The 431,418-nt window shown below is 47.5% G+C and overlaps 11 protein-coding genes and 3 long non-coding RNA genes across 26 annotated transcripts; 5 read left to right on the top strand and 9 right to left on the bottom strand.

Annotated features, from left to right (window-relative positions):
• Positions 1-298: 298 nt before the first annotated feature.
• On the bottom strand, positions 299-12,510 carry DHX33 (DEAH-box helicase 33). 2 transcript variants are annotated; one of them, XM_080562888.1, is made up of 12 exons: positions 12,353-12,510; positions 11,536-11,696; positions 10,602-10,829; positions 9,750-9,920; positions 8,624-8,809; positions 7,858-7,969; positions 7,328-7,487; positions 6,475-6,563; positions 5,792-5,919; positions 5,012-5,215; positions 4,165-4,251; positions 299-2,849 (listed from the first exon to the last, which is right to left on the bottom strand). In XM_080562888.1, the coding sequence occupies exons 1-12, from the start codon at positions 12,501-12,503 to the stop codon at positions 2,541-2,543; spliced, it is 1,986 nt and encodes a 661-aa protein (XP_080419014.1). In that variant the 5' UTR covers positions 12,504-12,510; the 3' UTR covers positions 299-2,540. The 2 variants fall into 2 exon arrangements, with proteins under 2 accessions (XP_080419014.1, XP_080419015.1); XM_080562889.1 differs by lacking the exon at positions 12,353-12,510 and adding an exon at positions 11,919-12,059.
• Positions 12,011-13,714, top strand: LOC308180770. Its single transcript, XR_013941179.1, has 2 exons — positions 12,011-12,120; positions 13,134-13,714. It is a non-coding gene; the product is annotated as an uncharacterized lncRNA (long non-coding RNA).
• Positions 13,715-13,737: 23 nt separating this feature from the next.
• On the bottom strand, positions 13,738-19,269 carry DERL2 (derlin 2). Of its 2 annotated transcripts, none has more exons than XM_080562904.1 (7): positions 19,110-19,269; positions 18,844-18,909; positions 18,501-18,574; positions 17,961-18,054; positions 17,268-17,463; positions 16,571-16,661; positions 13,738-14,668 (listed from the first exon to the last, which is right to left on the bottom strand). In XM_080562904.1, the coding sequence occupies exons 1-7, from the start codon at positions 19,200-19,202 to the stop codon at positions 14,563-14,565; spliced, it is 720 nt and encodes a 239-aa protein (XP_080419030.1). In that variant the 5' UTR covers positions 19,203-19,269; the 3' UTR covers positions 13,738-14,562. The 2 variants fall into 2 exon arrangements, with proteins under 2 accessions (XP_080419030.1, XP_080419031.1); XM_080562905.1 differs by lacking the exon at positions 13,738-14,668 and adding an exon at positions 14,683-15,902.
• A 130-nt stretch (positions 19,270-19,399) lies between these two features.
• On the top strand, positions 19,400-20,585 carry MIS12 (MIS12 kinetochore complex component). Its single transcript, XM_080562916.1, has one exon. It carries the CDS (start codon positions 19,588-19,590, stop codon positions 20,212-20,214), a length of 627 nt encoding a protein of 208 aa, XP_080419042.1. The 5' UTR covers positions 19,400-19,587; the 3' UTR covers positions 20,215-20,585.
• An 8,261-nt stretch (positions 20,586-28,846) lies between these two features.
• CAMKK1 (calcium/calmodulin dependent protein kinase kinase 1) lies at positions 28,847-122,669 on the bottom strand. 6 transcript variants are annotated; one of them, XM_080562898.1, is made up of 18 exons: positions 122,325-122,567; positions 120,940-121,027; positions 99,359-99,422; positions 83,468-84,014; positions 74,289-74,336; positions 72,853-72,906; positions 65,794-65,845; positions 65,087-65,220; positions 64,465-64,501; positions 62,081-62,102; positions 60,193-60,281; positions 46,424-46,623; positions 45,668-45,721; positions 44,084-44,157; positions 40,262-40,349; positions 37,275-37,403; positions 36,126-36,229; positions 28,847-29,278 (listed from the first exon to the last, which is right to left on the bottom strand). In XM_080562898.1, the coding sequence occupies exons 4-18, from the start codon at positions 83,921-83,923 to the stop codon at positions 29,206-29,208; spliced, it is 1,614 nt and encodes a 537-aa protein (XP_080419024.1). In that variant the 5' UTR covers positions 83,924-84,014; positions 99,359-99,422; positions 120,940-121,027; positions 122,325-122,567; the 3' UTR covers positions 28,847-29,205. The 6 variants fall into 6 exon arrangements, with proteins under 6 accessions (XP_080419024.1, XP_080419023.1, XP_080419020.1 ...); XM_080562897.1 differs by lacking the exon at positions 99,359-99,422 and adding an exon at positions 113,885-114,176; XM_080562894.1 differs by lacking the exons at positions 99,359-99,422; positions 122,325-122,567 and adding an exon at positions 122,604-122,669.
• Positions 122,670-129,893: 7,224 nt separating this feature from the next.
• Positions 129,894-139,851, bottom strand: P2RX1 (purinergic receptor P2X 1). The gene is made up of 13 exons (XM_080563615.1): positions 139,531-139,851; positions 136,857-137,004; positions 136,318-136,389; positions 135,969-136,038; positions 135,482-135,578; positions 135,054-135,134; positions 133,404-133,545; positions 132,818-132,948; positions 132,413-132,503; positions 131,760-131,825; positions 131,116-131,208; positions 130,644-130,691; positions 129,894-130,403 (listed from the first exon to the last, which is right to left on the bottom strand). The coding sequence occupies exons 1-12, from the start codon at positions 139,665-139,667 to the stop codon at positions 130,647-130,649; spliced, it is 1,173 nt and encodes a 390-aa protein (XP_080419741.1). The 5' UTR covers positions 139,668-139,851; the 3' UTR covers positions 129,894-130,403; positions 130,644-130,646.
• Positions 139,852-142,730: 2,879 nt separating this feature from the next.
• Positions 142,731-147,534, top strand: LOC308180769. The gene is made up of 2 exons (XR_013941178.1): positions 142,731-145,003; positions 145,096-147,534. It is a non-coding gene; the product is annotated as an uncharacterized lncRNA (long non-coding RNA).
• Positions 146,920-191,422, bottom strand: ATP2A3 (ATPase sarcoplasmic/endoplasmic reticulum Ca2+ transporting 3). 2 transcript variants are annotated; one of them, XM_080562876.1, is made up of 22 exons: positions 191,123-191,422; positions 177,846-177,863; positions 177,268-177,350; positions 173,283-173,387; positions 172,771-172,909; positions 170,287-170,367; positions 169,586-169,671; positions 168,309-168,773; positions 163,017-163,105; positions 161,091-161,193; positions 160,629-160,760; positions 159,174-159,299; positions 157,785-158,003; positions 156,963-157,298; positions 156,672-156,892; positions 155,768-155,970; positions 155,597-155,682; positions 154,941-155,074; positions 154,595-154,712; positions 153,918-154,035; positions 151,955-152,027; positions 146,920-148,536 (listed from the first exon to the last, which is right to left on the bottom strand). In XM_080562876.1, the coding sequence occupies exons 1-22, from the start codon at positions 191,238-191,240 to the stop codon at positions 148,461-148,463; spliced, it is 3,129 nt and encodes a 1,042-aa protein (XP_080419002.1). In that variant the 5' UTR covers positions 191,241-191,422; the 3' UTR covers positions 146,920-148,460. The 2 variants fall into 2 exon arrangements, with proteins under 2 accessions (XP_080419002.1, XP_080419003.1); XM_080562877.1 differs by lacking the exon at positions 151,955-152,027 and having other exon boundaries at positions 191,123-191,421.
• Positions 191,423-193,199: 1,777 nt separating this feature from the next.
• Positions 193,200-208,775, bottom strand: LOC308180706. Its single transcript, XR_013941142.1, has 4 exons — positions 203,544-208,775; positions 196,690-196,757; positions 194,448-196,599; positions 193,200-193,334 (listed from the first exon to the last, which is right to left on the bottom strand). It is a non-coding gene; the product is annotated as an uncharacterized lncRNA (long non-coding RNA).
• A 3,915-nt stretch (positions 208,776-212,690) lies between these two features.
• On the bottom strand, positions 212,691-272,252 carry ZZEF1 (zinc finger ZZ-type and EF-hand domain containing 1). Of its 2 annotated transcripts, none has more exons than XM_080562871.1 (55): positions 271,724-272,252; positions 267,191-267,335; positions 265,875-266,069; positions 264,787-264,958; positions 263,930-264,129; positions 262,639-262,849; positions 261,104-261,220; positions 259,960-260,138; positions 258,824-258,922; positions 257,689-257,780; positions 256,512-256,660; positions 255,861-255,972; positions 254,387-254,602; positions 253,321-253,421; positions 252,812-252,981; positions 251,889-252,022; positions 251,531-251,601; positions 250,962-251,076; positions 250,135-250,294; positions 249,101-249,222; positions 248,904-249,014; positions 247,860-248,026; positions 247,100-247,181; positions 246,288-246,489; positions 245,086-245,234; positions 244,556-244,796; positions 242,904-242,983; positions 241,643-241,736; positions 240,567-241,077; positions 239,756-239,920; positions 239,051-239,170; positions 238,067-238,228; positions 237,279-237,408; positions 236,885-237,023; positions 236,513-236,678; positions 235,656-235,918; positions 234,480-234,652; positions 233,750-233,903; positions 233,022-233,158; positions 232,186-232,463; positions 230,938-231,112; positions 230,283-230,415; positions 228,382-228,578; positions 227,748-227,867; positions 226,727-226,915; positions 226,267-226,367; positions 225,590-225,725; positions 224,151-224,510; positions 222,160-222,303; positions 221,089-221,257; positions 219,086-219,184; positions 218,141-218,306; positions 216,662-216,812; positions 216,057-216,128; positions 212,691-215,537 (listed from the first exon to the last, which is right to left on the bottom strand). In XM_080562871.1, exons 1-55 carry the CDS (start codon positions 272,084-272,086, stop codon positions 215,463-215,465), a joined length of 8,934 nt encoding a protein of 2,977 aa, XP_080418997.1. In that variant the 5' UTR covers positions 272,087-272,252; the 3' UTR covers positions 212,691-215,462. The 2 variants fall into 2 exon arrangements, with proteins under 2 accessions (XP_080418997.1, XP_080418996.1); XM_080562870.1 differs by having other exon boundaries at positions 233,022-233,161.
• A 127-nt stretch (positions 272,253-272,379) lies between these two features.
• On the top strand, positions 272,380-276,637 carry CYB5D2 (cytochrome b5 domain containing 2). 2 transcript variants are annotated; one of them, XM_080562908.1, is made up of 4 exons: positions 272,380-272,659; positions 272,735-272,875; positions 273,255-273,441; positions 274,996-276,637. In XM_080562908.1, the coding sequence occupies exons 1-4, from the start codon at positions 272,434-272,436 to the stop codon at positions 275,207-275,209; spliced, it is 768 nt and encodes a 255-aa protein (XP_080419034.1). In that variant the 5' UTR covers positions 272,380-272,433; the 3' UTR covers positions 275,210-276,637. The 2 variants fall into 2 exon arrangements, with proteins under 2 accessions (XP_080419034.1, XP_080419035.1); XM_080562909.1 differs by lacking the exon at positions 272,735-272,875 and having other exon boundaries at positions 272,392-272,659.
• A 989-nt stretch (positions 276,638-277,626) lies between these two features.
• On the bottom strand, positions 277,627-311,644 carry ANKFY1 (ankyrin repeat and FYVE domain containing 1). 3 transcript variants are annotated; one of them, XM_080562875.1, is made up of 25 exons: positions 311,492-311,644; positions 306,205-306,397; positions 304,562-304,680; positions 302,006-302,141; positions 300,469-300,592; positions 298,970-299,119; positions 298,050-298,215; positions 296,117-296,321; positions 295,286-295,354; positions 294,373-294,572; positions 293,787-293,884; positions 293,180-293,402; positions 291,971-292,069; positions 290,574-290,727; positions 289,128-289,296; positions 288,462-288,580; positions 287,915-288,071; positions 286,479-286,679; positions 285,252-285,428; positions 284,733-284,880; positions 284,384-284,474; positions 283,388-283,512; positions 283,036-283,182; positions 282,468-282,558; positions 277,627-282,011 (listed from the first exon to the last, which is right to left on the bottom strand). In XM_080562875.1, the coding sequence occupies exons 1-25, from the start codon at positions 311,499-311,501 to the stop codon at positions 281,879-281,881; spliced, it is 3,504 nt and encodes a 1,167-aa protein (XP_080419001.1). In that variant the 5' UTR covers positions 311,502-311,644; the 3' UTR covers positions 277,627-281,878. The 3 variants fall into 3 exon arrangements, with proteins under 3 accessions (XP_080419001.1, XP_080418999.1, XP_080419000.1); XM_080562873.1 differs by lacking the exon at positions 311,492-311,644 and adding an exon at positions 310,991-311,015; XM_080562874.1 differs by lacking the exon at positions 311,492-311,644 and adding an exon at positions 306,870-310,939.
• Positions 311,645-312,699: 1,055 nt separating this feature from the next.
• UBE2G1 (ubiquitin conjugating enzyme E2 G1) lies at positions 312,700-340,139 on the bottom strand. Its single transcript, XM_080562902.1, is given in 9 exon segments — positions 312,700-315,998; positions 318,079-318,202; positions 321,892-322,070; positions 323,152-323,249; positions 326,082-326,184; positions 339,719-339,776; positions 339,779-339,850; positions 339,853-339,954; positions 339,957-340,139. Coding segments are annotated over 8 exon segments (867 nt in total). The 5' UTR covers positions 340,125-340,139; the 3' UTR covers positions 312,700-315,998; positions 318,079-318,115.
• Positions 340,140-340,223: 84 nt separating this feature from the next.
• LOC308180758 (protein spinster homolog 3-like) lies at positions 340,224-384,114 on the top strand. Its single transcript, XM_080562900.1, has 17 exons — positions 340,224-341,865; positions 342,430-343,833; positions 344,094-344,166; positions 349,362-349,501; positions 349,936-350,962; positions 352,134-352,188; positions 352,678-356,207; positions 359,799-359,864; positions 360,311-360,447; positions 360,959-361,110; positions 361,986-362,052; positions 363,347-363,537; positions 365,446-365,598; positions 370,206-370,395; positions 375,799-375,864; positions 381,902-382,000; positions 383,800-384,114. The coding sequence occupies exons 7-17, from the start codon at positions 356,000-356,002 to the stop codon at positions 383,965-383,967; spliced, it is 1,497 nt and encodes a 498-aa protein (XP_080419026.1). The 5' UTR covers positions 340,224-341,865; positions 342,430-343,833; positions 344,094-344,166; positions 349,362-349,501; positions 349,936-350,962; positions 352,134-352,188; positions 352,678-355,999; the 3' UTR covers positions 383,968-384,114.
• Positions 384,115-431,418: the final 47,304 nt, after the last annotated feature.

Here is a 431,418-nt window from a genome sequence, read left to right on the forward strand (position 1 = left end):
ACTCAGAACACCATCACTCTTTGCCTTAGGGAGGCTCGACCAAGGCCCTGCACCCCTTTGGCAGCTGGCCCACTTGCCCTCCGGTGAGGCACGGCACCAGCACAAGGCCGCAGGCGAGGCTCAGGCTCACGGCCCCGTGCTAACTTCGCACCTCTGGCTCCATGCTGATCATCATCGCCACCCCAGGCTGCTTAGAGCCAAGGCAAACCCACAGGAACAGGTATGGCAGCTGCCCATCCTGCCTTTTCTGGCCAAACACCTTCCCCCTGCCTCACAAAACACCCCCCCGGGACCTGGATTTTTGCCGTCACTCTTTATTATGGGAAAATATACAAATCAGTTACTTCTAAATCAACTCCCATGCCCTCCCTCAGACTGTTTAATTAAGACTGTCCAAACAAAATGTGCTTTTACTCCATTTTTCCGTACAGATGCAGAGCCTGGAAAACCAAGGAATAGATACATAGAGTGCTTTGATAATTCCCTGCAGTTTGTGTGAGTTACAACAACTGAAGTAACAGCTTACTCCTGAAATACCAACCCAAATTTGTCATGCATACAAAAGTGACAAGTGTTGTCTGTGTCACAGTCCTTTTTTTTTTTTTTCAATTACCAAAGAACAATACCGCAACAGCAGGATGTGGCCATTCCCACCGGACCCCTGCATACATTCAGTATCACCAGATCTCTCCAGGAGGAGGCTGAGCCAAGACACTCCAGGTACGCCGGGTACCTATTTCACTACTACTTTGGGAGACAGCAATTTGAAGATCAGCACAACTGAAATTCCAGTTTTAAAAAGAGGTATTTGTCCCGGTTTTTAAAGAGACAACCAAGGTAAGTCCATCTGGGAAACCAAAGAGAAGGCATATTACAAGGTACTGTGTGACCATGACGCACGTAACCAGAAGGACACACTGTGACATGCAAAATGTAGCTTGTCCCCACAGATCACAAGCAAAGCCAGCAGCTTTCCCCAGAAAAATAGTCAAGGGCTTGCCAATAGCCAATATGACTGCATCCCTGAGCAGCCTCATTAATATGTCATGAGCTTTGATATTTGAAGGATATAAGAACTAACCACCACTTTAGTCAGAAGAAAATCCTATCATAGCCTGCATGAACTAATCCCCCTATAGTACAAAATGACACTGCATGTACAGAACAGTTTCCTCCCCCATCCCTTCAGACACCTAATCTTCTTTAGTTCAACTCATCCCAAAATCTGTATAAATTAACAAGCTATATCAACAGACTCTGTTGAAACTGTAAGTTACCTCTCCCAGAGAGGTTATTCTACAAGGATATCTTTTAAAAACAACTTACTTTTTATCCCACAACAGCACACAGTGAGAATAGAACATAAACGCTTTCCTTCAGATTAAAGAACAAGTTTGCCCTTTGGAGCGGTTCTAGTTTCTTAATTCTAGGATTTAAGACCAAGTTTCATAGTGTCAGTTTTCTCCAACTGAAAAAAAAAGGTAGATGCCAAAAGGATATGGAAGAAAATACAAATAAGAAGTACTAATGGCAGATCTATGATTGTTGACAATGTCAAGCTCCAAACTTCTAATGGAGGTGGAGAAGGTGGAAGGGGGAAGAAGCACTGGAGCCTGAGCAGAAGACAGGAATGTTTGCTGAATCAAGGGCTTTTAATGAAGTCTAATCTCTAAACCACATTTTCATTCTTGTTTTGCTGAATTTGCCTCAAGTTGGCCTGATTAGCTACTGTGGATGGGGTGCCAACTCCAAAGCTAGAAGTGAATGGACAAGAGTGAGTCAAGACAGAAGCATTTGCTGAGGAATCACATGCCCCAACAGGAAAAAGGAGAACAAAGAGGACATCAAATGCACAGGTGGCTGGACAGCCCCTCCAAGAAAACACTGGCAGCCTCCAAGGCTTAGAAACAAACAGTGAAGACCTCTCTGGGGTCTATCCCCATTAGTGGCCTTCACACGATCCCAAATAGGTGGTGAACGTGACATGTGGACAGAAAGATATGTGATGAGGTAAGACAGTAGCACCTCCCTTCTAGAAATAGTAAAAGGAAAAAACATCATTTTTCCCCCTGTATGTAGGGATTTAAAAGTAGACATTTAAAATTTCTTTTTTTTTTGTCAATAAAACCTGCTAAAGATACAAGCACAATCATCAAAAAATACCCAGTCTGCTCAGAAGAGCTCTTAGGATTTCATTTCCTCTTATACAACCTGTTAAACTTCAGTAAGTGTTAAAAACAGGAGTCTGAAAACAGCTCCCCTTTCTGCCCCCCGCAGTAGGGATTTATCAAATGCATGTACACACACGCACAGAGTACACACTACATTCCCCTTTCACAGATTAACTGTTAAAAGGATGATTGTTCTAAACCATGGAAACTTGTGAGGTCTGGCTCTCACAGAGAAGCCATTTTCCTCTAAGGTTTTTACCTGATTGGCAAGGCAAAGCTCTACCGTTCCTGTACATTCGTTACAAAACAAGAAACAGTCTCATAGGGTGAGCCTAAAAACAGTGCACCTGGTGGTCCCAGACCCCCAGCTCAGTTCTTGGCCGTTCTCAGCCTCCTGCGGAAGTAGTCGGGCGCCGCATCGTACAGCCAGTCTGCGTCCACCACACACAGGTCCCGCATGTAGCACTTGTTGGTGTGAAGCAGCCCGTTGTACACCACGCAGGCTGGCTTGCAGTGGAAGAGCACAGAAGAGGGGTGGATGGCCACCAGCTGGTGAGAGTCCACGGTGCTGTACGTGCCATCCGGCTGCAGCTCGGCGGCATTCATGAAGAGGCTGTGAGCCAGGCAGCGGCGGATGTTTGCAGTGTCCCCGCGGGAGGACTCCATTGGGATCGAGAGCTGGTTAGCAGCGGGAGAGAGACAAGGTGGCTGGTAACACCTCACAGAGCAGCCCGCGCTCAGAGACCCCTAACATCACACCTAGCAGGGCCAGACAGCAAGCTGGGGCTCCAGCATCACTTTCTGATACTCCTTCCAATGGCTCCCCACAAAGAGGGGATCTAGATCCTACAGAGCTAGCTGAGGTGCTGCCCTAACTTCACCTCCAGGCTTTCAGAGAACCCTTTCTGCCCAGAAGCGCTGCGTGGAGAGGACAGACTGCGCCTGCTGCTCCATCTGGGCTGGCAGCCATGCTTTGCAGAGAAACAGCAGCCTCGGCGAGGTCTGAGTGCTCCTAATCCTCCAATGCTACTGGGCCCATCCAACCCGCCCCAGAAGTCCTCCCTCCCTCCTTGGCAGCTTGGAGGAGAGCTGGAGGCCATGGCATTGCATGCTGAAGGGACCTTTGCCATCTGCATATACTGTAGTGAAAGGAAATGCTTGCTGCCAAACGTCATTTGCTCTTGCTTCCCGTACAGATCTGCTTGTCCAGAAGGACTCCAGCTGGGAGCTACTCTCGCAGAGTGTGCTTGTGCTGAAGCGTAAGCAAGCGTGTATGGGCACCCTCGTGGGGAAACACAGCCCTGTTCTAATGGGCTCCTGAGATCAGGTGAGACTGTGTCATAAATCCAGCTGGGGTGTGAAATATAAGAGGCCCGCTGGGAATTCAGCCCAGGTAGATGTTAAGCTAATCCAGACTAATAGCAGAGAGATGAATCACAAAACAGATTGAGACTCTCCGCCTCTAGGAGCGAGTTTCAGGCCAACCAGCATCTGCAGCAGGACAGGGGAGCTGAATGGCAGCTCCCACACCACGCACAGACTGCGAGTACCTAGCGGCAGCTCCCACGCTGTGCCTTATGCTGTGTGGCTGGCAGGAACGGTGCTGATGTGCAAGCTGCTGCTACACCGACTGCCTGACTCCATGAAGAAGCCAGTCAGTGGGGGCTGCAGAGGCCGACGTCACTCAGTGGCACACACAGCACAGCCCAACCACATTAGAGCAGCAAAAGGCATGAGGAATAACCACCCTCTGAGAAGCCTTCCCAGAGCTCCGCTTCTCCCTTCACCTCTCCTCAGCGCTCTGAGCCCTGCGGCTCCAAGATTTTGGGACACAGCTGCACAGTCAGGACTTCTACGTAACTACTCATGAGAAACTGAAAACACAACCATGTTTTCTTGCTTCTAGGACTTGGTGCACAGAGAAATCAGTTTGGGGACAAAGAGAAAGATACAAACAGATGAAACAGACAAACACAGTATGGCAACAAGTTACCTTTACACAAATGTCCCTGAGCTGAGCTCTGACGTCTGACACAAGCAACATGTTCCTGCTGTTCACAAAGTTCTCTTTGCACCATTCCTGCAGCAGAAGCACAAGGAGTTAGAAGGAGCCACTTCTTCACCCAAGAAGCACAACAGTCTTTGGACACCAAGCAAGGCAGAATCCTCCAAACACAGAATCTGTCTCAGAGAAAAGTTGCTAACCCATTTCCTTGTCAGACTTCCAGCCCTGACTACCCTCCTTTGTCTGCATTCCTTCCCACAGCGCCGAGAGACTGACTGCTGTTCTCTTCCGACTGAGAGCTGCTCTGCAAGGCCACCATGTGCTGCAAACCAGCACTTGATATCCCACAGGCGGTGAAAACAAATTATCCAAGAGTAACAGATGTTGCACAGAATGGGGTGTGCTAGCCTACAGATCTACAAATCAAACTAAGAAGTTTATAGAGTAGCATAAATCAACATCTGTTTTTAAATATAGTCAGTGTTTTTGCAATGACTGGGGTATGTTCAGGTATTTATCAGTCACAACGCTCTCCCACTCCCTCCTGTTTCCAGCTGTAAGCAGGCAAGGAAGAAATCCAGCTCTGTGATTACAGAACTGGTCTCACAGAACTCTGATAACCAGATCTGCTGCAGCCTTCTGGGGAAAGAAGGTGCTCGAACAGCTTTCTCCCATCACCCAGCTGTAAAGTACGAGTGAGAACTCCCTTCTCGCAGGTGCGTTGGAAGGATGCGTATTGCATCAGCTCTGAAGGATGCAGGCGTCACTGCTGCATGCCAGAAGAACCCCTCACCGCCACAACCCCTGACAGCCCCGGATCCTCAGAGCACCCTACCTTGTTGCCACTGACGTTTCTGAAGGCCCTGTACACGTTGAGCAGGGTAAGATGATCGCCCTCACTGGAGATGAATTTCTTCCTGACAGACTGCACTTCTTCCCGCCGGGCTGGGGGGTTGTAAAGGACGCTGTCCACTGACAACAGCGATATGATGGTCAGAATCTCTTCTGTGCAGTGGAACTTCGGGGCCAGGAGGATGGTCTGCAAACCACGGAAGAAAACTGATTGACCAAATGCACCCCAGATGGGCAGACTTTTCTGCTCACTGACAGCCAAGGAACTTTACCAAGCACTGTTTAAGGAAATTTCATAAATTTCATAAACATTTGGACCTAGGAACAACTGTAAGTCCTCTTCGGGGCCTGCCAAGTACCTTGAACAGAAATTGTCATGCTCTTTTTTGAGAACAGACAGCTCAGATTCAGCACAAACATGGTGACTAAAACCCTCTACAGTATCAGACACTTCATGAAACTGTCAAACAGTGCTACCAGCAATCCCGGAAACTGCAAGAGGATTGACCTTGTTTCAGCTTCAGAGGTGCCAAAGGAAATAAAATAGCTTTTAAAAATCTCCTTTACGTAAGCAACAAATGACAGGCGAACCAGCACAGCTGCTGCAAAGAAAGCTGTGCTCATTAACGTACTGCAAATACAGCAGTACAGCTGCAGTCGCCCCAAATTCTAGACCTCATTTTAGGGGTTTGAAAGAGAAATGCTAATGGTACTGGGAAAAGTACATGAAATAAAAGCGAGCTAGTTCTTCTGCAGTCGTTACTTTTGAGAACTTTGGTTCCAGCGGGAAGGCAGCCATCTTCTTTCCCACGGGAGTTAGGACAAGCTGATCTTCCTTTCGCTCCACAGCCCCCAGCAGGTCCAGCTGCTCGATTGCTGCTTGAATAGCATCTGTCGGAACAAGAAGGTTCAGGCTGTGAGATCACATCCCTGCCAGTGCCAACGAGAGGGATCAGCAGCTACCATCACCACCCCTTTCCCCTGAGCAGAGGGACAAGCACTTTCAGTTTATCAATTCAGAGAAATGAACGCCCCAGTGATCCAGCAGAACAATCACCTCTCCCTATTTAAGCAGCAAGCACAGAGGCAGACCTAAAGCTGCCATCTGCAGCTTTGAGCAGAGGCCCTGTGAGATTCTCTGTGGCTTTCCCTGGCAGTCAAGGCCAAGTTCTTTATGATCCACAACTACCCCTTGCTCTGCTTGGAGGCTGGGCTCTCCAACTCTGCCGTAACCATGGCTGCTCTGATGAGGCTGAGCACAAGCAATGAATTAATGACTCGAGACTTTAGGACCACCAGGAGCAGATGCACAGAGACAGGTCCCCTTTCACAGCCCTGACCTTCCAAACTCCACCTTCTCAGGCTGGCATGAAGACATTATTTTTAATCAATTCCTTACTGACTCATTTTTCCATTTTTTCCAAACCCGCTTTTATAAGCACTTACCAGGAGACGGTTTGGACATAAAGTCAAAGGTGAGTACATTGGGAATTCTCAAAGCCAGGAGCTGAAGCATCACGCTGGCCAGGTTACACCTGCACGGGCAAAAAACAACTGAGATTATCTCAGTTTATAGGCAAATAACAGTGAAGGAAGCAAAAAATAAGAGAAAACAGAATCCTTAGATCTGTTCAGATCTGTGCTGCAACTTGACAGAGACCAGTCCAACTCTGGCTGCTGAAGCCTGACTTCCTGAACAGCCATACCCTAGGTCCAGTTTTGCTGTTGAGTTTTTACACAGCTCCATCTGTAGCAGTACAGAGAAGAGGTGTGGCAAGAAGTGTGACAGTATCAGGGTTCTGTTTGTCAGGGGACATCAGTACTCCAAGCACGTAATATCATGCAAGCACAATTTAGGACAGGTCAGACAGAAGGTTTATTAACTATGATCGTAGTGAGAGCCTGCTCAGGCAGCATCCCCCCCTCTGCCCCTGGGTTCTCTCATGATGACTACGAAGACCAGACTTACATACTGCTTCAAATGAAAGAAGCAAGGGAAATAATTCTAACGTTAACAAAGCCAGGTGCATTCCTTAGGCAGGGTGGACTCCAGATATTCATTTATACGTTAATAAGACCAAGTATCCGCCTGGAGATGGACTCAAGTAGCCTGTTAGGGGCCTGAAGTGCAGCATGGAGATGACTCCCGGTGGAGCCTGTAGGAGTGGCACACCCAGCATTATCTTCACGGGAAAGTAGGGGATGAATAATCAGACTGCCAGCTCTGGTTGAAATTAACAACTTCCTGGCCAGACCTCTCAAATCTTTGATATTAATAATTTTACCACCACGTTCTCACCTCTGTATCTCGGGTACTGTCATTTTGTCAAACTTCTCAAACTCGTCCTCTGTGTAGAGCCGGTAACAGATCCCGCTGTCCTCCCGCCCTGCTCTCCCTGTTCGCTGCCAGGCCTGGGCCTTTGACACCCGCTGGACTGCCAACACTTCCAGACCAATTTCTAAGAGTGGAAGAGCATCGTTTAGGTCAACATTTGCATAACACAGGGCTTTGAAAAAACACAACCCTGTGGAATTAACAACAAAACATCCCAGGAGTCTCCCATCCAACTGCTGCTCCACCTTTTCTTGATGTAGCACCCTGAAGCAAAGCTAATTATCATGCACTGTGTCTATGAAGAGACGATTCATTTTGGACAGGGTTTTACCCCCACATGGCTGGTACTCCAAAAAAAGATACATCTAAAACCTGGGAGGTTAATTTAGGCAGTGCAGAGGGTGTTTTAAACCAGCTGCCAGTGGGGCACGTTGCCTCAAATAACTTCTACAGAACTGCAAACAATCTCTCCATCGTTCCTAAAAGTTCCTCACCAGGGTTGTACTTCTTTGCTTTCACCATGCCTGTGTCCACAACATATTTTATTCCCGAAATGGTGATGGAGGTCTCTGCAATGTTGGTGGAGAGGATCACTTTGCGGCAGCCCTACGAGGAAGAACAAACTAAAGCCAGTCAAAAGCCATCTTTGGTTAACTGCCTTAGGAGATTCCACCACTTTCAGCCAGCGTGGGTCAAGCCTCCATATCATTATAGCACACTACAACCACACACCATGTCTGCTATGCCAGCTCTTGTAAATTAAGATAACCTCTAGTTCCTGATCAGTTTTTAAAACATGCACCTACAAGTCTTGCAACAAAGTACACCACCCAGGAGAACAGTTATCAAACACGTCTTTAAAACATTTTGGTTTCATTTCTTGCACAAGCACAAAATCTGAATTCCTGTTTATCTGCTAAGTAAGAGACAGAAGGGCCCAAGGCCACAGATTTCCTCTTCTTATGGCCCTGCCAAATAATGGCCAGGTGTTTAGCTTTCTTAGCATTTGGCTGGCCTATTAACTGCCACAGCTTTTTATTCGATATAGACATGAAGTCATATGAAAAGGGGCAAATTTCAATTCCTCTGCCCCTTTTTTCCTCTCCCTAATCACTCCCTCTTTTCACGATCTCAGACAACTTACTGTATGCCTCTGTTAACACCATCCCAGTTGCATTGTCTTATATCACACTGGAACCATTTGGCCTGAAGTAAACAACCATGCAAGTGAACAAACTCATCCTGTTTACATTGCCTCACCTTGGGGGCAGCCTGAAAGACTCGGAGTTGTTGAGAGTAAGGCAGAGAAGCATAAAGAGGCATCACCATCATCTGCGGGCAGCCATCAGGGAGGTGCTTGGAAATGTCTCGACAGGTTTTGGTCATCGCTTCAATCTCTTCCTGACCAGTCAGAAACACGAGGATGTCCTGAGAAGAGGGTGCTTCCTGGAGCCAGAGGAAAAAGCAAGTGAGAAGTTACAGCAGATTGGAGAGGGAGGGAGAACTGAGGATGTAACAGCAGCAAGTCTTCCAAGGTGTCCAGGGAGCAGGTCACTGAAGCATGTACAGAAGAAAGGAAAGACACACATTCCGTGTGAGCTGTGGATCAGCCTTAAGATTCCAGTGGATTCAGCAGAGGTGAAGGGTAACAGCATTTTGCAGGGTTCAGCCTTAACAGGATGGAGGAATCACTCGAATTCATGTATCGGTTTCATTAAGTAACTGTCCAGGACATGCAAGGGACAGGGCCAGCAGACACCCGGGTACAAGACAGAAAGCTCAGGCAAGAGGAACACGTAGGCATTAGGCAGGAATTAACGTCAGAGAGCTTTGCATAGCAGTCTGCTTTCAACTCCAGCCTTGATGTACAAGCCCCAGAATCCTACCAAGATCATCTTCAAAGCATTAGACGTAGGGTAATAAACACATTGATTAAATGATTTAACTACCTGGCAGTTTGGGGTTCAAACATCCAGTCACAAAACGCCTATGACCTGGCATTTTAATATATTCCTACTTGCTCTGTAGTTGCACTTTGCCAGTAAATTAGAATTGTCTTCCGTTAGTTCATGCCCGAATTTCCCTTCACAACTCAAGGCTCTTTATAATTGACACAAAGCCACGGGTTACATCTTTCTGTGCATTTACACACCCACTTGCCGTGTTTTCTCCTAATGCGAGTGCTTCTCTCCATCTCCCACATTTGCTCTCTGATCAGGGATGCTCTAGAAGATCCCCACCCACCTCAGGGACACCTCTGATTTAGCAGCAGCAAGCCCAAGCCATCTCAGGGACACCTCAGTGCCTCTGGCACAGCAACCTGCGAGCCCCCTCAGCCAGCAGCCCACGGCCCCAGGGAGGCACAAACTCGACGAGACCACCGTACCTGGTGGATCTGGAAGACTGACACCAGTGCTGCTTGGAGGTAATCGCTCTGAGGCTGTTTGGTGTAGAAGACCTGAATGGGATGTTGCCTGCCCTCTAAATAGAGAACGGGAGCTCCGTTGAAGTACTGGGAGAACTGGTCAACATCCATCGTAGCCGACATGACGACCACCTATAATATGAGCAAAAATGGGTTAGCACTGCAGCTCGGACCCAGCAGAACACTTACCAGTCGAGGACTAACCAAAAGCCAGCTTCCTGAGACTGTGATATAGGCTCAGAACAGCAAAAACACACAAGAGTTTGGGACAGAAGAGAGCGGTCTTTCCTTGTTAAAGCCATCAGCTTTGGTATGACACAAGGGTAACGTGTTGGTATGATAAAATGAGTGGAGACATGTTCAAATTCTCTTCTGACATTTAATAAACAGAGCTGAGCACCCACAAAGCTAGGCTGCACAAGAGTCCTTTGAAAGAAATTGTACTGGGACCCTACAAATTCCCTTATGTGCCTTCCACTCAGACGCTTTGTCATGTGCTTGCACCCACCTTCATTACATGAGCAACATCTGCTTGCTCCAAATCATGACCTGACACACATGTGCAACCTCTTTCCCCAGTATAAGCATGTCACAGAGCTGCGATAACAGACAAAAAGGTCCTGTATCCGGGGCACTCTCAGGAACACATCATAAGTTGGCCACTCTAAACTATTCGGATTTAAAGGAACATTTTAGGAAGAGGAAAATATTCAAGTCTGAAATTTCAAGCACAATGGAAAAGCCCAGGAGTTAGTCAGAGCGCAGAGGCCAAGCCCCATCCCTGCCTCTCGCTGCCATCCCAGCCAAACATACTTTTAGTGGCAGTTTGCCCAATTCCTTTCGTTTCTTTTGGGCGGCTTTCACCACTCCGAAGAGCACATCAGTATGGATCGTCCTCTCGTGGGCCTCGTCCAGGATGACGACGCTGTACTTGCGCAGCAGAGGATCCCCGATGGCTTCGCGCAGCAGCATCCCGTCCGTTAAGAACTTGATTCTCGTCTCATCAGACGTAAGGTCATCGAAGCGCACAGTGTAGCCCACCTAAGGAAGCAACCGTTATGAAAGCATAAACACAACGGGATTTACGTTTCTCACTGCTGTTGTACCTCACAGGAGGACCACAAAGCGTTCTGGTCAACACGTCAGCCAAGCCAGAACTGTGGGAGAATGCCAGAAAGCCTACAGTGCATCCGCAGACTGCGAGCAGTTTGTCTTACAAATCTAACACTCCAACCAAAGGAGGGGTCCCAACACCGCATTCCAATGAGCTTTTTCCCATCCATCATAAATGCTCCACGTTTTCTCTCTTTCCTCCCCCTGCTAGGAACTACTACATGCTCTCTGAATGCTTCTATTTAGGGAAAGTCCTCCTCCTCCTCTTCTCTCCCACAGACTCACAGATCTGCATGGATTCAGCACTCTGCTCTCCTCGACTTCTGGCACAGGGAGCAATGGGAGAGAAGGCCTAGGAGGGGAATGTAATTTTTTTATTTGTTTTATTCACTAACCAGATTTTTTTCAAATGGAGAAACACAGATAGTAACCAAGAAGTAAAATACTGAAATCAAATACAAGTTCCCTTGAGCAACAGAAGCAGGCAAAAAGCTATTTTTTTAATTCAAGCATATTATTAAACAAAGCCTACCTACCAGCCCCATGGTTCTAACATTTTTATCATACCCACGCCATTCATGACACAGCCCCGTCAGCACTTCAGGGCCAAAGCAGCCCCTGGGAAGGCACCCACCAGCTTCCCCAGCTCTGTCCTCTTCTCATCCGAGACTCGGGTGGCCAAGGAGATGGCTGCTACTCTGCGAGGCTGCGTCACTGCGATGACGCCTTGGCGGCCGATTCCTGCTTCGTAGAGGTACTGAGGGATCTGAGTGGTCTTCCCTGAGCCCGTTTCTCCTGAGGAACACCAAGCGAACAGAGTTTTTCCATCAAACAGAAGGCCCCAGTTCAACTTTTAGGTTAAGTTTTAGGTGTGTTTCAGCATGAGGAGGGAGAAGGCAAGAGGAGCCCACAGGCAGGCAGCAGCGGGGCACGGAAGGAATCCAACGCCTCGCCCCAGCCACTCGCCCCCTGCTCAGCAGAACTCCTCTACTTCACCCAGGCTCTCTCCAGCCACACCTGGGTTAACGAACACGTTGCTGTCTGCTGGGTGCTTGAAGTGTTCGTTGTGTGCACGGCCAACGCAGGAGGTAACCACGCTGAACAAGGGACAGACACCGCCTTGGGTCTGCTCGCACGTCCTCACTCCCCGCCAGCAAGTTCCAAAGCAAAGCTGCAAGCAACTCAAAGCCAAGCTTCTGTCACGGCAGCGGCGAGCGAGGTAAGGCTTGGGGCTCTCGGAGGAGCACCCGGGGCACCGCCAAGCCTTCCCCTGCCCCCCTGAGATCTGAGGCAGCCCCTCAGGATCAGCTCAGCGACCTCCCCGTGCGGACAGCAGCGGCACGCGGCAGAACCAGCCCCACGGGGGCGAGGAGGAGGAGGAGCCTGGGGCCGCCCCCCCGAAGCCCCCCGGTCCCTCCCTGACGCCCCCCCGGTGCCCCCCGGTTGCTCACCGATGAGCACGGCGCTGTCGAGGCCCCGCAGCTGGCCGAGCAGCGCGGCCCGGGCCCTGCAGATGGGCAGCGCGCGGCGGGGCGGCGGCGGGCGGCGGGCCGGGGGCAGGCCGGGCCCGGGCCCGGGGGGGGCGGGGGCGGCGGGCAGCATGGCGGGGCCGCCCCGGGACCGCCGCCTGCAGCCGCTCGGCACCGGGCACGCCGCTGCCGCCGCCGGGGGGGAGGGGGGAGGGTCACGTGGTTCGGCGCGGGGTGTTCTGGGAGCTGTAGTCCGCCGCACGCGGGGCTCCGTCGCGACAGCCGGCTGGTTGCTTTTCTGTCGCCGCACCGAAGCGGTGCTCAGCGGTGGGGGTTTAGGCACGCTTCCTCGCGGGACGGGCCGCCCGGGAAGGTTTAAAGGGCGATTAAAGGCAGGGCGGGCGGCAGCCGCCACGAGGAGCGGCGGTCTCCATTTTGTGCCGGGGCCCCACGCACCGCCAGGGGCCCGCGAGCACCCAAGGAGGGCGGCCCCAGGGCGGAGGGGGGGCCTCGTCCCGCACCCTGAGGCTCCGGGGGCCTTATCCCAGCCCCAGCCCTGCTCACGTCCCACCTGCGGACCACCACGGTTTGGGAACGCTCAGCTAAGTGAAAGGGCTTGATCAGTTCCCTGCCCCAAAAGCAGCCGGACACAACACTGCCTGAAGTGTTCTCAGTAATCCTGGGAAGTGAGATTTAAGGTCCGTTTTGGAGCAAACCAACCACAATGCCCCCTCTCCCTTTATGTATCCATAAACTTTAACAGAGGGAATCCAGGTACAAAAGCACTCACCAGTTTTGCGTGCCCGACTAACCACTTGGGGACAACGCATTACCTCACAAGGCCCCAACGCATCGCTCTCCCACACTACAAACACCTGTAACCTTGTTCTTAAGCGCAAGAACAGCAAAAATCTGCACCTAAACAAGATGATCATGTGTGTTAAGGGTGAGCCTTTCCTCCTAAATTTGGAAGCTGCAGATCAACGTCACGTTTTCATCTGTTACGATACAACCAGAGCTACTCAGCACAGCCAACTGAGTCAAGAGTCACTGAACCCAACGAGCTGAACTGTGCTCTGAATTCCTTGTGTGGCTCCTCATACAGGTATTTATAAATGAGCACAGCTTCAAGCTAAATCCCACTCAGTGTCACCGACTCATGCTGGACAGATGCTCCTACCACTCAGTGCTCCTGCAACAAGCTTCATACAGGGACTACAAGTTAAACATCCTGAACAATCCTTTGTCTTGGCCGTTCCGAGGCATTTCTGGGGAAAGCTTGCATTAATGTTCTCTCTTCAGGGGCCTGGTTTTCCACCAGCTGCCTCAAGATTACAGGATTATTATACAAGAGTAACAAAAAAGGATCCACAAGACATTTTATTCAACTCATCGTCTGAGATATTTGAGCAGTTCCAACTCCAGACAAGCTCTCTTCCCTAGTGTTCCAAGTAATAAAATGACTGCTAGAAGTGTGCATGTGTGAGGGAGGGCTGGATTTTGCAGAACTACCTATTTAGACAAACCAGTAAGACTCAGACCTGGTTATCAGAACACGCAATCTTTGGGGGAAAAACCATCAAAATGTAGTCTCAGTCTGCAAGTGTGTTCACACAGAGGCACGTTCCAGAAACAACTGGCAAAATAAAAAGCCTGTACGTATTATGCTGAATGCTGTATTTCTTACAAGTCAAACAAGACTGGAGACGTTAGCATCTCAGACTAAGAAACTTTTGCCATTGAAACAGGGACTTACACTTCCAACCATCTTGTAGCTGTTTTATCCAAGAATAAAAAAGAAGTTAAAAAATATGTTTTTTTTTTTGTCCCCTGCAAAGTTTCCCATATAGTTTCCTGTATCAAATAACTTGAAAAAATGCTTTAGAAATCACTTCAAACAAGTACTCATGGTCTTGTTAACTGAAGTTGACAGGAAATGGTTTCCAGTTTTAGTTTTTTTGGCTCCACTGGATTAATATTTGCGTTACCAGCACAATAAATTCCCCGACAAGGGAAGACACTGGTAGCCTGGAAGCGTCTTGGATTAGACTGCCCTTTCATAAAGTGCTTGTATTCAAAACCATAGAGCTGTTGAAAAGTGTTCTTTCCACGACGGGGAACGAGGGACTCCCCGGTACAGAACATCAGGTTAGTCTCTCCCAGTTGTCGCTGGGTTTTGGCACAGCCACCTGTTAGCCTCCAAGGCGTTGACCTTCTCCCCACGCAAATCCTCCTGGCCGTTCTTCTGGCAAGGGATTGTAATTAGGATCATCTTCTGGCGTATCAAATATTGCTTTCCTGGAAAATATATTTTCTTCTTTAGAATACAGGTTTCACAATAAAACCTAGACTGCTCAAATTCTACACGCGTACACTGCCCTCCCTCAGAAACAGCCTGCCAGAGCACCGCTGATTTATACCCAAGTCACACGTGCTCTCCAATTAGGAGCCATCTGGAAGGAGGTCTAGAATTATGTGGCTAAATCAACCGAGACTGATGAGATTTAACTGAAAGTTAAAACTTCCATCTCCAGTGTAAGGCAGAATTTCATACAGCTAGAATGTTTTCTCAAGACTGGGTAAGAGAGAAAAACATGAACAGAATACTGAAGTGCTCTTCGTGTCTTAAGAGGCAGACAAAGTAAGAGTCAAATACCGTCAGTATTATCTCAACTTCACAGACAAAATGCAGGCATTGACAGGCAGACTTGAAATCCACAGAATATTTTATGTTTGAGACAGCATTAGAGATCAGGAGTTTACAATTTACAAAAAAAAAACCTAATCATGCTTAATCTTGTAGGTTATTCAAACTCCAAAACTAGTTTCGTTTTTCCTCTCTTTAGTTTTTTTGTGTGTGTTTGTCCAGAAACAACAGTGTAGTAGATGCTTTGAAAAAAATCAGGAATAAAAAATCACAGGCTGCATAAGAACAACTATTATATCCAAGACATCTGAAAAGTAATGTGTTTAACAAGACAGTCCTTAGAGTAGCTGAGGGGATTATTTCTCTTCACAAGAGTGACAGGCCGTTTCAGAGGTATTTTCAGAGCGGGGAAAACGGAATATACCAAGAGTATTAGAGGATTACAGCTGACACATCAAAGAAAATTAATGAATCTGGGAAAAAAAATCCACAAATCTGGACCCAGATGAGTAATGAGCAGCCTTCTGAACACACACGTAAAGGGATTTAAATGGCAACCTGAGAACACGGTGGCACATTTTCCACGGAGGAAGAAAGCTACTGAGGCAGCATGCACTGCTCTGGCAGCTTTGCGATTCCCTCCTGCACACAGCTGGGTGCGAATATGGGAGAAGAGAAATCCTAAACACTCCCTCGTTACACATCTGTAATTGGGCTCCCCGTTTGTCTGAGGCTGCATTTACAGGCAGGCAGCCTGCACCGGGCACGGCCTTTGGCTGCTCAGGCCAGCCAAGAGGAGCGCAGAGCTACCGAAGCGACCAGCGCAGCTGCTCCAGGACAGCTATTGCCGCAGGATCACCCGAAACAGCTGCTGAAGGCAAAGCTCTGCCGAACAAAAAATTCGCACTGCAAGTGTACTCAACCAATCAGTTAAACGAGTCTGAATATGGCACTTTAATTACTGAGAAGAGAATCGGCTCAGCTCCAAGAGCCTCACAGACCCCACCTTCTGATGTCCCAGCTGCCCCGCTCCAGCCAGCTGCTCCCACCCACGCTGCCGTTCAGCTTACAGCAATCACGGCCCTTTGTGCAGGAGGCACCTGAGCAGCACCGCTCGGTGCTATAAACACTGACATCTTCTGCCAAAGTTGTGAAAGGAGGGCGATTTACAGACAGAAAACATTAGCTATACAGCATTTAACGATTGCTCTGCTCACACCTAACCGGACTTGTTCCTCACACCTCAGTAAGACACGCACCTTTGGTGCCACCAACAGGCAGAGCTCGGTTAGCAAAGCCTTCCAAGCATTACCAAAGACATCAAGGGTTACAGAAACCCTTCAGCCCTTCCCCTTGAGTTACCTGCCACCTACACATCTGTACGCCATCCCCTCCTCTGTTTGGCAACAGCAGTTAAATAAAACAGCGAGTGCATCATACTGCGGTTCTGTCTCAAGCTGCCTTGTTTACCAGGAGTCAGTTGGGCTGAATTACGAACAGCTTTCACACCAGCCCTGTTGTAAATCCATTCCAAATCAGAAACCAATACTTACAGGACAGATGGTGTTCTCAGAAGCCTTCCTCCACCAGGCTGATTGGGAAAGACATCCTCTAAGAAAAAATATATATGCCCAACTGCAATGCCTAATAAAGAGATATCAAACGGTTATTTCTCCAGTGCTTCTTTACAAGAGCTTCACAAGAGTCTTCAGGGGAAGAAAAAAGAAAAAAACCTGATTCCTTCACAGAAAATATTAAAATATAGAAATACAAAAAACAATGAAGCATGTTGACGTCAGGTGATAAGCTTAACTTACACTGCAAGACGTTAACACAAGGAAAACAGTCGTCACTGTAAAACATACTGACATTAAGGCTTTAATAGAGTTAATAAGACTAGTAATTGTAAGATGTTTTATACCAAAAGTCTCACATCAATAATTAGATTATGCATCTGTGCTGATGTTATCTGCGCTGACATTATTCCTTCAGCTTAAGGCTTCACTGATTCCTAGCATTAAGGAGCCAAAGCCTCAGAAGCTCTTTTAATCCTTATTGCAGTCAAAAAAAAAAAAAAGTGCTACAACAGTTAGAAATCAGAAAAGCCTGGTATAAATACACGATCATTATATCAGATAACTAACGGTAAGCCACAAGAAAGCATTTAGCCCCAGGTTTTTTCCCCCCACACTCCTTGTTTCATGTAAAACATCAGCAGGACCAGATCCTTGTGATTTAACAGTTCCTTACCCAGAAGATCCACGATGATGGAGTTCCCCAAAAGCAGTGAAAAGCCCATCAATACCCACGGTAGAAATGGGGCTTGAAAAATAAGAAGACCAAAGAAGTTCATGCGGACGTAGGGATTCCTCCGGCTCCACACATACACCAGCATTATCGTGAACGCCTGACCCAAGAAAACCAGGTTTACAAACAGGCCAAAAAGCTGCAAGGGGCGGTTAAAGGAAACAGTTCACCAAGTAATTGTTCTGAAGTCAAGCGGGGAAAGAATTTGTCAGCTTGACCTGTAATCCCACGTTTTCCATACAATTCTTCCTTCTACCTTCCCGCGTTCAAGTAAGTTGGATCTACAGTCAAATTCAACATTTAAATCAGGATTCAGAGTGCCCACAGCATGAATAATCTCTTTAAAATAGAATTTAGCGTGAAATCACTGAAGCAATAGCATTGCTCAGGTAACCCGGGCACGATTACGCACTTGAGCAGTGCCCTCACCCAAGGATATCATTTCTGTAATTCTGCTGAGCAGCAGAAGGTAAAAGACCTTAATAGCAATGACAGTCACGACGCATTAAAAAACACTTTAACAAGTACTTCTGTTCCGCAAGCTACAAGACAAACACGCTATCATCTGAGAATTAAGAGAAATTAACAGCGTGGTAGATTTCCTAAAGTAGCTTGGAATAAAACCAGAAAGGATACAGTCATTAAAAGTCCTCCAAAAAGGAACATAAATACAAAATCTGCCGTCCGACCTCGGAAAGAGCCTTCTTCAAGCATTCGGCAGTAACGGTATCTGAAGTCACAGGTCAGGAAAATTTGATAGCAAGTAAATTTGAAGAGAGAAGGTTTCAATTACACAAGATACGCACCTAAGCTCAGGTATCAACTTAGTCCGTTAATTGGCTCAGTCTGGGCGCCGCAGCAGAGGTCAGACCCAGGAGAAAAACATTACAGGGGAGAAAATTCCCAGTTTCAGAGCCAACCTGCTGGAAAATCCATGAAGGATCAGGCTTGTACAACAAAGGCTTAACGCCGCAGAAATAAATGGCGGGCCTCTTGGCAAGTTACGGAGATGCTGCTGATGTCTATGACACGGGTGAAATCAGTGCTGAGCTCCCGGGCATTTCACGGTGGAAGAGAACTGAACCTTTGACTATGGGCACACACAGTGACAGATGACAGACCTACACTCTGGAGCTGTGTTTTCTAAGGAGAGAACACAAACCCGATGAAGGATACAAAAAGATCATGTTAAATAAAAAATTAAAGCCAACTGGTCCAAAGAATAAGTAGTTTGTGATTAACCTCCATACCTGGAAACAAGACAGAAACAAGGCATTTAGACAAGACAGCTTATTTTTACCTCCTAAAAAGAAAGAAAAGTAACGGTGTAATTGAAATCTTCTTTATAGTGAATGAGTTTAAGGCTTGGGCTCCCACCCACCGATCCCTCTTTGGGTTTTTAAATGTACGCTTCTGACAGGAAAAGTCAGCGTGGTTCGAGGGGCTCCATCCCCAGCAGATGAGCCCTTGCACACCCAGCGGGCACCTTTAAACCCCCTGCCCCCCAGGGAACGCTCACCTGAAAGTGCTTAAATATGAGCTCGGGGTTGAAATACAGCTGGAAGGGCGTGATCAGCTCGAGCTGCTGCAAGGGAAAAGCAGAGAGCGGCGCAGTGAGCGCCCCAGGAAGCTGCCCGCGGCCTCCCACAGCCCTCAGAGCCCCCTCAGGGCCCCCCACAGCCCTCAGGGCCCCCCCCATATCCCCCCTCAGGGCCCTCCCAGCCCCCTCAGAGACCCCCCCGACCCCTCACAGCCCCCCCCTCCAGCCCCCCCGGCCCCACGCACCACGGCGGCGGTGGTGAGCACGCAGGCCGTGGTGTAGGCCCGCGTCACGGGCGGCACCTGCAGGTACTCCTGCCGGAACGTCTGGTACGCCATCTTGGCGCCCCCCGCCCCGCCGCCGCCGCTTCCGCTTCCGGCCCCGCCCCTCCCCGCTCCCCCAACCTCCTCGCGCCGCGCCCTCATTGGCCGAGCCCCGATAGCGGCCGCTCCCCCTCCCACCCCCTATCTTTTTTCCCGCCCAGGAGAGTCGGAACGGGCGGGGATTGGGCGGCGCGGCCAGGTGCTGATCGCTGATTGGCTAGGCCGCTGAGGCGGGAAGCGGCGGAGCCGCCTGAGGGAGCGGCGCCTGAGGGGGCCCTCAGAGCTCCTCAGAGCCCCCCCGCGCGGTCCCTCAGCGCCCCTCCGAGCCCCTCACGGCCCCCCAGGCTCCCCCCCGGCTCCCCCGTCGCAGCGAGGCTCGCTGCCCGCCCCCCCCGGCGCCATGTCGGTCAGCCCCATGGCCTACGAGACGCAGTTCTTCGGGTTCACGCCGCAGACGTGCATGCTGCGCATCTACCTGGCCTTCCAGGACTACCTGTTGGAGATGATGGCGGTGGTGGAGAGCGTCGTGCTGAAGAAGCTGGACGCCTCGCCGGGCGGCAGGGTGAGCCGCCTGGACGTCAGGAAGAGCACGGAGAAGTTCCTGCGCTTCATGAAGGATCACTTCGACCAGCTCTTCGGGAAGATGGAGGAAGTGCTGCTGCAGCTGGTGCTCAGCATCCCCCCGAACGTGCTGCTCCCCGAGGACAAGGTCCACCAGCAGTACCCCTACAGCGAGGAGCAGTTCCAGGCGCTCCAGGACGAGATATCTCGCCTGCGGGAGCAGTGCAGGGCCGAGGCGGCTGCCGGGCAGGCGCTGCGAGCCGAGCTGGAGGAGCAGAAGGCCGTCCAGGCCGAGCTGGAGAGGATCCTGCAGTGGTTCGACGGGCTGGAGAACACCTGCAGGGAGCACGGGACCAGCAACTTCAGGGAAAGCTTCGCGTTCTTGACGCAGAACTCGAAGAAATTGCAAGACGTGCTGAAAGACGTCAAAGAGAAAAGCAAAAAAATAAAGAGAGGAGATGAGTGACTGTGATAGGCATTCCGAAAAGGCGGCAAAAAGCATGTAGACAGCTCACCTAAAACGATAGTGGCTTAACTTCCTAAAAGCATTGTCCCGATGCCTTTACTCCTCTGATCCTGCCAGCATCTGGACTGAAAGCTGCTGTGCTTCTGCTGAACTCTGTCAGTTTGTGCCAGCTTAGCAAATTCGGGAGTAGGGAGCGGAACACAGCCTTGGTTTTCTGCCAGATGTAGCTCTGAACATAGTGACTGAAAATGAATTTTTGGTGGGATAACTTGACAGAGGGTATCTCTGTGGCCTTAATGTTAACTTTGAATACAACGTAGCATTTGTTTATTTTAATATTTACTGAAAATAAATAAATACAGCCATAAGAATGTCTAGGTGTGATTTGCAGGCTGATAGCCGTTCAGGTAAGGATCTGATGTAAAACGTGACGGGCACTGAGCTGGGACAGCCCAAGGACCTGCCCCGGGGCGCCTCAGGCTCTGGCAGCACCAACCCGCAGACGCCCTTCCCTTTCTGCTCCCTACAACAGCAACAGATTTTTTAAAATGTCCATATTTTAACAAAAGCTTTCTGTGTCCCAAACATGCCGGCTTACCTGCTGCCATCCCGAGGTAACTGGCTGGGCTCCTGCGCATGCTCACACACCAACCCTTCTTCCTGGTGTGTAATATTGGGGTGGAAACAGCAGCGAGGTCCCCGGGGGACTCACATGCGTGGGATGGGGAAATTCTTCACAGTGCAGAGCAAAGGGGGAAAAAAGGGGGGGAAAAAGATCCCTTCTTGTCCCCATCCCGCAGCAGGGCTGAAGGGACAAACGGGACAAGGAGGAGCTGCCTGCGGGATGCTCCCCCACGCCCTGCTGTACCGACGGCGAGCCCCCTGCTCTGCCAGATATTTTCCTGCACAGGTGTTTTGGCCGGCCCAGGACAAGCGAGGGCGGCCCTGCTCCGAGACAGCCCTGAGAAACTCCCGCTGCCGGAACAAAATCAAGACCCACAGCAAAGAGGCGCAGGGACGGATGGGGTGATGGGGGGGGGTCTCCCTCTTCGTGTGTCTGCACTGCTCACCCTCCCTGGCTTCCTCCTGAAGGCAGTGAAATAAATGGGGCACAGAAAACGCGCGTTCAGATCGCATTAGCGGCCAAACATCCGATTTGCTCGAGCGAAGAAACTCGGTCAGAGCTCGGTGCTGGCAGCTCCTGGCGTTCACTGCTGGGCTTCGGGACCTCCCTGGAAATTGCTTTAGAAAATAAAATGATAAGCAGCTTTCCCCTGCTCTGCTATACTCTAGGAGAAGAAAAATCCTTAAAATAGTTGGAAACAAAGGGAACACTTTCACATGTAAGCCCTTTTTTTTTCCGCCATCATTAAACAATAGGAAAGAGGAGCGGGATTAAGCAGCGTTTGCCAGAGGGAAGCCTTGGAGGCAGCTCGGTGGGTCGGGAGCAGCGCAAACAACAACAAAAGGGCTTTGACAAGCGGCTTTCTGCGGGCTGGAGCTGCTCGAGGTGTGCAGGTCCACGAAGGGGACCTGGCTGGGGGCAGCGGGCGCAGGCGCTGGAAGCCCTCTCCGCGGGCAGCCTGGGCTCCCCGTGCCTGCTGGTGGGGATTTTCTCGCCTCTCGTTTCCCTGCAGAAAGGAAATTCCCCCGCTGCCCTGCTCTGCGTCGCCCCAGCCTGTCATTCCTGCTTAAACTGTTTGGATTATTATTCCCTCGTGTCACCTTAATTTCTAATAATTAGTATTTGGTACAGTGCTGGAGGAGAAGTCAGTTCTTAATGAATACGATAATAGGCGTGAAATTATAATTTACCACTTGAAAAAGCCATTTGGAAACGCAGTCCGTTTGAGAAGCGGCTTTCAGGCCGTTACCATGCCCCAATTAAACCCCGACCAAGTCCTCAGCGAGAGCCTAAAATTAACAGAAGCGCAGCAAGGAGACGCTCCCGGCCTGGGAGAGGACGGAGAGCACGACCAGTGACCGGCACGGGGGTGCCGATGCAGCAGAGGGGACCGGGCAGTGCCGTTAGCGCAGCAGAAGTCCGTGTGCGTTAACGGGTTCTCGGTGTCGTTCCTTCACACCTCTGCAGTCCCCATCACGGGGCATTTCTGCTTCCCAAGGTGCATCCCCGATGATCCCACACGGCATCGCAGCGCGGCCCTTACCTGCTCCTGCTGGTCAGGATGGCTGCGGCCCCGCACAACCCTGCCCCAAGCTGGCTTCGGCTCTTCAGCTGCTCCCTCGGGCTTTGGTGTGCTGGAAACAAGCTAGAAAACCCAACCGGGGGAAAAAAGGGGGGGATAAAAGTTTAAAGGGGTGGTCTGTGGCTGCCTCGAACACAAAGGAGTGAAGAAGCACGTCCCCTGATTTGGGGAGAGCTGCAGCCATCCTTGCTGCCACCCCAGGGAGGGTCCAGCCTGTAACGAGAGCGCAGAGACTGGCTGTGTCTGAAAACGCATCCCTATGGGAGAAATGAGCCTTCGTGCCTTATAAAATCCAAGCAACCCCCTAGTTTATTTTTTTAAACAGGGCTGCATCTGGAAGGCGGTGATGGCTACACCCCTGGTTGCACGTAAGGTTTTTGCGAAGTGTTTCCAAAATAACTAGTGGGTTTTGCCGGCCAAGGAGCCAGAGCAGCGTGGGACCTGTCCTGGCTGGGAGGTTTTGGTCTCCCCACTCCTGTCGCCAGCCTTCGCTTGGCTCAAGGGGACAGGGAGCGGAGTCTGCTCCGTGCAACCCGAGCGAGGAGCCCCTTCAGGTGACGCACGACGCGCACTTTCTGTCAGGGTTCGTCCTGCGCAGCCTGCTGGGACACCCGGGACCTGGCTGCGAAGGCAGCAGGAAGGCAAACACAGCCCAGGACATCGCGGCACACGGACAAGACTTGATCAAGCCCGTGCAGGTCAGTTCACTACACCCGCCTTGTAACTCGCATCCTTTTAAATTCAGGCTCACGGGGTGCTACCAATTTATAGACCAATAAATTAACATGTTTAGAGTTAGCAGTTGTTGGGTCTATCCTGTGCCAGGTCAGGCAGAATAGTCAGGACAAATGATAAGAAAAAAAAAAGCAGGCATGTTTAGTTTTTGTTATTACAGCAGCCAGAGATCACCTGGGGGAAGGTCCGGGTGCCGCATGGCTCCGGTTGGTCCTGCCCAGCTCTGGCGGAGCCCCGCTCTCCTTCAAAGCAAATGGCAGGAGTCGCTGGAAGCAAACACCCGAGGCAAGACAACTCCATCCAGGGAAGGGACAAGGACAGACAGGAGCGGCGGGACCGCGGGGAGCAGCTCTGCGGTGCAGCTGCGGAGAGGCCTCCAACGGCAGAGAGCAGCAGCAGGCTGCACAGTGCCCCCTTAGGAACCACACGCAGACCAAGCGTCATTTCTACGGACTTTATTGTCAGTTTCTTTTTGGTTCTAGAGTACAAAAGCATGCAAAAAATAGCCTCTCTATTCATGGTACATATTTACAGTGTAATGGCCACGTGCCATCACGGTACTGAGTGCATATACCTCATGCTGGAATTAGAGCAGAGCACGGACAGAGCCAAATATTTAACACCGAGGAGAACGAGAGACTTAAATACCAACAGAACAGGTACACAGCATGAACCAGGTACACGGCAGCAAGGTTACGGCACAGAGGATCGGAATTACATACTGAAACGTCACGATTTCTCTTTTTGCTTGAATTTACAGAGTTTTTCGGAACACTTGGCGTGCTACCGATGTCTTGTGGCCACTGCCTGAGGGCCTGGGCATCTGCGGGCTTTGCTCAGCAAATGACACTGCACGCATGCCCTGGTAAGGGGGGGGAAGTTTGGTACCCAGAGTAGGTTAAATATACCCAGGAAATCATGTGTTACCAGTCTCCAGACCCCCTGCTAGATGCCTGCTGTGCTCCTAGCAGGGCTCCACACCACTGCCTGCAGCCCTCCTTCCTTTGCAGGCACCTTCCTGTTCACCCAGCTCCTGCCCTTCCTTTCTGCCAGCACCACCCGACACTGCTGAGATCACCTCTCCCGAAGCAGGACCCCCTTTTATTGCAGCAGAGCCACACTGAGCAGAATGACGGTGAAAACAGTGAAGATGGGGGCTCTGCTCCTGGAAATCACCAGTGGAGGTGCTTAGCACCATAAATAATCCATTTAACTCACACAGCCAGGCTGTCCAGACAGATTTCAGTGTTTGGGAGAGGCACAACTTTCGCTGCACTTGTTCTGAAGCTCCACATTAGCTGTACTAGCAAAGGACCATTTGCAACCACACGCCAGCTCCTCACGTACCTGGCTTTGCTGCTCGGTGGAGGAAAGCCCACAGAAAGCCCACCCGCCAGCCCTGGCCAAGGGGACAGGCACGTACAGGCAGGGGCACAGCAGCAGGGGGACCCCACGCTGACCAGGTGCCCCCCCAGCATGTACCACAGGGGACATGCACGGAGAAGATACACAAATCTGCCACGGTTTCCGTGGCCAAAAAAAACACCCCGACCTCTCTCTGCATCGAGGACAGTGCCGCAACCCCCGGTGATGCCCCATGGCAGGTCACATCCCCGGCTGGACCCGCAGCAGCACCCTGCACCACTTCCTCAGCACAAGCTTCCCAGTGAGCTTTCATCTTTCAAAGTCCAAGGCGTCTCTGATCTGCAACTTGCAAGATGCAAAGGGTGAGACACCGCCCGGACAGGAGATGCCGACCCCAGCTGCGACACGAACAGGACACACTGCTGATGCCACCAGCGTGTGACACACCTGGCCTTACCTGCCCTCCACGTTACAACCAAGGAACCACGGCAGAGACATTTGTGGCACCTGGTCGTTCAGAAAACCCAGCTGCTGTGCGGATTGCTGCTTGTATCTCAAGGCACTAGAAAAAAAAATAAAAAGACAGCACACGCTTGGTGCTGCGGGTGATTTCATTCCCCTTGTGCCCGGAGGTGGCCGCAGGACTCAGGCTGTGCCACAACCAGCACCTCTGAGCCCTGCCCGCAGCAGCACCGACACCTCCCAAAAAACCCACCCAGGGGCTAGCTACGAGCCCAGGCTGCTCTGCTCCCCGGCTCGAGCCACGCTCCCGCTGAAGGGCTGACTGTGTGCACGCACCACGGTTCCCCACGCTGCTTTCTTGGGGCTGTGTCACTGAAAATCGCTGTGCAGCCCCGGAGGCAGCACACACGTGCACGTCTGGCTGAGGCAGCTTCCTAAGTGCCGTGAATTGTTACCCATGCATCCGCTGTAGTGTATCATTAAATAGCTGAAAAGCTCATTTATTTGCAAATGTGGTATCGATACTGACGTGTTCTTGCCCAGAACGTTAGAGACACACTGCGGTATTCCTTCACACCAGACAGCAGATATTAAAACCGGATTTTTAAAGCAGAGATCAAACAGATGTGTATTTTCTCCAGAAGAGAAATCTCCCTCGCAGTCTCTCGATGCGGGCCCATCCCCAGGCCAGAAATGCTGACCGGGGCCGAGCGTGCCCTCAGGAGGAGGAGCCCTTTGCACAACCCAGCGAACGCTGCTCAGAGCGGTCAGGATCTGGCTCTCACGGGAACAGCACAAACATTGGATTTGGAGAGGACCAAAAGGATTGTTTACTTTTTTAAAGCATCAGCGAGTGCCTACGGCAGCTCCTCGCACTGCTCACAGGCGCCCTGCCACGCTGAATCCTATCCCTTGTTCAGAGAGAGAACCGAGACAAACATTCAGACACCCAGCAAATGGGAACAACTTTCTGGAATGAATAAACGGGCCGGCTTGCCAGAGATGTTAGCGTTAAATGAATTCTCTCTTTAGTCTCTTCCTCTCCTCGCAGTAGGAACAGCACTGCTCCTAGCCGCCCTACACGCATATAAATGAGCAAGAATTTAACTTCAGCTAAGAAAATATCTTTGCAGAAGTCAACCCAAGCCTTTGAATACAGCCGAGCGTTTCTCTTGCTGCTAGCGCTGCTCCTGCCTGTCTGATCTGTGCAGCTCTCAGGCTGCCGTCTGCAACACGCTTTCTGGAGGTATAAAGGGAAAACCAACACGGCTGGCAGATTTGCTGGAGAAACAAGGTCTGACAAAAGCTCAGCTGTTTAATTCATTTCGTTTCCTGTGGAAACACCTCCAAAAGGATTTCTTTCACCAAAAAGGGCAATAATAATCACAAAAAACCACACCCATTCTCCCCCATCACCCTCCAAAACTAAAGCAGTACTCTAGTTACTGCTAGAGCAGGACATAGCCAAACTGTGATTTATGACTTGTTTGGTCTCATTACCCGAGGCTGAGAACAGCCTCCTGCAGCCTCACCCCATCAACGCACCCCGTGGGCATTTTTAGAGTAACCCCAACAACCAGCCGGGTCAGCAAAGTTCTCCCCCTCCCCAAATTATTCTCACCGTCTGTTAAAAATACAATAAACAAAACCACATTTGCAGCCTTGGACCCCTTTGAGCAGCGCCGAAGTATTTCTTAAACCTCAGCAGACCCACACTGAGGAGATAACTCCCTTTTCTCCTGGGGCTGCGCTCCTGCCTCTGTGGCCAGTCCCCAGGGACCTGGTTAGAGATCCCATTTCTCTGCAGCCTGCAGAAACAAGCAGGGTGGTCCTGCCGTTTCCTGGGGCTGCTCAGCTTGGTCCCAGGTGCACAGCAGGACCTGCCGGCACCCTCATGATTTACCCCCAGTGAAGACCCCCTTGCCCCCAGGCTGGACCGGCCACGTGCACCCGCTCCACGCGCAGAGACCGTCCCCCCCACGAAGGCAGCGCAGGCCGTCCTGACTCGTCCCTCCTGTGTTTCGGAGCCCCAGGTGCCCTCTCAGACCTGCCGAGGCTCCATCTCAGTCTTCTCTCCCCTTCGCCGGGTGCTTACATCTTCATTACGAGCCAACGTGGTTCAAGCACATGCTCAAGCACTCCGACGTGCGGGGACGTAGCGCAGCGCTCAGTGGGAGCAGAGCCACAGCCCCCGGAGGATGCTGAGCGTAGGAGCATGCAGAGGTGCAAATCCAGGCTTAATTTAGTGCGTGGATGTGATGAATCCAGCCCCGGAGCAGCAACATCTACAGGATCTAATCCTGCTGCTTGATTTAAAAATTGAAGGTCTCCTTGATGAAATACCTTACCTACAATGCTACCTCCCAAACCACGGGGCTTGGCCGATATTTACAGGCAGGACGTGGGGCAGAGCCCAGGCTGGTGGCTGCTCCTGGGGTTCCCGCTGGCACTGCGGGGCTGATGGGGACGAGCCGAGGGTAGGATGGGGAGGTGGCAGGCTGGGGACAGCAAGCAGAAGGCACTGGGAGCAAAGCTCAGCTGCAACGTTGTTGGGAAACAGACTAAATTACAGTAAACAGAATGGGAAAACCGCTATACACTAATAATCCTTGTACACATATCCCCTTGCACAAAAAAAAATAGGGAACTAAAAGTCCCAAGCCCTCACAGTTAACCTAAAAAAAAGGTCTGTAAGATGATTATGCAGGAACCAAATTTAATTGTGTCCTTTAAGTACAATAAGAATTCAGTCCCATCGGCTTTCCGGGGCACGTTCAGACCCTCTAAATCTCCAGGAAAAATACTGACATGTCTTTTGATGGATGGATGTCACTGGCTTTTACTCTTGGAGTGCAAGAGTGCAATTCCTGATTATACACAGTCTGTATAGTCAGCAGCCACTGAAGTGACTGCATTTGCCCTTTGAGTGCAATCTCTCACCTGTTGTCAAAATGTGGAGATGAAGCTTCTAATCCCAAGGTTAGAAGCAAACTATGGATAAAACAGCAGCATCAGCACGTGCATAAGAATCAGTCTTGAAACAAAATTAAAAACTAAAGCCTTAAGAAACAGAAGATCAAGTTTTGATTTGATCTCACTTGTGTTCTGTATCTTTCCTTAGTCTAAAAATCCTCCACCAACGTTTTCCATCCTAGAGAGCTCTCCCAGTTTGGGCCATTTATCAGGAAATCAGTTTAAAAGCATCAGGTGTGCAATTTTAAAGGAGCTAAGAGATGAGTGAGAAAGGAATTCACCCTTAAATGACATGAACGCCAAACCTGCCACTTCTTTTCAGCATTCAGTACAACATGCATGTGCACAGGCCTGGGTGCAGCTGATGGAGTGAAATTGCGGCTCTTCGGGAAGAGCAATTTCATTAGCAGATGTCCCCAGTGCACGAAGCCTTTATGTGTAAAAGCACATCCCGATGGTCCAGATCTCTACAGCATCCAAAGGCTCCTTGCGGGTTCCAGGGAATATCACGTTAGTTCTTGTCCTTTACAATGCTGCCCTGAATGAAGCTATCGGTGTTGTCAGGATTTACAGTGTGCAAAAATTAAGGGATGAAAGGAGAAAAAAAAAGAGGATGAAAGGAAAAAAAAAAGGCAGAGAGATCGACAGTGCAGACTCCAAAAGGAAGATCTCATCTTCGTTCAACTGCTGTCAACAGATATTTTGCCACCAACTCCAACAGGAGCAGGACTGTTATACACAAGTGCTTTACCTGTGCATTGATTAAAACAGTCGCCCTCTGATATAAGACCTGACTTTGATGTAATTTTTTTTCCTGAACTTTGAAATAGAGAATGCAAAAAAGCAAGAAAGAGGTCTCCAGGGCGAACAACCCAAGAGACAACATTTGGTTTGTTGCGTTACAAATAAAACCACATTCATTCGTCAAGACACCCATCTACAAAGCTGACACGTGAAGCACAAGTGGAGAGCAAGGCACACGTGGAGGAGCGCACGGACACCTCGCGTGAGGAACGCAGCTGCCCATGAGGCCGAGCCAGCCCTCTGCCAGCTGAGCTACCCCAGGATCCACTCTTTTCTTTATTGCTGCTCTTTTCCTCCTGTTCAGTATGCTAGGTTGGTTGGTCAGTTTTGTTTTTTGCTTTGCAGGCCCCAGACTTGGTGATGAGGGCGGATGTGTGCTAGACAACACCGTGATGGGCACAACAGCAGCAGCACGGGAGTGAGCAGCCTGCGGCACCACATGGCTTCAGGACGTAGCTTCATCTTCACACACGTCAGGCAGCTCCGGGTCCCTGCCTCCTTCTCTGCTCCCTTGTTTTCTACACGAACAGCACAGAAACAGAGAGGTTAGAGGCATGCATCCATGCAAAAAATAAAAATAAAAATCAATCTGTGTTTTTTCCAACAGGCAACCCGTGTCAGCATTAATGCGAGGAGGAATAGCAACGAACCAGCCTGGTGTGCTGGTACTGTGTAACCAGCTCAGCAATACTCCAGCTTGATGCACTGCGGTGCTGTAATAGAGAATCACAGAATCACAGAATCGTCTAGGTTGGAAGAGACCTCCAAGATCATCTAGTCCAACCTCTGCCCTAACACTAACAAGTCCTCCACTAAACCATATCACTAAGGGCTACATCTAAACGTCTTTTAAAGACCTCCAGGGATGGTGACTCCACCACCTCCCTGGGCAGCCCATTCCAATGCCTAACAACCCTTTCAGTAAAGAAGTTCTTCCTAACATCCAACCTAAACCTCCCCTGGCGCAACTTTCGCCCATTCCCCCTCATCCTGTCACCAGGCACGTGGGAGAACAGACCAACCCCTACCTCTCTACAGCCTCCTTTAAGGTACCTATAGAGAGCGGTGAGGTCTCCCCTGAGCCTCCTCTTCTCCAGGCTAAACAAGCCCAGCTCCCTCAGCCGCTCCTCGTAAGACTTGTTCTCCAGACCCCTCACCAGCTTCGTTGCCCTTCTCTGGACTCTCTCGAGCACGTCCATGTCCTTCCTGTAGCGAGGGGCCCAAAACTGAACACAGTACTCAAGGTGCGGCCTCACCAGAGCCGAGTACAGGGGGACAATCACCTCCTTAGACCTGCTGGCCACACTGCTTCTTATGCAAGCCAGGATGCTGTTGGCCTTCTTGGCCACCTGGGCACACTGCTGGCTCATATTCAGCCGCCTATCAACCAGTACTCCCAGGTCCTTCTCCACCAGGCAGCTTTCCAACCACTCATCTCCCAGCCTGTAGTGCTGCTTGGGGTTGTTACGCCCCAGATGCAGGACCCGGCACTTGGCCTTGTTGAACTTCATGCAGTTCACCTCAAAGTTGCTGTGCGACTTTGCACTTCACTTGCTTGGTCTCCACGCCCTGAGGACAGAGCTTTACACTTCCCTGGACAGGACTGTGCCAGTTTTCAAAAAGAAAGAAACCAACAAAACCCTTCTGCCTCTGACAGCCCTGTGACAAAGCTGTCCTCGATCTCAGAGCACGGCGCATTTCCTTGCCAGGAGGCCAAGTAAAAGCCCTGTCTTCAGTGCCCGTCATCACCCTCTTCAAACAACACAGTGCCCTGGGCAGGAGCGGTCCCTTCCCGAGGCACAGCGCGGTGCTGCGCTTGCACCCAGGCTCTGCGAGCACCCTGTGCTGTCAGCGCTGACATGGGAGGGATGCGGCACAAAGCAAGCTGACACGATGTCCATGCAGCTGTGAACGTGGCAGCAAAGATCAAGGTGTTGACGCTCTGTATTCTGCACGGGAGCTGGGGCTCATGCTGTGAGGCTGAATGTGGCTGAGACTTTACACCGCGATGTTTTTAAATGGTTTGTTGTAGCTCACATTGAAGGTTACTTTGCTATTTAACAGTTAATTGGATGGACTGCTAGTAGAAGGGTCTATATAACTGGTCTGAAAAATGATCTTACAAGCAGCCCTGGCTGAGGCTGGGTGGCTGGTCACACAGAACGAGTGGTTTTGGTCAGCCCAGAGCTGTCACAGGGAGAAGCGCAGGGGAGCTGCAGGGCAGCTCCACTAAACCACTAGATATTCAGCCTGAGCCCAAACTCCAAGGTTCAGTCTCAGCCTTTCCCAAATCTTTCTGTTACAGCTCCTTGTACATGGGTCTGAGCAGTCCTGCTCAAACCCAACCGCTTCCTGCTTCTTTCACCCCTCCCTCCCAAAAGGAGGAGGAGACACCAAAGAACAACAAATAGCAATAATAAAAAAGTATACATAAGCATTAGTGTCACACACACACAGAGCTACGGCAGTAAAATTGCTCCTACAGGAAGGAAGGATGGAGCCAAACGCTCTCAGTACTGCACAAATCACACAGGCTGAGGGGAGGACACATATTTCTACAGCACCTAGGGGAAACACAAACACTGAATTACCTTAAAGATGGATGCAAATATATAGATGTGTTTAAGAGGAATCTGTCCCTGAGAGCAAAACAATGAGACAAAGGAAGAAAGTGATCATGAAGATGATGGCAGCAGGCAAGCGAGCTTGTATTTCTGCACCTAACGAGCCCAGGAAGCAGAGTGAAACAGAGGATGGAGCAGCAGTCAAGTTCACTTGCAGCCCAAAGGAGAGATGAGGATGGGCACTGGTAGCACTGGAACAAACCTGCTCCAGCTCCTACCACTGCTGAACGCTCCTGGCTGCTGCTAGCACTCTGCTGACAGCCATCAGCGCTTACCTGGGCCATGTCGTATGGCACTGCGTGTGTCTGGGGGCTGTGTGTTACCAACACGTACCGTGGGAGCGCAGTGGCTGAGAGCTCAGCGCAGGCAGAGCCACACAAGCACAGGGTCGGTCACTGGGTGGTCCTCCTGGCGGAGGGTCTTTGCCAGAGGAAAACCCTGTGCCTCAGTCCTCAGACTGCAAGAATACCTACCTGCACCGCGGGGCACAGCTCTTCCACAATGCACAGTTATCTCTTTAGAGCGACAACTGTTGTGGCTTTTGGTTGGGTTTGACTGTTCCGACAGAATCTATGCGTTACCTACCTGAAGTCTTCTGGGGACTAGAGAGCCTGACACAGCACCAGCTGCTGTCTTAAGTGGAGACGCCTGACAAATTTAAACACAGCCTGTGGCCATTTTCTTGTTAAAGATGATGCTGAAAACCTGGCTGGCCTAGTGGGATCTTCGCAGTGTATTTTTGACCTGACCTATGTCAGCAAGCCCCAGGACCTTCTCAGCACAAAGCCCCCAGGAGGCAGGTATCTCTGTGCTGCTTTGGGAGAAGCTACTCCTGGTCTGAGACCTGGACCAGCTGTCAGCCACATTTTAACCAATTTTCCCTCCTGTCTTGTTCCTACCCTACGTGGTCACGAAGGCCTTATAGGTAGTGACAACTCTCTCACTCTCTGGGGAAGCCTGGAAGCAGGATAGGCTTTTAAATAGAGCCTGATCACCCATGCAGCCACGCTTCATCAATAGCAGTAGCAGCTGTAACAGGAAAGTAAATTGGGTCTGTCAAAACACCGCGATTAATTTGATAGGTAGTAGTTGCAATAAATGAGCATAATAAAATGTAGCGAAGCCAGCGCTGACTCAATTAGGAGAAATCTGGAACAGGCAGAAGAAATATGGCAAACACTAACAGAAACCCAGAATCAGCTTTGGACACCAAACAGCTGGCTTAAAAAATACCTCCGTATTCTGCAACTGGAAAAATTAATAAATGATAGGTATCTTCCACAGATGCTGGGTGCAACCTGGCCCTGGTCTGCAGATCTGCGAGGCTCGATGAATCCCTGTGACTTTTGGGAGATGCTGCACGACAGGCAGAGCTGGGGGTGACTCTGCCCCATCCCGGTGCCGCCTGGACACCCAGCCCCAGCTACCCGTAAAGTGAGAGCTGGCAGCACTCACGCAGCCGGTAGGTGTGCAGGGGTGCTCCTGTGGGAGAGGCTGGTGTTGTAAAAGAAGAGTTGTTGAAAGGGGGCATCTTCGTTTTAGTTCCCTTCTGGCTATCTGGTCTATATACCTGCCATTCCAACAGGCGCCTTTTTAGCTTTTCAGTGCTATTAAACAAAGCTATGAACAACACCCAGCAGAGGACTGCGTTCTCCAGGTCTGAGAAGAGCTAAAAAAGCTTCCTCTCCTGACAGGAATAATTCAAAAACTATTTCAAATCACTGATGTCTTAATGGTGTCCTCTAAGGAAATGAAGGCTGTGACAAACATGGAAGACCTCCTTCATTGCCAGGACTTCTGCCCATGCAACTTCTGCAGGAAGCATTTCCAAGAACGGAGCCTGGCACGTGCTTCATGGGTAATGCAGAGATCAGGCAGAAACTAAGGAAAATTCAGCCAAGGGATCTACTGTTTGTTTCCTCCTCTCTGAATCCTGAAGAGTGAGGTGTTCAACTGGCTCCTTTTTCTTCCTATCTTCTTAAAAGTTAGATCCACTTTAAGGAACACACGCATTAGGCATCAAGCACCAAAAAGCAGATTCAGCTGTCAAAGTATTTCCTACAAAATACATTCTCAGTGTGGGCACAGATACAAGGCACTTGACGTGCCAGTGAGTGGGGCTCAGACAATTTCACATGCAGCCCAGTTAAATAAATTGAATGTGAAATTGGAGAGATTTTCTAACTACTTTTGATTTTTCTTACATAGAAATACAAAAAGTCATTTTCTACCTGTAACTGGAAGGAGATGCAATATTACAAGAGCTGATTTACCTCTCTAGAGACTGTCACTGGGGAGGAGAAGCTCTGCAGTGGAGGGAATTCAGAAACTAGCTGGTTCAAACTCCTTGTGGACAAGCAGCCAGCAGCATGCCCAGAGAGCAGCATGGCTGTGATGCTGCCATTCTGACAAGCCCCACTTCTTGGGGGGTGTTCAACAAAACTAGGATGCCAAATGCAGTGATATCGAAACAGCCAGGAGAATCTGCACCCTCTCCTTGGCCTTCCCTGCCTTCCTCACCAGTGACGGGTAGCAAAGACCAGGTAACAGCCAGCATGGCTTTGGCATGCTGCGGCCATCCAGCTGAGTGCAGTGCTTCTGCTAAACGTATGGGTCCCAGTCAGAAACAGCAGGGCCCCAGAGAGGGTTCAGAACCTGTCCTGCTATGTGTGTGGAAATGGTGCCTGACATGCACTAACCACAGATCCTATATGCTACAACAATATTATCTGTTCCTGCTAGGCCCTAGAAATGTACAGCCATCCAGGCTTAAAGTGCTGTGTTTGTTAAAATAAGTTATTTGTAACATTTGCACTGATATTAGATTTTATATGAATAGTAAGGGTGAATTAACTACAGAACAAGCCACTATGAATTAAGAACTTGATGGCATGGGGAACGACCTTAGCGTCTAGCTCGGTATGCCCCTGTGGAAGTGACACTAATCAAGAGAAATCACCGAACTATGAACATTCCCATTTAGACCCAATTCACTTTAAATCAATTTCACTAGATTCAACAAACCTATTTATATCTAATTCACCTTAATTAGATTGAACCAGTCTAGGATTTTTCAAGGTTTGAAATAATAATCCACATTCCTTGAAAAAACCATCCCTGCTGTAGCATTTAATAACCGACACTATTTGTTGAAGAGACCCAGCCAAGGCCTTTCTTTTAAACAGAAGGGTTTGGAGATGGGTTCTCAAAGCTCCAGTTGTGCGTGAATTAATTTAGGATAAAGTGAATTGTTACTGACAAAAACTGGCACTGATTGCATAAGACTGAGAAATTAAGTGCAGGGGTTAGCACAGCAGAGAACTGGAACATTCAGAGAACTGGAACATTCAGAGAACATTGTGTTTTTTTCAGAGCAGCTCTAAGCGCTTATCCTGCTGGGCAGAGGCCAGCCTGGCACGGCCGCAGACCAGTGCCTAACCTGACATGTTCTGGTAAACCAAGGGCACTTGACATAGCAGCACAACAGGGAAAATTAGATATGGTTTTCAAAAGCCTTTTGGAGAAGACTGAAACCAAACAATGAGTAGAGACAGGGAAAGACGCTGGTTTTGTATAAGCTGAAAGGAACTGAACTATTATCTTTAGAAAGGATACAAAAGACAAAATGGAAGCATACAGCTTGTCTTGAAGGTCAAAATATTTTAAAAAGTGATTAGACCTTGATAACGTGGCTAATCAAAATCTTCACAACTACATTTGATCAAATGAACTTTGCTTGTTCAGAGCAGACAGTGAAGTGCCCTTCTCTCTCCACACAGGAACCAGCCATAGCGTGGCGGGGTTAAGTTTTCCCAACAGCTTTCAAGCACCTCAAATGAAGATGGAAGGAAACAAGTCTCTTTTGGAAAGAGGCTCAAGTTTCTAGACCAGACAGCCTTGAAATATCAATTTAGGCATCAATTTGAAAAGAAGAAATCCTGCCTTGTTCTGAAGTAGCTGTCCTGGACAGTGGTAGGCATACGACATGTTTTTCTTCGAACTTAGTAAAAGTTTCTTCATCTCAGAGCAATGCAATGCACTGACCAGGGATGACAGTGAAGATATGGTCAGGGACTGGTGTCAAATTAGCGATAACTATTCTGGAAGGCAATGAGCCAAGGGAAACAAAGCGAGGACAAATCCCTTGTGCTGAGCTTGCAAAGGAGCTGTGAATGTGGTGCTTTTCATACATGCCCCATAGCGGCAGGCAAGGTATGGGGTGGTGTTTTAACTACTGAACTGGTGTTTGGTATTAACTGCTCCTGGAGACAAAGGGCAAAGCCTTTACTGGAGTCTTCAATACACAGCTGGGCCTTAAACCCTCACCTTGAACTGACCTGGGCCCTTAAATCCCTACACACCAGGGAGAGAGACTCAGATAGATCTGCATTGTCTAAGGTACAGTGTGGCACTTAATACCCTCACAGGAGCCTGCCGGGCATGGTGCTGGGATGATTTTGAGTGGAAAAGGACTGTTCTGGGACAACACAGCCTTGTTAACTGCAGCCTTACAGATTCTGCAGGGTGAGAACACAAAAATAATTGTCCCAGGTGAGGCTGACGGCCCAGCTGTCACTCATGGGACTGGTGGCCCAGAGTCCTAACTCTGAATATGATGGAGAAAGAGCAAGAATTGAGTAAAAGACAGCAAAACTCGAGTTGGTAAATGGCTTCCCTTACCCTCCCCATGCACCTTTAACCTGCATTTGTGGCAGAGCCAGGCAAGGCTTTATATACATACATTAGCAAGTTCCCTGGAGCAGACATGGACCTCTCCTCCCGTCTGGTCTGGACCTCGAATGGATTTCCAAAGGAGCGTTTTCTTAGCATGGCCTTCACTAGGATCTTTGAGGAAGAAGAAAAGACCAGTGAGAGCAGCAGGACTGACATATCATCCCCTTGAAGTTTGTTCAAAAGAGTCTAACAACAACTTCCTTAATAATTAAACAGACATCTGTCAGCATTACAGCTAGGGCATGAACCAGAGAAACCCACAGAACAGTTATTTCCAGGCAGTGTTGACATCATTCTCTTAAGCAGGGAGCTCAGACCCCTGGACACAAACCATTGCCTGCAAGAGTCAAAGCAGCTGCTGCCGCTGCCGCCTGACATTCCTGGTGGTCCAAGCCTGGAAGGAGGCAGCACCAGAGCTCTCCTGGGCTGCCCTCCCAGGGTGAGGGTGGGCAAGTACTGCCAGCTGCCACGTGTTCCAACACAAAGGGTCTGCTGTCAGGGAGAAAGGATGGTTTTCACTGCCCCAGACAGTTACCTTCATGCCACACCACCAGAGCTGTGAAAATGGGTGCTCATTGTGCTCAACACCTTTCTCCCTATCACAAGGAACTCCAGGTCTTCCCACAAAGGCACCTTAACCACAGGGAGCTCCCCTGACCAGACCCCCAGCTGGTCACACACAAACTGCCAGAAGAGCCTTAAGCACCCACCGATGGTGCCCAAGGCTGGCAGGTAAGTGCCAGCTCCATACTCTGTCGGTAGATGTCCTCTCCCTGCGTCTCTGGCCAGGTCACCTCCAGGTTTGGAGCCTGTATTTGGAGGCTCCAAAAGAGCTGTCTTGAATCCTCTAGATAATGAAACAAGCCACACCTGGGATGATTCTGGTGTTCTGGGATGTCTGATGCCAGACACGTTGGGTGTGTGACCCTACAGCTCTTATGAGAGCTCTTATGAGGCAGGTTGAAAGCAGGATTGCTCACATGGTCAGGCCCCTGCAATATTCAAAGACCCAGAAACTTCACAGGGAGTTGAAAGGCAAAGTTTCTCATGCCAGTAGCGCACATGTACCCTCCAAAATTCCTTCACCAACTGAGAGCGTCAGCAAGGCATCATACTCTAGACTTACGCAGAGGAAGCGGTTGTGGTTTATACATACCACAGCTGGCAAACTGGGGATTGTCTTCACTGAGTTTTTCACCTCCTCCTCCGTCACCTCCACCACGGTACAGTGCTCTTCTTCCAGCGGCAGGGGCTCCTCCCCACTCTTGGTTAGCCACGGATGCACCTAAGTGGGGGGAACACAGACAGTTCTAAGTCTTCCCTCTACAGCAGAGAGTGACGATGTCGGTAAGGAGAGGGTAATGGGCACAGCACTGCTTACAGGGGCAGCTGGCCTGCTGGTTGCGCTCCATTTTCCACTTACAGTGATGCATCTCAGCTCCCTTGGAAATTGCTGCAATGTGGTGCTGGCCAGACAGCACCCCCTAAAGCACAGCATTGTCACAACCAGTGCCACAGTGGCAGCGTCCTCTGAATCAAGTCTGAAATGCTTGGAAAATGGGAGCTATCCAGAACCTTTTCATCTTTCTCTCTCTCGTGTGCACACATTTCAACTAGGTCTGTGTGTGCTCGCTACCTGGGATAATCAGGACCATTTATGCATCCGCACGAAAGATTTAAGTGCCTAAAATGGAGCACTCAGATCTGGATGCTACTGCAGTGCTCTCCTGCCTACACGACTAGAAACGTGGCCACCTTGCCACCTGGATACCAGGTAAACCTCAACACACCCGCACAAAGGAGACAGAGAAGTTTCCCACCAGCTCTCCCCGTCCCCTCCGTGCTGTCGCCGAAGGGAGCTGATGGCAGGGCAGGGCCAGGCTCTCTCCTATGCAAATCCAAGGCCTGGCATTTTGCGTGTCAGGGAAAACATCCTGCGGTGTAGCTACTGGAAAGACCTGCTTCACCTCCAAGATAAGGACTTGAATTAGGACGAATTCTCACTGCCAAGTGCCATTCATGTGAGTTGGATGCAGGTGTCCAGTGCCTTCTCCAAGGGCTTAGCAATGAGCGTCTCTATGGTACTTAAATTGTGTTTTCCAAAGATCATTAATTGTGCTCATAACTACTCTCTTCAAAGGCAGAACATCACATTCAGCCTTAAGCAAAACCTATGCACTAAGCCCATATGCCCAGCCGTATGATCGATGTTCCTCATATGAACAATTTGCTTGATTTATTTTGATGTTGAACAGCAATTCCAAACACAGACGGTAGAGCAGTTAGGGTATTTGTCCCTGCCTAACTCCCTATAGAATCTTACCATCGCCTTCTGGCTTTTGCTGTGTTTATTTTCAATGTGGACATCAGAAATTTATCAACTATAAATGATTACATACGAGAAGCAACACGGAGCTAATGCCCAGCTACACAAAAATGTTTGCAGTCATGTTAGTATTTTATCTTACATGTAAACAAGGTGAAAGAGAAAGAGGACCAGAAGAGTGTGAAAACAGGGGAAAAGGAAAAGGGAAGAAACTTGGGGATGAGGAGGAAGATGAAGAGGAGGCTTGGAGCAGCTGCTTGAAAACATCTGATTGTTCATGGAGCCAAGATTGGAGCCCTGATGCCATGTGGCTTGGCTGTATGCTACTTCACAGCAAAGAAGCTCCTTGGGATTGGTCTGTGAATATGAAGGGAGTGTGTCATCTTGTCTGGGCTGCAGCAGCTGCACGCAGGCTCTCCTGTACTCTCTGGGTTGAACCCTACCAGCCAGGGCCTTCAGTGATGGTAGCAGTTTGGCAACTGTGCCGCTGAAGGTTGGTGGCCAGCTTGTGGCCAGATGGCACAGCTACGTCACCAGGCCTGAGCCACCAAGCTGCAGGAATAACCTCTCCCAGGGGGCCTGATATGTAAACAAGGAAGGAACCAGAAAATATTCCTCTATCAAAAAATTGACCAGGTATGCAAACTGTCTGATTTTTTTCTTTAGAAGTTCCTTCCCCAGTCATCACATGATTTTTTTTTCACCTGGACTCATGTAGCAGCTCCCCTCCACTTCAAAGCCTCCTCTGCCACAAAACTGCTTGGCCATCGTCCTACATTGGGGAACGGCACAGAAACGCTGCCCTCTTTCTACTGCCTCCCACAGGACGATTTCCGTGGTGGTGAACATGAGAAAAGCAGTGCTCGAGGCACTGAGCCCAGGGCCCAGCCTGGCACTACGGACACGTGCTCTTTCAGCATCAAACACAAGTCCTCAAGCACACTAAGCACCTTCCCTGCACAGCTGGGGATAAGATGCAGCACTCTGCTCCGTTCTCCTCCCCAGGGGTTCTTATGGGGCTCTGGTTTCCACATACAGTGCCTGCAAGGGCTGCCAAGTAAAATTATTTAATGCAGCTCCGAAGCACTTCCCATCGGCACTGGCTGTGGCCTCCCGGGCACGGAGAGAAGGGATGCCAGCTTTCTTCTCAAAGTTCAACCTTCCTACCATCATCTTTAGAGGCAAATGTGCTGGTGCTGGCCTGAGACAAAGCAGAACGGTTGTGTGCCCAGCAGGGGATGCTGAAGGGTTCCTGCGAAAATCTCACAGTGTCAAGCGGGTCCAAGGCCTCGGTGAGGGGTGACAGGAGGACAGAAAGCACGTGCAAAGGCAGAATGAACCGAACCCTGCAAAGCACTGTACTCTACCCAGGCCTATTCACCCTCTGTGCTAATAAGCTTCCTTCGAGTAATGCTGATGGAAAAAAAATGTGTGTGCCTTGAAGCTGCTGCCACGAGTAATAGTGAAGGAGGGCACTGCCAGCCCCTTAACACTGGTCTAACGCTCACAGCGAGGCCTCTGCCGCTCGCCGTTCCTATGACAATGCTAATCCTCCTGGGGATTTGCTGAAGATCATGCAGCTTTTGAGCAATTTTAATTTAAATAAGTAAACAAGAGAGCTTTTGTCAATATTCCCCAAGCAAGCAGCAGCGACAGAACAGTGACACGCTGCAAAACGAGCGCGCTCCCTTTCCAAGGCAGTTTGCCAGAAAGAGCTCCCAAAACAAACACCAGGAATGGCTCTGTCTCATTAGGAGGTACCAAAGGAACAAAAAATCAGCTGAAACAAAAGGCTATAATATCGATGTCCAATTTACCTTAATTTCAGGGACTGTTATCCTCGTTTCTGGATTTTTATCAAGCATACGTAGGATCAGATCCTTGAGCTCGTCACTTATCTGTGCTCTGAGAAAATAAAACAGCAATGTACAGTTAACAAGAGAAGTGAAAATGCTCAAGGTGTGCATAGCCCTTCCTGCGGTTACTTGTCAGACAATCTTCTCTGATCAGAAGGTATTTTCTCTGCAAACTGGCCCAAGAAAGGAAGGTCTAGGTGGCTTGGTGCCTTCTCAGGCATCATGGTCACTGCTAAGGGCTTCAGGTCTCCTGTTCTGCCTGCTAACATGGCTGCAGGCTCTCAAAAGGCAGGGCAAGGGATCAGGCAAATGGATTTAAGGACATTTTTAAAGACAGCACATTACTGGGGAATTTCAGAGGACAGATTCTGTGAAAACAAAGCGTTGTGGAAGGCAGAACTGGAGTTGGGTTCTGTGATACCAGGAAGGCACAACCTGATCTGCAGAACCTGCACCATGAGCTACTACGTGCTGGGACTGGAATGTCAAACGGGGACCTTTCTTCCCAGCTAAGCGTGCAGGTTGTTGGTTAACTTGCTTCCATGAACACTGACGGCAGCCAGTTTGGTAACTCAGTATTTCCTACCTTATAGCTCAGCCTTGGGATATCAAAATAGGGAATGAACAGATGTGACTAAGAGAGAGAAATGCGTCTGAGTTTTTAGGACCACTTCTAAGACTAAATGACAGACTGCCTGAACCCAGAAGCCGCCCCTATTCTCAAAAAGCCCTTGGTCCTACTGTCTCTCCTGCAGTCTTTCTTATCCAAAGACTTCGCTGACTTCTGTTGCTAGTGATGCAGGCGACGTCTTTAAACACACGCGGTCTGTATGATCAAAGTGCTACTGACATAAAATGCCAGCATGTGACAGAAGTGCATTAGGCTGTTGAAGGTCTGTATCACAAATGACTTGCAGGGAGAAGGGATCTGGCAGCACGAAATGCCATTCCCCAGCAGGGCTGGATTTCAGTGCTACCATCAGATTCAAAACACTGATGAGAACCAGGTGCTGTGCCCACCTCCTCCGTGCCTTCCTCAAGAAGAAGAAAGAATAAACTACCATAAACATAAATGAAGGCCAAATCACAGTAAGGGATATTTTAGTTTGATGGAAACAGAGCTGCTGTTCAATAATTTATGAATGCTTTATGTGCACTTGGGCTACGGCATCCTTAACAAACAACCCCAAGGGAACACTGCTCGTTCAGTGGGAAAGGGCAGAGGGTGGGTACAATATAGCCCAGACAAGGAGAACGGCAGGAGGAGTCCTGAGAGACTTCCCATGTCCTCGGCTGCACCTCAAGTGACAATTTAGGTGGGAATGGGAAAAGCTGTGCTGCTTGAGATGAGATCCAGGCACAGAGGAGCAGCCACGGAGGGCGGCAGTGCCTGTAGCAGGTCGGAATAAACAGGCTCCGCATGGAGACAGCAGCGCGACGGCGTTTGTTAAACACTTAACAGCAGACCTGTGCCGAAACAGGAACAGCTTAACAGCAACGTAAGGTTGTATTTTAAGATTATATAATCACCTAACGAGTTTGGTTACCAGACTGATTTCTACGCAGCAGGACTGATGCCACAAGGAAAAGCCCCGTGAACAAGATCACCGAGTCCCACGTGGGTTATAGGTAGGTAACGGGCTGCCTTACCCTGCTTCTGTTTTCCCTTCTCTCCGTTTTGCCAGGGTGCACGTTGTACCCAACAGAAGAGCCTGTGTTATCTGGAATTTGTCAGAATTTGTCCTGTAACAGCTCTCAGGAAGATGCCAGGCACCACAGAGCTCAGCACCTAGCTGGGAGGGCTGCCAACCCCATACATCATTTCGCAGGGTGCCCACAGGCACCAAGGGCAGAGAACATTGTCCTGAACTTCAGCACCTCACCAGCAGGAACGAGGCACAGCTTCTGGCTCTCTCAATACATGCCTGGACAGAAACTTCTCCAGCTTGCTTTTAGCGGTGCCAGGATCGTCAGGGTGTGAGCTGTAGCTAACCCCATTCACCCTGTGTCATGCCGAGGACTGACAGAAGTGAATGAGAACTCCGGAGCAATAAATATTTATCCCCGTGTCTCTAAGGGAAGGGAAGGGAAGGGACGACAACACGGGTACAGTCAGCTTCATCTCTGTCCTGTGGGTTGTCAGGAAACAGGCAATGAATTTCCACGGGCTGTCTGCACAAAGGAACGTGGCTTTTGTAGCCATGGTGAAATAAATCGCAACCAAAATATTCCTAACCGTAACGAGGTGCTAATTCCATGGGAGGTCAGGCTGGATTCAGTCCAGTGAATTCCAGCCCTACGCGCCTCCACGTTGTTGCCTTATCTAACAAATAGATGCGGCTCAGACAGGCGACAACACCCAGCAGCTCTGCTATCCAACAGCCTAATGGGGGTGGAGTTTGTTTTTAGATGGAGAGCAGGTCGCTGAGAAATCCAAATAAATCACACGGCCGAATTATCGCTGCAGAAAAAGTCTGAATGAAGAAAGCGTTCTTAGCACAACCTCGTTAGTCCATTAAATGTTAATAGCTTGCTGCACAGACAGACGGGCAGTCACTTGTAAGCTGGCTGCTAACCCGAACACACGACGGCTCAGAGAACGGGTACTCCGCCAGCACCCCAGCAAGCAGAGAGAGGGCTGCCAGAGAAACACACTTTTTTTTTTGTTGTTGCTAGTGTTGTTAAGACAAAGTGTAGCCCCGGCTGCAGACCAACGGGTGGGAACGCAGCGACGTGGCACGACTTGCCTTCGTGCTCTCGGTGCCTGAAGCCCGGTTTCCTGCAAAACCTCACCAACAGCACCGGGCTGCCAGAATTGCTCTGTACCAATGACTGGGGCTCGTGTTTGCCATCAGACAAGTGGCCAGGCTTTGAGGCCACGGGTTCTTAGGGGCAGAGGGGCACTGCCCAGTCTTCAGCTCCATCAGCCTGAGTGGAGACGGCTCCCCTGAGCTACCTGCAGTGCCTGTGCCTTAGTGCAGAAGTATTTAACACAGACCTGGGCTGTGAGTCATCCAGCCAGAGCAGACGTCTAAAATAGGACAGCCTACATGGCCATTTCCCTCTGCACACTCAGAAGGGAGCCTGGGATTGCTGAGGCAGGGGCCCAGCCCCTCACTGTAGGTGTCTAAAAATTCAGTATCTTGCAAATCATTCACGTAACTGCTAGTGGCTATTTGCACATTATCTGTGGCTGTCTGCAGACACCCCTCCCTCCCTCCCTAATACCAGATGTGCCTTTCGTTAGAGTTTTAATTCCTTCATGCTTGTTTTAAATTAAGTAATTTTATCTCCAATTTTTTATTAGAATGAACTCTTAGGTCAAGAAGGTCAAATGTTCTTTGCCTGACTGCTGTGCTGACTTGGGAAGGAATACAAGAAATCCAGCTTTGGCTACTTCATCTGATAGTGAACAGCAGAAGCAAATTAACCACCAACAGAGTGCCCAGTGATGGAGGAAATGCCAAGGAGTGGCCAATGCATTCAGAGGAAGGTGTGGTGTCTGAGCAGCATGGACTGAGCACACACCACGTGTAGTCACCTCCTGCTACGCTCATCTGACAAGACCCCAAACGCTCACCCCTTGCTGCCTCGGCGCCTGTAATGCTGTAAGGCTTTGACAGCAGTGGTGGCACAGAACTCATGTGAAGGACCCAGGAGAACACAAAGAACCTCACCTGCCTTCGTCCGCCCCTCTGTGGTGACCCACCGGTCACCCGCTTTTATGCTGCACAGCGAGAAGGCTGAAGTTTATTTTACAGCACCTGAGGAAAGTTTACTTACTCTTCTGGAAACTCCACAGGCTTGTTCTTGATCCTGTTATGAAGACCTAGAATATATTCATCTATAAAAGGGCACTGCAAAACAAACAAAAGATTTTCCTGTTGTCACAGATCTTGGCACCACATCGGTGTTTGTCGTTCATGCAGCAGAAGTGCACTCTCTGTGTGCGCTACGTGGACTTGACACAGAGATGGAAATAAGTAAAACCTCTCCTCGCACAAATCAATTTTTTCATTAAAAAAAAAAAGCAGAAGAACAGCAGAGGGACCTAACAGATCCAGAACCCAACTGTGACACTGACATTTTTTCTACCCATAAAATGGAAATACTGATACTGTGTGGCCTGCATGACAAACATCATTTGGAGCTAGGTATTATTATTAGAACAACCGTTTTCCATTGTAAATTCAGATATATGGGTTCAGAGCATAGGTCTCATCATCATGTTTTTGTTTGTGTCCAACGTTTTAAAAGGAAACAAACATCTAGAGCTACCTTCTGGCTCTTACTATCCGTCAAAGCAGGCAGTACTGATGGGCAGTTACCTGAATACTGTGGGGTCTGCAGGGACAGCATATTCACAGGCCCTATGAACATCTACATCAAAGTGAAGGAGAAAGAGCAGTATTTTTTTTAGGATGCTGACACACTTTCCCATCCTGCCTGGCCAGAGTAAATTATGAAATATAAAATAGGTATGAAATGTACAATATTTACTGGACAGGATCACGTGGAACAGAAATGGATCCTTGGGCTTGGTTTTACATTCCCTTTTTCCTTCCTCCAATGCTCTGCACATAGTTAAGTAATATAATTACAGATTATATCAGAATATAAAAACAACGTTAAGACACTTTCACCTCAGGATTTGGCCCAAATAAGACATTACAGACACAGCTTGGAGAACATTTTCCACCCTGGCTTAGTTCAGCAGTACCACACCAGCAATGGAGATAGTTCTGCCTCTGCTGCCTTCTCCAGGCACTTCTTACCCCTGAGCTGAATGCTTTCTGCCTGTGTGGTGTGATCTGCTGTGGTCCTTGCTTGGACAGGAGGTTCGGTAACCTACCTGCATATGGACACCACACACACCTGCCTTGCTGCTCGTCCTCGGAGCGAGCGGGTGGGATTGGGAGCTTCTGACCACTGGAGAGGGGAAGGCCATGACAACATGCAATTTGGCAAAGCCAAACCAGGCTCCATCTGGCCCAACACAGCTCTGGCAGACAAAGCTTCCTGTAATGTGGTTTGCTGAAGTGCTCCGCAGTGGCTTGGGATTAAATTTATGCCTCCCTCCATGCCTTATCTGGCTTCTTTCTGGACACAGGCAATGCAGACGGTCCTCCACAAACCACCGTTTGTGCTACCAGTGCTGCTCAGGGCTTGTAGCACTAACTACTGCTCTGAGCTAAGGGGGCAGCTCTAGAAGCCCTTTCTCACAGACAGTGTGATTTGGGAAAACTGGAGCTTGCAGAAAGTAGGGCTTTGCTTCTAATATTTGTCTTTATTTGGAAAGGAATGAGTCAGAAGACAGACGGGCAGGCACTGCCAGGCAGGGCCAGGAGCATCTGAAAGCCAGCTTACCTTCCCGTAAACAAAGCAGTACAGGGTAATCCCCATGGCCCATACATCAAGTGCCTGAAAGAGAGCAAGGGCAGGCAGTAAATTAGATGCAACCCAGAGATGATCTAAACGGGCTGGATTTTCCCACTGACTCACAGAAGATTATTTGTACGTGTTTAGCTTTTTCTATGTTTAATCTTATTGCACAGAGTCTCTCAGAAATTGGGGAGACTGGAAACAGGAGATATGACACTTCAAGGCTGAACCTCAATGAGGAGCTGAACATCAAGTCTTCCTCCAGGCAAAACAAAACAAACCAACAAACAAAAAAACCACACAAACAAAGCAAAAAGCCCAACATCAAACCACTGGCCCCTATTCCCACATCTGCATCACAGCATTCACCAGCGCTCCTCACTTTCAGGGTACCAAGACATGGTCTTGGTGCCCAGCAACCCCCTGTGAATCTTGACTGTTTTGGTAAGGAACGGGGAGTTTTGGCCTTTCCTCTTTGGGCAGGGAATGGGTCCTGCTGGACTCGAACCCGCCTCCTGTCTCGACAAGGGCCTGCAAAGTCCATCTACCTGCTGCACTGAACAACTGACTTGAGTTTTGCCTAAACTGAGCACAGAATTAGAGCTTTGATTAACTTAATAACAACCCCAATCTGCACCACAGTCCCTGGGTGGACAGTACACAAAGGGTGCAGGCGTGGTGCTGCCCTCTGTGCCATGGCTGAGGGGTCCCAAGAAGTGCTGGCTGCGAGCAGAGACCTACCTTTCCACTGAAACTTTTGCCAGTGTCTGAAATGGCCTCTGGTGCCATGAAGGCTGGTGTCCCTGCTGTGCTGGAGAGCTGGGCATCGTTCCCTTCAAACTGATTACTGACTCCAAAATCCGCGATTTTGACGTGCCCGTCGTCTCCTAAGAGCAAGTTGGAAGGCTTGATGTCCCGGTGAACGATCTTCTGGTAGTGCACTAAAAGAGACAGCAATATGGTCTGCAACAGCAGCCGACATACCCACAGGAAACCTTTCCAGGAGGGTGCAAATAGAAGTGCAGGCCCACACATCCCTGAAAGGTGCTGCTATGTAGGCATATATAACGTAGCACAAATGCCATTTCCTATAGCCATTCCTTTCTAGCACCTCGCTGGGATGTATACCAGAGCATGACGCTCAGAGAAATACATCTGTCACCAGCAATCGTACAAAAAAACCACACATGAGCCCAGAAACAAACCAAGCAGTGGCACAGAGCAGAGCAGTTAGAGAAGCAAATTGTTCAAACCTTGCAGATTTGTGTGGCTTCATTGGAGCAGATGATGGGCCAGGCAGCCTGCAGTATTAAAGACTGATGGGCTCCAGACAGAGAGGTTAATTTTCACTTCACTTAATTCAAAACTGCGGTGCCGTAAAGCTAAGCAAAAGGAGCAGAGCCACAGGCAGAATGAAACAGGCCCGGAGGAGATATTTAGGCAAAATATGACAACTGGCAGCCAAGCACCAAGGCTAGACAACTCAGAAATCAAGGGGTGCTTTCGGGTCGAAAGATACCTCTGAGCATAGAGCAATCCTCGTCTGCTTGGTGCCAGCACGCCAGAAATGGCAGGTTCTCTCTAGCCACGCTTTGTAGTGGGGCAAGGACATAAACTTCAATATTTTTTAAAATTTTTTTTTTGCATCATCCCAAATCTCCACTACTGCACTCTGGACACATTCACATCCAGACCCATGGCCATACCTCTACCACGGAGCCCTTCCTAAGCAAAGGCTGTTCCTATGTGTGCCTCTCGCTCTATAGGGCTGCCTAAAAGACTCCAGCTCTGTCCCAGCTCCAGGAGGTCAACTGTGTGCACCAGCGGAACTGCTTGTACCTCCAAAATGAAATAAACCCTTGCAAAGAGCTTGGAGGCCGAGACACACTGAAAAAGAAAAAAAAAAAATCTCTCTCATTACAAGCTATCTGGGAAGCAATACTGCAGCTGCAATAAAGCCACGTCTGGGCTGCCGGGGGAAGATGCAGCAGGGAGTTGTAGGGAAGTGGCTGACTTCTTACGAACATAGAGAGCAAATTTAAACCAAAAAATCTTACAGAACATGAAATGGCCCCAAAAGCCCTGTGCAGAAAACACAGGAGACTTTACAGAACAGGAAAAGAAATGCTCGAGTCTTTACCACCTTTCCCAGGAGAACAGGACCCTGCAGCCTCCCTTCTCCCCCAGCCTCAATTCCCATTTTCACGTTTCCTTTGTCAAATCCAGCAGGTTTGGTTTCACACCTCCCCATAAGCGTTTTTTGTATCTTGTAGGAACCATGCAATTGGTTGGGGGAAAACGCTGGCCTAACCCTTCTGTGGCTTACAAAGCTGGCCAGCACATTGCCACAAAGGCAGCCTGCCCTCCAGAGCACTCCAGCTTGTGTTTTAGGAGCGTGAATTGACTTCCCCTAACTGTTCTGCTCTTCCCAAGGCAGCTTCCAGCAGCCACGTCTGGGGAGGGGAAGGCACGCTTACAGACCTTCTGCAAGGACCTCTTCCGAGTTTGAAGCACTGCTGATAGGTCCCATCCCTGGCACACGACAGAGAGCCCCAAAGACATGCAGAGATCTGGGCTCACCTTCATATAACTCATCCGGGCAGCACGCCGAGGCTGGAAGGGCAAGATTTCAAACGTGCTACATTAAGCAGCGTGCCACGGCTGGAGGACTCGCCAGCAGCACACACACCCTCAGGTTCAGTGGGCTGCTCCATCCCCTAAGAGCTGATCTCGAGCCGCAGCAGAAAAAAGCTCGCTGGAGAGCCTCAGCTAACAGCATTGGTGGCTACAGCCTCTTCCAGATGTGCAGCCGCTATGTGTCTGTGCTGTGACGTGAGCCAGTTAGCGTTGTAACAGCCTGGCTAGACAGTCAGGATAAACACCGAACACCCTGTAACAGCAGCAATTACGAGGAGACATCTGCTGTGCAGCACGGCTGGTGGCAGGCTGACATTTCGTTATGGTAATAGAGGGAGAGCAAGAAAAAGAGAAAACGGAGAGGGGGGGAAGCGACGTTTCCCTTCAGGAAATGGTGAGCTGTCTTTCATGGAGGTGTCTGGGTGAAGGCTGCTAAGGGACATGCCTGGTACCACAGAGCTGAGCTTCCCAACACCTCTAAATGACCACAAAAACGTATGGACCATACAAGCTCATCCCTGGAGCTAAGTATGAAAACGGAAGGAGTTACACTAGGGAAGCAGGTACTCTGAAATTTTTATTATTTTCCTCCCCCCATACTATTTATCTCATAAAATGCATTCCCTGCCTTTGTGCAGCCCGATGAAAGCAGAAGGTGTGGGCTGTCTGCCAGGTGCTCTGTGCTTGTTCAGTGCCCACCTCGGTCTGGGCACTGCAGCAACACGGACGTTGAACGAAGAGCTAGGAAGCCCAACCTCTGCAACAACCAAAGCAGGCGAACACGAGGGGCAATGAACATTTGTGCCTTCCAGAGCAGAACCTCCACGTGCTTGTCGTGAGCTTTAGGGACAGGGACGGTCTGACCTGGACTGCTTAGAGGAGGAAAGCAGCGCAAGTGCCTCTAGCAGGGAAGCCCAGGCTGTGCTTACAGAAGTCAGCCTGACACGTCCCAGGGCTCTGCAATGCAGCGTCAGTAACCCCGGCACACGATTTAAAGAGCAGCAAACTGCGATGGGAAGGCCATGGGCGCAGAGGGGAAGTGGTGGCCGGGTTAGGAACGGCGATGCAGGGAGCAGGGCCCAACCCAACCCACAGCACACTGCTTCGCCGTGCAGTGTGAGTGACAGCAATGCAGGTCTCGTGCCAGCTGGCCTGAAAAACTTGAGCTACCCACACATCCTCTCTGCTGTCTGGCTGCCTTGTGCAGGGTAAGAGCCATGAAGAGAGAGGGACGGAAATTGTGCACCAAGAACAAGCTGCTGTAAATGAATGAGGCTCCATCACACCTACAAACATGAAGAGCATCAGCTCACATCTGCCAGGAAATAATCTGGTATGGAGCTGCTAACCTGATGAAGGCAACTTAAAATTCCTTTTCTGCTCTGAAGAAGCACAATTCTCGAAGTCCCCGGCAGTTTACAGCAGGGCTGGCTGAAGGCAGAGCAGCCACACCACGGGACGTCCCTGCGGGGACACAGGCACTGCTGCTCCACAACGTGAGAGGAGCCTGGGGTTGTCTGGCCAGAAAGGTCCTTATTAAACCGGTGCGATCCCTGTTTCCAGTACAGCATGCAGAGGAAACAGTGGCGTTATCCCTGCAGAACTGCAGAGGGAGAGCTACGCACCTCAGAAATAAAACCCAAGCGCTAACAGTGCCCTCCGGACTGCCAGTAACGGCACAGAAGGGACAACGCTGTGTGGAGCACACCGCTCGCTGAGCCACCTTCGGGCAGCTGAAAGCCACAGTCAGACAAAACAGAGTGAAAAGCAACCCCCAGCACAAGTAAACCCTCTCATTTCACCAGCCTGAGGTGTCTGGGAGCAACTTTCCCCCCTTGCAGACATAAGAGCAGCAGGGCTGAAAGGCAGCCTCACTAAAACTGCTGTTTAGTGTCACTGGAGCGCAGGACTGCAGACCCCAGGAGCACACCACTTGTCTCGGTCCTTGGCATCAAGGACATGTTTTGACATAGCCGCAAACAAGCAGAGGCTGGGCTGCATTGGGCACAGTGCGGAAGAAAAAGCAATTTCAACATCTAAATAAAACCCCCAAATGTGCTTTAAAGGAACATAGCTTTGATTATCAGCTTTGTTGATAACTGTACTGCTGCACCTACACTTGTTCCATGAGAGTTTGGGGATTTTTTTTTAAATTCATTTATTATTATTTTTTTAAATCAACCCAGGACCTCTCCTTGTTTCCTTCCTTGGGAACTGGGAATCCCTCAGCTGATCCTATTCCTCCAAGAGGGAACTGCCAGCTACTCTGTGTTCTGCCCCAAGACGCCTGCTCCAGCAGCGCACTGGTTTCTTTGCTTGCAGTGTTACAGGAACGGTCCCAAAGCAGGCGGAAGGCAGCTCTGGCGCGACTGCGCTCCGAGCCGTGGGTGCTGGCTGCATGTGGCCAGTGTAAGGACCATCCCGTTGCTGCTCCCCACCACACCACATACCATGCACAAGGGGGACACCAACAGCCAAAATACACCAGTTCCCACGTGCAGGTCCTCGTCTGCATCCTTCCCGAAGCTGAAATCGATGCAGAACTGGTGAAAGCAGAGAGCTTCACTGAAGTCACGTCGACAAACTGAAGAAACCGTCCCCGTCGTTGCTGTTGTCTGGATTTGATTTTGCTCTTAAAAGCAGATGTCAGCAGCTCGCTGTACCAACTTCCCCAAGCTCCAGGATGCCCTGCACTTGCTGTGCTGACAGACCCAATTCAAAAAATAAATCAATACCGCTTCCTAATGAAAATGAAACAATGTAAGATATTACAGAGCCCTCAGGCCAGAGGCTGATTCTGGAGCACTCTGTTAAATTTGGTTTCATTAGACCCATCCTTCACTTCCGTGGAAAGGTTAACAGTATTTCAGGCCTGTTTGCATCTGGATAGCAATCCCATGGGTTTGTAGAGCATCTCCTAGGCAAAGATCCCAAAGCGCATTAGAAATACCTGTCTGCTAAGCCCCACAGAGCAGGCACGACAGGGGAGGGCGCATGCACTGCACTTCCACCACAGCTTGTGTTAGCAAGCCTGGCCACACAAGCCTAAAGCTGGACTTGACCAAACCCTAGAGCCCCAGGGAGCTCAAAGGTAACAAAATCGCACCTATAAGTCTAACCTGGAAAGCAGAAGCACTAAAAAAGCAGCCAGGGCTTCCTGAAAAGGTGCCTGTGACCTGCGGTTGGTCCTTGCAGGAGACCTTGTCCCAGGATGGATTCTCTGCAAGCCTCCCCAGCTGCACCTGCATTACTCAAAGCCTTCCAACAGTTTCAGCCAGCCTGCACCCACTTCTCCCTAAATTTCATCAGCCCCACAAACACGGTATCTCACCTTGGTCCTATACCACAAGAAAAAATTCCTTCAAGAGGCTGCTGCAGCTGCCTGGTTGTACTCTGCCATCAGATGGCTCCAAGCCTGCAAGAGCTCTGGGCGCTGAACCTCCGGGGAGTGAATCTGTACTTCCAGGCTACAAAACGTGCCCTGTTAGGGCACGGTTTGGTACGTGCTGAGCATCACCTCCATGAAAAGCCAGCAGGTGATGTGGGAACGGTGTTAAAGGAAAGCAGAGGCTTATGTGTCTCTGAACTGGGTGAGCATCCCTGCAGAACTAAACCTGCACTCGTCAGGGCCGGTAACAACAAAACGAAAATCCCGCAGAAGCCCATCACTGCGAGTGCCATCACCGCTGTTAACAGGCACACTGCCCCCGGGAGGCTCCCACCACCCAGCTGCACCCCGGCCTCTCCAGAAGGCACTGGGCAGGGCCGAGGTCCTGCGGCCTCCCGGCCATAACCCACGGCGCGTGGGCCGGAGGTACTGCAGCACCTGGACCAAAAGGCAGCAGGAGGGCAAACCTTCGGCGGCTGTGGTACAGCAGGTGGGGCAGGGGAAGGGGGCGGATTTTGGAGAGGATTTCTGCTGCTGGGCCAGCTGGCTCCGATCTGCGTGCACAGCACGTGGCCCTGCCTGGGCTCTCTGCAGGCCTCCTGCCACTCTGCCACCCTGCTCCATCACCGCTCATTAGCGAACGAGCAAATCTTTCTGCTGAGCAAATCATCTCTTTCTGCTCACTCCCTTTGCTGCCTTTGGTGGGACAAGCCAGCTTTTTTTTTTTTTTTTTTGCAACACACACGAAATGCTCCTCGTTTCCAGATACCGCAGGCTATTCAGAGACTAAACAGGCTGTCCTTTTATTTCAGGAGCAAATACCTGGGCCCTGCCTGCCTATAAACAGCCAGGGAAGACCAGGAGGAAGCAGAGACAGCAGCTCTGTGAAAAGAGAAATAAGAGATTGTCCCCTGGCCCTTTTAAAAAAGGTGCCTTTCACTGCATTTCCTTCTGGAAACCTCAGGGCTCCAGCACATTCATACTCAGTTGCTAAAAGCCCATTTAAAAATTATATATATATAAAACTTTGCAATGCAGTGACACATCCTGCAATTTACTGAGGCTGATGCTGAATTATACTTGATTAAAAACAGAATCCCGTTCCCATCCAAGGGCAAAAGCAACCCATATGGTGCTACTGCAGAATCTGCTTAGTATTATGCTCACATCACTCCTGTAGCAAAGAAATGATTTAACACCCTCCCAAGGAAACTGCTGCACCACCATCCAGAGTCTAAACCAGAGGCTGCTCTTTGAGGCAAGCCTCTCTGCTTGTCTGCAGTGTTCCGCACTGAGCCAGGGGAACGGATGCAGTGGGCTGTTTCCTTCCCCCGCTCAGCTCATTTCAGGGGTCTTGTCCGGGGGCTAAGGTGAGGATCCTGGGTCTGATTTTCTCTATTCACCACTTTGCCACTGTCCTCTTGCTGCGTCCATCCATCCTCTGTCACTTGAATGTGTTGCTGGCCAAGGCCTTTCAGTAGAGCCCGCTGGAAGGATGAGTCCCACTGCCTTACTGGTTTGAGGGAGGGATGCCCAGCCTTCCCAGCTGGGACAGCGTGTTACGGAGTCACTTAGGCTGCCTTCTACACCTCTCCTCTAACCACATGAGCACGCCATGGTCACAGAGGACACACGCAGCTTCCTGCTGTGGCTACACATGTGCCAGTGTTCAAGGGACCCCTGGGAACGTCACAAGCAGGGTATGTGCAGTGAGTCACGCCAAAACACCCCGCAGAGCCTGTACCCTGGGCTGCTGCTAACCCCCAGCACAACTGTTTATGTAACTGCATCAAACAACAAATTGCCCAACCTTCACAAAAGGTTCTAGCACATCTCTGATCTTCTCCACCAGCTAATTACTCTTACACACAGTCCCCATCAAGCATGTATCAACACTTATATTAAAAGGTTGTTGTTTGTTTGTCCCCTGTCCATGACAAAACACAAACCAGTCCCCCTCCTGGTGGTGTCACTCACAACACCCAGCACCCTGCAGCCGGAGCTGCAGTCAGAAGCTCCCCCTCGACACGCTGCATACGAAGGGGGGACCAACCTGTGGAGGCACCATGCAGGAACGGGGAGGGAGAAGGTCCCCAGCTCACACACGGAAGGAGGCACAGCTGGGTTAAGCAGCTCGCTGGAAGTCACAGGAGAGCACAACATGTTGGAACCCACCTGAGCTCCATCACGGATTTGTGATGGAACAAATCTCTGCTGAGCCTTGCCAACACAAGGCCTGAGGAGCTCACCCCTGCCAAGAGCCAAACAGACCAAATCCACCTACACCACTGCTGCCTGATAGCCCCTACCTCTGGCTCATGTTGCAGTTGATATCCTTCACAAGAGACAAGCCTGTGCTGGCTTGGCTGTTGATTTATTTGCTTAACTTTCCTTTTAAGATAACGGAAATTATACTCACAGATTGATGACTGAGTAGATTAAAGTCTTATCTCAGGACAGGTGGCTTTGATCAGCGTGTCAGGCGTCTCGTTACTGCTCCAGGCCTAGCACACTGGGACTGGAGCTTCCCAGGCATTTGTATGGGTGTGCAGCAGAGAACTGATCCCGGAAAGGTAACTTCCCGATGCCTCTAGCTGTGCATGCAACCCTCCCTTGAACCCAGTAGCTCATACAGGTGAGACAAGCATTCCTCTGCACACAGGACCAGAACTGCTACCCTTAGCTTCCCCAGGCACAGTCGCAGTAGGGAAATTGTGCTTTTTCTACAGAACGTGGGAGAAAATATTTTTTTCTTCCCTTCAGCCACGCTGACAGCAATTGCTTCAGCTTCTCATGAGCCAGACAAAGTAATGAGCTTGCAGCTAAATAGCAGAAGGGATGGCCTCTGTACTTCATCTTGACTATGCGAGTCAGCAGGGTTTTCCCCTGGGTCAAGCTTGCGTGCTTGCTCTGTGCTAAGTGGCTGCTCCTGGCTATTGTCAGGGCTGGGCTCAGACAGACCTTTTGTTTGCTTATTCTTATGCCTTACTAAACAAAAGGCTCTTACTAAATAAAACTACTCCTGTCCCAGTCCTGAACCCAAACTGGTATACCCCTGGCATACCCCTCATCACTTCTCCTGGGAGAGGCTTCTCCCCCGTGCCTCTCCTGCAGCTCAGCGTCCATCTCCCACCGCTGGAGAAGAGTTTCGGGTGTCTGCTCCTCGTGTTGAACCAACTGTCTGCTCACAACAAGAAAAACACTTCTTGCCAACAGACAGCAGCCTAACAATGGCAGAAAACCCTCCCATTACATGCTTCACCTGGTACTGCCTTCCATTGGTCACCTGCCAGAGCACAGCGGCGTCACGCCAAACACGCCGGCACTTCAGCAAACGCATTTACCGTGCAGTTATTAAATACCAGTCACCCTGAGTTAGTCCAGAAGGAAACTTCACTGCCTTCAAGAAGTCCAACCTGTATTTGGATATCACCACCACCAAGATATCAGGAGCAAAAGAGTAAGCAGAGCACAGCAGAACACCTTTGTCCAGAAAACTGTAGGCTTTAATGGGGGGAGGGAGATATGAACTCCTACAGTTAGTATTTTAGCCACGTTTACTGTAGAAAACATCTCTGAAATACTGCAGTGCCGTCATTAATAAGGCCTGGGGGGCTCAGGATCGCTAGCTTTTCCTAATGGATGCTCAAGGGATGGAAGGTCACTTGGTTTTGCAACAATGGTACAGATAAAGACTCTGCAGCCCCAAAAAGACACCCCTGATGTAAGATGTGATGGAGGTCCATAAAACCGGGGGGGCATGGGCAGGGTGAGATTGTTTCTGTTCACTCCCGACATCAGCTGAAACCTGCAGGACCAGACTCAGACCCAGAAAGGGACTGCTTCCCACATGTAAACAGGTAGCAGATGCTGGAGATTTACACAAGCTTAAAAAGGGACTGAACTCATTAGTGGAAAAAAACATCAGAGGCTATTAGATAAAAAGACGATCTCTGGCCGAGGAAATGCCTGAGCCACGGGTGCCGAAGCCCAGCCGTACGCCTGCCTGGCTGAGCGCGGGTCTGGCTGCAAGGCACCTCGGCTGACCCTGTACAGCTGCCCGGCCCTGCAGAGAGCATCCCACTCACCGTCCAGCTTTTGGGATTGACTCCTGCCGTGGCTGCTGACTCCTCCAGTGACTCCTCACCTCCCAGCACATCCATTCCTGCTGAGTGTCATTGGGAAAGCGATATTTGCCTTTCCAGGAGGGAGACTGAAGCTTAAATAACCCCAGATAAGCATTACGAGAGGCATGTTACAAGAGGGAAGGGAGGTAACTGCACGTATCCACAATTCAGAGCCACTTAGGCACATGCTTTACTTAATGACACGGATAATCCAGCAAAACTTTTCTACCCAAAACACTTAAGTACGTTCTTAAATTACCACTCCAGAGGCACTTACAACACACTGCCTCCATACTTCGTGCGGATGCATTCAACACCATTGGTACTGGGAAAGTCTTGCAAGCAGGAGGAGAAGCACTTTCTTCTCTGGGCCCGTTTCACTAGGATGTGAATTAAGTGTGCATGTGCCTAAATGACTCCTGAAGCAGCCTGCACAGAGCACAGGTTTAAGACACACACACAAACACAACAGGTGAACTGGTAATGTTACCACACTTCAGCTTAAAAACTTTTCCCAGCAGTTTAGGGACCAGAGGAAGGGATACTCTGACGCGGGCACACCGTCCCTCCTCTCAGACCTTGTCTCTTGCCTCTCTTTCTTGATCATTCGATGAGGCTGAGACTGTGTTTATAACCAGAGTGCACTTCCTAGCATCAAACTTACTAAAAATAGAAACCCAGAGAAAAGCAGCTGATAAAGCAAGGTGGCACTGTGCCACCCAGGCTGAGGGGCTTTCCCAAGAAGCATGACGCTGCTCGGGGCATCCCTCCCTGCCTATTAGCCTACGGCAACCTTTCCACCTGCTCTCATCACGCTGACCAGTCTCCCTCCAAACGCTTCTCCCCAGGGCTGCTGAACGCACAGGCGAGCATCATGAGAAGCCCGCTCCCCGCAGACACGCGGTGACTGTGCGCCACCCCCTGTAGTTTTGAAGTCCAGCGCACACTTCCCACCTGCGTGGCCTCTGCAGCCACTTCCCTGCACCGCACACGGCCTGGATTAACGCAGGCTCCGACAGGAAGCCACTTTGCAGCTTCTAATTTAATAAAACCCAGCCAGCAAGGATGCGTTTGCTGCTGTGACGACCGCGAGCTTCTAGCAGCTGCATGGTTATCGACTCTCCCAAATTACCTAACAATTATGTATGCTTACATTAAAATTACCTTGCAATCTCTAGATTGCCTGGCAACACTTCTCCTTCAGCGTGCACAAACGGTGCACTTTTCCCCTGTAATTACATAATAATTGCCATGCATTTACCCAGCAGTTCTGACACAACACCATTTTTAACTTTCATTTGCTAATAAAATAAGTGCTTACTCAATAGCCCAAAATGAAGCATCCCATTGTTCCTGTTGCTGTGACTGCTTGGGCATCCTATAATTTATTGCCCAGATCCATCCTCTCTGCCGAAGGAAACACAAACTTTTTTTGGCTTGTCTTCTGAACTAAACTTTCTTCCGGTGCCTGCTGCAGGCACCAGCAGCATCCAGCACAGCAGAGCCTGGATCTCCCTGCTGAGGCGCACAGGTTCTGCTACAGTGTGAATACTGATGAGAATAAAAAAGCTGCAGTCTTTGCCCTTCAAACTCTACTGCAAAGCAGTCCTGAGCTTCCCATTCCCATTCACATATACATTTCCGCTGACTTCCTGGGGTGACCTGACTGCTTATGGCAGCTTTCAGCACATGGAAGCTTCTGGACAGTCACAGAAGAGCAGCGACTGCATTCCCACCCCCCGGCTGGTCCCCTCCCGGTGAGATCAGACAAACAAAACGAGGTGATGTTGCATCTCGGTGTGGGAATGGACCAGCGTACTGCAAACCACCCTCCTCTGCTTTGGCAAGGTCCATCATGCTCCTCTTGTTCTCTGCAGGCGTTTGAAACCTGCTGAACACTTTAATGAAAGCCTTGGGAAAGCGAGGGGCTCACTCCGACTCTGGGGAACTGCTGAGCTTGCAGGGGCCACCTGAGATCTGGCAGAACAAAGGCAGACATGGCCCAAGGCACTCCAGCAGCACAAACTGTTCCTTTTATGTTCGACGCAGCTGCATGCTGGCTCTTTGAAAGCACATTTGAAATAATTCCCTCTTATTTGTGAGAGAAACAAGTATTTACTGAGGTTGAGCCAGCTAAAAAACCTCTCGCCTTGAACCACACTGGGATGCAGCACAGCTCTCCGTCTCGCAAACGGCTGACCTTTCACGCTTCGCACGCTGCTCCTTGACTGGGGATGACAACTGCTTGATTAAATGGCCTTGTCCCTCCCTGCTAGCTGCCCTGACTTCAGATTTGCCTCCAAAATCACGCACCCGCACTGTTAAAGTAAGCCAGATTTTTCAGTCGCCATGTCTGAGAGATGCCAAGCTAACCTAGAGCAGCCTCAGGGAACTGGGCACAGCACAATTACCCCTGCTGTCAGGTCAGCGCAGCAATAACCCGTGCATGGTGTAGTAAAGCTGCTGGAGCAGAGCTGAGGATGCAGCCCCCTAAAGCAGGGGCCCACCCACCCCAACACCCTGTCTCCTGCCAGGGTCAGTAGCCGGGGGAAAAGCATTATGAAGACAGATGCAAAGCGTACGGTACCCGCGTTCCCAGTGGCAAACTGCCTGCATTCTCCTATATAACAGCCCTCGATTCTCCTTTCTTCTACGGAGTTGTCTCATCTTTTCTGAGCCCATTCCGTTCTGGCACTTGCCATCTCATCTAGCAATAAATGTCATGGTTTAATTACCCGCTGTATGAAGGAGTAATTCCTTCTGTTTTCAACTTCCTACCTAATTATTTTGTTTGCTACCCCTCGGTTCTTCCGTCAGAGAAGATTCATTCCGTGTTCACCTCTTCCCTGACACACAGGATTTTATATGCCTCTGCCGTACGTATCCTGTGATAATTATCAAAACTGAGGATCAAAATCTCACCCCTCTGTACGGGATCATCCCGATCACCCCTTCTGTGCTATTCTCAGCTCTAGAGAGCAGTTTGCGAGACAGGCTGAGCACAACTGTACACAGCATTCAAGATATTCCCTGCTCGTATCTAAGAGCTCTTACGATCCAAACAACTGCATAATGATATTTTCTGTTTTCTTCTTTATTTCATTCCCAATAATTCCGCAAACCCTGTAAGCTCTGTTGACTGTCACTAAGTAATGGGCTGACATTTTCAAGAGAACTCTCCAGAATGAAGACCGAGTGAGAACAGCTCATTTAGAGCCCGTCACGACGTACATATTTTTAGTGCTGTTTCTCTCCCTCATACATTACCCTGCATTCAGCAACATGGATTTTTATCTGCCATTTTACCATACCAGCACTCACTATCATGGCATCTTCCTGCCAGTTAGCTCTAATAATGACTATCCTTAACGATGAAGTATCGTCACCAGCCTCCCGTATTGCACTCCATCCTATTTCTGGTCATTAGGAACATATTGAACAACCCAGGCCACGTTACAGATTCAGGTTTAACTGCATTGGTGACCTTTCTCCGCTGTGCACCTACTTTCCTGATCGTCTGTCTAGTCATTAATCCATAAGAGGTCAGCCAGCCAAGAGAACTTAGTTTCTTCTGACCGGATCTGTTAACAGAAGCTCCTAAAGCTGCTTGGTAATTCAAGTGTATTGTAGTGACAGGATCACCTCATCTACATTTGTGCTGACTCCTCTGGGAAACTAACAGGTCTGAGAGGCAAGAATTCCCTCTGAAAAAGCTGTATTGGCTCTTCCTCCTCACATTCAGCCATCCAACCACAGCCAATTCTTTAGTCCACCGATGTTCAGAGAAACCAGTCAATGGTGAGATCACTGAACACTGTGGAAAGCCACCTACGCCCTGTGGCCCACAACCCCCTGGGTGGTACGGATGTGTCCTGCACCCATAACTGCCCAGCTCTGCTGCACGTGCTACTTGCAGAGGCCTATCTTATAGAAAAGAAAGCTCCCGGCAACTTAATGGGCATCCTCCCACTGCAGGCACAGGTCACAAGAGAAGCCCAGACACAAACCCCACAATTTATTGATTTGTTCCAGCTGAAGCTACTGACTCAGTCCAGGTCACTACAAATGCCTCTTTCCTAGCACTGCCATTGCTTTCAAAGACTCTCTCCAAGAAGAGATAAAAAGAGGAAAAAAGCAAGCCACTGTTTTCCTAATGTCCCTTCCAAGGAGTGCCTGCTCCCGGCATCAGCGATACAGCCTGATAAACCCGAGCTGAGCAGGGCCACCAGCTGTCACGTACAATTAGAGGGGACGTTGCTGGCTCGTTTGACAGCCCACTGGTGCTGAGAGGTTTCTCTCCAGGCAAGCAGGCTGACCCACACGCTCTGTGAAGCGCTGTCAGTGGTGGTGGTACTCACAGTACTCGATGCCCAGGACGATGTCTCGGAAGTAGAGCCGGGCCTGGTCCTCGCTGAACGGCTGCTCGCTTGGTACCTCCATGACAGGCCTGTTGGAAAGAGGGAGGGAACTCAGTGCTTTGTAAATGGCAATGGATACGGGTTCTCACGTCACTCTGCATCACTGCGGCCCCACCGCTGAGGGACGGGCTCCCAGCAGGTCCAGGATCAAGGTCCAGGAGAGGTGCCTCCACTTCAGGCCCTTAGGGAGCTCCGAGGGTTCCTGGGACTCGGAGGGGCCATTGGGATTTTCCCCCACACTGCGCTACCGAGGGGACCTGCTTCCACCAGCACTGAGTGCTTCGGCCTCCTTCTCTAGGGGCTGAGGTTCGTAGTGACCCCTAATCCCTCCCGACAGCACCAGGAGCTAGATGCACTGGGAATGTCACAGCTACAGCTCCTTTAGAGCAGTGCAGTGACCCAGAGCAGAGGTGTAGCCATCCGTTCTGGATGCTGTGACACACGGACTAGCGAGCTGGGCTAGGGGTGAGCGGTGGCTTTGCACAGCCCCGCATCAGCGTGAGCCACGAGGTCCTCACTACCACCAGGATTAACTGCTGGTTAACAGCTTCTCCCCTTCCCTTGGGGCGTGCCCACTGCTCAGAGGTGCACATCCTCTCCTCTAGAAGCCCCTCTTCTGCCTGACCCGCAGAAAGCTGAGGGCAAAGAGGCTGTACAAGCCGGTCAGCATCTTCTGCTCCCCAGCAGACGAACAGCAGGAGCTAAGGGCTTCACTGCACTGCGGGGTTAATTCTGCTCAGCAGCTTTACCCCGGACCTCGCATTTGGACACATGCCCGCTGAGCAGGCTAGATTTAAGCGAGCGCTCCTGAAACACCGCCCTTGCACGTCAAACCCTGGCCAAGAACAACCCATCACCAAACCAGGCTCCGGGGCTCTTCCCCTCGGCAAGCAGCAGAAAAACCTGCAGGCAGCATTCCTCTCTTCCCCCCTGCTGCCGTTTGGTAGAGGACCATCTCCAATTTGCAGTTCTCTAACCACTGCCTCCCCTCCCTCCTCATGCACATTTTTCTGCCGGTAATGTGAGCGGCAGGACTGGCAGAGCCGCTAATGGGGTCTAATTGCCTTCTGCTAGGGGTGGGCAGGCTGCGCTCGGCCAGGCAGCACCTTCCCTGGTCCCGGCCTCGGCTGATCACAGGAGGTTTTTTCTCCCCCTCTCCTCCAGGAGAGTCATCAGCCTGGTCACCAGGGAGACTGGGAGCCTCTCACCAGCAACCTGCCGGAGCTGGCAGCGTGCGGGAGCCTTGTTCACAGGGCTGGAGAGAGAAATAAGCCCTTGGGGAATCTTCCCCACCCTACGCTCAGCGATCCCAACCTTGCTGTGACTGTAGAGCTGCAGACCCAGCCCAGGTGCAGCAGAAAGCGGTGAGGAGACTCCCACTGCCGTGTCCCTGCTCCTGCTGTGGAAATGTGCTACCAAAATAGCCTCCCGTGACAGAGTCATGCTGGGGGCAAAGTAAGGCAGCAGGCGGCAAGTGAATGTTGTTGGAACTTCCTAGCCCTTCCTAGTCAGAGGAAGATGGGGCTGCTATCCCAGTACAGTATGCCATAAAAAAGCTTTTCTCCCAGGCATCTAATAGGGATGTGGCACCACGTTTATGTTCTGGAGCAAAGCCTGACACCAGGGCATTTCCTCCGAGCCCATTACAACCCGCCGCATCCCCCCAGGCTGGAATGGTGCGAAGGCAACTGCAGCTGGGTCGTCTCCTCTCACCTGCCTGCTGGCAGCGGTTTGCCCCACTGTGCAGATCGAAATCTCCATTTCACCCAGGAAGCTAACAGCGAACACCAAAAATTTCAACACAAGGGATCCCAGGAGGACTACTTACCCTTTCCTTAGGAGGTCAAACACTGCAAGGAAGGAAATCAAACCATGAATGAATCACAGAAGAGAGAACTAGGCTTATTCATTTTTTAGCACCTATAAAAACACATCCATTCCCAAACCTGCTAAATCAATTTATCTCCCGCACCTTTCTTTCTTCCCACATGACAAGGACACCAGGGGATGCAAAATGAAAATATTCATCTCTTCAAAGACAAATATCCCCACCTCCTGCCAGCTCCACGCAGGGAGACGGCGGGTGCTAATTTACCAACCACACTTCTGCTGTTCCCGGTGTCAGCCCTTGCTGGTTTGAGTCCTGCCTCGTTCAGTACCTCCGGGAAGGGTGTTTGGTGTGATATTTCTGCTAAATTGCTGATACCAAACGAGATGCTGTAAGAACACATTGCTCCATTTCAGCTGTGTCAATCAGCAGCACAGCTACACCGCTATCAGAGAGGTAAATGCTCCCTGGCAGGTACAATTGCAGAGGATTTATTGGCATGAGTTGAGGCTTGTAGGGCATGTGAGTTTGTGTGTCTGAGCAGGGGGGTTAAATGGGGACTTGCCCCAGCCCTGGGTGTTTTTCTGGTCCTTTGGCAGCAATTACTGGGGTTTTAGCAAGTACTGCTTGGTAGCAATGCTAGGATATGAAGCAACTTGCAGAAAAACAATGAAGATGTTTGAGGTCTCCTAGCCCCAGCCTGGGCCCCTTTGCTCCCTCGGAAGGGGAACGTTCCTCTGCAGCCCCTGACATCTCAGCCACCGAAAAGCTGGGGTACAAAACCACAGGGAGCATGACAGCAGCGGTGATGGGAACAACGCTTTGGGAGCCAGCTGGAGGCCGTCCTCTGCCCCCTTCTACAAACTAAAGCAGACAATATCACTCAGCTCCTGCCCTGCAAAAGCCAATAACACCCAGTACCACACTAGGGCTGCATCCATATCCGAAAAAGCACAGCCCGCTCCCACTAAAGGTCCTGGCGCCAGGCGTGTAGGGTGTACCCAGAAGTGGTGTCAGGAAAACTCTCTGCCATTACCTGCTGGGAGAGCTCTTTCCTCACAAATTACTAAGGGATTTGCTGCACCTCTGAAGAGCTCCTGGCAGAACGCCCTCCCCGAAGCACGCAGTGGCCCCGCTTATAGCCGTGGCGGTGGGCAGCAGCACCGCATTACTCAGCCATCTCGTATCAGCACAGGTTGCTCTGGTTTCTCTCAGCACCCTCCATCCCCTGCCTCTTCCCACTGAGCACGCAGCAGGAGAGTACTCGCAGCGCTTACGGCTAGCAGTAATTAGCAGTGAGCAAACCCCGCTTTCTCTGGTTGTTCTCTGGAATGCCAACGGGACCACGAGACTTCCCACTTGTCCTGCTGCTATTGCTGCCGTTTCTGGGACCGTTATCTTGCTCCACAGGGAGAGTTTTGGTTTTTTTTTTTTTCATTTGTTTTTTTAGCTTTTCTGCAGATTTTTGAACTGCCTCATGCATTTGTTTTCATTCAGTGGGGTCGCCCTCCTCACGACACACGTGCCTGCCTTGGCTGGCACCTTCGGGATGCTGCCGGAATGCCCACGGGGCTCCAGCAACAGGGAACACTGGCCTTTCAAAGGCAAACGGCTTCATTTGCCAGGCAGAGACGCCTTGCACAGGCGGCTTAAAAAGCATCCCATAATCATTTCATGAGAAGCAGCCTTTAAGCCTGCCATCAGGGAACGCTACTGGTGAGCAGAGATTTAACAGGGGCAGATGTCATCATCTCAGCAGCTTTGGCACCCTAGTCCCTCCCAGGCCTGTCCCTTGGGGTTTTGCCCAAATCGGGGCACCTCCAAGGTTTTAGGGAGAGGAAGACAAAATGGACGGCAGTTTCCCACCCTCGGCATAAATGCACAGTCAGCTGTGACCTTCCATCGGGACAGCCAAGGTAAGGATTAGGCTAAGAAGGTCTCAAGGCTCATCAGGGAGGTGAGCGTGTCTGCAGGGGTCACAGGGAACATCCTGAGACAGCTTGCTTGAGTCACTACCAATATCCGCAGTGTACAGAAGTTCAGAGAGAGGAACCCCAGACTGAGAGGACAAGAAGCCCTCCTGCACCTTTCCCTTCTCTCCTGGCTCTGGCATACACAGAGAGGAGGGCAGAGCCGCTGTCATAGCGTCATTATGTCAAGGGGATGCGTGCAGCTCTGCTCAGACACGAGGCTGCCTTACCCTCAATGCAAGGGGGCCTGCCAGTTCAGCTGCCTTTACTGATGTTTAACTTTTCAAAAGAAATAACTCTGCTCAAGTTGGTACAAGTTTCCTCCTGGTACTGACCCCGAGTCCCAGCACGAGTTACTTGCACCGCTAGGTCTAAAGCCCAGACAGTTCTGCTAACGCGTAACGACTCACGTACCCATGTACAAGTTGTCCTCTGCAGGATCATCAAGGACCTGCAATTGATAACAGAGAGATAAGGTGAGAGGGAGTAAAAAAAACAGCACGGAAGGAGTTGTTTTTAATCAAACAACATTTTACTGCTCCCTGTATACTGTGCTGAGCTGCAGAGCATGAAGAAAGACTTGTGCTGATATTTACAGATTCCTGGGAGGGGAGGAGGGTGTTGGAGGACACAGATTTACCTGTCACCAGAAAAAAAAAAAAAAAAGGGTTTCCACCTACATTTGTAGAAACTGCTTATCCTGGTCTGACTTCAGCCATTATCAAAAATGGCAACGAAGCCTGGCACGTGTGCACCTTCCCAGGCTTGTCTACGCCCCAGTTTACCGGTCAGAGCTTGCTGCTGTTCCTACCAGCGTACCCAGCTGCCTTCACTCAGCACAGCACCAAAGCCCAGGACAAGCGTTTTGGTTTGTCGTACACAACCTCTATGATCTTACTCAAAATCACCAACCTAACTATTGAACACCTGTTTTAAAACAATTCTGGCTGCAGTAGGAGCAGTTGAAGACATATCCTCTTGCCACAACACAAACCAGATCTGTTTCAGTGTGGCTTAGGCTGCAGAAGTAGCTCACCTCTATCAGCTTAACGATGTTGACGTGGTCCAGCTTCTTCAATATGGCTATTTCCTGATAGACTCTGTCCAGCGGTGCCATTGGCTTTGGCTGCTCTCCAGTGGATGCTTTAGACCCTCTAGGAGGAGGCCGACCTGCAGATGTGATAACACAGTGAGGGAGGACTCACTTTGAGGAAGAACTGCACTTGGCATGCAGGAGAGAGAAGCTGCTGGCCCCTCTGCAGGATACCCCCAGCTGCTCGGGGAGATCTCATCACCTTAATATCACCCCAAAGCATTACAGTCCCCACCCCGAACAGGGATGGCCAAGCCACATTTAGAGCAGCTCCTGCTGGTTGCCCAGCCTGGTCTGTCTGCCAGATCCCCTGGCCCAGCACTGGGGCCGGGTGCTAAGGGGGTAGAAGAGCCCCTGGGAAGTGGGGCTGCCCTGCCCAACTCCCAGCACTTCGTTAGGCTTCAGAGATGGCGAACGGGGAAGAGCCAGCACTTCAAAGACTCCGAAAATCAAAGCCAGGAACCTAATTACCGAGTGCTTTGAATTTATCCTTGTCTGGCCTTTCACTACCCCCTGTATTTAAGCAGCCCCCAGCTACTTGGGAAGCTTTCGGACGAGGCCAGGTCCCGCAGCCCCGGCAGGCAGCGCTTTAAGGCAGAGGTTTGCCTGGCTGAGGACAGCAGGCAGACCTCCAAGTGTGAGATACCCACGTGGAAATCCATACTGCTTCAGGAGCTTCTTTTTGGAGAGGACTTTCATAGCCTGAAGGAAGAGGAAAAAGCAGTGTTAAGACCACCCAAGAGCCCAAACGCTCGGTGCTGTGAGGCTGGGGCACGCTGGGCATCGGAGGCTGGCTCGGGTCTGCCCTCGGCATAGGGCAGAAGGCTCCTGGTTAGAGACGGCCACCACAGGCACACGCTGCCACAGGCCTTCCTAAAGGCACTGCTATTCGCTTCATTTATTTTTTTCCCGCGGAAAAAAAAATGGTTTTGATTTATTTTAAATTGGACATAGGAAAAGGAGTCCAATTTCTGCACGCAGGGCCACAGCGTAAGGGAAGAGCTGGGCTCCCTTAGCAGACCTTTAAATAACTTGCTTTTTGGATGACGCTATGGCCATGCTGCAGGTCAGAGCAGCTTCCAGGCTACTCCACCTGATGTTTTGCTTCGCCAGAAGGTCTATGAAGCAAAAGAGCTGGAGCATCACAGCCACACCACTAACATCCCTTCAGCCTACACCACACACCCGGGGTAGGTGAGGACACCGCCCTTTCCCCAGCTCTGCACTGCCTGGGGATGCCTCGTGCATGCTCACGGACATTTTTTTTGCCCCTCAAGGCGTTTCTCACACCCCCAGAGCAATGCACAGGACGGGCAGCGTGACCCACCGCCGTGCCCCAGGCCGTTAGCGAGACACCGCACGGGTCCCTGCAGCGTCAGTGTCGGTTTTTTCTGCCATCCACTTGGGATTAACAGCACGACAAAAGGCAGCCTGAGTTTAACGAACAGTCTCTGTGCCTCCACCTCTCTGTGCATTAACCACCTTTCTGAGGGCCGCTCCGACAGCCCCGCGGGGCCCAGGAGAGCAGTACGTCAGGAGAAACCAGCTCCTGCTGCGGCTTGCTTAGGAAAACAGGCTGCTGCCAGGGGCTGGGACGGCCGCTAGCTCCGTCCCCTAGGAGGGGTAGTTACTTTTGTTAATTAAGCATCCAAATCTGTCATTCCCAGCAGGATGAGCCCTGTGAGATACAATTAGCTAAGGACTCCCAGAGGACACAGTCAAATGCAAAGGAATTGTGCATGAATGCCACGGGGGCAGGCTCCGCACACTGCCTATGTTTAATGCACGCGCCAGGGGCAGCTCACCGAGCCGTTTTGGAGAGCTCCTTGGAGCTGCTCTTGCTGGCAGCAGCGCTGCCACGTGCCCCACGTCCCACGCTCCCACCCGTGCTCCCACGGTTCACAGCTCGTGATACTCAGTCGTTATTTTCGGCGCTGATCCAGCAAAACCCTCTGGGTTTGCACCCGTGTAACAGAAAGCGGCTCGGTGTGGTTCTCGGTCCTGTCTGACAGCTCCTGAGCCAGCTGCTGGGAACGATGGCGTCGAGAGACAGGCTCAGGAGGACTTAGCTCTCAGTTAGCATGAGGCTGTGTCCAACACAGGCAGCCAAGTGATTCAGTCTGCTGAAAGGGGATCCAGGATGCGCGCAACCTCCTCTGGGGACGGCCAGGCCCAGAGGACTTCCCACACTCCCTAACTTTCTCTCCCCACAAGGGAAGTCTGCAGGGTGCTGCACACCTTTTTCTCTCTCGGCCAGCTCCAGCCCAGGAGGAGAAGGCTCCCCTTGCCCACCTCAGTCTTCTCTGCCTTCTGGCAATGGACTTTAGAGAAGCAAGAAATAGAAGACGCAGTTTGCTGCAGGAAAGACCCAGCTGCACCATTGCGTGGGGAATCCAGCCCCAGGAGCTGAGCCAACACCCGGCTACGGATGCATCAGCCCAGCCCTGCCTAGGGCAGGCTCGGGGAAGGTCAGAAGGAAGCATAAGGGACAGAGGGGGCCACCAGTGACGACACAAATTGCTCTTGTGGACAGAAACGGAGGGCACAAGAGCTCCTGCTGCCAGCCGGGCTCCTTGCAGGATGCTACGAGGGGTGACGGGGAGACGAGTGGGGGTCACTGTGTTGTGGGCAAGCTGACTACAAGCCGCCTCCACGGCCAGGGAAGAGGCGCCAGGTACGTGCTCACACCACCTCCACAGCCTTGGTGTCTGCTGTCATGCAAGCAGGGCTGGATGAGAAGAGAGCACCTGACCCCCTGCACTTCCAAACAGAAACAGGGGATGGAGAACAAACTTCGCCGTGCAGCAGGCCAGAGGCACTGAACGGTCACCAGAGCAGAGACGAGCGCACACGGCAGAGAAGCTTCACTCTAATTACAGCAGGAGCTGGCAGGGCAAGGGCAAGGCTTCCCCACTAATTGTAGCTGCACGGAATGGGAACAGCACAGGGATGCTCGGCAAACCGCTCCTTCGGGCTCACAGGCCTCAAAGTGCCAGTGACATTTCCACTCGCAGGCAGAGCTAATTACTCAGCTAATGCCTTCCTGATAAAGAATCAGCTCAGAGCCAGGCCCAGGGATTTTCCCTTCGCACTGCTAAGCATTGCTTCGGCTTCCTCAGGAAGAGAGGGAGCCTCGGAGACTTCCCTACACGCGCCCTGTGCCCACGTTCCTTCCGAGTGACACGTGGGCACAGGCCGTGACATTGCCCTCCGAGAGGCAGCAGGAACCCCGTGCTCCCCTCTAATGTACCTTTATTATCTCAGTCTCCTGCTCTCCCTCCTAGCAACCCTGCAGCTTGAAGCCACAGCGAAGCAGTTTTGTGAGGACACCCAGGGGAAGGAGACCCCAGGATTACGTGAATAAACCCCAGGAGGGATGCCTGGGACACAGCTGCTGTCACAACAGTGAGGCCTCAAATCCAAAGCCCCCGTCTGGTAATGACGACACGAAAATGTCCCTCAGCTGGGGGAGGAGGGTGACAAACCAGTGAGCTCAGGGAACTTCCCACTCGTGCCTTGTGATGCTCTCGCAACACTCAGGATGGCATTTTATTTGCTAACTTGGATGTCATTTTAATTGGACTTGCGTTGCAAAGGACCCAGACCTGTGCAAGGGCAGAAAACCTATGCATGGTCCTTACCTGCCGCTCCCATGGGAGCGTGGGTAAAGAAAAGCTGCGTGGGTAAAGAAAAGCCTAAACCAGACAGGCTCGGCTGCCAGGCCCCCAAAATCTGGCTCGCCCTTTAACCCTGGGTGATCCAGCTCCTTGCTTCTGAACAGCACGGGCTGTGAGAGTAAGCCACAAATGATTTCCCTGGTCCCGAGTGCACTGCAGCAGAGCTGGCAGCAGCTCAACAGCAGGTACAAGAGAAGGTGAGGAACGCGGGAGCTGTGCCTTCCCGTCCACCGTCCTCCGTGTCCCAGCTCTCCAGGGGCTGGCAAGGTTCAAGGCTTGCTGTTGGCCACTCTTCCTCAGCAGCAGCACTTTATGCAGCTCTCTGGGTTCACCAGTTTGGGAGGAACTTCTCCCCACCACTGTGACTCGGTAGAAAAGAGCCTTCGATGCAAAGGTTTGGAGGTAGAGGCAGGCGGAGCGCACGAACACACAAATCTTGTTTCTTAGGAAACCGGATTAAAAAAGGAAAAAAATGGAAACTCCCTGACAACCTCCCATGCTATTGCTTTTGTCCAGAGCTAGCGTAACAAATGTCCATCATAACCACTTTTCTCTGAGAGCTGATTTAGAGATTGGAAATAGGAAGGAGACATGACCTGAGGCATGGCAGAATCAAATTCCATCAGCACAATGACTCCAAACTCCATCTCCGCCTGGACACATTTGCCTTCGCTTTTTATTTGCTGCTCTTTCGCAGAGCTTGGCTTTTTTTTTTTTGCCTTTTTTCCCCTACTCACTGTCAAAGCATCTCCTGCAAACTGTGACACCGAAACCTTTCCAGCTGTGACGAGCTCCTTGGCAGAGCCTTGCCGACGCTGCTGTAGCGGCTTCGCGCTCCCCAGCAGCCAGAATCCAGCGCCGTGGCGGGGTCTCTGCTCCGGGAGCCAGCTCTGCCGCCCTGGGGGTCTCCTCCTCGGAGGGGGCACCAGTCATGTACCTGGTGCTGGCTGCTCCATTTCCCCAGGCTGACGTGTTCCCTGCATCCGCTGGTGTAAATCAGCAGCTTCCCAGCGCTGCGGTTGTTCGCAGCAGCTCCTGGAAGCACTTTCTCATCATTAACAGAAGGTCGAACAGCCCACAAAATAAATACAGCCCATCTACGTTTTTCCCAGATGTGGCGATCAGAGTTTTTCCTAATTCTAGGCCAGACCCAAAACTCATTAAAGCAAGAGAAATCTTTCCACTCGCTTTGTCAGGAGCTACATTCAATTTGTGGTACCTCCAAATTCTGCATTTAAGCAAAGAACTAGCAAAGGGCCCTGTCCCTCAGCAAGAATCGGGGTGTCACGCTCTGAATTACACTCCAGAATCATTCCTTCCGCTTTAAAGTTTTGCTCCTTTTTATTGCAGCACGCTTGCTTAAAGAAAATAAAGCAGGCAGCAGCGTCCTGGCCTCATGCCACGTGAATCAACCAGTGGGGCTGCTCACTAAATGCCAACCGAGGACTGATTTCCTCCCGTTATCTGTTACTGCCTTACACCACTGGGACAAAACCAACCCTCCAGAGCCAGATCTGGGGGAAAACACCCTCCCCAGAACCAGAGTCGCTCCTAGCAGTGGCTGGTAGCACACGTTTGCATTCGATACCCGTAACGGTGGGTCAGGGTGTGCTGCAGCAGCCTCGGACAGGAGCGATGGGCAGAGCCCCGCGGAGGTTATCTCAGCGCTGGAAGCAGCACGTTGGTCAGACGCACCGGGAGGCGCAGGGAGCTAAGCAACCGTTAGCTAATTATGCAATTTGCTCCGGCTTCTCTGAAGCTTCAAAAAGCCTGCCAGCCCCTGGACCGCTTTCACGTCTTGGGAAAGTGGAGGTCTCTCTGGGAGAGGCTTCCCCTCTGGAAAACATTAGCACGAGCCCCTGGAAGGATGGGGGAAGGCAAAAAGTTCCTACTGCCCCAGCCGAAAGGTTGGAAAGCACACGAAATTCAGGCGTTAGCGTCGCAGCCTGTCCTCTGCAGGGCGGCAGGGCAGCCATCTGCCCTCTCCCCTCCCTTCTGCTTACGTGCACGGCAATGAAATGCAGGTGGCTGCAGGTCCCTGCTGCAGTCTGCCCCAGCCCCCGCCTCGACCCCACAACACGGGGAGGGAGGAGCAGGGCAGAGCACAGAGCACATCCCTGCGGCGCTGGGCTGGGCATCAAAGCGGGTGGCGAGGCTGACACAGAAGTGTCCCGACACGGGAGCCACTCCGGCTGCAGTAGCTTTAAAGCGTTTGTCTAGATTAGAAGAAGAAATGGAGATTAAGTGGGGATTAACTAACACGCGTCAGGCTAGGCGGGACACAGGCTTTCCCTTTTGGCTTTGACCAGCTAGATCTACATCCCGGGCGTTAACCTTCACCCAAAACACGGACAGAGGCAGCACGCGATGCTCCACACCCACCTCTCCCCTTCCGCAGTATGACGACTGCCCTGCCCCGCTGAGCAGCACTGCGACTCCCGCCACTGAAAGCCAGTGCCGAAACGTAAAGGTCACGATTTTCAAAGAAAAAATGTGATCACAGCAATAAAGGTGATGTGATGTGATGCGCTCCCCGCTCTGTGCTGCGGACCCTGGTCAGGCTGCGGGGACAGACAGATGCAGGGCAAAGCTGTGTCGCTCCAGGCACCAGAGGGAGCAGTGGGAGGGCAGCAGAGGAAGGGAGCTGGTGGAAATCTCAGTGCTCCAGGGCGCCGGGTGAGTCAGCCTGGAAGGCACAGGGGATGGAAAGAATCACAGAATCATAGAACTGCGGTTCCTTTGCTGGGCCAGCTCCAGGGCACCCCTTCCAGATTTTTGTCTCATCTCTTCCATCCTTCGGTTCACGGTATTCCTCCTGCAATGTCGTGCCTGATGCTAGCACAGAAGGGCTACAGACAGGCATGCAGCTCCCACCCAGGCCCTCCAGCCTGGCATGTCACCTGTAAATCCAAGCGCTGGGGGAAAAAAGCGGCTGGGGAACAGCAGGGCTGACTGCAGTCACTCCCAGCCCCACAGGAGCGAGGACGCTTTGCAGCCCCACGGCACATTGCTACTCCCCTCCCTGTCGGACCGGCGGCTGTGTGCTGGGGCAAGCAGCAGTGCACGAATCTGCCCAGGCACCCTGACAGGTCCCTTACCACCCCCGAGGCTGCTCCATCGCAGCAGGGAGAGCAGGACTGCCACGGGCTGGCCCCAGCACGCACACGTTGCTGAGCAGCTGGGTTTGGGTTGGCCGGCACCGCTCAGCAGACGCCCACCCAGCACAACCTGCTCAAAGCAAAGCCGCTTCCCCCAGCCCTCAGGCACCTCCACACGCAGCTTTCCTTTCGCCGGCTGCCCAGCTCCTGCTCTCAGCCCACACAAAATTAGCCACAGGGCAAGCCGAGGGACACGAACGTGTTTTCCACCAGCGGATTTTGCAGGAACCCCAGCTGGGACCTTTCGGATTTGCCTGCCTCTGAAATGGCAGTGACAGATGAGGAGCCTTCCGCATAAGCAGCCTTTTTGAAGCCCAAACCCTTCAACTCTGGCTTCAGCTCAGGAAAGCATTTAAGAGTGCTCTCTGCACTGCATCCGACACCTGCACCCCGTTCAGCGTGTGGGGAGGCATCCTGCAAGGGGGTAAGGTACCGCAGAGCCAGGCACTGCTCAGCATCTTTCTGCTAAACCCTCCTGTGTCCTCGGGAAACAGGCGCGCTCGTTGCAGGCTGAGCCTCCGACGCACAGCAGGTGCCGAGTACCAGAGCCCACACACGCCTCTGATTTCAGGTGACCTGCTTCATAGCCAGAAATGTCAAGCCAACTCAGCAGCACGCTTCTGCAGCCTGCCTCCGAGGTCCCCGTGTGTTGCATAACGCAGCCCACCCGGTTTCCCTCTCGCCGTGTACGTGTGCAAGCAGGTGCGCAGCCAGCAGCACATTGCCTAACGGGGAGGTTTGGTGCCTTGCGTGCTGCCCGGATCAGAAATGCATCTGCTAAAAGCAGCAAGGCAAGGGGGATGTGGCTCTCAGGGGTGCAGAAGGGAATGAGGAGCAGTGGCAGCAGCAGTGAGCAAAGCAGAGAGACACTTACATAATACTTGTCATCGTTCTCGTTGTAGGCCAGCTTTACAACGCCGTAGGAACCCTAAAAATAAAAACAAATTGCACCGTCAGCTCAGCACCTTGTCTCCTTGCTGCTCAAGGCTGGCAGAGCACCACCTTGCATGTTTCGGCAGCCCTGATGGCGCCACGGGCACTTGCTGAGGATTAATGCCTGGAGGAGGTGCGTGCTAGCTCATCGCCTCCTGCCCCGAGACAAAGGCGCTGCCTGTCTCAAGTCAAACATGGGGAGGGAGGAGATCGCATCATTTCAGCAGATGATTTCTGGTGCAAGTTTGGAAACTTTGCCTGGACACCTTTCCTGCTCAAGCCCATTTTCAGCAGGAGACTACTGCGAGGTATCACCCTGACATATGTCTGCTGAACAAACGAGTGGGATGAACACCACAGCCTTCAAAACACCTCTCTTGACTTCAAGGAGAGCTGGAATGAAGGTCCAGGTCCCACAGGAGACGGACAAGCCCCCCGGCTGACCCAGGACAGCAGGTCCAGCAGGCCCTCTGCTAACCTCGGGGTGCAGGGAAGGAGGCAGGAGCAAGCCTACTGCTGGGGGAAGGCCTCGCACTCTGCTTCAATCAGACTGAAGCCAACAACAAAAGCCGTCGGTCGCAGCCAGCCCTCAGCGGCCAGCACACCTCGTGGTGGTTCCCCCAGCAGGCAGCGTGGTGCCCCCAGCCTTATGCCCTGCTGGATCCCCCACGTGCCTCGGCAGGGCGCATCCCCTCCCAGCCTGGGGCCTCCTGCTTTGCAGAGGAGTCTGAACTAATAAAACCCGCGCTGAAAGTCTCTGCAGCACAGCGCGCAGTTGCTTTTGACTGCAACATGCTGACTGCAAAGCAGTAGGCAAAAGCTTCCAGAAAGCAGAGTTGCTGGAGGACCCATCTGCAGCGCTGGCAGGTGTCCAAGCACGCAGGTGTCTGAGCTGCTCACCAGCCTGGACCTCCAAATAACTTTGGAGGAATCTCTCCTGAACTGTTCTGCGTCTTTGAAGCAGGCACTACAACTAAACCAGCAGCTCGTTCACTGAAATTAAAACTTACACTAGTCCTGGCGGGGACCAAACACCTGCCCTGATTTTTTTTTTTCTCCTTGTTGGGCTGTATTTATGCATCACAAGCACTTAGTGTCACATTTGGCAAGCAAATCCCTTGGAAGAAAGCCAACCTAACCACCTCCAGAGGGAAGGGAAACAAATGCAGATGCCAGAGGAAGTCGTTCCACTTTGACCTTGAACAAAACTTGCTCAAACCAACAAGGCAAACAAACAAACATAAAAGCCCCAAAGAAAACAAACGCGGGTTTCAGGAAGGCCTGCCCAGTAAGACCCCTGGGGCTGGCACAGACTTTCCACCCGTACGTACGCGTGTGCATGCGGTCGCCTGCGACAAACAGGCTCCAGGAACGTACCTTGCCTATCTCACTCTGCAGCTTGTACTGGTTTAACTGCACGCAGTCCTGTGGATCAAAAGGAGAAGAAAATTAGGGTATTGGTAAAAGGAAATGCCCGAGTTTGATTCAGTACCGAGCAGAGGTGGCGTGCTGAACAACGAAAGGCTGAGCCTCACTTAAACCATTCCCCAGTAGGCTCCCAGCGCGGCACTTCTGGCAGCTGAGGACAGAGCTGCCACGGCCGAGTTCCAGCCCCAGCTGTGCTGCAGCACCTCCGGCAGCACCTCTGCCCCGAGGCACCAGCGCCGCGCCGGGCTCAGCCCAACCAACCCTGGCCCTTTACAGTCCCCGAGGGCATCCGACAGCAGCTTTCGTGCCACGGGGACAAGCACCTGGCACAGCCTGGCTGCACCCGTGGAGGCCCCAGGCGAATCGCGGGCTGCTCTTTGAGGAGAAAACGCAGTCACGCTCCTCTGCAACGCAACAAACAAGGGATTCCCCTCAGCTGACAGTAGTGAAATAAAACCACCCCGAAGCAGGCCTGGGCTTGGTTTATAAGCCACCGAGCTCCGCAGCTCCGGGGGGCTGACGGGTGGTGGATGCAGACAGATGGCCTTGGCAGGGTTGTAATTAATGCACTGCTAACATTTCACGCACATGCTAAATCCACGGCTCCCTTTAGCACTGCACTACCTAAAGGAAGATGGTTTTTTTTCCACCGAGGTAGCAAGAGCTCTGCAGCTTCGTTGCGCTTGGGGCTGGCCCCTCCGTCCTCATTAAGTACAAGAAAATCAGACTTTGTGCTGGTGCCGGGTGAACCCTTGCAGCTCTTGGCTGCACGATGCTGCGGCAGCTGAAAACATGAACGAGTTAAAAAGCAACAACGGCAGGGAGATTAGTCCTGGACGAGGAATCTGTACGCTGAGGACAAGGTGCCAACCAGCTCCTGGCACTGGAGGCCACAGAGCTCAGACCACCGGGTGCCAAGGAGTCAGCCCAGGCCAAGAGGTTGCTCTGGGTCTGCTCAGCTCCATCTATTTTCTTCAAGCATCTCCTCCTGCTATCTGCTTGTCGGCAGCTGGGTTGTGCCTTGGCACCATTTAGCTGAGCCCACGGGGCTATATTCTGTGAATAAAACCGAAGCCCTGACACACACGTTGGTAATAAAGGCTCAATTTCCCCTGCCTTCCCTGGGAACCGCTGGCTCTGAAGGTCAGGCTGCCCTTTCAGCAGCTCGTAGCAGAAGGAGCAGATGTTGAGGAACGGAATTATTTACAGCACCGCAACATTTCTGGGGGTTTGTCGGTCTCGCAGAAAAACAAGAAAAGAAACCCTGCAAAGCCCACCTTACCCTGGCAGTGCTCCTCCAGAAATTCAGGTGAGATCCCATTCTGCTGGAGCCCAAGCGCCTGCATTTCCACACACCTGCCCTGCACACCTCCCGTGCACCCCCAAAGGGCACGCAGCAGCACGGAGACCACAGCCCAGGGCACCGGGGTCTTACAGCACTGAGGAGCTGGACCCAGGGAGTGCAAAGGCATCGCCCCTTATCCCCCTGGAGCACCACCAAGCCCCCATCCCTCAGGAGAGGGGAAAACAGGTGCACCTGGCTCAGCATTTTGTAAACATTCAGTCGAGGAGAGATCTGGCGACGCTGCAGTGGTTTTAGCCTTGGTCCCAAGCGTTTCAGCGAGGGGACGGCCCTAAACGCCACAGAGGGAGGGAAGGGGAGAGTTTCCGAGTGGTGCACATGGTGTGTGCTGCTTTAGGCCACGCTGCCCCAGTGTTTTTAGAAACCATAGCTCTCCCTGGGGCTGCCAAGCATTAAACCAGGCTAGTAACTCCCTCCCAGCCTCCACGCCTGGCACTTTGTGCACGAGGCTGAGACAAAACACGCAGACAGGTTGGTCAGACCTCTCGTAAGCCTCCAAATAGCCCTGCAATGTACAGCAGCAGCACCGGGACAGCAGAAGGGCTGCCAGGCACCCCCAGTGCACGTCAGAACAGGCAGGTGTCACAGCCCCATCCTCTCCACTACAAACAACGCTGGTTGTGAACTGGTCTGTTCGAGGTGCATCAGGGCGCTGGTGCAGCGGGAGGTAATTGGGGCAATTCCCCCCCCACGAAGCAGAAAGTACTTCCAGCGCAAGCCATCGCCACAGTGAAGGAGCATGAAGAACCGGGGAAATGATGACTTTTAAGCTTGCAAGCAGTGCCTTGTCAGGACTACAAGGAATGATTTAAATCTTCATCTTGTTTCCAGCGAAGGAAGTTTTTTTCCACCACCCTGACAGGGAGAAAGAGCCAACAGTGAGTAATGGAGCCACAGCAGTGCATTAACTCCGCCGCTAGCAAAGCTTATAAAATCTTTCCAAAGGCAAAACCCAATCAATCAGAACTAGAAGCAGCAAGAGAGGAGACGAGTAAAAGACAAGATGCAAAGCACAAGGCCACTGAAACGTACGGAGAAGGAAAAGCCCATTGAATTTTAAAGGCCTGCCCTCCCCAGAGGGATGCAGGACCCCGGGTACAGACACAGAGAACAGCTGCCCTAAAGCCCCCAGTCAGCAGATTCACTTCCCAGCCTGGGGCTGTGCTTGGCGTTGGGGTGATTTTCACCCACTAAGCAGGAGCAGTTTCTGGTGATGGCTCCTGGCCTGGTTTCGCCGTGCTCGGCCTCGTGTTCCCCCGGCCTTGCCCCGCGCAGAACGGCGTCGCCGCAGAGATGGGGAAACTCTCACCGGGCTCACTCCCACCTCCAGGGCTCCTCCCTTGTGCCACGCGGGGCTCACAGGCGATGCCACGACACTGGGGGAACGCTTCTTGGAAGGAACTGCAGAAGTACTGCCGTGGGAACACCACGCGAGGGGCCAAGGGAAGGCTGACGCCATGGCACGGCTCTGCAGCATGGCCCCGGAGCTCTGCATCAGCCCCCAGCCGGACCCGCACCCGCTGCAAAGCAGCCTCCTGACTTCTGCCAGGCGCTGGGCACTTGGAGCTCAACTCAGCAAAACCCAAACCAGATTACAGGTGCTTTTTACCTTTTTTATTTCTTTTCCTTCTTGCAGAAAGACCACAGTTCACAGCTCTGGTGTCTCCCACCACGTGTCACTGCAGACTGGCAGCGTTGCTGTTGTGTTGGTGTTAGGGCTCCAGCCGGGAGCGGGACAGCCGTACCGTGTCCTTACCAGACACCAACTCCTACCTCTGGGCCAAGCGTTCTTAGAGATAACATTGTACGGCCCTGCTGACTGCATCACGTCCATGTAACTGCAACCGCTGATAAATACGATGTGAATGAGTGAAATGAAATGAAATTTGAATGAAAGCCGTGGGTAAATTAGTGTGCGGTGCCCACCTCAGTGTGCAGTAATCGTTCCACCTTAAAAACCAGGTGCCCCTTTCGTTAGCACGTCCAAGGTATTGCTCAAGAGAAGGAGGCGAGGTCAAAGCTACAGAGAACACAAAAATCAATCAAAAAGTCATAAAGCAAGGTAGAGGCCAGAGCGCGGGCCTAATCCATAAATCCACTGTTGCCAGTGCTGTGACAAAGCCCAAGAAACTGAGAACTGCGCCTTTGCTGCCCAAGGGGGACGATGGAGTGGAAAGGAAGAGCCAGGACTAACGTCCAAAGGAAGACGTCTTCAAAAATGGTTAGGCTGGCCGCACATACAGATACCGGGAAAAATTCTGTCCTTAAAAGAAGCCGAATTCAAACAGTTGATTTTCATCAAGATACATTTTAAAGAGAAGCATGGGAAGGAAAAGTGGGAACTACGAGTCAGTAATGATGACAACGCTGTTTTAAAATCATCCCAGCTGGAAGGGGAAGCGAAAGCAGTTCTAAAAACAGCCTAAGTGAAAATACAAGGCAGACAGGGGGCATCGGGGGCAGCAGTCAATACAAATCAGAAAGCTGTTAAGGGACAGAGCAGGACGCACAGGAGGCCCAGCGCTCATGGAGGTAGGAAAGCCAGGTTTGAAACATGACCCAAAAGAGGCGCAGGACTCGCGCCGGGACCTGCTGGGGCTGTGCAGGCAGCACAACGCCAAAGCTCAGCACCAGCCTGGGCTCACCCGCCCGGCCCTCCAAACCCAGGGGCAGCATCCCAGGCGCCCGCTGGGTGCCCGGAGTCTCACCTGGAGAGAGGCCACAAGAACAGAGACGTCTTCTTCCACACTTCAGCTCCAAACCTGCCGGCACAGTTCCGTGCTTTGTATTTTCTCAGCGTGCAGCGTGGCAGCTGAGCTTCCCCAGCCCCTCCGAGCCCCGAGGGAGGGTGCTGAGCCCAGCGGGACAGAGGCAGCCCCGCCGCAGCTCTGGCTTCGGGCTTTCTCCTCCTCTCCACCCTACACCCTTAAGACCGAGCTTTAGGTAAATCGGAAATGTAACTTTTAAATAAAGGTTAATTAGTCCTAGGAAAAGAAATTAGCAACGTCCGTGGGGGATTCTCCTTCGAAGGAACGTTTCCCACTTATCTTTGATCTTTTCAAGAGAACTGCAGCTTGAGCCCCACAGCAAGACCTCTACGAGAAACGAGTCCGGGGACTTGTGGGGCTGGATGGGGAGGCCAGCCGTGCCGAAACCCAGGCCCCACGGCTGCCCCAGCCCCTCGGGGGGTTATCTTGGTGCACAGCAAGGAAATCACAACCTTGGGGAGAAAATCTGGCTGCTCCAGGGACTTGAGGGAAGACCTGGGTGTAGCCCACCACCAGCACCGCCTCTCACAGCTCTCGACACCAGCTGCTTCCAAGCAGTTGGCCAAGCAGGCAGGAGGCCCACGATAAAGCCATGGAAAGGCAAGGGAAGGAAGGACGGAGCCGTGATTTATTTTCTGGGATGAGCTGCAGACTTGGAGTGTAGGAAAATTCCCTTTGTCAGCTCACCCTCCAGCCTTGGGCTCGGGTCAGCAGCAGCACCAAGCAGGGGAAGTTTCATCCTCTGCGCTCCTGCTCAAGCATGCAGGGCCACCCACAGAGTGGGGAGCCGCAGGACGAGGTGCTGAGCCCCGGCGGAGACACCACGCTGCTGCCAGGGCTGGGAGGACCATGCCGGGCTGCCAGGATGGATCCAGGGGGGAGAAAGGGAACGTGTGAAAGAGAACTCAGCAGAGACTGGAGGAGGATAAAGCAACTGACAGTGCGGGCAGGTCTGGGGAGAAAGTCTGAAAAAAGACATCTTCTAGCTCTGTCTAGCTGCTCACCAAATGGAATTTCTCTCGGCTACCTCAAAAGGTTGCCTTGGGATGGCCAAATAAAATAGCAGCAGTGCACCTTCCAGTGCAAGCTCCCAGCAGGTAGCACCCGCACCCACTCCAGGCAGGCCACGCTCTGTCAGACCCAGCGATGAGATCCTGTAGGGCTGTACCAACTTGTTCGCAGGCTCTCGCCCTTTTCCTGGTACACACCAGGGCCAGGCCCTCATGCGAGCAGTGAAGCTTAAGGTACATTTAGCAACCCCGTGGAAAGGCCTCTTCTCCACCACGCTGCCAGCACCGCGCCTCGGCAGAGGCAGTGCGGGCCGGCGCCCTAAATTCTGGGCCCTGTGCTAGAGCTCTGCAGAGCGATGCGCCTTTAATAGCTTCAGCCTAATAACTCTGTGCCGCAGCTAAAGGCAAAGCCGCTCCCTTGGTGGAGCGAAACTCTGATGAGAAAAGCAAGGAAAAATCCCGCCAGCCTCATGGGCACTCCCAGCAGGACCACAGGGCTGGAAGGACCTTCAGGGGACGGGCCACCGAGAGCCTAAGAGAGGGGGGAACCAAGCAGGGAACCTGCCTCACACCCTGTGCTTTGAAAATTGCGGATCCATTTTCACGGAGCTGTGGCAGATTGGGTTAATTAAGTGCACAGCACCACTGCCAGGAGAGCAGAACGAGTTACGTCCCTTGCCGAGTTAATATTGCAGCTCCAGGCTTGTCGGCAGCGGCTGCAAGAAACCAGCAGCTGCCAACACCTCATCCCAGGGCAATTAGCTAATTGGTGGCTCTGCTCGGTTGAGCATGAGCTGTCTGTACGAGACAACAAGCCCTGGCTCTGCTTCAAGCCCGCCAGCCCAGGAGCCCCGACACAAGCAGCCCCCCCTGAAGGCCGGGGCTGGCCACAGGGTGCGGGGACAGGGGCAGAGCCCACGGCTCGAGGCAGCTTCGGCTCTGGGGCCTCGGGTCCGTGAGCGTAAGTGCTCCTCCTGAACTGTGACCAAGTATTAAATCAGAGGTAAAAAGCTCAGCAGCACGGCTAAATGAACTCATGGGTCTGCTGTAACTCGGAGGAGAGCAGCAGCAAATTCACGTCTGTCACAGCCCGCGTCCCCAGAGCACGATCCCGCGTTACCTCTCCTGGCCAAAGGCAGAGGAACTGCCGGCAGCGAGGCTCCGCTCCCGGGGAGGGGAAGCAGATCCAGCCCTAGCTCAGCACCGGCACCACACAGGGAATTTGGATACGTGGCCATGCCATCCGCCTTGGCTCCTGATGGATGGTACCTGCACGCGTACCGCCGACAGACGCCTGAATGCTCACGAACCTCATCCTCGTTTCTGTGCAGGCTGAAACCTAACTGCAGCTGCCAGCCAGAGCGACGGTGTCCTGCCACCGGGAAGGCACTGCTCCCAGTGCAAGCACAAAGCAGCCACCCAAAGGGCCCTAAGCAGGCGAGAGACACACTGGGGTACTAACGTGGTGCTTGCCTCGATCCAGATGTGCAAAGGGGTCACTGGCAGGGAGGGCAGGGGCAACGCCGGGACCGGCGAGGTGTCAGCGACCTGCCAGCCTCCCCCCTCGCCGAGGGTCTGCACATCAAAACGATCAGGAGGAAGCACAGAATCCTGGTGTGCTTAGCAGCAGCTGCTGCTGTTTCTCACCGCAGGGTTATTTTATTCCCCATAGGACTGAAAGCCCCAACACTTTGTCCCCAGTAGCTCTTACAAGCTTTGCCCCATCTCCTGGCTCTGCTCGGTCCTCCCAGCTCCCGAGCAAGGCTCTGCTCACGGCTCACAACCAACGTACCGAACAAATGCACGGGGCAACCTAAGATCTGCTCCCCATTTCTCTTCCGAGTTCCCACTGCATGTTGGCCAGCCGTGCAGCTTGTGTTTGGACTGCCCGTGTCCCACACAGCTACAGAACGGGCGCCGTGCTGCAGGCTCTCGGCAGCACCTGGCGGGTGGCACACCGGCTGCCGGAGCCAGGCTGTGTGCTCCTCTTGCTGTCACAAATTTCATGCTTATTCTTCATTAGTGCGTGGTCAGCCTCAGACTTAATTCCTAAACAAGTGTGCGTCTTCCCAGTCCTTTTGTTGTTTCTTACAGGGTACAGACCCCGGCCCTACAAGCTACTCCCGAGGGCCCTGCTGGGGCAGCGAGTGCCACTGAGCACCTCGCACAGCTCTTGGCCAGCCTCCCCCCTGCCTGCTGCTGCAGCGCTCCCCATTAACGTGAGTGATGGCTTCTAATAAGCACAGCACTGCCGAGCATCTCCTCTGCACTGGAGCAAGGCTCGAAATAGTTCCAGCAAAGTGACCTTTAAAAACAGAGCTGCCTGACTGCTGCGGGAGCAGGGAACGGAGGGCTCCGCGCCTGCATTTCTAACCGAGCATCTCCCGTCCCAAGGCAGTAACGGTTGCTCCCTGAGATGCAAATACTGTGCAAGGAGGATTTTCTATTTCCTTTCAGCCTGGAGCGTGCTAGAATCGCACTCGACTGCAGATACTTGGAAGCAGATTTCGGACAAGCCCCGCTCCTGGCACAGCCAAGCACTGCAGGAGGGGAGCGCCGGCACACCGGTCACGTCCGTTCCCAGGAGCTGGCTCCTCGCCCTCCTGAAGCTTTTATTAAAGCACAGGGCTGTCGTCAGAGGAGCTGCAATCTCTGCAGCTCATCTTATGCAGATATCCACTTCCCAGCCGTCACCCACCTCACAGCTACCGTGACTTGCAAACGTTCCCAGTGGACAGTGGCTGATTTGCATGTGCACAGCACTGTCCTCTCAGACGTACGGGGGGAAAACACCCGCCTGCAGGAAGGAAGCACTAAGCCGCGTATGTTAGGCTTCAGGTCTCAATTCCGGTGATTTTGGCTGCTTAGGACACAGGGCAGGACCTGCAGTGGGATTTAGGCATCGCAGCAGGGTCATCACAGCACCCAAGAGCACCGCAGCGGTGTGGCAGCACCAGAGAACGACGCTGGGCACCAGGCTCCCCATTGGCAGCGAGGGGGAATTGGGGTCAGACGGGCACTGCTCCTGAGCCCGCCTGCTGCCTCCGTCCTGCTCAGCGCCCAGGGAAAGGGGCAGCCTTGGCTTGGAGGACAAAACATGCACGAGACTGTTTTTTCCCAAACCAGCTGCGAGCCCCACTAGGCAGACATTCCCTCTCTGGTACCCCAGTCAGCCCATTCCCTACTAAAAAAATCTTCCCAGCCAGTAGGACTTCAAAACATTTTTGCTTCAAGAAACATGCATTTATTCCAGTTCTATCATGCCTGACTTTCAAAGAAAGCCCTGCTGAAGTTTCAGTTCCATCTGCACCCACTCCCTCACCGGCCCTGCTGCACCGCCCGCGTGGGACAGCCCCGCAGGACAGGGGCAGGAGGGGCCGCAGGCAGCAGAGAAACCCCTCTGAAGGACGCGGTCACCGCCCTCAGCTACCTCTGCTGTTACAAAGCCACGCAAACGCTTCCGAGACAAGAGAAAATCCTTACAGGAGCAGGAAACACCAGTGCATTTAAGCTCTTTATAAAATTAAATCATGCATTCAATAATGGCAAAAACATAATAGGAGATACATAATCTCCAGAAGCTTAAATCCATAAAATACCAGCGGCAAAGCTGCCTCGACTGATAAACCCCCAAAGGGCGCGCGCTGCAGGGACACAAAGCAAATCCGTTTGGCCACAGCCCTTTCTCTGAACAGCCTCACAGGGCTCCTGCGTGCTACTGCTACACACCAGGGGTCCCGGCCCCTTCACACCCCAGGGTCCCAGCCCGGTGAGGGTTGAAGAAGCCACGTGTCAGGCTTGGGGATGGATATAAAGGTGTTCAGCCGTTTCAAGCGAGTATAATCCCTGGTTTCAGGGTTTTTTTCCCCTTAGAATAAACACTGCTTTCAGATTTACTGCTTCAAAAGACTACAGACTCCCGTGAGCAGTTCCAGCTTACCGTACGCCAGCAGCACAGTTAGGGGGGAGAACATGCAACATGCCTACCTCGGCATCCGAGATGGAGACCCGATTGGACTCGATCGTCGGCCTCCTCATTATCCGCAGTGACGGCCCCGTGGCATAAGCACCAAAACCTGGAGAGTTGCTCGAAGCCAAATAACCTCCCGATGATCTTTCCTGGAGAGACAACTTCCTGCTGGAGAGGACAGGCCTAGCGAGAGGTCTCTTGGAACCGTGCCTCCAGTGAGCATCATCTGGCTGTTGGGAGGGCAGGAACTCGTTCGCTCCCGCGTCACTGCTGACTCCGTTTCTCTGGATGTCTTTTATGTTTTCAGAAAAGACCATGTCGTTTTCTTCGGCGTTGTCTTCACCATTTTGGTCACTTCTGTCCGGGCTAACAGCCACGGCGATGGCTGCGACCCGCTCTGCCAGCTCCACCTGCGTGTCTTGGCAGCACGCGTCCGTGCCTCTGCCCACCGCGCTGGTCGGGGAGTCCCCCATCACTGGGGCCGGCTCAGGCAGCACTGCGGAGCGCGGCGACGCTAGCGCTCACCGGCAGCATGTGGCACGGAGGAGTGGCTCCACGAGACACCTGGAAGGAAACACAGAGAGGTGACAGCGGTAAGGGGCGCTCAGCACGGACACAGCCGATGCAGCCCCTGGCTCCTTCCCCAAGAGGGGCAGGCGAGGCGCGAGCAGCCTGCAAGCAAACGGCATCACCCAGAAGGAGAGGCAACGCCGAGCACTATGCTACTTGCAAAAACTTCCACAAGCGATAAGGATGAGATCTTATCTGAGTGCGACCAGACACGCAGACAAAGAGAACTTCTCCTGCAGCTCGAGCGGGTCAGCCCGCGTTTACAGCACGGGGAAGTGCGGCTTCTCCCCCAGCCAAGGGTAAAGGGTCAGCCTGATGGCCTCTTGAATTCTTACTTACAGGGAACAAGAGCTCCTGGTACGCATCCAAACCCAGCACGCCGCACACCAAGTCCACAACCATGTAGGGCTCCACAGCAGGCTCCGTTGCCCTGCTCGGCCCCGCGGTGTCACAGAGCAGCCTGGAAGCCAAGCCACGGCCACCGACTCGCTCCCCAGCAGTCCGTGCAGCTTCCTCACCAGCCGAGGCAGGATTTAAAAGCGGGTCTGGGGTCTGCCCTGGCCCCCATGGCTGCAGCCTACATGCAAACACGCATCAGCCTCACTGCCCACCGTGTGTAAAAGCTACACGGAGCTGCAACTCACCAAAGCTTTACGATCACCGGCATGTGGGCTCTGTCTTTTCCTTTGGAAAAGGCCTGCACAACACAAGACGTCACACAAAGCTGCCGAATAAAATCACCGCTTCCTGCACGCTAATTTCAGTCTCGATCTAAACCAGAGATTTCAGTCTTCCCGGCGGGGTCCAGAGCAGGAAACGATCCTCTGCAGCACCCAGCTGCCAGCCCTGAATGACCTGCTGCCGCACACGTCACCCGGTCGCTCTGCCCACCTCTGGGAGCAGCGGGGGGACCCCCGCGGCTTTACTCACCGCACCCCGGGCTGCATCCATGAACTGCGGGCTTACCACCGAGATACTGCAACCTCTGGTTCGCTACAGGCAAAGCAGGCGGTGCATAAATATCCACACAAGGCAGATAACACTCACATGGCCCTGTTTTCACGCCAGCTACGCTCAGTTTACACAGGGAAGGGGAGGCCGGGTGAGTTCAGGAAGCCGCGGGCAGCCACCAGCCTGGGAACGCCGGTGGGCTCCCCAGGCAGGAGCAGGGAGCAGAGGTCGAGCCTGGCCTGGAGCTGCCCAGCGATGCTCCGGTAAACACCTCCAGCTGAATGCTGCTGCAGAGAACGACCTCCGAGTGCCCTGCAGAAGCACAGCAGCCAAACTCGAGCAAATCTTCTATGTCGGTACAGAAACTGGAGGAAGACCTGGATGGCGGGCGTAGCCCTGGGTTGCATGTCAACCACGCCATGCACCGAGTGCCACGGGGAGGAAAAATCCACCCCCAACACGTTCTTCCCCACAGGCCCGCTCTTCACCTCCCTCCTCTCCGTCTCCATCCCAGAATAATCTTCCCCCCTTCTCCTGTCTTTTCTGTAGCATGTTTGAAACAAATTGACAGAAACGTCAGTCACTCAGAGCAGTAATGAAATGGTGAAATCAGCTTTAAAAGCTTCTATTAAAACTATATTTAAACCCTTCAATCCCCGAGCACAAATCCTTTCCAGAGCAGGAGGCAGGCAGCGGGGGGTGGCTCACAGCAGCAGCAGGGGAAGGGGCGCTGGGCTCCAGCACGCAGCCCCCAAACCCACAGAAAAACCAGTGTGCCACCCCCTTTGCGAGATCTCCCCTCTCCGCCTAGCCCCACACCACGTTCCCCTACAACTCCCGTTACCAGGCCCCAGCCTCCCTAGCTTGTCCTTATTACCAAGCTGCATGCTCCAGAGCCAGCCGCAGCCCCGAGCTGGCTCAGCACCGATCCTGTCCTTCAAAACACACCCGTGTGAAACCTGCCGAGCTTTGCCGCCTGCAGAACAGACAGCCGAGGGCTGCACTTGGAAAGTCTCTGGTCTGACGTAGGGCCAGCAGGTCAGGGTAAATGGCAAGCCTCCAGCTGCCCCACTGCCTCCCAAGCCACCTTCCCCGTGCTCCAGCACCTGCAGGGCTGGGCTGCGAGTCTCTCTCGTCCCTTTCGATCACTCCAGCTCCCGCTGCACTTTCTCTTCAGCCAGGTGAACTGTAACTGGGGACACAGCGAAGCACCAAGCGAAGGGGGCAGCACACAGCTCACCTGCCTGCCTCCTGAAGTGTAATGCTTCAACGCGAATCATCGGATAATTCACAACTTCACATCAACCCCGTAAACCAGTCCATCAGATCAAACCAAACAGGTCCATACAGCATCGCAACACAACGCAGTGCTGCTAGAAGTATTCTGCAAGAAATCCAGCAAGACTCAGAGAGAACAATTGTTCATCTGCACAATTGGGCTTGGTTTGGATTCTACTGGTTTGAAGGATTCCTTTTCACAGCTAAACCCTCCCGAAGTCTATCAGAAAAGAATGGTTTCTGAGCGAGCAGAGCAGTCGCACCCAGAGCAGCCTCGCTGTGCAGGACGCCCTGGACAAAAGGCAATCACTTCTTTCTGCAAGACCGAAGGGGAAGGAGCAGAGCTGGTCAGGCCGCCCCACGAGTGCACCTCGCTGCGATGGCAGCTCACCGTCGGACACCACGACTGCCCTCCAGGGGCTCCTGCTGCAGCACAGGGCCGGCGCTCCTCTCCCGGTCACCAGCCCGATCCCAAACAGTGAACTCCTGCTGCAGAGCAGGGCACTCTGCTCCAGACAGGAACTGAAGCTGCAAACAAGCTTATATGAGCAGAATTAATTCACTTACACATACCTTATTTACTGGTTCTCCCTCCAGCTATTCCTCTCCTGCAGGCAGACGGCCGCTTCGCCCGTGTTTTCCGCAGTGTATTTATCAAGCGGCTGCACGTTTCCCACATAGGCTCTGAGCAGAGCACGGCAGAAAACAAGCTTTTAGAGGGAATACGATTCTGGAGAAAATGTCTCTGTATTGCACGTGGGAGCAGGAGACGAGCAAATGTAATTAATTTTGCTGCTCCACAACGTATTTCAAAGCATTGTCTGAAAAATGAGAAATGGCAAAGCTGGTTTGCTGCTTGGTGTTTCCATTTGGCTAACGAGAAACGTTCTCGCAGGAGGGACGGGGAGGTTACAGGGCCCTGGGCTCGGCATCTCCAGCTTCATTTCCTGATTTTGCTTCAGGCTACCCAGAAAGACGACTTGACAGCTTCATGTGCCACAGATCCCAGGCTCAGAGGAACGATGCCGCGCTCAGCCTGCCCCGTCCCACTTCCCCTTTCTGTCCCTGAGCACACGCTTGCCCTGTGCTCAGGCACCGAGGGGCCTTGCAGTAGAAGAGAGCACCGGGAACCACACCTGCAGTTTGCACGGGAAGCACCCAGGCAGCAAACCTGCCCCTGCTCGGAGCCGGAGACTTCCTCAGGTGCCCGCAGTGTCCTCCACAACAGCGTGGGGACCGGAGGGACAGTGTGGGGCATGTCAGCATGTCGCACCACGGCGCTGCCTGAAGGCTGACCCCATTTGGTGCCTCTTGACCACAGGCAAAAGAGAGGTCCCAAAGACCACGGAAGGCTTTGTCTGCTCCTTTGATAGACAGTGGCAAGGTCAGGGATCAGGGCAAGTTTTCCATTCGGTACAGCCAGCCACGTACTGGGATGGATGACCCGCAGACGGGATGCCACCTCCATCACCAGCACCCTCCAGGTCAGTCCCCCAGCCCTTGGCATCCATCCCTGCCTTGGGCACACCCAGCCCTCCTCGCCCCGCCTGCTGCTTGTGTTAGGTTTCCTCCCGGTGTTCCCCCGCAGCAGCACAGCACGGATTAATTATCTGCTCTGTTGCTGTCAGCCAGCGCCAGAAACTCCCTTTAAGGAGAGAAGCGGCGAGTCCGAGGCTGGGCAGCCAAGCCCTGAAGTGCTCCTCAGATGACATTTTTGAAATATTAGGTCAGCAAGTCCCTTTCAGAGCCCGGGCTGTCTCTCCACACCAAACACCACAGCCTACGGCTATTTCCATCCCGGAGTGTCTCCTGAGCTCCCCTTTCTGCAGCTGGGTCTGCAGATCTTTGAGCACCAGCCCATGGCCCTGACACGAGGGAGACGCACATGCACCACCCTGATGCCAGCAACCTCGTACACACACCCAAATACCAACCAGCCTGCTCAGACACCTGCAGGATGGAGAAGCTGATGGGGGATTTGTCTCTCATGCACCAGAACAACAGCTGAGCTGCCACGAGCCCCACGTGAGACACCAAGAACCAAGGGGTTTGTTTCATGTACCTGCGAAGCCAACGACAGCAAGTCCCTGCAGCCCCTGCAGAGATAAGCAGGACAGCCGGACACCAGAGCAGCCCGCGTGCCTGGCAAAAGGGTGAACTGCTTCAGGTACAGACCCCTGACTGAAACCAGGAGAAATTCCCACAACCCAAACACTAAGTAGGGGCGCAGTGTTTGTGCTTTACACACACACCATACACGTGCTTTTCGAGGCCTTTGTTTCAGAGCACAGTCATGTCTTGCTGAGAAATCACCCGATCCTGCTCTGATAATTCAAGTCTTTTTTCCTCGCTTCTCCCCAGTCCTTGGCAGTGAGCCTGGCTGTTGTGCCACAGCTGAAAATTAGATCATAAAAGAGAGGCACTTTGATTACTTCTGTGAAGCTCCTAGCACAGCTTTAAAAGCAACCACTGAATGACAAGAAACAGTATTTCTGCGATTCTAGCTTGTGTGAGACACTTGAAAAGCAGCGTTCAGGCCCCTGCCCCTGCTAGATTTCCTGAATGACAACAAACATCTCCCGGCCACTTTTCTTCGCCTGGGAAACGCATCATTTCTGCCTCCTTTTTCTTAGTGTCTCCGTGCCTTAACAAGGCAGGGGGGTTCAAAAAGCATTTTAGGACTAGTCCAGTCCCCGAGCCACAAAGGACAAGCACCCCAAGGACACATTATTCCATCCTTGTGCTCCTCTTCCTCAGTCCCCCTCGGTGAAGAAGCCAGCTCTGCTGCTTTCATGTTCCCGGGGCAAGGCATGCATGCAGATGTGAGATGCTCGGGTTGAGCTCAACAGCAGGCTCCTGATATCATCATACAAAAAAAAAAAAAGCCTTTACTCCATGAAGGGTATTATTCCAATGCTGGGAGTAACTGCTAGCACATTTAGCTATGTTTTGGAACTAACTAGGATGCTGAACTAAAACCTCCAGTCTACCAGCCCACGGCAGGAGCGCTAACAACCACCCTGCGCACAGCGCGCTGAGCTCAGGGAGTTTTACAAAAGCTTTCCCAACTGCATTATATTTCCTCGCCCCACGTTCTAATTATATGATTAAATACATTTGCTTAATCAGATGCAATTATACTAATTGCATATGTAAGCAATAATCAACCAAAAATTACTCCGAAGAAAAAAGTTTCTACTTAAGGAAATTCCTGTGGCAAGAAAACACTGAGGACTGCCAAATCCATCTGACAGTGATATTAAGCATATTAATACATATTTTGAGCACCCCAGGTAATGCGGGTAAAGCAGGAGCCCTGCCAGGACCTTCATTCGACGGGGTGCGTTGGAGGTGTATTAGTTTGCAAGTCACAGCCGAAGAGGCACGGGGAACGGCCAGTGGGAGGCATTGAGCCCACACAGCACCACTGCGAGCAAAACGTGCGGAACAAACGCTTCCCCTCGCCGCCCCTATGATACCTGGGAGGCAGCACAGCCCCGGCACAGCCCAACAGCCAGGTCCGCACAGCCACAGCACCCCTGCCGCTGACCTCAGATTATAACAAATCCCGTTTGCCCTTGGGACAAGAGACAAAAGCCTTGCAGGGGAAGGAGCCCAGCCGCTGTACGGGCCTGACGTCAGCCCCACACACCGCAGCCAGGAAGGACGGGAGGAGGCTGGTGCGAGACGAGAGCACCGAGCCTGGTCGTGCTGGGTGACCACGCAGCAGCTGTCCCAGCCATATGGGATCATTTGCCCTACCTCCACAGGACCCTACAGACAGTAGTAAAGAGGAGTTGGGCTTGGTGATATGCGCACAGCTGAAGAATACGTAAATCACAGTTTGACATCGGAAGAGAGTAAGAATTCAGGAGGCCCTGGCTTCCAAAGCTGCTCGTTCTTGCTCCCGTCTGGCACTATCCCGACTGACCTGGACCTCAGAACCTGCACTCCCAAACCTCCTCTTCCAAAAGCCATCAGGAGTGCAGGAAATACCCCACACGCAACTTGTACCTTGCACAGGAAAAGCTGAACCCCATAACCCCTAGGAAAAAAGCCCTCTGGCCACCACCCACAAAAGCACACGCTGCTACAGCCCGAGGCTGCATGGGTGGGCACGAGCACCGCGTACTCACAGCACAGGGGCTACCTGCAGGGTCGGTGCAGAATTTGTGCAGCAAGGGAGAAGACTCAGAGCTGAAGCTGAGCAGGGAGGAGGCGAAGTGTCACGGTTACTGTCACTTGCTGAGCTGAGAGGCAGCGCGAGTGAGTCCCTGGAGAGGGGGCAGCAGAGGCGGGGAGCACAGCTTGCTGGAGGTGGCACTGAAACAGCCGGCGAGGGGGTGCTTCAAAAAATAACCGAGAATGTCAGATTACATGAAGTTTGAGAGGGCTAGATTATTTTACAAGTATTAACGAGCAGGGCAGCAGCCAGACCCGATCGATTCACGAGCAAAATAACCACCTCAGAGTCAGGGAGTCTTTAATATTCAGGGTCTTCATTGCAATAATGACTTTTCAAATGCCTGTGCCATGCGAAAGTAAATGGCAGTTAAAACAAAAAGCTGTTTGATGGGTAAGGGATTTGTCTCAGCTGAGCCATCTGCCGCTGCAGCCCGTAACGATACCTCGGAATTGCCACAGAGAAGATGCAGCGAGGAACAAACTGAAACGAAGAATTCAAGGGGAGCCGAATGGCACACCGGTCCTCGCCTCCACGGGCACGGTCTAACTCTATCACCTCCTGTAGCATGGAGAGAAAGGGAGGAGGAGAATAAGGGAGAAATAGAACCGAAGGCACAACGCACAGCACCGAGCGAGGCAGCACACCAACAGCTTTGCAGGGGCAGACAACACAGGGCATCTGCCCCCTGCTTTTAGCGTGAGGTCTGGTTTTCACTCCTGAGGAGCTTAGCCGCCAGGAAGGGATTCAGGAAAGCCGGGGAGCCTCCAGCCAGGCAACCAGCTCCCTCGCTCTAGGCTGGGATCCTGAAGAATGGAAAACCAGCGTAGGCAGAAGTCCGGGATTATTCCCTGCTGGGGCTGCGTGCTGGCCAGCACAACCAGGAGCCCGCGGCACTGCGCAGGAGGTGTTTGTTTGCACAAGTTCAACCACAGAGCAGCAGCCACAGGGACCACGCACCGCACCTGGCTGCGCCCACCTTCTGCTGACCGTGAGGAAAAGCCTTCCTGCTCCCTTTCCGAGGCAAATTTGTTCAAGGATTTTACTGTTGCACAGCAAAAAGCCCACAACATATATATTTTTTCTTTTTAAATGGAGTTTTCTGCATTGCAGCTTGTGCCCATTGCCTCCAGTCTATTCCTTGGGCACTGCAGAGGTGAATCCGGCTCTGGCTTCTTTCCTGTCTCCTCCCGCCAGGCATGTACACACATGGGGATCTCCTTGAGCCTTCTCTTCTCCAGGCTGGACAATCCCAGCTGTCACAGCTTCTCCATCCTTACGGTCCCTCGCTGGCCCTGCCCCAGCATGTCCGTGCAGTTCCCCTCTCTGCCCCTCCTGCTGGCTACAGGCAAGCAGCGTGCTCATCTCGTACCCCTGCAGGGCCCTGGCCTCCAGCAGCACAGGGCAAACCCAGCTTTCCGAGGCACACGGAGCTCCCACACTCCAGCCCCAAAGCAGAAGTGATCCCTGTCCCCTGGGCTGTGTGACAGGGCAGTAGGTTCCCCCAAAGCAAAGATTTCCCCTGCCAAGGGGAAAGGCACGGGTTGAACACAGCAGGGAAACCTTCCTCTTGCCAGGCCTGAGTTTGCTCTTCCCAGTGAGCTGTCAAGTTTGGCTACGTTTCTTTTTGGAGAAAGGATGTGTAAACAGGTTGTTGTGCAAGCAAAGTAACCAAGGTAGCTCGTTTGCCTCCGGGCTTTTCTCTCACCTCGATGGAGGCCAAGGGAGAGGAGCACACGTCCCCGAGAGTGCCGATGGGGCTGGGGCTTCTCCCAGCCCTCTCTCCTACCTGCTGGCAGCAGTCACCGCACCTGCTGGCAGCTCAGGTCTGAGGGTTCCTCCTCTGCCCAGCTGGACCGAAACGCTGCAGAGAGAAGCAGCAGGGAGGAAAACACGCCACCCTCCTCCTGCAGGTATGAGTTTACCGAAGTCTTGGTCAGCAAACAGGTTGCGTGGCATTGCTGTCAGCTCTCCGCATCACGCCTGCTCGGGTTACAGGCAAATGAGGGGTTCCCAACAACGACTGCTGCCAGCTCAACCGCAGCCGTGCTCCTGCCTGAGTGCCCACGCCTGGGGTATGTTCTGTAGCGAGGCCCCATGAGCCTGAGCAGCACCCTGAGCAGCTCAGCCTGCGGTGCGCACTGGTGAAGTAAAGAAACAGGGAGAAGGGAAACAGCAACCCAAAAGTGCACAGACAGGCTTCTCTCCCGACAGCGGCGTCTCGGCCCTGTGCTGCACGCTGGCACCCAGCAGGGACAGCCTGCACGCTTCCAGGCTGCTGCTTTCCTCCCCTCTCTGATTTATTTGCCTCACCAGCATTTTTTCCTCAGGCTCAGCTGAGGAAGCGGCTCCTGCTTGCCTCCTCCCCAGGAGCACCTTCCCGTTCCAACTGCTGGTTTCCTCTGCTCTCGAGGTGCTGGCAGAGCTCAGATCCCCCGGTGCCGCACAATATGGGAGGATTTAATGGTATAAAAGCAAATCACCGAAAAACAAGGCTGGGGTAGTTTAGGAGCAGCAAAGTGGGACTGGGGAAAATGTACATAAACACAGCTCAGCAGCGCAGTGAGGCAGCTCAGCATCACAAACCTTCGGCAGCCTCAGATCTCCCAGCACAGACAGCTGCTGAAGTCAGTGCTGTCTAAAAAGCATCCACACTAAACGGAACAAGCCGCCAGACAGAACAAGTTCACATTTATACATGTTGGGCTTAGAGGTTTATCTTCCTCCCAGATAAGGAAAAAGCTTTCAGCTGCCTGTGAGAGATGTGGAGGTATTCCAGGGGATGTATCTAAGTTGCTCAGTTCTGTGAAAGGCCGCAGTGAAAAGTCTTTCCAGCATTTTAAAAACATTAATTTCCAGCTGTTCTAGGATTGCCAATCTCCAATAAAAATGTACAGCACAGAACACAGCAGGCTTTCTTCTTCCCGGCGGTTCAAATATGAGTGCAGATTTCCATTCAAGGTGATCTCTGCAAAGAGTTTTAATCAGGGAAATAATCCCGGCACCCACCTCTGAGCACCCATGTGCTGAAGCTCTGCGGCATGCCCCGAGACAGGAGGTGAATCAAGGGAGAACTACACAGAGCAAGACAAGAGCAGCAGCAGCTGTAAGACAAATGGACTTCAAACCCAGAGCTCAAATTATTTGCAGTATTTCCACATGAGTAACTCCCATCTTTTGATAATCCTCACTTCTTCAGAAACCCCAGCCTGGCCCCAGTTAACCTGCACAAGACCACGGGCAGAAGCGGGGAGGCTCCCCGCGCAGGGCGAACAGGCTCCGGGGATGTGAGGCAGCGGAGAGCCACCGGAGTCCCAGCCAGGTGACCCCCGTCAGTTCCCCTGGTACGTGCACACAGAACCCCTGCTGCTTGGAGATCTGAAGGGTAGCAGCTTTCCCAATTCCTTTGAAGCCTTAAGCTTTAGCTCTCTAAGCCAAAATGCACTTTCAAAGCCCCAAGGTCAATGACTGGAGATTATCCAGCAAGGCGTTAGGCAAAAGCTGCGGCACAAAGCTGTTCTTTTGCGTCCCTGTAATGCTATTCCAGAAGTTGGGGCACTTGTCAGAGCACAAAAAGGCCTCGCAGCCTACCCAAGACATTTTCCAGGTGCAGCTTTACCTGGAAAAACGCACAAAAACGCCACCCTGGGGCTCCCGCTTTCCACTCTGGTTCTGCACAGCAAGCCCAAGACCAAGAGGCAGCCACAGCTGGGGTGCCGGCAGCCCTGGGACACCACGGCAGTGTCCCCATTTTCTGTGGCTCAGGAAAAGCACCACAAGGTGTAACCGACCTGCCAGACCCTGTCGGAGGCATCTGAAGAAGATGTGAGCCATCCCTCAGCTGTGTCGGCTCCACAGAGCTGCAACTGAGAAGAAAAAGAGGCACGCTGTGGGCCAGCAGGTGCCAGAGGAGGAAGAGGAGCAATCCTGCTGGTACGAAGACGTTCCTTTGCTGAGGGAGGTGTGCTTTGGATGGCAGCACAGGCTGCCAGCCTGCTTCGCCTGCTGGGCCGCCACAGCTGTGCCTTGTTCTCCCGAGAGCTCAGCAGCCTGAATGTCTGAGCTGATCCCGCCTGCAAATCACATCAAGCCTGCGGCTGGGTTCAGGGAAGCCTGAGGCACTCGGGGCTCTGATGAGCCTGCCCTGCAGACAGCCTGCCGCCCCTCTGCCTCCCGGGGGAAGGCTGCAGACAGCCAGCAGCCTGCAATCCTTCCCAGCCAGCACAGCCTGTCCTCGGGGAAAGAAGGTACGGAAGTCAGCCAGCACCCCCTGCTCCACCCCACCCCGAGCCAAGAGGTGGGGGAACCCTTTCACCCTCCTGCTGGCAGCTGGAGGAGAGCCCCGCTCCACAGCCCAAGCCCTGCTCCCGGCTCAGAGAAGCACACTGAGCTACCGAGGAGCTGCCACAGCTTAAAAAGCAGGGACAGAGCTAGCAGTGATGGCAGAACGCAGGGGGCTGCCTCTTTACAGAGTTAAAGCCTCCTTCCTGGTCTCCAGCTGGGGCCGTAACACCTCCTGTGCACACAGCAGGCAAAGCTAAAGAACACCACCCTAAAAACCTCACAAGCAAGCAGACCCCAGACCCCTTGTCCAGAGCACTGCAGGCAATGCCACTTTGAAACACGACCCGAATTTCCCAGTTTGCCTCCAAAAATTACCGAGGCAGGAGAACACAAATCCAGGTTAAGAGGGAGGGAGGGAGGGAGGGAGGGAGGGAGGGAGGGAAACAACCACAGTCTGTGCAGTTTCATAGCAAGCAGAGACGTGGAAACGTGGCATTGCAAACGTGGGTTGCAAACTCACTCTGACCGCTGCTCGTGCAGCGTGGCCTGCCCCATGCCCGGCAGGAGAGCACAGAAAAGAAAAAGAAAACCTAAAGCCAACGGACTCGGACACCGGCAACAATACCTGCTCCCGTCAGCCGTCCCAGGAGACATCCCCGCGGCGCAGGTCAGCGTGTCGCTGGGAGATGAGTTACACAGCTCTAGCTACTCAGATATCCTCCTGGTTGCCAGGGGGAGAGAAATCAAAGAACAAAACTGGTAACAACGCGGAGAAAAAGGAAAGCATGTGTTTAAAAGCCTCGCTGGCTCCTCGCCAGGGTGCTCAGCACCTTCCAGGACGCGTCTCGGAGCAATTAGTCTGGGTGCAGCCACCGAGTTTCACCGCACGCTGCTCGTCTCCGTGCTGCAGATGTCGGCTCCGCTCCAGCAAAACACTTAAGCACACACTTGAACTTTAACTACAGTCCCAGGACGTCAGGAGGGACAATGTTCCCGTGCTGAAGTGTGAACAGCACTGAAAAACGCAGCCTCAAAAATGAGGAACTAGATTCATGTGAGCAGCTGGGTGACCGTGTGTCACACGTGTGGAACAGGAGTGCTGCCCAGCCACGCAGCCGTCCCAGGGCTCCTGTCCCAGGAGGGGCGGAGGACAATTGTGCTGGCCTCCCCATTTGCACTTCCAGCTGTTCCTGAGGGCAAAGGAGCACTGGAAATAATTCTCAATACATCCATCCCCTAGGTGGGGCCCACCTCTGCCCAGCTTTCTTCCCTCCACCTGCACAAGCTGCTCAAGCAAGACGTGACCCCCGGCCGCAGCCACCGTGAGCCCTGCGTCCTGGAGATGCTGCAGATGCTCCGGCAGCACCTCGACGCAGCTCCTGCTCAGTTCCTCTCCCATCACCCCGCTCGTGCCCCAAACCACCGGGACTGGTTTGCTTTGCAACGCTCGAGCCCATGAGAGGTGCACGGGGGCGCAGGGAGCGCAGCACTCTCCCAGACGTCCCGATCGCTCGCTGATGGCTGGAGGCCGCGCGCCCGTTTGGAAAGGGATGCCAGGAACAGCCAACCTCAGCAACTGCTCAGCAGAAAGGAAAAATAAACCCACCCTTGGAGGCACCTGCATCTGGAGCTCTACCTGCGGTCCCTGCAAGCGAAGCAACCTCACCTGGAAGGTTTTCTGACCAGTAACACCACCAAATCACTAACATTTGCCTCTGTTATTATTATACTATCACATATATAATCGTCTATCGCCTTTGAGGTTTAGGAACAGTTTTGCAAATTAGGTAGGTTGTAAAACAGAACACAAAGATGCTTCTTTTGAAATTACTAAAAGCAAAACAAACTGGGAAGCTTATTGAGGAAGCAGTAACTCCCTCTGTACTTGAATTCTCCAAGCCGGACTGCTGGGCAAGTCAGCCACGCTTGTGGCCCAGGAGATCTAGCTTACAGCTACAGGGACCTTAAAGCCCACGAGCCTGTGAATTATTCTCTAGTACCTGCCACAGGACACTCACAATAAAACTATTTTTGGCTTTCCTTTCACCAGTTCTGTTTAACAATAAAACCCCATTCTTCTGCTTCCTGGTTTAGAAACCGTGGCCTAATGCATTTCCCTGGGAAATTCCCATTTACATGCTATCTGCCACCTGCCCTCACCTGCTGCATCCTCCAGACGCTGCCTATTCCCCTGGGGTGGGAGAACAGCGGGAGCACTCGGGGTGAAACGGTCTGGCTTAGACGGCTCTGCGAAGGTCGCTGAGAGAAGCCCAAATTCTCATTACTGACCTCTGGCTTCTTTATTTGCCTCTGTACTCTTCCTCTAACTGGGCACACCGCTGGAGGAGCAGATGTCAGCATCATTTTTTATACCCCCACATCATCATTCCTGATAGAAACCAGCCCATCAGCACCAGAGCTGTGATCAGCGACCTGGTTTCGATGGTCAGCGCATCCTTTTTGACACCTGCAGCACTGGTAAGAATTTTACCGCTCCCAGCTTGGCAAAGCCCACGCCTAACCCGTCAGCAGCGCCCCGTGCTGCTCTGCTCAGCTCTCCCACTTGTGCTGCCACCAGCTGCACGGGTCAGGCGAGGTGCAGAGACCATGCCGTGCCGCGCTGAGCTCAGCTGGCTGGAGGAGGAGTAGCCTGTGCTGTATTTGCTGCAGGGGGGCTGACATTAGAAAGAGAAGCTGGAAGATTAGAAGGAAAAAAGGGAAAACCTCAGTTTGCTTGCTGATGTATAACCCACTGCCAGGTTTATCTAGTCATTTTCCATCGTTCCACCAGGTTCTCAGATATCCTATTCACTTGCTCAAACACGTGCACGTTTCTGAAGAAGTGGGTTTCAAGTCAACCTCTTCAATGGTCTTGTAATGGAAAAAGGCAGTTACAAATACAAGTTGAGAACAGCGGAGTTTATTTGCACAGCAATCTTCAGAGTGGTTCAGGGGCCAGCTCCCATCTAAACAAGCTTTTATGCGCTGCTGGTGGCACGGGAGAATAGGCTCAGACTTGTACTTACAACGGGGACTCGCTCAAGTGCCCTGAGAACAAAGCCTGAGAAGTCTGACTGGAGGCACGAGCTCACTCTGCCTGGCCGGGAAGCCAAGACCCAAATTCAAGCACTGCTACAAAACTCGGGCTAAGTTCCTGGGATGCACCTTGCTTGGCAGAGAGAGCTGTTTCAGCTTCTGTCTCACAAACCACCCCATCACATTCTTTCCCATGGCCTTGATTTAATTGTATTATCTTCCCTCCCACAATCATTCTTTTTTTAGATACTTAAAAAAAAAATTGAAGGGAGGGGTGGAAATTTTAAGCTCATCTCTACCCCTGCCATTCTGGAAGCACCCAAAAGGAGAAGCACTTCATTCTCAAGTGACTAAGACGTGAGTCAGCTGATGAATAAGCACATCAGCTCTCGAAGTCTCACTCAATTCATGACCAAATACAAATCGTTTCATTACCTAAATCGCTTGCCCATTTCGTACGGTAATGCCGCAGCACTCTAAGGTCCTGCAGGGGCTCCCATTTCAGATGCCAGGTAATTGCTGCTGATCTCACGCCAAGGTAGGCAGCGCACTGCTAAGAAACCCTGCGCTGCAGAGTCAAGAAAAGCCAAGTCGTGAGCTTGCATTTAGAAGTGCTCTGAAAGTCCACTTCTGAGACGCCTCCAGCCTCAGCTAACGCCTGGGTTAAACATGTACAGGCTGCTGGCAGCAGCCTCACGTTCGGCTCAGCACCCTACAAACACAGCCCCAGCTCCCGGAGCCAGCGGGGCTCCATGCGGGCAGGTGCCAGGGCTGCAGCCAGACTTCTGACATCCTTCTGTTGTTCTTACACAGCTCTTATACAAAGCTGCAAAAGCATTGAGTTAAAATGGTACCTGAACATCCCGCTATTCCAGAGGAAACTCAGCACCTCCCAAAATTAACATGCACACATCCTCACCAACACCCTGTGGGATGCATCCACGGGCAGGGACACAGAGCACTGGGGCACAGGTGGAGATGTGAGCTTAAGATCAGAAGCGGGTCTAGCTCCCTCCCCAAAGGCCCTGGCGCAGCTGGGCCACCATCAGGGAGTAAGCAAAGTGTGCAAAACGTGCCCAAACAGCCCGGGCGACCCACGCTGGCAGAAACAACTGGTCTGTCCGACCCGTTTCACAGTCCAGCCTTTCTACGGGGCTGCTCATTGCTCCACGTTCAATTAGTGCAGCACATAAAAACCTCCAAAAAGTGGAATAACTTCACAGAAATAATTTGCTCCCTGTCAGGTCGGATCGGATGCATTAAGGAGAGGGGAGGGAAAACCGACAGCCTTCAAGGAGAGCGCACAGCAGCTCCCCTGCACTGCACTTCACTGCTGCAAACACGTCCCTTCTCCCCAGCTCAAGGCATCTTTCAAAATAAAGGGCAATTATCGCTCCTGGATGGTTAGGGCACCGTGAGATCTGCCTGCTCCCTGCTGGGATAACCACTCTGCCTGCCTGTCCCCCTCCAAGCCACTCTCCCGAGCACGGAGGAGGCAGCAAGACCTCCCCAGCAGCCTCAAGATCCCCCAGCCTCTGCCGCAGGCGCTCAGTGGCTGCCGGAGGGCTGCGGGCTGCCTCACCGCCACCGCGCTCCGAGCACCTACCTCTGGCTGTGGTGGCAAGCAGCCCAAAGGCAGACAGATCCGCTCAGCACGCCAACAGCCGCACCTGGGGAGAGGGAGGTAGGGAGAAAGGAGCTTACTTTTATCAGGGCACCTTAATCCCTTTCCCTGGGAGCGCGCTGTGGAGATACAAGGGCAGCCTCACCCTGCAATGCTCCCTCGGCTGTCTGCACCAGGCTGGTGGGCACGGCCGGGCCGCTGCCAGGGCCACCCTCACGCACAGCTGCAGCTCCTGACTGGTGCTGAACTCCGAGGGGCTGGGGAGAGGAAATAACCTGTAGGAAACCAGCCAGAACCAAGCGGTTCATGGAGACCCAGCCCTCCCAACTCCCTGGTTTCAGGCCGAGGGTTTCGCCCTGCTCCAACTGGAAATCAGCGGTGAGGTTTTGCTGATCTCTGCACTGCGGCAGCACAGGTCCCAGGGAGGCTGCCCACTTCACACGGGTTTCTCACCCCTGGAAGGCTCCCTCCCACGTGTTAGCAAAGACAAGATGACAAAAATCCCCAAGGATCGAGGTGGGAACAGCTGCCCCTGCCCTGGATCTGCTCCACGCAGTGCTGCCGGCTGCAGCCGAGGCAACTTCGTCGCCACTCCGTCTTTAAACAACCAGAGCTCTCCGAAGTCATTAACTCACGTAAACATTTCGGCTCTGTTGAGGGAGCTCCGTTTTTACAAGCACTCACATGAGAAGCAATCACCGCGTGCATTCAAGAAGAGGTGAATTGAAGAGAGGAAGGAGCCCGTGCTGTAAATATCATTTCTCCGAGTGCACGTTGGGCAGCCTGGTTCACCCAACCCTACGCCGCCCTGCACCTTGTGCCACGCCGCCTTTAGGTCCTGTTACTGCGAACGTCTGCATCTTCGCTTTCAGTGCCTTGCTTCCCTGTGCTGCTGCTGCATCTTTCAGAAAGTCAAAGCCAGGCAGAGCACTTGTGGCCACAAGGGACTGGTGAACCACTTGCACTCTTTCCCTGCTCCTCTTTCCTGCTTCCCCACCACAGGACTGCTGATTCCTGCCCTCCCCTGGCTATACCTTGACCTTTAGACGAGAAGGCTTCAAGTCAGGCTGTCACTGACTCTCTTGGTACAGCACCGGGGCAGTGGGACCTTGCCCTGCCAGCCCTGTGATAGGAACCACAAATGAAATGCAAAATCCTGCTCGCACAGGGTCTGGTTCAGAGCTCCGTGGAAAGCCGCCTCTCTTCAGCGGCATGCGGAGCAGAGCCATAACCAGCACGAGCAGAAGAGAGCTATTTGCACAGCTAACTATTTGGGGAATACAACCGTGCAAAAACACAATTTTCCAGCCGAATGTCTTCGCAGCTTCCACCAGACCAAAAAAAAGCACGCGCACACGTGTACGGATGCATTTATCGGGTGGCTCTGGCACAGGAAGCGCTCCGATGCCATGGTGACGGCTGCTCCTGCAAAGCCGTAACGTAACAGACACGGAGAGACCCGGAGCCAGTTAGGGCAACAGCAGTGCTTGTGCTTACATGCTCCACAGCTACTGTGAGAGGGACAAAATGTGACTCTTATGAAAAAGACCCAAACCAAAGCCTAGATCCATTGTTAAACTGATTAATCAGACTCCTGGAAGCTCCCCGGGGACTGCGCTCAATCTCTGCTGCCGTTATCAGCATAAGCCCTGCACGGCAGTAACAGGAGGCTCCCCGAAGTGCCCCGTGCTTCGCTCACTTTGCAACGAGGCTGCTCAGGTTCACAGCACTTGGCATGCTCCTAATTGAATGGACAGGGCCAAGAGGAATAATTTGGCTGAAAGTTACACAGCTGCCAAACAAAACTCCTACTGGCCCTTTTAATGACAAGAGAGCCAGCAGTCCCTCCTCTCCTGAGCGAGGCTGGGTGGCTCAGGTGTGCTCGGTAGGAGCGAGCCACCGGGTGACTTAAAGGCAGAAGGCTCCTGCCCACCCGCGCACAGAAGGACAACGAAGGAGAAAATCAAACCCAAGCGCAGCCACGGCAAACCAGCTGAAGAGAACCAAGCCGGAGGCACCCCAACGCAGCTCCCAGCAGCTGCGGGGGCTGATGGGGCCCCCCCAGTGCTGCTGGCTCTGGGAAGCTGCGAGAGGCTGCGGGGAAGTCTTGTGGCGAACGGGCAAACGGCACCCAGGGGGAGAGGGCTCCCCGGGAGCGCTGGCAGGTAAACGCGGTGTGGGAACAGCAACCTGATGAGAGACAGCATCCTGCTCTCCTCGCTGGGTGTCAATCACATGTTCCCCCAAATCCCCAAATTAGAATTAAATACAACACTGCCGCCTCTGCACCAAAAATTATTCAATCCATAAAAAGCATTTTCCTACATCTCTCTCTCTCATGACTCTCTGCAGGCCCCCTCATTCCTCTCCCCCCCAGAGGAGCAGTTTGGTTATGGAAATGTTCTGATGGCAGCAGTCTGCAAACTTTTTTTCAGGGTGATTTAATGCCCATCTTGCTGTGGGGCAGCTCAGACTCGGCTGGCTGATGCTGCAGGGAAGGGCCCACCTCAGGCTGCTATAGCAAAGCGAGGGGAAGGGGGCTCTTCCCATTGCCACCGAGCACAACATCATAAAACTGCATCGCGACCTGGCCGTCGTCGCATCGGCTCACTCGGGCCCTGAGACAGCAGCTTGCCGCTTGCCTCTGCAGAGGACAGAGTCCCACTTCCCCCTCCAGTTGGGTTTTATCCCATTATTCCTCCAGATGTGCAGCTTAGAACGAAATAACTACCTCAAAACTTGCCTCCTTTGCCAAGCTCTCGTTAGAGCTAAGCACAGGCTGAGGAGCACACGCTGCTTACGGAGGGCCTGCCGGACGGGAGCTGTGCTTCGCACACCCAGCGCTCCGGGGACTGCACAGGAGCTGACGAGGTTTCCCAGGCACATGCTGGGAACTGGGCAGGAGGGAGGTGGTGCTGCATCACCTCCTGCAATATCTAACGATGACTCCAGGAGGACGTGGAGCTGGCCGCGTAGCCCTGCGAGCCCATGGATTCAGAGCCACCTGCACGGCTGGGGCAGGTCGGAGTCACCTCCTTTTTTCAAGCAATCCCTCTGCACTTCTCCACTCCGCTCCCGAGGAGGAATCGGCGCTGGAGAGACAGGGAGCCGGAGTACTGCCAGCAGCTTGGGAGTCACGTTTTACTCCTGACTGGCACCACCTCACCACACAGACACGTTGACCTCTCCCCAGAGCGGGGCCAGCAGTCCCACGGCCAGGGCTCGGAGGGCTGAGCATCACCAGGTGTCTCGCTGGTCCTGCCCCCGTGCAGATCTCACTCACCTGCACCCGGTGCCGTGCTGTCACCTTCCACCTCTCAGAGCCCCAGATCCCAGATCTCAACGGCGGCACTTTCATCTCCGGCAAGGTTTAACCGAGACAAGTCCCAGCACATACGTTGCCAGAGCACTGCCTGGGGGAGCATGAGAGCTGTGACACCAACCAAAAGGTTTCAAGTGGTTCTTAATCAGCTACAATAATAAATAATACATAGACTTTCAAGTGTTTGCTCATTTCTGAATGTCTCCCATAAATACCTAGCCAGCAAAGCAGCCTTTGAACGGCGGCGCTGGTACCGTTTCCCTTCCGAGCTAACCCTGTGCTATTTACTTAAAATAGAAATTCAGGAGGAGAAACCTGGGTTGAAAGGCAACGGGATTTTTGAAGTGTTTTAAGTAGTCAGACCTGCTCTGAACAACAAATACTTAATACAAGTGTTTACTCTTTTCTCGATTTCTCATTATTTTAAAGAGAAATCTTTTATATACTGGTTTTAATCCCCTCAGCCAGCCGGGCTGCTGCTGAACAGCCTTCAGTATCAAACACAGCTCGCTGGGCAGGCTTCCCTCCTGCCAGGGCAGAGGCTCAGCGCTGGGGCACGCAGCCTCGTGGAAAGCAGCACCAAGATAAAAGCCCGGCCTCAAAACCCAGCCTGAAGTGGCCTTCACTAAAGTACAAGAGTTTTGTTTTCAATGTAGGTGGGATTTCTAGTACAGGGTTTTGAAAGCAAGAGTTGTATTAAAAAAATAAATAAAAAATTTCAGTGCAAATCTCACCCAAAAACCACAGCAGAGTTGCCAAGACCATCAGAACAGCACCACGCTCTCCAAGGCCTCCAGCACCTGCTGCAGAACAGGCTGGGGATGGTCAGTGCCGTTTGGCTCTTAGCGAGGATTAGAGGAGCTCCAGTCCTTCAGGTGGTGGCTGCGCAGGCTGACCGGGCTCGTTTACAGCACTGAGCTCTGTTCCCCAGCTGAACACCCCAGCGCAGGTGGCTGGTGCCAGAAGATGTGCCCTGGGGACGCGCAGCCCTCCTGGGGACGTGCAGCCCTCCTGGGGACACTCCTCGGTGCCCCCAGCCTCGTGCTGGCCTCTGCACCGCAGCGAGTGCCCTCTTCCAGGGCACGGGCACACACAGCAGCACCCACCCTTCCCATCAGGGCTGACCTGTCTTTTAAAGTGCCACATTTAGAAGGAAGGTGCAAAAACCTACCTTAATATTCCTGCTGGTACCTAATCCCTTCAGCGCTCCTGGAGAGGTGCTTTTCATTTCCAAGGAAAAGTGAGTTAATGTTCTTGCCAGCGCAGTTAATCAGAGCAGCAAAGCCTCTTTTCATCGCGCAGGGCCCAGGTGACTGTTTCCAAGGGATTAGCTGTTACCACATTTAGTTCAGTAAAGGGTTTATCTCCGCCACATTCACAGAGGCTGACTATGAAGACATTCGCCTGCCGAATTCCCACAGGCTGACACCTCTGAGCAGCCGTGGGGCGCAGAGCACAGCCGGGGAAGGCATGAAATAATTGCTAGGAGCAGGCAGTGCTGCCCCCAGGCTGGGGCACAAGAAGGCAGACAGCTCTCGTGGAGGGATCCAGCCTCCAGAAGAGATGAGGATGGGGAGATGGGGCAGGAGCGCGCAGATTTTCAGAGGCCCAGATCTGTCTGCTCATGGTTGCAGCAGCTGCTGGCGGGGATATCTGGTTGCCAAACCCCTGCAAAAACGTATTCCAGAGACCTCCTGAAAATTGGAGGGCTTGAAACCACTTTTTTGGACTTTTGCCACCAGCTTTAACCTAGAGCACAATAAGACTGCTAAACAGCGCGAGGCAGAGCAGTGCTAAAAGCAGCACTGCTATCTGCGGCCACCTTTCAGTGAAGACAACCAGTTAAACGTCCAGGCTCTTCTCAAGCCCCTGCGAGGTTCCAGCCAACAGAAAGCAATCACATTTGAAATCTGGATTTCTGTGCGCTATTGTTCCCTCTGGCATTGATCAAGCATTTCAGTTCCTAACTAAATTTCCCTCTCTGCCTGCTCCATCCTCTTGAGCAATGACTCAGGTTTTCATCAGTGCCAAGAAGAAATGCTGAAGCTTTGGGATCGCCACCTAAACTTTTCTGCAGACCGAAGGGAAATTCATATTTTCCTCTTGCTCATCAAGAAAGCAGGCTGGGGTGGGGCTGGAAGGGCTTGTAAAGCCCCGGACACGCAAGGATAAGAAATTCCACTCGGAAGCTGCCTCCCCTGCTGCCCCCAGACTTGCAGGAGGCTCCGCTGGCATCCTGCACCGGCTGCCCAAGGCTGCACGGAGTGCCTGCAGCCCCAAGAGAGCTTTTCGAACAGCAGTGTCAAGTGGCTGAGTGAAGAAGCATCAGAAAAGGGCTTGAAGGAGAATGCCCGAAGATCCCAGCGAGCAGGACATCCATCACCAGACATTTAGCAGAATGACAATGGCAGTTTTCACAAAGAGGGGGGGTGGAACAAAGGAGAAATGAGACCGGCGGGTGAAAACAATTTCCTAGTGTTTGGCATGCTCTAAAATTAGTGCTGTAATGGATCTCATCAGCCAGCATTTAGTTCCCATCCTAAAGACAAGAATTCAAATAGGCAAGCTGCAGGGAGAGGAGCGCTTGCCTGGCTGAACAGCCAGCCTCTAACGCAGGCGGCGATGCGGACGCTAATCCAGCAACCCCATTCCTGTAGCCCCTCACTGCGGGTTCCCCGAAAAGCCAGCTCCGTTTGCAGGCCTGGTTTGCTTGACCGCACTTTGCCCCCACCAGCCTCTGGAGCAGGGCGGGCCAGGCTGCCTGCAGCAGGGCTGCCCCAGAGGTTGGCTGCATTCACACGGCCGCACGGAGCAACCTGGGGAGCTGCAGAATTACTCTGCCTGGGCAGGACACCACGTGCTGTGCTGCAGGAACCCCCTGCTGTTACTCATCCCGACGGATCTCACTCCCACAGCCCCGAAGGAACAAGCCCAGCTCACCTGGCACCGACCACCCAACGTGGCTGGGGAGCGGCCAGGGCACCAGCACCGCCTGGGTAGCTTCAGGAGGGTCCTGAGCACAGCCAGGAGCGCTGGCGTGACGCACCCACTGACCTTTCCAAGTTTCAGAACAAATCCCCGATGGTGGAGGAGAGCTGGCAGCGTCGCTCGGCTGCAAGGCGTCAGAGATATTTCAGGCAGCCAGATATTCCCATGCAGAAACCTAGAAAAAGTCACCTCCTCGCTCCCCCAGCTGCCTCTCCTTGCATTATTACTGACATGGATGTGACTCACTGGAGTTGGGTTTATATTAAACTCCTGAAACAGATTGTTTGGCTGTTATGTAAATCCAGTAAATGTTAAAATACTAGAATAAATCAGTCAAGCAGCTACTGTAGCCAGCTCTCCAGAGACATCTGAGAGAAATTTTCTTTTTTTAAAAGAAGGGAGAGGTGGAAGAAGAAGATAAACAAATCACAGTAGCCTCTCAGGAGAGGGAGAGGCAAGCTGGTGGCTGCAGGACCCTCATTGGTGCTGCCACCAGTGCCCTGCCGAGGTTGGGGCTTCAGCCATAAGGAGCTCTAAAATCCAATAAACCCAAAACTGGGCACAAAGGTGCCACTTCTGACCCTGCTTCAGGAAGGGGGCTCTGCTTTAGGGCTGCCCCTGTGCTGCGGAGCTGAGGGCACCTGCCACAGGGGAGCAGCCCCCTGCTAGCGGTGACGTCTGCGCACAGGAACAGATTGTAAGATTTGCAAACACAAGTATTTCTACCAGAAACCTGACTCCGGGATTTCAAACAGTCTACAGGCCAAAGCATTAGTCACAACAGTTATCTGGCAAATAATCTGCGATGATAAGCAAAACCAGAGCCTATCACCATCTGCTCACAGAAATCTCCTGAGGCGGAAGTAAGGAACCTCCAAACTGAAGCCCCCCCTTTGCACCTAACTGCTGATAACCGAGCCATCATGCTCCAAACGCTCCCATACCTGCACTAGCCTCAAAAAAGAAACAGGTAGAACTTAAGATCCCAAATTTATTTGTAGCTAAAGGCACTTTAGTCGGGCTGCCACTTGAACAGGGCACACGGTTCAGCCCAGGTACCTGCTCGATTTCAGAGGCTGGCCCAAGGGCCGCATTCCCCACAGGTACCGGGAGCAGAGGGAACCCACGGGTCCCGCCGGGAGCGCCCGGTGTTAGCACATGGCCGGGCCCCTCTCTGGCCTGAGCACACGCAGAGCACGGGCAGAGCACACACTCCACTCCTGGCTGCTGCAGGGATGAGACCGCAGAGCGATACAGTCACAGCACTGAAATGAAGCGGAAGAGATCTCGGAGCTCTGTTTAATTAAATATAGTCTGGGAAAGTCTCTGCTTTTGTTAAACACTACCTCAAAAGCACAGAGCGCTGAGTAATCCGCTAATGGGGAAAACATACTCTAGCTACAAGGTGTTATTATTATAGGCTTAATATCAAAAGGGCTTGTTCGGCTCAGAACACGAGGCTGGAGGAAACGCTCGCAGGCTTGGCAAGACTCGGCGATATGACAGAGCTGCGTTACAGACCCACACGGGTGTGGAGGTTTGTGGGGAGAGGCAGGTCATTCATTTGCAACAAGCTCCTGTGGCACGAGGCAGCTCGTTGCAGACGGGCACTACGGCGTGCGCGAGCTGTGCGTGGCTGTACGCACGGGGACAGATCCTCTGCACAGCCCAGAGCACACTGAGGCTGTCCGTGGGACAGAGGTGGCAGGTGTGTCCTGTGTTGTCCTGGCACCCACAGGGACGGCCACCAGCACCGCAGGGAGGCCAGTGAGACCAGCAGCAGCAGGTGATGCCCTCAGCTGGGGCCAGAAGCGTTACAGACAGGTGGCCACACATCCTACAGGCACAGATGAAGCAAGCCCAGGCCGTCAGTGAAACGCTCCCCTGGTGCCCCAAATACTGAGGGCACCTTCACCAGCACCCCACATCCCACACCCAACTCACACCCTCGCTGCGTAGCCCCGGTTACTGCTTGCTCCCTTCCCCTTCTGCAGAGCAGAGGTGATGGCGTACGAACCCTTAGGTAAAAGGCTTTGGAGCTGCAGGCTGAGCAGTGTTACTGCTGAGCCTGCCCTCGGGGAACGCAGCCCACGGCAGCGCCCACAGCAGGCTCCGTGCCATCGTGGCATACCGGCACGGCACGGCTCCTACCGGCACAGCCAGCCACAGGCTGGCACCTGGCTCCCACCTCCAGCACCCAAACCACTCCAAATTCCACCAGCCTGGGACTGCTGGGAACCCACAGCACGGACGGCTGCTTTTGAGAGCACTCAGTGAAGAAGAATCTCTCACTTGAAGTTGAAAAACAAACCCTTTCCATCTTTTATTTGCTAATTAAACGCATTCATTGTATTTAGAACTCATTTTTTGTGCGTAATGTTTTGCCCATCTGTTTGATTAAAAAAAGAGCCCAGGCACCCAGCTTCATTAAGCTAATTAAATGCATTCAGCTATTGGTTAATATTCTGAAGCACTTCACAATTATTCTCCCCAGTTATTAAATCTCCTCCAAGGATTTTATTTCCCGTGCTACACTCTTTATTAGCCAGCACCCAAGTGGAAGTGCAGTCGCCCAGCTCACGAGCACATCCGAACATCCTGCTGGCTCCCTCAGGTCGCTCGGGACCCCAGGCAGGACGTCTGTGCCTGGACCTGACCCTGCTCCGCTCGTCCCGACCTCGACACCCAGCACCTTCCTCCCTCTGCGCAACAGGGGCTCAGCGCTGCTGGAGGACGATCAGGTGTTACAACGGGGCACTGCAAATCCTCTTTGCTGGAGAGCTGTGTCCAGCTGAAAACTAGCCGATTATTTATGTTTTAGGGATTTTTCTTTGCTATATTAACCCTCGGTATGAACTCTGACAGGGGAAAAATTGGTCTCAGGAGCAGCAGTTGGATCATCCAGAGGCTGCGTGTTAACCCCAGCTGAAGTGCTGCAGTGTCACACAGACCAGCCTTGCTGGCAGGAGACATCTTGAGCTAAGATTTCTGCACTAGGCGGGCAGGCTACCTGTGCCATGGCTCCCAGCCTGCTGCTCTTCCTGAGCTCTCTGCTCCGCTGCAGAGGACGTGCAGCGGCTCTGCAGGTGTCCCCGCAGCCCAGGCCTGAACCACAGGAGGGCTGCCCAGCCCCAGGGGGTCCCACCACGAGGAGCCTTCAGGGCCGAGCAGCACAGGCTGATGGAAATGAGGGCGCTGTGTGGGTGGCAGGCAAGAGACCGAAGACGACAGAAGCAGCACCACGTTCCCCTGTGCTGGGAAGCGCAGGACTAATTAACAGAGCCCCTCACCGTAACGTCCTCCCTGTCTGTGCAGCCAAGCGTTTCCCTGGCAGCTTGTGACACGTCTTTGAAGCCTTAACCAGCACCAGACACTCGAATTCAGGAGAACAAAGATCTGGAAGCTGCTGTGCGGCAGGGTGGGAGACAGGAACGACAGACACACGGCATACGCATGGCTCATCTTCCCCACAGGGTCTGGTTCCAGAAGGAAACTAGGTTAAAAACTGGAATATGCTTTCTTTTATAAAGCAAGTTCTGATTTACATGGCTCTAGTCCCACCTCACGGCCCCAGCTGATGCCAAGATCTCCCATCTCAGGAAGGAGCTGCAAGGGAGAACAACAAAACACACGCGTGTTATGGACTCAGGGCTGCTCTAGCTTCCTGAACAAGCACTGAGCTTGAGGTGCGGGTCATGAGCATCTAGAAGAGACGACAGATGATTTACAGGACAAGCCATACTGAGTCAGGGCACGTACCTACCTCCATTGGGGGCCAGTAGCAGATGCTGGAGGCAGGGTGGTGCAGACATTAACAGCTTAAAAATGAGCGAAGTGAGCTCTGCGGCGTGACACACGTCGCACAGAGAGCATTATGTGCTGTACGTGATGGCCACACACAAGTTCAGGCATCCTCCCCACCCTTCCTGCAGTGTTGGAGAGGATAAAACCCAACTGCCCCACGGCAGACCCCAGTGCAGAGCCCCCAGGAAGCCAACACAAGAGCTCTGCACAGTGCTACAGAGCAAGAAGGAGAGGCAAGGCGAGAAACTGTCCTCCTGGCTTCGGCAATCCCAGCCCCACCTCTCTTATTTGGAATTAGAGGAAACAGCCAGAATTCACTCCCCTGGTATAAAAGGTGGTTACACTTCCAAGAAAACACTTGGTGGTAATTTAAATTGAAGGAGGAAGAAATTAAGAGGTTGATACAGCTGTGATTTGACACAGGCTGACCCAGGGCCTGAAGAGAACCTTAATGACATTTCCTTTAGGCCGGTCTGCTCTCCTGGTTTCACACTATAATTAGTTTCCCCTTCCTGACATCCAGGCAGAGAGCCTAGACCGGCACTTGAAAATTTGGCCAGTGAGTACAACTTCTCAATAGCGTGGCAACAGCACCAATTAGTGCAGAGCTCGCTGCCCCACTGTGCTTAGAGCTGTAGGACACGCTGACAGGCACGCGCCAGCTCTACGAGCTTATCAGCAAGGCAGGCATTTCAAAGAAAGCTTAAGAAATTGTCCCTAAAAGGCCGGTTCTTTTAAGGGGGTGCTGAACTCCCTGAAAGTGAACCCCAGCTGGCACCTGCATAAACAAACCTACCAAGTCTGTGCTAGCTTTAAGGAGCAGCAGCACAGAAACCCCATGCAGTGACCCAGGACCACCATTTTTAAGGTGTGATTGTTCAGGAGAGTCAGACGATACGCAGCACCCATGACAAACAGACCACTCATAGGCGAATTATATTCCCAAATTCAAAAGAGTTTTGCTCCTTCCTTTGCACTTCCTTTCATTCGTATTCCAAGTTCAAGGTTTCAACCATTTCCGTGACCCCAAGGCATTCCTCCCATGCCATTTCTAAGTCACAAGGCGAGTGTCACCCAGTTACGGGTCTCCAGCAGGTCATCAAGGTCCCCAAATACCACGCACACCACAACTGACTCAGAAGGGCTCGAGGCACTGGCTGCACTCACAGCTCCTTACTCAGCTCCGTGCAGCTCCCCCAGGGAGCACGATACAGAAGCAGAGCTCTGAAAGGCTGCAGGCAAGGCGAGCAGCTCACCGCTTCCCTCCCGTGTGGGTGCACAGCTTTTGTGAAGTCTCATTCCAGCTAACCAAAGAGGCCAACAGCTCTCCAGCCCTCCGGAGGGAGGGAGGCAGGATCAGGCCTCGTTCCTGGCAAACTCTGTCTGAGTCAAACTGAAGAGCACTGCTGGCTTTCAGGTTACTCAGGTGTAAGGAAGCGCCTTACACCTTGGGCTCTGCCTGCTTTACATCCTGCTTTACCCAGGTGCCCAAGGGGACACTGATCTTGTCCCTCTGCTGGAAGTATCACAGGTCCCAGCAGGACAAAACCCATGGCTGCAGCTTTCCAAAGGGACAAGCGCCAAGCTTCACTTCCCCGAAATCCCTTTATCCAGGATAAATCAGGCTCCTGTCACCAACTCCAGTCACTGCCCCAACCCAACAGGGCACGGAAACTGGTCTGTGCCCACGGGGGTGGGAAGCAGCGTCCCACTCACCCATTCGGGACGAGAGCAGCAGCCTCCCAGGGAAAGCTGTCCCCTACCTCACGTAGGGCAACCAAGGCAGCCACTGCTCCCACCTTCCTACCACCAGGTGAACGGGATGACCCAGGCCGTGCTTTGTGCCACGGCTGACAGCAGCACCAGCAGCCTTACTGCGTTACGGGAACTAGGGATTTACAGCCTCCCAGGAAACCACCCCAAAACCAGAAATCCCTTCAGCAGTTTCTCGCCATCAGCCCGTGCAGCAGCCAGCACAGGATGAGAAGGACGCTGCTGCCTGGGAGAGACCTGCAGCAGCACACAGCTGCCCATCAGATGGGACACCAACCCTTCGCTTTGCTTCCCTCGCTCCCAGGATCCCTTTTTGCTTCCCTTAAGATGTCTGCAGCTAAATGAACCCATTACGGCACAAGTTTTGTTCTTAACTCACCCCCCGGGTGTTTTGCTGACCCTACTGAGAACTATATTTAAATGTGCAATTTCCTGGCTGGCTAGGCTCATTTGCAGTCCCTTCCCCCAGATGCCTGTGCAAGTCTGGCCCTGAATCCACTTAGCTTCCACCAGCCTCTACATCAAAGGAATTAAGAAAACCATATAATTAAAACCCTTCATTTTATTTTTCTTGTATCGTTATCGTATGCCTAAATACTGATAATTCTCATGCTCTCTCTAGTAGGTGAGCTTGAAAAAGGCTAGAAAAATGACAAGTTTCTAAGCAGACAAGAATGTAGCTAGAACAAACGGCTTGACAGGAGAGAGACTCTGAGCAGAGCACGTGATTTAATGTGCTGCAGAGCCGGATGCAGGCCCTGCCTGGCACCAAGGGCAGGAGCAGCTGCTGCTCCCCGGCATCTGCGGGAGGTGGTGCAGCCCAACAGCTGCCTGCTCTGTGTGGGAAGGAGCAGCTCCATCCATCTGCCTTTTATGTGAGGAAGGTCCTTCCGTCAGCACTGGGTGCTCCGTGTGCCCGGGAGGTGTTGGGGTTGCACTTTTCAGGGAGGTATAAAGACAAGAGGCCCAAGGAGCACAGACCCTTGGGGCAACCCCTCAGTCTCCTCAGATTCCCCCTGGGCAGCCTCCTCCACACCTCCACCTGCTCAGCAGCCTCGGGCAGCCCTTGGCTGCCTGCCTGCATGCAGGGGCTGCTCAGGAGTCCTCTGGCCCTGGTGAGCCTCCACAGGGCTGCCTAGCTGGACAGCAGGATTGGGAAGGGCAGGAAGAACCAGGCCCTGTGAGGTTAGAGGCCATCAAGAGAGTCCTTCGGCCTCAGCACTGACTGTAGGCACCTCCGCCTGGACACTGGAGTTCCCAGCTGCCAGCACAGCTCAGCCCAGCAGATACCAGGGCCGAGGAAGTGTTCAGAAGGCTCTGGAGAAGACAGATTGATGCTGTTCAACATCAGTAAGCAAGCTGTGGCTGGGATGACCTTGCTACAAGGTGCTACCTGCAGAGATACGAGCAGGCTGCTGGCGAGTGCTGACCCTGAGCAATGCAGGCCCGGTGCCTGCTCCTGCCGGCCGCGGGGGCTTCCCTCGGGCCCCCCGCAGCAAGGCCAAGCTGCCGGGGAGCGGAGCTGGAAGGGCGCAGCCAGGGTCCTGAGCTGCCTGCTGAGAGTGACGGACTGCCTGGGCACCGAGCGGCCCCCGGGTCCCCAGGGTGGGACAGACGCTGCGGTGAGGCTCTGAGCAGTGCCCTTGTCTGCTGAGACAGCTCCTCCGCAGGCAGACAGCACTGCCAAAATAAACGCATTAAAGCACAGTGATGCAATTCTCTTCAATGCCTCTTCCCCACACCCTTCCTTCAGAGGGGAGCAGCTACACATGGACACGGCTCTGTGCTGTCAGAGACTTGCAAAAAGCCATCGGCTAGGAAGAATGCAGACCCCAGGAGATGAACTGAGCCATCCTCTCCCCTTGCATGCAGCCGCACCGACAGCTTGCAAAGGAACTGCAGAGCTCCTCAATGGGCTAGAAACCAGTTTAATGGTGAAGTGTCAGCACATTTCTAGGTTAATAAAACCTGGGGCATGGGAAGAGAGGGAAGGAGACTCACTGTCTTAGAGACTGGAATGGATTTCACAGCAAGAGAACATTTCAAGGCAAGGAAGTACTTCTTCATAGCTAAAGAACTCCAAATATTAAGGATTCTGAGAGGTTTCCTTCCCTCCATTAGATCCTAATGGACTTGGCACTTTGCAGAAGCCACAACACACCTCAGTGAACCCAGGTATTACTATCCAGCTCACACCAGAAATGCAAAAACACCTTGGCACTGCAGCCACACCAATAATTTCTGCTTTTCCACTCTGACCCGCGTCAGCCTTGGGAGCTGCAAGGGCCAGGCCCCCTGCGGGTGCAGCAGGAAGGGGCTTCCCGGGGAGCTGGGCAGGCGCTGAGCCAAGCAGCCCAGCAACACGCTGCCCTGGGGGCAAACCGGACACATTACTGCTAACAAACAGCCCCGGGGCCTTGTGTTCTGAGTGCGTCTGTGGTTCATTAACTCGGATCTGGAGGCTGATTCCATTGCCAGAGTATTTCAAGCCCAGTTACCACCTCTGCCTCATGCTGTACTAAGACAACGCTGGTCCCCACAGGGCTCTTAGCACAAGAAACCACAAGGCAAGTAGACAGGTGTTTGAAGAGCATGGAGAAAGCAGCACTGGCTTTACTCACTCGTTCAGTGGCCAGGAGCATGTGCTACAGCAGAACCAGTTCCCCCAGGTGAGGTGTGATCACGTACTGCCCTTTCCCATCTGCGATTATCGTTCTGGATGGCCACTTCTCCGTTCCTTTGAAGCAGCAAAGCGAAGGCTCCGATCCTTACAAAAAAGGCCAGCTCCACTCTGCAGCCTGACTTCAATCAGTCCATCTGGCAGTAAGGAATGAACTCCTGCAATCGCTATGAATAAGTCATGCCTTTTCACTATCGCTTCAAGGCAAATTGCACGCACTGCTCCCATCAATACTGCATGAGAAAGGAAAAGGCAGAAGCCTGATTAGAGTATGGAAACATGCAGGCAGAGATGCCTGATCTCTCTAATGTGTAGTGCACAGTAGTGACGCGGCCTGATTTGCCAGCTGAAAGCACTGAGGTTCACGAGCAGTACCACAGAACAAAGGCAGGCAAAGCCCACACGGCACCTTTACATGGTCTGGGCTGAGCTGCACTTCCAGAGGGAAAGCTGCAGCCCTCCCACGTTTGCATAAAGCCTCCCCCTCTCCTCACATGCTCCCACTTCCCCAGCCTCTCCTCGGCCAGTGCTGCGCACACGAGACAAGCCGAGCCAGAGGACCTTGTTCTCACAGCTCCACCAAGTCTCACCCTACACGTGTAGTGACCCCATAACCCAGTCCTCAGGCAGAGGCACACGTTCCTGGTCCCTCTGCATTCAGCAAGGCCCTGCATGACAAGCTGCACTCAGACACCTCCCATTTCTCCAGCCCCACCTGCCAGCCTGGGGCTGAGGTGCTTACATTATAAGGCAAAAACCCTTCTCAGGTCCATTGCATGCTCTGCCTGGCAGAGCTGGGAGCCTCAGGTATTGTTAACCTTTGTCACCAAGCTACCTGACAGCTGTAGAAGGGGTCTTTCCTGACTGCAGCACCAGAGCATCTCATCAGCCACAGGAAAACAGCAAGAGCACAGTGGATGAGCCTTCTGTCTTCATCCTGCTGTAGGCACACAGCACAAGAGGACCCCCACCGTCACAGAACAGCACTGCCCCGGCAGCGGGACCAGAGCCAGGTGAGGGAGTGCAGCATGGAGCCCTGACTTGTCCAGCCACACACACCTGTCCGTAGGCATGGGAACTGTAAGCGTCTGTCTTTGGCCACAGGAACACTGCATCAAGGACCTGCTGCATTTTCAGCTCGCTTGATCTCTTTGGCACACGGCTATGCCTTCTGTATTACCACTACCCAAAGCCAGTTCTTACTCCTTTCCCCCCAGTTCTTCCACAGCAGTGTGCAGCCATTCATAGGAGACAGGGAGAGAAGCTCTGAAGCAGCAGAACACGCTTTTCCAGGGCAGTACGTGACACCCTGCAGGGGAAAATCCATTTGCTTTTGTGTTACATCCATCGCTTTTCACACCCTGTGACAAGGAAGCCTCCTTCCCTCATGGAGCCGTGATTCACCCGCAGACAACATCCATCCCAGGCTCCTAACAAGGAGGCAGCTCACACAACTTCCAGCTCCCTGCCCACAAAAAGACAAGGCCCTGTGTGCTACGGTGGTGCAAGGGGTAGGGAGGGCTTGGTGGCAGAAACCCAGCACGAAGCAGCAGCTATGGGTCCTCTTCTGGCAGGGGTCCCTTTGAGCACCCCGATTTCTGAGAGTGCCCATCAAAGCAGCAGGGCAGACTAAGACCACCAGCTGTAGCTAGCCCAGGAGGAGTTCCAGAGGCAGGAAGAGCTCTGGTGACGCCCGCGTGTTGCCACTGCTATGGTGAGGAAGCACAAAGGCAGGAGCTAGTTTGGAGCAGGTTAACAGAGCTGGACGCAGCAGCAGAACATCACGGGGCTGGTAATTAGAGCCAGCCTCAGGTGAGCATACATGCACACAGCGCTCTGCAAAAATATACATTTTTCCCTGCTGCTGCCCAATTCCTCTGCTTTATCTACTGCAGCTGTGACAACCTGCAACTGGGGGCTTCAGCAGGCTGTGCCCAAGCTACCTGCATAAAAGCAGGTGAAAAACCTGTCATCACCAGCTCTTTCGTGTTTTTCAGGCTTACTTCTGTTCTTCAGAACAGAAACTCAGCCACTACCTAGAGGTGGGAGAGGGAAGGGGACACCCATGGTAAAGTCTTTCCTTACCATGACTAGGAGGGCTCAGCCTGAGTTGGTAAATATGCCACGAAAAAGCAGGGCAAAACCAAGCCAAACTGCAGGGTTACTGATCCTTTTGCCGCACTCACAAGACTGCAAGGTAAAGTTGTGAGTGAGCTCTGCACCACAGGTATCACCACAAAACAGCAGCCGCCACCAGAAGAGCAGCAGCAGACTGCCGAGCACTGCCCCAACACAGCACCAAGCTGCAGGTACAGGGACTGAAGTCCAGGGCATGATCTGAAACTCCTTGGTGTGACTGACGGGCACCACAGCCACCAGCAGTTGTGAATCCAACACTAACACATCCTCAGAAGGTGTTATTTAGCCTGGGCTTCCACAGCATATATTTATTCCCCGCTCCCACCCCAGCTGAGCCCCTCATGCCCACTCCGTTTAACACCCTTGCTATGTACTCGGCGTTCGGGTCTCTCTCTGAGCTGGGGCTTCGTGTTACCAAGGAAATCTGCAGCAAAGAGAAACCGATTCAGTCTTCTGTGTTAATTTAATATCCTACAAACCAGACCAGCCCTCTCCAGTTCAGAGCTTTGTGGATCTGCAGGCCTTGTTTTTATTTAGCACACGTAGAGCTCAACAGCCGCAGCACAAATCAGCGTAAAGCAAGAGCACCAGAGGCAAGAATTTTTTCCCTCTGAAGTTGAAGAGAATGTTATCTGCACAGCTGTGCCGAGCCAGGAGTCTTGCCGCGTAAAGTTTAAGACCAAAGAGTTCTCCAAAACATGCCATTAGCACGTTGTCAAACAGTTATGGAGTCACTCCATAAAAACAGCCAGCCAACCCCAGAAACATGCACAGAACAGTGCATAGGAACCAGGGGGGTCAGGGAGGCGTCCTTGTCCTCCCACCTCGGCACACAGCTCTGTGCTTCCCACCGCTGGAAGACTTTTCTACCCCACCCCGCTCTGCAGCGAGGGCTCCTGCTGAGAACCCAGGCTCTGCTGCCAGCCAGCCGAAAAGGACGCGACGGGATCCTCCTGGCTTACAGCAGTGAGAGCAAGTGGAGGCTGCCAGGGAGAGGCGATTGCAGAAGGAGTGAGGCAGTGAGACTGGCACGCTGCTGCCCCTGAGCTCTAGGATCAGCAGAACAGAGGGCTAGGTTTCTGGGCGTCCCCGCTTGGAAGCTGCTCTGCTGAGAGCACAGCTTGGGAACAGGAAGGAGGGGAAGGATGCCTCCGTCTCCAAAATGCATCTATTCAAGCGCTGCTCCAGCAGAGCGGCACATCGCAGCCTCACTGTTTATACTCACACCAGAATAATTAGAGCCGTCACTGTTAACTAGCTAACAACTTCACCATAAACTCCAAACAATGCTGAATAATTAATCACAACACTTCAGAGCCTTCCCTGCACACAGCCACCAGCCTGCAGAAAACACTGAAACTACCCCAGAGACAAACAGGCTAAATTAATCCCACATGGCTTCTGGCAAAAAAAAAAAAAAGACACACAGCTCTCTCAGAGGTACTCGCCCTAAAATAATGCCTGCTCAGGGCAGCCACCCAACAGAAACAAGTCCTCAACCAACCACACCTTTATCACAAGGCATGACTCAGCTCATGAGCTGGCTTCCATCAAGAAATAAAACATAGGGATTTATTTTCAGCCAGGTCCACTCCCTGAACCAGCAGGTTTCTGGGATGCGAAGCTCCCAGCCGCCACGGGACAGCCCTCCCTCTCAGGCTGCGTCCTCAGAAGGTTGTGACCTTTCAGGAGAACTTCCCCATCCAGGGACACGAGCACATGGAAGCAACGAAATCATCCTCCAGTGTCGTGTACTTGACACTTATGACAAATATTTATACTTCTCCATCTGTTTCTGCCCATATCACTTATGCTAAAAATAAAACTGAAGACTGTAATGGAACAGAAGAATGTTTCTTGTCTTGACCCACTAAGAAATGCAACCACCAAGTCCAGCCTGCAAACCCCTAAGCAAGTTATGGATGCCAGTTATGAAGTGCTTGGTTGTACCCTGTCATTAACGGTAAACACTGGAAGATGACTGTATTTTCATAGGGTACAGGAAAAAAACAGACTGGAAAACACCACCTCAGTAGCTGAAAACTACGAAAATAGGAAAGTTTGTCAGATTTTCAGATGGATTTTTTGATAGCCTGAAGTTCAATTCTGGAAGAAAAGAAGTTACCCCTGTTAATTCATAGCAGCCCTGGAAGCAAGGCAGAAGCCTTCCCCTGCAGCCCGCGGGGTCCTCCTGCTTTCCCACATCTCTGGCTTCATCTCCTCCGCCCTCTGCCTGTCACCTGGTGACTTCTCCCCCAGCCCAACACCAGGGCCCCCATGTGCAGGAAGGGCAGCTCCAGGGATGAACCACACTGTGCTTGGTGGCACAGGGCAGCCACCACTGCCCAGATCCTGCACGGCTCCAGTTCTTGACCCTTCTGCAATGCTTCCAAAAGAACCTGCTCTGGTGCAAGCGTCCCTCACTGGACACATTTCTCTGTGACCAAAGACTCAACCCTTAAAGCCACCACCCGTGGCTAACGACACAAGTCTGGGAACGTCTGAGCTCCTGGGTGCGGGAACACACCCGCATGCCTACTAACACCGCACCAAGCACCACAAACCGCCCTCCCACGCAGCTCTGAAGTCACTGCAGTTTCTTTCCACTATTATCCTTCCGAAGGGTACCCTATCCCAATTTATCAGGATTTCCTTTTGAGCACTTCAGACAGTTTTCTCCAGACACGCTACGCTTAACCAGTCTTAATTAAAGCAGCACGCTTGACTACGTGACTATTTGGTACCGTTCATTTACCCACCGCAGCCAGTGCTTTGATGCTTTAGCTGCTGAGCATCGGTGCTAGGCTTCAGGTCTGCCACAAGGACTGAGTTACGTCAGCAACTGCTTCTGCATGCTCTTCTCATCCTCACCACGCTTACAGCCGGATACTCCACTTGTTTAACGGCAGTTTGCTGATGGTCACCTCCCTGCACGTTGGGCCAACTTGCTTTGAGAAGCAAGTGACATCCTGCACCAAAAAAGGGACTGGAAACCAGAGAAGAGGAATTTGAAGCCATGAAGAAAAACGGGTAAGCGGAAGGATTTGGGTGAGGGCTACTGTTACTTTTCCCAAGATACGTCTGCTTTCCTATCTGGTAAGGCACAAGCCAAGAACATTTTGCCTTATACTGGATTTATACTCCACTTTTACACTGCCAACCCAAGCCTTGCTTTTGGCCTGTGTCTGACTGGTTAAGCTGCCTCCTCACAGCCCCTCAGCAAAGGGTCGGACTCCGCGGCCAGATTTGGGCAGCACTGGTAGGGCTGGGTGGCAGCAGCCAGCACCTGCCAGAGGGCATGCCACAAGTCACACACCCCACAAGCTGAAGGGCACCAAAAACCACCCAGAAGCAGCATTTGCTCATCTTCCCTCACAGGCGTCAGGAAAGCTGCTACAACAGCCTGGTGCTGCCCAAAGCCGGCCTCTGCTGCTGGCCTCATGCAAACCCTCTGCCCTCCCGCCACTTGCCAGCTCACCCTGCTTGGCTCTGTCCGCATGCACAGCAGGGACGCGCCACCTCACACATCAGAGCCTGACCCCCGCATTCACTGGGGCTTCCAGCTGTTGAACAGACCCGTCCACACCACCCACCCAACAGCTACCTGCACTTCAGGGCAGGGGCTCTCTCCAGGCGCCTTCCCAGGGCAGACTAATTGCATGCATCCATTTCAGATGTTATCAAGCAAACTGCCTTGCGCACCTCCAGCACAGGCACTATCCTCACACCGAGCTCCCCGCCAACACGTGTCCCTTTCCTTCCACTAGCTCAGGATGCCCTGGTTTGCACCAGATTTATCCTCTCAGAGACACGCTCCGGAGACCCCGCGCACCCTGCTAATGGCCCCCAGGAGCCGTTCAGCTCCCCCAACCTTTGTGGCAGCTTTTCCTGAAGCCTCTTACAAAAGAAGTTCTTCCTTCCCCTGCTCCAGGTAGCGGTGAGTCTGCAAAGGCCCTCCTAAAGTCAGCACTGATACCCCACAGAAGATCTGGCTGTCAGACAGGAGCGTTCCTTCCACAGCTCGAGAGGCTGGCACACACACCTGGGTTAACACGACGTTCGGTAACCTCGGGACACACGCCCCGACAGGCAGCACTCCGGCAAGCAGACTCAGCTGAAGCACAGGGGCATGCTCAGCAGCACGGTGCCACCTCTTCAAACCCTGCCAGCCTCTAAACCACACAAGCTCTTGCGGTGCCTGCTGCTCCAACTTCTTCCTCCAGCAACCACCGCTGCCCTGCTGCCCTTTTCAGTACCTCCTCTGCTGCAGCAGGACCGGAGTTATGCTAGGGCTAGCAGCAGCTCTCCAGCTGCAAGGGAGACCACCACCCACACAGATGCTAGAGGAGAGAAAGGATCTCCATCAGCATCCGTCACAGGGCTGCGATGGTGCACTGTGAAGGGGAGACAAGCTGAAAACTCTTGATCTGATGCCCAGGCCAGCACCACAGTCAGACCTCCTCAGGGCTGCAGTACTAACCCACTGCTCCCTGCCCAGCTCCATCAGCTGATGCCACAGCAAAACAAACAAAAAACCTAAACAGACACAAGCTGCTCCCCACCCAGAGCCTCCCATCCCATTATGCAGAGAAGTTGAAGTGTGTCAGACCGTGCACAGACAGGCACTGCCTGCACTGCTGCTGCTGGCACGCTGAAAAGGACAAGAACTGTTTTTGCATCTGGTGTACAGTGCTTATTGATAAAGACACACGTCCCACAACTTTCTCAAGATAAATGAAACCTCTCGAGGACCCCCCACCCCCCAGCATATCACAGATGTTCTTCCTCTTAGAGGAAAGGGGGTGTTTGCTTGAGGTTTGTGTACACACAGGCAGAATTCAATATGCTTGCACTCACCGAGCTGGCAGCTGCTGCAGACCGTACTTGCTGCAGGGTGGCACGCAGCCTCGCAGGGACCCCTCCTCTGCCGTTCTCTCATCCAGACCTAAAGAAAAACAACCTGAGACTCATCCTTTGATCTCTGCAGAAGCATTTCATTCAGAGATACAGGAGCTTGATAATATTTTATTAGCTTAGAGGAATAAAATAAAAAGACAGCTTCTGTGGGAGGAGGAAGCCCCCAGCCAAGCCCTGCACTGCAGGCTGAGATTCCCACTGTAGCTCTCCCACAAGAGCCCCTGGGGAAGAGAAATCCCCTAAGCCCTTCCCAGCAAAGTAAAATTGGGCTTTGAAAAGCTGGTTAGCGCAAGAACATTGTGACAGGCCAAGACATTTAGGGCTTAATGAACACCTAAGTTAGGAAGGCACTGGCTCTGAAACCCACACCAGAAGTAAGGCACAAACAAGTTTTGTGAAGCAGTGGGAGCATCTCATCATCCTCTGGGGCAATGCTGGGACAGGCAGACACATCTGCCCTGACGTGTGTCCCAGAAGGGCTGGGCGAGCCTGGGGAACAGCTCTGCCCACCCTCTGCAGGGCCCGGAGGTGTCCTGCAAGATGTGCACGCGTACCTGTGCCCAGCACTAAGCACACCAGCTCGTCAGTGAGACACGTCCCGAAAGCAAGGAGAAGAAATAGCTGGAGACAGCTCCAGAACAGAAGCACTCCGAGACAGCGAACACGGCTTGTCTCAAAACTGATGACCACCGGGGCCCAGCAGCTCAGCACTAAGTGTGACCGAAAGCCCAGCCCGCACCGAGCGGCGCCATGCCCCAGCTCCTCACCGGGACGAGGAGAGGCCGGCGCTCAGGCTCCCGGTTGCCAAGACCTGGCCTTCTCCAGGCAGGAGCCAAGGAAGCACACGGGGAAACCAAACCCTCGCCACGCACGGGGGTTTGTCCTGCTCCTGCCGCCCAGCGAGCTGCTCCGTGCGCGGGGCCACGTCGGAGCACGGCCCCAGCTCCCTGCCTTGGGCTTTGCTCTTCAGGCAGAAGAGGTAACAGCAGACGAGGGCTCTGCGCTTGCCTTTGGCTGCTTCAACGTGCTCCCAAGCCACCCCCCGCCGAACGCCAGCACAAACCGGAGTTGCCGGGGCTGCCTCGCAGGGAAGCGGTTACCGAGCGCCTCAGGGGAAGCAGCGACGCGGGCTCAACTCGGAGCCACGGAGCCTGCTGCAAGCAGCGGGGCGAGCCCCCGCTCCCCCGGGCCTCTCCAGCCGCACCGCAGGGCGCTTCACGGAGCACCTCACCCAGGGGACACAGAGCCGGGGCCGGCTGCCCCCAGAGCCCGGCTCCGAGCCCCCCGGGGCCGGACTGAGGGCTGTCACCCCCCCCCCCCTTTACCTCAGGAGCCCCCCTCAGAGTCCCCCGCCGCCCTCCACAGCCGCCCGCTGAGGAGACCCGCGGCTCCCCTCTTGCCTCAGGCCTCTGGGGAGGGAAGAAAACCCCGAGGGGCTGCGGCTGGGGCCGAGGGGAAGCGGCCGGGGCAGCCCGAAGCGGCGGCGACGGCGGCCCCGTCCCCTCACGCGGGGCCCCTCAGCCCCGCCTGACAGGACCGGAGCGGCGCCGGGCGCGTGCCCGCCATTCCCGCCCTTCCCGCCCGCCTCACGCGCGCGCGCTCACCTGCCCGCCGCAGCTGCCGGGCGCAGCCCGCCGCAGCCCCCCGCCGCTACAGAGCCGCCCGCGCGCCCGCTCCCATTGGCTGGCGGCGGCCGCGCCTCCCGCCGGCCGCTGGCGGCGCCCTGAGGTGAGGCGAGGCGGGGCCGCAGCCCGCCCCTCGGCCCCCCGCGCGGCGGGGAGTTTTGAGGCAAAAACGCTCGTTTTTTGTCCCCCTCCACCTCTTTTTTTTTTTGGAAGTGTGGTGTAGGACCAGAAGCACACCTGGGTGTGGGTGGGGTGTGAGAACACCGCGGGGGGTTTGAACCAGGGGAAGCCTGACAGGGAGCGCAGGTTCCCCGTGATCTGGGGGTCTTCTTGCTCCGGGCTGAGGGACGGGCTGTGAGGGGGCAGAGCCGTGTAATTAAGGAGTTAATTAAAAGGTCTTCGTGTGGATTCTGACTCTGTGTGCTTATTGGCGGGGCGCACTGGGCGCAAATCTATGGACAACAGCGTGGGGACAGGCAGCAGGGTGGCTGCTCCCTGGGCTGGGTGTTCACAGGGGTGGTCTTGCACCCCAGGGTGCTGCTACAGGGATGCTGCTCCCCCTCCTGACCTTGTTCCCCAGGGTGCTGCCACAGGGACGCAGCTCCCCCTCATCCCGCAGTGTCCCTACGGCCAGACGTCCCCTCACCCAGGCTCCAGAGCACTAACAGCCAGCCCTGACCACGTATACATTTTCAGAAGTTTTATGGTGATGAAGGGAAACGCTGCACGTCAACAGATTCCACTCGAGGAGTCCCTGCAAGCAGATGCCCTCGGTTCTATGACTCACATTTTGGCTCTATTTCCATCCCCTTCCAGCTCTCTCTTACCTACTTGGCCCTGGGCGCCTGGGTGGAGGGGTTCCCACTGCAGCCCCGCAGCCAGCCACGAGGTGCGTTTCTCGCAGGACTGCTGAGGATGCCGATCTTGTGCCTGGTGACTCGTGCTGGGCTCTGCTGCGACCCCGCTCGCAGCCGGTGTCCCCACCAGGGGATCTTGGCTTCAGCCTGAGAGCAAGAGTTGGATTAAATCCTCACCCTGAGTCAACCTGCGGCACACTGCTGTTCCTTCCTGCTGTGACAAGCGGATGGAAAAGTCCTGCACTTACTTCCAGTGGGTTTCAAACAACCCTCTGCTTTGGACATGAATTAATTTATTAACACGTGTTTCATATTGCAAAATAACACAACTTGTTAATAATACAGCTTGTGGTTTACTATAAACTTTTTGTTTCCCATTCCAAAAAGACCTTGGTCAGGTTGTCTTCACAGTGTTTAGAGAAGTATCAACATGTAATTAAGGCACAAAATCACTAAAACATCAAAGTTCTCTGCAAGTTGTGCAAAGACCATGAACTTTTTCCCTTACTCATTCTGCGGATACATGTCTTTTAGTCAGACATACCCTATAGCAATTTACTGTATGCATCAAAGTCTTGCATTTTCTGTAGAAATGTGCTTTGTCACCCTGGTAGACCACATGCGGCTGAGCAGCACTCTACGGATGAATATGCTTATCTGGGGTTAATGCCCTTTCACAACTACCTAAAATATTTGTCAGATCTGCCAGTATGCAGTCAAAATATTTGGAACTGAAATGTTTTGATTTTCCCTTGAAACCTCTGAGAGCTTATTTGCCTACTATTAATCTTTAAATTGGCTTGTTGGCAATTTTAATGGATCCCATTATATGACCACAACTTTCTCTGCCCTCTTATTTGTTTTGAAAAAAACAATCAAACAAAACTAGGCTGTTTTCTCTTTAACCAGCAAGCTAGAAGTTGAGTGCATGCGTGGCTGTAAGCTTGATTATTAGAGAATTCTTACATTCAGCTAAATGATCCCCGTGTTAGAAACCTAGAAAGGATCATCAGGGAGAAAACCCAGTGGAGATGATCCCCCGTGAACCAGAAACAATGGGGCAGAGCAGGGCTTTGGGATCTGGTGAACAGCAGTGTGATGTGAACGAGAGGAAGGGTGGTAGGGCTGACATTTTAGAGTGACCAAAAACTACATTTTCCATTTTGCTAGTTTTTACTATTGGCAATTTGACAGTTAGTCCCTTTCAAGGTATTTTATTTATAGTTCTGCCGGTGTTTCTGTGGTTTCGTGTCTTTAAATATTATTGGGTGCAGTCTTGCACTTCAGGTGCACAATTCCTTCCTACAGCAAACACAACAGGGAAACAGAACCAAAAATATAAATGATGCAGAGAGGGCATGGTTTCTGAAGGAAAGCAGTTGGGACAGTTTCTCCATCCTCGGATAGATCACCAGCATCTGAAAATACATTTTCTTTTCCTTTTCCATGCAGAAGGCCCTTCTGACAGAAATAAGGAAGCAAGACAATTCTAGGACCTGCTTTCAACAGCAAAGCCTGGCACAAAAGGCTTCCAGCATTTTGCGCTGCCCTCCCAGGCCATGCTTGCTCTCTGCATGGGGCAGTGGAGCCTCATTTTGGGTAAAACCAGAGGCCCTGACTGCTTCTGTGATGGTCTTGAGCAGAAGGTGCTCAAGGTCATGTCCAACTGGAGCCGTGCAGGGCAGCACAGACCCGCTGTAAGGGGGTGCAGCAGCCTGCAGGGCCTTGCTGAGATGCCAGCTGGGTCCCAGGGTCAGGGTGGGAACGAAGGCATCCCTGTAGCAATTTGGGGTCCAGGTACGCGTTCGTGGTGCTGTGCCCTTTGAGGAAGGCAGCAGTTTCAGGATCACGCTGAAGAGCGTTATCATTCCCTCTGCGCCTCAGATCTGTCCTTGCACAAAGAGCAGAGGCAGGGCTCATGGGGCTGCCTGGGGACCAAGTCTCACCGGCTTCACATCCAAATCCTGGCACTTTCTTTGCTGTTCGCCATTAATTCTTGTTCCAAATCACCCAGAAGCACGAAAAAGGCCCATACAGCGATGACATCCACCTCTCGTAAGGCCTTGCAGGGTCCCGTGCATGCTCAGTCATGCAGCTGGGTTACATCCCTGGCATCCTGCTCTGATGGGACGAAGCTCCACGAGGCGCCTGGCCAGGGCCCTGTTGAGTCCTGGAGCCTGAAATCCCCACACAGTGCAGCCCCTGTGCCCCAGGCAAAGACTGATCTCTGCTTTTCTTGAGCAATGAAACTTTCAGCCTCCAGCTCTTCTTGTCATAAGCAGTGCCAAGAAATGTTTTAAGGGTTTCAGAGGTCATTTGGGCTGCTTCACTTCTGGCTTTGAGATGTCTGAATGATGATGTTTGGGAAGTGCTGAGGATTGTCCCTAAAGACCTGTCTCCTTTAACATCAGTCAGCTTAAATCACCAGGGATGTCTGAAACAGTTTTAGCACCAACAACACGGGTTGAAACTATTGCCTCTGACAAAGACTGCCAGCACTTGACCTAATGCAGTAACCTGGTTAACAAACCTCAGTCCCAAGCTGCTATTTCTCCCAGAAAACAAAACCCACGTGCCTCAGTTTCCCTTTTCCATAAGACACAAGTGATTGCACTGCAAAGCACCAATGACTAGTGCAAAATGAGTCCCGAATAATGCTTATCTGATGCTTAGGCCAGAATGGCTGTAACAATGTTAAAATAAGACTTTGGTATTTTTGTTCAATAGTGGCTGGGTGTGGATGGTTGGCATTTGGTATTTCCCCCGTGTTTTGTGGGTGCAGGGCCCGGAGGGGTGGTTAACCTGTCCTTGAGCTGCAGACACGAGAGGGAGACTTTACATTTCCCCAGACGTTTCACAGGTGTGCTTAGGTAGAAGAAAAAAAAAAAAGAGTTGCATTTCTTTTAAGAACAGCTTAGGCCAAATGTCTTTGCGGTGCCGCAGAAGTGAGCAGGATCCATGCTGGTGCCAGCAGCAGAGCTCTGTTAGCTGCAGCCATCCTGATTCACCGCTGCTAAAAAGAGCTGCTCGGTCGACTTCACGGTTGCTATATTCAGAATCCATTTGGCCACTTTTGACTTTTACGCTTCTAAAATAAGGCAATAAAGCAATTAGGAATAGATAACAGAAGGAGAGAGCACTTCACCAAAGAAAGCGAAAGAAAATAGCGTGGCATAATTAGTACAGCGGAGCTGGCAGCAGCGAAAATGAGCTGTAAGAACCGTACTGTGGCTGGCAGTACGGCTGCAGGCTGCCCTGCACGTGTCCAACGTGGTGGTGGCAGAGAGGGACATTTCCCCACACAGCACAGTCCGGCCTGAGAACGTGTGTCATTGGGACAAAGGGAAATAAAATCATCATTTAGTGCTGGGAGGACAGAAACGATCCTGTCGGTCCTGCGCTTGTGTCAGTCGGAGGATTTATCCAGCTGAAAACATTCTCCCAAATCAAGAGGGAATGGGAATTAGTGTAACCAGAAAGGCAGGTGCTTTTTTTAGGGAAAAATCCAGGAATGTCCTATCTGGAGGGCTGGGTTAAAAATAAACGGGAGCCTCCTCTGCCAGAGAAGGAATGAGAGGGCTTAGAGATAGGAGAGATTGTAGAGAAAGGGGCCGCCTCTTTCTTCAGTGTTAATCATTTTCAATTTGCATCGTTATGGTGTTTAGAAGCACCAGGTGGAAATCAGGGCCTCTTTGTGCTGGGAATTGTGCGCAAACATAATGATTAAATGTTGCCAGCTCTGCAGAGGTTGAAATACCGTCCCTCATCTCTGCAGAATCACTAACCAGCATAATTATTGCAGAATAAGTTTTTCTGCAATTTCCCTTCCAGAATAGCTGTGCCACTTGATTTATGTCAGAGTAACCAAGCCCAAGGGGAGGAAAAGATATATTTGTTGCAGGTCCAACCTGGTAACCTTCACCAGTAATAATAACTGCTCGGAGGCAGAAGCTGCCCACCACGTCTTTGTTCACATTCAGAAATTATTTGCTTGTGTCTCAGTTTCCCTTTATGTAACACGGGAGTAGTGGCACTGCACTCCTGGCTCAGGGGAGGCAGTGCTTAATTTGCTGAGGGTTACTTTTCTATTAGGACTTTTCTAATAGGTAAATGATGCTGTAAAAGCCCAAACTCAGTTAAATAGAGTTTTAAATCAAACAAACAAAAAAGCAACACACCTAATTGTCACAGCACAAGTAGGAAGCAACACAGCAAGCTGTCATTGAGGGGTCTTCGCACGATGACCAAGTCCCGTTGGGTTTCCGTCGTGCAGTGCTTGCTGCTCAGAGGTCAGAGAGCCACAGGAGGCACTGGGCATGTTTTTACAGCTTCAAATGACCACAATGGATGCCAAGCACGCGAACTTTTATAACAGCACAAGCAGGTCAGAACCGAGGGGCAAGGATGGTCCTGCCCTGCTGGGGTCTGTGCTGAAACGCCTCCATGCCCCGAGCTGCCAGCACGCCGCAGGGAGCTGCTTTCTCAGGACGACCTGAAACCTATCATCAGTTCCATTTTCCAGCACTTCACATCTGCAGACCTTTAACTGTTCCCTACAATCCTGCATTCAGCAATTTGCCATGGGTTTTACCAAACTGAAAGGCAACGGGAGAAGGGGCTGGGAGCTGCAGTGCTCAACAGGGCACCATGCCAGGGAGGGCTCCCAGCCTTTCCTCCACGCTCTCCCCCCTGAGCACCAGCTCCAGCCCCTCCTGCACAAAGCAGAGCCGTAGCAATTGCCGTGGGCTTCCCCGACCTTTTCACACTGCACAGGGGACTGGTTTCCATTCACAGCAGACATTTGCTGCATTCCCTCCAGACGCCGACTGCTCTGCATGGTCTCCACCTGAAGGCCGCAGGCTCTGGGGTCGCTGGCTTGGGAGAGGAACTTGTGTTGGTAAAAGAATTCAAATTACAGCCTCTCGTCCTGCTGGAGGTGGTTGGTGAGGGAAAGGCAAAGGCAAGGATCCCCAAAGCTCATGTATTGTAAAAAGCAAGCATGGAAAAGAAAATAAACCCTCCCGTGATTTTTAAAGCAATCTTGGGACTTTTAGGGATCCCAGCTCAGAGGTTTTGAATGGCAACTACAGGGAAACGTGTACAAGTACCATTTCTCCTAATTTCCTATTCTGCCTTTTAATACTTCTTTGGGAAAGAACGGAGGCTTTGCATTACAAGCAGCTAGAAAGATAAAGCAGCCAAAACCAATCCCCTGCTCCACCTGCAGCCCTGCCCTGGCTATTTTCAGTTTTGCCTGCAGACCGACCCCCTTTAAGCGGGTGTGAGAGGTGAACCTGAACGCTGTCGCTTCGCTGCCTCTGAGCCTCGGGAAGCGAGTTCTGCCAGGCGTGGATGTGAGAAGCGGTCTGCCAGTCCCCTCTGCTGGCTGAGGCTTAGCTGGAGAGATTGCTGCACCACCGCACCCGCTGCGTGGGGCTGCCACCACCCAGTTGGCTCCAAGGCCTCCGGGCTCCGGCCAGCTTTGCACCCAATGCTCTTCGCACCTCCAGTGCACGCACCTGGCATCGCTCTGACACGGCAGCAGCACGAGAAAGGGTGAAAAAACCAAAACAAAACACCCAACAATAAAAATAGTCTTAATAGATTTTTTTTTTTTGAAAGCTGAGGCATCCTTCTGAGAGCAAATCACCTCCCAGTGGGGGATGGACAGCTTGATGTTAACTCTGCTGCCCTCATGGCCAGATTGAAGCTTCTTGCAGCCCCTGTCCCATAGGAGCCCGAGCGCTGCGTGTACCCTGCGTGCTGCTGGTGCCCGCTCCCATCCTGCAACGGGTGCGGCATCCCCACGGCCCCTCTGCTGACTTCCCCAAGGCTGCTGCAATCCAGTTTTGAACTGACCGAGACAAAATGTCAGCTTTTTCAAAATTTCAGCTTTTCCGAAAAAGAGGTCAGACCCTCGAAGAGAGAGCGCAGCAAGTCTGAGCTGGTGCAACCCGAGAGCCCCGGCCAGAGCCGGCAGCGTGGGGCAGGGGCTGCTCGGGGCAGTTTTGAAGCTGGGGGCAAAGAGCCCAGAGGGACAGGGGTTCCTCGGGGTGCTTTTGTAGATGGGGGCAAGGAGCTGAGAGGGGCAGCGCTGCTCGCCCCGCTGGTGTGGGCAGCAGCAGGCAGAGCTGGCGCAGGGCAGCAGCTCCCCGTGGCTCCCCGCCAGCCAGCCTGTCTGAGACGGAAACCCAAGTGACAACGCTGATAACAAGCCGTGCTCGCGGCCGGAGGCCCAGGGCCCCTGCATGGGAGGGCAGAGCCTGGGGGAGCCTGTGCCAGCTCCGTCGCAGAGGCTCGGTGCTCCAGCCCGATTTGCAGGGCTCCTCTGCGTGCACAGACTCCCCAGTGCTGAAAACCACCACGTACCCCGCGTCCTGCCCAGGGCAAGCATGGGCTTTGCAAAAGGATGTAGTAGAAAAACTAAAGGTTTATTTTTCTAATAAAATACATTCTCACAAAATAACCCTTTCTTTCCCATGCTGGGGGACTACGCATGGTTTTTGCCAGCTCTCCTTCCACTCCCCTCTCCTCAATCTGGAGCCACTCAGGGGCACTGCTGGGGAAGGGAAGGCAGCGATGCTCTCTTGCAGGGCTCGGGGTGCAGGACACCCCAGCATGGCCCTGGCACCCCAGGCAGGGCTGGTGGAGGTCCTGTGGGTGCTGTAGCAAGTGCAGGGCCCCTGTGTCCCATGCAGGCGTCACCCACCCCAGCATCACAGCAAGCCCTGCCAGACGCAGGGCACTGGGCCGGCCAGATCCTGCCCTGGCTGCAGGGTGCTGCGTTCACGTGAGCTGGCGTTGGATGCTGCTCCTGCTGGCCTCGGGGCTGGGGCTGGGGATGACGACCGTGTTTTGGGAGAGGAAGAGGAGGAGGAGGAGGAGGAGGAAGAAGGTGCAGGTTTGTCGGTCAGCGTGGATGCTGGAGAGAGAGAGGCATGGTGGTTTCAGGTGTCTTGCCCCCAGCTCGCCTCCTGGAGAGATGCTGCTGTCCAAAACGCAGTGTCCATCCCACATCCCCACCCTGCCTGCCCCGGGAAGCATAGATGCCACATCAGCCATTACAGCCCACTGCTGTTTCCCACCCTGTGCCCTTCCCAGGGCCTTAGGAGCCCCCTGAGACCCATAACCATACACCAGCTAGGCTAGGAACCCCACTCACCTCTCACTGCGTGTTGTCCAGCTCCTTCCCTTTCTTATGCGACTTTGACTGGGGGTTAAAGAAGAGAAAACGATAATTCTTTTACAGACCTGTCCCCTGCTAACAGCAGGGGAACAAGCAGCTGGGAAGCACCAGCTCCTAACCCCCAGCATGCGAGCATATTCTCAGATGAATTTGGGGGGGACCTGTTTCCACCTCCTATGACAGGACGGGAAACATCCCGTGGTCATGAGGATGGTCTCGGAAAGTGAGCAGTGGGAGGAAACGGGGGGGTCATGCAGAAAGTAATTTTGGAGGGGAGACTCACGGCTCCCGGCCTCGGACAGCCCCAGGGGCTTGGGGCTCCCAGCAGCCTGGGAAGGTGCCTGGGCACTCCTCGACATGAACGTGGTCCCTGGCATGGCATCACCACGCACGCACCCACGCTCGCCCACCGAGAGCCTCTGGCAGGGAGGGATGTGCTGGTACTCACAGGCTCCTGTTCCGCGTACTTGAATTTCTTCTGCTTGTAGTAGTCCCGTCCTTGGAGGAAATGCAGCAGGAGCAGGTCGCAGAGCACAGAGGCCTTGAATCAGAGCACAGGCAGGGTTGGGGCTGCCCTCCCAGCTCGCCTGTGCCCTCTTGTGTTCCCAGTTTGTCCCAGTTTTTCCCACAAACGGGTCACTTCTGCTTCAGGCCACTGATGGCAGCTGCTGAAGAGCATGAATCCTCCAAAAGTCCATTTAGGGCAGAAAAGAAGCTTGCTGGGACTGACACCGGGCAATTTCAACAGAAATTAAATGCTTCCCCTTTGGGTACATGCAGCGCACGCACCCTTTGGGTCGTGCCAAAGTCTTTAATGATCATAACGAAACAGGATCTCGGGGCTGTGCATTGCATGAAATGCGGCTCACCACCTCCCAGACCCCTTAGCAATGGATCTGACATGCAGCTGTCGGGACGGCTGCCCAGCCCACCTTCCTCTCGCCCAGCAGGACGTTGGCTCCCTCCGGCCCATGGCCATGGGTCCCTGCTCCCCACGTTAACGGGGCGCTGGGGCAGCTCCTTCCCGCTCCTGCTCGTCACCAGGGCGCTAATCAGAGACACAAAGTAGGGGCTGGAGCCACACAAACTTACCACTCCAAAAATACCAATTCCAGAGCCGATCGTGGTCATGGTGGGGATGATGTCAAATTTGCCCGCCTGCATGAAGTCAGAGGGAAGCGGTGAGATGCTGCAACGAGCTCACAGCAGGAGAAGGCTGCAATAGCCATGGGTAGGGCTCAGCTGAGGAGCCTTGCAGCAGCTCCAGCCACGAAATTCCCCACAACCCAGAGAAACAGGAGCTGGTTAGGAGCTGATTTTAAGTTCATTTGTCAAACAGAAAAATACGGTTATTTCGGGTTTAGGCTGACACAAATTGAAATTATTTTGTTTCCCATATTTTTAACTAAAAAAAAGAATGCATACCCTTTAAATATTGCCAGTGGGAGTACCACAAGGAAAGCCTTCATTCCCAGTGGGAAGAAAGAGAGGGGAAAATAAAAAATAAATAAAAAAAAAAGATAAACACAAGTGTTCTGGAAATGTCAGTGAAAGGTTTCAGCTTTCCACGGTCCTCCCAAACCCCCAAAGTGGGTTTGTTCTGGGACAAAACCACAGGCTGAACTGCAGCTGATAGATGCAGCCCATACAACGGGTTCCCCTCCGTGTCCCCTGGGAATCACTGGCCCCATGGGACCTGACACTGCATTACTGTGGTGCGGACACCCGTGCACAGCCGCCCTTACCTTGCCGTTCACCAGGATGTCAAACCGGATCCCAAACACCTTGTACAGGGTCCTCTTGTCTGTCCCATCTTCTTTGTAGTATTTGGCATACCTGTCCCATGAGATAGGGGACATTAATGGCTTGTTAACGGGTGTCTGCCACCCCCCGCCACCCCACAGCACTGGGACCTTGGTGGGATGCGAAGGAGGATGGGGTCAGGGGATGCTCCTGACCCTCTCCTAACCCCCTGAGGGACTGGGTTATCTCTTCCTATCCCATTCCATCAAGCACTGCTGTCTGGCATTGCAAAGCCACCACCTATATTGGAGGGCAGTCCTGGATTTACTGCCACCCGCTGAGCGCTGTGGCATCCCCCAAACACCCACCTTCAGACCCTGCCTGGGGAGGCAGGGGGGTGCCCTCACCTGAAGTTGAAGCCCGGCGAGACGTTACTGTCGTCATTGTAGAGGCCGTGGAACTGGTAAATGGGCTTGCAGTGCCGGACGGGCCAGTCGAGGTCGCAATTCCAGTCGATGGTGATGCCCACCACTCCGCCCTGCAGCGGGGACAGCAGCACCGGGTGGCACAGAGACACCCCGTCCCTCCTCGTAGGTGGCCCCCCTGGGTGCTACCAGGTGCCCTGGCTCCCCATCAGGCTGCATGCCCTATGCTGAGATGTTCGCTTTCGTCCTAAATGCTGGATGTACGGCTAAGTTCATGCCCTCTTGTTCCTGGGCATCATGCTACGCCCAGGGCATGGTCCTGAGCAACAATGGTCTTTGTGGCCCTTCCTTGTCCGATTTTGCCCATGAGTTTTGCCTGCCCCATGGCCCAACCCTGACACATCAGTCACTAAACCAGAAAAGGCCACGTCCAAGGAGATTCATCATCTTTACGAGATTTAATTCTGCCGCTGCCGTGCAAGCCCCTGGGAAATCCCACCCCTCATTGCAGCAGTGGCAGCTCGGCCGGCCCCCCGTGTCCCAAGGCACGTCTCCAAACGTCCAGTACCTTAACGGCCAGGACGGTGAAATTCTGACCCGATTCCTTCACCACGTAGCCCAGGTCAAACACGGGGCACAGGGAGTCGGTGACTTTGTGGTACGTGCATTTCTTCAGGTACTGCTTGGTAACGCTCTCCACCAAGTTGCGCCTGCGAATGAAAGGAGAGCGAGAAAGACCCTGAAGAGCTGAAAAAATTGTGAGAAAGGAGCTCTGTGTGGCTCTGGTCCAAGGCCTTGCCCAAAGCCGGGCCACTTCAGAGCTGGGTCAGGCACTGGGCCTCGTCCTCCATCCCCACGCGGAGCGCAGACCCTCTCCTCCAGCCCCGCCTGGCCTCCCCCGCCCCACCAGGGGCCTGTTCCTCCTGAACCTCCCCACGTGGAGGACACTTCTCTGCTGTTTTCTCTCCCACGAGCGGTCTCTACATCAGCTTTGGCTTCGCTGCTTTGCGTGCAGCCCCAACCCATGTTTCAGCACACACCCACCACCCTCACTTCTTTTTGCAGCCCCCTCTTTCGTCCCCCAGGCCTGCCAGCCCTCCGGCGGCCTCCACCACCCCTCCCAGCTGCCTCGCCTCCCCTCGCCTCACCTCTCCTCATCCACAAGCAATGCTCTCAGCACAGTCAGTTTCCATCTGGGACAAATCACAGACAGCGCATCCCACGGCACCCACCCTCAGCCATTTTTTTGCCATCTTGCCCAGAAAGGGTGAAAAGGGAAGGATGACGTCCTGCCTGCCACCCGGGTCTGCCCTTTCTCCTAAAAATAGCCTTTCCCTGAAGCCTCCCTGCCCAGGATGGTTTTGCAAGCCCCGTGCCCTGGTCAGTCCCGTCCCACCCCTTCTGCTCGGCAGTTCATTAGCAGCAGCGATCAAAGGCAGGAAGTCCCCCCCTGACCCTGGCTGGCTCCGGCCACCCTCTCCTCCCAGGCCCTGCTGTCCCCTGCCATGTCCCCCCTGCAGCCCCTGCCACCACCTCACCCTGCTGCTGCTGAGGGTCCCACCACCCCTTGGGGGGCAGCCCCACACATGCCACGCTGCCGGGGCATTTAACCTCGGCTGCAGAGCGGGGATGCGGCTGGCTTAGCGAGGAATCCGCTATGCTCAGCACAAATAGCTGCTCCTAATTTGCTCCAAATCGGCTACGGGACCGGCGGTGCCATAAATCCTCTTAGATGCACGCCAGCATCCAGCACTGCCTGGAGGGGCTGGCCCCATGTCCTGCTGCAGGACCTAGCGGTAATGGTGAGGGTAGGGGGACTGCTGCTTGTTTTGGGGGGCAGCAGGCTCCTCCTGGCTGCTCACACCCCATGGTCATATTTAATTTTTTACTGCTTTTGTAGTGGGGGGGAAATAGGGAGAAGAAAAACAGGGGACCAGAGAAACTGCATTTTCATGCAGGTGGTTTGAAGATAACTCAAGGGACGTTCGTTCCAGCAGCCCCTTCCCTGCAGCTGCAGCCAGCAGCTGTGCTGGGATGGGTTTGGAGGGAGATGGCTCAGTTCCTACCAGCTCAGCTGGTGCTGGAGGGGGCAGCAGCTGGGCCAGTGCTGGGCTTGCTGGTGAGGAATGACACCCCCATGTCACGCACCCAGCTCTGCCCCTGATTTCCCCTCAGGGCCACGGCCAAGCAGAAGTCCTCCCCCCAGCCCTCCCCGTACCTGGACACCTTGAACCTGGGGAAGGTGATGCTGTTCTTGATGAACAAGGTGAACTTCTCCGCTTCTGACAGGAGGGCAGGGCTGAAAAACAAGCATTGGCACATGTCCATGGCAAGGAGGAAAGGACTTGGCGTATGCCAAGAGGTGCTTCACAGCGGTCCATGGAGGCTGGAGGTGGAGAACAGCTCATGGGCAGAGAATGACTTTGCTCTGAGGGCAGCTGGGCCACGCGTGGAGAACCCAGCACAGAAGGGGAGAGCCACCAGGAGAAAATCAGGCCAGGAGGGACACAACCCCCTGGGGACATCAGGCAGCATCTACCCGGGCTGTCCTGGCAGAAACCCACAGAGTCTGGGCTTGCTCTGCCCTACACCGAGTGCTTCTGGTCCCGGCTAGCTGCAAAATGGGGCAACAGCATCTCTGCTTACTTGGGAACGTGGTAGTCAACTTCGACAGGGCACCAGCCAAAGATCTCGCAGGTCTTCACCGAGCTGTTGAAATTCACACACCTGCCCGTCATGAGCCCTGCGGGGCAGAGAGAGCTGCTCGCGTCCCTGGGTACTGGGAAACCCCAGCTCAACACCGGGATCTGGGGGACCTGGGTGGGGTTCCAGCCCTGCCATGGCCATCCAAAAAACAAAACAGTGCCCCTTGATTAAAAGGGCAATTAGTTGTGGCCAATCGGCTGTTAGAAAGCTGTAAGTCGGGGGGAAACATTTAATTTCCTTGATTATCCTTTTGTCAGGAAGGTTTTTGCAGCTCAGACATCATTTGGAAGAGGCGAGCAGGGCCGGCCCAGGTGGGATGATCTTTGGGGATGCCAGAGGGCATCCCGGGGCAGGTCCCCACACAGCCCCCCCAGCTGCGTGGCCCCGCTGGGGCTCGCTGTGCTCACCAGGAGCGGCAGTGCCGTACCTTGTCCCTGGCGGCTGTACGTCCCCTTGCTGCAGTCGCTGTCCCTCGTGCAGAGCCCGGCATCCGGCAGCTGTTTGGGGAAAGCCGCTCAGCGCTGTGTCCCACCATCACCCCCCAGGGCATCCGCCCGTCCGTCCCCTCACGGGGCAACAGCCTCCTCCATCCACCGCTTCCCAGCCACAGGCATCCGAGTTAAGCAGGGAAAAGGGTGAGGGGTTTCTTTTTTAAGCTTTAAGGCTCACGCTTTTACTAAACTTCTCGCTTTCAGGAGAATTACTCCACTGGCGCCACCACCTCAGCCCCCCGAGTTACAGACACGGTGACCGCTGAAAGGAGCCAGGGCGTTTACCTCCGGGCAGGTTCCTTGTTTCTGTCCAGGGGTGATAATGAAGTTGGTCATCACCACGAACGAGTTGTCCCCCTGCGGAGACACAGCCAAGGAGCTGATGGACAGCACAGTGTTTTTGGGGAGCGGAGGAGCCCCTTCCACATGGGACACCGAAACCACCGGCGCATGGCCAGGCGGGCGGTTCCTTTCTCCCCCAAATTTGTTTCCTTGGGTCCCAACGTGGGAAGCTGGTGGTGGCCTTGGGCAGTTGTGGTGTCACCAGTCCCCCCTTGCTGCCCACACCTGGAGGCACCGAAGGAGCCTTCAGCCTTGTGGGGGCAGCATCAAACGTGCCCCATCAACCAGGAGGGGTCCCAAGCATCGGGCGCTCCCTGGGGACGACATGGGGAAAGGTTTGTGGCAGGAGCCACCTGCTCTCCAGCAGGGACAAGCTGTGCCATGGGTGGCCCCATGGAAAGCCAGCACCAAGGACCCCACCAGGACCTGCTCCATGGGGTTGGGGTGAGAGCAGCCCCCCCCAGCCCCTCCTGCCTCCTTACCTGCGGTGGAAAAACGTAATCCACCACGTCCCAGATGTGCGGGCCCAAGACGCTCTCGTTGGTCAGCGTCAGGCCTTTGAGCTTCACCGACACGGAGCTGACGATGCTGTCCTGTGACTGGTAGCCCTTCTCGTAGAGGAAAACCCACCTGGGGGAGGAAGGCGAGGGGTGGGTGCAGCAGGGACAGGAGGGGACAGGGCAGATGCAGCGAGTGTTTCCCTGTGCTCCAGGACATCTTCAATTACTTCCCAAATTTCCTCTTGCTAGAGGGCCCGGGGACGTGTTGCTGAGCTCTCCCACCTCATGCTCACGGCGTGTGGGAGCTGCAGGACCTGACTGACCGCAGGCTCGTTTATTTGGGGGTTTGGGATACGTTTTGTGGCTGAGGGCAGGCAAAGGCAGGAAGAGCCATGTCTGGAGGGCATTTAGGATTGAAGCCTTGCTGGACACAACAACCCACCTGGTCCATCCTGATCCACTGCACTAATATTCGCCACAAATTGCTGCCTCCAGTGCTGGGACACGGGTGAGCCCACGGCCCCTCCAGGGCCACCAGTTCCCCATCCAGCCGAGGGAGCCACAGTGCCAGGGGCTGTTGGCAGCATCCCTCGTGCCGCTGCCTCCTGATTGCCCACATAGCCCGGCTGTAGCCGGCTCATAGCCCGCATAGCTGGGGCCAGCTCCTGGCGCTTTTTAACCCAGGGCATAAACAAGCTGCCACTGGATGAAGTCCGACTCAGGGAGCCTATAAACACTGGCGAGCGACCATGTTGGGTAGCACTGCCGGCACTAAAAAAGGAGCGGTCTGGTTTTTGTCCCCGCCTGGAGCTCTGCCCTGCGGCTGCTGGACATTTTGGGGACGGTGCTTTGGGGTCTGCAACCCCATGGGTGTCCCAAGCCAAGGGAATAGCACCCTGGGCTGAGGGCAGAAACTGGGGCCCTGCTGAAGAACTCGCCTTTTTCACCTTAAACATGTACTGGGTTATACCGGGAGGGCAGGATGCGGCCCCGTCCCAGCCGCCGAGCCCTGGCAGCAGGGCAGCATCTCCCCGTGCTGCTGGCACCGCCTCAAGCCCTGCCTAGGGGACAGAAATCCCCCAGCGGTGTCACCCAGCCTCCTGCCCCATCCTGCCATCATCTAAGCCTCCTCGCACGCAAACATTTCAGGAAGCCAAAGCCACGAAGCGCTGCCCGCCCGGCTGGCAGCGATAGCGCCTTATCGCAGCGCTGTCTGCAGCGGGGGGCTGGTCCTTCCTCCGCGCTCATGTCCCCGCTGCCGCCACACTGTCACGCATCCTGTGCCTGCTGCCAGGGGCACGGAGCTGAGATAACTGCAAATAAATCAATATCTGCCTGCCGAGCTTGCTTTCGAAGAAGAGCTGATCTCAAACATTACGGCTTGGTGCAGGCACTGAGGGATGCCAGCAGCCGGGTGCCAGGATATCCCAACCCCACCAAGGCAGCAAAAACATCGGAATTACGGCAACACCTCCTCCTCTGCCCCTGCTCATCACCCCTCCAGGATTTTCTGCTGATCTCTCCTTGCTGCCCGGCCTGTTTTAGCTGGGTTACTTAAGCCATGGTTACTTCGGAAATCCTGCTGCAAGCAACCGTCCCTGCCTGTTCCCCCTTCACAGGAGCTGGCGGTTTGGGCTGAGAGCTCCCTGGTGAGCTGGGCAGGAGCAATGCAGGGCCCCACCGCCGCGGTGCAGCCCCTGGGATGCTTTTCCCCCCTTCTAGGGGAGCTGGAGTGAAGCTGGGATTGCCCCTACAGCTGCCAGGAGCTCGCTCTGAGCCCCAGGAGTGGCCACTTCTCTGCCGTACTGCGCCAGCCACACTGTGCTCCCCAAATACCCATTTTTTCCCCCAATTCTTGTGCTGCTCTACTTGCAGCAGCTGGGCACCCCTTCTCCATGTAAACCTCCTACCATGGGTCCTTCCTGGCGCCAGGTGCAGGTGCTGCTCTCCAGCCCGTCGGGGCACAGCGATGATTTCTGCATCATTCCCAGCCCCGTAACGCGGCACCCCATGCCCCACCACCTCTCACCACTGCAGCCCCAGTGCCTTCTCCCGCTGCGGGAAGGATCCCAAGGGTTGAAGCCAGCTCTGAGCAGCTCCGTGAGCCCTGGGGCACCCAAGGACACATGTCCTCGTGCAGCTCCAGCCCGCCTGCCCGGCTCGCTGCCCTTTTTTTGAGCTGCTCTCGGGGCTGCCTCGTACAAGCAAAGCAAAACAGGGCTTTGGAGTGCGGCCGCGTCCCTGCCCCACAGCAGCTGGGGAGGGGACGGGGAAATTTATGGTCCTGTCTGCAGCCGCCTGGGTCTCACAAATCACCGCGCTGGCCCCAGCTGCCTCTTATTTCATATAAAGAAAAATAAAAATAACAACAGATTCTCAGGCTGCTGGCCAGCAGCTGGAGCAGCAGCTGGAGGCGGCTCAGCGAGCGCTGGGGCTGGGCAGGGCTCGTGCCTCTGAGCAGCCGGGATGGGGAGGACGCGGGGCTCAGCCCCACGGCGGGACACAGCGTGGGTGCCAACGGGCAGGGGGATGCGATACCACCGGCAAAACCCCCTTGTGTTGAGATATAGGGGAGACAGGAGCCCCTCCCTCCCCGTTCCTTTCTAACGTGATGGCAAAGTGCTAATTTGGGAAAGCGTGCCCCGGCGAGCCTTACCCGATGATGTACGCCAGGACGATGAGCTGGATCAGCCGGAAGGTCAGTCCCACCTTCTTGTTCCTCACCAGCACCATCCGAGGGGTGTCGTACTCGAAGAGGAAGGAGGACACCTTCTCCATGCATTTCTGCCCCATGGCTGCACCGGGGCTGTGCCGCCGCCGGCCCCGCTGCTCGCCGCGGTGCGGGTTGGGCCGTGCCCGCCGTCGCTCCTCTGTTTGCAGAGAGATAAAATAAATAAATATAAATAATAATAAAAACGCTATCGGGGCTGCTCCGTGCTCGGCCGGGCTGTCGGGCTTCCTCCTCTGCGTGGGGACGGGGTTTCCTGTTCCTATAAGCGCTGGGCTGGGTGCAGCGGTGCCCTACATGGAGCGGGGGTGGGACGGGTGCGGGAGGGTGCAGGGGCCCTCCCTGGGGACAGGGAGGGAGCGGGGAGCAGAGGGGGTCTGGGCAGGGACAGGGGGATCCGGAGGAGGATTTTAGGCAGTGAGGTCAGGGCATCACCTTTCTGCTCCCTCAATGTTTGGGGTTGTGCATCTCCCGTGCTTGTCCCTAACCCATGTCCTGCTCCATCCCCCCAGAGGCCACCCCGGTCCCCCAGGTGGGGGCACTGAACCCCAGAACTGGGGACACAAGCCCGTGGGGCAGCCAGACCCCTGGCTTGGCCCCCTCCCACAATGAGGTCACCCTGCTGGGGCTTGGCTGCTTCCCAGCGCTTGCCCAGGGGCTGATCCGGGCACATTTCGAAGCATTTTCAGCATTTCCAGCATTTCCTGAAAGGCCCCTGGGAGCGGGGCTGGTGGGCACACCCCACAGCGAGCAACGGATGCTGCAGCACTGCGGTACGTGGCCAGCACAGAACGGGGCTGGAGCTGAACGTGCTGGGCTGAAATTCGGGGCCTGACATCGCCGCAGTGGGGTTTGGGCTCAGCACTGGGCAAAGCACAGAGCTTGTGGATATGGGACCCCTGGGAACGGGGCACTGGTGGGGGGGGTCCTTTGTTGGGGAGCACTGGGACCGGCTGGGGGGAATGGAGGATGCTCTCTCCAAAATCCCCAGCAGTGCCATTGCTCCCCGCCATGTCCCAGCCACGCGGGAGGCAGCGCCTGGACGGGGCTCGGGAGCCACGAGCACGGCTCCTCTCTGCCCCGTGCAGGGAAAACAGTTTGGGAAACGTGGGCAAGCTGAACCTGCCGGGAGGAATCCCCCCTTTCCAGGCCATGTCTATTGACATCACCTGTCACGGCCCATTGCCCTTGGCTCGGCATTGCGTTGCCCCGTCGGCGCAGCCCCGACAAGCGTGAAAGCAGCAGAACAAATCGCTTGCACTGCTGGGCGATGGGAAGCGTGGTGGGGAGGCAGGCGAGACGTTTATCTGCGGCCTCTGGGCACCCCAAGGAGCTCGGGACTCCAATTCCAACGCTTCCACGTTTCCAGTGGCACGGCCCCATCGCAGCTCCCCACCGTGGGGCTACGTGGAAAGCTGTCAGATGGGCGGCCAAAAGCAAACGCTGATGCTAATCGTGTCAGATTGAAGGCTGATCCTGCTATTGAGCTGAGCAGACAAACCTTATAAGCTTAGATATCTGTCAGGAGAGCAGCAAATAACTTACTGTATGAAACGAGGCCTTTTAGGGAAGGCTGCTCACCCTTGCCAAAGCCATGGGGATAATGAAAATAGGACAGCTAAATTTAACAGCAAAATGACTTGTAAAAGAGTCACTTCTAACCTTCCTCTGGTACTTGGAGTCAATAAAATGGTTAGAGCATGGATTTAGCTAAAATAGTTTCCATCAGGAGATAATGGGCATCACCCAGTTTAGTCCCTCCTGGAGCCGTGGCGCAGACCCCGTGGCCGTGGCAGTGCTGGCGTTGGGCACCACCTGCCCGCGGCACCCCAGCATTTGCAAACCAGCTCTGAAACCTCATCTCCTGCTGCGCCCTGCTCACGTCACCGCCGCTCACACCTCTCCCCTGGCTGCTCCCTCCCAGGGCTTAATGCTCACTAAATTGCTTTACAGCAGGGGTTTAATGGCCGGGGGCTGGCATTGCCAGGCTACCGGCCCCACAACAGCGCGACGTGGCACAGGCAGTGCCAGCTGGCCGGCGTGCCCGGGTGCCATCCCCCCCCCATTTGCAGTGACGTTTCCCCAGATGATAACGCTGTGATCTGTTAACAACGCCCTGTCTGCAAAGTGGTGACCGCAGGGAAGTGGTGTGCCCATGTCCATAAATTAAATGGTGATGGTGTGGGACCTACCTGCCCAGGGAAGGTGGATGCCCGCAGGAAGACGCTGAGCTCATGGGGCCGTGATGCTGTGCAGGTGCTGGGACGTCCCCACACCAGGGCTCGCTTTTGTCTGCAACAGTCTCCAGTGGCTAATACCTTGCTGCAAGGGCTAGCAAAAGATTCACAAGAATAAATCAGTGGAAATGGTGCTTTGCGGGTGCGGTGCAGCCCGGGGGTTGTGGTGACCTCGGGCGGCTCCGCAGCTCCTGCAGTGTCCGGCCACTTCCTCCACGCTCCTTCTGCACCGAGCTGGGCTTCGTGCTGGCAGCACCTAAAATTGGGACCAAGCAGGGCAGGAGGGGGACACTGTGGGGACAGAGGGCACAGCCAGGTATTGAGGAGGAGAGCGAGCTGCACTTCGGGAGGTGACGTGCACACAGCAAGAGCATGTGCAGCCTCAGTAACCCTGCACTCACGCCCAGGACCAGGCCTGAATGCTGCCCGTGGTTGGTGCTGTCCGGCCCCAGCACTGCGCTTGGCCGCATCCAGCGCCCCCGTCAGCTCCGCTGGGCCAGAGCCGGGGGCATCGAGGGCTGGAGACCGACCTGAGGGCATCCCTGGCCGTGCTGCTCCTCCTTCCCCATTCCTTAAACTCTACCTCTGCTTGGGGCTGCCTAGAGAAAAATACAAAATGAAATAATAATTTTTAAAAAAGAGTATTTTTATATTTTTAATGGAGACATTTGGAAACGCGAGAGCACCCTCACTTCAAGCTGGGACCCTGGCGCAGAGGATGGAGAGCCACTGGGGCATGAAGGGGGTGTCTGAAAGCCTCCGTGTGGGGCACGAGCCCACCCACACCCCGAAAAGCAAAGCCAGGGTCAGAGCTCCCAGGGCTTTCCAGGCTCTCAGACGCTGCTTTTTGAAAAAAAATTCTTGGGGGGGGTTGCAGTAGAGAGGGGGGAATAATAATAGATGAAGCTCATTACACAATCCAGACTCACGCTTGGCAGCTTCCAGCACGGAGCTCCGAATTTCAGCACAAAAAATGCGCAGCACGCTGCAAATCTGGGGGCCGGGGGGTGGGGGGGGAGAAACACGGTGGCAAGTAGATTTAAAATACGATGGTGGGTGCAAAGGGGACCTGCATTGGCCAGGTCACTGGGAAGAGCCGCCGTGACCTGGTGGCCGTTCCCAGTAATTTTGGCTGCCGCGGACCCCTTTGCCCCTGCCAGCTGGAGGAGATGCTCCCACCGCCCCGCCGTCGATGGGGAGGGCGGGGAAAGAAAAACCAAAAACTGGCAGATGTGAGCGAGCGAGGTCTACGAAACGGCATGTTCAGCTTTCTTTCCAATTTTAACTTGTCCTTGACCTCCCTTCGCTCCTTCCCAGCAGCGTTGGCTCCTCTCCGCGCCCGCCCCGTGACGCCCGGGTGCGGACGGATGTTTTCGGTGGTGCTCAGCCCGCGGCAGCAGCGTTTGCATCCCCGGTTGCCGTGACAACCCGCATCCCTGGCCGTGGGTTTGGCTGCTCCAAGGCAAACGGATGATGCTGGGATGCTGTGGGTACTGGCGGGTTTGGTGCCCCCCTTCCCATCCTAGCCATGGGCGCCCGCTCAGCCACATGGGGTACGGAGCGCCGTGGGGTTATTTTGGGGGTAGCACGTGTTTTGGGACCCATGCCTCCAGGGACACGTGCAACCTCAAGGGTAAAAGGTCCAGGGATGGGTTCAATGCAAAGAGGGGGATTTGGGGCATTTTGTGCTCACCGGTATGCGCTGAGGCGATGCCGCAGCCTCAGGAGCAGCCGGTGCGAGGGCCACATCCAGCACAGCGGTGGTGGTGCTGGTCTGTGCCGGGCTGGAGACTGCACGTTTGTGGGGATGATGCCAACCAACGTCCTCTTCCAAAACCTAGCCTTCACGGGTGCTCCACATCTTGGGATCCCATCACCACCACGACACCTTTCTCCTGCTTGTAACCTTCGGAAGGGGCACGTGGGGCCACAACCCCATAAAAACATACACGGACAGATGCCAGCATGAGCCCGGATTTGCTCCGAAGCACGACCCCGGCTGTGGCAGGAGTTTCCACTCAGAATACGACCATGGGGAGAGCCGTGGTTGATCTGGAGATGGAAACACATGGCCCCGAGTGCCCTGTTCCGCTCCCCAGAGGAGGCCAATTGCTTTAATTATCCTTTCTTTATTAATTATTTCTTTCGGAGATCATGGCAGGGCTTATTCAAACCTACTCAGCCGGGGGAGCTAAGGTGAGGACTATTCTGGATGCAGTCAAAATTAGCACTGTTATTTGTATTCTCGTGCCCCACGAACGAATTAGCTGGTACTTTAAACATTCCCAACAGTCGTATCATGCCACTCCTTCCATCTCGCCTTTGTCGTCCGATGCCAGAGACAAGCTCAGCTCCATTTCTAGTTTGGCTGCTCTGAAAACCCACAAGAAATCCCGATCTGGTGAGCACAGCTCCTTTTAGGGCTGAAGAATGCCCTCAGGCACCGCGCGCAGCTCCGCGGGCTCCCGGCCGCCCCCCAAATCTGCCACGAACGGGCAGGGGGGGGAAACAGCAGCAACACCAACCACCAACCAAACAGCAAACAACAACAGGAAATCCAGAGTTGTCTGGTAAAGTTGCTTTTATTTCTGTCATTTCCTAAGTATAAAACACAACAGTCCAATATTGTGTGGACAGAGGGGACGGCGTGCGTGCGGCGAGACTGACCGCAGCCTCCTGGCACACCTGGCTGGCCGCAGCTGGGCATGGGGCACGGCTTGGGAAGGGGAAATTTAGTGGAAAAATATCTCTTGTATAACAAAATAGGAAACCTCGTTTTTCTCAGTTCTATTCCCTCCTCCCCCCCACCCCAGATTGAATGATTTACCTTTTGCTACAAAGCACGAACTCATTTTTCTATATCAGGCTGTTCAGGCATCCCATAATGAACCCAGAAGCGCATTCCCAGCCCGAAGCCACCCAGCGAGGGCTTGCTGCTTGCCTCCCCTGGGTCCCACGTGCCTGCACGGACCCAGCAGCACCCACGGCTGGGACAGCAGCCCGCGGTACCTGAGCCCCCATCACTGCTGGTGCACGCAGATTTCGGCTTGTTTAACGCCCTGCTCCTACCAAAAGCTGAGTGGCACCGAGAAGGCAGGTCCAGGGAGCACAGCTGACCCCCTGCATCCCCTTCCTCACTGCAGCCAGTAACCCAAAAAGCCCCTGTGAGCTCTGCACGGGGTGAAGTCCTGCTCCATCATCCCACACACCCCTCCACAAAGTGCCACTGCACAGGGGCAAAGAAGAAAAAGCCCAGGTGGGACCGAGCAGGGACATCCAACCCTCGGGCACCTTGAGTAAAAGACAGTGGCCGGGCTAGGACCAAAAACCACAGTAAAGCCCAGGAGTTGGTGCTGGGAATGGCTGCGTTGGAGCACCAGGAGTGATGCGATGCTGAGGGGACTGAACTCAGCACCGCCTCCCACCAGTCGGGCCAGCGCCACCCGGCACTGGACTCGTGCACCCACCGGCCTTGGGGCACCAAGAATCTCTGAAATCACACGGGGTCAGTCTCCAGACCCTGAGCAGAGGACGCAAGGTGCTGAGTCTCTCGCTGATGCTTTTTCCCTTCCCACCGCACCCCCTGCCAGCACCACGAGCTCGTCCAGCCACACCGAGGACTCATCCCCTGCCTGCCCTCAGCCGCTCGCTGCACCTAGCAGGAGAAGGAAGCGCTGCAGGGGGTTATTCCTGCCCTCCGCCACCAAACACGCAGCAGTCCCCGAGGATTTGCCCTAGGCTGCCTCCTTGGGCAGGCTGCTGGGTGACACAGCCGCCCCGTGACAGGCGCCGTGCTGGGACCCCAGGGTTTGCACAAGCACCCAGCGGGTGGCACACGCACCACACACACCTGCTCTGCCGCTTGTCCTGCCCCTTCACCGAGCAGAAAGGAAATGTAAGCACGTCTGCGGCTATTTTATTAGCAGAGCTGAACTCCGAGCATCTGTCGCCATGGGGTGGAAGCTGACCCCGGGGGATGAGCAATTAAAGGGTGGGCGGGAAGAGAGAGATGTGAGAGATGTGGTTCAGCTGGTGGGAAGGGAAACGGGACACCTGCTCCGGCACGGGTTTCCTGCACCCACCACCTCATTTTTAGATGGATCTAGAGGTTTACAAGGAAAAGGCAAACGCAGTTTGCTGCTGCTGGGAGAACAAGCCTTGCCCGGGCCACAGCTCTGTTTTCTCACCCGCGATGTCGGGGGTTTGGTACCTCCTGGCACAGCCGTCGATGCTAAAATAACCCAAGCCTGGCTGCTCTGCTAACAGTAAAATAGCCTGAATGCGACCTCTCTTCCCATTGCCTTTCTGCTAGCGGGTTCAGGGGATGTCTGCTCCTATTACCCTCCTCTCTCTGGTGTCAGAGGAGACCACACAAAAACCACCAGCAGGAATTTAATAATGAATTAAAATTTCATGATTTATCTCTCTAAGCGTGTACCTGAACCCAACCTCCTGAGAGAGCCCGAGGCAGAGACACCCGCCCATCACTCAGTACCCCTTACTGGGATTTTTCCGCAAGAAACCCTTCCAAACACGTCCACATTTAGGTAGGATTAATAATCCCACATCCATGAGTGGTGTAAAGCAGGCGGTGCCATGCAGGACTGAGCAGGTCCCCGCAAGCACAATGGATGGATGGACAGATGGGTGGATGGATGGACAGACAGACAGAGGCAGACACATCTCAGAGAGGCCAGTGGGGCAGCTGAAAGCCCCACTGGGAGCAAAGGGACGGGGCTGGGGTGCTCTAAATTGGATCCACCCTCTCCCAGATCTATTTCCAGCCCCAGGGAAACATGGAAACAAACCTCCTCTGACGTCCCTGAGCTGGTACCGGTTGGGTCCTGGATGCAATTCCTGCTGGTTATTTCCCTGAACAGAGAGCTGGAGGTGATCTGTACCAAACCAAGGTGAAATCCACCCATTTGGAGAAGGGCAAATCCCACTTTTATTTTATTAGGCAGTACCTGGGGCATGCCCCGCTCCTCTGTGCTGGGCTGAGTCTCGTTCATGGGAAAATCGCCTTTAAAAAGAAATTGGTTGCCCCCATGGGATCACCAATGAACTCAATTAGACATAGTATGTTTGAAAAATAAAACTTCTTCAAGACAAAGTATAATAATATCTTTAAAAAATCAGCAACAACCTTCTTCTAACCACAGAGTAACTATAAAGACCTTTTTAAAGAGCTCCATATTAAAATTTCTTGAATACATTATATATTAAATACAGTAACAACATTTCATGCAAGGTTTTCTGTACAAGTAGATCAGCTCAGTAGTATAACAATTCTGTACATTCCCATTGGTCTGGGGGCTCTGCTCATCTTCTTCAATGCTGGTGATGGAGAAAAGAAAGGAAGGATGACTTTTGGCACGTACTGTCCAGAGAAAGATGCACTCTTGCCCACATGAAAGAGGAACAAGAAAAGCGCCGGAAGCTTTTAAGAGGCAAAAAAAGTAAAATAAAAACCCCAACGGCAAAGAGCAAAATGCTATCCCAAAACCTGGCCCTAGTGCTGCCGCTTCCTCCAAGCTGGGATTTAAGAGAAAGCAAAGGCAGAAGTCCGGCTAGCCCGACACCGTCAGGAGGGATCGCGGGGAAAAGCGAGGAAGGCAGGAGGGAGCCCTCGGGGGGCTGGAGAAGAAACCACCCCTGGCAGCTTCCCTGCTGGGTCCCCTCCTGGCCCCCAGCAGCAAAATCCCAGGAGGAAACACTCGAGCTGGTGCCCTACAAAAGGGAAGCCATGAAAACACCAGTCCCAGAGGAGGACTACGCTACGTCCGAGCATGCATTCACTGCCGCCTTGGGGGCAGCTCACCGGTGCCAAGGCTGTGCTGTCCCCTAAAGCAGAGAACATGAGCTCACGGCTCTCCCAAGATCTTAAGCTCTACACACTACTCCTGCCAGGGAAATAATTGAAAATCAACCGAGTGAAGGGAGCGTGGCCAGGAGCGAGCATCAGACATGAGGAAAGCCATTGGGCTCATCCCCGCGCTGTGCCTGGAGCGGGCGCCTCTGCGGGAGGCTGGCTTTGACTTAGCCACTGCAGGGGGGACCTCAGGGGGCATCGGGCGGAGGACGGGCAAGCCGCCACCTCGCTTTGGTGTGGGATGAACCTGAGAAGGAGCAGGGCTTTCCACGGCGCAGGGATCACGGACAGGGAGATCTCCAGCCTCCACCGAACACGCAGCTGTGAGAGCCTCAAGGCCACCGGCACCCGGCCTCACGACTACCTTCAGGCCATCACCGCATGCCCCCCTGCCCGTCCCTCCGGCTGGGCAGCGCACAGACCCCACAGCACCCCGGCGACCCCCCGTGAAGGATGCCTTGACTGAGCTCGCTCCGCCAGGGCGAAGATTTGAAAAAGGGGGGTCTCAAATTTTGCAGGAAGAAATCCCCAAGGAAGAGCGTTGCGATGACCCTGTGGCCCATGTATAGCTCCATCCCCAAACCCTACGCCAGATGTCCAGTAATTGCACTGTTATGTACAGGAAAAAGAAAGCTACGAAACAAAACAAAAATCGGTATTTTTCTTTTCGACGATTCACCCGCATTTGTCTGGTAGTCGGACACATGCATGTCCTGCTGGCTTCTAGCGATGGTCACGCATGCAAGACTTCAGTCCGAGTTACAAGTTAGGGGTCCTTTAGCTAAGAGCGCCTCCTTCGTGTCGTTCATTTCTTGTCCTCTTCTCCTAAAACGAAGAAAAATGAGAGAAAACAAAGTATTGGCAGGGGGTTGGAAGCACAGCAGCTCCCCACTTCTGGTATCAAGAGAGGTTCCTTCCTGCTTGGGCTGTGCGAGGAGGAGGAGGATGGGCCCTAGGGGAGGAAGGGCTCAGCCTAGGGAAGAGGGACGAGCCAGAGGCAGGCAGCTGGGGACAGGACGGGACGGCACGGCACGGGACAGGCAGGACCCCTCGGTCTCGCCCCTAGGGAAAGCAGAGCGGGAGGCTCTGCTCTGCCTCCCCCGCTGCGTCCCACCACCATCCTGGTGGATGGATGGACGCTGCTCAGCTCTACGCATTTACATCCACGTACACCTCCAGGACAACGAGCAAGGACCATGCTACCCATCGCACTTCTTGGCCCCGGGATTTTGCAGGCGCAGCTCTGTGATGCTAAATAAATCCATTTTCCTGCTCGGGAAACTGAGGCACAGCTAGCAGGCGAGACGGCTCCAGTCCATGGATGCTTAGCAGAAAGCACAGGAGCAAATCCAAAGCCTGGGACTGCCACAGCCCCAGGGCTGCCCTCCTCCTTCGGCCTGAGCTCATGGGAGCAGGCTGCAGACCTCAACTCACACCCACCTGATCCCCAATTTTCAAGCAGCCAAGAGCAGATGATGGAGGTGGGAGAAAACCAGCTGCAAAGTCTGTGCAGCAGAGCTACTTGCATTTATTTCCTTTTTCTTCTTTATTTCTTTAAAAAAATAAATAATGACAGCACTTCCTGAGAAGAATTATACAATCCCTGCTCATGAATCTTTGGGCTGTATCCCTGTATCTCTCACCCCTGCACGTATCACCGATCACATCTCTGGTGGGCTGCTGCCACTGTCCCCTTGCCAACATGGGTCCTGCCTCACCTTACAGCCAAGGAAATGAATAAATAACGGGAGAGAAAGAAGGAAAAAACAGAACAAAAGAAAAAAACAAAACAAAACAAGCTTCTCCTCAACTTCTGCCAGAATACCTTTCCAGCGCTGGCTGCAGGATGGGCCCTTTGCATCCCGAGAAGAAACGGATCCCATCGGCAGCGTCCCCTGGGTGGACCTGGCACCGTGCGGAGCAAGGCGGGGATGCTGCTGGAGCCCAGGGCTTGTGCTAAACCATTGCAAAACTCCCAACCCCGCTGCTCCGAGTTGCAGGGGCATTTCAGGCAGCTGGGTAGCAGGCGGTTACTTGCCAGCAACATCGCTTCCCCCAGCTGCTTTATTTCACAGCACGGGTGTGCAAAGAGGCAGGCGCAGGGCACGGATGGGGGCAGGAAGGGGACCCAGCTGCAGGGCCAACGGCAACTGTTTAACCACAGCCTCAGGCCCCTAAACCTCGGCTGATGCTCTTGGAAATGTTCCTGCAAGCGACACCCCCGGCACGCAGCGTTTCTGTAGGAACTGCAGCCAGAAACGGGTCTGGCACCTGCACAGGGCCGCTGGGACCCTGTCCCTTGCTGAGGGCTCTGCCCCGGGGACACGCTGTGGGGGCTCAGGACCGCTCACATGGGGTGCTCACAATGTGCTCACACCCACCTGGATCCTGCCTCTCACCCCCACGTCCTTAAACTCCTGCAAATCTGCATCCAGCCTCCGGCAGCTAGGCTCCTCTGCGATCTGCTCTGCGCCAGGCGAGGCTCTGGGGCTGTCCCCTCGCTTTTGGCTTTACTCAGTGTGCTCCCGAAAGGGGCGATGCAGGAGGGATGCAGCCCAGCACCGATCCCTCCCTCCACCCAGGGAACTGCTGCAGCTGCAGGGCTCTAAAAATCGCACAGACCCTGCCGCAGTGGGGGAACCCACAGCAGAGACCTCGGAAGAAAGGGAAACAGCCCCCATCCCTGCCAGCTCCCTTTTGCAATGCCGGGGCAGCGGCACCGCGCGCTTCCCTCCGCTCTTCTGTTTCTAAAGTGTGTGCACGCATGCCAAAAAAAAAAAAAAGAACCCAAAGCAAGGCAGCAGAGCCGTAAAACCCCATCCAGAGAGACTCACGCACTGAAAGGTGCAGCACTGACATCCCGTGCACACACACTACCCTACAAGGGCACGCCGGGATGCTCGGGGCGCTCGCTGCGCTCCCGCAGCAGGGACAACTCCAGGGAAAACGGGGGCTGCGGCAGCCCCTGGGCTCCCGAGGGAGTTTTAGGGACTGTAACTGTCCCCAGGGTGGGTACACGTGGGGTTTTGCTGTGGCTTTTTTGTGAGCAGACACGGAGATATCGGTCCCTGCAGCTTTTGGGCTGGCTGTGATTCAGGCTGGGATGCGGAGCACCGGTGGCAGGGACAGTGGCACGCTCACACGGCACGGCCTCCTCTCCCAAGCGCCCTCCTCTAGGGGGGACTCAGAGCACAAGGATGCCCCGGGCTTTGCAGATACGAGGGGCCCAAATCTCCCGTGGAGGTGGTGGGGACACACACAGGTGCAAGGAGCACGGTGTCACCGCCAGGGAGGGGACAGGCACCCACTGGGGACAGGGACCCGGTGGCACAGCCACCACCTTGCAGATCCTGTGAAATCAGCCAGGAGCAACACCAAAGAGCTGCGTAAGTGCCACAAAAAAAGCCAAGGTGCTCCTCGGGCAGGGGATCGCCTCGCTGCCTCGGTGGAACTGTCCCCAAAAGCGCTGCTGGGGTGCTGGGGTTTTCAGGAGCAGCACCGCTGCCATGGGCAGCTGCCGAGGGAAGCACCCGCTTCTCGACTGCCCCGGCTCTTCTTACGGCACAGATGAGCCCCTGCCACGGCTGTGCTTCCAGGCTTGGAGCCAGTGCCTGCAGTTTGTACCTCCTGAAACCCACTCGGACAAGAGACTTCTGCAAGATCCCAGCACACATGCCTGGAAACCTCCCTTTTGCACACCGCAGGGCTCACCGAGAGCAACACCCTTAAGCAGCAAATACCAAAAACATTGGGGCAAGAAGTCGTGCCATGTCTGGGTGCCAGGAGCAGAAACCTCCAAGGGCCAGAGGTGGATGCGGGCAGCGACCTGCACCCTGCCTGCGAGATGGAAGCGACCTGGGGCTGGGGAGAGGAACACAATACACAGAGACCACGATGAAAGCCGCAAACCTCAGCTTCAAGGACAAGGAAAACCCAGTGTAATGGAAACACTGCTTATCTCAGTCTGATCAGTGGAGAAACTTTTCCATGCAAAACCCGAATCAGCAGAACCCACAGCTAAATATTTGCACCCGCCAAATGACCGCCCTTGGCCACCCCTTGGGTTTTGGCCTCTCTGCTGGCAGCTGCAGGAGGTCCCAGGCTGGAGACCGTCCCCGAGCCCTGCCCTGCAGAGGGCTCAGACTGGCCCAAACTCCACGCCACCTTCACCCAGATGTGCTCTGGGTCCCCCCTCGACACGACCAAGGTTTGGCAGGGGGATCAGACCCCAGTGGACGCCCACCCTTGCTCTGGAGTCCTGCAGGTTTTCAACTGGTGCTCCCCGCTCCACGTGTTTCTTACTGTCCTGAGAATGCCTGGTAAAAAAACCACAACACCACATTTAAAAGTGGCTTTTTTTTTCTTTTTTTAAAAAACATATCTGCCCAGAGGAATTAGGATGATGCAGGATTTTCATGATTTCTTTCAAATGAGATGATTTAAGCATGATTTTGCCCCGTAGCCATGACTGAGTAGCTGCATCCAAACCCTTGTGGGATGAGACAGAGCGAGCCGCGAGCATGCGCACGCTGTGACCGAGGGGATGAGGGTGCTCAGAGGAGCCAGCACTGCAGGAGCAAGGCCCCGGGGGGTGGGCAGAAGCAGGGAATACTCCAGGCTGCTGTGACGGGCTTCAAAAGGATCGCACCTTCTCCAGAAACCGCCTCCAGACACCCCGCTACGCTCGGAGCTGTGCTGACGGAGCCGATGCAAAGCCCTTCCTCCAACAGCGCTGGGTTGTTATAAAGGAACACAAAGTGTGGGAGCAAGAAACACTCATCCCCGGCTCACAGATGGTGGAGCGAGGACCAGGGGCATGCATGGATGAGGCAGCCAAGAACTGAACCAGCTCTCCTACGTCCCAGCCCAGTGCCACGCCGTCATTGCTGCTACACGACAACACATGCCTGGCTGATGCAAAGCATCTAGCAGCCCATCAAGAGAAGCAACAATTGAATAAAAATAACCCAGAAACGCTTTCCATCTGGTCGGTAAAGGCAAGAGCACCTCCATCTCTTGGCAGAGCCTGGCAGGATGCTGCTGTGGGCACCCCCAGTGCACTGGGACCCGGCGAGGGGCAGTGCCACCAGTCTGCAGTGTTTTCCTGCCTGCAATCATTCCCCATCCATCCTCTAAAATGCCCCAGATCCCTCCTCAGCAGGGCTGACCGCACCTGCCTTTAGCCCCAAAATGCAAGAATGGCTTCAGACAGTTTGCTTGGGTTATTGGTAGAAGGCGAAGGCAAAAGGAGAGGAATTGCTAGGATAATGGCTGCTTAAGGGGGGGAAAAAAAGCCTTGGAGCAAGGCGATGTTGTGGAAGGACCTCCAGGCCCTGCTCAGGTTGCTCATCTCTCCCCTAGCTACTACACTCACCCTGCAGGCAAGGATGGGGTTTTCCTGCCTTTCTCCCCACTGCTATCCCCGTCAGGTAGCAAAAGGTGGGGGACAGTAAAAAAAACACCCTTAAAAATGAAAAAAAAAAGTCTGGTTTTGTAGCAAGGGGCCACCCTGTAGCAGGCACAGCGCTGCTCAGCATCCCCACGGCCCTGAAAGTTTAACTCAGCCCAGAAATCACCCACAGCAGCATTTTTTTGCAAGAAATTAAAGAAGAGGATGATATCATCCTCTCAGCAGGCTGTCTAAACACACGCTGTGATTTATGGTGCATGAGAACCACTGCCCCAGTGCAAACGGACTCCTATCGTGCGTGCCCTTTGCCAGACCCCAATGGCAGCCCCATTAAAACCAGTTTACACAGTGCCACAGCTCCCACTTGGTCTTAAAACAGACATGGCAACATGAGACAGGGACAGCCACAGAAGGGTGGAAAAACCAAGGGAAAAAAATGAAGAATTCCTGTTGGAAACCAGTATTGGACTCCTTTTGCTTTAAAGGAAGGGATCCAGTTCCCCGAGGTTCAAGAGGAGCTGGATAAACACGCATGGCAGATTTATCTGTTGTTCCAGCTCCCGGGGAGCATTTCCAGCAGACCTGAGCATCAACTGCTCTGCCTGGCGTGGCAGCTGGGGAGGAAGGGGGTTGGAGGAAAAGGCCCTTTTTGGCAGCTGGGCAAGCGGGGTGCAGGGACGTGCAGGCACAGACACCACATCAGCAGGGGGCACGGGTGAGGCGCCCACCAGGCCATCACCTGCCCAAGCAAAGCACCATGGAGCCAGCAGCCAAGCACCATGCAGACCCTGCTCACCGTCCAGGTGGTTGCGGGACAGGTACTTGAGTCCTTCGTCGAGCAGGATAACGGGCAGGGAGATTTTCAGCACCACCACCCACTGCGGCCAGCTCAGGGGGGTGACCTGGAAGATGAGCTGTGAGGCAGAAAAGGATTTGACGTGTTAATAGGGAAGGAGATGGGATTTCCTTTTGTTTAAAAGACTAGCTTCTGTTGCATGACACAGATTGAGAAAAAAATTGTCCCTGGCATAAGGAGGGATTTCTTCAAGAAATGATCCCAAGAAGGGTCAAAAATGATGCCCCTCACTTCTCCCTCCCATGGGAAAAGTGAAGCACAAGCTAGGACTGGGTGCACATGGTCATGCAGGTGCTCAGCAGCAGCACAAGGGAGAATGCCAGCTCCTGGGAGCAGTGACCCTCTCGATGTCACACACCCTTGGGAATTAATTGAGATTGGACTGCAAAGGGAGACGATGCCTCCAAAAGGGGCTGAGCCACCTCCTGGGGGTAGATACACAGCTTCGCCTTGACTGGAAGGAGAGCATCTGACTTGTTGGGGCTTGGTGACTTCCAGTCCCTGCGCTGGTTTGAGTCACAGGACCTGGCCCCGAGGGCACTCCAGACCCCAAGAAGACATCCTCGCCTGCAAGCAGAGCCCGCAGGCTGCATGCGGAGATGGCACAGGGTACTCACGGGCATGGGCTTGACGTAGAGGATGAAGAAGTGCAGAGCCATGGACATGACGATGGCCCCCAGCAGCCAGATGTTGAGCCACGGGGGCATCCGCAGCAGCGACTGGTTCTCAGAGACACTGCAAAAGCAAGGGGACAACGTTGGTGCAAAAAGCCTCCAGGTCCCCACACAGCCCAGCTCCTTGCTCTTCCAGGCTGTTCAGCTTCAGGCTTTGCCATCATTTGGATCCAGACACCCAACAGAATGGCTCTGCTGAGCCAGAACAAAGCCCTTGGCCACTGACAGATGCCTCAAGAGACCCTACAAGAAATGAGTTGTGTGCAGCACAATCCTGTGATCTCCCCACCTGTTCAGAGCGTTGCACATCTCGATCGTCACCAGCACGGACAGAGCCATTGTGGTCGGGTATCGGGACTCGAAGATTTCACAGTCAACTCCTTCGAAGATGGGGTTGTCCTCGGTGCACCTCATGAAGTTCCTCTGCCAGCACAGGAAACCGCTTGTAAGGAGCTGGTGGTAGGGGAAGGCAGGAAAGGGGAGGAAGGAGGCGACTGCTTGCGGGCAGCTGGGGAACTTTATCAGGGCCACCATTAGACATCCCACAGTTCGGAACAATTGACAAAACATCCTCAGCTTCTGTGTGTTGTGGCTGCATCGTGGCTTAGAGATTTTCATGGGTGGTTAATAGGGTGCTTGGGCACACACACGTCTCCAGCAAAAACCCTTTTCCACTGCACATCACATTGGGGTGAGTTGGCACACAGTTCCCCACTACCCCATTCAGAGATGGCAATGCAATAACTGACCCCGCTCAACGTGGGTTTGGGACCACTTTCAGCTTCTTGGGATCAATTTCCCCCCCCCCATGCTAGTTGCCAACAGAAGCGAGGCTGGAAACAAGGCCCCGAGGGGGTAAATTTCTTTCCTGAACAATTTTTCCATCAGGAAGGTGGGAACGTCACAACCACAGACAAATGGAGGCAGGGGAAGACCCCAACTCACCAGCTGATGAAAGGAGACCTGCGGCCCCTCGGCATCGTACAGGAACCACCAGGTAGCTGCGCCCACTGTGGCCAGTCCCACGTACACTGTGGCCAAGAGAGAGATCCCTCAGCTGGAGCCCCCACCACGGCCCCCCCGACCCAGCCTCATCCCCCGCCCGTCGGGGCTCACCTCCGATGGCCAGGTAGCGAAAAAAGAGCCAGCCGCTGATGAGGGGCTCCTTGGGGTTGCGGGGCAGCTTGTCCATGATGTCCAGGTCCGGGGGGTTGAAGCCCAGCGCGGTGGCCGGCAGCCCGTCCGTCACCAGGTTCACCCACAGCAGCTGCACGGGGATGAGGGCCTCGGGCAGGCCCAAGATGGCCGTCAGGAAGATGCTGCAGGGGGAAAGCACCAGAAGCTGAGTTAGACGAGCTCCGGGGACAGCCAGAGAAAGTGTGCGGTGTGAGGGGAGAGCAAGCAGGAACACCAAGTCCAAATGAACATTCATGCAAAGCTCTGAGGATGAATTTGTGACCCCCAAGTCAGCAGCCTGCAAGCCTGGGCTGAGTTTTGCAGCTATGATTATTTTTGCTGGTAAAATGTGCTTTGCAGCTGAAAGGAAACCATTGAGCTCCTCCCTGCAGCCACACGTTCCCGAACATCCCCAACACACACTCAGAGGGTGGGGAAGCCCTGGCACACGCTGCCCAGACAGCTTGGGGATGTCCCATCCCTGGATGTGTTCAAGGCCAGGCTGGATGAGGCCCTGAGCAACCTGGTCTGGTGGGTGGCTTCCCTGCCTATGGCAGGGGGTTGGAACTAGATGATTTTTGAGGTCCCTTCCAACCCAGGCCATTCTACGATTCTATGAAATGCAAGGGCAAAAGATGCTCGAGCTCTCCCTGCCCTCTGCAGGGCTGCACCCGCGCTGCAGGGGATGGCACGGAATGGCTGGCAGGGACAGGGACAGGGACAGGACCTGGTGAGGAGGGCATTGGTGCCATCTGGTGCCACCACCCTACACACGAACACCTGCACCCGCCTCAGGTATCCAAACCCATGTCCCCATCACTGCTCCCTGGCATGAGGTGCTCACCAAACGACCTCCCCGACGTTGGAGGAGATGAGATAGCGGATGAACTGCTTCATGTTGTTGTAGATGGCCCTGCCCTCCTCCACGGCCGACACAATGGTGGAGAAGTTGTCGTCCGACAGCACCATCTCAGCAGCCGACTTGGCGACGGCCGTGCCGGACCCCATGGCGATGCCGATCTCAGCTTTCTTCAGGGCTGGGGCATCGTTGACGCCATCACCCGTCTGCATGGAGCCGTAATTAAAGGGGTGCGAGGGAAGGGGCTGGGCAGGGAGGAGGAGGCCGGGGACTCACCATGGCGGTGATCTCGTGGAAGGACTGCAGGTACTCGACGATGCGGGACTTGTGCGCCGGCTCCACGCGGGCGAAGCAGCGGGCGTCACGGCACGCCTGACGCTGGGCCTCGGGGGACAGCTCGTCGAACTCCCGGCCTGTGTAGGCCTTGCCGGCCACATCCTCATTCTCCGAGAAGATGCCGATGCGGCGGCAGATGGCCACCGCCGTGCCCTTGTTGTCGCCGGTGATCATGATGACGCGGATGCCGGCCTTGCGGCACATCTCGATGGAAGAGGTGACCTCCTTGCGGGGGGGGTCCAGCATCCCCACGCAGCCTACGAAGGTCAGGTTGGTCTGGGGGAGGACAGCACAGACCACGTTAAACCCCAAGAGAATGCAGCCACATCCCTCTGCACCATGAAACAGTCCCAGGCATAGCGATCCCAGGGCACTTGGGGACTTCTCAGGGGAGGAAACCCTTGGGACATGTCCTGTCAATGGATGCACCCCATAATCCCAATGCAAGAGGATGCTCCCACCCCCTCCAGTGCTCCTCGCATGTTTCTACTCTGCTCCCATCCCTCCTGGAGGTCCCCAGACCCCTCTTGGCAACCACCCCCATAGGGATGAACACCTGATGGGACGGCGCCATTGGCTTTGGGATGAGCCTCACTGCATGCAGCTCTGCAACAGGGTTTGCAGAGAAAGAGCTGAGCTACCTCACCACCTGGCACCACTGGGGAAACCAAGGGAGAAAACACTGCTGGGGCAGCTGGAAGGGGGTGGGAGTACTTTGGGAATAAGGAGAAGAGCCCCTGGTGCCAGCCGGTCACTGCCTACCTCGTAGTGGATGAAGGCGGCGGAGTCGTGGAGCTGCATGGTCTCCCTGCGGACGGGCGAGTCATGGGTGGCCAGGGCCAGGCAGCGCAGCGTGTCGATGCCCATGCCCCAGTCCCGAATCCGGCTCAGGATCTTCTCCCGCACCGGGGTGGTCAGCGGGACCCGGGCCGTGCCCACGCGGACGTGGGTGCAGCGCTCAATCACGCTCTCCGGGGCGCCCTGGGGAGGAGTGAGGGGCTCAGGAGGTGCCTGCTGGGGGGTCACTGCTGGTCCCCCACTCTCATCACCCCAGCACAAAGAACCTTTGTGTACAGGGGATAAATCCTGCCACGGGCAGAGCAACACCCCCTGCGTGCGAGCCTGGGAGCAAAGTGTGAACAAGGGATGGACACTACGGGAATACGAGCCCAGAGATGGTGCATCTCCTGCCAGCACTGCGCCACGGTGCAGGGAGGCACAATGTTTGGGAAAAAGAAGGAAATCTCCCCAAATGTGAGCACGCATGCATCCTGGCAGCACGGCGCACTAGATGGCAGCCTTGACACGAGCACACAGCCGGGAAGGATGAAGCCATATCGGGTGGCTTGGGATCTGCATGGGATCTGCTCCGTGGGGATCAGCCTCGCTCCTGCCAGCCCCCCGGCTGCCCATGATGCTCCCACCCTGCTGTCGCCAAAGGGGTGAAGGCAGGAGGGCCCTGCCAAAAATACGTGCTCCCCGCAGGATGCTCAGCGGGTGCTTGCAATGCCTTTGTGATTTAGGAAAACAGAGCCTTTAGCACCACAGCATCTCACCCTGTCCCTTTTTGACCCTGGCAAAGGTTCCCCTTTCAGATGAAACTGGCAATCCTTCCATTACTCCCCTTAAAATAAGGGGACAGGATGGCAACTCCACTCAACCCCAAACCGACCCGGAGTACAGAGATCACCCCAAAGGTCTCCGGGTGGGAACACCAGGACACAAAGCTGCTCAGAGGCAGCGGAGTGTAATTCCTGCTGCACCTCCCCTGCTCCTTTCTCTTGGGAAGAAAATGCCCTTTAAGAACTATTTTATTTCTGGTTCCAGTGGAAAGCTGAACCCTTTGGGTATTGCTGGTGTCCGCAGGGTCCAGGCATAAAAACAAGAGCCTGACTTTTGGCCTGGGGCAGCTCCCCTGCCCCCTGGAACCAGGATGCTCAGAGGTTTTCCTCCCTCTAAACCCTTTTACTTAGTTCTTTTATTTTCCCCCCCCCCCCTTTGTTTCTGCAAAGACTCCCCCCTCCCTGGCCACACCACTTTACCCGCTGGTTAAACACATAGCAAGGCAGGAAACAAACCCCAGAAAGCACCAAAACCTGCTGGGGTGAGCACCGAAACCTGCTGGGGCAGGTATGGGGACCTCGTCCTTACCTTGACAAACATCTTGCTGCCGGCAGAGTTGTGGCCAGGGCTGGTGGGCGTGCAGTACACTGACATGGACTTGCGGTCGCGGGAAAACTCCAGGGTGCACTCCTTCTTCATCAGCTGCTTGATCACCTGCGGGGACAGCACGGGGCTGAGCCGGGACGGCTGGGGGGCTGCTGCAAAGCAGGGAGGTGGGGGCCTCTCCCCACCCGCCGGGTGGAATATCCCTCACCCGGGCGGTGCCTCGAGGTCTGCACAGTGAGGGCTGTGTCGGCAGGCAAGGCAGGGTGCACACACACACGGGCAGGGGCATGCCGACCGGCTCGTGCACCCTGACACCCCAAAAGCCAGGCTCTGCTATTGCCAACATTATTAGGTTTGGAAGTCAAACGCACAACGAGACAGCAGCCAGTCCTTGTCAGACCGATCCCCTTCATGCACCCACATCAGCATTGCGGCAGCTGAGCCAGCTCCTGGAAGGATGCTCCCAAAAAAGCCATTTAGAGAGCATTTGAGGCCAATTTGAATTATTTTCTGGCGAGGGGAGCAGGGATGTTGATGCCTACCTTGCTCGTTGGACTCTGCGTGGCTACACTGTTTGTGCAATTATTATTTTTTGTTGCTAGGAGGGTACGTATCATTTGCGACTGGACACAAACAGCTGTTTGCCCAGGACTTTTACAGCTACTTACATCTCAATAAGTCAGCAAAGGGGTCAGAAAAAAAGAGCTTCTTTTGTGGCAAAACCTTGCAAGTTCAGAGTTAAAAGGACACAGCCCTCCTTGCGACGCTGTGCGCAGGAGTGAGGTGGGCAGAGAGATGTGCAGGGAGATGTGCTGTGGTTAATCATGCAAGAAGGGGGATGCTGGCGCCTGCATTTGCTGTCTGTGGATACCACAGGCAGGCAGAGAGGCCAAAAACCAGCACAGGAGCAAACGGGGATGAACGCAGCGAGCACACAAGGCCGGGAGAGGCAGAGCGAAAGCGCCACGTAACGAAGCAGCTGCCGGATTGCCAACAGATGGGAAACTCCATTTTCCTCCTTAAAAAGCAGTCCAGGGATTTATGACAACCTGCTTGGACCTATCCATGGGACAAGCGGCACAACCGAGCGCCCTTCCTTTGAGCAAGCAAAGACATGAAGAGACCTAGCAGCATGACACCAAATCCAGCTGGGAAACCAAGTGCGTCTTCACCAGGAGGACAGAGAGACCCCAGTGAGCCGGAGCAGCCAGCACTGGAGGTTCACATGAAAACCAGAGGTGTTTCCCAGAGCAAGTCCCAGGGGTGGCAGTGGGGTTTGGGTCAAGACCTCAGGGTCAGTACAAACCGGGCACAAGAGGATTTACTGAGGCTTATCCCCCCATCAGCCCAGCAATGGCACCTTTGTGCCCAATCCGTCCCTTTTTCAACCCAAGTGGCCATGGCTCGTCCCCAAGCCCTCCCTCCCTCCCTGCTCACCGAATTGCATGCATTGGCTCGCTCCACCTTGGAGAGTTTGCTGGTGTCAGTGTCGAAGACGTTCATCTTTTCCACCAGGCACGTCAGGGCTGTTTCAGTGGCTTCCCCCACCTTCTCGTAGACTTTTTTTGACTGGAGAGCAGGGAAAAAAACAAGCAGAGCTCAAGCTTCGCAGCACGGCCCCATAACACATCTCCAACCCAGGATGTTGTCACTTGCCAGGTCATCCCGGAGCACAGTCCCCATGCAGGGAGGACAGGCTGAGGGTTAAACCCCAGGGATGGAGACCAGAAGGTGCCACGTCATGTTCACAGCATCCCTGCTAAGGATGGGCTGTGCTTGAGGGCGTGAAACCCTTGGGCATCCATTGCAAGAGGCAAATCTCCACTGATTTTACCCCAAAAAGGCACAAAGGGAAGGGAAAAGCAGGTCAGGAGCCCGTAGTGACCCAGCGCCACACACCTCGTTGTAGTCCAGCGAGGAGTCGTTGCAGAGCGCGCAGATGGTGGCCAGCTCCACCAGCCCGTCGTACTGCCCGCACCACACCGGCTGCTCGTCCTTCAGGCTGCGGGAGGAAAGCAACGGCTCAGAGCCTGACGCTTCGCCCGGCCACGCGACAAATACTGCTTAGCTTCTCCCCACATAGCCTGAGTAAAATATTCTGCAGAGAGGGGGAAAGAGCCTGCGTAAGGCTCAGGGCACGGCGATAAACGCTTGGGCTCTCGTTTTGTGCTTTAAGAAGTGGGGCAGGACTAGGTGCCGATAGACACACTGAGCAAATCAACTCCTGAAATGCCCCAGAATAAAAGGGGCTGCGGAGGAATGGTAAGGACTGACGGCGGCCTTTTACAGACCTCCTGCTCCCCCTGGGTCACTGACTGGCTGGCTGTGAAAGTGACGGACCAGCAAAGAGGCAAAAAACATCACAGGGTCTCCAAGTGCTCTGTGCCCGGAGGAGCTGCAGGACCTGCAGCGTGTCCCTTCTCCTCCCTGCTCCATGGAGGGCACCCGAGGGAGACAAATTTCACAACAGCACCGCTGGGGCCGTTTCTGAGCAGGCAACAAAATGTTGCCTCGGGTGAGGGCTTCAGAAGCAGCAGCCCTGTGCTATGTACAGGAGCACAAACGTGTCTGGAAGCAAGCAGCACTGAAGTTGGATGCTCCTCCTTGCCCGCCTGCTGCCCGATGGTGGAAACAGCCGCGGAGATTTTCAGGGGAAGCGAAAAATGATCCGGGCTCGAGGAGAGGTAACTGCAGGTTAGGGCTGTGCAAACCCAGCCGCTCGCCCGCTCGCTGGAAAAATAATTTGTCAGGCATTTATTAGGATCAGTTTATTCCACTGCTGGTTCCCAATGGAAAGAACATTTTGGAGCCCTTCTTACAGCTCGGGAGCGGAAAACAGGGAGCGGCCAAGAAAATCTGAAAAATCTGTTTGCACAGGGACGAAAGCACTTTGGGCTGCATTTTGGTGTTTGAGAAAGCAGAAACATTTGGGATGTTTTTTGCGGTGTGTGATGCCCTGGAGAGAGCTGGGAAGGGATTAGGGAACATGCCTGTCGCTGGCTGTCCTTGCCTGGAGCTGGGTTGGACCCACGCTGGGAAAGGCATTGGCCAAAGCGCTGCTGCCCCGGTGCCGTGAAAGAACCCGAAAAAAGGGTCACTGCAGCTGCAGAGGGGACCAGACCCCAGCACAGCTCCTCGGTCCTTATTTAAGTGAAATGCAATGATTAATACCAACTTATGACCTGGCTCACTTTTTAATGGAGATTCTTACTGAAGGATCAAATTGGCTTTATAAATATTCATGAAATTAAGTCTGAGGCTAGGATGAAGTGCAGCCGCTGCACAGCTCAGCCGAGGGGAGCACAGCAAGGATGCGTCAGGAGGCATCTCCCCACGCCGGGAGGCATCACCCCATGCCAGGGAGAAAACCTGGGGAGTTCAGAGAAGCTTTTTGCCTCCCCCAGATCCTCCCTGGATTCCCTGCACTGATTTCATCTTCTCCTGGGAAAAATAACCATGCTCCCTAAAACGCATGGTTCCTTCCCAGAGGGATGCAGCGGGGGCAGAAGGGTGCCCGGTTTGACCCACAGACAAGCTCAAAACAGGCTGGGGAAGCTCTGATGAGAGAGGCAACGGCTGAAAACGGCTTCTCTCAGCTGCCACCGAAAGTGAGGAGCATGAGGAGCAGCCACCCTCTGCTTGCAAGCCCAACATGGCTGAAAACCAGTGCCCAGCTGGGGTTTCCATGTGCAGTTCTCAGTGTGGCTGTGAAATGATAGCAAAAGCCCAGATTTCTCCCAGCCGCAAGGGGTGAGGCTGGGGTCCCCCCGGCGTGGCCACCAGCTCAGCCCTGCCCCATGTCCCCACGGCGCGGACCGTACTCACATCTGTCCCTCGGGGGCGTAGGTGGAGCCGGTGATGCTGAACTCGTGCAGGCTGCACTGGGTGCCCTCCACCTTCTCCATAATGAACATCTGCAAGGGGGACAGGCGGACACGCAGCGTTAGGTGGCGATTTTTGGGTGCCCACCGCTCCCCAAATCCTCCCAGCTTTCACGCCCGCCTCATCCAGCGATTCCTGCCTGTCGCAGAGGAGCGGGGCCAAGCCAGCTTCTTAGCAGCCACCTCTGCTTTTCTCGGAGCAGGGGTCACATCCCTCCTCCTGCCCCGGGAAGGGAAGGATCAGGCCAGCTGCAAGCTTCGGGACTGGGCTCCCCGCACCGCCCCCTCTCCAGCCAGCTCCCGGCCACCGGCTCACCCGGCGCGCTCCTGGGGTTACGGCCCGGTTAATAAAGCCCCGGGGAGTTGTAAAAGTCCCACACGCTCCAATTTTAGTGATTTTTGCCTTTCAAATGCCTTCCAGGCACTCCCTTGCCATTACAGTGAGAGCAATGAAACAAATAAGAAATGAAAATGTCATAAAAATCCGCCTCTCCCCAAACTCCCCTCGGCTCTGTCCCAGCACATCCCATGCTCTGGGGCAGCTCCCGGCACCAGCAGTGCCGTCGGCATCGCCTCCAGCACCAGCAGCACCCGACCCAGCCGGGGCAATGGCTCAGCAACGCTGCTGGCTGCCTAATCATTATTTATGTCCCACGCCGGAGCCAAAAACTAACATAATTAGCAAAGAGAATTGGTTTGATGAATGCATGTCCCCAGCCATGGGGGAGCAATGCCCTCCTCGATCTGCTTGGTGGCTTGTGAAAGTGGTGCAGGGACAATTGTCCTTCATCTCCAGATGATTCAGTTAAACCCTTCCCACGACCCATCATCAAGGCACAGCTGCATTTAGGACACCGCCTGCTGTGATGCTTGCCCTGTGGCTGAGCACCATCAGGCACCCATCTCCCCAGGAACAGCATCTCTGAATCATTTCATCCAAGACACTGAAAATCTCTCTCTTTTTGGCTTTTAATCCCTCAGGAGAAAATACCTCCCTGGAAAGCCACACTACCACGGTGCAGTCACACCTCATCAATTCAGCAAACTCAAAACATGGCATTTCATCAGAGATGCAGAGGTGGTGGGATGAGGAAACCTTGCACGTGGAAACCTTCGCAAGCTGCCACACGTCATACAGGGCAAATTAAATATTTTGGCTCCACTCTGATGCAGTAAGTGTGGGGCCAGGTGGGACTTCGTGCTGCCAGCACGATACTGCTAGGGGCACCCCGGGCACTGCTCACGTGTCCAAATTTAGGGTGCTCCCCATCTCAACGATTCTTCCCCGTTTATTTTCCTCTGCTCATCTGAGATGCTCACCAGCAGGAGGAAGCGCTGGGCGCTGGAGAAGGCAGCAGGCATCGCTCAGCACCAGCAATGCAGCAGCTCCACGTGCCGCCCACGCTCCCTCCAGCAACCAACAAAGGTTAATTCCTTATTATTATCAATTATTGTTGCTATGATTTTTAAGGCTCCATTTCTGAAACGGCATTTTAAATCAGCCAGGAGGAATTCACCTGGGCCTGACCTTCTCCCAGACTGAAAGCCAAGGTGTTTCCAGTTGAAAGCTGTGAACAACCAGCCGGTGGTTAATGGGGAGCTGGGCTGGGGTCTCAGCCCTCACATCTTGGTCACTGCATCCCTGCTCGACCCTGGGATGAAGGCAAACCCCCTGTGTCACAGAGGGGAGCTTCCTGTGCTGGGATGAGGCTGGTGCCCAGGCACACTCACATCCAAAATGAGCCACAGTCGGCACAGGGCACTCCGTGTTCAAAACGTGCATCCCATCTCCTAGGGGAATCCTTCCAAACCCAACCCAGCCTCCACAGCAGACTATCCTTTCCCTGAGCCTGTCCTCGAGGCCTCTCAGCATCCCTGAGGGGCTCTGAAGAAAATCACGAGGCAAAGGGTGGCAGAAGAGAGCTGGGGCTCCACGGGTCCTCTACCCAGGAGGCCAAGATGAGGAACATCAGAAACAGAGGCAAAGAGTGGCTGAAATTTCCCAAGTCGGAGGCTTTGGCAATGCAGAGCCTGCTCTGAGACAACACCAAAAGTGATTTTTGAAGGGGGAGCATCCTTTGTGCATTTTTGAGATGTCCAATGACATCAGCCTTCAGCTGAGCCAAAATCTCGTGGGCCCTTCAGAAAATAGATTCCCATGCTCAGAAACACAGACTGGACTCTCATTTATTAAAAAGACCTGAAAACATCCACCCCAGCCACTGGTGTTTTTGCCTGATATGAGCTCTTTTGTTTTCAAGCACAGCCACAAAACAATCAGCACTTCCACAATAGCAACTTTCTTAATAGAAAAGGGAAAAAAAAAATCATTCCATGCCCTTTATTTTTCCATGCCTATTTAAAAGAGGTGCCGTGAAACCCACGGCAACCAAAGGTTACATCAGATTTCCTGCCTGCTCCCAGCTTGTACAGCCGACAGAGTGGCAAGCTGGAGCTGAGGGGGAGGTGGGCATTTGCAGTTTTTGGGTAGGTTTTGTCAAATTTCCAGGTTAAAAAGAGGGTAGGGTATGAGTGATACATGCCTGCATTTACGTATTTTCTGTGGCATCTTTAAAAAAAGCACTCATCAAAAGGCAGACGAGGTAGGAGAGCTGTCTGGAATAGTGGAAGGTTGTAATCAGCATCATTCACCCATCTGCCAGCCCACGGAGCAGCGTCATTTTCCTCCCACGCTGGAGGTGGCCCCAGCTGACGGCGCCCACCCAACGCCAGCACGGCACAGCCGGTGACGCTGGGAAACCCCCAGGCACGACAGGCACCAAGTCATAACCACCTGGGGTTGTTCAGACAGACAAAGCTGCTGAATCAAGGCACAGCAGCACATCCGAACCTGTGCAGCATCTCCGCTTCGCTTCCTAACTTCCAAACACCATCCTTGTGCTCCTTGACAATTTAGTTGTGGTGCATGAGAGCGTATTGTAAGTTTTAGGTGAGTATGATGGAGAGTAGAGTAGAGTAGAGTAGAGTAGAGTAGAGTAGAGTAGAGTAGAGTAGAGTAGAGTAGAGTAGAGTAGAGTAGAGTAGAGTAGAGTAGAGTAGGAGTTTCAGTTGAAAGAGGCCCTACAAGGATCATGGAGTCTGACCGTCAGACATACCATACCCTCTTCTGGACATGCTTTTCTGGACGACCTCGTGGACCTTTTTATACCGGTGAGCCCAGAACCACACGTGATGCTCAAGGCAGCCCCCCAGCCCTCGCGCCCTGGCTGTGCCCATGTCCAGCCCTGCTCCGTCTCAGGGCAGCACCCGGCGTTCCCTGTGCTCAGCTTCATTCCCCTGCTCATCACCCGCTGCCCCAACCTGTCCAGATCCCCCTGCAAGGCTTCTCGTCTCTTGAGAGTGAACAGTGCCACCAGCAAACTTGCCAAGGATGTGTCCCAGCCCCGCACCCGGATCAATGACCATGACACTGAAAATATCCAACCCCAAAGCCAATCCCTGGGGAGCGCAGCCAGCCAGACATAGCCACCACAACCCTACCAGTCCGCCAGCTCTTCACCCAGCGTTGCATGAGCCCACTCATCTCACAGTTGGACATTTTGTCCAGAAGGGCACCGTGAGGGACGGCATCAAAAGCCTTGCTAAAATCCAGAAAAACGGCATCCCTTCATCCACAGAGCGGGCGCTCCGATCACAGAGGGCTATCAACTGCTTCAGACACCAGAGAGCCCGAGCCGACCGTAAGGTGAGTGATGCAAACCACAGCTTCCAGCTGACACGTTGTGTGGGTTTGTGGCTTGACTGCCTCACCGCAGCGCTGTCAGCTCCAGCAGGTTTGGGGCTGGTGTCTGGTGCACCAAGACCTGACCGCCCCATGCACGGAGCACGTACAAGCATGTGGGATTAACACCCTGCATCCTGCTGAGCTGCTCTGCTGGCACCTTGGCCACAAGCACCCGTCGGTTAAACACTGATGGATGCTTCTCGTGCGCTGAAGCCAGCCTGGCTGTCGGTATCGCGCCCTGAGACGCAGAATTCAGCCAAGCAAGTAGAACGGATATCAGAAACGTGGTAGGGAGCAGGATACTTTGAATTTTAAATTTAAGATTTTTTTTTTTTGCAAATGCACTCTTTTGGGCAAACTGTTATCAAGCTTGGGCTGAGCTCAACGACGACTGATGCTAAAACCACCTTGTCACCATCGCCCTGCTCTGCCTCCCCCTCCCAGGCATTGCCGCTGCGTCCGACTGTGCCTCCGCCCGAGCCCAAGGAGCAGTGTCCTGCAGCGGGAAGGTGCCGGGGGGCAGCACTGCCACATCCTACCTGCCTTGCTGCAGAGCCCCCAGATGCTGGGGGTGCCCATCATTATTTATTTGTATTTATTATTTTATTTGTTATTTGTTTAGAGCTGATGGGAACCTCCTCCTCCTGCATGGGCAGCCCCTCACTCCAACGGGATTTCCTTTTAAATCCTTTACAGGGCAGAAACATCAGACGTCTCCAGCCAGTTGGAGCTTGTGCTAAGCAAACCAAAGTTTGTGGTCGATTGCTGCTTCACTACCCAAAATTCAGAGAGCAGGGACGGTGGCCAGGGCCGTTTTTCCCTTGGCGACACATTTTCCAAGGTTCTCCTATAAAACTGACATGCCAAAACCATGAAAAAAGCTTTCCTGAGGAATAATGGGGAAACTGAGAAGCACTGGGATGGCCCAGTCTTTCCTAACAAACCACCACGGACAGCTGGACCCAGGCCTTGCACTGACCCTTCCATTTTGGCCTCACAGATCCAGACTTCCTAACTTTACACGGTCCAGAATTTCTCACTGGCTTGGTCGAAAACAGAGGGAAAATGGGCAAGAGAGCAGAAGCGGTGCAGAACACGTTGGCTTCTCCAGGAGCTCTGCCTTAATATCGAAACCCAGCCAGAAGAGATGCTCTGTGGAGTGGGAGCCCTGAAATAAATGAACAAAACTGCACTTCCATGCTGGTACTGATGAAAAAGTGAGTTTTATACTCAGAGCGCACCAAGGTACACCATAAACCTCACCCCCAGTTGGGTAGGAAGGAAGCTCGGGGCTCCCTCCACCATCCAACAAAACATCGTCCAAGTTCACCTTGAAATTCCTACTGAGCAAAACACAACGTTTGCACGGGGACAAAACAAGCCTGAGCTTTGCAACCGGCCGGTGGAGACATCAAGCCCCTTAATCCCAGGATAGGGATGGGGCCATGCTCCAGCACCCCCCTCACACCCCAAAACGCCGCTGGCACTCACCCGGCAGACAGACATCTGGTTGGTGGTGAGGGTGCCGGTCTTGTCGGAGCAGATGACCGAGGTGCAGCCCAGGGTCTCCACCGAGGGCAGGCTACGCACAATGGCGTTCTTCTTGGCCATGCGGCGCGTGCCCAGCGCCAGGCACGTGGTGATGACGGCCGGGAGGCCCTCGGGGATTGCGGCCACCGCCAGGGCCACCGAGGTCTTGAAATAGTAGATGGCGCCTCGAAACCAGGAGCCGCCATGGACGGGGTCGCTGAAGTGGCTGATGTTGATGACCCAGACAGCGATGCACACCAGGAAAATCACTTTGGAGAGCTGCTGGCTGAACTCATCCAGCTTCTGCTGCAAGGGGGTCTTCTCAGGCTCTGTCTCCACCATCTGGTTTCGGATCTTCCCGATCTCTGTGTACACCCCTGTTGCAATGACGACCCCCACGGCCTTCCCAGCGGCAATGTTGGTGCCCTGGAAGGGATGGAAGGGAACAGAGTAAATACATGGGCATGAAATCTCCCAGCCTGAGCAGGGAAGTGTGTGGCTTCTTGTGAAAGGAGAATATGAGATCTTAGGTGAGGAGAAAATGAGACATCAGGCCCCACAAGTTCTCCATCTGCTAAAACCTGGGACAAATCTTTGCCCATCCTAAACCCATGCATGGTCCCTGGCCATTACTCGGTTACAGAGGAGTGAACTTCGTCTCCTAATTTCTTTCAGCCATAATGAGCCTGAATGATTTATATCGAATGCCATGAGTCCCTCCAGCACGAAGCAAGGGGCACGCCAGCTGTTCAGGAACCCCAAAGCACCCAGGGCAACCTGCCCATTTCCCAATCCATGCTGGGAGGAGTTTCTGTCTCACGTGGTTCATGGCTGTTTGGGACTCTACAAAAAAACACCCTGAAGCAGCAGGTGACTCCTGAGAGCACTCTTGTCCCTCCCAGGCTTGACTTCTGTCCAAGGGGCATAAGCAAGGAGGAAACCCAAACCTGCAACAGCCCCAGGTTCAACCATAAACCTTCTCTCCTTCTACCCTATAATACACCCTACAAGATGAAAAAACAGCTGAGATTGCTCAAGGTGTTTCAGGGAAACACATGCCACAACCCAAACGAAGTCCTGTGGAAGCAAGTCCCCATTTTTATGGATTTGGGACCCTTTCTATGGATCTGGGTCTTGCACATGCAGCTTCTACTGTGCCCAGCCCAGAGACCTCCTGTGTCCATTGGGCTCTTTGCCCATCATCTCTTTGCAAAACCACGGGTGAGGCGGTGACTTACGGAGAACAGCATGTTCTTCTTGTCCTGGTTGACAGCGCGCAGGTCAGGGATGGGGTCTGCATGTTTGATCACTGACATGGACTCCCCTGCCGAGACAAGAGCGGGGAGATGAACTGCTCAATGCCTCCATCACAAACCCCACAGCAGCACTCGGCCACAAAATCATCAGAACATCCACCACGGGGATCGCAGAGCGCTCTGAAGAGGAGGGCTGCAGAACAACGACCTCTTTATCTCCAGGATAAGGAGCTAAGGACTGAGGGAGGAGCCTTTATAATGCCATGTTTGATAATTTTTGAAATATTACGGGTTATCAGCTTTAAGGGCTTTTCCATTGCTTATCACAAAGATAATATAATTAAAAGAAAGCCCCAGTGGTGTCACATCCCCCTAATGTCACGAGGCCTCGTGCACCAGCGGCTATCATGCGATGGCTGCACGGGGGGGCTGGGAACCTCTGGTTAAACAGCACATGGGAACACCCCTCGCTTTGCATTTAGCAGAGGGATGCACAAGCACCGCGCACAGCCCACCTGTGCCACAAGCTTTAGGTAAGGTGCTGAGTCCTCCCCAAGCCCCAAATCTTCTTCTTCCACTTGTTTCTCACCCCAGCAAACTGTTCAGCCCTGCATCAGCCCCCAAACCTTGCTCTTGGCAGAAGACAGGGGGGCAAAGTGCCTTCAGCACCCACCCCAACGCACCTGTGAGGATGGACTGGTCGACCCGCAACGTGGTGGAGCGGATTTCAATGATGCGGATGTCCGCCGGCACCTTGTCACCGACTGCAAGAAAAAGAGCAGGGCAGCTCAGTCAGATGCCAGGAAGGGGCACGGCAAGGCCTTGGAGGTGCTGCAGAAGCACCAATCCAGCCAGCAGCTCTCCAGGACCTTTCGAGGCCAAGACAAACAGCCGCCTGCGGGTTCCCCGGCGCGGCAGTCGCGGGTGAAAGCAGCCTGGCTGCCTGACAGCCATTGTTTGCTGCCCACCGAAGTGCATGTTAGCAAACAAAACAAAACCAAAAAAAAAAAAAAAAAGTGTTGAAAACTGCTTTTCCTGCTGGGTTTCCTCCTCCCGGCTTCTTGGCATGTCACGGCTCTTCCTCGTGCTCCCTTATCGCCTGAACGCAACTGCTTTTCGGAAACACTGAGGTCAGCAGAGCCCTCGCTTGCAAGGACTTACATCACACCGCACAGCGCCTGGCCGCGAGCGAACGTCTCCGGTCCCGGATTTCAAGGAGCGCTTCCTTGCGGGGCCCATAAACCCTGCCGAGCTCAGGGCCGGGCTGCCCTGGCGCCGCTCCACGGTGCAGCTGTTTATCCCAGCTGTGGCTCCCTGTGCTTTTGGATGCCAAACATGGGGACCCGCAGACTCCCCCAAACCCATCAGGCGCAGGCTTTGGAGATGCTCAAGGGAGCCTGAGCCCCTCGAAAGGGGCGAAGGGCTCGTCCTCCGCCATGGGAAGGGCAGAGAGGGTTTGCAAAACCTGAGCTGGACGTGCAGGCTAACAATCTGCTGACAGCATCTCAGGATACCGTGTCGAGCTATAGGGGTAGCACCCACTCCAGGGCAGGTAGCCTGATAACCTCGCACAGCAGGCCGGGCACCCCGTACCGACCCAGCAGCTGCTGTTCGGGGGATTATCAGAGACGTGCCGTGCTGAAAGCTAAGGGAAGGGGAAGAAAACAGAAGCAAACACTGTTTTCTTTAAATGCTGTTCAGCTGTGATGAGTTTAACCCATCTGCAGCTGCCTGCACAAGGACTCACTTCAATTGGCTTATTACAGGCAAAGTTGGCTTGTTTTAAATCAATTGCCAGTTTTTTAAACCAAGAAACCCCCCTTGCAACTGTCCAGCCCTGCTTGTCTTAGTTTCCAGCTTTGCCAGCTGTCTGCCCTCTGTAGCCAGGAAAGCGTCCCCTGCGTGCACACACACATACACACATGTATGTGTGTTTATGTACGGACAAATCACTGGCACAAATATATCTGGAACTCGTGGCTGTGATAAAATCAGAACATGCCACGTCCCAAGTAGGCAGGAATACCTACCCACCTCTCCCACCTGGCAGCCTCCTTGCCCCTTGCTCTAACCTGCTAAAACCACAATTTGCTATTTAATTTGTAAATGATCAGCTCCAGAGGCCAGCTCAGCTCTTTCCCTGCCAGCTGTGACACAGACAGAGCCATCAAAAAGTAATGTTCAGCAGCTGACGGGTAGGCAGCCAGCCCCTGATTTGGGGCGAGGTGGCAAGGCTGAATTAAGCTGTGCTATAGCGGGTGCAGGTCCCTGTGCCACTTCAGCACTGCCATGTATTTCTCCCTTAGGTTGGTGAACGGGGAGGAATTGGGCCTGGGAGAGCTTGTGAGAGACACTCAGAGCTAGTCCCCAAGTGCCACACTTCTGTCCCGTGTCCCTCAAAGCTTTTTCAGACCCTGGGGTCAGCAGCTGGAGCCCATGGCTGGAGGCGCTGCTCAGCTCCAGCCTCCGCACAGTTTTTATGTGCATCTTCCAGCCGAAGCACAACTGGAAGACATAAATAACAATGAGCTGGCTTGGGGCGGGAGGGATTGCAGCTTGTTTCCACTAGCAGGGCCATGAGGAGGAAAGGGGAGGATTAATACAGGGGCTCTGGGGGTTTACAGCATAGTTTAACGCACAGACAACACAGGATAACTGGAACGCATCGCTTCCTAACTGGTGTGGCAGGTAGGAGACGCTGAGGCACCCATAACCAAGGGCGAAGCCCAGACAGAAGAGCCAGAGGGGTCATGCCATGTCAAAATCCAGATGATAAGCTTGGTGGGCAACGCGGGGGAAAGTCTCTTTTTCCAGGAGTTCCCCTGAGACACAGCACCTGTGCCAGAAACCCACTTTTTGTTGCTGCTCTTTAATCAATACGCACCCTACAGACAGGGATGAAGCCCCCGCAGGTTGATAAGCCCCGATTTTGGCCCAAATGTGTAGCTGGATTTGAAAGCAGCAACTAAAACCTCAAGTGTGCAAAACCAAGGGGACTTGGCAGCTGGGCCACCCCATGTCACCCAAGGGCATGCAATCCGGTGCTTCTGCCCTCTCCCTACTGCAACAAGGAGCCACGGGGCGCAGGGTGCCTTCAGCCCCAGGCCAGCATCCCCATCCCACCCCCGGCTCCCTCCCCTCCGTGCCGCTGGGTGACGGTGCCCTACCTGCCACCTCCACGATGTCCCCGGGGACGATGTCCCGGGCGCGGATCCTCTGCACCCCGCTGCGGTCGGCACGGATCACCTTCCCCATCTCGGGCTCGTACTCCTTCAAGGCCTCGATGGCGCTCTCGGCATTCCTCTCCTGCAAGCAGTGGAGGAACAGAGCTGCAGTGGTGGGGCTGTCCAAGTGGGGAGGCTCCTTCGAGCTGCAGAAATGGATGCACCCAGACCCCAACCAGCATCCACTGGCACCATGGCTGGGGAACGTGCTGCGCCTTCCCCAGCTGCTTTCTCTGAAACGATCCCTGCTGGGTTAAATCACAACAGTTCCTGGACACCACCTGAATCTCTGGGTCTAGTTTTCTCGCTCTTGGTTTGAGAAGCAGCACTTCCCACCTGGATGTGTTTTTCACCAGCCAGCAACATACTTTACCGCCTCCAGGAGCCCCACTGCAGGTAAGGCATGGATAAATGACGCCCTACACAGAGCAGAGAGACACGGGGCTGTCCCTTACCTGCCACACACCCACCACGGCATTGGCGATCAGGATCATGATGATGACGATGGGCTCCACAAAGGCTGTCATGCTCTCCTCTCCTTCTTCAAACCAGGCCAGGATCTGGTAGCAGGAGGAGAGAAGGAACGCAGAGCAGTTGAAAGAACAAGCACCAACGTTTTAAGAGAGACTCAGAGGAGAAGGCAGCTAACACGTGGCACGGACTGACCCTGCAGCTTCTTACTGGTGAGATCATCCCACTAAGACCCAACGCCATAAGAGAAATGAAGTGTGTACAAATATTTTCACTCCATTTAACTGCTTGTCAGCCCCTGCTGTGTCAATACAACGCCACCGGGCTGCTCCGCTGCAGCGAGCACCGGCACAAAAACCTTTGTCATGGGGCTTTGCATGTGCTCTAGGAGCTGAGCCATGCCAGGAGACTCAACCACCAAGCAAATCACCAGCAAATATGTTGCCGTGTGCTATTTTGGGAATGTATTTTTATCTTGCAGGGGTCCAGCCTCCCTCCTTACCTCCCCACAAGTCTTACCCCTGCCGTTCACTTTTCCCATGGATGCCCCACCACTTGGGTGCCCTACCACCCAATGCTTTCAGACCAGTAGGACACATAATGCTGGTGCTAAAACCTTTATTCAAAACGTCGTGACTATGTGAGATGGGATCCCAAAATAAGTGTCGCATGACTTAGTTCAGCAGGAGACGGCTCGTGCTGCCAGCACCAGCGCTGCCCCCGCTCCGGGCTCAATCATAGCCCATGGGAGAACCACCAGTGGTGGTGACATCTGAAGGGCGCACTGCAATGTGTCAGTGCAGCGGTTAGCACAAACACATCTCTGCAAAACCTCGAGGGGATTTTGGAAACCTCCCCGTGTCCCTTGTGCCCCATTAGCCCCAGTGTTTCGCTGCCAGGGATTCACTGTTTAGGAACTGAAAAAGCATCTTCTCATATTCACCTAGAAAAATATTGGTTTTGTGCCTCTCCTCCATGCACATGCCAAGGAGAGGGTGAGCATTTCAGCTCTTCCTCCAGCAGAGACAGCAATGTGGTCTCTCTTTCCTGGGAAACTTTAAGGAATTGCCTATTTTTTAATTAAATATAAATAAATAAATTGAATTATTAAAATGAAATTGTTCAGCTGGTTGCTAAGTTAGCCAAAAGGAGGAGACACGAGACACATTTTGTCATCCTACTGCCTTCAGTGGCAGCACCCAAACCCACATATTCCTCCAGCAGCTTGGTGGGAAACATCTCCCCACTGAGCTGCTCCCAAGGTAAAATGTGGGCAAAACCGAGCTAAAGGCAACCCCTGGGGAGAGGTTTTCTCGCGCTGACTTCACAGCAAAGGAAACAGTGCAACCTCATCCAGCCACTGCCCCACCAGGAACCGCTCCCCAGTTCAGCTCATGGGGCGCAATGCTCAGGCACCACAAATAAGGACCAAAATCAGCAAAAAAATGATGCTCTGGGTGGAGGTGGCGAGGCTGGGAGCATCTCCCCCAGCAGAGGTGGGGGAAGAGCCCTGCAGAAGCCGTGCTGCTGGAGAAGGCAGCGTCTGGGGACAAGCAACAGCACCGTGTGCTGCTATGGGGGCTGGACGCTACCAGAAGCTGCTCCCGGTGACATTCCCAAAAGCAGAGGATTAAAGGAAAGCTGTACCCCATGCATGGTGTCTGGCCATACGCGAGAGCCCTGCCCTGCCCCGTGGATCTGCCCTGGGATGCCCAAACCTTCCCGGCCATGCCAGCAGGATGGGAAGGACGTGAGCAGCAGCAAGAGGCAGCTCCCACACGAGCAGCCGAAACGCTGCCAGGCCAGAGGAGGAATAAAAAAATAAAAATGAAACAACAGATTGGATTTTCATTTCGAATCCAGAATCCGAATGCCTCCACGCAGCAGCAGAAGGGCTTCAGGAGGGAGACGTTACTCCCAGGAGAGAAGCCACAGAGGGCTGGAAATGCTCCCAGACCCTCCTGGCCTCGGCACGTGCATCAGCCCGGTGCCCATCGCTGCTGGCAGCACCCGAACACGGCACGGGGAATTTCGGGGCTCACTTCACGTATCCGTGCTGCTGCCCTCACCACTTGCCCCCCACCCAACGCCTCCTCATGGCAAGACCAGGGGGTTACTTCACAGCCGAGCTTTGCCTCCCTCCCTCCTCTTCCTCCTCTCGTGCTCTCCCTGGGGGCCACCTGGAATTTGCTTGCCAGATAGGCACGGATATTCCCTGAGCACTTGCAATTGCCCCGTGGACGGACATCTCCGCAGACCCTTTGCCTTCTCTCCTGCCCTCAAAACCTGCACTCCATCCTGCATCACCATTTTTTGCTAGAGAAACGGCGCCGTTGTACCCGACCCCAGCAGCACAGCAACGGCTACCGAGTCATGGCCGGACTCCAAGGCAGGTGCTGCACACACACCTTTGGATGTTTCTGTGCTGCCAGTCCTTACTTTCCAAAGCTCCCAAAGAAAAGATGCAAAGGGAAGTAATTTTCCCTAACTATTTAACCTCCGTGCACACAGAGGCACAGCACACGTTGCACTGGATGAAAAGTAGTGTTGAAAAGAAATTGGGAAGAATTAGAAGCAGAGAAGGGACACCAAAAGAGGCTACTTGGGCCCAAATCAATGAAAACATTTAGCACAGTGCTAACAAAGTGGGGGGAAGAAGCCTGAAACCCTGGAAAACATCAGTGAATGCGTCACAGATTCACACGGGATGACAAATGGGAAAATCAAAATGCTTCCCTCAACCTAGGAAATAAAGGAAAAATGATGCATGTTCTGACCTGACAACGAGAACACATACAGCCCATACTGCTCATCAAATTAGGGTCAGACAATATTGACAGATCACACAAAAAAGCTTTGGGCACATCTCACCGTCCCCTGGCAGCCCCTTCCCAACCTGCTCCCGCTGGGGCTCTGTCCCCGAGCCCCAACCCTACAACCCCAGCACCACAGCTTTCTGGTAGCCCCAGGGGGGCACAACAACAGCCTCTGGAGGAGCACGGTCTGCTCTGCAGCTGGAAACACACAACGTGATCTCCTTGCCTAGGTCTGAGCCAGGAAATAGTGCCAGGGCTCAGCAGGCAGCGCAGCAGAGCCAGGTGTAATTACTGCCAGGGTAGCGAAGGGTTCGATCCACCTCTGTCAGGTCTCCACCATCGGAGATCCCCATCAGAAGTTTTGAAAGACACTCAGTGAGCAACAACACGAGTAGGTATGATGCTTCCCTTGGGCTAGAAGTCATCTCCAGATCTCCCCTGCCCATTTCCTCAGCATTATTTAGTTGGGCTCTAGGTTGTGGAAGTCCCAAGCTGAATGAACGGGTGGGGACAGAGCATCTTCCAAATGAGAGAAAAACCACCCAGCTGTGACTTCTTCAACAGCTTGACATGAATTTTTCAGCATGGATTACTTGAATGAAAGGAGTCAAGGCTGCCAAGATATCATTAAACTGCGGCAGAAGAATCTGGCAGTGGCAAAGCTTCAAGGCACGCAGATTACTCCAGGGCTTCTAATTTAATTCACGCTATTGGCATTAACTTTAAGCAGCAACGCTGGGATCAGCTGATGGAACCGTGCCCCTGGGCCCCTTTCTGCCTGTACGGTCTTAGGGAAATGTAAGGAAGGCTGGAGAGCTGCAGGATATCGCTTTTGGATGGATCAGCAGTGCTGAGAAGTCCTCCAGTCTCACCTAAGCACATACGGTGCCACCGCTACGATCGCTGTGCCCTGCACAACCACATCCCCTCTATCCAGCACGTGCATCCCTCCGGCCTCTTTACTCCCCCTAAAAATAAACAACTCTGTCCTATTTCACCAGTGCTGATGGAAACGCGATGCTCTGGTTAGACACAGCACCTTTCAAGCACGGGTGTGGGTCCGCAGCTCCCTCCTCACCCGAGCTCCCACCGCCACCCAGGGATGCCGCAGCCCGCCCGCGCTCGGTGCCCGTGCCCAGCCCACGGTACTCACGAAGGAGAGGAAAGCGGCCATCAGAAGGATGCGGACCAGGAGATCTTCAAACTGCTCCAGCACCAGTTCCCAGAGAGACTTTCCTGGGGGAAAAACACAAGCCCAAGCACCGTCAGTGCCCAAAACGCCCCAGAAGGCAGGGAATTTAGGACATGGAGACCACTAGGGCTCACAGAGCCTGTCCCTTGCTTGCAGCATCGCTGCTCCGGGCACTACAGGGGACACCCATTGTTGTGGGCAGTGTTGAATCAAATGAAAGTAATGTCCTGAATCTGCAGATCATCACCAGCTCCACCTGCAGCAGCGAGGGATTTTTCTCTCTAATATGAAATGCCTTCCTTTCTGGCATTGCCCTGTTTCTACTACGCTTGTTTGTAACTAAAGAAACCAAATCCCCTGTGTTCCTACTCCCACCTGGCAGCCTTTCCGTCAGAGGAAGGCTCTGCTCTCAGCCCAGCTGTCTCTGGGATTAAAATTGAGATTAGGAGAAATGACCCCGCACACTCACCTTCCTCCGGCAGCCTTGTCCCCAGCTTTCGCCCCTCCCCGTCCCACCCTGGGCACGTGCCCCCACTTACCTTCTTCTGCAGGGAGCTCTGGGGGTTTCCATCCATAGCCCAACGAGCAGGAAGGGAAAAAACGGGGAGAGAAAAAGAAATTATTAATTTGGGATTAAAGCAATCCCTTATACCCCAGCAGTTCACCAAGTACCCCAAACGCAGCTCGTGCTGCACATATTGCCACAAGAAGGCTGCCTGTGATCGGACTTCAAAGCCTGACATCAGGCAAGCAGCACCGGCTGCTCCCCGTGCCAGGGAAATGTCATTTCCCTGCTGCAGCCGGGGCGCGGCAGCATCCATCCCTGCACTCAGCCTGCCTAAAAAACGCATGCCTCCTAAGAGCCAGCACCCTTGGGAGCTGCCCTCTCTGGTCCCAGGGCAGAAAGCTCCGAGCGTCCCATAAAACACACTGCCAGGGACCAGTAGGGACCTGCTGGGGCCCATAAATTCCCCACCATGTTTCCTATTATCCCCTTGTATTTCACAGCCTGCAACACCCTGGGAAGGAAATCCAAAGCCAATGCTGTGCTGGTCCAAGCTGTCCTCCTGCCAGACTGCTCCCAGCCAAGCCGAGCCCAAAACGGCACCAAAAGACCCCGATAGCCCCACGCGCCCGTCATAGCCCACCCGCGCCCTTTCAGTAAGGGTTTACCCTATCCCATATCAGTAAGATTCCTGCAGCTGTCCAGCAAAAGAAGATGTTTCTCCAGCTCCTTGTGTTTTTAAGGGAATAGGGGGCCGAGGGCAGATGTGGGGTGAGACGCGGGGTGCCGCCGGCCGCCCCAAGCCCCCCACGCAGAGCCCTACGTGCGAGAGCAGGAAGCGAAACCAGCTCGGCTGTTTTCCACCCTCTATTTTCATTCAGAGAAACGAGAAAGGAAAAAAAAAAAAAAACAACACACAACAAAAAGCCCCAGCAACCTTCACTGAGCAAAACGGTGAAAACAAGCACCCTGCGTGTTTACCCCTCAACTGCTGGCAGAGGCACTCGCTGGGAGGTTTTTTAAGCCCGTGTCCCTCCTAAACTCCTAAATAACGATGCTCTGAAGCCCTGCCACCGTGAGGAGGGCACAGACCGCAACGTAACACCCGTAGTTATTCTCACAGCGAAAAAAAAATGAAATTCTTGGAGCGGCTTCACCATTTCGGCTTGTTCTACAGAGCACCAGAAGGAAAGCTGCTCTTCTCCCTTTTGCAAGCAGCTTCCTCCCCACCCGCAGCTTCCTCTCCCCAGCCCCAAAACGAAAGGCAGGGGGCACCCGGGGCCGTTTTCCCCATCCAGGCTGGGTTTTTAGGGGTGTGACCGTGCAAGGTGACAGACCGGGGGGGGAACCAGGGCTCAGCCAGGTCCCAGCTCCGCCGTGGCACCCCGTGGTGACGTTGCGCCCCGAGCAGCCGTGCGTAACGCCGCCAGCCCGTTGTGCCTCTGCCGGGCATCGTTTGCATGAGGAGTCGTGGTGAGGCTGTTTGCAGAGCGGGGACTTTGCATGAGCTCTGCGGACGGGGCAGGAAAATGGGTTACCGTGAACTCAGGAGGAAGCCAACACCCTGCCGGCAGCACGGGTCTCACCGCCACCAGGGTGACACCGTGCCACCGAACCCCAAACAGCAGCAGTGCTGCTGCGGCTACTTCCCCAAAAAAAGCCAATTTTGAGCACACTGGGAACTAGGCAAACCTCCTACGAGTGGCGCCCCTTCTACCTCCCTTCGCATGACAGCTCAGCACCCACTTTGCACCCTGCAAAAAAGGGCCAAAAGCCATAATGCACTGTCATTTTTGGGTCTGCATCCGCCTAAAACCACCTGAAAATGGGGAAGTTTGGGGTTGAAGCCCCCTTCTCTCACTTCCAGTGCCCCACCAGAAATAAGAGGATTCACCACTCTCCAAACCCCAGGTTTTATCAGGTCAGCCCCGTGGTACCAGGCAGCGCAGTGCAGCCGGTGCCACACCGTGGCCGCAGCGCTGCCGTGTCACAACAAAACCCAACGCGGAGCAGCAAAAGCCCAAAGCCACGAGTCCCGTGGGACAGCACAGCGAGCGCAGATGGGCTGCAACGGGAATTCCCGCTGCCGGGCTATATGGGTACGGGATGCTCCAAAGGCAGGCACGAGGCAGAGGTGGGGCGGGCACGGGGCCGGTATCGCCAGCTCCTGCCAACTCAAACAGCCCAGCAGGGCTGGCACCGGTGACGTGGAGGGCACGGCGAGCAGGTGACAGCGAGGCAAAGCAGCCCAGGTACCACCTGCTGGCAGCACGGTGCCCTTGGGGAGATCCGGCCCTGTTTTCCGGGTCAGAGCAAACAAATAAAACACGGCAGGGTGGCGCAGGGGGCGCTGGAAGGAAACGCTTGAGGTGCATGCACATACCCAGAGCGTGAGCCCCAACACCGAGCATCGTGACAGGTGAACACTGAAACACCCTTATCCCTACGTTTCTGGAGCTTCTCTAGGATAAAATCATATTTCCCTTATGGGAAACACACCTGCTGCTGAGTAAGGAGAGAAGGGTGATGTCCCGGAGCCCAGGCGAGGTGAGCACAGTGCAGGCAGTGCGGACCAGGCGGGACCTGGACCCGTCTCGCCCCGCACGAGGGAGCACAGCACCCAGCCTAGGGCTAAGGACCAGCATCACCCCCAGACTCCACTCCAAAACTTCCTTATTCCTTGCCATATTTCTACGCCGTAAACTCTTTTTTAATTTTTTTCCTCCCTTTAATTTATTTTTCCGTACGCAGGGAAGGGGAAATGGATGGGTAAAACAAACGATGCATCCGATTCCCAGACTTCACCAGCAGGCAGGAAAAAAGTGGTAAAAAGAGTAAGATAAGCCCCTAAAACATCCTCAGCTGGGACAGCAGCCTCCCCCAGTGACATAAAGCAGGAGCTGCTCTGGGATCCTTCACCCTGCAGAACAAATTTATATTTCCAGCCGCGCTGCGAGGCCCCGCTCCCTGCCCCGGTGGCAGCCGGCACCGTGCAGGGTTTGGCTGCCCCCAAAACCCTCTGCTGAGTTTCCCCATCCCCTGCTCTGTGGGAATGCCACCTGGGGACGGGTGCTCAGGCGCTTTTTCATCACGACTCTCGAGTTGCAAGTGCGGAAAGCAACATGTTTGAAGGCTGATCCGTTGTGTTTTAGCGTTATCGCGGATGACAAGCACTCGAGGACTGATGGTGCTAACGCTGCGCGGTGCTCGCGGGGGACAACGTGGAGTTATCCGAGAGCCTCGGCTGTGCAGCTGCCAAAAGAAGCCATTCAGCTTTCCTTTCACTTGCAGCTTCGTGCTGGAGCCTCCTGAGCACGTAACACCACCCAGCCTGCTCCCAGGTGCCACCCTCCCCACGGGGACAGCCCCAAAAGCTTTGCCACCCGTTTCCCCCCCCCCGTAAGCAAAGCCCTGGGTGCGCCGTGCTGGGGGGAGCCTGATTTGCCTACCGCTCTGCACCTGCCTCCTGCGCCCGTGGCACCCATCTGGTGGAGCAGCACCGAGATAAAAGGGACAAGGGATGAGCACCCCTCCCACGGCAAACACCCTGGGATCGCTGCTCCGGCAGCATCCCCGAGCCCTGCAGGAACCCAGCGTCCTGCCTGGTGGGGCAATGGCAGCCCCAAAATAAGGAAAAAATAAAAAAAAAATAAGGAAGTGTTCAAGGCAGGGTGATGGTTCAAGCAGCGAGGGTGGCCCCACAGTCCCAAGAGCTGAGCAGAAGGCATAAGGCATCAGGAGAAACCTGCCTGTCCCACCCCAAACTCTCCTTCCTTTGCTCCTGGGAATGGCTCAGCCCCAAAACACTGCGTGGCCTGAGCATCCTGCAAAGGGCAGCTCCCCTCCAACACCATGCACAGGGATCCTGCAATGGGGCTGCAAAGCCCCAAACATCCTCCTCCATGGAGGAGAGCAAATCATTTTGTATGGAAAACCACATGTCAAGTCCTTTCTCCTCCTTTTCTTAAGGCTAAGAGAGCAAGGGGAGAATATTTCACCCATTTCCCCTGAAAAATCAAGTCACCAGTCAGGCCAGCAGCCTTATTTGCAAAACTAAAGTCCCTTTAACAATGCCTGGGGAAATTTCGGGGAAAAACACGGGGAAATGGGACTCCCCAGCCCAGCGTGCGGTGGCCTCGTCCCCCCAGTGGTCCCCGCGGGTCCCCAGGGGACAGGAGGGCGCATGGCAGAAGGAATGTGCGGCCCCGGCCTCGGACGGGTGATGTGAGCGAGCTAAAGGCAGGTTTTGTTCCCTCCTGCACCAACGCAGCGGAAAGAATTTCCAGCTCCGGCTCCCGGGTGGAAAAGCTAAAAATCTGCATTTAAATAGTAACAGCTTCGGGGACATTTGAAGGAAAATAAATTAAAATAAAGACACGGGAACAAAATAAAGCTTAAGATGGGGCTTTTTTCACCCGATTGCACCCCAAACCTTGAGGGGGCAATCCCCACAGCCAGGCACAGCTTCCCCTGCCCAGCTCAGCCCCAGCACAGCCTCACCACAGCCTCGGTGAGGGAGCCCCGCTGCCTCCTGTGAGCCCAGAAGTGCCACGATCCCAGCCCAGGGGCACACTGCGATCCTCTTCTTGCAGGTTTCATTTTATTGCCCTACAACTATCTTTTTTTTTTTCCCAGAGAACTTCCCACTGATGCTCCAGTGCTTACTTTTAACTCAGTCAGTTCTGTTGGCACACAGATGGGTTTCCATCCCTGTGGGCTCTGCCCTTGGCCACCATCACCATCATCATGATACCCCGATGCCACCCCTGAGCCAAAATCTCCCCAAACCAGCAAATGTTCAGAAACCAAAGTCCCATCCAAGCCACGGCAAGCAAAACACCAACTTTGCAACACTTCTGGGACCGCCACACCGTGCTGCAAGCCAGCGAGTCAAACACCCAGCGGCATAAAATTTAATAACGTTTAGGATTAAATAATGCTAACATAACAGCTTAGCAAACCAAACACGCCGAGCTGCAGAGGCGGCAGTGCCCGAGCCCTCACGATGCTGGTTCAGCCCCTGCAAAGTCCCGTCAGGCTTTAAATATCCCCGGGGAGGGCATTTGGTGCTGGGAATTGCACTGCTGCCTTTCGGCTGAGTTCTGTGAGATCTGGGGAAGAGCCGGGTGGAAACGTGTTCATGGCTTTTTTCCTTAAAAAACAGAAGAAATGGCTTACCGGGCTGCAGAGGTAAGAAAAACAGGCAGGAAAATGAGAGCAGGGTGCGTCTCCAGAATGGGACGCACTTGCTCCTGGCGGAGCGATGTTGCTCAGCAGGCAGCGAGGGGCTGCTGCGGCATGGGGCAGGGGGACAGAGGCAGAACGAGACCAAGCTTCCTCCCTCCCCCCCCAGGAGGGGCTCTCTGCAGCACTCTCGCCCACCAAAACAAACAAAACCATTTGCTTTTCCACATTTTTTGCTTGACCTCTGGCACGCTGCAGGCTCGGGGCTGAATTGCAACCAGCACGGACCCAGCGCTACCAAACCAGGGGGAGACGTTTGCAAGGTGCAACCCCCCCAAAAGCAAAGCCAGCAACCTCAGTAAATACCTAAAGCCCTGAAATATATTGCTTTTCAACCCTAACACTGCTCGTTCCTTTCTTTGTCAAGACAAGAAAGCCCTGCCCGAAACTGCGGGCTGCCAGGGGTGACCCCATCCCAATACGCACAGGCTCGGACGGGGTAGGGTGTGGGTTTTGTTTTTGTTGTTCTCCATTTGTTTGTTTTCTGGAGGAAACGCCTCCCACTCCAGAAAGCGTTTGTGAAATCCGACAGCCGGAATATTCACATCTCGAGGCGACTCCCATCTGCTGGCAGAGCAAGGCTGGCTGGCAACACGTGGCCAGGCTAAGGCGGCGCGGCGCCCACCAGCCCTGCACCGCACGGCAGCTAATGAGATGCTTTTAAACTCAATTAACTTCAGCGGAGATTATTATTATGTTTTTTGGTTGGTTTCTTTTCGCAGAACTCCTTGCCCCAGCCAACCCCGCTCCCCAAACACATGCTGGCTTTTCCTGCTCCCCGCTCTCGGGGCTATTTTCAGCGGTCGCCTTGGATGGGTGTTTGTGGAAAACGAAGTATGTATGGTGCTGAGTTCAGATTATATCACAAGAAAAATATATATATATCCTGCAGAATAGAAAAAAAAAGTCTTTCTGGATGGGAAAAAGGGATGAGTTAGGTAATTAGTACTTTTCAGGGATGAACTCTCCGGGGATCACGCATCCCCGTGTAGTTGAGCCCATCCCCTTCCCATAAGGAGGCAGGTCGCTGGAAGAGTTGGTCCCATTTAATCTTATTTCTGTGACCTCCTTCCCACTGTGTATAGTGCGTGCATGTAAGGGATGGAATTTTATTTTTATAGATACACACATATGTATATGACATATACATATATGATATCTACAGACAGATACGGATGGGTATAGAATAGAATGGTTCACTTGGAATGGACCTACAAGGATACAGGTACCTACGCAGAGACCTATAAAGGTACCAATAAACAAGTTTAAGAAGACTTAGTGTCAAGAAGACAAGTGTCAAGAAGAGGTGAGAAAGGGAAAAACCACGCAAAAGTGCAGAAAAGCAGCAAAACCCAAACCACGCGGAGCCCTGGGGAACGCCGTCCTCCACGGAGCGAGCAGGAGGCTCGGGGCCGCCGCCGCCTCTCCCCTGCAGCTCTGTTTTCGTTTTTCCACTCGCTCACCACATTTTCCTTATTTTAGCGTGTTTTGTTGACTTGGAGGTTGCAAAATGGAAAAAAAAAAAAAAGAAGGGAGCACAGGCAGGTAACGGCGCCGGGCAGCATGAGGGGTGTCCCCACCTCGGATGCTGTCCCCATCAGTCCAGCTTGGCCAAGGGGAAGCGTGGGCAACCAAGCCAATGGTTTTGGGGCAAAACCCTGGGGATTTGGCTCCCCCAGGCAGGCAGAGGGGACCGAGTCACTGCTGCCCGAGTTCCTCCTCGCAGCTCTGTGCTTCGCTCCCCGCAGCGAAGGAAGAGAATCTCCCCCGCCCACGCACCCCTCCCGAAAAGGAACCAACCGATTTTTATCAGCCACAAGCACAAAAAAAAAGTTTCCAAAGCAGAAATAATAATAATTAAAAAATAAAAATTAAAGGCGGGCACGGCGTTGCACAGGCTGGGGCAAAGGGGGTGACGGCAGTGGGATGTGGGGGCACCTGGGGGCATTTTAGAAAGGAAAAACAGGATAAAAATATGGGGAGGGGGGACCACAACCAACCACCACCCAGCCTTAGCTCCTCATATTTGGCTCTACCGGGGGGCAGCCGTGCCATGCGGCCCCCGGTAACTCCTGTCCCTTCCCCGCCTCCCCTCCCCAGGGCTGGTTTAAAATACACCCGGTCGCTAAATAGCAGGAAACACCCCATGCCAAAACACCGCGGACAGGAACCCCGGGGCGCAGGGGAGGCGCAAGAAGCAAGGAGCGGATTTCCTCCCCAAAACGTTGCAGCGCCGCCGGTGCCCCCGGTGCGCAGGGCACGCGCCCTCCGAGCCCTCCAAGCCCCAGCTGGGCACGGGCACGGCAGCTCTGGCTAGGAAAGAGGTCTAGGTCTTCTTTTTATTGCCCCTGGGTTGTTTCCCCTCCGTTAGGGAATCTTTGAGCCAAAAGGCCACGGCGATTTGCAAACGCAGCCCAAGCGTGCAGGGGGGGATGAAATAATCAAATGGGGTGACCCACCTCAGCATATCCAGCTGCACAAGCAGCAGGTAGTTGAACATTTAAATTTTAGGAGGGTTGCTGCGAGCACAGCAGAGACACCTACGTTTGGGGGTGCAGGAGGTTCACATGCTCCCAGAGAAGCTGGCGTTTCACCCCAAAAAAGCACGGCGCTGGTGGCTGCACCCGAGCGCGCAGCCCACGGGGACGTGCTCCAGCCCAGGGGTGCTGCAAGTACCGGCGATAGTGGGGAAATAAATAAGCAATGAAACGAAATAAATAGAGAAAAAGGGCTTTTATAGGATGATAGTAGCCAGATCTCAATGCTGGGAGGTTCCCACAAACACCAGCTACAGGCACGAGGTGAATCGCCGGCGAGGATTCATTCAACACAAAAATCTTCGCAAAAGAGCAAAATTCGGGATGCGACCCCTCTCCCCCGTGGGCTGCACAAGGCAAGCAGCCTCCCCGCCCCCCAACCACGGCTTCAAGCCCCCGGAAAATATCCATGAGCGCTAATTGTGTTAATCCCAAGAGGAGCAGGGAGCCTCCCGCCCTGGCGTCGCCCATCGCAGCAGCCCTGCCTGCAGCCGGTTAACCCGCGGGGTTCGACGCCCACGGAGGCGGCGCGCTCACGTCATGGAAACACTCAAGTAACCACAATTTTCTCTATTGCTTTTTGGCTCCAGCCCCTCAGCACTTCCAGCCTTCTCCCGCTACCTGTTTTACAGCGCGATAATCGCTGCAGACGCTTCGCTGCAGTGCTTGGCAATTTTATTTTAGTTTTTTTTTTTTTTTTTCTTAATGTAGGTTACTGTTATAAGTTCTGCCTCCGATACTACAGCACTGAGATGTTGGGAAAAAAAAAAAAGATCGTGAGTCACGATACCAACAACATGTCACACGCACAATAATAGAAGTCGGTGGGGACGGGGTGCCCGGGGGGCTCAGCGTGCTGCCCCACGGACCCCCCGAGGGGTGCTCCCTGTCCAGCACCCAGCTGGGTGACAGGCATGGCGTGCCTGTGCTGAGCTTCAGGCTGATGGTTTGCAATGAATCATCCTTAAAATAAATAAATAAATAGATAAAAGACATTTTGGTGGGGCATCACCATCCCACCCAGGTCTGCAAACACTGCACGTGGGAGAAAAATCGAAGGTGGAGCCTGCAGAGGTTTGAGCATACAAAAAGCACCAAATACCCTCGTTTCTTTTAGGAGCAAGTGAATTAAGTGTTACGGGGCAGCGAACCAGCTGCACTGGGGGGTCACCCAACGTGCCACGTACACGTGGTCCCAGGGGACATGTGCGGATGAAGGGCTCTGCAAGCCTGGCGCTGGCGGCACGTAGCAGCGCTTGTGCAAGCGGTGATGCCGGCCACACACGTGTGCAGGGCAAGGATGTACCAGCACAGAGCGAGCTGCAGGACGGGAGCTCCACCGGCAGCACGGGGCCCTGCTCTCCCACCAGCAGGTCTGCAAGAGGAGAGAAAACGCAGAGCGAAAACGCAGCGATACGCACGCTCCTCCAGCAGAGAAAATCTCTCCGGTAGAAAGAAATCCAAAGCAACAAAATTGTTTTGTGTTCGAGGAAGGAGAAAAGAGAAAATATTTAAACTAACTTGCAACCTAAACATCAACAACATTTTTTAAGGCTTAGCCATGAGAGACAACCGTAGAAAAGCGACTCAGTAGCTCAGAACTGGATCTGGTGACTGCAAGAGGCTGAAACAGGCAGACAGACCGAGCTGCAAGGGGGGGAAGAGCAAACAGGCTTGGGGCTATATGGCAAAAACGGCACCCAATGGGCAAAACCACTCGGCTCTGTTAAAACAGGCACCTGAAATACAGGGACAAGAGGATCCATGTGCATGGGGTGCACTTTTGGGAAGCTGCACACCCTGAGCGGGCACCCGAGGACTCGCTGTGCACCCCATTTCCTACCTCAGTGCTCTGCAGCACAGCGGTGACCAGCTCAAAAAACAGTAGGAAAATACAAACATTAAAGAAATAACACTTGTGAATGAGGTCGGGGGGAAACCCCAAGGGTAAACCCCTGGGTAAAGGCCCGTGGGTGCACCTGCACAAAAATCCCTTCCACACCAGCGCAGCCACTGCCTCTGCTTACCCTGGATGTATTAAACTGCTGCAGGAGCCAGGCAGGACAGGATGGATGGGAGGTTTTCTGAACGTTGCTCTTCACTCATGTTTATTTTATTATTTATTTTTTTTTAATAAAAAGATAGGAATGGAATTGGGCAACCCCAGAGGAAGGTGTGGGGCTCAAAGCCCGAATTTCCTATCGTCCAATTAGGAAAATTACATGGTCTCTCCACAACCCTGAAGGCGCTCACACTGTTTGAGTGCATCAGCATTTCTCCTAAGGGAGAGGATTTGGAGGAGGAGAAGAAAAAAAAAAAAAAAGAAAGAAAAAAACACACAAAAAACCACGTAGTGTGTTTATGAATCAGACTGCTAAGCGTGTGTTTCGGGGGTGGAAAAGGTGGGCGATGCGCAGAGGAACAGAGAGCAGAGTGAGATGAGTCAGAAAATGCTGCTTTTCCCCTCCTTGCCGGCACCTCAAACGTTTCAGCACGAAACAGAAATTTCTCTCTTTCTTTTTTAAAACTGTCAGGAGCGAGCCGGAGCACTAACCCGGGCTGGGAGGCAGCCGGGGTGTTTCCCCGGTGCTGGAGCTGGCTCTTAATAATCATCCAATAACACTAATAACCCTTAGGACAGCCAGCAGGTAACGCCGTTACTGTTGCACCTCGCAATGGGGTGCACGAGGCTCTGGAGGCCACCAGGCAGGGTTTTGGGGTCACCCCAGGCACAGCTGGGGTCCCGGAGGGGATTGGTGAAAGGCCGAGCAGAAGGGCCTGATCCTGGCCGCTGCCATCGCCACTGCTGAAGGGTTTTTGCTTCGGTGCTGGAGGAGGTGGCGCGCAAAGAGATAAATGCCCCTATGCTGCAAACATCCCGGCGCTTGACTCCGCTGACATTCACAGTCCATTTAGGTTACTGATGAGGCAAATAAAATTATGCATATGCATTAAGGTTGGCAATACCGTGCCCGAAATGTGCGCTCATTTACACATGGAAATCCATTTAGAAGAGAAATCACGGCTATATTTAAATCAGAAAAATCACTCGGCTGGCCGCGGGGCAGCTCCTGCTTACATCTGTCACTCCTCGGCAGAGCTGGAATCATTTCAGAGGAAATTCAGCCTTTGTTTTTTAAGTTCAGAAATAAAAAAAAAACCACATTTGCACTCCCATACCCTCCAGCCCTGTCTATTATAAAATTAAAAAAAAATAAAAAAATAAAAGAAGGCAGAGCTCTTGTTTCAGGTGGCCTGAAAGCAGCTGCGACTCGGAGCTCGAAGGCTCGGGAGCCTTTTGCTGGTGGCCACGGCGAGACCTCAGTGCACCGCGGCTCCTCCAGCTCCCCTGGCAAACGAAATCGCCGCGCTGCCAGCGCCGATGACAGATTTGAAACTCAAACACGAGCTCTTCCGAACGGAGAAATATCTTCTCCGAGCCCAGTAATCTATAGCACGCTGCTCGGCTGCCAAGCCGCTAATTGGAGATATTAAATAATCAGCATTGCGCTCTGCTTCCTCCTACAAAGGGAGCTGCGAGCGCTGGAACTGAAAAGCGATTTTAGGCTCCTAAAGAATGTGCCCCCCCAAAAAATACATATACACACTTAAATAAATGTGGCCCCCCAAAATACCTACACACACTTAAATAAAGCATGCCAGCGGCCACTGCTTCTCGCTCAGTGGTGCAGCTCGCTGCAGCTCTTATTTCTGAAATGCATCAACCCAATCAGAAATAAAATTAAAATAAAATGAAGAAGGCAGCTCCCCAGCATATGTCAGGAGAAGTTTTTACGGAAGACGCTGTATTTCGGGCCGTGATTCACGCCGCCGCTGGCAGTTGGATTTCAGGTGTGGAAGGAAATGAATGAACGTGAGCCGGGAGGGTGCGAAAACGAAACCCGCCAGAGCCGCGGGGCTGCTCCGCGCTGCAAGCGACGCGAGATTTGAATTTTCTTCCCCCTTCTGAGCTCTGTGCGAGCTCAAGCGAGACGCCAAACTGCCCCGCACTTCCGCTGCCAAAATTTAATTTAAGCTTAAATTAAAACATGATTTAATGTGAGCCACCTTCGAGCCCACCGTGCTGTCCCACGCTGCTCCTGCAGCAGACCGGGCACCCAGGGCGCGCAGGTGCCGGCTCCTGTGGCCACGACACAGCCTGCAAGCCCTCATCGTGCTGGAAAAAAGGCCCTTTGCTTAAAAATGAGCTTTTAAAACAAAAAGAACAAGCCATACAGGATCCCATTCTTCACCATTTTAATACGAAAGTGGTCACACCTGAGCCACACACAAGAAAAACCCAAGATTTGCACAAGAGCGCAAAAAGCCATTATTTTTTGAAGCCTTCTGCCACATTTCCACCAATGCTGCTGCCCGCACGTTGCACTGGGCAGCAGGCACAGGGCTGTGCCGTGAAGGCGACAGCCACGGGACATCCCCAGGCGAGAAGCTCTCACGAATCACCACTTTGCAAGAAATTTGCGGTCTGGAGCAAAATTTGCTGCACCGCAGATGGAGGAGGCAAGCGCACGGCCACTGCTTGAGGGAGGTGGGGGGCGAAAAAGAAAAAAATTCACAGAAAAATGGATTGCCACCGCTAAGCCTTTGCTTGGCACCTACGCCACACGTTTGAGGCACCTCTCCGGAGGCAGAGAGCCTGGTGCCGCCGAGCAGCCTGACTCAGGGAGGATGATTCACTTGGGCAAACAGGAGCAGGCACCGCCAGCCCCGCAGCGGCCAGGCCTGCAGGTGACACTGCCCCGCGGCAGGGAGCACCCGGAGGCCCCCCTGGGACCGGGGGGAATTTGGGGAGCGATTGTAGTCGGGGTTGGAACCGGCACTTTTGGGGGATTCTGACCCCAAAGCAGACAGTGGGTGGGAGGCTCCGCTCCCTGCGGCTGGGGGGGCTCAGGGCAAGTGCTGCCGGGCAGAATGGGACCCCCCTGGGGCTGGGGCACTACCCAAGACCCTGTCCCCACTCGATGGGCTGGGGGAGCCCAGTGGGTCCCCAGGCTGTTGGTCGTGCTGAGAGCTTCCAGAGAGATGCTGCCCTTCGCTGCTCGCCCAGAAGGAGCCGCAGCAGCACCCAACGGCCACGCAGGGACCCAAGCCCTGCCGCCACCCCACACCCTGCTGCCACCCTGTGTCCCACCGCCACCCTACTGCCGCCCCACTGCCACTCTACGCCCTGCTGCTACCCCGCTGCCACGTTGCTGTCACCCCACACCCCACTGCCACCCTGCTGCCAGCCCGCATCCCGCTGCCACTCCGCTGTCACCCCATGTCCTGCCGCCACCCCGCATCAAGCCAGCAGCGGGCCCCCCCCCCCCCGGGCCAATTTTGGGGCACCCCCTGCACCCCGGCCGGGACAAAAACTTCCCCCGGAGCCCCCCCGCACCCACCCCAAACCTCCCCCCAGCCCTAGCGCAGCGCTCGGTGCCTCCGGACCCCCCCCCCCTCGCCCCCCACCGGGCGCCCCCCGGGGCCCCTCCGCGCAGCCCGGCGCCCCGTCCCGCCGCACCCCGCTCACCATTAGGGCCGTACTTCTCCCGGCTCCTCCGGACCTGCTCGGGGCTGAGCCCGCAGCTCTCGGCCACGCCGAAGCGGCGCAGCACGTCGAGCACGGGCAGGCTGTGCGCCGCCTCCATGCCCCAACAACGGCCCGGGGAGGGGGGGTCCGGGGATGGGGATGGGAGGGGGATGGGGGGGGGGGGGAGTGGGCGCAGGGACCGGGCACCGGGCTCCGGGGCCGCGCAGGGAGCGCACTCGGGGGCCGCCGCCGCCGCCGCTCACCCTCCGCCGGCACCTCGGGGAGCGGAGCCGCCGCCCGGCCCCTCCTCCCGGCCCTCCCCGCCCCTCCCCGCCCCCCCGGGCCCCCCCCGGACCGTGCCCGGGTCGGCCCGGGACAGCGCTGCCCGGCCCCGGGGCCGTGCCCGTGGTGCCTCCCCCCCCCCGGGGTTCCCCGGTCCCTGCTCCCGGGGGGCACCCGTCTGTGCCGGGGGGGCTGTGCTTGCTGTTAATGCTCTGCCGGAACGAGGGGTTCTTGCAGCCGGACGTCAGCTTCTGGTAGCCAAACGTCAGCTTCTAGTAGCCGGGCATCAGCTTCTAGTAGCCAACTATCAGTTTCTGGCAGCCAAACGTCAGCTTCCAGTAGCCAAAGGTCAGGTTCTAATAGCCAGACATCAGTTTCTAGCAGCCAAACGTCAGTTTCTAGTAGCCAGACATCAGCTTCTAGTAGCCAAATGTCAGTTTCTAGTAGCCAAATGTCAGTTTCTGGCAGCCAAACATCACTTTCTTGCACCCAAATGTCACTTTCTGGCACCCAAATGTCGCTTCCTGGCACCCGAAGTCACTTTCTGGCACCCAAACATCCCTTCAGCAGCCCTCCATGTGCACAGGACAAGTTTCCCCTCGCCTACAAACACGAGGCTGCCCCAACCCCCTGGGTACAACCAGCCGAGGACAGCGGCCAGCCCACGCCTGTGGTGGCCCAAACCCTGTGCTCCTGCGGTGTCCCCGTGCCCCGGCCAAGGTGGGCTTCCAGCAGCCTCCCCCGGCCTCCAGGTACGTCCAGACCTCACCCCACGGCCTCCACAGGCGGAGGCTGGTGGGAACAGGAGCCGGCGGGTGACAGAGCCGAGCCCCACACAACGCCAGCCCCACACAACCCCAGCCGGTGCTGGGCCCGCGGGCTGCGAGCAGGAGGAAGTGGCGGCGCGCAGCGCCGGGAGGAGCTCCGGTTTATTTATTTATCGGTGCGTTTATTTATGGAAAGCCTTTCGCCGATCCCACCGGCATGGAGGTCCTGGAGGAAGCGTGGCTTCGCGTTTCTCAGCCCGCTAAATTAAGTTTTCCGGCGGGGTGGGAGGTGCAGGGCTGCGAGCCGCGGCCGGGCCCCCCCCTGCGGCCCTGCTGCAGGAAACGCGGCTCCGAGCCCTGCGGCCTGGCCTGGCTTCAAGCGGTCGCCTGCCTCTCGTTTGGGGGAGAAAGTAGTGTTTGGGTGTTTTTTTTTCTCCGTGCTGCTTGCTGGGGCCTGCGGGCGATGCCCTGCCCTTGCCGTGCTCTCCCCTCCCCTGGGGGTGCCAATAAATAGAGCACGGCAAGGGGCTCCCCCCACCTCATCCCGCTGCTCCAGGGCACAGTTTTTGGGAAGGGGAGATCCCGATGTCCTCCTGGCCGCGATTCAGGGATGCCCCCACACCACGGCGTCAGGGACCAGCATCACCTTCCCTGCACCTGCCAAGGCCTGGCTTGGTGCTGGGGGCTCAGCAGGGGTGCGGAGAGGCAGAGCCCCCCGGGGCCGTGTGGGAGCAAACAGGAGTCCCCCGCTCCCTTCCCCAGCGTCCCCCGGCCCCAGCGCCTGCCCCGTGGGATTTACCAGCCAAGGCGTGGACACAAGCCCCGTGTTTTCCACTAGCACGTGCCCTTGGAGCTCCTTGCGCTTTCCATGCCTGCTGCATTTTGTTTGGTACCGCCAGAGGATCCCTCCAAAACCCTCATCTTGGCAGCCCCTGGGGCTGGAGAGCATCGCGGATCTGCTGGGCACAGCACCCAGACCGTGCTGGGGCTCCGGGCTCCTTCCAGTTTCACCAGCTGCTGCCAGTCCTGGTGCTGGAAGCCAGCAGGAAGGCGATGTCCGGGCCCCAAAGGTTAAAGTTTCACCAAGTTGCAAGCAAACAAAAATAGATTTACGCGGGGAACCAGCTGGCAGCCCTGGTGAACGGCAGCACCATTGACCCCACCTGTAATTAAGCAATTCGTGAGAATTATTAGCAGCTTGGAGCAGTAAATTAGTCCAATAATGAGCAATGAGGGAAACTGGTCTGGAGTGAAAACAGCCTCAAGGTGGCCAAGGAAGGGCTCAGGGGTGCTTGAGCAAGACCATGGAGTAGGGAGCCCACTGGTTCGGGATTCCTCCCTGCAGCACATCAGCCCCACGTCTCGCCACCTTCAAAACAAAAGGCAAACCTTATTTGTCCTGGCTTCCTCCCAGTAGTAAGTTTTGGAGTTAGAAAAGCTTAATGGGGTCATTAAAAAAAAACAAATGAACAGCATGATTTTAACACCCCCAATCTCCTGAAGCCCTTTCACAGCCCTGGCTGCGGCACCAGGGCACCGACGGTCACCGAGGGCCTGGAAACCTGCCCATGGTTTTGATTTTCCTCCTGGTTCTACAAAGGGAAACCAGGAGGAACTCTACCAAAACCCTGGGATTTGCAGTGCTGGAGCCGGCTCCCAATCCCATCGGATGCTGCGGGGATTTTTGCAATCTGTGGGAGAGTCCGCTTTTATCCCCGCTCTGCTCGCAAAAAGTGGGGGAAAAAACGAGGTTTTCTGGCAAGGCCGGTAGCAGCCGGTGCCAAGCTAAGGGCTTTGGAGGCAGGGGGCTGGCAGCGGGGCTGAAGGACAGGGATGGCATGGGCCATACTTCACCCGTGTCACTTCTGCAGCATCACACCCGAGGGGCCGCAGCCCCATCCCACCAAGTGCCATTATTTCATAACGGGAGGTGACGGGGCCACGTATCCCACCCCGCTCCCAGCCCGCCATGTCCCCTCTCCCCGTGCCACGAGCCCCTGTCCGCAGGGGAAGGCTAGGAATGGCTTTTTTTTTTTTTCCACAGCAACTTTGATATTTGCTTTTCCTATGGAGAAAAAAAAAATAAAAACCACCTTGAAATAACAGTTTGAGGCTCTTCTAAATGTTACACGCCGGCCGACCTTTCGGAGCCAGGCTTTGGGTGTTCTTTTTAATCCCCCAGCCAGGACTCCCAGCAGCTGCGGGCCGGGTTCTGCTCCCGGGGGATGGATCCCCAAAACCACTGAAATACACTCAAAAATGGCATCAGCCCTCACCTTGGCCATGCCCAGGGCTGCAGCTCAGGTATTTCCATCCTTGCTAGAGATGTATAACTGCATCCCGTGCTGCCGACACGTGCAATTCAAGGGGTCGTAGGAGCGTGGGTATCATTGGGATTTGGCTTCTTGGATAATAAATTGGATATAAATAAATATATGATATGATATAATAAATTATTATCTTGGATAATAAATTTGGCTTCTTGGATAATAAATTGGATGGGGCAGGGCAGGATTCTCCAGCTGTAAACCACGTGCTTTTTTCTGTAATTAAGCTGAAAGTGGGGTTTTCCTCCGCCCTGATCGGGGCGGATCTGGAGCACCCAGCCGAGCCTGGAGGCTGTTTCCCAGTGGGAAGCTCCCCAGGGCTGGCTTGGAGCGAGGATCCCGTGTCGTGACCGAATTTCCTGGCATTTGCTCTGAACCCAGCAGCAGCACTTCACTTAGGAGTGTCTGTTTATGACTCCTGACCTATATTGGGCAATAATTATTGTTTTTTTTCTACACCGTATTCCGATCTCTCTCAAAGGTAGGAAAACCCATTAATATCCATTGAGGGGGAGCACCGTGACACTCGTCCTGACGCTCTAATGCTTTTATTCTCTTCTGTAAAATACCTCCTGGAAAAAAAAAACAACAAACAAAAACCAAACCTGCCTTTCTGGCGTGCCATTCCCAGCGGTTTTGCTGGAGTTTAGGAAGCAGCAGAAGCAAACAACACAGAGGAGGCTCCAAGGTGGCGGCGAGCCCTGCGGGGCTGCTGCACGAGGAGGTTCCCGCACCCCCCTCGCTGTCCCACACTTTCCGTCCGCATCCCCCTCCAGGGAAAATTTCCCAGTTTTGGGTTGCGTGAGAAATTTGGGCTCTCCGTGGAGATGTGATGTGCGGAGGGTGGGTAAGGGCTGCCTCCTGCTTCCTGCTGCTCCTGCTGCCCTCTCTCCAAGCGAGTGGGACCAAAAACCACGCACCAAAAACCATCCGGGATCCCACGGATGGATGACGTGCCGTGCCCTCAGCAACTGGGGGATGAGCAGCCACCCAAGCGCAGAGTGACCCTTTTGGTGGCAGGACGGCCACCGTCGCCCACCGTGCTGCACCAGGCGGTTTGCTGGAGCTGCTTTGGCTTTGAGGGCTCGCAAGGAAAACAGGCACAGAGGGGAGATGCGATCTGCCAGGAGCCCGGCACCCTGTTTGCACCACGGGGCCGGGACAAGTGACCTTTCACGAGCACGGGAACCCCGGCCGAGCCCGCGCTGCTATTTTTAACCCCGCATCAGGCCAGGCGATGGCGGGTTTCCTTCCTCTTTCTCTTTCGTGCGCGCTGAACAAAGGGAAACCAGATAAACCTCCGTGCCGAGGCAGGGAAGCCCATGAGAAAAAAAATAAAAAAAGAAGAAAAAAAAAGGCGACTTGGGCAAAGCACGCTTCGGTGCAACTTCGGGGTGGAGGGGGCAGGCTGGGTGCTGACGGAGTGCACGAGTCAAGAGAGCACGGCCAGGGCTCTGCCGCTGCCTTCTGAGCAGAAAATGCACCCAGGGGTAAAAGGGTTTGGTTTGGTTTCGGGTGGGGCTGGTGGGAGCAGGCACTGCAGGTGGAAGTAAAAAAACAGCAGCAGATTTTTTTTCCCAGCAGTCCAAGGATCTTGTTCCAACCCTTCCTAAATGAATGAGTGGGAATTTTTCATAATCAAGGCACACAGATTAAGCTCTGTTTAGGAAGGGTAGGGATCCAACATAGTAAAAATTAAAAGTTGTGTTTGGTGTAGCTCCCTTTCCTGAAGTTTTTGCCTTATTTTTCATTCTGAGAGTAGGAGCCAAAGCGACCCCACGCCCCTCTGATACCTGCCCCCTTCTCCCAGCAAGTTTCTCTCCATGCTTTGTGCTTCCTAGAATTCCCCAAATACCTCCTGAAAAAATCCATCCCGCATTACCAGCATGCATCTACAACCCCAGGACCTTCCTCTTAGTGCAGCAATACCCCAAAATGCAGGGGTCACATCCCCTCCTGCCAGGTGGGACAGACAGGACCCATCGTTTTTCCCTGGAAAACACAAAGTTTTGTACCAAAAAGCTTTACAGAACTGCCTGTCAGTCAGCGGTATGATTCCTGCATTTACGGCTTGTGATAGTGTCTGTGTTTTGCAGGTAGTCTGCAAAAAAAAAAGTGGAAACATTACATGGAGGGAGATATATATGTATTTATCTATATATAGCTCACAGATACAGCCAGAGCTACCTACGCGCAACACAAAAGGAGCTGTTTGCCAAATACTTCACGGGCTGCTGTTGCTTTCCACAATCATTTTCCCTGGAAAAAAAGAAAAAAAAAAAAAGGAAAAAAAAAAACCCCACAACTTCTGTTGATCAGCAAGCAAATATATATCGTTAGCTGTATAGGGTTATAGGGACAGATCTGGGCTCCGCAGAGGCGGCACACGCGCGACTGCTCAGTTGGCGTCGCTTTGGATGCTGCCCCGCGCTGCCAGGGCTCCGCACATGGCAGGCTGCGGATGGGAAGCTTTTTTACACCATTTTTGGCCTCTCCGTTTCCAGCTGGAGGAAGCAGTGGTGTTTCCAGTCATCGCCCCAGCACCCCTCCAAGGCAGGGGCAGAGGGAGCTCTGGGTAAGTGGGTCCAGGCTGTGTCTGCGCTTCCCCCAGCAGCCAGGGGAGAAGGAGGTGGAAAATAAAGATGATGCCCCAAAAACCAACCCTGGGCAGCTCACGGCTTTGCACAGCTAGGCTTGGGGAACGTGTTCCCCAGATGACCAGGAAATCCTGAGAAATGGCACTGCTGTTGCCCAACGCCCGGAGCCTGGTCCCAGGGACTGCAGCAGAGCTCTGGGGCACCAGCCAGCTTTCTGTAACACAGACCTGATTTCTGCTGAACTTGTGCCGGTCCTGCCCATGGGACAGATCCCAAACCCAGGAGGAGTGCAGGTGTCCACTGGCAGCATCACAGCCTGGTGCTCACCATCCCTAGGGCAGGGCTCTGCACAGACCCAAACCTCTCGTGGAGCTGTTGGGGCCTTACTGAAAGGAACCTCCACATCCCATCCTAATAAAGCCATGGGGCCGATTTCAGTTCCTTTTAAGCATGACCGACTGTTTCATTCCCCCCTCATGGCTCCTTGTCCTCCTAAGCCAGGGTGACTTGGTCCTGGCACGGCCGCGGAGGCTTCTCATGGCTCCTGCCCTGGCTGTAAGGGCAGAAATGTGCCCTGTTGTACACACGGCAGTGAGAATCAGGCCCAGCACTCGTGGGCACTCAGCTTCTGCCAGTTAAAACAGGCTCCCAGGTGCCCACCACCAAGAAAGCGCTCTCCTGTGCCGGAGGGGCCTCTGCTTGTGTTGGACCCCAAAAATGAGAGGTCATCACGGTGCCCCAGGGGTGACGGGGAGGCTGGGGGTGCTGAGCTCAGCACGGGCATTTGGTGCCATTTGGTCCCAACCTGTCCTGGAAGCCTCCCTCCACACCCTTGGCTTTTGCACTCTTTTTACATCCCAAATTCCTGGCTGTAGCCATGCAGCAAATGTTCTCTAAATGCAAACCCCAGGATCCATACCTTCAGAATCCAGCACTGAAGGAAAAAATAGAATCCAGCTTTTAAGATTAAAAACCCCAAAACCTTAACTTCTGTAGGCCCAGACTCACATTCTGGGTGGCATGGACTGCCCCACCAGGAGCAGAGCTCCTGCACCTTGCTGGTGGGACGCAGCCCCGGGGCTCCCCCTCCTCGGCCTCCGCAAGAGAGGCCAGCTGGGCTCGGGAGGCATCGCCCCCTCGGGAGGCTGTTCCCCCAGGGTTGGGTATTCCAGGGGGGTGCTGAACACAGCAGGTGACATTGCTCAACCCCAAAACACAAAAGCAAAGCCCATAGTGGTTCCTGTCCACATTCCCAGCTGCAAAATGCCTCCTGCCTGTCGTCAAGCTTTCCTACTGACCTGCGAGGCCAGAAGCTCTCGCTGTCCTCTCAACCTGAATTTCACGACCACAAAAGTCCCTAAGAGCACTTAAAGTAAAATACAAAAGAGCCAAATTTACTTTTCAAATGCAGGCATCCAAAGATGCACAAACCCTAAGGGAGCTCCTGAGCTGCCCAGCTCTCATCCCCGAAGACCAAGAGGAGCTGAGCCCCTCTTCTCCACATCAGAAGCCCGCGATAAAGCCAGAAAAGGATGAAAAAAATAACATCAGAGGAACATTTACTGCTGGAAACTGCTAAGGGGAAGAGTGCGATGTCTGGGAGGCGTCTGAGCACACAGCGTGCCTCTGGGCGCTCGCCGAGGAAGGGACGAGACGCGATGGCAGAGAGCCCCGGGGGAATCTGGGGCTACCCCGGGGTCCCCACCCCGAGCCCCCTGCACCCCAATTCTCTGTGAGGCAACCTGCTTGGGGAATGTAATTTTAACGGGGTGAGTAGGAGGCTCTCTGCAGATGGCATCAATAGCAGACCCGCTGCCAGCTCGGCGGTGTGTCATCGCTGCCGCGCAGCCCTAAGGGATGCAAATATAGCAAACAATGTCATTGTTGCTAGGATTTTCGGGCTCTGGCTGCCTGGCCAGCCTGAGAGCGGGTGGTGATGCTCGGGGAAGGACGGCCACGAGGAATGATGTTGTTCCAGATGAAGAGGGAGATGAGTAACTTTTCTTATCCAGGGTGTGAATCCATTTTTAGGCAGCTGGGCTCTCAGGTGTTGGTAGCTCCTGCGCTGCAAAAAGCCTTGGATTCCCCCCATAATCCAAAAGCAGACAAAAGTAGCTGGCTGGAGCATTGCTTTTTAGTAGCTACGAGCAGTGGATTCCCCCCGACCCCACAAAGCACAGAGCTGGGTGCTGGCACCCACAGGACCGGAGTTTGGGGGTGTTTGGGTACCACGAGGCTCACCACGCTCCATGCTTTAAGTGCTCCAGCACCTAAAGCACCCATGCAGGCTCCCAGAGGGGGTTGGAGAGTTTTTGGAGACTCTTCCAAGCCCCCATGTGACAGGAGGGTTTGGGGGTAACACCATCACTTATTCAGAAGTGGGATTTGTTTTAAATTCAGCAGGAAAAGCAGCGCCCAGCGAGCACTGGCCCCAAAAGCACTTGGATGGGGCGCATCTCCTGGAGGCGATGCCCCCTCTTCTGCGCTCCCCACTGCAGGGCTGGGGCAGGTGTAAAACAATTAATTCCCACCTAATTAACAGCAGATCCCTTTACACAGCCGGGGAACAACAGCGAGAGGCCAGTTTGGGGACCGCTTCACTCCTGCCACAGGCAGCAGGACTGCACGGTGCCGGGCGGGGAGTGGCGGGGCCGGCCTCGTGCAGGGAAAGAGTCCAAATATCTGACATCCAGCCCCAGCCCCACCGGCTTTTTCTTCTCGAAAGTACACAATCCTGACCTATTTCCAGCACCGTTTAAACAAACCCCTGATAAATGAACACGAGAAACCATTTCCTCCCTATTTCCTTCCATTAGAAACGAAACACGGCCATTAATCACCAATAAAGAAATAAACCCCCTAAACGATCTGCGAGTGACTGCGTTAGCCTGATCCCTCTCCTCCCAGCACCGCAGCACCCGGCTGAGCCTGGGAGCAGCAGGGCCAGTGCTGGCCATGCTGAGCTGGCCCCTGGCTCTCTCCCGTTGTCCCTCCTCGGTAGGAATAAAGCGAGGATGCTCCGCTGCCGTGGTGCGGGGCTAGCTGGTGCTCAGCCCCCTGCACGCCCTGCTTTATTACTCCCATCAGCATTAGAATTATTTTCTTTCTGTGCGCCAGAGCCCTTTAGGAAAAGAAAATAATAAATAATAATAAGCAGGCTTTGCATCAATATCAGGGATGTTAATGAGAGCTGCTGTTCTGCAAGCTGTGCTGCAGCTGGAGGCACAGCCGGGCCGTAAGGACCGCTTGCTCCTCCAAAGCCTGTCCCCTGCCGGAGGTGGCCACGCCAGCAGGGAGCAATTCTTGTCCCCCAGATGTCACGGCAGTGACACGGGACACCACGTCCCAGCCAAGGGCTCTCTGCAGCAGCTTGCTGGTAGATGGAGCAGCTTTCTCCAGCCTGTAAGTCTCCCCCTCCCAAAACTGGCCATCGGTGGTGACGCTGAGCACACGGAGGTGTCCTTGCAGCCCATCCCTTCCCCCTGCCTCCTCCAGCACCCCCCCAGTCACGCCGTACCCACACGGCACACCAAGCCCTGGGGACGTCCCCACTGTCCCCACCCCACTGCGGAGGTCCCAGGGTGCTGCCTGGCCCCGCTGGGGAGCCGAGCAGGAGCTGCGCCACGCTCTGCACCACGCTCTGCACCAGCACAGCCCCAGCAGCTTCCTGCCCCGGGCTTATCTCCACGCCCAGGAGGCCCCGAGGAAGCCCAGCACCCTCGTGCCACTGCTCCGTGCACGCACGGACACCACAGGCTGGGGCTGGGTATTTTGGGCGTGATACCGGTCCCCAGCTGGGGCAGACGCTGGGTATTTCGGGGCAGCACTGCAGGGCAGCAGCGTGCCCCCGCCGTGCACAGCATGGGCGTCGTGATGCAGACCGAAGATAAATATTGTTGACTTTATCTCGCTGGTGTATCGTGTAAATCAGCGGGGACACGTCCTTGCTGCTCATCCGACGATGCCGAGTGCCCTGAGGCAGCCCCGAGAAAGGCAGAGGAGACGTCGGCCTCCTCCCAGGCTCCTGGGGCACTGCGGGTCCTGCAGAGGGACAGCACCACATATTTTGGGAGGGAATAGGATGTGTGTGCCCTGGCGTGGGTCCCTCCAGGGACCTCACGGCCACCCGGGACAGGGTGGTGGCAGTGTCTGCAAGCAGCCGTGAGCGAGAGAAGCGCACAAGCCGCTCAGCAAGCCTTGGCTGGCAGCTCACGGACAGAAATAGCACGGGATTTGCTAAATAAGTTGTGCAGGAGGCACTTATCTCTGCGGAAATACCCACACGCAGGGTGCACAGCCCTGTTTGGGGACAGCCCCGTGTTCCCAGGGATGCACCAAGGCCAACGCACACTCCATAGTCAGGGCTATAGAGTGGGTTTGCATTTTTCAGATGCTTTGCAAAGCAATGGAAATGATCCCTAAAACCCATGAGCAGCTGGGGGAGGATCAGGCAGGGCCTGCGGCAGCAGTTCACCACACGGCACAACCCTGTGCCTGCCGGCTCCGTCACTTCTTTGCCCTCTATCTGCCCTGCCAGCACTCAGCAGAAGCCAACAGATACAAAAAAAAAAAAAAAAAAAAGCTTTTGGAAAAACACCTGGAGCCTCTGCTGGCATCTTCCTCTCCAGATTAATGGGAGGAAAAAAAAAAAAAAAAACAAGAGGAAAAGCAACCCCCATCAAAGAGCACCACCAGCTCTGTAATTCTCAAATGAGTTTGGCATCCACTTCCAGGGCGGGGAAACCCTGACCCCGCGGGCTCTTTCCTCACAGCCCAGCGACGTGGGGTTACGCAGGCAGGTGCCGGGGATGCCACCCGTTGCCCTTGGGGACACAGCCTCGCTGCAGGCAGCTTGCGGTCCCAGCACTGGCTGCGGGCTGAGAGCGGCTTCGCTCTCCCCTTGCACAAGGGCAGCGGCACTTCGCGCCGCGCGCTTTGCGCCCTGCAACCGCCCCGGGGCACGAGGAGGTGCCAAGAGCATGCAGGGCCCCGATAAGGCCGGCGGGTAGGAAACGGGGCTGAAATCCTTGGGTTTCATAAGTCGTGTGACAATAGCGCGAGGCGCTGCCAACTTTCCTCTCGCGCACGGAGCGACAAGTGCTCGGAAACGGCAGGGCCCCGCGAGGAAAAGAGCAGAAAAAGCAAAGAAACCCCGCCAAAGGGGAGCGCCTGGGCACGGTGCCTTTTTCTGCCATTCAGGTCCCTCTCTTGCCCGAGCTGGGGCTGCCCCCACTCACGGGAAATAAACGCCACGAACCTCGGGCGCTGAGGGAAACACGAGCTGTCTGGACAACCCCCTAGGCCGTGCTCTGAGCGCCCTGCTGCAGTGCTCCGCACCCGGGCTGGGCACCTTTTGCATTTCAAAGTCGGGATTTTCAATGCAAATGCTGCTGAGCCCCAGCCCGCGTGAAGCTCAGGTGCCGGCACGGACTTGGCCCCGCTGGCTGCAAGCCACACGTTTCGCTGGAGGGTGGATTCTTGGACACCAAGGGGCAGGCTGGGGGCATGGCACGGTGCAAAACCCTCCCTGGGGTCTGCTCCGGCAGAGCCATTTCTTGGCCCTGGGGAGGGTCACGGAGGTTGTGCTGCAGGGGAAAGGCAGCTTCTGCCCCCAAAGCCTGCATCCAGCAGCAGAAACAGGCTAAAAAAAGCCTCCTTGGGAGTGGAGCTGTGCAGCAGGACTGCGCCCCAGGAGCGAGGTCAGCGCGCACAGGTCGCATCCTGCCCCTTCCCGGGGCAAACGGCATCCCCAGCGGCAGCAATCAAGATCCACACGGGGCTTGCAAAGTGCTTTGGCTTCGCATTTGCTTAAAATCAAGTGCTAGGGAAATGAAGGCACACCAGTCCCTCAGCACAGCCCCACAAGAGCTCTGCAGCAGCTGCAGGGACCGGGAGGAGCAGGGCTGCGACCTGCGGGGCGCTGGGGACAGCTCAGAGCTGGTCAGGCTTCATCCTCCCTGCTTCGGCACGGGATTTGTATATGGAAAAAAACCTGCCAGGAGAAGGACAGCAGCCCCGCTCCGTCTGGATAAATAGTTAACCGAGCAGTCAAAATAGCCGGTGCTACGAAACAGCTGCTGGGACAGGAGGCAGGCGCTGAGGGGAAGCATCGCCGTCGGAGCAGGACGGGAGGAAGGAAGAGCTCAGGAGCAGGGGTGGCAGAGGGGGCACAGCCCCCAGGTGGTCCCTCTGTCGGCCTTTTCCCCTGAGCATCCCAAAAGCAGGTGCTGGAGAGGGTGTCCTACCCAGGTGCTGGTCCCCAGCTCATGCTGCTAGTGCAGGATATGGGGGCGTCCCACAGTGCCCCCCCTGCCCAGGAGCTCAGCAGCGGGGGCTCACAGGGGGATCAGTGCTGAGTGCAGCTGCACCTTGACTCCAGGGCCCTTTTTAGGGCCCTCAGCATCCCCAAAACCTGCATAAGGACCGAGGGTGCAACATGGGAGCTCACCAGGGGACCTGGAAGCAGTGACACAAGGCAGCACTGGACCCATCACCATGCACCCTGGAGGCATCCAGACCCTGTGAGGGGCTTTTAAAGGCAGGAATCCCCCTTCTCCACCCCTGCTGAATGGGCAGGGCTTTGCCCTAATTCAGGCACCTGAGCCAGAGACCCACACCTGAAGGCTCTGAGCAGCTCTCCCCCACCCAGCACAAGGGCATATTTTACCCCCAAAGGCAGTTTTCCAGCAGAAAGCTTACCCCTACCTGTGCAGGATCCATCCCAACCCCAGTGTCTTGGGCCATGTGTGCATCGAAACATGCTTCAGTAACAGCTGGAGAGATCTTTGGGTGGGAGGAGGTTGGGTGTGCAGGAGCCTGAGGGAGCCTCTGCCTTGGGACGGATGAATTTGGGGCTGCAGAGCACTCACACCCTCCTTGCTGCATCCCGTGCCGGGGTCAGGATGGGGGAAGCCACCTCTCAGCCTAAGACCCCAGGCTGGGACTCAGACTTTGCCGAGACGAGATCACACCGGAGCCATTTCCTGTGTCACCATGGCATTCATATCTCTATTTCACCCAAATTATTAACTGTTCCGAGCCCCAACTGGGCTAATTACCCAAATCCCCAAATTGCTCCCATCCTCCCCCAGGCAAGGAAAATAATTGCTGCAACTCCCACACCTGGCGGGACGGCGCATCACCTGCGTGGGGGATGCACACGCGCTCCCAAAACCCGCTGCTTTCGGCACGGATTTGCCATCAGGAAAGATTTCCTATTTAAACAATGCCTGCGTGCTCTCCAGGTCCTACCTGCAGCGCTCCCTCCTTGATGGCTGGTGAGCTATTTTAATGAATTACCGAAATGCCACCCAGCCATGAGCAGCATATGCTCTGGGTGGGTTTGAGCACGCTGGGAGGAAGCGGTACAGATGGCTCCGGGCCGGAGAAACCGGCAGTGAAACTGCCTGACGGCCGCCGAGCATTGATTAAACTCTTTTGAAAGCCTTCATTAACCCCCCGAGAATTGCCATTATTCCTACAAGACACAGCCGGGCAAATGGGGGCTGGAGACTGCGCTGAGATTTCTGCTTTGGAAAAAGCCCCGAAATGTCAACTTTCCCAGGGAAAATTCACAGGGAAAAAAAAAAAAAAAGTCATTCTGCTTCGGCCAGAACATTGTATTTCTGCAAAATCACTTTGTTTTCCTTGTGGTTTTTTTAAAGTGTGGTAACGGAGTGCAAATAAAACAAACGTTTTCAAAACAAGGGTAACTTTACAACAAAAAATGTAAATATTTGTCCTGACAGAGTGACACGGGCTGCTCCGACATTGTCAAGACCTTTTCTCACCCCTGTTTTCCCCCCAAGTGTGTTTTGCTTTAGTTTTTATGAGAAATCAACAGTTTTAGAAAGCTTTTGGATTTTCCAGTGGAAAAGAGCTCGAGGGAAGCTTTTTCAACAAGTTCCGCCAATTAGCTCTTGGCTCCCGGGCCCCGAGGCTGCTGTGAATTTTCCATTACTGGAAATCTTAAATATCAAAACTGGATGTTTTTCTACAAGATAAATGGGGCTGCGGGGCAAGCCAGCAGCTGCGGCTGCACGGCGCGTCGGCCCGCTCGCTCACCGCGCTCCCTTCACCCTTCTCTGCTTACAGAAACATTAAAATGAGTGTGACCGATTTCTTGCAAAAAGCCTGGGTTTTGTTATTTTTTTCACCCGAGATGCTTGGGCTGATCGTGTGCAGGAGAGCTGGGGCAGTGCTGAAATCTCCCAGCTGTTCCCACCTCCCGCCTGGGTTGTGCACCCCAAACCTCTCCGTCCAGCCCGCGGCAGCTGCCCAGATGTGCAGCTGTGCTCCAGGTGTGCAGCGCCCCCGAGCACGTCCCCACGGGCAGCAGGTCCCAAGCAGCCAGAGTTTCAGGCCAGCTTGCTCAGAGGCTCAGGATGGATGCTGGGCGTGGGGCTGGACGAGGTGCAGGACCTCACCAGCGTGGTGAAGCCTGGGTTGTTTCATGAGGATCGTGGAAGGTTTTTATTTCTGCAAGTGGTTACGCACGCACCGTGCACATCGCACACCACGTTCATCAAAAAATACAATTTCAAGGGCATGAAATATTTAGAAGCAGCAAAGCAGCAGGACAATAAATAGCAGTAATATTCATGGGAAATAAGGAGGAGGTTTGGTTTAATTATTGCATTCCCAGCTCGCACCTTTTTGGCAAAAGTGCAGCCAAATCCTGGCATCCTGCACCGTGCCCGGCAGTGGGACCACAACACCTTAGGGCTGTGTGTCCCTCGGAAGCTTCTCCCCTCTCCTTTTTAGCATCCTTTTGGGTCTCGGCTAGAAGGACAGAGCCCGGGGGTGGATTTCTCTGCCGGCTCCGGAGGTTTCTGTGCGATCTCAGCGCTGGTGTGACTCAGCCTGACTCAGCCTCGCCGAGCTGTGGCGCGCGGAGCGAGGAAAGCAGAGGCTGGCGGCTCGTGGAAGTGCTTTCAAGGACCTTGCCTGAAGCTGCCGTGTATACGGACGATGGGTTTGGGGGGGGAATTTTTAATGTTCCGAAAGGGTGATGCCGAGCCCTGGGAAAGCTCATGGTGACGGGGCCAGCACGGGGCCAGCACAGGGCCAGGTGCCCAGTGGGAAAGGCGCACAGTGCCGCTGAAACCAGGAGCTGGGGCAGATCCTGGGCAACTTGGGGCTGACATCCCCAAAGCACCAGTTTTGGAGTCATGCAGGAGGAGAAAAAGCATTCTGTGAGAAAACCCCACAGTGCAGCTGCACAGTCCCTGCACCACTGTCCTCTGTCCTTTCTGAGGGGGACCTTGGACTGCCCAGGGACCTCGCTGCAACCACGACGTCCTCAGCCCCGCGCCACCACGAGCGCAGCACTTTTAAGGGCAAAAACCAGAAATAACGAGAGCTGTGCAGAGGGCAGCTCGCCGAGCAGGCTGTTTTGCCTGCACAAAACAAGTCCCAGGGGAGCTGGGAGTTTCCTTAGGCGGGAAGGGCCATGAGAGCCACCGCGCAGGGCCAGGGCAGGGCTTTTCTCATTATTTTTATTTAGGTGGCAGAGAAATCTGACGGCAATAGAAAGGAGCTGGAAAAACAAACAGGTGTGTCCGGCACCGGAGGGGCCGTAGCTATAGCAATGGGACAGCCCTGTTGACAAAAGGCTGCACAAAAGACCTTCTTTATGGATTAAAAGTGGCTCGCGAGCTGGCCACGCAGGGCTGGGGAGCCAAAAAAGCAGCACCGGGCGAGCGAGCGCTGGGTGCCAACCCGCTGCGCCCGGCATCCCCCTGTGGCATTTCTCTGTGGTCCGTGGAAATGGGGCATTTGTGCAGGGGGGGGCTCTCTCATCGCTGCAGTGGGGTCCCGGCTCTGCAGCAGGCAGGGAAGGGGTTATTTGGGGTCCCCCTGGGTGCTGCTCTTCCTCTTCCTCTTCCTCCACTTGTGGTTGTAACCTGGGGTGAGCGCTCGCCGGCTTTTTGAGGTCTCCGGAGCCTGGGTGCTGCTCGGTGCCTGAGCTGCGTGCCCCCCCCTCACCGCTCCAGCCACGGGCACCCCTAGCAGGAGAGGCAAAAGGCTCCCGAGGGGCCTTTGGGTGCTCTGACAGCCCCGGTGCAGCACCCAAAGCGAAGCTGTGACTGACACCGGGGCGAGGCGGTGCCCGGGGCCAGGGGACGGAGCCAGCCTCTGGGGCTGCAGCGTCCTCGGCACAAGAAGATTCGCATTCGGGGCGAGCTTTGCCACAGACGAGGGCTCGTGAATAATGAACCGAGCCGCTCGCAGGCTGGGGCTGAGCCGCAATTCTCCGTTTTGACTTATCTGAGCCTTACCCGAAGACGGGCTCGTAATTAAAGCCATAGATCAGCGCTGACATCTGCGTGACTCCGCATACAGGCTCTCGACGCCGCTTGAGCGGGGCTGAGAGGAGCCCAGCCCTCGCAATCCAGAAAATTTGGGGTGGTGGGGGGGGATATTTGAGAAAATGAGCAAGCAGCGGTGCTTCTCCCTTGGGCCCTGGCAGCCTGGAGGGCAGTGGCTCGTTGCTGGTAGGAAAGGCTGTGTAGGTGACCACAGAAAGGTGGCGGGAGCCAGTCCCCAAAGCGCAGGAGGAGCCCACCCACAGGAGGCTGCCTCCCCCAGCAGCCCCCACACGGCCTTGTGCAAAAGGGGAGGTGGAAATCAGGAGCTGGAAGTCACCTTACGCTGGTCCCCCTGGGGCCGTGCCAGCAACGCCGCGTGTCCCTCATCTCCTTCAGCTGCGCTGAAATGGTGCGAGGTGAGGGGAGAGTGGCAACCACCCGAAATCCTCACAGCAGGAAAGCGGCAAGAGCCGGGGGGTGGTTCTTGGGGCATTGAACCTCAGGCCCTGTGTGTCCCAGGAGCCACATCCCAAGGGGGGTGGACACAAACCTGGCCCAAGCCCAGCAACCACCAGCGCAGCTGGGGCAAGGCGAGGGGAATTTCCCCCATTTTCAGGGGGGAAATCAAGACTTTGCCCCACGACATTGCTCAGGAGCCAATAAATCAAACATGGATGGTGAAGCCATCCGAGCGGTGACACCGGGGGGGGATTACAGCACCGAAATGCCACAGATCCCGGGGATGCTCCTTGCTCCCGGCGCCGCCGGCAGCTGCTCCGGGGGCGTGCAGCCCCGTGGGGCCGTATGCTGCCGCTGTCGCCGCACCGGGAACAGGCGCTTCCCGGGCCCGCGGGGACAGGCTGTTCCCAGCCGGCGAGCCCCGGCGCTCGGCTGCCTGGCGGGAGCTCTGAGTGTTTGCAGGAACAAGCTGGGAAGAAAACACGTGATTTTTTTAAATTATTTTTTTTTTTGCAGAAGAAACCCTCTGACAGCAGCAGCCGGCGGTAGCACCGGCAGCTCCTGCACCCCGTGCAAGCTCTGCCCCAAGGGCACAAAGGAGCGCTGAGCACCACATAGAAAGTGGGTGAGAACCCAGAAGCAACAGAAGGGACCTTTCTTGTGTGCTTCTGGCACCAGTTCTTGCTGCACGGAGCAGAGCAGTGTCTCTACCTCCTGCCACCATGCGCCGGGGCCAGGCTGGGCAGTTGGTGGCGGTGCCACCATGCGGAGACCTCCTGGACACCAACCCCTCACCCATGGGCAGCCCCTCTGGGCGCTGTGCAAATCTAATTAAAGCAAAGCTATAGCCCATCTGCAGTCTTAAGCATCATCAGATCAAAATTCATGCGGGATTTGCTTTGCCCAGTGAGGTTATGGTAAAGAAGCAGCTATTTTAGGGTCCCCGGGTCCTGCCCCTGCGGGAGGTTGGCTTCCCCCGGTGGGATGGAAATGCAGGAACCTCAGGGCGAGCAAGGAGCACGGCCTCGGAAAGTGTTGAGGATGCTGAGTCCCCTTCTAGCAAGAGAGGTGCCAAAGCTCAAACTCATCGTGATGTACTTTGGGCCCAGCAAACAAGTGGAGGAAAATGCCATTTTTCAAAGCAAGGCGAGAAGGGTGGTTACTGGAGGCAAAGCCATGTTTAAAACCCAGCAGCGTATCCTGAATTGACCAACAGGGTACGAAACACTCTCTTCTCTTTAAATATTAACTCTCACAGTAAGAAGGAACAAAAACATTTAAGAAAGAAAAATTACAATTGTTAGGAAGAAAAAAAAAAGCCCAGTCTGCCACTCACAGGGATGTAAAACCCAGGGTCTGAGTGGGAAGACGGCTGTGAAACCATTGACATTTTTGATTAATGAGCTTTCTGTGGGTGGTTTATGTAAAGGAGAAGGGTAAGAAACGCAGACACGACTTGTCTGAAGCAAGCCGATGAGACTAGCGGTCTCCTGGCTCGAGAACTCATCCCTTTTTTTCCTGCCTTTGCGGCCCCGGCTGGATGCAAGAGCAGGTCCTACAGCCTGTGAACTTCCTATCAACTGCTCTGCTCAGGTTTCAGGGCAACAGAAGCAATTTAAAGTCTACCTTTGATCGCTTAACTAGGTGTGCTTAAGATTACACCTTGATTCCTTGCTTAATTCAGTGTAAAATAAGTGTTACGAGGGATTGAAGCCCTTCTAAATGCCCACCTTTACACACACGGTGAAGTCCCCTCGTGCACCCATCGCAGGGCTGAGACTTCTGCTTGGAGAGAGTAAAACCTCTGTGGGGTGCTTGAATGGATTAGAAAGCATAAGGTCAGAAGGGGAAGCATTTCCTGCGGTTCCTCGGGCACCGACGTGGGATCTTTCACCCAGAAACCCCAACAGAACCTCAGCAGCCCGGGGCCAGGAACGGCACAGCAAGCCACCGCCGCTAAACCCACTGGCAGAGGAAGTTTTACCGGGTCTGGCTGAAAACACAGGGGGAACACATTTAACCAAAATAATTCCCAGCATGGCACGAAGCCCAGCACACCACCTTGTCTCTCACTTCTGCATCCGTTTCGATTTGCCCACACACGTGGTGCCAGCACCAGAGGAGCAGAGCAGCAGCAGAGCAGCAGCTCCTTTGGGTGCAGAGGGGCCTCCTGCTGCTTCCCCCAGCTGCTCCATGGCCAAGTGGCCAAAACCTGTGAGTGCCACAGCCCCGAGAAGGCAGCGAGGTGAAATTTGTGCTCCCAGCACCTCCACAACAGCTCCTTAATGGTGATGACTCATTGCAAAGAGCTAGAAGCCCTTTGCAGGGCAGATATTCGGGACAGCACAGCAAGAAGGCATGCTGTGCAGCACCAAGTTAGCTCCTGGAGGAGAACAACCAGCACCCGAGAGCAGCACGGGGCTGCTTCCAGAAACCAGGGGAAAGCTTCGGTGCAGCCCCCACCCTGCGGCAGTGCCGCCTGGCTGAGCCCCCGGAGCTGCTCCGAAGCCCGGCACGGCTCCGCCACCTAAACCTCGGGCCCTGGGAAGTGCCAAAGCCCTGGAAAAAAGCCTGCAGGAGCAGGTATATTTGCAGACACTTTAATTTCATATTTCTTTAGTTCTAAAACTGACTTTGTCTGTGCAATGCAAGCTCACATATTGCATAGCTGCAGTATTTATAGGGAATGAAGCAAGAAACCAATTGCAAAAACTCATGCGAATTGCCAGCAAAACACCAAGAGGAGAAGCTCCCCAGCAAACTGCCCAGCTCAGAGGTGGAGAGACCCGGTCTGTGACAGTCCTGGAGGCAGAAGAGGAGAGCTGTTGCATGCAAGGTGCTGCTGAGGGCAGGGGCAGAGCGGTTCTGGGTTCTGGTGCCCTGGCCGTGCCCTGGGGGTCTGGTGGGCCGTGAGCCCTGCACCTTTGGTGTGCCCCGCAACACCACCCAGGGAACCCAGTGGGCCGCTGAGCAATGCAGCAAGGTCTAATTTCAATTTGAATTTTGAATTTCAATCCTTTTTCCACTTCTTTTCATGCGCATCCTAAATCTAAATGTGCTTCTCAGCCCATGAACCCAAAGGGAACATAGCTCTAAATGCACAGGGCTGCTACAAAGCCCTGCAAGATTTCCATCTCTTTGTCAGGAATGCTTATTGATGTTTCTGGGTAGAGGAAAGGCGATTTTTTTGGTTTTTAAATGTATATTCTTCTTTGGATTGCATACTCGCTTATGAGTCCCAGCACAACACTGCAGCCTGGGTTTGAGCTGGGTGGCAGCTTTTCATTATTTGTGCTTTCTTCGGTAGAAGGACCTAAATAAATCAGACCCAACCATCATGGAAAGAATGAGCTTTAATCTGATTTCCTTCACCTCTTGTTTAACTCCTTTCCTATTCACAGCAGATCTCCCTTATTCACACGGATGGGAAATGCCTTCTTGGCTCTAACCCCGGGGTGGGTCACGCTCCTTTCCCCCAGAGCCCCACGGCTCCTGCTGGATGCGGCCCCACGCACCCCTGGGGCCAGCTGGTGCCCCCGGGGTGGCTGCAGGAGGGTGCCAAGCGCCCTATTTATGGCCTTACACTGCTTTACCCTATTAGCCTATTTACCTAAGGGCCAGTGGCTGCCTCAGCAGAGACCCGGCATCGCTCGCTCCTGTGTAAGCACAGCGTGGCCGGCTCCTGAAGGCAGGTTAACAAATCTCCCCCTGTAAACTGGCTTACAGCCCGAGGTTGAGCTTTTGGGAGAAAAATGGTTTTGATTCAGGGCATCTGAGCAACAGCTCCCAGCTCTTTTGGTTGTGAGCTTTGTTACGTTCCAGGGGCTGGGACCCCGCTGATTTTAGCAGCAGAGGGAGCTGAATCTGTTCCACTCGTAACCTTGCTTACAGCACCTGAAACCTCAGACCTGGCTCTCAGCAAAGTCCCCACTCTTCCACAACCCGTTATTTATTTGTATTTAGTGAAATCACCCATCGAGACCGTTCTCAGAGCATGTGGAAGCAGTGGAAACAACTCGGGGCATTGGGTAAATACAAGAATGGTGTCGGCTTCCTCGCTTACCCTTCCCTGACCAACCTCCCTCGAGCTAAAACTAAGGCACTGGTGCTGTGAAGCTAAGCCCAGGGGACAAGGTGGGCACCAGCCCTTGATAAATACTGCTTATTAGAACAGAGGTCCTGGAGACAAATCTCAGCTTAGCACGAGGCAACACCTGGGGCCCCAGATTTGCATTTCAGGCCTGAAGGCAAACAACCACCGGCTCTGAACCCCAGGGGTATCCATGGCAAAACTTTGTTTTTAGGATAAGGCCACTGGAATGTAAACAGCAGGGCTGGAATTTAAAAGAAGACTCCAGTTGTACGTGTCCTGCATAGTTTGATGCAATGGCAGATGTATTCCCACTGGGTGAGGATAAGCAGGTCTACTTATAGGCACCAAAAATGAAGATTCCTAAGAAAAACCTTGGATCTCACTGCAAATTCAAACATTTAACACTCAGTGAGGAGAGCAGAGCAGGAAAGCAAACAAAAAACAGACACTGTGTTGTTACTTTTTTGTTTTTATATAATTTTTACAATATATTTCTCTTCATTTGCATATTTTACCCACATCTGTAGCTTTCTTTTTACATGTTGAACTGAACTGGAATAAATCTAAAGGTTTGATATATTTTAACAACTGATAAAAATTGCAAAGTAGTAAACCCGTAATAAAAGAAATTATAAAACTTTTTAAAGTGTTTAATGAAAGCAAGTCAAAGGTATCATTACGAACAATGTGGTTTGTCTTAAACACATCATAGGTGATTCAGGCAGGACAACTATTTTATTCTATTTTATTTTTAATATTAGGCACATTTTTTTTTTCAGCATACCTGTTTTCCAGCCAGTTTTATACTATTCAATAGCATCATCACCTGCATCCAACTTGGAAGTGCTGGGGGATTTTCAAGATGTGATTGATCATGAATATTCATTATTGGTATTCTCTTCCTCTTTAAAACTATCAGGAAAAAAAAAGAAAAGTGTTTCTTGTCTCTTAAAAATCCGTAATGAATGATTGAGTTGTAAGGCAGCAACAGATTCAGTGTCAACTCAGGTCACAGTCCTTCAGTTCCATCTAGTGGGTAGAAATAATATTTAGTGGACAACGTTTCTAGACAGTCCCTTCAGGGCAAGATGACTGACTCAAGGCCAGTTACTGCTGGTAGAGTAAGTAGGTGGTGCGCCTAGTAAGGAACACTGGCCACTCCTGTGTCATCCTTGCAGCCTCGTGTGTCTTCGTACAGAAAGCAAAAAGACAGTCCAACTGAAAATTGTGAGTATGGTAGAGCCGTCACAGGTTCTATGAATGGTTTATTTACAGTCTTCATCCCTGATGTGAAAACAAGAAAAAAGCCTTCTTTTGACTAAAACATAGGAAGATCTCAGCAGCATGCTACATGCCCTAGCAAATCAGCCCGTCGCACATCCTTGACTGCTTAGTCCTGGATTCCCACTGAGGCAGTGAATAGGAAGTCCTACTGCTCAAGAAGAGCAATTTCAAAAGCTCACCTGTCCCATTGATGCGACTCCCTAAAGCAGGCTTAATAATAACATCTCATTTTGGTGTAGCAACTCAGAATCTGTTCACGCTCTCAGGAAGTGTGAACTAGTTGGTTTCTCACGGATGGGTCTCTCAGACACCCTTGCAGTGAGACTGCAAACTCCAATACATTACTCAGATGTGGGAACAAAATGATCCATGCGTTCAACATACGCCACAACTCTGATAACTCCCTTCCCATCACGAGCTCCTTCTGGAAGGAAGAAGGGCTTCGACTTTCAGTTGCAGTATACTCAGAGAGGCACTTCAGAGCAGTATCTCTGCATCCTTTCAGTCATTGATAAATGGTATGTTTTTCCTGAATTCTGGCATTCTCACTTGCTAAGAGGGCCACTCCATTCCTGAAGGTAACGGCTTCAGCACAGCTTGGTCTTCAGTTTTAAGTCTTTCAGGCAGAATAATGACATTCTGATTGAACCTCATCCCCTGAAGCAGCACTCACTTTACACTCCCCTGGCTGAACAGAAAGAAGTCAAGACATCTTTAACTACAGCCCTAGAGGTCATCCAAGAAATGGGGATGCATACTGCACAATTCCCTCTCAGAGGGAGACTGGACCGCCCTTAAAGTAAGTCCAGACCCAGCTGCTAAGACCATCAATTCAGAGGTCATCTACAGAAGCGGTGCTGCTGTGCTCATGGCCCAGCGCTATTTAGGCACCACTTACCTTTTCACCAAGCAAGGTCAAGAAGCATATTCCCTTCTCACAGAGCCGCTGCCTTTACCCAACTTAAATCAGTCACCTAGACTCCACTACTGAAGTTTTTGGTTGCCTTTTTTTGCATTTTATTGTTGAAGTGGGGAAGGGAAGAAGAAAATAATTCTCACTGGAAGTTCTCTGAATTGACGGTTGACAAGACCAGCTATAGGTACTGCATAACAGTATACAAAATTTATCCCTAAATCCTTCTATGTTCTTTATAACTCTTTGGAAAGGGAATAACCAGTGTAGTTGAGAAGGAAGAAAGCCAATTTATTTCAACATAGAAGGTCTGCAATTCATTCCACGTTCATTAAGAGAAATGCAGTTATTGCTGTGTAAGATAAGACCGGATTGATCATTAACCCCCGCCCTGAGTGCTGGGAGTCCAGGTTCCCACCATTGCTGAGAAGGACCTCCTTAAGCCACTAGTACCCAAATAATTACAAGAAAAAAACCCTCATGAATAATTTCTTCTATGATCTTTGAGAAACATGCAAGTTCCTCAGTTCTTCATATCATCACTGCTTAGTGAATGGAGGCCTGCCTTTGCTCTCTGCCCTAGAATAATGTACTATTTAGAATAATACCATCAGAGATAAATTAAGGTAAGAACAGATGATCCAGCTGATTGAATCAAAGAACAGGAGAAACATTAACCTCTTGCACATGGATGCTCTGAAGCTGGAATTCTTTAACTGCTATGTGATCACCTGGAATTTGTTCTACAACCTGTAGTTTACCAGTAATTAAAGTTCTTCTCCCTGGGTAGTAGCCTTCAAGGCAAAAGTAAACACGACAGGATTCAAGCGTGGACCATTTCCGCATCAGCCCACCAGATTCTGGTTTGCCTGTTTCACTCCAATGATAGGTGCTGCTGACTGCATCGTTCTAAGTTCAGTAATCTTTACAAAGCTTTCAGGTTTCAGTCGTTTCCTTGGGAGCAGATGATACCAATGGGGGGCCTTCCATTCTCATACTTCAGCTACCTTCTTTCATTTACTTTCTTTGAATTTAAAAAAAAAAAAAAAGAATTGTTCTGTTTACTCTAACATGCTACAATATGTGCATACATAACTGTAGGCGACGCGTGAGTTACTTCAAGATGTGCTTTTTCATTGAAGTGCGCTTTTACTTTTACAAATTCTACATCAAGGTGGAAGGAAGGAAGGCTGCAGAGTGCTCATACACTGAAGCTGAAGGAACTTTTCCTGAACGGAGTTAAGATGTTTGTTCCAAGGTTCCTATGGACAAACTACTCTATCCCATGCACTCCGGCCTGAGCCAGTATTAAACATTCCAGAAACTTGTTGATTTGTTTGGATAGTTAATGGCAAGGCTGATAGCAGCAATGTTTTTCAGGGCCTAGAAGAGAGAAGAAAAAAAGCTAATCATGTGACATATTCTCCCATTTCAAAACTGTGAAGAAATTCTTGTATGAATTTAAAAGAAATAATTAAATAACCATCCTGTCTCTACCTGGTTACCTCCTGGTACTCCATTAGTTGTCACACATCCACGCAGTTTCAGCAAGGCAACTGCATTTTCAGTGGCTGAAAGACCACCCCTACCCTACCTCCCTTTCCATGTTTTGGCAGTTGAGAGGTCAAAACAATTAAATTAGATAAACCCAATTAAACTACTTGTATTAGAATGAGTTAGTGTTGTTTCCTAACAGTCAGTTTGTGCCACATCATCTGACTATTAAAGGAGAAAAGCATTTGTGTGCAGTTCATCACAGACAAATTTCAGAGGCCTGTCACGGTATAATAAAGCCCATATTTTATAAAATGCTATGGGCAATCAGAAATGGTTCATTATTTCCATCTGCCAGAAAAATATTACAAAAAACACATCTCTGGGGTTGTGCAATCTTGTAATTACCTGTGCTGTGCAGCGATGAAGATGATCTTCAGTATTTAAGGCAAGCAAATACTCCTGTAGAGATCCAAGCTCCTGCAGCCACAAAGCATTCAATGATCACTAACACTTCTACCAAAAATATCATCCTACTAACAAACATTAAAATACTGATCACTAGCAGTCCCTAAGAACCAAATGCATCTGAACTACACACAAGACTCCTGGACTAGAACAGAGTTTGTGATTATAGAAATCAGTTAATTACAGACTGTTCATATGTAATGTCCAAAATCAACCCAAAGGGAACTGCATTCAAAAGCCTTTAAATTATTTATTTATTCTGAGAGGAATGCTGATTTAAGAGTGGCTTTATGGCCTACGCCTTAATTGCACAAGGAAGAGTCATGACTATTACTTACAGACCATGACGGATAAGGCAACTACATTCCCCTTAATTAGAATTTGCTACCAGACTCCACAAGAGAAAGCTGCTCATATTTCTAAAGCATACAAAAGCTCTGATGAACTTTGCCAAGATAAAGGAAAAATGCATTTAGCTTGACACTGAACTACATAACATTCCCAGCACTGGGGAGAGGAGAGATGTAAATAAAGGAACTGCTTACAGTAACTCTGTTTTCTGTAACAAAAAAGAGTTCTGCAAGTGCACGATGAAGAGGAAGGAGAATACCAGGCTTGGTCACATCATGACACAAGTTGTTTTCCATATGGGTGAAAAGCTGCCAGAGTGGCTTCAACAAGGTGAGGTCACAGTCCCTGAAAAGAGGTCATTTAAATGAAATAGTGAGTAACCATGATCTTAAGCCTACTCGTAGGAGAAAACAAAACAACCCCCCCCAGTTTAAGGGAACAAAAACATACATTTCTGACAGTTAGATGTATAAAGCAAGGGAGAAGCACAAGAACGATTTTAAATCCAAATTCAGTCAGGTGTTTCAGCACAATGAATTTCATTCTGAATCAGTGAAGTGAAGAAAACCTTATATTCATGGACACATCTAAATGACTCTTCTAAAATCGAGCAGCCTCCTGAAATGAGGACTTCAAAATAACTACATGTATCATTTTGCTTAATGCTCTAGCTCAGCTGCTTGAAATTGTACAATATCAACCTGCAACACCGGGCAGCTGACATCCTGGTTTAGGGCAGACATACAATTCTTTACAAACAGTTCCAGCCCTGCCTCCTTCCTACTCCCGAGTTAAAGCAAGCCAATTCAAACGGCACTAATTATACAGACAGGATGATAAATACAGTTACGTAGAGGGGAAAGAATCTATCAGAATCTGTCATCAGATTAATACAAGGAAAGTATAAAATATAAGCACAATGGAGACTTGATCTTTTACCAATTAAATTTTTTGTCCACAGGACAAATCAGACATTTTCTAATTAAAAAAAAAAAAAAAAAGCTAAAGAAACTTGAAAATATCATAGATTTGTAATGACAAATAAAAGCAAAATCAGTTTTTCAGACTTTGATGCAGATTGGAGTACACAAAGAGGTAAGCAATGGTTCTATGTAATTGTCCATTTTTATTACTGTACGCAAATACACTTTCTGACTTCTTTTTATCAAAGTAAACTATTAGGATGCTGTCATTTTATTGGTTTTGTTTGCTCTAAACCAAAAGGGCATAACTGAGGTAAGTGTCAGCTGTGATGTGCTAATGAGTTAATGCAACTGCACATTTTTTCGAGACTATAAAAACTCAGTATCTTTTACAACATCTATTTTCAGAAATACCCAGGCCATGCATACTTGATGCATTAGCACACCTATCCTTTCTGAAACTCAATTACAGGCTTTGCAATGGTACAACTATAATAATCATTAAAAAGTTATTTACTTGATTAGCGAATCAGATCATCATTTTCACCAGTTTATGATTCCATCCTCACCTTAATTCTGAAGGACGTCTAATAGAAAGATAATCAATTTCTAGAAAATCAAGTGGAAACTATTTTTTTTCCTGTTTTGGTTTATTAAAAAAAATAAATTAAAAACTGACAAAAACCACCACCAACAAAAAACAGCATACAACCCTGCCTTCCAGTATACAACGTAGAACAGGGCACTTACCTCTGGGCGCTGCATTGCACGATCTTCAAGAGCAAGTGGATAGCCTTCAAACGCTGGTGACCGGTCTGGCGGCACGCTACCCCAACCTGCCATTCCCAGATTTTGGCCAGTGGGAGGTGAGGAACTACCCTCTCCTCAGACAGCATCTGCTTTAGAATTTCAAACCCTGGTAAAAAAGAAAAAAAAAAAAATCAAACAGCTATTACTTTGTAGGGACCCATTTTGCTCATACACCCATGGTTTTCTCCATATATTAAGCATTGCTCTGGCAAGCAAGAATAAAAACAAAGAACAAAAATCTGAGATAACTCCAGACTACAGTCTGATATCGCCAGTCTTTTCTGGGACTAAAATTAAATAAAAAGTTAGCAAGAATCCTATCTGAAATTGAAGTTTTACCCCAAATAAGGAAAAACAAACACAGGTCCTCACTATTATGTGATATTCAGTAGAGTTTTGCTGATTACAAATCACCCACCATCCTCAATTCTATTAAAAACATCTAAACTCTAAAATAAACTAACAAAGCCTTCCATGCTATATCTACAAATTAGACCCAGAAACAACCTATTCTAATGGACAAGTACTTTTTAAAAAGACAATTAAAATAATATCTGTTTCCAATTATGGCACCTGTGAGTGCTTACTAAATCCTGTGTGCAATTACTGTCATATAACAAGACTTTGAATGCAAGTAATGTTATTATAATTGTTATCTCCAAGCCTCTATAAAGATTTGGTATTTCTAGCGTACAGTCACAGCATATAAGAGACATTAGCCAAGTTTCAGCTTAAACAAGACAAATCACATATTTCCAAAATTCTGAGGGAAGCAGATTAAAAAAAAAAGCCAGCAACAACAAAAACAGATAAACACAAGTCTGTCAAAGCTCCTGCAAAATAACTCCAAGAAGTCCTTTCAGTTACAGTCTGAACAACACTCACCTGTCTGAAACCTTCCAAGATGACCTGCAGTCACTGTAAACTTATAACCCCACTCAGTGTTACTCATGTCAGAAGTAAATCGGTAATACAGCGTGTCTCCTGTGTATGAGGGAAGGGAGAAAATACACATTACTACTGAGTTAGTTTTGCTGTCACAAATGCACTTTGTCATTAAAATAAACTAATCCTAGATATTGTCATTCAAGACAGGTGATTTTTTTTCCCCTGTAATTTTGAAATGTGCAGAACAGGAGACCGAAGCAAAATACAGAATGATTTCCACTGTATAAAAACACTTGCAATGTCTCTTACATTTTTGTCAACTACATAGAAGATGAGGGAGTTAAAGAACACAACTGAACTTCACTTTTCCCACTTGTGTAATGGATCAGTTATGATTTATGAAGAAACAACCTCTGCATGGGCAGCCAAGTTCACAGTCCGCTAAGCAAAAGGGAAAAAATTGTGAAAGTAAAGTTGCATTACTCTTATGTGTCAGAAAACAAAATTGCAGATTTCTACATTACAGAACAAAATTATTAGCCACCTGAAGCTGGAAGAACTACCACAACGCTTGACCAGTTTACAATTGTGCAGTGGAACATTCAAGAAGTTCTTGTCCTTGTAGTTATCTACAGCTTCACAAAGACGACTACTGGTAGTTAGCTGTAGTGCTAAGCAAAACAGATCTTTATCTGTTGTGCTCTGTAACGTCAGATCTGGCTAAAACTTTCAATTTTCTTCTTTTCCATTGAAAAGTCACTCTGGGCAGACATGCTAGTTTTCACTGGGTGTGGAATTTTCTAAGTTTCACGTGGAGGAAAAACTTCAAAAACATTTGTTAAGATAAAGAAAACCAAAACAAAAGTTTTTTTTTAAATAATAATAAAAAAATAAATCCATTCATTTTCCCCTTTTCATCACGAAATGGAGTCACTACTCCCTCCTACTCCTACGCAGCAATGACTGCCTGGAGAAAACCCTGCCATCAAATGTAAAGCCCAGAAGCTGCCTTCAAGTGCCTGGATTCAGCTAGACCCTGCTGAGTGAAATCACGAGCCTCAATCCAGAGAGCTGTAGCTGAAACTGAAGTTTCACAGGGTGAGACTCAAGTTTCACAGCCAAGACTGCTCCAAAACAATGGGCCTCAAAGTTCAGTTTCCTGGCAAACCTCTGCAACTACTTGGGAGGAAGAAGAGGAAGGAAAAAAAGTTCATAAAAAATCCAAAATATGTCTACAGAACAGACATGATTTCTAACTTGCACCCTATAACCCAAACTCCTTTGCTGAGAAAGTTCCTAGATCTATTTACAGCTACTGACAACATGCAATGTCAAGTTTCCAGCAATGCCACAGAGCATTTAACTCGGTGGGTTAAAACAGCTTAACCTGAGAAGCATGAGATCTGTACTGCTTTCTCCGTGCAGCCCCTCAGATCACTGGCATTTGGTACCGTGCTATCAAAAATGTGCTTACAGAATACAGACCAAAGTTGTCAGTGAAGGGACTGACTTTTTCAGCTATGCTCAGTGGCAACAACTGGAGACAAGGCATTGGCACACTCTCTTTATTTGCTCTGAGCACTAGTGTAGTACGGAGACGAGAGATAAGCCTATCTGTTTAAAAAAAAATGTGCTTCCTGTGGAAAGTAAGACAAGGCAGAAACAATGTAAGTGAATATCATGCAGAACAAGGGCTGTGTTGGAACAGAATCAAGATCAAAATTTGTTTCCAGTAGCTAAGTGCTTACTTTGACTGAGGTGGGGAAGAAAAGGTCAGAAATAAAACAGTATGGAATGTGTCAAGTAGCATAACAACAGATAAGCCCACTTCTGAAAAATAAATGCAGGAGAAGCCTGTGAGAGCAAACAGACAGGGACAAGAAAAGGAGGTTTTTCCCTCACACGTCTCAGTAACATCTGCATTTTTGGTAGTTTCTCTCAAGAGTGCCAGGTACCAGCAATTCCCAACACTTTTTTGCGTTAAAGCACTGCATGCTCACCTGGAAGCTCAAAATCGTTCCATTTCTGCGGAGACCCACTGAAGCTGTGCCGATCCTGCTGGAAATCACTGCTGCTGGACATGAGCAGCTCATCACAGCCTTCTTCTGTATTACACTGAGAGTCAAATTTGATTGAGAGGTAGATAGCACCGGGAATTTGAACTTTATCCTGAGAAATAAACACGTTATCTTTGTATACTGTAATGCTATATTACCAAGAAGCTATTTAACTTTCACCTTACAAACAGAAGTGGTATAGAGAATATTACAGTACCTCCATAGCAAGAAAAAAAGTCTTTGTTAGTTTAATAGGGAACTAATCTAACAAATGTAAAGCATGTCCTATTGCTTGCATTAGATATTAAGAGTGTAAAAATTAATTACTAGCAATGCTAGTGGTGGTATTCGTTTCTGATATTGATTGTATTGCCAGATCCTAAGGGCTTACATGCCTTTAAAAATAAAAAATAGAAGAGTCTTAGCTGCAGGGAAGTAAAAATCCCAATGCTGCCCAGAGGCAGTAGTTACATACCAAATGCTATTTGCATGAGCATGCTCAGAAAAATGCTTTCAACAATATCAAGAAAAGAACAATTAGAAACTGTCAGAATATACTCTAAAATGAGAAATACAATGAAAAAAAAAGGAAAAAAAAAGAAAGATTCCACTCCTAGCTTTCACCTAGCAGCACAAGAAAGTAACAGGCCAACAGAAACAAACCTTTGGATGAAAGGTAGAAATATTTGCTCATTAAGGCCCTGATTAAGTATATGAACTGCTTCAAACACATGCATATTAAAACCATTTAAGTTATGGACTTTTCATATGATCAAATTAGTATATTAAAGTAGCTATTGAAGTGCCTTGTTGAACATATTTCTTTGCAGGGCAAGTCTTCAGCCATCTGACATTGACTTCTTCAAAAACAACAGGATATTTCGCAGGTACTTCAAGCACAGAAGTCCCATGGTTATACAAATGGAACCCCGTGACATTTCTGCTTCAAACACCTTGATATTTTTCAGTCTTCAAGACATGTAAGCCCAGTGCACTGCAATAGTTATAACTTACCTCAAAATTCGTATTGTTGTTGTAAGGATGTTTAGACTCACGCATCTGGACTGCCATCCCAGGTTCCTCCATGAACTGGCAAGCTGTCAGCGCCATCGTTCCCAGCATGCTCTCACTGCATCCATGCAGCACTTTCTGCAGAATCTGAGGAGAAGCAGCACATCGTGTAAATGCAAATTGCTATCTAAGCAACATTTGCAAACTTACACTCTGATGACTGATGCGTTTCTAGTTGCATAACATTTCAGAATAGAGACTCAAGGTACCAGCAAGAAATGAGACAAATTCACATGTCTACAAGCACCTAGAGGTGCAGAAGATTTTACTCTGTTCTCTGTTTCAGACCTTTCAGCCTTTAAGTGATAAAAACATGACAGCTACTAGCTATGTCTCTTTCCATAAATGCTAGAATAAAGGTTAATTCACAGAGTAATTCACAGTGAACTGAAGCTGTAAACAAGGAATATCATTTAAAAACTTTGATAACATGCTAAACAAACACCTTTACCTGCCATATCTACAGGCTTCAATTTGAACAGAACGTGAACAGAACACATCCTATATTTTAGTCTTCAAAATGTACAAGTCCACATATAAAAAGGAAGGATTAAGTATCAGTCAAATGGTTGCAGTGTTTGAAAGAGCTCGATGCAAGAGTTGTATCATTACAAATACACATAAATTCCATTGAGTCTATCAGGACACATTAAGTAATAATTCAGAACAACCTTAACTCTCCACCGTTTCTTATTTTTCAAAAGTGCACAGAAGTTCTTTATCAGGAGTCCTATTACTCAAAGGTCCTTTACAGGTCTTTCTAGCAACCCATTGCATTGCTTCACCTGTAATTTGCTATCTTCTCCAATAAAACCAGCCATACTAGCTCAGGCTAAAAGTTTCTCCTGCAAATCAGCCAGTAGTAGATTTTTTGAGAAAAATGAATATAAAAAACACAGGAAGTACACAGCATGGTTCCCTCAATACATTCTTTGCCTCCACAAACTTGTAGAATGGCCTAAGTCAAAGGCTACGCCTTTGTATTTTATATGCCTTAACAGATTTTTATTACATCAGTTCATCCTGTCATTTTCTGATCCTATATAAACACCCTGTGGCAACAACTTTAATGACATACTGTGTCAAACATCAGCTCTTTAGGTTTGTTTTGGACTTTCCACTGACTACCTTAATCTGACACTCCTTTGTTTTCTTACCGGGAGGGCCAGTGAATAAGACTTGCTGTTTACTTTTTCTATGCTGCTCATGATTTTAAGACTATAGAGAAGGAGGAACAGACTTTTTATTATTTCTCCTCCCTCAGTACCCACAGGACAAAGATCCAGGGTCAAGAAAACCAGTTGGTTCCTCATAAGGAAGTTATTCCATGGCTATAATAATCCCTGCCACTCTTCTGCAGACCTTTTCTAGTTGCATTGCATCTTTTTCTTAAGATGAGGGAGTCAGGTTGTGTGCTGCAGTCCAGATGAGAGCACAGTATTGGTTCAGTGGCATACTGATGCCTTCTGTTTTATTTTTAATTCCTTCTTTGAAGATTTCTAGCACATGATTTGCTGCAACTGCTGTGAAGCATTCAACTGACATTTTCATTACAATATTCTATTATAATTCCGAGATCACTTCCACCACAATAACACTCAGCCTATCAATGGGGTTGCAGGTATTACAATACACACATTGAGATCTAACAAAAATCAGTTTTCAAAATGGACTGCCTAGTTTGCCAATTTCTCTACAAGATTTATCCACATGTAACTGAAAGAGTCGTCTCCAAGGAGCTAGTTTTTTTCATTTCCTGTTAAAAAAATCAGTACATTAAGACACTGACAGATTCCGACTGCTTTTTCAGAACTAATTTAAATTTTGGAGTTTCAATTTAGCTTAAAAAAAGAACTGCACGTATTTTTGTTAGTCAGAGGCTTATAGAATGTAGGTACAGGGCTTGCTCACATGCATAAGTGAAATCCACTTACTTTTTCCCATAATTGCTTTTCTTCTAGCTGCATAAGCATGTCCAGTATGTATGTCATATGGGCTGGGCCACTAAGATCTAGGATTTCCTCATTTATTGCCACATCATCCGGCCATTCGGCTAACAACGATGCCAGCACATGCCTGGCATAAAGAACAGCAGTTGCCTCATTTACACGATACAAGTAGTCCCTCACAGACTTTTTGCTTCTGGAGTCCAGCTCCTTATGCAAGAGTATGGAACTCTTAGTGCGACGCTGCTTGGCATAACTAAGCTGAAGATCACTCTCCGTGTTAGTTATCAACTTCTGGGCGACCGGATTGGTTTCTTCTGTTGCTTTATCACAGAGCACAGGCTTTGACTGAGAAAGAAATAAAAAGTTTGAAAATACACTCTCAACAATATTCTTCCTTGATTATGTTTGGATATCTGACCAGTCCATCAGACTGAAAGCTGAATTTAAAAATTTATGTCTTTTACATACTGAAAATCAGATGCAAAGAGCACAAAGTACAATCTCTCATGCACCTAGAGGGACCAAGTTCTTCAAAAAACCCTGTTTATATCAAGAGACTTCCCCATACACTGATACATTCATGATTGTACATATGATCAGGAACAGCAGTTAGAATTCTAACCTGAAGTTACTTTAAGCTGAACTACAGAGGTAAAGCAACATAGTGCCATGCTATTTGCGACCCTAGAATATAATCACAGAACGATGCAAGTTGGGAGGAACCTTTGGAGATCATTTGGTCCAAAATAGACTTGAAGCTGAGCCTTATTCATAATTATATTAGGCTCCTCAAGGCTTTGTCCAGTCAAGTTTGGAGTGTTTCCAGGGGTGGATATTTGACAACTCCTGTATGAACTGTTGTAACATCTAAAATTTTTTCTTATAATTACTTGAAACTACTTCAGGAGGTCCTCAAAACACTTGTCTACACAACTGATATAAAATTGTGCTGGTGATACCACGTGGCCAGAAACTTGCACCGAAATAAAGCAAAAAGCTGCGTAACCACACTACTGAATATAAAACCTCAGTGTTGCAAGTGTAGTGTCTACTCTGCAAAACAACATTGCTTCCTTGTTCTGCTGCAGTTACTGTAAGATAGCATTACAATGGTAAAACGATAACTGCACAAGCTTACAGCAATTAGATACAATCTCTCCTGTATAAGGAGAGGAAATCACAGCATGCAATCGTAATTTGTTCTCCTGACCTGAGAATCAAGTACTCTTACTTCCTTACAGAAGAATTTAAAAGGAAGAAATACTTGCTTCTTGTTGCATCTGCTCATTCATTTTGACATAAAACATTAACAACAGATTACTCCAGTTGTTAAAAAAACTCTGAAGTTTCTAAACAGAACCGAAGTTACTAAATGCCGCAACTAATTATTTATAAACTGTGCCTTTTAGTGGAGACATACACACCAAACATGGTAAGATGATCATATCTGTATCGACTGCTTTTGAACTGTGCTCCTCCAACCTCAAACGCTTGCTGGGTTGCCATTTCTGAGCTAGTGTTCGGATCCTCTCATCTGTTGTAATTACATCTCCATCAAACCTTAAAAAAAAAAAAAAGACAAAAGAAAAAAAAGTATAAATGTGTTTGAAATTAATGCAAAAAATTAACACAATTAAATACAAATTAAAGTCTTCCCACTGCCTATTTAAAAAGCTTCGTTAAACTCAACCTATTTTGTCACATTATGTTAACTAGCTTCCCTGCTTGAACAAGTAGAGGGTTTTACATGACATAAAATTGCTCATCTCTGTAAAAACATGATGGCTCCAAGACATGCTTTGATTACTAGAAGTCACACGAAGGTCTGTTCATTCTTTCTCAGTTAGGATAATTTAGAGATATAGTAGACCTACATATGGGAGTTATTGTATTGAAAAGAACATGCAGCATATTTCAGAAGATGGTGACTTGTTTCCATAACTACAACTAAAACTCAACAGAGTTCAATTCCTTACTTTTCACACATGAAAACCAAGAACAAAACCATGGAACAACTTCTATTCAGCACCTTTCATGTTTTAAGTTACAACCTCTATCTTACAGTAACTTTGTTTTTGATTGGACCCAGTCTTTCACATACCTCTTTTGAACTTCTAGGAAAAAAGAATCTGTTCTTTTCATTTGCAACTCATACATGGCTCGAAGAATATGGAGAGGTGCATTAAGTGCATCATGTGTCATCTGAGAAAGATTAAAAAAAAAAAAAAGACATTTCAGGTGAAGATGAAAGATGTGTTTCTTTAACGGAGACTGAGGTACTATTTTCTATTTATCATATACATAAAAAATTAATGAATTTAATAATATCTGGATTAGTAGAAATGAAGAGTAGTTTAGCAAAAACCTTTATAATGATTTTATAGCATTCATTATTGTGTTCCCAGTATGAAGTTTTATTTTTTTTGTTTCCTTCCTTTTTATTTCTTGAAATCATAGACCTATAGCATATAAATCTAGAAGAAAATCAGCCATATAAACTACCAAATATTTCATGCAACTAGCAAGTCTATAGTAACTTCCAAGGAGGGAAAAATAAGTACCAAGAAACATATTTTGGTGGCTTCATCCAAACCCTCCAGAGGATCGAGTTTGTTCTGCTCTAAATCAGCAGAACCAACAACGGATTGCTCCACATCTTGATCTTGTTCTCTTTCTTCCAGTTCAGTATCCTCACGTTCAGCCAGGGAACTGATCTCTTTCTTTGAGGAATACAGCATTATTGACAAAATCTATACAGAAAAAGGTAGCATATGGTGTGACAGCTGTAGATATCATTAGTGTATCAGCAATCAGCATTTAAGAACATTGTAAGACTTGGACAGAGTTTAGCACATACTATTCTAAAAAGAAACAACACCTAAGAAAAGCAACACGAACTTAAACTATTTCCCACTTCACAAATAAGTTACACCTTCCAGGTTACTAAAGACAACTTCAGTAATTAGCCAAAAGCATAAAAAATTGAGAAAACATTTAACCATTTTAGAACATCAAAGGTTTCAGGATTCTTAGACAAAAACAGAAGAGAGATAACTATCACCAATAAGCCAGAGCTGCCCCTACACACTCTTCATGCCTATGATAAAGCACAACTAATGATTGAACCACTTTTATCTTTCTGCAATTAAATATTCAGAAACAATGTGCCCACATACATATTGACGTCCCTATATTGCACGGCAGTAATATCTTGCACATGCCAGTGAGTAACACAACTAATATTTTTCTCTTAGATTAATTATTTTTTAAAATTGAAGAATGGAATCTTCAAGAACAGTCTAAATAAAATTTATAAATGAAACTGAGTACGTTAATTCCTCATCTTCCAAATTTCTTTCAAATATGATCAGATTAATTAATATCAACTCCATCTTTAATAAAGTTAGACTATTATCTACACAATTATGACAAAGAAAGGCAGATCCAAGGATACAGGAAATGAACATTTTTTCAAAAATATTCTTAGGACTTTGTTCATAAAAGGAAAGTACAATGTCATTAAAATTTCATGTCACCATGTGAAGCTACATTTTGCAAGAAGTCAAAAGCTTATTTCCTCACCTCCAAGTCTCTGAGAAGCCAGGTTTTACTGAAGCCAGTTCCTTTGCTACATTTCTTCACAAGAAGCTTGAGTAAACCAGACTGAAGAAAAGCAGCTTGGATCTCCTTAAAACCATGAATCTGCACATACGAACAGACAACATATCACAGTGCTTGCCGGGCCTTAACACACAGCCTATCTACAGTACAAGTAATATTCATTTATTTCCTTAAAAACAAAAAACAAGTAAAAAAAACACAGAACCCCACTTCAGATACCTTAATAGTATAAACCATGACACACAGTACTAACTGGATGTCTGTTTTGCTCTGACAGTCCAAAACGCTACTTGCCCCAAAAAGGGGCAAGTGAGCTTCAGTCCATGAAGCATTATCCCTGCAATTTCTTCATCAATTTTCATGAATGATCAGCCCCCACAGAGGAAAAACAACCCAACTTTAGACTCACAAATGCTGTTTAAAGTTTAGCTACAGTTTCAACCCCTACAGACAGGGAATAAATGGAGACAAAAGATACAGGAGCTTATATTAGTTTCCCAATGGGCTTAGTCAACATGCAAGTTGCTGTTGAGAAAGGCAGAATACAAACTTCTGGCACTGATCTATTATATTCTACGCATCAGGCAAAAGATACCTTAAGTGTTCTGTAAAGCCCCTTTAAAGCAAGTGACAAGACCCACGTTGCTTCCACTGCCTCAGCATAACTGCTGTCCATGCTGGTTTGCAAGAGGTGCGTGGATATAAGAACAAAGTGCTGGAGGTACTGTCTCAGCTGGGTCTGGGAATCGCTGCCTTCTTGTCCACATTTCTGAATCAACTGATAGTCTTTCACTGCAAGAAAGAAAAGACACAATTCACTAGGTTCATCTTAAAATGTTGTGAAGTCATCTCTTACCAGTCCATATTAGTAAGCCAAGATGCGAACACAACCCACATGTGAAGTACATACTAATAACCAGAGTCATATTAACAAGACTGAAATATTAACATATTACCATTATTAACAAGAACCACCTCTCTGCTTTGCTGTGGCAAAATTATGGCCTTGTAGAGAAATTATTTCAAATTTGTTGAACAATCAAGAAAATATTTTTATCTAAATAGAATACATATCTTCTTGCAACAGTTGGTTGCCTGCACATATCTGAACACACACAGCTCAGTATACAAATCAGCTGGTGTCCTATTTTACAATTACTATGGGGAAAATTCTGACCTGCAACTGATATGATGAAATAAAATGTGCTGATAATTACTGTTCAAGATATCAATTAAAAAACCCTATATATTAAAACAATAATAATAATCAAGCTTTTACATTCAAATCTTTCCTTAGTATCAAAATGCAGCTTAGTTTGTTGGGTTTTCCAAGTGTCTTTTAAATGACTTCAACAGTCAAATTTGGACAACCTTTGCTTTATTAACTTCACAATATTAGGTCATGAATGCCAAAGTTGAAAACCCTTGATCCTATGAATCCAACTGATTTGTTGTGTATTAAGTATTTAGCTCGACAGAACCATTTAACAAGGTGAAACACAGAAAGAAAATTCTCTCTGGTACAACGACCCAGGAAGCAGCATCTAGGGTTTGTTTGTTTGTTTGTTGTTCTTCTTTTATTTTAAAATAGCCTCTAGACACCATAATAGCAAAAAGAGCCTATCGATGTGTCCTAGAACAGTCTATACTAGAACACCCAGACACTTTCCCAGGAGTACACAGTATTTCATATCGTCTAACTCTTGACTTTTTTGTCTCAAATTTTAGGGTTATCAAACTGTTTTGAAAAGTTCTTCCAGACTGGAGGAAAGCAGAGCAAAACCAGGCTCCTGACACTTTATAGAAGACATGATTAAGTAAGTTGGGCCTATCTTCATGGCATGCTTTCTTACAGCACCAGAAAAGAACAGCCAAGATGGCTTTGCTTCACATGGAAATGATAAATAATGAGCATGCTTTTGTTTGCTTTTAGTCTTCATTTGCTAGTAGGTAGCACACCTTGCTGACAGTGGAAACAGGCACTTCATAAAAACTCAGAGTATTTTGGGAGCAACAAAATGGACTATCCCATACACATTCAGGTTCTGAGTAGCTTGCCTTCATATAGCAGCACTTAACTACACAAAGGGAGCATGTGCATTTTTAAGATTTGCCATTGTTTTAAAACATTAAGCACATGTTTACAAGTGATAAGATAAAAGTAACAAGCAAACTTCAAAACAAAAATAGTTGCTTAAAAAAAGGCCTATTTCTGAGATTACTCAATTAATAAAATGGTTGACAGTTTCCTAAATCCTCTCTCCTGAATAAAAACTAATATCAGAGTTTTAAAAAGATGAGAGATTTCCATAATCTTTACTGCAGAAGTGTCACAATTTGGCTTAAACTATGAGCAGAAAATCAGGTGACTCAATAACAGAAGTCAAACTTTGCAGACCTGCATAAAGTGTTCTATTTCAAACATACTTTTGGGTATTCAAGAAAGTGCAAGGAAATACTCTGTAATCCTTTAATAAGATAAGAATGTCACAGAACCTGTTTTCCTCTTTCGGGTTTTGATGTCTACAACAACTGCCCTGTTTTTCTCAGTGAAATGTTTCAGGATGATCACGTTATGAGGCTCGTTAGCATTATCCATGTACACAGAACGAGTCCCCATGCACAGCACCTGAAATTGCAACAAAAGATTCAGTTATGATTTGGAATACTTATTTAAAAATATACTGCCAACTTTTTTGTTGGTTACATTGGCGTATACTTGGTGTTGTATTTTTTAGCTGAACAATCTGCTTGCTGCTAGATATTTGCTGATCTTTAGAAAACAGCAGTTAATTTCTACAAAGAAATGGCTACAACAAATCCTGCACAGGCAATATATCAGAGTTACAACTATCAAGAATGAGATTATTCATTTCACTTTTACAAAAAGCCCTTTTTGATACTCTAATGTACTAAGCTGGTTTTCTCAATGTAGTTTAAAGCAGAACTCAACACGAAGCAAAACCAGCTACGTTATTCTTCATTAGACACAAACACTAATTGTGCGCAAGTGGAAAGATGTGAGCTCTGACATGCACCGTGTTTTAATGGTTTATAATGGATGTCTCCAATTGATAAGATCTGTAGTATTAGAAACAAACCTAAAAACTCTAACCAATTTTGTTTCGTTTACTATTGATAGGCCACTTACCTCAGGAAACCCAACCAGCACCAATAAAGTGAAGATATTGGTGTGCTTTAGTTGGAAGGGCAGTTGCTTAATGCAATGGTCAGTGAAAGCAGCGATCACATTATGCCACTGCGCAGAAGAGTTCAAAGATCGGAGAATATCTGCCATGGAGCTTGCCCAGTCCAGACCTACACGACTGGAAAGCAAGAGCAGTCTGTATTAGGAGGGCTGACTACACACCTGAAACTATTTTTCCTCAAAACACCACACCACTGTCGATCTGTCAGAGCTGTAGCTTTCGTATCATTAATACCAGCATGCTTATCCAAATATTTGAAGCTTTCATGTCAGCTGACACATTCTCTTTTGTTTTTCATCATTAGAGCATAAATACTATTCTATTTTTGTTAAAAGGTTTACAGTCCCAAGTCAAAGTTTGAATAAATGTCGTCACCTTGAAATCCTAATTTTAGTTTAGAGCTCGAGACTTTGCACAACAGCAAGTGGTCTATTTCCTACGTATATGACTACCTGCTCTCTGTGGACTACTATCTCTAGAGAGATTAGCCTCCTTGCTCTAAAGTGAGTCTTTGAGAAACTCCTTTCTCTCAGATGATCCTTTGGATATTTTGCCTTTTACGTGCTTTTATATTCATTTATGAACCTTCCCTATAAAACATAGCTGTAACGAAAATGAATACTGTTGTATTTAACAAGCAGAACGTTAATCTTAGAATGCTTAGGAGCTTTCTCAAGATCTTCAAAATGGAACCTATTCCCTGCCCCTCCTGTTTCCAGTGCAATTTTAGTATACAAAATCTCTGTCTCTAATACTCTTACATAAAAAGGGCAGATCCAGAACTCAGCACCTGTGACAGCTACCACATGACACTCCTCTTTCCCAAGTCACAGAAGGAGTATCTAATTTAAAATGAGAGAATTAACATCATAAAAATAAAAAATAATAAAAAAGGAGGACTATCTTGTTTCCCCTAGAAATTCCAAAACCTTGCTTTCACCATAACATGCTATCTACATAAGCACAGGAAGTTAAGCCATTCTTCAACAGACAGCCTTCTTTTGGAAGGCAATTAAAATAATCTGACTGCAACAGGGGCTGCAGATGCTATGCCCTTCCCATGATCGAGATGTAGGTTTAACTGACTTTCTGTTAAAAAAAACCAACAACAACTGTATGCATGAGGCAAGCATGAAAGAAAATTAGTGCTAGTCATCAGAGAGCAACTAATAGGTTTAAATAAAAAGCACCTGTCTAAACACACAGCTCCCAGACTGAATAGAAGATGAGTTGTCTTCCAGCCTTCTGGCACTGTAGACCCATCTCCCGCAGCAAACAAATTATGTTTGGCTGAAAGGACTTTAGCCACTGCAGCATCCACTTCTGCAGGCATAAGTCTCAGGATTAACTGGCCCAGAAGTCCCAGTGTTAAATGGTAAGTTTCATTTAGGTGGCCAGCATTTGAGATGACAACCTGAAACATCAGTGGAAGTATCTGTTCCAGGTTAATCAGAGACATTGTAGAGCCCTACAGAAAAAAAAAAAAAAACAAAACTCAGTAAGGCAGGGAAAGAAAACAAGATTTTTAGTCAAAATCACAGCATGAACAAAACCTTCTGTTCTAATGCTCCTTCCAACGGGACAAAAGGACATGAGAAACTAGGTTCTGATACACTTGTGTTACATTGGCATAAAACTGCAAATCAAACATCTTTACACAGATTTGTTACATCAGGATTTTCCGTATGAGAAATGTTCTGTCAAACTGAATGAAGGCACAGTATAAACTGTATTCAGTAGTAACACCTGACATGTAAATTTAAGGTGATGTTTTAAAGTTTGCAGATGTTGAACACTTAAGGTAAGCTTCTAAATTCTAATTCCCTTCCCTCTCCCCCCACCCAGGAACAAGGCCCTACGTTCCTTAGTAACGTGGAATGGTTTAAGACATTCTGATTCTGACATTTGCATTTTGCTACACGTAAGCAAATAAAGCCCATTTCCCACAATTTATTTGCTATGAATTTTATTCATGTTATTTGTAACACCTAGCAAACTACACAGATAGAAAGTAAAAAGAACTAACTGATTTGAAAGGTGGTAACATAGCAGCCAGCAATCCTAAAATCCTCTTCTGAGAGCATTCAGCAAAAACTTGTTCCTGGCTAGGTATTAAAACCTTCTCTGCTTGCTTCTGGGCTGAATCCTCTGAAGTGCAGTCATCTGCTTTTTAAATTAAAGCAAAAGAAGAAAATCCCATAAAATGACATTAAAAATAAAAGAAGAAAGTGATAGTTATTTTTTTTATGGTTACAAAAATGCAAGGATGATTTTTTTCCAATTTTTTATTAAAAAAATTGATAAATCCTTATAAAAAGTAAATAACATATCAGGTAAAGATATTTATCTACACCATTTATTTAAAAGTGTATACAGGACTGTACTATGTACAGATCTGTTTTCTTATCCTAATTCTAATAATACTAGTCTTTAATAGAATAAGGCACCTATCTTCTGGTTTTGAGTATGTAAGACCACACAAGTATTGTGTTAGATCAGCAGGAAGTATCATCTCCCAGCATGAATATACATTGCTGGAATTCTACTCTGATTTCTAGAATCCTTTAAACAGACTGCAAGGTAGCAGTTGTTCAAAGAGTTATGCTTGGCAGGTTTTTACAAAGCAAACAGCTCACTTGCATTAAAGACGTTTGCAAATACACAAAAATGGGTTAGGAATAAAGAAATACAGCTGTTTTCTTTGTATACGCACAGATATTCCTGTGATAGGGAAAATGAGAAATAACCTCTTACCTGTTGGAGAAATATTATCATCCACAGACAAGTCTGATTCTTGTCTCAGAACAGCTTTCTTTGCTAAGACAGCACTATGATTGCTTTCACTTCCTTGTTTTTGTACTTTATCTTCTGCAGGATACTGGATTTCATTGCGAGTGTCTGCTTTCCCCTAAAATAAAACGAAGATACCGAAAGATTAAAACAAAATTTAATACTTGCAGAAACAGCCATGAAAAGAGAAAACAAGAAATCTGCTCTTGACAAACATCTTTCCTAGAATACCAAAACCTTTCATTGGTTAGCAATTTCTTGACATATACATGTCTCAAGCTCCCATACAGTGAATATATATTTTTCTATTTTGCTTGTATCTATGCATAAAGTTATACTGTCATAGCTTTACACACCATACAAAACCGTAGAAAATCTTTTTTCACACCTAAGCAGTGCTAACAACTAGGGGAACCACTACCCTTTCAGAAATTATGTCCTTTGCTCCTTTCCTCCAAAATTTTTGAGAATCAAAGTTGCCTATGAGAACATAAAGTGATGCCTTAGTCTTTGACCAGTTGGATTTAATTAAAAACAAACCAACCAATCACCCTCCCCTTGCCTCCCAACTTTTACCTACAAATGAAATCATTACTATCCATCATTTTGGCTACATTTCCGCAATAGGACGTTTAAGCTTCTGAAGATGACACAGCTAATTGGTATCAGGGGTCTGTGTATAATGGGTACTTACATTGCAGTGCATAAAAGAGCCTACACTTGGTTTCTCATCTTTTGCCTTCACTTCTTTATCACCAACACAGCTTTTTGGAGCACCATCTGTGGGAGGACTGACTGAAAGAGTGTCATTCTCCGAGAAGGATTCACCTTCTGGTAACATGCAGAGGAGAGCTAAATTTTTCAGACCTGAAAGCAAAAAAGTTACAAAAGCTGTTTAGCTTTTGAGTGGCAAGATAGCCAAAAAGCAGAACTGAAACATATTGAAAGAGAACTTCAAACTTCCCCTCACACTTTTTTTTTTAATACTGTTGAGTACAACTCTATCAGAAAGATGTTCCCCATCATGTTCACTTAATTGTGTAGTTCCATTAAGTGCTTCTGTGATGAGCAGGTAGAGACATTTTTTGCCTCACAGGGATGCCATCAGGGCAGAAGTCCTAATTAATTTTAAAAAGTATCAGGGATACCTCCCAGCAGTGTGAATTATGAGGGTAGATTTGTCTTCTTTTTAATCTTCTGACCACTTAAATATTTATACAATAAAACTAAACCGCATATTAAAAACAGATGAAATAATGAGTATGCGTAAGTGTTTGGTGGTGGTTATATTTCAGCAATACTAGTGCTGCTCAAAAAATGCCAATAACTTTGAGTATCAGATTTTGATAAATTCAACATAGGCCTCTATTTTATCACCCTATTTTCTGTAAGTAGGTCTCAGTTCACAGAAATCCTCATTTCCAGGCAAAGGGACATCATCCCCAGTGACTTATCACAAATAAAGTTAAAAAAATCTTGCCAGTAGATAAGGAACAAGAACCATTTTGCACCAAGCTATTTGCTTTCCTTTGAGTCCTTCAATTGTCAGTAACACATTAGTAACAGAACATGAAGCTCTACTGATCCATTTACAACATTCATGATGGGAAGGAAGAAAAAAAAAAGAAAAATTACCAAAGGGTTGCCAAGTTGTCTTCAGCATTTATGTAAGCAGCACATTAATTTTCTCAAGCACCCTATTTTCCATGTCTCCAATGACCCTGAATGACACTCGTTCTACATAAACAATTATTTTCAGTGAAGTACACAGTAGCTTCCCCTTTCCTTTGGAAACTTCAAAGTGAGTAATCACAGACTTTTCTGACACTTGCTAGAAGCCATTGTTTCACTGAAGGAGGAGCTGACTCACCTTTTCCGTGCTGTGCTTTCATCAAACAATCTCCAATGAGCTGTATGCACTGATGTTGGAGAACTCTGGCATGACTGAGGACCTGTGAATCTAGTTTCTCTCCTTCTACTTCCTCCCCATTTGCCAGATCTGCACTGTAGAGAGTCAAAGCTGCAAACAACAGCCAGGAATAGTTGTGGACATACGGCTGGATGAGCCTCTGTCGATCACTGATTCGAATAGTCACCATTGGATACACCGTGATGCTGTGAGTGGGCAAGTGACTGAAAGAAGGTAAGAAGAAGGTATATAATTTTGAAATGCAGCCGCATTCCTGACAACCAGTGTAGTTAGAAACATAAGATTCCTTTACAGGAAACTATGAAAAACCCAACTCATTCCACAGTTTCAAACTGTAGACCTTCAAGAGCTGTACACTGTCAGCCCCTCACTGACGCTAGTAGTGCTCATTTAACAGAACTTGTACTGTGCTGCGCGGTCCTGCTCTAGAAACAAAATTTGTGAACATCTTTGGTCAAACATTGAAATCTGTGTTGTCTAACCACAGCACTGTATGCACTCCTTCCATCCTACACCATTCAGGGTGTACAATCCTCCCTCTGCACCTTACACAGCCATGGCTAGACAACAGGCAGAAATAAGTTACTTCAGAACTTGGGGCACATTTGCAAACTACAGAATTTTTTGCTGAACTGGTCCTACGTTTCCTAAGTTTCCCCTAAGGACAGCTATTAGATGTTCTGATGTCAGATACAACCTTGTAGGATGTGATATGAGAATGACTGACTGTATTTAGTTGCTAATTATCACTTTTCTGGCAAGTCAAGTGTAAGGGAAAAAAGTGTCACATTTAATACCTGTCAGAGTATTTCTTTGCAGAGTAACATCCATAGCAAAGGTCAAAGTCATCACACACATTGCAGTTCATTCGCCGACCTATGATGACCCCCTGGCAGTGATCACAGGCATACTCCATGTTAACCATTTCATGGTCATCCTCATGTCCTTCAGGTTTAACTCCACCTGTAAAGAAAGATTTTACAATTCCTCTGAAAACCTTTGTTGATAAAGGATCTTTCTTAATTTCAACTTTATATTCAGATTAGGAAAAGAAAAGCCTAACATTTCTAAAATATCCAGCAGAAAAATCTTTGACTTTATACGTAATTTAAAAGAGACTATTTTGCCTTCAACTATACGGTATTGAGGGTCTTTTAAAAGATTCTTACCGAGAAAACAAGTTTTGCATAAATCCATGTCATTGCATTGCAGACAGCGGTAGCGATGCCATGGTGCGATTTCATCACAGCCGTCACAGGATATGTCCACATTTAACAGGTCACAGTAACGGGCGACAAACATATGCATCTAGAGGAATAAATGGACATAATTTACTTGAGCATTATTTTCTGAGAGAACGCTTTCTAGACAGAAAGCAGAACGCTCCCCCTGCTGAAAAAGGATGGGGATCTTTTAATGATTTTAGACTTTTGAAGGCCTACAGGGAGCCAGGGATCCAACTCATGAAAAATCAGTTTAAGCCAGATGCCTTTCTCTCCTTTATGCTTTTAAAAGTCTCCTATTTACCCCTTCTGCAGATAAATAAGCAAATCATGAGGTCACCTTTCTCTGCTTCTCTGGGTCAGCTTGAGCTATCTTTTCATACCAGGTCTCAAACATTACATCCTGACATTCATCCATCCACTCACAGTTTTGCTTGTAGTCTGCAATTTCATCTTCTTCACTCCACTGACTAAAAGAAAAGCAAGCTCAAAATTAAGTTTGAATGCAATTAGGCTCCTTTCTAAGATAACTAGATATAACTAGGGATACCTTTAAAAAAAGAGTGCTATAATATACTAATAAAAACAAAACTGTAAGAACTTGTTCACTTGGTTAATAACTGACCACATAGACACCACCTTCTTGCCTCTGTGACAAGTTCTTACATACATATGCAGAGCATAATGCCAAAACCAGAAAAATCCACATTTACAAAACTGCTTTTGGTAATGCTGGCAGAGCAGGTGAGAAGTTTTAAAAGCTTCTTGGCCTTTACATTTGCTCAGATGTAAGATACACAAGCATTATAAAAATATAACATGCAGCTGCTAAAAACATTTTATATTTATCAGGAAGAGAAATAGCATTATATATGTCCTTGTACACAGCTAAACAAGTGAAGCGTTCCAGCAGTAATCACATCAAAGATAAGTTTTTAATGTTTTTAGCACTAGTAAGTATTTGAATTTTTTGCAGTATTAAGCACTTGAATACTGGCCAAGTTTTGCCATATTTATTAATAGTTAAACCTTTTACTTCTTGCTCCAACACAGTTCAGGACTCTCTTTCTTGGTAAAAATGGCATCAATAGTTAGTACCATGTGAAGGTTGCATTGTTCCTGACTCACCAAATCACACTATCATGAATACTTATGTTTTCTTGTGATGTTGTCATCAGAAGCTGGGGTAACTGAATCTCAACAAAGAAGGAAAGATCACTCGGTTCCCAGCTCATATCCAAAAGATGAAGGAGAGTTGTCTGCACACATGACAAGGCAGGAAGTAATGATCTAAAAACCAAAACAAAAAAAATAGCATATTATGGGGATTAAAGGGGTACAATTACTATACACTGAGTTCCAAGGTTTACTACACATTAAAATAACTATGTGGCAGAACCTCAGGTTTACTAATGCACAAACTTACACAATTTAACAAGAAGCACAGCCAAGACATTTTGAAATAAAGATTGAATAAACTCCTATGGACAGAGTTGAAATTATACTGTAGCCTGAGCATTAGCAAGAGGATCTGTCTCTTCTCTGCAGTACATTTCCTCAATACCCGTAGGGACTTGTTCTCTTCGAAAATGTTTGCCATTTCCAGTTGAAACTGGACAAAGGGTTTGGAAGTTATGAGTAGAGAAATTGGCATAATATTCATAAAATCCCCATTCCTCTAGGACACCTAGCTATAAATCCCAACAATTCTGATCAGAATATTACCAAAACATAAGCTTTAAAGTTAGAGCATGTCTGCAGAACTGTTTCTCATTGCAGTACTCTTGCCAAAGTATTTTGCAATAAATTTGCTATTTCTAGTATGTCATTACTAAGCTTCAGAAACATATGGCAGTATCGTATCTACAAAATGCCATACTAAGTTGAAGTTTTAACACTGATAAACGTATTGCTCTTTCATGCATAGTTTTAATAAAAATGTAATTTAGCATTCTGGGCCACAGGATCAAGATTCCTTATTTAGTTGTGTAGGTAATGCAAAGTATAATCAAACTTCATTGAACATTAAACAATAACAAATGAGAAGGGAAGGGGTGAGGAAGAAAAGAGAAAAAAAATCTCACATTACTTAGGTAATCAATGTGCTTATACCTGTCATTAATGGTACTAAATCCCTTCACAGAGTTTACCAGGAACAAAACAAGCTGATAGTAGGACTCTCGAATCTCTTTGTGTAGCTCAGCACCACAGCCTTCCAAGTTTCCAAAGTAGCTAGAAATTAAAGAGTCAGTTTAGTAGTCTAAAATTCACTGTCACATCTTACATAAAATGCTTTGTGCAACTTTTACCAGTGGGCAATATTTTCATCACTTGCTGCAAGTGGTAAGGATGTTAACTTTGTTTAAAATGTAGTCTGTCACTTTCAAAGGAAAGTAAAAGAATCCTGTACTAGGAGCCAGTAAAATGGGTTAGATTACTCCAGCTTTACTGGATGAGAAAGACACCAACCAAGAAATAGACAAGAATTTACACTAAAGCAATAATCAGACCCTACAATCTTTCTGAGCTTGCAGGTTGGAAGGTGTATGTATGTAGGCATCCACGCTGTGATTCAACTGCATGATACCTAACGGCATGAATAGGTCCAACTGAGTCCCACTTGAAAATAATAATTAATTTTTTAATTAAGCACGCAAGATAAGCTCAGTAGCCTAAAAGCTAATCTTCATGTCACATTTTAATTATCCACATGAATAATAAGCAACAACATTTTACTGTTTTCAGCTTTCATGACTGGGAAAACACAAGGGCTCAAATAAATTGTATTAGACAAATTATTTTCTAATAATTACTTACTTTGTAAAATCTTTCTGACAGGCTAGAAGTTCTAAGAGAAAAAGTACACAGGGTGGATGAAAACAGTGTGGCTGCCCAAGTGAGTCTAGGCACTGGCGGACTGTCTTGAGCACTTCCATGATACTCTGCCCTTGGGATTTTCTCAAAGCAAGAACCTTTAAAACACTATGAGCAAAACCAAAACAAACAAACAATGAGGACTTCAAAATACCTTGCTTAAAGTAATCCACCAAAAAAATCACAATTCAAGAGATTAGTGTCTACATTTTCAATTGTATTTCAGCAACCTTATATTACAGCAGTGATTTATTACAAAAGCATTCACTTTAACAACTGTTGGAATGAACGAGAAAGCTTCAAATAGAATCCAGCATCTCCTGCACCAGTCTAAGTTTTAGAGACTGTAATAGACACTGGAGGTTTCGTTTTCCATTTACATTCTCAGAATACCAGGTAATTTAATGAAAGGTGCAATTAGCCTAGAATTTGTTATCAATGATTTCTAGAACTGATATACCATGTCTTCCCTGTTTGTAGATAGGAAGCAAAATGCCACTGAAAACAGATTTCAGGAAGGAAGTCAAGAAACAACCACATATTGTTTTTAGCATTCTGAAGATCTACGTGATAGAAAGGAACCAAAGGAAATAATATGCTCTACAAGACTCTACATGGATGGAAACAACAGAGGTTTGAAACATAAAACTGCTTAAGTACAAACTGTTTTTTGATGTCATGTTTTATTCTATCCGAAAAGGTCTGAAGACAAGTTCCAGCATCTTATAATTGACAACATTTTCAATTTGCTTACCTTTCATGGGAAAGTGATTGGTCCTTAATAAAGTCTAATATGTTTTTCAATATGGGATATTTCTCCTTCACTGTAGGTACTGCTCTTGGCTCTTCCATTGATCTAAAAGACAGCAGCCTTAGTCTTCCACGGCTGAACTGAGATTTTCGTGTAGGAGTGGAAGGAGGTGATGATACATCTTCTTGCTGTGAAGTTGCATTTTCAGCAGGCTTGCTATGAAATGCAGATGCTTCTTCTGTTTGGAGAGGGTCTGGAACTTGTTTAGTCTTTGTATCGGATTGTGTTATTTGCCCCCTCTCTGAAACAGGATGAGTTACTCTACTGGAAGACAATGAGGGTGCTGCCTGGAAGTCTGTTTCCACAACAGAACCTATTCTTTGGCATTTATCACTGACATGCTGTTGGATATTATCAATATCTTGGCCTTCCGAACTGTCTGAAGAACTTTTTGTCTTCGCTCTCACAGGCAAAAAATTCAGTAACAAAAGGCTCTTCTGCATACAAAGTTTTGCTGCAGGATAAAAATTAAAAGAGTTAAACCCATGACAGCAGAACACCAAACTTGCTATCTTTTGCTTAGGAAGAAAGCAGTTTATCTTGTTCCTTCTGAGCCAAGAGAGACTGAAAATACTGTTTTTCTTATTATATTGATCATGATGCTATCAGATACGTAATTCTAGATTCCAAATGCCTTGAATAATTACATCGAACCACACAAAGCATACACTAGTCAATGTGAACACATTTTATTCTAATAACAATCAGCTGCTACTCTAACAGCAATTATTTGTGGCAATGAGTATCTACAAAAATAGATGAATATAAGTTCAGAACTAGGTGACCCAAGTGATGGGGCACACCCTGCAGAATTTTCTCACATACTATTCTCTGCAAAGAACAGCAAAACACAATCTCAGATAGTTCATATAAAGTACACTAGTTTCTCTCTTAAGGAATTATGAAGTAACCCATGTCACTAACTCACCTTTCACAGGAAAAATAGTGACTGAGGTTTACAAGGTAATGCTCTACTAAACCATACGGAATGCTTATACATTTGGAAAAGCACCACTTACCAAGAGTCTCTGGGTTCACCTCACTTGCTTCTGTGTTCTGCTTCTCCTCAGTATCATTTCCCCTACCCATCAGGGATTTCTGTTTCATTTCCAACTGTAGACAGGACGTTAAAATAGTTAAAATATATATATCTATACAGCAAGACAGTAAGAAGATTGCATTGCAATAAAGGAATTTAACTCTTTTTTTTTTTAACTCAATTTGTTGGCTGTGAGCCTTCCCTGTCATGTGCCTGGATGTTTACCCCCTGCCCTGTAAAAAAAAAGGCTTCCCCACTACCCCCACCGCTCAGGAAAAAATGTACATCTAGTGATGAGATAAGATTCTCCAAAGGCATCATGTCATCTAACTACAGAGTACTTTCAGATGTCATTGTCACTGGAGCCTCACCCACTATGTAAATGGACTGCAAATGGAATGCAAGCATCACCTGTCTAGTAACAGTACGGTGCTATTACTCATCTTAACGTGTATCTCCACTCATCGTATCACCAGCCCATATTCATGCTGCAGGGAATTCTTGCAGGCAAGAAAGAGCAAGGAAGAGGTCACAAGTGACTCGAACAGTTAAATCGGCCAGCTTATGGCTGATGGGTTTGCAAGAGCAGCAGAAAAGTGGGCCATAGACTAAATTAGCTGTTCTCAAAGGCCACAACGTTGTTAACATTTAGAATCTCCTGCAGACTTCTGAATTTTAAGTGAAGTTTGGCTCTCTGCAGCTGCAGGTGGTGATGCAGACACCTCTCACCAGGTTGTGAGCTGGTGACACCAGCTCTTGACATAAGCCTTATGTTTTAAAGGAAAATTATGTGCAAAGAACATATCCTGAACTACAGCCAGTTACTTGCTTGTCAAAGAAGCAATTATTCCCTTTCCTGTTAGTGCTGCAGAACCAAGAGAATGATGTTTAAGACAGATCTCTAAGCTATACCTCAGAAGAGCTCTCAACTGCTATGCAAGAATATTCCTAATCAACAACACACATTCCCGCTGAAAAATAACACAGATATAACTGATTTTGAGCCCAATTCAGTCCTAAATACTCATGATCGAACATCTGGGGCCGAGGAAAGGAAGGGAGTGTAAGAACACATTTAAATGTTTAGTTCAAAGTTTAGAAGTGAATATATGTTTTTCCTAAGTGAAAATATTTGACCTAGAATCACTGATGGAAAACATGGCTCCACACGCCTCCTTAACAGTGCATTGTAATATATTAAGGTAAACGACATCAACAGATAGCCTCCTGAGCGATCTTACCATCCATATTCTAATTGAATCAGCCAGGGAATATACTTGTGCAAACTCATCGCTCAAAGGCACCTTGCCTCCACTGTTGACTGGAAACGAGAGAAAGAAGAGTCCTGTTTATTTACAGCTCCATTTTTACACAATTTGACTACTTAACTAAAAAATTATGCTAGAGCCTTTGTCTCTTAGTCAATACTTGGAATTATGCCTGTAAGAAAAATAGGGAATAAAAACTGCCAACTTTCCTGAGCCTTGAATACATTAACTGCACCACGACAGAGCTATTTGCAAAGTTAAATTATGAATCTCTCTCATCTCCTCCAAAATTGATGCCTGCAGTCATTGAAAATAAAAACTTCTCCCTATACATGCAAACGTTACTAATGCAAACTGATATCAGAACATTCAGAACTGCTTAGTATTAATTTAAAGCTATACAGATATATTTAGTTATCTTTTTTCCCTTTTGTTTTATGCTGTTTCTAGAATAGACCTTCAAAATCGATTTACAAAAATTAAATACATGACAAAACAGTTCCCATCAAAAGTGGCCTGACAATGACTATGTGGAAAAAGATGTTCCTGTTCAGGGTCTTCCCCCTCCAATTACTCAAATGTTGCCTCTTTTCTTCCCCCTCCTCCCCCCCCCTTCTTTACAGTATCAACTGTACATACTTAACATTGCACAGGTCAACATGGTCCTGAAATTAATCTGCCCCAGCCAGACTAAGACAGATGAACCTACTAACATAACAGTAGGAAAGATATCTTACCCACTCCTTGATATATTACTGAGTTACCAGTGTTCAATCTTACTCAGAAAATATCAACTGTCAGACATAGACAAAAATGACTAAAGGCAATAACCACTTTAGTCATCAAGTCAGTCTATGTCAATCATTTTTACCCGTAACTTTAAAGCTCAAAAAGATGTTTAACTTCAAGATTGTGACAGAAACTGAAGGTGATTAGCTTCTCCTAAAATAAAACCCTTCAAAACCAAGTAACACCTTATTATCCAATATTTCAAACATATCAATAAGCTTAATGAAAATATGATGTAAACTACTCAGTTGTTTACTCTACCTACTAAAAATATACAAATTGTAATAACAAAGGACATTATACAAGTTAAAAGCAAATCATTTTCTTTTATAAAAAAAAAAAAAAAACAAAAAACAACCAAGCAACCAAAAAAACTTTTGAGGATGCCAAACATATTGGGAGATAATTCACACCTCCTCAAGCCCCAAAGTTTAAAAACCTGTACAAATTGACGCTGGCTTTTTAGAAAAGACACTACGAGACTAGAAAATTACGTAAGAACTGCTAATCACTGGGAACTACATCCCTCTGAATTAAAACCACAGGGGAAATCACTACCCACTTTGGCTCACTTTTATAATAAGACTTAGTAGTTTATGATGGTTATTAATATTTGGACAGAGCTCTGAAGATAAAAGCATATATTAATAAAACAAACACTCTAAAGATAAGGCTTACCTAGTCTGCCTAAATGATGACTTCTTTGTACAGGACAAAACATCTTTTTAAAAGTCGCCACGCTAAACTGTTTTTTCAAAGTTTATAAACTGAACTATAAGACAGCCTCTTACAAACTTTAAGTCTTCATTATTAAGATAGTCTAATGTTAGAGTTACCATATTTTTGAAGCTTCTCATATAAATCTGGAGTGAGATACACCAAAGCAGCAAACGTTGAGTTCACAGCTTGATCAACAGTAGAACCAGCAACTATATCTGTCTTTGGGGTCTGTTTTTTACATGCCTGTATAAGTCCTTTGAAAAGTTCAGATTTTTGCCCACTGAAATCCTGGGCAGGATCTGATTTTGCAAAGTCGATAAGAAAGTTACGGCAGTCATCTTGGTGAGAGTTCCTAGCCTGGAAAGAATGTTAGAACACATTTACTTTAATATTGTCTGAAAAATTGCTGCATCTTGTTTCTACAATTAGGTCAACTTGCAGTAAATCTACAGCAGTTTAAGTGGAAACTAATAAAACGGCACAGAACAACAGTTTCCCTCCTCCTTGATATTTATCCAGTGCAAATGGATAACAACTGTAGCACAACAGCATACACTTAATGATGCATCAGCTAATTAAGGCTGAATGAAAACATGTCACACACAGAGATTTCAAGCCAATGAAATAAAAGCAATGACCAAAGTACCTCTTTTTTATTTTGGTGCAGTCTACTGGTTTGACTGGATCCTGGGATAGCCTCAGGACACATCTGATGCCTGAAGACAGGTTTCCACAAAGGAGAGTTAAGAACTGATGTTACTTTCAAAGGAGGCAAATCTGCTTCACTACCTAGTTCTGCAAGAAATTCAGAACGGACACTTCAGTTACTGAATATTTTCATTCATTTTTACAGACTAATGAAATAATATGTTGAACATCCAGTGCGGAAAAAATAAAGCAAACAAACTGAACAAGTAATTGAACAACATTTTCTAACTTCAATTTCTCTAATGTGGTACAGAAACCAGATGTTTTTATTCTTCTCCTACTAAATACACACAATAATTTGCTAGGTGTAAGCACATTCATATCAACAAAGGAGTAAAATATTCCATGATAAGAGCAGTTCAATTAGTTCCCTAAATTCACAGGAAAGAACAGTACATGACTGATTTTCCAAGATAAGTCCTGACCAGTTGATTGAAGCAAGAACTCTGACTCTTTAACTGCTGCAAAGTAGTGAATGAATTCAGATTTAGGAAGCTAGCTAGAAGTGTTCTGGTTTTGAAATTAAACAATAAACTACATCTATTTTTTCTTACGACAACCATCTCACATCTTGTTATCTTCGCTTGCCCAAATCTTAAGTGTGCTCAACTTTTGGAGTTAGCCAAAGTTTACTTGTGAATTCAAATTTAAATCAATACCAAATGCTCGCATGAAGTATTTTAAATCACTGAAATTTCTGTTCTCTGCTCTGTATTTTTTTCAGCTTTCTGGCTCCATATTAACTCCACCACTAAGGGGTGAATCACAGCACTAGGGAACAATTTTAAAAGAAAAAAAGAACAGGAGATTGGATGAACCCTGATATTAATTTATAAATATAATGCAGCTTAATATGATGACTTCCAGGCGTCTGTCTCTTCCTAATATTGGCTTCTGAACATTAGAAAGATCACAGTGAACCCTGCGACATTCTCAGTAGTTCAGCAGAACAGCAATCAGGCTTGCTGCACAGAGACCACAAAACCAGGTTTAGCCCAACAACCAGACTTCGTTAGGCAGTCTTGCATCGTCAGTCAAGAGATAAATAAAAAGGAACTTCATCCTTTCATGGGATTCAAAACACAAGGTACCTCATCCTTACATGACACCACAACTTCTGGAGCTATGAAGTGCACTCACCTCGTAGAGATTTCAGTGCCATGCTTCGGGAAGCCAAGCGCCCCATCAACCGGGATACAAGAAGCTGTAAATCCAAGCCCCAAGAAACGGCAACATCTGGTAGGCCATAAGCAGTGACGGAAAACTTGTAGCCCCACTCATTATTACTGCTGTCAGAGTGAAAGAGAAACTGCAGCCGTGGGCCAGCCTTAAAGGTCACTTTCTACAGAGCAACAAAACAGTCATTTTGCCAAATGTACATGACAGGAAGACGTTTCAGGGTAATGAATTCCCTTCAGCAATCGTGGTTTTTCAATATTATCTTTTCTCCATAACGGATCTGATTTCCCCACCATGCAAATGAGAAACCCCTAGCAATAAGCCAGTAATATTTCTAATCAATAGAAAATTTTATAGTCAATTGAGCTTTTGAAGCTGGACCCATAAAACAATACAGAAGCAGTAGGTGTTGTCAAAGAAAGGGAGTAGCCATGGAAAGCATTTAGCTCATCTCATGATGTTAAAAATTGTGAGGGCAGAGTATCAAAGAATAAATTTTGCCAATGTAAACAGTTAAGCGTGATTATTACTTTTAATTTTGACTGATTGCTCCTTCTAGAACAGGAACAGAAAGGGATTCTTTACTCATTTGCTCCTTTTATTTGCATCACTGCAGAATTTCTTCCCCACCTCCTGCCCCCATCTTGGAGGGAGACTAAGCACACACATGCAGGAAAGCAGATGTATTTTTAAACAATAGGTTTTCCACAAGAATCGTAAGAATTTCCAAAGATTAGATATGTCATTGGGTTCAGAATTTTAAAGGTGCTCACCTTAGGCCACTTCTCAGTGCCAACCTTTGTATCGTAACGAGTTTTTGCACCCCTGGCATCAGTAAACTCCAGGTAATCATACCTGTGAAAATTGCATTTCATTACTTTCAAATTTACTTCTTAAATTCTGGGGGAAAATATTTCCTTCTGCATTTTCACAAGTGCTGCATCTCAGAGTCCAAGTATCCCACCACATCTCTCAGAACTACAACTACATTGCTAAGGAATTTATTTCATGCCTCAGTGCAATAGTCCTGGCAAACACAGACTTGCTTTCCTGTAGAACTTTCCCAATCCTTCAGAACTGGTAGCGGGTACTAATTTTAACATTTGTCATATGCCTTAAGGAAACAGTAACCTACTATGTTATGAAAGAAACAAACAAAACAAACAAACATAAAAGACAAAACAAGCAAACAAAAAAAGAGTTTTGTCTAAAGAAGGCAAAATAAATACCACAATGAGAAATTTCATAAATTGGAGTAGTCACTGCAACATTGCAAAACAGATCAAAGGAAGCAAAATTCATACAAACAGCATGTCTACACATTTGCCAGGAGAGATGCCTTTCAGCACAAGACTAAGTCATTCAAAATAACGTCTTGTATGGTAAGCAGGACAATGAAGAAACTGAGAGGGCACACTTGGGGTGAAAGAAGTATTCCTTGCACAGTGGAACATGACTTGCCCCTCTGCACACATAGATACTGGAATCCTGCAAATAGATATTGATATCTAACAGAGCACAAGATCAAGTTACCTCCTTTCAGTTTCACATTTTTCATCAAATTCCACCTCAAAGTAAGTTGCCCCATGACATAGGAAGACTGAGACCTCATGGCAATTATTTTCATAGTTATGAGGAGATTCCATTGTCCATGTTCGCAATACTACGGGCTGTTCTTGCTGCCAGCTTTCCATTTCCATCTGTATAATGAAAATACACTCTTGCGATACAAATGTAAAGCATTAAAAACAAAAAACAAACAAACAAACATCACACTAGATTTTTGTGTCTATACATTTAAGCTGCCTGATGTACATACAGCACTGATTTACACCTAGATCAGTCACAACAACATCTCTGATAATCAGGGTAGAGAAGCACTTCTAATGCAAGATTCATCTAGTCTACCAGGGGAGGAGACAGTCTCACCCCAGAAGTTCCTGTAAGTCTCCAATGACAACAAAAGCATCTGGATGACTAATGCCGATTTAAACATCTACACTACAGACATACAAACTCTATTAGCATCACTACAAGCAATGAAGCTAAAATGCTAAGCATATGCTATTTTTAATTTATCTTCCTCTCTCATTCTCAGACTTCCTCCTCCTCCTCCTATCCACCTTCTATTCTCATTCCAGTTGCATCTTCTGGTCACTTTGCTCAACTTCCATATCCAAAGAGATATATTTCCAGTTCTTTACTCAATATTTCACTGCACATCCCATTACTTGTAAAAGCTTTGCAGCTCCTTTCAAAATGCTCAGTAATAGAATTATCTGAGTTTCGTATGCCCTTCTTGCAATTTTCCTTTTGTTTCATTGTACTTACTAGTGCTTTATTGTGTTTTGCAATGCACTGCAAAATTTCATGGTACAATTAAATAGCATTTATGCACACATATTATTTAATAAGCATTAAAAATCACTTTTAGAATGCCCAGAAGAATTGACCAGAGTTCCAGTCAAGCAAAATACTCAAAAGCATTAATAAAATTTGGAGGGAGTACATGCTCACAAAGAACAACCAGAGCATGAAATACAGAATTCAGAACTGTCTGCCTATATCTTTAGTTACCTTATGAGGCTCACTACAAAGGTTTTTCAGTGGTTCTACCAGAGTGCTGAATCCCTGTAGCAGAGTACAATATGGAATGTCTAAAGTGCAAAAATCCAACAAGAAGATGACCTAGGGGAAAACACAGTTCTTGTTAAAACACACGTAGCCATAGCCATGCAACCTGGGTATAGTACAAAATGCCAGTGTTCACTTACCAGCTGACGAGTTGCCATTGCAAAGACAGAGTTACTGATTTTTTCTACTATTGTTTTGCCACTATATTGGGATAAAAGTGATTGCAGAATCCTTCTCATATTCGACAGGAACTGGCCTACATCTAAAGAGAAACAAAAGCCAACTTAATAGCCACCTTAAGGATGGTGGATAAACCTGGAGAGATTTGCTACCACAACCTGCTTTACTGAATGCTATTTAAAGTGCACGGTGACATGCAGAACAGGAAAGACAACAGGGAAGGCATCCTCTGCCCCAAAAGACTGACACTTGGGAGAAAGTTCAGAGACCTTTTCTGTGATATTTCTATTATGGAAACAACTCATACTCATCCACTAACTTAAAAAGAGATGAATGACCACAACTTAAATCAAACACTCCAAAAATGATGGTAGAATCTCTGTGTAACCAGCCTCTCTTCAATACTAAGAAAAATAACACTAATAAGTATTAACTATAGCCTTACAACATTTTTAAAGGCAATACAGAGAAACAATGAACTTATTTATACAAAAAAAACATATATAAGAAGTGACTTTACATAAAATTCCAAGGATCGCTTCTCTGTTAAATACTTGGCCAAATTAACTATTCAATACTGTACTGCTGCGTTAAGAAAAATAAACATAATTTTAAAAGATGCTGTTGTAGAACATCCCTTATAAGTGTCCAGCTTCCTAAGTAAGTTCCTTTCTTCTTGCTATCACAAACATCTACGAAAAAACATACTACCACACTAGGAGCCTATCAAAATAAGGGACATATAAAAAAGACAAAATGTTCAAATGATATTTTGTAATTGCATTTTTTTCTTTCAATTGTAAAACCCCCAAACTTACTGATATGTTTTCTGAATATTCTTCCAACTTAAAATTATCAGTACAGCTAAAGTTCTAAGTTGCCTGATATGCCAGTCAACTGTTGGTGAACCATTACTATACTGCTATTACTTAAATCAGATTGTAAAGTCACATATTGTACCACATTTAATTCTGTATTTGGTCCCAGCACTTACAGTTTTTAAGTATTTCTACAGCAAGATCCTTGGCTGAATTATCACTTCCCTTAAGTTGCAGGTAGCACCATGAAAGGAGGCTACCTTGAACAGACCAGAATAAGGAAGACAGGACTGTGCCACTCTCTTGCTGTGCAACATCCAGCATCATCATTTCACACTGAAAAAAAATAATGTAACAAAAGGATATTTTCTTCTGCTGCAGAATGACACATCGTGTAACTAAGTAAACTGTGACGGACATAATCTGCCCACTCTTCCCTCATAAAAGATTAAATGCAACCGACAAACTGCATATAACATCATGAAACCATATAACTTCATGAGCCAAGTAATGTATTTTGTTTTGATAAATCACAATTTTAAGTAGGAACAGCTACATGTGAATCAGTCGATGTTCTCAGCACATTTTTCTGCATATGTAAATGACCCTCCTCCATTTACACCTTCCTTAGAGGCATGACCAAATCTAACCTCTCAATATGGAATGACTACTTCTGTTTCCTAGTGTTGATAGGGTCCATAGATTTTCTTATATGCTACAGGAAAAAAACAAATATAAAAGCCCCGCAAAACAGAAACAAAACACCTTATCCCATACATTACTTACCCTTCTGTTACAAAATTTTAATACTTAAAAGAAAATATTTCAGTCGTTTGGAAGACCTAGCCCTACAGTCCTTAGTAGAGATTAATAGCTTCATCCAGAGGGACATTCTGGAAAACTAGTTTCTTTAAGCACACATCTAAGGCATGCAGCTTGTGTTTGAACACAGACAAAAATCACAGCAAAGAAGCAGGAAGAGGAACAGTGTGAAGACACTTACCTCTCTTGCTGCCACTAGCAGAAGGGTTTCCATGACTGACAGCACTTCACTTATGTCAAAATCTGCAGAAACTCCCTTCTCTGGTAATAGTAAGAGTCCACCTGGATCTTGATCACTACAAAACAAAGACCTTCTTACTAACCAAAACCAAGTAGCATAGTTCCAAAATACAAATGTAGCTATCCTTGTGACAAGGATAAACCTGTAGAGAACCTACTGTATCATTACTATTAAAAGCGACTGGGTTCTGATGAATCCAAACTGATTAAAGCAATGCCAACCATCATGAGGGACAAACAATCCAGAGTCACTTAAAAACTTGAAAGACAGCCTAGTAAAAGTCTTTGAGTAGCATACTGTGATTTCAGCACCAATGGTAATCCTTGAATATTTTATATAGCTATTCCGTTAATAAATATCCTAACTGGCAGTATTCTCTAAAGCAAAGTCAGTTGACTATTATGAAGAACTGTTATCCAACAGAATTATATTTATAAAAAAGATTAAAGAGGAATTTATTAAGAGAGGAGGGGTATCAGACAAGTATTTTCAGTTTCAAACCCCCTTACCTGAAGTGGGTACACAAGGATCTGAAGGCAAGATGTACAGATTGCTTATGTTCTTGCTCTGTGATGTTTTTCTAGAAAATGAAAAAGATTTATTTTTATGATATGTTCTGTTTCCCTCCTCTATGAGAAAGAATTATAATTTCTGAGCTTTACTATTCATTTTTGGTAACAAAAAGGCAAGTATAGCTTTTCTTTCTTTAGATAAGCTACAGGGGCAGGGGGATGGTAAAAAGAGACAAAGAACATGTTACTTGAATCAGACAAAGCATACATTATTTGACAACAAGAACTCAGATTTGGTGTTTTCTGCATAAAGAAAGCAGGTACTAAACAATCAATTTCTCACTTAATGGTTTACCATCATGGTGAAGAGCTGGTTTCGCCTGGTCTGTCTGTCTGGGAAAAAGATTGCTGCTCCACTGAGTAAGGTGTTCTTAACTTCCTGTTTCAGCATTTTCACTGGCATGAGGTTACTGTCCCCCATATCCACTACTGCTCATACAAAAAGAAAACAAAATGGTAAGTTCAAATCAATACTTAATACGTTAGAGGCACAACTGAATTAAATGCATAATTGTCACAACTTTAAGTCTTTGCAGTCCCATATTATACACCAAAAAATGGGGGAAAACATTTTGACTTTTAGCAAGAAAGATTTCTCTAAGGATATATTTATTCACTGAATAAATTAATTCAAGGAACATTAAGGCCTGACAACAATCAAAGCTAATAAACCTTTCAAGATGTGACAGATTCTGTATAAACTTTTATCTCTAGCTTACTTTTCAGGAGACTGTCAGCTAATTAACAAAAAAAATATATATATACTTCAATAAAGAGGGTAAAATCCTATTTCCAGCCAAATCTAATGCGCAATTGCCATTCTCTTCACTGGCTCCAGATTCTTTCATGTTTGTGTACACATTACAGGCTCCTCCTAAGATCATTTTTATATACGTGAAATATCTGAATTGGATGAACTTCATTCAGTTAAAGGATCACATTCCCTGCTGGTTTGAGCAGGTGACAGGTTCAAAAGAAGTTTCCTACTGAAGCTGCTTCCAGGCCATAAGTTGTCAGAAAGCCTATAAAACTGTTTCACAGGTCAAGAGAAGTTTTATTGTGATAGACTAATTAGTACACACTGACCTGAAGAAGAAACAAAGGAATGAGTAACTGGCTTAGTCTTTAGAAATAAATGCATTTTCCCAAATTCTAACTACTGTAACACACTTGTAAGCCAGAACAGCCAAAACTGTTAATACATTCAGTATACATTACCTTCACACAGATGTCTGTAAAGCTCTTCAGCAGCTTCTGTGTGACCAGGTGTTTTGTTCTGAGAAGTTTCCTGAGGTTTAGCAATTTTATTGTCTCCAGTAAGTACAGAGAAGCAGCTCTGGAGTAGCTGCAACAGCAACGTTTGAGCAAAGATGCATTCTTCCCTCGGGCTGTAAGAACACAGAAAACAAACAGAAGCAAAAACTAGAAAGGAGAAGCTCTTTTATAGCAAATAAATAATGCTATGAGATTTACTATCTCAGATAGATAAAAAAAAAAAAATGCTGACAGCATAGCCAAAAAAAAAGTGTTGCTAACAGCTAAATCTACTCCTCAAGCTTCTCTACAACATTATAGTTAAAAACCCATATGGCAGAAGAAGGAAAATGTTATTTATGTAAGTGATGCACTTTAGGAAAAAAAAACCTGCTGCAACACAACTAAGCATACCTTACTTACACATGCACACACAGATTAGTGCTTCACCACACAGTAAAGATGCAACTTACTTTTGTTGAAGTTTATTGTAAAAATTCCAGAACAGCTGCAGATCAAGGCCTGTGAAATCTAAAAATGACTTGTATTTTAATCCACTCTCCTTCTGATGAACCTTAAAAAAGACAAAGAAAATGCAGGATAGGAAAGTTAACTCTGAACAGAACAAATTTATAAAAAATAGTTATCTGAGCACTGGATTTAAAGCAGCCTAGCTTGCTATAAATTTGCATCTAACATGAGTTCCAGTATAGTTCTCTCACCATCATAAATATTCTGGTGATTTTGGCTGAAATCTTCCCCTTCACAGGGCTACTAACAGGGACTCTGTCTCCTCTTTCCAGATGTCTAGTACAACAACCCTATCCTGCGCCACCCCATCAAGAGTCTTTACAATCCCTACCTCTTCTAATTTGACTAAAATTAAGTAATAGACAAGATGAGACTGCCCACAACTCAGAATCTAAGTTGACAAGCCACTGAATCATGCACAGTATGAACAAAAACATGATTTTGGCATGTAACCTTGAAGTAGGGTACATCAATGCTGACATAAATCAGTGCATACCAGCACTGATGTACCTCTTAACTATATACATCTCACCTTGGACACTGACGTTATCTGAAAGAAAGAGAACATGTTTTAATCTATGCAACCTGCCTAGCTACCTCTCTACATATGGGGGTTTGAACTAGATGATCTTTAAGTCCCTTCCAACCCAAGCCATTCTGTGACTCTATACCTTTCCTATACTTGCCTCAGAAATAGTTACACTAATAGACAGCGCAGTGTCTTTCTCTTGCATTTACTTCACCCAGCACTGCTATTTCAGCATTGATGCTGAAAAATAGTTCTTAACTCTCTCCAGAACCCAAAGAGAGCATATTGCCAATCAACTTCAGCAACCATAACAGAATGCCTTTTTCCAGAGAGCATTTTTTTTTTCCACAGCATGGTTCTAATAATTATTACTACTCACTAGTAAGACTGTGCTTCATCCACTTACAGTTACTGTCAGCATAGCCTTATTACCTTTAGCACGGAAAATACTGGCTTAAACAAAATAGAAGTAAAAATACCAGGTCTTGTGCAAGCTGCTGAATGAAATGAAGCGTCTTCAGGAGAAGAGTTGTGCCACACACTGTATCATCATCAGTTTTCCTGCACTGCAAGCAGTTCATGCTCCTGTTGGGCTCCTCTCGCATAGGCCGAAGGTACCCGAGAACATTCAGGCCCTGAACTCCGAGCCTTTCTGCTGTGTCTTGTCTTGTGCAGAGGAACTTTATCATTAAGTACTAAAAGAACATAAAACACAGCACAAGAGTGGGTTTTAAAAGTTACTCTAAACTTGGCTTTTACAAGACATGAGAGCACATGTGTGAGGAGACTGCAGGTTAGGGAGAGAGACAAGCCTTATGCCTTTTTCCCCGCCAACCACCCCCAGAAGTTTAAAATAATGAGCTCAAGATTCAGGCTAAGCTTGGACTCTCAAAAAGTCACAGTACTGGTTCTGTGACCTCTGCATGTATCTGCAAAGTTAGTTAATTAATTATCAGTTCCATTCATTCTGTATACTCTGTTTCTTAGCTCTATAATTACAGCATTTTTGCAGGTAGAAAAAATTATCTGCATTTAAAAGCAAGCAGAGCATCAGCATGTAATATCTAAAACAGTTTTATTCAATCTGTCCACATTAAGATACAAAACGTAAAGCTGAAAGGAAGAGCAAGTTGTCATCCAAAGGTATTTACTAACTCCACTCACTCAAAAGTCTAAGGGGTTAATGGTTACACAGACAACAGCCGAATGCTTTAACAAGCAGTGATGGTTTCAGAAAAGTCCCACAACCACTTCTGCTAATTTTCAGAGTCCAAAAAAGTTCAGGGGAACTATTCAACAGCTTATGCCAGAAACAAGATAAATGCGACTGAAAATCAAAGCTTCCTACTTAAACAATATAAAACGAAACCCATTTTCTGCCACTCTCAGAACAGGAAAGTCCCACATTCCTCAAGGTATTTGATCTAACTCACTGAACTGCTTATTAATCATTTGTCCCTTAAAACAAGGGTTGAAGAATCTGCCTCTAGAAGAATAAAATCTGTAACTATGCAGTTAAGATACTATATATTTCAACTAAATATCTAGTTAACTAAACGTGTATCTATCTATATAAATATAAAAGTCATATATATTTGAAATATAAAAACAGAATATAAAATAAAGATACTAGAATAAAGCAAGAACCACATCATCCTTAGAAATATTCACTCATAAAACCACTAATCTGTGCATAATCACATAATTTTGCATTAACTCTAAACCTGAAGAACCATTTAACTACAACTATATATGTGTACATGCAGAGGAAAAGAACATAACACAGAGAACAAAAGTCAAATCATCCTTTCAGCAAGAAGCCAATTGATTCCTACCCAGAAGAGTTCTGCTTGCACAAAAAAGTTATGTTTATTTCAATTGGCATAACAACAAAGCACAGCGATGAGCCTCTGCTCACTGTGACTGGGCTAATGGATTTTCATCATTTCTTACCTGGGAAACTCTGCATTGTTGCATTTTGACATCCACTTCATCCCACTCTTCTTCCACTTCAAACCAGCCAATAGGATCATCATCTCCCAAATCATCACACGAACAGCTGCTTCTATGTATAGAAGAAAATAAACTTTGTAAAGAAAAGAAACTGCTGCAAAGCTGGATATGCTACCAAAATATTGTTAACATGTTATGGTTGTAAAGATGACAGAGAAGGAAGAGGAACTTTCGCATACCTTATATATGCTACAGTTTGTGTATTACAATGAACAAAGTCTTCATAGTCATGGTCCCTAATCTCCCCTCACTCCTAAGCAACATTCTGAGAAAGTAACTTAATAAAACTAATTAAAATACATCTTCCTATAAATGGTTTGTTATCAGAGATCTGCACTGTAAGTAGAACATTTGTTTTGTTACATCTTTTTCTAAACGGGTTTTTAAATCAAGAGGTTGAAATCAACACCTATGTATACATTTCCTCAAACACATCAAACCAAGGCCCATTAAAATCAAACAGGTAACCATTAAATGACACATGCATCATTTTTAAGTCATTTGGAGCAATTCTCAGTAGCTCAAGTGCCACTGCAAAATGACCTAATATAGCATTTATATTCCCTTCATTAGAAAAAAGTGCCCCTTTACCTGTTTTTTAAAAATTGTTTGAATTCCTGTAGCTTCCATTTGTCATAGCTTTCAAATCTTTTGAAGTGTTCCTCTGCATGGAACTTTTCTGAAGCACTATTGTAAGCAAACACCAGCCCACACTGGGCTCCAATGGCACCTCTTCGAACCTAAAAGAACAAATACAGAGAAACATACATAAAAACTGACAATAAAAGAAGGTGTTGTTTTCACAGAAAAAAAAAAAAATGTTACAGTAAGCAACTAAGTACTAACAAAACCGATCTCTGGAATAACACTTTTTAACCTAAAGAAGGAAATGAAACACAGTTTGGAGAAGTGTTATGGAAGCTTTTGTAATCCATTGGATCATGTGCATGGTTAATGTTTGCTACAGTTATTACTCTGCTAATACCCTAACAATAACTATACTTCCAAATATTAATTCTCATTCTAATTTTTGTATACTAATTCTAATTTTGTACACTAATTCACATTCTAATTTTTGTATACTTAAAAATGAAAAAAAAAAATTGTATCCCAGTATCCCTGCACTGCTTTGCAACAGTTTAGTTGCCTCTATGGCTCCAGTTAGAATTTACTTGCCAGAATTCCATTCTTATTTGATTCCCTTGGGCATTGAAATACGCATTCTTGTTCCAGGAATTCAATTATTTCTTTGCCTTAAATAAATAAATTCAGCTGCAGAAATCTCACTAAAGATTTCTCCTGGCCACAAGATTTAATCACAAGATCTTGTTTTCAAACCAGATAAAATTGCACTGAGTGTTCAAATTACACTGATGTCTCTGAAAAGAATTTGAGAAACCCTCCGTTTAATCTGAACTCACATACTGTATCTTGAAACTCTGCGATTCAGAGTTGAAATATTACTTTAAATACTAGGTATATGACCTTACAAATAAATTAATACTCTACACCTTAATAACTCGAGTATAGTACAAGACATAGACAAAAGCAAGAAAATAAATGTCTTGACTCCATGCAATTTTAGATCTCCATTTCCTTCAGATCCCTGTGATTTGCACAAAAGTAAAACCCCAAAATACCACTGTTTCATGATGAATTTAAAATTTAGTTGATACAAAAGAAAAAAAAAAATCAAATTCAACTCTACCATTAGGGAAAAGAGAAAAGAGAGAGCCTTCTCCTTGAAAAACATAAAGAAACTACATACCTTTATTCTAATTTGTGTCACTTGAAATGAAGATTCAGTGCCGGTAGAAAGAATGATACTTGCTCTGGTCTTCCCAGTTTCAGTAAGAAAACCTAAAGCAGCCGTGGAAACAGAATGAGGCTGGAGGGACTGCTAGGGCAAAACATTTGAAAGAGAACACCAAGATGGTGGACTAATAGGGGGGAAACAAGAACAAGATGTGTTTCTAGTGAAATGCTGTACCTCATTAGGATATGTTTCCCAATAAGAGAGTAAAAGACAAGTAAAAAAATGTATCATGTTAGTATACACTCCCACAGAGTATACATAGGTCTCTCCAGCAGTGTATCTCTTGGGACTGCAGTATTTGCAGCAATTTTCTGAGTGTTACCCATTAAAGGTTATTAGTTACACCCAAATATTACTTTAGCTTGTGGTTCTGCTCACTGATACAACTCACTGTTCTTCAAACTGATCTACAAAACACCAGAAACAATCCACAAAATAACTAAAAAAATAAATAATATGCTCAAGTATACAAAGGGGTAAAATAAGTGTTTAGAACATGCCTGATTTTCTGTCACAATAGCTTTCATTTATAAGTAGCACTGTACAAGACGGTATACAGGGTTTTTCTTTCAGAAAGGTTATGTGGCATTTCAGTTAAAAAGGAGGTCAAGAAACACAACTCTCTTTCTTTAGGTTGTGTCCAGTACATAAAAACATTCTATTAACAAAGACAGGCCTTAGCGAAGAATTAATAGGTATGCACAGTCAGTGAAAATCTCAGTGATTTCCACCATAGCTCTCCATCAATATTTGGGAAACCATCAGTGAATGATTCATGACTTCAAGCCATAAAATGTGCTATAGTGTAATTTTGTATGTGACAGTTTATTGCTTACTTTCACACAAAGTATCAATAATTCTCCCTCAGATCATATCCTTTTGTTGTTTTGACAATAAACTGGTTCCTGAGAGATTCACCTTGTTGTAAAACAGAATTTGCACATAGTTTTTTGTTTGTTTGCTTTTACAGATCTTCCACATCATAAACCTATTGAGTATTGCCAAATATACATGCAATAGCTCTGCAGCCTTGTTAATAGTCTTTGTGTATGGTTGAATGTTCTGGATTTTAAGTCCAGGCTCTTACCATCCCCAGTCCATGGCTCTACAAGGAGGTTTTCAGGCCCTGATTTATCTTCTTTTCCCTTTACATCACATGCTTGCAAAGTTAGTCGTAATGGTTTTCCTAAACAAGAAGAACAAGGCTTCTCAAATTCAAAAAATATATAGCTTTTTTGCCTGATTTAAGTTCTTAATACAAAGAGCAACTGAAAATATTGCAATACTATGAGCTTTTTACCACTGTCAGATAGAAAAAGGAGAAAGAAACAGCAGTATAAGAAGTCATGTTAGATTACCATAGCTAGAGCCTTAGATATGTACAGAAGGAGAATGAACAACTGACTGGTCCTTCAACTGTTTGGAATTCACTATACACGATACACCACTCTTGCCTTGCAAAAAGCAGCAGCTACTACAGGAAAAACAAAGTGATTTTCAAAAATTTTGAAAGCAAATACCGATACCATAATTATAAAATAATTAGTGTACTCTTAGGCACAAGCCAAAAAGTCCTGACAAAAGGTACTAAAAGGCAAACAAAGGGGAAAATTCTTCATGAGATATGAATGATAATCTCAGGAACTGATACCTAAAAATACAGATTTATCAAACAAGCACAGTCTATACAGCAAAATCCTGCTGCCTTATGCCAGAGCATGTATGGCTCTACAGTTATGACAAGTACTCAGATTAATTTATAAAAGCAAGAATAAAAGAACTGTAAATAGATGTTAATGGCATTATATTTAAAATATTTTAAATTTGTGTATGTCCATGTGTCTGCAAGAGAGACCATTTACTGAGGCTAAACATACAAAAAATTAAGTATGTTACTGGAAGAATAAAAGGAAAATGGCATCTGATGTTTTAATACTATAGAAACACTACCACCGTCTTGATAAAGGACCCACTGCCTACAAAGTTCATGTCTTCTCCCTCAAGATCATGCCACCCAGTTCAATTCATGAATCACAGAAAGCTTATCTAATCACAAACTCCTAGGGCAGCTCAGTTGCACAAGCTCTATCTTCTCGGTAACAGTCATTAACTTGTACGTCTTATATCATTTTAAACCCCAGCAAAACAACAAGTAAAACAACTGTGAAAGCTGTCTATTGTCTTACATACATACAGGAAAAAACCCAACAATTATTCATTTACCGTATTTATACAGCAGGTTCTGTCTAACTGTTGCCATAGAAGCGATAAGCGATGAAGCCTTGTATGGAGTGTCCAGATGATCAGTGATTGTACAAAGGGAACTTATCACTTTAGCAACACTCCCCCTGGCTAAGGCAAAGGCCAAGAGTGTAAGTTCAACCTCTGGAGTAGTACAACAACTGGGGAGAGGAAAGAAAAGAGGGGCAGGGGAACAAAAAAAAACAATATGAAAAGAAAACTCAGGACAAGTGCATTAAGTACAATTTTAATATGGGATATCTGTTTCTTCTGTGGTAACCTAATTGGTGAAGTCTTTAAACCACCAAATTATCAAACCTAGTAGCTGCGTGGCTTGTTGCAGTTGCTATAATAAATATCGGGTATTTTAGAGAGAGTTCTGCAGAGGAATAAAACATCCTGTTCTGTGCAGATCCAGTTCCCAGCAGGGAACCTATGACCTGAATTTGGCCATCTGGATGCTCCAACATTTCCCAGACAACATCATGACTAGCAAACACAGCCTAAACTGCCTGCACCAATGGACACTAGGTTCTTGGACTGTGCTTTGCAACAGTCTGTGAAAGAGTGGTTTCTTGAAACAGCGGTAACACAGTAACACTTGCAAAATTTTCATTCCCTTTAGTATTAGCAGCCAGGCTCTAAGGACTATTTTTTTTTCTTAACAAACAAACAAACAAACAAAAACACAGCTATCCCAGCTCAGTTTTCTTTTTCATATTATCAGTAGTCCCAGCTTGGCCTGCTAACCGTTGCTTTCGGTGCTCCATCACAATACGGCACCAAGCAATCAAAACTAGTCTTTGACCTTTGAAATTACTGGGAGTTGAAATTTCTTTTCCTTGATCAAAGCTCCTCTAGCCCCATTTAAGCCACTGGACACCATCTTAATATTAAATTACATTAGCACACAACATTTCAAACCAAATACAGTGGAGCAGACACTGTTTCTAAATGAAGACAACTAACGCTCACACAGAAAATCTAAGGTACCTGTTTCTTAAGGCCTTTAAAGTTTTCAAGATAGTAAAATAAAGAGCAAGTAAGTAACAAACAAGATACATTTGCTATACAAATTCATCTAAACCCTTTTCCACTGTATCAAAATACATTAACACAATCTCACCTTGTTATTCTTATAAGGAAGCTGTCTACTTCTTGCAAAACATTTGGAGATAAGAAGCTTGAAAAATCTGTAGAGCCTGGCGTTAGTGACAGAGGTGGCATGTGTTGCAGCGCTTTCCTGGAAAAAAGGATGGAATGTAACTTCAATCAAAGAAAACAGACTTCTATAATTACACATTTAAATCTTTACACTTTTTACAAGTAGGTCTCTACAAATAGCTGCTGAATGAAGAAAGAATCTATTTACACAGATAATCTTCTCAAAAGTTAAAAACAATGTTGTGTTGTAGGTAGGGAAACTTCAGTGATTGTTAGGTAGTCTTCAATCTCAGTCTCAATCTCACATTTAATGAGAAATAAATCAAGGTGTTTTGAATTAAATCTATGACAGAATTAGAAATAACTTAATGTCTAAACACTACCTTATTTTAAATAGTTCCAGAATTGAGCAAGAGCCCATTAACAAGGGGAAAATTGATTTTAAACTCTTTCAGACCAATTTCAACGTGACTTTTTGTTTGATTTCCTAAGGTAATGTAATAACCCCTGAAAATAGGAAATAGGAATTCTAATTGGTTACATCAAAGACATTCTATCCAAAAACAAAGTTTGGTTTGGGACTTCATAACTCCAAACACTGAATTTGTAATTCCTGAGTGCTTATATTTTTGTCAAGATTTCTCTTTTAAACTGTTTTTAGGCCTTATTAGAAACATAAGAAGAATTCTGAGCTAACAAATACCTACACTGTAGCAAAACTGAAGGCCGTCAGTTCCAATAAAGCTAAACTACGTAGGAACTATGAACTACAGTAAAGTAGCTATGAACATTCCTCGAGCAGACATGAACACATATAAAGTCACCTAAACTCTTTAGAGTTTGAATAGATGACAGAAATTAAAGATAGCATTAATGGACTTCAGCCTACAGTATTCATTAGCTAATGACAGTGGTGTTCTTAAAGGCAGTGGTATCACGCTAACTAAGCTCTATAAAAGTCAACGTGGGTGTGTAGCAATGTTATTAGGATTCCAATCCTTCAAGTCATCAGGCAGAACTGTTTGGCAGTCAAACAAGGAAACGTTACAGAGAAAACAGCCAATCACCACAAGTAAGCATCTGCAGAGATATTGCATACACACCACTGTATTCCCATGTAATGAATGACAAGGCATTACACAAGCAAAAAATGGCAAAAAATAAGCTAAATTAAGCTCCATTCATAAGTGGAAGTTGTCCAATATTTATAATCAATGAAATTTACGAAGAGAAAGCTATTTAATTCTAGGCTTCTTGAAAACATTAGGAGTCAAAGCCATTCAGTCATGGCTTAACAACTAGATTAGTTAAAATAGAGATGAGAATTATACTTGTTCTGGTAAGTGAAGGTGAAATATAAAAATTTAAACAATGTGGTAGCTAAAAAGACATTTAAATACCTTAATAGAGGGAGTGGAAACCAGTTACACAAAGTAGATTAGTTTACAAAAGCTGGAAGTAGTGAAAAAAAATCCGACTATGAAGTTTGGTACTTACTGAGTATTTTGTAAGATAGTGTGAACAAATGCTGGATTTGTTTCCATGGAAGCTGTTACCAGAGAGGTCAGCAGAGACCAGTACCAGATAGCCGAAGCATCACAGACTGAGACGCCCACCTTCTTAACTCTTTGATAACCAATCGCCCTGAGTCCATGGATTCTAGTGTCGCATCCATCACTAAGGCAACGCTTGATGTTTATCTGTACATCTGTCAAAACAGAAAGCAGATTTTTTTTCCATTGCTTCTGTTGCATTAGATGTAGAAGAATCCAGACATTTAAAACCACAAATACTGCAAAATCTCAGAGAAAAATAGCAGCAGACATACAAGAGTACTCCCACATATGGGAAACTAGCACTTGTATGCTTCTTAACCGTGCACGCTATGATTTGGAAAATGCAGCCTTGGAAATTGCTTATGTGATCCATTATATATTATACTGCTACACATTAGGAAAAAAGTAGTACAAGAACCTCAAAGTGGAAAATTATTACAGATTATTTCACCACTACTAATCATACCTTTTTATCTACATACTTAGGAAGTGTCTTGGGTCAGGAGGGGATGGGAAAGGTAAGGAAAAAGTAAAGCCTAAATGCAAACTATTAAATTACATTAAAATGTTCACATAATTTTTTGACCATTTTGCAAAGATAACATTCTATTAGTTACTTGTGAGGAACAACATCTTTGTTGCCTGCTTCTGTGGCCCTGAAAGTTTGCCTTTGGGAAAAGTATCTATCTGAGCTGAAGGGACAGTTTCTAAAGCTTCAGAAACATCTTAGGAAGGAGCAGCTTTCCTCTGATTAATTACAATATAGCAATCACAGATCTACCAGACTTAAAAATAACACTACTTAGAAACCCTTAGCCTATAAACTGCTTTACAAGAACCACCTAACCAACTCTTCAGATTTTTGCTACAAAAAATAGCCTCCCAGATATATTTTTTTGCTAGATACTATTATCTAACATGCTTTCACTTTGCAATCAAAGATATTTTAACGTCGCCTGATGCTTTCAAAGTGAGAGGCTGAAAACGTGTTTTAATCATTTTAGCTCTTCAACCCTTCACCTGAGTTACAGACAACACGACAAAGGCTCAGAAGACTCTCTTACAGGCTAGAAATTAAGCTACAGTTAAAACAATTTCTCTGACTCAAGGGGAAGGCCAAGAGTTTCTGCTCTAATGACTGACATTTCAACACATCATTCTGTAACCTAGCCAAACTTTCACCTTCAAAAAAGCAATGAAACAATACACCAATGGTATCTTTATTGACTCACACATCTGACTAATGTTAGCGTTTTCCAACAGTGTTACGTAGCCAGTGATATTGCTTGGAATGTGAACATCTCGGACCTCCTGGAGACTGCTGGCATTCCTTCCCACTGCCACTGTAACTTGCTGTGGCATGTAGCTCTGGTCATTAGCTGCCACTGCAATGGACAGATGTCTCAAAACAACATCTGGTTTCATCTTTAAACTGCAAAGCAAAGAAAAAACATTTTTTGAAAAAGATAAATCAAGCGCTTCACTTTTAGCTGAGCCTCACCCAGTTTCCACTTTTGCAAACATAAATAAATCCACTGGAAGTTATCTAATGCTTCATAGGCATTACCAACCCTGTACTGTTGTATACGTGTTAGAAAACTTGTAGTTGGCTTAAAAGACCATCACCTCTGATAGACAGACCGTATAACTTTCTGTTGTTCAGCTTTTCAACTGAGAATTCATTCCTCAGGAATAAAAGTGTAGTGTTAATAATGGACAAAAAAATATTTTTTTGGTCTAAAACAAACAAACTCCCCCTGACCACCAAGTTCCTAGATTTACTACCAAACAACCACTAAACATTTCTGTTTCAAGGAGCAGTAACTGTCTTGCTGGTGTCAAAGCACTTCCATTCAAGCACTAACCACAGTAATATGGGTTGGAAAGTTTAGCTAAACAACCATGTGCATCAGCATGGAAGATGCACGGCCTTTAAAGGCTTCATTAGGCCTTTAAACTTTATGCACAAATCCATGACACGTTTTCAAATAGATTCATCTGTCACTCAGTAATTCTCAGATTTTTTCCAGTTACATCACACTCGCTGTGAGACCTACAAAACTCGGCTGGACATCGCTGTGACACTCACCGTATCCAGTGCGAGCGAGCGCTCCCATCTGACTGCCAGAAGGACGTTGTTTCTCCGTTTGTCATCTTGTCAATATCAGCAGAATTGGATGAGGTTTCTATGTGAGTATAGCACTTTGTGACAGACTTCAGTTTGTCCAGCTCCTGATTGCCATTCAAGTCACTGGGGTATTCTGAAAAAAAAAAAAAAATTTTAAAAAGCACTCCTAACATTCTTCTTTTCCTTGTTTTCAAGAATCATTATACTTTTACTATAATCTCATATGAATTGTCTTGGTGGTATAGAACAGAGCTCCTGGGGAAGAGTTTCTGACAGAAAATGAAAGACAGAGAAGTTTTACTTCAGATGAAATCACAACAGTCCTACTTTACCACTTGCAGTATGAAAACACTGACTTTACCTCTAGTTCAATAGCCTTTATCTCCTCATTTCCTCTCTGATTTCATCAGCACTTTATTATTTTTATGCCAAAATCCCAAAAGATGAGAGGAAAAAGTAACTTATGATGGAGAAAACCTTAATCCAGCTATTCTAGGGAAAGGACAAAGCAGACTGTTTCCCCAAATAACTTGATCTGTTTCAAGAAAAGCGCAGAGATCTGAAAATATCATGAAATCAAGCTTCAAGAGGAAGAAAACGATCTCTTCCTCTAGGGAAACCACCAAGACAGTCTCATCTGAAATATAACAAAAGTTTCACGACTGCCACCCCATAACAGTAAGTTATTTTAACACTGAACAGTCAGCTTCAGAAAATGTTTGCGTTCACATGGAGTATCTGTTTCCCACAACTAGTAGAGATATTTGACTAGATAAAGAATAACACAAATTAGTAATTGCCATTCTGAAACAGGTCAGGAGAAAGACGAGAAACACCCAAGTGTGTTACTCGGAATGCTAGGCCGTTAGGCAATCAACTTATGAGCACCCAAAGTTTAAATAAATAAAAATCAGATCAACTTCATAAAAATAGAAAGTCGTGCCTGTTAAAGATTTAACAGTAAAGAAAACTTTTTACTGTATCTGCAATCTCTTCTTCAAGCTATGGTTATGCTACCATTCTGGAAAAAAAGAGAAAATGTTACATACCTCTCTCTTTTAGGAGAAGTCGATCTAAAGAATCCTTCAACACAGAAGACCGCATAGTACAGATATTGTTGAAGTACTCCAACACCGGGTATGGGATGGCAGTACTAGAAATTCGATTCCGGTGCAAGAATCTCAATATCATTGAAGCATGAAGACCGAGGCGCTCTTTTGATTCAGAAAATATATCAATAAAACCTAGAAAGAGATATTATTTCCATTTTTGTTGCAACATCTGGCTTGACCTTTCAGCAACCAGGTCATCATTTTTCCCCTTTACTTCTTACTACCCTGTAAGTTCAAATGAAGCATGAGAGCCAATATTGGAACCATATTCCACCATGTGCAGTAGCTCAAGTTTACAACCTCTACAGCAGGACTGTAAATAACTTGCCAGTTAATTGAAATGTCTGAAAGGGTTCAAAACAATCACCAAAAATCTTAGTTTTACACTTACTTTTCTGTCCCAGAAGTTCTAAACCCTTACCTTGAATATCTAGGTGAAACATGCTGCTTGGCTGAAGAGGTGATGTATTCACATCACTCACCTTGAGCTACACTAGGCATCTCCCTTTGGCACTATGGATTATTCCCAAAGAGGTGCCTAATGTTTTCTACCACCTACATAAGAAATTTCAGCTTCTTACTGGTGGTATTCTGAATCACCGCATATTTAGATGTATCAAATAATACCCCATAAGTACTCTCCGCTGACTTCTCTATCAGCCAGTTCTAACACTTTTTGTCTGATCCTCTAGGGCAAATCCCCTTTAGCCACTTAGCATTAAAAGCTTGGAAGGAAAGACAGTAACTGATACTTATCCCAGAATTCAAATTCTGGAAACTGACACTTCCCAGAATATATGATATCAAACGTGAAATATGTTTTAGCAGGATTCCAAAAGCTACATAACAATATAATGATAAAGTACATGACTCATCACCTGAAACAGACTCGGTGGAAGATTTATTCTTCCAGCTAGCGAGTACAAGACTATTACTGCATTAGTTAAGTACTCCCCAGAATTTTGCAAGAAACTGTTTTCTGTCTGTGAGATAAACTAAACAAGGAGAAGAAGCTCCTCAGTCACACAGAGAAGAAAATAATGGTTATTTATGAAAGTAAGTCAGCTGGATGTATTTATAGGACATTTTTAATTTACAACTTCACTTGTCTGATGCTAGGGAAGCAAGAACAGCTCGGACTAGAGGTTTGACAAGATTAGGACAAGAAACACTATTAAAGCAGTTTATTGAAGCAGCATTCCTTATATAGAGGCAGGACTTGGGAAAACATTTTTGTGCCACTCTGTTCTCACCTGGAACAAGGGAACAAGCTTGCAGCTGCCTGATGACATGGCTCAGCTCCCCTTGAAGATTAGCTCCACTAGAATTCTTGAGAGCCTCCAGCATATTCTCCACATCCACGGTGCCATCCCCTTCAGCATCAAATTGTGCAAAAGCCTGAAGAGGAACAAAAAAAGGAAAATTTATTTCAGCATGAGTACTTCAAGCAGAAATTCAAGGTATTGAATATAAGCCTTAGCAGTAAACATTAAAACACCGTTAAATGAAATCAAAATAATCAGTTTTCTGCAGTATTGAGTTAAAGACAATGGCAAACAGCCTGGTTGAAAATCTGCAGTCTTTAGCAAGTTTTAAGGCATTTACACTGCCTTCCTATAAAAGTCAACTGTAGTTATACTTAGGTGGAGACAGCATGTCTTCTATACCAGTGAATCAGCACTATCCGTCCACCCAGCATCTGTGACTGAGAAGGAGCTCACAAAAGAACGTTAAAAATCTCCTCCATTACATGGCAAGTTTCTTCTAGAAGCATTACAATCCGTTACTCATTAGTGCTACACCTACCTCACGCTGCGCCCATTCAAATTCTTTCAGGTTTTAAATCTTTATTTAAAAAAAAGAAAGTATCCCTAGAACCAGATTTTTAAAGTGCATTTCCCTCCATATGCTGTCGTCCTGCACTGAATACCAGTTTCAAATAGTTTATCAAAGTATTTATGAAAACAATGGAACAAGTTAGAAGTCGATAAGATTTCTTTTCTTACTGAAGGGAACCGCTGCCAGATTTACTAATTTTGACCTGAATATAAATTTATAATATAAAAAGGTGTGTTGAGCATCTATCAAAAGTAATTTACACAACTGTTTATTTCACGTCTTTGTGGTAACAAATTACACGATATTTTTATCCAGCTTAAGCCTATAAAAGAGAACTGAGTTCATAAACGTAAACGGTTTAAACTAGCTACTTCAGAGAACTCGTAAACCAGTGACACACTGAGATATATATATCAGTATATATTATATATATAAATAAACTAGCTATATTTTCACAAGTAATTTTGAAATGACCTTCTGTTCAATGCTCAAAAAAAATTATCTGAGCATACCCAAAGAAGAGAAGCGAAATTTCCAGAACCACCTTTTTTCATACAAACTGGGAATGGGCTTATGAAAGAGATTTAAAAAACAAAAGAGCCTCGAGTCTCCCAGCCCTGCACTTGGTTTTTGACGTTCAGCTACACAGCCAGGTCAGGGTGGCCTCTGAGAAGGAAGCAGCTTGCCAGGTGTCGGACAGGGCGAAGCCACGGCTGCTCTTTGGGCAGAAGCTTCTGCTTGAACCTCCGTTTTGCTGGCTGGCTATCAGGCCTGACGTACCATTAAAACACTATCCTGGAGAGAAATAATCTGAAGCGATTAGATCAAAATAACCTGCCAATTAGCCATGACATAATTACAGCACCTTAATGAGAGCAAAGTCCTCCGGAGGTAAGAGGGCTCAGTACCGTGTCGGAGTGCCCACAGCTCCAGCAGCGCGTGGGTGCGCGGAGCCGAGCAGAGCCCGGCACGTTGGTAGGCTCCTGTCACAGCCCAGCCTGCGCTAACACCCAGCCCTCCCCAAAACGTCTCGCTGGCAGAGAGGGCCGGAGCTGGCATCAGGTAGAGAGCAAAACACAGACCTTTGTTTAAGGTCTACAACACAGAGGGATTAAGTTTAATATAACTGTTGCCCAAGCAAATCGAGGTGCAGTTTCGTACCACGGCTCTTGCCACTGCCTCACTTCTGCTCCTCTTACTTGAAGTCAAACCGTAATGACTACGGCATGAAGTGAACAGGTGAGCAAGTTTTGTGATGCTGCCGGTGAAAACAAACCGCAAACAAGACGAGCTGGAGCTGCTGAGCGCTACTTTAAGGCAATATCTGGCTATTTCACCTGTGGAGGGATTGCCACGTGCACGCCTGTCTTCGCACATGAACGCACTGGTCTGCACCTTGCTTTGCAAACTCTTCCTACGATCTCAGCAGATCTATAATCTCACCGACCCTAAAGCCTAAAACTATTTTTGATCGTTTGGGATAACTTAAACTCTGTATTTGACACAGGCACGCACAACTCCCACTGCTCAGCCAAGCTGCGCTGTGCAAGAACGCTACACACGGGCAGCCAACAAAACACCCGTACGCAAGCCAGCACTCGGAGCTCCTGCGTCCACGTGTGGGACATGGTACAAAGACAGGAACAGCTTTATTACGGTCCAGATTAATTTTGCTCCTCAATAAAGCCATTAAGTCTGCACGCTTCCTACCAAGTTCAACCGTGCCCATGGAGAGAGGCAATATGACAACGCAGCCATTCTCAGAAACGCAGCACAGGGATAAATCACCGCTCACCGCAGGGCAGCACGACAGAACATCGCAAGGGTGACTTAGGAAAATTCTGTGTTCCGTCCTTCGCTCTCAGCGGAACCGAAACATTCATGTCTCAAGCAAAAGTCGGGTATGTTACATGACAGCTGCTGAAGCACTAATGGATGAAAAAGGATTCCGAGGTTCGGTTTATCTAGCAAATAGACTGTGTATTTAAACAGACGTACATGTTGCCCATAAAGCATTCAACATGTGTTCACAAGCCCCACGCTGAGAGCAGAAAGGCTTAATGGGAGATCAAAATGTAGTCCCTGTACACGTCAGAGAGCCACATACTAATGTCTCATCCCCACAAAACACATGCCAGAAATCTTAAGTGCTCCAGCCCATGGGCTAGTGCCAGTTGCAGAAGTAATGACACCAGGGTTTCCCACACAGCTCCCAACATCTCCACGTTGCAGGTTAGACGAGATGCGGCCACAAGTCTGTGCCATCATAAATCCTGCAGCTAGTCCTTTCTCACTCCCAAGAGCGTGGAAAAGCCCTGGACTCTTCATGCAGAGGAGGATCTGTACTACAGACAACCCCCAAAGTACTTCTGCAGCCTGCAAAGCTCAGCTGCTTGGAGTAACAGAAAGAACCCCGATGTACTAATTTCATGCTTTTACTGTTGTGACAAATGAAGAATTGTTGTTTATTGGTTCTTGAAAAGGAACTGGAAACTCAGAGGCAGCGTTTTAGCATGCTACGTAAAACAGTCTGGTACAAACGTACCGACTTGTACCACAACGTTAATCCCTTCCCAGTTTCCAGCAGTCTTGTTTCCATGTCAGCACTGACTTCAAGGAGTGCACGTGCAATTTAATACTCAGTTTACCATGCTGCTCTGCTACTCAGGAGCACGACAAAGACAGAAGGAAGTCACTGGTGAGGCTCAGGAACTGCGTGCAGTAAGAAATCCAGACACAACCACTTCCTTAACTGAGTGTGAAATTCCCAACAGGGCAGTCCAGCTGGGCTTTAAACGTTAGCTAGAGAGTAAAGCTGCACAACTAAATGCTCTAAATGTTAAGTTCCCCATACCCCTTCCCACAGGTGAAAGGACACTGCTCTCTTCTACCAGTAAAACCTTGTCTCAAGGCCTTCTGCCTGCCGAGGGAACTGGTTGCTTGCTACTACTTGCTTCCAAGTCCTCCAACACTCTAACTTTCCAGCAAGTGACAGGACACCGATGGGACAGTTGGCAATTTCACTGCTGATTTTGAAAAGCAGCGATAAAATTACGCCTAGCAAACTTGGACCTTCCCATTACGAGGTCCCTCTGAGGGATCACTCCCCGGGCTCTCCCAGCTGTGCCACCTGCGCTGGGGGCATCCTCAGGCACACCGCCGACGTAAACGGGCTCCAACTGAGGAGCGGCTGCTGAGCACGGTCACTGGGAGTGGGAACGAGTGGAAGGGACCGCAGCAGGCTGACAGCCGGCCCGACAGCAGCGTGGTGCCTCCAGCCTCGGTGAGCACAGCCCTTTGCCCCAGACCTGCTGTGGATCCTGGGTGGGGCTGACTGGGGTGCCCCGGCCCCTTCATTGCCCCCTAGCCCCTGTCAGCACCCCCCAGCCCCTACAGAATCCTAGAATCACTAAGGTTGGAAAAGGCCTCCAAGATCCTCTGGTCCAACCGTCCCCCTGCCACCACTATCACCCACTGAACCATGTCCCTAAGCACCACGTCCAACCTTCCCTTAAACACCCCCAGGGATAAGCCACGTCCCTAAGTACCACATCTACCCATTCCTTGAACACCCCCAGGGACGGTGACTCCGCCGCCTCCCCGGGCAACCCGTCCCAACGCCTGACTGCTCTCCCTGAGCAGAAATGTCTCCTCATTTCCAGTCTGAACCTCCCTCTGAGCCCCCCTTAGCCCCTATGAGGCCCCCAAATCCTCTAGCAGCACCCCCTCTGCCCTCTCAGCATCCCTAGCCCCTATGAGCCCCCCAGACTCTATGAAGCCCCCCTTAGCCCCTAGGAGGCCCCCCAAAGCCTCTACCAGCACCCGCTCTGCCCTCTCAGCATCCCTAGCCCCTATGAGGCCCCATTAGCCCCTATCAGCACCCCCAGCCCCTCTCAGCCCCCCAGCCCCCATCAGCACCCCTTTACCCCCCCCCCCAGCCCCCTCACCTCCTCGCTCTCGCCCCGGGAGCCCGCTGCCAGGCGGGACACGCTCTCGAGCACCTCGCAGAACTGCTCCAGGCTGACGGCCTCGTCGCCGCGGCTCAGGCGCTCCTCCAGCCAGCGCACCAGCGTGCTGTGGTGCCGCGACACCAGCGGCTCGGGCAGCGCCGTCTCCCGCAGCCGGGCCGTGGCCTCCCGCAGCCGGCCCTGCTCCAGCAGCACCTCGGCCGGCGGCAGCGGCGGCGCCGGGCCGGGGGCGGCGGCGGCCGGGAAGGGGGAACCGGGCTGAGGCGCGGCGGCCGCCCCCTCCATGCCTTCCTCGGCTCCCTCCTCCTCCTCCTCGCTGCTGCGGCTGCCCGCCGTCCCCATAGAGCCCTCCCGGCGGCGCGGCCCGGCTGTCCCTGCCCCTTCTCCTTCTCCTCCTGCCGCCGCTTGCCGCTTCTCGCCCTCCTGCTCCTCGCCCCGCCGCCCTGCCCTGCCCTGCCCTGCCCGGCCCGGCCCGGCCCGGCCCGCCTTAGTCAGCAACTTCCCGGCCCGGCCGCACCTGTCAGCGCCCGGCCGGCGGCGGCCCCGCCACACTGCCGCCAAGCGCGGCGCGGTGTCGCAAACCCCTCCCCGCCCGGCCGCGCCGCTCTTCCGCGCGACACCCGGCGGGGAGGGAGGGCGGCGCGGCGCCACACCGCCGTGCGGCGCGGAAAGCGTCGCAAAGAGCGGCCATGTGGAGGGGCGCGGCGGTAGCGGCCGCGCTGTGCCTGGGCGCCGCCTGGCTGCTGGGTCGCGGGTTCGAGCCCCGCGGCCGCCTGCTGAGCGCGGCCGAGCTGCGGCGGCACCGCGGCGCTGAGGGCGAGCCCGGCCTCTACCTCGCCCTGCTGGGCCGGGTCTTCGACGTGCAGAGCGGCCGCAAGCACTACGGCCCCGGCGGGGCGTACGAGGGCTTGGCAGGTGCGTGGGGCCGGCTCCGGGGTGTGTGTGTGTGAGGGGGCGCGGGGTTGACCGTCCGGCCCTGGCCGCCCGCAGGGAGGGACGCGAGCAGGGCGCTCGCCACCGGCGACTTCAGCCCCGCGGGCCTGGTGGACGACGTCTCGGCGCTGACCCCGGCGGAGCTGGCCGCCCTCCGCGGCTGGATGGACTTCTACAGCGGCCGCTACGCCTTCGTGGGTAGGGACGGGGCTCCCGGGGCTGCGCCCCGCCGGGCGCTGTGAGGGGGGAACGGGGAGAGCGCTGAGGGGATGGGAGCTGCGGTGGGAGCGAGGGGCAGGGGCTGGGGGGAGGTGGGGGGTTTGTGTCTGGAAGTGCCCTTTGGGGTCTGTGAGGGGTCCTGAGCTCGTCCTGCAGGGGTTTGTTAGTGTGGGTACATCGCTGTGAGGCCAAAAAGTGGGAGGGGTGTAAGCCCAGGCCTGCTGTAAAATGGGGCTCCTGGGAAAATCCTCTGGTGTAGTTCTCTTTTTTCTTTAATTAACAACAATATAAACCGGTCATATTCCTTGCTTTTCCTTGTTTCCATATTACGGTCTTAATCGATCCCTCTCTCTCCAAGGGAAGCTGGTGGGCAGGTTCTATGACGAAAACGGGGCACCGACAGAAGCCCTGCGGCAGGCTGAGGCAGCGATGGAAGAAGGCCTGAAGCTGAAAGCAGAAAGTGACCGCAGGAAGGAGCAGTTTCCACCCTGCAACTCGGAGTGGAGCTCTGCCAAGGGCAGCCGATTCTGGTGCTCCAGGCAGAGGTAAATTCGGCTTTCCTGCCATTGTGTTCGGAGCCTTTGGAGCAGAGCAGAGCGCTTCTGCCCCTTTGCTTGGACATCCCGAGCTCTGTCATAGCAGGAGTGGCATGGGAAGACATTCTGGCTCCTTCAGCCACCAGGCTCTGTAGTCTTGGGTGAGCTCTAGTGACTTCCCCACAGAAAACCATAGGTTGATCCTAACGTGCTGAGGGCTGGCATGGCTGGGATATGGCAGCCCTGGTCCCTTCCCCTGTCCGCATTCCTGCAGCTGTGCTTTCTGGCAGAAGCAGAGCCAACCTGCAACGAGCAGTGGTGCTGTTCTCCGCTGTGCCAGGTTTAACCGCTGCTGCTGTGTGAACAGAGGTTTCCTCTGCTGGTTCAGCAGGAGCTGAAAGCCTCCATGCAGGCTGGACGAGCACACAGGTGCAGGCTTGGCTGGTCAGTGTTTTCAAGTGGGAGGTAGCAGAGAGGAGCTCTGCTCACTGACCTGGTAAGTGGGCAAAAGGAAAATAAAATTTCCTCCTGATAGTTGGCACTTCCGGGAAATTTGTTTCTGAGACAAACTGTTGTTGCACTGGAAACAAAATCATGTTTCAGAAGTTGCCACACGTGCACGTGATCAACCTGTTCTCAGGGAAGCAAGCCAGAAATCCCACTGGGACTGCTGGCAGCATTCAGGCAGGCTTTCTCACCTATCAGGAATCCAAGGATCAACTCATGTTTTTCAGACTGTTTTGCAGCCCGTCTCTCAGGCTATTGCCACAACAGTTTTCTCTTAAAGCTACATTAAACTGACTTTGAACAGTCACTTCCTACTAGACCTGTTTAGTTGTGTACCTCTCTCAGTTTAGGGACTGTTTTGTTCTTAGCTGAAATCACATTGCGAACTGTATTGCAGGATGCTTGGGCTTCACTTGAAGTACAGAAGTACACATTAGCACTGTGTACCTTGGGAATCTGCTCCTACACATGAATGAGCTTGGTTGCAGTCTCTGGACTGCGTGTTGTGTGGTGGTCTCCTGTGTAAGAGTTTACTGCATCTTTTCTTAAGCCTGGAGTTAGGGGAACAGGCAGGATTTAGCCTGCAAAGAGACACTATGAAATACTTGGAGAAGTAATTGAGGGTTTCTTTGCTTTTGCCCTAGTTCTCAAAATCAGCATTCACAGAAGAAGGCATGTGGTCATCTGTGAGCAATTAGCTGCCCCAAAAAAGGCATTTTTCCATTAGGCACCCTGTGCTAAGTAGAGCTATATTCCTTTTCCAGTAATAGAAACAAGGGAAGCAGAAGTTAGTTGCTCCCAGAAGGGTGCGTGCAGCAGCACTGATGAAACCGGGCTCAAGCCGCAGGTTTCTGAAGTGCAGCCAATAAATGGGTATCAGAAGGCAGTGAGATGTTGGGGGCAAAGTCTACCCCAGAGTACATATTGTTAGTTTGCCTCTCCCAGATGGTCTTTTTTTTTTTTTTAAACCTAGATGATTCTCTATTTACTGGAAACATTTTCATGGTTTTGAATTGGGTGTTTGAATTGTAATCGATTTTAATTTTCTGTTTCTAGTGGGGGAGTGAACAGAGACTGGATTGGAGTCCCCCGGAAGCTGTACACACCTGGTTCGAGGGGGACTCAGTGTGTGTGCGTGAGAACTACGGGGCCCCCTTGGGGACAGCTGGACTCAACGGAGCACAGTGACAGAGGTGATCTGGATAACCCTCACCTGGAGGAATATGATGGCTGCCATCCACTGGCCGAGCAGTGTGTCCTGAATGTGTGACTGAGTTCTGGATCTGAGGGCCGTGGAGTCCTCCAGTGAGATGTTGTACTTGGGGTGAGCACTTCAGCTCCGTTCCTTTCCATCTGTCTGTGCAAAGGGAGTGGTGGCAATTTGTGTTGTCACTTTTCTTAATGTGGAGATGGAGGCGAGAGAAGGAAGAAACACTTTAGCCAAGTCACACTGGCTAAAAAAAATCAGCAATTTTTCTTAGTGTTTTGCTTACAGCATTTTTATATCTGGTGACAAACCATAAGATGCACAACCTGGACTATACTTAAAAATGGGTTTCTTGTACAGTCAGAAAATAGCTGCTTGTGTGCATGACAGGGAGGGTGACGTGTTGTGTTTCAGGACAGTAAGGCAGCAAGCACAGGAACTGCTGCAGCAGCAGCACTGGTTTATGCACAACCACCCACTGTCACTTGAAATGTGCTCGCTGCATTGTAGTGTTAATGCTCTTTCTCAGTCACCTGCTTTGCTCCAAAGAATTCACAGGTAGGAGGGAAAAGCCTCACTTTCCCCTACAACTAAGGTACGTAGCATCTAGGAGCCTGTGCGGTTGTTAACCTTGGAATACAGGAGGCAAAGGTCAGAGCAGCATTTCCTCATTCAGTGTTTGTATTAGATAGGGAGCAAAGAAGATATTGAAGCCACCTATGAGGATTGCTGCTTTAAATTAACCTCACCACCCTGATCCTCTCATTCACTGCTTTTAAACTTTAGGAATTGGTAGTTCGAACTAGGCGATAATAAAAGCTATGTAGCAACATGACCCTCCTGCTGTAATTTGCCTCCTGTTTCCGTCCTGGTTTATAATATCCAATTTACGTGTCCATCAGGCTATAACCTTGATGTATCCTCACGACGCCCAGATCCATTAAAGGCTGTACATATTTTATCAGAGCTGGCAGAATTTGTTAATCTGTTACTCCCAGAAGAGCAAGTCGAATCATCACAATTTTGTGCAGGGCTGAGGACAAGGGGCCTTGGTGCTGTTAATGCCAGCTGGGGGGAGGCAGTGGCTGTTTACTGTTAGAATGGGTTGGTGGTGTAGCTGCAGGAGAGGCACTCAGGTTACCTACAAACCCACAAAAATCTGTGCTGTGCTGTATTCAGCTCTTTTTCCTCAAGGCAACTCAACACCTATAAACAGCTGGGAGGCATTTACAAACTCATTCCGTTTTGAGCTGCCACTACCCCTAAGAAAAATCTCACAAATTGAAGTAATTTGTTAATGAAGTAGTGGGATTATGGGAGGCTGAGCAACATTCCTTAAAAGCAAGAATAATCATTGCAGTGACAGAAGGAATGTGTTACAGCACTTTTCACCTGTTGTGTTTAATGAGGCTACAGCTGTCATGGATGAGAACCATACAGCAATCTAAACATGTACATACTTCATTGTAATAAATGTGTTTTTTTTTTAAACCTGGTTCTGTTGTGTTTCTTTTCCATCACCATCTTTAAGATAAGTCCTCTATGGCTCTTTCAGGATGATGTGCAAGCTCTTACTGGTTGTCACTGGTAGTTGTACATCTACGTGGGGGCAGTGGAGCCATCGCACTGTTCAAGTCCTCGGTCATCCTTCCACAACTGAAGTGCTGCCTTGGGCTTATGGACTCACCTACTCACTTCATGGAGCAATCCTGAAGGCACTAAAACTGTGTGAAAGCTGTAGGAAGGGCTGCAGAGCAGTGCTGCTTTGTCTCAACTCGGTGGGAGCATTATAAAGGTCAGCATGGTATTTGGTTTTGGACACGTGCTCTCTTAGCAGGAACTTGCTTTTAAAGGTCAGCAACACAACTAACCTCAAACCACCCTCAAGAATTCATTCAGATTACAACTGAAGCAAGTGACAAGTGTCTTTTGAAAATACCTCCGTAAGTTAGAGATTCCAAATTTATTAAATATTAAAATCAGTAGGTTTTTAAGTGCAAATCACTTTCACAAGCTGGATTCCCAGTAAAGGTACCAGCTCTGCAGCTTCTTAGCAAGTTTCATCCTGTGTAGCTGGGACTGCTCTTCTTATTCTTCAGTAAATAGCATGAACTGCTGAGGGGAAGGAATTGATCTTAACAGTTACACAAAAACAAGTAAGAAGGCAAGACTGATTTTTAGAAACTCTGTTAGTGTTGCTTTAACTTCCACCCTATTTGTCAACCAACTTGAAAATTAATTCACAGCTTATTCCTCAGTTTAGCTGGAACCACTAGAGGAAAAAGTTTGTCTTCCACCAGGAATAAGTCATCTATTAAAGCAAACAAGGAGACTCCCTTACTGACCTGAAGTGTTCCAAGATTATCTTGTTTCTACTATTCTAATTCAAAAGCTCAGCTAATTCTCCCATGGGGAGAAAAAAGTTACGCAGGGTTAAGTAAACAGAGACAGTGCTTAATAAAGCTCACAAATCACCTCTGTTAGCTGTACTTAAGTTTTTTTATTAATAAGGCTAATGCATCACAACCTCAGAATGTTTTGGTTGGTCTTGCCACTGCTATTTTCCTTTTTCTGGAGCAAAGCGACAGCAATTGCATGCTCTGAGAAAGAGAAGGTGCCTGCCAGTACATGACTGAATGCCCAAACAAATGCTACTTAGAGGCAGCTCGGCTCAGCGTGTCCATTTAAGTGCATCTGGGCTGAGCAGCTCAGTCAGCAGAACAGCTCTGGCCTGTAGGAAGTTTGGATTGTTTTATAAGGATTATAGGTATGCCTTCTATAAGGCATTCAAGATGACTTACGTGGTATAAATAGGAGAACACCAGACCTTGTCAGCCAAAAGAAAAGTGTAGCAGTTCCACAGCGTGGAAATAAATACCTAGAATAACTTCGGAACAGAGAATAAGTTGTCATGCCTGACTGGGTATTGTATCTCTAGCTTTCCTCATGGGTTGTCAGACTCAGCAACCATAGCTTGGGGTGGGGCAGCTGTCTCTCCAAGAGAAAATACTTTCTTAGCAAGGTTTCCACCTCATGATGCATTATCTAAGTATGCATTTTATTACAAGTAGAATCGTTACACAACAAAGTAATGCATATTGGAAAAATACATTTTTACAATGACTCCAGACAAACATTGCAGATAAAATGCCATTGTTCTAAGACTTCCTTTTCTATTCAACAGAGGGTATTAGAAGGTTCGGTTACTTTTTAATCACTCATACATGCTTTGATTGAACGGAGTATGCTGCAGTATTCAACTCTGCTGGCTAAAGGAAAAAAAAGGAGTTGCCCACTAACATTTGATCTACAAGAAAAAAAATCCAGCCATGGCCTCCCTTGTTGTTACGTGTTAATTTATAAGCACTATGTGAGAAGTTGTACAAGCCATTGATCTCCAGCACAGGAAGTCATTAAGGCATCTGTCAGCTTTTAGCAAGCAACTCGCCACGCTCTGTTAGTACCTTTAACACTAACATTCTCACTCCACTTAGTGGTGTGAAACAGTGATTACACCTTCCTCAGATAGATACACAAATTAAAATTTAAGCCAGACCACATTTTGTGCTTGTATAAAAGTGCTGGATGACTACAATCAAAAGGAATCCAGACTCGGAACAAAAAGCTACATTATGAACTACCACAGACTTTCCATCTAGCCCTGTTGAAGTGCCTTAAGCCTGGTTTGACAGCATCACTTTCCAGGGACAGAAAGTTTGTTTTCTTTATACCCTTTTGTTCAACGCTTGGCAGACTCAAGTCTCAAGTTATTAGACACCGCTTAAAGACAGCGGGGATAAGAGGGGTGGGGTTTTTGGTCACAACTGCAGTATGCTACAAAAAGGAAGTGCATTTGCTAATGGAGCTAGAAATGTGTTGACCACTACTAAATTACCAAGTGCCTCCATTCACATCTGTACTCTGCAGTGGAGCATTGCCAGCAAAACTCCAAAAAGAATCTCAGAGATCTGAGCTTCGGACCAATACTTGGCAGAGTGCATAAAGGACTGACCCCACCGGTTGTTTGGCAGGGTCAGTCTCTTTAGCTGGTTAGAACTAGAAGAAGAAAACTAAAGTGGGATTTTGGTTCAAGTTGTGAGGCTTTTCCCCTTTAACTATGACAGAAAGCAAGCTATTGAGAATTGGCTGTAAGGAAACTATCACAAAGGCACTTTAAAAATGATCAGATTTGCTGGATTTAGTTGCTTTGAAATTAATGAATGCTTCAGGCTGTATATTAGCTTATCAATAACCGTAACTTTCCTTGCAGACTTCAGTAAGAAAGATAAAGTTAGTAGAATATTGGCTGGAAAGGACAAATGGAGCATTAAGTACAGTTTCCCAGATCCTTGTCAAAGTTTCAGGCAGTCTTATTTCATATTCTATTTTTAAAAAGATCAGCCAGCCAGCCTTCAACTCACATTCAGTAAAGCTGAATCTTCACGAGATCTGCATTTTTAAAAACATTTAAAAGGCTATTTAATCTGTTGGAATAGAGCCACTGTTCCCTTGAACCTTCCATCAGGGAAGTCGCTGAAAAGGTCAAATTTAAGTGCTTTAGCAATTTCGCGTTGTGCAGCTTTCCAATTAAGTTCAAGTCCATCAGCTGCAGCCCTGGAAGAGCACTCCTCTATCACTATGTTCAGTCTTTCAGTCACTTACTACTTCACAGCATCGCAGCTCCAAGCCAGGAAGGAAGTTAACATGTTATGGGATGTGCTATAGTCAAGAATTCTGTAGCCTAACACACTCTATCCATCACTACCTTTCATTGCTAGAGACTTGCACTCAATGATAATTTGAAACATGGAAGGACATGGACTAGAATCTTTTCCACAATCTATTCCACTCAAAAAAACCAAGCTTTAGCTTGCAGCTTAATGCTTCAGACACCATTATTTACCATCTCATTCATCTCAGCCTAAAATGCAGTTGACAGTAAAATGACAGATGCATCATCTATATTAGGAATTGTGTTACACAGACCAGTTCTATTACCCAGGGCGTTCTATTGGAACATGCCAGCAGCAGACATAAAATAGTGAGGCAAATTTGTATTGCATCATCCATTAGTCTTTTCTAGCGTTACAAGAGTGAGATTCCAGTTACAATATCTGCATATTGGAAGATCAAAGTGCAGATCAAGTGAGAGTTGATGTGAAATTCATTGTGCAAATGACAGTGTTTATACCCTTTCCCATCATTTTTTGTACAAGTTCGAGAAAAACCCTCAGGCAAGTCTCCTATAAAAGCAGCAGTCTGGTTTATCATCATCTCATCTTACTCCTAAGACTGACAAGTCAGTATTCGAAACAGAGCAATGTGTCATCATCTTTTCCATACTGCACACCTCATATGCCAGTCCATAAGTAAACATACCAGTTCAGGGAACAGAGATGAGGAATGCCAAGTTGAGTCTAAACTAGCTTTCTCTCTTAGGATGAAAAGAAAACCTTAACATGCCATGTACTTTTGCTTAAGCACACATTTTCTTCTGACAAGCCTTTGCCCACCAAACCACAACCCTGTTTATCAGCAAAGTGATTTCCTGTTTACCTAGAAAACGTGGTGTAGGAGTTTCAGATTCAGCATGTTTAAGAGAACACGACCAGCTTCGATTAAAACACTGCAGCTTAATCCAGAATTCTTCCTTCAAGGCCAGAGGCTTTATGTTAATAGGAAACCTCCAAATATGCTCCCACTTGCTGGCAACCCTGCTGAGACTGAACCCAAATTTAATGCTTAAAGGTGCAGCACATTCTACACTGGTAGGTTTACTGGCTCTTCTGCAGCAGTTAACCAGGGTCTTTAAACCAAAGGAAAGTGCTACTCTCCCTCACGGGATTCATAATGCACTTCAGCATTTATTGCTGTATTGCGAGTTAGATTACTTAACCAGTTTTAGTGTTTCTCCGTTTAGCATAAGCTTAGGCCTTTCAGCACATTTAAGGTCATTTACACAAGTTTTATGACTTGGAAGGACTAGCAAGGTAGATATGAAAGTGCAACAAGGCAGGCTCTGACAGCTCTAGCAGGTACGAGCAAGAGTATTTACTGGTTAAACAATCTTGCACTTCTCTTGAACATGCTAACACTAATGAGGAGGTATCAAGATGTGGATCTGCAATTCTGACTGCTTTGCATCAGATGTTGTAAAGCTTTCTGTTGTAAGGCCACAATTCTTGAGCTATGCTTAGAACTAACTCCCATTTTTGAAGTTTCTTGAAATGAACACTGGTTGTAACAGCTCAGCCTAGCTTCACAAGAAGTCTTCTCTAGAGAAAGGGAACGTTAATCTTTAAGACAAAGCAAAGAAAGATACCTGGTTACCCTGAAACTTCATGCCATCTCTACTAAGCAGCCTGAAAGCAACAGGACTTAATAGAGTTGCTCAGTGCAAAGCACCATGTCAAGGACAGACCTGTTTTATGTCAACTCAAACACCAGTCTTACATTTCAGCTTCCATACCCCACTGCAACTAGAAGAGGGTCTAAATTCTCTTGTCACTTGGTTTCAACAATCCACTTGAATTCCTAGTGAAGTCTATCACAGCCCGATACATTTACAGTCATACGAAGTCATTTATACCAGAATATATCATAACAGGGTCCTTAATTAGTTGAGTCTATTGCAGAAGACATGTATAGGCCTCCTCTTCCCTATCCAGAGGGCTTGTAAGCACAGCTGCTGTCAGGAGAACTGACCAGGAATCCCTTTGCTTCCACTGCATACTAGGAAACTCCTCCCAGAGTCAGGACATCAAAGCAGATGTTGCAAACTCGAACTGGCTTGTTCAGATCAAATTTTATGATAGGAATCTCCTTTGTTGAGCACTTATGGCAGAGCAGGCGTCCACAGTGTCGGCTGTTGAAAGAAGAGGGGTAGGAGAGAAGTGAGCTCTCCTTGCAGTAAACACCAGGGTTTTATTGCTTGGTATCCTTTGTCAATGACAGCATCATTAAAAATGTAGAGTAGCAAGTGAAATGATATGTTTTTGTCACCTCTTTCAGAGCAAGTCAGCACCACTAATGAAAATAGGCATTGAAGTCATCTATTCTACTACAGGAACTTTGACATGACTTCTAATTTCCAGCAAATCCAGAATATTTTAAGTGCACAAACTGCTTAAGATATGACTTAAGCCAGAGCACAAGCCAGACCCAAGTTAACTAAATCAGGGGGGAATATTTCAACTGGATTACTGGTTATACACCTACATTAGGATGGAGGCTTTCTAAAGCACCAGAAGGAACAAGCCTAGCAACATTTGGAATGGGAATCTGTTTCCTTGTAAGCACAGCAAGATGTGTCACACATTACCAGTGATGCTTTCTTGTTGTGACTCCAAATTTGGCAGTGCATTCGTAGCAGTTGGAGCCATCACACCAGGGAGGTTCTTTTGTCAGCATATCTGTTAGAGGTAAAAACGTAAAGGCAAAATGGGCTCTGACACCTCTCAAGTATACTATAAGATTAAGGAGACTTTTCCCACAGCTTTAGGTAATATTCAGTATAATTGATTCTCTTGCAGTAGCTGCCATCTTGTTTGTTGAACATGTATAGTCACTGCGATGAATACAGTACAAGTTATAAAGCAGCATCTAGTTTTAAGCTACATTTGACTACTATACCAGACAACATTCCCCATGAACATTACTTCCTTTTTCTGGAAGGATGGAGAAGTTTGACAGGGTTGCACTGGACAATTTTTCAGTTTATCGTTAGAAAATGAGTATTTCTACCTCATTTCAAGCACTAGAATATTCAGAAGTTCAGCCCGTCTGGAATTAGTGTCATCTAAATCAGCTGTCCAGAGTTCTTTTTCTTTACCTAGGAATCTCAGAATTGTAAGCTAAACTACCTTCCAACCATAGCAAGCAGTACTTACCCAGTAATCTAAAGAGAAGCTGTTTTGTAGCAACTTGGTAGTTGAAGATATTTACTCCCTGATTATTGTTAACTCCAAGACGAGCCCCAGCTCTCACTATTGCACGGCACAAGTTAGCATTTCCCTTCATATAAGCCAAGAGAAGCACTGAAAAAATAAAAGCCAGACATGTCAGAGCTAATGGAGTGGAGGTAGTATTATTTTACTCAGTCCAGAAAAGGGCAGCTTCAGTGCAATGTTTGCATCTTTCTGTATTTAACATACTACTGCCAATTAGTGCAGCTTTAAAATGACATACCATTAATATGACTTGAGTGACTTTCAAGCTTAATAGCCGTTCAGTCTCACCTACCTGTGTTTCCTTCAGCATCAGGTTTGTCTAGAGGGTATTCTGGCATGCACTCCAAGAAAAGGTCACAGATGGCTGCTGCGTTATCCTTTCCGTATTGTCCCAAAATATGCATTGGTGACTGGCCTCTGGGGAAAGGAGTTTATTAACTCGATCAAAGTCTGTTTGCAACTACAGTTACTCATCCAACTAGCCATCGTCTTTTAGAAATTGTTTCACACTTAAACAATGCTGCACCTCACATATATACACCTCAGTACCTCATATACAACCGCCTACTTCATGCATACCAAGGAGGAGTTAATTTCGGTACTGTTTACACACAGCATTGTCTGTGCACTTCACTGTGAAAGTGCTGTACAAATAGAAAATAAAACATTTGGCTTTGATTACAGAATCGTAATATCCTGAGCTGGAAGGGACCCACAAGGATCAGTGTCCAATTCCTGGCTCCACACAGGACTTCCTAAAATGTAAACTGTATGTCTGAGGGCATTGTCCAAATGCTTCTTGAACTCTGGCAGGCTTGGTGCTATGACCAGTTCACTGGGAAGCCTGTTCCAGTGCCCAATTGCACTCTCAGTAAGGAACCTTTTTCTAAAATCCAACCTGACCCGCCCCTGTCTGAGCTCCATGCTGTTCCCTCGGGTCCTGTCGCTGTCCCCAGAGAGCAGAGCTCAGCGCCTGCCCCTCCGCTTCCCGTGAGGGAGCTGCAGGCTGCCATGAGTCTCCTTTTCTCTAAGCTGAACAAACCAAGGGACCTCAGCTGTTCCTCATACATCTTGCCCTCTGATCCCTTCACCATCTTTGTTGCCTTCCGTCAGACACTCTCTAGTAGTCTTATGTCCTTCTCATGCCGTGGTACCCAAAACTGCACGCAGTACTAGAGTAGAACAATCACTTCCCTCAGTCAGCTCACTATGCTGTATAGTATCCAGTCACACCAGCACACATTTTAATTAAATCATTCTTTTAGTCTGTTAAGACTACAGTAGTTACCTAATATTAAAGGCTTCAGCATCTACATTGCACTCCGTGAGGAGGACCCGGATATTGTTTAGACGGCCATGCATCACTGCCAGATGAAGAGCTGAAAAGCAGAAGAGAAGCTTCAAGAATTTGAGTAGTTCATGTCAGCAGTACTTACACCCCAATAAAATTAAGTGGTCCCTTTCTACTTTCCCACCTTCCCTCTCCAAAACTCCTTCCACCAGCTTTGATTTCTTGGATTTTCCTTTTAATCTTTGAGAAGTGAGCCCATTCAATGGGTTCTCTCTACCAGCAGGAGAAATTAGTAGCAGGCCTACTGAAGTTTTGTACATCTACTTGTGAAACTTTAGAAGTTTACCATTGTTTCCATTTTCATCCACAGCTGCAAAGTCTACTCCATTCTCCAGAAGGACTGAACAAATTGTGGGCAAATCTTGCTGAGCTGCTAAGTGAAGAGCAGTCTGACGATGCTTTGTCAGTTCATTCACCTGGGCACCTGCAAGCAGCTGTCAAGATGCAAGAAGGAATACATTCAATGTTTTCCAGGGCTATGAGCCAACATTTTCTTTCTGAATGAAGCCCACGAGACTTCACTGCACAGAAATATTTCTAGGCCTCCACCCAATATACACAAAACGCTATCACTGAGCTGCTGCAACTTGTGTACACGTTCTGATCTGCAGCAAGTGCAAAGTAAGGTTCCCGCTTTAAACTGCAGCTCAGCTGACAGTCTGAGCCAAGCTAGCTTTATGAAAGACAGAGTTCTGCTTCAGAAGTAGCACCACCCTCAGCTGACTTCTCCAGCCTATAAGCAATCTGCATTAAAGCAGAATATGTATTTCTAAGCAGAAGGGAAAAGTGATTCTCCAGTACATACCAAATTACGCACAATGATCTCTGAGCCGGCTTGTACGGCCAGGTGGAGAGGTGTTAGTTTGGATGCATCCTGGACGCGAGAATTTACATTAGCGTGTACACTGATCAGGAACAGCACACTCTCAATGTCAGAGTTCTGAACAGCTACATGTAGAAAATTTCGACCTTTGTTATCCACCTGTGGCAAAGAGGACACAAAACAAACCCCCTGTTATTTCTGTAGAACAGCAAAGAGTTATGCACAGAACATATTTCTACCAAGAGATATGATACTTACTCCCTCTACCTGAGGTAAACTGTAGTTTTGCTCCTTTTGCTGCTTGGCATTAGAGACTTACTTATGTCACTATCAAACACACTGAACTAAGAAATTATCAGCTGCATGTGCTCGTTCTAGTCTGCTTCAAACCCGTTTATTTCTAGTTTAAACTTGTCATTTCTTGACAACACACTGGAGAGTATTACAAGCAAAAGTTAGCTTTTGTACTAAGTATGGGGCAGCAGTTGATGATAAACTCTACTAAATGAGACAAACTTCAGTCAATCTGGCAGTTAACACCGCAGAAGGAAGCAACACGCGATTCTGCCATACTAATGCAAAATATGCTCGTTTTTTGGCTAAATGCCAAGGGCATGCTGTTCATCTTTGTCCTGAAGCTGATGTTAAAGTATATTCAGAACTGGCTGTGTATGTGATACATCTGAAACATGGATACAAGAGCTCCCTAAGCACTCTAGTAATCACTAGTAATTAAATTTACAGTGTAGGAAGAAATTCCTGAACAGCTGCCTGAAGTGTCACACTAGAAGTCTGAAGATACAGTGGAGGTTTTCCAGTTCAGCAGTGCAGTGTTAACACCTATTATTCAATTATTACAGGACAGAGTTTGTTTCGGATAGCTTTATGAGAGCTAGGTCATACATTGTGATGCACTATTACAGAAACAAGACATGCAAGTAGTTACAACTTTCTCCTTATATTCCTCTGCCTGTACCTCAGTTTAGTACTGACAAGGTTTGATGAGACACTAACCCTCAACGTTCTCACTCACACATAGCATGTGCCTATCTAGTTTCCTAATAAATCCTGCCATAGAAAACTGAAATTTGGCAAACATTGTGACATACAAAGCCACAAAAGAATACAGCAGAACTTGCTTGTGGAATGCCTGTCACTGTAGACTTGTACAGCAACAAGACCAGTATGCTTTAAATGCTCCCAGTTTACCTGTTCAGCAGCTCCTGGCTCCCTCTTCAAAATTGCTTCAGCCGCCTTATTATTTTTATACGTCATCGCACATGCAAAGGGAGTCATTCCTTGCCTGTCACGCACATTTAGCTTAATTTCTGGATGTGAAATCATAAGCTGAATTATAACATTATGTTGGTTGCTAATGGCGACATGGATTGGAGTTCTTCCTTCTGCATCCTAGAAGGAAACCAGGAAGTTCATTACATGAAGATGCAGCAATAAACAAATCTTTCCCATGTCTGAAAAACAAAGGAAGCTTTTTGCTTAGCTCTTGTGACATAGCCCGTAGCCTTCAGCTGGAACACAAAGCAGTTGCAGTGGGAGCTCACATCCACAATGTAAGTGAAGCAAATTGGTATTTGCTCCTCCAAATAGGCTGACCTCAATCCTCTGTGTTATATAGCCTTTTAAGTAGCTCAGGGTAACTTTTCCCATGCAGCCAGACATTTTGGGTGAGCATTCACTCACGACAGTAGCCAAGCACTCTACGAGAATGCTTTAAACTGATATTAGTTATTTTATTTTTATGTTAACACCTTATATTATTAAAAATTTGTAGATTTTATTTTTAACTGAAAGAACAATGTCCAAAAATAATATTCAAATCTGAGGTATCATTTCCATACATTCATTAGTGTAGGTATGTCCCTGGCTTGACTCTCAGGCACTTGTGCTAAATTTTCTGAAAGAAGCTAGACACCTGGAAGTTCACTCACTGAAAAATGTTAAGTGTTAGGCATGTTTGTTATGCAAACAGTACAGTCTATCAAATTCGAATAAGGCCTTTAATCATTTGTCTGCATGAAGAAAGAGTTTACAGCCACAGCAGCTTTGTGACGTGACTGTTCTGTTGCTCTTTAATGCCACTTTCAACAGCATCAGCACCTGGAAATGCTATGCATTTATTTCTTTTGCTGCAATTTGTCTAGCTTCTATTTAAGGACTACTGTGTGATCAAGAATTATGAAGTGTAGCTCACAATTGCTTCACCTTGATTTATTTGATAACAGGAAATGCTTCCCAGGTAAACTAACAGTCAAATATCAAATATTCTGGAGTTTTACACTACAGCTGATCTAATGATCAGCTTTGTTCACACTAAGAACAGAAGAGTCCAACTTGGATCATTACATCACCAAAAAAAAAACTAGAACTACAAGAAGTTTTCTGTATCACTGTTTTCCTTCACTATGGCTTCCTGAAAGAACCATACATGTGGACAGATGAGCACCAAAACTGGTAGCAAGGGACAGGAAAAAAGCAGAACTGCAGCCAGTCCTTGCACTAGCTCAGTCATAGCAGCAGGCTGTTCTTTGTTTGTGAAACAAAATACACAGGTAAGGGAGAGTTGTTTTCACTGTATTGAAGTTAAAGAACCAGTTTCAAAGAAACTGCACCATTTTAATACATACCTGAGCATTGACATTGGCACCAAACTCCAAAAGGCACTGGATCACTTCTTCTAGACCCCAGCAGGCTGCCAGGTGTAGGGGCGTCTGTCCATCATGAGCTTCTTCTTCTCCTTCTCCATTAGGGCCAGGCTTTCTGGGACTGTTCACGTCACAGCCACTAAGAGAAGCACAACACAGTCAATTTATTAAATGTCATCTAGACTGAAACAGTTTCAAACAAAGGTCAGAAAAAGGTTTCTGCAAGAGCTGATTCAGCATCTGCTAACACATCCTATATAAACACAAACTCCAAATTTTAATTTGACTCATCATCAAGAACATGACAATTTAGATGATAGAATGTGTCGGTGTCTTCAAGATTAGTCAGGCTTCCATAAGTGCCATTCACTCACCAGAAGTCTAATGAAGCACACACCTGTTACTGGCTCAAAATAGCATTCAATTAGTTTACACTAGGAAAATAAGTACAAGCACATTAGAAAGTTTGCATGGGGGGGGGGGGGGGGGGGGGGGAAGAGATAGAGTAGGAGAGTAGGGAGTGTCTGACCTGCGAATAAGGAAGCATGCTATTTGTTCACTGTTTTCATCAATAGCTCTGTGAAGAAGAGTTTGTAAGCATCCACTTGGTCCTGATCCCCAACAGGTCGAATCACAGCCATGTCTAACCTGGAAAGAAACGCACAATGAAGCAGTGAAGTTTTTGATATAAAGTACTAGGAGCCTGCTGGAGATACATTTATTAGGAGTCATAAGGAACTTTGACTAAGTTTCCTCCTGGATCACCTATGCCTGAATAGAACCCAATTTTAAAAGGAATAAAGGTGAGCCTCTAAAGGCTTTGATGAAACTTTAAGATGCAATAAAATCCAGGTTCATAGTAGTTTCACTCAGGAAGCTGATCATTACAGAAGCCAGGCATGCTACAGCCTGATGCTTTTGGTAAATCCTTTATCTGTTTTGCAGCACCAGGAATCCAGATGGCTCATTCTATGTTATTATAGTGGCTGTGAGGTATTTGGCTATGTAAGCTACAGTGTTTATAAAAGATTACCCAAGAAAAAGCAACTTCTGGTGAAGGAAAAACTCTAGAAGTTAAATGTATAGGATTACTCTGTTCTTTTCAGGCATTTGAGTTCATTTCTGCTGGTGAGACCTTTGCCACTAGTGACATACTCAAAGAACGTGACTAAATTAAGTCAACTAACAGTCTTACCAGAGTTGACGCAATATCTTCCAGGTTATTTTCTAAGGCAAGCCACAAAGGAGGATTTCCTTTTTCATCTGGCACAGACATATCTGCTCCCCTGGTACAGATAGCATCAACCACAAGAGGGAGCTGGTTTTTTATAGCTAGCTGTAATGCAGTTTCTCCATCCTGTGTTCTGCAATAGGTATAGTTTAAAGCATGTTACTACCCCATTAAAGAGTTAGATCTCTGTTACAGTAAATTCTTGGCTTTGCCAATAAATATCTCCACATTTGTGTTTTTGCTGTGGTAATATGTTCAGTCAGGCAAACCTACCCTGTTAGTTTTTCACTGCAGCTATGTAGTTTACCTTTTTTTTCCCTCTTTAATAGCAAATTAGTGACTTCTAAAGTTTGAGAATCGTGTTAATGTTCTTGGCCCAGTTACCTTTCTTTCCTTAATTACAGCCACTGTTTGAACAGAGTTCCCTTTACCTAACATCACAGAAGGGAACATGTTTATCTGCACTGTGGTAACACTTCAAATGGTTGAGAAATACCAACCGTTAAAGAACTGAAGTTAGTTAGCCCTATTAGGCAGTTTGTCCCAATGACTCGCATTAGGTATAGCCAGCCAAATTTCAAAGCCTGTCAGTCATGTAAGCACATAAACGTTTTGTTAAGTCTAGTATCAGTTGTCTAGAGATACTCATGAGACTAGTTCTATCTGAATCTTCTTGTTGGGACTACATCTAATTAGTTTAGACAGCAGAACACATGCAGCTCCACAGGCAAATAGATGAGACTACAGTATGAGTAGATAGTATAGATGAGACAGTACCATGTCTCTAGGACTTGAGTCTGTTACAGAAGATTGTAGTCTACCTAGAGCCACGTGAAACCTCCCTCTGCAGCCTCAACTGGACTGATGGAGCTATATGTAGATCCATGTTCACATAGGTTCCTCAGCATTAACTAGTGCCACAGTGCCATAGTTAATGTCTCTGCATTAACTAGTGCCATAAAAAGGGCCATATCCATAACTGTGCACAAACCATGATTTGATAACAATTTCAAGCCTTTATATAGAATCTTAGAATATCCTGATTCAGAAGGGACCCACAACAATCATCAAGTCCAACTCCTGGCTCCACACAGGACCACCCAAAGATCAAACTATATGTCTGAGAACATTGTCCAAACACTTTTTGAACTCCAGCAGGCTTGGTGCCTTGACCACTTCCCGGGGCAGCCTGTTCCAGTGCCCGACCACCCACTGGTGAAGAACCTTTTCCTAGTGTCCAGTCCGAACCTCCCTTGACACAGCTTCATGTTGTTCTCTTGGGTCCTATCGTGAGTCAGCAGGGAGAAGAGAGCAGCATCTCCCCCTTTGCTCCTGCTCATGAGCAAGGCAGTCATCACACCTGCTCCTAAATACATACCCTGTTCAGTGTTGTATCAGTTAAGATCTTACCTGACATTTATATCTGCCTGATGTTCCAGCAGGAAGAGTGCACTCTTACTATCTTGTCTCTGTATTGCCATATGTAGCAGAGTCTGTCCGTCTGACATTGTGTCATTGATGGATGCCCCAGATCCAAGCAGCTGAGCTGCTATCGTGTGCATGCCTGAAGAGTTACAGCTCATTAATATTTTGCCTTCAGTTCTATAAAACAGACACCCTCTGAAGCATAAAAAATAAAGCTTCAAGCTTTCAGTTTCAATAATTACAAAAAAGAGATGTATTAGAGCCTATTAAAATACACATACATGAGCTAAGCCAACTCATGACTCCACCCAGCTTAAAAATGCATTTACAGACCTGTCAAATACTGGTTACTGACTCCTTTTGGCCTTGCTTTAAGAAAAAAGTTATGGTATGATGTACAGCAGATTCCCCATTAGTTTTGCCAACCTAAATTTAATACGGTCCTCTGTGACCACACCTAGCCTAATACTTCATACCACCTCAGACTTTTGTCCAGCAATCATATTAGCTTTTAGTATTACATTCATAAGCCATTCACATGAATATTACTGTATTTAGATATTTAGCTTAGTCCTTCCTTACCTCACAGGTGGATCAGGACAATAGTAAGGATAAAGCTATGTTTGTTTCCTTTCATTAGAAACGGAAAAAAAACAAGAGCCTTGAGTGTAAAGATATTTGTTACACATGGACGACATCTAGCACTTCTGTGCAGAGCCCTTCACTAAGCTTTCTGCCTCATCTCTTAAGCCCAAGATATGAGCAGGCATTCCCCATACAGCTACTGTCTCCAGCTCAGTAGGACCATACTGATCCTGTGGTGACCACACAACCACTCTCTTATTGGTATAACCTAGTATGGTAGAAGCGCCACTTGTCTGCAAGCATCTGTTTTTCCACAAAACATTCCCCCTCACATTTCAGAGAAGAAAATCTTCTGAAGCGGTATTCCAAGTTCCATTCCACCTCACAGCTACTTAAAGTAGCTCACCCTCCCTTTGTTCTAGAAGCTGGATAATACAGTAATGCTGACCTTTACAGAGTTAACCATGAAGAGACAATATAAATGGATACAAACGAAAACCACCAAAAGTTCACAGTGGTACAATTCCACACAACTTCAAGTACAGTTGTAGGCAAGAGGCTTCAGGCTATCCCCTACTGAACAAGTGAAGCTGTATGGCTGGAAATCTATTGGCAAGCCAGATGTGAACATCATTTTAGAAGCTAAATAATCATCTAAAGCTCTCCTTGACAGCTTTTCATTAGCAGCACAAGCCAGGCCATGAACACACAACCACTGGCTTGTCACAGAAATCTCTCTCACATCATAGCCCCTTTATCATAGTAAAGTTTTTTTATCTTGTTCCATAGGCACATACCTGTCCAAAGAGCCAATCCCAGCACAGTCTGGTCTCTCGAGTCCTTTAGACTAAAGTCAGGAATGATTTGCAAGTTATTGGTAGCATGAAGAGCATTAGCTAGGAAAAAAAATAAATCATTCTGTTAGAGCATTCTTGTATTTGACCTGCAGTTGCAGATTGAAGGTTGCAGGAGTAACAGTGTCAAATTTTGAAGTGTCATAGGATCATTTAGGTTGGAAAAGACCTTGAAGGTCATGAAGTCTAACCAACCACCTAACACTATAAGTCCACTGCTAAACCATTTCCCTTTTAGGGAAAGATCTCTTCCTGAGAAAGTTACTTTCAACTTCCTAGGTGCTAATGCTGCTTGGGAGGTCCTAAGCAGTAGTAACAATACTCCCTAATCTCCTAATCTTAACACTTATACTAAAAACCATCCAACATTCTGACTAAGATGCTTAACCTCCTTCCCTTGCTATCTGTTTCCAAACAGCCGTTTACCCAAAGCTCTGAGAATGAAGATCTCACTGTGTAAGCTATACTGCAATATGGTGGCAGCATCCCTCCTTCTCAGCTCCCTGGAATGGAGGATATTCTCCCCAGTTCACCTATTCCCTCCAAATGCCATCTCTGGTAGGAGATAAAATTAACAGCTGAAGCAAGGCCTATTTCACTTCCTGGTGCTGTACAGGAAAAGCTGAACTAGTAGCATCTAACAAATACCCCAGGTTCCTTAAGTGTAGAACTGTCATCCACCAGTTTTTCAGCATTTGAGACTCAACTCTATCTCAATTCTACTACTACTCTGTACAAAATCATCTTACTGAGAATTGAAGGAGGCAGAAATCTCACCACAGAAAGATGCCTTTATCTGTATTCAAGTCCTGCATTTACCTGAACTATATACTTGGACAAGGAGAGAAAGGGAATCTCAGTTGTACAGTCAGAATACAACCTGGGGCTAAAATTCAAGTCCATTACGTCCAGTGGAAAGTTTGGAGAGATCAGTAACAGAGACTATTTAGAGCAAGTTAATTATCTAGTTTCAACAAGCACGCGATTTGAGTTTTAAGACAACTGTTTAACCAATCTTGTTAATTGCTCTACTTAAACAAGGTTTACAGGAAAGCATGTTTGATTAGTCGCTTGTCAAAACACAGTTTAGATGGCATCTTGGCATACCAATCCGCTAAAGCATCAATATAGTTTGAACTAGAAAAACATTACCTTTTTGTTCCAGGATGACTGATACCACATCTGGGTGATTGTGAGCAATAGCCATGTGAAGGGGAGTTTGCCGATAAACATTCTCTGCTGTTGGAGAAGATGCATCCTTCTGACCATGCGCTGCTTCTGCAGTCTGGATGTTTGGATTGGCTCCTTGTTGCAGAAGTTCTGCTGTCAGGTTTGCTAGGCCATGCCTACAGGCAGTATGCAGTGGTGTTTCCCCCTTAAACAAACAGGGGACTAGGTTAACAGCTTGAGAAACCAGAAAGATAGCTTTTAAACTAATATGCCCACAAATGGGTGTGAAAAAACTTAAGCGCTAGTAGCTGAAGCTCTTTTGGACCTTCAGCTACATGAGTTAACGTATACTAAGGACTTTATTACAACAAGCATTGACAGAAGAGTTAAACTTGCAGTGCTCCTAGAACAGTGCTAGAACCATTATACTACAGTTGTCTGATCACTAGTAAATACCTGAAAACCTGCAGAAGGCTCAGCAGATGTTTAAACTTGCTTTAAGCTAGGGTTAGCAACAAAGATCTCTGCCATCTTATTTCTGAAAGGAAATAAGGGAATTTTCATACAGTCTAAAAGTTTCTGTTTTTACCCATTTGTTTTGGTGGTTGACTTTCGCTCCATGAGTTGCTAGGAAGAGAGAAGCTGCCTCATTCCCTGCACCAGCTGCCCTCTGAAGCAAGCAGTTCCCTAAGGAAAAACACAAATACTATTAGAGTACTATTGCAACCATACCTTGACACTAAAAAGTGTTTGTTAGCACATTCCCCACTACCTTTCTACATTGAAACTTGAAGCCAAAAAGGAAAATCCTACCTATTAGTTACGCCTTTGAAACGTTGGACTGTCACATACACTACTTAGTAGTTACACATTTTGAAACTGAAAAGAGGATATTAGGACCTAGCAAGGAGTCCAGATTTTCTGTCACTTCCTGCAGGTCAAGTTCTGCTCATGACCTGTCAGTGTTCCCGCTCTGGGTAAAGATATTACCACCTACCCATACCATTCATTACACAGCAATAACTGTCAAAACTTCATTCAGCTACACAAAAAATTTTGCCTAGTTCCATGCTATTTGGACATGCTAGAGTAATTTGGACCACAGAGTGCAGCCAGTACTAGGCAGTTAACTCACAAGCCTTCCACCTACACGGAAATACAAACCTCTGTTTTACCTGTTACTGTGTCTGGAGCATCTGTATTGCTGCCTCGTTGGATCAACCTTGCTGCAAAACTGTTCTCATCGAACGAAGTTCCATTTACAACAGGGGCATCCTCAAAAGGGTTTACAGATTGATCAGACGATACAGTGATATACTGAACCGCAAGCCACAGAGCTGTGCTTCCCTCATGATCCTTCAGCTCCAGGTCTAGTCTAAAAATAAGTTGAGGAATATTAACTCTTACACCTTAGAAAGTGGTCCCTGGTGCTGCTTACGTTTCAAGTGTCTGAAAAGCTGTGCAAGTTTATTCAATACCTCACTGACAACTTCTGCTCACTTAAAAACTTCCAAAGTAACTGGAGCTACAGTAGAATTTGTGAATACTCTGAAACAAGCAAGATGCCTTTTATTGACTACAAAATTTAAGCCCATGACTCTTAAGAGAAGTGTGGTCTTGCTAGATTTGGCTTGTAACAAACTGTCTCAAACAGGCAAGTCCTCTTTTAAGTCACATACAAGAACTGTAAAGTCAACGATGGAGAAACTGAATAAAATGAAGCATTTTGCTTCCTGACCCTATAATGTCACATGTGATAGCTTTAAGCATAATCCAAGTTGAACTCAAGACTTAAAATGTCTGAATATATTCTTATTACTCTTTTTGGTTCCACTACAAATGAAGATATTGCCACATTTCATCTAGCTCTCTAAGAAAAACACTGAGATGCAGTTTGCTTCCTCTTTACAGGAGGGTAAACTTGCTTGGCTTCTGGCATCTCAAGTTATGCAAAGCCTTCACAGTTTTGCATCTCTAGCCTACTGCTAGCCTTACGATACAGCAAAAAGGCCTAAAGAGCTGTTAAACAGTTTTCATACCTGCACTGAAATAGGTACTCAGTGTATTTTACATGTAAGCAGAACTTACTGTTTGCACTGAAGAAGCTGACTGAATACAGGTTCATTCCTGACCACAACCGACACATGTAATGGGGTCCTGCAATTGGAGCAAAGTACAGTTACATCAATAAGTGAGGCATTTAAGATTTGTCTGTGCTTGCCAACATGCCCCTATCATTTATGGGGCTAACCTTCACCTCTGCTTTCAGGTGAAGGGCCCAAGTACATCTTGACAGAAATGCAAGCTTCCCTTTTAGTGGGTATGGTTCCAGTGGATTTAGAAGTTAGCAACTCTTTACCCTAATAGAAGAGCTAACCTTCAAGGTAAGAGCACTAAAGCTTGACTTACCCAAATCGAGTAGCTAATACACTCTGAGGTTTCTACACCATTTTATGTACTTGTTTGCCAGTCCAACGTAACCTCTAAAGCAGTTTAGAGACCCTGCACTTCAGATAAACACACTGCACATATTGGCTATTTGAGATAATTTCTGTTGTATTGACAGAGCTTCGAAGAGGCAGATTTTTAGGAATGTCATTTGTCATCTTGGTTAGCTTACTTTACTGTTCAGTGATCCAATAAAGGCAAAAAACTGCTTGCCATCTGTTCCAGCAGTCAACTCACCCCCCAGCTTTCTATAGGGAAAATTGGTCATGACAGGGTACCGTTCAGCCTGCAACAGCTTCTGCTCTGAGTGCTACCTGCAGGTCTCAAACTGAAGTAAATGACTTCACCTTCCCTGCTTCCACCATCACCTGTGCTTTGCTGAGACCTGAGAAGGTTCCCGGTGGGCTGTATCTGACAGCTGCACTGTTATCTGTTAAACTGGTAGCAGACTTTACCCCATCCAGTATTTACCTTCCTTTGCTGTCTTGCATATTTGGATTGGCTCCTGCCTGTAGGAGGGATTCTGCTATCTGTGCCATCTCTGCCATGACATCTGGCAAATGCTTCTTGGGGCTGTATGACGCCACAAGGTGCAGAGGAGTCTCCTGGTCTCCCAGCGTAGCAGCATTCACACGGGCACCGTTTTTAATGAGAAAGTTTGCAGCAAATTTATCTCCTTTTGTGAAAAAGGATAAAGTTATTTATGGATACACCGTGAACCCTGTATGTTCTAAACAAGCCTAGAAAATGGATACGTGACTTCCTGCTATATCATACAATCATTCCAATAGAACAGTCTGCTCTTAGCACTCCTCAGTAATAGATAATTTCAGGAACGCTCCACTGCAAAGCCAGGATTAAGATATTTCATAACTACCTCTCCCTTTTGCCCTGAGGTTACATGCAACTCAAGTTCACGCACTAGTTCACTTGGTATGGTGGTACTAAGTTTGTTAGTTTCTGTATCAAGATAAATCCACTGCAGCTTTAATGCGCTACCAGGCAAGTTGTGAGACTGCCCACAGTTCTGAATGAAAGGTGCTATTCCAGGGCAGTCGGAAGAATGCAGAAGTTAGTTGCAATCTGTTCAGTGTTGCTATATAAACAAGCAGTAATGCAGTCCTTGCTCTTGAAAATATAGGCCCCCACGAAGTAACGGCTTCAACAGCCAGGACCTATCGTGAAAGGCATTCCTAAGAAATCCTTCCTTAGATCTTCTCAGAAGTCAGAACTTAGGCCTGCTTCAAGGTGCACAAGACCTTGAACTTGAAACAAGACATACAGAATGCCTTCAGCATGTTACTAGTTTCCCTTATTCCAAATACTAGTTTGAGTACATGCATTCACAAGTTGCTTGTCCTGACAGCAAGACTGGATAACAAAGAAAACTGCCTGAAAAAGCAGTATGGATTGCTGTCATCTCTGGCATCAAGAAATAAAATCCAATCCCCCCCCCACCCCCCCCATTTCCTTATCTGATATTCCCCCACTCTTTAGTGATCAGAAATAAGAATCACGTGGCAAGTTCAGACAATTTGCTTAAGCTCCATTTCCAGAACACGACTGTTAACAGTGATGGAGTCACTGAAGCTTTTGTTACTGAAAAGCAAGCATTCTCAGAGCTCTAGCTTAGACTGAAAGCAGACATTAGAAGGGGAACACAAATGCTAGTATTAAGAGAAGCCTGCTGCAAACTTTTCAGTGCTGCAGCCACCACAACACTGACCTATGCCTAGAAGACCTCCTACTCCTGCTGCTGAAGCTTCATTCACCGGACCAGACACCAGCACTACCCTGTTTAGATATGTAGGAGATTAAAGGAAGAAGTCGCAAGCTGCACTGAGCTAACAAAACTTAAATTTGCAGATATTTAGATTGGCATAGCACGTCCCTCTGCTCCTCATCTTTTTCCAGTGGGTTTCTCCTCCCCTCAAACTGCTGTTCAGTAGGGAGAGGTCCCTTGCGGTTAACCATGATCAGTAAGAAGCAGATGCTGCATATGAAACATGTTTAGAAGGCTTTATCTTCGTTTTATAGCTAGGTTGCCCTTGCTTGATTCAACCATTTGTCAGGGACATTAAGCAAGTTGCCACATTAAAATACTCTCTGCATCTCCCCATATTTCTTCCTTCAGAATAAAATACTCTATTAGGATTGCTTCTTGATGTCATGTAGTACAAGTTTAATGCAACAGCCAGCAGGCTAGCCTTTAGATCCTAAAAACAAAAAAACTAACAGACACACCCTTTTTATAAGTTTAGCAAAAAGAAACAGGACAATATCTATCTGTGACTAGAGGTTTCTAACTAAAGTGTCAACTACAGAGTGAGACAAAAATAGACTATGGAATATATATTCCACACTGGAACTGCAAGTTAAAGGGCTTCATAACCTATTTACTTACCTCTTTGGATGGCTTTATGTAATAGACTCCAGCCTTTCTTGTCTGCCCTATCTACATCAGCCTTGTAGTTGACCAGTGTAGTTGCAATACTCTCCAGTCTTTGGGAGAGGGCTAAATCCAAAGCAAGATCTCCATTTTGATCCAATTCATTAAGCTTCCCAGGAAGCTACAACACAAATGTAACCAGATGACACTAGTTAAACAGGTATGCTCAACGGCCCAACATAACATTTTTAACAGCCCATTCCAACTACCATAAGAGTAGACCTTAAACTCTAATTCTAAATGCTAGTGTTGCATTTAGGTAAGCACATCTTATACAGGAAAATAATCAGAAGGCTAGCCGAGTCACCAAATGCAAGTCTAAGCAGGAGACTGGTTCCATGAGAAAACGGGAGTTCTACCTACAAGTCTTGTTTAACTCGCAGGAAGCAAGACTGGCAGTTGTAAAGATTCTGCCTATCTAGGCACAGTCAACACGGTAATAGGAAGAATTCTTCAAGTATTCCTTTTTAAGATGTCTCAAATCCTAACATCTACTGGAAAGCTTATTTGGTAGTTTAGAATGTTCATCTGAACAGAACAGATGCCTGTTCAAAGAAATAATGCTTACCGAACTGCCACGAAGTAGCAAAGTTTACTAAACCATGCACCTCTGAAGTTGCGTGGTATAAATATCAGGTATAGATTTTATTTAAAACATCTTGCATGCAACGGATTACATCAAAAGTGTTGACTCACTTCTTAATTATGTCTTTATAGAGCCTTTATCACTCAGCCTCTATTACAAACATAAAAGTAGCTACAACAATAAACATACAAGTAAGAATTGGTGACAGAAATAGCTTACACTAGCAGTTAGAAACTAGTTATTTAAAACATGAAGTTACAGAAGACAGTAAGAGTTAGTCTCACTATACCTGTGAATCCATTTCAATAAGATATAAGAAGACTACATCTTCTCTCTCAACTTTAATAGCCTTATGCAAAGGATATTCTGTCTTTGACTTGAACATTTTATACAATAACTGAGCACTCATGCTACTGAAGTCTTCTTTACGCAAGTCATCCTAGAACCAATAAAAAAACAAAGGGTAAGCAGTATTTTTGTTTTGTTTATAAACAAGGCATTGCACAATGCTATTACGAAATTCACAAAACAAGCTCAGTTAAAAGCTCCATTTTGGTAACATGCGCAACATTACAACAAGCAGGAACAATCCAAGATATCCTGTTAAGACTAGGAGGAAACACTCAGAGGAAGTCTTACATTTTAGTTTTGAGATCTGGTACAGTGAGGTATTTTTCCTCCCCGTTGTGACAGGTACAGAAAACAAGCATTTTACCATCCATTACAGTAGATAAACATCTAGTTCCTACACTAATTCTCTATCTGGACTCTAGTCACAGGTTAGTATTAAGCCTTATTGTCAAAAGAGCTATTGAGGAATGACAACTCCACGTAAGTTTGAAATCTGATCTCTGAATACAAAGCAGTATCCACATCTGACCCCTGGATGTGCTGTCTTAGATATAGAATAACCTAAATCCTCATACACCAGTCTGCTGTTGGCAAACAGATTTATTTTAAAGACTAATCCATTACACAATTAATCACGGTTTCCTCAAAATATCAGAGCAAATGAAACTTCCAAGTCAGTTGCAAGATTGCTTGCCACTCCCCCTGCTAGAGAAGATAAACTCTCTCCTGGCTTGGCTCTTACTTACAAGGATTATTTTTAGAAGTAAATGCAGGCCTGGGATTTGTAATCCTATATAGACAGGGACCAAACTATGGGTGAACCTCTGAACAATTTAGAGTCCAGATTTGATAATACGACCCTCTTGCCTATCACAATGGCTCTGGTTTGTTTCATGTTTATAAAAGTAAGAGGTTTTTGACAGCGAAGTATTTCCAGTGAACAGAACAACTCTTCAGGCTACAAGCTACTTCCCCCTGCCCCATCAAGACATTTATACAAAGATGGGTAAGGGGCATAACCTCCAGAGACAACAATGAAAAAAACTTAGGGGAATAGCCATTTAATGTACATTGTTTCGAAAATAATTATGCTTTAGCACTGTATAAAATACTAAATAATGCACTGCCAAAAGCAACATATTATAAAGATAAGTGAGAAAGAGGGGAAGGGAAAGTGATTCCTGCCTCAGGAAAAGCCCTTTCACTCACACTTAACACTTTGACCCCTTGAAAAACCTAAGGGTCAGGGCAACAGGTTGCCTTAGTCACTGAAAGGCATCAGGAATCCATGTAATCCCTATCCCAGCTGGAATGCTTGAATGGTAGCATACAAAGACAAATTTCTGAGGTTAGACAGCGCAGTAAGTGAAGTTCTAGTGCTTAAGTTTCTATTCTCTGTAAACATTTTTCCTTTTGCTTCCTTCTAGCAGTACTTACCCAGTGACTAGCAATTATCTCTGCACAATAATTGAGAAGAGTGCTAGCATTCAGCTCCTCAGCAGTCTGATAGAAACGAATGCAGTTCCTGACATTAACTAGTGACATAACTCCTTTTTCACATCTGTCAAAATAGGGAAAAAAAAAAAAAAAAGGGTTCAGTAAACAGCTTTACAGTAATCACCCTCCCATGCTGTTACAGGTTTCTATATACTCTTCTCCTGGATGCCAACAGAAGTAGTCCTGGACTTACTTTACTGTAATGCCATGCAGCATAAATATACTTTAATCAGAAGCCCTATAAGACAGTTCCCGCAAAAGCAGACTCCTATTAAGGCAGAGTTTGTCTAAGCTGAGGTCCCATAATAGCACTACTCACTGTAGGATCCTGTAAGTAAATAGAGGCATGCCAGTTCTCCCAGGGGAACAAGCTGCAGTTCTTAGACATCTTCCCTACTTCGTAAGTACTACAGTATCACAAGAATGCCAAATAACTGTTTGTTTCATGAAGAGAAGGGACAGGGTTTAGTAGTAGATCCACCAAATCATCTTTAGAGGTGTGAAGCTATTAGCTGAGTTTGTTGGAAGAAAACTGCAAACTGAACTTGAAGTTAAGCATGGCAGTGAACTCCAGGTAGTTTTCAATACAAAAAGGAAACACTTTTATTTGGGTGTCTGCACCTGAAGACATATACTAATCACCAGCAGCATGCTGTACTTGGGCTTTTTCCTTGCCACCAGACTACCACGCAGAGGAATATTTCCGTCGTACGAAGTCTGAAGGTAGTTTCAGCACTGGCCATACAGATGTCAAATACTTGTTTTAAATTATTATTAACAATTTAGTTTGCTTCACATTGTATCACAAATATTAGATTGAGTAAGGACCTTAAGTACTACTACAGCACCAGACACCCCTTAGGCAAGAGATTATCAAAGGATACTTCACCTTTGATAAAATTCAAAGCTTCAGAGTTGAACAAAACTTGATCATTTTGTACATTCAGACTTGTCACTAAGTGGTTAAGAACATTAGACATTCAAGATAACAAGCTATCCCCTACTAAAATGGTGTGATCATCCTCTCCATAACGGGGAGGTTTTTAGCGTAACATTACCCTTCTTTGTGAAAAGTTGCTATCAAGACACACAGAACAACTATTTAAGTTAGAGTTTTCACCTGTGGCCTTTTAATATTACAAGATACTGTCACTGACTCTTCCTTTCTTGCAATTCTCCAGAGCTTGTTATTAATATATTGCTCTCCACTTCCTCTCACTGGCAAATTAGGGTTATTAGTTTGACTGGAAGAAGAACTGGGAAGTAAACATAACAGCTGTAAGGAAAAACTGCTACAGCATAACTATAGTGCAAGGCTTCATTTCCTGTGATCAGCTGAATGTCCTGCTGCATTACCAAAAACCTCAAGTCTTTGAGAAAAGCAAAGCTGCAGCCAACTGCTAGCAGCTGTCAACTTATTTCTATTCAAACAAGGTTAAAGAGTTCAAGAATAACCACTGTATTTACCAAGACTCACCTTTCCCTAAGCAGCTGGAGCTGAAATTTATTAGCTAGTTTCATGAGCTCTGTCAAAAAGATATCATCTTCTCGTAGCTCAAGTTCATCTGTGTAGATCCAGCGCAGCATTGCCATGGTTACCTCTGGGTCAGCATCTGGTACAGGGAGCAACAGGGATTAATAAAATACCCAAAGAACAATCACCTATTCAAGTAGTTGCGATTCCTCTGACTGTTAAAGTCACTGCTACCAGGAAAAATATCATCTCATTGAAACCGCACTGCTTTAGCTTAATCAAAATGGCAAAATAAAGAGACAAAACTGGGCAGAAGTCAAAGCTAGCAGCAGTGCTGGCACCAACCAGGAAAACCTTTCTTCCATTGGAACACTGTGCAGAATACAGGGAGCCCTGTACCATCTCCCAGTTGCTAAATGAACATCACTTTAAAGGGCCAGCGATGCCCCTTTGAAGTCTTTGCTCCCTCACATATGGCTAAATCCACATCTAGGGGTGACATGCCCAAATCCCCCTTTCATTTTCAGAACCCTTTCTGGCATATTGCAGTCGTGTTATAAACTGTGGCGTGTCATTAAGCTTGCTTACATCTTAGGAATGACTACAAAGTACTTACAACTGCTAGGAACCATTTCTAAGAGAGGTGAAAGTGAGTTTAAGAAGCTGGATAGACTTCAGGTGTTTGTAATACTGATCCCAACCAAGCCTGCATGTTGTTAACACAGCAAAAACTACAGAAACCTATCCACAGGACACAAGCGATGCAGGCCCAACAGCCAGGGCCTCAGCACCTAGGCAGAAGCACTGTACTGATAGTCCTGCCTACAAGGATATAGATGAGAATTACTATATAACATCAGATCAGCCCAATTTCTAAACTAATGGTGGTTGGTGTTTTTTTTTTCAAAGTAACAATAGTCTCTTAAGCTGTTTTGTTTTTAAAGATAAAAGACAGATGTTCAAGACTGAAAAACCCACCCTAAAACGTCTTTACACAGAGTTGTCTCAGATTATTTGCAGAATACCAGACAGTACTTGACATAGCATGTAGACTGTCTCCTAAGAAACAGGAGACTTTAATAAGGCAAGTATCTTTGGCCTAACTTGAAGTTATCAGAAAAGCCTACTTGAACTGTAATATCAGCTCTGCCTTGGCAGAGAAAAGAGTACATGTCCTCCCTCCCAACACGAGAACCTGTGCTTATCTTTTACATTCATTCCGCAGAATACATGAACTCTGAAAATACTCAGTTTCAAATGCTGCCTGTATTTTGAAATCAGGATTTAGGCAAACTTAACTTGCAAGTTCTAGAAAGGACTTTTTTATTTTATTTTAAAGAAAACCCTGACATAGCTTTTGGGGGAACAGCTTGTTGCTTGCTAGAGCTACTTCATAAAACTAACCTTTGTGCTATGTATCAAAGTGTTGTTCTGATGGTGTTTTTTTTTTTTTTAATTAGTTCTGTAACAGTAGGTGGTATTCTTTACATAACTTGTTTTAAGCATCATTCAGTAAGAGGAAGCGTTTACATTGCTAAACACACAAGACCACAACTACATTTGAGATTCTCCGATTACCATGAATGGGAAGCTACAAGTGCTATGGACTACCACTTAAAGCCTTGCAACAAAGTCACAATTAGCATAAGGGCTTTTTGGTAACAAATCTTATGCTAACATAGCACTCAATTCAAAAAAAACCCCTTGGCATCTGTTCTCTTGCAGCTGCAGAAAGATCCTTAAATCCTTCTGCAGGAAAGTTGCTATGCTGTCTCACAGAACTGGCTTGCTGTGACTTGCTTCCTTCCAGTTTGTCTGCATTTAGGACTCATGATAAGATACAGCACGGAAAGTCAGGTCAGTGCTTGGTATTCAACATGCAAGCCTGCAAACCTGCTTAACTTCATACCCATTTTTATTGCTCACAAATTAATTGTGCAAGACTTTCCTATACAGTTACGTACAGAAGAAAGTCTCAATTTGCAGGAATGCTGCCCAGTGTAAGCATATGCAAGAAACAGCTACACTGGAACAAAACACCATCTTACAGAAGATAGCCTTTCAAAAACTTCTTTTTCCTTAGCCTATTTTGCAAAGGTATCAAAATGCCAAATCAAATCACTTTTGTAAGAACAATATTTGTATTTATTTCTTCCCCACACACTGTTAACAAGAAGCAAGGTATTTCCATTACACACTTCAGAAAAATTATGCACACTACCTCAAAAAGCCCTGTCCTTAGAAAGGAAGAAGTCAAGCTCCTCCATATAGATTTGACTGTCATTATGTTTAGTTGACTCTAGAAAAGACAAAAAGGCCACCATGCTCAACCCCTGTTCATTAAAAAGAAGGTAGGTTATCGATTTAACTAGCACTAGCATCACGTTCACAAGTCCACCACCATGTTTCAGAGAAAGCTTCATTATCAACTGATTAAACACCACTTTTTGCAAACAGCAGTAGTCCAAAAGGTGCAGGAGTAACCTTTTCTCAACAGGCCCTTTCACCAGTCATCCTAAAGACAAGTGAAGCATCACGTATTACTAAGCAATGACTGACCTGACAGATCCAGCTCCTCTGTTGAGGCAAGGTTGGCTAGACTCCAAGCATCACTGCGTGCCGCTAAGACAAACTTGTGAGCCCTGATGTGCTTGTCTCTGACCTTTATCTTCAGATCACTGATAAGAGGAGAAAAAAGCATATCCATTTATTATGCAGGCCTTCCCCATGCTTAGATATGCAAGGATTCAGCGTCTCCTAGTATCTGTCTTTGCATCCACATTTAGACTCAGATTGTTTGAGATATCAAAACACATTTGCTTAAGTGGAATACTTCACCAAATGACGCAATTATTATTTTTATATGAATGAAATTAGTCTCTAGTATTTAAATGTTTAACAGTTTCACAGTAAACTGCTAGGGAACTACTGCAGAAGACAGGAAAATCCAGCAATCTTGAGGTTAAATATTTAGGTTGCAGAGTCCATTCTAGCACTGTCAGCTAAGCACCAAAGGTTTCATGCAAGAACAGTAACAGAACAAACGACATTTGACAGTAGTCTTGAGGACAACGCAGACTCCAAGAATGCCCAGTTCCTCGGAGACCAGCTGTCAAGAACACTTTAATTTCATACTAAACCTTTTAACACCAGGTTATCCTTTGTACTTAAAAAGTACTTGCCCTGTTTATTTTAAAGATCCATGTCTTGCAAGTGTTATTCCTATGTAGGTGTATTTTCCAGACAATTTTCTAAATCAAAACACCACTATGAACTGAAGTACAAAATACACAGATGTTACTTTAAGCTTTCACTGGGACTTGCTTCCTTTCTCCTTTTCTTGTTCGGCCACTATTCTACGATTTTAAACCTAGAATCTGAAGAAATAATCCAACTCTTCTGACATAAGGCAACTAACAAATCTCATCTTTTACCCAGCATGCAATTTTCTCATCGGACATACAGACTTCTCAGAGAAACCTGAGACACGGTGGGAACACATTTTAAACAAAACTACCTATTTTCCCTTACATGCCTAGCCTCCTTTGCGATACTGGAATTGGTTTCAGTAATAGCAAAGAAATCGGTAAGTGTCAGGTGTGGTCTTGGAACTAAATCCATTGAGGCATCTAGAGTATTAACAGTGATCCTTAATGTTCATATGGAAGATAAACGATGAAACCTAATTTTACATTAAAACTCAGAAATACATTATCATTTACACTGTCAAGTCCTAACTGCCCAAAGCTTGTTACGCCATACAAACAGACAAGCCAATTAAATCAGGCTTCTTTACACATAAAAAAAGAGTAGAAAACGTGCAGGAGATAGTCCTTCAAAAAAGTAGGGCTTTCCAATTGTAAGATACACTGCATAATTAATGTGTCACCTAGCTGTAGGACAGTGTAAAATAACTTCTGCTCAAAGGAAGCTCAGACATTGACCATGAAAGCAACTGACTTTCTTTAAGCTTGTCTTAAATGCCAGCCTCAAAGATGAACTTGAGCTTAGAGCTCTTGATCCGAGAATTGGATTCGAGATGCTGCCTGATCTTAGAGTGCTTTTGCAACATCTACATGAGGACCCTGCTCACACCAGGCAGAAGTGAAAGCATTTTTCTTATCCAAGATTAGCACATATTATAAAGTCAATAAAGTCAAAGCTTCCTGTAATCCCCCCTTCCCCAAAGGAACATTTCTTACCTGTACTGCTCCTGCTGATAGAGTTCAGATACAATGGCAAGAAGTCGACTGATGAAAGTGTCACTGGCGTTGTCTTGGTTAGCCTGGGCAGCCAGAAGGTTGCATCTCCTTTCTGTGTCAGCAAGTTTCTTCTGCAACTTCACATACTCCTGGCGGAGAAGCATCAGGTGCTTTTCCAGCTTGGCCACCTCCTCTGCAGAGGCACACAGTGTTACTACAAGGCTGAAACGTTGCACATCTGTGCATTGCATCTGGGAGTAACTTCACTCTACAGGTGCATTACACACTTACTTTAGTCATGGGGAATTCCAGTAAACACTTCTTCCACACTACTTGAGTAATTCATCCCCAGTATTAAACCTTTTATTTTATATCACTGCTAGCCATAAGAACATTGAAAAAACAAACAAACAAAAAACACAGAAAAACAGAACACACTGATAAAAGCCACTCCTAAATAGAGTTCCTGAATGCTATCCACTCAGGTGCACCACAAGCTTTCTAAAGCCACGGAATTGTGGTGGGGTAGAGCACAGCCTCGCTCGGCAGCAGTTACCAATCAATTCAGCTGCGATGCTGCCTGCCTTGACAGCAGTCATCGAGCACATGCAAGCATCAGAAGAGCTGCTGGCAGTACAACATCTAACCCAGAGCGCTTAACTTACCTGTCTAGAACTCTTTGCACTGTCAGCTAAGAAGCTCCTTAAGAAATAGCCAGAGCAGAGAGCAAAGTTTCCCCAGAACCTGTGTTTCTAAAGGCCAGTCAAAAAATATATAAAGCCGGTTACTCTCCATCAACACACTCCCCCCGCGGAGGCTCTGCAGTGACGAGGCATCGTGGTGCAGAGTTGGGTCCGTGGTGGCCACTGCAATTCACAGGCACAGCAGCAGCACCCGGCCATCGGATCCCTGACCAAGCGCTCCCATCCCACTGCAGAGCCTGCTCCTCCACCACACCGAAGAGCTGTGGTGAGGCGCTTTGCTGAACAGCTGTGTAGAACTTCACCTGGGACACTTATATGAAAACCCTCTACTGCTGGATGTGAAAGTCTTTACAGGTGCTTAAAACCAGACTAACTGAGGAGCATTCATGGATGAGGTGCATAGGCTACATGCAGCTATCACTGTGGTTAGCTGACTATTACCCACCCCTAACAATCCACACCAATAAGGCAAGTTTCCAAACGAGGTACACATCCAAAGTCAGTCCTAAAACGAGAACGGAGCAGGGAGGAGAAATTTGGAAGGTAACCAATGGGAAAGTTTTCACGAGATTCCTCCCTGCTAGCCAGGAATTCACTGTCCAACAAGTTTTCCTCAAATATTTACTAAATGTAAAACAGTATTACAAACAAGGAGAAGGCGAGCTCTGCGACCAGTGTTTTCTTTCTGCTCCTAGAGAAAAGTTCAACAGCAGAGCTGGCCTTGGCCTCGCTCCAGCAGGTCCCCAGGGTAGAGCATCCTCCCCTCGCTCAGCTGCGGGCTGAATGCCTCATTTAGCCTTTCCTCTGCGACTGCTGTGGCAAACACTCCCTCGTAAGTCTTTTAACGACTGTAATGGACAAAGAGGAGGTAATTTACCCTGTTTGACTCTTCAGTTAATACTGCTTAAGCAAGGTTGGCAGTGCACTTGCTTCAACAGCCATTTACTCAGCTCCATCCTTTACCAGTTAATAGATATCGCCTCCTCTGGGATACTGATTCTGCCGAGGTACTCTGTGATTCCAAAACTGTGCTACCAGAGCAGCCCTCAAAGGGAGCTGAAGCTCTGCTCTGTTCCTTCCACCTGAAGATGATGCAGCGCCCATGTTCCCAGAACTACAGGGACACGTCCCTGAAGCAACCGCTCCTTCCTGAGTGATTCATAAGGAAGGTGCCAAGGGTGGCACAAAGCAAACCCTGCTGCTACAGGAAGGAGAGCGATGCCTGGTAAGAGCCAAGGGTGATCCTGAAAGACACTTCCAGAGAACTACTGCAAAAATTAGTGCACCAACACTGCTGTTCATACACTGAGATTCCGAGGAGCCATCTCAACTCAAGTGGTAGGAACAAGAAGTTGCCTGCTGAACCTTCCAGCACGTATAACCTCAAATAAACGCTGCATCTTCAAGCCAAGCAATGGAAGTGTGAATGGGGGAATAAAGAATCAGAATCAGAAGGTAACACCTCAGGTTCTCTCATTTTACCTAAGTAACCTGGAGCCAGTGAGATGGTTTTGAAGTCACTGGGACACGATGCAGAACTACCTTGCAGCTTAAAGCAGCAGCAGCTTCAGTTTTACACAGAAAATCAAGCCCATTTCACTGCTGCTTCCAGGGCAACCCAAAACAACCACTACTGGCAGTGATAACACCTGAAAGACCTGAAGCTTTGAGAAGTCATGTTTTCAGATCGATGGCATACAGAATCACAGAATCATTAGGGTTGGAAAAGCCCTCCAAGATCCTCTGGTCCAACCGTCCCCCTACCACCACTATCACCCACTGAACCATGTCCCTAAGCATCGTGTCCAACCTTTCCTTAAGCACCCCCAGGGATGGCGACTCCTGTATATACTTCCTGTAACCACAGTGAGACAGATGGATCAATATTCACTTGCTGCAAGGACTGCAGGAGCCATAAACCCAGAGTTTCTTCTTCTATACACAAGAGCACGTGTAACAGCTGCGTATTACCTACAGCTGCACACCTGCAGACCACTGGATCTTACAGCACCTTTCAGGTGCACATTCAAGACAGACCTCAACATCCACCTAACCAGCATTCAGTGCAAAAGAGCAGAACATCAACTTTTCCCTGTATGTTGTTCATTTGAAGAGTTCACACTGCATTATCACTTCGAAAGGACAGCACACTGACACTCAGGGAGAAGCATCATCTGCTTAAAGCAATGGCACCACAGCTCCAAGTCTGCTATTTACAGTCCTCAAATCTCAGGGGAGGTCAGCACTTAAAAATCAATGTAAAATGACCACTGCATCTCCAAGCTGAGAGTCGTTTTGACAGAGTGCACAATATTGCCAGTCCAAGTTATGCACGGACATTTCTCTGGCTGTCTTCCAAGCACAGATGTACGCACCTATGTGTGCAGTAACTGCACAATAACAAAGAGCCTTGGATCAAGGCCCTGAAAAGACAGCCTTACTTGCAGGGAGGTCTCTGGCTAAACACAAACGCGGTGCACACACGAACAGGATGGCTGGGTTTGGCAGAGAGGCGTACACAGAGCGACTCCTTTTCGGAGCTTGTACTCTAGGTGTAGAGTTAACAGATGGCTAGACGAGAAAATAAAAGCAGTGTTTGTTAACACATTCCTGGCAGATGCACTAGTATCTCATGAACTGGCAGAAGTTTAAGGTCCTTATCACAGACTTCAGAGAGGCTAGTGGAGTTTTCTTACAGCAGGAGGAACAGAAGTCTCGAGAGCGATTTGTCAGCTGAACCCAAAGAGATAAGGAAGGAGGCAATAGGCAACGGGGTGGCAGATAGCATGTACCGAAAACCAGAGGGAGGGCCTGGTGGAACCCATCGCGCTGTCCATCCCACCCTTCCAGAGCAGCATGGATAAGCTCTTTACTTCTGAAGTGAGCGTCACAGGGAAGTATTACAGAAAAACACATTATTTCCTTTCCCAAAGTCAGGTCTATCATCCAGTGCTCCACTTTGACGCACCTCCTCCCCGCAGCTGTCCAAATCATGGCTTCCTTGTTCCCCCTCAGTTTTGTCCACTTATAATCTTTACCCTGATGACCATTCCAAGAACACTGCAGCATGCTTCCTGCTGCTCTAGACTCAAGCATTACTCCAACAATTTTTACCCCTGCCTGCACGCCCCTAGTATCCTCTGACATTAGTGGGACAGAACTCTTACAGAAGCTCCAAAAGCAAGCTCTGCACTCGCCTTTATGAGCTTTGAATTATTTGTACCTAGCAATTGCAATAAATCTAATTCAAGATTTCCGCACGCAGAGGGAACACCTCCATAAGAAAAAGCGCTCTGCCTGCTTCTGGGCAGATGACCACAACCTGACAACCTCCCTTCGTTAATAAACCTTCATTTCCGATTTGACTCTCCAGTATCAACAGTTCATAATTATAAAAAAGCACTGCTGAAGATGAGTACTTTATTTGAAGGGACAAAACGAGTCCCTCCACACAGGTCCCATAACGAATTGAGTGAGGAGAGCTACAACTCCAGTTCACTACTCCTGTTTACACACACTCTCGCAAATGATTGTGTGCTTTCTTCAGCTGAAAGCTCAGGGAACTGCTAGGGAGGAATCTTTGAGAAGTGTGCATATCTAAAAAAGGACCTGCATCAGCCACAGGGTCATCTGCCAGAGCAGGATCCCAGACCAGATCTTTGAGGGTCTTGGTGAGGAAGTTTTATCGCCTGCTGACATCCTTGACATCAGAGGTGGTGGGCCGCTGAGGTTTAAAGGTGAGCCCAGTAAGCTGGTCAGCTAACTACAAGTTAAGATGTTGCTCTAAGGATTTATTAAGCAAGCTTGAACAGAGCATCTTCTCAGCTGATGCACACCAGATCAGCACATGCTGGTTAACCTTTAACAAGCACTTCTGAAATTCTACCAGTCTGATCGCTGGAGTTTAGGAGTTGAAGGCAGCGCTGTTAAGACTGGAAGTCAGAGCTTTTACCATGCCTGTAACTTGGGACTTTCAGCTCAGTTTGCTGATTCAGTTTCCTCCAAGGAGGAAAAGAGGAAGCTTCTGTCTCGCGTTAAGGAAAAGGACTTTAGACATCCCAGCGTTTTTCAAACCCCATTACCTCGGTTCATTGTGGAGGGGTGTAACTGACAACCTGGGAGCTGTACAAAAGCAGTTCGGGCGTTCTTTAGGAGTTACAGCTCCGAGCCGAGCCCAGACCCAGGAGGCCTGGCAGCAGCAGGGGACGGCAGGTCCCCCGCCTCACCCTGAGGGACCCGGGGCCCCCTCCCCGCCCCACCCGGCCCCCCACACCACAGCAGGTCCCTCGGGGCTCCCGAAGCGGCAACTTCTTCCCAAACCGCCCCCGTCCCGAGGGGCACGGCCGGCCCTGCCGCGGGGCGCTCCCTGAGGGGGAGCCGGCAGCCGGGGCGCCCCCCCCCCCCGCCATTTCACGTTCACCTCGGGGTCTGCCCGCCTCAGCCGAGCCCGGCCCAGCCTCGGCGGGCAGGGCCCAGCCGGCCCCACACGGGGGCCGCCCCCGGTGCCCCCCTGGAGCCTCCCCAGCCGGCGGCGCTGCCGCTGCGCCCGGCGGCCGCGGCCCCGCCCGGGCTCCCCCCCTCACCTTCCGCCATCTTGGGTCCGCGGCCGCAGCTCTCGCGAGAGCGCCGCGCTCGGCCGGCGGGTAGGGCGGGAGTTCTCGCGAGAGCAGCGCGGACCCCTCCCGCCTCAGGGCGCTGAGGTGCCTGAGGGCTCGGTTCCACGCCCCCCCTCCCCCCGAGCGGCTCCTGCCCGCTAGCCCGGTGCCGTTAGAGAAAAGGGATGGGGTGCCGGGGGTTTTGAGCCGATGGGTGCCTTTGGCACACGGCTACCCCTTGCCTCATCGCTACTTCAGCTCCCGCACACAGTTTTCACTTCAGTTTCACTTCAGCAACTGGATCTGTGCCCGGCGGGTGCAAAGTGGGGTTGGGATCAAGACAGACAGCGACCCAAGAGCAGCCGCGAGATGCTTTCTTAAACCTCGTGTGCCATACAGCTCACCCTCAGCTGGTCCCGTTGCTCATGAGCTTTCCTGCCCCAACAGAACAGAAACACCACCGGCTCCATGCATATTCAGCACCTTTCATATGCCTGACCTAGCTGCAATGTTTTGGTTTGCTCTAAAGAGCCATTTTCAAGTAAATTTTTTATCACAGGATCATTTTACAATTACATTGTTTTCTCCCGACTTCATTAAGCAAGGGTTGGTAAAGTCCCTCTGCCTCCTGTCTTAGCTTTCTGCCCACGTTGGACAAAGCAGCACAAGTAGAATTGGCCGCAGGAGAGCCACAGACCTGGTGTTGTTTCTAGACAAAACATGAAACATGCCCCACCTCATTTTTCACAGCTCATTGACAAATACATACAGCTTTAGTACACAGCTAATGTAAATCACTGTTTGTGGGTGCTATTAATCATCTGTGAGGAAACAGTCATTGCCTGATGAGATTTTAGTCTTGGTTCAATTTCTTTGTAACAGAGCTCAGGTGTCAAACTTCTGCTATACTTTGCATCTGGAGAATCAGCAGTCATGTCTGTCCTGTTTGACAGGGCAGAAAACAGCCTTATTACAACCTCTCTTTAAAACCCAAGCACCTTCAGTTTCAGTTTGAAATCACTAGTGCGTACTTCTGAAGATACTCAGAAACTGTAAGAGTGGTCGTGCTCCCGTTTGCATTGTGGTGGCACCATACCAACAACCGTGCACCAGATGGTACAGATGCAATAAAAAGTCCATCCCCCAGCAGCCTACAAATAAAAGTGACTCTAACAAATGCACTTACACTCACTTCAGAATTAACATTCTATGTTTATTGATCTTCTAGTTTCAGTAAGCATCTTCCAGGCATCACAGCAGCAGGAAAGAATTTTAGAGTAACAGCTTAACAGCCTGATTTTTACAGAGTCTTCTCTGATGCATAAAGGACAGCATGGAGAGAGATAAAAAGGAACTAGGATGGCCATAATACTTCGATATTTATTAAAATTCCATGCTTTTTCTACCCCCCTCCCCCAGTGATGCAGTATTATCTGGAAAGCAAGCCACTGTGTGTTGGGAATAAAAAACAGAACAAAACCTCAGCCAAGTCTCCAGAGAACTAAGAATAAGAGTAATTAATCATCTGGTACTCTGATTGTCTACATAAATCAAACTAAATGCAAGATCTTGGTACAAGTGAAAGTGATTTAAAATGCCTGTTTACTTGATTGCTCAACAAGCATTCTAGTACTACTTGCACATGCTGCATCTCTTCAGTGGTGTTCATATCTTGAGCTAAGTCAGAAATTTCTGGTCCTATCAGTCAGCATCGTAGCCAGATCCCCTTGATGTGTGGGCCAGGAAGAAAAAGCTAACTGTGATCACAGAAAAGTTGAATAGGTCCCTCCTGTGCCTACCAGAAGCTTTCTACAAACTAGACACTCGGCCCCCAATATCTTATGTCTCTTTCATTAAGTCACTTCATTAAGTCACATCATTAACAATACCTGCATCTTGCACCTCTTAACAGTATCTCACATTAACACTGTTTCCTTTGGAATATCTGGGTTGTGTAGAATCACAAACCATCTTGGGTAAGCTGACTGCAAGTGCTTTTGTATTCAAATAATTTACAAGAGCAGAAGCAATCCTGCTATGGAATGAACAGTTCTTCCATACAACTGGTGCAAGACTAACATTTCCAGGCCTTCCCTAAAAGGAATACACAAGTAGCTCTTTTAGAGAAGAAATGAGAAAAACAAAAAGCTTTGAACTATTTTGTGAAGTCTACAGATGAATCAATTCTGAACTATGTATGTTACTCAGCAAGACAAAGCATGGAACACTCAACTTGATGAAAGCAGCATGTAACAATTATCTTGCATTACTGCCAGCTCTTTAGATATACTATGGAAAGGTAGATGGGCAGCCAGTGAAGTAGTCCTCCACTACTTGATTCAGGAGCAGCAGCTTCTTCCAATACTTTGTTTATGGAAAGAATAGCACCATGCTGCTGGGATCCTGCATAGTCCTAACTCTTCAGTAACTGAAAAAGGGCAGCCAGCTGGTAGGCAAGAAACTTCCTCCCAGACAGTTTTAGACAAGCATTCAAAAGGGAACTAGAATTAGCAATTGTGTTTGAGCACTAATAGATCTGAAATACTGTGCATATTTCTCTCTACATATGAGGAAGCTATCCAACTAAAAGCAAATATAAATAATGGTTTCTCAAAATACTTTGTTAGCAAATATGTAAATATGAACATTAAACATCTGTTTATCTAAAATACCTGTAGGAGGAAGTAATGCCTCCACTTTTAAGTCTTAATTATTATACTTCAATGGCTTTTTTTGTCCCATACCCTATCTTGCCACTGTTAACCATCTCCTTTCTCTCACCTCAGCCATCCCCACAAGAAACCTGCAGCTATGCCTTTTAGTATATGCATGGTACAACCTGAAATGAAGTCCAGCCACAGCTAGCAAATCAGTATTGAATGCTTCTTACAAGATAATTCTTAACACTGAACTCTTTATTTATTAGTAGGTTACTCTGCTGTTAAAAACTGTGATAAAACAAACCTGTGACAGAGCAGAGAACAGTCAGGTAGTTGCAAAATCTTCTATAAAGTTTCTTTGGTAGAAAGGTGTTTCAGGCATGCTTGGGAAACTCCAGTATCAGATACTGTGAGATTAATATTTGCTCACTGGAGGGACAAGGATGGTTCCAACTGGAAGAAAAGTGTGATTTTTTTTTTTTTTTTTAATTTCAAGATTAAACACAGTATGTCAAGTTAAACAGAAGTTTGCTTATGTCAGGTTGCTGAAGATGTTCAGGTAAACTGCATTCCACCTGCAGCTCCCCCTTCCTATTTAGATACTGAAGACAGCCAGTTTGACACATTATTATTGGAAAAAATTATATTTTGGAAGAACTCACTACAGAAGGTGACAGAATTCCAAAAATCAAATTACATGAAAATATACATCGCAATTTTCTTTGTACATTAGGTGAGGAAACTCTGAAGTAGAAGGCAAAGAATATGAAGGGCCACAGAAGAGAGAAAAGGGATAAGGAGAAAACTATTTTTGATACCAAACCCAGAAGTTAGTCATTTGAAAGCCTACAGATGCGCATGCTTGAATTCAACCTCGAGATAAAACAAGTCTCCCTCACACACCCCACCCCACAAACAGGCAATGCAAAAGGCAAAAAAAAAAAAGTCACCCATTAAAAAAAAGCAGCTCATCCCATCTTGGACTAACTTAGTCAATTCAACTTCCAAATGAAAACACTCAAGTCCCTTGGAAGGGAAAAACCCAGCAGGCTGCTCAAGGGTGCTCCATGGCCAGTTTTATTGCTATACCCAATTCAAGAAGCATGTGCAATTGGGCTTTTTGTTTTTTCTTTTTTTTTTAAAAAAAAAAAAAAAGAGGGTTGAAGGAAAAAAAGAGCACCTTTGAGACTACAAAGGTCATCATAAAAGAAGACACAAGTAATTGATAGCAAATCCCTTCAGGTTTAATTAGGAAAATTTTAAGTTCTGATGAGGGAATAAAAGGGAGCACATTTCCAAAAAACAAAAGAGATACTAAACTTCAATAAGCAAGAGATTTTAATTAAGCCTCAGTGGGTCAAAGGAAAATTAAAGTGGAAAAAAGACTTTAATCCTAATTGGTTTTAGTCTGACATGCTTCACAAGTTGTTGTTTGTTGTTTCGATTTTTTTAAACTGATAGGAAACAATGAATAGGGAAAGAAAAACCTGCTAAAATCTTTAGAATTTACACGATTCTATTCCTAACTACAGACAGCATTATTTGGTACAATGTGTATTTGTGGATGTACATGAACAGTATATATATTATCCGGATCATGTTGTGCTATGTACACATCTTTACAATTCTTCCTGAAGGTTAAAGCAGTTCATTAGATTTCAAAATGCGTAATCATCTTGTGTTGGCACTTGTTAGGCTCTTGTCAGCATTGATAACTGGCATGTTTTATTGCAGCCCAGTTCCAGCCAGTGTTTGCCAACTCGTAACAACAGAAGTCCAGCAATAGGTGGGTAGAGTGCAGGAAAAAAACAGTGCCATGTTTCTCAATTGGAGACCTACAAAGAAATCACAATTATTAGAATAAAAACACTCATGATCCTTAATTACTTTTAAAACTTTAGTGTTTCAAACTCAAGGAAGATACGTATTACTTATTCAAGAAGTCTACCTACCTCTGTACAGAAGATGCATACATCCAAAAGCATCACCTGAGAAAGACTCGAGTTAGGTTCAGCATACTGTGCGACTCAGCCCAACTATCAGTGTTTCAGGCTCCTGTCACTTGTGTTGCTTGCCAAGTTCATAGTGTGTAGAGGTTTGATTATTCACACAAAACTAAACACCTATAGGTTTTTCATCGAAGCTTCTGTGCACCACTTACTGTGAAGGATGGATGCTGTTTCAACAGCGAAGTACAGTACAAAGTGGCACAGCAGTGCTTCATTAAGCAGCAAGCAGTGTTTGAAGCCAGCTACAAAGCCCCTTCTCATCCAATTCATCACCCACAGCTTACTTAGGAGTCAACAGGATTTAGGAAAAACTTTTGCCTTCCAAAGAAGTATTACAACCAATTTCTTAGTATTCGTCAGAAGCATTGTTTCACTATGGCCAAGTTTAACATGGCAACAGAGTTAAGGTTAATTCAGGATATTCTGGAGTATTGCTCAGTTATTCCCTAAGGAAGAACTGCCAGTTACATTACAAACTATTACACTCTGGTTCAGGGCAGCTGTATAAGCCATTCAGTTCCTTTGCCTAGTCTTTGGACAGAATTATGAACTTCTCACGCTTTCTCTATTCTGGAGAGAGTTCAGTTCAATCAAAGCATTTCTTCACAGGAGAGATGCTGCAGTACTACTTTGTCGCAGAGCACATACACACCCTGACTCCTCCCAGAAGCACTACTACCAAGAGTGTAAAACAAGCAAATACTTCCTATGCAACCTTCGTGAAGAAAAGCTGTGAGTAGTGGGAACATCTGACAAGCTTTTCTAGTTGTCCAGACAGCACAACCCTTCTGTACAACACACAGTACCATATTTCCACCACCACCTCCCTCCCAAGCTTTATATGGGCACTCTAGTATTACATGTTTTTGGGCTTCCCCAGCAAAATAGGTTAGAATAGTTTACTTGCCAAGCCAACCATTAAGAAAGGGCAGCTTCAACATGAAGTTCTGTTTTACTTTGAAAACGCAAGAGTGGAAAATTAGCTAGTTGAATTTTCTGGCGTACCAAGATTAAAGTAACCAAAGGCCATGTATTTAAAGGCCACATTTTAATACAGCACTTTCTATGAGTACTTATTGTTTAAAAAAAAACACTGAAGATGGGATTGTTCAAATTACAGTAAGCATCTGGAATCAGGAATTCATTTTATCAGGGTGAAAGAGTAAATACCACATCAGCTACTCTGACATGAAAACTTAAACAGGTTCTCAGATATGCTAGTTCAGTTTTCAAGCAGAATCTTTTTCTGAAACTATTCCTAAAGCTTCCCCGGTGAAAAAGTCATTCTGGGGCTGCTGAAGAGAATATCACTTTTCTTGATATAATCTATGGCTAATATCTCAACTTAGTTCTGATATACTAGCAGACTGTTAAAAAAAGTCCCATAGATACCCGAAACAATCTTATCTGAATAGTTCCTAACAATGGCAATAAAAGCTTAGTTAAAACAAGCAACACGCCACCAATAACTGCAAGAGAAGTGCCACATACATGCATATAAACTTAAGGTAGCAATACAGGATGCTTTTAATATTCAAAAAAAAAAGTGTTCTTCACAATAATGAACATGAAGGAATGAGTATTCCTTTCTAGTACAACACTAGTAATCCCTAAGTCCTATTAGGGAAGCAAGATGAACACTGCTGAAGGGAATCGCAACTTCTCTAGTACTCTTGTATTTATTCTATTCAGAAGTTCCCCAATCTAGGCAGAAGGGCTGTTACTGCACTAGAAAGTTTAAGCATTGCTTTAACTATGAAGTCATTTGGCTGCACACAGCCAAAGAACTCCACTAAGACCAAGCAGCTGAGAAGATTTTTTTCCTTTCTGAGAAAAAACTGAACTCAGCAACACTTAGAAAATCCTCAACTCAGGTAAACTAACTCTTCTTCAAAAGGATACTTACCCTGAAAAAAGTGAAGCTACTAGCTGCTGAATAAGTGTCACTCAAAAGCAGTTTCTTGGCTTTTTCTTACACAGCGGGCAACTTTTCTTTTAAATTCTCCATTTCTGTCTTCTCTCCATTCTTTCTGTAATTGAATAGACAGCTTTCAGATGTCAGTGCTATAACCATATGCAAGCTCTAGGAAGAATCTTGGTGTTTGTTTTCAGACATTTACCATCTAGTCAACACCTAAGTTTGCTTACAATCATTGAGCTATTCACTAAATACCTGTAACATTCAGGGCTTGAACACTTGCTCTGGGTTTTCATGCAAGTTGCTCACAAGACAGTGAAGATTTAGCCTCCCCCCCCCCCTTGGCTTTTAGGCATTCCCCAAGACTAATCTAGTAGCTACCAGCATTTTGCAATGCCTGGGCTGAAATCCATTTATTTCAGCCTGACAAGCAGAAGCAAACTGCAGACCACAAGCTATTGTTACGGGTTATAGGAACTGGCTTGAACTGCAGTGATGAACAAAAAGGCACACAGCTACTGTAGAGCCAGTAGTTCTGCAACTTTTAGGACAGTTCAACTCTCTACATCTAGCTAGTACACCCCAGGATAGAAGTACAGAAGTCAGAGTATTCAGAAGAGGCACAACAGTATCCTTAGAAAGAAAAAACTCCTAGTTCGGTGCAGCTGCACAGTATCATCTCCACGAGGAAGACCTTAACAGAACACTCAGCATACCTACGGAGATGGTCCCTGGGACATGTACTTGATTTCAGAACTACACAGATTAAGAACAAAGATGAACATGAAGATAGGCAAGAGATAAGTCTGAACCCAGAGATGTGCAAACCATAGTATCACTAAAACCTCACAGGAAGAAGTGCAGTCACTCTAAGCTATTTTGTGTCAGCTTCACGAAGCACTCAGATGAAAGCACAGGAGAGTTAGCACACACTGAGACACAGGTTGACATCTTGTGTGCTGCCTTACAGCCCAGCAAGGAAGTGACAGGAAATATTTTACGAAATACAGGGTTCTTTGTGTTTTTTTTTTTTTTTTTTTTTTTTTTTTTAAGTATATTATCAACATTCTTATGGGGTTTGGAAAAAAAATAATCACACTTTCTTCCTGAGGTAACCTGGCAGGCAACACCTTTCCACCCCCCCCGCATGGGGTGAAGGCCATAGCACATGCGAGAGAGAAAACTGGGATAACTGGTACATCCCTACATTCACCACCTCCACGCTCACCTAACCAGTCAACATCTTGGAAAGCCCAGCGTGTTTTATCTTTCCAAAGAAAGCACAAACAAGGCTACTAATTAGTTTGTTCTCCATTTTCAGTAATTAATCCTGAAGCATGTGGTTCCTTGGATAGGGACACAGGACAGCTTACACAAGAGTACTTAAGGCCAAGAAAAGCTTTGAATGTGCGCTTTCCTAGCTTCAGACTCTCGGTATTTTGTTTTCCTACCCTTTATTTGTAGTTCTATGAGGCAAGTGTTCAGAATTAAGTACCAAGTTAAGTTCCCAATTTGACAACACTCTCCAAAACTCTCATTTCAGGCTACAAACTAGTTCTGTCTGCTTCTCACAGCATGCACTCAGGTTCCTGTCCGTCACTTTCCCCACCCCAAGAGAGTATTCCAACCCACATTTTTCAGTTTTCCAGGAAGCAGCTATTTCCCCTGCTCTTTACTGCCATGACCTGCCTGTAAACACCTCATTTTCTAGATTCACTGAAGACTAGAAGTTAAGGAGAGCAAAATAACTTTTAGTAACTGCCAAATGATGTTGCTGCAGTAAACTAGAAGACTCCTCAATAAGCAGACCAGAAAAGAGGACATGAGCCGCCAAGTCTTTACTACCCTGATGAGGATGTTCTGGTTAACACGAAGGGGATGCAATCTACAGTCCAGCAGGAGATGCTAAGCTGCTGAAGCAGCATACTAAATTTAAGTTACTTAACATCTTAGTCAGAAAAAGAGTTACTAGCATGCAAAGTTATATCAGTCATGCCTCGGTACTGTCTTTCAGTTCTTTCAGGCTGGGGTAAAAGAAAGTTGTTTCCTTAAGGCATTTTCAGTCTTTACCCTAAGGTTGGACCAACTTACCAGCCAGTAAACAAATGCGTAATTTTGTCTCTAAGACAGCTCTCATGTACAAAGTTGCTCCTGAGGCAGCTGATAGAGAGTGGGGTACAGTATAGAAAGATTTAAAAACAAAACTTATGATGCTAGTTGGTGATAAGTATAGCTAGAAGTACAAGCTTTCTCCAGCGTTAGGTCACCTACATTCAACACACACGAGTTCATAAGCTGAGGAATTCTGATGGTACTTTTAGCATTTCATTAATAACTCGCTCCTTCCAGTGCTCTCAAGTATGCCAGCAGAAAACATCCACATGTCCTGGATATTTGTTTCCACAAGTGCTGAGAGAAGGGGAGGTCCAACACAAAAGAATATTAAACGTGGAAATTCTTCACTACAATTTCTGGCGGCTTTGTTTTTCTTACCCCATTAAGTTTGTTCCACGTAAGACTGTTCACATGATTTTTCAGCTAAGCTCGACCACCTTTGGAAACGCTAACAGCATAGCAGATGAAAGGCTTCCAGAAACTAAACTCCTGCCCACCTTAGGAAGGAAAAGCTAGCTTGACAGAGGAAGTTAACATGCTTCTAGAAAACTTTGTGTCTTCCAATTGCTATCTCCCTTTCCTCACTCTTCCAGTTAAACCTGGAATTTCTCTTTTGCAACCACGTTGCACGTATTAGTCATTTCTGTACTGCAACTCAAGAGTAATTCAAAGGAAAGTAACTATGTTAGCATCTCTCAGATGATTGGGGCCAGAAGTCTGTTCTCCCACTTCCCCCAGAACTGAGAATTTTTTCCCTCCCCACCACAAACAGTTATTAGTCTGATTGCTGTTCTGCTATAAAAGCAGCTCTTCTAGAGATCCGATAGCTGTGTTTATACACCCACGCAGCACAGGCCATGCTCCAGAAACATTGTGCTTGCTGCACGGAACTCCTGCATCAAACACTTATGACAGGATCCTCACTGCAGATTCACCCCAGCCTCTGACTATAAGTTGTGCCCTTCTCCCTCACTCAAGCATTCAAGTCTGGGACAACGCCAGACTTAAAGGCCGGATGCCCAGCGAAGCCTTCAAGTATTTTCTCTAAGCAGACCTGCACAGACAAACCTAGTTCTACTCCATGTTCAGGTTAAGACTGTTTTAAAGAGGTGAATACAAAAAAATCACAACAAAATTATACTGAGGTACCCCCACTAAATTTTCTCCCTCCCTTCAAAGTGAGTTATTTAAGCCGTTAATAGATTCATTAAGACAAAATGTTGCTAATTTATACAAATAATGTACTACAAACATAAACAGGTTCTAGAATATGTCTATTTCCACAGCTAAACTTAACAGCACTTGTAACTGTTACACATATATAACCACACAGGATTTTACAGCCAGCTTCCATGAGACCAAAGCAGCCGAGGCTTACTGAAATACATCTGTGCTCAAGTTATTTACTACAAGTAACTGCATTACTGCATAGGAGAAATCAAACCACTGCCTATGAAGCTTGACAGCATCTCTCCCTTGCATTCTCTAAGACATTTACCAGGGCTAGCTGGAAATTCTATTTCACAACATGAGTGTTTTTCGCAACAAAAAGGTAGCCTTAGTCCATGCTGTACAAAGTTCACCTGAAAAATTATTGTACTGTTTGTCAAAGTAGAAGCAAAATACTATCTCAAGTTTGTTTCTACACTAAAGACAATTTGCAGGCTAAGAAAAAAAAAATCTTACCGCTGCATCAACATTAGCAGGAGAATCACCATTGGGATCTGCCAGCATAGAAATTACACTAATCATTATAGTTTCCACTGTGTGAATAGGAAGCCAGCGTTCCTCAGGTTTTTCATAGCCATATTTGTCTTCTCCAGGCTCATGAAGAATTGAAATGCAGACATCACCATTCTTGTCAACTACAAAATAGAACAAGGCATACTTCAGTAATGAACAACACGCTGGCATTTCTTCAGGATACTTATGGAACCGTTAACCTTCACTCCAGCTAGTCTAAAAACATGTTGGTGAAATAAAGTTTATAAAAAGGAAAGTAATTATATGTTACAGAGCTCAATCTCTAAGAAACAAGGCTTGGTGGAAGTCTTACTATGCCTAGACTTTTGGGGGAGGAGGCAATACATGGGTGGGAAGAAATTATTTTTTAACACCAGGCTAACAACTCTCAAAACTAATTTAACTAGGCTTCCACTGAAGGTCTTCTTTTTCCTGTTAAAGTTTAACAAATCGGAGGATGACTTCTTCCACAGCATAAGCATCAGCTGGATACTACTGCAATGTATTGGAATATCACTTAAGTTGCTAGAATCAGAAACTGCTGGCAAGTACTCTGACATTTCCAGAGCTGCAACTGACATCGCACCAACACATTCACATTCCCTTATGACAGGAGCACTGTGCTGGTCTCCTCCCAGCTTTCAACATCTACATCTCCACTAGAGACTTAAAACCTAAAAAACATTCCTACTTCCCAGTAAAAACCCTCTTCCAGTTTATTTCACCTTCCCATCTATGTCCAGAAGACTAGAAATAAAAGAAACCTTTGGAAGAGTCATCTCTGGAGCGACTAAGAGATGCTGTTATTTCCTTCCATGCTTCACTGAAGGAGGACAACCTTGGGCCTTCTACACTGAACTGTTAAGTTGGTAATACAGTAAAAATGAAACACTTGAAGGTATAACAGAAGGCAGGTATAGAAGTTAACACTCTCCTCAGACCAGAACTTTGCACTTAAAAGATATATATGTAAAAAAAAATAATCATAAGTTACCTAGAAGCCAATAAACTAGTGAAAGATACTCTAGGAGCAGTCTCTCAGAGCAGCACTATTAAAAACTCTGCCATGTTTAGTTATTGTTGTCTTCACATAAGAAAGATGTAAATATTTTAATACTTCTAACACAGACAGAATTGTATTCATTTGTCTTGCTGATATTTTCATTCTTAATTGCAAAAAGCTGGAACTTTGACATTGCTTACCATTCGGATGCCAGATTTCTGTGATGAACTTCATTTTTGGTGGCCTCAGTGGATAGTCTTTTGGAAAAGTAAGATGAGCCTTGAAAACACCACCTTCACTGGGGAATCAAAAATATCTTAGTAGAGTTTCTTGTAAGCTTAAGTTGAAGGCTGGAACTTACTGATGCACCAAAAACTACGTTTACCCCTCATACAGCTTAACATGTTGTTAATTAGCAGTACCAACATTCTTATAGGCAACGAAAGGAGTTTCTAGACTGAGAAGATCCTTTCACAAGATGCTGCCAGTTCCCCAACACCTTTTTTTGTTTGTTTGTTTTTTAAAGAGTTGGAATGACATTCCATAGGAAAAAAGTGACAGGGAATTCAGTATCTGGAATTACAACTCATTTTTCCTCCCAGCACATTTGTTAACAACAAAAATATTGCCAATAACTCTCAAGTACAGCCCCACAGGTATCTGTTTATATTCTTCCTTTAAACACCTCTGTCCTAATCTCTCAGTATCAGCCTCAGTGAAAAGTTACAGAAAGCTTATAGTTCATGTCTACCCGTAATACCTTTTCAATACTCATCTAAATGGACTCAGGCACAACAGTGAAGTCTTCAGCATTACATTTACCCACTAAACTGGAGAACAACAATAAATGAGCCATCCAGTTTTTATGTGGGAGTTGCATAAAGTCAGGTCCACATTTAACTGAAATAACAGTTTAAGTAGCTAGGTTTCAATACCTAGAAATACTCCTTTCTGAGAAAAGTGACGGCCTGTACTCAGAGGAAGTCTTACAGATGGAATACTTAGCAAATATAATCGTTTCTTGTAACTGAAGTTTGTTACCAAGTTTGAAGTTGCAGAGGCAGACATTACAAAACTAGAACATAACCTCCAAAGAAGGTGGCATGAGATATGCAGTATGACAAGCTACTCCTCAACAGCCACTCCCATGAGAACTGGAGTAAGAAAGAGCTGTTCTGTGCATCTATTTTTCTCTATTCATAATGGAGAAGAAGCCTGCATCCAGAGCTCACAGGCTACTGAGAAAATAAGTTTTTACCACCAACAATAAAAGAAGATGTGTAATTCTAGCAGGTGTCTCAAAAAACAACACTATATCTAAATGACTTGGCTTTTAAAAAGAGAGCAGCTGAGGGGATCTGAACCCACAGCATTCATTTTTAACAAGTTTCAGGAATGCAAATTCCAAAGAATTATTACTCTTCCTAGGAAGGGTAAGAATTCCAGAAACACCAGATATTTTAACATCCATACTAGGCAAGATAAAGGAAGGTTAAATTACATTTGTTGATAGCCCCAAACCAATTAAATTCTACATTTCACAGTGAAAAGAGTTCCACCTTCCCTTCTTAAAGGAGCAGATAATAAATCCAGGCTGTAAACCAGGCGGTACTTGGTTGCCCCTCATCAACATCATATAAATAAAGTTTTACCTGGTTTGTAGTGTGTATCCAATTAATTGAGTTGTCAATCAAGAGAGACCAGTACCATTTTTAGCAATATTTCTGATAAAGGAGCCTCTATCAGTAGCATCATGCACTAAGTCTAAAGTCTAGTCTTCCTGAGTTTACAACACAAAAAGTGGCTAAGGACTAGAGCAGAAGAGAGCTTGCTATCTAACAAGCCTCAAAACAAGCTCAGCACCTTACTGAAGTGGGGAAAAAAATGCTACTGCAATTTTAAACATATAAGGAAAAGGTCAATTAAAAGCAATATGTCTTTACTGACAGTATTTATAAAGTGGCCATGAGAATATAATGTAGCCACTACAACACTGTTCAAAAAGAGGTCAACACAAGTTGGAGAACTCCTCTCATGCAAGACTTGAGAATCACAATGTAGCGAGCTTGACAAGCCAAAGCAATTTGATTGTTGTGCTTAACTACTTTCTCAGAAGCCTGCAGACAAAGGTATACAATGATTTGATATTGGAACTAAAATTGACCTCGAGCAAATGCTACTAAAAGGCTTTCTGTATCAGTAATTTACCACTGGAACAGCTTAATAAAGGAGAACAGAGTTCATCTTCGAGAGCTACACTTTAAGCTGACCTTTTCAGGGCATAAAACCTTTTCCCAGGAGCTAGAATAAATGATCATATGCAACCTCTGAGAAAAAGAAGTTATTCTCTCAATTAGCCAGAGGTTTTTTTTGTTTGTTTTCTAAAAAGCTACTGCACTGCATATGCCAGAGTGCTTCAGATACATATATACATACATATGTGTGTAGCTTGACAAGCACAGCAAACTCAAGTCCAGCAAAAGAACTTACACTGTGAACTGCACGCATTTTTGTGCAACTGTCCATTAAAGAATCTTGCCCTTAGGAGCAAGGATAAAGATTCAAGCTTTTTTGAAGCCTACCATGCAAGGTTTGCCTACAACACAAATCTGATCAGCGTTAAAGTACTCTAGGTCACATTGGGAAATTCTCCTTCAGCAAACAGTGATCACTATAAGGGTTGACCCATCTCAAACTGCGAGGACTTGAGGCTTGTTCTGTGGCCTGCTGCAGTTTCCCAACTGCATCCTTCTCAAATATTTTCCTACAGTGGCCAGCCTGAAGTTGGAATGGTTTGAGGTTGTGCTATCAGCTAAGCTAGAGCCTCACAGCAGTGACAGCAAGCAGATTACACCTGCCTTACTTCAATGCATAGAAACCAAGCTGCCCCTAAGCATAGCCTATCCTCTCTTTTCCACACAAGTGCACAACAGGATCAGTGCTGCAGCTTCCCAGGGGAGCAAAGAGGTTTAGAACTTCATAGCAAATTCAGCTATTTACAAATACTTTACTAGCAACTAAACAGCATTACCTAACTTAGTAGGAAGATTTAGGTCATCTCTACTTAGACGGAGCTAGAACTAGTAAATAAGAGTTCTACTTAAGTTTCTATATAAGTAGCAGTACTTACTATAGTGTATCTGGAGGACCAATAATAAGGACTTCCCATCGATAAAGATCATTGTCATCTATTAAGCCCGCTGAAAAGCCTTCCACTGGATTTTTGTTGAGCTCTGTGTAGGAAAAAGAATTTAAGAGTGACTTTAGGTGCCTATTGTATTTATTCGCTGGTTTTGCTCATGCCTCTGTAGGTGACCAAAAAAACCCCACGACTTTCAGCAACCTGGTGTCTGCTGATGGATTTATGATCTGGATGAGTATCCTCAACTCCCTGCCACGTACAGCTGCATGCCGCCAGAACGGAGACCCAGCCTGACTCACACCATCAGCTGAGTGCATCGAGAGCAGGATGACCAAGCTGTACTCAGCACCTTCAGACATGTTCTCCTAAACTAGCTGCCACCAGGTGTGCATGCAAATGAAGAAAAGCCACATGTTTGCTACTAGTTAAAGAGCCACACTATTTCACAAGAACCCTGAGCAGCCAGATTAAACTCAAGTGTATTTTTAGGTCTAGAAAAATGTTAACAGAAGAAAAGTCACACACATTCTTTATTTAAAACTAACATCCTACGTCCCTTAAATGATTCTTTTCAGATTCTGAAAAGATTTGAGATATGTGCCCAGTGCATTTTGGAGATGATAATTTACTAAATTCTGAACTATTAGAAGTGAGCCTAGAAGATAAGCTTATGTTTTTCATTTGTTTGTTTTACAGTTTTATCCACTAGTGATAAGCAAAACAGGATTCTAAGTTTGTAAGCTACTTTGTATAGTTACAGCCAGATAGGAAGTTATCTGGAAACAGCTATACAGAAGTCAGGCCTGGATACAGACTCTACCAACTGTGTTCAGCCTGCTCCAGTAAAAAGCACAAGATCTGGGAAGAAACACCTCAAATGAGTACTGCCTAAAGAGGGAAGTCGGGGTAGGGAAAAGAATGTCTCAGCTGATTGCTGCAGGTCAGACACCAATATAAATGCCAACTGATGCCAAATTTAAGTTCTTGATACAGCATTTCGAACAGTACAAACTCATGATAGATGGATCTTTGGCATTTAGAATAGGGGAATGGGGGAAGAAATTATTCATTCAACTGGTCTGTCTTCCATATGACATCAGGGTTTGTTTTGTTTTACAGCTGCTACTGCATGCATTTTAAATCCTGCCAGGCATCACACAGCCCCCATTAGTTAGAGGTCACTGTATCCCCCCCACTTAGTCTATATACATTCCTTCTGTGTAAAATGTATGGCAACGGCTGTATTTCGTGTTGGTTTCTAGATATCAGACTTGAGTTTAGGGCTCCTTGTAATGCCCTCAGGTAGACAGAGAAGAACCTCAAGTGAGAGCTTCATACCTTTATGGAAAGGAGGCTACCATTACATCCAAACCCAGTTGTCCATAAGGTTGCAGTCAGTGTTTGCTCTAATTAAGAATTAAACTATTCAAAGCATTGTTAAAAAAAAGCCACAATAATCAATGTAAGCTCTATACAGACAAGTAAGTCCAAACACTAAGAGTGCTCAGCTCATACGAAGGATCGAGATCCTGAGGAGGTGGATAGCAGGAATATTGACTTCACTCAGCCACTGGTAATTCAGAGTCAAGTTTATCCACACAGATGAGTCAGTGCTAAAATCCCAAGAAATGTTTCATTTCTTGGCAGTATGTTGGAAGGGCTTTTCTTAGAACCTACACAGCAGTGGTTCAGTCAACAGATTAAGTCAAACATTCGCTCGGAGTTGCAGCACAGAACAGACTGAGGTGTTGAACCACATCATATTTTCATTAAACAATGCCTAAAACAAAGGTAATACCACGGGCTGCCTAACCAAGATGCAAGTTTCAAAAACCCAAACCTACAGCACAACCACACCTCTGCTAAGCAAGCCAGTTCTCACCCTCCGAGATCTCAGAGCCTTTGTTGAAACAACTGCATAAGCTTGAGTAACAATCCCATCCAATTTTAGGTTAAAGGGACAGAGAGAATAAGCATGTCACGTGGAGTCAGAAGCAGTTGCTGCAGAAGAGCAAGCCCACCCCTCCCAAAAAAATACTGTGCTTCACCAGTCCCCTATCACCTCCCTGCTACAGAAATTCCTTCAGCACCAGATATTAAATGATCTATGACATTAATATTTGAACATGATCTGCTTTTGCTCATGGGGTTTTATTAGAAGTTGTCTATTGTTTGTGCAAAAAGGAAGGATTTGTCCTAACGCCTCTGTTCAGGATGCTGATGTTACACACTACGGTGTGAGTAGTGTGATGCAGAAAAAACATCCAGCACAACTACAGGAGTCAACAGAAAGTGCAAATGTTAGATTTGAGCATCGCATCCTAAGACTTTCAAATTTGAAAGTAAGCCTCCAAAACAAGTTCCCTCATTTCTACATCTCCAGAGGGAGAAATCAGTTTATGGCAAGTTTCCTGTGTAAACTGCTAACATCGAGCTGTTCCCATTTAGCTTCGTTACTGGTTGCCAGTTATCACTTGTCAGTGATAACGCTGAACAAAAAGTTAAAAGTGGAAAATTAAGGATGCTTCTGAATGCTGAAGTATTCAGCATGCCACACTATTTTAAAGTCCAGCAGGCACATCTTTTCTTCTCTTTCTTGATTTGTGCTACTTCCATTTCTTTTTATATCTGTCTCAGCCTCCAGATAACAGCTTTTTTAATCCTTAGCTCCTTTGAAGCATTTTTCACATACTTGTTCCCAATGAAAGCCAGCTCTTGCATTCTGACTCATACCGAAGACCTTGCAGCGCTGTATGGCAAGAGATCTTGTGAGAAGGAGTAAGGTTGCTGGATACCAACTGTTGTAACGCAGAAACCTGTAAGCTGTACGAGAGGGACAGCCATTGACAAACACCTTCAGTGGCAGCGATTAGGAAAATCTGCTTAGGGGATGTCACCTATAAAGCAAATTGTGATGTTACTTCTTTTACTGGAGGTGGCATCAGCCTCTGCTTGCAAGAAATTCTCCCGTTTTCTTTTCTCTGTAGCAATAATGAAGCACGGTTTAAATAGCTACTGCACAAACACTTTCACGTAAGGGAGAACAATGGCTATAAGCTCGAGCACCTTCTCCACTAGAGGCACGCAGCATTACCACAAGCAAGTTAGACAGTCTGCATGGAAAAGCTAATTTTATGCTAAACAGAACATCCACCAACAGCTCGTTAGCAGACAAAAAAAGGAAAGCTCAGCCAAGTTTTGCACTGGGAAGTGAAAATCACCGTCCTTGGTTGTTTTACCGTGGACAGTTACGAGCTGCTACTCATTAAAGCTTGTGAACACCAAAGCCTTGTTTAATTATTTTTCCTGGACAGAGCCACCGCTGCATATCAGAAGAGGTAGAAACACCTCTCTCCATGAGCTAAGGCTCACAAAGCAGCAAAATCTTTCCCCCAATCCACGTACCCACACCACAGCTCACGCAAGGATGCAAGGAGCATAGGCACCAGGCTCCGGCAGGCTGCTGCCAGGCGGAGCGGTGACACTGACACTGCTCCCAGAGCAGACACCTGTTCCGTCTGTCACTTCCCACCACCCCCGGCACTTAACTGCTTGTGGACCGAATGGGAGGGAGCTTTCCCAGACAAACCCGTGGATGGCGAGCAAAGGATTCGCTTCCCTCCTCCCGCCAGGCAGAGGGAACCAGCGCTTGGTGCGGGTCCTCTGCAGAGCCCCGCTGGAGAGCAGGGCTGGACTCTAGTCCTGGAAAAGCCGAGAAGTCAGACACCTACAGAGAACTGCGCCCCTCCAGGTTATTTTCCGACACAATATTTCTCTGCAATACCTTTATTTAACTGGAGACATCCTGTACTTTTTCAGCGTAAATCTGTGCACACTAGCACATCTCCATCACGTCCATGCTCAAACTTCAGTGCAGGTTACTTGCTGCTATGCATTGTACACTACTGTTTAGTATTTACTCCAAAATTATCTGCGTTTCTGATAGTTTAATGTAACAGAAACTTTTCTTCCCAGTGGAAAATTTCTTACATTCCCTCTAGAAGCACCCTCAGGTAGAGTCCTCAGCAGCTCAAGCCGCAGCTGACAGCCAGCGCACACCAGCCTGGGCAGCTGCCAGGCAGCAACACGCAGGGAAAAGAATCCTGTGGCTGCTCGTAAATCAGGCTGTCAGTTCCTTTAGTCCCGGTCCTGAATCAATACCTGTTTTGGGAGATGCCAGCAGGCCCATGACAGAGTTGTTTAAGTCCAGAAGAGGCTTTAATGCCCAACGCCTGGCTTCTCACACCGCCTGCCAGCACCCCGGTGCTCCCGTGGTGGGTTAGCTCAGAACCAGATCCCATCGCCTTAAGCTGGAGCCGATACCATACCCTACGCCATGCTGCCAGTTTGTGTTCAGTTTACACCAAGCTACTGATGTTTCCACACTCGCTAAAGCTGCATTTATTGAAACCAGGAGACTTTTAGAAATCCAAAAGCAACAGCGTCAACAGAAGTGACTAAGCAGAAAGAGCCCCGTGGCTGCAGGCAGCAGCTATGTGCGGCATCTCAGCGTTTCAGCCTGACGCTTCGGCTGCCAACCGCTGCACACCAACACTGCCGAGGTTAAGTTACACCACTGAACAAAGCTTTCAGAAGTACAAGCTTCTACAGTATTTTTAAATAGCAGCCTCTTCAGCGAGCTGCACAGTGGTTGAGGTTTGTGCTGCCAGGGGACTGAGTCCAAAGCAGAAACAAAATGAGGACAGACCAAGTCCCAGCTGAGGCTTCCAGAGAAGTCATCTCCCTGACCCGCAGCCGTTCCCCAGCACAGGCAGGTATGGGACGTACCAGAGGCTTCAGTTTGCTACAGATTAGGCTTGCTTCTTCTTGGGTGCCTTTTGTGAGCCTCAGCGCTAGTCCAGGAGCTTTTAGCACCAGCTGGTGAGCCTGAAAACCCTCCTAGGCTCCTCTCCTCCATACCCCACACCGTGACTTCCACAGTTAGATGAACCGAGGTCACGTATGATTTCCAAGACTCTTCGTTCTGCCGACATACACAGCTGCAGGTCTTTGAATCTAGAAGATCAGTGCTGGGATACTGCTGAAGTAACACGATCTCCTCACACAGACTTGCTCCCAGAGCTCTCCATATTATCTGCTTTCATCATGTTCGGTCTTGCTCCACAAGCTCATCCAAGAAGTTCAGTCAAAACATAGCACATGATGCACACGCATTCCTGGCTGCCACTCCGGCAGTGACAAACCAGAGAGCAGTTCAGACAGAACAGTTTTGTTCTCAGGACATTTTTATTTATTTTGCACTGAGACCAAAGCAGTAAATACAAACCTGCCCTAAGGAGACATCTCTATCAACCACTTCAGTAGCATCTCTAGATTTGGCTCTTAACTTCAGCCTGGCAACTGATTAGCAGTGCTCCACGCGCTGTCCCCTGTTGAGGAGGGCAGCATCACAGCCTTCTACAGCCCTAGCTCTCCTCTGGGATCACAGAATTTGTCAGGAGGGTACATTTTTAGCATCAACATGCAAGCTGCTCAGGGCATCAGCCTAACGCAATGCTCCACAGCTGCAAATTATGCTCCTCTTGCTGTCTCCTCAGCTACACCTGCACAGCCTTCCAAGGATGCACGCAGGAGAGCAGGTCTGGGAAGGAGGGAGGACAGAGTTGGAGGTTTCTTGTCTGGTTCTTGTTTTCAGCCCCAATAAACTTCCTAGCCAGGGCCACAGCTGACCAAAATCTCTGAATTTCAAAGTACTGTTTAAGGCTTTGAAACATGCTTCTGGAATAAAGACTCAGCAGTAAATGTATAACCAGTGTTCAAATTACAATGAACACTCATTTCGGTAGAAATTGAAAAACAAACCATTTCCTCAAGAGCCCCTGTGACTAGACTGCTTGAAGCATGCTTTTCTATTCCAGTCACACCAGAATCCAGCAGTTACCTCAGCCGGGTTAATACTGAGGTTGAACAAGCCTGTGAAAGAGTCCTAGTAAGGTCTGAGCTTTGGGCAGGAGGGAGGATGGGAAGAACAGGGAGTCAAGAGGATCTGAAGAATCTTGATTCTCAGGGTCACGCCTGAGAAGCAGCACGTTTCTCACCAGAACACCTTCAGCAGGTTTGCCCAAAGAGTCAGTCACAGCATGGGGCCACATTCACCCACTGTACTCAGTAATAACACAAGTGCCACCCTCATCCTGCCCTTAGTGTGCACTCTTCAGTCACTGAAGTACGAGGTGGGTACACGCACATTTGAGATGCTCCCTCAGCAGCATTCAGTAGAGACCTTATCAGGATAAGGAGTTCAAGACTCCAGTTATCTCATCCCAAAGCAGATGTCAAAAACAGGTCAGATGAATCATGTTCCACAATTGCCTATTTCTCTCGCAAACAAAGGAGCCTCCAGAGCTTCAGATGTCTACCGCATACACTGCTAGAATTCTGCAAGGGAACTGTCATCCTACGTGTCACTCGTTCATATAGTTGACGAGTTTGCCATGGATAGTAGGAAAAATTTATTTAACAGCTGTTTACAAACTACTGACAGCCTTAGGATACAAAAAAATCCATCTAAGTATCTTCTGAACAACCCTCACACGCATTAGTTACGGAACAGCACTGCTGAACAGAATGAAAAGCTCAGGAATCTGGGGTTCACATACAAGAATAAAACACGATTCTATGAAGTCTAATAGAAAGGCTGTAGCACAGCACTGCCATAAGGAGATGCTGGCATCTGAAGAGTTCAGAAACTTTCTTCATCGTATGTGTAAGCTGGTGGACAAGCCAAGGACACACTTCCTGCTTGTTCTCTTCTCTCACTCATACGAATAACAGGTTTGCACCTGAATTTGAATTATGTTGTCATTCAGAATTGTTTAAGACATCTGCCTTTAAGTGACTCTCGACAGCATCATCTTTCAGATCAGTACCAAGAGTAAGGCAACTAAAATGCCAGCCGGGTTGACATACTAGGTGGTGTGACAATTGCAAGAAAACAGGTTTCCCTTAACAGTCATCACACATGGAAAGACTGCATGGGAAAGCTTTTACAAAGGGCTTCCATCAGTCTAAACCAGAACAAGCACTGCTAACATTCACCCCCACAACAGCAGTTATTTTTATGGAATCCTATTTCGTTTAGATTGCTATACTTAGTGTTCTTACAGGGTCTGGATATCTGATCTCTGTTCCAGCTGATGTGCCTTGGACCTGAGAGCGGGAAGGAGAAGAGAACTAAGTACGAACACTTACACTTGCAGGGTAGGTAGCCTAGAGCGCAGACCTACTAGATTCCTGACGCGACAGATCATGCCAAGACCAGTCTACTGACAGATAGCCACACACCACTGAAAACTGAAGCACAAAGCAGGTGCAGCATGGTGATAGCACAGACCCGCAACGTGAAGCGTTACCAGATTCTGTTCCCATACACTGGGACAAAAGTGAGACGGTGAGAGTTTCAAGAGCTACATGCCCTCCTTCCTCACCCAAAGCACCTGCTCTTCCTTCTCCAGGCATCTGACTTCACACACATTTCGGTATTTGGTTAGTTCATACTTTCAGAACAGCAGCAGCCTTCTAGTTCAGAAGTTCTGCTTCATCAGAACCCAATCTTTACGCTGAAAAGAAACAGCTGCATTTTATTTTTTTAAATGCTTCCATCCCACTCTGCCCCAATACTTAAAAGCTTACTTCTGCAGAATACCTCACACGCTTAAAGACCTTCATAAAACCCCCGCCTCGAAGGTGGCAAACAAAAACATCTAGATTAGAACAAAGATTACATTAAACACACTAGGGGAAGAAAATTAAGCAGAACGCCTATTTGAGGCAAGCAAGTTTCATCTACAAAGTCCACTCATTCTCAGACTGCTTATAATAACAGGAGTTCAGAAAAGAGATGTGTACCAACTATGAAAGGGCACAAGTAATCCTATCTTACTTGAACGTGCATGTGCTGTTCCAAGTCTTGCATAAAAAAGTGGCATGAGATGCAGAAAAATCAAAGCAGAATCCATTATAGTCACAACATATTTTATTTGAGGACTACTTACTCTACTTGGTCCATCTCAATTCCATTTCTCTTAGACCAAAATAAAGAGTAATCTATGGCAAGACAACCAATCTTTACAGTTTACATTTCTACAGCAGACAACTCATTGACACTGAAGTTGGAATTATTATCAACAGTTACACAAGGCAAGACATTTTAGCAGGATTTGGACGATTTAACATCTCCAAATAAAAATCTTATCGATAAATCAGGAACTCTAATGGAAGCATTTTCTCAACAGGTATTATTTCCACTCCTTATTTTACAGCATCTCCAGTAGTACTCTCCCATTCCAGTATCCCCTAACAGAACAGAAATAAGTCATTCCACTGTCAGATCCATCTGTTACATCCACAGTGTGGTGCAAATTACAATGCCCCATTTGGGGGGAGCAGAGAAGGGAACAGAACTGTTTCCAGTCAGCTTGGTTCTTTCCCCAAAAGATTACTGAACTGACCTAACCAGAGCCAACTGGCTGTGACCACAGACAGCCCTTCAAGGGGCAACGTGCTGAAGCAGGTTGTTACTGGTAGCTCATCTCATTTGTTCAAGTAGCTGGTTGAGTCATCAAGCCCCTCCACTCTGAGGTTTAGCTAGACCTCACTCTCCAAAACTGTCAGCATCCCTGGATTTTTTGCTGTTGTGATCGCAGTCAAAAAAGCACCGTTCAGCTTATTCATGCAGCAGGAGCATCTGAAAAACCAACATGTGTGGCTAGCAAAGTTTGCCACAAGTCACATCCATTGTGTTACTTGTGGTGCAACAGAAATTCAGGCTGCTCACGCTGTTCAGACTGCAGTCACTGTAACAATGCATGTTTTTTAGCAGTGATGTTATCTATAAAGCCAGTGTGAGCGAGGTAGCTTTAATGCTTCAGCCACTTTCTTACAAGAAAACCGGATTATCTGCTATGAAGGGGGCCTACACTACGAGAGTGTTAACATAATCAGTATGCACGTGCTATATCTAAGTATCCCAAAAGCATGACAGCAATGAAGACTGATTCTCATCTAAAAATGAAACTTTTTTTTTTTTAAACACAGCAGTCTTACAGCATTTAAGTGATACTGGAGGTAAGATTCCAAGGTCCTGCAGGTGTAAAACTTAAGTAATATTCTGTGTTATCATGAATAGTTATCACAGAAACATACCTCTCCAAGGAAGCTAATATGAAGATTAGCATCAACTTATTACTTTGAGTAAGTACCACTCAAATGGTATTATCTCGTGGACTAACCTACTCTAAGGCAGAAAGTAGCCAGTATTCAACTGTAAACAAAGACTTCTTGTACTACCAGCCAGCCAAGAGATACGCCATCTCAACTTCAATCTATAAAACAACCTCAATTCTGTAATTCCCTCAGAATTTACTACTAAAATATTTTGAAGGAAACCCTGTGTAACTGCCAGAAATTCAACTAGTTCAGTGTCATACTACAAGATTTTTCCACAAAAGTAACAAACTGTTGAACTGCCACGTTAAGTATTTAATATAGTTTTCCAACTTGTTAATTTTTAACTAGACATTTTTGCTTTGAAATGAGAGTTATACACACTTGAAATTGAAGCAATGCTGTGTTTCTCGTGTTTGAGAAAGTTATTAGCATGATTTTTGGTATCCTAAGTTGGAGAATATATACAATGCAGCAGAACTTTGGCCAACGAGGGCAAGGTTATTCCCCTGTTTTTCAGCAAGCCGTGTTTGTGTCAGACTAGTCGCACTTCTGGTTCCACTGCACACCACTGATTTAACTGCATCCTCCCTACACGGTCTTGCCAGATGAACTAGACAAGTCTGCCTACTCTGTGTCAGCAACGATTGTGCACAAAGATGAAATAAGAACATTTAGAGAAACGCCACAGTCTACAAAACCCTTGGGCTCAACAGATCTGGAGACCTGAGAGTGTAAAGCTGCTCTTCTTTGTTCCATCTCTTTTTAAAGATCATGATGTATTTGGACTGTAGGAAGAACACATTTTACCCCATCGCCTCTTAGGGGGATAAACTCTGCTGATCCAGTGTTATACTGATCTACATACCTGATCCTGCATGTCTGTCTGTCCATCATACCCCATCCCCCAAAGTTCAGAGGCACTTCATTCTTTTAATTTTCCCTGCACCTTATCCATTAGAGGAAATGGGTAGGCCATGGCTTCTCTTCCACAGCACTAGTGATCCAAAAATCAGGATTAAACATACATCTGTACGAACACATGTTTATTGAAGTTTAAGAGATTTCCAGAAGCTGCTAGAGCTTACAATTAAGTTGATTTGAGAAGAAAAAGACATTTAGCTTTACAGACATTCAAACAGGAAAACCTCTAGGGCTCCACTTTTAGTGCCAGTGCACTGCCTGCCTTTGGTAGTCAAAGATCCCCATTCAGCAGTGCCTTTGAACACTTCTTAAAAAGCGCCCGAAGTTCCAGCTATCTTGATTTGAACTGTTCTTGTGCCTAGATGGTGGGCAAGCACACAGATACTAAACCAGTTACTAATTCCCTGGCAATATGGCTGCTTCATTTGCAGAGACATTGAAGCTACTTAGTATGAAAAGCCCACAACATCTAACTTTACACCCGCTTTGTGACTGTTGCTGAATATCCCTTCTTAGAGCATTATCAGCATCCAGAACATGCTGCTTACACGGACAAGCATGTAGTACATATGGTACAGTAGTACCAGTTACCTCCTCAAGTTACAATACAAGCCAGCTCACTCCAGAGAAGTGAGCAGTTTTTATACACTTACTGGAAAATCTTAAGGCTACATTGTCATGTTTCTTTAATGCACTCTAAGAAAACCCTTAGCTTTAAGTCTCACTGACAAAAAAAAAAAAGTTCACCAGCTGACCTTCACTTTAACAGAGGCTTCAAGAACTAAAACAACTCATTAAAGTGCTACATGTCACAGACACCTATTTTCCCCATAATACCTTTTTTAAAAGACACAGCATATGGGGAGGTAAAACAGACAACAGTTCTGAGGACTACTGTTTTACCTTTCTTTCTCCTCTGGAGACTTTTTTTACATCTTAGCATTCAGAATAACTATCTAGGGTCTCATCACTCATTAAAGAAGTTCACATTCCTCAACTGCTCCACAACTGCATGGGCTTCACGTCCCCCCTTCAGCCTTCCTCCACCTCCTGATGTCTTGCTCCAAGTCTAACAGCTCCAACCTCAGACCTCTTGTGGTTTGAATACAGCTGCCTTGATAAGCGAGTGATCTAGAGTAATTTAAACAAGTTTAGATCACATAACTCACCTCCACTGCCAGTCTGCTGTCCTCCAAAACCCAACCACTAAGTACAACCCAATGACTCACCACACTCGATATAATGCAAAAGCTGCATGTAGCAGAAGGGCTGAAATACCAGCCCCACCAGAAGAAAGAATACCACAGTGTTGATTTTTGTTTTGAGGTAGAACAAGCAGTGTGAGTGTAAACAAAGAGACACATTGGAGCAGCTGAGACTTGGAAGAAGACAGTCAGCAGTAGGGTAGAAGATCAGACATCATGAAGCTCAGTCTCTGCATTGCGACTTCAAGTAGCCTGCCATCAGAAAAAGCAGTGTCAGAGTCTAGTTTTAGCTCAGTTCAGATACTGTTTAGGTTATCAAATAAGGAAGAAATGGTTCTCCTTCTCAGGTCAGTAACTCTTCCAGACAGGACTCTCGAAGAATTCAAGGCTCTCCTTCAACACTTGCCACAACCACCCTTAGTACTTTTTTTTTTTTTTTTAAAGTACATAAAGAAGAATACCAAGAGTACTGACAGTACTTCAAACACAAAAACCCCACACAGGGTTTTATGTCACACAAACAGCTACAGTACTTGAGTCAGCACAGCTGAATCAGTAAGATGGCAACTGGAAAAGTTTACCAGCTTTTGCCATTACACGTGAAACCTTCAGAAGGCAGCGAGCAGGAAGGCTTGGGGGTTAACGGCAGTCCACCTAAGAGTGTGCAAGTCCACTTCCACATCCAACTGGCCCATGCTTACAGAACATATAGCTATTGTTACTGTCCCGTGCTACAGCACATATACCTCCTGTTATTGTCCTGTGTTTACACAACTTATGCCTACTGTTATTAGCATATCTGGCCACATGGACACCTCACCAGATGCCAGAAGCTTGGTAGCCACGAAGGCACTCAAGAAGTACGTGGCTACACTCCCGAACACGAGCACGTGTAAGGTAAGCTTGTTTTTATGAAAGAGAACGTCATGTTAAAGGGATTAAAAAACTCCTGTGCTAGTGGTTGGCTATACTTCAGTTTCTCACCCTTACTAGCACCGAGCACAACTGAAGGGAGCCGGTTACACAACTCCCCTCCCTCCCGCTGACAGGGTCCTGTGGTCCCCCACTGCACCCCAAACCCACCGCCCTAAACGTCCGCCCAAACCTCCCCCTGCCCCCCCGTGTCACCCCAAGTTGTCCCTCTGGGCGTGCCTGGGCTGTGTTTGGGTGCACCTAGCAGGCGTCTCATGTGGGCACGGAGGAGCTGTGAGGGGAGGCACCGCGGGGCGCCCGGCCGCGCCTCAGGGGCTGAGGGGGGGGGGGGGGGGTGCTCCCGGCCGCGTTTCTCTTTAAATCTGGCAGCGGGCGGCACATGGAGCCGCATTGTGCACCCCGCGCATGCGCAACGGGGCCGGGCAGAGCCGGGCCGAGGCCAACCGAGCCGGGCCGAGCCCAGCCGAACCCGGCCGAGTCCACCCGAGTCCAACCGAGCCCGGCCGAGCCCCCTCGGCGGCGGCGCGGCCCGGCGACAAAGGGAGGGGGCTGGGGCCCGTCCGCAGCCCCGCTCCCGGCCCTTCCCGGCCCCGGGCCCGGCCGCCGGCTCCTCCCTCCACCGGCGGTCCTACCCCCACACGCACAGCGGGGGCAGCCCCGGTGCAGCCCCCCCCCCCCGGGCCTCCAACAAAGGGGGAAGCGGCGTGTGCCCACCCCTCCCCGTTCCCGTCCCGCCTCCCCGGGCGGCAGGGCACGGGGGGTGAGGGGAGGGGAGAGGGACGGGGGCACCTCAGGTCCCCGCGGGAAGGTGCGAAGGCCTGAAGTACTGTTTCTGAGGGGGGAGTGTAAAAAGATAAATAAATATATAAAGCACAACAACCAGCCCTCCCTCCTCCGCTGCGCTCCGGCAGCTGGCAAAACCCCACCGAGACACCCCGGAAACCCCCCCCGCCCCTGGCCCCCTTCCTTTGCCAGGAAGAGAAGGGTAAAGGGGGGGGTCGGCGGCCGAGGGGGGCTGTTGTGTTCCCCCTCCTCAGCCCCCCGAGGGGCCGGGGGCAGCGGAGGAGGCTAACACCCCCCCTACCCCCCCGCCGTGCCGGCCCCTCCGCACCCCTCCCCCCGGCCAGGCAGCTCCCCCTCCCCCCCTCGGCCTAGTTCCCTCAGCTCCCGGCTGGGCAAGGGGGCGGCGGGATGGGGGATTTGGGGGGGGCTCGGGGGGGCTCTCCCCCCTCACACCCGTCCCCTCCCGCCCCCCAAGCGCAGGCCCCGTCCCTCAGCGGCCGCCCTCCGCTCCCCCCCCGCCCCCCTCCCGCAGCCGATCGCCTCTCGCCTCCCCCCGGTCGCCCACCGCCGCCGGCCGCCCCCCCAGGCCGGTACCTGCCAGTTGTCTCCGCAATAACAGGGCGGACTGGAGCTCCGTCATTCTCCCCCTCTCCGCCCGGGGAGGGAGTCCCGGGGACGGCGCGGCTCCCGGTGCTGCGAGCGCCCGAGGAGGCGGCGAGTGGCCCTCAGCCCGCCCGCACGGCGCCCCCCGGGGGTCTGGCTCCGCGCCGGCCGCCGCCACAGCACGCAGGGTCCCTGCCAGGGGCGAGCGGCCGTGGCTCCGAGCCGCCCTCCTCCTCCTCCTCCTCCTCCTCCTCCTCCCCCCGCCCGCCAGGAATTTCGCTGCACTCCGGGCCGCGGCGCGCAGGCGCACTCCGCGCCGCCGCCGGCCCTTCCGCGCCGCCATGTTGAGAGGGGATATCGGGCGGGGAGGCGGGGTGAGCCTGGCCTCGGCCGCCATCTTGAGAAGGTCACTTCTCTCTATCTCCCTCTCTCTCTCTTTTTTTTTTTTTTTTCTTTTTCTTCCCCTTCTTTAAAGCCCTAGCCTGCAGGTAAGAAAGGAGCTGCTGCTGAGGAGGACTTGCGTCTGGCGGGACTTTGAGAGCTGTTCTTCCATAGCTCAGTGCTGCCGGCCGCCTTCTTGGCTGCCTCGCTGAGGGCAGGGGGGCTCCTCCTGAGGGCAGCGACAGCTACCCGTGGGCTTTCCTCAGTTTCCTCACCGCTTTTCTGAGCTAAGACACTGCACGAGACTATTCTCAGGTTCAGAGCTGTGTGTAATAAAAACTATTTGAGCATTCTGTCCCTGCTCAAAGCCCTGCTTCCTCTCACACTGCTGCCATTTCCCAGATCCAGTAAAACACACGAGTTTTTCAGAGGGGGCTAAAAAGAGCGGCTTTGTAATGAGGTGTCTGCTGCTGGAAAAGTTGCTCAATGCAGTCTGTACAGGATTGCTGCAAAATGTAGGAGGATTTGGCTGTGGGTGTGATGGGGACGCTTGTATGAGGGGGAGCGCGCTGAGGAGAACAGCGGCACCCGGCAGGCTGCCAGCGCTGGAGGTGCGCCCGGGAAGAAAAAAAAAAGGTATAAAATGCTGAAGTAAAACCCCTTGTTGCACTTATGAGGTAAAGAGGGTCTCCTGGATTGGTTGCTCCTCGGGGAACGTAGTCTTGAGTTTGGATCTCCACCAAAAGCCTTCAGGAGGTGACTGCAAGTCTAAGGAAAGGAACTGCTGAGAGGAAGAGCTAAAATCTGGGGTAGTTTATGCCAAAGAATGAAGTAAATGATCAGAGAAGGACTGACAGAAATAAAAATTGCCTCGATATTCACGTGTTGTCTGTAACAAAGGCACTGTGATAAATTGGTGCATGAGACTGAAATAAAAGGTGTGGGCTTTGCTGCTCCTCTGCATAGGCTGTGAGCATCCTATTGGATTCTTCAATTTTGCACTTTAATTGTCAAAGAAATGCAGTTTCTGGCTAATTGTGTGAATAATTATTATTAGTGATAGAAATTAGGAAACTCCTTGCTATATTGCAAGAAGTTACTAAAAGAATTTATCCTCTAACAGTTCGCCAAAATGCTCAAATCCATTACAAAAACAGACCTCTTTATTTTTTTCTGCTACAAGGAGTTTAGTTTGTTGCTGAACATCAAACTTGACTTTGCAATGAAAGCAGATAGCTAGCCTATAAAAGATGGTTTTAGTTGGCAATGCTAAAGTCATTTTCCCTGCTGCAATTTGGAAGTCCTAGTATAGTCTGCAAGTTTCATTACTGTACTAGTACAATTAATCAGAATACTATTCCCAGATATTCTGGCAACTCTGATTAAATCTGTGTCCTCTTCAATGATTAAACTAGGATGAAATAAGACATTCCACAGCATATGCTACTGTCACTGAAATTCATCTCAGAAATGGTGTTTTTAGCCAAAGAAAGTCTTTATGAAGGTCTTTCTGCTTTGTAGGTTAACCCTAATTCCCAAATGTATTTTGTGTTTGTATTTTGTATTGCTTCAGTCAGGCATGCTTATTCAATCTTGAAAAAAAAACAACAATCTACCTATTTAAACATAGAAGGCTATCATGTGCAAGTTCATTTTGTAAACTTAATATGCTAAGAGACAGTCACCCAGATTGGAATCCAGGCATGTTGATGGGAAGTGACACGACTGTGGATGTATTCTTCTTTCAGGAATAAAAGGTAGGCTTTGTTCACAATGTCAGTTAAGCCAGCACTAAATTCACTCAACTTTCTGTACCTGATATCAATTCAGGCATGAGCACACATTTCTGACAGTTCTATTAATAGAAGGCCTAACTACAGCATTGCAGACTGAAAGGTTATATAAAACAACTCTATTTCTATTATATCATAATGAAAAGTATCCTGAATTTCACCATTAGGTCACTCACTGGAAGTCATCTTACTTAAAAAGGGAAGACTCCTATGGCTTATGTATGAATTCCTTGTGAGGAACATAGAAGACTGTGGGCTGGGAGAGAAAAGATACGGTTTAAGCTGGCATGGATGACCTGTATTCCTTTATTCTGGCAGCAGATTCAACCTTGGAATATAAAAGTAATATGTATTTCTTTATAGGAAGCTCTGGCAACTGTACCCTGGCACAGGGTACAAAAGCTCTGGCAAAGTACCCTAACCTTGCTCTGTCAAATCACCTCACAACTCCAAAATGTAGAACATGTCAACTGCTGGTCAGGGCAGGTGTGTGCCTGTGACATAAACTAGTTTAGTGTTTCCTTACAGCAATAAAGACTCCATGGAATCCCATCATGAAAATGAAGCTGTCATGCCACGGCAGAATGGGCACTCTGTTGGCTTGCAGTTTGTGTTGCCTGTCCTTGATCACAACTGGCTATCTGTAAAGAGGTAAGAGCCGTTCTGTGGCTAGATGAAGTGATCTCTTCTGTTCATATCCTACCTCTGTACTCCTTATGCACAAACACCTCCCTATTGTTTGCTGAGGCAACATGCAGTACATTTTAGAAAAAGGTCTCAAGATAGGAGAGATTGTTTTCTTAAATTTGTTTTCCTGTCTCTGACATGCTGCCTCTCTGCAACAGTCTCTCCCATCTCTGCATTAGATGGAAGGACAACAAGAATTTAGATTACTTTCTCTTTCCTGTGACCATTCCTTGTATGATGACTATTCTGATCTTACAGACATTCACTGTGGTCCTTTCTGCATCAATCTTTTCCTGTGGCAAGGGCGTATTCATAATCATTCATTTTGTAGGAGATTCTGGGAGTTTTTTGTCACCTTAAAAAGGATCGAGGTTTCACCTTCAGCGTCTTGCTTTGAACGTCTTTCGTTTGACTTTCTCCCCCAGTTCCTCACTCACAACACAAATCACAGATTACACTGGTAGATGGTGCCTGTTCAGTAAAGAGTCTTCCGGCTGGATTCACACTGTTAGCAACATCTGCTCCTCTACTTCAGCTTCTTGGCAAAAACAATAAGCTGACGGTAAGATAGACATAGCTCCCTGTAACATGTTCAGCAATGTTCATCTGATTTTACATGCTGGAATCAGCAAGAAGACATTTTAAATGGTAACAACATGAGGTATCAGTTTTAGGCTTTAAAAAGGATCCTCTTAGGCAAATGGGGACCATATTGTGCCCATTAGAACATTTGTAAGTTTGAGTTTCATGCAGTTGATATCTAGCAAACAAGTTGTTTTCTTAACAGTAAAGGTTATATATTTTTCAGGACTTATATTCTGGATCCAAATTGTTACCAGGAAAATGTTTGTTGAGTTGTGGTGTACCACTCTACCCCTTTGCAACTGTTTTGCCTGTGCACTCCTTCATATATAAGGAGATTCTTTTTGAACAAGCCTTGGCTGAGTTTGCATGTGAATAGTAAAATCCATATTAGTTCTTCATATGCAAAGGTAACATTCCACCATTACCCTGGATGTGTATCATAAATGTAAATTCTCTGGAAATTGCTTATCAGAGAGAATTTGAGGAAAAGGGAGACAGCAACTCAGTTATTTTGTCTTTGATTCATAGCTCCCTGCCATCTTGAATAAGAGCGTAACAAAAAACTAAAAGCTGTTTTGTTTCCAATTAGGTACGACCTATAAATAAAGTAGGAGACTAAACCTGGGGCTGAACACGCCAGTCTGGCCAGAAGTATTTTGTGTAAGTTCAAGGCTACTCCTACAGAGCAGGTTCAAAAGTTTAACTGTTACTCAAATGTTGTTGGGCTCAAGTTTCACTGGGAAGTGTGTGTGCATGTGAGGAAGGGGGGTTTCCTGGAAAAAAATGGACAAGTGAACCAGTAGCATGGCAAACAGAGAGAAACCTGGTGCAGGAATCATTGCAGCTGCTACAGCGCATCTTTTCAGAACATACCTCAGTGCACAGCATGATGAAAATGTTTATATTTACTTGTATTGTAGCAATGTTCAGATTCTCCAACTGAGATCAGAGTCCAGCTGGGTTAACACTAATCCTCGATGATCTCCTGTAGAGGTAAGAATCTCCATTCTTCCATAACTGTCCAAATAGTTAGACTGAACATGGGTGGCAGTCTGTGGTGCTAAAATGACTTGCCCAAGATGCCAGAGCAAGCCTGTACTGGAGCCAGAAATAGGAGCTAGTCCTGTCTTCCATTCCCTGATACATGAAACCACAATGGCTTTGATGTTCAAACCTCACCGTGTGTCTGTCTATCATTCCCTAAACCCAGCAGTATTCCACCTAGGTCACTGACCACAGATAAGGGTTTTGGTAGGGGCATAAAGAGTGGAAAATGATTGCTTGAGCCAGGGAGAAAAGATGTGGATGTAACCTAAGTTGTTCACTGAAGGGTGACACCTAAACAAAGCATTTTGATATGGCTTTTGGATAAGATTCCTGGTTTGGATCAACTTTGAGGGGAATGGTCATGCTAAAAGTGTCTCTGGAACTGCAGGAAATCCTTACGGAGCCTTATGGTGGTGTCAACTCAGACTCTTGGCAGGGTGGCTCTGTTTAATACCTGCGTAAACCAGAATGACCTTGTTCTAAACTTTATTTGTATAGGCTTATATTATTACTTAAAGAGATAGCCCTCTCAGCTGGGAAATTGAGGATTTCCTTGCTCATTAACGTTAGAATTAGGGCAAAATGCCCACTTGAGAGGTGGTCGCTTTAGGCAACATGGACATGCTTTTTGGGCAGCACATTGCATTTCTTCCTTCACTATTAGTGAGAAACAGTTAACTTCAGAATCAAACAGAAGATGAAAGCAGCAGCAATTAATGATGAAATGACTGCTCTGAGTGCCAAAATAGTTATGGGAAGTGTTAAGCTCAAGCGAAAAATGCAGTTTCCTAACTCATATTTCTACAGAACTGAGTCTGAGAAATTTTTGCTTTGCCACCTGCAAAGCCTGACCTAATTGACAATCAGTTTAATATGCCTGATGGAAAGCAGTCATGAGATCCACTGCTGTGTCAGTTTTCAATCCTTGGAACAAATACAAGGATGTGAAATATGAGGCAGATAGTAATTGATTTGCCTTTTCTGAAATGCTGGGATGTTACTGGAAAGAAATAAACTTCAGTATTCTTACTTGAAAAAAACAATAGCACATATTTGAGAATGGTTATTTGTATATAAATTTGAAGCCAGAGGTTAAAATACAGTTTTCATACTTCCTTTTTCTACTGTAGGCTGAAACTAGATATTTAAATAATTGATTAATGATTTAAAATGGCAAGTAGGAAATCTTAATTTACATAATTTATTTTAATCATATTTTACATCTATAATCCTTAACTCTTTAATTGAACAAAACCAGATTCCTTGTGCTTTGCAGGATGTTACTTTTAGTCAGAAGGACAGGAGTAGTCCTTGATTTAAGCTATGTCAACGTGTATTTATTCACACTTTTGTTTATGTCTTTTAGTCATTAAGTACTGTTTGATATTCTTTGTTTATTAGTTACTGTGATTTTTAACTGATTATTTCTGTTAAGTTACATTTAGATGGGATCTAAGATTCAATTAAAATGTGCAAAGGAATTAATGAGAGAAGAAAATTTGTCTTTAGCTCCCCCACCTTCCAAAATATTAATACTAGCAGATCTTGTCCTTCCACATGTTTGAGCTAATCATCCTACTGCTTGATTCTACCCATAGTTTGGAAAAGGGAAAAGCAAGCTGTCTTCCTTTTTCAAATCCCTCTCGAGTTCTCAACTCTGAATGAACCAGTCACCAAAATGAACTTGTTGAATAAACTGAAATGAAGAATTCACTTTCTTTCTGCACCTGCAGATGAAGCTACTGTTATAAAAAGCTGGTTCAGCGCTCACCAAGCTATTTCTAGTCACTTACTTAGCAACACCCACCCGTTTGGTGTTCTGACTTTCTCTGAAATTTCTGCAGCAAGCCTGGACTGCATGTATATTTTGTACTTAATGATTCTAGATTTCACTTTAGTGTTGGCTGTCCTGATTTCACATTTTATTTTAAATAGGACTTTTTTATTTTTTAAAGGATAGACATGTTTGGTTTAAATCAAAGCACGACACTTTAAAATTTGTTTTGCCCTTTAAGCTGGTAAATTTCTATTTATTTATTTCTTTATTTATTTTTGCTCACATTTTGCAAAGTGCTCATCACTTACTTCAAACTGTGGCTGGCAGCTGTTGTTTAGGAGGTATATGAAGTGCTTGGCAAGGTTCTTTATTTTTTCCTGGAATAGTCTAGAACGGCAACTTGCAGTTCTTTGAGATATACTCATATTTGTACGTGTGACGTGTTCTAGTGCCTTTGCTAGTACAAAAATAGTACAGTGCACAAAAGGGAAGAAAGCACATATGCATGATGGGTATGCATTTCATAGCAAATTGCTATAGAGACTGACTGAGCAATGGATATAATTGTAACCTGCACAGGGGTAGGACATGGAAACAAGCAGCACGGCCTATGCTGCTGTAGTTCAAGGGGCAAATCCCTTAATGCGAATGCAGTTACACAACACATGAAGATTAGTCCCACATGGGAAGCAAAATGGGTTAAGATAGTGTAACTACAGACATCTATGGCCTGTAGTATTATCATATAATACAACATTTGCGTCTACTGGAAAATTATACTGCTGTAATTATAATGTACACAGGTACTCTGGCAACAAATTTAATTTCTACAGAAGCCCAAGGTAAAACTGGGCTTTGAAGCAGAGAAGGAAATACCAGCTAGGCCTGTTGCTGGAAGCAGGTGAATGGACGAAAGGGAGGAGCGCCTCCAGCCTAGGGAGTTCTGGTCACTTCTTGCTGCGATCTTGCTTCAGCACTGGATTTTTCTGATCTTAATTTCTTGCTGTGTATGACTGGTTTGTTCTTGCGTAAGTACTAGGCTGTGAACTTCTCAGAGGAGGAGAAAAAGGGGGAGGGAGCAATGGAGGCAGTGAAAACACAGGTGGCTTGAGTTATATTTGTCTTTTTTGAACAGATTAATCACTCTGCTGATTTATACTGTCCACCAACACAAGCTTTATTGTGAGGTACTGAAAATATTTTTTTTTACTGATTGGAAGATTGAGTGACTGCAGTTCTTCCACAACTTTGATAAAGTTAGTTAAACTCTTGCAACTGTTCTAAACTTCAAAAACAAAGGTTCTTCTTAGCTTCATTTATCTTGCTGATTTACAATAGTAAATTTTCATAGTATTTTTTCAAGTAGATATGCCAGATGAAGTTGATATTAACGCTCTTATTGATAAGAGTTGTAGCCTAATGTGAGCATTATTTTCTGCTATGCGTTATTTTTAGCAGTTACAGTGTTACATAACAAGGGAACATGACTAAATATTGGCTATTAATGAAAAGCATCAGAAGTGCTACTTTGAGTGCGGAGCAGGGACTTTGTCACGCTTCTGACTCGTAAGAACAAAGAGATGGTAGTTTCTTCACTGGTCCTGAATTTGTTTGAAACAGAAGTTGCTACTCGAGCCATGAAAATAAAATTCTGTTATTAGTAGCCTGAGAGTCTGTATTACAATGTTGGATTGAAAGTGCACGAAGTGTGCAAATGCCACCATGATTCCAGGGAAGAAAGAAAGAATGCCCTCCTTTTATTCCCACACTTTTTAATTTTATATGGAAGACCTTTCGAGACCATCTTCAGACCAGGGAAAATTACTAGTAGTATAGGGGGTGGATGGAAGGAGGTTATGAATGGAATGAATTGACTGAAAGGTATAAGACATGAATGTGTCTAGACTTCTAGTGGAATACAGTGCTACAAATACCAGTCAAATGGTGTGAAGGAAGGTTGTTGGATACTTCAGCGCCTTTTATGCTTGATACCACCTAAACATCATTCTGTATTTCAAGAAGATGAAATACCTTCATGCACCTACAGAAGTAGGAGTTCTCTCAGGATGAGTACCTGGAAAGACCTTTGTGATTGGTCTGTGTTAGATACATGTAGGCCCTCTCGTGAAGCGAGAATCCCTGGCAATGTTCACAAATCCTATTTTAACAGAAATATGCAATTGTCCCAGTCTTACTGAGGGAAAATCTAGAGATACCAAATGGTTTGTCTACGATCAGAAACTGGATGGCAGAGCTGTGTTTCAAATCCTAGGCTAGCACCTTAGCTTTGGTTGTCCTTCCGTGATCTGCCCCCAAATATTTTGTAGCTCCCAGACAATCAGAAACGCTGGCCTGAGTCTTCTCCAATCGAGACTAAGTTCTAATTCTTATTTTAAACAAGACTCAGGTCAGTTCTGATGTCTCGTTATGAAGCATCCCTGGCTTTCTATTATCTGTGTTCTACATTAGAGTTATTTCCACAGCTCCTTTGCTGCTGAAGATCACAAAAATCTGTAGGCAGTATATCGGTTGAATACATTACTGAGCACCTTGCAGTCTATGTTGGTGTTCAGAATTTTATGGGCTTGGGAACAGTGCAATTGTATGTGATGAATGAATAAAGAAAAGCATTATAATAGCAAAAGATGCCAGAGAAGAATCACATCTTACTGCAGAAATAAAAAGAGACCTTTTATCATAGGGAAAATGGAGTAAACGACAATGAAATCTTATGTAGACATAAGAAAAGTGAAGCATGCAAAGTGAAACACTAAGTATGTGGGAGACAGAAGAATGAAAGACACAATAATTATTTTCTAAATAAGAATAAAGGGACCTCTGGGCTACACCTCTTTCTCTTGTAACACTGAGAAGATGGCCATCCCTAAATCCTGCCAAGAGTATGTAAGCTATAATGCATGTTTTTACTGGAAATGATACCAAGGAACAGATTTGTGTTAGTGATTGCTTGCAAATGTTTACTATTGCTGAGTATTTAATAAATAACAATGATTCATATTGTGGTTTTACTAGTGTGCTTGCAAATTTTGTAAAGAATAGTATATGCAAAACAGCCTGAAGATCCAAGTGCTGAAGTCTGAAAATGTCTTGTGCATTAATTAACAAAAATCAGAAGCTAAGTAGGACTGTGTAATTGTTTCAAAGCTTTAGTATTTATTGTTTTCTTTCTCCCTGTTAACTATTGGTGGTACCATTTGCTTTAGAGATATGGACCAGAGCAAGGAATTCTTCCCAACTACTCCGCTCCCATGTTACAAATATAACTGATAGACTTCTGCCCACACGTAATGCTATTTTCCCCCATTTTTATGGTTTTGTTTCTTCTTTATTTCATTAAAAGCAGATGTTTGACTGGCCAAGGTTTTACAGACTTCATTACCAGTAGTTGATTAAAATCAAAAGATGCACAGGAAATAAGTGAGTCTGGCCACTTTCAGCATCTGCTCTCATGTTGGAATGGAAGCTACGCACTGCCTAAGGAGGGTAACTATCAGTGATACTATAAATATCTTTTAATCCCTATTTTCTCTCTAGATCATTTTATAAGTCCTTCCAAATATTTGCTCAATAGCTGTCATAAATAACAGCATCCTGGGGTTATGATAAGTAAGAGCCCAGAAATGACAAAAGTTTTCTCTGTTGCTGTCAGAATTTCTCAGTGCTGATGGGCAATGCATGGCAATAGAGAGTTCATGTACTTACCCTTACCAAAATGGTGAATAGAGGTTGCCTGTGGCTTTACTGGAAGCATTAAGTGGTAGTTAATTTGCTTTGTGCAGGACACTCTTCTGGGAAATAAAGGCATTCTCAACACTAAATTAGATTATTCTTAATTTAAATCTATGTGTATGCAAGTTTTCAGTTAAGCTTAAGTTTAACATTCTCTGCAGTGATTAAAATACTGTGTTCACTTGCAGAATGGTCTCTCTTTTTGGTCTGAAGCTAGCAAGCCTAGGAAGAGAAAGACCTCATGAGGAAAGGCCTCTATTTTTTGTTCTGTCAATGCTTGTCTGTGTGTCATTACTCACAATAAATGGCTCCTTATCTGTTATGCTGTCTTCTTAATTAAGAGGGCTCTGGTGTATAAAAGTGAAGACTGCAATGATCACCCAATGGTTCTTCTGGGGATTAATGTTTCACTGTGGTAGAAAGGTCAAAACATAGGTTAAATAGACATTTAATCCCATAGTTTTTTTTTTTTTCCCCAAATCCATGCAGATTTCAGAGCCATTTTCTGCTGTAATTGTGGCAGAATCATCCGCAATCTTGAAATGCAATAAATCCAGTTATCAGGTATACCAGGAAAAGTGAGTTTGAGCCAAAAAAAAAATAAAAATGGTAGAGGCAAAACCAGTTAAATTGGTTAGCAAGATAGTGTCTTTGATGCATGTTAACTGTAATGCCTCACTTCCCTTGACCTCCACAAGCTGTTCTGTGTTTGAATAAATCTCAGCTAGAAGAGGAAGCTCTGTTCCAGTGATGTGCAGCTTCCTCCTTTGTCTGATGTTAATGCAAAATGTTCTAACTCACAAAGGTTTTTTCTTTCTTCCTTTTCCTTTTCTGTTTCCGTTTCCTTCTCCTTTCCCTTTTCCTTTTTATTTCTTTTATCCTTTTTCCTTTTTATTTTATTTATTTATTTATTTTTATTTTGAGAAGGAGGGGATGATTAGTAGAATTTGAGTGTCTTTATCTTTTACAGCTCTGTGAGCCTGTGCTTGAACAGTAATTTCTCCTGCTATACCTTTTGAGGCAGAAATATGTGGATACAAATGAGGAAAATCTTACCTATGAAATGAGTTATTTGGATAAATCCCTCAAGAAGTTTTCATAAAGTTGCATTTTTTTTCTTGATTTAAAAGTGTAGAAGACTCTGAACTAGTGTCCTTCCCCAGACAAAAGCATGATCTGCATCCCTGGAAGTTTAAAGCTATATATGGATTAAATGTAAGTAATAATGAAAAAGGTGGAGTTTACAGTATAGAATGTGTAAATTTTATTTGCTCCTATCTCAAGGCTAAAGTATGCTTACACTGGATCCACACTAAGTTTTATGCCATTACCCAAGCAACATGAGAGAAAGCATTTCAAACAAAAATACTGGCTGAGGTGGTAAAAGGATGAGGTTACTAAAAAAAAAAAACCAAAAAAACAAAAAAAGTGGTATTTATTAAAACTCACAGAATGAGAAGCTTCCAGGCAGGTATTTTCCAATTAAGTCTATAGTGAAACAGGTGGTCCAATCGGTTTTGTTGCAATTTTCTAGTAACAGAGGACTGCTTGTGAAGCATACTGGTCTCATAATTATTGTTAGTCTGGATTGTTCAGTCCCTTGGTACATATTTGTTCCATACAAAAGGGAGAGACAGACAAATTGAGTAATGGCTCATACTGTTAGCTTTGCCTGCAAAGGTTTGGAAAAAAGTTGGCAGTCCAGTCATGCATGTATGTATAAATTCCTGATTATTCAGCTACTAAATTTTATTCTAAAATATTAAGTATTTCATAACACTATTTTAATCTATTACCAGTTGCTACCTTAATGTTAATCACATCTAATTGTGGCCACAAACAACGCACTGAGATAGAGTAGATTCAATAAACTACAGGTGCGGACTTTCTCAAACTTCGGTCAGAAGTAGAGCACTGAAGTTTCCTTCTTTCTGGTCAGGACAGGATGTATAGCTGAAGGGAATAAAAATTTGGTAAATGCATCAGTCAGGAGGACCATAATGCAAGAAAAATGTACACGTTAGTAGATGAGTAATCTCTGGAGTTTTGCACTATGGTCTTTTACGAGAACAGGGTAGACTATTGATTCTATAATACATCTGAAACTGAAAATCATGCTGAATTTTGCGCATGATTACATTACTTGAGTAGCTTGCTCTCATGACAGATCTGTCACTGTTTGGTTTAAACTGTAAATCAAACTGCCATCCCTACAGACATGCAACCGAGATAGTAATGTGTTAAGTCCAAGTGTGCCTTTACATATTATCAGTGCAGAGTGGGTTCAAAACCAAAAGTGATTTATTGTGCAGTTGTGGTTCAGAGACCACAGTGACAAACCTTAGAAAGAAGACAACCTCTTACCTAAGTTTATTTCCTTCTGCAGCTCCTGCATAGTTATCATCATCGTCTCTATGTCTCCTTAGAGTGGAACATTTCAGGTAGGTCCAGGCAGCTATTTGTTAGGCTCACTGCCTTGCTGAATTGCATTATTTTTTGAACTTTTCAGACACTAAATTTACTAAGTCTTGTGGCAATCCATATTGCAGTTATTTGTAGAATCTTAACATTTTTGGATTTGTTTCCATCACATAGGTTTAAAATACATAATGGCTATGTCTCAAAATGCTGACCATTTCCACATATGTGTACGAACACACACAAGCATATATTCTCTTTTGGCTACTTTATGTTTTTTGTCTGCATAATGGATGTGAGAGGGAAGATACCACATGCAGCTTGCTTCTTTCCTCTCAAAATCAGTATTGGTAGATCTGGTCAATGATTAATGTTATTTCCATATTCAGTTCTTTCATACTCTTTGTTGCTATTTGCTAGTCAGGGGTTTAATAAGCTTCCTTTCGTTTTATGTATAGAAATGCTTTGGAGTTAATCAGGATAATACAATATTCCTCAATTTATATCTTAAGGACAACTTGGTTCACTAATAACAGCCCTTCTGACCTAGCTCTCTGAGAAAGCTCTGGCAAAGCCTTCAAAGCTGTTCATGGATGCGGCAGCCTCGGTACGCAGAATGTTTGATTTTGAAGGGGTATTTGGATAAATAAATACATTTGAAGGCTTTTTGCAGTAGATACTTGAGAATCCTTTCAGGGGAAACTGGAGGCTCTCGCATCAGTTGTCTGTGAACAGCCCTGTCTAGATTGCAGGCACGGCACGTTTGTTGGCGGCGTCTCACCTGGATTTAATCAAACTGACAGGAACACACCAGCGGCTGCAGTGCAGGCTGCTCCCGCGAGCCTTGGTTGGTAATGTAGCACTGCCTGTGAGTGCACAAGGCACCTCATCGTCAGCTGCCTCCTACTCACACCACGGCCTTGCCGCTTGCTAATGAGAATGGCAGCACAGGTTTGGCTGTGGCCACGACAGGGTGGGAGCCTCAGCCGCAGGTGGAGCACACAGCACGGAGTGGAGACCCACCAGGACTGCTGCCCAGGCGCTGAGCAGATGCCTGGACAGCCAGGACGCTGCGGGCGAGTCACAGCCGAGGGCTCTCTGGATGAGTAACAGCCAAGAACTCAGCTGCACGCTCGGTTTGGAATAAGCCAGCTTCCTAAGCGCATAAAACTGCCAGGGCTTGGCCTGCTCAGTGTCCACCGACCAGTTCAACTGCCACCAGAAGTGCTGCTTCCTGCGGCGGTTCCAGTCGCGCTTCTCAGGTTCAGCCCTCACCACGTCTGCTACCGCAGGCAGGTCGGGAACAGGGTAAGAAAATCCGCTGCTGCGCACGTGGCTAGTGCCAAATGCCTCCCATAAACAGGGGCTGACTTGCTGCTACCATAGAAGGATTTGGCTGCTGGTGGCTTCTTGCATGACACGGCCACGAGACCTCGTGCCTAAAGGAACCGAGGGGAGAGGCGCTGCTGGAGGCAATCTGCTGGGGCCAGCGAGCTGTGCTTGCGCCGCTCGGCACTCCTCTAAGTGACACAGGCAAACACTGCCAGGACATTGCATATCCCGACCCACAGAAGGGAACGAGTCAGCCAGAACAATATCTGGCTGTAAAGAAACGAGCTGTAAGCTTGCCTAAAAAGAAAAAAAAAGAACAAAAGCGAAATGATACCGGGCAGCGCTCTGCAGCCCGCTCAGCAGAAGCGCGTTGTCACAAAGCTCCTCAGAATTATTTGGCCTGCTGTTGCAGTGTGTGTGTGTGTGTGCGTGTCTGCCTGTCTGTCTGGGTGTCAGTCTGTCTGCCTGTGCTCGTGCCCGTGCCCGTGTGCGCGCTGGGCTCAGCCCGGCCGCCGCTCCTCGGGCGCCTCCCCGCGGCACTGCCCGGAGCAGCCCCGGCCGCCCGGCTGAAATGAGCAGAGCTGGCGTTTGCCTCCCCTACTTTTAAAGCCAGCTGGTCTTCGGGGTGATTTGAGCATTTCTTCAGCTTTTTTACCCGCGGTTGTGGCTGCAGATAAACTTTTTAATTTCTACAAAGCGGCTCTGGTTCGTTGCTGCTTCCAAGCATAGTCAGTTCTTGACTTCGCTGCATTAATAAAGCGGTGGGATGTGTGGATAGTAGAACATCTACTCATTGGAGGTTCTGTAGAGAAAAAGTAACAAGGAAATACTGACTAGACAGCAACAACTGCTTACTGATGTGGTAAAATGGCACACGGAATTGTTTTCAGAGGCAAGCTGACTTCAGTGGAGTTGCCATGTTGGAGTGGGAGAGAAGCCCATAATCTATATCTAAATCCTCCCTTAGAAAGTTGAGAGCTAAGATGTTACAAAAAAAAAAAAAGTCCCCTCTTGAAATAAAACTAATGTAGATTTATTCACAATTAAGTTACACAGAGCAGGACTGTGCCTTCTGGTTCGTGAAAAGAGAATAGAATGCAATACTGCACTGTTGAGCACGCAAAAGTAGAGGAGTCCAGATTTCACAAAATGGCCAAGAATACTAGATGCCATTTCATTTTCAGTTTAGTCTGAAGTGTGAAACACATGGTCTTCAAAAAAAAAAAAAAACAAAATACCACAACACAGACTTGTCTTAATCTGTGAGTCACAAACCGATCTGTAATTGTTCCAATTAGCTGCCTCACTCTTAAACTCTTACAGTTTACTGTTGATTTTCACTTTAAACTTTCTTAACAGGGTGCAAACATAAATTATCCTCTGAAGCTGGTAATCCACAAAATGGCTCAAAAGACACGTGACTAATTATTTTTCTAAAAAAAATAATATAATAGGAAAATTCATGCTGGCAAAGTTAAATAAAAACCTTTTCCAAATCTGAATGGACAGAAGAAAGGCAGGGAAGAAAGGTAGCTACGCACACTAGAGAAACTAGAATGCCTTCCTGTGTCCTTTCTTCCCCTTTCAGTCCCCTTTTGGGGGGAGAAAGGGGAAGAAATCCTGTTGCTCAGTTCAGAATTGTGGAACATGCACGGTTCCAGCAAGGGAGCAGAGGAGTGCAGGTTGTTTTTTGTTTGGTGTCGTTCCCACACCCCTACCCCAAACTGAAAGTAGCCTGCAATGTGAGTTGTTTGCTTAAATTGCTGATTTGACCTCAAAGCTCAGGATCTTCTTGGAAAGGATTCTGTTCTGGGGGCAGATCTGGCCACTGCAAAGCAGATGGGAGGTAACAGGGAGAAGTGACTGGTTAGGTGGCAGGGACAAAGGTTTTATTACATGTTTTTTTTCTGTTTTAATGGAGATGGATATGTGTGTGAGTGTGTGATGTGGTGGTAAAGATCTGAGTTGCAGAGAAAGCAAATGACTTGTCCAGAGCAGCACAAGAAGTCTGTGGTAAAAGAGGGCTCAAGTCCAAGATAGGTAACTGGTCTACTGAACCAGCTTCTCTAGCTTCCCTTTTTTCTTTCCCTCTCTTCTGTAGAAAGGCTGCTTTTAGCTCTAACAACTCAATGAGACCTTGGCAAAGATTGTTATTTTTTTTTTTTTTATACATGATGTCTCTGAGATCATTGCAGAACTGTGCACTTTTATTTCTTGGATGCACAATGGATTATTTTGCTTCTGTTTAAGTTGTCTTCTTCTATAGCACTTTTGATTAGCAAAAACACAGGACTAAAGCTTCTTCTTCTTCTTTTTTTTTTTTTTTGTAAAGTTCTTCCTACTGAGAGGAACATTTAATTTCAGTTTTTAGTGGCTGGGCTTCATCGCCGGAAATGACTATAGTGATTGAAGTTCCTCATAGCTTGAACGCAAAATTGACTTGTAGCTTGTTGCACTAAGGAAGCAGTTTATAATATATGGTGCCTTTCTGCGCTGGGAAATATGCAGAACCCTAGTGCACATGAAAGCACAGGCTTGCAGTCCCAGCCACCTCCTGAGGAGCAGAATTATGGAGCTACTGAAGCCCATGAGAGACAAGGTCCATTTGTGTCAGTGTCAAGGAACAGTTCAGCAAAGAGAGATTACCTGACAGTTGGTGTGCTATGCTATGCGAATTTAATAAATTTCATGGATTGGTTTATTGTACCAGGTGAGAGTCTATTTCCTCTTTCTAAGGAAAAAGAAATTTCTCCACAGTTCTACTTATTCCTTAGCTACAAATGTTTTGTAATCTAACGGTATACTTCTATATGTCAGTTTAATCTTTCTTGCTTATCTGCTTTAACCTGTTGCTCATGCTCTCTATGAAACTTGCAACTATACATTTGAAAAATGAATAAATGATCTGTTAGTTATTAGTTGTTAATAGAACTCTTATATAAATCATGTCTGTTAAATGCTTAAGAGTCATAGTTTTAAAGCTATGTTATAAACAGACTTTGGTATACAGAGCAAATAATCTATTTTCGTGTCTGGATTCCAGAGACATGACTAAGAAACTTCTCTTTATTGTATACAGCAGCTTACGAAGCCTTCCTTGGCTTAAGTACATTAGATGTGGTATTCCTGTATCTGAAGTGATGACATTCCCTCCATTGAAAGTACAAAAAATTATGTTTTCATTGTGCAAGTTTGTTTAAGGAAGGTTTAACTTCCTTATGAGCTGGTGGAATGTATGTGATTTCTGCAATGAGGAGTGTAACATGACGGTGTAAAAAGAATGGAAACCCATTTCTCTAAGTATCACCTACCAAATTTAGAAGTTGTTTTCTAATAAATAATATCCTTCCTCCAAAACATTTGTTCTTTGATCTAACCATGAACAACAGAGCATTTCTTCTATTAAACTAATGAGATTTTTTTTTTCCACTCATGTAAACTGTGGCCTGTATAAATTCTTCTGCTTAGAATCACCTCTAAGCATCTATCAGGCTTCCAGGGATCTTATTTAGAAATGTGCAGGAAACACTTGTGAACTTGCTGTATTTTACTTCTGAGTTTCCTGGAAATCATAAATGTTTTAAAACCTTGCAAAAACCTCAAGGAAGGATTGCTAAATCTGGAATTAATATCTAGTGTTAGTACACAAAATAGTTATTTTTACTATTTAGACCATTAACAAACTTAAGACATTCAGTCAGTATCTTTAAAAATTGAGAGGCTAGTGGGTTTAGGAGTTAAAACTTTTTTCTACTGAACACTTATTAACCACACATGTAAGAGGGAAGGAAACAAGTAGGGGTGCACGCTGAATGATATTGCAAGACTGCCAGTGAAAAAAAGTCCTGTGTATGAATGATGTTGTCAAATAACTTTCCCTGGAGAAGGGTAGGGGACAGGAGAGGACAAAAATACCTTTGAGCAAGAACTGGAATGCTAGGAGGGTATGCACTTGGAAGTATAAAGTGTCAACAGTCATTTGGCTCATTCCTGGCTTTGAACTATTCTTTGACTCCTGTACATGCTAAGAGTTTAAAATTTTCAAGAAGGCCTGCGAAGTAAAGGTGGCCTACCAGTTGACGTGCTCAGTTTCTTGTGTGTGAGCTACCTTCAGTGACTTGTAAAATTCAAGAGCAGAGGTGGGGGTTATATCCAGGCCCTTGAAATAACAGACATCTACTTTAATTACAATATATGACTAAAGCACTTTTTAATCAACTCTATGACCTCTTAGTCCATGAGGGAATTTTATTTACAAATCACAGTTTGTACCACAGCAATCTACTCTTATCTGCTAGAATTTAGTTGCAGTGCTGAATTCTTGCATCAGTACTTTCGAGCTTGGCTGCCCATAGATAAGATATCTTGTTAAATATAAGTTAACAGGAGGGTAAAAAAGCAGAGGCTCGAGTACTTGTTTAGTAATTTGGTAAGTAATTACTTGTTTAGTAATCTGGTAAGTAATCTGGTGGTAGTTAAGAGGTTGTGATTTCCAGGCACTTTTCCTCACAAGATTTGACGGAGTTTTCATCGATCTTCACATGGTAAATAAGCTCTTCCATTTAGTTGTCTGCTAGAATTGAGACTTCAATTCATTAAAAATAGTGATCATGCAGACTTTTGCCCCTCTAATCTGTTACCCTGTTCCAAGCTGCTCACATCAATGCCTTGGCATTTGCCAGTATCTGGTCAGGCCAGTTGTTCAGTTGTCTGGAGGGGATAATATTTTAATGGTGCTCAGTTTGAACATTAGTTTGAGCTGAAATTGTGGTTCAGACCAGGTCTTGTAATAGCTGTGGTTTGTACTAAATACTCTAGTAGTTAACAGTTGAAGTTCCTGTAATGCAGTATTTCTGTGTGTTGATAATCACCTACCAGGAGAATAGATACTGTCAATTGCTGTGTTTTAATTCTGCCAATTTCCCTTGCCTAAGACAGACCTTTAGCAGGTATTTGTTGTTCTGAATGAGGTCACAGACTTTAACTTCTGAGACCATTCAGAAAACTCTAAATAAGTTCAACAGTCATTGAGAAACAGCTATAAAACCCCCAGTGCTGCTGTTAGGCTAGACCTTGGTCTATACTGACTTGAAGTCCCATCAGTAAATAGTGAGGAGACTACGCTGCAGCCACGAGGGCTGTGGGAGAGCATGCATTTAGCTTTAAGCTAGCTGTCTCAAGAGTGCTTTTCAGTTGGCTGCAGCAGCACAGGACATGGCATTACATTTAAAATCCACTGTAGGAGCAGAGTAGGTACCTTCTGCTAACCTGACGCTGAGCTCCATTCCGCTCCAGATCAGCTTCTAGAGGCAGGGCAGGCAATTTCACAGAATGCATTCTCTTAAGTGGTGCCTCCATCTCTGAATAACATTTTGATTTAGACTATAATAATGACAAAACTAAAGCTGCATGAGAACACACTTCTGTGTTGAGATCTTTCAATGTCATCAAAGTATGGTTATTCAAAATAATATCTTTGACTTTTTACTTTCTATTTCAGAAATACAGTGCAAAAATGCAGGCTGGGTGTGATGGTAGATCTGCAGCCTTGGAATGACACAGAGATGAAAATGAGCTTTTTGTCTCAGAAGTATTCATGCATCCATGAAGTGCCAGATCCATGGATCTTCCCTCCGATTATTGCTTTTGTGGATTGCTTCCACACTTTTTGACAATTCTTCTAACCTTTTCCACAGCTATTGAATGGTTAGAAATTGAGATAGAATTTCTGTCAGCTATTTATCACAAATGGAAATAATCACTTTTGGTGAAGTTTGTCTGTCACTGTCACCACTAGAAAAACGTTAATTTGTAAATCCATGGTTATTTACATCTCAGCTGATCTCTGCAAAACTGTCATGGAACCACGGTCCAATCAAAATAACTTCTCTCTGAATTACAGTAGTATTTCTCTGGCTGATTTTGCCACCATTGGCTGAGGAGGACTGTAGCCATTTGCATTCTGGAAAACCCAATATTCATTAATTTGAATGTTGTATATTCTGAAACTGTTAACACTTTCAAAAAGAAATACAATGGTTGTGATTGCAATAGTCAGTAAACTGACTCTTGTAAGCCTATATAGATAGTAGAAGATCATGAATTTTATCTACAGTGATAAGAAATTTAAATCTCTGTGTATCTAAGTTTGTGGTAATGGTTTACATGTAAAATGGGAAGCGAAAAGTGCTGCCATTCTTGCAAGCTCCCTTCTTGAAATGAATCTGAGTTGGCAAATGAGTAGAATCACGACGAATAAATAGTGTACTTTGCTGTCATTCAATGTTTGACTCTATTGCAGGGATCCTCTTGGATATACAGCAATACTTTAATCTCAGCGATGGGGAGGCAGGTCTACTGCACACAGGTAATAAAATCTCTTAAATTCAGATAGCTTGCTTTGCCTAGTGTCTATATGGTCTGTTACTAAAATACAGTCTATAACTTATCTTTTCTAGTTCCTACTTGTGTGTGGTATTACTCTTGTGGGCAGGCAGACTAAAATGTGAAACTGAAAGTCTTTGGTTCAAGAAAGACTAGACTTAAGTTCTTCAAGAATCCCACAGCATGTATTAAAGAATTTCTCAGTTAAGAAATACAGAACTTGAGCAATTTGTGCCTGTTTTATTTTGCATATATATATATATATATAAATACATCTATGTTGTTCTTTTTCTAAATGCCTACTGTTTCTTCAAACTCAGCCTGCCTTCAATCTTTACACTAAAAAATAAATTGAGTTTGTCTGAGGGCTGAGGAGAACCATAAGAGTAATTTGACCAATATTGTACTTATGCATTCTTGGATTTCTAGTCTTCATCTTGTGTTACATGCTGGCTGCCCCCTTCTTTGGATACCTTGGTGACCGGTACAACAGGAAAATCATCCTTGGAGCTGGTATTTTCTTCTGGTCTGTTGTAACATTAGGAACCTCATTCATCAGTGAATCGGTATGTTAGTTTTTTAGAGGGCACTAATAAATCATCTGCATATATCTGCAGGATTTGATACAGTCCTCCTCTGATCACATTTGGAAAAGCTGTCAGTGAGCACTCGCTCCCCAAGCCTGGACTAAATGAACTTTGTGCTGGAATGCTTTATAGGATGGTAAAGTCCAGCCAAGACAATGGAGCACCTACACATTACTGTTGCAATTGATGGGATCTTATTTCTCTCCCACATTCTATTGATTATGACATCAGGGTGTAATGCATTTTCCAGCAAGCTTGGACAATCTATTGACCATATCCTGAAATTCTGTCGGTGTGTCACTGTAAGAAAGAAACAGCAGTGGGATGTTGAGGGAAGCAGGTGTGAACAGAGGGGCTATAGACATATGCAATAGGCAGCCGAATTCTTATCTCGTATGCTACATTTGACCCACTAAAATACACCTCTTTAGTAGTAAGCTTTCTTTCTTGAATAGACTTTTTTGGACTATAATGTATCTTTTGTCTGCAGTATCACTGGATATTCTTTCTTTCACGGGGACTAGTTGGCATTGGCACGGCCAGTTATTCCACAGTAGCACCTACCATCATTGCAGACCAATTTGATGAGGGAAAAAGGACCACAATGTTATCTGTCTTCTATATCTGCATTCCAGTGGGAAGGTTGGTTTTCTTGCTGGTAATTGACTTGCCTTTTGAAATTCTGTGTGACCAGGCCTGTAATTCAATATACCCTCAACCTTGATTAAACAGATTTTTACATATATCTGCATTGGCTCTTGCAAAAAGATTTGTCACTTCATAGCATCTTTAAATAGCACTGATTAGGTTTATTTCTATATTTACTTTGAAGGAAAAAATGCTTTTTTCTTAAATTTAAGGGAGAATCTAAACTCTGAAGACAGATAGGCTTTGTATAAAACATCAATTCTAAAAGAAATGTGCATGTGAGAGTAGTTTTTTATTTATTTATTTGTTTATTTGAGGACTAGCTTTCAGATATTTGTTTACTTGACAAATTTTTGAGATCCCTCCATTAAACATCTTCCAAGGAAGAACTGGCACTTTCCTCTCCTCTTTTAGTTAAAGTGGCGTGTGTGAAGGAGAGGTAGAAAAGGGCTTTGTAAATGCTTCATACTCTTTATTAGAGCAGGCAGTCAAGGTTGAGGCCTGAAGCCAGATTAAAACTAAAGGAATTCCTGCAGGGTGTATTTCACATGGCTAGCACAGAAAGGAGCAAATAATAAAGCGCTTTATAGGCTGCCTAATCTAGGTTTGCAGTGTCATCCTACAGAACATATATTCCAAGTGAAATCTGGGACATTATTACTACTGTCTAAAGTCTGCTCTGACGTTAGACTCTCTTTCTAATATCCATTGGCAAGTAGGCTAGCATAGACCATGTGGGTTGTTTCTGCTTACCTATTTTGAAAACTATGACAGAACAGTTCCCTGTGCTCTCCTTAGCTGATGAGATGTCATTTCAGCCAGCAAGAGTTCATTAGTGCCTACTGATAATCCCTTTCTGTTGCTTACAGTGGTCTTGGTTATGTCCTAGCATCCGGCATGGCAGGCGTCACAGGTGATTGGCACTGGGCATTCCGGGTGAGTTATTCACTTTCACTCATGGGGCTGAGCCTTTCACTGTAAAATCATAATTTTGGCTGGGGTTTGGATTACTCGTGTTCTTTGTGTAGTGTTGAGTGGTGGAGGAGCTTTCTATTCTCTGACTGGTCATGAACTTGGTGTTTAAGAGAAGTCTTCCTGCAAAACAAATGGAATACTTATGCCTAGCTCCTGCAGAAGGAAAGCAGGCATAGGTGAAATTGTACAGCAGCCAGGACAGGTGTTGTTCCTCATACCTGAGGACACACTTGGAATGGTTGTCAGTGCACCAAGACATCCTCAAACAGAGGAAACTGAAGGTAAAATGATCTTTGTACTGGTAGCACCAGTATAATTCTTCAGGAAAATAAAGAGAAGGTAGCCAGATTATTTTTTTATTTCTTTTCTGAGATGCTGTTAGGAATAACTTCTATTATTTGAGGGTTTCAAGAAAAAAACACTTCTGTTTTGGTCTTGTCGTCATGATGTCTCCCCATATTGAGCACGTAGTGCTTTGGAAATGCTTTACCAGATCCTCCTAGCTTATCTATAAAGTTAAGTACCAATTACAGGATATGTGAGGAAGAATGTTTACTGGTATGACAGTCTTTTATGGCTGCATCATTTGTGATCAGAGTACTCCAGTATAGTTTTCTTCATGTTTTCCTCCAAAATCACAGAATCCTAGAATCATTAAGGTTGGAAAAGCCCTCCAGGATCCTCTGGTCCAACCAACCCCTACCACCACTATCACCCACTAAATCATGTCCCTAAGCACCACGTCCAACCTTCCATTGAACACCCCCAGGGACGGTGATTCCACCACCTCCCTGGGCAACCTGTCCCAATGCCTAATGACTCCTTCTCAGAAGAAATTTCTCCTAATTTCCAACCTGAAATTCTCCTAGCACAACTTGAGAGCCATTCCCTCTTGTCCTGTCACTAGTTGTCTGTAAGAAAAGGCTCATCCTCAGCTCCCCACAACTTCCTTTCAGGTAGTTGTAGAGAGCATAATGTCCTGAGCCTCTTCTTCTCCAGACTAAACAATCCCAAGCAATCATGTGTCTGTATGATGGGGAGAGGGAATATATTGTCCTTCCTCCAAAGTCACCATAAACTACCAAAATCCACTCTTCTTCTTTACAAATATGACTTACAGACAGACAAGTCACATTAATTTCTGAGCATATCTCTAATTTTCCAATATGTAATTCTAGCAATGAATTTAAATTGCTGTTGAGTTTTTGCTGTAAGAAAAAAGGTATCCTGGACCTAACCAGCTTTGTGTCTACAGATAACTCCTTGCCTGGGAGGTATAGCACTGGTTCTTCTGATTAAACTGGTCCCTCACAAGATCCAGAGAAGGACAGAAGCACACAGAGCATTGAGCATATCTGGCACAATACGAGTAGCAGCTGAAAAACCTGGTGTACAGAGATCTGCCAAGACTACTTGGTGGCAAGATGTCATATCACTTGGCAAGAAGTAAGTGATTTAACAACAAAGGTTTCTTCCATTGAAAAATGACCATTCCACTATTAGAAATATGGCCTTCGAATTCTGCTCAGTTCCTCTGTACTACATGCTGTATGCAAGATGATTGACACCATTAATAAAAGCTTTCTTCCGCTCATTTACAGAAATAGTATGTAAGAGATTAAAATTTGCTTTTTTTCTACTATCCTTCCATTTTGAGGAGGGGGAGGAAAGAAAAGTTATGGTGGCAGTGTGCTCCTGTTTAAATCCAATTCTACTTTTCTACTAAGTTTCCCCTTCCCTCTTGCTTTAACGTGTAGGGTAGGCTAGATAGGTAAAAGTGCACATTTTGCAGGTGTAACTTTATCTGTAATTCTCAGTGCCCAAGGAAAGTTATCAGCATGTCTCAGGCAGTCTTTATATGGTATTGGAGAGCCTGCTGTGCCTCTGATAAAAGAGGTCCGATTCTGCAAGACCCAATATGGTTTAAAAAGTAATTGTACATGTGTTTCAACCAGCTAACTGGGGTCTGGCAGATGACCCCTTGGTTGTAACCACACAGAAATAAAAGTCAACACCATCTGACCTGCAGGACAAAGTAAAACACCGATTGCGGCCACGTTACCCTGTAGTTAGTGAAAACCCTCCCAGGGTCAGGGAGTAAAAGATGGATCTGGTTTGAGAACAGCAGGTGCCGCTGTGCACCTGCGCCAGACCTGCTCAACACTGCTTGTGCCTGCAGGCTGCTTTCCCAGGAGTCTCGATTAAATGCGTTTAGTTAAAGACATGCACCTCTTGCCTCCCTGGGAGATTTTTTTCGGAGCGTTCCTCTTCTGGAGGAGCCAGCATTTTCTAATTGGTGATTAGATTTGCATCCAGTTTGCATCTGGAACAGCAAGTACGTTAGAAATCCTGTTTGTTGGATCACAATTTGAAGGCAGTAGCAGTCTGAGGTGAATCAAAGAGGAACCTTCCTGACATTTCAGCAGCCAGACTAATGTCAAAGTTGTTTTTCCTGTGACGATGTTCCTTATAACCTCCAGCAATGTTGTAAAAATAGATTTTCATTTTCTTGTCCTTTTGGTACTGATTCCCAAAGCATAAGGACATACTGTCTAAAGCCAGGTGGTTCCACACTTAATTAAGTGCAAGAGCCATTTATCTTTAAAAGATGAAGAATTAGATTCATATCCTAACAAATCTTCTTGCCCAGTGGTCAGCTGGTCATCTGCAGCACTGTGAAGTCTTAAGACTTAAAGACTTCTCACTGACCTCAAAGGAGACTTTCTATAAAATATTAGCTAGAAAAGGACAGGTAAAAAGTTGATTTTCTACTACAATAGGGCAGTAAGGTGACATGGTTTGGGCAATTTAAAAAATGTTTCTTCTTTTATCTGCTGGCTCTCTGTGCAGACTGAAAGTCAATTTACTCAAGTAGAGTTAAGCAGTGCTCGAACCACTGCATCTTAACAGTTTGAAAGACCCAGAAGTTACTCTCATTTATATCGGTTACACAAGCACCTGAAAACCATCCTAAGGCATTTAGACTTGCACATAGAACCCTTTCATTTAGCTACTAAGCCACTAAATTGTTGCCCACTCTCTGTTGATGTAGTTCTGCTAACAAAACGTCACAACAATTGTTTTAGCAGAAGTTGACAATAAAATCTGCAAGAGACCATGACTGGGATTTAACATGAAATCAGTGGTCATACTCTTCACTCTAACTAGTATTTTGCTGTCAAAGTTCATGGATAAAGTGTCATCAAAATGCCTATCTTCAAGTGAGTGCATTTTGATTATAAGATATCTGAGTGGACTGTTTTGTTATCGCTTGAAATCCTGGATAGTGCACATAGGCACATCCTCACATCCCATTCTTTCAAATCTCTCTCGTTTCTTTCTTTTGACTTTCAGTTGCAGTTTTGTCTGGTCCTCACTGGGTTTGACTGCCATGGCCTTCGTTACTGGAGCGCTGGGAGTGTGGGTACCGATGTTTCTTCACAGGGCTCAGGTTGTCCAGGGCACTGTATCACCATGCCTTGAAAAATCATGCAGTTTATCTAACAGGTGAGGTGTGCACAACTGTGGAAATACACATGGAAACACTGTACAGTGCTAAATCACAGTTTGTTTCCAAAGACAGAAGGTAGGATGTAACTGTGAATACTTTTTGTGAAGGCAAATGGGTGTGAATGTTAGACTAAATTGCTTCCAGGTATGCTGAGACACTCCTATTTATTTGTTTGTTTATAATCATGCAGTTAACTGGAAAGATGCTGCCAAACCTATTTAAGTAAAGGGGAAATAAGCAGTAACAGGAACATTTACAAGGAAAAAAATCAGCTGTAGAAAGGAGATTTCAGTTGACTATTGACTTTGTACCCCAAGTAACTTAAATACACATTTAAGCATGTTTAAGTTTTACATTTTTGTAACTTTGCTATTACCTTCCTGATAGTCTGTTTTTAAAACTACTCTCATGTTGGCTAGATGATTGTGAGTCCCAGCATGAAGCAAGCTTGATGAATTTGATCTAGTATCGTATTGCATCAAACCAGGATAATTTGTGAGGAACTGCCAGCAGAGCTCAACTTACAGAGACTGTCCAGACCAATAGAGATTCATGAAAAAGTGTCAGATGTTGAGCTGGCAAGGTGAATTTGCAACAGGAGAGAAATCTGAAGTAATCATAATACAACTTGGTGGAGATCTCTTTTGCCCAGCTTGGAAGAGAATTCTTTTCCTTACAGTGTGTTGTCCAGAACAGAAAAAGATATTCAGTGTTGCCCTTGAGTCTTCATGGCTGCCCTTAACAACACTGAGCACTGTTGTACTTTTCACCTATGGACTGACTCCCTACCAGTGGCCTCCATGCAAGTGTCCCTACATTTCTTCTGGAAGTATCCAGATCTGGTTTTAGTCCCTATCTTCATGATGGATTTCCAAGAACTGCCTGCTTACAATCTTCTCTTTCCACATAGACAAGTAAAGGCAAAAACAGTAACCAAAAACTGGTTTTTTTTTTTTTTTTTTGTTTTTTTCCCCCAAGGGAATAACCAAGTCAACTCAAAAGTTGTTTCTGAGTTGTAGCATAACCAGATGGCTAACCTGATAGGAGATGACCACTGCAGCAAGGCCTTAAATGTACACATTTTTCCCTTCCTGCTTCATTTTCAATACAGACTTGAGCCAAGTCTGAGAGGAGCTGTCCAGTTTTGAGCTAGTGGAAGGTATATTGAAAAGTCATCCACAGGTACTTCAATGGGAAATGCAGTTGTCCTTCCGTGGATACCACCACTGGCACATTATTTAGTAGTGAATAATGCTGAGGAATGAGTGAATTAGGAGTTTGGCTCAGGGTAGGCAGAGAGGGGAAGCTGAACCTTCAGATACAGTTTAAATACTTCATTTTTTAAGCTGATGATGTTAATCTTATGCTTTCTAATCCTCCTTCTCAATTATTATTCCACAGTAGTGTTGTTAGAGCAGACATAGTCCCCAGGGAAGTAAAAGGGAGCACCTGATAGTTTAACCTCATGTACTGCATCTTACAGGATGCTTTAAAAATAACCTTGGCATAAGCTAGTGCCAGAGGCAGCATAAGGCTGATTTTAGACTGTTATTCCAGGGGGATAGAAAGAAAAATAATATAAACAGTTATGTCAGCCCTGTAGCTGACAATGCTGGGAGAACTGAGATGCACATTCCCAGACCTGCCCAGGGATACTTTAAGGACGCTGTCCCCTCTGGCCATTCAGCAGTTGTAGGCTTTTATTAAGGATAGGGCTGTGTCACTTGGACTCCCTGGAAACACAAATTCAAATAACACCACAGCTGACTCAGGTCTCAATCCTTTCAAGGTAGATAAATAGGCACTATGAAATTTTTATTCTGGTCTTTGTGCAGACACCTTCAAACAGATCAGAGAGGTATGTGAGCATTCTCAAACCCTAAAAGATCCTATAGGGTCCTTTCCCTGGGATTAGGCTTCGCTGCTTCCCTTTTCCCTGTCAATTGAGCTGTGCTCTGATTTAGTTTTGGCTGTTCCCTTTTCTTCCAGGTGTAGGTTTATTTCAACCTTTATTTATTATATTCAAGTGTATAACACACAAATTTTCTAAACACAATTCCATGAATGCTTAGATAAAGTAATGTCACCTTGGAACTTGCCTCTCCTGGACAAATCTGTAAATTACTTATTCTGTCTGTTCAATCTGTATTGTCACTAACAAGCTATAGTGAGTGACGGATCAGAATACCGAAAAACTTGCAGAGTACAGCTGTGCTCAAGATTTGTTATCTAGTATAGCAGTATTGTTTTTTCTTGTAGAATTACTGAATTCTTCCTAATCAGCCAGAAGGAGATGAAAAAGAGGAATCACAGAATCACAGCATCGTAGAATATCTCAGGTTGGAAGGAACCCACAAGGATCATTGAACCCAACTCCTGGCTCCACACAGGACTCCCTAAAATTTAAACCATGTGTCTGAGAGCATTGTCCAGATGCTTCTTGAACTCCGTCAGGCTTGGGTCTTTGACCATTTCCCTTGGGAGTCTGCTCCAGTGCCCAATCGTACTCTCAGTGAGGAACCCTTTTCTAACATCCAACCTGACCCTCCCCTGTCCCAGCTCCATGCCGTCCCCTCGGGTCCTGTCGCTGTCCCCAGAGAGCAGAGCTCAGCGCCTGCCCCTCCGCTCCCCTCGTGAGGGAGCTGCAGGCTGCCATGAGGCCTCCCCTCGGCCTGCTCTGCTCTGGGTTGAGCAAACCCAGAGACCTCAGCCGCTCTTCATATGTTGTGCCCTCTAGACCCTTCACCATCTTTGTTGCCCTCCTTTGGACACTCTCTAATAGTTTTATGTCTGTCTTGTATTGTGGTGCCCCAAACTGCACACAGTACTCGAGGTGAGGCTCTACCAGGGCAGAGCAGAGTGAGACAATCATGTTCCTCAGCTGCCTAGCAATGCTGTGTTTGATGCACACCAGGATATGGTTGGCCTTTTCTCACTCATATTCAACTTGCCATTGACCAAAACCCCTAGATCCCTTTTCAGGGGGGCTGTTCTCCAGCCTCTCATCCCCCAGTCTGTATGTATATCATATCCAGGATTACCTTGTCCCAGGTACAGGTTGTGGCTTTTGCTCCTGTTAAATTTCATACGGCTGGCTATTGCCCAGCTCTCTAATTTATCAAGATCTTTCTGCGAGACTTCTCTACTCTCAAGAAGTCAACAGCTCCTCCTAATTTAGTATCGTCTGCAAACCCAGTATTCATTCAAGTCTGGCTTCCAGATCATTTATAAAAACATTGAAGAGAACTGGCCCTAAAATGGAGCCCTGGGGAACCCCACTAGTGACTGGCTGCCAGCCTGGTGTAACCCCATTTACTATAACCCTTTGAACCTGACCTATCAGCCAATTGTTCACCCATCATATCATGTACTCGTCAAGGTATATGCTGGATATTTTGTCTAGAAGGATAGTGTCAGAGACAGTATCAAAAGCCTTGCTAAAATCCGAAAAGATCACATCTGCTGGCTTCCATTGGTCAACTAGATGGGTAACATTGCCCTAAAAGAAAATTTAGGTAATTAAGCAGGACTTTCCCCTTGTGAACCTGTGTTGGTTATGACCAATAACTGCATTGTCTTTCAAGTGTTTTTCAATAACTCCCAGAATAATAATTTTACTAGGCATTGAAGCAGATGCACTGTAAATTAAAGGAACAGATCATATCCTAACTGGTTACTTTGCTTTGCATTCAGAAAAAGCTTAGGGCAGTGTACAAAACTTTCCACATAGCACTCTGAAATATTTAGAAGCACTTGTGCTCAGAACACCATGCTCCTGTCACCATTTGCCTCAGGGGAGTTATGATGCATTAAACAATCAGTGGCACCACTAGTCTTGTATCAAGAGGCTTGCTTTGTCATTAGGATCTCATTTGGGACAGAGAGAAAAGCATATATGGAAGTCCCTCTGGAGTCTGAATCTTCTATGCTATTTGAACACATACTTTTAATAACTTGCTGTTCCTGCAGAACATGTTTGCATTTGCAGATGCACAAAGCTGGGTGGCACTTGAAATTTTGCATTCAGAAAATAAGACGTGGACCTCCTATTGGTTAACTGTTCTTTGAACAGTTTTGGATGGTGGTAGCTGTTTCCCGTAATCAGAGAAGTGAGTTATCTCAGCTGTGCTAACCGGAGGGCTGTATTTCAGATGTATATAATTCCATGTGATAGGATCTCTTCCAGGACAGCAGATTGTGATACAGAGTTATTCCATCTGTGTTTTAGGGATGACTGAGTAAATTTATTCCTAGGCTAACCAAGATGACTGTGTCTCCTCTGAATCACTGGATGTCCAAAGCAGATTGTACTCAGAAGAGTCCTCCTTGAGGCTGGTTGTATAACACCTGCTCTGTAAATGGGAGAATATCTGTTCCGCAAGATAGAACGTCAGTTGCAGGGGGCATAGCTGCAATTGAGGCATTGGGACTAAATCCATTTGGAAGGAGTGGGAAGGTTAGATCAAGTAAAGTAAAATCCAAGTTGCCCATTAAAGATTTCTCTGAAACTGAAGGTATAAGCTAACAATGGGACACCCAACACCAACCTTTTTCCAGAGTATGATTTTACTGCGCTCAACTGTCTCCTGTGCTTTGTCGACAGCCTGATATTCGGAGGCATCACCATTGGGACAGGAATCTTGGGTGTCATTGCTGGGGCAGAAGCTGCAAGAAGATTAAGGAAGATAAACAACAGAGCTGATCCTCTGATCTGTGCCACAAGCATGTTTGTTTCTGCTCTGTGCTTATTCATAGCGCTGATGATGGCACAGAGAAACATCACTTCCACTTTTGTAAGTGCCAATCTGTCTATCACTAGCAAAATGTCTTCTGGGATCCTGGGGAGACAGGGAAGGCGGAAGAGGAGGAGAAGGATTGCTATTTCTGGATTCCTTCAGTCATCTAGACCGTTAAGAAGGTTCAGCAAATGAGACAAAGTGGCCCACTAGCTAGGCAATGCACATGTTGCTCTAGTATTACCTGCAGTGTCAGTCTGTCTTGTGAGGGCCCCACTGTGCATTACTTGTCCCAGTGAAGAGGGCAGTCAGTCAGAGCATTATAAACTGGAACTCAGGACCTATGGAATCTGCCTGGACTAGAGAAGAGAAGAGTAAGCCTATGTAGCTAGCTGCATGAAGCTGGAGTGTCCATATGCAAAAGTGTAGTTAAAGGAAGTCTTGATCTTATGTTAATTTTTAATGCTATGTGACTAATTTAGAATTCTTCTTTTTGCTCCCTGAATACTTAAAGATTGGTGTACTTGGGACTGTACAATATGCACGGTTCTTGATAACCATAACTTAGCCATCACCTTCAGTGCCCCAAGTCACTAGCTAATCTTCAATGTCAAACTTTTGGCAATGCAACCTGAAGTATAAATAACATAAGGTCTCAGTAAAGGGAAAAACAGAAGCTTACTTAGGAATGAAAAATAGTTCCAAAAACTCCCTGTGAGAGAGAACTGAATGTAAACCTTATTTTAACTATAATCTGGTAACAGCTAGGGAAAGACTCCAAGCTTTTTTTCTGTGAATCCATAGCCACCATTACCATGATTAACATAAATAAGAGGATCCAAGTAAAGTTAATTACAGTAATCAACAGTCCTCTGCAAAAGGGTATTTTTGCAGCTTTTTTTGCTTCTAAGAATAACATTTATTCAAAGAGGTTTTCCTTTTGACACTCCTCAGGAATTCCTGTGGAAAAATACCTTTAAACCAAAGCTAAAAACAAATGAATCTGCATGTCTGTGTGTATGTACACAAAGCAAAATGTGAAATTAAAGATTATTTTTGGGTTCAAGAGCAGATATCTCAGTGCCAAAAGAATTAGCCATTTTCTTTTTCTGCATCTCAGGTTCCCACATAGTCCTGCTCTGAGTGTGTTCTTCAGTTCTCTTTTGTCATTAAAAGTGTAGCACACAACCACAACTGTGTTTGATTCCCCAGTCTATACTAGACAAATGAATTGATGTATCAGTTTTCAATTACCCTTTTCCAAAATATACCTTTTATTAGGACTGATAAAATTTGTTTTAAATATTTCTGTCCTTGCAAACAGCATTCTGTCTTCATGCCGTTATCTGGGAGGAAGTTCTGAACTGGGATGTGGATAACTGTATTCTTTAAGTTTCTTCCCATGGGCAGAGCAGTTGGTCTTATGAACAAAGACTTTACCACTTTATCTTCTGTTTGATGCGCTTGATTCAGGTGTTCCCACATGTAATGTCAGCAATGCGCAGTGGTAATAAATTCTACATAATCTAAGCACCTGTTTCTTCTAATGTTTTTACCACCGTGACTGTTCAACTGTTGCCTTCTCTGGCAGCAGCCGTGCCTCTCCTTGCTTTCTAAACAAGATCTGACACTAGTCATACTGGTGTGAGAATTGGAGTGGCGTGCCAGCTGGTGCATCTAATTTGAAGGTCCCACTGAAACAAATCTTCCATTTGTGTAGGACACTAGCAGGAAACTGGCTTTCCAGTTACTGTCTACTCAGGCACACTGATGTCAGCAGACCTGTCTCCATCACTTCACTTCAGTGTGGGAACTACTGAAGCAAAAAACATACATGCATTGGCTTCCAATCGTAGTAGGTTTTATATGGTACTTGCCACTGTCTTGAGCGGATAATGAAAAGGAATGAGTGGGTTTCATCAGCTATGGACAAAGCTGGACGAAATGTTTCAAAGCACAAGAATTCTCAAGTTAACATGTAAACGTGGCAGGATTTCCAGGGTCTCTGTTGGGATAGATAAACTGAAATGTCATGAGATTTCTCTGGTCTTTCTGGACACACAGTTCTTGATTTCAAAAGCAATCTTTGAAAAGACAGAAAAGTGATCTGACTTTGTTATGTCAGAGGAGTCTCTGTCTAAATCTTTTCCTCTCTCCAAAAGAAAACAAAAGACATGCTCTCCGCATTGCAGCAGGTGCTTTGGAAAGTCATGACTGAACCCTGCAGCTGGGAAAGTTGGACTGTATTTAGTGTTGGGGGAACTTTGATTTAAATGGACTTACCTTTAATGGTAATGCTGTCTCAGGATGCAGTCTTGCCCTGCAAATTGCCTTTGAAGGAGGCATTCTGCAGCTCTTGTCTCTGATATACCTGCATGCTGTGTGTGTTGTTTTTTTTTCCCCAAAAAAACAAAACAAAACAAAAACCACAAAAAAAACAGAAATGGTTGATCACATATGGTCCAGCCATGCTGACTCCCATCTTTTCTGTCTAGACATTCAACTTTTTAAAAGCAAATTGTGTGTTTGACATTGATTACAATCTAATTCTCTTTTAGCTTCAGGTATGAATGTAAACAGTCATCTACAAAGCAAAATCTCCTTAAAATTTGGGACATTATTCTGGTTGCATCCTTTGAAGACCAACTTCAAGTATTCAGTCTGCTAAAAAATTGGGGATCCTGGAGAAGGTGACAGCAATAAAATGTAGTGTTTCTGGATACACTTAGCAGATTAGAAAGGGCATGTCACAAACACAATTGCACAAATTCAATGGAAACATTTTCCATATTAGTTTCAAATAAGAACTTAAGACAGTGGGAGGAATATTGAGACATGGTAGAAACTGAAGGATACGCTTTAAATAGAGCATTACAATTGCTTTCCTGCCATCATCAGCCCTTCTCCCTTGCCAAGTACAGTACTTCCAGAATATCTTTACTTGTTTTAGAGAAAAGTACATATAGCTGTCTCATATTTACAGATTGCAGTTGTTCTGCAGTTGGATGGGTGAGTACACCAGCTATTCAACCATATTGAATTTATTCTGCATGAGAAAGTACAAATTTGATATTGGTTTTAGAAAGAATAATATAGTTTGCAGAATGGTTTATTGTTTTCCAAAACTGTCTGGCTTAATTTTTTTCTGGTGCCCTACAACTGCAATCCACACAAGACATTAGGAAAGAAAAGAAAAGCTGACAAAGCTGTGTCTCAAACATTAACAAAATCCTGTATAAAATTCTGCTCTGGAGTGTCACATTTTCTTATCATGGATAACTTTTCATTAATTCCCATTCCTTTGAACTCTGGGTTGAGAGCATAATTTGTTTCCTAAAGATGAATTTTACATTCTTTTCTCACATTAAGCATGTTTCTCATACCAGGCTCTTGTTCTTAAGCACCTGAAGAGATTAAATAACTTGAAAAATCTTAAAGAAAAAGGAAAACCTGAAACAACACTTTAAAAGCACTAAACATGTGAGGGAGATAGATCAATCCCTCATTTGGTGTGTGAAAGCAGGTAGTCATATATTCCATTGATGGTATCTAGGAACAGTTTGGGAGACTTCAGAACCTTCTGCTCTAACCATTGTATTTGCATCTAGTTATATCTAAAGTATCAGCCAGGATTTAAATAAATCTTTGTTCTTTGTTTCCTTCCTGTTTCACTTTAACCTGCCGTATCTCTTGTTAGCTATGGCATGACCAACAGAATTTACTAAGTTCAAGCTGTTATTGCTATATAGCAGGGTACTTCTGCACTTCTGGATTTGCCTCTAATTTCCCTGAGTACTGCTTTGACCACTTCATAGGTTGTGATCCTAAGTTAGCAATGGCACATTTAAAGTTTATTGGTATAGAATCAGGGGAAAAAAGAAAGGAAGGTTCTTAATTAGTATGGATCTTCCAAGAGAGATCAGAGAGTATTAGCCTGAGATACGATGGTGAAGGGCTAGTACTTTGTGGTGATTTGCAAGGTTTGCCCTTGTTGGTCCTTATTGCCAGGCAGCTTGGCAATAAGCTGAACTATGTGATACTGCTAACCGTGTTACCAACACATTTCATTTTGTGTTTGTCCCAAAGTTCTCTAATAAAAGGCTGTGTCTCATGCTCTCCTGCCAAGACTGGCATGTAGAATCATTTCTGTAGTCAATAGGCTGATATTGTTACAGTCATGGAGTTGGAGACTGACTGCATTCTGCCTCTTGCAAGGGCAAGGTCCACCAAAGTTAAATCAGTGGAAAGACTTTGATAGTGGGATGCACAAATCCAAGAACTAAGACATAGTCAAGGAGTATGTGAAACTGGTGATACCTGTTAAAAAACTTAATGAAAAGTAATTATATATGGAGGAATAGATTCAGCTGCAAATTAGAAAAACTGTATAAAGCATTTGGAAGGAAAAGACGTCTGGATAAAGGTCTGTGCTCAGTACCTCCGGTCTTCAAAGCACTTTTTCCCCAGACTGGTTTGGAGGAGAAAACATGAATAGCACAGGCAAGAAATGCAGAGGAAGTAGGTATATAACAGGAAGATGCAGTGATTCAGATGTACGTCTGATTCCTCGTGGGAGCATGAAAGTTACCCCTCTGAAAACATCTGATAGTTTGCACTGTGCCTTTCTTTCATCAACCAGATAGAATATCTTGATCAAAGCCCACCCAGTCAAGATGCTAGCACTTGTTATTATAATAGAGTTTATTTTGTAGGTGCCATCTGACTTGGTTGCCTGTGTCACTAAGCAGATTCTGACTTCTAGAACTACTCCAGCTTTACAGTGCAGCTTTAATGTTTTCTTCAAGTATTGATTAGTCTGTACAGCCTGCTGAAATCCATGTCCAGGGCTGGCTGAAAGGGTTAATGTTCTATATGACCACAGGTGTAAGAACTGTTGGGAGCCCTACCCCTTTTTCCTGATGGCTGCATCTCCATCTGTGGTGAATTATGGAATTCCCACAGGACACCAAGACCTTGAGGCTGTCTGGCTCTAGGAGTCCATTTCATTTTGGATCTGACCTCTCTGAAGGAGCCTTTAACAGAACTTGTCCTGGCACAGAGATGTTCTGTTGGTTTCATTTGGAAACCTATGGTAAGGGAGATCTTTGAGAAAATTTTAAACCTGTGCTGGAGGTTTCCCTTCACAGGCTTTTGTCTCCCTCTTCTTGGGTTCAGCAGTTCATTCCAATTTATTTGTGAGGGTGATATGTTTCCTCTTTTGGCTCTTCTGCTGAGGATACGTGAACCAAAGCAACTCACATACCTTCCCTAGTTCCTTTCCTCTTATTTAAGAGGAAGACAGTGTTTGTAAGTATAGGCAGATGAGATGTTTAATTTATAAAGAGATGGGTATGTACAGCAACTCACAGAGATGAGCATAATTGATAAGCCTGCCTTTATCTTCACACTAAAAAATAGCAGTGTAGTGTGTATAGTTACTGCTTTCTTCTTTTTTTGCAGATTTTTATTGCATTTGGAGAACTATTTTTATCTGCAAACTGGGCTGTTGTGACAGACATACTGCTGGTAAGTGCTTGTGAAACTATTTGCTTATTTCTGGGTTTTCAGCTTTTCACAGCAATATTGTTCAAAAGTGTTCAACTTGGTGACCAGGAGGACCAAATTTCTCCTTCCAGGAAGAGATGAGTGAAACCTGACTAAGAATACCCTTATTGGTACTCTGCTAATATTAGGGCTGTAACGTAGTGCTGTAGTGTAGTGCTGTGCAGAGATACCACTAACAATATGGGTGTAGTAGTGCAGTAGTCCAAGCTCACCGTAAGCCCAGAAAGGAGATGTACTGGATGCAATTCATGCACGTGTAACTATCTAGTGTTTCTGGTACCCACACTAGTCTGAATTTTGTGTACAGCTCTGTGTTGTTGGATGTCTGCCAGAAAATGGTCTACACCAAAAAAAAGAATCACTTTCTGTCTGTATTCAGGGATTTTGTATTTGTGCTCCAAAGCTCTGTAAAGATGAGCCAAATGAGGAAAAGCCAATATTCTACAAAGTAAAGGTAGTGTATCTGTTAGAATTCTTCATTCTGTGAACTGTTCGCAAGTTCCCTCACTCCAGAATACAGTTCAGATAAATTCCAGTACTTACAAGTTAAATTAATAAATGATGCTACACTGCCAAAGCATTGGCAAAGCAGTAATGCTTACGATACTCTTGGGGGTTCCAGGAGTGCCACCACAAGCCCAAAGAATAGCAGTGCCTATTTCATTGCAATTATGTCATCAGCAACTTTCTTTAGAAAGGAGTGATGTGAAAAGCACAGATCTTGTGGCACAATTAGTCTTGGTATCAACAAGCAGCTAGCTTTTTCTATTAATTATTGCAAAGGCTTTAAGGATTAACACTTTTTTAATATCCTTGAGGTTTTACTCAAAGGAAGAATTTGGCAACCCTTGTTTTATGCTGTAGCTCCACAGTCACTAATCGATGTCTGTGTAAAATATGGGACAGATATTGTTATGCTAGAGAGATTTTCTACCATCACTGAACTATGCAGATTGTCACAGTCTTATGAAGTAGCTTATGTGACTTTTTTTGGAAAGTCATAGTACAAACAAGCTGAATACAGTTTACCAGTCAAACAAGCAAGGAAATAGTCTACCTTGTTCGTATCTAGTAATCTGACTGCAGAAAGCTGATTTAAATACCACAGCCAGAGCTATTAGAATGACTGAAAATCCTTTCATTGCTCCCCATGGGCATAAGATAGGATATTTTAATTGGCACTATCCTTTTCTACAAAGAATAAAGCACTGTATTGCAATGAAACACAGATTTTGTACTTTTTAGAATCTTCTTCTGTGGGGTGATTGTGTTGCAGATCAGTGAGCATGACCAGAACCCAAACATTGAAAGCAGGATGTTACCTGAGAGAGAGCTGAGAGAGGTGTGGTACTGGTAAAATTCTGATGCAGCTGGTGCTAATAGAAGACAAAGTAGAGCAATTGTTTAAAGCCCTCAGGACAGATGAGAGAAGGGTCAAATGTAAAGGCAAAGCAGAAAAGAACTCTCTAGTTTCCCACCTTCAGGCTAATCATGGAAAACCGGTAGCTGAAGAGATCCTAAGCAAGATTCACATGAACATCTGTTTTATTTAATAGTTTCTCATTTCGAGGGAGTTCAAATCTGTTTGCAGATTGCTAAAGCAAACTCCACTGTCGTAAGAAATCTTTCATATAAGAACCACAGTGAATGCATTCATGTGTAGCACAACGCATAGTGATGCCCAATAACATGTCACAAGAATTTAGGACAGTAAAGAAAACTTGCAGCCCATGGCTCATGATGAAAGTGGTTGTCCACAAGGCTGCCATTGTTTCTTGCTGCCACAGGAACTGAAAATGTACTACCGAGGTGACTGTCACTATAGTCTTAGTTACTCAGTGTATACAACTTGCTTGATATTCCTAACAGCTACCTAAAAATGAGTGGTAAAAAACTGTGCAGAGATAAAAGTATCTCTATTGCAGTCTTTGGTGTAAAAGAAGGATGTGAAAGTATATAGCCAAACACTGAGCGCCTGCTAATGGCAAAAGGGACTAGCTGTGAAGCACTATAGAACTCTGCTGCAGCTGACTTGACCTTGCCTTGAGCCTGTTTATCTTCAAACTTCATAGCTTGAAGAATCTTTCTTTACATTCTGATTGAGATAAAGGAATAAAACAACTCATATTTCATGGTTCTTCAACAAAGCACTGTTGTTGACTGTTGTGTTATGGTCTCAAGTTACTCTTCCATGGTACTGCTCTCTACACGTCAGTTTTCTGCAGTCTGGAATTTTAAGAAAAAATAAAAATTGCAGTCAGCGTTAGTGAATTGGTTGCCCGCTGAAAAGCTCAGCCTGCTGCAAGAGGGTTTTGTTTCTTCTTTGACTCCCAAAGAATGGTCAGAAACAATTATCCTTTGAGACAAGAGGTATAGCCTTGAAGCAGTGAACAGGTACAGCAAAACTATCACTGCTTCAAAATATTTTTTTTATTAGTTTCTATTTCAGATTATTTTTAAATCACTGCTTTTTTTTTCTCCAAGAGAACAAAGCACCATTACAGTTAGTATTCTTCTTACATCACTTGAGCCTCCACTGAAAGATTTTCTTAAAGTCTCTCAATTTACTTTTGTTTGAAATCCTACATTTGTGTTTTAATTATTTCCTCTGTCATTGTTAAAGAGGAAGATGACATTGCTCAGTTAGATACAGTTGATACAGGACAGGAAGTAAGGCACAAGTTAGTACTGTCAGCTCCTTCTTTAGATTCCTTTCTGAACCCAACCTGCAACATCTGCAAGGAGCTGTGTTTGCATTCAGTTCAGTCACTTAGGTCTCGGCTTGCTTAGGGAATGCTGCATCATATTCCAGCTCACACAAAATCTATCTGGAGTGTCATTGCCATATCCTTGATCCATGTAAACTGAGAAGAGGAGGAAGTTCTTGTCTCCTATGTCACTGGCACACTTCTTTTGTATTTATTTTAGAAAGCTTTGGTTTTAGGTGCAAGCAATACTGCATCAAGGAGGAAGGTGAAAAGTTTGGCAGAGCAGAGCTCTGTAGTGGTGTGCTCCCCCTGAGAGCAGACATTTAGTGTACTACCATGAATGTGCTTTTGGTTGGATCTGTTGAATTCTAAATGTTACTCATTGTTTTGTTAGAAAAATAATGGAATTTAGATGAATTTGTGGATGTCTGCTCATTCAGCGGCAATCTTATCTGAGAGTTTTGTTTCATCCTGCTGAAAATCCATGGGTTCAGTGTATCACTGCTACTACGTTGACTTAAGGATGCCGTAGATAACAACAGAAATTTCTCTTTTTGCATTGTTTCCTGTGTGAGCTGGTAGACTTTCTGATATTGTGGCTGGATTTGCTAATGCATGTTCTTATTCTGCCATGAAAATGACTTTTCATTCTCCCTATATGGCACTGCTAGGCAGAACGGAGCTAGGAATTTATTTATCCTGCAGCCTGTGGAGACAAAGACAAAGGAAGACGCTGACTGAATGATAAGGACTTTCTTCCTTTGTGGATCGTACATCAAGATGCATTGCATGTAGCAAGCCTTGTGCCCCTTATTCAGCTGTAAACATAAGGTACCTACCGGCTGACTGCAATCAGAACGTGCACGTAGGGAAGTGCTGTAGCTGCCTTGCTTACAGTTCTCCGGCTAAGTAGGAGTGTCCCTAATGAAATAGCTGTTTACCATCTGTGAGGTACCGGGACTCTATATTTTAGGCTTTTGGCAGCTAAAAGCATAAAAGCTGCTGGAACTGGAAGCTAATATTGGGCTTGGGAAGGCTACCAACATGTCCCTGTCTTTGTTTGGAAGTGCCCTGGGAGGTATACAAGTGTTTACCAGCCTGTCTCTTCCATCTGCTTTTTTAGCTGACAGCTCTGTCACATAGTCTGCAGGAGGATCTCTAAAACCTCCAGAGACAGCACGACAGGGCTTGCAAATCAAATTTCTGGGGGCACCCTGCTTATCTGTCAAGGCATCTGGACTGGCATCTCCTAGGAGATGACGGTGCATAGGATGTCATCTGCGTTGTTGATATGGTGTGAGTAGCTGGGCAGTTACTGTGGACAGGCTGCTTCAAAGCCCACGTTTGTGGGAGTGTTCAGTTTATTTTCCTAGAGAAACCTACAGTTTGTTGAGCTTTTGCATAGTTTCCATTGTGCAGAAGAACCTCAGTAATAGCACAGTCAGAGTATGTGGGAGCCCGTTAACTATAGGAAGTTTCTGTCCTTCTTGTCCATTTTTCTTGTTACAGCTTTGTTCCGTAGGTACAGGTATGAGAGATTAAATGCATGCTGCAAGAAAGCAGTGCAGGACACTGAGAGTGTGAAAGTGCATTTATATTCTCTGGTGCCTGCAATGCCCACAATATGTTAAGTACATAACAATATTTGATTTGTATTGCTCGAAAACAACCTATCATTATCAATAAAAGAAAAGAAAACTGAGTCTAGGGCAGTTGGCAGGATAACCTTAGAGAGCCAAGAACAGTCAAACTCCTGACTAGCTCTGTCATAGCAAGGTCTATTTCCCAACCTAGAGTTTTCTACTGTAATTTGTTTCTCTCACTCGGAAATTGAGACTGATATATTTGATACTCTTGTTCTCACAAGAGTAATTAACCTTGGTGTCTTGGACAATGCTGCTTCCTTACCTTCCAGTTTTAATTTCCATTAATGCATCTCCTTATACCCACCCTAAAGATGTGGCACTGATATTGCTGTTGGGATATAGCTATGTCTTAGTGATAGGTGAATATTTCCTTACCTAATATTGTGAGACCTCCTTATACATGCAGAGTGATGATAAAACTCCAAGTTAAATGTGGGAGCAGGATCTTTTTCTTCTTCTATGCCCAACTTGTTGTCATGCATGTTAGTGTTTCTTTGAAGGCAGAAATAAAGCCACAATAAATTATATACCTTGTGTTTGCCTCTTGGCAAAACACATCACCCTATTAATTAGCGTTTGAGACGTCGAAGTGATGCTCCAATCAATTTCCCACAAACAAACAAACAAACAAAACAAAAAAACAAAACAGGGGAGTAGAGGAGTGGGGGAATATTAAGTGTTTTGTCTCTGATATGAGCAATTGGTTGGAAAACAAATGTATGAAGGTTTAAAATTGCCTCTGCCTCATTCTGACTGTGAATGCTTCTCCTTTAAGTGTGTAATAATGTAAATGCATTACCGAGAGAGACACAAACAAATTATATAGAATCATGCTGTACTTCAGGCATTGTTGATCTTCTTTAGTAGCGCAGACATAAAAGCTCCTATCACCCCAAAATGACTATATTTCATCTTAAAATTGGTTATAATCTATGTGATGCTTTGCTGTGTTCTGTACCTGTACCATCTTCTTCAACTTGTTATTTAAACTGCATGCACTCGAAAGCACAATCATTTTGAGGTATGGTTATTAGAGTAGCTATATCTCAGGTGCTCTCCGGTTACAAGCAGCAAACTTCTGCCATCAAATCTGTCATCAAACCACCATCAGCCACCTTCTGGTCCCTCCCTGAGTCTCCACAAGGTCTCAGCTGACATCCTCTATAGCTGTGGCAGCTCGTTCTGGTACCCCAGTTTCCCAGCAGGCTAGACCGGGCCTGCTGACACAGTGTTACGAGAGGTTTTTCTCAGAGGCTGTCACTGCTGAACCTCCTTAGGAGTAAATTGGTACTAGTAAATCGGTACAACTGCAGGTGTTACTGGCTGGAGTTTTCCATTAGTGGCATGGCCAAGTGAATCTGTACAAGTTGCTGTGAGTCTGTGAATGGAGGCAGGGGAGTAACGTTTTTCATGCTTTTTTGTCAATCCCTCTTTTGTGTTGCTTTCTTGATCGTTTTCTTCCTAAATAAAACATCCAGTGTACTGTATTGCTCAGAATAACCTCTCTGTCTCCAAACAGTGTTTGAATATGAAATATAAAAAAATGAATATATCCATCCCTCTAGGTTTTCATATAAGTAGGTGGCCATTTTTGAGATTCATTCTGTTAATACTCATTCTCCTGTGGGTTGTGTTTTGTTTCAGTATGTCGTGACACCGAGGCGGCAGTCTACAGCTATTGCCCTGCAGATTTTGGTGAGCCATTTGCTGGGAGATGCAGGCAGCCCATATCTTGTTGGGACTGTAAGTGAATTCTCTGCTTATCTGAGTTTTCTTTAGGGTAAAACTTTTAGAAACTGAAAGACAGACACTCACAGAAATCTAGGCAATTCCTGGTCCAAAGCTTAGAAATTACGCAAGTTGGTAGCCTTGAATAACCTTGATTCTGCAATCCAAGGGGACGTTTTTGTAAATGATTTTACTTGCATGCAACTTCTGGTCCTGTGACACTGCAGGTACATAGAATATAATACTATATCTGTATAAATGTGAGTAGTTTCTTGCAGCGTGTAGAAATTAATTTTGATTTAAAATTTGAAAATTCTTAAATTTTGAAGGCATATATTTTTGCAAAGACAGTATCATCTCTTACCCACTGTTCTTTGCCATCTTTGAGGCACAGGCAGAACTGAGGCTCCCTGCTGAATGTGCTGCTGCATCCTGCTAGTAACTATGGACAGAAGACTTCTTTTGCAATACCTTACATGCAGTTGACTAAAATAGCAGCTAATTGAAAGGTATAAGACAAAAAAAGTTTGTCATGGTATACCCAGATGAGATTATCCTCATGTAACCTTGCACCTTTACAAAGAACAGAGATGATGAATCCAGGAATAGAACTGTTGTATATCCATGTGCGGTGCAATGAGCGCTACATTGTGTTCTGGAAGGCTTCTGTGAACCAGTATACCAACGCTGCCCATGTCTGCTGATTAAACACCATATCTTCTGTATTCAGGTCTTGCTATTGTTTGCTGACCTACTTCAACTAACCCTTTAGCTTATAAACTGTCTGGAGAATCAGTGAATAGTCTTTTTCAGAGTCTGTGTTTCTTCCCTTTGCACTCTAGAGATTTTTTTGTTTTTACTGAACATTTTAAAATTAAATGCATTAGGTATGTATTTTGGCTGTTATGTTTGCTGTAGTCCCTAGGTGCCCATTTAGAGTTGATCTCACTCTTATCTCCTTAAACTGTCATAAATAATCATATTCAACCCAGAAAAGGTTGAAGAGTCTCATATTTGTGTATTTCAAAACACGAAGCATATTGTAATCAAGGACATATGTGGGAATAGCAATGACTGCATTCAGCATTCATCTTTTTGTTTGTACTAAGAGTTTTTAAGTTCCTAGGTTAAGTATTGAACCTTATGGGTTTCTTGAAATCAGCTTTTCTTTCTGTCTGCAAAAATAAAATTCCTGTGTCACATATAGCTTTTACAACCTCATTGTCTAGCCAGTGCAAAAAGCAGCTGTCTGGTATCTTCTTCCCATTTCCTCATAATGTCATTCCATGACTCCTGAAATGCCTTTTGGCTCAAAACCAGACTCCACTCTTGTCTCTGAAATCAGTTTCCAGCTCTTCCCTTTTTAATGTGTGTTGCTGCTCATTGCTGCATTTTTGCCAGACCAGTTTCTATTCATTTGATTCTGATTAAGGATGGATAAAGTTATCAAATAGCACCAAGAAATGATAAAGGTCGTTGCCAAATGTTTGTCCTGTGCTGGCTCTCTGGAGATGGGCTAGAAAATGGTAAAATGAGTTAATGTTTACTAGTCATGATAAACACTTTTTGCAGTATTTCGTGTTCTTGTGACTGGAGGCACTAATGATATAAAAGAACAAGATTCCCCAACCAAATGGAAATGGAACTGCAGTGCAGTATAGGGGTATTGGGGTTGACAAACCAAGGTAGCAAGCTTTTTGTCCCTACCTGCTCAGTTTTATTCTATTCAAGGGCCACAGTGTAAAGAGCCTGCTTAAATCAAGAGAGAAGTATGGTGTTACCCCACATTAATGACAGCAATTTTCATTCCCTAGATCTCCAATGTTATTCAGGCCAAGAACAATCACTCAGTCCAATGGGGTTTCAGGAGCCTGCAGTACAGCTTCATCATCTGTGTTTTTGTTGGTGTCATTGGAGGAGGTTTTTTCCTCCTGACATCTTTCTACGTTGAAGACGATCGTAAGGAAGCAGAGAAGCTCTAAGGTTTCTATGTATCTTTTAAACTTTTATCTGATAACTTTCCTGTTTGTATACCAGCCATGATATTGACTCTGTAAAGTTAAAATACAAATGTATGTGTTGTGGTAATAGTACAATAGTTTCTATAAATAAAAGAAATGCAAAATCCCAGCAAGGCCTCAGATTAAACAAATCTCCCATATTAAGAAAAACAGACTTCACAGAACACACAAAGATCACAGAAGTGCTATTACTGACCCCTTCAAAATATGAAGGTAATAAAATAGCTTTACTGCAGGTAATGCATCTTCATGGAAGGTGTTTCTTTCTCTCCTCTGGTCTTTGGAGCCCACTAGAACCATTCCTAGCTCTCTGTAATATTTCTCTCTCTCCCCTGAAAGAAGTCATATACAAAGTGTATGACTTAAAGAAAATCTGTTGAATTGGATGGAACACTGTCCTCAATCACCTAGATTCTTACAGCTTCCTTCTGCTCTGACTTGGTTTCCTAGGTACCAGAAATGAATGCTGTCTTTCAAGTGAAGATGAACTCCAGGGCAAGATTTGCAAAAAAAAAATGATAAAATAATGTCCTCCTCTTTTTCTTTCCTTTCCTTTTTGCTTAATGAGATACAGCTAGAGAAAAGGCCAAATAACAATTCATCCATATGGCAGAAAATCCTGCGTACTGACTTTTTTGGATGCTTTTGACTGTGAGTCAAAAATTGCTGCTGAATTGGCATATGGCAGCCCTCCCTCAATCTGCAAAACGGGCATGAGTATTCTGTGGAGCTGGGGAGCTCCAGAAGGTAGAGTATAGAGCTGTCACAAGCATGACTGTCAACCTAAACAAGACTAGCATTTAAGGCAGAATGTCTTGTGGAGATAAGGAGGGGAGGCCTATGAATTCTCAAGAGGATAAGATTTGTCTATAGAATTCGGAAAATCTAGATAGTTCAAACAGTGTTTTCATTTGTCTGAAATGACCAAGGGAAGCAGACTACCAAAGTCAATGCCAGGTTCAAGAGTGGAGGGTTGTGGTCAGTCTGTATGTCTATATGCATGTCCTGGTTTTGTCAGGGATAGAGTTAATTTTCTTCACAGTAGCTGATGTGATGCTGTGTTTTGGATTTAGGATGATGAAAATGGTGTCGATAACACAGATGTTTTAGTTGTTACTGAGCACTGCAGAGTAACTGCTCAAGAACTTTTCAGCTTCTCATGCTGCCCTGCCAGCGAGGAGTCTGGGGTTGCACAAGAAGCTGGGAGGGGACAGAGCCAGGACAGCTGGCCCCAACTGACCAAAGAAATACTCTATACCAGAATATTCCATACCAGATGGCGTCATGCTGAACAATAAAACTGGGGGGAGGTGGTCAAGGGCGCTGCTGGTGCTTGGGGGCTGGGTGGGCATCAGTCACCTGGTCATGAGTATTGTGTTGTGCATCACTTGTTTTTGCTTTTATTCTTTTCTAGTTTCTTTTTAATTATTTTATTTTATGTTATTTTATGTTATTTTACGTTATTTTATGTTATGTTATGTTATTTTATTTTATTTTTTATTTTATTTTTTCTCCTCTTTCTTATCAACTGTCCTTATCTCAGCTCATGAGTTCTCACACTTTTACCTTTTTCAATTATCTCCCTGATCCCACTGTGAGGGCCTGAGCGAACAGCTGTGTGGTGCTTAGCTGCCTGCCAGGTTAAACCACAATATAATATGTTAATGGTCTCTTTATAATCCTTTGAGGCTCTTCAGTGCATCCTCAAGCTAGGGGTAAGTATTTCCTCTCACAAGTGAACAGTGGAAGTTATAAAAACACTTAAATATAATTACCCATTTGAGGTCTTAAAGTGCATAGGACATTGGATGTGGTAACTATTGTCATAATATTATGCCAGGCACCAAATATGACATGATTAGTGTGGTCAACTTTCATTGTTTGTGGTGGTGTAGTTGCCGGCAGCACCTTAATGTCAAACCCTCATTAAGCGAAGTATTATGAATCTTACCTGATTCTCACAGTATGATAAGGATCATGAAGGATCCTAAATAATTAGGGTCATAAAGCACAAAATTCCTGTAATGACAGTGACTATTGACTGCTATTATAAATAGCATAATTCAACAACTGTGGGTTTCTCCCTCTCCTTCCTTCCCTCCCTACCTTCCTCTCATTTTTTGAAGTCTGTTCTGAAACCAGCCTTAAACCCATATAGTCAAATTTGGCCAGAGCTTATTCCATTATGAGAAACAATGACGTTTTCTGTGATACTCAATAAGAATGTAATAATTGTCTTTAAAATAAAAGTTGGTGTTCTTGAAGACTTAGAACTCTTTCTGGTTGTAAAAGCCTACCAAAGCCATTATACCCCTGCCTTTTTGGAAATTTACGTGGTGCCAGAGAACCCATGTCCAGCAGAGGATTCTTAATATTGGATATGGACACATCAGCTTGCAAAGATTGTAAGTGTTTGTCTTAACATTTTCAGTCTATTTTTAAGCTACCTGGGGGCAGTGTTTAGATTGAAATTCCTTGCTTATTTTTGGCAAACCTGATGAAGTTTGCAGCAGTTGTCTTCCAGCTAGAGGGAGAAGAATTCACTTGGCACAAATCCCATTGTTCTTAACAGAATTCCTAATTGTAGGATGAATTTAGGAGGTCTAAAAACATTCTTTAAGGCCTTCTCAACTTGCTGCACACTTGAGGTTGGACTTGCAAGAGCCTGAGATTCATCTGGTATGCTGTTGCTGGACCACATGTGGTGTTTGAAGATATCCACTTGGCTCTAGCAAAATGGTACTTGGAAAAGTTGAATTCTGAGATGAGGTGAAAATGCAGTATATTGTACAGTGAGTGGTATCTTCAGTAGATACCATTTACTGTTTGATCACTACATGCCCAGAAAGTGATGGAAGAGTTCAGTGACAAGTACATGTCAGTATATGAGGCCATAGAATTACTTTGATTTTGTTTAACTTTATGAAATTTGCTAGTAACAACTTAGTGCCAGATCCTTCCTGAGTATTTTATCAAAATTTCTCAGAATCTGCATTTAAGCTTACTGTCATAAAGATTTGTATTGTGCTTCAAGTCTCTTGTACACAATATGTAGATATTTATATTCTGTACAGCCTAATTATGAAATTGCTTGGGGATATTGGTATTAGTTCATAATTTGGTTTTGGTAAAGAACTCAAGGTAACCTGATACTGTGAAAGATGTTGAACTTGCATTTACAGAGCTCACATCAGTAACAGAACCATGATATTCTGCCTCTGTGTTGCCATACTCTAGAATTAAATTTTGCAATTGCTAAAATCATTGGCAACTGCAAACCAGATATCCCCAACACCACAGCTGATTCCTTGAAAAGCAGGCAGACAGGCCAAGATCTTGAGAATGGTAGGGTTTAAGCAGCTTGATAGTACTTCTCTATTGGCATCTTCATGATTTGCCCTGTAAACAGATGATCTATTTATTAAATTAGATTTATAAAATTTATTATTTATTAAATTATTTTATAAATATATTCAGAAATGTAGCTGGAACACTGCGGAGACACACACTTGACATATGAGCAAGAGACGCCACATGCTGTTCTGTGATGGTACGTGAAGTCCTTGACAAACTCATTCCAACTCCTACTCTCATCTCCCTTGTGAAAGTCAGCACCTAGAAATTAGCAGGATCGCGCTGACTAGTTCAGTTCCATCTTTCCAAATGCTTCTCGCTTTTCTCTGTAATGTACAGGGAGAGGACTTTTATTTTCGTTAGGGCTTTTTTTCTGCATTTTAGCAAGCCTAACATCCAAGCCAAGAGGCTGGATGCTCTGAGCCAAGCCTGGCTCTCCCTGGAACTGCACTGTCCTCTGCCTTGCTGAGAACTGCTGACTCAGCACTGCTGCAAGGATGCAGTGATGCTGTGAAGCAGCCCTGGCAGGCTCCGCTTGATCCTGTGTCTTAAAAAAAGATGTAATCTCTTTGCTAGGATATCTAAAAGTAGTAGAATTTCTTAAAAGTTTCTGCATGTCTTGAATTTGCTTCTTAGCAGGTGGCACCAAATTCTGCACTAAGGGGTTAAGGTAACAGCTTTTTAGTGCTGGAGGGGGCTGTTGTGCAAAGCAGCTATTTAAGATGTTAAACTTCTTGTATGCCATCAAAATCCTGTAGTAGAGAAAGTCACAGAGTCCTGCCACGCTGCCAGCTAAGGAACAAAATTTCTCTTTAGGTGCCAGTTGAATTGCCAGTCGTTTCGTATGGTTCCAAGTGGGTAGAAGTAAGCAAAATGCATGGCTTAAAGAAGGTATTTAATTTGCTGCTCTGACTTGATTGGAAAGAGCTGCTGCTGGAAGCTGCTGGTTATTGAGATAGCTTGTTCTGCAGTACCCTAGCTGCTTGGAATTTGTGGCCCCTGCAGCAAACAAACGACAATTGAACAGGTTGACAATTTCTGAACTGAACAAATATTTTCTGTAACTGTTTCTGTATTCTCGTCCTACTTCTAACATTTCATCTTTGTTCTTTCTGACCAAAATAGTGGGTAAGAGGCACTTTGGAGCAGCGCCCAAAGGTGTGATTTTATAAGCACAGTCAGGTAATGATTTTGATCTTTTCGTCTTCCTGCCCTGCCTCCATTCCCCAAAGCAGGGGCGGGCGATTGGTCTTCACCTTTAGTGCTCTTTATGTGGATATTTTTTAAAGAAGCTTCAGAACTCTGCTTGGCATAAAAATTGCTTTCAAAGTTGTGATTATTTCTAGCTTCTGCAAAATGCCTGTTAAGCCATCAAGTGGGCAGGACATGTCTAAGATACAACAGTACCGTGGTGTGTAACTGCTACTCCACAGGCTCATTCTACCGGTGATATTGTGTGCAATTTCTATCAGCAGAATTTTGATTTTCAAAGGCCTTTCATCTAACTTTTCCTCCCCCTTTCCTTCCCAAATAAGTAGCCATGTGCACTGCTGCTGAAAGGGGTTTCACAGCACCTAAGAATTCTTTCTGTACTGCAGATGAAGGTGTGCAGATGGCAGACCATGGCTTTCCAGGCTACAGATTTATATATATTGTCTGGGCTGCTCACTTCTGAGAATATCTTGTGTCTTATTCCTCTTTGCCCTAATAACTTATGCAGCCAAATTGTCTTTTGTAAAAGATTTTGCAGAATAGCTGTGATCCTTTATAACGTTAGTGATGTAGCCATAGGTGTCAAAGGCGTCTTTTAGCTTTGAAGAAAAAGCTTTGAGTTGCTGCTGTCATTCAGAGGTACCCGTGCCTAGACAGGATCCGTTAGGACTGTGCCAACCCCGATGGCTGTTTTACTACCTTGTTCCACAGAAGAAGGCTTCATCGCCTTCACAGGTGGACTATGCCTGTACTCCATCACCGAAGAACCAGCTTTTTCCCCTTACTATTCTGTTGCAGAAACACTGGCTGAATTCTGTCTTGCTGTTCTCCCCTGTACTTGTCTTCCCTTCTGCTCCCTGTGTTGTTTAGTGAATAAAGATTTGCCTAGTGCCTTCATCAATAGGAAAGAAATCTTAAAGAATTAGACACTGATTTATGCTGTAGCCAACATAAGTTTTTTTCTTAGCAGTAGATACAGTACTTTCCCCTCCTCATGTTAAAATGCAGATGCAATGTCTGTTGAAATAGATTCTGAAATAACTAAGAAACCTAGAAATCGTCCATTACCCTAAAACCTTTATGGCAACATTTTTCTTCAGAGATCTTTCTGCTGTTTTGCAAACATTATTCATTCTTCCAGTCTCCTTCAAGTACTGGGTGCTCCTACCATGCCTGCAATGTTGTAAGTTACTGCTGTCAATGAGGGTGGCCAACTTGGACATGCCTTCCCCTGGGACATGGAGACAGGCCACCTGCTCCCTTCAGATAGGCAAAAAAAAAAAAAAAAAACAATGAAAGACCAGTATCTTTGGGTCCTTGCCAATCTGTGCTGGCATTCAAGCAGCTGGAACTGGCTTTATTCCATTGCAAGGCAGCCACTGGGTTCATCTCGGTTCTATAATTATCTTCATTGTAATCCAATAAGGCCTTGGAAAGGTTCTTCGAAAGCTTTTGTTTATAAGGGACGCAAAGGTCGCAGTGAAAAGACTGATTCTAATGCTGTATAGCTGACCATAATTGTATTGATCTCACTTTGTGTAATTTTGTGTTTGCATAGCAGTGTTGTTATTAGTATGTAAGTTGTCCACGTATTCTGCAGTAATGAAATGTCTGTAATTCTGAGAGATTAATGTGAGTGCTGTCAGATCACACTGCAGGATGGTCCTTTGTAAATGCGCTGTTAAGTGTGTATGGATTTGGAATGTGATTGAATCTCAGGGGGCTCAACCTTGCCAATGGAGCTAGTGCAGAGCTCAAGAAACGTACATTGCGTCCAAAATCAGGGTCCTATCCAATGAACAAATCTGTCCTGCACGGGACTTGACTTGTCTGACTTTAAGGTCTGACTTTATCTCCTTATATATTGTGCTTTTTTTTTTTTCCCTACAGTTAGTGTTTTCTGTATTATTATGAAAAATGCTTTTAAGTGGAGTTGAAAGGTAAATTCATGCATTCGTGTATGCAAGTATAATTTTCTTTTCAGTACTTAATACGTTGGGCCGTAGGTTTGAAATTGATGTAAAAAGGATGAAGGTAACCACTTTGGAAAGTACTGACTTCAAGCCAGCTATTAATTCCCACCATAATGTACCCCAGTAAGGGGCCCGATTCTTTTCTTTCTTCACTCCTCTCTTTTTCAAAGAGCCATACATCCCTCTGTTCCTAATGAAGGCAGTCTGAAAGCCAAGAAAATCAGGCCCATTTGCTTAAAGACTTAATTATGTGTTTAGGTGCCTAATATTGGACTCCTTATTTTTGAAATCTTGGTTGTAGGCATTCTTTTCGGGGATCTCTCTGGCTGAATGACAACAGAACTTAAAGAAATGCTGATCGGAGAGTACTTCTTGATCTTCAATCTGGTAGATGTTGCAATTGTTCTTTGTAGCTTTTTGCTCTGAGAGTTTGTATTTTCAGTGAAAGAACTTGTTCCCTGCGTGTATCAACAACCCACTGCAGAGGAGATGTCACCGGACCTGGCATGTCAGAGCTGGGAGCAGACAGAACTCCGAGGTAAAAGAGAGCATCAGCTGAAAAAGGACACCTGATTTCCAGCTAGAAATATTTCCTCACGTGAACCAGGTAAGAAGATGTTTCTGCAACCCATTTGGATAACTCTGGATTCACCTGCTATTAGAATACAATGCAGATTGCAGCATAAAGGAGCAGCCTGCCCATCTCTGCTTTTTAGGGGCATTGCAGGAAGATGCCCTTGTAAGGGTGTGTGTGGGTGTGAGCAAAGAGGTGAAGAGGAGGGGTGATAAATGATAAATACTGTTCAAGCAATCCAGTTCTTTTTATAGGAAACTTATTAATCTGTTTATTTTGTTGTTGTTGTTTGCTTGTTTTTTAATCAGAATGACTAGAGGTGGTTCACCTACAGGCTAGTTAATGGCAGCCAGATAGTGTTTAAGCAATATCTTATCCTAGAAAATGATGTTCATGATCTGATTTTTACCACAAAAGCTGGCGCAAGACAGGAGTCTCTATAGTCCTCCCTCCAATTAATCTGGAAAACCCAGGATAATTCCATGGGATCTGCATGATAAGCTCTTGAGTAAGAGAATTGTTTTCCTTTGGCCCTCTGTTTGCCTGCAAGTCATGGAAGATAGAACTGCTTGCCTCATCTGTTAAGTTGGGAGGCACAACTCCTAAAGTGAAATTCAGTTTGAGTTTTATCTCTGGAATTGTTTTAATTGGGCATCAGATATGTGCATCTCCAACCTATTAACCTGGTCTCACTGTACAGTCTGATCCTCCTCTAATAGCATGTGATTAAATGTGATTCATCATCGTCTCCGCTAAGCGCGTGCAAGTGGGAGAACGTTGGTAGCGCAGCAGATGCAGTTACTTTCATACCAGCTGCTTTCTCCTGTAAATTTAGTTGAGATTGTTAAACACTGTCATGTTGTCTTAGGAGGTCTGCGTCTCCTAATTTAGCGTGATGACTAATGTTCTTTGCTGCACCCTACCAGCAGCTCAAAGCACTCTTAGGAAGGGTGAGACTGACAGAAGCAACAGGCCAGCACGGACATCAGTGACTCTGAAGGAAGTCAGTTACTGCGTCTGGTGGGGAAGAAAATCTTCATGCTTACTGGGACTATGGGGACTTGCCATCTTTATGTCCTGGTTCCAGTTAGGACAGAGTTAATTTTTCCTCCTAGTAGCTGGTAGGGTGCTATGTTTTGGATTAGGATGAGAAGAGCGCTGATAACATGCTGATGTTTTAATTGTTGCAGAGCAGTGTTTACACCAGGCCAAGGACTTTTCGGCTTCTCGCTCTGTCCTGCCAGCGAGCAGGCTGGGGGTGCAGCAGGAGCTGGGAGGGGACAGACCCAGGGCAGCTGACCCAAACTGGCCAAAGGGGTATTCCATACCATCTGACGTCATGCTAAACAATATATAGGGGTGGCTGGCCGGGGTGGGGGGGCCGGCTGCTCGGGGATAGGCTGGGCATCGGTCAGCAGGTGGTGAGCAATTGCATTGTGCATCACTTGTTTCTTACACATTATTATTATTAATACTATTATCATTATCACTATTATTATTATTACTGTTATTATTATATTCCTGTCTTAATAAACTGTCTTTATCTCAACTCACCGGCTTCACTTTCCCATTTCTCTCCCCCATCCCAGAGAGGGAGGGGGGAGGGTGAGCGAACGGCTGTGTGGTGTTTAGCTGCCAGCCGGGTTAAACCACAACACTTTATTAAAGAATTTACATATTTTTTAAAAGGGGACTGTATGTGAGGAAAGGGGAAAGATTTGCATTTGCTGATGTTCCATAAGAAGTAAATGTTTGACCAGAAAAGAACAGCTTGTTTAAGAGGGAGATCTTGTAGGGAGCTTGTTGCACCCTAGAGAAGATGTGATGCCACGGCATGGGTCTGCTTAGAGAACTGCTTGTCCTGTTTGTGATCCCTGCAGTTCCAGAGCAGACTTCTTTAACTACAAGCGCATTTAGCTTCTTGAGCACTGCAAAATTGCCTTAAAACCATGCTGAGCAGCATTCTATAAAATGCTCATTTTAATTCCTGATGGGGGAAAATTCTGCCTTCTAATGATGCTGCAGGGGTGCGAGAAAAGGAACCAAATTCCTCCTTATCACTGCCCTTAGTCTGTATTTCTAATGGCCCTGGAAAACCAGCATTAAAACTTATTTGTCCTGAGGCAGCATTTAGGAAAGGGGCTGTGATCATCCGATTTCCAGTGAGTACCTATATATGTCAGATGTGTTGTACGTGCTAAAGGCAGAGGAGACTGGCAGACAGCAGTCTGCTTGAGCTTGACTTGAGCTACCTGTATTTTCTTCCAGGATTTGCTCAGCCCTATCCTCCACTAGCCAAAGGCTGTAGCGAGGGATAATGTTAATGTGGAATCTCCAGGTCTCTGTCCTGAGATGCCTCAGATTTCTGATGACAAGGTAAAGGTGTTTGACAAGAGGAAAGAGGAGACAAGTCTCTCACCCTACTGGAAGAACATAACTTTCCTTTTTCTCTCTTAAGCCTTGGAACCATGGCTGTAAGAAACATATTACACTTGCCAGGGAGTGCTGAGAGCCCAAAACGAAGCTGTCATCCGCGTGGAGGTGAGACCTATCAGCAGACAAGGCTGGCCAGGCACTGGCACTCAGCAAGGACATGAGTCAGATGGAGAGAGGGCTGGCAGGCGTGCAGAGAAAGCGGTGCAGTAGGAGGCAGAAAGCAGCTGGCAGTGCAGGGGGGAGTAGTAATGGGAATGAACAGGAGGAGGAGGGAATACAAAAAGTCCTCATTCTTGCACAGATATTCAGTATCCTATTCAACAAAAATAACATTAGGATTTCAAAGAAATATTCAAATAAATTTTGTTCCTTTGAGGTATTTATTTTAATTCTATAATAAAAGCAGATTATGTGTGCATTTCCTCCTCCAGCCCCAACCTGTTCTAATAGCATTACCTTTAGCTTCACCCCATTCTAAATCTTCCGTGTGAAGTTGTCTCAGCAGATCCAATCAGGTATATTTCATTGCTCAATGGTAGAGAGGAAATGAATTTTTCTGATGAGGGGAAAGCACAGTGAATAGCTTGATTCTCCTCCCCAATACCATTTGCAATCAGTTTTGTGCTGCAAATGAAGTCAATGTTTTCCTGGGTCAGAGGTGGCTAATTATTCACAGTACTTTCATTTCCAGCAGTAGAGTCATCATATTTCTGCCAGTCATCATTCTAACTATGTTGTGCTTGATTTACTTTGCATTGCTCTTAGGTTTGCAAGCCTAGCTACTATCCAGACTTGTTCTCTTCTTTGTTACATTCCCTGAATTACTGCCACTAGTTCTTGTGTCTTCTGAAGGGACTAACAGGAGGACTCTGGCACCAGTGTTGCAGTTTTCTACCACTTTATGAGGTCACATCTGTTAAAAGAATGAAATGGGAAGGAGGGAGGAATATAACACTCAGTTAATGCGTATCTACCAAAACAGTATTATTTCACTGGAATGGGTCAGTGTCATCTCTGTTTTGTTTAACAGCAATAGAACCCCAAAGCCCAGAGAAGTGTAAGAGTCGAGGTACAGCTGGGGTTTGAACCTGACTGTCTTAATTCTCAGGCTGGTATTTTCCCTGCTAGTGCTTAATGCTTCCCTCTGAGTGTCCAGAGCTCTGGTTGTTGCAGCGACCACAGAGGGGTTTACAGCATTACCGTACATCCGTTACATTTATCCCTTGCAGTTTTACCCTTGCATTCACAGCACTATTCCTAACGTAGATCAGAATAACTGAGCATCCCTGCACATTCTCTGTAGCAAATTGACTGATGCACTGGTAGGGATGGAAACCCAAAAAACACATGATCCAGCCTTACCTTTTCTTGTAGTAGAAGGGTACTCTGTATACGGATCTGTTCAGAAAGATTTAAAGAGGGCTCCAAAGTAGATGCTAATAATTAAAATGCTAATTAAAAATGTTCCCAATGGTATTCACTAGTAGTGTTGTCAGGGCAGGTGAGATTTCAATTATCTTGCTATTGCTCTTTGAACTAGAAAAGTGTCCTGCAGTGAGTAAAGGTGGAGTACCTAAGCTTCATACTGCTTAAGTGCTGACTTTCCTCTGGACTTCTTCAATTTCTCTTTTTCATATTAAAAAAATCCACAAGTTTGTTCCTATGATTCTGAATGTGCAAAATGGCCACTTTGAGAACCTCAGCGTCACAGGGAAGTGAGCAACACCACATGAGTCTCCTGCCCAGACTGCCTCATGAGACCCCATCACAATTTTCACTTGCTGTCTTTGCTTCGAACGAAACTGGGGACAAGACTGGGCTTCAGGGCTTTGAAATGTCAGCTACCACGGCAGGGGATGTGGGTCAGCAAAGGGCCAGCAGGGTGCCTTCTTCAAGATCAGATCTTCACAGAGACTGAAGTAAAGCTTTCAAATGCTCAGCTCTTAGAGCCTAAAAGAGCAGAAAACAGGCGAGTTTTCTTAGAAGGGCTCAATGCTCTGCAGTTTTAATTGGCAGGAATTTAAACATGCTCAGTTCCGTAACTTAAAGGCAGGAAACAACACACAAAGCCAGGACTGTAACAAAAAGAAAGCTGAAGATGGAGGAGAGATGATAAGATTAGAGGCAGAAAGTAGGGATCCATGGAAAGGAGAAAAGAGGCTGCCAAATGTCTGATTAAAAGATGTACTCTAGGTAAGTAGAAAGTTACTGGCTTCCACACAGGAATTCCAGGACAAAGACTTGATGGTCTCTGTCTCTTGAGAATAGTGATCTTTGTAACTAGGGGCTGGGGAAGTTTTACCATTTGTAGTTAACTTGATCTTATGTTGTGAAGGATGTGAGAGGGAATTTAGTATGCAAAGTTAAATTTTAGAAAAAATGAATTTTCTGTAAAGAAAAAGAATCCTGCTTTCATCCTTCCTATGAGAGGGCATCTCTAGTGCCAGATGAAGTGCCTTCTGAGTCAGCATCTCTTAATGGCGTAGCATGCAGCAGGTGGTGATGGAAGCTAATGATGATGTGTAGAAAAAGCATTCAGGAAGGTTCTGACAGATAAGGAAGAAATGTAAGAGTGGAAGAAAATGAACATATGCTAAACCCAAGTGCCTGAAGCTACTGTGATGTGAAACGACTCAGGCTAATGAAGCTTTTCAAGAAATAAATTTCTGCTAAACTGCACCTGGAATATTGCATTGCATCTTCCTTATATCAAAGTAATTTGCATTCCTGATATTTATATGTAACAGTGAAAAATGTTATAATTGCTATCCAAACACTGTTTTACTTCACACCTTGCAATAACCCTGGGCTGTGTTCGTCTTTTAGGAAGTATGATGTCTGAGATGCTCCTGTTTTATAAAATGGTGGTTTTGTTATTAATGGCAAGTGAAGCAGCAGTCAGTTCGCATACAATTTAGGTCTGTTTGTAAAATCAGAGTATCACAGTATCACACACAGTATCACAGATTTCTAGGTTGGAAGAGACCTCAAGATCATCGAGTCCAACCTCCGACCTAACACTAAGCACTCCACTAAACCATATCCCTAAGCTCTACATCTAAACGTCTTTTAAAGACCTCCAGGGATGGTGACTCCACCACCTCCCTGGGCAGCCCGTTCCAATGCCTAACAACCCTTTCGGTAAAGAAGTACTTCCTAACATCCAACCTAAAACTCCCCTGTCGCAACTTTCGCCCATTCCCCCTCGTCCTGTCACCAGGCACGTAGGAGAACAGACCAACCCCCACCTCTCTACAGCCTCCTTTCAGGTAACTGTAGAGGGCGATGAGGTCGCCCCTGAGCCTCCTCTTCTCCAGGCTGAACAAGCCCAGCTCCCTCAGCCGCTCCTCGTAAGACTTGTTCTCCAGACCCCTCACCAGCTTGGTCGCCCTTCTCTGGACTCGCTTGAGCACGTCCATGTCCTTCCTGTAGCGAGGGGCCCAAAACTGAACTCAGTACTCGAGGTGCGGCCTCACCAGAGCCGAGTACAGGGGCAAAAGAGTGTTTAATATGTATCTGTTACTGGTGGCATTGTAATCTTATGTCTACATGAAGTATTGCAGTCTGGAGCTTAGCACTTAGGTACACAAAATACAGTTATAAGAGGATAGTTAGACTTGGAGCAGTGAGATGAATTTGAACTCCTTCACCCAAGACATAGCAAGCGTCAAATCTGTGTGTATCACACAAATGCCAATATTACCCAGAAGACGTGGTTCCTGGATGTTTGTGACCACTTGCTCTGAAAAGGGAACACATAAAAGAAAGTGAAAGGGCTGCACTTGTGTGCTGCCTGGTACAAAAGGGTTCTCTAAAACTTTGCTGCTCAATCACAACAAAGATGATGTGATTTACAGACTTCAGCCGTAGTAGAAGAGCAAAGAATCATGACAGGAGCATGAAATCCCAGGAAGACTATGACGTTAAAATCAAAGCTGTTTAAAATTTTTGTCCTTGCACAACCAGCTTGTGAAACACTTGCTTCGTATCCAGGTGGCTTTTGCAGATCTCCAAGAAGGGAAATTCCACCACCTCTCTGGGCAGCCTGTTCTAGTGGTTTGTCACCTGCACAGCACACAAGTGCTTCCCGGTGTGCAGAGGGAACCTCCTGTGCTCCAGTTTGTGCCCTTTGCCTCTTGTCCTGGCACTGAGCACCACTGAAAAGCACCTGGCATCGTCTTTGTTGCACCCTTCCTTCAGGTGTTTGTGGGCATTGATAAGGTCCCCCTTGACCTTCCTCTTCTCCAGCTTGAAAGAAATATTTCCAAAGCTTTTTGGTGGGCTACAAGAAAACAATCCATGAAAAATAGACTGTTTCTTTGAACTTTCTGAGGGAACTGTTTTATTACAAAATTAAGAGTAGTTTTATCCCTATACAATGTTTCTTGCATTTTTTTTTTTCCTGAAGTAACTCAAGCTGGTCCCAGATGGAGGCAAGATACTGTTTTTTCACTGGTCTAATCTGATAAAATTACTCCTGTGTCTCCCTGGTGATTGAAGATGCTGTCAAAATGTTGGTGGAAGCAAGATTTTTTGTTAGTATCTGCAAGAAATGCTGATACACAGCAGTGATGAAGTTTGAGACTAATATTGAATTGCTTTATATTGTCATGGTCTGGTTGGACAAGGTGCAAGATCTCACCTGAAATGAATCTGACACATCAGAAGTATACAGATTTAACCACTGGAAAGCGCTGCACAATCCCTAGGAAGTTCTATATAAATACCTAGGGAGTGACTAGAGAAAGAAGGACAAAAAATGCAGCTGGTGCTTGGACCTGAGAAGAGTTTGAGGTCTGTAAGTTGCTGGGTTCCTTTCACCAGCAGTAAGTGACCTTTAAGATGACTCCAAAGGTCTGTTTCCCATTCTAAAATCAGATTTACCTTTTCCTTTAAGTCTCTTCTTGCTTTCAAAAGGACTGAATGGCAGTGCAGATTGTAAAGCCAGTGGTCCACAAGCAGGAACAGATTTTTCACATGTTCTACTTAAACAAATGCTAAGTTTTCCAGAAAGCTTTCTATCTTCAGCTGAGACTGTTATACTTTTGGCCTGCAGTCCTACAGGATGGACACACTGTGCAGAGTAGGTTGGAAAATCTGGTCACTCTCATATTAATTTGGGGCAGGGGCGAGAACTGAGTCTTGAGTGTGGCTTCCAAACTGTTGGAGCTTGAGAGAAGCATGCTCTTACTTGAGTCTGATACGGTGCTCAGAAGGGCCATCTGTCTTCTTGTAACAGCAGGAGGGGCGTAGGGAACACAGAAAAGTGTCTGTGGCCAGACACAGCTCCTGCTTTTAAAAAACCTAACCTAGTCAAAACCAGCTTTAGAAGTGTTTTTGTAAAGCTTCAGTGGCAACAAGCCCATTTTCTATACTGCGAGATGAAACAAATTAAAGGATACAAGGAGAACATATATGTGTTTGATTACTTTAAAAATATATATATATAGTGACTTGGAGTAGAAAGGGAATTAGTTAAGTGGGAAGATGAAAGGCGAATGAAGATTCATTTCCATCGGTGGCTGGAGTGTGCCCCAGCCTGTCAAGAATAAACAATCATGCAGCCAGGGAGACGTGGCAGCCCCGGCAGAGGGCATTCACTGAACACACTGATTTAAAAAGTAACAGCCTTGGTATGGTCTGTGGTGAAAAGACTTGCACTGGTAAGAGGCAAAGGAAAAATCTATCCACCTGCTTTTAAAGAAAAGACAGTATACTGGCTATAGGGGGGTGAAATAGCTACACGCTCCCTTACAGCTAAGGGTGGCGTTATTTTAAGATCAGTGTGTGAGCTCCTGCCTGTCTGCCTGTCCCTCTCTCTCTCTCTCTCTCCAGGGCAGAAACCACTCACCTGTGTGACACAGTCCTGGGGGAACTGCTGGCCCAGCACCGCTGGAGTGGGAACTCCAAATTTTGTAGGTCTCCAAGCAGCTCCTACAGAGAGACACACTCCGGGGCGGCAGTTCATTTATTACGGTGCTACTCCTTAAAGCAGTGGTTCAAAGTGCTGCTAGAGGCTGCTGTTAAATATGTCATTTAATTACATTTCACCTCCAAAAGTTTTCATGAAAATTAATAATGCTACATTATGCATGTACAGTAGAAACCAGAAGAGGGATGTTAAACTTCTAACATCCACACCCTAACGATTTCAGAATCACAATCTCTTTGACTTAATAAAAGAGTAGCAGGAATGAGTATCCAGCATCAATGTCTTTGCAGGAAAACTGATGAAACTAGAAGTATATTTTAAATCCATAAACTACATATTTTACATACTGACAAACTACATCTTGAGCTATGTACTTTGCCTATATTTAGTATAACTTTATTGATCAGTTTGTGTTGCACTTGCATCACTCCTATATTAAAATACTATAAAATAAACAATCTTGTCAAATACTAACTTTGCTAATGTTTTATAAAGGTACAGGTGCTCGGGCACTTTTTTTTCTAGTTTACAAGTCCTCAAAATATTACAGGTGAAAATACTGTGACTTCAATTATGCTGATTACACCTTTAATAGCAACCGTATGTTCTCACTCATTTTTAAATTAGACCACTACCAGCTTACTTCAGTCTTGTCCTAAGTACAAGTAGTCCTTGAAATCTTATAAGAGCTCATACAAGGCCTCTTAGCTCTTTTCTCTTTGTGCATTTTCAGTAATGTTAAAAAAAAAAAAAAAAAAGTGAATGATAAATACTTTAATGTAACAACAGCTGTTAGGTCTGAGAAGCAGTTCTGGTTTTTATCTTGCTCAGGATATTGCTAACCAGAGCATCCAGTAATGGGTACGTGTTGGGATGCTCAAGACTGTTTTTATATGTACGAATAAAACTGAAGTGTTAAGATAAATTTGTGTATGTATAGTGAAATGAAAAGTCATATAGCTTCAAGTCCGTAGCTACCTGTATGAGAGAGAGGAAGTACAAGAAGTGTTATGGAATAAGGATTAGTCCTGTGAGGGAACTAAAAGCAAGCATCCTTCAGGAAATGTATCTGTTTAGCTACAGCTAGGCTGCTGACAATAAAAGGGAATCTTAAGAATGATGGTAAGGGGTTTTTTTAAATTTTATTTTGTTAACTATGTTTTGAGTGAGTTGACCCATGACTATATAATCTTGAAGACAAATTCTGAAGATAAAATGTGGAACAGTCTTGTGTGTCATGTCTGCCTTGCAGGTAGATGGGCTATCCAAATCCGCCTTGTCACCATCTTTGTCTTTGCAGAGCCCTGTGCGAGTGCCTGCTGTGCTGAGCTGCTCATTCTGTCCCAAAGAAACCTGAGCTGTAGGTTATCTGAGCCACAGAGAAGGCTGCTCCCTGCTTCTTTCCCCTGCTGGCACGCACTGTGGTTTGGGTATGTATTCCTTGCAGACAAAGCTAAACGTTGGCTCTGGGTACCCAAGCCCTAATATCATGAGAAATGCTGCTATCAGTGCTGAACGGAGAGACCTACAAATGTGAACTCCAAGTAAGTGTGAAGAGAGCAGCTGTGTGTGTGTGCATATTGGGTCTCTGGTCTGCTGCGTGTCCTTTGTAAGACTTGGGTGTGAGCATTATCTTGGAGCACTTATTCTTTGCTAATGCCAGATTATTTCCTATACTTTGTTTCTTAAATGCCATGTCTGCTTATAGCTTTAATTACCCGAGTTAAGTGTATCTGCAGCTTCAGTAAACAGCCTTGTGGATTTCACCATAAATGTATTTTTTCCTGATATTTATCATTCTCATATTTTAATGTTGTCATACAACTCCTGTGTGTTAGCCTAAATATTTTCCCTGTATACCTTTCGAATCCTTTTATTTTTCCCTTGATAACCAATCCTTCTAGTCCCTTTAATTATGTTTACAGGTTGCGTATTTAGTTTGTCAATGCTGTTATAGAGCTGTCATAATTTTCCGTGGAAATCTTCCTTCGACTACAGCTATCAAAACAGCCTGCCAGTTTCCCATCTGCCAGGGAGCTTTCCTGTCATATGTAGCTCATTGTCAATAGGTTGTGTTCAAGGATTAGGATATTGCCTGGAATCCTCGTTTGTCTGACAACCCTGCCTTCTGTAATGGCTTGTTTAACTTGTGCTGTAAGTGACACTGTCTAAATGAGACGACACAACTGAAGGCAGCACACGCTACAGACAATATAGCCGCCGTTTCACTCTGCGTCCGCCCCTCGGTACATTAAATTAAGGGCTGGTTGTGGTGTTTGTGAGGTCTCTTTTCATGTGATTTACCAGGTAATTGTTCTGAGCATATTATTCTGCTATGAAGTGTGCCCATTCCCAAATGCTTTTGCCTATTAGTGGCAGCAGGGTCCTGAAGGCCAGGTAATGAACAGTGACACCGGGACGTTTCCTAACTCCATCAAGGTCTGGGACAGCTGTGCAGCTGCAGGAGGAGGCTGGAGAAGCTATGCAAGCACTTCGGATGTACTTTTCCTTCCTGGAACACAATAAAGTGGCTGGTATATGTACTGCTTTCTGCTGACTAGATTGAGATTAACTAGCAGAGGAGGCTGAAGAAAGTAAGACAAAAAGGCTGTGGTATGACAGCTGATCTAGTTTTGTATGTCTTAGCATGATAGCTTACGCAGTGAGATTCTTCTTTCTCTAATAATGAACAGTAGGTAACTGGAGATCGCTCTATTTTGTACTTCATCTTGAAAGAGGACGTGAAGCTAGCTTTTCCCCAGTTGCCCTCTGCCAGCTGATCCAGGCTGCTCTGTATGCGCTATCATTTATCAACAGGAGGGAAGGAGATGCTGGTGGCTGGGGAATTGTACTAGAATCCAGGATTTATGGATTTTTAAGACAAGCTAGTGAGTTTGTCTTGTTTTCTCACCTGCTGGAGAAAAGGTAACACTTCCCATTCAGAGGCGTTACACCTGCCTAGAGTTTGCAAAGAGGTCTGATATGCTGCTTTAGTGGGAAGGACTTCGGTTATAAAGTCTTTTGGTTTATGTATGGTCCTCTCCAGATAAAATAACCAGAAATGGAATCCACTTCTGATTCTATTGCAAACACTACATGAATATTCTACACATTGCTCAGTCTACTGAATGGAAAAATCATTTCATGCCAATGAGGAGGCCACTATACTATTTGCTAGACCTATCCTTTCCTATTTATCTCTCCCTTACTATCTTTAATCTTCACTTATTGCTAGTTGCAGTAAACCCAAAGTTCCCCTAAAATTTATTCCAGGTAAATGCTGAAAAGTGACTTTTTTTTTTTTTTAGAAAATTGTGTGGATTTAAATAAAAAGACTAAAAACCTTTGCCATTATCAGGCAGTGAATACGGGTAGTAGAGTTTTTGCTGACAGGTAGGGTGTGTAAAGCCATTAGACTCTGTTACAAACTGTCACCACGCTGCTGCTCATCTCCTTTGTGTTTATAGCGATAATCCCTGCAGTGAACCCCATCAGGGTGAAGTCTTGTTTATGGAAGTGTACCTGGCAGTGAAAGATATCTAATGTAAGGTGGTGCCTTGGGATACCACCAGCGAAAGGGTAAGAGCAGTGAATTAAGTTACTTTTGCAGTCTTCCTTTAATGTTAGATTGTTGTTTTTTTTTCTTTTTGAAAGAGCAAAAATAAAATGTCTGTTCCAGATTTTGGTTGAAAGGTGAAGAAGCTGTTCCATGTCCTACATAAGCTTTTATTGATAAACAGATCAAATAAGAATTAGATTAACTCTTGATTTAACTTTGTAATCGTAAAATCTCTCTGAAAGATCGCAGTACAGCTTCCTTTTCTTTGCCTTGTTTGCTCTGCAGCAACTTCTTTACACAGTAAATCAGTTGTGCTGCTGCAGGATCAAACTAATTGCAGTGCTCCTTTAAATAAAGGTTTTTGCTCACCAGGAGCATGAGATCACATGAAAGAGAACTGAGTTAAATTACTGCCTACTGACAAGTCCAGGCAATCCCATTGGTTGACATCAGCTTTAAATGCTGTTTTCTGGAAAACATCTCAGTCACTTAAAAAAAAAAAAAAAAAAAAGGTTAAAAATAAAATATTTGACCTCAGTGTTATGATGTCTTTTCCATTACCCCAAGTATGTGCCAGGTGTGCCCAATAGTGTGGCATATGCAACACTGAGCTCTCTGGAAAATGACCTTTAAAGGATCTCTAATTGTAATCCCTCTGATGGGTTTCAGGAATAACCTATTTTTCCCTATCACCTCTGGAAAACCGGAGACTTTCAGAAGTTTTAACAACCTAAGGTTGCTGTTGATTTCTCTTGCTAGCAGTGATGATTGGCTTCAGCTTCGTGGAAGAACTGGGCTAAGTGATACAGCCTCGTGCTGAACCTGGACTCGTAGAACATCCTGAGCTGGAAGGGACCTGCAAGGATCATCAAGTTTAAGGTCAAGTGTCTTGGATCTCTGACTTGCAGTGTGCTGGAACAGCCCAAAACTGCTGAACTTCTGCCTTCCTGTGAGTCTGTGCTTGTGAACGTGGGGGTGTGTGATGTGTGAGATTGAGATATTGAATGTCAGGACACTTCTCTAGCCGACCTCTCTTTGGATGCTTCTTGCTCACCAGCAGCTTATACTTTGTGTTCCATGCTGTTGGCCTGAGGCATTTACCAAGCTCCTGTGCTCGTTGTGTGCAGGTTGCTTTTGGAAGGAGTCAGACAGACCCCTCTCCTGATAGGAACGGAACAAAATATAAACGAAGCAGACAGCCCAGCAGGAAGAAGGCTGAAAGCTCGGGATGTACCAATGTGCTTTGGAGGGCTGCCTGCTGACTAATGAACAGTCAGGCCTGCTCACTGCTTCTCCAGAGTACTGAGTATTTAAATCTTCAAGAACATTTAAAGAAAAAAGGTGAAAATACCTTCTGTTTCCTCCTGACGTGCTTATCAGAGCCTGCCTCTGCCCTCTCCTCTGCAGCAGAAGCTGTGCTGCCAGGACTGCACCACACTGATGTAAACTCTTGGTATCCGCACTGCCAGCCAGCAAACAAACCTCTGCTCTGTGCCTCTGTCATACATCTTGCCTTGCTAACACGGGAAAGATGTGGTTTGGTACAAGTTAAATACATCATTTGGGTGTGATATGGTATCTGCTTCAAGTGTTCAATAGCCAAGAATGTGAAGTTTAGTGTTTCATCATTATAACACCTGAGGGGCTTAGGGGTGTGTTCTGGCAATGGGATGAGGTATTGTCACGGGCGGGATACGGTGCTAGATCAGTCTGGATTGCTAGACAAATGGGCGCCTGTGCTAAGATTGTGAAATAAAGCTCCTTTCAGCATGGGAGAGGGAAGCGGACGCCCTGAGAGAGCAAAGTCCTTCGAGTACCTGGCAGCATGCTGGCACCAGCAGCGGCTGGCACAGGTATTCAGCAGAACCAAATTGAAGAGGTCAGGGAAAGTGCGGGGAAGTCTTATTTATCTGGTCAGGCATGCACCCAAAACTAGTCATGTTTTTGCCTGCTCAGCAGTATGAATCTAGGAGCAAAATGCATCGGAGACATAGATGCCCGTCATCTCATTTACTGGATAAAAGAATACGGTGAGTGGAAAGCTGCTTCGCGCATTTGCTGGTTTTTTGTCGCTCCAGTTGCAGTAGAAATAGAAGTGCCTACTTTTAAACTGTTTTCTATTGTTGATGGATTAGGGTTTTTACCTTCCTCAAGCCTTAATTCTAGTGATGAAATTTAGTTTTAAACAGTCCTGCTGCCAACAGCGGTGTCCGTTCTGTCTCTGCAAACTCAGGCATGTCAGTGAACAGTTCTGCAGCAGTGCTGGTGATGCTGCACCAACAGAGAGAAAACCTTTCTATAAGTGGTACCAAATGCTGACTGAGCAAGCTTACAGCATTTAACTGCTATTTAAATGTGCGGAGAAAACAAGCAACCCGCTCCTTTACTGTGTCTTTCCTGCTTTCTCCCCTGCGAAGAAACCCATCCCACAAACTGCCCGTTGCTGCTCTGTAGGTACTTGCATGTTCCGAACTGGCAGACCCACGCATGCCTCAAACCTAATTAAGATGTCTCCCAAACCAGAGGTAGGAATGTGTATTTCAGTGTTGGTAAATACAATTTGGAGTGGCATTCCTTAAGGCATTCTACTTTTCAGGTACTATTTGTACTTTCATTATCCCAAGTCAGACTCGTGCATTACTAGGGTGACGTTGCTAACCTTTTGGTGGGGATCTGAGTAATCACTGGCAGCAGAGGGCACAGACCCGTACAGGTGCATGGATTGCAATTGCATGCGCCTTATTTCCTCTGTAAATCAGGCAAAAAGAATTCCTACAGAGAAACAGTAAAAAAAAAAAAAAAAAATAGTAATGTTGGAGTCACATCATTAATAGCAGTGTGGTAAGTAGACTTTTAAAACTGAGCATTTTTTCACTGACTTAGTTTCACCATTATTCTGGCGAGTATTTTAGCCACAACAGTCTGGCAAGGTTTCTGCCTTTCCTGTTGCAGACGAAATGTGTCAGACGAGCTTATTCATGCTAATGACAGCCATCCGTCTTCTCTCCAAGTGCCCTCCTCACACAGTTTTAAATTAAATCCCTGAAAAAAGCCTTTCTCTCCTGAGTATCAAAGGCCTGACCATCTCTATTTTTACTTCTTTATCCTCGTTTTTCATTTTCTAGTAGTATGGATGCATCTTTCTTTCCTTTTTGCTTTAGGGAATTTTGATGATTTTGACCTATAAATGGCAAGGGCAATAAAAGTTTGATCTTTCATTTCAAAGCATACTCCATTGCTTCATCTTTTCCATTCAGACAGCGAAGCACCTTTTCTTACACATCTGGCCTCACCTGGCAGTGAGGCGGAACAGCTTTTGTGCCTCTTTAATTTCTTTGGCTTAGTTTTTCTCTGACTTCACCTTTTATGATCAGTTTGGTTCAGAACTGAAGCTTTGGCAATTCTTGCTTGCCAAGGTTTTGGTGAACACTGGGAAAGGAATTTAGATATCTGAGCTCTAGCCTCATCTTGGCACTGATTAATCCCAGTGGGTGCCTGGCAAATTCACCTGTCCGTGAATGTCTGGTAGGTTCCTGCAGTCTATGGGGTGGGGAAAGCACCGAGAGGTGGATCCTCTGCGGCACTGAGAGCAGGATGAGAGCTTGCGAGTGTCTGAGACGTGGAGGGCCTAAACCTGTGGACGGTGGTGCTTGTATCTCAACAGATCACTTGCCTGGAGATCACTTGCCTGGTGCACTGCTGCTCAGTCATTTAGCAAAGCATAAAGCCAATTCTTCTTGTAGGGGGACCATAGAAGGCGCCTGCTGTGACTGCTCTGAAGGGGAAGGGTTTCTCTTCTCCTTATATCAGCATTTCTAAATGTATAATTAATATGCAGAGAGTGAAGGAGGAAAAAAATCACTATTTCTGAAGATCTGCCTTGTGGTGATTATCCTGAAGAGCTGCCCCTTGGCCACAGGTAATTTGGCACAGCAGTGACCAGGAGCTCACGAAGAGAAGCAGCAGAGCAGGTGTAAATCAGACCCTCGCTAACGAGGTGTCAGCTGGCACAGCAAGTGGTGAAGCAGCTCCTTACAGCTGCTGCCCCCAGTGCACAGGGGTGCCCTGCCGAGGGCTGGTCCCTTTCCAGTTCACTCACCCTGGGAGCGAAGAGGGTCCAAACTCGCTTTTGTGTACTTGGTAGCTTAAAAATTATCAGACATGTTTATCAATGATGTGTCCATACCACGACGTGCCTTAATCCCAGGGGACAGTTCCAAAAAGAAGCAGCATCGTTGTGCTCAGCATTAAATGCCTGCCAGCAACGCTGTCCTTTAGATTTACTGAAGGAAGAGTGAAGCAGTTTGCAAATAATTTCAGCTAAAAATGATAAAAGTAAAAAGGACAGCATTTTTAAAATGCCAAAGCATTTTGCTCTAATAACTTAAGTACAAGTCAAAGTTTTCCTACTGTAGAGATGGAAGATTTGGAATTGAAAAAATATTAATCTTAACTCTTTAAGTGTTACATATTACAAAGACAAAGTAAAATACTTAATTTTAGGTTAGAGATATGCTCTCTGGTCAAAAGCTGACCTTTATTTTTTCCTGTGCACTTGGAAAAACTTGTTTGCTTGTTTACCCCAAAGCAAATCCATTTCTGCACATCCCTGCCCTGAAAACTCTCACATGCACGTGCAGTTCCACTGAAGTAATTAAGAAATCTCTTGCTCATCTCTGGGTCCATTGGACCTAAAGAAGTTAACAGGTTTTGGTCATGCTGATATGTGGAACTGATCTTGTTGGCAGGGCAGTGTTGTGAAACATTTTGCAGACATCAAGCCCCCTTCTCTGTTTGGTCCCAGGTTCAATTCTGAAAACTAGCAAGTGAGGCCTAAAGACTGTGGCATCCACAACAATCCTACTTCTCTGAGGTTTCCCTTAGCTTTATTCTGAGAGACAAGCAGAGCTGAGACAGTTTCCATTTCATTTACCATTGCATAATTTGAGGATTCCATCACCTTTATGAATATTGCTGCCTTATGGAAGCTTCAGTGGTGGAAATATAGGGCTTGCTATTTACCAACATCCTAGTAGCCCTGCATTTTTACACCTCAAATAATTTTTCTGATCATTCTTCCCCTGGCTTGTTGCCATCAGCTTGGATTTGCTTTTCTCCTGTAACTTCTGCACTTGTTCAGTGGAGGAAGTGTTGCCAGGGGAGTCGGGCGAACCCTCTTACGAACCCTGAGAAGTTTATGGCGCAGGCTGCTGTGTTTTGGAGGCGTTAGCATGCTGAATTAAAATAAAGCTATTGCAATTCTGGGAAACGGATGCTAAGTACTCGGCCCAGATTCCAAAGAGTCTCAGTGGCCTTGTCTAGACTGGGTCTAGAGGTAGTGTCTGCGCTGGGTTGCTAAAAATGCACCAGCAGAGGTACAGCAGGCTTTAATGCGGGTGTTAAAATGCACTCGTCTCTGTCTGTGCTCAGCACAGCAGCCTGGCTGCCACCGTATACGCTCCTAGTCTAGACAAGGTTATTTGTCCAGTTTGATGTGCCAGGGGCAATGGGTGGGCCTCGAAGGGCTGCCCTTCGTCACTGCTCCTTCAACACAAAAGGGAGAATTTTAGCCCCGAACTCCCTGTAGAGATCTCGGGGGAGGCAAAACCTTGGTCAACTTCGCTGCAGTTGGCATCAGTGAGAGGAGTGGTGGGCAGGGAGAGGGTGGCGTGTCTTGGGCTCGAGCTGGTTGTCTTGGGCTTTTGCTGCTTACTCTGAGCTCTGATGGCCCTGTGCATTTTCTGCAGCAGAAATTGGCGCGGAAATATAAAAGTTACGTTCTTGCCCTGAAAACGGTGCTAAGGAGTAATCTCCAGGAGCTACCTAGATCATAAAAGATGTATTTAAAGCCTATTAGCTAAAATGAATTAATTACCACTTAAAAAAGGCAAAGCAGGCAGGGTGATTTGCATTGTGTGGCTGCAGCCTGGGAAGGCTGGAGAGCTTTCTGGTGCCGGGGACATGGTTGTTAGTGCTGTTTGTTAGTGCTCTGCTCCCTGTTGGGATGGCCAGCAGTTGCGTGCACAGACCAGCATCTGAAGCTCACACATCCTGAAGAAAATCAAAGCATTCAGAACCAGACCATGCATGTAGCTTCTGCTCCTGAGCATCGGTTAATAAATAGCTTTGTTCATTCCCTACCATCGCAGGTTGTTAGGTCAACGGGCATTTTACGGCTTTAATGGCTTGCGAGCTTGCTTAATATGCCAAAATTGGCGGAACAGACTGTGTTTAAAATTCAAATAGTCCTTTTTCATATGAAATCTGTGTGGGATTTGAAAAATGTCCAAATTAATGCATGGCACATTTGAATACTGACTAATTAGACTTAACAAATCAGTAAGAATTGGGCATTGGTGAGAACTAAACCTCTTAAAGAAAGAGAAGAGCAGCTCATTTAGAGAAGGAGAGGGGAAAGAAAGCCCTGACACTTCAAGCAGTGTTTTCCATTCATGGAGATTTTAAAATGGTGATTAAAAGTGCAGTGAGTTCTGGGATGAACCTTGATGTGATATGTGGAGCAGGCAGGTAAAGTCTGGGTGAGGAAACAGCAGAATTAAAGTCCTGACTGCTAACCCCCAAAGCTGAGGTCTGTCATTGCTGAAGGATTTGCTTTCCAGACAGTAGTAGAAGAATTAAGTAATCACTTTAATGACAGGCTGTGCTATTAGTGTCTTAAAGTGACTCTGTGTGTTCTTCCAAGGCATGGTGAATGTTTGATTTCATTCTGTCCCAGGTTGTTTCAAACATTTGAAAGCTGTGGCTCAAGGAGTTCCTGGTCTGCTTTCTCAGTGATTTTGCAAGGTTTCAGTGCTCTCCTAACAGGAATTGCCCTGGGATCCAGGGTAAAGTCTCATGGAGAGAGACCATTGGGAAAAGCTCTCACATTTTTGAGAGCTTCTGTCAGAAAGGTGCCTTGTTCCCCCTGGTGGGATACATTTGGGGCTGATTTACCCAAATTTGCTTACCAGCACTCCTGTGGGAGGTGCCCTCTTTGGTGATGTGCTGCTCCTTCCTGTGAAAAAAAGGTTTAACATCTGGATATCCTCCATGCTTCCAGGTGAAATGTTTCAGCAGCTTTCTTTCCTTGTCATGTGTATCGAGCATTTGAGCAAGAGCAGGATATCTGAGGTGTGACAGGGAACTGAAGGACAAAGCTAGACACAAAGTCTCCAGCTCGTGTGTGACACTGGCCAGGAAACAAAGATCTGTGGCTTGGCTGCGCATAGGATGAGTTGCAATGCTTATGTGCCAAAGCACTTCAGGATCCAAAGGATGAAAGAACACAAAGCAGTAAGTATTTTCATAAGCATGCCGAGCTGAGCTGGTGCTGTTTCCTACTGCTGTAGCCCCCCAGAGGTTACAAGACTGAGGCGGCTGCAGTGGGCAATAGCCTGCAGGGCAGTAGCAGCAGATGTGCCTTCACTGCGTGGTTATCAAAGGCATCCCATTGACCCCAGCAAGGACTCTCACTGGTAATTCCTTGCTCAGGAAGCCTGACTGCAGCCAGCTTTTGGTAAGACAGCGAAGTCACCTCCTTTTGTACCACTGGCCTAACTTGTAAAGTCTTGTAAAGTGAGCAGCCAAGTCATTCCCTTCTAGCTGCTTCTCTTCTGTCATGTGTAAACACTTTGCCATCATGAGCAATACTGAGAAAGTGAGATACTTGTGTTATGTCTAGAATTGGTATTTGATTTTTATTTTATTTTTTTACTGCAGAAGGTGACTCCCTCCTGTTGTATTTATTTGCAACTTAGTCCTTCTGGCCTTCTAATAAGATCACACCTTTAAATCTAATGACACGTCAGGAGCGTTTCAGACTGGTATTAACTGAGCATTACTGTACGGCGAGCCATGTCTAACAAGCAATCATCCAAGTCCTCACCGAGGCCTCTCTTCTCCTTGTGACAAGGAATTTGTGATTTCCAGTAAAGCATTAGAATGAGATGCGAGTAAAACTGTTGTGGTGTGATGAAGGGATTTCTGAGTTGTGCTTTCCCCTTTTTGTCTGACTGTTGCTCTTAACTTTGGTGCACCTGGCTGTCAGTCTCCTGCCATGCATCCATCAATTACGATTGTGTTTATCTCATTTTAAATGAATGTGGCCACACGTGTATACCAGGTATTTACATCAGTACGGATCCATGCAGGGTGGCATGGGAATAGTCTATCCTGTAACCCCTCCCAAGCTGATTTTTCCAAGAGACTCTTATGCCTTAGTGACAGATGTGGGCAGTCTTCCTGCACACTCAGTACAGCAGCTTATGAAGGGTAAGGACAGGTGCAGGTGACAGGATTCAAATGAAAGGCCAGGATTTACACCAAAATATTTCCGTTTCAGAAGCAGAGGCAACCCTTGCTCAGCAATCCTGCCAAACAGATGAATTTTGTTCCAACATAGAGGCTAACACTGGCAGGTTTGTCTTGACGCTGCTCTGGTTATCTCATGGGGAATTTATTTTTGCCTGTAGTTATCTGCTTTTCCTTAATGCCGTTTTTTTTTTTTCCATGTTGACTTCACTAGGTAAGTTAGATGATGTAGCATTTTATTTCATGCCAAAGCAGGCTGCCTTTCGGCTTTGAGATGGTCACTCTAGCTGTGCTGTCCATTGGGAGACACTTTTCTACTGGGCTATAATGTTAGAGGCATAACAGGATTTCATGCTGAAGCACCCCATTATTTTTTTTTGAACTGAAATTCTTCAAATTCAAAGCAGAAAGGATGTACAGTAAAACCAAAATCTTCAATTTGATTTCTGTTCTTGAGTATTTCCCAGAAGGATAAACACATTACCAATCTGAATTGTAATTATAAAGTCAGTAATTGTCTTTAAGGGATCAACACATTTTAGCAGTATTTGCAGTAAGCATTTTTTATAAATACAACCATATTACAAACCAATATTCTTTCAATGACTTGTTTTATTAGTAATATGCAGAGGCACTGCTACTCTGTCAGGCTAAAGATGCCCATCTCAGATGTACTTTCATTTATTCTTAATAGAAGTGATCCTATTTCAAGACTGTAACTGTCTAGGCTTTGCTTGCTCCCTAGCACACAACTCCAAACTGCAGCAGTGAGTGCAGTAAGTTTTGGAACAGAGCCTTGGAAAAGAAAACTCTTCTGTATTTAATTTTCTGTACCTGGTGCTGCAGATGAGATACTACTTGATGTGCAAATCAGAATTTTCAGTTTTGCCTTGGGTAAATCTGTCTCAAAAGCGTATGTCAGTTATATGTTGGGACTCCAAATGCCTTAATGAAAATAAGATACTTTAGGATTAGGCAAGGCAAAGTAGTTGGAGCATGAAAAATACGGCTAACAAATTCAAATCATCTACGAGAAGCAGGGCAGGTAGCAGTCAAGGTCATGAAGATGCAGTGGAGGAATTTCATATGTTATGTATGTAAATAGCTTGTTTTTGTTTGTAATGGTTTGTATGCAAATCAAAATGGAATAGGAACAGTAAAAACTTGCCCATTTATAAAACTTCTCTGTGGAAACCCAGAGATGGGGGGAGGAGGGGGGTGCTATCAAGCCCTGTCCTGGTACTGTGGTCTTCAATTTCTGTGGAGATTTTTGCTGTTGCCTTGGAGTTCTGTGTGTGTGTGTTTTTTTTTTTTGTTTGTTTTTTTCCTTGCAGTTTAGATGTAAGCAGCACTAACACCTTAGGACTAGTTCTAAAATCCTTCGAGCTTTGGTGTAGTGCAGTTCTGTGACTGAGATCCGTGAAAGGTGAGGAGAGTAAGTGTGGCTGTGTTGTTTCACTTTTTCCCCCAAATGGACAAAGCAATTACACTTTACGAAAGATAAACATGTGGAATCCTTTTCCTCCTTTGCCCTGTAAATAATTGTTAAAGATGCCATTGGGGATGTTACGCGCAGGGACTTGCAGATTTGTGTCAGCACGTCCAGCCTGACAGAAAAGGCACCCATTTCTCTGCCCCCGAGGTGGAGCAGGGCTGGCGCTGTGGCTGGATTACCCTGTCCTTTGCTGCAGCTGGAGGTAAGCAATGCTGGCTCTTTTGCTAGTGCAGATTTGGACACAGCCTGTGCTAGTTTAGGAGTTACAAGTGAGTTCTGCGTGGTGCAAAAAATCAACACCTGCAGGCGTCCCCTACCTTTACAGACTCCGTGTCCAGCAGCGGCTCCCTGTCGTGCTGCCTTGCAAAAGGTGTTACAACAGAGGTATCCTGTGCAGGGTAAAGGGTTTGCCTCCCAGCTGCTCTCTCCCCTGCAGGCATATGCAAGGGGGTTACATCTGAACTTTGTTCAAGGATGCGGATTGCACTACAGGAAGGGTAAAGAGCTCTTGAGAGTATTTTGCTATTTGTTCAACCATGTAATGTGTACAGCATTGTGTACTGGAAATTGCATTTGATATTCTTCCCTTGTTGTTTTTTAATTTTGACTACCACTGTAAAGCTTGTGGAAGTATTCCCCCCACATCCTTCTCACTTCACTGAGTTTTCAGCCCTCTACAAGCGTTGAGCATCGTGTTACCATGACAGTGCAGGGCTTCGATCCACTCACACGAACGTGTTTCTCTGTTCTAGATTTAGATTGTAGTATTTCAAAAAGCCGCAGAGAACAGGACACATTTTGGTAAAGAATTGCTCACATACAGGAATGTAGCTTGCTCTTTTTTGTACAATATTATCGGCATAAATGCATTTATTTCTATTCATGTGTAGTGGGCCAATATGTATTTGGAAGAGAAGTTATATATACAAGATTACAGTAGACTTGCATAGGATCTACAATATTAAATATTAAATCTCTAGGAAAATGAGAAACCTTCCTGGAGACATTCCTGTTTGGTTTTTACTTGATCTTGTTTTCTGTTTTAAGGAGCTTATGCAGGCAACACCTGAGGCTACTTAATTTTCCAATTTGTTCAGTTGTGTTGTAAATCCAGGCTATTTTCTCTGAGCCATTCCAAGGTAATGTCTTTCCTGCTGCTATGATGGCTAACAGACCCTGAATAAATTTCTCTCTGTGGCTTCAGAAATTAGCCTCACAGCTCAGACTTGTGCTCAGAAAAGGACTCAACTGGGCAGCAGAAATTATAGCTGATTGGGAGCTTTCATCTCAATCTCTACCAAAAGCCACCTCGAGTCAGTACTGATGAGCACCAGGCACCTTTGTTTACCAAATGCAGGCTGTGGCTCTCATGACGTTTAGGGCCAATAGTGCAAAGAAATAAAACACCTTTCCAGGCCAGCCGAGAGTATGATATCTTCAAAATGCACTTTGTTCTTGGTGTCTTCTGGAGCTGGGCAACCTGCACCACTATGTGCCTGCTCATGTGGAGACCTGGGGGGAGGTTTTGTTCGTGCAGGGTGTCAGTCGCATCCTGGTGCAGGTCTAACAGTGTCCTTGGTCTGAATATGGGTGGAAATGTGTGGGCTGCACAAGTGGAACGTGGTGCCCAGCCAAAGGGATTGGATGTGTGGACCACAATCCGTAAGTCACAGCCCCATGCTTCACTCATGGGAGGACAGTTTTTTTTGTTTTTTTTCTAGGCTCTAGGCTTTTGTCTGTTCTACAGTTTTTCATTTAAAAAAATAATAATACGTAAAAGTATTCATCCCTCTAACTCACTTGATTTTTTTCCTTGCATTTTTATTCTTCCCTGAAAACAGGCTATAAAAAGCTTTCCTATTCTCACTCAGCAAATTGTTTCCCTTTGAGCACTGAAAAGCAAAATGACCAAGTCCTGCTGCATTTCCTTATCTTAAGCACTAACACAGAAAGGAATATAATGAACTTTGTTCTTCTGTCATACTCGGGGGATTTCACAAAATGAATTTGAACTCCAGAAATGTGGAGAAATCTCAAAATCCTAGCTCTTAGCAAAGCTGTATCTGTACCTCACGGTCTAGATGGGTACTCCTCTGATTACGATGGGAAGCTCTCTTTCACATCTGTCAACACCAAATAACCTGGTTTCACCAGACCCTCAAAAACCGTGGTTAAACAGAATGGTAGAAAGCATTGGGTGAATATGCCCCTCTATTGGAAAGGTTGGAAAAACAGATAAATTGCGGTTTCATAAAGCTGTAGCTGTGAGAGTGAAGTCATAAAAGACGCTTAACGAAAATGCCATTTATTGCTCTTGGGGCAGGGCATGAGGGGCAGAACAGTCTGCTATTAAATACAGAGGGCTGAAGCTGCTCTTGGTGCAGTTGTGCTGGGTTACTGGAGAGGAGAATTGGGCCCTATGACAGAAATATCAAGCATGAGCTTGGGGAGCAAATACTTCTATCAAGGATGTTCTGAGACTTCTCAGTGTTCAAAACTGGTAAAAAGTCCCTGGTTATGTTACCTTCTATGTTGGAAACTGGTCAGATCCATGACATTTTTGCCTGCCTTCTGCAGGATTTGCTTTTGCCTTCACCTAGCCATTGATCAGAATGTAAAACTGCATGGGAACCGTGCTACAAGATGCCTTCCTAACCACTCCAGACCCTTTATCTTATTTTCCCAGTTGGAAACCTACAGGGTAGATAGAGCCTGAGTCATTCTTCATCTTCCCTTGCATCCTATTTCTGCCTTGGAGAAGCACAGATGAGTGTGCAAAGTGAATCAGAACAGCCATTTCTGTGTGAATGACATTTATGCAGATACTTAAGGTCAGGGACTGCATTGCCCAAAATAACTAGATAGAGTTGCGAAAACAAAACAACAACAACAAAAAACAAAACACAAAACTTAGGAGTGATGTTTCTTTCAACCAGATGCGTTGTTAGTCTGAAGAACCGGTTTGTCAGACCCCAGTTACAAAGTGCATTGGAGTGGTGAATCCAATTGTGCTGCGTGGGGACTGAGGTGGAATAGGCCTTTGTGCAAAGGCTAACGTAGCACTTTGACATTTGCACCTGGTGTTACTTAACGCGCATTGACCTTCACCTGGTAAGAGTCCTAACTAGGACTCTTCGAAGCCCGTTATGATGTAGTGTTTTTTGTCTCATCACACAAACCAGAGAATTCAAGGGATTTTAGAAGTTGGAGACCCACACAGTCAGCTCATAATGGTCTGCTTAAAACCAAAGCCCTACAGTCAGCTCAGAAGCAATCCCAGGAGCTTAACAGCATGGACAGCTGTGCTGGGAAAGCCCCTAACACGATCGATATCTGTCAGCAGAACGTCCTTCTCATGAAGCTGCCAGGCATAAAACAGCCGAGTATTGAAGTTCAGTGGCGTGCAGAAGAAAGCCCTCGTGAAGCTGTAAATGCTGCTGAGCTTTCCCGGCAGAGTGGAGTGAATTGAGACAGACGTATTTATATCACTTGGAATGTTATTTAGTTGCATACACATTTTAGCAAAAAACCCGATTAGCTCCCGCAGCCCGTATTCTCCAACTCTTTGTGTTATGCCTTTGAGCATCACACTTGCTAGCCCCCGTGTTTTCTTGTACAGCAAAAGAGGACACTAATTTCACTAATTCACTTCTCCTGTTAAGATGCAGAGATCTACTACTAACCATTGGCAACACGAAATTCAGTGCAGGGTCTGGACCTGCTATCTGCCGGACAGCTTCTCCTCACTGACCTTTTCCCTCTGCTTCTCAGTAGAAGGCAAAGGCAGCTGCCCATTCTTTGCCTTTAGAACGGAAAAAGACAACAACTGTGTCCCCTTGTACTATTCTCTTATTCCCTGTCCGAGGTAGGAATTATCTCTGTTCTCTTGCTCTCAGTACAGACTCCTGCCCTTTCTCTACCCGCCTAACTGAATGCCATTTATCACACTTAGAGTCTCCTGAGGAAGATGATGAATTTGCTTTCTGCGAAAGTTGTGCTATTCTCTTTATACCAAAACTACATCAGTGTCCGTTCTTAAGGTGAAGATAAACATTGCTGGGCAGTGGTGAGGAATTTGGGAGTCTGGAGCACTTGTAGCTATTGAGGACAAGGTATCATCGTCACTATGAAGGCTAGTTACATCCTCCCTGTGACTTCCCACAAATGGATTAACCCCCCTGCAATACTAGCTGTGCTTTTTGGACCTAAATGCACACAACTTGACAGCCTGCAATTGGGTTTGATAAGTAGCTTTTCACTGAAAGCAGAATTCAGTTTAAAAAAATCCATAATGGGCAGTAAACTTGACTTTTTACTTTTCTGCATTATGTGAGAGGTTCACGTAGTTTGAGGAGCAGGTGGAAGCAGTCCCTTTATTATGTCATGTCATTAAGTATGCGAAGCTTATTAAAACAAAATATCATGAGAAATCTGCTGTTCTACCAGCATCATTTTATAGATTTAGTTTTCAGAGCAAGGCTTTACAATGGCAAGGTTTCTATTTATCTTCAGTGGGGTGAGAGCACGCTTGTAGATTCCAAGTGAAGGTAAGCCAAAGTTGAATTTCTCTGTAGGCTGTTTTCAACCAGGACATCTAGCTATGACTTTGTCCCTTTTATTTTATTTTATTTTATTTTATTTTATTTTATTTTATTTTATTTTATTTTATTTTATTTTATTTTATTTTATTTTATTTTATTTTATTTTATTTTATTTTATTTATTTTATTTTTAATTTTATTTTTAACGTAACAGCTCCACTGGCTATCTGCACGTTTTTTTTGTTGAAGGATGAAGTTGTGGCACAACTAGCAGCCTCTCCAGAACTTGTAACACTGAAGCGACCCTCAGACCTCTCTCAGTCCCACCAAATCTGAACCTGAGGGGCACCTCTTGGAGCACTCCTGCACTCTGAGCAGGTGGGAGCAGCCCGGTGCATGGTCTGCCAGCTGAAGACCAGACACTCAGATGGCTATATTAACTCCATGGCAATAAGATTACGTATAGGAGGAAGATTTTCATATATTTATTTTACTTTTTTTCCTCCCCAAAGGGTTCACCCTTGACACCTCTTACTGGTCTTGGCCTGCTGCTTTGCTGGGGCCTCTTTTTCCAGCCGGTACAAAGATACGAACAGTTCCATGGACTCTATGCAAAGAGTTAATAACTTTTTGCTAGTGTATCAGGATGTGTTGATGAAGGTTCTGTTAAGTAAGAGATGCTAAGTCCAAGTTCAAGGCAGCTTGTGAATAACAGGATCATTTTTCATCTCTTTTTTCCAATATTGCTTGCTCAGGACTGTTTAAAAAAAAAAAAAAAAAAAGGAGGGGGGGAAATAGAGGAAGAGCCTCCCAGGTAGTCACATTAAATATGGACAATAAAAATCCAAAGTGTCTCGCCCACAGAAGTTACCAGAAGCAGATGGTAAAAAGATAAATGAACGGGAACTGGCAGCGTACATAGCACAACCCCAACCTCCTCAAAACAGGGAAAGAGAAAGGAAAAAAAAATCACTGTGTACCACTTAGAAGTGACCACAGGGAATCTCTTCATTAGCTGGAGGGCTTCCCAAATCCAGTCCTTGGCAACCCTGCACGTAAATTAATGCTACCGAGGATGCAATCTGGCCTGGTGCCGTCTGGTATGCAGTGAATACCTCTCTGGAGGGTCATATTATCAACACCAATATATGGCTGTTTATCCCCTCATTGGTTTCCTTTATGGGAAAGTGCAGTGAAAAAATGATTCCCTTCAAATTATTTACATGTAAACCTTATGATTTCAGAGGGAATAGCAAGACTGCAATTAAATTCAACCTTATTAGCATTAAACCCCAAAGCAATCATGTCAAAATAGATCTGAACAAGAACCCCCAAGAGTGAGCAGTGAGGAGGAAATTGTTTCCACATTCTTATTTCTGGCTGTTGGTTTTAGTCTCCTCCTATGTGTCTGTGCTGACGAAGTGCACATGTTAGAGAGACAGCAGTACTCCCACAATTATACCCCAGCTGACAGTACTCTCCTCCTGGAAAACTCCTCACCATAGGCTCTTCAGGGATATTTTTGAAGGATTTATGGAAGAAGGTTTCCAAGGGTAGTCATTCACCGAGGCCTCTGAGAAGTCCTGCTCTGCCACAACCTTCCTGTGTGGTAGTACCCAGTCTCTAAAACCCAGTTATCCTAATTTACTGAGGTGCCTTACTCCCTCTGCAATCTGGTGGAGCTACAGTTATGCCCTGGGCCCTGTGCCACTGGGTGTTTGTGAGGCTTAGTGCGTTGAAGAACGTGAGCATTGAGTGAATTCTTCTATGAAATATGTGTTCCCGTTAGATGCATTTAGAAAAATCCCATGCTAAAGTCTCAAGGAACCTGTCTGACCTCTATAAAGAACGAGGCCAGTGGGAGGCTTTGTAGGGACTTGAAAGCTGGCTCAGCCCGTGCCTCTGGTAGTTTGTTGCAGGGAAACCTTATCGGCAGCCTTCAGAGATCGAATTGTGTGTGCTGGGTATCTGCTGGCTGGGTAAGTTCGCATAGATCCACCCTAAATGCCTCACAAGGGCTCCTGCTGTGAGTGATGTTAAAATCTTTCAAGTGCTGTATATCTTGTTGTATTCAAGGTTAAACTGATTATCAAATTTCAGGTTAGGAACAAATTTTCATGTTCCAATTACGTGGTGCCGTTGGGGCTCGTTAGGTCTCCCCTGTACTGTGATAACTTCCCAGGACCACTTGAGCATTTCCCATTCAGCAGTATTCTATAGAAATCAGAGACGCTTGCAGTGACTTGACATTTTCTGTGGTCTTTAATACTTGACAGCTGTGGACTCGCCAAATTTTGGGCCAGGCTTGAGGAAGGGTGTATGATGTGCATATGGTGGCTCCCTCTGGACTGAATGCCCTGCATGAAGTTGTCTGCCCTGGTGGCAGGAGTTGGGGAGTCAGGCTGTATGTCAGCTGCTAAACTGTGAGAGGCTTTTAGGGAGCGGTGGCACTTCTGTCTGACCCTCACTCCAGCGAGGGGTATGTAAAAAAACATAGAAATAGCTAATAACTACTACTTTTAACCCAATAATTCTACTCGCCTCTAAGCAGTATCTTCAGCACAAGATTGGCAGACAAGAAAACAAAACTGAAAGCACATGAAAATCTCATCCAGCCCAAAGTGTGCTTCTTTGTCCCTTCAAAAACAACACACGGCCATAAACAACCCTGCGACAACAGAGGAGTGTTGGAGGAAAAGCAAGTGGCACGTGGTACGGGGAGCCTTGTCTCAGGGGAACCGGGGACTGAGAGGCATTTGATTATTTTTGTACATCTGAGTGCAAGGGCTGGGGAAGGAAAGTTGCAACGTGAAGGCTGTTTTGACTCACATCAGCTGGAAATGCCCAGCAGGATCTGGCTGTGTTTCCACTCACATCAACCTGTGCCAGGTTGTGCGGAAGCAACTTCGTCTCTCTGCGAGCTTTTAGCAGAATGGGGTTGCTCTCAGACATCCGCACGGGTTAGGTTGAAGAAAGGCTGAACTAACAATCTCTTCTGTGAACGTTCACGGAAGAAGGCAAACTAATAATTTTTTAAAAACTGCTATATAGCTAATAGTTTTGAAGTGATTTTTCTATTTCTAAAAGGTAGTAGGAGCATTTACGTAGACAAGCTGGAATGCTTTGTATTTGTCCATGCACCCAACCTCTTGGCCTGCAGCTTGGATTATTTTTTTCACCTGCCACGTCCTATGTGACACTTGCATGTTCTGCAGGTATGTGGCTAATGGATACTTCAAAGCAAAGTGAACGCCTGTTGCCTCAGCTTCCACTCATGCTTCTTTTATTCTGATATTAGAAAATGTATTTTGTAGTGGAAGATAATTTCACTTTGCTTTAAAGAACGTTGTTATAGAGAGAACTTAGAACTGGCTGCAAAGATACGGGAAAATTGTTACCCTCCTTCCATTCACAGATTATTGTTCCTGCCAATGTTTTTATTCTCAGCATTACTGACAAGTACACGTAAAGTCTCCAGCTGTTGCCCTAATGTTTTAGACATCCAGTGTAAGGGCTCTGAAGGTGGTCTGGGATCTGTTTCTTGGCTGAAGCTTCCAGACTTGGAGCTGGGAAGGAGAGCAGGTCCTTGGAGTTAAAAATAGTGGTGAAGACCTGCTTTGCCTCTTTCTGAGCAATAAAACATCTTTCCCAGGCTCCTCTGCACATCGTTCTCTTTTATTTATTTTTTTTTCCTGCATCTTCCACAGAAGGAGATTATTAGGAATCCATTCCTAAGTCAATAGCAAATTATAAGCCTTTGACCACCTGGAACTATTCCTGGTTAGAAGACGGAGAGACAATTTCTGCTGCTATGTTTCCCATGTCCCTGTGCCTCCTGCAAGGACTGCTCTAGCTAAGGGAGCAGAGCCAGCAGTGAGCAGTTTCCACTTGTGTTGGTGGAGGAAAACTGGACAGCTTGGTTAAGAGCATCACTTGTGGTTTTATCCCAAAACACTGGTAACGAAGATCCCAGCCCTGATACACACTGGTATCCAGCTGTTTTAATTTTGTTTATATATTAATTGAATTCTTGAACTAATAATGAAAGTCTCTTTTGAAGTATTGTCACTAAAAGGGGGAACAAGTCTTTGGAAATTAATAGAAGTAATTACTCGGGTGTAAGACGATTCTCTGCTTGTCATGGTGCAAGCTGTCAGGTCAGCTGCAGAGGGAGGCTACGGTGTTTAACAGCTCAGTGAGGTTCCTCAGCCTGGCTCAGTGAAATGCATGGAGACAGCAGAAAAATTCAATTTGTAAATGTGTTTGGTGTTAATTATTTAGCATGCAGGACTGGTTGTGCAAGGGTTTCCATCAGAAACAAAATTTACTCTCACAAGGTCGGTTACTTTCCCTAACCCAGTACGGGACCCTTTGATGCTCCGAGCATAGCAAGCTACATCTCTTATTTTAACATTTTCTTTCCTTTGGTCCAAAGACTGCTTTACGCCTCTGCTAAGCTAGAGGGGAGATACCTGCAGTGACCACCTTCTGCATGAACAGGTATCATAAGCTACAAAAGCATGAATTTAGAGTTTAATATAGCACTGGACTACATAATGACCAAGTTTAAATCCCAGATCTGCTCAAACTGCTTGTTCTAGATGCTTTTGATTGCTCTGCCTGATCTGTTGATATGATTAGCTACACACTGATATAAAATATATGAAGTGTAACTGTTCTCAGCAGAATGGGATCTTACGTTCATAGACAATCTGGAGATGCTACTGTAAATGCTTTACCCTTATGTGCTAGGTTGACATGATGGGATTAATCAACTATGGTGCAGTATGCTATGTCTTGACATAATTCTCAAGGAGTGCCATGCTTCTGTTGCTTACTCGAAAAATATCTTGTTTCCTGAAAATGCTGAAGTTGTTCTTTTGGTAGGAAAACTTTTCATTTGAAAACAATAAATAATGTAGATATTTACTCTGATTTAGTAAGTTTTTAAATGTGTTCCACTCAAATTTTGTTCTGGTTTAGTTTCCTGGAAAACAAATGGAAAAAAAAAAAAAAGCTGGATCATCTCTAAATGTGTTTGTTTTTGTTTTTAATTTCTGTTAACAAAATAAAGCCAGCTATCAGTAGCCTAACAGTTCTCGTTCTGGGACTAGCCTGAAGAGAAAATGGAGCTCAGAGGCTGTATGCAGGTGAATGGAAGCTTGCATATACGAGGTAGCTCCAAAAATAAAAATAAAAAATCTACACCTTCATCCATCTGAATGACCACAGGAGGCATATGGGAAGCACTCCCAGGAGAGGAATAGCACTTAACAGTGCATACAGCAGCATCTATAAAGTGCTTGCCATCTTCCAATTAGCAGAGGATAAGTATCCTCTTTGTTCTTTACCCTGAAACGAGGCTGCCAAATCTGGCAAGGACCTTATAGCACAGCTTCGGAGGCAGCATCACCAGTGTTCTTCCAAGGCTTACCGTGCGAGGTCTTCCCCTGCTCCTCGCAGTGTGCGCTGTCAAGGTCAGCTGCTGGGGTGAAGCTTCGGAACTCCACAGCCTGCTGAGATCTCATCTGCGCTGACTGAAACGCATGGAGACAGGAAAAAGATTCAGTTTGTAAACATGTTCAGTATTAATTATTTAGTGTATAGGGATAGGTGTGCATTGTATCCCTAACAGAATAATGACAGTCCTTCCCTGAAGGGTCTGAAGACCAAGGCATTATTAGAACATGATGCAGCTAAAAGCGTGTTTTGACCATTTCCAGATGATTTGGATGGGTGAGCCAGACTTCTTCCTTTGCCTGGGCTCTGTTTGCAGTGGCAAATATATAGGATGGAACGAAGGGGGGAATTGTTCTTTTCCTTGCTCTTTTTGAGATCTAGACAGATGAAGTGGAAGAGGAGGGCTTGCTCCAACTTACTTTAAGTTCAATTAGATGGGAGCAAATGCTCCTTTGGGAAGGGTGCATATGTTCCTTTAATAGCTCAGGGCTTTCTGCTGGCATAGCTATATTTGTGTCATATAGCAATTAGAGCTCAGGCATAATGACCTTATAGTCATCTTGACAAGCAGTGCATTAATTCACTGAAGAAGCTGGATATCTGACATGTTCTGCCTCAAGTCTTACTTCTTCATGAAGTGTCCAGAGAAATCCTATGCACTTACTATAGCAGCAAACAGTACTTTGAATATCTATGGCACCCGCTACCCAGAAAGGTCAAAATCAAAGCATGACATTCCTTTACCCAATTATCCATGCAATAATATTTTACAGCCAACTGCATGTGGGTTACGGAAACATGATTATTTTGATTGGCTACTATTATGTTGGTGCACATATCTGAGGAGACTGAGATCTTGAGTGCTCTCCCGAGTCCTGATGTCCCTGCGTTATCCAGGTTTGGAGAATCAAAGCACCTCCCAAATTCTTCCCCCCTCCTGTGTTTAGTCTGCAAGAGGAACAGACAGATTCCACAGAAACCTACACACTTGAGCTTAGGAAGGACTAAACCAAGGTTAATATTTCCTCTGAAAAACATTCTCTTTCTGCAGGAGCAGGCTACAAATTTGTGAAAATGAACCAGGCTTGTCTAGTTCCAACTCTACAAGTTCAGAATGTTATTTAGAGGCTGTTAGGATTCAGTTTCTATTTAAATGTTTCTTTCTACTACAGGGAGACTGGGCCAGAACTAGCACCGTAACTTTTCACTTCAGCTCCATCACTCCTCTACTTTGGACAAAGCCTAAACCACTAGAGGTCAGGGGAGGAACAGGCAGGGAGACCCCCTGAAAAATGGAGGTGAGGATAAAATTCGGCAAAGGAGGCATTTCTCCGTGGCTATATGATTTAGGCTAACTTTGAGAGCATTGATTTTTCTAGACAACCTTGTAATGAAAACACAGGAGTGTTACTGGTATTTGACATCTTTCTTCGGTCCCTGGTTTTGCTGCAGATTCCCAGCAAACCCTTTACAAGACACCTGATTGCTCTGTGCCACAGACCCCCATCTGTCACTCAGATTTCTGCTGCACGTTGTGTTTTCTTCATTCACATCAAGCACTGTAGGGCAGCGATTGTCTTCCCCCACAGAGGGAAGAAGAATAGGGCCCCACCATCCCCTGGGGCTGACCGAAATGCAGGACATTCACCGCTTCTCTTATCTCCGAGCATTTTCTTCAGCTAGAAAAACTTGGTTAACCTGGCCTAACAAAGGAGGTCCAGCGGCAGGATGGAGGCTATCTGATGGATGAAAGATATTCATCGGGTGCCCTTTCAATGTATTTTTGCTTTTCATCTGCAGCGCGTTGGTTGTACGCAGAGAAGTCAGGCTGTGCTTGCCGGACTGGCTCCCGTCAGCAGAAACTAAGGGGCCGGGGGACGGGACCTCAGCAGCACGTCTGTGGGTGAGCCCAGGGTGGCAGGTGGCCATGTGCCAGGAGACGGAGCTGCCTGCCCTCTGGTGGAGCACACAGGGCGATGTGCTTGTAGGGGAAAGTACAGGTTGTCACCTATGCCTGCTTCTTGCAAAGCCGGAGGGAGGCCAGGGGTGAAGGGAGGCAGGGTAAGGACAGGTCTTGTCTTGGGCTTTTTCAAGGCTGAGATGCGTTAATCCTTGTGTAGGAGTCTCGCTGATGTCCTCAGAGCGAACAAGGAGGCTGCGATGCAGGTGATTGGTATTCTGCTTGTCGGCTTGGGGCGGCCACAGCAGAATCAGGGTGCAGGATACTGCAGGGTGGTAGCTCTGGGAGCCCTGTGCATGTGTGCAAGGGATGCCAGCATACACCAGGGCACGTGCTGAAATCTCCGTGGCTGAGGTGAAACAACAGGCTTCAGCCTATGAATATTTTAAAGTTCTTTTGAGTATTTCTCCGCTATTTGTTCTGTCACTTTCTGTAAGAAATCTGAACTAACCCAGGAAACCCGACCTGCGTTCCAGGTACAACGCAGCACACAGTAGGGTTACACCCAGGGAAGCATTCCCCACGAAGGTTTGCCCCGCGCCTGCTGCTGACCTCCCAGGCTGAGCAAGCTGGTGTCTGGCTTATGCATGGGGCACGTGCTGCTGGCTAGGGGCTGTGAAACAAAGTGTGAGGAAGTATCAGAAGGAATTTGAGGGTGAGTCACGTACCGAGGGCTTGGAGTTTCTAATGCATCTGGTTGCTCACAGTGTTGTTGCAAGAAACAGAGTATTTCCTCGTCCTCACAAGGTTGTTTGATTACTGCACTCAGAGTCTTCTTCCCCCCACCCTGCCCCACCCCACTACGGTAATGGGATTGCCGCCTGTCCCCTGGGGGCGTGGGAAAATAGCTCACATTTTTCCTCATCATTGCTCCTTTTCTGTAACTCTCGTCCCTGGTCTCTTACAGCTGGTGGCATCAACAAGCCCCTTTGTAAATGCCTGGGGGAGCTCTGGTGATTAGGGTCTTCTGGGCTGCTGCGTAAGGGAAGGGCTCTGGCTGCCCATGGCAGGCACGCTTTTCCATACTGAGTGAAGTGATTGCTGCTCAAGGAGTATTAGGCATGTGTGGATGATTACACCCACAGCTTCACGGTTAGTGCTGCTCATTCTCCATCTGCTCCAAGGAAGATCGAGGAAAGCTGCCAGGAAAATACAGTAGTAAATAACGTTTCTATTGCACCTGCCATCAGAGAGTGGTGAAGTGTTTTTTGAGTTATGCTGAAGTCCTGCTGCCGCTAGGAAATGGGAGCACGTTCTTGTGTGGTCTGGTAGTGTGCAAACTGGGCGATGCGGAGAGCAGACTTATCCCTGGGCAATGGGGAACTGGTGGAGCTGATGTCCGTATTTCCATTTTCAGGCTTGCAATATGAACTCTCAGCTGAGGGTGGAGCACAGCAAGTTAGACGCCTCGACACGGCAATTTCAAGAAATTGGAAGTGCTACCAGATTGCTCAGTGATTTCTTAGACTTTATTTGTAAATATTGCTGTTCGTGGGCTTGCTGTACCGCAAATGCCCACTGGGCGGGATGTTGCACCTTCCTTCACATCGCACGGTGACAGCAATCCTTCCCTGGGACCTCGCACCAGCTGGTACGGCGAACCTCCCAAGAGGTTACTGCTTCATCCACAATTTAGCAAGAGATTTCTGCGGTTTCCTGTATATTACCCCTAGTACTCAAATACCTTAACTAAAACTCTTGGGCACTTCTTTCTTCACTCTGCTCCCTGTAAATAAATCTGCAGTTAGAAAATATTCTCTCCTTGCAACAAGTACCAAGGAAGTAGCCTGATCTGATTCAGTCGCAATGCTTTGAAACAAGAGCATCCCGCAGAGTAGGCTGTGTCAGTGCAGTGCCTCAAGAAGCACGCTGTGCCTAAAGATAAAGGATGCGGCCCCTGCCTCTCACCTCACACGGAGATACCTCTTTTCTAAAGAAATGGTGGGGAAAAAAGTAAAGATGTCGGTGTGAAAGGCCTTGACTAAAGGTGTTGCAGCCCAAGGGTATGTCAGGAGTGTGGGCTGATGCTCCCCATTGGAAGCCCGTTAGGTTTTCTGTTTTATCCAAGCTCACACCACAGCGGGAGGGCAGCAGCCCGTGGATGGCTGGTTCAGAGGGAATTCTCTCTGCCTCTAGATACAAGCAGGAGCAGGCTGCGAGTGGCTTATCTGGAGGCTAATATAAGTCCTGAACCTGTCCTGGATGGCTCACATATTTTCCAGCTTAATGTTAGGTCTTGCAGTGCAATGAACTCTGTTTGCACAAGCAGGGCTAGCTGCTCTCTATTTTTTTTTCCCACCTTCTTGCTTTTAGGGTACTTTCAATATCTAGGCTCACAGCTGGTGCTAGATGCACCTGTTTGAGGCCTGATACATGATGGTAGCTACCTTAGCAGGCTGTTAGCAGGCTTTGCTTCATGATATGCCTGCCTTTCTCAGCTGCAGCTTGAATTAGGGGCCCCGTGCTCTCCAGCCAGTCAGCTGAAGCACGCTGCAGCTGGCTGTTTGGCTGGATTCCTCGGCATTGGAGTCTGCAGTGCGAATGTGCTCCCTGGGATCCTTGATGTGGTGTGTCGGTATTGCCAGAGAGGACAAACGCGTTACTGTGCGCACCACCAACGTGCAGCCAGTTCTGGGGAGGGAGTGCAGGGCCAAGCAGAATGCAGCAAGTGCAAAATGGGCTGTTCTTCTGCACAGCCCTCACTCTGTTCCTGTGTTTTCCGAACACAGGGCTGGAGGAAGCTGTGGTAGGGATGAGGGGCCTGACTCGTGGCACAGGCAGCCGTATGACTTAGAAGGAAGTGCCAGCAGCAAAGAACTACAGCCACCTTTAAGCGTTTTGGTAAACCCACCCCTGCATCGTCACCGCAGAACACCTGGCCCGGAGGTCTCTGTCACCACTAAGGTCAGAAGGACAAGCCAGGTTGCTCACGGGCGCTTTCTAAAGGCGCTTCTTTTCATGTCTGCAAACCTAGATGATGATTCTGAAAGAAGCCTTGGATTTCATACGTAAGGAAGTAAAACATCACTGGGAGGACTGCACAGCCGTTATCACCCATCTGGGGAATGCCTGCTACGCTGGTTGGCGGTGACAGCTTTCCTAGTCGTTTGCTTTCTAGCTGTTCAGGCTAATCAAAGCTCAGCAGAGACAGTAACTTGCTGCTCACCTGAAATACGGTTTGGACTGTCATGATGTTTTAGTATTTGTGTGTCGCTTCAAAGAACATTACAGACGTTGTGTTTTTCTTGGAGATGCTAGTGGATGAGCTGGAGAGTGTCAGCATCAGAATGTTGTGCGGATATAACCTATACACGTAGCCTTCTGTAGGTTTATCTCTGCAAAGGCTTGCACAGTTTGGCTCGCCCAACTTTTGAAGGTTTCCTCTGAAGTGGTAATACTTTTTCATCTCGTCAGAGACCTTTGTTTTACTTGGTGACCATTGAATGGAGGAAGAAAGGAAATGAAGTAGCTTGTTCAGGGCCAGCAACAGGGGCTGTCAGAACTGCATTTAGTTATCTGGTATAATTCTGCCTGATGCTGTGCCAAAACCACACCTCTCCAGGGAGCTGCTTAGATGGAGCAGGGCATTCTTATGGCCTGAAGTCAGCTCAGGTTTTGCATCTTGTTGAACTAGTTTTTCTCACCCTGTCAGTGATAACTGCGACAAGAGCAAATCGACTCCTACCTGTGCGACCCAAACAAGCTGCCGGTTAACCCTGCCATGCTTGTGTGGGAGGAGGATGTTTCCAAGTGCTAAGAGGGAAAGTTACTGTTAAGAGGTCAGTTACATAATTATGTTGCTTTTAGGGCACACTTCTCCATGGGCTGGAGGTGGAGAAGGTCAGTGCTATTCCCATGGCGCTCAGATGTGAAAAACGGCATTGTGTTTCATCGCCCATTCCACAGGGAATTCAGTCCACAAAAATGAAGGAAAACCCAAATGCTAAAAATGTTTCTCTGGAAAAGAGCTCACAAAACATTCATGTGGTATTAAGGGCCAGCTACTTTGTGGTGGTAAAAGCGCTGTGGCTTGGGTATTGTTGAATTGTGAAGTCCTTCACAAGTTGTGGTTTCTTCACAAAGAAAGCTCTGGCTGTTTTTTTCAACACTAGTATTTCCAAGGCCTTGGTTATTTTTCTATAAGCAAAAGCCAAGGAGTCAAGGGCATCAGCGAACATGTTTTTCATAATGGTGAAAAATGTTTTTCAGGTATGATCAATGGTGATGAGAAATTTTCACTGCTATCTCTCATCATCCTCTAGCTACTGTCTGGCTGTGGCATAGTCTAAAGCTGCAAACAGAGCTAATGGCAGGCCCTGACTTATTAGATGTTTCTAGCATAAACTGTTGACTTTGTGATGAGCTTTTAACTTTCTCAGTCTTCCTTGCAACATGGAAGTTATGTGTAAACTACAGCTCCGAAATCCATTTGCATTGTCCAGAAAAATCCAAGTAGGACATCTGCTCCCCTTTCTCCTGTGCTAAAGACAAGACAGGCTGTAAGGAACTAGAAAGGGACAGCATGGATAAAAAGCTCTGCCAGGTTGGTGCTAGAAGGCTTCTCTCATTTATTAGAATCATATCTGCATAAAATCTTTGTAGGATTATTAAAAAGAGACATATTACTGGTGACTATCATATGAAGACAAACCTCCCAGATAATAGACCGGAGAGAAGATGCTATTAAATGTAAGGTCAGATTGTCCTGGATATTATATCTAACAGATCTTTCTCATCAAAATGTGCCTGAATCAACAAGAGATGATATAATTTCAAATATGATTTCTGCAAGTGGTAAGGATATTATAAAAAAGCTGCTGAAAAACATTACCCTAGCTTGGGTGATCATAAGTTGATTCTATTTAAATTAAATGAAAGGATAAACAAAAGTAGGTTTGTGAATCAGATTTTCTGTTTCAGGAGGAAAACTGATTAGGGAGCCCAACTTAGTTAAATATGGAGAAGGCCTGGAATTTTTGTCAGCTATTTTACAAATATTGCTGGAATTCCTCCTGAATGCATGACTCTTCACTCCAGCATACTGAAAGAACTAGAATATAGCTGCAGAGTGTTTGAACAAATCTGCATTTTGAGAATAGGACCCTACAAGCGGAGAAGAGAAGAACTCCTATATTTAAGAGATAGGAAAAAGTGATCTGGCTAACAGGTCTTTGGTCATCATAAATTGAGAATATTGAAAGGGTAATTGGAAGGGAAGGGGGCAAACGGACAAAGGGACAAAGTCTCATCTGGTTTTATGAAACAGGAATAATGCTCAGTTTAGCTGTGCAATTCCGTTCATAAGACAGGGAAGATAATAAGAGATATGGATCCCAGTAAAACGATTCATATAGGATTACCAAGGGAATAATTTGCAAGTGAGGATGTGAGAATAAGTGCATTTTAGGCTGAATCTTTAAAAGACGAGACAAGCAGCATTGAAATGAGATGAGAGTATTGAGAAATGAAATTCCTAACAATGCATGTGATCTTATTCAATGTTTCGTATTGTTTTACATTTATGGAGAATTTTTAAATTTAATGCAACTGAAATGGATACAATTCAGCAATACAAGGTGTGGGATTATGAACCTATAAGTCAGCAAGGATTTCTGCTATACAGAAGAATTAGGTGCAATCAAATGAGGAAGAAGACTAGATATAAGGCCAGTCAAAGGGTGGATCCAGTCTGTCAGACAGGAAACATGCAATTGTAGTTCTAGTAATCAGGAAAAGATAAAGGGTTATTAATATATGGCACAAAGTAGGAATGAAATCTCTAGAGCTCTGCATGGGGCTCTTAGCTCGGAAACAAGTGCAGAAAAAGGTTATCCATTTCCCAGTCATCCTAAGAACCAGTTTTATGAGTGAAGGTAAGAGCCTACCCTGTGAGGGGCAAGATTCTGTCTATAAATATATCATAGGAATGAACAACAGGAAACTAAATATATTTAACCCAAAAGATAGCATGAGTCAAAGAGCAAAAGGGTATGGGAGCTGTGGGAAAGTTTTTAGAATATGAAGGTCTGGAAGGCTTTTCCAGTCCCACGTTTTATGGAAAGGATAAAAGAGATGCAGCTGAACTAGCTACCATCATATGCACCAGGTGCCATCAGGAGATAATTCTATTTTTTTCTAATTGGCTGGAAACTGAACTATTTTTAGGAGCAGTATTAAGGTGGAGTCTGCTTATTTCCATCAGTGGTTACTAAATGCCCTGCACCTCTGTTTTTTGGGATAACTGTTCCTGACAGCTTTCCAGGCCAATACACATTTTGCTAAAAGAATTTCAGACCTGCCCATGGATCAACATTGAATATATGTATCCTGAAAGGATGTGCCAATCTCTACCTCTACATTCTCTTCCCCTGAGTAGAAAGCACATTTCCTGATTCCACAGCCACGCTGTAATTCAATTAAAGGAACTGCTGATGGCAATTTGTGCAGCTTATGAATGGCAGGAAAAAGTAAGTTACAGTAGTATTCAACCAGATCCTCTACTGCAAGACATGGACCTCGCTTGCAAAGGTTTTATTTTTAATGTTCTTTCCACACATTCACCAGTATCACTGTAATTCATAGAATAAGGCATAGGATACATCTGTGT

The sequence above is a fragment of the Anser brachyrhynchus genome (assembly GCF_964034855.1).
Source record: "Anser brachyrhynchus genome assembly, chromosome: 20".
Lineage (NCBI taxonomy): Eukaryota > Metazoa > Chordata > Aves > Anseriformes > Anatidae > Anser > Anser brachyrhynchus.

Excerpts from the sequence above, each read along its gene's own strand:
- DHX33 (XM_080562888.1), bottom strand. The coding sequence starts at position 12,503 with ATGCTGCCCGCCGCCCCCGCCCCCCCCGGGCCCGGGCCCGGCCTGCCC. Across the intron at positions 7,970-8,623 it reads TCTTTCAGGCTGCCCCCAAG|GGCTGCCGCAAAGTGATCCT; the intron begins GTGAGGCAATGT and ends TCTTCCTCGTAG. Across the intron at positions 7,488-7,857 it reads AGCAAAGAAGTACAACCCTG|AAATTGGTCTGGAAGTGTTG; the intron begins GTGAGGAACTTT and ends TTCCACTCTTAG.
- DERL2 (XM_080562904.1), bottom strand. The coding sequence starts at position 19,202 with ATGGCGTACCAGACGTTCCGGCAGGAGTACCTGCAGGTGCCGCCCGTG. Across the intron at positions 18,575-18,843 it reads TCATATTTAAGCACTTTCAG|GTATGGAGGTTAATCACAAA; the intron begins GTGAGCGTTCCC and ends TCTTGTTTCCAG. Across the intron at positions 18,055-18,500 it reads TTATTTAACATGATCTTTTT|ATACCGTTACTGCCGAATGC; the intron begins GTATCCTTCATC and ends CTGTGACTTCAG.
- MIS12 (XM_080562916.1), top strand. The coding sequence starts at position 19,588 with ATGTCGGTCAGCCCCATGGCCTACGAGACGCAGTTCTTCGGGTTCACG.
- CAMKK1 (XM_080562894.1), bottom strand. The coding sequence starts at position 83,923 with ATGGGGGACTCCCCGACCAGCGCGGTGGGCAGAGGCACGGACGCGTGC. Across the intron at positions 64,502-65,086 it reads ACATCGTTAAGCTGATAGAG|GTCCTTGATGATCCTGCAGA; the intron begins GTGAGCTACTTC and ends TATCAATTGCAG. Across the intron at positions 45,722-46,423 it reads GCAAAAGTTTCAGTGGAAAG|GCACTTGATGTATGGGCCAT; the intron begins GTAGGTCTCTGC and ends GCTCTCTTTCAG.
- P2RX1 (XM_080563615.1), bottom strand. The coding sequence starts at position 139,667 with ATGGGGCAGAAATGCATGGAGAAGGTGTCCTCCTTCCTCTTCGAGTAC. Across the intron at positions 132,949-133,403 it reads TCACCGTCCTGGCCGTTAAG|GGCGGAGTGGTGGGCATCAC; the intron begins GTACTGGACGTT and ends TCCCCGCTGCAG. Across the intron at positions 132,504-132,817 it reads TCGCCGGGCTTCAACTTCAG|GTATGCCAAATACTACAAAG; the intron begins GTGAGGGCACCC and ends CTCATGGGACAG.
- ATP2A3 (XM_080562876.1), bottom strand. The coding sequence starts at position 191,240 with ATGGAGGCGGCGCACAGCCTGCCCGTGCTCGACGTGCTGCGCCGCTTC. Across the intron at positions 170,368-172,770 it reads GGACATCGTGGAGGTGGCAG|TCGGTGACAAGGTGCCGGCG; the intron begins GTAGGGCACCGT and ends TTTTTCTTGCAG. Across the intron at positions 155,075-155,596 it reads AGGTCTCCTTTCATCAGCTG|AGGAACTTCATGAGGTGCAC; the intron begins GTGAGTTGGGGT and ends CTGTGCTGGCAG.
- ZZEF1 (XM_080562870.1), bottom strand. The coding sequence starts at position 272,086 with ATGGGGACGGCGGGCAGCCGCAGCAGCGAGGAGGAGGAGGAGGGAGCC. Across the intron at positions 267,336-271,723 it reads CCCGGGGCGAGAGCGAGGAG|GCTTTTGCACAATTTGATGC; the intron begins GTGAGGGGGCTG and ends GTTCCTCTTCAG. Across the intron at positions 227,868-228,381 it reads GGCTTTACAGAACACTTAAG|ATTCATGGTTTTAAGGAGAT; the intron begins GTATCTTTTGCC and ends TCGTATGTGCAG.
- CYB5D2 (XM_080562908.1), top strand. The coding sequence starts at position 272,434 with ATGTGGAGGGGCGCGGCGGTAGCGGCCGCGCTGTGCCTGGGCGCCGCC. Across the intron at positions 272,876-273,254 it reads CGGCCGCTACGCCTTCGTGG|GGAAGCTGGTGGGCAGGTTC; the intron begins GTAGGGACGGGG and ends TCTCTCTCCAAG. Across the intron at positions 273,442-274,995 it reads TTCTGGTGCTCCAGGCAGAG|TGGGGGAGTGAACAGAGACT; the intron begins GTAAATTCGGCT and ends TTCTGTTTCTAG.
- ANKFY1 (XM_080562875.1), bottom strand. Across the intron at positions 293,885-294,372 it reads TGCTCCAGACACAGTAACAG|GGAACTGCTTGCTTCAGAGG; the intron begins GTAAAACAGAGG and ends GTTTTTCCTTAG. Across the intron at positions 286,680-287,914 it reads GTGCCAATGTCAATGCTCAG|GATGCAGAAGGAAGAACTCC; the intron begins GTATGTATTAAA and ends GTTTCCTTCTAG.
- LOC308180758 (XM_080562900.1), top strand. The coding sequence starts at position 356,000 with ATGCAGAACCCTAGTGCACATGAAAGCACAGGCTTGCAGTCCCAGCCA. Across the intron at positions 361,111-361,985 it reads ATCTGCATTCCAGTGGGAAG|TGGTCTTGGTTATGTCCTAG; the intron begins GTTGGTTTTCTT and ends TGTTGCTTACAG. Across the intron at positions 382,001-383,799 it reads GCCCATATCTTGTTGGGACT|ATCTCCAATGTTATTCAGGC; the intron begins GTAAGTGAATTC and ends TTCATTCCCTAG.